The sequence below is a fragment of the Falco biarmicus genome, chromosome 6 (assembly GCF_023638135.1).
Source record: "Falco biarmicus isolate bFalBia1 chromosome 6, bFalBia1.pri, whole genome shotgun sequence".
Lineage (NCBI taxonomy): Eukaryota > Metazoa > Chordata > Aves > Falconiformes > Falconidae > Falco > Falco biarmicus.
Genome location: NC_079293.1, coordinates 51,746,702 through 52,323,417, shown reverse-complemented (window position 1 = coordinate 52,323,417; position 576,716 = coordinate 51,746,702). Strand labels below are relative to the sequence as shown.

General features: G+C 42.8%; 6 protein-coding genes across 6 annotated transcripts; 3 read left to right on the top strand and 3 right to left on the bottom strand.

Annotated features, from left to right (window-relative positions):
- Positions 1 to 125,257: 125,257 nt before the first annotated feature.
- On the top strand, positions 125,258 to 141,534 carry TNFAIP3 (TNF alpha induced protein 3). Its single transcript, XM_056344172.1, has 9 exons — positions 125,258 to 125,431; positions 128,628 to 128,940; positions 133,149 to 133,339; positions 133,566 to 133,713; positions 133,914 to 134,084; positions 134,806 to 134,986; positions 136,478 to 137,382; positions 138,903 to 139,135; positions 139,805 to 141,534. Exons 2-9 carry the CDS (start codon positions 128,628 to 128,630, stop codon positions 140,084 to 140,086), a joined length of 2,424 nt encoding a protein of 807 aa, XP_056200147.1. The 5' UTR covers positions 125,258 to 125,431; the 3' UTR covers positions 140,087 to 141,534.
- Positions 141,535 to 189,955: 48,421 nt separating this feature from the next.
- Positions 189,956 to 206,407, bottom strand: LOC130151489 (p53 apoptosis effector related to PMP-22-like). Its single transcript, XM_056343821.1, has 3 exons — positions 206,074 to 206,407; positions 192,101 to 192,244; positions 189,956 to 191,836 (listed from the first exon to the last, which is right to left on the bottom strand). Exons 1-3 carry the CDS (start codon positions 206,282 to 206,284, stop codon positions 191,622 to 191,624), a joined length of 570 nt encoding a protein of 189 aa, XP_056199796.1. The 5' UTR covers positions 206,285 to 206,407; the 3' UTR covers positions 189,956 to 191,621.
- An 8,051-nt stretch (positions 206,408 to 214,458) lies between these two features.
- Positions 214,459 to 225,404, bottom strand: PERP (p53 apoptosis effector related to PMP22). Its single transcript, XM_056344522.1, has 3 exons — positions 225,074 to 225,404; positions 217,523 to 217,666; positions 214,459 to 216,894 (listed from the first exon to the last, which is right to left on the bottom strand). The coding sequence occupies exons 1-3, from the start codon at positions 225,282 to 225,284 to the stop codon at positions 216,659 to 216,661; spliced, it is 591 nt and encodes a 196-aa protein (XP_056200497.1). The 5' UTR covers positions 225,285 to 225,404; the 3' UTR covers positions 214,459 to 216,658.
- Positions 225,405 to 248,785: 23,381 nt separating this feature from the next.
- ARFGEF3 (ARFGEF family member 3) lies at positions 248,786 to 345,422 on the top strand. The gene is made up of 34 exons (XM_056343657.1): positions 248,786 to 249,097; positions 250,283 to 250,334; positions 266,480 to 266,561; positions 269,765 to 269,896; positions 284,885 to 284,953; positions 290,051 to 290,173; positions 291,761 to 291,803; positions 292,806 to 292,884; positions 296,036 to 296,140; positions 297,587 to 297,911; positions 299,228 to 299,340; positions 300,091 to 301,001; positions 305,840 to 306,006; positions 308,933 to 309,098; positions 310,497 to 310,604; positions 310,855 to 311,070; positions 311,327 to 311,437; positions 312,813 to 312,963; positions 313,991 to 314,305; positions 315,840 to 315,973; positions 317,503 to 317,648; positions 319,214 to 319,393; positions 319,774 to 319,918; positions 321,030 to 321,152; positions 323,440 to 323,543; positions 325,102 to 325,246; positions 327,924 to 328,052; positions 328,607 to 328,783; positions 329,355 to 329,469; positions 330,110 to 330,212; positions 330,846 to 330,977; positions 332,591 to 332,721; positions 336,210 to 337,440; positions 338,194 to 345,422. The coding sequence occupies exons 1-34, from the start codon at positions 249,013 to 249,015 to the stop codon at positions 338,383 to 338,385; spliced, it is 6,540 nt and encodes a 2,179-aa protein (XP_056199632.1). The 5' UTR covers positions 248,786 to 249,012; the 3' UTR covers positions 338,386 to 345,422.
- Positions 345,423 to 357,758: 12,336 nt separating this feature from the next.
- Positions 357,759 to 371,156, top strand: SMIM28 (small integral membrane protein 28). The gene is made up of 2 exons (XM_056344729.1): positions 357,759 to 358,133; positions 364,735 to 371,156. Exons 1-2 carry the CDS (start codon positions 358,023 to 358,025, stop codon positions 365,128 to 365,130), a joined length of 507 nt encoding a protein of 168 aa, XP_056200704.1. The 5' UTR covers positions 357,759 to 358,022; the 3' UTR covers positions 365,131 to 371,156.
- A 12,484-nt stretch (positions 371,157 to 383,640) lies between these two features.
- On the bottom strand, positions 383,641 to 565,731 carry NHSL1 (NHS like 1). The gene is given in 10 exon segments (XM_056343820.1): positions 383,641 to 385,919; positions 389,183 to 389,312; positions 389,854 to 391,081; positions 391,084 to 393,284; positions 403,132 to 403,263; positions 408,150 to 408,342; positions 414,403 to 414,474; positions 417,530 to 417,657; positions 433,208 to 433,360; positions 565,136 to 565,731. Coding segments are annotated over 10 exon segments (5,319 nt in total). The 5' UTR covers positions 565,494 to 565,731; the 3' UTR covers positions 383,641 to 385,195.
- Positions 565,732 to 576,716: the final 10,985 nt, after the last annotated feature.

The following is a 576,716-nucleotide window of genomic DNA, read 5'->3' as shown; positions in this document are numbered from 1 at the left end:
GAGCCGCCGGTGCACCGCGGGACAGAGAGGGGCGGACGCTGGGATGGAAGGAAAGGTCGGGTCGTCACTCGGAGGGATATTACGAATATTTCTTCTCTCCCCCTTCCCGGTGTTGTCGCTGCTCCGCAACGGGCTCGGGCGGGCGGGCCAGCCCCGCCTGCGCGGCCGCAGCATCCCCCTCCCGGGACGGGGCAGCGGGGCTCGGCTCTGCTCGGAGTCGCCGTAGGGCAAAGGAAGGATTTAGAAAGTAACTCAAGGTTGAACCCCGGGCACAGGGAGCCTCGCCAGAGAAATCGTTTCGGAAAAGGGCAGCACTGCTCCAGTACGATTGCTGGCTGTAATATTTCCCGGCGAGCCCAGCCTCCCCCGCTGCTTTCCTTCGCCGCTGTTACTTTGCTGATGCTGGAGAGACAGAGAGGGAGGGAAAGCGCGAGAGAGAAGGAAAGGGAAAAGAAAGAAAAAAAGGGAAAATAGTAAAAGAAAGAGAGAGGGGGAGGGAAGGAAGGAAGGAAGGAAAAGAAAGAAAGAGAAAGAAGAACAGAGAAAAACAGAGAAAGACAGAAAGACAGAAAGAAAGAAAGAAAGAATGAAATGAAAGAAAGAGAAGAAACTGAGAAAGAAGGAGGAAAGGAAAGGTCTCAGCGCAGCAGAGCGGTGCGTGGGCAGTGCCGTCCGTGGGCGCAGCCGGTGGGAGGACAGCCGCCCGGACACTCGCCGGCTGACCCGCGGGAGCGGCGAGGCCGGGCCGGGCCGTCGCGGCGGCGGGTGCGCTCGGCGGGGTAAGGGCCGCGCTGCCCCGGGGCGGGCTGGCTGCGCTCGCCGCCGCCGCCTCTCCCCACCCGGGCAAGTGCCCGCCATCCCCCCGACTAAGGGCATTTCGGAGAGGACTGCAGAGAAGCTCCGGGCGTACCGCTGTCCCGGTTCAGTCAACAGCAAAACTCCCCCGCCGCCGGCGCAACGAAATTAATCCCCGGAAGTCAGAAAAGCGAATGTTTTCCTAATCGGGGCGTCGGACAAGGGCGAAAATGGTAGCTGAGAGGTAGCTACATCAAATTCACATGCAATCCCCCGCCTTTTAATTCCTGTTCTCGTAAAGGCAGAGAGATTTGTTGAGGGAGGGAAACGCACCCTCGCTGGAAAGCCACACTGCCGGGGAGCGCGCAGGGGATCAGGTGCGAGAGCATCCCGCACGGCCCCCGCATCGCGCGGGGCCACGGGAGCCGCGACCCCGCATACCCCAACGTGTCATAGCAGCGGCACGGTCGGCCTCTGCTGCCGGCCCGCGGGACAGGTGCGGTTTTTAGAGGCTTCTCGGAATGGAAATTGTGTGGTTTCAAAGATCGGATTTTAATTAATGGATGTACTTTAAGGCAGTGCCCGATTTTGAATTCTCATAGAGTTTGGTACGGAAATTGGATGCACTTCTCTCTTGCGTAGCGTTACTGTGAAAAAATATTATATCTTGTGCTCCCCTGGACTTTACTGACCTGGCGGGCAACACAGAATCTGATTCATGACAGGAATATTGGTTAAATCAAAATTATATGCTTTTCTTTCGGGTTTATTAGAAGGCTATTAGCTTTTATGGCTTGTAGCTATTAGTTTTTGCTATTTCTGCTTGCTTTTAATTTAATCTAGATATTTGACAACGTGTTTTCAGCATAGAAATAGTTACAACTGTTACCGTTATAATAAGGTTGATGGTATTGAAGAAACACAGAATGCTGCGTTCAGGAAAGCGCTCAGCCAGCTGTCTGTGAGACGGGTGCTGCTACGAACGGGCTGTGCTATGCCGGGCTGGGTGCTAAAGCTGAAACTGGTTGTTTCTAAACGGTGTTCATTTTGTTTTAGAGAGGACAGCCGAGATTCCCTAACCGTGTGCTGATTTTGCTCCAAATACACTACCGGCTTACATTTAGCTTGACAGTATAGTTCAGATTGATAGCATCTTGTCAGCTGACACTCGGACTTCCCCAAAATGAATAGGTTAAAAGACTATTTTAGTTCTTGTGTTTATCATAAATTTGGTTTCCAGAAGCAGGGCAATATGAGGCAGTAACGAGAAAGGGATGAGAAGGCTGACCTGGGCTGCTGCAGTCAAATTCTGCAATCAGGTAAGCCTGGAGATAATATTCCTCTGCTGGATACAGGAAATTCCTTCTCCATTCCTGTTTTCAAATTCGTTGGTAAGAAGGGATCAGAACAAATTTCCACTCCCCCCCCCACCCCCCCCACCCCCCCACCCCCGTTTATTAAGTATGAAACTAGAGCCCTCACTCAGACCTTTAAAGTATTCTGCGCACTACAACAGGATCGGGCTCGTACCAGGCACTGCTTTTGAGGAGAATATATCCTTAAAGGAAACAACTGATGAGCATTCCAGTGCAGCTAATTAAGGATGGCATTTTATTTTCTGTATTTAAATACTGATTTGCAAAACTTCTGGAAAAAATATGTCATAAACCCTTGGTAATAAAATTTAAAATGTCGAAGACTAATTAATTAGATGTGCAAATTGCTAATTCTCTGATATATGACATTTCCTACTAAAATCCTGAAATTAGCTTCTGTAAACAATAAAAACTACTTAATCAACAGTTTGCATTTAATTCCTTTATTTTTTTCTGCAGTGAATGCACCTGAAACTTGTGTTTTATTTAGATAAAAGACTAGAAAATCAGTTTGAATGTTTCTAAAGCTACCAGATGTGTCATGGTGTTAGTCAACTGTGAAATATTTTTCTGTCTTTGGGATGTAAGAGAAACCCTCCTGTCAGTATTGTTGAATATGCATCCATTAAATAGTTTATTTTTAGATGCTTGGTAACACTTGCACTACCTCCAAAATACAGCCACGGAGCTGAAACTGATGGACATTTCCCATATGCAGAGCTCAGATGCTGCTGCACACTTCACACATGCAGGATGGGCTAAACCTGGCATTCCTGGCAAACAAACTTGTCACATACTTTGGAATCATGGCTGGTTTGTCACTGTGTTGAAGGACAGTAACACTGCTCAAAGCCCTGTGTTTATTTTCTCTTTTGCTTTTATGTTCAGGGCCCATATTCGCAGGTAAAATGTTAACGTTCTCAAAAGGGCAACATTTCTTTGTCTGTCTTTCTGGCCCTTCACAGCATTTGCAGCTATTTGCACTGTCAGTTCTGTGAACTTTCTCAATATAAAACACCTGATACCGAACCTCACCCACTGACTTCTAAGAACCCTCCCTCTCACTGCTTTAGTAGGTAGTTGGCGATTATCACATTAGACCCTAAGTCCAGTAGGCTATTTAAATATCTGCTATAAACAAAGTGGGAGATGAATAGAGAGTACATGAGAGCTCCCCCCTGCTCCCTTCAAATCCCCCCCATCAGAAACCCCAGATGCACTGCTGTATAGTAAGCTTCTCAAGTGTTTAAAGTTATGTTAAGTCAGAATGAAAACATTGGTGTTATAATGACTAAAGATTGAAATGTTTTGCTGTTTCAGAAATGCAATTAATTTTTCATCGCTATAGTGAAAACAGATATAACCACAGAAATTATTAAGTCTTCCACTACACATTTGAAAGTGTGGAAGACTCACTAAAGAGAAAGAAAAAAAAAAATCCTTGTCTCATTTTGTATCTCAATTTTAAACAATAAGTGTCTCAAGTGAATATTTATGGGTTGTTAATAGGCTAGTACAAATTCTAGAAGACACAACAAAAATTATCTGCAGTCTATTCACAAATCTTTGCCATGTCTCAGTGTTTGGGGATGGGTGTATGGACTGCCTTCACCACCCTTGAATAGAACTCTATTGTGTGGGCTTGTTCCATTGGGATCAATGGGACGACATGTGCAATGAGATGCTAATGAACACCAGAAACGATGGTAAAATCTGGCCTGGCTAAGATGTAAGGCTGTTTTTATAAATCACTTCTGAGTCTTGCTGTACGGCTTTTAGCTGAGCTGTTGAAACTTCAAATGTTCAGGGAGGCTTTACTATTTAAAATAAGGTTTTTTGCATCATTTAAATCACATTTTCCCACCCTTACAATTTGAATCACTCTCCATTCTCATCTTGTTTCAAGTTGCAGCTGAAATAAGGCAGTCCGTTTTCAGTGGCAATTGCACCGTTAATGTAAATGCAGTTCCACAAATGGAAAATAAAATACACTGGAGGAAAATAACATCAAGCACAAATATAAAAGAGAAGAATGATGACCGGAAAGCAGGCACATGGGGAAGGATAGCGTTGGTACCCATGTAGCCCAATGGTCATTGCCCCACCATACCTGCAGAGCCCCTCCCTTGTCTTCAGAAATGTTCACATCTCACACAAGGGGGACAACAGTCCTAGGCCCAGCTCAGAGAAGTCCTTCAACAGCTGTATAACTGCAGGTGGAATTGTGCTAGGTGAGTGCTTAAGACCAGGCACAGCGCTGCTGTGCTGTGGGAGACTGGTGGCTGCAAGGCTCATCAGTGCCCTTCCTTGTCCTGCAGCTCTTCAGCCTGGGTCAGGATGCAGGATTAGAATGTGTCATTTGACCAGAAAACCTACAAACCTATGGATGTAACACTGGGGGCCTGTGATTCTCAGCAGCTTGGGGCAGGCTTAGAAATGCTCAGACACAATAATAATGAGGATCATAAAAGTCCCACCTCTGTCTCTTAAAGAGGGGAGAAGACTAGGTCCACTGACATCATCTTTTCTCATCAACTTATGGCAAAGGTTAATTATTAACTATTGAAACACTGATGAACTGTGGTGTTTGTTTGCTTATTATGAGGCCTGTCAGGGCCAGAACCAAACCTTACTGAAGCTGACTGATGCCTCTCGGTTTCAATAGACTCAGAGGTCAGGCCCCTAAAATTCAAATCATCGGTGCAGCTCCTTGCAATAAAGAACCAGTGAGTACTGTAAGGTAGGGCTTAATTACTCCAATGAGATAATTCAGTTTTTAAACAAAAATGCTTTAATTGGGGGCAGGCCCTTTCGATTTTTTTTTCCTAAGAAGGAAATTGATTAGCGAAATGTTAGTAAGATCTTAAGAGAGCCCATGCCAGCCATAGACACCAAGCTTAGCTAAGGGAGCTCGCAGTTTCTTTACAGCCACTGATGCTGAGCAAAACTCTTCCCAGCGAAGGACCTGTGAGTAAAAATCAAGTCATTTCCTCTAGTTTGCCTGTACTACTTCTGCAACCATTTTGCCTGTTATTCTTTTGCACCTGAACCAAAGGTGAGAGTCCAGTAGCAGCAGTTTAGTATGTCCAGATCTAGCCTGAAGCCATTAACTCTTTGTCAGGAAGACACGTCCTTACAGGGGTGCTTAGCTGGATCCCTAGTAAACCTCTGCTTTCACATGGAACTTGGTGGCTTGAGATACTGCCAGCAAATTTAATTTGGAGAGGGAGTACATGGGACATGAATGATTCCTTGGTGGAGGTTAGTGCCCTGAGTCCTCTGCCTGGCCTCTGCCTGGCTATCAGAAATGCTGATGGCTGGGAGCATGGGATGGATTAGGATCTTGGGAACTACAGCCCCTTCTTCACCAGTTTGTGTAGAGAAAAACAAACAGTTGGCACTGCCCCTATGCCACCTCCTTTTTTTCTTTCAGATATTTTGTATACCCAGGAGAGGAGAGAGCTCTAAGGTTCTTGCAGGCACAAAGAATATCATTCTGGAGTGGGATGACACATGCACAAAACAAGGGAAATCCTTTGCCTCTTAATTGCCAGGACACCATTTTGAACAAAGATCACGAAATATTTCCTCATCCACTCATCATTAACTCTTGCTAACAATTATTACCTGTAGTTCAGTGAGACCAACAGACCAAAAAGATGGATACGTTGAGATACACAAAACCTTCATTGAGAGGAGTGCTGTGTAAATAAGTAAGACAGATGGGAAAGACTGGGCAACAGTAAGCAGAACAATAAAAAGTAAAGGGGAAGAAGTAAGAAATTATATGTGTTTTTAATTTTATAGCTCCGTATGATTGATGTTCACAGCTGCAGTGGGAAGTAATTATTTTTACCACTTCTGAAAATGAAATTAAATTTAAAATGAAGTTCATAGGTACATATGTTCTGGGTTGTCTTCTCTTCTTCATATTGTCTTTGTTACTAAGTGAACCTCTTCTCCACAGCTGGTAGGCACCTGAAATCAGTGTGTTGCAGTTCCAAATTTTACAGGTATTGCTACCTTTTTCCCAAATTGCAGAGGCCTAGCCTTGCATCATTAGTGAACTGTTCAGAACTCCCTGAAGATTTGGGGAGTGTGTACAGACTTGACAGCCTCCTGCATTTCAGTGCTTTGAGGGTTTCCACCTATCTGAAATTCTATAGTCACCTGTACACTGCAAAGTGTTGTGACTTCTCAAAATCACCAGAATTCATACACTTAGTTCCTTTAATCTGGATATTCACGGCACCTTTTCCCATGTATTTTTATTGAAGTAAGACTTGGAGTTGCAAAAATAGCAAGTTAACAAAATATTAGCTCAAACTTGGCCCATTTTATTAATGAGAATAAAGACCCACTGGGATTTATACTGGCTTACTCTGGTATGAGTAATATTAAACATACTGAATTCAGCTAATATTCATCCATGACTCCATGCCTTTTAAAGATAAAACCAAATTAAATTAGTTAAAAGAGTAACTTTTAGCAACATTTCAGTTCCCATCCGCCTGTTTCATATAGTTTGAAATTTCATTTCTGGTCTGAAAATTGTAAAACAAATACACACTCATTGTAAAAAAAAAATTGCTTAAAAGATACTCTGCAGGGTATGAAAAGTATTCCTTTTTTTTTTTTTTTTTTTTTTAAATCTGGTTGTATATGTTCCTGTCCCTTATAAGTCATAGCAAACAATATAGTATTCCACAAGAGCTTTTAGCCTAGTGAGCAGAAAGTGAGCAGAAAGACTGAACAAAAGAATGAATTAATTAAGTAATGGATGAATGTATTAAAAAAAGGCTCCACCTGCTCTACTCCAAAAATCTCTCACTACGCTATAGGGAGATTTGTTACACTGACTGATATTAAAGCCTTCCTCTCCATTTTTGAACAATATAATTTGTTTACATTTGGAGCAACTGCCAAAATGCATAGGCTGTGCCTTTACTGATGTGTTTAATGTTAGGAAATCACCACAGTCATTGCCCTAAAGGCAACGAGGAAGACAGTCTATCAAAAATGAAAGGAGAAAAAGCAGATTTTTCTGTTGCTTTATCAGAAATGCCTAGCACACTTGTTTAATACTAAAGTTTTGCCTTGCCTGCATGAACAGTTCACTTACTTGTGAAAGATTTAACTTAATATCAGCAAAGGCACTCTTTTAAGAATTTTATGCCTTTATGCTCTAAACCCAGTGGTTCTTTCTTGCCTTCTAATAACAGACAAGATATATCATAACAAACCGCACGGGAGAGGATGTTGATTTGCCTACTAAACCCCAGCAGAGATTGCCAGAAGTTCTCAGAAGGGCTGCTCTAAGAAGAAAAACAGGAAAGCCATGACACTTCTGTCTTCTTGCTAGGGCTACAGCAGAGGCCCACCGGTGGTACTGAAGGGAAAGAGCTGGTGGCTAAGGGGTGCTGGATTAAGGGGGTGGGTGGGATTTGTGTACACCCCCCCCCACCCCCCCCCCCAGACAAAGGCCCCTGTCCCCTGCAGGAAGGTGCTGAAATGCAAAGCAAGCTCCCAGCTCCTTTTCTCTCTCTTGGTGGCATTTGGAAGTGTAAAGCTTTGAATACCAATTGCTTGAACTGGACATATGTGAATCTCTTCTAATCCTACTAATCCTGTCCCCAAGTGCTTCTTTGTATGTGGAGGCAACACACATAGATCTAAGTGAAAGTGGCCGTAATCCTGGAAATGTGGAAAAATGTCCCAGTGTGGGAGTTGGGAGATGGAAAAGCTCCCTAGCGGAGGGGAGCCACTGGAAGAGCATTGTGTTTGTGGGGTGAGTGAGGGGCAGCAGTGGGGGCAGGGAAGACATGAAGGAGAGCTCTCACCTTCCCTGAGCTGTGAGGAGGAAAGCAAACCCACCCAGCGGGAAAGCTCCCTTGCAAACAGCCATCGCACACTTGAGCAAACCTGCAGAACTGAGACAAAGTTTCCAATCGCTGGGAAATTCACCCACTGGCAGCTTTCAGCACTGTGAGCTCAGCAGGCCAGGCACTAATGTACTGACTTCATTATTTCCCAACCTCGCCCCGCTGAATGGCAGATTTGTGTAGGGAATGGTGGGCTACCGTACCATCCTTTCCTGGCTACAAAAATAGGGAGGGCAGATGAAACTCTGGCCCCAGTCAAGGGCTCTGTCTCTCTGTCTTACAGGGAACTCCCTTACTCTGTGCAGAAGTAAGAATCAGGCCATGTAAGCAGATGTCTTTGCTGAACACTTAACAGGGCAGCAGAGAAGAAGTCAGCTTGCAAGTGTTTTATCAGTTAGATTATTCATTCAGCCTCTCTGAAAACTGATTTCAGGCATCAAATACTCTAAACGTACATAGGTAAAAAAAGGATAGAGATGGGAGAAGTTTCTATGTTTTTGATTCAACACTGAAACCTCGGCATTTGACCAAGCTGTTACTTAAAATTAACATCCACCTGGATACTAACAAACCCTATGGGTTTTCCAAATATACAAGTCATATAATTCAGCCACACGAATTTCCCAAATGTCAGATAGCTAATTTACATTTTCTTGGCTAGTCACTGAATAAAGAGTGTTTATACCCCACAGAAGATAGTGTACAAGGAAATTAATCTGGTTTTTGTATGTGCTTTCAAAAGATTTTAAAATATGGAGCAATTGATAACATTATTTGCCAGCCAAATCTTTATTTTACTCAATAAATCTCTAGATAAAACCATGTTAGGTAAGAAAATCTAAGGCTATATATTCTGTGGGAGTTGACTTTTTTATTACCTCACCAGACTTTGTGCTTTCATAAATAAGTGTCAGCTGAAATTAACCTGCTGTTTAGAGATAGTATAAAGCATCCCAAAATCAGCCTGGGTACTGGGAGTCCATTTTTTTTTGGCGTATGAACCTTCTGAATGTCACAGGGACAGAAAATGAGGAGACAACCTTAAACTTGCATGGATAAAGCAGTAAGATTGTCTCCTGGAAACATGCTAAAGCCAAACCTCACACTGCACTAAAATCACTTCATTAAAAGGAAATGGCTCAGGGAAGAGTTTTGCCATGTGCCTCAGAGAACATGTAGGATAAAATGGAATGAGAATAAAATGCTGGCTAAGCCTCGTACTGGTAGAGCTGTGTGGACTTGACCCCACTGCTGGCCCCAGAAACACTGCTCATGTGAAGAACTGTTAGTAGTCTCAGCTTTCAAGGGACACTGCTGATATCGCAGTGACAATTTCCTCCAATTCCAGCAGTGCCGCCCTGCCTGCAGCTTGGCCAGAGTGCCATCCTCCTGGGCAGGGGCCTGGCAGAGGCCAGCCCTGTGAGGCAGAGAAAATTCCTGGGGGTAAGGGGATCCCCAGGAACAGGGTACACTGGCACACGAGTCCCCTTACTTTAGACTTCCAAACCAGGGAAAAGAAGGGAAACGATTTGTCTATAGGGAAGCTGGCTTCATTTGTATTAAATGGCCCTGTGGCCCACGGGTACTTATGGTGCTCACTCCCTCAGGACACTGCATTTTACAGGTGAAGCAAGGGGATTTTGGTTTCTGAAGGCCTCATGGCAGGCTGCCCTCCTGCCAGCAGGCCTCATCCACACCCCGCTGCAGCGGGATCAGCACCTATGTCCCACCACCAACCCCGCCACAGCACTAGCAAAGCACTGCCCAGCTCAGCCCTCCAGCTGGCAGGGAGAGCTCCTGGGTGGCCTGGCACCTCCCTGGGTCAGTCTGCACTCGAAAGCTGGGGCTGCTGAGCCCTCATGGCCCATATTGCTCCATACTGTGAGTGGCTCACACTGCCATCCCTGAGGGCTGCCTTCGGAGAGCAAAGGATTAAAGGAGTGCCCGCTTTCCCCATGGCGGTCATCTCCCTTGGCCCAGCCCCAGGAAGGTACTCCCTGCCCTGTGGGCACCACAGGCCTCCCCCAGCACCAGGTCCAAGGTTGCCTGGTGACTCAGGCCTGCCTAGCACCCAGCTGCTTCACACCTGGCTGGCACAGCCGGCCAGAATGTCCTGACAACCCACCCCAGGCAGCTGGTGCCATTTTGTCTCTCAGTGCTGGGAGGTAGCATGGATCACAGACTGTCTCTGGGCCCTGAGGCCAGCAGACAGTGAGTCGCCTGTATCCATATTGCTGGGGTCCCCTCCACATGCACACTGCTTGCTGGGTGGAAGCCACAGCCATGCGGTGGCACAGGCCAAAGCCAGTCGGCCATTTCATGGCATGACCGATCAAGCCATCAGCCTGATCAGCCTTGCTTGTGCCCCAGCACCAGCCAGTCTGCCAGTACGTGTGGTGCCGTGCTGTCCCTCAGCTGCTGCTGCACACACCGTGGCTGCTGACCCCATTGCCTCCCCCTTGGACCCCTTTTGTTCTAAGGCCATTTTGAACAGGCCCAGAGCTCTCCACAGTCTCGGCCTGCACAGAGGGGTAGCAGCAGGGCCTGTAAGAAACAGGCAGCAATGCCATGTGAGGACAGGCTCCATTTTGGCTCACGGGGACCCAGCAAGGTCCCTGATGGCATTCAGGTTCCAAAGGCCAAAGTGTTAAATTTTGGTTTAGTCACTCTGCCCAAATACCTAAGACAGGCTCTGAAGGAGTGGTGCAGCTCCAACCAAAGACCCATCTGTTAGGAGGTGATAGTCAGTAATGGTGCAAGCAAACTATGTCACACCGAGCCAAGGCAAACCTGCATTGTACTGGGAAGCAGGAATACAGGACATGAGGCACAACTGACTTGACATCAGAACAAGATTTAAAAGGTCTTCCTAGATGCACCTCAAATAGTAATTGGCAAAGGGCCATGCCTGGGGGAGACCCAAAGGGTAGGACAGTGCAGATGTGACTGGGCCAGCCTCAGCCTGTTGTGTAGCTGTGAAAGGGAGTGGGCTGCTGCCAGTGGAGTAGTCCTCATTTGCGATCAGAATCTGTAGCATATGCACTGAATTGTGTCACAATTAAGAAGATCAAGCCTAAATGTTGCTATGTCTGCTTGTCTACAGTCAACTTGGCACATCAATGTTCAAGTGTGGGCAATTTCCGCCCCCCCCGATACTGCCGTAAATCAAGGGTATTATATCCAGGGTATATAAGCTAGGATTCTCATTGTCATTTTGTTCTCTTTGATGGATTCACACCAGCTAGGGATCTGACCCTATTTCTATAATCTGCCCCAAATGCCAACAATTAGAGTCTGTTTCAGTTTAAATCAATGAAGCATTAATATCTTTAAAACAATTTCGTTTCAAATGGCTGCAAACAAAATGAAGAGGTGTGGCACCCTGTAGGCTGAAGAAAAACTACTGAAATCAATTGGGTGAATTTGGAACTTAATATTTACTGTTGGGATCTACACAAATTCAAGAGCCAAAGGCAAGATTAGTTGGATTAGTGCTTCAGTGGTCCTTCATTATCCATTTCTCCCTCAGTGACATGATTTGTGTCTTCAGTTAACTGTGCTTATTAAATGAAGGTGATGAAGGATTGAGGCAAAAGTACATACATAGAAGGAGGATGTTGAATCTTGCTAATCTTGTTTAGAATGTTATTGCATTTCATTACATAGGAAATTTCATTGAGGTTTCTGACATGTTCTTCCAGTGTTAAGTCTCAGAGCCTCACTCTCATTGGAAAACAGAGACACAGAAATGTATTGCAGTTCAGTTGCTTGCCATTCAGAAGACAGGCAGAAAGCAGAATCAGGTCCACCTGAACATGGAGTTTCTGAGCACAGGCCACTCTTTTCTTCCTCTAGTTTACATTGCTTTCTAGACTGTGAGAACAACTGGAGAACCACTTGTGTGTAAAAGGATCCCAGTTTGCCACCTGTGTGGAAGGAAAAGGGGGAAGGAGCCCTGTAATGGTTGAGATCAGGCTTCTCTCTGCTGCAGACAGTCTCAACACTATGCCAGTTTTACAGCTGTCTTGCACAAGGAGGTCCTGATGCACTGGAGAATCAGGCTGCTGCTTGGAGGATGAACGTGTATGAGTTTGGCTTGTGTTGTGGAAAAGCCAGAGCCATGTAAATAACTTGAACTCAACAAGATTTTCTTTTGGTATTGGAACAGCAGCTGATGTGAACTACGAGGTTGGATCCAGTCACAGAGTAAAAAGAGGGAAGGGGATTTGCATGTGGCACAGACAATACAGGGGATGTGAGCATAACATCTACTCAAGTCTTCAGTTAAGTCTGCAGCTGAATCTGAAATCATCCCAACTATTTACTCATTGTGCAGGTAGAAATTATTTCCCAGGTCACATTTCAAACAGCCTTTTAAGTAGCCTGTTAAACCAAAATAAATATGACCGCATTACTTTTTGATTTCTCACTGTTTCAAATCAGGTTTAATTAGGCACACTGCAACCTTGGGAAAATCTAAGAAACAGGGAACTGATATTGATTCTTTATTATCACTTTAATTGTCTATTCTGATGTGTTAAAACTGAAACAATCTTCCAGCTGCAATGTCTAATGAACTCCAAGATCAAACATGATCTTGCTAATTATGGAGTTAATGAGGACAAGTTCACAGGCAGAGTTACGTTAGTAATTACATGTTTCAAAGCACCTTGAAGCTCAATAAGATCTTCATTTGGGGCTATAATGGTATACACTTTGCATTTCTTCTTTCTGAACATGTTACAGAAGGGCACCCTATGTATGGTATATGCTGTTAATCATGCAAATGGCATAAAGATGACTTCAATAAATTAAGAGACTGGCTGTTTATAAATCAACTCAACATCGAAATCTCATTTACATTTCTGCTGTCCCATGTAATGTGTTTACACACAAATAATGTCAACATTAGCATGGGATGGGGACGAATTCAAATTCCACAGCATGTTTCTCAAGCCAAACCATGAAGGAAAGGCAATCAGCATTTTAAAGGAGCATACAGACAAGCAGCTATTTAAAAAAAAAAAAAAAAAAAAAGCACTACTAAATCAGGCTTTTGAACCCACAGTAGCAAAACCAACCTTACAGCTGTATCCAGTTCAAGGGAATGCTTATACTGGGCACAGCTGGGACAGGACAACCAAAGCAGTGTTGTGTTTAAAGCAAGTTATTAATCTCAGTCCATCCAGGAAAGCTTGCATCTAAAAATTATTGCTCCTAGGACTTTTTGTGATCAGAGTTTATTCTCTGTTTATCCTCTGCTTCCCCAAGTCTCTCTTTTAAAATTGATGGTAACCTTGGACTTGTAGCTGTACCTTCTGTCCTTGCACAATAGACACCTAAAGGGTCTGCAAGATTTGTAATTCCAAAAACTGTGGACAACTAAATTCCTGCACCTGCAAACAGTAGCAGTTTGTCACAGTGGCAAGAGTCTGACTGCATCCAATAAACAACTGTGCTGGATTAAGTAATCCATTTCATGTGCCTCGCATTAAGCAAACCATGTCATATGGAAATAAAGGTCATGTGACAACATGCTGCAATTACTTTAGAGCTGACAGTCCTGGACTGAGAACAGTAGAGCAGGAGATACCAGAAAAGGGCTCAGGGATACCAGCAGTGACCACGAATTCCTGTGAGGTCCAGGCAAGTAATGGAGCCTGCAGTAGTGCTGAGTAACACAGCTACCTCTTGATTTAGAGCTGTATATGCATATATTATTTCAGATTTGTCTTACAAGTATGTGGGAGATGCATGTCCATTCAAAGAAGTGGAGAAGGCCATGTGCACATCACTGAAATGCAATTTTATTTTTTCATCAGGTATGTCTTTATACAATGTAGTGTTTGAGTTATGTGAGCCATTTTGTTGCATCAGTCCTGATTTTTTTCTTTCTCCTGTATCACATCCTCGGCTATGCTGCTACAGCTGTTCTCACGACCCCTATGGCAAATCATTGTTAAGGAACTGATCTGGTGAGAAATAAAATGTCATATATTTTCTTGATTATTTTTTTACCAGATTATTTAATGTCCTCATTTACCACAGCGCTACACAGCCTGTTGTGCTGACACAGGAGAGGACAGACTGGAGTGGAAGCAGAGATGTAAAGAAAATGTGGAGAGAGGACAATTAGAGGTAGTTTAAACAGCACTGCCACAATATGTATCAGTCTCAGTTTAGTTACTCAAAACGTGCTTTCCTACCCCAAACTGAAGACAAAATTCTGTTTCTTAGCAACCCTCAATGCATGAATGAATTTTCCAACCTCTGCCTTTCTCCAAAGTGGTATCACCTAAGCCCCCAGCGTGAGATCTGGGGAGATACCTGTTACTCAGTCTTCAAGCTAAGCTTGAATTAGATCCGTATTTAAACAAAAGTGTTTCAAAAACAGTTTTTCAGAAACTCATAGGTGGGATGGCAATGTTAAGATGTTTCCACTTGTGGTCAGCTGGCACGGCAGTTTCTACCCTTATGGCTGTTTCATTTGGAGGTTGGTATTCATGTCAATCAGGAGCTCAGAATAAAGAAGTAGTACAATCTGTGTCACTAAACTTTGCCTGACTGTAGGCACATTGGCTTAAATCAGTCCTCAGAGCAATTTCCTCTCTTACAGCTGGTCTATGGCCTCCTGTCTGAGTGCAGTGCGTTGCATTCTTCCTCTGCCAGTACTGGCAAAGGGAGGCAGGGCAGTTCTCACACTTCTCTCTCCCTTATTGCTGCTCCCATTTGCCGCCCAGCGCTCAGCTCCCTGCCATTTCTGCTAATGGGTCTGGTAGTGTTTCTCTTGGCCATCCTTGCTTCCTCAGGCAAATTGGTTTCCATTTCATTGGTCCATGTGGGAGACTTGGCATCTGAAATGTGTATCCCTGCAGTCCTCTCTGACAGTGCAAGAGGCTACGAGGTGCCTGGTTCAGCCTCTCAGCATTGCCACAAGCTACCTTACACACATTTTTGTTCAGCATGCTGGCTATTGTTCCTCCTGTTATGTGGTGCAAAATTCTTCCCCAGGCCTGGTCTAAAGCATTTAGACTTCTCACCTGGGGCTATGAGTAGCATGGCGAGGGAAATCACTGAGCCCGCAGTGTAGCAGTGCCAAGGGTGAGCTCCTTGTTCCTTGTGTAGATATAGCTGTGTCTCTGGCAGAATTCCCGAGAGGTTAAAATTTGTCTTAGAGTTGGAAATACAAAAGGAACCTAGAGAAGCTCCTGGATCAGGGAGAGGACATAAAAGACAAGCTAGACATGAGGGAAAAACCTTGAGATCATACTGGGTAGAGTGACTCTTTGATTTTCTGTTATGCTTGAATAGTGTGCATGAGCAAAATCTGGTGCAGAATGACACAAGTCCTTTCTAAGCTGAGGAGAGCGCTGGCCATTGAATAGGTGAGAATCTTTTTCCTATTACATCTTCATGGAACTGAAAAATCCTTCAACATAATTTTAATGAGATTTATCTTTTTCCTTACTGCACAAATTCTAACTCATCATTTTGTTAGCTTTGTACGTAGTTGTGCAAAAAGTCCTTTTAAGCAGTCCCTCAATAGTACCAGAGGTTTTCTTTTTCTACTTAAAATGGAGAATGTTTTCCCATCCTACATGGTCTTTGGTTTCCATTCTTTTCAATGTGATTTCTGCTTTGTTCCTTTTCTGTGCTAGGAGATGATAATGAGGTTCACACACCTTCTGCTCTGGTGCTTGGAAATCTACCCTGGGTTTAGCTCAGCTGCAGCAAGCTGAGAGGTTTCCCCCTGCATGCCGCCAATTTTCAGTGCGCTCATATGTGGCTGACACGGTAGGGGGCTAATCCCAACAGCAAACATTATACTCTTTCCGTACTCACTTACACTTTGGAATCAAGAGTGAAAAGTTCTCTTTGAAGCCCCTTTTCTCTGAATGGTCTGGCAAGCTAACAGGGACTTGCCAGACTCTGGCCAGAATTCAAATGTATCACAGTACAGCTTAGTGACTGTAGCAATTGTCCCAGGCCCTCCCAGCACACCAGTCTTCCTGTAGCATGGGATCAGGACACACTTCTTTTTCAAGAAATAGGAAGCCGTTTATTTAGGCACAGCTGCAGCCAACATTCTTGAGCAAAGTTTACCCACAGATAATTTGCTTATTTCTATCAGTGCACTATCTCCAATGCCTTACGTTGCAACATGCACTGTTGTGGAAACAGAAAATAAGTGATTTAGTGAAATTATTTCTGATCCCTGGACATAAGTTGAGCTGGCAAGTCTGACCAGTGGAATAATGTTCAAAAGCTCATGCCCTTTTCCATTTCAATAACAATAGCGACACATTCTGTGCTCAATCTGGAAACAAATGTTGCCCGTATTTGGATCTCAGTGGGAGCTGTGCACGTGGAATTTGGCCCAAATAGTCATGTTGTAAGATGCTGTTTCCCCTTGCCCTGCTCCATCTCTTGATTCTTGCTGTATGTAGACAAATGTTGAAGTGTGTTAAAGCAAGTATCTGCCTGAAAACTTTTTTGCTGCAGATGGGCATGTGGATGGAACAGAAGAATTCTACTGATCTCTTGGGGGTTACTCAGAACTGGACTCGCACAAGAACTGCATCTGTTGTATCACCTGGATGGATGGTTTTATACCAACTGCTTTATACCAGTTCCTTGAATTCGTAGGCAGGTCTACCTTCTAACCAATTCCAAAGAAGAGAGACAATGTTTGCAGCATTACATATTTGGAACTGTTTCCTATATCAGTCTGATTTTGTTGGAACACTAGTAGATTTTCAGATTAAGTGTACTGTAGAAAACTGGATGATTTATGCACTCAGTTTCAACTCTTTGAAACCAGGAAAGTAAAAAAGATCACATGCAGGCATTATGGGAGGAATCTCCTTTCTTCCTCACACAGAGGAAGGGGGAAACTTCCAGCGGGACTAATTCAGAAGTGAGCCTAAACTTCTTCAGTGTGTACATGTTTTTAGTTGTGAATGTTACTCTAGGGTTTTTTTTAATACTCACAGATAAATGCATAGTGGAGACTAGGACATGGTCCTAAAAACTGGGAGGCAAAGGGATGATTCCTCTCAATAGAAAGATAGACTTACACATGTGGCTTCTTCCTCTGGGTGGGCAGCATCCCTGGATGGGAGGCAGCCCTGCTTTGCGAGAGGATGAAGGGGAGAGGGGTTGTTGTGATTTACCTCTGAACTTTTTCTTTCAGGTAAATCTACTTTCTCAATTTGACAAATTGGGATGAACCAGACTTCATTCAGAACTGAATTTCTTAGTAAGCAGATAATTTTTTTGGATACTTCTCTCTCCATATTACACCTGCATCTGAACCTGTGGCTCAAAATTAAATACTCAAGAGCAGTGTTCTCCCCTTCCTCTGTTAGAACCACAAAAGGCCACAGGACATTAAGGATAACAGCTCCACAGTCAAGTAGACTTAAAAGTGGTGGCTTTGCTTTACCACGTGGCTTACATCTCCTGGACTTCACAGATACTCTACATTATTGCAGGTAGGAGTAGCATTGTCGCACATATTTCTTTTTGATTTGTTACTTGTCTTCACCTTGTCATGTTTTTCCATATAGCAAGCTCTTTATGGCAACTCACTCACAGTGCAATACTCTCTAGATCTGCTGCATAAATGTGCCTCTGAAAATTTACCTGAGAGTTGCTGGTAGACCAAGATCCCTCTGAGTCCATTTCTATCACTTAGAGCCACTCCAGTGCTACTGAGGAGTTATTAGAGGTGAACAAATGCCTAAGTACATTTCTTCGTTATTCTATATAGTCACTCATAGTAGACTTATCAAAGCTTATGTAAATAAATATGATTGTGAAACATTCAGCAGTCACTGTGCAGTATATAGCCTTAGCCTTGAAAGTATTTGGGCTTTCAAGCACACTTACAGCCTCCCAAACTCTGCAAATGGGAGGGCACATGAAGAGGCTACTCCTGTGTAGGAGGATGTAGTACTTTTCTGAGCTGTTATGTGTTAGATTTCACAGGCATTGCACTAATGAGAGCAAGAACTTCCCTCCTCTTGAAGCCTATTGGGCTTAGAAATCCTTCCTGTGTAACTGCCTTTTCAGCTTGCTTGACTACTTACCAAGGTCTTTATTTTTTTCTTCCAGGGAAAGAAGGGAGGAGGGGACTTTTTCCCTAGACCCCTTGTTCTTTCTGTTTTGCTTTGAATGTTGCGGTGTGTTTGGTTCCCCCCTCCAATGTGCTCGGATAACCCAAAAGAAAGAGAAGTCCCTTTTTTTTTTTTTTCATCCCTTTTCCCTGAGGAGACCAAGGAGGGGGGGCAAAGAAAGATTAAGATGTAAGCTGGCTAGATAAGCCTGGAACTGGGTTTATTACTACTGCTGAATGAGAGTACAAGGATATAAAAGCAAACCTGCTTTACTGGAGCTGGAGCGAGGTTGGTGGGAGACCTACACTGATTGTGTGCCACTCTGAGAAGGGATGTTTCATTAATTACACATTAACTATGTGCACTGAGGAGGAGGCAGAGGATAAAAAATGCAGATGTTTCTGCTGCCCGACAGAATGAAAACCACTCTTGATCCTGTCAAAAGAACATTTTGAATCAAAGGGCTCCACAGAAGTGGAAGAATGAGTTTTGTGGCTGAGTGCAATGGTGCGGCCTTTTAATCATTAAACCCTTTTATAGCGGTAAAATGAACATCCATTGTCATGGCCACTCCAATGGAGCCATCGGAGCTGGTGAAAAGGGAATGCTTTACGAAGGGCACTAAAACAGGACACAACCAGCCCCGCTGTTGGATTTCTAAAGGTAACAACAGCAGTGCATGACAAAGAATGAAAAGACAGCCCAGGTTGGTTTGCTTAAATTACTTTCCTCCCCAAGTCCTCCTTACAAGTTAAACATGCACCAGATATAATGAGCATTAGGACTTCACAGGCTGGCAGTTCCCCTCCTTTGTTTCCTCAGAGTTTTACTGTCTTGGTTTAATTTTTTCTGTTCTTTAAGTGAAGGCTTCTTAGGAAAACGGATTGAAATGTTGTTTTATTCTTAATCACTCTCCACAGTTGTAGTAAAGCCATTAGCATTGTAAGAGAAGTGATCCTCTCTTCTTATATCCACACTGCTCCCACCTCCCCAAGTATGCAGGGACAGCAACATGTTAAGACTCTTTTTTTAAGTAAAACATCTCCAGACCATTTTTAGAAAGCAGACTTAATTTTAATTTGTCAGGCCATGACCCTGGAGTTTTAGTTATATCCCTTCCTTGCTTCTTTCTTCTCTTTCCCTTTAATTTCTCAGTAGAAATGATTCAATAAACTATTTCTCACATCAGTCTAGGAAGAATTGAAAGATTTATTTCCCAAAGTTCATATAAGCCTTGGAAAACCATATTGTCAGGTTTTTTGGAGCAGAACTTGTCAGAGAAAAGTAACCTCATTTCATGGGGAGTTTCATATCTAGGTTTTGTTCCAACAGGAAACAAAAGGGAATCAAATCCCAGCTCCTAGGTAATCCATCTGATGGACACCCTGGTACCACGAGTCTTGACATTCTGGACTATGAAAGAAGCCAGAAGAAGATGAAAGCTAAAGATAGCAAGACTTTCTGGCTCCTAGCCAGTCATCCAAATGAGATGCTGAGGATCTGAGCACTTTGGGAACTCTGGCTTTGGAAGAAGCAGGAGATCAACTTAGTCAGAGACTTTCATAGGATCAGCAGTTTTATGAATTTGAACGCTGAACTCTGACAAACTCTGAAAAAATGTCAATGCAGCTGAATCAGCAGAATGGGATGGAAAATATTTTGATGCACTATTTTAGACCAATCCTTTACAAACAATTTCTAGGATAGAACTCCTGTTGAGAGTTTTATAGTTTCTGTGTTATTTGGAATGCAAAGGTATTTCAAACATTGTGTATACTAATCCTTATATAAATAAAAAAAGAATTTAATAACAAGATTTCTCAGGAGCCCTGGAGGCTATTTGTTTACTCACTACCATTTATCTATGAATGCTATTTTATTTTTTAGTTAAAGAGGAAAAAAAAAGGCACTATTCTTATGGTGCTTGATTACTATGGGTAATACATTCTGAGCCCTGTGCTGCGCATGTAAAGGGCAGAAGCCTGGAGAAAATCATCAAGAATGTCCATATGAAGATAACAGTTTCATGACTTATCATCTGTGAGGAGGTTTGATGGGATCATTCCCTGGGAATATTGCTGCAGGACTTGTCAGCATACTTCAGCTGGATCCAGCTCTTCAAAGCTCTGGAGAGGTCTAAGGTATGCAGGGAAGTGTTTCTTTACAGATTTATCTCACCCTTTCTATCAACTAAAAAAAATTCTCAGAGCCACATTTTCACTCAAATGATGGTCTGTAATTGTTTAGTTAGCTCTGGAACAGGCTGTGTGACTGGCTTAGTGCTTTGCTAGAGAAAAAATACAAACCCTTGCATAAGGAAGTAGCAAAGTAGTAAAGAAAATATTTTGTACAGAAGTAGCAAAGAAAACAAGTGCTATAAAAATGCTTCTTCCCTGGCAGCAATCCAAAGGGACTGACAGACAATTCTGGGTGCAGCTCTGAGCGCCAATGAGAATCCAGTTGAACACAGGCCATTACAGCAGGCTGGCCAGGATGGCAGGGTGATAACTGAACTGCTGGGAGGAGTGACCTGCAGGAAGCATTAAAAAGAGCTATTCAGAGACTTTCTTTAGAATTATAGGTAACTCAAATGCATAGAAGAGTGTTCTCTGTGTCCTAATATGTTTGGCTAATTATACAGTTCAGGGAAGGACCTGGACAGCTAAGGTCACTGATAAAAATTGAATCAGGATCAAACGTGGCCGTGAGATGATAATGAGACAGAAGATGATGCCCAGCCCACTTCCTATTCAAAATACTAAAGGTTTCTCTGGGCAACTTCCACTCTCGCACTACCTACAAAAGTGAGTACACTATAGTGGACTGAGCATAATAAACTCCAGCCTCTGACATGGGCTTCGTAAGGACACAGTGTTAAGCAGCAACAGCTCAAGCTATGTACCCTGAAATTCTGCACTGATGCTGTCCTAGAATCATATTTATGAAAGTTGTATATTTAAAGTATTTCTAGCTTTTCTTGGTTCCCCATGGTAAAATCAGTGTTCCAATTGTTAGCTTTCTGATTTGCCTTCTCTGTGCTATCTGTAAGGTTTTAGCTTCATCTTCAGAAAAATGTATAAAATTAAAATGACAGCTTCCTATTATTTTAGCATTAGTAGTTCCTTGCTTCAAAAGTTTCTGGGGCGTATCAAGATGGAAACAGAGCTAACACAAGCATTGCCCAAATTAGCCATTATTCTGTGACATGCAAGGAGGAAGGATGCTTTCTTTAGTCTGCCTGAGCTAATATTCCTGCCTTTGCTGAATCACACCAAACTAGCTTTATACAGCTACTAACAAGCAGCAATGCACCTTCCTTTGTTTTGTCTGTGGTCCATCTACCGGGCAGACTAGGGCTTTCAGTCTGCTTCATCCTCATCCTGACGTCGCCTTGGTCAGATTGGCTCAGACAGGTGGATTTCCTTGGCTAGAGATGAAAAGAAATAATGCATCTCTGTAAAACTGCTATTGGCACCAAAATAAGAGGTTTCTTACAGCAAGTCGTGGCAGCCTGCAATCCTCCCTTTCCTTTCTCCCACAAATAAAATTGTTGACAATGTTGACAAGTCATGATCTGTAAGCATCTGAGTTGGGTGCAGCCCATCAGACATTCCCTGCTGCTCTGAATTCGGCAGGAGCTCAGCTCCCACAGAGACAGGAGGTCCCAGACGGTGAGCGGGAGTCTGAGGAGCCAGACCAGACTCTGCAGTGATGCTCTGTGTACTCATTCAGCCCATGCTCTGCAGGGGACCAAACATGATTTCTTTTAACTCAGAAGGGAGGAGATAAGAGTTGACCAAAAGAGTAAAACAGATTACATAGAAATTACAGCATAATACTTTTTCATTCCTTCCCTAAATTTATATTCAGCTGTATTCTCAGTTCCCTGTTCAAGCTAGCTCTGAATTTAACTAGTGAATATTCAGCAATGTTATTCATTTCTGACTAGGAATACATCTAAATATTTCATAGAGTTTGCTTTGGTTCTTGTTAAAATAACAAACACATAAAGACATTTATGTTTTAAATTTCTTTTTGAGTTTCCATTTGGTCTGTATTAAAATGTACTACCCTGAAAATTGCTGAAGATGCATTGCTGTCTGAATTTGCGAGGAATGAAACAACTGTAATTCCTCTGGTTTGTACCAAAACTGGGGCCACTTGCTCCCTCTTGACTCTAGACCCTACAGGATGAGACCACGCATTCCAACATGCCCATAAAAGTGAGATTATACTACAGTTTTAAACTAAATAATTACAAGTAAAGTAAAACAGAAGTAAAGAAAACAAGGCAAAGAACTATGTAAGACATTATTTATATTCTGCATTCAGAATACTAAAAGCACTTCCAACAAGACGTTTTTGGTGCTCAGTGTAGATTGGCTCAGGGTACCTTGATTTTCAGAAATGTTATGCTTTGAAATTTGGGTGTCTTGGTTTGGTCACCTACCCAACAGAAGGCACTCCCAGCTCCTGCTGACTTTGAAAAACACCCTTCCAAGGCTTTGTCAGAAATGCAACAAGTGAGGGTGTTGAGAAAGTCACTTGTTTGTAAACAAAGCATTTTACAATGCCTTGTGAGACATTTTAAGTGAGCCTATGTTGCATAAAGCTCCTCAGGGATCTGTCGCAGCAGCAGCAGCACACAAAACAAAGTCACTTCTGCTGCTGCACTTTATTCTGTTGTCATGTTAAAAGCAATGAATTTATTTCTCCCTCTCAGCCCTCCCTCAGCTACTGCAGCCCTGCAGTAAATCAAAAAAGTAAACTCTCATTCCCATTGTGCAGGGCTTACTTCCAGGCCTCTACAGTTTCCACAGTAACTAATTAGAAATTTGCATCTCTAAGAGAGAATTATTTAATACTGATGTAAGCCCTTTTATTCTTTGGAGCTTGGCCTTTTGCTACTCAACTTCTGGTAGATGTTGGGCCTTAAGGTCATACTGTACAAACTCTGAATGTAGGTGGCCCTAGTCTTGCTTTTTTTATTTCGGATGATTCATATCCTGTGAAGAAAATGTCTTGCCAGGTTTTTGTTGAATAGCATAGATTTGAAAGGCAGCACCCAATTCATTTAGTAGCCATTTGTTTTAAACTGTAACATCTTCTCCATTCCTCATTAGCTAACTCTTGTGTAATTGAGTCATGCATTTTTAGCCTTGTTAAACCAGTGGAGTTAGGTCACACTGATGCACCTTTCCCATTAGTTCCATTTGCTGCCCCTGGCTTTCTGCGTTTAAGCAGGCCTTTTATTTCTCATGGCAGGAAAGAAAGCCTTGGATACTCCAAGTACAGACATGTTTTATAGCTCAGCCATAGGTACTGTAAATCCAAGATACTGTCCCACAGTCTCAGAGAAGATGCAAATACTGAAAGAGGAGGAAGTGGAGGCTGCAAAGTGAACAAAAGCCTTCCTTCATGTTCACACTAGAAAATGGCTTGGAACAGTTTCTGTCCCAAGCCAGGAAGTGCCCCTTACACAGCTGCACTACCTCAAGCTTCAGCTGACTCCAACAGGCTTTGCATCAGGCTTGCAGTCAGTTTGCCAGCTCACGCTCAGCAATTTTTCAGCTATTGCACTTTTCTGCAAATGATTTGTCAAGAAAGAAGCACAGCCATCACCATCCCTTTCTACCATCACATGGATCTTGCCCATCCCCTCCCTGTCCAAGCTTCATACTGTTGTATGTAAAAGGACTTCAGCAGGGCTCGTTTTATAACCTTATAATCTTATAATTTTATAAGCTTATAATTTAATATTATGTATGTTTAAAACATCACATATATAACCTAGTCATATGTGTATATCTACATATACATATACATACATACATGTATAGGTGTAAAAGATTATATAAACTTATAACAAAAGAGGAACGGGTATTCTGGTTTCTTCCACCTTGTAACTGTTTTGAAAGAAGACATCGTAATTGAAAAGGAATGACTGCATTAACCAATAACTTTCTGACTGTGGAGTTGCAAATAATCCATTATTGCAACTTAATGTAATTTAAATTAATTGAGATTGAAATAAATAGAACTTCAAGAACACCTCCATTCACAAAGCTGTCTGTAACAGAGGAGGTGTTTGAGAGACATAAGGGTTCTGCACTTGAGCAAATGAATTACAGACACCATTTTTTTCTTCTTTCTTCAAAGGAGTCTTGAATTTAGAAACAAACCTCAAACATTGCATGCACAGTATGATCCAAGCATTGCGGAAGGTGGCCCCAAAACATAATTACAGGCATAGCTGGTGAAACCCTAAATCCATCTAGGTCAGTATACACCTCCAGGAGTCACCAAGAGCTGATGCACAAAGAAGGGCCAAAGAGCAGAAATGCAATACTGTCTCAGCGCACAGTTCTATGCTGCTGTAGGAGATATTTAACCAAAGTGACTTTCTTGTGTTTCCTGGTATAATAGTATAATAGCCTTTGATAATTTCTTCTTCCATGAGTTGCCCAGCTGCTTTCTGTACTCAAGTAAAATGCTGGCACCCGCACCGTACTGTAGGAAGGAGTTCCACAGCTTAAATATATATTAAAGAAGTCTCCTTTCAGGATGTTTTTCTATGGCAAGTATTATGAGATGATATTTACCTGGTGTTTATTCCAATCCATTTCTCCTTACACTGGAAAAAATGCCTAAAGCTTTTATCTTAAAGATGTTCTTCACTGTGGCTGTGATTCAGCCCTATTGTTTTACTGTCTTTTGTCAAAGATCGGGTCTATATTTAATGCCGATAGGTTAAGATCAGGATTTGTAGCCCAAATCTCATGACTCTTGCTGTGACTAAAGGATGCAATGCAGTTGCCTACACACAAGCATCTAATCGATTTAAGAGGCTTTAGGGCATCCTGTCTGGTTGCCAACTACTTCTCCAGAAGGGCCACTGCCTCCTTTAGGCCTATGTCAATCTGCCACTGCCTTGTCAGTCCACAGAAGCGCACCTTCAGGGCAGCACCTGTCTGATGATACTTTGAAGAGATTACTAAGATATGCTATTTCTCAGTGGGACTTGAAAAGCCTATGCCTGTTGCAGTCTAGGATTCTGCTCCCTCTTACTACTGAAGGGGAAAACCACCACACACAACACTAAGCAAATGTCAAAGGAGGAGGATTGAACCAGCAGAAATCTGCCAGCCACCTCCTAATAACTCTCTCCTCAGAGTCAATTTGTGACAAAAACAAACAAACCAAGATGTAGAGAGTTTATCAACGTTCCCGTGCCTCATCCTGTCATTCTAGCAAGCCACATCTGAAGAGAAGTCCCGAAAATGTGGGGTTTTTTATTGTAGTTTAGATGCTAATCCAGTAAAAACTCTGCACTATGCAGGCAGGCAGTTCAGTAGGTTAGATAAGAGCTGTAAGAAACAAAGAAGCTTTTAATAAAACTTGTGATGTTTTAAACTGCCTGTGAAAAAATTAGTCTTTTGGAGAACCAGCTGATTTCCTAGTAAAAAACAGAGAGACAGGTTTAGTAATAACACTTCAGTTCATGCTAAGAACTAAGAACTCCTGTTACTTACTACGTAATTGTATGAACAGTCAGAATGTGTCAGTGCTTTTTAGTTTTGATGCCCAAAAAATCTGACTTAATATTTTTAAATAGGAAAATAACAGTTCTGGATACATAAATAAGTACAGAAGAAGACAGGTATATACACATACAAACCCACCCATGTCCACAGATCTCCTGCTGACTTGGCTTGATAACTGTTCAATAAATTCTTCTGACTTTTTCAAAATCAAACAGAAGGGCACCTTTAGGATGAAGCAAGGCAGGTAAAAAGCTGTTTAGGAAAAGTTATGATTCCAGCTGGATAAATATGGGAACAATTATTTCTACCTGTGTGTATGTGGAATAGCTCTTTGATTCTGCCCTCATGACTTCTCTTCTTTGCTTTCCTAAGAACATTTACTGAAATAGTGTTTCTGCATGTGCATGTGAACGAGCGGCTATTTGCTTGCATGGGCAAATGATCACAATTTGGCAAAATAATTTTGTTCTAGGGTATTTTCCAAAAATTATTCTTTCCTTTTAAAAGGCTTGTTCATAGCCTGTGCAGAAATAAATTATACCTGTAAAACTGGCAAAACCCATTAGATGAAACTATCGCCCACAAGCCTTTCATACAGTGCTCACCAGCAAGTGAGAACGGGAAGAACTGGGAAATTTCAGTTGTGACTGCATCCAAATCTCAGCCACTCGCTCATGGCACAGGCGAAGTAGAAGAGGCCCCCTGACCTGAGCCAACAGGCTGTCCGTCTGTCAGTCACCCGGCTGCAACTCCTCAGTCACAGAAAGGCAGTAAAATGGGAAATTCCCATTAAAAACAACCCACCTTCACACCATTCCCCATCCCTCTCCCTGGAGACACCTCCATTCAAGCCACTTCATTAACACCTACTTGTTGAGAGCAATTAGGCAGTCAGGTAGATGAGTGGTTATGGGGCAGCTTTATGTGGCTGGGATCACTGAGCAAGGTCCTTAGAGTGAGACTTGACAGTGCAAGTGCCTGCACACCAGAGCTGGAAGCGGGCTTTACAGCGAAGGGAGAAGGAGATGCATAACTAAGGGCATCTAATTAGATTAGTAGGTTTTTGTGCTTTGGATATCCCATAATTCAATCAATTAAACTACGCTTTAATAGTGGGGTTTTTCATGGCATGTATCCCAAGGCACCACACAAAATAATAAAATTAACAGCTCATGTAATTATTATGGAGAGAGAGTTACTACTTTGTAGGTAAGATCTCATGCTTTCCACCATAAGCCTGGTGCTGGCCTTGCTGTCCCCAGCCCTGTCACAAGCAATTCTCCTGTCTCCAGATCTGCATCTGTAAAATGTAGCCAGAAAACAGCTTTATAACCCAATTTTCAGATGTCTCCAAATGACCTCCCTGAAAATTCCGGTTGTTTTAATTGAAAACCTCTGGCTCAGGACCAGGCAAGCTACCGCAAATCACACTACCAGCAGGATTATTTTTTTTAAAAAAATAACCCTGTCCATAATGGCGAATACACACTCCCACTTGTTTTAATGTTCCCTGAAATACAGCATTTTTTAATTGCAGAATTCAGAAACAGTACAGATGCTTGGGGAGGAATTCTCTATGCTCTTGAAAATACTGCAAGCCACCCAGACAGTCAGAAAACAGTTAATCACCAGAGAAGTTGGCCAGCTTGATGCAGCTTGTCTCAGCACTTGCAGACAGTATAGCATTGATCTCCACAGTCAGGATGGTAGTTTCTTGTCTCATCCTAAAAGTGGCACATCCAACACAAAACCTTCAAGGAAATTGTACTGAACTTGCATCCCCCGTGTGATATTAATAGTGTATTAATACCAACATCAATATAAATATTACTTCCTTTTAATAAAATAAAGCACTTGAGAAATATTCTTCTATTTTTGTCATCTGAGCATAAAAGGTCCTGAAATTCATATCTGCTGTGTATGTATGCCATGGGTTCTTGGGAACCTGAACTCAATATAAAAAAGTTTTTGCACACAGGTGTGGTATAGAAAACTAGACAGAGGAAATAACGCTAAATTTCTGTTAAGTTAAAGAAGACAGCAGTGAATACCATGGCAAATATGGATGTTGTGCTGTTTTGGTTTTTTTTCTCCCAGAACTGAATTTAACTTTAATTTAATTCATGACTGTGCTGACACCTGGAAACTCACATTCAAAACACAAAGCAGACATGGCCATGAAGGTTTCAGCACGTTGTTCCCTAATTTGTGACCTGAAGGGACAGGTAAAGGTGTGTGGAACATACCCTGTTCCCGTGCCTGTAGCACGGCTGCCATGGCTGCTGCAGCAGCCTGCAGGGATGTGATGCCGACTCCCACCCACCACTTCACAGGCCAGTGAAAGACATCCAGTTGGTTTTAATGATGGCAGTACAAGGCTGGTTTACAGACTGGGTGCTTTATCTCCTCAAACGTCCTCCTAATTGGAGCTATATGACACAAATTAGTATGCTGCCATGCCAGGGCAACCCAGCAGCTGACGCTCTGTTTCAGGACATTGCATACTGAGATAGTCCAGGATGGGATCTTTAGTGGCTTTAACCTGGGAAAACTCTGGTGAAGATGAGCAGAGCCAAAGGCCGATGAGAGTTCAGATGTGCCAAGGATGCTGCTCAGTGAATCTCTAAATATTTCACGAGGTACCAGCTGACATAAGGAGGCCGTTATGTAAATTTTCATTATTACATTACAGTTCCGCATTTCAGACAGTTCAAGTTGTTGCTCTCATTTAATTCCCCAGTATGGGTCACACACATTGTCAGGAGTAGCCGCCTGACTAAAAAAAAAAACCACAACCCAGGAAATCTAGAAACAAAACAAACTACCCCCTCTTTCCATTTACTTCTTATAAACAATCAATATTTAAATTGATTTTCTTTGAAGCCAACACGACGTGTTTCTCTGCTGCAATCTAATATGCAAAGCATTCCTCCCCAACCCCATGTTTTCAGCTGAGTCATGAGCTCTTTAACTCACGTTAGGGATATGACCAGCTGCTCCACCTTAACTGTCCTTACCAGTGTTGTCAGAGGCAACTAAATTGTGCTGTACTAGAGGGCTGGGAAGCAATCCTCTCTAGTTCAGAGCCTGGCGTTCCTGCATCTGGTCAGATGACTTTTGCAAGTTGAATTATTTCCTATCAAAAGGATCTGTGTGCTTCCTACGCCACAGCTGTGACAAAGCTTCCCGAGTCTGCTGTGCATCACTGAGGGCTCTTTAAGGTCCACAGCAACGTCTCTATAAAGTTCAAGATTAAAATAATAATCATAAGAAAGCAAACAAACGTAATAATCAGGGGAGAAAAATCCCAACCGCCTCCTATTTGCCACTGCATCCCAAAGAAATTATGCTGTTCCTCCTTATAAATAATAGGGGTGTGCAACGTGTCATTCCTATTCAGTGTTTGTGGGTTTTTTGGTGCTTATTGATGCTGCATCTGTTTTGTCAATGCGTCAGCTAATGGAGAAAGTTAATTGTGTTGGTTGTAAGGCCACCTGTCACACACATGCCTCATTTCCATACTAATAGCCCAACAGTGGCAGGCAGTGTACTCCTCTGCAGTAACACACACAGCCTCTTTGGCAACCTGGGCCAAATGTGCCTATGCAGCAACTGCAGCCCTTGTCTCTGAATGCCTCCAGTGTTGTGGCAACCCAGCCTTGCATTAACCCCCCGCAGACCTCCCCAGCCCGAAGGGGTTTTTTAAACCTTGGCAGACAGGCTGGGTGTCACGCTTTAGCGTGGGAGGGCGGTGGGTGCCGCTTTGCTTCTCTGGCAGGTTGGGTACCTTGCGCCCTCCCCAATCAGTCGAACGATTTGCTCCCTTTGCGTTGCTGGATCGGGCACCCATCCCAGCAAAACCTGGCCAGCACTGTCAGTAGGGATGTTCACATCGGTGGTGAGGGCCGGTTGAAACTCCATCTCTTTTGTCCCTTCTGTTAACATTTTGAACAAGGGAGGGGATGCAGATCAGAGCCGGGAAGAGGAAACATGCCCACAGCTGAGGCAGAGACAACCACCATGGGCTGCAGCGGGTCTCAGAGATACAAAAAAGAATTCACTTTGGTGATACAGCCAATGCCAGAAAAGCTATGATTAATGAATATTTCATTTTAACATATGGGAAACTATTCTCCTCAGCCAAAATGGTCAGAGGCTTTCCTTCTTTCTTGCTTTCCCCCCCTCTTTTCATATAGAAGGTTATCTGAGTAAAGGGATTTATGTTGAACTACCAAGCCTGCTCTTGATCAGAGTCCATGACTGTTGTTCATGCTTTCCTCCAGTCTGCAAAACCCCCTCATAAACCACTGATGGAGTTTACACTAAAAATATGCCTCATGAACTAATGTCTGGTATCTTGATGGCTTAAGGAGAAACTGGTCTTCATGGTTTTTAAATCACTCTAGCTGAAATTAGAAATGTCATATGCAACTATTGGGCTTGCAAAGGAATGTTCCATAGGATAAAAGATGAGCAATGAGTGAGCTGCTACTCCTTTGCACCCTTTGCTATCTGCACTCATTTTAAATAAAGAAAATATTCCAAATATCAAGTATCACCTAATGGTATAGGCCAGTGGCACAGTCACACTGTGCGTGGTCGGGAAAGGAAACATCTGTACCTACCATGCATGCAGCAACTAGCCAGAATATCCACTGCTTAGTCCATCTTAGATGTGCGGATAAGTAACAGCCCAGGGAAGGGGAAGGGGCAGAGGTACAGCAGCACCAGCCATCAGGCTCTCCCCAGGCTCAAAGCAACTGGGTGTCATCTGCAAAACTACATGGTTGTAGGCTCTGTATTGAGCCTCTCCAGAGGTGCCTGCAAGCAGCCAAGCAGGTCCCCAGCTCACCGTTGGGACTGAGGAGGGTGTGGGTATCTCTAGCCAGCCTCTGCTCAGAGGGCTCTGCAGGAAGGTCTGGGCAAGCACTCAGCCGGTGTGTAAAGACTCGGCACTGGCACTGCAGGGGAACCACGGAGCTGATCCCCAGTCAGGCCAGAGTAACCCCACATAATCGGTATTGCCTACATAATAAGGGGATGAAAGATGGTCCATTGCATATCACATCAGGTATTGACACATCGTGAGCCAAACACAGACAAACACATAATTTGTTTAAATCGTAGTTATTCTTTTCATTTTCTTTTGGGTTTTGAGCCCAGTCATTCATATTTTCTGATTTCTCGCAGTGACCATGTAGGCCAGAAGCCTTCTTTTACTGAAGCAGAGAGTTTCACAAGCCCAGAAGTTTTCAGATGGAGCATATGCAAAAAAGCAGCTAAGTGGAGAGCTGCCTGCAGTACTTCACACAAAAAGGACCTCTTAGAAGAGGTGGAATAAAACCCATGACTACTTTTAGAACTTCTGTAGAAGAATCAAACTGTTGTACAAAATAAAAATAAAATCAATATATCTATATATATAAACCCATGAATATGTATGTCTGCTCATTTCTCTTCCTGGCTTCTCTTACACGCTATGTCATCAGATCACCCTGCTTGCTAAACAAACCTGCATCCTTTGAGACAGGTGCTGGTTAGTTTGAGAGAGGATGCGCTGGGCCATAAAATGGGCAGTCTTTCAGGCTGATGTGTCCCATTCTTGCTATGGCTGGTTTTGAGGAAAACTACTTCAAAGTATTTTGGTGTTGAGGTTTGTTTATTTGTTTTATGTGGATTGGATGGGTTAAAACATCAACCAAACATTTACAAATGCTAGAACTTTATAACCTGTTCATTTATGGGACAAAGGCTGCCTCTTCAGACTATGTACAGACTAATAGTTCACATTTGGCTGAAGCAAAAGATTTATGCTGTAAAAAAGATACTGCCAGTGCTGCACAGACTGCGATTGTGAGAAATGTGTGTCTGCCCAGCTTGCTTTGGTGTGTACATGGACTCTCGGAGTCATGCAGCTGAGGAGATGAGCTTCCCGTTTCCCCTGCTCCAGCACAGCAGAGCTACTCTACCTCCTGAGTAGGTCTGAGGAATTTATCTTCTAAGTCCTCTAACTTTTCCCTATGTAATTTTCTTCCCCATAGAAAGGGCGTAATATCATTTGCAAAAAGGCAGCACAGGCTATTTGGGACAAAAGAGTGTTTCTCAACTCCTGTATCTGGGTGTAGGTATCTACCACCTTTTTGCAAAAAGGAGTGGTCCAAACAAAACCAACAGACATTTTCTTCTCTCTTTCAACTCTTTCCTTTTCATGCTCTTCTGTTTTCTTTGAGAGTAAATCCAAAGTTGAAAATCTGAGTTTGGACTTAGTAACTAAGTTATTCCTAAATTCTCCCCCCTCCCACCAAATAGTAACATTTTCCTTTTGGCGTTATTTTTTCCACATAAATATTTACATGTTTCTGAACCAACACAATAGGTGATACTGCGCTTACGTACCAGTCCACCATACTGCATGCTGTGTTTTCTTCACAGACCTCCTGAGATTGCATGATTGCATATATAACCTGACTCCACACAGTGTCAGTATTGTTCTGGCCCTTTTTTTTTCCCCGCATGAGTTTTTATGCTCAGCATATCTTGGCATTGTGAACTCAAGGCTTTCTAAAGAAGGGCTCAATTTACCCCTGATTTACCCCTATAAATCAGCTAATAAACCATTGTCAGCACCGGTGTTGTTACATTTCATGGAGACAATGGGGACAGAATATACTGGTACAGACAGAGGAATTCCAGCATTGAGGATTGAAATGAGCAGGACCCTCTGTATTTTGAGGATAGCCTAAAGAACAAAAAAACCTACATGATAATCTCTACACGTGCGATTTCCACTGCTGCTTTGCTTTAATGCCTGCTACCAGTTACTAGCCAGGCAATCCAAGGAAATAACTCGCTTGTAATACAGGCCTCTACCTCCACTTACTTTCTTCAAACTGTCTTCCTTTCCCCGTGTGTTCACTCCTTCATGTCACTATTTCCACAAGCGTACTCAGTCAGAAGTCACTTGAAGGCACCATCCTGGCTCAGGTGAAAACAAAACCTTTATTTTCTTGCATGAAATATCTGCAACAGAGATTATATTGGAGGTGGTCCAATGATGTTGCTATTTTCCCTCTGCATCACAGCAGTGAGTGGAGCCTCAAACCTGCCCCCTGCCACCAAACCACCCCTCTCCCATCCAGCCTCCCCTGGGTGACATTTGCATGGAAAGAGAAGCCATCTTTGCCAGGAGGAGTCCAAGCCTTCAGGAAGATCAGGGATGCAGTTAGAATTTTCTCCTTATTCTGACACTGTTGCACTAATGGGACATCCCAGTAGGCTTGATAGATTCTCAACCAGGGCTCATAGCCATGATACTATGGTGTCCGTAATGATGATGAAGGGCTCCTTTCAGCTGCTTTTAATGACAAAAGGGAGCCCAAACTATTCAGCCAGCATCTGAGGCCTTCGTTATGTCCTTTCTCTTGTTATTTTTTCTGGAAGAAAAATTTCCTAGCGGCACAGAAGTCAAGGAAACCCAGAGTCTGTGATTAGCAGTTGAGGTAGTTCATTTTTCTCCTCAAGAATCCCTATCTAGAAATGTTACAGTTGCTTGAGATAAATCCAGTAATAAAGCAATCATCTAATTGCTCAGCCAGCCATACCAGGAAGGACCTGCTAGGTGGTCCGTGGAGCTGTGTCATTAGCAGTCAAACAAGAGGAACCAGCCTGGTACTTCCTCTTCTTTAAGCTGAGCGGGGAAGGCTCAGTTGGGAAAGATGTCTCAGCCAAAGGAAGTGTCAGCCCCTTTTAACACTACATAATGCAGCTCGGGTGCCTGCCAAATTGTAATACGCTGGAACAGACGGAGACAGAGTACTGTGGGAAGTGCTGTGCAAACTGCCTGAGAGTGCAGCACCCAGGTAAGAAACCTTCCCGCACAATCAGGAAATCCTTTTCCATGGCTAGAAAAAGGTTTTGCTTATCTTTTCTGTGGTTTGGTGGTTTGGTTTTTTTTTTCTTTTTCCCTCCTCTTTTCAAGTCCTGGGCTCTTGGCAGTCAGCCTAGCCCAATGAAGCATCACAGGGTCCTGATGTTACAATCCTGTGTTTGTTCAGTGAGTAGCAGAAGGAAGATAAGTGTGTTCCTGTTTACATAAGTATAATATTGGTTATGTTAAAATAAATAAAATCATTGGTGGTAATAATACTATAAAGAATTTCTGCAGTTAATAAATGCCAACAGCAGCATGGTTGAGCTATTCACCCTCCAGACCTTAAGGCCAGCCTCTGATTTCTCAGTGTCAGCCCTACTCTGAAGGCAGCACATCCTCTGCTGCTTATCCCTGCTTACCACAGGGTTTCTTTCCTGAAGCAACCAGGACCAGTCGCTGTCATGGAAAAGAGAGCAGATGCGATGGGTCTCAGGTCTGCTTGAGTAGGTAATTACTGTGCCCTGACACAGGTGCTCTAATGCCCGCAGTACTGTTGTTGTTTGGTGTTCACATCGACTTTTCAGGTATTCATATAGTCTAAGACAATATCCTAGCAAAATATTACATTACACCTTAAGCACAAAAATCAGCCTTTGGACTTCATTGCTGGAGATGTTTATAGACTTCCACACTACAGCCTAGTGCCCAGTGCAGGTACCATGCTCAGGAGCAGTTTGTATAGTACTTTGCACCATGCCCAGCCACTTTAATTGCTAAGAAGATTTGGGATTTCATAATAAATACCATTTGTCACAAGGCTGTACTTTTATCCCTGTTACACTTGTGTCATAACTGTACAGGACCTAGCACAATTAAGCAAGCAGGGTTCATTACATTTTTGAGTATGGAATACATGTTGACTGTGTCCTGTTTCAGACTGGCAATTTCTTCCCGATGGATGTACAGCCAGTGCTACCATTAATGACTTTATGCAATGTTATAATTACACAACTGACTGAGACAGGGACTTTTTTTCTGAGATGAAGCTTTTCTGACAGTCATAGCAACCAGTTAGAAGTAAAAGCCTGATTCCTAGCAAACGCTACAACATTATGGTGGGTAACACAAGAGGCAAACCAACTTTTCTTATATAGCTGAATGGCTAGATAGCCCCTTATGTAAGGTGAGACAGCATTGCACTGGTGATGGACAACAGTTGCAAGAAAGGTCCTCCTTTCCCTGAGAACATCAGCCTTTACTAAAAGTGGATTGGAACTCATAAAGTGACTTAGAAGGTCTGACATATCACGGAAGCAATCTGTATGCATGCAGCCTTCCTCTCACAGATAGATATTTTAAAAAGTTTAAAAAAAGTTTTTAAAGTTTAGAAAGTTTTTTAAAAGCTCAACACACTGCTGCTCTCTGCACACTGCTGGGACTAGGGCTTCCCTTTGACTGGAGACAGGCCATCGTGCTTGAGCTTCGTCCATCTTCCTCTCCAACAATTTGTCCTCTCAAGGGACTGCGGTTCAGATTTATCTGTCCATGGTGGAGATCCACCTGTCTTTCAAATACCTTCTATTTACTCAAAACACCAGGGGTCAAATTCTCATCTGCTTCATGACCATGCAGCTGAAAGAGCGTGGCTCTGAACCAACAGAACTGCCTCGCCACCAGACATGACCCCAGCACACAAACCTTTTCCCCCATGCATGGTCACCACTGATCAGACTGGCGAGGCTGGACATGCGGGGCTAAACCCCACTGCCTTGTCTCACCCAAACCCAGAGGCAACACCTTAGCAGCACTACCTTTTCCTTTTCCTTTCCCCGTTCCCACAGCAGTTTTCCCAGCCTTGGAACTGCATCTGGTTCCCAAAGCGTGAAAGAAGGGGTTGATCTGCTGCTGATCCCGCAGGCTCCAGTATGTGTGCATTTTGGGGTGCCCCTGAAGGCAAAATGACATCTGCATGCTCAATGCTATAGAACGAGAGCACAATGCTTTAAAGCCTCTCAGAAAATCTACAGGACAGTTAATATGATTTAAGCCTATATTTAAATTTTATGAGACTCATTTTCAAGGCTAATAACCCAGTTTACTGTGCACAATATCAAATGCAAATTTTATTACTGACTTGGTAAAAACCAAGACGATATTCATTAGCATATCTCAGCGCATCACCCTTTTTAGCCAAAAGGTGCACCAGGAGTAACAGTGGGAGTTTTTATATGTGCTGTAAATTACAGTTACTATCTCATTAGATAAACACATTTAAAATCAGGTTATCATTCACTTATATATCAGAAAGTTGTTTGTTCAATTGCAGCTAGTCTCGTATTACAACATATGGTGCATGAAATTCTTAGACTAATAAAATTTCAAGGTACAGGGAGCTGGTGTCTTGGAAAAAACTGTTTCTGCTCAACGAATGGCTCGATATAATCTGTAATTGCTTTGAAACAATTATGCAGCAGGCTGTTTTGTACTTAATAGTATTTACATCCTTGGGTTTATTAGCAACAAAATCTAAGTGGAACTTGTGAAAGAGAAATTAATTTTTCCACTAAAAGATGTAAACTTTTAAGTTAAAGATCCAGCAGATTGTGGAAATCTCAAATATATGCAATAGTCTCTAATTTAACTTATTCCTCATTGAAATGTTTCATTATTCTTTTAGATACCCATGGTAGATTATCTTGTCCTCTCCCAAGTAATTCTTCAGCTGAGTTCCCCTGGACTTCCACCACTCTGGGCAAGTTTAGTTTTTTGCTCAGTGCATGCACTCTGGCTTTGCCATTTCCTGGAAATACTACACAACTAATATCCACATATATTATTTGAAGTCAAATTGAAAATTCCTGCACTCTTGAAGTTTTGCCTAGTAAGTTTAAGTGTAGTGACTGGAATGTGTGAGTGAGTTCAGTCAGCATTTTGTAGGACTTTATGTGCTGGCAGTTAAATAAGCAGCTAGGTACACAGTGACACGAAGAGAGGCATGCTGTACACAGAGCAACTGTTCCGCAGATACGTAACAGCTTTGGATCAGACTTTCTGTGGAATGAACTGCTGGAGCTCCAGCAGCTTGAGGAAAACTCAGCCAGTTCGCACCACCATTGGGTTATACATGACTGAAGTACTTCATTTCACCTGCCATTCTGAGCATATCCACGTATGCTCCTTCTGGTTTCATGGCATACACTGATAATATACAAATCATCATTTACGAACCTAATGGCAAATGTATTATGCCAGCATTCTGCTAGAAGCAAGGCAATGCATGCTACTGCCTCATTGCACAGCTCCTGCTGGGGTCAGATATGTGAGACAGCTTGAAGACAGTTACACATTTGGGGGTTAAGGCGGTTTTCTCACCTCTTAACTACAAAGAAAATAAAACGCTGGGTTTCCCTGTTTTGTTTGTGAGGTCTCAGGTTTGCCTACGTCGTGAGCTGTCTCCAGTGTTAAAGGGAAGGGGTGAGTCGAGTATTTTATACAGACATTCTTTCTCCCGCCAGCTAACCCTACTCACCAGCTGCAGCAACACTGGAGCCCAAGTTGTAAGGAAGGCCCTGGTATAACAGTTGTTCTCATCCTGCTTGGTACTCCAACCACACAGCATTACCACCTTGCAGTTTTCCTCGTTCTAATGCATTCTTAAATATTGTAACTAAAATCCCTGTTTTGAGTTCAGCTTTACCTATCTGTCTCTTACGCTGTAACTTCATTAATTTTCCCATTGCTCTAATCTGCAACGAGCTGCAGTGAATTCATTGCCAAAGCCCTTACCATCTCACACTCATGGTGCCAGCTGTACCCTGGGACAATTAGAGCATATGAAACGCTAGCTGTTACCATCATCTAGCAGGCTTTGTCAGAGTAACAACACGATAAAACTTTAAGAGAAATCCTCACCCTCTCTGCAAAGGAATATCTCATTGCTGCTTTCAAAGGATCTGCAACAAGGGGTTATTGTAAGAAAAAGCTCTTGCAAAGCCTCACAGCTTTCCTAGCTAGTCCTGATAAGAACCGTCTAAGTTGTTAATAAGTACATCCTCCTGACTGCAAAAAACACCCTTAAATTTTGCAACAAGAAGCAGGCGTAACCTGATTTCTTCCCTGCCACTCCAAGGTACACGGAATAAACCTACAAATTACATTGTGAGGGAACGCTAAAAAACCCCACCAGACTGTGTGTGGAAACTAAACACATGACACATCTAACACATCCCAGAACATGACAAATGCAATCTGTTCCCACTCAACTCACTAACAATTCTCCTGCAAAGGTGGCTTTCCCCAGCCAGGGCTGGGACCCCCTCCTATCTCCCCCCTGCCTACCACTGTGATTTGGAGTGGGGTCTGGGGCTGCTACAGCATTTTCTGATGAAGGAGAGGCAAAACCTAGCTGCTATATGTGCCTTTGGGATTTCAAACACATCTGAGCTTCACTGAGGCTGCCTTCAAGCTACTTCCAACCTGCAAGTTTTCTTACATTCCTGTAGAGCAGTGACACCTTTTTTTCTTTGCATTCATATGGCACCAGCAAATGAGTGCCATCTCTGACAAGGTCTCCCAGGTCCTGCTGCAAAGTAAATAATATTAATAGCATTGGATGTATTTAGTCCCTGGCACAAGGGATTTCTTGAATGGAATGAATATATTTGCCATTTAATAGCATCTACAAATGAGTGTACATAGAGTGGAAGCAGGTCCCTGCCATACAGGGTATATGAATATGGTTCCAGCAATCAGCCACCATCTAAACAGGCTGCTCTTTCCAAATGAATTTTGCTCAAATTTTATTCAGAAAATATTAACTCATCAAGCTATGCCTGCCTATACTAATGATGACAGAAGTGAGATTTAGGGAATGCATCCACTACAAAAGGCTACCTTTGGCCATGGGCAATATGGCCAAGCAAACAACACTGAGGGTGGATGCAGCCATGGTGAGGCGGGGAAAATGTTCACAGCCCTGTGAACTGGGCGTAGCACACTGGGCTGTGCTAATGGAGGCTAAAAATTCCCGACTGTTTGTGCTAATAATGGAAGTAGCCTGATTTTTTAACACCTTTCACAGATAGTTTCTCTGGCAATTCCAAATGTCTGTTCCACTCTTCCAGACTTTTTGACTTGGTATTTTGCAAAGCCCTCACAAAATAAATAAAAATAGAAGCAGACACTTTCCAGATGCTGTACCTGTTTTTGGTATCCTTGGTCAGTTTGGGCCAGGAGCCTTCTTGGGCAGGCTGAGGATGTCGAATTGACTCAGGCAGACTGTTGACATCTCACAAGCCCATGCACCCCACCAGATGCCTGCAGGTCTCCCCACCAGTTCAGCAGACGCCTTGCCCTGCCTCTGTGCCCAGCAGCCCAAGGGCACTCAGAACCCCTGGACCAGCGCTCAGGACCTGCCGGATGCTCTGCTCTTCCCAGCACAGCAGCTCACAGAAGGCAAGGGACCATTTTCAAATCAGGAGCCGCGGTTTTACCTACGCAGGGAAGAGAAGGGGGTCATCACCCACTGCGCTTCGATGCTGCCGTGCTCCCTGCAGGCTGGCCCGCTTCCACTGCTGGGGGGAGGAAACAAGCCCCTTTTTCTTGGGGTGTCGTTTGTGTTAATAGCAGCTGCTTAAAGGCGCAGCAGGTAGAGCTGGGCCTGGCTAAGGTGCTAACTTCTGCATCTTCCCAAGCCGGTAGCTTCAGCATCCTCCCGCCTTTCCCCGAACCCGCAAAACGTAACGCCAACCGAGCAGCGCCACCTACTGACTGCGCGGGCTCACGGTCTCGCTGACAGGCCGCACACCCGTGTGCCCGCGGCGCTCGCGGGGGCCCCGGGCCCCGTTGCGGTCCTGGTCCCCCCAGGTGGGAGCGGGGGATGCAGGAGCCGCGCTCCTCCGCCTTCCCAGCCGGCCCTCCCCGGAACTCGTCCCCTCACATTTCTTCCCTGCCATCCATCACCGCCCTGCCTCTCTGTCACTCTGCCACCGCGGCTGTCACCCGGTTGTGACTAAGGTGGAGAAAAATGAGCCGTTTAAGCGCGGCAGACCCTGGGACGCTCAGAAACATGAGACAAATTAACGAAGTGCAAGAAATTAGAGCGCATAAATCTAAGGGCATTAAATCATCATCCAGCTGCTCGTATTCAGAAGTAAAGAAATCCGAGTGCCACAGTTAAGCCTTTCTCCGCTGGCCCCGTTTTCCTGCAGGATGCTGGCATCCACTTCAGCATCCACATCTTTATCCCACCTCAGGGTTAACTCACCTCACTGTGCCTTAGCGTCTTCTTTTAAAGAAACCCTCTACCTTACCCTTGTCCTTTCTGTCCCAGCTTACACATGATGTTAGCGGGAGCTAAAATTCTGTCTTCACATGATTTTTGTCACTTTCCCCCAGCTAGCTACCTCATCCATAATCCTAATGATAAATTGTTTTCCCTTCTCTGTGGAGGAGCAAGTCAACAACACTGACTCCAGGTAGATGAAGCAATCCAGAAACATCAAAAGACGGATTAAAAATGTAATGAAGTTTGTTGGCTTTCCATGAAGTTATCCTTCTTGTCTGTAATTAAAATTCTACAGTAACTTTGTGGACATAATTATATTATACCCCAAACATAACACCAAGGAAAACCTGATGCAGGTAAAAGGAAATAGGAAAGCATTCCTGATGCAATGTTGTAGCTAGAAGTTCCACTTTTGCAGTAATAGAAACGACCACCAACCTGTTTCCTTTTTCTCCAACACATACAGATTGGGTAGTATTTGAGTCTTTGAGTGATACTACCAGAATCAGATACTTGTAATAATCTGCCCCCCATCACCAGAATATTAAAGTCATTGATTTGTTTTTCTGAACAACATGCAAATATGAAAGATGAACAGGACCAAATTTGATCAAGACATGCACATAAATTATCAAACTGGGTAAGATTACTTGATACTATGACTTACTACCCTCTCTTATGTAACAACAACAAAAAAGTAAGTCTGGAGAAACATTTAGAGGAATTATCTACTCGCTATTTTGCAATTGCAGCAGCTTAGAGGTTACTTTATGTTTTGAATGAGAAACTCATGATTATTGCGATTTTTGTCACTGTAACCCAAGATACTGTTCTTATTTGTATCATTATTCTGGCAGGGTCTTGGGAAGGGTCCCAAGATAATGAAACCCACGTGAAGTTGTGTGTCTCCCCCACCATTCTGGGAGAACTTAATTGTTTGGTTGGTGCTAAATTTGCCACCCTTCTTTCCATTACAGAAAGAGGTGTTACCAATCTAGCCTCATTACAGCTTTCCTTATATTTGCTATTTGCTTATTCCTAAACCAAAATGTATTATTTATAATCTCTGGGATTTGGAAAGCCCCAGACTTTTTGATCTTCCTTCCTACGTTTTCTTTTAGGCTTTTGTTATTCTCAGGGTGGCAGTGTGGGTAGTGGTGTAATACTCTAGTAACCCTCAAAAAAAATTAACTGGCCTGAGAAAACACACTGGTTTATGTTCACCCTCTTTTTGAATGAGGCGCCTTCCTTGCTGTCTTAGAAATAGAAGGAGCTGCTGCTAATCACAGTCTAGTCCACATCTGTGGTCTGCATAAAAGCACAACACACTTTTGGTATGACCATGTGTCAGCATAGCAGTTCAGGCACTCGAATAACAGATGTTTTTAGTCAGCACTGACATTGTTTTGTCATAACGCCTAAAATTATATTGCTCATAATTCAAATAGGAAAGACTTCATTTGGCCTGAGGCACTGGCATTGTCTCAGGTCTGATCTATCTAACCCATTTCACCTATATACCTTTCTGTTATTCCAGACTGTGGAAACAATTTCTCATCAACCACCATCATGTCCCAAGTTTTACCAAGCATGGGAAGAAGAGTGGCTTCATACACACTTGCGAAAAGCAAGCGAAACTGCAATGTTATGACATCTACCAGTTGCTCAAAATGCAACAAAGTAATGCTAAGCAAAGATGCAAGTGTATCATATCTTGGTGGAAACGGGTTTTGTATGTAAAAAGTTTCATTACATGAAGATTATAAAAATGAGCAATGTCCCCTTTTTCTAGTGCTGCACATCATCCTGTGACCTGTCACTTGCAATTGGCAGTGATTTCCAAAGTACTGTTTGACAATTATTAAACTTAATTTCTAGTTGTCTTGCCAGGTAATTTAAACCAAAGAAAAGAGGCAATCTCATGTGACAGCTTCAGGTAATTTCCATCACTGAATCACTGCAACTTTGAAAACAAAAGCCACTTTGAGAGCTTTTAACCTTAGCAGAGTATCCAGGAAACCTGGTGCATCGTGGTCTTGGGTTTGGGGCTTAAGGTCTTTTTTTTTAAAACTAAGGGTACCTGTTGCACCTTGTATGTAACATTTTTTTATTCCACGGTCTTGAAACTTGGTGAAAAACCTTCAATTAAATTAATCAAGGTACCTGTCTGACTCCAAATGATCCATTCGTTTGCTCACCCCACTGTCCTCCACTTCTGTTTAGACTCAGATGAAAGATGTTTTTTTCCTTGAAGATTCAGGCATGGTAGCTCACCATTCCTTTGCTCTAGGTATTTAAGTCCTAATGCAAAAGTTCCATAGAAGTTACTAAGCAGCCAAGGGAGCCCAGGAGCTGGACAGCATTCCTGTCTTCTTAAGGGGTTCAGGGTTTCTATTACTGTTTTGCAACAGGACATATTCATGTCACAGCTTCATTTTTGTTGCCATCCTTCAAGACATCTCTAAGGTAGTGCTGTCTGGGATTTGCTGGTTAGTAGTTAGGTACTTCCATTTCTGTAAACAAGTACCAACCATTCTGTCAGGTCCCTTACTGCTGTAACCAATGAAGGTGTACCATGCTGCCAACGCAAGCATTTGCTTGTACCAACACACGGATGGCAATGAGGGGAAGGCTTCCCATCAGTGCCGTGACCTGGGTGCCACTGAGTATTGGTACTCCACACTGAGTATCACCAGGTTCTTCCATCTCTATTCAGGATCAGAAGTCAGGTAGGTGACATTGCTCCTGCTCCCAAGCTTCACTACTTTACACTTGCTATCCTGGGAGTGCTGAGCTGGTAACTAGTAGTGAGTGATGCCCCATGTCAGATGGTTAGCTATTTCTCTGACGCGGAGCTAAACACTGGGTTGTAGCAACCAAGAAAGGTACGGAGGCATCATCTTAACTCTCATGAAGACTAGGTTAGGGATTTGCCAAGTAAAAAGTTGCCTGGGTGAGTGTCTGGAAGGAAGCAGCATGGTCAAGGTCTCCCAAGGACAACGTGACTAACCTGCCTGGGGCCCTTTCCCCTGTTGGCAGGAACCGCAGTGCCTCGCGAAGGGGCTTTTCCTCCCAGGAATGAAAGGGACGAGGTGGAAATTACTACTCAGATGGCTTACTCACCCTTCTCTTAGCGCAACCTCTTGCCTGTCCTGTGAGGGGCTGCATTTCTGTATGGCCTGCCATATTTTAAACATGAATGTCACAAGGGCTCTCTCACTTCTTTTGTGTCACTCCTTCAAAGCCAGACAGACTCACTGCTAGAAAGTGCTCCCTCTCCTTCCATCAGCTCCATCGTGCTGTAGAAAGAAATGGAGCTCTTTAGAAAGTACATTTGTCACCTTGTGGAAAAAATAATTATAAAAAATCTGAAAAAGCACACAGTTTCAAGGGTTCCCATTCATACCTGCCAAGCTGTTATTCTCAAACCACCAGCTATGCAGGATTTTTATTTTGGCACATCCTGTAATCAACTCACTGCATGACATGACATTTTGTTTCTTAAGAGTGGAATTAGCCTCCCTCGCTGGGTTCAGAAGAAGTGTTTTAGTTTCATTTGGAGTCTGAGGTTTGAAGCAGGACAGCTCTTGTTAACTGTTCCCAGCTTAGCAAAGGACTTGCGTGATGGTTAAAATCCATGTTCATACAGAGTTCCCAACAATGTCTGTCTGTCTGTCTATCTCTGCCTCTATTTCTCTGCCTGTGGATCCCTCCATCCAGCTACCTACTTATCTATCCACCTGTCTATCCAGCTGTTTATTTCAGCTGTTGTCATCAATTATTTTTTCACTGAAATAGTCAGGGAGAGGGTAGGGAAATCTTAGTGATTAAGCAACAAGACAGATCTCTGAGAGCCTAAAGAAGGGGGGCACGAGTGCTCAGGGCTCCTGTTAGCCTGATGGCAGGGGTGAGGGGAGTCTTACCTGTGTGAGGGCTGGATACTGTTAGGGAAAGGCCCCTAAGAAGAATTATGGGAAATCAGAGCCAGCGCTGAAAAAATTTCTTCCACACAAACTTTCTGCTTTTTGTGGTTCCTAGGGGTCGATCACACTTGGTGGAAGGCACCTGTGCTGTTGGAGGGATTGTATCTGCCACAGCAAACCTAATTCTCTTCCCCCCACCCCGCCGGTCTGCCAGTTTAAGGATGCCTGCCAGGGAATCCCCATGCTGGTTTTGCTTCCCAGAACCCCCCTGCCAAGGGGTTTTCCACAGGAAGGGCAACCAGGTCAGAATTTTTTCTTTTGTAATATTGATCTTTAACAACGCTGGCCACAACATATACTGATGGAATTTCTGATCACCTAAAAACGCCTTTAAACAAGCAACAGAATCCATTTTTCCCAGTCTTCTGTTCCTTTCTCCCAAAAAACATACCACAGTAGCAGCTCTAACCAAGAGTATAAAAGATCAAGCGAAAAGGAAGTAAAACCCAAGCTTTATTTGACTCTCTAAGACAGTGAACAAACAGCAAGAAAGTGACTTCAAGCTTTAAATTACTTTACTCTGGCACTCCAAACAGCAGTCAGAGATAGTTTTTCCTTTCGATTTTGTAAGCTGCTTTTAAAAACAGAGTTAAAATTCCCAGCACTTAACCCGCTGTCACATTTCTGAGGCAGCTGTCCTTCCGCTTCGGGATCAGCCCCTCTCACAGCTCTCTCGCCGCACTTGAAACCGTGCAAATTCTGCACATGAAGCACACGCTTAGCTACAAACGCCCCCGCCAGCTCCGCAGCAGACTTCAGATGATAATTGCAAGCAATGAGGAGAACGATGGCCAGCTAGGGGCACACGGAGTAAAAGCGATGTGCCCTTTGTGGCGGGTAGAGGATGGGGACAGCAAGGACCACAGCTGCACCCAGTGCCCGGCTGCAGGGGGGAGGGCAGGGGATGGACCCATGGGTGGACGGACACTTGCAGAAAAATACAATCCACCAAAACTACAGAAGGTGTCTAATTAAGACCCCTCTCCCCGAAAAGCTGTCGCTAGGTAAGCAAAACTGTTTAAAACATGTTCATCATTAAAGTGTCCCCCGACAGCAGGATGCAGCAGCAGACTCGGTGACAGAAGGGAGAAGAAGAGAGGCATATGGCCCCCAGCCCCGTCCCCTGCTGACAAGCTGCCTCGCTGCAAGCCCCCTTTTCACTGTCGTCCGTGTGTGCAGCAGATTGCAATGGCCCAACTTTCCCATCTGTATTCCAGGCCTGTGCCCCCAACAATGTGGCAGCCATGCAGTTTTCATCGGGGCCAGGAGCAGGGGAGGGGGAGGCTGCCGGGAGGGGAGGGGTGGGAGGAGGAGGAGGAGGGGGAGATATTAACAACCAATAATCACAATGCTATCCATAATGCATTGTCTCCATGAGATTACATGGTATATTTCCAGTGGGGATTAGCCCATCCATCACAGCCCTTTATTGGCCCTTTTTTTGTTGTATAAAGACCAAACACTGTCGTAAAATTCTAAACCGCTTAATTGCTGTGCTGTAAAAATTTGCATATCAGAGATATGTCATTCCTTCGTTAAATGGTGCTAGGCATTTGTTACAAGGTCCTAACAATCGCATGAGAGCACCTCAGAAAAAGGTCACCTCTTGGCATTATGCAAAGTTCTCTGCTGAATTCTAATCTGCAGCAATTACGGGTTTGAATGTATTGCTACTTAATGGATTTTGATTTTGTGTGATTCAAACTCCCCGGGCACACAGGCTCCTTCTTCTGTCTGATCAGACAAGGTAAGTGATGTGATGGTGGTAGCACACTCTGTTTCTGTAAGGCCTGCAAGCTCAGCTCCTAAAAGATTTCTTTGTAAACCAAACTCTGAACGTTGGTGCAAATTTTCCATGATGGGCATGCATTTAAGGTGATGTCTTAATTTCTTAGACCAATGGCAAGTTCTGTAGACACTACTACAGCCACTGCATTGCCACCTCAAGCATTCATCATTAAAAGCAACCTGAAGTTCGATGTTTATGCAAGTGTACTAACAAGAAGGATCATTATAATAATGAGCAGCTTTTATATTGTACTTTCAACCCACAGATCTGAAAGATGTGCTTTACAAAAGCAAGAACATATCATCATCCTGATTTTACACCTGGCTTTGGAGCACTGGTTTGAAGCTGAAGGCAGCTGGAGGCACCCTGGCATCCCTGATGGCGATCACTGCTCTCAGCAGACATAGCAGTTCCCTCTGCTCCCTCCCACCTGCTTGCCAAGGACTGAAAGTACTGGCAGGTCTTTAACATGTGACGAGGTCTTCACTCCATTACCTTCTCCAGTGACTGCAGTGGACGTTCCCCAGATATTGTTTCAATCCATATGGTAATTTTTCAGTTTTGTCCATATTTTAAGATTATGCTTAATCCAGACCATTTCACCACCATGTAGCACAATATCACAAAAGGTTGCACAACGAAGGAGGCACAAATCAGATCGTTTTCTCGCAAAACAGAGCCTAGAAGCTTGATCTTTTTCCTGTGCAATAGCAGGGATCATGGTTTCACATCTTGCCAGGAACCTGCAAATCAAGGAGGTGACTGGAGCAGTCTAAAGGGATTTTAAAAGTCCCATATAGATTTGGGCATCAAAGCCTCTGTTGCAGGACCTGTGGAGAGCCCTGGTATAATAACAGCTAAGCCCTTTGCAAACCCTGGTGTAAAAAATAGGAAAGAACAAGGAGAAATTCTGGGCTGTGTGTACATGGCACCGTGGCTTGAGCTGGCATGTGCTGAGACAATGCAAGTTACTTCAAAGACCTCAAGTTACAGGCAGTGCCCCCCATATTGAGGACTGAAAGCAATCTAAGTGCCCTTTAATTATCCAGTCTGTTCCTCTTTCGCCCAACTCTCTCACGGCCCACAACCATCCAAAACTCTACAAGCAACACAAACTTCTGTGCCTCTAGGCTCCTGAGGCATTGTCATTGCCCATCCTACAATGTTCAGATTCAGCCTGTGAATATGCTTTTGGACATGGGCAAGTAAGATACATCCTCCTCCAAGGGACTGCCATTTTCACTTTCTGTAGTGACTGAAAATTTCCTCCAAGAAGGAAGGAAGCACCACAGTGGTGGTAGCATTGATGTGTCTAACACCTGAGGGCGACCATGGCAGGCGGGCTCCAGCAGGTGTGTGTTCCAAACACACTGGTAAGGCAGAATGTACTTTTAAGCTTTGAATGGTTACCAGTCCCTTCTACGAGTTCAGACATGGTTTCTTTTTGCCAGTGAGACAGAGAGAGGTGGGAGAGGAGGAGATGGCCAACAAGGACTTGCAGCTCCTGCCCGTTCACAGGAGCTGCAAGAATCTGCTTAAGAGTCCGTGTAAGAATCCGCTTAAGCCATGCCAGCCTTTCAAACTTTCCTCAATGCGTGCAGCTATCCCTGTCCTCTGACCAAAATGAATGTTTTATGAATATTTTTCTCCCAGGAGCAAGTGGATGAGCAAGGATGTGTCACATAACCTGAACCTACTGCAGGAACTCCCATGCCTTCCTTGACAGAAAGCAAGAGGCAGAGCTAATATACTGCTGTTACTGGGATCAAAGTGATTGCTTTCCTTTAAGGTATCTTGCTTGTCTTTGTAACACAGCCTGGTGATTTCAGGAGTCTGGTAACACACTGCATCACCCCAGGAAAATTTCTTCTAACGTTCCTATTTCAGCAAGCCATTTATGTTTTACGGTATCTATTTCTTCCTACTGATAAGTACTTTTTTCTTCTTACTGATAAGTACATTTTTCAGGTGTGTACCTCTTACTGGTGCTGTAAGCAGTCATGTTTAAAATCAACATTACATTGTATTTAATCATCACACTATGGTAGTTTTATTATTATTACATTATAATCTGGCAGGTGGTCTATCAACCTGAAGGAATTCTGACAAGCAACCCAAATGTTCTAACATAATAAAACCAATGTGTCTTTATTTTCCTTTTCAAGTAACGACTAACATCGATGCGAACTTCTTGTCCTACACGTGAACTCAGCCACAGTCGATTCCCATTTTTCTGAGCTCTGATTAAGTAAGCCTCCTACAAAGTAACCCCATGTACCTTTCCTGAAAAAGGTTTCAGCCCCTGCCCTTGTGCTGATGAAACCCTCTCCCTCTGTGGCACCAACGCAAAAGCTGGTATGGCTGCAGATCTACAAAACCATCCACACGGGAAGAAAACCCTCCAAAAAAAAAGGTAACCCAGATTATTTCAGATGTACAATTCACAGCCGTGGCCTGGAATCTCTCAAGCCAGTTTATTTTGCATCCACAGGCCTGTACCTCTTTCCCACCACTATTTCTGCTTTACAAGAGGAGAAGCAAAGTCTGATCCATCCAAGGTTTTCCAGCATTGCAGCGAGAGAGCTGGAAACGGGTCTGGGGTGCCACACTACAGCAGCACGCATGACCCCAAAGGCCATTTCCTTTCTTCTTCCTCCTCCACCCTCCAAAAGCTTCCATCCCTCCAGACCAAGGTCCCAAAATCATAGGGACAGTCTGCAGAGCTCCACAGGTACTTTCAAAGGACAGAACTGGAGGTCGGTTTGCCAGCTGCCCTCCCTGACGAGCTCATCACTCGCTGACATCTCTATCTGCCTCGGATATACATTTGTTACCACAGCCCATCTGCCAGCCTGTCTTCTGCTTCTTTCTCTCTTTCATATTTTGCCCGTACCAGACCTGGGAAAGCATTCCCGCTACCTTCAGTGAGGCTTGAGATAGGGCTAAGTAATCTCTAAGTGCAATTTATTTTACCATTATTGAGCATTATTAATGTTTCTATTAGGACTGAACAAATTATGTAATAATGTGTCCTTTTCTCCTGCTTGATTCATTATTCAAAATTATCGAGATAATAATTTATGTGAATTATTCTGCAATTAATCTGCCATGAGTTTCTTGCAGATACTGAACAATATCTGAACTCTCTTGACTGGTTCCAAAGGCCTGCTGTACGACTGGGGTTGGGGTCAGACCCCAAACTGGTAAATTTTAGGGAATGTCTGCATAAAGGCTATTTCCATTAACTTAGTACACAATCCCATGTGAGATCTTTTACTTTGTTTTCCATTCCCCCCCACGCCCTTGTGGTTTAGCACAAATGTATTTCTAACTGAATTAAGTTAAATCAACACAATGTGGGTCACATCAAAATAATTGCCATGTGCTTTTTGCACTGTTTTAACCAGATCAGTGGAAAGCCACAGCTTTAGTTAAGTTTAGTCAACACTACAAGTAAATAAAGAAAGCCATCTGAAACAGGTTTCTGATGTGATAGTTCGATTTTGCATCATCAGCGTGTTTCCCATGACTTTTGTCTGGTTTTTGAACACGTGATGTTTTGCATCTGTCCCAAAGTCTTTCAAACTCAGTGAAAAAGTTCCCTCAACTTTCATGACATCTGCATCTATTCAACTTGTAGTTAAGTGTCTGATTTGATTTGGAAGGCTACAAGAACAGCTGATAGACTTTGCATCCACACTACTGACTGCAGGTACAGTCCGATTTGCAGCATCTGAGGCATGAGGTCCCAGGCAGAGCAGCATGGCTGCCAGGAATGGCTGGAGAACCACTTAGTAATACAGGATGTTCCTTCAGAGGCCTCCTATTAATTTCTGATCGGATCCGTATTCATTACATTTTCATTAGTTCCTAGTAAATGTGCCTTAATAAGCGCTTTTGAAAGAAATAAAGTAACTGTCATATTAAATGTATCTTGAATAAATATGTGGCATTGGGAACTGGTCCTTTCTTAACTTCCTGGGACTATAAACACTAACATGCTCATAAATACATTTGCATTTAGACACAAGACCCACTAAAAGCCTTTGAGGATACTGTTCATCCCTTTTGCACAAACATATTCCTGTTACTATTAGCCTTGTAACTAAAAATATTTTAACAACACTAATCGAAGGCTTTGCCATCATAACTTTGTCATCTTTAAAACTCCTTGCTCCATGCACAACTGCTGGAGGTGCTGGAGAGTGGGTGGACCAAACAACCCCGGCAAGGCTTCTCATCGCACAAGTGAGTAAAAGGGAGTTAAGAGGTGGGGAAAATACAAAACCCTGATATATGAATAGATTACAGAAAAATAACCAGGTTATGGGCACTGGAAGACCAGCCCCATGCTGCTACCCCAGCACCAGCACTCCCCAACAAGGCCCATTAAGACTTTACGCTGCAAAGCCCATCTTACCTGCTCCCTCACCCTGGCCATTCAATGAAAAGGTCTTACCACAGCAACCTACGGGACTTTCACCAATAATTAACTGGAACTGAGTTCATTAGGTAAAACAAGGGGTAAACAGGCATGGGAATGTCATGCCAGGCTCGGATATGGAAAGTGAAGCCATAATCCATCGAAGCACAGGATGGGGTAAAGGCTCACGTATTACAGCAGTCACCAAGGTGTAGAAATATAATAATAAAGTTCCACAACTGTCCTATTAACATACCAGATTTGATTTGGCTCCATTATATTTCATCAAATAGTTTACAAAGCACCCAGCATAAAACATCATCATAATTGTAATCATATATTTGGCGATTTAACGTGTACACCATAACGTACCATTAGTTACACAAATAACTAATAATTTGCTAATGACAATATTATGTTAAGTCAGTTTAGGAGCAATTAAAGTGAGTGATATTTACATATGCCTAATGAATCACAGTCGATGGCAGATTAAGAGATTCTAATGAATATTCATCCAGACATTCGCAACCAGCTTCACAGTTTATAAACTGAATTATGGTTGATTTGCCCTTTTAAAAATGAATATGTGAGTATCTTCTGCATGGGAAGAATGAACAATTGGGGCTGATTGTAAAATTTTTTTTGAAGCAATGTACTGGTCAGGACACAAAACATTTTTATGCACTCTCATACCCTTGGCTTTTCAGCTCTTTTTATATCACATATCAGCATTGATGAACTATCTCCATTTTCATTCCTACTCACGACATGAAATATAGAAATTGTTTTGTGTCAAATTAAATGCAATAGAAGTTTTATGCAGCCTCACTAAGGAAATAATTACACAGGTAGCCTGCTTTCCCTAAGCAGAGTAGACAAACTCTCTCTGCCATATGCTGACAACACTCTGCTTTTAAAGGTACCCTTTATGCATGCTCACTGGAGTGACTGAACAAAATATCATTCATTTAAAAAGAAGCTCTATAAGCTTTTCATAGGATGAAATTGAAGTTACTTTGCCACATCCCGTGTAAGAAGTTTCTACTGCTATTCACACCAATAATACCAGCAGCAGTGATAATAACACCTAAGACCGTGAGACAGTTTGGCTATCAGGTTTCAAAGTGCTCTCAGAGAAATGTGAGCATTTAAAGTCCATACACAGGGTTTTTCTTGGAAATCCCGGTGAAGTGTGGGTGTGATTCTGAAGCAGCCCTTCATGAGGCTGGTGCCTGTGTCCTTGCTTCAACACCATTGCCAAGCAACATCACCCCTAAATTCTGGGATGGTTTTGCATGATTTAAAATGTGAGGAGTTAAATAGTGATCTTGATTGCTCTCTTCCAGAAGTTTAGAATTGAAACCACTAAGAAACAGTCCTGCAGAGGGGGAGCTTGTTTGGTTTCACTGAGATCAAACACAGGAACTCCCCAAGCCTCCTCTAGCAAGAAACAGTCGCTGGCAGGCAAAGAAACATCATTAAAGGTACTTGGGTTTACTTTGCTCCGTTTGGGGATTTTTGATTTCTTAGTCCCAGCTTCCAAAGTGATTTGGGAGTTCAGAGAGTAAAGACATTTCTATCGATGCCTTATGCAGATACCTGGGAGCTAGAGCTCAACATACTCGGAGATCTACACAATGTGGTGCAATACTTCATGGAGACCTAGCTTGAATCCTGAAAGCAGGGGAGACATACTTAGTTTTATCCAAGTTGTCCTATGTTCCGGAAAAGTCCAGTTACAGCTGGGAGAAATGCTGCTGTGATTTGATCAGAGGACACTGTAATTGCAACACAGAATTAAAGAACATGTGGCTGTAATAAATGACTTCACCTTTCTGCTTGCTGTGACCTGATCAGGTTAATAGAGTTGGCCAGAAGTCCTGTTTTCCATAACATTACAAAAAGGTTGCTGGCTCTTTTGCTGATTTTCAGCCACATGGAAAAAAACGGCTTTCATTTTTCAATGAAAACTAAAAATGCAGCAACAAATAAAACATAAAGTCTTCTAAAAATTTTAAAAGTCCAGCAAAAAGTATTGTAAAATTTAATATTTTTTATTTAAAACATTCATATTTTAATTTCATTTTTCATTAAAATTACTTTTCAACAACAGGAATGAAATTCAGTTTAGTTCTTTAGTGCTTTTGAATAAGAGGTGCTACAGTTTCTTCAGTTGCCTGTTTCCTTCTCATTTTGCATTTCCTTAATGCAATGTTTTATAAGGATGACCAGCCAATACAGTGTAAAAGGAGTACTGTAATCCCTGCACTGACTGTCAGAAGTACTTGAATTTACCATTATTATGTTGCCTTTTTCCAAGGCTTTTCTTCTTCCCTAAAACAGGTCTGTTTTTGAGGTGGTGAAATGACAGCTTCAGCTATGCTACTTTCAGAATCTCTGTAACTTCACCCTAAGCAGTCATTTACTAATTTTGTTTAAAGTTTATTGACCTTCTATATGCTAAACCTTCACAGTCTACAACCAACAAGAACATAGGTTATTTTACCCTTCCCCGCTGTTTCTCTCTTTTGAAAGGAATTAAACTCATAACCACTTCCAAACTCCCAATGCCCAAACTTCACTGCCACCCCATTGCATTGAGATCATTGTCCTCACGTTATTGTTTCAGCTTCAGTACATTTGTTTGCTTTACCTCTGCAAGTTTGCTTCCTCATCGTGATACAGACACAATCTGTACCACTCATACTGCTGGCAACTGCATCATTTCAGAAACTTCCCTCCCTTACGTCTGGCAACACCCACCACCTTTACCTATTGCAACAATTCATAGAAGTGTCATGAAGAATTTGATCTGCCAATCAAACATTGATCCCCTGTGATCTTAAGTAGGCTCTACACTTGTTTTCAAAAGCATAAGGGTTTTACCTTCTTTGCTAAGTTACCCATCTTTCTCTTTCACCCCAAAACCACAGCTCTTTTCTTCAACCATTACTTTCAGAAGCGTACTCAAGGAACCACAGGCAAGATCAGTTCCCACTTGAGGAATAATTTACATTACTATATATTTCTGGATTGAGAATAGTCCTAAAATACATGGATCCTGACTTTCCAATTTAAATACATCTGTAATCTTTCTGCTGCTACACACAGCGCAGACATGTCTCTTCTTGCCAGTCAAAACCTATGTTAGTATTTGTGAGAATATTCTCTCGCTCTCTGTACCCAGGGTGAAATCTTACAGTTTATGACAGGGATAGCCTGCAACAAGGGCTAACAGCACTTCTTAATTGAAACAGGATTAGGATATCACCCAAGTACACCATTGCTATTGCCTGTATTAGTAGAGTGTTAAAAAGGCACAGCCATTTCACATGGTTACGTTGTTCATGGACACTGGACACAGAAAAAGATGTTTTCTTCCTCAGCAGATTCACTGCTTAATTTTTTTATTTGTTTACTTGTTTAATTTCTTATACTTTCAGTGGTCCAGAAACGCCAGGGTTTCTTCTTAAAATGCAAATTGTAATAATTATGGACCAGATTTAAAAGAAGCAGAGTAGCCTGGTGAACGAGCCCTGTTGCACAGCTAAGAGACCAAAAAGCAAGGGCTGCTTGTTTTACACAAGAACTGCTTAGAAAAGAATCAGAATGACTTGACTAGAGTGACGGGAGAAACACGAAGGCAGGCATCTGGGGGCTTCCCTGTCTGATCTTATCCAACACTCTTCTTTCAACCTTTAATTTGCAAAGGAGCTGTGGAGAAGCACTTAGGTATGACAGTAATGATTGCAATTTACAGTAGCCCATGATAAAATGGGGTCAGAGCAAAGGTTAAACACCAAACAAGCAGTGGATAAAATCATCTGCCTGGTGAGTAATTTTTACCCAGGTTGAAAGTGAGTGAAGTCTCCTTAATTAGACTGCTTACCCTGAACTTACAGAGAACTCTGCGGCTCCAGACTGTGCCCTTTTCTTCATCCCACACTCTAGAGCTCACTGCAAGTCTGGTACCTGATTAGTTTCACATACAAAGAACAGGAACCTGCAAATGCACTGATAATATTGCTTCTGCAAACTCCTGATGCAGGGAGACAAGACAAGGAAAAGAAACTAGAAGCTGAAGGGAAGAGCTTATTTGGCTTAACACTGGCATTGAAGACGAGCACTGCTTCAACAGGTGCAATCCTAGAGCCCTCCTTGTCTCCTACAGCAAATGAGGGAACTGCTAGGCATTTAATGAACCTCATTCTAACCTGTGTGGAATAATCTTCCTGCTAATCTTCTAACTGGTTTCCATCCATCTAGCAACAGCGATGCTTAAATCTCTTTTTTGCACTTTACTAGCTGCAGATTGTAAATGTTTCATGAGCCGCTGAGCTTGCAGCATTACTATTTTATTAGAACGTTGAATATCTCGTGTTCATCGCTGTCTTACCGGCAAATTTTATCTAAACAAAAATTGCCTCCATACTTCTTGTGAATGACAATTTGGTAGTCTGATGGATGCTTTTGTTTCAGCTTGTTTTGCATCAACAGTTTGAAAATAGCCCCTCTGCCTTGCTGAGATGCAATGGTGTACCTGTGCTAATACCAAGAAAAATACAGTCACATCACAAGTATAGCCAACTTGGCTCCCGAAGGAGAAGCAGAGGTCCTGTCAGCCTCTGGTCTTGGTGTTAAGCACATGTGAAAGATTCTCCTGCCCCTGAAATACAGAGAAGGTTTTCCTAAGTTGAGTATTCCCCATGGTGTTCTCTCTTCCTTAAAATGGCACCACAGCATTACTGACTAGATAAACTGGACTGGTTCAGGGTTTAGCCACAAGCAGACTGGTTGATATCAAGCACTGACCACCAAGGCACACAATCATCCTCTTGGTGCTTTGCTCAGTTCTCACAAATCATGTGCACCCTTGGTAAGATCTTGTGATGCAGGCAAGCTGGCTGCGCAGTGAAAATGGCTGGGATTTGTTCACGGTCTCTGGAAACATCTCCCTTGCAGACCAGGGAGCTGGAACACTCAAGAGGGAAAAGATAAAACCATAGAGATGTTCTGGGTGCACAGCTTCTGTGCAGCCCCACTGAGAGGTCCCACCAGCCCTGCGTCTGGGTGCAGGCAAGCAAAGACTAGGAAGGCCAAGCAGTTTAGAAAGAGAAGGAAACAGAAAGAGCCCTCCCTCCCGATGGAATAAATCACAAGTTAGCTCTCTTGGTTATCCTCTCCCTGTGGATTTTGCTGTGGTGATGGATGAACAAGGACCAATTCTCTTATCTGGATCTGAACTTCACCAAGTTGCATCTTCATCCTCATCTAGGCTCTTCCCCAAATAGCTGCTGAAAGCCCAGCCCAGCAGAGGTCCCCTTCTGCAGTATGATGAAGGGAGCAGTTTACATCATTTGCTCTTTCATTTTCTTTCATGTCTTAGACACGAGCACTGGGAACAGCTGGCTTGCAGAGCTAAGTTTTCGTGATCGATGGATGTATCAGCACAATCAGCAAGCTGTAATGTGGTCTGGAAAAGCAAAGGGTGCCAGAGCATTTTGCTGAATGTCCTGCTCACACAGCCACTCCCACACTGTTAGAGCTCCCATTTCTGTCCAGTGTCAACAACTCACCCACCAACACAAAGAAAAACCCTGCTATGTTCCTGGTGCTGAGATAACTATTAAGGGGTATAATTTACTCCTTCAGTTCTGGAAAAACCCGCTGGGATAAAAAAGCTGTACAAACCTCAAAAGGAAGCTGTACAAGGATGGCACAGTCAAATGAGTGGCATAGGCAGTAACATATTCAGCTTGTCAGCATGGCCAACACCCTATCCTCTTTCTACAGCAGCCACAGTCACCCTGTCTACCACAGTTTCCCCAATCAGCCACAAACTAAGCACTCCCATACCCCCAGTTCCTCGTCCCACTATGTCCACCAGCTCCATAATAGTCTTAGTCCTCCCTGTATAAAACATATCCTTCTCTCCCACTGCTTCCTTCTGTGGGACCTGTACACTCACCCCGTATCTCCTGTTACCCCTTCTGATACTCTGGTCCATCACAGAAGCAGCTTCCTCCTCAAAGTGGATAAGACTGTTACAAACCTACTCAATGGTGCTACAGGCACCCATCAAAGGCATTCTGGCAGGAGCAGGGCCTGCTTTCAGGCAAAGAGTTATATGAGTCTCCTAACTCATATAATCAGCATGAAAGCATCTTTTGAGCACCAACCAGCCACCCAAAAGTCACAGGTGAGGTGGGTGTCTACCCCCAGAGCTCAGCGCCAGGCCAGGCATTACCAAGAAAAGTGGATTATTGGTCTGAAAAGCAAAGGAAATCCAGTTTTCAGGATGGTTCTGGTTCCCTTCCTTTTATGAAGGTCTTTGTTCAGCATTAGAAGAAAACAAACCTGAGATTTGTTGCCTATTTAATTCAGCGGTTTCCAGTCTGGTTTTCAAGCAGAAGTTAAAATATGCATGTAAGCAATCAGGAGCTTTCTGAATGGAGCACATCTGTGATTCACCCAGACCCACAGTAAGCACCAGGCACACGGACAGTACGTTATCTCCGGTGACTGATTTTGGAAATCCCTGGTGCATGGAGGTCTACTGCAGAGTCAGGACTGGCCCTGAGGTCTTGATGTCAGGTGCCATTCACTGAAGGCAGTTGCTGCTTCCTAGGCTGTGTTGGGAGGGAAAGCTGCTGCTGCCAGCCAGGGCTGAGCACCAGCACAACCTGTGAGAGACTGGGTTTTACTAATTTTCTTGCTACTCCTTTGACTCTTCTAATTATTCCCAAAAGCTCTGTCACGTCAATCAACTGGCTTGATTTGCTCCCATGCACCACTCTCAGTGTCCTTGATGTCATTCTTGGGGGGGGACGACGACTGGGGTTGGCCTTTTCATACTTACTGTTTCACGGTTTGGAGCAAATGGAGGCACGATGTTTTCCTCTATAGAAAGTAGAGCCCAAGTTCATCACAGAATCCAAAATTTCCTGAGGGCTCGGCAGCTCCTGGAACAGCTGCTGCGAGTGGCATTTAGCCAGGCAACCTGTGAAAGCCATCGGGAATTTATCAGAGAGGGAGGGAGAAGGCAAAGCCCCCCGATGTAAGGCCACAGCAAGGAGCGGACTGCTGGGCACCGCGGGACACCCACCCGCGGCTGGGGTCTCCGCACCCCGCGCCCCTCGCCCTTCATCCTGCACCCCTCGCCCTTCATCCCGCACCCCTGAGCCTGCACCTCGCACCCCACGCCCCGCACCCCTCGCTCCTCACCCCGCACCCCCGCCCCGCCGCCGCGCTCGGCGCTCCTACAGCGCCCCCTGGCGGCCGCCGCCCGAGCCGGGTTTTATTACGTTGTCAAAGCCGCTTGCGGCGCGATCTGCCCGGTTGTGCGGGGCCGCTGCCCGGGCCGCGCTCCGCAGCCGGCCAGCCAGCTGGGGGGGTGCCCTGGTTCTCACCCCTGGGCCACACCTGTATGTAATGAAAAGCCTGTGTTTACAACGAAAGGCAATCTGCTTCCTTTACTGAAGGCAGAGGGAGTCAGACTGTTAGGAGTTGCAATAACCGTCCTCCACCGAAATATTTACGTTCTGCTAAACACAGAAGTTATATAAAACCAGAACATCCCATTAAATCTGCTCAGAAATACCATTCTATAAATCCTTTGTTCTCCTGTGGTGGGGGAAAACCCTTTCCACCCACTCTCCAGACAAAACCCCAGCAAAAGAAAAACTGCTGAGGGCTATCTTCTAGGAAATGCTTCCAGCTGCTGTTGTCTTTATTAAAAGAAGTAAAGAAAGAAACAAAAAAAAAAAGGCCCTTCTAACTCCTGGGAGAATCTTTAGCTATTAAAACCACATACCCATTTAGCTCCCAAAAGAAGTCTTTCATAATTGCAAGCAGAGCCCACAGCTGAACCAACCTCTTATTGCTTCTCCCCAGCTAGACTGCATGTGATCGCTGTAAAACTGACTCCTAAGTGTTACTTTATGGCTGAGGTTACAAAGGAGTTCGGTGAGTGCAATAACTAACTGCATCCCACCAGCTGCTGGGATCCCCAGCGCTCTCTTTTCTGCACGCTGAACCGGGAAGTTAAGGACACAAGAATTAAGTCCTTAGAAACTGTACGGTAAATGAAAGACATCTAGCTGGCCAAGAGGCAACTTCTAGGTATGCAAAGAGATATGGGGAAGCTCTGTTTACAATAGTGTGCCTCAACAGCGATATCTGACTAGTCACGATTTCCTAGAAAGACCTGCTTCTGCTTGCTGGATGCTGGACAAGGTCATGCAGACCTATCTGGTTTGAGGGATGCTCTCTGCTGCAGTGTCTTACAGTTGGATCCAGCCAGCACAGCTATTCTGGTTCTCAGTACACACAAGCAAGAACAGTACAACTATTAATTCCCCTAGAGGGAAGAAGGCAAGGTGGCAAGAAATAGAGCTCCACAGATGCTGGATCCATCTTCCATGAGATGAATGTCCTTTTGCCATCAGACCATGCTCTCAGTTGCTTGGATTACAGTGGCAAAATACAAGATAATCTGATTAACAGCATGAAATTTTCTGAGTGAAACCTTGTAGTTCTTGCCCCAGTGAGAATGGTGAAATCCTCATTTTCAGTGGTTGCTTGTCCTCTTCTACAAGTCCCATGTCACTAGCACCAAGGCAGCAAGGTCTCAGCAGACATGGTGCCTTAATAACTGCCTAGCTCCAATCATTAGAGAAGCCTGGATACAAGTGCAGTTGCTCTCTTTTTTCTCACCTTCCCTGAGTGACATGGGCCAGGACTCATTTTAAGACTTCCATTTACTCAGAAACAGTTAACTACAGATGTCAGGACTAAATTTATGAGGTTTATGTGGTATGTCCATGATGTGGAGTGGGATTCCAAATGTATCTTTCTCCTCCCCCACTTGCACTCATGCACCTTTCCCCTTGGGTCTCATTCAGGCCCCTGACTGAACATATGTTCATGCATCGCTGCCCCTTGCAGGCCAGTCTCTCTGAGGCCATTTCACTGTCACAAACCCAGGCCCCTGGGGGCTCAGTGGGATCCCCACACGCTGCTGCTTCATGGCAGACTCCCTTCCTCACAGCCAGGGCTGCTGGTCAGAGGGACATCAAGACTGGAGAAATGAGCTGAGAGGAACCCCATGAAGGTCAACTCAGGCCGCAAAGTCTTCCACCTAGGGAGGAACAACCCCCCACAACGGTGAGACCCGTTCAGGACCAGGGAGGGCGAACTCCAGACAGGCACCTGCTTGTGGTTAGAGAAACTCTGTGAGTAGCAGATCTGTTGGATCCAGCTGGGGAGCAGCATGCTGTAGAGCAACTAGGTAAAAGACAGGAATGTCAACTTACTCCTGCCTTTCAGGGATTTCCAGGCTTCAGGAAAGCACCTAAACAGGCAATATGCTGTCGGTGTGCTCAACACACAGAGCAGGTGAGAATGAAACCAGAAGGATGCTATCCAGTACACAGGTTGGTTTCTCCCTCGTCATTGCTAGCCACTTCACCTTCTGTAGCTTAGCTACTACAGAGGTGCACAGCTCACTGGAGATGGTGCTGGAGACTGACCACCCTTCCCAGGCTTAAGAGGTTTTTCCTGCACTCAGCATGCACCAGCTGCTTGCCCTTGCTTGGAAACTCTTCCTGCTTGCTGTAGGAGGATGGGTAGATGTTGTGTGCTGTGGTCCCCAAGGCTGCCCGAAGCAGTGTGCCTGTCACCTCTGCCTTCAGAGATGCATCAGACAGTACATGCATGCACAGTGCCACTTTCTCCAAGCCCCCAAGATATTCTCCACCACAAGTGCTGGAGACTGAGTTGAGACACAAGCAGGAGCAGCTCCTGGTTGCTCTGGAGGCATAGGGCCACGGCCTGAGAAAGGATGGGCTGAGAGGGTCATGTTTCCTGGGGAGGCCCAGAGTGATAATCTCTGTGTGCAGGTGTGTGTGTGGATGTGTGTGTGCTCCATCTCCTCCTTTTCCCAACACCTCCTTCCCCAGGAGCTGCTGCACTGGTTTTACGCTGCCTCTCTCTCCTGGTGCTGAGACATCCAAGAGCAGAACCTCCCCTGTAGCCTTGGCTCCCTTGGACAAGTTGGTGGATCTGCCACCCCAGCAACTGGGGCTCACTGGGCTCCACCAGGTCCCTGTTTCATACAGGAGTGGTTGGCCTGAAAACAGCAAGAAGGGTGTCAGCATCGGACCTCAGCTGTGGCCCTGCACTGTCTGAAATGCTTTGTCCACCTCTGGCGTTGCACATATGCAGGACTCAAGTAACTCAAACCAGTGGCACCAGTCTCCTCATCCCAGGACCCTTCTGTAAGGAGGAGAACCTGCATGACAGTGTGGGTTAGCACTGAAGTTTGCAGGTAAAGCATCTTCATGCAGGTGTCCTTGCCTGGCAGGACTTCAGAGCTGCTGGGATGTTGCTGGACTTTGCACCTTTGCATGAGGGAGCAAGAGCGCTAGGAGGAATCGTGAGCCAGGTTATTTTCAACAGCCATGGCTGCTAACCCACAGGGATGTGCTGCTTTCTGGGTCTCTGTGCCAAGGAGGAAGGGCCTCTTTGGGAGAGGTCTGGAAAGGGAGAACAGTGCTGGGGGAGATCACTTGTGAGGAAGCTGTGCCCATAAGAGCACGCACAGGCACCTAATTCATGGCAGACTGGAGCAGAGCTCAGGGAGTAGAGCAGGTGAAGTCCTCAACAGGCTTGAGTGGAGGGGGCAAAGGCCTTCAGTGAAGTACCCAGCTGAGGGAATGGACACAGCAGCTTCTTTCCCATCTGGCAGCCCTCAGCAAGCCCACACTCCCCCATACTCACCTACTCACAGTGGAGCTCTACCACATGGCTTTGAGGAGATTATAGACCAGACCACAGAGCAGCTTTGGCTGGCTTGCTGTGCTTGAGTGCTCCAGACTCCTCTCCCAGAGCTTCCTGGAGTCTGTGCTACTGAGTTATGGCTCATGGGGGCTATGTGAGGAGATGGCCATGGTGTGGCAGCCTACTGCACGCAACAGCAGCTCTTCTCCCAACAGCCCTCACACCAGTGACGTCTCCCCATCCTCACAGCCTGTCTACATTGCAGAGCGGTACCTTCCCGGTGCTGCAATAAGACAGTCAGAGAGAGCTACTGAGAACAGCCAGCACCAAGAGTGCGCAAAATCAGAGCAGGTTGCTGTAGAGGAATGAAGGCAGTGGGCTGATTAACATTGGTAACATGCAGCTGTGGCCTTGCCTCCAAGGCAGTGGGTTGATAGGCATGGACGATGTGCAGCTGTAGCTCGTTCCTGCTAAGTAGTGAAGTAGCCCTGAGGATGGTGGGAGGGAGGTTTGGATGGAGGAGGGGTGGTGTGGTCTGGAGGAAGGAGAAACAGCATGGACAGAAGACTCTGACCAATGGTAAAAGCATTGTTGCACCCTACTGGTTTGTGCTGCAACAACTGGTGCCCTGTGTGAAGCAAACTGAGTTGGACTCAGGCTACAACTGGCACCCAACGTAGCTGAGACAAGCGGGAGAACCTGTGACCCATAACAGATATGGTGAGAGGTGTGCTGTTGACAACTAATTGGTACGAGTGTATTGCAATATTTATTGTCCATCTTAACTCAAATTACAATTGGTCTCCCATGTAGGGCTAACTGAGTTGGACTCTGACTACAACAGGTTGCCGGCAGCCTGGTACCTGTGCACTTTACCACTTTACTGCAGACACAGAACAGCCTCAGCAGTGCGGATATCAGAAGTGACCACTCTGCAGATCCCCAGACTGCTGCCGTGTTACTGTTAGTTGGGCTCTAGCACCTGCTCCTCAAGGGTTCATTGTCATCAAGGCAGCCTGGAGCAGGCATAGGGTACTTGGTGGGGTCAAGGGACCCTACTTTGTCTCACTGAACTCCATGCCATAGCAGATCCCAGAGTAATCTGTGCATGGGATAGGGTTAATTGCAGGGCCACCTGGGTTCTTAGGTGTTCTGAAAGAGCCCAGGAAAATGGCAGCATTTCTGCCAGGATAGGAGCTCAGGGGCCTGTGGGCAATTTGTGGAAGCAAGGGACAGCAGCACACGGTACAACAGCTCCTTTTCTGTGATCCTTGCTGCAGATGGGCCTGGGTTTCTAGAGGTGCCTACTGCATTTCTGTCAAAGGTCTTAACATTCACCTGTTCCTGGAATTAGGTATATCTCAGCTTGCTGTGCAGCAGGTCATCTCAGTCTTCCATAGGTTTCTCTGGCAGCTCTGGTGATCATTATTATGACTGTAGCAGAAAACACAGGTTCAAGGAACTAGCCTAGTTTTTTTTCCAGAGATGAAGATTTCATGATCTTGCAAGGGCTCAGGTTCAAGCTAGTTGCCCAGGCAGACTGGGAGATACCAGGAAACATCACACATATGCCATAGCAAAAGCTTCTGCAGTGATCCAGTTTATTGATTGCTCTTTGCTCCAACGACAGTTTGGTGCCTCCAGAGTCATGGTGTAGGATATTATTTGGTCACAAATGTTACTCATACAAAAGACCCTATTTTCTAGCCTTTCAGTTTCTGGCAGCTTCCCTCATCTTTTTTTTCCTTGTATATTCTAATGTCTATGAATCACTCAAGTGATTTGCCAGTTTCTCTGAAGATAAACAGACTGGGGGCCCTTTAGTGTTTGCAGTGTGGTAATGCGACAGTTCACACTTCCTCTTGCCAACGTGAAAGCTTTGTCTTGTATACACACCCATTCGGTGTGTTACAGGTAAATACAATTTATTGATCGCTCACAGGATGTGACAGAAGAGTTTTTACAATATACAGCATGAACTCAAGTAGGAATACACATTGTACTGGCAAAGCATTGTACAAGTCTGGCTCAATACTGTGTAAACTTTGCAGAGTTATGTGTCCCACGTCTTGCCGGTGACTGGAGGGGGCTTCGTTTTTCCCACCAAGCAGACAATGTTAGCATCTCCTGGCTGTGCGATGTCCATGCAGGTGTTTCAAACGTCAGTCCTTACCAGAGATTGCAGATGGGTGAGACTCAGGCTTGCTGCCAAAGTGCCCCCAGAGGAGGCTGGAGAGGGGCCAGGCGGCCTCACAGGCTGCTGGGAGAACCAGAAGGGAAAAGTTGCTTGCTGTAAGACAGGCTTAAATACGCCTAAGATTTGGGGTGTTACTTTCACAGTAGTGATGACAGGGTCACTTTCTTCACCCGAGTACATGTTGAACATGGAATGATCTTTGAGAGAAGTGTTTTTTTCCCAGGATGGGATACATCCCACTTGCCATAGCCTGGTCTACAGCAGGGACAGCGACACCTACTTCTGCCTGCGCGGACTGCGGAGGAGTTTTGGCAGCTGCCTCAGGAGAGGCACCTCCCGGCGCCAGCGGCAGCCGCAGGGGGCCTCGCCCGAAGCTCATCACCGGCTCACGGCAACAAGACAGCGGGCGGGTCAGCGCCACGCTATCTGCTGTCTGAGCACAAGTCACGCACCGCTTGCGTGCGTTAGGCACTAACCTCCCCGCTGGCGGCCGCGGCGCTGCCGTCACGCTGCTGCGTCACGCCCCTCCGCGGCAGCAGCCGCAGTGCCGAGCGCGGCGGGCCGGGGGGGGGGGGCGGGGGGGCGCTGGCCGGCGCGGAGCAGCGCGGGGGCCGCGTGTGACACCAGCCGCAGCCGCGCAGGCGGCTCGGGTCGGCTCGGCTCTGCGCGGGCGCGGTGCTCGCAACGCGGCCCGGCCCGGCCCGCGGCCCCGCAGCGCTTCTGAAAAAGTCTGGTGAAGCTGAATTTTCTGCCTTCCCCCTCCCCCCAAAAAAAACCCAAAATACCTCCGTCCTGACGAGGTTCAGTATTTCCTAGAGGCCCACTGAGCCAGCAGAACTTTACTGCCTCAGAAACCACATTTCTCTCTCAGTTCTCCACTAAGCTAATTAATGCCACATTACTAGACTCCTGGATTTAATTACAGCTATTTACAAGTATATTTAGAGCTAGGATGAGGAGGCCACAGCTCGTTTCGATTGGATTTCTGTTAGGCAAACATAGGGACGAGTTGTCTGTCTCAGGAACAGAATTGAGCAAGGACGAAGGGGAGATTGAAGGGTTAGGGAAACGTTGCTTTTTTAGGGTGCAATTTAACTGAGCACTGAAGTACATGCTTTAGTCCTTCCCTATTCAGGCCTACATTCAGAAAAGCAATTAGGCACTTAATTAACTTCAAGCACACGGGCTGTTAAGCATGTGTCTAAGTGGTTTGTTGAAAAGGGATAGCATTAAAAGCATGCTTAAAATTAAGCACATACGCTCAGCTAATTTCCTTGCTAGCTAAGCACACTTTTAAATCATAATGGACCAAATTCAGCAATGACAGAATGACATCATTCAGAATTACAGCAAGGTCAGACTTGGTCTGTGGATTTACTGTCCCTCGAGATAAGGAGGAATTAAGCTTGTGAGCAAATAAGAAATCAGACAGGTACTGTGAAGTGTCAGTACTGCACACTGAAATGGTGTTGTGGGTAGGGTATGTACAGGTATTTATGAAAGCAGAATACATCTTTCTCTTCTCATTAACATTCTCAAGAAATTTAAATTTTTTCTTCTTTAGGACAGAGGAGAGAAGTCCAAATGGAAATGTTTCTGCTCATGGGGCAGGGGCGGGGGGGGGGGGCACTGCAGGGAAGACACCTGGAATTTTATATTGTTAGTGTTTAGAAGAGCTTACTTTTCAAAGCACATTTTCTCAAGATGAGAAAGAAGGGCTTTTCTAAGAAAAATATCAAAAGGCAATAAAAAAATTTATATCAAAGCTTATTTCCCTCAATTGTTCTGGGAGAATATTTTTTCTAATAAAATGGGGATTCCATTAAAAAAATAACTAATTTTCCTTAAGTCCTATTTTTCACTTCTGCTAATTAATAACCAGAAAGAAAAAAAAGAGCACTGGAACGCACTGTCCCTTTTGCCGTCTCATCCTAATTTGGGCATTGCAACCCCCGGAAGACTTTTGAGAAGAAAAAAAAATCCCAATTCACAAATCAAAATCAGGTCAGTTGAGGCGGAGGATCCTATGTATTTTCTAAAATTACGTGAATACCTCCAGGCAGTGATGAAAAATAATCCCAGTTCCTGAAAATGTAACGAGCGTTAGCATGGGTATACAGATTCACACTGGATCTGGGGTGCGACTGCTTCAGTCCCTCGCTGCTTGTTCCTGTAAGAGCTCAGCCCGTGGCTGCCCTGGGCTGGGGGATGCGCAGGGAAGGGACTGTGGAGCCCTTGGCAGCAAGGGCCAGGCAATCCTGCTGCGGTGCTGGGGCTCGGGGCTGCCAGAAGCTCACTGCCATGCCAGGACGTGCTGCAGCACCAGGGCAGCGTGTGGACAGGAGAGGGCAAGGAGGGTGGGCACCTTCTTGCTCTCTGTTGGTGACAGGGTCTGACCCACTGGGCCTCACCCCACAAGGGTGACTATAGGGTCAAGGGGGCTCTGGGTTTATTTCTGCCCCCTCACCTGTGGTTCCCAGACAAGGAGGAGGTGGCCCTGTGGCCAGGGGGTACCCAGCGTAGGGTGCCATCAGAGCGAGTAGGGCTACAGGGGAAACAGTGAGGGCCAGGAGGGAGAGACTAAATGAAAACCCCACCTGGCTCAGGGAGCCACTGAGATGAAAATAGCTCAGTAATGTTTGCCATTTTGTTGGCTTTCCCTCCACCTCCACAGCACATACAGTATTGCATCAGGCCACTATGAGACATCAGGTCTATGGTGAACTTCACTTCAAACACACTGGCCCACCTTGATTAGGGCACATCACCTGACATTTAGACCTGACAAACAGCTTTGAATAAAATAGTGATGACGACTGGCAATTTGCGGTCACGTCAGAAGGCACTGCTGATATCAGGGCTGAGTATGTCCCCTCCCTGGAGCAGATACTGCTTCAGCTCCTCAGCTTGGAGCTTTAACCTCTGCTTAGCTTGATCTTCATGTATGTCTTTAGCAAAGAGAAGAAACTGATACATTTTTTTAGAATATCAGAAACCACGTGCTGATATACCCATTCTCCTACCTTGACAGATCTTCACATTTTACCCCCACAGACAGGCCCAGGTATTTGTTTTAGTAAACCCCGCCCTGGTTGTAAGAACACATGTATTGCAACTCATAACTTTTGAAGAGCTAGGAAAATTATTTCCCAAAGCTACCAAGATTTTGGTCATAGACCTTTGTAGCCTTTTATTAACATATTCTGTGACTTTGCTATCAAATGTAACTGGTGATATTAATAAATACAACCACAGTTCCCAAGACAGACCATGACTTTGGAGTAAGGCTATTTTGCTCATACCTGTTAACTGACAACATGGTAGAGCAACAAACTCATTCCCTGAGTCTAGCTGCCTCACCACTGCCTGAAGACTCACAAATCCAAACAGGCAGGTCAAGAACTGAGTCCTACCACTGTGTTTCCTGACCTTGCTCCCAGGAGCAAGATCAGGCTGATACTGGGTTATCCAGAGTTGCAAATCTCTCTCTGCTGCCACTGCACGTGAACACTATCCATGAGCGCACAGAAAAGGTCAAAACTGTACCCATAACAGGTGGAAGCACTTGACTGTAGCATTGCCATTTGTTGTGAGCATGATTATTTAGGGCACAAAACCCAAACATTAATAAGAAGAGATCATATATTGTCCCTGTTGGTCTTCAAAGAGAGGAGGCTGCTTTTGAAACACGTGGTTCAATGTCAGTGTTGTCCCAGTTGGGATCCCCAGCAGTCTCTCAACAACACTGCTGCACCATCTACAAAGTCGGGTAATTCCAGGATTCCTGAAACATGTAGTAGTAATATCTTGGCTTCTTCTAAGAAGAGTTCCAGGCCTGCTGAACTTTTCCAAAAATCTTTATGGAAAGCACAAGGTTCAAAATCAAGTGAACAAACATCATTCTAGTCCAAAAATGACTCAAATATATTTTATTTTGGTAATGAGTAACATGGGAAGCTTTTTCCTCTCTGATCATAAGCAAAGAAGCCAGAAACCAAATGAGATATAATCATAGCTCTGAACAGTCCAAGGATAAGGTCAGAAATCTGGTGGTTCTCATTATAATATCTTCCATTTCCACTCAGTATTCCCTGGGAAATTCTTAGGATCATCCCCTTGCCTGAAAAGTACCATGTTTCTGGTGGCATCAAAAATGGAAGTTGCATTTTGGTGGGAAAAATGGTTTGTGGTTTATTTAATGCAATAGCTGTCTCATCTGTGGCTGGTGTACGAGGCAACTTTGAGTCAAAAAGAATTTTACATATTTTTTCATGTGGATCTCAGACATACACACACACACAAAAAAGACATGTATATTCCTTCTTGAAATTACTTTTTTTGCAAAGCAGGAGCTGTTGGGAGTTCTTGACTTAATGGAAATATAATGATTTAGTGCTATCAAAACGTATTTGTGCTTAGACTAACAAGATGGTTTATAACCAGAATGTTTATTAAATATTCTTCACAGGGGAAAGCAGTTCCCGACAGGTCCTTAAAACATTTTGCATACTGTTCCTCTGACAATGGTAATGGGGAAATTCAGTAGACAAGCAATTGCCTTTTCCCCTTTAAGTGGTGAAATTTATTACAAAATTTCAAAAATGTGAAAAAAACCTGACTTTCTAAAGGAAGGGCTGAAACAGAGGCTATGGCTTCATCTTGTTGTAAAGCTGGCTAAAAGCACTCAGTATTGAAATACTACTAGATGTCTGCAGCTCAAGCTAAAATGAGTGGCACAAAGATACAGGACAAATGCTCTTTCCTTCCTTTTAGAAAGGGTTATGGTGTGAAGAAAAGAAGGATGTTCTCTCTTCTAAGTTGATTTAAAATGTGTTGGTTTTTTCCTATAGAGAGAACAATGGAAAATATTCAGTCTCTTAGTCTGTTTCTTATAAGAAAAGAGAATATGCAAGCTATGTTAATGGCCAAACCTGAAGGTCATGGAATTTGTGATTGCATGGATCTGCTATACTGGGTCTTAACAGAAAATGCTTGATTCTTCTTACAGGACTACTATACCGAATTGCAACAAAATTGCAATGTATCCAGTTTTTCACCAACAAAATACATTCATTCTCCTTTCAAATTTTACCTCTTTTAGCAGTTATGGAGAAGTCTGGGAACCTTTCCAGATGTAAGACTTTAAAGCAGCATACCATATAACTACTCCTTAGTTTGAGGGATGTTCAGAGGGCTGTGTGTTAAAGCAGAAGGCCCCTACCAGTTCACAAGAGGTTATTTCATCCCCCGATCCTTTCCGTCAGTGTGAGAGACCCACACAGAGAATGTCCCTGGTGGCTCACTGTGAGTCTAGTGGAGGTTCCATGGGTGGGAGTTCAGCTCTTTTTTTGTCCTGGAGTACCTCCAGGAGAAATCACCCTCAAATTTTTGCTGCTATTTTTGTGTGAATTGTTTGCAATGGAAAGAGGAGTTTACCATGTACTTTTGTGCTCTATTGTAGACATAAAAGGAAGTATCAAACTTCCACTGCTTATTGGCAAACTGAATAGAAATATCAAAGGGGAAGTCCAAGATGCTTTTTTTCCCTCCCTTCAAAGTCATCACTTCATAGCCCAAACAAACAAATGGCCTTTAGAGAGACAACCAGTGGTTTACTCAACACTGAAAACACATCTCTCCCCAGTGGGGTCACAGCAAACTCACAAAACTGATGTGGATTTTGTAGGGGTGCCCTGCACTGCCAGGAGAATTGCCTTTGAACTCTCCAGGCTTCTGCTTTCTAGAGGCTCACCCTTTAAGAAACACGTGGTCCTTCCTACACCTTTTCCAGATTTGATGCTACCAAGAAAAATATTCATAATCTTTGCTTCCCTGTACAATGGAGTGTTTAAAATGCAAACATTATGCCTAGGCCTTTTAATGTAACTGACTTGGAGCTACATAATATAAACAAATAGCTACTGCTGTATCCTGAAATCTGTAGAGCTCTAAGCAGGTTCAGTCCTGCCATCCCACATTGAGACCAGTGATCTTCACTTTTCTTGGCACACACAGAGATGCATGGGAGCAGTGTTACTCATGGCACCACACCTGTGCCAGGCTGAAATGGGTGACAAAACTTTTGGGGATTGCAGCAAGGCAGTGTGAAACTCCAACCTCCCTGCAGTGATATTATATTATCTGTGCCCACAGGGCAACTACGACAGTGGGAGATGGGAACCATTCCTAAGTAGCCATTCACCCTGATGGTTAAAAAGGAAAAGGAAGAAAACTATTATACATTTGGGGAAAAGCAGAATGCATCTGGGTAGCCAAAGTCCAGGCACAGAAAACCCTTTGGACTCTGACAAGCAAATGCTGGGGAACCGGTCCCTGCTAGGCATGCAGGGTTAAGTGTGTATTTACTGCCCTCTTGCCCCAGTTCACAGCTGGTTTATTAGCTTTTATTGCCTGGCATGCTGGCTTAAGCTAGCAGAGTAGAAGTACAGACATCTGGGCATGGGGAGAGAAAGAGGGAGGATGGTGGTAATGCCATAAACCACCACAGCTGGGAGTGTGAGTCAGAGACCTATGGCCCTTGACAGCCATCCACCTTTGCATCATGGAAAATGGACTCTGCGTTTAATGCCTCCTCTTCTAATCTGCATAGCCAAAATGCAGCCTAAAGGGCAGCGCTGGGGATAGAAGGCAGTCACATGCAGGCATTAGTCTTCTTGTGGATCTGCAAACAGAGAAGTTGACTGCTTCAAAATAATCCACTGGTAGTAGGCTGGGGATAAGAAATCCCCAAGTTCCCTCATCCCTTTTTCCCCACAGCCTTTGGGGTTACATTCTGCCCTGGTGTGCTACTACAGAAAGCCACCTCTTCTCCAGGGGGGCACACATACGCCCTTATGCTGTAGTCAGTGGTTGCTCTGATGCTTGTGCAGAAAAGACCTTGCTTAGACATTTGATAACACAGTGCTCTTCTGTGTTTAATGCTGTACCTGTGCTGTATGTAGTAGTTCTGGGCTTTCTAGGAAAAAGCAACTGGCAATAGTAAAAGCCCCAGCATGCTGGGAGGCACTCTGGCTCTTCTCCCATACAGTGAGGTAAGAGTTCAGCACGGAGAAGGGCTGCGTTGGGTAACTCCTGCAACAAGTTTGGGAGGGGTTACTTGCAGGCTTCTGAGGAGTTTCTGAGCTGTACTTTTTTGATGGTGGGAAACAAGCTGAAAGACTTCCAGTTTACCAAAGCTCTCACAATGCTGGGAAGGCTCAGCTGGCACAAAAGGCTGCAGAAAGCTCCTGAAGGGGAAGGGGCTCTGGGCTTTTCCTGCTTTTGTCTGGGAGCTTGCCATCTAACTGGACCCCTTGATGCTTAGTAAGAGTGCAGCCATCTTAACCATTCCTGAGTCTGAATTCAGTATGTGACTTAAGGATTTGACTGCGAACCAGTATGGAGCCTGGAAGCCCTGAGCGTCGATCCTGGGAGCCCTTGCGGGCAATCGCTCATCATATTGTCTGGTGTCTCCCCACTGCTCATGTTGACCTTGTTTGGAGGAATTACAGTAACTCAGGGTGGTTGGGAACAATCCTTAGCTCATCCTGACCAAACTGTTGTCCAGGCCAAACTGATGATGTTTCCTAGCAAGGAACTACTATCCGCAAACAAACTATTGGCAAACTAGAAAAAAAAGTGCCTTTCCTATTTCTGTAACCAATGCAAGGTTATATTTCTGTGTCACAACCCATCTTCCCTAGCAAGCAGGTGTAGTTTGATGCTGTTTTGGGCTGTTGCTTAGGCACTCGTATTAAAATGTTTGTTTGGAGGCTTGTGTTTGCCAACTTAGCATTTTCCTTATTTCGGTTTCCTTCTATAGGCCATCCAGACAGCGAAAAAAAAGAGCAAAGTGCAGTTTCTAATAGGCAGTCACAGGGTGTTTCTCACAGCTGAAATCTGGTTGACAAGTTGACGCTGTGTTCAGTAAGAGGTTCCCCAAACTTTCCCAGGCAGTGCTGGCAGCTGGCAGAAGTGGGCTGAGGCAATCAGAGCTGTAAGTGACCATTCAGACAGAGGGACGAGAGCAGCAAGTGCTGGCCAGGTGCTTGGGAAAGCCATGTAAGAACCACTCAGGCAGCCAGGACCACTTTGGTGCTACTTCCCTGGATGTCTGCAGGACCCCATGGCTAAGGTCTGAGTGCCACATTCAAGCCCATCTCTGTGCCAGATGATGTGTGCAAGGCCATACACATAGAGGCAGGAGCTGAAGCTTCCCACCATGTAGATAAGCAGGAGTTGACAGCTGTCAGTAACAACAGGGTACGGGGCAGTGTGAGAGCTCTTCAAAACTGGCCCCATACCCCCGCATGGCTTTGGTCCTAGATGGGGGCTGAGGTAGCTGCTGCTCATTGGGCAGCATCGTAGCAGCAAAAGTCTCACACCTTCATTTCAACAGCCTGGCAAAACAGTGGGAATTAAGTAATTTCTCCCTCTCTCCCTGAACCTCTTGAAAATGCACTTAGTTCACCCCCTGTCATTCTTCAGCTGTTGTCCACCTGGTTACATTCAGCAGGGACACTTTCAGGCTCATTTGGAGACCTGTTGAGTGAAACTGTTTTAAAAATCCTTACAGCTCTTTTTCCTAGCCCAGCCTGGGGTGTCTGAGGGTGACACAAACCTGCCTAGAGTGGCCACTGTGGCAATGTGCTGTGACAATGACCCTGGCTCCATGTCAGGGCTGTTGGTGTCCCAGCTGGCTGCTGCTGGCACACATGTGGCACCAAAACACAACTGGTAAAAAATTGGTTAAAAAAAAAAGCCAGCTTTGAAGGCAACTGACTGGTAGCCATTTCACCTGGATGATAGGCCTTTCCTGTCCTTCCTCCTTTTACAAAGAAAGTTATTTTCTCTAGGTCAAACACAGCCAAAAGGTCGGCTGTGGTGCTAGCACAAGCAAGAGAGTTGATGAAGCTACCCTTGCATCCCCAAGGTCTGAAATGACCTGTGGTCAAAGATGGTCACCTTTGAGTCTATCCTGCTTCATTATGGGGGCCATATCTGTAAGAAAATAGTTTTGCTTTGGTAACATTCTGTTAACAGAAAACATAAAGCATTTTCTTTCCCTTTGATATTTGTGACTATGAAGCATCTCAGCTATAGGCAGTAAATTAATAAGAGTAATGTTGAGTATGTTGCAAACAAATGGCAAAATTGAGGTTTCTTGCCACAGGCTATGCAGCCTTGCAAACTCAGCCAGACATGCTTGGCCAGCACCTGCATGCTTGCTTTGTTGCTGTTGTTGGCATAGACTGAGTCAGTCAAACTTGCAGAGGGCTGGTTTACAACTGGACAAGGCCTTCAGACACTTCAGCAAACAGCCCCATCTCCGATTACAGCAATCAGGCATCTCTCCTCAGATGTTCAATGTTCAAAGCCCTGAGAGTCCTGGACTTTCCCAGCAGATTCCTTTGGAATGTAAACAGTCTTCAGATCCCCCACCAGGTGCCAGCAGGCTTCTTGGGGTTGCTGAAGGGGAAGTCCTCCTGACATACTGAAACTAAATAATAATAATAAATAATAATGATAGTAATAATAGTAATAATAATAATGATAATGATGATTAAAGTGTGTGGGGTTTTTTTGCCTCAAGGGAGGATGCTAGTTTGGGAAGAAGCAGTGGCTGTCACTAGAGAATGTTATTCAGAACAGGTCAACTTAAAATATGATTTGCTGGATATTGGTAAGGTATCTACTCAGAAGTCTGGCCAGCAATGCACTGACAAAGCAGAGGAATGTTTCCTTTGGCTTGAAGTGGAAATGTTGAAACAGATGTTTTAAATAAAGATCCTGGCACTGCAGATAATGAGCATCTCAAACTACGTTTGTAAGCACTCTGGGGATACTAAAGAAGTTACGCAAAGCCACTTTGACTCTTTTTTGACCCCATAGACAGACAAGGGGACTCTCAACCTCTGGGCTCTCTTCTGGCACTGCCTTCTCAGATAACCTTGAGCAAGTTGTTTCATCTCTCGTGCTTCAGTTTTCCCAGACACAAAAGCAGGGTGCCTACCACAGGCCTCCTTCGTGAAGCAGGCTGCAGAAAGAGGCGTGCATGATAATCTTTACTGATGCTGTAAGGCACAGTCATGAAAATGTAAATACTGGCACTGTTCCTGCAGTTTGGGATGGCACAAGAGGGTAACAGGTATCAGGGACAGGGCTTATGGAAGGAGTCCTTGCCAGCTTGGGGGCCTGTATCTATGTGAGAGTAACAGGAGCACCATCTGAATGGTACATTATCTGATGTTAAAATATTCATTAGGAAATTATTTGAATTCCTTTATTCTAAATCTCACCAAGTCTCTGTGTCTTTAAATCATTTCTGTGTTGTTTGTCTCTTCCTTTTTTCATTTTCTTTCCCTCTCCGAGGGTTTCCTGTGGGCCTCCTAGTTACTTCTGCCCCCATCTCTCCCCTGTGCACCGACTTCTCTTTTTTCCAGTCTCTTCCAGTTTGCTCCTCCCTCCACCAGCAGCCTTTCTGAGCCATCACTGGGGGTCCCCACCACTGGACTATCCCTTGGAGGGGAGCACCCAGGTGGTGTGGGGGTGATGAACAAATGACAGTCCCACAGATGGAGCCCTTTGGCCAAACGTGGCCACTCATCAGTAGAGAGAGCATCCTTGGTGAGAACCAGGAATGACCTGAGCCCCACTAAAGTGCCATGACTCACCTGGGACCACCTGGCAGTAAGAGTCCTGCTACTTCTCCTGCCCTGGCAGGGAGTTGTAGGGATGTCCACAGCAGCAGGGTGGTAGCTGAGGGCCTGTTCTGGGGGGCAGGTGGGAGTGCAGCCTGCTGAGAAGGCTGCCCTGCCTGGGTACCCACCCTAACCTAGGCAGGGCAGGCACTGGGAAATGGCCCAGCCTGTGCCAAAGGCATTGCTACTCCCTCGGGGTGGCTGGCTATGGGAGGAGCCATGCTACTGAGACAGGGATTGAGCTGGCAGGGCAGGCAAGGTTTGAAGAGGTCCAGAAGAATGCTGGACCCACTCGTTTGCCTCATCAGCACAGAGCTGTCAGTGTGGCTCCTTGGCTGCTGGTGCTGGTGCCCACTTGCATGGGGCAGCACCAAGTGGCTGCAGTGCATGAGGCTCTGAAAATGCTGACAGGGACATGTTTTCTTGTCATGTTGTCCTCACCACCACCCCCCACCCCTCCTTTTTTTTTTTTTTTTTAAATGTAAACAAAAGAGTTCGTTTCTGGCAAAGGAAAATACTAATGAGAGAGAAGCAGGCATGAAGGGACACAACAGGAAGCACATGGCAAGCCACGATGGGCCTTGACATGAACTTTCTATTTTTAAAGTGGCTTAATATAGTCCTGAAAAAAATGTCTTCATTGTTCTGAAATATCTCCTTGCTCTCCTTAAAAACATCCTGATTTTATAGGCAGCAGAACAGGTTGGTCCTTTGCCACCTAACAACTATATTTCATTACCAGATCCCAGATATATCCTGGCCCTGACAATACAGAGTCAGTGCAGAGATCGGAGCCTGTCCCTAAGCAAAGCTCCTTCTGCCCCCGCTACAGAAAGCATTTCTTTTCCTAAAACATAGGCAACTGAAGCAAAGGTTTCTAATCAACAGGAGAATGACATTTTTAAATACTTAGAATCAGGAGCTGAAGGAAGGAAAATTATATCAGCATGAGGTCCATCCAAGAGATATATCAGTTATTTAACTGGTAAGTATATGCAGAAAGATCAAAGTCTCCTTCTGTGATGAATAACTGTGATTCACACAGCTGGGAGGTGCAAAGAAATTACTCTAGCTAGCTAGTTGTCACTTGTTAGCCAGAAGGAAAGTATTTATTTACACTTACTTTAAGGTATCCCTTTTGTTCCACAAATGTTTAAAGTACTACCCTGTAGCAAATGGCAGGTGAAGTAGGAAGAACAGTGTGTTCTTGACAGAAGAAATAAGTCACAGTTCCCTCCCACCACCAGAAAGGGAAGTCAGCACAGCTGGAATGGCAAACAGCACCAGGGGAAACCACCTCTTCGTTTTCACCTCCCCCTTCTCTAGGTCCTACAGCAGCGGGCCCACAGGCACTGAGGTTGCAAGCAAGGGGGCAAAAAAGACCCACGCAGGCTTTCCAGCTTGTTTTGACACGTCAAGTGTTTGGAAAGCAAAGCGAGGTGAACTCTGGCCCTGCTGTGTCCAGGAGCAAAATCCTCTGGTGTTTCCAAGCTTCCCCAACAGCTGGGAACTTGTGTTTCCCTGCAGACCTGTGTGACCAAGGTATTTCCCAAAAGATGCAGAAGCCTGCAGCAGCAGCCACCAGGGCATGACGACTGCTGGTGGCCCTGGAGCACCCAGCTCCTTGCATGAAAGAAAGTTGTCTAGGCAAACAAACATGACCCCAGCAAAACAGACCACTCTGCCTTCTAGCAACCCAGGATGAGACAAGGAAATAAATATTCTAGAGGTGGCCACATCATGGCCACTTCCGCCAGCAAGTCCATTGCCCACTCAGGGAAGGAGCTGGGGCTCCCTCCCTTCTCCCCACAGCCTGCTTCACAGATATGCCATGTCCTTCAGAGGCTCCCTGGACTGTCGGTCCTTGTCACTACCCCATGGCTGCTTTGCTTGCCCCATTGCCTTTTCCAGTGACCCCTCTCCCTGACCCTTTGCATCCCTTCTCTATCTCCTGGGTGCCCTCTTCCCCCCTCTCTGCCTACCCCTGCTTCCTACCAGACCCCTGCCACCCCAGCCAGGCTCTACGTGCTCCTCCCTCCCGTCCCTGCCCTCCCCACCCCAGGGCCTTGCTGAAGACAAGCAGGGAAGATGAGCAGGGCTATGTTTTGGATGTTGCCATGCTGGGAAACAGCCATGAATGGCCTTTGCGCTTCTGAGCAGTGGAGGGAAATCTGAGGCCTTGACAAACAAGCGCTGGGGCTTTCAGATGTCCTTCAGACCCCATCCTTGCTGTAAATCTAATCCCCATCCACAAGCAAAGGCACCCATTCAGCACAGAAGGTACTGCCCCGAGCCGGGCACCCCAGGGCTTTGCACTGCAGAGGGTGGCACTGGCTGCCGGCTCCTGGCAGAAGGGCTGGGGCTGGCTCAGGCCTCCAGCTGGGGAAAGGCTCCCGTTTTCCTGGGCCTCTGCACTGTGGAATGAAGTAACCCACAGCCTGCCATGCCCCCGTTGCTGCACAGGGCTTCTGGAGGCCTGAGCCACCTGGGAAGAGGCATCTGTTGCTCTCCTAGCTAAAAAACGTAGAAACTTAACTATTGTGTAGTAAAGGCAGCAAAAGCTGTATTTTCGCAGCATGGTCTTGGCACAGATTGCTTGGGTCCACTAGCTCAGTTTAGTATCAGATTAGTATCAACCTGAGGTGTTTCTGAGGACTTTTTAAGATGTGGAATGAAGGCCCATCAGAAGGTGCAAACTGCTTCTCTGCCCCACAGCCCTTCCCAGGGCCGGCCCCACACCTCCCTATGCCTGTGGGCACAAAGGGGAACGCTGAGGAGGCAAAGTTTCACACAGCTTCTTCCTATAGCCATCCCAGCTACTGTCTGAAGAGGTACATACAGGAGCACAGGTTAAAGCTGAAGAGGAAAAGGATGCACAATACAAAGTGAAGGTCAAGTGATGATGGGAGGCGAGAAGACAAGGCAGGAAGGGCAGCGCTATGCTGTGATGGCTACATTTTTGTGTGTTGCCTGGGCTGTGTCTAGCACAGCAGAACCCTGGGCCTGAGGCATGTTGGCTTGGCAGCTGGTAAATAAAGGTGTTTATTTTATGTTTTATTTCATTCTCAGCCACACGTGCTGTGCGCTGCTCCCCTGCTCCCCCCTGTGCTGTAAACAAGATGGAGAATTGCTGATATCATCAACTTCCAGGCACCCGAGTGACGCAGCAGCCCTAAAGTGGGAGCCGAGCCCTGCCACGCACCCCCCCACAACCCCCCACCCCATAGACACAGGTGAAGCTACATTAAGCCATAAATGCTGTTTTCTTCAACTAAGTAGGCAGCCAGTCTCCCAGTTCAGGCTGCCACCTCAAGCTGGGTAACATCAATACACCTCCATGTGTCATGCACTGCTGGGGTGCCCACACGTGGCATTTGCCACTAGTGGAGAAGGGGAGGAGAAAACTTCTCCCTTGCTTTCCTTCAGTTTTCATCTGTGTTTCTTTACTATAGACCACAGGCCTGCAGGCTGGCTTTCCCCTTGTTGTACATCTTCTGCTTATACCCCATTAGTGGTATACAAGTATGGCCAGATGCTTCCATGCTGTTGCTGCCAGCCTCGAGTGAGTTGGTCCCTGACGTTGTGTGGGTACAGGGTGAGAGGTGGGAGCAAAAGCCATTACTACCACACCGACTCACAGACCTAACCTAAGAGACCTGATGCTAGAATGTGCATGGGCTCTGTGTTTCCTCAGAAGGAGTCTTGCAGACCTCTGCCAACATGCCTGCTGAGCTGCACAGTGCTGCTGCTACCCTGGGGGAAACAGGGTCTGCTCCTGGATGTAGAAACCAGAAAAGTGCACACACTCTGTGGTGCAGATTTTGGAAGTAAAGAGACTCGGTATGCGAGAGCCTTGCTAGGAGGATGGAGAGTCTTCCTGCACGCAGAAGCAGAGTGAAGCCGTGAGGCAATGTGGGAAGACATCCACAGAAAACTGATGATACCTGGCACTGCTCTTAATAAGACTTTCAGCTTTCAGGCCCAATTTTTTCAGGCCTGGGTAGCTGCTTTGGGATGAGGTTTTCTTGGGAGCATGGAGGAAATGGCAGCCAAAACCCTTTGCAAGAATGAGATTGGGGAACAAACACTGTTTAACCCAGTGTTTTGGCAGACATCTAATTTTGGCAAAGCTGCCGTGCCCCGACGTGCTGGAGCAGGGCTTTGCATTTAGCAGGGAGATGGCTTTTAGTCAGAGAAGGGAGTTTTGCTGTTGTTGGAACAGTCTGCCCAAATCTGGTCAAACTATAGAAGCTTTTTGAGAAATTTCAGTTTGCATGCCCTCAAGAAAAAGCTCACTGGATCTTCCTCAAGAACAGTTTGCACTGAACATGTTTAGTACCAGGATTTCAGAAAGATCCCTGCTCAAGGCTGGTGCAGAGTGCTACCAGACTTAGGCACCAGGGTGAGTAGTGGTGCTAACACTCCTTGGGAGCCCTGGCTCCTCCTAGGCCTAGGCAATATGGAGAGGGCAGATGCCTACCTGAATGCATATGGACCAGGCACCAAAAGTGGGAAGAGAGATGAGTGGAACAGGTAGGGTAAAAGCCTGCAAGTCAGGGCCAGAGGATCAGATTAGGACTCCATACAATACATGTCACTTATCATATGCTGAAGGCTAAAACATATTAATTATGGTGCTGCAGCCTCTTTACATAACTGCCAAGAAAATCTACATCTGCCTTTCCTTCCCATTTTATCTTCTATGCCGCATTACCCCTTTGTCCTGTCATCTCCTCTCCTTCCTCTCCAATGCCCTTCCCTCTGACTTTGACTGCTGTCCTTTCTCTGCTCTTCTGATAACATCAAGATTTTGCTGCTGGCCCCTGTAATTGCTTAAGTGTTTATTGCTTTGCCCTTACACTGTCACACTACCTTCCAGTGCAGTCCAGCCTTCCTATAGACCACGTCTGACATTGAGGGCATCTGTGTTTCTTGAAGCACTGTGCTCCCTCCAGCATTGTTGAGTCCTCTCAGCTGATCCATGTTAGCTGGCAGGTAGCATTTGCCAAACTTTCAGTCCATCAGTACGGATGGTGACTTAGATGTTCTTACATGCTCTCATCTCTCTCTCCCCCATTCTTGAAATTACCAGTTCTCCCTAACCCACCTGGGACCCACCCCCCTGCCCACCTTCTCCTGTGGCAAAGTATCTCCTGACTCACCCCAGCCCCTGGTTTGCTTTACACTTCTTCCCTTCCTGAAAGTGGTCTTCTGGGGCTGAGGACCACTGCCAGTGTGTCTATGACCAGGCTGACTTCCTGCGTTACAAATTAATTTTCTTGTTCTTCCTTGTTCTTATTGAAGCATTTCTGCATCTCTAACTTCATTTATTCTGGCTCCTGCCTCTCCACCAGAACAGAGACAGGTTTTTTTTCTCATAGAAAAGTTATTTTCTGCCTTCCTTTCCCCTCTTGCCTAGTTCCCCCAGGGACCCTAGCCTTTATCTTCAACTCCCTTTGTTACCTCTTCTGCAGCTTCTCACGTTGGCTTTACACAGAGAAACTGAGCTAATCTTGCCTCTCACAGTGGTGGGAGGGAGACCCTTGTGTCACCCCATCCTTTCCAACTCCTGCTGTTCCCTCATTGAACCCCAGGAGTGACAGCTCACTGGATATTCCTTTGGACCAATTCAGCTCACTAACCCTGCGGAAAATGTCCTTCTGAGGCTTTTAGATGTGTTTTTTGCTGCAGGATTTTATTGGGCTGGATTTACAATAGTGAATTGAAAGTCAATGGGGCAGGGGAAGGGGCAGCATCTGGCCAAGGAGAGAAAGGAGGCAGTGGGTGGAGGAGTGGGACCTTCCTCTTTCAGTGGCCACAAGCTGTGAGATTGGCTCAAACCACTGACTGTAGCTTCACCCTCACTTTCCTCTGGATCTTTCCTTTGTGTTACAAATGTGTCTCCTTAAAGAACACCACCTTTGATTTCTCTTGCTTTCCAGTGATGACCTCCAGGTTCCTTTCCCTTTAAGCTCACTGGCAAATGAGTTTTACATTCTCTCTGGTCTAGAGTCTTCAAACAGGACTCCTGAGTTTCTGGCCGCCTCTTTCCTAGCTAAACCTCACAGCCAAATACTCATTAACAGGTGTTTTGATCTGCCCACTCCTCTCCCCACAAACCACGGTGGTCATGAAACCCTCGCCTTCCCTGGCACCAGGACTCCAGCCTTCTCTGGCACCTGTCTCCCAGTCCTCCCTCCTCTCCTCAGTCTTTGTCACCATGGGTAGCGTGGAAGCCATCTTCATCAGAAAGCTCCCTCTGTGTTTTCCCATTCAAGCTGTATACAGATTCAAGTCTATGAATACTTGAACAGATTCTTTTGACGACAGTTTTATTGTGAAGATGACAGTTTACCCAGACGGCAAACTCTCATAGTAACTTAGGCAAAGAGAGCCTTGGCTTCCTACCTAGAAAATAGGCAGATTTTGCTACCATCTCTTCTAATAGCCTAATATGCTCAAAGGCTCTACAGGAGGAATTTTATCTTGTAGTATTGCAGTATTGAGGAGGATCAACAGCTTATTTCATTATAGGAAGCAAATCTGAGTAAAAAGCAACTTATACTGATGTAACTGAATTTATGCTAGTGCTTTTAGTGGCATAACTATGTTAGCAAAAAACACCCATACTTCGAACTGACATAGCTGGAAAGATTTTACACATACGTGGGTCTACAGATTTATTTGCCTCAGTTGTTTCTGTCTGTGGTTCTGGTTATTTATTTTGGTTTGTTGTACCAAGTCAGGTGCACAGCATGCCAAAATGCTCGGTCACTGGCTAGTGTGAACATCTGAGTCCTTGGGCAGGCCTGGGGCACCTTTCAGCACCTGTGTGAGCCCAGGTTTGGAAACCTGAAGTCCTCTCTGCTGCTTCCTGGGGCAATGGCTTGTAGAGCATTTTTTGCAGGGAAGTGTAGCAGCAGAATTTTGTAAGAGTTCAAGTGTGTGCCTGACACTTCCGCTTCCTCCATCCTACATTTACTTCCCATACTTTTTGCACTATTTAAAAGAAATAATTTTATTTCCATATATTTTTCCTCTATCCAGCATTAATGCAGATCATACTTGGATCAGCAGAATTTGCATATCACTTTTAGACCAGCTGAGATATCCTTCTGCAGCAGGTGAAAAATATCCCTGTGGTAATAGTGATTGGTGATCTGAAGAACAGCAGCCTTGTTGGTGAGGGAAAACCACATTCCTGGAATTGCATACCTGCATTTTCTCCATTGCCCCAGCAGCATGGTGGTGCAAGGAAAGCTATTTTGCCACCAAGAAGGCAGTCAGGGGTGACAGCTCAGACAGGAGGTCAGCAGGGAATCAGGGGTATCAGCTCAGGGCTGGAACAAGGCACTAGCGAGATCTGGGAAGGAGCAGGGGAGAGGATGGGTGAGAGGCAGGTGTGCAGAGCCAGGAGGAGTATCTTCTGCACATTATAATGAGCCCATGCAACAACTTTGTTACAGAAAATGGAATGGCCTCCGTGAACCGAGTTGGGGAAAGAGAGGCGCTGCACCTCCTCACTCTGCCTCTTCCTTGCTCCTTGCAGACAATGCTGGGTCTCTGGGAATGTGGCACTGCCATTGGCTTCAGCAAACATGCATTTTCCAGGACATGAGACCTCTTGTGAGATGCAAGCAGGCACAGTCCTCTTCAGACATGCTGATGGGATCAGAATAGCAGCTGAGTGAAAAGTGAAGAATGAAAAGTGACACAGCATGACTCGGAAAAAGGCTCACTGGTGATGTGAGTAGCAGCAGAGAGTCACTTCCACATGAGCAGGTGTAGGATTACTGCTATATGTGCTTCTGAAAGGCCAGAAGTAATTCCTCAAGGCTGAGCTGAACCTCAGAGGAGACCAAACCCCATCTTGTTGCCACAAGCTGAGGCACAAGGGGAGTCCAAAGATGGCAGCCAGTGCTGGACACACTGCCTGCTGAGTTTCAGCACGAAGCACAAGGGCAGTTATTAAAACCACTTGCAGAGCTGTTCGCTAAGGGAACTGTCAAGGTCAATGCCATGTCCTACATTCTCTTATTTGGTGTATAAATGGGAAGAGACAATAAAAATACTGTATAAGTTCCTGTTTCAGACTTATTTGGTGATGGGATATTTTGTTTGGTTCATTAATATATATTCCACAATGCATGGATTTGTTTTTCATCTTGAAAGAGATTCTTTTTCTTGCAATTAAGACAAGGAATCAAACCAGGCTCAGAAGGCATGAGCTGGCTCCACTGCTGTCTGCTCACACACAGCAAGGTGCTTCTTAGCCAGTGGAGAGCCTTTGCTCTATGCCGGCCTGTAACATTTGGTTACTGGGTTACTGCAGTAGAACCGATGTCACAGATACACCAGGTTTCTTTACTTTTCCTAAAGATCTGTCTGGAGGCTTGCTGTACCCCTGTGCAGTCCTGGTTTGGAACCCTTGCTAGATTTTTTTCTCACAGTCAGAAGCACACGGAGACATGATTTTCCAAGGGTATATCACCCCTTTCTTCTCAACGTTGATCTGGGTCACTATTGCTGGACTATGAAGACTGAGGTTCTCCTAAACACTGGTATCACTGGGAAGAAACGCTGAGAATTGTTTATATTTCAGCAAGAGGAACTGTATACAGTGAATGACAACTGTAAGAATTCCCTAGAAAAAAAAAAATTTACAGACACAGGCCATTCAGTGTGGTGGTAGTTGACACCTTTCTGTGGACATCTTGCTCTGGGACAGCTGCATAGCTACATGCATGGCTAGTACAGTGTTCTCTGCAAGCCCATCAGTTTAATCGAAGGGAGCTTATAGGAGTGGTCTCAACAAGGCAATACAGTAGTAATTTCAAGTGCCCTTGCATCACTCTTGAAGGTGGTAAGTCCTGCAGAAGGCAGGCACTGTCTGTGGCTCCAGAGCCTGTTGATACACAGCAGGTTACAGAAATGGTCCCTGCAGAGCTTAACATAAAAAGCCACACTATGATGGAAGTAGAGTGATTTTTCCTCAGAATCTCAGGTAAAGAACCAAAGAGCATCTTCCAGAAAACAATGCAGAGATGACACAGACAAAAGGGGTACTTTTGCATATTTTGACAGGACACTTTGCAAGAACACCAGGAGAAAAGCCCACACATTTAAAAAGAAATCAGACAGGATTGCTTTGCAGCTGTCTCCCTCCTTGCTTACACTTGCCTTAGGGCCAGCCCTGCTGCGTTTCAAAGACATCCTGCGTCTCCACAAGCTTTGTGTGTTTGTTTCATCTCAGCATCTCTGCCCTCCAACTCTTCACTGGGGCCTTCAGAGATTGCTCCCTTGTTTCATGCTGGGTTTTTGCAATGACAAGGGTGGGGACCAGTTCCCCATGCCTGTTTCCACCCCCACTTAATATGCACTCCCTCGATCCTTTGCATTGCATATCAGCTCTCTGCTGCTCCAGGCTCATCTGCCCAACCTCAGTGCCGGAGTCCTGTGACCGCCCTGTAGCTAGACTGCCTTAGCTGTTTCTTTCTGCAGGCTGAGGAGACTGAGGACATCCTTCCTGGTCTGGGCAGGGAGAGATGGTTTGGGTAGTGAAGTGCATTTATTTGCCTTCTTGGGAAGTTGGGCAGCAGAGATTTCCAAAATTGTTGGTGGGCTATAAAGAGGGATTAAAGAGGATAGGGAAGTACCTTGGTCAGGGCAGGCGAAAGCTGTGACCAAAGCAATCACCACTGTATGAAAAAAGTGGATGACAAGATTGTGGCTGGATGACCGTTGGGACAGGTGTCAATCACACCATCTGTACCCTGGTACTGTGCTGACAGCCAAAGAAGAAGGTGCAATTGGTGCTTTCCTCGGGTGTTTTCCATCAGTTGGTAGAAAGGTATTCTTTTTCTATCAGGAATAAAATGTAAAAGTATGCACAAAGTAGAAATCTTTGTGTAAGTATGTTTTGCCCTGGTTTATGATGCAGTGGGTTCGGTTTAGGTAAGCTCCTCTTGTGACATTAGATTTGAAGTCCTAAAGAGCAGCTGCGGTCAGTACCCAGACACAGCTGGAGCCAGAGGTGTTGGTCCGTGGCCTGAGGTCCAATTCTGAAATCTAATTCTTTAAATCACTTTTTTTTTTTGCCTTTTTTCTGTTACAGGCCAGGTAACAGGTTCTTAGTGACAAGCTTATTGTGTGGTGAATCCTGATGGACACTATTATTCCTGACTCACCCCAGGAATAATGAAACACAAGTGTCTGTCAGTCCTTACCAAGGCTGGGAGCCTTAAGCTGTGTTTCTTAAACTTATTTCTGAGTATCTACTAGCATCTGAAAGTGCCTGTGCAGGCAAGTGACTGCCATTTGGTGCTTTCTCACTTGAATTTGGCAGTCCCTGTTGGTTTGTTCAGATTTCTTTGTCAAAGAGCATGTTACCAAAATTCCCCTCTCAGCCAGTAGCCCAAGGCATGGCTTGTTAAGTAAAGATTGTGACCCATGCAGATGAAGGGCCATTGGCCTTATTTACACTAACACTAACTAAGCTTCTTGCCTTCCATCTGGAAATCACTGAAGATTCATCTAATCAGAGCTAGCCTGACTCTTAAGAAAGTTAAAACAACTCTGCTAAAGGTGTGAACTCCATTTCTACAAGTAAAAGCATGCTTTGTGTCTTCTGAAGGGGTGGAGTGCAGCTAAGTTGCTTGCATTTCTGTGGACTGAGTTTGCAGTTTTAGTTGAGTCATCCCAGTTTTCCCACTTGTCCCTGGGAGGTGGGCCAGCAATGGCCAAACTCCCCAGTCCTCCCCGTTGCATCCTGACGCTTCCCTGTGCCTGACGGCTACAAGACACCTACCACATACTACACTGCCATGAGCTGAGAGGAGGGGAAATTCCAGGAGCAATGTGGGAGAGAGCAGGATGAGGCATGCAGCTGGGTCCCAGGACAACCCTGCTGGCTTATTTCCTCCTGTGACTGAAGACTGGGGGTTGCTCTTCAAAGGGGTAGCTTGGCTCTTGCCGACCTGGCAGTCTGTAGTTATTGTGTTCTCTTTCTGGCAGATCTGAAGGTGGCTTCAGCTCTGTGTCTCGTCACCTGGTCACTAGGTGACCCTGGGAAAGCAGCAGGAAGGTCAGCCAGGGATGAGGAAGAATGAGACCTCCCCTTTCAACAACATCCCGTGCAGTTAGGATGCACTTGGAGTAACGTACAATCATTTCTGGGCCTCAGCAAAATGACAGTGTCTCTTGCATCCCCAAGTCGATGAGAATTGGGGTCACGGTGCCATTTCCAGGAAATCTTCTAGATCTTGCCCTTTGACATTGAGATAAGATCACTGGCATATATGACAAAATGGGTGAGAGAGGATGCTGTTCTGGCTATGCTGTCATCTAGCCTGCAAGCTAACTCAGTCCCCCCATGACACCCAGCCCCCTGCTCATACACCCTGGAGAAGCACCAGTTCATTTTGAAGTCCTTTTAGGATAGGGGAGCTAGTTCACTCTGAAACAAACGCAGGTGCAGCAGGGAGAACAGTTCACCCCAGGATGGCCTGAGGAGGTGGTATGGGCAATCTGCACCATGTTTGCCTTCCTTTATTCCATATCATCCTTCAGCACTGTCCCACACAGGTACCCCCCAGGCACCAGCTTCCCCATGACCTCACCTCACATGGTGTGGCATGCAGCAGCTTGGAGGCGTCTTCAGTTTCATGCTATAAAAGTACCTCTAAAGTGGCCTGCAACACAATCTCATTCCTTCAGACACTTTGAACTGAGGAAATACAGAAGAAACATCCACTGTGTCCTAAAGCCCCAGCTGTACTGCATGGAGCCAGAAGAGGGCTGGGGCAAGGCCCACTGTGACCTGGATGCGGTCACTGTGCTCTAGCCCTGAGCAGTACGAGCACAGACACTGGCAGGGGCTGGCTGGGGCAGAAATAGTTCATGTGTTGGGGAAAATATGTTTGGCAGAGCACCACAGCTCATGAGGTCTCCAGTGCATGTCACTTCTTTTTAAGAGACAGAGAGAGCAAGAGTTGTCAATATTTCATGACATCACCAGCTACCGCGCTTTTGCCTTCCAAATGTAATTGCTTGTTATATGTTTATTACCTGTAGGAACATTAACTTGCAATTACTGGCATAACTTAGCTACTGATGAAAGGTCCTTTTTATTTGGTTTGCTTTCACAAGCATTTGCTTGCTGTAATTAAGTAACCACAGTTCTACCTTCATTAACAGGGAGAACTTTCTCTTTCAAGATGACTGCCTGGAAGGTAAAACAGCACTCGTGCCAAGGAAAATTGTCAGGGGGCACACCTTCCCCTTTCAGTGCTTACCACATGGAAAAGGGCAGAGCTAGCAATGGAAATATGGTTTAGATGCTTTCTTTTTAAGAAGATGTTCTGCCTTGCGAATAATATTTAATGGTCCTTATTTTAAAGTGCAGCACAGAACTCCTCTTTGCGTGGATAGAACTTCTTCATGAAGAACAAGAGGTATCTGCATATACACATGCAAGTCAAGAGAAGGTATTGCGAAAAAAAAGAAAAAAAAGAGGATAATAAATGCCAGCCTTATCCTGCTGATCCCTTTGCTTCTTCCTATACCCATCTCTTTTTCCATAACCTCTTCATGACTAGGAATGTTCCCATAAAGTGCCATGGCCAATGACACACCAGTGATTATAATTAGAGAGGAGCCCTTGCCGCTGGCCAAGTGAAATGCTGTTACCAGCTGGGATTTGTTTGACTGCTACAGTGCAGCAGAACCAGTGGGTGTAGGTCACTCGCAGGGCAGGGGGGATGATCTGGTCCAGCTTTTTGTTTGCAGAAGCACCCAGGGGTTTAGGAGGCACCTGTGCTGCAGCCCAGCTTGTCCGATACAGAGCTGTCAACTTCTGTTGAGGCACTGGCCAGACCCTGGCAGTGAATCACCCAGAGGACAAACCAACAGCTGCCTTACATCGGGGAGTCCTAAAGCACTGCTTCTATGTGCCCTTTTCTATACATGCACCCCATTTATCTGAGGTGAAGGCGCTATAGCTCTTATCCCGAGTATACATTTGTGTGGGGGAGAGTATGTAAATGCATGGAGCAACTAACCCAGAGGGAGGTATAAACTATAGGTAAAGCCCAGGACTCCTGAAGGCCATTGCAGATAGCTCAGAGTGAGTGGTAAAAGAAATGCTATGGATCATACAGTCAAAATATCATGACTACCAAACTAAACCACAGCCCTGACAGCTGTGTACCTGGGAGGGACATATGGATTTCCTTTCTACAAAACCACAGCAAGCTCTGCTGTAGCACAGGGAAAATTCCCACCAGAAAGAAGGAAAGATTCCTGCTGTAGGGCCAGAAAAGCATCTGAGGAATTATCTAGGATGACTCACAGAAATGCTGCTTTTAACAGACAGAAAGATCAGCTCAGCATCACCTCAGGAAGTTCTGGTCTGTTGTAATATGGCACTGCAAACGCAACTCTTGCTCTGTCATACAATCAAATTCTTCTGCCTGATTTAGGCAGCACTTCATTTCAGTTAACGGAAGACTTTTGTAATTTTTGTCAGTAAGATTACAAGATTCTTCTCCTTGATGTTCCTGATGTTAAGGCCTTTAGTCTCCAAATTAACCCATTGTCTCCCTGGAGTTAAACTGAAAAGCTGGAACATAAGCTGCACTCCATGTCACACCACAAGAATTGTGCTTGTTTAGAGTTTTTATAGGCCCTTAAAAATAAAACTTTTATTTTCCTGGGGGGTCGGGGGTGGGGGGAAGCCTCTGTTTATCCAGAATATCAATCAGAAGAGTACAGTCTAATTCTCCAAGCTCATTTGAATGTTTTCAGAGGAGATATGCTTACTCACGTTCTTAGTACTTTGTACATCCTACTGCTTCGTCACTGCTATAATTGGTAAAAAAGTGTACAGTCTGGGGAGAAAGTCTGTGTGAGCATGTGTGTGTGCCTCTGTCTTAATAAATACCTCTCACAGAAACTGAAGCAAAACTGGAAAATGCATTTGTTCACAGCAGTCTTTTTGCAGCCCTCAGTTAATTTGGAGATTTGCTGCTTACATGCAACATCAAATTCAGAGCAGTCGTGCAGAAGCAGGAGGCTTGCTGCCCTTCTGCAAATGCAGTACAACACGGCAGAGTCCCACTAGACCAGATGGATGCTGGGCAGAGGGAAGGGTGTTGTGCTATTTTTAGCCAGGAAAGAGTTAATTTTCTTCATAGTATCTGGTATGGGACTCTGTTTGGGATTTGTGCTGGAAACAGTGTTGATAGCACAGGGATATTTTCATTACTGCTCTCAGCACTGCTCCTCACCCCACCCACCAGCGAGCAGGCTGGAGGGATGCAAGAAGCTGGGAGGAGACACATCCAGGACATCTGACCCCAATTGACCAAAGGGATATCCCATACCGTATGACGTCATGCTCAGCATATAAAGCTGGGAGAAGAAAAAGGAGGGGGGGAGGGGGGATATGTTTGGAATGACAGCATTTGACTTCCCAAGTAACCGTTACACTGATGGAGCCCTGTTTCCTGGAGATGGCCGAACACCTGCCTGCTGGTGGGAAGTGGTGAGTGAATTCCTTGTTTTGCTTTGCTTGTGTGTATGGCTTTTGCTTTACCTCTTAAACTGTCTTTATCTCAACCCATGAGTTTTCTCACTTCTACTCTTCTGATTCTCTCCCCCATCCCAGCAGGGGAGAGTGAGTGAGCGGCTGGGGTTAAACCACAACAATGAAGGTGTCATACCTGTGACAGAAAGATTAGTGAGATGAAAAGGCAATCACAAGAAAGAAGTGGGAAAGGACAGAAAGGAGTTGGAAGGAGAGAAAGGGCAGGAGTGTGCAAAGTGAGCCCAAAGGGAAGGGTGAGAAGGAAACTAAGGGACTGAGGCTTTGGGCTGTTCATCCCAAAAAAGCCCAGTCAGAACTGCCGGGTCCTTTCTGCATCCCCTGCGGTGGCCTCTGATGCTGCCTCCTCTCTGCAGGCTTCCTCCAGGGCTTCACTCAGAGGCTGTGGATCAGTGCCAATGATGGAGGCAAAGTGACTCTGGCCAGACCCATCTCATCAGACTTCCACAGCCAGTCCCCACATTCCACAAACACATCATGCACTTGCATAATATGGCATCAATGTACCCTCCTCTTAGAGACAACATGATGTAGATGCCTCCTTATGATACCTGGATCTAGTCTGCAACTTGGAGCTCCATGTGACAGTGGGTGCTCTCACAGGACCGTTTTTAAGTGACAGAGGCTCGGTGGTTTGCTGGTGCCTGGCACCCCTCTGCTGTGATCTCCCACAGCAGAGGGGTGCCCTGGTATGCGACCCAGAGCTCCCCTGGGCACAGTGACCCAGGAGGAAGCACAAGATGGGTGTCCTGCTCCTGCTCTGGCCACTCCTTTGCAGGGAGCAGGATAAATGTGACAGCACCTCTTCCCCAGCAAGAGGTATCTGACAACACGTCCCAGTACTGCTGTTATCAGGAAATATGGTGGTGACTGCAACACCCTCTGTTTCATAATCAGAGGAAGAAACATCTCTGACCCCATCTCTGACTAAAGGACAGCATATTTCCCACTCGTGAGTGTAGGGTTAAACTGACAGTGACGTTTTTAAGCCCTTTTTCTTCTGATTTGCTAAGGTGTCCACATGAGAGCGGGCAGCCTGCTGTCTGTCCCCCATGTGCTCACCTCTGACCAAGCTCCCCTGAGAATGCCACCTGAAAAACAGGAAGGAAACACAATCAAAGAGAAAGCCTGTCATGCACTCCCGACCTGAATTTTTGGCACTGGCAATGCGTGGTGCTGCAGAAGTGCAGAGGCTTATTCTCGAGCAGAGTTGAAGCAAACAGAAGTTGTTTCAGGTTACATGTGCTGCTCAGGGGATGCTAGCCTTCCTACAGCCAGTCCTGCTGGCAGCCACTCTTACCAGAGACCTGGCAAGCCACGATCTTCAAAAGTGGACACTGATCCAAGGGAGAGCTCTGGCAATGCTGACACTGCAGCAGTCACCAGGTCTTGTCTTAAAAGGACAATATGAAATGGTAAAAAGCCATGCTGTCACCAGAGAGCAAAGGGACTGGGTGGTGAAGATGCTGGCATGCCTGCTATGTGACACAAGGCATATTAGGCAACTGGTTCACTAATTTCCTACTAACTTCTGTCTCTTTTCTACATTTACGCCACAATCTTGCAAGCTGGGAACTTCCAGGCAAACAAGAAAGGACAGGAGAGGCAGCCCCATAGGTTAGAGTGAGACTGGTCTGACAGTAACATCTCCAATAACGACTCCAAGTTTTAGCTACTGTACAAGAATGAAAAAGATGGGTAAAATCCTAAATATCATCAACCCACTGGGGTTGGGCTTTACCTGGAAGGTCTAAAAATAAAGTTTCCCAGTGTAAGTGATTTCAGTTTCACTATTCTTTCTCTTTTTATTTTCTATTTTAAGAATCAATTCCAGTTACACAGTGTCTGGTTACAGGAGTTTAGAATGGAGAATTTCTTACTCAGAAAGGGGAATTAATTTTTAAATGTACCCAGTTCTCATCATGGAGAAGTAGGTACCCTCCCAAAGAGAACTCAGGTTAGCATCCAGTCACTCCGATTTTCCTGCAAAAGCAGGAAAAAAGGAAATTTAAAGGAAGGAAACAGAAAGCGGAAGAAGTTGAAGGCAAGACAAAAGACTAAAAACTGCTTTTGCTGTGATAGTCTGCCAAGAAACGTTGAGGTAGCAGAGAATGAAAATGTCAGTTTGCTGCTTTTCACAATGAGGCTGTTTCCTCCATTGCAAATGTTGTCCTTGAAAACATTTATGAATCCCTAGTCCTGACTCTGCTGGTTTAAGCAACCAGTCCCCTGAGGTTTTCATGCTGCCCTAACTAGGACATTTTAATATAAATCCTCTCACCTATAATCCTCAGTCAGATATTCTAATATTCACAAAGCTTGGGTGTTTCTCATGCTGATGTGGACCCATTTCTACTTTCTGTAAAGTCTCTAAGAAATGCTGTAAATAAACAGAAAAATTAATAACATTTTTTCCTATGAAAATATGTGCTACTACTACACCTCAGCAGGTAAGCTGCCTTAAAATCAATTATAAATTTGAAACCTACCTGAGAGGGCAGGTCAGTACGTGGTCTAGCAGATAGCAAGGGACTGTGTTTTTTCGTGTAGTAACAACATGTGTGAGCCTATATATATTCTTCAAGCATTTAAAACTCCATTTTCAGTTGGTAATGGTAGCATCCATTTTTCCTCTTCTTTCTGCCAGTGAGAATGTGAAAAGGATTCACACGCAGGATTCCTTCAACAAGCCTTTTTTTTTTTTTTTCTTTTTCCATCTTCTGACTTTTCATATTGTCTCCAGTTGGGGAAAATGTGTGGTGGTGAACTATTTAATCCTGCTAAATTTCAGCTTTTCACTTTTCCCTAAGGCTAGTGTTAAACTGATTTTTTTTGGTCTGGTCTGTTTTTTTACCTGCTCTGTAGCTTTGCTGAAGTTAAGAGGGATTTGAAAGCTGCAATAGGAAAAGGATAATGAAACATGACCTGATGGTGACCCCACAGAATGCAGTCAGAAAAGTCTGGGCAAACCGTTGAAGATCAATGAGCACAAATAAATGTGTGTGGAAGTTTTGCTTGGATCACTGTCGCAGCATATTGTTCTTCACAACCCCTTAAACTACCCTCATCTAGAATATGAGCATCTCTGTTTCCATTTCTAAGTCCTGAGTACACATTCTTCCTTGATTCATCATAGCTTTGAAGAAATATTTTCAAAAACAGAAAGAAAAAGAAATTCACATGACAGTTCAAGTTTTACTTTGACATTTCCCATGTAAAAATAGACTTTTTCCTGGAAATGACAAATCCCCAAATGCAAGGCTGATTTTGGTAAAACATCATTTCTCAGCAAGGAAATATTTAAGTGGTAATATTTTGACCTTTTTCATGGTGATCTTGGAATTTTTCCATTCTGAGGAGCACAGTTAATTGAGTGTAATAAAACTTCCCTGAATACTTTCTGAGAGATGCACAGAAGGCGAGATGATCAGAGCTAGTGTTGTAACTGTAGTCCAAATAAAAGATGGATTACCCCATCACAAGTTCCTCTGAACCATAAGGTTAACCAGTTCAATTGGCTTCAAATAGATATAAATTGTTTTCTTTATTGTCAGCGCTTGTCCAAGCTCCATAACCAAGACTGATGGTTGTAGTGACTATCGCCAGCACCTGTAGGTACAGCTTTGTTGCCTAAGCAGCCAAAACAAATGCTCATCTTCCTCTTCTGCTGCTGCGCCTTTGCCATGCACTCCCCTCCAAATCCTCTGTGCAGCTCTTGTTCCATGTACAGTGCAAATCTCTCTGCTCGCTCTGTCTCTGTTTGCATTTCTGTTTCCCCTTCCCTGCGCTCTTCTCCTCCCAGATCCTTTCTGAGGTCTCAGACCTCACTGCTGCTGCTCTGGTCATGAACCACGTGCCATCCGTCAGACTCCCTTTCCTCTCACCCAGCCATCACCACCCCAGTCTCCCTGTCCCCCACCACACATCGGCAGGGATGCTCTGTTCATGCTCCAACAATTCCCAGTTTGAATTACCTTCCCTACTCCTGGAAGCGGGCTGTTAGCCTTTCACCTACCGTGTGTGTCTTTGGCAGCTTGGCTGGGAATGCACAGTAACACTGGTCAGCATCCCTTTCCACATGACTAGAAGTGAGAAGTAGCACTCTGCTATGAATCAAATAATTACTTAAACACTTGGAATAGGGTCTCTGCATTACTGTGTCATGGCACTCTTTTTGGCATCTTGGGATCATCTTGAAAATCTCAACACAGACCAGATTTATTACCAGGATCTGATGTGGTCTGATGGTGAGAATGCTGAAATAAAATCTAGATTTTTCACCCATCCTTTCTGCCTTGTGAAAGAAGGGATTGAACTCTCAGAAAGTGTGACTGTATGAAATCAGGGATGGGAAAATCCACACACAGGTTGTCCTTTTTAGAAGAAAACAGACATATTTTCCAGCTCTTCTTCAGGAAAAAGAGAATAGAGAGGCCAGGGTTTTGTGGGGACTGGGGGATCTCTAGACTTTTTTCCTGCTTCCTTTTTAGGTTAGTACTGTAATAAACTCTAGCCACATCTATGGAGGGAAGTTGTTCTGATTTAACTAAAGTCCATTTTGCATTTCCTTTTAAGCCTGACAAGCTCTGGAAAATCCAGTCAGGACAGATGAATATGCTACTGACCCTTCTGATCTATGAAGAACCAAAGCCAGAGGTTTCCATTCCTGTGAGGGAGCGGGCAGAATGACATTTGCCCACGCACCAAAATCTTAGCACAAAACTACTGTCTTCTACACTTCGGGTACCTTAATATGACAGACAGTGGCTCTCTGGGTACCCCAGAATATCAAACTGTGAACCAGGATGCCTAAGACACAACCAGGATGCAGATCCACCAGCTCTGCTGAGTGAGAGCAGGGTCTGTTGGAAAAGCAGTGCGGATAGCTGCTGGTGCTGGCTGTTGCCATGCTGATTGCTAAGACAAGCATCATCAAGGCTCAGCTCTGAGACTTCCCCTTAAGTGGACTCAAACTCCTTTCTTGGTTTCCTCTTACTGGGTTTAAACGTGACTTGTACCAGTTTGGCTTGTAATTATTTTACTGCATATGAAGCCCATGCAATTAATAGTGACAGCAATGTCAAATATCATGTAGCTGGTTTTGTCAGTAGATCTCCAGGAGCTTTGCCATGCAAATATCATTATCTCCATTCTTAACAGTGGGTAGTAAATTGGTCACAGAAAATCAAGTGTCTGCAAACAGCCCTACTCGAGACTGTTTTTTAAGTTCTGTTCTGTTTTTAAGTTTTATGGTTCTTTGTATATGACAGACCTTTGCATGAACTACATTTTGAATGCTCTCATATACTGCTAATGAAACTAGCCAAAGCAATGCCACTTGTGGTACAGGTCTCCAGAATGAGACGGAAATAAATTAAAGGGATTAAAAGATTTTCTTTATTGAACATCAAGGCAACAACACAGCTTTCCTAAAGGAGCAGCAACCAGAAACCTTGCTAGGTTTCCCTTCAGCATGAAACATTGCCAGGCGTTATCACACTGACATGCAGCCGGGAATCACCATCTCAGTTACAGTCTTGCTGGTGGTCTCAAGGAAGACAAACAGATCTGAGAAGAGGCCTTCGCTGCCCTCCTGCCTCCAGCTGGCCTCTGCTCCAGCACTAAAGCACACTACTAGCCCAGGAGGAGAGTATTTTTCTACCTTTCATACTTTTATGTTTGTTTAGATCTTTCACAAACTCTGAATATATTAACTATAAGCAGGATAATACTGATTTAAGCAAAACACTGACCTTCCCCTAAGACTTCTCCATAGCTAATGCGCCCACAATATTTTTCATATCTCTTTTCTTCTTAAAGAGAAACTGTATTTAGGTCACAGTAGCTTATCTGCTAGCACTGTACATTTCCTTAAGAGCAGCTGGAATTGCTGACTGTCTTTGCAACAAAGTAAGAAATAATATTTTAAGCTGATGGTTTACACTTGCTTCACCAGACAACTGACACAGGAGGAAATGGATCAGCAGATATAAGTGCAGTAATACAAGAGATTATTTAAGATGCCCCCTACAGTTCAGGCATCACTTGAAGGGGAACTGTGGAATCAGTGCAAGGGAGTTTCCTCTGTTCCTACCTTTGGCTTCTGTTCACTGCCTGCTTAGGGGTTTGCTTTTGATTAACACACCATCAGGCCCTTACAATCCATACGACTCAACGAAGATGAGGAACTCCAGTCCACATCCTGTATCAGAAGTGTTCTGGTTCCCCTTTAATCAGCTGCATACTTATTAAGGAGGAGTCTGAATTTTAATATTTTTTTTTAAACTTCATCTTACCTATTGATTCACCTAACAAGTATAAGTTAGTATCCTACATTTGAATTATGGAGATCTTCAGAACTTTTTTTCTTTCTTATCCTTCAGGCATCTACATCCTTTTCATTCATTGTGTCATAGGAAAACACATTACAAGGAAACTAAAAAGCTACATTTTGTAGTCTGTGTCCCAAAACCTCTGACATGCAAACCAGGAGATGATATAGCCCCAGCATTCAAAGCTTCTGCTGGGATAAACTGGCTGCTCATGGCTTGGATGGGCATACTCTTCACTGGGTAAAAAACTGGCTGGATGGCCAGGCCCAAAGCGTGGTGGTGAATGGAGTTACATCCAGCTGGTGGCCGGTCACAAGTGGTGTTCCCCAGGGCTCAGCACTGGGGCCAGTCCTGTTTAATATCTTTATCAATGATCTGGACAAGGAGATTGAGTGCACCCTCAGTAAGTTTGCAGATGACACCAAGTTGGGCGGGAGTGTTGATCTGCTTGAGGCCAGGAAGGCTCTGCAGAGGGAGCTGGACAGGCTGGATTGATGGGTTGTAGCTGATTGTATGAGGTTCAACAAGAAGTGCCGGGTCCTGCACTTGGGTCACAACAACCCCACGCAATGCTACAGGCCTGGGGAAGAGCCACTGGAAAGCTGCCCAGTGGGAAAGGACCTGGGGCTGTTGGTCAACAGCTGGCTGAACATGAGCCAGCAGTGTGCCCAGGTGGCCAAGAAGGCCAACAGTGTCTGGGTTTGTATCAGAAACAGTGTGGCCAGCAGAACAAGGGAAGGGATTGTCCCCCTGCACTCGGCACTGGTGAGGTTACACCATGAAAGTTTTGGGCCCCTCACTACAAGACAGACACTGAGGTGCTGGAGTGTGTCCAGAGAAGGGCAATGAAGCTGGTGAAGGGTCTGCAGCACAAGTCCTCTGAGGAGCAACTAAGGAAACTAGAGTTGTTTCACCTGGAGAGGAGAAGGCTCAGGGGGCACTTTATTGCTCTCTACAACCACCTGAAAGGAGGTTGTAGCAAGGTGGATGTTGGTCTCTTCTCCCAAGTAACAAGTGATAGGACAAGAGGAAACATCCTCAAGTTGTGCCAGGGGACGTTTAGATTTGGTATTAGGAAAACTTCACCAGAAGAGTTGTCAAGCATTGGAACAGGCTGCCCAGGGAGGTGGTGGAGTGACCATCCCTGGAGGTATTTAAAAGACGTGTAGATGTGGCACTTAGGGACATGGATTAGTGCTGGATGTGGCAGTGCTAGGTTAACAGTTGGACTCGATGATCTCAAAGGTCTTTTCCAACCTAAATGATTCTGTTCTGTTCTATGACCCTCACCAGCCTTCTGTGGGTGCTGGTACAGTAGTACTGGTGCTCCTGGGATGGCTCTGTGCCCAAACTAATCCTCTGTGCCAAAATGCAGAGCCTATCATCCCTGGCACAGTGCCAGGCTAACAAAAGGATCCTGAGTTGTCCTGGAGATGCCCCGTGACATGGCACCATACCACACGTACCTCCATAGCCAAGCACTGCGGTGCTGTGGCTTTGTGCACTGCTGTCCCAGCGGTGCAGGTAGAGGTGCCCTAGAAGGTTTGTACCAGTCACTCTGGTAGGCTCAGGCTCTGTGTCTCCCCAGGACTTGTTTCTAGGGTCTCCTTCTGAACATTGCTGAGTTAACTGTTGCAGAACTGTCTGCTACTGAGTCCCCTCAGGCTTTGGTTTAGGCTAAAGGAATTACTGAATGTCACACCTTTTTCACGGATAAAGGGAAACTAAAAAATAAACAAAACAGAGAAAAAGAAAAAAGTTCCAGTTACTCCAAGGAAATGCAATCTAGTTGGTCCCTGCTCGATCCTTATGGGGTTCTGCTCCTACCACATACCTCACCTCCTCTCAGCCCTCACCTTTGGAAACCGGGAGCTTAGCAGAGGAGGCTGTACAGTGCCTACTGCACACTGACGTTATCTGCCTTTGGTTTTACAAAGTACTGAGCATTTGCAGAGGTCAGTTGTTTTTAGAGGGCTGCTTTTCAATTTTCTCTTGCATTCCTCACAGAAAAGACTTACTTGACAATTATGTAGCTTCAATGGTTGTCAGGTGGTACAAACCACAGAAAGAGTGCGCCTGCATTCTGAAAAATTCCCACTTTGCAGTTGGAGACCAGTCACTCTTACTGAAAAAAGGAAGGCTTCATTATTTTCATCCTTATACACTAGTGTCAGTTCCTTCTTTAACTCCAGAGTTTTAAGTCCTGCCCATATTAGGACAGCTACTTAAGTGGTGATTCAACCAGCATAGCCTGAACTGCTGGTATGTAAACCTCTCGTCATAGGCTTGTCCCTGGAGTAGTCCTTGTGGGGCTCTCAAGGTGTGTACCAACAAGGGCAGGTGTGGTGCTCCAGTGACCCTCTTTGCCTTCCCACCAGCAGTGGGAATACCTGCATGCCAGCCCCGAGAGAGCAGCCTGCACTGTTTCCCGTACAACCTGAGTCACGGTACACTAGCTGAACGGTACTTGTCCACTGGAGACAACAGAATAGGGTTTTGTGGGCTTTTGATGCAGTTCCCTTGCAAAGCCCTCCTGCTTTTGACTCTGCGGCAAAGGAGGAATACGTTCACATCTCCCCCAGGGTGTAATACTGGTGGAGAACTGCCCTTTCAAGGAAGAAAAGAGAGAAAGCCAGGCTGTCCATGCCCTTCACAAGGGGCTTTGAATCAAATCTGAATCACTGTTTGCTCCGTATTATATCATGCTGAGCCCATGCCTCAGCACTTCCGCAGAGGCTTGAAACCAGGAAGGCTTTTTTCCTGCCTTTGATGAATAACTTCGGTGTCAGTGGGAGCCAGGACTGTGGTATCGGTGCTCTCTGAACTACCATGGCTTGGCTGCAGATAGGGACAAGCCATGGCTCCTCAGCCTCAAGCACACCAGTGATCCTTCATCCCTGGTTAATGTGCCTTGGGCATCCAGGGCCTGGAAGGAACTGCCCAGGGTTCAGCACTGGGAAACTCCCCAGGGCTGGGGACGGGGTGTCAGCACACAGAAGAGGGTCAGGATCAGGCCTGGTGAGGGGAACCAATGTCAGACATGGCCCCAGGATGCCCAGGCAGGGCTGTGGTAAGGCCTGTTAGGGTAAGCCCCGGGCACATGCTGCTGGTCTGCTAACTCCAGCTCTATCTAGGCAGGGTCCTGGGGTCAGCAGCAAGCTCCTGCATGGGGTAACCCCCAGCAGCCAGTCATCTCAGCTTCTTTAAAATGTGCCAAGAGTCATAGTGTATGTGTGTCTGTCCCTCCGGCCCTTTGGGCCTGCCTCCTCACCCAGGAGCACCCCGCCAGCTAGCCCAGAGCCTGTTGGCCAACGCCAACCATGGCTCTCAGGGGCAGGAGTTCTGAAGAAAACTGAATTCTGCCAGATCTGTGAGAAGAGGCAGTTTGTGAGGGAAAGCAGCCCTGGGAGGTGGAGGGATGCTGTGGCAGGAGGCTAACCCTCCCTGGACACCGCAAGTCTGCAGAGAAGGGGCACCTTATAAACAAGCCCGTCATAGGAATATCTTAAGTCAGAGCTTGCCCATCGCAAGAGTTGAAGGCACAGCTCTGTAGGAAAAGAGACTTTATGAGCTCCAAGGCTAACACACAGAACTGGCTACCCTAACTTGCTCTTCAGAGTCCCCAGTGAAGGAGATGCCACCAAATTAGACCTGGGCTCTATTTACACCCCTACCCCTATATGACTGTATGCATTATCGCTTTGGGTCTCTATCACTTGCCTGCTGGAAAGCAGCAAGAGGAGCTTCACAGGGGAGTGAGTAGGTTTGATAGAGTAAACCTGACCCTAGTCCTCAGGGATCCTAAAATACACTGTACCTGTGAAAGGATTTAATATCATGTGTGTCTTAGAAAGTTTTGTTTGCCAAGCAGTCTGCAGAAAGCCTGCGATAGCTCCTCCCTTTGCTATGTAACATGCCCTCTTGCAAGAGCAAAGGTAGCTTCACTGTACCGAGCTCCTCACTGTCCTACAAGGAATACAGAGTGACCATTTTTTCTAGCTCTGGGACAGACAGACAAGACAAACAGACAGACACATCACTGCATGTCATCTTCTCCTTTTTCTGGTGCACACTGGGCTTGCTCTGTACTTTCCAGTTGTGCTGGGGCTGTTGGCCTCCTGCCTGCCTTCAGTCAGCTGCCAGTGAGTCACCCTGGCCGCCCGGCAGGACTTTCTGAGAACACGCACAAAAGCCAGCAGTGACAGCGGGTCAGAGCTCATCCCCAGAAGACATGCACCTCTCCTCCCCACCACTTGCAAACTTTCACTGAGCATGAACTCGCTGGTTCTCGGCGAAAGCCACTACCAGCCCCCACCACAGCACAGGCCAAAAAAACCCCAACACAACTGGGTTAACAATTTCCAAGAATAACAGAGGAGCACTTTTCTTTTTCATGCACCATTTTCATGAATGAATTATTCATTCAGTTGTGGTAATTCCTGCATTCATTAAAAATAACCAAAAACCAACGAACACAAACACAGCGACTTCTCTTGGCTGCCGGTGGCTGCTCAGCACTGGGATCTTGCAGAGAGAGGACAGACCCACACCAACCTTCTCAGCCACAAGGAAGGAAGGAAGAAGTATCATACAGTGGCACCGCTGAGCACAGCAACTGCCCCGCAGGCAACATGGGTGCCCTAGTCTCGGAGCTGAATTTGCACACAACTAATTTTAGGTTGGGAAGTGAAATACTCCAAATAACTGCAATTGGTTTAATGCTGTGGTATAATATTGATTTTGTATTCTGGGGAGATTAAAGCTGTCAGAATTAGTCAGTCTTGTATGTGTATCGGCAGCTCGCTTACCAGGGGTATACCACTGGGTACCTCTTGCTGGGCAGAGCTGGGTTTCTGTTCCTACCTCTGAGCCTACAAGGCATCCCATGAGGCTCAGGCACTCCTGCTTGACTGAGCCCCGCGTTAGCACTAGAGGGTCCTCGGGCAGTGGGTGCACCATTTCCTCTGACTAGCACCTGCCTCCTCTGAGCTCACCTTAAAATATCAGCTGTCAAGAAAACTCTTAAACAAGCCCACTGCCTGATCACAGTTAGAGAAATCAGAAAGAAATGCCATTGCTGCTGGACTGGAGGTAAACCAGTTGGTCAAAGGTGGAGAGAGGGGTCAAAATATATTCCTTTTACCTTTTCAACCCTTCACTCAGTTCTGAAACCTTTCACGACACTCAGAGTGTGGAATACCTAGACACAGGATCACAGGGCATCAGGCTGGAAGGAATGTCAAGAGGTGTCTACTGCAATGCCATGCTCAAAGCAGGCACAGCTGTATGCTCAGACCAGGATGCTCAGGGCTCTGTCCAGCCAGTCTTGAAAACGTCCAAGAGCAGAGACTACACAGCCTCACTGGGTGACCTGATCCAGTGCTTGATTCTCATCATGAGGAAGTGTCTCCTTGTATTCATCCTGAGCCTCTTGTTTTGACTTCAGCCCCTTGTCTTTTGTCCTGTCTTTTTGCTGACTTCTCCATACATGCTGAGAAGCTGATGTTAGGTCCTTCCAAAGATGCCTCTGCCCCAGGCTAAACCAACCCAGTCCCTCAGCCTTCATCCAATCACTCAGGACCTTCAAATGCACCCAGAAACTTCAGCATGGGCAGGACCTTTCCTTCATGTGGCTGTCCAAGACATCCAATACAGCACCACCACCAGGAACCCAAAGGGGAGGCAAAGCCTTGCAGCCTGGCAGTAGGAACAGTTGATTTTACTCTCAGTGTTTACCAGAAAAAGGAATGATCTGATTTAGCCATACTACTACCCCCCTCACCAACAACCTATCCACCTCAGAGGTCTGTGTTTATTTTTATAACATGCCTACGGCCTGACAGGATTCAACCCACTTGTAACCTGAAGGTTTAATGGTGTTGAGGGGGAAACACCACCCACTACGTATCTTGCATGCTACCAGCAACTGCCTAAAACTTGCTCCCTCTCCTTCCCACACACACCTACCTCCCCCACGCTGCTGCCACCGAAAGGGCTGCAGCAGAGGAGACCTTCCCTCCCCGCAGCCACCCTGCGCTGCGATCATGACCAAATATTATTCACAGGCAGGGAAGGGCTGGTGAAACAAAGTAAGAGCCAAAGGGTGAGGTCTAAGAGGGTGCAGGTTGTGCCTAAAGCCGAGGACACTGAGCGCAGCCTCACCGAACAGGAAGCCAAAGGACGTCAGCAGAGTTGCACGCCTGTAAAAACAATATGCATGAGATCAGCCTCTGACCTCAGCCTCAGCAAGCTGAATGAGCCTGCTGGCACAGCTGGTAACCATCTAAATCACACCTATGTTTGCCAGGTCAAAAATGGGGTAATCAAGAAAAAAACCACTTTCCTCTTTAGAACTGACGTATGTCAGCAGGACTACATGCCCTTAAAGGTAAAACATTTTAAAGTGACTGTTAGAAGCAGAGCTGTGCTGAAAACAGTTGCATTTTGGAAATTGCAGAGCTTTTGTCAAAATGGTAGAAAAGCTAGAAAGTCAGTGTAGAGAAAAAATAAGCAGACCAAAACACTTGCAAAAACTGTTCATTAAAAATTAGTCATCACATGTCCAGCTGGAAACAGTAGACACTTACCACAGGGCTGATGACCTTTCTTAGTGGAAACAATCCATTTCCATCTGTCTGGTGTTGCTGGTCTTACACTAAAAAGTCACCAGGATGGTGTGGTAGAAAACTTTTTCATTTCAGCTATTACAAAGTATCAGCTTTGAACTAAGTTGGTTGTTGTTGTGAAATGAAAAATAACAGTGGCTTTCCCTGGTCATATAGCTAAAAATCACTTTCAGTAAAGTGGCAGTCAGTTCTTATGAAATTACCACATACTTGATACGAATGATTCAAGTGGTTTTCCTTTGTTTTTTTCCTCCATTATGTAATTACAAGGGTTTGGCTAATGCAAAAGTCTTGATAAATTAAGTTTGGACAGGAATTAATATATAAGTGAATATATGATATATGCATATATTTGAAGTTGATAATTGAGGACAGAATTTTGTTGGGTAAGGAGAAGGTAAGACTGCCACCTTTGAAAGAGAAAATTAATAAGGGAATTGCTATGCAAGCAGTGGCTGCTCATTATGACCCACAGCACCAAAAACTGTGGACACGTCTACACTGAACAATGCCAAACCAGCCTGGTGGCATCTTTAGCAGGATGGGACAGTATAGAAAAGTGAGGACCTATAACATGAATTTATATCCAGGCAGATAATAAATTAATTTTCAGTTTGGGATCTGTACCATACACTGGTACTAAAATAACATAGCTGTGCTATTGACTTCAATTGAGCCATTCTGATTGAGGATCCAGCTCTTTGCTTAACTATCTGGTCAATAAAAGTGAAATAAAAGATAACCCTATAGGACAGAAAGGGGTATAGAACCTGATTTGAAGTTCTCTGAAGGCTTCTAAAAGAGACGTTAACCTAATTTGTCTTTGTTTCTGTGGAAAGCCAAACCCTAAAAAGTTTTGCTGGCATCACCATGGCAGAAATGTGACTTTCCAGGTTGCCCACCACTCCCCATCTCGCTGTGCTGCCTCGGCTGTGCCCCAAACCCTGTCTGGCATCAGCACCCCACCATGATCACCCAGCTGACGTGGTGGGGCACGCCGAATGCTGCGTCCAGCCCGGGTGAAACCCCTGATGTTCATTAAGAATTACTCATTTGGTGCATAATCAAAATAAGAAATATGCTAGATTTCTGCAGTGCTTATCAACCAGGGCGTGGCAACAAGATGCTTGGGAACAGGAGGGTAAGGACAAGGTCTCCAAATGGGACTGTTGCCCTCCTGCCACCTGCAGAGTGATTGTCGCCTGTGTATGCTTTAAGCCACTCCATCACGATGGCCTCCAGCTTCACTGCAAATGTATGAGATGCTAAAGTGAAGCTGTGCCGGGGCCCGCAGCCCTGCTGATGGAACCGGCCCCTGCCAGGGCTGGGACCAGCAGCAGCAACATTGCATCGCAGTGATGTGAGGCTTGGTGCTGCCACCGCTTCTAACTGTGGACCAGGGGCACAGGGGCACCTGAGACATCCAGCCTGCAGTGGTGCATTGTCTAGGCTGGCTTTTCACTATAAAGACAGAAAGCAAAGTCTGGAACTAGGCATTGCACTACAAATATCCAATTTCCCCACATTTCTTTAATGGAAAAAAGAATCCTTCACTTCCTTCCTACAAAGCAGAAGTGTTTGGTGCCAGATAATGTTTATACTCATACTGTTTGGCTCCAACTGCAGCATGCACAAGTTAGGGAGCTGAAAGGTAAATGTGAGGAGACACCTGCAGTCAGTAAAGCTAAGGAGACAGTGGGCCAGACTGCCAAGAGCAAGTGTGAAACCCTTATTACTGCAGGTGTTTAAGAACAGGTAATAGGGGCATCTGATCAGCTGAGGTGTGTGGGGTCCTGCCCCACGGCAGGGTTAGGACAGATCGCCTCTGAGTGCCAGGCTTCTTACATTATCTCTCATGACCCAACAAAAACTCATCTCAATGTGCTACTGCAAGAAGTGCTGTAGCCTCTGCTGATGCTAAAAAGTGTCAAAACCTCAGTTTAAAATATCATGAGAAAGATAGTAATTATGCAGCAACACAGTTTCTCTAACATCAGGCAGAGGTGAAGGATCAGCAATGATTCAGAGAAAATAATGCTGCCTCCTGAATCATTGCTTCCACTGCTGCTACGTTATCATCTACAGCACCCAGGAATTTCCTTCACCATCTCCCACCCTCCAGCAGGGCCAAGAGCACTTTATCTGCTGATGTGTTGGCTATATGATGACTTAAGACTGTGGACAGCTAGAGACAGTCAATTTTGGCCAAGGTTATTTCTCAGTTACAAGTGCTGTCCTTATCTGTTAGGGAATAAATTTCTTGGGCGTGCCAAAAAGCACTTTCAGTTCTCTTGAGAATGGTCACTTCTCTCAGACATCAGCCACATGGATAAAAGTGGTTACTGCCTCAAGATGAGCAAAGTAGGGGTATCTAGGCAACTCAGACCATCTCTCTCCTTATCTGACAAGGATTACAGCTGCCACTACATACCCATAGCACAGTAGCACACCACAGCCTGTGGCAGGCCAGCGTTGTGTTCTGCCTTCTCACAATTCCTCTCCCTTGTGCACTGCTTCCATCCACATTGCTCAACAGACTTCACAAAGGAGAGCAGCATCCTTTTACATTCAATGGATGAGGGGATTGAGTCAGAGAGATACCTTAGCAGAAGCAAGAGTACAACCAAGTCATGTACACCAGGAACGGGCTAGTAAGCAGACAGTCACCATGATAAAACACGGTTCCTTCAGTTGGTGAAGGGGTTGAGCCAAGGAAACCGGGCCCAGAGGTCAAGGGACAGACTGCACTTCTTGCCCTGAAGCATTAGTTTATGCAGCAACACCCTCCTGGGGCTTTGTGTCTGCTTTGAGCAGGCAGATACCTCAGCTGCAGGGAACTCAAATGCAAAAGGCATCCTCTGGTGGTACAAGCTGCTGCCTGCTTTTGTGAGAGTAGGGGGGTGGGAGGTGAAGGGAGGGGACATGCCTCTGCTGTCCTAATACTCAGTTGTGGTATCCCCTCCTTAGGACCATTAGATGCTGGCCTGCATAAAAGCAGAGCCATGGGCTGGTCTCTCTGACACCCATTGTGGCAGGCACACAGTGATCTTCAGCTCTGGGATGTGTGTGCCAGGCAGTGCAGTTTTAAGGCAACCTCACACATACATCAACTAAGACACTTGTCCCTCTGCAGACTGTTCCACAAACTCCAATGGAAACCAACACAACCATTGTCTGTGCCTCTCAGCAAGGAACAGGCAAAGGTCCAGGGAAGAGACCTTGGTACTGATGCTTGTGTTTCTAGGAAGACCATTATGGCAGCTGCAGTGTCTTTTAATTCACCTGAACTGCTTCACATCTATAAGGCTCTTTTTTACCATGAGGCTGGAGAAGACAAGCTGTACACAGTGGCCCATCTCTCACTTATCACTCTTTCTGCTTTACCCTCTGATGGTGACTTGCCCCTGACTAAGGCCTCAGTCCCTGCACATGGATTTTATCTTTATGTGATGTGATTAACACCACTGAGGTCACAAAGAAAGTATGCATACAGGTCCCAAGTCCAGGGCAGAACAGTCTGGAGATAAAAATGATCTCCTTGATGTACGTGGGAAGACCAGCCAGAAAACATCCTTGATCTCTGACAGGACTCTGGGATATTTTCTAATAATGGCAAGTGTATATGCAGATGTTTCAAACAGCCACTCAAACACTAGTTTTCTGGCTACAACTGCAGTAAATGCCTTCATCTGAGAAACAGTCATGTTCCTCTAGGGGGACTGAATTACTCTGCCTTTCAATGCTCGGTTTTTGTTTCAAAGATCTTCTAATGCTCTTCTTAGAAAAGATGTTATCCTCAGCCAAAACCAGATCAGATGGAAACTGGAACAACACCCTGGGAGACCTGAAAGCCCCCTCACCTTTAGATTTCTGTCTGGTGCTGCATGCAGTTTTGTGTACTGTGCATTTATGATCACTGAGAGACCACAATTGCCTTTTGGAAGGGACTCAGGGACTCAATTTTCAATTGAATAGGTTTTCCCTGGGACATTCTCCCAAAAGTTTAACTTGTGTGCAACTGAAATTTACATAAGAAAGTTTGAACAGTTTTAAAGGCTTTCCCTCCCCACTTGCTGAGCAGAGAGCTAGTGGCTTCCTGTCAAGGAAACATTTAGTCTGTTCTTGTCTTTGTTAGTCAAGTGTGGCATTCCCCTCTGAAAAAAAAAAAAAAAAAAGAAGAAAGATATTTCTTAAAAGAAATCAGTCAAGCGATGCTAAATTAGCCTATACCTATATAAATCTCAACAGGCGTGGGTGCATCCTCCCACGCACGGTGCAGAGTGGGCTGAAATGACTGACCATACACTTACCACTTCCAGAGGCCATCCATTTCTAAGAATATAGTGGGTTTTTTTCATTCCTACAGGGTTTTTTCATTCCCACATGTGTGTATCTTTAGCACACAGTTTTACTCCAGCCCAGCGCAGCAAGGATGGGCCTTCCCACTGAACACGTAGCAGAAGGCAGAAACACAACATGTTGATGACTTCAATCTGCCACACGTTAAAGCAACTATGCCAGCAAGTGAACCAGATAAATCCCTTTTGGATTGATACTGATCATGTAACTAAGGCGAGGAAAGTGGCTTGGATGTCAACAGCCATCCCAAAGCAACAACTGATCTGTGGTGGTCCCTGACAGGTATGAAAAGAGCTGATAAGGTTAAGAGAGATTTAAGGTCTGCCCAGCAGCAGATCTGTTATATGCAGAGAAAGTTATAAATGGTTTTTCATGCCAATATGCTGTGGAAACAGAGATAATGGGAAAGGATGAAAGTGGTTTGACCTTCTTTCTTAGATCAGCATCTCATACTTAACTCTTTTAACACTGTAAACATGCATCTGCTAGGAGAAAAGCACTGTTGCTTAGAGCCGTGATGACAGCAACTTTGCAACCTAGCATGTATTGCCATGATGCAGCATCACCGACCTGAGTTACTGTGCAACTTTTGAAGCCACTTCAGCAGCATGTCATAGCAGCAGACTCTCCCCCACTGATAAAATAATGGCAGGAGGATCGTGCATGGCCTTCCTCCAGCCATTGTACTGCTGGTCAGAGGCAACCCTCACAAGGTGAGACTACCCTCTGTCATGGCTGCAAGGAAGGGAAATGCCAAAGGCTTGCAGGAGCATTAAACCCTTGTGTTTGAAAACCACAGGGCTCAGTGCTTCAACGAGGCAGGAGTAATGCTTGCCAATGCACACCCAGAAGCACACTCCTGTTTTCGTCGGGAAAACCATTCAAAAGTGACTGGTCACCTCACTTGCCTTTGGTGGTGTCTTTCTGTGAGGTACTTAAACATACCAGATTTTCCTACAGTGCTGCATGGGTGCACTTCCTTGAGTTTCTTTTGGGTGCCCAGTAGACTGAAAACAAGACCCCTCAAAGTAAACAGTAGTCCTTGAATATCTGAGCAGCAATGGATGCTATTTAAAAAATAATTACTAGTTACATTATATTAAAAAAGATGCTTCTAACTAACTTTCTAAGGAGAATATTGCTATTCTTGTGTATTCAGTTAAAACATAGCTGCACAAAGACATTTATTACCCGATTTGGCCATTTTTGGTTTTTTTGAATGTGAGCACAGCTTTATGACCAATAACTGCTTTGTGGATACAGTCCCTACATGGAAGAGCTACATGTCCTCCTTTTTTGAATGGATTAATAGGAAGATGTTTCACTTTACATGCGTTCATAAGACTGTGTATGTTGATAAAGAGACTTTCTATCCAACATCTACACACAGGTCTATTCCATCTTAGCTAATCCAATTTCAGGATGTGTTTGAAATATCCACACTTCCACAGCCCACTCACTTGACAGAGTCAGCATCCAAACTTAAAAAAAAAAAAAAACACAAAACAAAACAGAGGAGGCATAAAGAGTCACTTTGCTCCTCAGACAAGCTCAGATTTTTTGGTAAGTAACTTTGTAAATGAAGGGTGCAACTTTTTTTACCAGAATTGTACAATTCTTTCTTCAGACACAGTCTATAAAGAAAGAGCTAACTTCCATCAATACGACTTTTGTCTTTTCCTGCAGTACAGAAGCATAGAACACCTTCACAGTGGTGGAAGCAGATGGCTGCTTGCTCTTAGCTGTACTCTACCTGCATATGAAGATGGAATGGTTCAAAAATACCTATATGATTTTGGACCTTATGCCAGATTTTCACATAATTATTTTGGACTTCAGTATACATGTTTCATTTTTTTAAAAAACAGCATAAACATGCTGATAAGAGAGATTTCTGCCAGTGTAGTTGTGCTGATAACAGTTCTGATACATAACTGTAGCAAATACTATTTTTTAATTGCCAGATGTTGAATTGGAGTAAGTTACACTGGTATGAAACAATATTTTATATATATTTATTTATAAATATTTTTGTCTATTTGTGTGTTAATACAAACATGCTGCCCAACGAATACCAATAGTATTCTACTATGAGACTATGTACTTATTTGACAGTGCCTGCATCCAGCAAGACCAGTATGGAGAGTGATTTTTGTGTGTGATTATTATAAACCAAGGCTCATCCAGACAAAGAAACCTGTCAGACCGTAATCTATTGGCTGAATTTGCCCCTTTACCATGTTCACAGAGTCCCAGTCACTGAGGTGGGAAGGCGACTCTGGAGATCATCTAGTGGAGGTCACCCAGTTCAGAGGAAGGTCAACTTGAGCAAGGTACTCAGCACTGTGTCCAGTTGGGTTTTGAGTATCTCCAAGGGTGGAGACTCCACAGCCTTTCTGAGCAACATATTTCAATGTCTGACCACTCTCACAGTAAAAAGTTTTTTTTTATGTTCATGTGGAATTTCCTGTGCTTCAGTTTGTACCCATTGCTGCTCATCCTGTCACTGGGCACCACTGAGCAGAGCCTGGCTCCCTCTCCCTTACTTGTCCCCATCCAGGTATTTGTACACATTGATGAGATCCCTCTGAGCCTTCTCTTCTCCAGGCTGAGCAGTCCCAACTCTCCCAGCCTCTCCTCATATGACAGATGCTCCAGTCCCTGCTCATCTTTGTGGCTTTTCACTGGTCTCGCCCTAGCAAGTCCATGTCTTACTTGTACTGAGGAGCCCAGAGCCGGACCCACCACTCCAGGTGTCTCTCCAGTACTGAGCAGAGGGGAAGGATCACTTCCCTCTGCCTACTGGTGACAGTCCTCCTGATGCCGCCCAGGATGCTGCTGGCTGGCTTTGCCGTGAAGACGTTGCCAACCCATATTACCAATAACCCAGACTTGCAGTGCAGGTGAGACAAAGGACACTTCTGAAGTTGGAACCTGGACTTCCAAATCATTTAACAATTTCTGAGAACATCTTCCAGCCTTTTTTCCCCAAAGAAAATGGTATGTGGTTGGGTTTGTGACCCGTTTATCTAAGCAGTGGGAGGTTTATGTGTTCTTCAACAAAGTGGTCGCCTACAGCCTCAGAAAGTCATAGACTGAGAGGGGCAACCAGATTGTTTGCCGATCCCAGTGTTACACATCTCCTAGTCACCCCTGCACTGAGCAGTTAGTTGTATTCAGTGGTGTTTGGCTGATGCTTATCATCCAGAGAGCTGTTTTGATATGACATTCAAGAGATCTTGGTTCCATCTTGTATTTGTTCCAGTAATGATTAACCATAATTTAGCTGTAAGCATCTAACTTCTCATTTGAACCTGTCTGGCTTTGACTTCCAGCCACAGGGGTTTGTTTGCCTTTTTCTGCCATTAGCACCTAGTCATCTCCTTTAGGAAAACCAAGCCAATCTTTCAGCCCAAAGTTTTGTGCCCTTTAAATCTCCCAGTGAAAGATGCTTTGTCCAACCTACAAATATGCCTCTTCATTTTTGAAGACTGAAACTTCCAATTCAAACTGGAAGAAGGGCTTGTGCACCCAATTTTTTGTCTGCTTTTCCTAACTATATCAGCTGCTCAGATAAGAGATGAACTCCACCTACACTGAACCACCTCTCCATTTCTTCACTGTTCTTTAAAAAATACAGTAGAAACTTTGGGGCATAAGTTTGTGTGTTTGCATGCATCAGACCACTATGAAAAACAGATATGCTCTTCCAGATAATAATCCAGATTTTCAAATAGACTGGATTAGAGACAACACCATAAAGAATTAAAATCAGCAGTCTTGCTGCTGAATCCTTCTCCAAAAAAAATTATTGCAGGAAAAGAGGTATGCCAGAAAGATTATCTTCCAGAAGTCTAACCAGCTAAGCTAGAAGCTCCCTAACAGCATGCCTGCCATAAAACCTCATTAATAAAGTCCTTAATAGCTTAAAATGAATCTTAGAACTTAAGTCCTCCTTGAACTCTGTTATTGTTTTTGTGTTCTCTTCCAGATCTCAACATCCCTCTCAGGGGCTGCTCGTACCCATTGCCTCCACCATGCCACGAGTCCCAGTCCTGATTGACAGTGCTTGTTGTGAGCAAACCCTAGTACACCACAAATACAGCAGACAATCAGTTGTTTAAATGAGATACATGCTGTAATTGTGGTGAAGGAAAATGACAGGTCAAGACCTGAAGCATTTTGTGCTCACAGTTAATACTAAATGTTTTCCAGTCATTGATGTCAGTCCTGCAATTTCAGGTGTAGTTATTGCTGCAGCAGAGAAGGTAAGAATCAGCACAATCCCTTTGTTTAACAACTGCTTTATTGGATTTGACCTTGGAAAGCCTGGAGAAAGCCTATATTATCCTCTTACTTGTTACTTCCACAGTGTAATTAAAGAAAGCTCCATTCCTAGTCTGAAGCCACATTGTTGAATATTATAAAAAGTTTTTTAAGAAGGGACACAAGACTTTGCCCTTCCTCCTTTGAATACAGAGTATCATGTCTGAGACCGAGACAAGCCACTAGTAAAGACAGCCACCAGGAAAATTGTGTGTACTGAGTTTTAAAATGTTACTGAGAAATGTCCTACGTGGTGCCACATTCATTGCTCTGGATCTATAGACTGTAATGACATTTGGAATAAATTTCACTTTGATCATATTTTCATGGTGAGGAAGAAAACAAAGTTGTGGGTTCTTTTTGCTCAGAAAAAAATATTTCTTTACCCAAAATAGTGACTAGAGTAAGGACCTATACTTGGTTCGGGGCTTTTATTTTTTCTCCACTGACTTTTTGATAATTAGCAACCTATATTGTAGAGGGTTTCTTTTTCTCCCCCAGCTCCCAACTGGCCTCACAGATTCCTATGACTCACAGAAATTTTTAAAAAACAAACCACCAAACGCATGATCTTAGAAGTATCAGTTTCAGTTTCATTATCAGTTAGTTATTAGAGGGGATTCCACATACTCTCAGTGCAATGGAAAGGAGTACCCTTTTGCTTATTAAGGTACAGGTGAACATCAGTTCTAGGAAATTGCCTTTAATTCCAAAGCCAGACCCTTCATCCGTGTCCCTGGCTTTGAGCTGTTGATACCAGAAGTTGTTTTGATTCCCTCAAACGAGACCCATCCAGACCCCAGAAATTTTTGTAAAATCATGATTCATTGCTTCCCTTCACTGTCGGTCCTGGATTTCTCCTCTGATGTACTCAGTGTTCCCAAACCTAGACCAAAACTAGACCAGCAACTGTGGCAAGGGGGCTGAAACTAGATGATCTTTAAGGTCCTTTCCAACCCAAACCATTCCAGGATTCTATGATTCTATGAAATAATTATTCATCCCAGACCTGCCCCTAGTTATGTTAAATGGCAAGACAACCCTTGGATTCCAAGACAAACTGAAGACCTGTGTTTATTCATGCAGTGTTTCTAACCCAATGTGACCAGAACAAAAAGGCATGCCTTGTCTGATTTTCGGGGGCAAGAGCAAGATGCAGGGATCTGGGGTTTGATCTGAATTCCTCAATGCTCATTTCAAATTTTGATACGATAAGTCTGTGAAATGGCTGTGATACTTGCCCACTTTTCTAAAATCTTGCTACTATGAATGCCAACATATTAATTAAGATTACAGGAGTAACAACACTATTATTCATCAGCGCAGTATACTACACTATGACAAGACAGCCTCACTCATCTTGCATTAGAGACAGAGGAATGTCCATTTCACCAAACAGCTTGCTAACACATTTACATTGTGCGCAGAAATGTTCATCAGACATTTATAAACCAAGCACGTATAGTAGAAAATCCCAGATTTTGTTACCTTTGCAGGTCTATTTTACGTGCTCTGTGCCTTAGGAGAGAGTCCTTCCATGATCTCACAATAACTTTTTCCACATCACTGCCATCTCTTTGCATGCACAGGCTGCAAAGCTAGTCATTTCGTGAGCAGCTCTTTGGGCTTTTCTGTCCTCCCCTTTGATCAGCACCTAGCCTCACACTTTACCTACTACTCAAAACCAGCTCTGAAAATAAAATTACTCAGAGGCTTTTGCTCTTGCCTCATCACTAAAGCATCTGAGTATCTTTGAACTAGCTAATCTTTGCAAGCCCTGCAACATGAGGGGGTGGTACAATCCACATTTTACACATAGGGAACTGAAGCACAAAGTGATTAAGGTCAAAAGTTTCCATTACTTCTGTGTACTCCCTAGGACCTGATTTCTCAGTTTATTTAATACTCTCCTTTCTGTCTCCAAAGCACAGTATGCATTACCTCAGCTACAGCTGTGAGAACTCAGCACTCCTTCATGTCAGACCCGAAATCTCCACCCACACATGTGTAATACGAGGAGCACCCAGTCAGTCACCACCTCTGACAAGGTACGTTTCAAAAATTTGCCCAGCACCACACAGAAATTTTGCGGCAAAGCAGAAGATAAAGCACAGTTTCCCAGGCCAGCGTGCAATCACCTTCATCATGTGGCTGTGCTTGCTCTCCGTGCACCCCTTTCCTTCAGCCTGCAGCTTCAGAACAAGGCAGCAAGCAAGGCAGATGTCCTGGACACATGGGGGATGACCTCTTCACTCTACCTCGCATCCCTAACTCCCCCAGGACAAACGTCTTATGGACTGTGAAGGAGACAGGTGTTCTCATGTATCACACTTGGTGACTTCAATGTTCTTTAATGGCAGGGGGAATGATAGGAAGTCTGGGACGAAGGTAATGGATAACACGTTGTGTAGAAACGGCAAAACTCAAGGAGTTTGAACAGCAATCCGTGCTCAAGCACAGATTGTGCAGTGGGGGACACATGTCTCTGCCCACTGCCTCACATTTTCTTCTTTTCATTCCTCTCCTCCCTGTACAAGTTCCACCTGTTTCTTTCTTATCCCTCTAATTTTGTTCTCTTCATCTTTCAGCCTCCATTGCTCAAGCTTTGCCACCAAGTTCCCGTCTCCTTGCTTTACTAAGTTCCAGACCTCTTTTCTAGCCCTTCTGGCTAAGTCTTCACTCTTCCAAATTCATAATATTGGATATTTTGCTGATAGCCTTCACCTACCCTGTTCTCTGTTTTCTGACTTTTCATCATAACTCTTTCCCTGGGCTCCTCCTATCCCTGTCCAAATCAGTTCCTTCCTTTACTTACCTTTTTTTCTCAAGTTGTTTCCTTTTCTTATTGCATATTTTAGCTCCTAGTAAGAGTTGTCACTTTTTCCATCACTGATTTCTCCAGTCCCAGTTGGTTTCTATTCTAGTACCTTTGATGAGTGAATTGATTGACTGAATCACTTCCCTTACACAGCTTTTCAGCTCCCAGTTTCCCATCTCTCACAGAAACTGTTCTGTGTCCCCAGTCTATCCATTTCTGAAATTCAGTCATCTTCAACTTTAGTTACCAGCAATCACCACCAAGTCTTAGCTGCTACTCAAGTAACACCAGGCTCTTCCCAAGTCACAGATACTCTGACTTCTCTACTCTGCCCTGGTAAGGCCACATCTGGAGTGCTGTGTCCAGTTCCAGAGAGACAAGGAACTACTGGAGGGCTGCACAGATGATGAAGGGACTGGAGCATCTCCCTTTTGAGGAAAGGCTGAGAGAGCTGGGCCTGTTGAGCCTGGAGAAGACTGAGAGGGGACCTTATCAATGCACAGAAGTATCTTAAGGGCGAGTGTCAAGGGGATGGGGCCAGGCTCTGTTCAGTGGTGCCCAGTGACAGGACAAGGGGCAGCAGGCACAAACTGAAACACAAGAAGTTCCACCTGAATATGAGGAAGAACTTTCCCTTGAGGGTGACAGAGCACTGGAACAGGCTGCACAGAGAGGCTGTGGAGTCTCCTTCTCTGGAGACATTCAAAGCCACCTGGATGCGACTCTGTGCAACCTGATCTAGGTGAACCTGCTTTGGCAAAGGGTTGGACTAGATGATCTCCAAAGGTCCCTTCCAACACTGACCATTCTGTGAGTCCTCTCTTCTCACTGCCAGGAAGACAAAGGTCACTAAAAGCATGAAGTAAGGAGAAGCTCCCTTGTTTCATTTAAATTGCCTCCAACCTTGATTTGGACTAGTGGGGGGCAAGAACTGTAGGAGACCCTACAGGTCTGAGCTGCAGCAAACTTTCTCTGGATCACCCTGCACAGTTGCACCCTGTGGGCAGCCCTGGACCTGTGAGGGTGTGGCATATGCTCCATCATGCAGAATGGCAACTTACTGCATAAAGCTGGGTTAGTTTAGCAAAGAAACTAAAAAATCAATAAAAGAAGTGGTTTGATCTGGAGGAAAATGCAGATTTTTCTGTTCCTTTTATTAACGTGAAAAATTATATTCACCTGTTTTTTTACTCATTAGAAAACCTTTCATTTCCATTTACAGCAGCTGAAACTTAAAAAACAGGGCACAAAGTGAAGAACAAGGAAGCAGTGCTATAGGTTCCTGCCTTTTAACAAGGAGCCTTTAGTTAACTTTTTGGTATTTAAGGAGACCCAGGCTCTTTTTCCACAGCTAGTGTCACCAAGATGGTACAGTCCAGGGCAAGGTGCTCCCAACTTTGCATGTTGAGACTCCCCTACACTATTCAGAAATATTTAACTATTAATTGGAATAACCTCAGTAAGATTCCTCATTGTTAGTCTGTGATGAAACCTAACTCCTCGGTGCTTTCTCTCCTACTCAGAAAATAATTATTTAAGTGCCACAGTTTGAGCAAGAGAGATTGAAAGACGACTCCTGTATACTCTGTGCTTCAACATAGCTTGGAGATTTCCTTACTTCACCAAGGAGGGTAAGGGAAATCTAGGTTTACCTCTGTCTTCACCTAACATTCTGTGGCAGAGGCAGAAGTTAAACAGTACCAAGCATTTTCTATACATGTGACCTGCTCTGGGACACTGGGAAACAGAGGGAATTGGCACTTCACTTGCGTTCACCCTGAAATATTTCCCAGGTGCAAGTGTTTCATCTGACTCCTGATGGTTTCAGGTCAACCAGAGCACATTTCTTGGATGGCAGGCAAATACGCTCTCACTGAAAGCAGCATGGGCAAGCCAAGGCATGGGGTGAGCTCCACAGGATGTGGTCCAGAGACACAGCTCCAGCCAGGACAGAGGGAGGCACAGTGGCATGGCCACTGTGAGAAGCTCAGAGGAATTTGCATGTGGTCACTCGTTACAGAACTATCTGTAGTTTGACTTTTAGAAACCTCTACCCACAAGTGCGAATAGCAGTTGACTAGCAGTAGGTTTGGCCTGATATTTCTTTGAGTTGCAGTTAGCACATCCCTGATGCATGAGTCTTTCTGTTGCCATAAGTCAGGTTTCTGCCCCAAAGAACGGGTCATCAGAGCAAGTCAAAGGAAAAGTTGGTGGGATATTTTACATGGACAAAATGATGTATTTTTTTCCCTAGCCTTGTCCCTAGAAATGAATGAGCTATTTTAAGTTAGGTTTTCTCTCTTTCTCACCCCTGCCATCAAATTCTCTGTGGAGACCAATATCAGATGATTCATCTAAAAAATACATGGTTTGACAAACATGCAAAAAGCAGGAAACAGGGTTTTATCATCAGCAATGCTGAGCACTTTACAAAACTAGTTTTGCCTGATTCTGCTTATAATTAAGACATAAGGCTGAAACACATGTTCTAATTTCATTCTTGAGAGACTTTGTTATCAACTTTCTCTTCATAATAACAGTGATGTCTTAACATCAAGCAGATACACTGAGTATTGAACTAAGGCAAAAAATGGGTAAGTGTGTGTAGGTGCTTCTAATCTGCAAATATGCTCAAGTAATGGTGGGTGTAAACTTAGGGGATTTACCTTCGATGAGCAATTCAGATGTTAAATTAGCTACGGACTACAACAGCATTGTTGGGTTTTTATGCATAGTTCAGTGGAAGTGGGTGAACTACTCCAGAGCTTTGTTAGAATCGTGCAGGACTTCATTAGGAGTCACCTTCTCTGCCCGGAATAGCTGCACTACCTGGAAGTTTCCCCAGAGTTTGCAGACTCCCACTTTGAAGTAACAGCACTGTTCTACTTTGGCCTGTTGTAAACTCTTCCCATTCCAGTGCCATCTGTCCTGTCTATAAAGGAACTAATCTCTCTACAGAACGTGAGGTCAGAGATAATCCTGGTTTCGTTAATGCCCAGTTACAGTATACATGCCAAGCAGCCAAGGGGGCAGAACAGATCTTCCTTTTACAATCTCCACAAGAATCTACCACAAGTACAAAGGGTGCAGAGATTACTTCCTCCCTGCATCTCTAGGGATTCAGCGTACCATAGAAAGAGAACAGAGACAGATCATCTGAATACCTGCTCCCACAGCCTGTAATGTACCTGTAGCCAGAAGAGTAAATAGTCACAGCAGCACAGGGACTGCTTGAATTACGTGTGCTTAGAGCAAGGTCCTGGTCTGTGCCCAGGAATAACTAATCACTGCTGTTTCAGATATAGGTTCAAGCTGAGTGTACTTGCAGGGGCTAGACGAGAGTGACCATGTCAAGAGTGTTCCTAGTGAGCCACAGACACTGAGATACTACCCCTAGGACTGATGATCTCTAAGCATCACAAGGAAAGCCTGAAACTTATCACTCCATTTCATTTTCCATCACACTGAAGTGAATCAAAGTCTCTCTCAGATTGTGAATTCTGAATCACAGTTACAACCAATCATAATGCTGTTAGATCCACTGGATATGCCAAAAAAGATACTTTCCCGCTCAGGTAGCAGGATGACCTGTAAGGGTGCTGCAAGAGCAGAGTTTTGCTCACGCTGCCCCAGTTACCCCCAGAGCCAGGAGCTCAGGGGAGTGCAATGCAGGCAGATCTGAGCAGCAGGGACAGGCACTACAGAAACATGCTGCACTGTTGTAGCCTGGCACTGTACCCATAAGAAGAGAAAGGCACAAAGATTCAGAGGACTCATGAAGAACAGAAAAGTTGCTCCTGAGAGTGTCAAAGAGAAGAAATTAATGGGGAATCTGTGAAAACCACCCAGCCTTTACTCTGTAGATACTATGCCACAGTCTTTATCCCTGTTGTTTGCATCTTGTTGCCTCTCTCAAGATTTAATCTTCTTTGTTCCACTCTCTACCATCTGTACATACATGTGTACATAAGTGTATATCCTTACTGGAGCATACAGCCCATGTATTCCTTTCATGAAAGAATAATAATTATTTTCCACATACACATCCAGCATGTACTGTTTTGTGTTTCTCGGCAGATGATGTGACACAGGGCACTCTGGTACTCATTCTCTCCCACTTTTTCTTGCAAACTGGAACCACCCCTGAAATGCAGCCATTTCTTTGGGAGAATATCATAGCTGCTCCTCAGTGCACACCTAAATGACTTTATTTAGGCCTTTAGAAATGACAGGATGCCATACGCCTACTGAAATTGCAAGACAAAACATATGTAGGCAGATATAACTGGCCTCATCCAAAACATCTCAGACCACTGCAGGCCTTTACTGTGGTAAAAAATCCCATGAAATATTTACTGTGAGCTCCTTGTGCTTCTGCCTCATGTTGTCATGAAATTTCATGACAAGTTAACTGAGAATTAGCCATAAAGTCAGTATTTCCCTTTCATCTATTTTTAAAATGAATGAGTTTGGGCAATGTACATAACCATAAAAGGGGGGAAATGGCAAAACAGCAGAACAAGGAGGCTAAGGAGATCAATATCAGCTGTGCACCGGACTTCTTAGGTTGTTTGACTACTGCTGCATAAGCCAGATGTGACACAGCTAGGATAAAGCTGTACACACTGTGCTTAAATTTGGTGTTGGACTTTCAGTCCCTACCTTGTCCACAGTAGGATATTTCCTTCAGTCCATCCTAAACTATCATGCAAAAGCATCTGGTTAGTTTTCTTTTTCAATGTCTATTCTTCTGAGCAGAGAGGACTTGTAAGGTAAACATATTTTGATGACAATGATGAGGAGCTTCACCAATTATCCCATTAAAAAAAATATTAAATGGTTTTGCAATGGAAAAAGCAGCTTTCTGTAAAACTGATCTACCAATTGAAGAAATGCCTTCTCTAAAACGTATGGAAAATTCATCAGTCCAATTAAAAAGCATGCAAAATGCTTTTGGACAACGAACTATTACAGGAGCATACCAAAAACCATAAACCTACAGCCCCTCAGAAGCTGCCTGTCCCGCTCAGTCTGGACTATGTTACTGCACCATGCAAAGGTGCTCTCACTCCACATGAAGAAGGTCAACCACAGAGAGGTGCATTTGCTTGGTGCAGGTGATCCAGGTCAGACAGTCCTCAATTTTAATGCTCTAGGACCATGAGGACGGAAAGACAGTTATTTAGGGTGCTCCATGCAGACCAGAGACCAATAGATTTCTATAGCATCTCCTAGACATGATACACTACTCCTTTCTCTACTATTCCCAAATTTATCTGGGACTACTTCTACTTCTCTCCACCTGAATAAGTGAATGATAATTTATAATAAGCAGCTTTTGGGCTGTGTTCCACAGCTGTAAAAATTACAGAAGTGGAGGCATGTGACATGAAAACACATTCCCTGCATGTACATGGCAGAAATCTTACAAAACTCTCTCAGTGAAGACAGGAATAAATGATTATGTTAGTGTTACCAATAAGTGCTGTCACTGCAAAAATGCGGAGTCCCTTCTCCCTGAAATCATTATGACTCACAAGAAAACAATATACTTTTTGAGCTAAAACACATGATCAGATTCACTCCGTGGACATTGACTAAGCCCACGTTTACAAAGCAAAATCACCATTTCCCTGATGGGAGATGATTAGTTTTTAGGAAGCAGTCTATGGACTCTTTTATTTAATTCAGCAAATGATGGTAAGTTCTCATGCGTAAACAGACATCCTTCTTTGGAGGAATTTTTCTTGGGGAAATTTTGCCACTGATGATACAGGGCAAAAAAATTTTCTCTCCACTTGGAAAGCTGGAATTTTTGGCCACTATAAAAGCTTTTCATGTTATTCCCCATGCGCAGAATTTGCCCTACACAGAGGAAATGCCTTTCCTCTGCTTTTGAAAGTCCAGGAATTAATTTACTTCCTCATTGTTATTGAAAATGGCCATGATCTTTGAACAGACATAAAATGTAATTAACCTCTTAACATACAAGATAATGAAACCTATTCAATACTTAACACTTTTGAGGTAAAATCCCAGTGAAATTGTTTGGCTGAGGATGTGCCAAATGAGATTAAATCCCACACCTATACCAGTTATTCTAAAACAGGATTTACAGTAAGCACTGGGGGTACCAGACCCCTTACACAATTCTGTTCTCTTTGATGAAATCAAAGCAGTCCCTTCCTGAAAGAGGTGTCGTGCATCTAGCAGCAGTTATGGGGCTGACACAGAAACCACAGATGAATCTCAACAGCCTGTGTTATTGAGGATGTCAGATTAGACAATTACAAACATAAAAAGCTGGTCAGAAGCATTCACCATATACTGTAGAAATTGATACTTCTTGGCTATTTCTCCACATTTTGATGAATTGGGGGAAATCACAAAAAATTAACAGGGAAAAGATTGACATGCTTCATGCTGTATGATTCATGACTAAAGATTACCTTCACATGGTCACTTTTTATTCACTTAGAACTTCCCACATAATTCCATTGCTAAGAGCTGCTGAGAAGAGGTGTTTCCATCTTGAGAGAAAATGTTACCAGAAGTTCTCCCATATTAGCAAGGAATGATAGAGTCACTCATTCACGTATTCACCAAGCACATGGAAATTAACCGCAATTTAAAAGAGCTTTACTGATTTTAAAGTGTGTATGGTTGGCTTAATAAATAGAAACATACATAAGATAATGTTACTGGAAATATCTAAAATAAATGAGAATGGGTTGCAGTGAATTTTTTACCATTCATGTTATCCAAACTGCATATTTTTGGGGAGAAAATAAAAACTTCTAGTGAGACTAGAGCTCACTGGGAAAAGAGCACAGGATGCTAAAGACCTGGAAGACTGGCAATTCTGCTGAAGTGCAGGCTGTTCTATCTAAGAAAATTTGACTGACTGTGCTGTATGTTGAAATTGTTCGAGCAATAGAGGAGAGAGGAGTAAGGGCTTTAATTACGCGAGCAGGCATTCATTAGCTGCATTCCCTGACTCTTCCCACCCACTCCCAGAGGGTATAGCTCTGTGCTAAATGCTTACTTCATACCTAAAGTTAAAACTGCTTATGTAATCTCATCAGATGGGAATATAGAAAGGAAAACAATAGTAGTTCCTGCTGGACTTCAGATGAGGCATTGTCTTTAGCTGTTTGTTAACCATTTGCTGACTCACAGATGCTGAAGAGCAGGCTGAAGCAAACAGCTCCAAAATCTAGACTCCGCTTTAGGGTCCCCTGCTGTGGTGTGCGCTGTACATTTAGGCAGCACAGCCTAAATGTCCTAGCCTAAACATCAAGGTAAAGGCTCAAATGAGTGGGCTTGCCCTACCTAAACCCAGCCATTCTCTCTGCGCATTAAGGCAGGCAGTTTTGGAAAGAGAAGACCATTCCTGTGCATAACCCATCCCTCTGCAGTGTTATCTGTGCAGTGCTTTATGCTTACAACCCTCAACCTGAATCAAAGACCATTAAGAGAGTCACAGGTCACAGTTAAGTGAAGTCTGCTACGCTTGGATGGTAACCTTGAAGCACGGACCACACTGTAAATGTCCATGGTAAATAACTATGTGTCTAGGTACAGCAAACACAAAGCAAGAAAAAACTCCATCCTAAAGAGTTTGTAGTGAAAATTAAACAAACAAGATACAAAAAAGAGTGAGGCAAGAAACATCTTTACACTTACTGTCCAACTGAGAAACTGAGGTACTAGAATGCTAAGCCACAGCCCCAGATCCCACATGAAAACTGTGGCAAAGTACGGGCTGGAAAAATATCAGGAACAACAGACCCTGTTTCTACACTCCTTCTTAGGCATCTCTCAACCACTGCGAGAAACATGGCGCTGAGCTCCATGGGCCTTTGTTTTGGCTTACTGCTGCAGTTCTTATTTTCTTCAATTTAGCCACAAGCCCTGTCTGAGCCTGCTCCAAAATCCACTGAAAGCACTTTGCTCTCCTAGGCAAAAATAATGTTGGTCTTCTGGTTATTACTTGCTGGGGACTTACTGAAATTCTCTGTATAGTACATTGCAGAAGGACAGCAATGCTGGTCTGGGCTGCTATCTCAAACGTAGCTATACATAGCTATATGTCTCTGACCGTGAGGCTTAACCCAGTATGTACAGATATCAGAGGAATGTATGACAGATAAAAATCAATTCAGAAAGATACTATCATTACCACTGCAACCTTTTCACACATTTCATAGACTCTCCCAAAACAGCGCTAAAAGTCATTCCGAGATTTCAGCTTGCCTGTTACCTCCGCACCAGGAGGTAAGCATGGTTAAGGCCAATCTGGAGTATGGTTAATGCCATACTTAACCCTCTTCTAGCTAATACAACCTGTTCTTAAAAATGTTTGCCTCCATAGGTCATTTATCACAATGTTTCACCAGCCTTAGAGAATATTATTCTTAACATTTAAGTGTTCAACTCAAGAAAAGGGGCTAAGGCAAGATCTAAAGTTTCAACTTCTTTGGAACCCACTGCAATTCCAGCTCTGTACTTCTAACATGTCTACCACAGATACTAAAAAGAAGAAGAAAATGAGAAGGAAAAAAAAAAAAAAAGAAAAAGCAGAAAAAGCAGAGGGAGCCGTGGCCCAGTGGCATAAATAAGAACCCCTACTCCCACAATACCCTGGTAAAAATCTCCCAGGGAATCCAGTGTCTCTCTTACTGTATTCAGATGAGTGTAATGGAAAATTTACAAAAACAGTTCAGTTCTTGATGTCTAAGTGGCAGAGATGAGTTTGGGTATTTTTTTTCTTACCATCACTACTTGATTCAGTAGTAAGCACCAGTTTTCCGTCTGATAGATGTTTAAGGGATTTTCCTCCCTCTTTCTCCTCTGCACCGACAAGCTCTTCTCATCACTTCTCCATCAGGAAAAGAAGCAACAAAAGGACTCCTGGAAGACAGAAGTGCTGAACTCAAGCATGACCTCAAGCACTGCTATTGCAATAGAAGGGATTTCCCTTCTATGATTCTTTTCCTCCCTTCTAGATGAATCACACCTCTTACAGAATTACCTGATATTAAAAGTCCTGCCAAATGATTGAGCTATGAAAGTCTGAATGTTACTATCCATAAATACTATCATAGCCATCATCCTATGATGGAATATTGTATGAGTACTGTCTTGACAATGGGTCTTTCCAAATGCAATCTCTGAAACACTTGGTGATGGTGTTATGAACACTCTGAGGTCTTGGTTTAATTCAGTAAGCATGAGTTCCTCCTTCCTGAACAGTAAAAAGAAGTGAAATAATTAAAATAATTTAGAGATGCAGAGCTGAATGGGACCCTGACAGATTTATTCTTCTTCCCAAGTAGAATAAAGAATTGTTATTGATTGATGTGAATGAAACTGATTACTTAAATATCCTCCAAAGATGGATATTATGTAGCTTCCCTAGACAGCCTGCTCCAGGGTTACACAAACTTTACCACTTACAAGGGTGGGTTTTTTTACCCTGGTGCCTAACCAGAATCTAGATAGCTGCAACTTAAAGTATTTCTTATCCTGTCCTCAATGGCAAGGAGAACTTCCCCCTTCCCTCAAGAGATATGGATATGTATATATACATAAAAATGTGTGTGTGTGTGTGTGTATACAGGCATGTGTGTCTACACACACACTTCAAAGAATAAAATTTTCCTTGCCCTTATATATATGTATATATGTTTATATTCTGTCAAATATAAACATTATATCATAAATGGTGGGATAAAATATGGGCTATAATTACAAGACATAGAGGTAAATCAGAAAAGACAAATGTATGTATATTCATACATTCTATAATTATTGATGTTGATGTTTTTAATGTATTCCTGTATTGCCTAGGAGATCCACTTGACAAGACAGAACTTCATTCTGTGCTGTGCAAACTCAGATCAAATGCATTCCTGCCATCTTGCTCAGACCTGTATGATAAACATCAGCCTTAGCCACGTGCAATCAACTTTCAGTTTATCAAGGTGTAAATAGTAATTATGAATATTCAAATGTGCTTACCATTTAGAAAAAAAGTAAGAATAAGCTGTTGCCTTTTTAGGTTTTCCAGGGGCTCAGCACCTCCCTCATAAGCTCACAGCTAATACCTGCAGAACTATTAGTCCCCTTACTCACACTTATTTTCCTTTCCTTCTTCTTGTAAGTGAAAACCAGAACAGGCTAGGACCACTTGTTAATCTATTTGCTGCAGTTCTGTGAGCAAAGCAGGGTGTAAGTCAGCTCATTTTTCCCTACCTCCTATCTTCGCTTCTCAATCCCACTCCACCGTGAAACTGTCCATCACTTCAGACACTCTGCATAAAACTCTCTGAGGGACACTTCACATCACAGGAGAGAAGTGCTTTGGATAAAAATAAATATAGATAGATAGATAAATAGATAGATAGATAGAATCAGATCACTTCAGTAATCCAGTACCTCAGCTCACATGAGGGGATGAGGGGACAGGGAAAAATGTCCAGGAGCAGGGAATGACGAGATGCTGAAGGAAACATGCATTGGGCAAATCACACTGCAGACACTGCCCTAGTTATGCAAGTAATCTCTTGGGCCCAGGTCCCTCAGGCATCCAGCCTGGATCTCGGCCATCCCTCAGGCCATCAGTCCTTAAGTGCAGAGCCTTCCTACCCAGCTACTACTTCCCAAGGCAGCAGAGAGGCACCCCCAAAAAATCACCCACAGAAATCTTCAAAACAATTCTCTGGAAGGAGAGGAGCAACAAAATAACAGAGGGGATTATTCTTTTTCCAGCCACATCCCTGACTTCTTTTGAACAAAGGCAGAGGAAGGCTGTGCAGAGCCAGACACAGGCATGTAGACCTGGGGCAGAGCAAGCTGTCATGTAACCACAGCATGACACCAGCACACCAGATGAGCCAAGTGCTGCTACTGGATGCAAGGTGAGGGAGATTAAGGCTGAACTCTTAACAAAATCCACCTGTTTTCTGAAGGAGTCAAGACTTAAGACCTGATTTCAAGGTGTGGAGCAACCCTAGTTTCTCGTCAAGCCAGTGGGAGCAGTGGATCCTCTGGAACTGGCTGAAGTCCATCATCTGTGAGGATAAAGTCTTTTAAGACTGCAAGAAAATTTGTTGCATTGTACTTAATTTCTGGGTGTTTCACTTACATATTCAAAAATGTATTTCATTTCATGTTGCAAGGCTGGTGAGCAAGGAACTGCTCTTTTTCCAGTGTAAACTCCATCCATAAGTAATATTTACAGGCCTTAAGCACTGGGTTTTTTTCAATGAGTGTTTCCATTGCAGATTTTAGGATACTGTTTAAAGGTGTAAATTAATTAATTACAACCATTAAGTTTAATGATTCCTGTGAACTGCTAGCCATGGCCAAGAGTTTACAAACACACACTGACACTAAGATCTCCTTGACTCAGTAACTTTCAGCCAAAGCTCTGCCTCCTGGCTGCAACCACCTTACCTTGAGCGGGGCTGGATTAAAGCGCAGCAACACCTGCCCAGAATGCCGGCACACGGACGGAGTTACGGGATTACATGTATCAGCCTAACCTCTAATTAAATGAATGAAGTCACTTGTGGTTACTTCAAATACAAAGCCAAAACTGTGAGGCAGATGCATGCTAAATAAAAATATTTGCTTGGGTTAAAAAACAGCCTGGAAGAGCAATAGCTTCCAACAGGACAGGCTCCCTTGCCATCCCGTTGGGATGTTAGCTGCAGGGGCGTGGGCACCTACACCCCAAGACCTTTCTGCATGGGCGAGGAGCCCCGTAGGCCCCTTGTCCTTGTCACGCGTGGAAGAGGACGAGGTAACGGCTGCGGGGCAGCCAGCGCCTCTCGCCGCCGCCGCTGCTGCTGCTGCTGGCGGTGCCCCGGCAGCGCGGGGTGCAGCCAGGGCGCTGCCCCGAGCTCCGGGCACGGCACCACCGGCCGCGGTTGCAGCACGACTCCACGGTGCCCCAGGCACCCTCCGCACCGCCGCGGTGGTGCCAGGGCGATGCCGTGCACCGGAACACCGAGCCGTTCCGGTCCCAGCCACCCGAGCCGCGGCTGGCCGCCGATAACGGGGCTGGACCAGCAGCCGAGCGAGGCCTGCGGGACGGGATGCGCACCCCCTCCGGGGGATGCGGTGGGGGGCTCGGAATAAGGAGGGAAAACCTGCGCGCCCGGGCCCCGCAGGGCCCGCCGGCGAGTCACTGCGGAGGGGGCGGCGGGGCTGCCAGCCGGGGCCAGGGCCAGGACCGGGCCCGGCGGCGCCCCCTGGCGGCGCCCGGGGCGCGCGGCGGTGGTTGTCACATGTCGGAAAGTCCCCGGCGCTGCCGGTGGAAATCCCCGGTGGGTTTTTTTTTGTTGTGTATTTTCTTTTTTTTTTTTTTTTTTTTTTTCCTCCCGGGCGCTGAAACAGAAAGGGGAAAAAAAAACAAGAGGTTTGGCTCAGCCCTTCATTCCGCGGCGGCGGCGGCGGCGGCAGCAGCTCCGGCGGGCAGAGGGCGGCGGAGGGAAGGGAGTCCCGGCCCGGTGGGGGTTGATGGCTCCCGCGCTCGGCTGCGTCCCACCGCCCCGGCCCCGCTGCTGAGCAGGAGTCACCGGCAGCACCGACCGGAGAAGGAGCCCGCCGGCGGGGAGGTGAGCGCCGGGCGGCGGGGAGGGCACGGCGGGGCGGCCGACCCCCGGAGCGGCTTCATCCCCGCCCTGCCGTTTGCAGGAGGGCGCCGGGGACAGCGGGCGGGCCCGGCGGCGGGGCTCGGTCGCGTTCCGCCTGGCACCGGAGCGGTCAGCGCTGCGGGGGGGCGTGCGCCGGCTGCGGCCGGGCGGTGGCGGCGTGCCCCCTGCTCGGTGGCGGCGTGCCCCCTGCTCGGTGGCGCGGCCCGGGCTCGGCGGCTCCGGTCCCCGCGGGCTGCTGCGCTGGCGCAGGGCGCCGCCGCGGCGGGGCAGTCGCTGCCGGCTCCCCCCGCAGAGCTGGCAGGGGCAGGAGCGGCCGCCGTCCCGCTGTGCGTGCGCTTGCTTCCAGCAGAGCAGTGAGTCGGGGGGCTGAGCCGTGTAGTCCGGTCCTGTGGTGTGTAAAACACCCTCGGTCCCCATCTTCTTCCTTGGTGAACGGTGATAATACGCTTAGTTCCGTACCGACCGCTCAACGACTCAAATACAGAAATCTGTAGGTGCTGACGGTGTGTTAAGCGTGTTTGGTTTAGCAGTCTTAGCACTTTGGAAGAGGGTTCGTTATTGCTGGTTTTCAGACAGAGGACAGAAAATTAAAACCACTGTCAGACCTCAGAACAGCGCTCAGCTTTCCAGAGCCCGGCATCCTCAGCATTCCGTGTGCAGAAAGCTCGATGCCTCGGAGAGCTATTTACTCATGGTTTACAACTGTTCTTTTCTGGGCATTTGTAGTAATTACGTGTAAAAAGGTTCTAGTAGTGTGGCGTACAGTAAAGCAAGGTACAGTGTAAAGTCATAAATTGTAGCTGAGTTTTCTGACCTTTAACTCGGGCTTAGGTGGCTATGAAGTTGTCTGTTTCATCACATTGTTTGTGAAAATAAGGGTTGCTCAGCTTTTGCCTTGATCGACATTTAATGACCGTAAATAGCATAGGCAGTGATTTCCATGTGTGAAGGGGAAAATATGCCTGTAGAATATAATATTGAATAACATAGTTTCAGTGAATGCTTCTGTAAACTCAGCAGGTTTTGTTACTTCAAGCTGGAAATAACCATCTCAAGGGTCTGTGCCGGTAGTGCTTAATCATGTCATCAGTCTTTATTCATGTAAAAAAAAATCCCATTGACTCAACAGCTCTGCTTACATAAGTAAGGAATTCAATATTTTGGTCATCTTAGAGCAAAGTATAGCAGTGGTCATTAAACAGATTAATAAGGGGTTGTTTATATTTCATTTCTTAAATCATCTATACATTTAAATTTAGGATTACACAAATATCACATGTAAAACTATATTTATGGAGGGAGTGGATGAGAATATGTGTTATTTCCATTTTAAGGCTCTATGTTGGTGTGGGAATGGTAAGAATATGCCACCTCAGTTAACTACAGGAAGGCTTTTCCACGTGTTGCGAGGTGTGACAGCTCTGAGCCCTGTCCCCAAGATGCTTACAGGAGCAGGAGAAACAGTGTCAATGATATTGCCCTGACTGAGCAGAGAGGACTTTGCAGCATCTTGTGTTTCACCTGCCTCTGTTTAGGCCTTGACAAGACATCCACTGAATCTCTCCATCAGCTGCTTCTCAGAGAGGTTATAGAGGGCAGCTTTTGGCAGCAGGAGCTGAGGTCCCCTCTTGCCACGGCAGGGTCCTTTTCCAGTGCTCCGGCTGGGCGGCTGGAGGTGGATGTCGCCAATGGAGGTGTCTGGCTGAGGAGGAGAGAGCAGCTGGCTCCCCATAGGAAAGGGCATGCTGAAGTCCTTATGTGCAAGAGGGGTCTTCTGCCTCCACAGATCTGGAACTATCTTCCTGGGCAGTCTGTCAGCTTGTAGTCATCCTTCCTCTCTCAGGCCTTCCACACTTCCATCTCCATGAGAAAATTTCATAACAGTTGCATAAACCAGTTTTCAGTTGCCTCTGTACCTGGCAAGGTATATATCGAGGCTTTGATATATACTTATGGCTTGATATTTGTCCCTAGATTCATAATCACAATGGTGGGCTCTCCTAATGTGACCAGCGGTATTCTAAACTTGTTAGGCGTGCATGCCTTTCTTTGTCTAAACAGAATTTTTGCTTTGTTTTTAAACACAGCAATAGTGTACGTGGACAGCATGTAGAGTCTCTTCACATAGAAATAGGTTGTTGGTGGTGTTACTGTTGTGCACGAGAGTTTTGAGGGATGTGAGCCCTATGTTTAGCTCTAGTGAGCCACAAAGTTAGTGTGCTCTGAATGAGTATTGCAGAGTGTAGACAGTTTGAGGTTATGGGGGTTTTTGTTCTTCCTGCTGTAGCCCATGGGGCCAGAGATACTGAAGAAAGGGATGCAGGGCAGCAAACATTACATGTCCCACTGTGGAAAAACATTGTGGTTTTTGAGCCAAGTGGAAATGCTTTTTCAGCTATGTTGACTTACCGCTGAGTAATAGCAGCACTGCAGTCTGCACCCCCACATGTGGCACAAGGACCTGTGTGCAGTAGCTCTAGTGCTCACAAAATATAAGGAGTCTCAGGAAGAGTAGCATAAGTCTTTCCTTGAGTGCTTGCTCTACAACAAATCCGTCATTTGCCATCTTCGGCCACCGTAAGTATGGGACACATACTAGCATGGCATGTAATTCCTGGGGCTCTTTTTGCACTGTACCAAGCATCACTTCTCAGAATGTATGGGCTGCAGAAATCTGAAATGGTCATTACCTGCTTTTTTTGGGCATATCATCAAAACGAGCTTGAAACGCGCCGAAAGTTCAGCAAGCTCATATGGGATTACACTGTGCAATTATCAATTAGCCAAGTTTCCAGGATAATTTTCCCTTCCCTTGATCTTGACTGCTTTTATCCTTACCTTGATTTAAATGTTGGTTTTGTTCTGAACAAGGATGCAGTTTCCTTAGTAATGAATAAATTCTCTTTAATATCTCAGTAAATTATTGGAAGAAGCTAGTCAGTGTCTATATCTGAGTAATGCAGAGAGGCTAATGGATATGAGCTTTAAAAAACATCATTATAAAGGCTCAGTGGATAGCATCCACTCTGCTCATTTTAGGCAAAACTGCAGCCAGAATCCTGCCCCTGAAGGTGCCTTCTCAGTCTCTGCAGAAGTGTTAATAATGGTGTGATGCACAGACTCTAACATGCCAGTAAAAGGATCCTTTTCATTTCAGATGTTTTCTAGAAACATGTCTGGCCAACACATCCTTCCTCAAGCTTTGTATCAGAGCAATATGCTGAAAGCCATGAAGATTAGAGAGAGGACACCTGAAGATCTGGTCAACCCCCCAAGTGGAATAATTCACCACTTCAGGACTATGCACAGATACACAATAGAAATGTTCAGAATGTGCCAGTTTTGTCCTCAGTTTCGGGAAACACTTCAGAAGGCTCTGACTGACCAGGCCACCCAGACTTCGCTGGAGCGCCAGAGGAAGCTCAACTGGTGCATGGAAGTTCGGAGGCTTGTCCCTTTGAAGACTAATGGTAAGTTACGAGCAAGTCTTTGCACTTGGCGTTAAAATTGGGAATATGAATGTATCACCTTTATTATAGTATCTGAGTTCACATTACTGAAACAACTGCATGGCTTTTAAAATGTGATGCCTTTCAGTCTTAGTTTTGTAAGCTAAAATTCTTTCCATGTGATGTACTGACCTGAGGCTGTAGCAGATGCCTGCCCATATCATGGTATTATGAACAGCCTGAAAATTTCACAGATATCTTCATAATATCAGTAACATGTGGCACATCAGAGTAAAACACCAGGAGAGAAACTTGACTTGCCACCCATCGCCTTTCTGTGAACCTGACTCTGCTATGCATCGGCTGTCTTGTCGGAAGTGCTGAACGGCCCTTAATGCCAGGCTAGATGAGACTTCAGATGCTTTGAGTGACAGGGATGCATTCCCATGTACATATAGCAGAAGCTAATATCCTGGCATAAGCCCTGCTGTTGTGGCTGGCAGGCAAGGTCCTCTTCCTGATCCATCTTTAAAAGTGGTGCCAGCAGGAGTGTCCTGGGCATGGAGCCTCAGGGAACTTGACTGCACTGGCCCTGGACTCAGCACCTCGCACCCCGCCGTCTCCCTCATCCTCAGCTACCTGCTGGGGTTTGCCAGCTCTTGCCTTCCCTCTGGTCAGGGCTCACCAGTAACTCCCGTGTGCATGCCTGACAGCCGTCTTTGTGCAGCACACAATTTGCAGTGTCCTTTTTCTTTCATGAATCAGTGCTGGTTTTAGAACTTGGCTTTTGGGTTACTTTGTGTGTATTGCATCAAGTGCTGTAAATGAAAAGGTGCAGCAGTAGTGCAAAGATTTCCCGAATAGGTTACACGTGTCCACAGTCTTAAGCAGGAAACTTTTGCACATGACTGTAAGAGTTGCTGGGCGTTTCACGTTCAGTGGGGGAAAGATTTGGTAATGGCTATATGACTTATGGTCATGCAGCTGCAGACTTGAGCTCGGGATTCCCTAGAGCACAGATTACCCAAAAAAAGCGAGGTAGACTGGGACGGTGAGGACTCCAAGAACATGGAAAATACATAGCCTTTGCTCAAGGGGCAGATCATGGTGGTTATAAAGCAGTGGGTGTGGTGGACCTGCAACCTCGTTGAAGTCCTTGTATGATGTTCTGTGGATGCTTCTTTTCATTATCTGCTTATACACACATACAAACGTCGTCCTTATCTCCCTCATCCACACACTTCCCATCCCAAATTCTACCATTTTTGTCAGTCTGATTGTACACCGCTGTGTTGTGCAAAAGCCATAAAAATAGCACCGCTGTGTAGTTGTCACTGCCTTGACCTAGAAAAGTCTGATCCTAATGTCCATCTCTAAGTGTCATAGAGGCACTGACCTTCTGGTGGGCTTTTGTGGGCTGCCTCTGTACTGGCATAAAATTCACATGACTAATTAGGCTGTGCATGGAGATCTGGTAACCTTGAACTTCCAGAAGGACTGAAGTTGCAGCTAGGGCAGGCAGCACTTCACAGGTACTAGGAAGGTAACATCAATCCAAGTGTTGCGTCTTCAGAACTTCACCCCAAGAGATACATTCTTAATAGGTTTACTAGATGAATGGACAACATGCATGATTTTTGCCCAGGGCAAAGAGCAATGGTTTTGGAATCTCACCTCCTGTCCGTGAGAGTCCTGCAGGGATTAACACTGCCTGGACAGGCTCTTGTTGCTGACAACGCTATATCCAATAACTGTGACCTCTTGTGTTGTCTCATGACTGTCAGCCAGCGTTACAAGCGGGAGCAATGTGGGCTTGGATCCCATCCACGTGCAGGCGTACCAATATACAAGATGCTGAAATACTAAGGCAGGTTGGGGTCAGGCAAAACAGGTGCTTGGTTTGCTATTCCCCTGTACCTTGCACAGCCAGTGAACTCAGCTGCAGTTCAGTGCTTTAGGGTCATGAAGTGCATGAGTAGGAGCAGCTTTGGGAACCTGTGGTTTATGCAAATAGTCACAGTGAGGGACCTTTGCAGGAGAAAGAGGGTAGATGGACTGAAGAAGGGGATACCTGAAAGAAGGGACAGAAGCCTGGAGAAGCCCTGTATTACCCCAGAAAAAAACACATCTGGGTTTTTTTCTCACATGTGGCACGAAGAATATTTTTAAAAGCACTTAGCCCGTAGATGTGGGGTGAATATATTAGTTCTTTCAGTCAGTGGTGGGCTTTCTTCAGAAAATTCTGGGGTTTTTTCTCATGAAGGTTGTAATTATTGAAAACAGAGAAAGTATCTCCTATAGGATCTTGTGATGTATATTTTACCTAATATGTATGTGAGTTTGTGGAGTGGTGGTGTTTTTTTAATTTAAAAAAGCCCTTTTGAATCACCACACATTTCTTTGCAGACATGCGAATGGGAGGGTAGAAGGAAAGCAGTAGGAGGTATAAAAATTGAAACTGTTGTAAAAAAAAAAAAAATAAAATTCCAGCATCTATTGGCTGTAGAGATTTCACTTGTGTAATGAATGGGCATTCATTCCAGCTCGCCCAGCCACACCCCCCCGGGAAAGTCCGAGGGAGGCTTCGCTGCTCAGCTCTGCACGCTGCAGAACAAAAAGTACAACTGTTGCTCAATTGCTAGTCAAACGGTGCGGGGGAATTCCAAGTGCTGTGTAAGGAATTTTGGCCAGCGCCTCTCAATAAAGAACTGAAAGTGAGCTCTCAGAGAGAGGAGGGGGGGGGAAAATATCTTATCTTTGCTCTAGATTTTGCAAAGGGAAAATTTTAATGGGATTTGTATGTCATCTTTGTTGGTCAGAAGGAAACCCAGTCAGTTTTTGTGTCTTATATGTTGTTCCCTGATTTTTGAGCTCAAGCAAGCAGCCTGCAGACTTGAAGTAAGCTTTGCAAGACAGCATTCAGAAATGAGAAGGCAGTTGGAGGAACCTGATGTGCACCGAGTCCATAACAATTTATGAAGTGTTCAGATTTCAAACGATATCTTTTTCAGGACCTGGGGTCTGTTGTAGATTTTTCTCTGCAGTTTCTTAGGAAAAGTAGCAAAAGTGTTCACAAACGTTGTGTAATTGAGCTCATAATGCATGTGGCAGACTGGGTTTAAGCTTTTTGTGGGGGTTCTTTGTGTGGGGTTTTTTTCCACACGAGGAAAATCTAGTAGCTTTACCATGGCTGATGTCCTCGATTCCAAGGAAAATGCTGTGGTTTCTTAGTATTGGGTTAATCTCTTTACCACTGTAGTAAACACGACCAGTTTTGAATCTGAGGCTATGACAGTAATGGTTCTTGATGACTCCCTTTCAGGGGAGACATCCCCTTTTGAAAAAGATGGCTCAAGATAGAATTTGAAACCCAGCTGCAGGCATATTTTGTCACAACTTTTAATTAAGTTAGTTAACTCCTCTGATTCTCAGTTTCTTCCTCTGGAAATTGCAGAACATTGCTTTCCTTCCTACCTGTAAAGAGGGCTTTTTCAATGCAAGGAGAGCGTCTAAATGAAAATCAAATCATTATGGTTTTCATTTATTTAGTTTTAATGTTGTGTTTTATGAAACAGCCTTCTAAGTAAAATATTTAACAGCCCAGCGTACTATCAGTTTCGAGAGGAAGGCAAGAGGTGTTCCTATGATTGCTTTACATAAATCACGTACTCTTCCCTTTCTGTCTCTCTTTTATTACAATTCCTCTATCCAGCACAGCCAAGTGCCAAGCCTTTCAATGCAGTGCTCAGCAGGGGATGTGAGGCTTGGTGCTACCATAGGATTTTCTTGGCGGTTTTCATTATCTCTACCCTGTGCCATCAGGTGTATATTTGTATAAACACTGATAAGGGAGATTTACATGTTCTTTTGTAATTTTAAGATGACTTTGTTGTGTTTAAAAGCTATTTCAACTGTTTGACATTTGCAGTTGACCCCAAAATTTAGTTCATGAGATCAGGTAAAGCTAAGTAAGATAAATAAGGGGCATTGATGAATGACAGCTTTACACTAATGGGTAAAGAGACAAAACCAGTAGAGAGAGGACTTTCTTCCTTTCTGTCTCTGAGCAGACAGCTCATAGCTGTGATCTCCTTGTTAAAACCCTTCTCTCTGAGGCTTAGAGAAGAACCTGTCATATGCATACCACAGCGTAATTCTACATCCTGCACGGTTGTGGGGTTTTATTTAAGTAGCCATTTACAAATAATGTACTCTCTCTTTTTCTGTAGGTGATGGAAATTGCCTCATGCATGCTGCATCACAGTACATGTGGGGTATTGAGGATATTGATCTCGTCTTAAGAAAAACATTGTTTAGCGCACTCAGGGAGATTGACACACGGAACTTCAAGCTCCGCTGGCAGCGGGAGGCTATTAAATCCCAGGAGTTTGTACAAACGGGACTTCATTATGACACCCGGGTAAGATGGCCTGAGGGAATGGTGCTGTTTTCTCAGTGCTTGTCAGTGTTGCCTTGCTGATTTTGTTTGCTTTTTGGCTTCATGGATTCCACTGTTAGTGGAGAGAAGAAATAGTCTTCCTTTGGAGGAAATGGGAAAATGTGATTATTCTGAGTCCTGCTGTGCAGCAGTTGGTTCCTGACCTCCATGGCTTTGAACCATTGCTGATGGATGTTTCTTTCCTCAGAACTGGGAGGAGGAGTGGGAATACCTCATTGAAATGACCTCCCCAGAAACATCTGGGGCTCGAAACAGGCTTCCATATAATGCACTGGAAGAAATCCACATCTTCATCCTTGCTAACATCCTCAGAAGGCCAGTCATTGTCCTTGCAGGTGAGTTGCCTAGCCAGTTATCTCACCATGTTTCTCTGTGCTGTGTTAGTGATGTTACTTCAATAATTGTTTTCAGGTAGATGCGTTTCAGATTGGGGTATTTTCAGCAATTGTTCTAAAACACACAGAGTATGTTTTCTCTTGCCTGTAGCACATGCTTATTGGTGTTTATCTGTGGGTTTTTTCCCTTCCTTATGCAGATAAAGTGGTGAGAAGTTTAGAGTCAGGCTCCAGTTTTTCTCCTCTGAATGTTGGTGGTATTTACTTGCCTCTCCTTTGGCCAGCTGAAGAATGCTACAGATACCCAATTGTGCTGGGCTACGACAACATGCATTTTACACCACTAGTGACTCTGAAGGACAGCGGGCCAGGTACTTTTCAAGCACCTTGTTTGATATTTATGTAGCTTCTTCAATATCATCATGCTTATAAAGCATTTAAAATATAATCTGGTTTAGATTTGCATCTTTAAAGTTAAAATAAATGTAAAAAATTCCTTTGAAATATGTTCTTAAAATTTGAGTCTGTAAATCTGAATAGAAACTAAAGGTTACCTTCAAAATGCTGGTTGAAAGTAGAGTGCAACTCGCTTGCAGGCTGGAATCAGTCAGCAGGTGGCCTCTGCTTCATTGTGTTCTGGCCTCCTTTCCACACCTCATGATAAGAGAAAAAGCTTTGAAGGACATGGTCTCACAGCAGTGTGCTGCTGCCTGGCAGGGATAATGAAATATATACATTGCCAGTTTTAAAGCATCTCTTCTGAATGGATAGCAGTTTTGTAGATTCAGCTTAGGGCATCATCCCATAGAAAGGTATAGCGAAGTAAGATCTACAGTGCTGCCTAAACTGAGAAGAAAATTGATATGGGGACATTAAAACTCCTGTGGGACTGTGGGATGGAGCTGGGCTTGTGATCGGATGAGTCTGCATCCTCCCCCGATGGCAGTGTTTAGAAACCAGTTGCTCTGGTCAGCCATTCCTGTCTCTTTCCAAAATTCAGCAGCAGCGGTGACATCTCAGTATGTTGCGTCTTGCGGTTACTCCTGCCTGGTAAAAAAAATATATATGCTAATCTGTCTTGTTTCCCCACAGAAATCCGGGCTGTCCCTCTGGTCACCAGTGAACGAGGCAGATTTGAGGATTTGAGTGTGCACTTTCTGACAGACACAGAAGAGAGGGAGAAAGAGCAGCTGCTAAAAGACTACTTGATAGTGATAGAAATTCCAGTGCAAGGCTGGGATCATGGTACAACTCATCTAATTAATGCTGCAAAGTGAGTTTCATTCCTGTTTCTTCAAAGTTGCCTTGTGTATGGAGGTGGGAGAAGCCAGGCAGCTCAGTGTCTTTCTTTGTTCTTTCCTTTCTTCTACAGTAGCACATGCATTTGCCCCCTGAAATATGGAATATTGGCATTACTGTTGACATGCTTTGATACGGTTATGAGCTCAGACCAGAGTCAAATTTAAAGGCAAAAATGTCTTCAGACTTAGCAGACTGAAACTAGTATTTTAGAAGAGTAAACCCAATGGATTAGCTTCACTGACTTTTAGATTACACATGAGGGTTGTGGAAAAACAGTTAAGCCCAGGAACTAGTTACACCAAACTCTTGCGCTTTATGTAAGGTCACGTTGCATAAAGGGCAGTTGGTGTAATTTTGGCTGCCCTAGGGAAAAGTACTTGGTGGTATGTTCTTAGCGCTGATGCCTTGACACCCTGGGCTGTTGCAGTGCAGCAGTAGGCAGGAAGCTGTGGCTAGTGGAGAAAACAGCATCTGTGCTCGTCCCTTTGATGGTGATGGTTGAGCATCAGCAATGTGCAGGGGGCAGCTGACAGCACCCATCGGATTCTTGCATTTAGGGGATGCTGACAGCTGTGTCCACTCAGCCCATTCATGAGTGGGGAGGGAAGCAACTCCCTGTATCCTCTGTCTTTGCTTCCATTGCCCCACAGGGAGGTATTTTTATGCTGTTGGGCGGTTCTGCTTTAGGAGCCTTGAAAATAGAAGTCCCCTGACACAAAGGAGATATGCATACATAAAGAGTAGCAATCAAGCTTCCCTAGTCCCACCACACAGATGTGTTCTGGAGTGTTACCAGTAACGCTAGCTCTTCATCCTACCAGCTGTGGTGTGGTAGAGCTCCAGTGTGGGGTTTTCCCTGCGGTCAGGGGCAGAGTAGGGATGGTGTGATGGATGCTAGTGTTACACACACCACACCGAAGCCCTGTGGTTTGTCTGAAGAATTCTGCTGGTAGATACAGACCCAACAGGGCAAAACCAGGAACAGATTTCATGATAAACTGTATCATGAAATGCTACACCCACTGTAGAAAAAGCTTATTCTTAGCACGGGCTGGTGAGGTATGGGGTCTTCCACTCTTACCTCTGCTCAGCTGGGCACTGGTCTTCAGAGGAATTCAGGATTTGGGGGACTTTTCACTTCTGAGAGATTATCCACGTTCTTCACGCAAACAGCCCTCAGACAGAAAACCCTCATCTAGAAAATCCTTTTAAGAATATCTCTGTTTAGCATTGTGTCAGACCATTTCTTTAGATGTGAAAGTCTCCATTTGACATCACTGAACACCTGCTTTTAAAATTATTTCCATTTACAACAACAGTTTAACATCCTGGATCTTCTAGCTGAGTAATATGGATGTGCATTAAATCTGCATTTCCTCCCCACATTGTATTTGTATTTGCCTCCACCCCCACCATCTGCCCTTCTCAACCACTGATGCCATCTTCCCTTTTTGGCTGTCAGGTTAGATGAAGGCAACCTGCCCAAAGAAATAAACCTCGTGGAAGATTACTTTCAGCTGGTACAGCATGAGTACAAGAAATGGCAGGAAAACACTGAACCTGCTAGAAGAGAGACCTGCTCCAGGAACAGACAGGAACTGTCTTTTTCCCAGCTCTCCCTCCTACAGGTGAAATGTGAAACACCGAACTGCCCTTTCTACATGTCTGTGAACACCCAGCCCTACTGCCACGAGTGCTTTGAGCGAAGGTCCCAAGGAAGCAAAGGAAGAAAGCAGACCTCCAAAGCAGCACCTGAGAAACTGAAGGCAGCTGGGTCAGGCTCCTCCCGTGGGGAGGTCTGCGAACCTGGGGGATGGACGTCCGAAGGGCCTGTAACAGGGCCTCGCTCCGCACCTCCAACTGCTCCAAGCCTTTTCCTATACAGCGAGACTACGGCTATGAAATGCAGGACACCAGACTGCCCCTTTACACTGAACGTGCAACACAATGGGCTTTGCGAACGCTGCTACAACTCCAGACAGCTTGGTCCTTCCAACAATTTGGGTGACCAGAGATGTTTAGACTATGCCACGTGCAAGGTATGCTGTCAGCAGGCCAACAGGACCTTCAACGGCATATGCAGCACTTGCTTCAAAAGGTCTACAGAGCTCCCCTCAAATGCCAGCCGTGCTTTCCCACCCGTGTGCCACCAGAGATCAACATCTGATCCATCTCAGATCTCACAGAGCCTCCTCCAGCACTCCTGCCATCCCAACAGCTGCGGCGAGGAGCCCCTGCCACCGGCACTGCCTCCTGAGGAGAAGAGGGGAGGTAACCTCTGCAGGAAACCAGGCTGCAAGTTTTTTGGGACATCGCAAAATGAGGGCTTTTGCACGCTGTGTTTCTTTGAGTACAGGGAAAACCACGGTAAGTGGAGACGGGGTGAGCTTTGGCACGCTTTGGCTGCAGGTTGGCTTCCTCGAGCTACGAAACTCTGTGTGCGCTGGGTGTGTGTGCTGGGTGTGTGCGCTGGGTGCTAAGAGGGCAGGGGGTGATGGAAACGGTGTGGAGCAGAAGCAGCAGCATGAGCAAAAGGTGCTCTTTTTGGCCATTATCCCATAAAGGGGCACGCAGTAATCATGTGGGAAGTCTGTGAAATCTCTTATAAAACTTCCCATCAGCTTTCATGGAAGCAGAACTAGCTCAAGAGGGGCTGGGTTCTGATCCCTTCCCACCACCCATTGCAGTAATGCTTTGGTATGAATTTCCTTCACAGCTAGAAAGTTGTAAGGGTCAGTGAGGGAAATGCTGTTGTATTGTTGACACTGAGGAAAATGCTATGGTATTGATGGTACTGAAAACCATTTATGTTAGCAAGGCTTTTAAAAAGCTTGGGATGAATTTGAGGATCTGTATCTGTTCTGGGTGTAACAGGTATAACACTTGAGTAACTTGAGTATCAAGTCACCTTGATAAGCAGAGCAAGTAGAAGTTGACTGTCAATCATGTGCTTGTACTTTGGAGTAACTTAGGAGTGTATTGTTATAATCTACCTTGAAATCTTTCTCAGTAATGTCATTTGTGGGTGTGCAATGTGTATTTTTAAAGGCGGGCCTTCAAAAAGGTAACAGTCTGTGAATAAATCACAGCATGAAATCTTCATCTTTCATGCTACTGCCCTGTTCCACAGGCAGAGAGCCCTTGGGTATTGAGGGTGAAGGGCACGTGTAAGAGAATTATTGTTTATCTTTCAAGACTTCTTCATTGCTGACAGATGTGCCAATAGAAACATACAAAAGTAGAACGGTTTGAGTAAGGAAGGACCTTTGGAGATCATCTGATCTAAGCCCCCTGATGTGGGCAGGGACATCCAGTGCTGCACATTCCACATACTTGAAAATTAAGGAACCTCTATGCCAGCTTGCAATAGCTGATTTTCCAGCGTTGTTCACAATGAAATTTTTTTCCTTCTGATTGTGGAATATATAAAATAGCTTCATGAGACTAAAAAGCGTAAGGCACTTTTTCCCATTAAGCTCTGTGCCACTGTACTTCCACTACTTCATGCGTCTGAAATCGGGGAGGACAAAAGGGAAATGTCAGGGTAGTTGAGATGACATGCTGAAGGCAAAGGTGGAATTCCTCTTGACTTCAGCAGGGTCCAGTTTTCCCACTGAGGTCAAGTTTTTTTCCAGAAATCATCAGTTCCTACAACTTCTGGTATGAAAATCAAACTGTATTAGCTATGTATTATATATGTAACATGGAGGAAAGTGCATAAACTGAGGGAGTCTCAGGACTGGCAAAGCTCCATGTTTGAGGCTAGTATAATTTTTTTTGTTGTTGTTATTCTTTCTGTTTAAACTGGGGACCTCTTTATAGTTGTTTTGCGTCATCAGATCTATTGGGCACATTCAGACTCCCCCTGTCCTTACTCTGCATTACAGACAGCGTTTTGCTACGTCACCAGAGGAGGTCTCAGAGGAAGTCCTCAGCGGCGGGTCAGCCGGGGACCTCCGCGGCTGCCTTCCGTAACACTGTGTCCTGCCAGCGGCAGGACTGTGGCACCCTGGGCAGCACAATGCTCGAGGGGTACTGCCAGAACTGCTTCATTAAAGCCCAGAACCAGCGATTTCAGGAAGCCAGGAGGACAGAAGAACAGCTGGTGAGACAGCCAGAAGTAAGTGTGAACTTCTCAAAATCTTCCACTTGTTTAGCACTGCATTTTTTTCTCTTGTGTGAACAACTCAGGATGCGTACTAGAAAATCCTCAAATGACTGCATCCTAAGTATCATGGAAAGACAAGCGTAGAGCATCTTATGGGGTTTTTTTCCTGCTGCAACTGGGCAGTATTCCTGAAATCAGTTTAGGGTTGTCATGACCATGCCCAGTTTTACCTCAGCTGGGATTTCACCAGCAATTTCAGTGGAAGCATTTGGACCTACAGTTGGTTTCTTTGCTGGCTGGGGAGAGATTTCCAGTCTCACCCTTAGAGCTATGTATCAAATAGGTTTAGTCCACTTCATGTTGCCTTTTTCATTGAGCCCATTACAGGTTTTCTTTGTTTCAGATTTTTTTTTTATTTTGTTTGTTCTGACCCTTTTAGAATTGAGAGTTACCAAAGATAAAATTATTTTTTTTTTCTAAGAAATGACAGAATTTGTGATTTTTTTATTTTTTTTTTTTTGGTCAAGCCCAACTTGGCTCTTGGTATTGCACTTTTCAGAAGAAGCATGTGTCTGCAAGAACCCCCAGTGGTTACCTATACAAACCAGAGTTGAAAGTAAATGAAAAGCCACTTGTGCTGCCAGCATGGCAACTGACAATGTGTGTTAACATTTTTTCAAGAGAACGGGACAGCGCAGAGATTTGCAGCGAGCAGCATTGAGTAGCCAGAAGAGACAGTGTGCTGTGACTTCATGTAGAAACAACCTGGCCTGCAGAAGTGGTGACCTGTGCCAGGAGTGCCAGCGCCTCGGACAGCTTCTGCCATCGGGGAGTGCCAGGGACCCAGCGGCAGAGGACCCCCCGAAGCAACGCTGCCGAGCCCCTGCTTGTGATCACTATGGCAATGCCAAGTGCAACGGCTACTGCAATGAATGCTACCAGTTCAAACAGATCTATGGCTAGAAGAGGGGAGGAGGAGCTGGTAACGAACAAGAAAGCGATACCAGTTACTTCCTTCACTGAAATGGTGCTATGTCAAAAACACTTAACAGTCCTGGGAGTGGGAGGGCAGGGGGAAATATAAGCTGTCTGCTCATGTTCGTGTTTATTCCCAAGAATGGGAATAAATGTCTACTTCCTCTAAACACTGCATACAAAGACTGCTGAGAAGGGCAGGTTGCCTTCTGCACAGAGCTGTCGTTCATGACTAAGCTCCTACAATGCCATATTTAATTCTTGGACTTCCCAGGAGGAAGTGTGAAGCATTTGAATCCAAAGAACTTCCCAGTTCTGCCTCTTTCTCCATACCTCCTCTGCTCCCGGGTGAGGAGCTGCAGCTACTGTCGGAGGTGCAGGAGCTCTTTGTGTTTGCGTACATCAGCCAGAGGCAAATCTTTCCTGAGAGTGATTCCCCAGGACAAGCTGGTGCAACTTGCAGTTGATATCTGAAGAAATTTGCTTTGGGTTGCCCACATCCTTGCTGGTGTTGTTACGGAGCTCACCAAGGTGGGAGCTCCTGCCGGCATTCAGGGTGTTAACAGCGAGCAGTTCTGTGTTTGCAGAGCCCTCACCAAACCACAGCCAGACACAAGACCAGCAGTGGTCTGCTCCTTTAACATGCTTAGCCTGCATGTAGATCCCTGCCCAAATCCTAAGACAGCTGGAAAGACAGGTGATTACAGAAGCAACTTTTAAGAGCACACACATATGATGGGAAAATTGAATCTTGCCATTCCCGCTCATATGGAAGGAATTGCCTCCAACAGACAGAAAAATGCAAAGCCCTTTGCCTTTGGCTTCAGTTCTGAAACAAGCACAACTCTCTTCTCTTGCATTGTAACAGTCAGGAATATGCGTGCTGCTGTTCATACCCTCCCTCCCCATTTCTGTCACGCTTTTTTCTGTTATCCTTAATGTGATTCTGTTACTGTGCAAACAGCTTGGAGCTCAGTAACGGTGCTTTAGGGTTGAGATTTTACTCCTGGAGTTCATGCATCCACTTCTTAATCACTTTCTTCAGCAACCTTGCCTTTACCATGGTGCCTGGTACCTGCTTCTCTCTTCTCCTTTCACACCTTTTAAATTTTTAGCATCTGTTTTGCTGCTATGATATTGGAGGTGATACCTCTTCTAAGTTGCTTCTCAAGTTTAGAATCTTTTTCTAGTTATTAAAAAGCAAAAAAATTAAATAACTCATGACTCATTTCTGTTAAATTTTATATATTTTGTGAACCTTAATGTGAACATATGTTTTATTAAAATATTTATATTATTTGAAACAATGCAACTTGAAATTTGCACAGCTAGGGGTTTTTTTACATATATTTACTCATGTGTTGAAAGTTACAAACTTAAATGTAAAATTGAAAAACATTCTCTGATATAAAGAAATAAATTATTGAAGGATTGAATTTGCTATTTTATATTGATGAGAGAGAGCACAGTTGAGCATGGGACACCCCCAAAAAAAGCATTTCTGTTCAGGACCACCGTTCAGCATGTTACCAAGTGGCACCCTGGTTCAGATGATGTAGCCAAGTGCTTTGAAGAGGCCATAACTTGATATAAGTCTCTGCATACTCTCGCCTTACATCAGCCTTCTCTCAGGAAGAGCTCTTGGTACTGTTGAGGGACCTGTGCAGTCTGTGTGCATAAGGAGTTGGCTCCTGTGGGTGCAGAGTATCTTCAGCCCCCAGAAGTACGGGCATGGGAGAGTAAGGATGGTGCAGGACCAGGCTGCAAGGGAAGCTAAGCTAGACTGATTTGACTTTGCTTTCTTCGTTTATCCATCAATTACGCCAGGGATTCCCAACCGATGTTGCTTGTATGCCACCTTGGGAGGTGGTGATGGCAGCACATGATCCTCACCTCTGCCCAGCCATGTGTGCAGCCCTGAAGGCACAGGTCAGCCCTCACCAGGGGCAGCAGGTAAGCCCCTCGCCTTTTGGTCTTGGTGTCAGTGTTGCTCGATAGCTCCTGAAGAGCAAGTTGCCAACTGCTGCTTGAAAAAAGTACTTGAGAGCAGTGTTTTCTTCTCAGCCTAAGCTCAGCCTAACCCAGCCCTATTGCCCGGGGATTTCTGCACTGTGACTCTCCCTTAGTATGGCATGAGAGTGCCTGTACCAGCACTCGGTGACACACAGGGCAACAATACTGTACACTACCATGACCTGTAGGTGTTGCCGGTGACCTGAAGGAAAAAACAGGAATTGCAGCTGCAGACATCCCTGTGCAGTCAGGAAAGAGGACTCTTTCCTAACAGGCTGACCTCTCCAGATCAGCTGCTCCCCATCCTGTTGAACTCCTTAATCCCTTACAACCGTTCAGGAGCACACCTCAGCACATGCTTCAGCACTGTCCCAGTTGAAACCATGTAGATGTTCAGTTCCTGAGGACTTTTGCCAGTGGTTAGCTGGTCCTTGTAATTCACTTTGCTCTCTAGCCCATGTTCCTGGATGCTTGTCCACCTTCCTGATCTGCACTGCTCTCCTTGCAATTTAGCCCAGCTCCTTCTGGACTCACATACCGCTCCTTCTAGGGCATGCAACTCAGAAGACATCCTGCTCCCTCTAGAGCAGAGCCTGTCAAATCTACCAGCCCCATCTCTACAGCATATTCCTCCCTCAAAACCTGACTCTCCATTTATCTGTACCCTCCTCCCCCTTTCTTTACAACTCATGCAACATGCATGCCCACCCAACTCATCGAACTTCTGCACCAGGCAGACACCTTGGTGCTGAAAGAGCGGGCAAAGGCTGAGAGGGATGCCTGCAGCCAGGGACCAGGAGATGGAGGCAGCTCATGGCATCCAGCCTCAGCAGCCATCAGCCCCCGCTTGCTGAAAAGGCAGAGCTTCCATCAGAGCTTCAGTGTCAGGAGGCTGATTAACTCTGGTTGCTGCTAACCGCAACTTCTGCAGAGAAGAAGGTTTTCAGATGGGATGTCCCAGATCCCAATGATTTTTTCTCTGCCACCTTCTGGGCCCATTACTCATGCTGCTGAAGTCACATGAGGCTTGTCTCATTCTGAAGCTCCCATGTAAATGAGTGCCCAGCCTGTCTCTTGTGATACATTTGTGTGGGAACATTAAAGCTAGTAGGACCTTTTTTTTTTTAAATACTCCGGTATTTCCCTAATGTCCTTAGGGGATTTTGACCCTCTGATGCTTTCTGCTCTTTGTCCAGACACTTCTTCAAGTTCATATTTTTTATTCCTTCCTGTTCTGCAAGAGAGAACTTTTTATTTGGAGTCTCCCTTTTGTGACCATTTCTGGAAGCCTCTTCACTAAGGCACAAATCTTTCATAGCCAGTGATTCTTCTGTTAGCAGAAAGGCAAAACTAATACAAAACGATTGGCTTAACAGCAACTTGCATTGCACTGGAATTCCTTGTAATATAGTGCAGGAAGGGAATGCTGTGCAGGCTGTGCTTCCATATTCATTTTGTTTGGGGAAGGGATACTTTTAGATGATTACATGATGATCTGAATATTATTTATGTTTCTGATTTCTCAGGGATCTAACCAGTGTTAATAGGTAACACGATACAGAAAAGGAAACACTACATTTTCAGTATAGAGAGAATACAGATTTATCTTTTCATATTTCAGTGCTCTGCTTAGCAAGTCTTAGGTGTGATCTGAAGTACTAGGCCACTTAACAGGCCTGGGAACACCAGGCAGCATGTGCTGTGTTAGATCAAGGCACTTACATCAGGCTGTTGACCTAAGTGTGTGTCCCAGGAGCCCCAAGCAGGAGTCAGTGTGGCCAGCAGTTTGCAGGGAAAGCAAGAACAGAGTCCCTGCTGTTACAATCTCAGGTGCAAGCTGCGATGTTCAACATTTGCACAGAAGGGAAAGGCATCAAACTTACAGCCTGTGAGCCATCTGCCCATCCTTTCTTCCTGCACTTGTTCAGCCCTGTCCCACACAGTACCCCCTCTCACCCAGCAGGGCAGAAGAGAACGTTTACCTGCAAATAGAGGGGACCTGCAGTCTGCAGTGCTACTGCTTCACTGCAGGCAGACTTCACAGGTGAACCTCTCTGAGGTAGTTATCAAGAAGTGGGTTATTTCATAGAATCATGGAATGGTTTGGGTTGGAAAGGACCTTAAAGATCATCTAGTTCCAACCCCTGTGCCTGTGGGTGGGACACCTTCCACTAGACCAGGTTGCTCAAACCCCATGCAGCCTTCCCTTTAACACTTCCAGGGATGGGGCATCCACTTTCAAGAAAGGATGTCTTCTTTGATGAGCCATTCATGAGTTGCTTGCCATGCAACTTGGTGTACAGATTCCAGCTGACCCTTGAACAGCCTGGAGCAAGTAGGAATGCAATAAATGGAAATGAAATACATTTGTCTGAAAGTAAATATAGAAAGTGGCTCCATATCTACTTTTTATGTTCTTGATTGAATCACGTGATAGCTATTTTACCTGCTGTCCTTCATCCTGAGGTCACCGCATATGCTACAGACTTCCTAAACTATACCATCCCATTCCTCAGGAGTGTCTAAAGTCAGTTCAATCATCCATATCTAGCAGCTATGGCCTTTACACTGGCAGTGATGGGCGTAGGAGAAAAGGTGGTTCAGTGATTAGGATACACACACACGAGGATACCCGCATCATAAGACCAAAGCTCTTGGGATATGCTAAGGTGTCTTTGCCACCTGGGAATGGGGTGCTTGACTCCAAACTCCTCTTCTGAGCAGGCACAGCAGGGACTTTTAAGCTGCTGTGTCAAGGAGGTAGTCTACCTACTGAAAAAAACACCTAATCTTAACCTGCTCATCCCTAGCTGTGTTTAGGAGGCAATGAGTGGGCAGGGATATCTGGTAGGGTCGGACCTGGTAGTCCCGATGCCCAGGATGATGCTTTGTTTGAGAGTCCTGCTGAGACTTTGACACCAGAAAGGCCCCTGAGCACCTCTGCAGCGTGGGAATGGGGGGGGACACACACTCACCAGAGACATCCTCAGTATGTGGGGATTTTACTGATGGAGGGGTTGAAGGACTTCAGACAGTATTTGGCAGGGGGTGGGAGTGTGGGGTAGGGCTGTGAAGATTTCAGTAGTGTCTAGATGTTAGATAATAAATCTCCAAAAATTCATGAGCAGAATTTTATACACTTGGGGCCATGAGGCCACAGTGTGTGACATTAGCCTGTGCATTCAATCTGTGCAAAATAAGTGGTTCAGCATGGTGACGTGATGGCGGTTTTGTTCAGATGAGAGCGACGGGGGAGCAGCGGCTACATAATTTTATCCTGCATACTTGAGCAGGACACACTAATGTAATTTGTACAGCACTGAAATAGAAAACCGCAACACTGAGCAGTTACAATTTCAGTTTATATTAAACTGCCAAGGGCCCTTAAAATCCAGAGTTAGAAGCACAGATGCCTTTCCATCCAAGCTCTCTGTTTCTCCGGTGCCCACGTTTAACATGCAGTGCAGCAAACTTGTCACTGATGGCAGCAGATTCAGTGGGCTAGCATAAACTTGTTCAGTCATTTCTGTGCTGATGCTTTCTCTTACATCAGTGATAAATACCGACAACATCTACCCTTGCCTGGTTCAGAAGGGTTGTCCTAGCTGCACAGAACGAAAGACAAAATATTTGGAAAAGTGGTTTAATTGAGCTGCTGCTTTTTTAACTCTCCTTTTCTTGACCATCTGTGGCTATTTTGGGGAAGACTGCCACTAGCTTATACATGGGCTATTCCTCTAGCTGTTCAACATAGGAGGACATATTTGGATGTACCTCACAGCTCAGCGCTGCTCCTGTAAGAGCATCAGCACTTCCCAGCCTGCGGCCAAGCCGCCTCAGTCAGTCCCCCCAAGCTCCCTGGCCGGAGTCACAGCTGTCCTCCCGCTGCCTCCTGGCCAGCCCAGCACACGGCAAAGGGGTCCTGCAGCCCTCTTACATCAAACAGCTGCTGTAGGAAACCTCGTCAGCCCAGTGTGGTCGTGTCTCCATTTGTCGAGATAAGTCTATTGGAAAAAAGCCTGTATGTGTATATATACATGCAGGCTTTTTCCCAACAGACTTTTATCTTGATATATATATACACACACACACATATATACACTAAAAAAACCCACTTATTTAATGTCTGTCAAACAGAAACCTAAAACAAGAGCAGGTAATTTTGCTTGGGAGTTTTATAATGACTTCTTTTTGTACTAATGTTAATTTTCAAAAAACTCCCTGTGTCTAATACTGAAAGACAGCCTGCGGCATGCTATCCAGACTGCCCCCTCCTCCAGGCTCACTAAAGTGAATAATATTACGTATGTAACCTCTCCCCACTCCCACCACCCCTGATCTCTGACAGCAATGATTCTTTTTGTTATTGATTTGGTGCCTGCCCCCCCTTTTTTTGGCTAAGCTCTAGTACACATCCGTGGTGGTGGGCAGGAAGTCAGATTTCCCCTGGTGAATTACTGGGAGGGTAACTCAGGTTTTGTTCTCTGGTTATGGCTCCATGTCAAGGGATTCATACAAATGCACATTCTGAGTTAGTCTGTTTCCCAGCCAGCGCTGTTTTTTTAAAAAGCCACTGTTCAGTGGCTCATCACAAGAAAGGGTCAAAACCTCCTTCTTACTTACAGTGTAAAGCAAAGCCAGTGGGCTGGGGATCTGCGACAAGGAATGCAACTCTGTGCAGTGCTCTGCACTTTGAAACCAGTGCTTTTCTTACTAACCGCTCTCAGATATGCCTCTGAGTACTGTGGGGCAGAATTTGGTCACGGCATGAAGTAGGGTGTAGTGTGAGATCACCCGGTCAGAATTCCCACTTACTAACATCACTTGTTGCAGGACTCGCTGTGTTTCCCGTTGCCTGACACTGGTGACAGAAGAGTACGCGCTGCAGTGATGCCTGGTAAACATCTTACTGCAAACTCCAGTAACATTTATACTTGTGTAAACCTTTAATAATTCGATTGGCTTCTCAAACTTTACTCCAGGTATTCTGTAGGATAACTAGGATGGGGATTTGGCCACCTATCATATAAAAAGAGCCTCTTACTTCCTTTTGTATGTTCTGGAGGGAGAAGATGCACCTTAAATAGCTGCTGTTGCAATCCTCATGCCACAAAGGCATGCCTATCTAAGCATTTAAATAGATGCATGTCTTTGTTGCTGGTTACAGTTTAACGGGAATTAGCTGTCTTAGCCTTTGCTGTGGTCCTTAATGCACAACCACTTCAAAGGCAAGAACAGTAGCCAAACTGATATTTCAGCATGATAGGTTACACCTTATTTATCCTGTAACTTATTACCTGCAAAGATGATTAAATTTATTTTTACTGGAGGGAAAAGATTTCATGTATGTGTTATTAATGCACAGTCCAACAAAAAAGGATGATGTTGCATGGCTTTTTCACAGTCATGTGCATGTCTAGACCAGGCAACATTTGCCTAAAAGAAAAAAGTCATAATTTCCAGAGACTTCTTTTAAAAAAGGGAAGTTCGGGTGGTGGTGATAGAACAATGAATAATGACCCCTGGCAGAGCCTCCTTGAAGGCTGGCACCAGGTCAGGTGCTTGGAGGCAGGAGAGCCTCCAGTGCTTGCCAGCGCTCCTGTGCATTTGAGTCATATCAGTAGCACGCACCATTAAAGTTCAAAATGCATTCATTACTCAGACCAGACATGTAGCTCAGGTCCTATCAGGCCCAGCCAAACCTGAGTCTACATGAATGTCAAATTTAACATATTCATCACAAGAATTTTCTTCCTCTTGCTTTTCTCTTGGGCACTCAGCAGAGAAGGCCTATTAAGGCAGAATTTCGTATCGCTGGGGTTTCATTCTTTAATTAACCAACTTTCCGTTCAGACAGTTTGCTGTTACATCAGACCTTTAAGCTTTGCTTATTTCCCCTGCACAGGGCTACATCAGATTTCCACTCTGGGCTCTGTCCTCCTCCTCAGTACTCAGTCCTCCTCCTCAGGTAAGACGTTTTCTAAGGATTTGGGTTTTTCATGTGTCTGCACATTGTTAGCTGGCTGCAGCCACGTCACCTACAGTGTTGAGTTCCCTCACTGTCACACATCCATTCTCTGATCCAGACTCACTCTCCTCTCCCAGAAGAGAAACCTGCCAACACCAGGGACCAGGAACAATCTGATCTTTAACGTGCAGACCTTCAATATACTTTCCACATCTGCATGCGCTGTAGATGGCACAGCATTCCCAGCTTTAACCAATTCCCCAAAGCACCTGTGGTTTCATTTTGCACCACAAGGAGACTTCTGCCTCACTGTTTCCCCACCGTCATGCCGGGTCTGCTCTGGTTTGCTCCCACCGGTGAGCCAGCTCCCAGGCAGGCATGTTCCTCTGCTCCGCAAGGCTTTGGAGAACACGATGGTCACAAGCACAGCTTGCTGAAAATTTCCATCCCCTAACGTTCCTCCTTAGGCTTGCCTCCTTCATCTTGCAGATGCTTCATCTGTAGAAATGCAGTCCAGCCACGCAGTGCAAAGGGCTGACCTTCAAAATTTCACATTATTTACTCTCTTTAGTTAGTAACACTTCCTATTTGGAAATAACTTTGAATTAAGCACTCCTCAAAGTCCTGTAGCAAACACAGCAGTTACAGGTAGGTTTTATATCTCTTTTTTTTCTCTCTAGTGGAGATTCAGCCTTTAATAATAACATCTGTAGTATAGCTGCCAGAGCTGGGTTTGTGCCTGGCCTCTTTCTAGTAACATGTTCTCTGTTGTGTTTCAGGGTGTAACTAAGTATTTTAGGGAAAGTCTACCTAGATTGTATTGTTTGTGGCTTATTTTCACCCAGCCAAAAAGCAATAAGCTATTTAAAAATACTTGCTAATGTATAAAATATTGATTAAATCCCTATTTTAATACTGCAATGCTTGAAAATACCATCAGTAGACAAAATTAATCCAGCAAATGGAAAATAACCTGGGGACATCACCAAGGTCAGCAAACCCAGGAGATAACTTCATAGGCAAGTGGAGCCAGTAAGCGTTTAATCTATAAACTGTCTTGTTTTGAGCTGGGTGAAGCAGAGACAAGTAGACACAAGAAAAAGTACAAACAAGTTCTTTATTCTGAACCTGCATTAGAGCACTCTAAAGATAGCATCAAGGACTGTGTGGAAATCCCCTGGATATGTTTTGTAATGTTTTCCAGTGAATCTCAGGATAGCGAATACGAGAGATGAGGGCAAGTGGATGACCACAGCTGGTGCAGGCTGCATTTTTGGTATCCCACTGCCGCGGCACAGACAACCAAGCTGGAATTCATCTCCATTGGCTTTCCCTCCCTTGATTACAAGGAGCATCCAGATGTAGATGTTTACACTGTAAAGGTGACATGTTTGATGAAATGAATCTTACAACCCCTTTCTAAGGTGATGTTTCATCTTGGAGAAAGTTACAGTATCAGGGCAATACGCAGATTGCCTTTTACTTCATAGCTTCCTGACTAATCCCTTTGATGCTGGCAAACCACAGAGACACTTTAAACTCATGGAGACTAATGCCCCCTGAAATCAAGGGGTGTTAAGCCTTTAAATGCCTTGCTCATCTGGGCTAATCAACCTCTCACTTCTTCCATTTATATATTCATCCTGCATGAAATTGGAGAAATAAGACTCACTTAACTCTCCTCAGTAGCTGAGATTAAATTCATTGATGATTACCATATGCACTGGCCTCCTGAAGTGAAAGGTCCAAAATGTAAATAAGAATACTAGATACTTCTATCTGCATTGAGGATGTACTCACTCCCCTAATGTTAACATTATGTAACTCCCCTATGGCTAACACCATAACTTTGGAATCAACTGAGTCTCACCTTTTGAGCCTCTTCTTTCATTTCTCTGACATCTCTTTGTCTTGTTTTCTTTCAGATACTCCATGGGATATAAAGGAGTCAAAATGAAACTTGCCCAAAGGGTGCATGTGGAACCAGATGCATGTCTCTGCACTAAACAACAGCTAAATGCTAAGCCCACCTCATTACCATTTCCTTGGTTATTTTACCAGTGTTCTAGAAATGTATTTGAATTTTCAAATAATTCCCAGTTCAAGTCCAATGTGTTCCCAGTGCAGAAAATCAGAAAAAAATGCCATTATATCAGGGCAGGGCTGTTTCGAATCAGTGTCAATGGCAAGATACTTGGCATGGTTGCTAAAGTCAATATATCCTCCACTTGCATTAATAATGCGTTCAAGAAAACAGGGTTTTACGTTGTAGTCAATGGAATTGTATCAAAGAACTATGTGGCTCCATCATCAGTTTCTAACAAAGCGAAAGATCTGATGGTGTCAAACAACAAGGAAAAGTACTGTATCACAATTCTCTGTACACCACTTGCAGCTGGCTGCAGATCAGTATGTTTAGCTTCTTTGAATTATAACACAGTTGAGATGCACCAGGGAATTTGTATCCAGTTTATACAATGATTAATTTTATAAATTAGGGGAAATAGGTGACCCACTTGTTTACTCTGAGGTTTTCAAGGTTATCAAGGGAGAGGAGAATAAACCACTGTGGCATGAACAAGGAAGTTAAAGAAGCTGTTAATCTAACTGGCTTTTATCTCTCTCTGCAGTGACTTATTGCCATAATCAAGGGATAAACACCCTCTTTGCAGTGGAAGAATATTCATAATAAAGATAAAATTGTGATCTCAGTGAGACCTGGGAAGTACTAGTAAAAAGACTTAGGATTACTAGCATGCAAAAAAATCTCAGCAATAGGAAATACAGGGGCAAGAATCATCCCTTCTCCCAGCTTGCTTATACATCCATGAACTGCATCATTCTTTTTTACCCCTGTAATGAACTGAGAACTCATATTAAGCTATTTGCCCCCTGTGCTCCCTACCCTCTTTGTTGTTCTCAGGATATAATACCCCACCTTGTATTTGCCTGCATTAGAGTGCATTTGTTTCAATGGGTCTAGTTTGCTAATCCATCTGTTTTACACTGTCTGCCTGCTCTGCCTCCTCTGGTTTTACTGTTTTCCCAGCCTTCCTGTCACCTTTGGTTTTTATCAGTAGTGACTTAATATTTTCTTCCTGGCCACAGATGAAAATGTAGAATGAGATCAAATCTGGCACTGATCTCTGCAGAAAATAACTAGAGAAGTCATGCACTGAATATTTCTTATTGCCAACCTATTAGTAATTCTGCCGGGGCATCAGTTCTCAGTTTAATGGGCATGGGGTTTTTGCCAGAACAAGTTGCTAGGTTTTTCTGTCCAAACATTGTACGATACCATAACAAATACCTCACAAAATTCTACATAATTGCTTTTATCAACTAGGCAAGTAATTGACATCAGCAAAGCATGGAATCAGGTTTGTTTTGTGGTAATTAACACAGAATGACACTAGTTGTTTTCCGTCTTATTCAAGCAACTGTTGTAAGATTTGTGGGTGTAAGTTGTATTTGGGGAGAAGTGATGTTATTTACTTGTATCACGTAAGAACAATACTTTCCATTACATTATTATTTAAAGCAAATGTTAGATACAGAACCAGGATGGTTACTGAACACTTTTCCCCTCTATGTTTAGAATTTTATTATCTCCAGAGGAGATATTTACTACTGCTGAGATTGATTTGGTGATAAAAAATATTTTATTGCCTTTAGATCTGCCAAGCTCTGATTTTCCCTCAATGTGAGTGCAGCTCAGACTTGGGAAGATGTCCAAAATGTTCCTAAATTCATCCTTCTGCAAATGTTCAGGTTCTGTTTTGATAAAGTGGAATTCCTTTGAAAAGATCTAATCATTTTACACATCCTGTCGACTGTCAGTTCTGAACTGCAAGAAAATTTTTAGTTGAGACAAAAATTGACCTAGGAAGATAACCTATAGTATAAAGGTTCTCCAGTGTCATTAACCTTTAGTAGCCCCTGTGTACCCATCTAATCTACATGAAAAATAAGCAAAGTCAAACCCTTGAAAAGGTTTCATACCAGGTAAATTTTTTTACCTACCCTCTGCTCAAAATGTGTAAAGCGCCCTATCTTCTGGCATCTGGTGCTAGGCTTTGGGGAGTTTCGATCCTTGTATGTGGGAGAGAAGTGTTCATGCTGTAAACAAGTCAGATGTCAAAAGAACAAATGGATGACACACAGGGTGCTGGGTTAGAGTTCAACCGTCAAGTTTTGGCATTATGTGGCAATGCAAAAAGTTCCCTACTCCTACGTGTCTGCTCCATCCACCCAGCTCCACTGCCATACCCTGCCTACTGAGCTGCTCCAGCACAGCTGAGGAAAGGACCCTTTAGTCCCTCAGCCTGGAAAACGTGATGTCCTTGGGTTTTAATTCTAATCAATTGCAGTGTTGTACAAGGGCTAAAAAAACTGCAAACAACATTTTTTTTTTTTCCTATACTAAATAAGAGAAAACAATGTGCTATTGATTTCCTCTATCAGGTCACCTAAAATTTTCAAGAAGAAAGTGCTAATTTAAGAAACTGTAATTCACATATATGTACCAAGATTTACATAGTAAAGTGACACAAGTAAAAGAACTTACAGATATATTTCCAATCGGAATAAGAAGTGCCATGTAAGCAAGAATTAAATAGCTCCCAATTTATATTCAGGGGAGGAAAAAAAATACTTAAGAAGAATTGAAAAATTTTTATTTTTCTAGCTAAAAGAAATGAAAAATGACAAATTTATAGTAGACCAACTATCATCCGCCTCTATGGTACGGGTGCTTTGTGGTGACTAGGGGTCAGCATAAGCACACCTAATTGCCTACATGCACTGACTCCTGGGTCCCCGTGTCCAGCTCTGAGCCTCTTTGCAAGCCAGTTCAGCCCAGATTCAGGCTGTGTTCAAATGTCATGTGTCCCACCAGCAGCCCTTCCCAGAGGGACCCCAGGCATGGTGTTGCCACAGGGCAGGCAAGATACATGGCACCTCGCTCAGAGAGAGCACAAACCAGCCCATCCTCAAAGAAGAAATTACAAGTCCTTGTAGTACCAGGAATATTTCTTTCTCTGGGGGTCCTGGCCCCACTCAGTGATGGGCTGGTGTTGGAGCTGCCTTTGGAGGTAACCCAAAGGAAGCCTGGTAAGGCCTTTTCTCAAGAGAAATATCCTTTATCTCAGATTTCCCTGTCCCCCTCAGCTCCAAGGACTCCAGCTTGCAACCTGCAGGACCGAGGACACCTCAGGACCATTTTTCTCCAACAGATTCAGGCCTGATAGGTCTGAAGAGGAATTTTTCTCTCTGGAGGCTCCATCTGGGGAGAGTTTAAACGGATCTTTTACAAGATCATTTGCAAAGAGGGCGTTTCCCATTTGTGACTACAGGGGATTATCATGTTGCCTCTTTAAAAAGAGTTAATTACCATGAAGAATGGCACCTGCTGACTCTCAGGTGCAGGCTGGTAGGTGCAGGCTGGGTGAACCAGCCAGGGGTTCACACCAGTGTTCTGGTGCTTCAGCAGTTTGGTTGTGCTGGGAGACCGCTGTGAAGTGGGCACATGGCCACCTCACCTTTGGCAGAATTTCCATACCTTTTCTCCTCTCCATGTATTTTGTACGCCAGCAAACACCAGTGCTGCTGCTTTACCCTGAGGTCTGCATGTTTGTAAACTAAGGCAGTTCCCAGCAGGGCACTTATGGAGGTCAGGGCATCCATCCCTGACCAGCAATACCCCAGGTGGTTCCTGGGTGCAGAAGCCAGAGAAGCACGCCCCTTGGGCTCTCCAGCACAACCAAGGCAATGTGGAAAGCTTGGGAAATTGGCTCATTAGAGCTTGTTTTCACCCCAAGCTGAATGCAGTGTCCATCAGTTCCCACCCACGCCACACAAAATGCAGCCCAGGGTCCTTCAGATGTGTGGCAAAACTCCTTCAAATCTGTCCGCTGCTTCCAATAAACAGACTAGCAGAATCTTGGGGTTTTTTCAGGTTTTGCCACATTTTCTGTGAATTCTGAAAGCAAACGTCTCAAAAAGTCCCCAGACAAGTGTTTCCAGCATGGGAGGAAGGAACCCCCCCATGGTGTGTCTCCTGCCCAGCCTGGCCACTCGCCCCTACCCAAACTGTGCAGTGAAGCAAGAGCTGGGTGTGAGTTTCTAACCACTCACACCACCCCAGTCACCCACAAGGCGGGTAGGGTTTTTGCCATTAAATTCTTGTTCATCCATCTCAGCTTTTCTCAGAACAATTCTCTAGAGAGCTGGAGGTGCAAGTCTGGATGGACAAGTTTACACCGCACCAGTCTCTAGGAGCAGGCTGGTGTGCAGAACTGTGCTTAGCCTTGCTCACAGCAAATGAACCAGGGTATCTGTGCTCTAAATATTTCCAGACTTTGGAGTTTCAAGGGAACTGTAACTACAAATTTAAGAGGAAAAATTTTGTGTAACAAATTTTTCCTGAAAAAATGTGATCAGGGTGAAGAAAGAGAAAGCAGTTTTGTTACTTTTTTCTTTTTCCCACACTGCAGCTTATCATTGTAAAATTATCTCTGTCAAAACAACATAAACTTTTTGTAATATCATTGTACCTAATGTCAAAACCTAAAAGTTAAGTCCTTACCTGGCACATTACAATGTTACTGAAAGGCTGAATAAAAAGGACAGCTTATATTTACAGTGTATCTTGCTTTGCTCTATAACTAATGTAGGCTACTTAACCAAAGAAACAGGTGAAAGGAAAATGAGGTCTTGCTTACAACATTATTTATCTGTTCACCAGAACTCAGTTTACCACATAAAGATAATAACTGCAATTAAAAAGCCACCATATTGCTGAATAACAGTGAGAAACAGGAAAAGGTAAGTGACACCACACCCAGAAACTTCTCTTGCACAGTCACAGAATAACCTGAATTTCCTGAACAAATGACAGGTGATTTTTTCCAACCTTCAAATACTCGTTTTTGTCCTACTTCTAGCTTAATCAAAGATCATGTGAAAACCTTAGCAAAAAAATTCACCCTTAAATACTCACCCAGACTGGAGAAGTCTGTCCTCTATGCCCAATGGGCAGTGCGGTGCATGGGCTCACCACAGCAGAGGGTCTACCCCTGTCCTACCTCTTCTGTCCCTCTACACGTGCCGTGGTAGGTGGGATGCTGTACCACCAGGCCACCTAGCAGCTCCTCTACTATTTTTGCTTGGACCATCTCCAGATCCTGCTATTCAGAGGAACATGAGTACAAAAGCATATTTTATTTCATTTGATCAATACCCACTTGAGAGTAACAAGGGATTACTTCAACAGTTGTCCCCTACTTTTCCCCTGGGTATTAAATTATGCACACTCCTCCCCACCCCTTGTCAATGAGACACAGAGACACAGAGGAACCTAGGCACTGATGATGGCTCATCTGCACAGATTTCATGTGGCTTGTCATCACAAGGCAGGGTTTGGCAGATCGTGCAGCTATTTTTGCTAAACAAAGTGGTTTATTCTGACTTCTGTCCTTTTTTTTATTTTTATTTTTTTTTTTTTGGTTCAAAGTACAGGATTTCCACAGATGACATGTTTTAAAAAAAAATTCTCCCAAATTTTAGATGGTATCTCTCCTCCCTAAAACCTCACTAATGTAAAATCTAAGTTGTAAGTATATCATGATTCATGTAACCTCTTCCTTTCCCATGTGAAAATAGTTCTTGTTTCTCAGACAACATCTAGGGGGTTTTCACACATGCCTGTGTACCTTAGGTGCAAAAGTTTGTACACAAGTCTCAGTTTTTCTTTATTTCAGTTCAGGATGAGTTGTTCTAGAATCTCTTGTTTTAGACAGCTCTTATCTCCAGCTGCATCTCTCCAAGCAACATGAAAATATTGTCATATTTTTCCAAAATGTCACAGGTACTTCCATCCATTTCATAAGTGATTGCTGTCAGAAGATGTCAGATGGGAAGCAGGCCTTTGGCTGGAGCAGCACATCACACATGCGTCTGATGTCCTCAAATGATGCCTTCAGTTCCCACTACTCCATCATCTTCCAGGGGCTGGCAGATCTCCACAGTTTTGCTTCATCCATGGTCTCTCATCCGCTCTGGTGTGCCAGTGTCTCCACCTTCGTGCTTTCCAATCACAGAGGCTTGTTGCTGCCCGTCCACGCCAGGACGGCACTGGGTGTGCTGAGGACCCCGAGCCAGCCAGGGCACCAGGGCAGTGCCCACAGTCGGCACAGCTGCCATCGTGCAGTGAGAGTGCTGTCACACTGCTGGCTGAGAAAAGTTTCCTTGTGGGTAGATTCTCCTTCCCAGTTCCTCTTTTGCCATTTTTTGCCTCCCCCTTTCTTGTCACAGCCTTCTCCTGCCTGCTTGGCCAGCGGCCTGCCTGCCAGCCTGCTGCATTTCACCCTCCCCTCTGCAAACAAGCACGTTACTCCATGACCAGTGCCCACCTCGGTCTGCCCCAAATGCCCAGCTTTCCAGCATACGATCCTTATTGGCCTGCCCCTCGCCCCACAGCCACTGCTGCCTCTGCTGCCTCTCAGTGCTCCTCTGCCTCTTTAAGAAGGTATACATCAAGAGGGAAGAAGTGTTTGGTTTTTTTCTAGGAGGTTATTTAAGGCTGCCTGTTGCATAATTAAGAAATGTTTCCACTAAGTGATTAGCAGCCTACCCAGCTATGAGTATCTTTTATTCACCCTGTGCTTAGGAGCACACCCAGGCTTTGGGCTTTATGCTGAGCTATTTGCACGTATTTGCTGCAGTTGTTTTCAGTGGAAAAGGCTGAAGACATATTCATCTTCAGAGGAGAGCTGTGGGAAGGTCTCAGGAATGGCTGGCCCCAGAGAAGCTGCGTCCATCCCCTCGCCCCACATGTGACAGACCAAAGGGGCTCCACCTCGCCTGGGTAAGGCAGGGCTGGCTCTCGCGCTGTCCGACTGCACCATCCATGTTTTGGAGAACGTGATGTGGGTGTACAACCTCGCCCTGCCTCTTGCTAACCAGAACAACCAGCCCTGCAGCCACTCTGGTGTGAGATAAGGTTTTATTTCTAACCATAACACAAGCATGGGACAATGCTACCTAATGGTCAATAAAAGAGAAAATATTCTCTAGACGTCAGAGAAACAATCTAGTCATCTGTAATCCTCTACAGATGTCTTCTATACCCGCCTTTTCTGAGGCTTCACCTCCCCACCTCTCTCACTCAGACTGACCAGCAGTGCGCCCACACGTCCCATAGAACCAGCAGCTCACACAGGTCCAGGTCCTTTGAGAGCTGCTGTGCTCTACTTAGGTGATCAAGGCTAAAACTGGCACAAGAGCTTGGAACACTTGCTCCCTGAAGAACCACCTCCTGCCATTAAACTTTGCTCTTCCCAACCCCACCCCCCCCAGCTTGAGAAGTCACATAGCTGCTATTTGTAAATATTTCCTCCCTCTTCAATAATTTTCTCCATGTCCCCTCCTTTTCATAAAAAGGAATCCAGGTGCCTCCTGGTTCTTCCAGCATCTGTTGAAGGTAGAGAAAAACACTACAGGCTTCAGCAGCTGACAGTCATGCATTACAGAGTCCAATAAAATTTTAAAATACCACAGCAATAAGCAAGATATAGCTATGTGGGCTACAGCTCACTCTTCAGAACATCATGAGAAAAGGAACATATATTTCTTTCTAAAAGCAAAATAGAGGGATAATGTGCTTTAGATGAATCAGGTAACCAACCCCTACTTGCCTGAGCACTTTATTTATATAAGGACTCCATTGTTGTCAGCTCGAAGGAGGCAGACAGTCAGCTCGAAGGAGGCAGACAGTCAGTGACAGTTTTCCCAGTGACTGGTGTCACTTGGAGTCTCTCAGGTTCAAACCCATCACTCTCAGGGCTAGGTTACCAGCACAGCAGAGGAAAGCCTGACCATCTAAGCATACTCATTCATTGATTAAAACTGCAAAAGGAGAAGATCAGAGAAGAATCTCTTTTCCTCTTAAACTTCATGCAAATTTCAATGTTGAGACTGAAAGTGACCTGAATAGCCATTAATATTATTACTGTCCTAAGGGGCACCACCAGCCAGGCAAGGTGCTGTTCATCAATACACTTCAGTTCTTGCTGAAAGTTGTAGAAATCCCACTGCTACAGGCTCCTCTCTACCTGTATTTTTACTGCTTGACATCCTTTTCCTCAGGAAAGTTTCACCACCACTTGCTTACAGAAAACTGTACAGAGCTGACACGGCTTTGCCTCTGGCTGGAAAGCTTCCATTGCCATCCCTTCAAATCTGAATGTAAGAAGTGCACCAGCATCTGGGTTAACACCGCAAGCTTTCTGACAAAGTGGCAGCTTTTCACTTCAAAACTTTTCTTATACCTTGATTGTTGGTGGAACAATCTGATACTAAAGATAGAAAAGGCTTGAAACTAAAAACACAGAACAGCCAGGCGTGTAGTGTGTGGTTGAACAAGGGGAAGTACTTGACCTCGTGGTACCCTGGGTTCCAGATGAGCAGCCCTGAGCCTTTTGGATCAGTATCTGACAGCTTGCTTTTTCGTCAGTGCTCATCCTTGACGTTATGTGTCATATCTTGAACTAAATAATATTAACAGTTTCATATAAGTGTTTGCTGATTGGCACCTATGACAGATGCTGAAGAAATGCAGAACAAACAGGATGTACCCGCAAGGAGCAAGGTACAGCTGCTTCAGCCCATTTAACATGCACTACTTTCAGCCATGTAGAGAAAGAAGGAAAAGGTGAACAAAGTTTTCTTTAAGTGGAGAGAGGAAACAAGAGCATTAGAGTTCAGTTTCCACTATCTAGCATTTAGATTAATCCTTTCTAGAGGTCTGTCTGTGAATAAGACAATTTTGTGGGTTTAGGGGGATTCAAGGCAGTTCTTGAGTCTCCCACAATTTTCCTACATAACCTAGACAAATCATTTGACCTGTTGTGGTGGTCTGACCTTGGCTGGATGCTAGGTGCCCACCAAGCCACTCTATCACTCCCCTCCTCAGCAGGATGGGAAGGGGGAGAAAGTAACATGGGAGAAAAACCTTATGGCTCAAGATAGTTTTATAAAGTTTTATAAAGCAAAAGCAAAGGTTGTATGCAGAAGCAAAGGAAAACAAAAGATTTTATTCTCTCCTTCCCATCAGCAGATGATGTCTGGCCACTTCACAGGAAGCCGGGCTATGGTACACGAAGCAATTGCTCTGGAAGACACAAGTTGTAAATAATGAATGCTCCCCTTTCCTCTGCCTTTCCCTTAGCTTTTATATCTGAGCAGAAGTCATATGCTATGGGAGACCCCTTTGGTCAGTTTGGGTCAGCTGCCCTGGCTATGTCCCCTCCCAAGATCTTGCCCACCCCAGCCTGCTGGGGGGAAGAAGGTTGGAGAGACAGCCTCAATACTGTGCCAGGCTGCTCAGCAGCAGCCAAAACACTGCTGTGCTTTCACCACCTTTCTAGCTGCCAATACAAGAACAGCACTATGGGGGCTGCTGGGGGGGAAATTAGCCCCATCTCGGCCAGACCCAAGACATCTATGAATGTTCCAGTTTTAGAGTTTTTTTAATAGCAATCCTAGTAACATTGCCCTGCATAACATTCTCGTATACTAGATCAGGTGTTTGAGATATTCTATAAAAATGTATCTTATATATACATACTTAATCCTGCCTCCTAGAGCTGATGCAGCAACCAAAAGACACCATCATCTCTTGAAGGTACAATGTTTCTGTAAAAGAAGATGATGGCTGGAGCTAGGCTTATAGCTTCTCTAAGGAGAGGTTTGTAATCACAACTCATTTTCTGTTTGGCATCACAACAGGCAGTTTAATCAAGGACTGACTAGAGATGCAAGATTAGCTTGACAGTCTGTTAAGAAATCCTTAATTTCCACATTTTAAAAAGCTGCAAACATGTATTTTCTCTGAATTTGCATGAGTCCTGGTCCTGTTATTGGAAACAACAGGCAGAACTTCAAAGACTTACTGGCAATCGACATAAATGGACAAAAAGTTAATAAATAAATCACCACTCAGCTTAAGAAAAAGTCTCTAGAGTAAGCTGTGTAACTCCTGATTTGCATCATCTGAAATTTATACTGATTTCTATTGCCATGACATTAACAAAAAATTTTTAAGAACTTTTTGCATAATTTTTATGAAGTGTTGTAAATTTGCAGTCACCAGTTTCACATGATAGACTCTGGAGAAAGAGCCTTTCTTTTACTGAAAGATTAAATGAAGGTAAAAGTTTGATTAAGCTACTTCAGTCTCAGCTAAATTTCATCTGAGACACTCAGCTAACACCAGTAGTTTCTTCTTGAATATAGTAGCTAGTAATCTAAATTGAAATCTCACTGCTGGATGGAGCAGTGAGAAGGTGTAGAAAAAACACCAATACTCTTCAACCTGGGAATTTGCTACAAGATTTTTAAGACAATTGTCATGGTCAACAAGATACACCAGTCCCTCCCTGTGGGCCAGTTATTTTGGTAGCTATTGACTGACCTGCCTGCCATTCCTCGTCACTGTTTCTTTTTAACCCCTAGCAGTGCATATCAAAGTCCCCACAAGCGACAGTAACCAGGAACTCAGCCTTGTTGGGCAGGGAAGTATTTTTGGTGCCACAGTACTCTTCCAGGATACCCCAGCAGTTAACTCAGTGCTTTATCAAGTGCTTACATTTTACAGTTTTATGTCAAGAAACTGTAATCTGTTTAAAAGATTATTAGATATGGACACAGAAGAAAAGATTTCCTATCACCAGGTGCTCATCATAATGCTTGGTAACTGGGATAAAGCATTGCTTCGGATTGGGCAGAATTGCCTGGAACTTCTGCTCGTCTCTTAAGATGAATCCATAATTTTCTCATTTTAAATGTACAAGAAACTGTTCAAACCTTTCTATTTTTTAAAATTACTGTTCTCTTTCTAATCTATGTAAAAACAAAAAAGCTGCCCTACAGGGCAAAAAATCTTCTTAAAACAAGTAATTTCATTGCCTGGCCAAGAATGAGATAGCTTCAGGAACAGTAGGTGGAAAAAAATTGCCATACTGAAGTCAGCGAGCAATTTTCCTCTTGCCTGTCTGTGAGGCCAGGTTTCCACATTCTGCCTATGAAATCAGCCTGGATATCATGATTAAAAATGCAGGAAGAAAATGCGTTATAAAAGTTAGCCACATCCAAAGTAGTTGAAAAAAAACCTGACAGAACACCTTTGAATTAAAAAATGCAGTGCTATCAAAGCGTTATTTCACGATATCACACCAGTTCTACCAAAATTCTATTTCAGAGGAAATTACAAATTCCTGACATAACCATATGATCAGCTTAAATTTCTCATTTAAAAAAAAAAGAACACTGAAACTACAGGTTTTTGTTAAAGTGAAATTCCTGTGTGAGTCCAAGTTAGACTAATTGCAGATCTAGATTTCTTTTGCTGAACTGTTATCACTTGTCTAGCATTCTTCGGTGACAAGTTCAACATTCAGGTTTCAAAAATTTCAAAATCCTTTGAGAAAGAAAATCTTCAGCCCCTTTTAATGATTTTAAATTTGCTTTCTTAAAGGTTTTTAATATAACAATTTGATTTCTATATGGTAAAAGAAACAAAACAATGTCTAATATACAATTCTTCTTACTCCATGAGTGTTTTATTTCCTTTATAGATTGGATCAACATTTTCAGATATGGCAGACTAAAGTTAACTACCTATATCTGTGTACACACCACCTCTGAAAATGCAAGATTAGTATTAATTTTCCTCAAGGAAGATGTCTGTGTTTATGTCAAAGGGTAAAAGTGGATGTTACAGGGCATGGAAGTCCACATTGGCTAAGACATTGGCACTTCTGCTTTCACACACCCCCAGTAGGTATCAGGAGCTGGAAAAGCACTTAAAAGAGAGGAGTATATTTCCTATTAATTCCTGACAAACAAAACGGTAGAGGAAAAAACTTTCAGAGGATGCTAAATGGCAGCACCTTGCTGCAGTCATATTGCATGATGGGGTTCTTGTCCCCACCCTGTTGCCCAGGGCCATCGCATTACCATTCTGCATGGACTGCATTGCAGCTGAACAGGACTGCTGTAATTTATGACCCGGCCTGGGAGACACAACAATCCCTACCCTGCAGTCACCTCCTCTGCCCTAGCGTGCTGGCCCCTTGCTGTGTCTGTGGTCGGCTCAAAGCAGTGTGGATGTGCTGCCAAGCCATTGGGAACCATTGAAATAACTCACCTGTAAGTAACTTGCTTATGTATTAGGCACATGATTTAATTTTCATTGGCCTTAACTTTCTATCTGCCTGATCCACTGCAATCATTGCATCATTTCAAGTTTCACTGTAGATGTTTTCACTTTATTAAGGTCCTATTTTAGATGCCATCTAGAACCCAGGGCCTGACAGGATTGTCACAGTATAATTAACATTTGAAAGCGTTTCAAAGGCTTGCTAAGTATAGACAACATAACTGGATTGAAGTTTTACTTTCTAGGTTGCAGTGACCAGAGGTCTTTTGTTTCTGACTTTCACTGTAAGCCTAACTGACCACAGCAATACCTTTGCTGTTAACAGAACTAATTTTTCATTTTCTCCAGGAACAAAAAGTTCACTGTGATTCCTCAGGCATGAATCACTGGGTATTCCGTGGAGAAAAGACAATACACCGCTGAAGGTTTTGGAAGCACCCCCAAGCTATCTTTACCTTGATTTGGCAATAGTGAGACAAGCCACGGTCAGTTTTGAGAAGGAAGTGTTCCAACAGCAATGCAGATATAGCCAGTGAAAAAATACTACATTCCCAGATTTCATAGGAGCTAGTATGGATGCACCAGCTACACCCACATTACAAACCCTTCCCTTCTTTGCCTAGGTGTTCACCTGAGGTCCTGTCTGAAATGACAGCCAGTGCACAAACCTTTCTGGCACCTTTGACAAGATGCCTCCATCACACAAACTAAACCCATAATGTCCTCACCAGGTGTATCCTCTGGCTCTTGAAGTCCTTCTCAGACAAATGACCCTACCCACAGCTGCCTTTGCTGTCATGGTGGTGTACGAAACTGAGGAACAGGGAGAAAAGAAACTGCCAGATCTACAGAGCTGTCTGCACAGGCAGAGAGACCTTCACAAGGCTGGCCTGCCATTTTATCACTAGGGCTGTGAATCTGTGACTAGTGAGAGTAAAAGATCCCAGTCAGCCACCCTTGATACATGGCAGATCGGTAAAGCTGACAGTGGTCAACAGGGGGTTACTGAGATAAAACACAAACAAGATACCTTTTTGGTTTACTCGTGTCCACAGAAGTGTAATAGACAAAGGACAACTAGCCTTCTTTGACCTAGGTTTGAGGACACGTGGGTGTTGGGAAGGGTGTTGTTTTAATGTTCTCCTCTTTGTCTCTCACTAACCAAATCTATTCCAAGAGGCAATAAATTACATTGGTTTTCCCACACTGAGTCTGTTTTGCTCACAACAGTAATAGGCAAGCAATGTCCTTGCCTTTATCTTGGCCCATGACCTTTCTCATGCTATTTTCTCTCTCTGCCCTACTGGAGGAAAGAGGGGAGGGAGGAGAGGGTGAGCAGCTGGGTGGCAATTTGGCTGTCAGCCAAGATTAACCCACTGCCATCCTCTTTTGGCATATGTGGACCTCTCCTTTGTAAGAAGGGGCAAAGATGTGGTACTTTTGCCTTACCCTTCCTCTGCCACCCAAAAGCACGGCTGGCACAGCCATAGCACGACCAATACTCCATATCTGGGACTTCTAGCAACATTTCAAGCTGAGGCAGGAGCACCTCCCCATAGTCCCAACGGGAAATGTCATCCTTAGCCTCTGTTAGAATTAGGCTGGGTCTAGCACTAGAGGACAGCTCAGGACCTACATGCTCAGGCTCAGTGCTTACACGCTTAGGCTCAGTGCTGACCAAGGGGCCTTGTTCAGGCTGGTTTTGTGAAGAGCTACTGCACAAACCTGCACTGCGCTGCACCCCACAACCCTCCTCACCTGGGGTAGCCCGACCACCAAGGCACAGAATAACCAAGATTGCTTATATAGCCATAATCTTGTCATGGTGGGTTGTCCTGCCTCTTTGGCCTGTCCACATGAATTTGTCCATGAAAAAACTGATTGAGTTTATAAAAAAGTTTATAAAAATAACAACGCATCTTGAGTATGGATTATAGAGCAGTAAGAACGTATGTGTGGTCTTTTGTTACTGAATACAGCCATCTAGTGGTTAATACTTATTCATTCCCTACATTTTTCAAAGACAAATACAGACCAAGAGGATGAGGGTGCACAAGCCGGAAAATTGCCTTCCTCCTTGTAAAGCACATGAGTTACCCCTGAGGTCTGACTTGAAGAGGTCACCTAGCCACTTGTGACTATGGGTAGTCTTTCAAAACAAAAGCCGCAGTAGGTTCTGGGCACTGAATGTCCACCAATACCAGATGGGTAATTCCTGACAGAAATGGCAACAGTTCTATCACTCCTTGTATTCATTCAGTGTTTATGTGATTACATATCTATAAAAATCCCATACCCAAACACTTAACTTCCTGGTCTACTTTTGGTTCTTTGCCTTTACATATAAGAGGTTCATTTCCTACATAAAGTATTTTGTTACTTATTTTCTGAAAAAATCCTAAGCTATTTTAGCATTTCTACTTTGGGTCAGAGAAATGTTCATTCAAGAGTCTTAAAGAAATGCGTGAAAACTGAAATAGAAAAGAAGAGCACAAGTATGCAACATGTTTATTTTGTGTAGCTTGATTCACACATCCTAAACAGGTTGTGGGAGATTACTTAGTATTTAGCTAATAGTCAAATAATAAAATAATAAAAAGGAACTGCAGAAGAAACTGCAGAAATATTTGACAATTGATGTAATTCATATTACCACCTGAATGCTAGGAAAGCTTGCTGGTAGGCCCAAATTTCAGCTTCTATTTCCTGTTAAATTACTGTCACAGGGTAAGAGAATTCAACCAGTTTCCTATTTCTGTTGTATCTTCTCCCTTTGACTTCCAAGAAGATGCCAGCTGATCCCTGGTCTGGGACAGGTACCACCACACACACCACCCTCTCTGCCCTGTGCTCAGGAAGCAGTTGCCCATGGACCATGCAGAGGCTGGCAGTATGAAGAAGGCGTTTATTGCAGCAGAAGGAAAGAAAAAGCAGGTTTAGTCATTTAGACCCAGCCATAGGTCCCGCAGTGCTATGCTGCCTTATGTGCCGTGTAAGCTATTAGGGGCCCTGCGCAGCTATACCATCCCAGAGCAATGCATGAAAGGAGACAGGATCCCCCCGTCCATCTCTTAATGGTGCTTGCTTTAACCAGAGCCACGCTTCACAGTCTAGCCCTTAAACTGTCAAAAATAAAATGAAATAGCATAACCCTCAGTGCCTATGTTTGTATTCTCATATCAATACAGCTTGCTCCACCTTGCATGGCAACCTGTCTACAGAAACAAACCAGCATTTTAATATGAAATGCATACAAATGAGCCAAGGCCTATTTTAGCAGGTTATGCCTCATCAGGAAGACAGTCCCTTTCAGGCACATGTTATTAACATAGGAAAACACACGAATTTACACAGGTTTATGAGAAAAATGTAGAAATCTAGGGCCAGAGGAAGCATTCCAGTTCCCTGGTTCAACCTTCTGTATCACATCAGCAATACTATTTCACTGGTAGCCTTTGCTTTGATTGCATTTGAGTATAAATATTATTCTGCCTTGCAGGAAGGCAACAGGCTGGTCCTGCTGAGCTCTCCATTCAAGCTCACACACTTGCAGGTCAGTCATGTTTCTGCCACTCATAACCTCACACCCCAGGGATTTGAGTGCCTGTAAGCCAAGACCCAGCTTTACAAGTCATGGTTGCATGACCCTGGTGCAGCTTTAGTGAGGACACAGCGATCAGCTGTTGGGAAGTACCTAAGCTAAAGTACTTAGTATGGCCAGCAGGTCGAGGAAGGTTGTCCTCCCCCTCTACTCTGCCCTGGTGAGGCCACATCTGGAGTGCTGTGTCCAGTTCTGGGCTCCCCAGGTCGAGAGAGATTGGGAACTACTTGGAGAGGGTCCAGCGGAGAGCTGCACAGATGATGAAGGGACTGAAGCATCTCCCTTTTGAGGAAAGGCTGAGAGAGCTGGGCCTGTTGAGCCTGGAGAAGACTGAGAGGGGATCTTATCAATGCACAGAAGTATCTTAAGGCCGAGCATCATGAGGATGGGACCAGACTCTTTTCAGTGCTGTCCAGTGACAGGACAAGGGGCAGCAGGCACAAACTGAAACACAAGAAGTTCCACCTGAGTATGAAGAAGAACTTTCCCTTGAGGGTGACAGAGCACTGGAACAGGCTGCGCAGAGAGGCTGTGGAGTCTCCTTCTCAAAAGGAGAAAATTCAAAACCCACCCGGATGCAACTCTGTGCAACCTGCATAACCCCCTAAGAAATACAACAGGGTGAAAACAGCTCAAGAGAACCAAGCATCGGCCTGTTCTGAGGACTGATGGAGGCTGCCGTTTCCCCTCTGCACTGAGAGCTGCCAGGCTAGCGGGGACACATCGTGTGTCTGCATGCCAAAATGCAGTCCAGTAGTGCATTAGCCCAGCTATCTTCCGTGCATTTCAGTCAACAGATTATCACTGTATACACATACAGTTGCACATATCCTGCTTGCACAGCCTTCACATACAGCAAGAGATACCTGAGCAAAAGCAAACCAATGAAGGGATGTTTTCAAATCATGCTGTGCTGAGAACATCCTACCGTCCGTAAGAACATAATACTGATACAGTGTGATGTTAGCATCAGGATCTCCATAGAGAACAAAGGGCTTAGGGTCCTCTTGTTGCAAGCTCTTTTATTTACTGCTGTTTAGTGTCACTGAGCTTTGGAGCATTACAGGGCTGGCTGGGAGCTCTGTGGGTGCATGTGCTCAGCATCCCAAAAAAGCTGCACCCTGAAGCAGCCGGTGGGGTCACAGCCCACAGCTCCTCTGGGGATGAGGTTTAGCTGGGGTGGGCTGGCTGGGCTTCCACTGAGCAGGCGAAGCTCTTGCCATGCAGCCAGCCTGTAGTATCTTCCTCCCCTTGGACAGAGGTCACGGGTCCATCTGTCTGTCCCCATATGGGGAAGGCCTAGCTTTACATCCAAGGTACTCCTGGGAGCCTGTCCCAGGTTTCATATGAGTTTCTTTAGCTGCGTGGCACGTTGCAATTGGAGAAGGCATTTTCCAAGCTGTGTGAGGCAAGAAGGTGGCCTAAGCAGTTGCCTGGCTGCTGCTAATTCCTTCTCTCAGGAAGACGAGATGCAGCCAGGCTGGCCAGAGCGCTGTGGGTGCCCCGGCGAGGCCTGCTGCCCCTACCCGGAGCGTGGGAGCTCCAGGCACAGGGGGCTGGCCGCTGCCGGGCCCCGGGCTGCCACCAGGTGCCACAGGGCTCTGCGATAGGTTCCTGGCCTGTCCCCTCTTGCTGTTTAACACTTCAAAGAAAAATTAAAAGCTGTGCTCTGCAGCGCTCTCACAGCCACGAGAAATCCCGGCCTGGGACAAGGTCCTAAACGACTGATCGCCCAAAGCAGAAAAGCTCCCCTCAGCGCTGGCTCTGTGTTTGCGTTGGTTCCGGGGCGGGCCCGGCTGGCGAGGCCCGGCCCTGCCCTGCTCTGCCCGGCCCGGCCCTGCCCGCCGCGGGGAGCGCCTGGCCCGGCGCCGGTGCCGGCTCCCCTCTGCTCCCGCCTCCCGCCGCCCGGCAGCGCCGCCGGACGCCGCCAGGGGGCGAGCGTGGGCAGCTCCGCCGCAGCGGGGGCAGGCCCGGGCGGGGGCAGCCGCGCCGGGGGGGCGGCAGCAGCCCGGGAAGCAGTTTCACTCCGCACCGACTGCCTGTAGGGAAGCTCTGCTCCGTCCCCACTGCAGAATCCCTAGGCCGGAGTACGCGGCGGTTTAGGCAGGGAGGTGGCAGCTGGTGGTTTCTAGGGAGTGGCAGCCATTCACCTCAGAGGGAGTCCCACTGCGAAAGTAAACGTTCAGCTGTTTTATTATTCACCGAGAACGTGGCGGATCGCCCCGTTCCGGGGGACGCAAGGGGCAGGGATGGGCGCGGGGCCTGCCGGCGTCCCTGCCGATCCATAAACGCCGTTACCGGAGAGCCACCGGCACCGATGGCCTCAGGCCCGGACCTCCCGCCTTCCCCTGGGCCACGGAAACGTGTTCCCCCGGGCCCTGCCCTGCCCGGCCTTCCTCGCTGTGTGGCAGCTTTCTTGTGCCTTGAAATGAAGCTTTGCTGGCCATCACAGCTCCGGCCGCAGTAAGCAGTCACATCCTAGGTCTTGAGACAGGACAAAAATTGCTGTCTCTCACCTTTGGCACCATTTGGTATCAAAGAGATCTGGCCAGCTCAGGCATTTTCCTGGGTTTTGTGTGCAGTCATTCCCAACTTTTTTAGTCCCTAGGGTCTCACTCTTTCAGCAGAAGCACCTTCTCTTTATCACCTGAGAAGAAACAGGCACAAACGCAGAGTCATTACCTCACATCAAAGAAAAGCGTGTCATTTTGCATGGCAAACCTCCCCACGGTATGGCTGGGAATTCAGTAACTGCCCCAGCAAAGGCTGGAAGTGGCGCTGGCTGCAGCCACCTCTGAGAGCAGCTCTGCCCCCGGCCTGGCTGCAGGGCTTGGGGTCACCCGTGCGCGTGCTGGCGCACACAGAAGTTCACAACCTTTCAGTATATTTATGCCTCCGGTTTGCTCGTAATTATTCTCTGTGCTTTTGTATGAGAACTAATGTTGAAGACTCTGAGCTGGGATCCCAAAGTAATTATTTCCCTAGTAGACATAATCCTCAGAATTAAGGCTGGCAAGGACACTCCTCTAAAGCAGACAAGGCCTTGCCTGGGGAAATTAATTTAAATTACTTTGATGAATGACTGATTTTTCCATATTAGGGAGACCATGGTTTTAATGCATTGTAAATCCTTAGGGTGTCCATCCTGTTTTTTAAGGTAAAGGAAATAATCCAGATTTTTTGCCAAATTCCAATCTGTGTGTCTTCATCCACCCTGCTGGAAGTTCCCCTGCACGTTCAACCACTGTTGTTGTTTCTGCTAATGCAACATATAGGTACTTTCCCAATGGTTGCCCACTTCTGTGGTATGCTGCAAATCAGCTCCTTTATTAGGACCTGGGCAGCTTGGAGAGGTGAAAAACAGACGAGCATACAAAATGGTGATATTAGACTCTTTTCAAAAGAAAGCTGCTACAGTGGACACATTTCTGCAAGTCTTTCCAAAAGATGTACAGGCACAAAATTAACCCCCAGCACCAAATGCATGACACCTTGTTCTTTCTTGGAGTATGGTCTAACTCCAGAGTTAGGGCAGTGGAGTGTGACTGACAGAAAAGTGAGATAAGGAAACAGTATTTCAGTGCAGAGCTGCAACTTTGTGTAATAAGCCCTTTGATCATGTTCTCCCTCCTGTGCTGTGAATATGGCTCCAACAAAAGGAGGCAGAAACTAATCTCAAATTGTTCAGCCACTTTTTGCTTCAGTGCCTGAACGTGCCTAACCAATTTGACAAGACAGCAGCTTCCATCAAGGATATAATGCCATGATTATTCATGGGCAATTCCCTCAGTGCAGTGGAATTTAGGAGCTGGAGATGAGGAGTTGGAGAGTTGTACATGCTTTCTGCTTTTCTGTGCGTGCAGGGAGGTGGGACAGGCAAATTGGCAGGCACTTTCTGACTGAAACCACCCCGACTTGGGTGGAGCAGCCATTACACAGCTCTAGTTGATGGTTTCACCCTGTCACTAGGCCAAGGGAAGCAAATTAAACTGCCTGGAGTTGCTACAATTAGACATTAATCTCTTCCTCACTGCTGATTAACTCCTTCATGCCACACTGCCTACGGAATAATTTGTTACTTGGCTGTAAACATGGATCTCTAACAGCTTACTGCCCCTCCTGCAAGCATGGGAGCAGTGACTCTTCTTCACAAATCGACAGCTTTTGGGAGGGACTTGACAGAAATGGTACCATCTCCTTTGCCCCAGGACCACCACAGAGCTGGCTGGGGCAGTTGCAGCAGCTTGAGAAGACACTGGCTCCAGGAGAAAGGATGCATCCAAGAGAGATGGAGATCTCTGCCATGGTTCTTAAAGTGCTTTTAGAGGAAAGATGGTGCCTGCCAGGATACTGACGGCATTTGTTCGTGTTTCCTTTGTGCCTTTGGGAGGCCTGAAGCTGATTCCCTAAGCAACAGATAATCAGAATGTGGTTATAATGTGGTTAAGATTTTCAGTAGCTGGATGGGAGCCAGAATGTATCTGTACAAGCTAAAATTATATTGTTAGACATGATTAATGTTGGCCTTGCATTGGTTGGAAAGGAATCACGTAGGTAACTACTTTATCCCTAACTCAGAGGGCATGACATGTCAAGTATTTTTCTCATTGTTCTAATGTCTATAACTTCACAACCTTTCAGTACATTTATGACTGACATTTGCTCATAAATATTCTCCTCTCACTCTTCGATATTGGGTAGAAAGGTGGAGATATTAAAAAGATGCAGGTAATGAAATTGCGCATTGTCAGAATGAAGTGCACAGATTCAGATCAGCAAACCCCTATTTGGCTGCTCTCTGCTCCTGAAGGTTTCTAAATACCACAAGTGCCTTGCTTTTGACAGGCACCAGCATGCAGAGTAGTCACAAGGCCATGGGACCACTAGATTCAGCTGCTTCCCATAAAAACTGACTATAACTCCTTCTCTCATGTTGAGTCTCGTGGCTTCACATCCCACTGGTCTATAGAGGTAGCACAGTTCTGCAGCACAGTGATGAAGATGATCATGTGGCAGAGAAGGGAGAAGACATGGGAAACTGGATTATAGCCACCTCTGTCCATGAGCATGAACATACATACATATTCATAACTATGTAACAGTTCTCAGCTCATGGGACCTACAGCATGGACATGGACAGCGACAACCATCTGCTACCACAGGATGCAGAGAAGTTAACACCGTTGCTACATTTTCTCTATCCCTTCCTACAAAAGGGAAGAAATTATTTTGTTTACATACAAGGAATAAATTCTGCCTTACAGAGCTATGAAATCTGAACTATTTACCAAATTTACTCCTTAAGTATAACCAGTACTTTCAGAAAAGGCAGAATCCTAGGGCTTCCCTCGGGTAAGGCATGCTAATGTCTGAGCTCAGGGCAGTGATCTCTTCCATCTCTTGCTTTGCTCTTTTACTTACCTTTTCCTCTGCAGTGTCTCCACCTCTGATGTGAGCATAAGTGCCACCTGACAGAGGGGAGCAGACAAGCAGGGGGAGCTCCAGGGTTTGAGCTCTCCCAGGCAGGCAGCAGGGGTAATTCCATGCGGCTTCCCACCCTGGGAGCCAGCAGCATGTCTCCTTGCTGAATGTATAAATGTAAGGGGTTACCAGCTCCCTCAGTGTCAGAATTACCACTGCTGAGATTATGAAGCTGTTGGTATCTGTGTTAACAGAGATGTAAAATTACAGGTCCCACATGGAGAAAAATATATTTCTCAGCCCTGAAGAGTATATAACATTACAACAAATGCAATTTTGAAGGCATGCTCTTGCCTTCAAATGTTTCCTATCTCACATCCTTAAAATCATAGCTGTTCTTTACTGGTTTATCAAAAGTGACTTCCCAAGTTAACAGAGGGTATGAATGGAAGGCAAACCAACAAACTTTTCTTTGGCTAGGTCTCCTGAGGCCTAGGCTGGCTGGCTGACTGTACTTCTCATAATTTTCTGAGATCAGAAGGGTATGCATTTCAAGACTGTGAGGCCTCTTGCTGAGGCTCTTGCTGCTGGTTTGCAATGGTGTTGCACTGCTGTTAAGAAGCACCAGGCACTGAGAAGCAAGCACAGGAAACATCCCATCATTCACATGCCCAGCAAGGAGCTTGGCTGCACTGGGGAGCTCACTCTCTTTGGATTGTGCTCTCTTCTATACAAATATTTTGATTTTTACTTTTGTTATTTTACCTTAGTGACAATGAATTACATAAACCACTTTTCTTCCTCTGGTAATTAGTGCAGCCAGCACTCCTACAAAGCACAACACTTTGATAGCACCTAATGCCACCCTGCTCATTAGCAGCACCAGTCTGGCCACATCACTATTTGTGTTTGTACCAGTACAGGTCACTCTCCCTCAAGCACTCACATACAGCCATGTTCTGCATCAGCAAGTCTGGAAAATTGCTTCCCTTTTCTAATCTGCCTCTATCCCCAAGAGCTTAATAAGACTAAATGTGCAGACAGTGTCATTTTAACGTGATACCAAAGAGGGAAACAATGCTCTCACCTGTTGCAAATATGTGTGGACCTTGTAAACAATGCAGACGCATGCCCACCAAGTGGCATATGACGACAGGACTTGGCCAGTCCATTAAATGATTCAGTGTCAACAACTTGAAACCAGAATTGAGAAATTGAGCTTTAGTTTCAACCTGATGGTCTAGCACTTTTAAGCAGGATCACACACTGGAAAATGTATCAGAGAATGTACAGATGAGATTTCTATATATTTCTCTGTTTAAACAGTTGGTTGATTTCTCACGCTCTGTATGTGTGGTCTGCTTCTGGGCTGAATCAGCTGAGGTTTTGCTGTGGGCTCCAGCTGTGGGCTGGACAACATGAGACCCAGTTTAGACATGTTACTCACAATAGCTCTGTTGGCAGTTTTGAGCCCCCTGGGAACTTTCAGCCTTCTCGCTCACCATGTTCACATTCAAAAAACCCTCAGCTTATGGGACCTACAGCATGGACGTGGACAGCGACAACCCTCTGCTACCACAGGATGCAGAGAAGTTAACACCATTGCTACATTTTCTCTATCCCTTCCTACAAAAGGGAAGAAGTTATTTTGTTTACATACAAGGAATAAATTCTGCCTTACAGAGCTATGAAATCTGAACTATTTACCAAATTTACTACTTAAGTTCAAACGCATCATAGCACTGAGTCTTCTAGGCCCCTTATTAAAATCCCAGTGTAAGCTGGTTTGGACATACATATCCATGGGAAAAGGGTAAAACTTTCTGTTAGAGCAGATGAATATAACATTTACAGCTTCCAAGACAGATAAAGTTCAGGTGACTCTTTTTTTTTATAGACATCATCTACATAAAATGCATCAATGGAGGTGGGTTTCTCAAAGGATTTGAAGGGAACTGGGAGCTCAATTGTCATTAATTAGATAATTAATAATAATGGGAATAATTTACAAATCTCTGTTTAAAAATGCACCTTTTCTCTCTTATCTTCAAAGAAGTCTTTTATTCTGTTATGTCAAGGGGTAAATCAGATCAGTTCCAAAACAAACAAATGAACAAAAGACAGACAAATGTCTGTGAGACTGAATTTCAGTCTTATTCATGTGAAATGCGGTGCCCTCGCTTCAAATTCGTGACTCAACATTGCTGTGATATAGTGCCAAAAGGAACATGAGACAGTTGAATAATAATGGGCTACTGGAAATTTCTAAGAAATTGTCTAGATTTGCAACTAAATTCAGTAATTGCTGGGGGTGTTAAAAGGCTCTCTAAGACCATCAAGCCATCTGTACTGATGCTGACAGCTTCTGGAAAGCAGCACACCTTTATAGCCACAAGGTTTAACTATCTCTGCCTCTGAGGAAACTAACCAAGGGCACATGCGTATACTTTGCCAGGTAATCCCTAACAGGGATTACAATCTCCTTATGACAAAAACTAAGCCTCTAGAAATGAAATAAAGAGAGATCAATGTAGCTACTAATAACACAGAAGGCTAAGGTTGCTTTTTAAGTCAAACAACCAAGTATAACTTTGAAAATCAACCAGCCATCACATCAAAAACTAAGCTGTGGTCAGGAACTGAGTTTTACGTGGGAAGACTCATTGATCATTTTTAAAAGTTGTTATAGATTTACATACCAAATTATTATTTGTCCTACATAATAAATTACTTATTTGCAAAATGCAAATAAAAGGATGAAATCGTCCCTCCTTGTCACAGAAAGGCTCCAGGTGCTCTCACAGCTTGAGCAAACAAATCAAGACGTAAAAAACCTTGAGTGAAATGGCTAAAGCAGACCATTGATACCTTAAGGTTTACTTTAGAAGCTACTATTCTGGCTGTTGTATTCGATCTGAGAAAGTGGACTGCTTTCTCTAGAGTAGTTTGAAAATAGTAAAATTCTTGAGATTCTTGTGAGATGTTTTTAAGAGAGCCGTTGAAGGTACTAACACTTTTCTACCTGCAAGATACACTTGCCTGGTACAAGAGGATTAATAAATTATGAGTCCTTTGTGCCTTCTGATGAAGACCCACACCCATCCACAGCTGATTATTGTTTACTTTGCCTTGTTTAGGATAAAATTCAAAGAATGCCAGGGCATGAAAAGCTACAGCTGAAACTTATGATAGTCCTCCTGGTGGAAAGGCATTACTCCTAAACACTATATTTTGACTTTTTTATGCCATAAAAGAAAAATCTACACAAAGAGCTGCAGAAGGTTTGCTGATGACCCTGTTTAATAACAAATTTGAACATGAAGGCAGTATTGGGCAGTAACAATAACAATAATATTGGGCAGTAACAGTGCCGATAAGTACTTTCTAAATGCTGTAGTTAACTTTTCCTTTCTTGTGCACTGCCCCCTACTTACTGCAATGTGCATGGCAGGATGGACTGAGCGGGGTTGGGGCCTTGGGGGAGGGGCTGAATAGAAAACTCCAGCTATGTTACTAGAATGAAACTTTTCTTTAAGAAACCCGCAAGGTAAAGGTTAAGCTCAATGGAGCGTAAAGCAAAGAACTGAGGTAAAGAGCTCCTGTGCTGCAGCCTGAACTGAGTGTGGCTGTGGGTTTAACTTCAATTAAATTATGGAGCTTTGACTGCAGAAGGCAAGATCACATAATCTCTGGGGAGGGAGATGTTAGTGAACCACTTTATGGGATCATTGGGCTAGAAAAGTAGATAGAAACCCAACACTCGAATTGCCTTCCATAAAATGTAGTCAGATCAGATTTTGCTATTCACTTTCCCTGAGACTAAATAGGCTTACAAGAAGCTGCAGGGGCCACAAATACAGAAAAATTTGCATGCTAACACACAGGAGTTAGCACTACTGTGTTTCCTGACAGCCTGGTTGAAGTAGGTTTCCTCAGCCCAGATGATGGGGAGCACCATAGAGATGGCTCTGCTGGCTTCCAGCTACGCTACCAGCTCTCAGGGATTCAAGCGTAGGGATACAAGCAGGGAGACTAATCCCACCCAGCTATAATGGGCAGGCTGCAATATGCAAGAGGCATAGGCAACTATGGTATAACTACAGTCAGTAGCTTCTCAATATAATTTGATTAATTCATTTTCATGTAACCTCTTCTTTATTTAAAAAAAATGTATTCATTAAGTCTCTTTTTCAATAATTCCAGAAAGCATTATCTTGGGAGACTGGGAAAGGAAGGGACCAAAAGGGATTATCAATATCTAGAACCTGATTTGCCCCCACTTCATGCCTGGCATCTTCAATTGCCCAAGAGCAGAATGAATATTAAATGTACACTCATATCATAATACAAAATGTCAATACTACCAGTGTCAGCATCAGTAAAACCTTACATTTCGTCTCATGAAACACTTCTGACTCATGACTTTGGGCTAACAGGACAAATCCATGACTTGTTAATTTTTCCCAACCAAGCCACTAAACCCAAAGTTTTTCAGTTCTTGCTTTATTTTACAGACCTTCTGTGCTCGAAGTCTGCAGGAGCCTAACGACAGAGCCCTTATCCACAGAATGAGTGGAGAGTCATCCTTCCTTCCTGGCAGTCTGTGGACCCCACAGGGTCACTGCCCCAGCTTGTTCCAGGAGAGTAGATCCTTGGCCTACACAGACTTCCCTGGGTCACAAAACATTGGGTCATCCAGGCCAAGATCTGATAAGAGCTCAGTCTCAAGCTGACCACAACTAAGCAGTATGGAAAATAAGCACAAAAACTGTGAAGTCTGGGCAGCATTTTTTTCCCACCTAAAGATGATCCAGGGATTAGAACAGGCAAAGGGAGGTTACTTTAATTTTTTTTTTCTATTAATCCTTAAAAAGAGTAAGTATTTTAAAAGTTGGAAAAGTGATCTCACTCTTCTGACATAAACTATAAAGACTGAGTTTGGCAGTATTGACATTTTATTCATTAAAAAATAACATTTATGGTTGTGTCTTGCAAGAGGCAAGACTGTACTGGCAAGTCCCTTACAGCCTTAAAATCTGAGATTATTGAAATCGATACATAAATGAAGACAAAGTGAGACAGATGTATAGATCAGTTAACCTCTCTTAGATGTCTATGCCACAGTTGCTCAGGGTAGGCTCACCTTCTTCTCAGGAGAGGAGTGCACGAGGAGATATTTTCCTCAGACTCTGCTGGCTATAAAAGTATTGACTGTCAAAGGAGGCTGTGCTGCAGTGGTCTAAATTTTTGTCTCATCCATTTCAAAGGTCTGTTCTTGACTTTCCCTGTTTTCACATCTCCTCGCACTTATTTCATGTGAAATGCATCCAGCTGTCAGTTATGGTGGCAGATGCGATCTTGCCTTCATTTACCAACAGGTACAGCATAAGAAGAAACAATGTGAGCTTCCCCAACACTGCTTACTAGTGTGTTTCAACTCTTGAATTAAGAAAGGAGAACAGGTAGTTCATTTCCACCAATCCTTCCTGCTAATGGTGCCAATCAACTAAGTCCATTTGCTTTTTGGGACTAGTAGAAAATAATTTTAATTTTGGCTCTCTGTTTCAAAGAAGAATTTTTCTGTCATATTCAATGTATGATTGAAAAATTAATATAGACAAATGCTCTTGGTTTACTTGGTTAGTTTGGGTTATCTGTCGCGTGTACTATGAAAGCCAGAAGATCCTGGCCTCCTGTAGATATCTTACATGTCCACTTGAAAATATCTTGACCTTTTATGTGCTGTTGTATCTTTATTTTTCCCGAGTGGAATGGATTTTTCCTTCAAAACCAGAGAAAGCAGTAATGGAAAATTAGCTGTACATTTAGGCTACACAGAAATGCTTTATATTGTCATTCTATCTGGGTGTTTCTAAAGGAGGTCTGTGGGACTTCAGAGGAAGCAGGCTGAGAATTAAGTGTGGTTTGAAAAAATAAATCACATCCATGTACTCCTAAAGAAAGGCTTGCCAAAGACCTTGATGAAAAGAAGGCTGGGACCAGCTAAAGAAGCTTTCAGAGATGCACTTTGTATTGCAAGGACAGGGGCCCTCTTCTGGGTCCACTGACAGCAGAAAAAGTGATTCCCAGCTACTTTTTTCTTCCACAGCTCTTCTGTTAGCACAGTTGCAGAAGCATTTTCTAATTCAAGTCACTTTTCATCAACAAAGCTAAATAATGTAAATCAGAGGAAAGTAGAGACATGGTGGGAAAAAAGTCTGAAATAATCCAACTGACTGTGCCTGCAACAAGTTAGGGAGCATGAACACAAATCACTTTGCAGGCCGATCACTGAAATATAACCTATGGCAGGAGGCAATGACAACTATTGGAGGGAGTAGTAACAAATTAAATTGGAAGAAGATCCCTCTCTGCACTTTTGAAAGCCTCTCACAGCCATTGCCAGGTTCTGGGAAAGCAAGAGCTTTAGTCACATCTCATTTTTATGACACAAAATTGATCTTTCTAATATTAACAAATGTGAAGACTTTAGAATCAGACAGCTTCTGATACAAACAAAAATCCTTATAGCTTAAGCAAGCTCACTTTAGAACAGGGGTTTGTAAATCTCTGGGCTGAAACTCAACTGAGGTTGATTTATTTTTTAAAAAAAAGCAACAGAAAATGAGTGGTTCCAGATATAGCTCCATGATACCTGGGGTAAAGGACAAACTTTCAGTCAGTTACTTTTACATTCCCACCTGGAGGCTCCCTGAGAAAGAAATTTGCCTTCCAAGGTAAAGACTAATCTGTGCAACAGCTCACATACAACCTAAACCAAATGTATCACCATTTGCACAGCCTCTTGTTAGTGAAATTATAGATTTACACACATAGTCACTCAAAACTGCATGTCATGGGTTGGTTTGCTTGTTTATTTATGAGTCTTATCAAATTATTGATACAAATAATAATTGATAGTCCCACCATTATTATTTCCTGTTTTATTAGCAGAAACTAGGAAAATTTGCCTAATGTTCACTATGTAATATTAAAATCTTGTAAATCTGTTCAGAATTAAAAGAAAAATTTATTAAGAGAATCCATTCCTTAAGTCTGCATATGTTTCTAAAAATTCAAAGCTTCTAATTCTGTCAGAAGCTCTAAAATCCATTAAAGCCACTACTCTTCCAAAAGTTGTTGCCTGGTGGCTGTTAGCCTCCGTGTTCACCTTCACACACACAAAAACATTAGAGCCCTGCTTTTATTTAATAAGGACACAGTAATCCCTGGGGGGAAAAGAAATTGAGTAAATATAAATAATTTTCTGATCACTTGACGAGGCTGTCTCTGTTACCCGGCAGCTCTGGCTGAGAACCCAGGTATTTTCCCTGTACATACACTGCTGCCTGTTGCTTGGGCCAGACCCTGACCTGGACAATGACAACGTTAGAGTTTTCCTGGCTTCTTTGTCTAGTGCTTTCTCCAAGCCAAACCCTGCTAAGCCTGAACAAACACCCTCATGATTCATCATCCCCCATGTAACAGCAACATGTTGCTCAGTTACCAGAACAAAGCAACTTCTGCCACAGGGCAACTTCCAAGACACCTGAGGTAATCAGTGCTGTGCCATAAACCGGGAGAATGACTAGGCTAGCACTGCTAATACAATAATGATAGTTATCCTGGTATCCCTGGGGCACTGCAGTGAACGCAGTACCAGCACCACTGCTGCTGATCACAGAGGGGTAGGCTTCAACCTCTCTACCATACAAAGCTTGAACTTTCAACCAGGCCTGCAAAATAAAGTGATGCTGAATTTCCCTAGAATTTACACAACTACCAAACAGTTTGCAGTCTGCTCAGTATCAGCAACAAAAGTTATTGAAAATATTCTGCGTTTTTTGAATGTGCTTCTGATGAAGTTGTTTTGTGCTGTCACAGTTGCTTTTTCTCTAAAACATGGGAAAGGACTCAAAGGGCAGTATTGCTTCATCTGCTTCCATCACCGCAGTGTCTGACGTGAGCGTATTGGGATTTGGGGACACAGAGGAGTAAGGTGAAGAAAAGAAGCTTCTTCATTTCTTTTCAGACCAGGGTGGTGCTGGTGTTGCCTAGGGTGTTGCCTTTGAGGAGTGGCTGCTTTGGCATCCTGAGGAACAACAGGCTCAGATTGTCTGCCAGCTTTAGCAATCAATTACAGCTAAATGCAAAAACATCCACCGTTTCAGTGGATTTTCAAATTATCATTTCAAATTTTCAAATATTCATCTTCCCAACAATGCTATGAGATGCTACCCCTATTTTACATAGAAACAGATGCTCAGAGGTGGTAAGTGGCACTGGAGGATTAAAGCACTCTGCTCCTGCACTCAATGGATTGGATTATTTGCCATGCTTTTGTGTTCATCCCTCATATCAAAACATTAGCAAAACATAGGCAAAATTGAGGTTCCCACTCATTAAAATCACAGCTAATCTCAACCCCCACAGGTTCCCTTTCCTCCCAAACCTTCACACACAACAAACTGCTGAAAGATGACAAATTTCCTGAAGCAAATTATAACATTGAAAGCTCAGTTTGTACATGCAGCTCACTAAAATCTTTCCCCGTAGTGCTCCCACATGGATAACTAGTTGCAGCAATAACAAGATGTTATTGAAAAATAACAATGATAGCAATCCATTGCAGTACTTGAAATACGGACATTTCACATCAGGACTTGCAGCCATTTCAAACTCTTCTTGAGCTGCTTCCTCAGTGGCACATTTTCCTTAAAAAAGGCTCTAAGCATGGCATTCGCCTCTTCCTCCTTCTTCTCCACACCACTTGCTCCTTCTGCACTTACTGACCTGACCAGTCATGGTCAATCTGCATTTTCTGGTAAAAAAACAAAAAAGTTAACTCCTGGTCCTTTTTATCATTTCTGTGTGGCTTCAGGGTTTTCTTTCCTAGGATGCTTAGGGAAAGCCTTCTTTGGGCTACAGAGGACAAGTTGTCCTGAATTTCTGCTATCAGAAGACTTCAAGCATAGACACAAGTGGATAAAAATGTAGGTTAATATTAACTTGTTGAACTGGAATGCAGACTATTGTCTTGAATGTGTGCATTTGTCCTTTGCTTCCGCCTTCTCCTTGACTGACAGCTGAAAGATTTTCAGTTGTGCAATTGCTGATCACTCAGTCAACCTTTTAGTCCAGGGTAGCCTGAAAAAGCTTTAACACTAATAACTCCTAAAAAGCTATGAGCAAAAAGCTTTGTGTCTCATGTGAGAGGTAGCTGCTTGCTTGTGGTGCAATAAAAGCTCTTACTAAATCAGTAACATTTCAGCTTAATTCATTCTCTAATTATACAATTAATATCTTCCCTTTGCTTGTAATCCATCTTGTACTACACAGGGAGCAAAAGAAATGCCATGGATGCCACCCTGGATTGAAGCAGAAGCCAATACTTTACAACACATTACCCTCAGCAATAGCAACCACGTTGGTCAAAACTGGTCATGTTGCAACTTCTGTCATCATGAAGAAAGACGCAGGTTCTGATTCAGCTTTGTCTCCGGGTCCAGCTGTGCATCCCCTGCAGCATTGTCCCAAGATTTTTCCTCAGGTAGATTTAAGGAGACCAGCGTGCCAGGTGCTCAATAGCTCAAGGCGAGCAGCACAGCCAGTGCTGGGGTGTCAGCCTGAATGTGGCTTCACTTAAAGGCAGTGTCTGACCTCGCCAGGTAGACTGAAGCCCCAGATGCAGAGCTTGAGGTTTGGTACTCTTCAGATAGACAGGACATTCAAAGTGCCCACCAGACTGGGAATTTCTTCTACCTTTTCATTTCATTACATCTAACTACAGGAATATTGATCTTTTCCACATTTATTCACATTTCTTTTTTGCTGTAAAGAAGTTCCTTAATGAAAAATAACTCCTGGTTATTCACCAGAACCCAAACTTTCATAAAATTAATCCCCTAAAATTATTTTTATTGACAGTGGTCAAGGAACTTCTTTTCTGCAATTTATGTTTTAATATTTTGATATTTCCATCTTTTTTGAGAGAGATTTAAAAAACCTAAAGGAAAAGTTATTTTAAAACATAAACTAAAAATTTACTAAGGTTATTTTCATAGTGTCAAAGACATTTTGTTTTGATAAGATTAAAAATTCATCCAATAAACACTGTTTTTATTGTTTCACATGAATAAAAAGAATATAAAAATAAAATGTCTAAGTCAGCAAATGAAGTGTTACAGTCTGTTCTTAGAGTTTTGGAGTGAAAGTCTTTATTAAACCAAATAGCTTCATAAAAGTTGCTTTGATTTTTTTTTTTTTTTTTGTCCAAATCTGCTTTTCCTGGTGGGAAAGGTTTCTATATGAAAAATTTTCACAATTTTTTTTTAATGGCCACCCAGGCTCTTACCAACTGCAAAAACAAACAAGAAAACTGCAGTGTGTAGAAACAGAAGCAGGCTGGCAAAGGGTTTAATATAAGCCCATAAATCTCTATTTATAGAAATTATATTTGTTGGTAATAATACGTTCTACTAGTCACAGATGATGGAACAAGGACTATTAAAAGTTAAAAGAAAACTCTTCATTACACAAGGACTATTAAAGTTAAAAGAAAACTCTTCATTACACAGATGAAGGGAGAAAATTCCTTTTAATATCCTATTGGGGATAGTCAATTATTATCATTACAATGGACAAAGCTGTTGCTTTAAATTACCCTCACGAGGTTATGGTCTTTCCTTAATTTATACCCACATGAAATGAATGGATGGCTGCAGAGTTGTGAAACGCTCCTCCTTCCACCAGTGAAGGAGGAGAAGGAAAGGGCATCAGAGGAGGATCTGTATGATGGGCAAGTTTCCTTCAGTGTTGCAATGTACCAAGTAACATAACCCATCAGGGAAGGACTACCTATTCAGGTGTGGTAAACCAGAGCTTTTTTAGCAGTTAGCTACACTTTCTTCCCCATTGAAGTAGGTACTGCCTGCCTCCATCACAAATCAAAAATCCTGGTTTCATCTGTGCCACTTGTCATTCAGAGCCATTTACCTGTCATTTAAAGCCATCTGGAAATTTCTATTGACAAAATTTTGGAGATGAAAATATGGGTCTTACACATTTTAAATTTTAGACAAGAGTTGCAAACATCTTAAAAATCTGTATATGAACTTGCAGCAGCTTATGAAACCTATGAAACAGTTCACAAAACTTAAGCACGAAAATACTTCAAAATACTATTATTTGTACAGTTTTGATGTTGCATCTTTTGAAAGATCGTGAGATTACTGAGCAGCATTGGTTTCTCAGTGCAGTTTCTGGGTCATCTAGGATGATGTAGGGGTAAACAGAGGAGCCCTACTGGAGAAGACACCATCTTAACATCTAGATACGTTTAGGGTTACAAACTAGAGAAAAGGACATCCCTTGCTGACACGTTTAGCCTAGCATTTCACACTAGACAAGTCACAGCTGGCTGACAATAGAAATAACATCCAGACTGAAGCACTGCGGAGTTTGCATCCAGCTGCCTTGCTGCCTCATCTGTTTCCCCTCTCCTTCCATTCCCACCACATCTCCATTCCACTCACTGTCCTTCCCCTGTGGCTTTATATATACTGTCAGTGAGCCTACAAGAGGAAATTACATAGGCGACAGGGCTGAAAAGCTGCTGGTGGTGACAGAAAATAATTTCTCCAGCCTGCCATCTGCTACTGACCTACGCAGAATGGTCCTTCCTGGCCTCCTCACCCTGTTAGCAGGATGTTTGCAATCTGTATTGGGAAGGGTACAACTGTTAATTGAAAATTAGGGCAAGAGGGTGGAGGCTTCTAAAACGTAATTATAAAGCACCATGCTATGTCCCAGCACTGCCATGGGAAAGCAGCTTGTAACTTTAATTTCAGTGCTGTGACGGCTTCTCTGCCAACTGTCTCACTGCCCTGGAGCGATTGCAGAGGAGCTGCTCCCCAGCACCAAGTGTTGGCTGACTGCTCCGCCTGTGCCGAGGAGGCTTGGAACAACCCAGCCCTAGCCCAAGGGCCATTTTCTGCCCAAGAACTGATACTGAATGTCTCATCGCAGGTGTCTCAGCCCAGGCTTTTCTGCAGATTCAGCTCCTTGGGGCTGCACAGTGTATTTCTTAATCTGTTGTGACAATAGAAATACACTGGCTGCTCTAAAGCTGGGAGAGAGGCTTTCTGTTGCCCAGATCACCTGTTTCATGCTGAGCTTTATTTTCATGTGAGTAGATATTCTAGATGCTTACTATTTGCATCTATACAGTATTTTGGCAGTCCCAAAGCCTGATGGGAATTGGTATCTGAGGGGTATCAATTCATATATTTTGCTTAGATGTGGTGGATTTTTTGCTCTACAGAAGGTGGCTTGTAGCACTACTTATCACAGCCATGAGGGAGGAAGGAAGCATAATGATAAAGCTCTGTAAGACGAACACAAGCACTCCCTTTTTGAACAGCTCCTGCAAGTTAGTTTGTTCATTTTTTTTATCCCTAGGCCAGCCTGCATCTTCATTTTATTAACACAGACTAAATGACGCTTCCTAATGCAAGGAAACTAAAACATCTGTAGAGCTGTAGTGAGGCACAGATCCCATTCTTAGTGGCAGGAGCATAAGGTAATTACTTGGCATTTGTCTGCGGTGCCTCCCTGCCTTCAAAATGCTTTTCACAGGCTGTCAACAAGTCTTTATGTTTGTGTTTGATTTGGCAGGGACTTTCAAAACCCAGTGAGTAAGTGAGCAGGAGCCCATGTACAAGCCCAGTCATCTGTAACTTGGCTTAGTCTTCTGCAATCTCTGATCTGATAACCTTCAAAGCCATGCCATTCCCTGCATTTCACTCACTGTTTGTACATTATTGCTAGCAACTTGAAAGAAAGAATCTCTTCAGATTACATTAGCTTTACATTAGCTATACTGCTGGTTTTAGCAGCAAAACAGCTACTGTACTTACAACAGCAGAAGCAGGCCAGTTCTGGGACAAATAGATTACTCACTAAAAAGCAAATCCATGACAACCGACTATGATGCCTGAAGCCATCATTCCTCCTTGGAGCTATTTTGGTTTGATTGTTTTGTGTTATTTACACTGCCATTGCAGGTTTCAGAGCAAAGCTGTGTCGCTAGGAGGAGGTGGAAATATATATGGAGAAGAAACCTTCCTGCTTTCTTTGAAGCTTTAGAGAACTCATTCCTGCAAGCACCATGGTTCCTCAGTGCCCTCAGGAGCTTGGGAGGTGAAGGCAGAACATGTCATTTCAAGTCCAATACTGCAAAAAAGGTTTCAGCAAACAGTTCTTGTGTCCTTAATTGTCTTAACTGTGCAGATGGAGAACTTTTATCTTGGTTGTGGGGTTTTTTTGGGTTTGGGTTTTGTTCGTTTGTTTGTTTGTTTCAATGCTCCCTCATGCTGGCCTAGATGCTGTTTAGGCATGTGCTGCTGCAGAGATGGGCAAGGGTCCCCTCCAGCCTGCTCACATGGACACACTCCTCATTTGGCTGCTGCATGACCAACTCAGAATAATTGTGCTCTAGGCTGGGCAAGAGAAAGGAGGGATATGAAGGATGCCCAGGACCCACTGGGGTTGACAGTAATTATCCAGAGTGGCAGTCGTGGCAAGTGGGGCAGCAGTCAGGACAGGAGCACAGATTTGGAAGACAGTGTGCTTCCTGGGGAAGGATGTGTTCAAGGGGATGAAGCAGACAAAATGCAAGTTCTTGCAGTTGAAACAAGGAGTTGTGCTCAGAGGCAACAACACTGCCCCAGGGTAGGGTCTGGGTATTGTCATAGTCAGTGCCAGAGGGAGCGGTACTGCGGTCATCTGGCCAGTGATACAAGTTGGATGGAAATCAGAGGCAGATTCTCAGATGTTATTTCAGATCAGCCTCCTGTGGAAGATGGATGGCAAAGCAGAGCTGGGATCAGATAACAAACAAGATGATAAGAAGTTTTCTCTGATAGGCAGGGACAGCACTCGGTGACTCAGGAGGTCCTCACCTGTGCTGTGACTCAGGGCAAAATGTGAAGTTTCAGCTCTTTGTACTAGTCCTCCTGTTACTAATACAATGAGTATTTCTTGGTGTAGAAGCACCAGGCCTAACAATTATGAAGATAAATAGGCATGTTCCCTCCCTTTTTCTGTGTATTATACATGGGACTATCTTAAGGAAGATTGTAAATCTTGACACAGTGAATTTTTGATTTTACAAGAATATTTTTCTATCTTGGGCTAACCACCGTGAGTCGCCAAGTCCTCCCTAACCCTCACCTGCACCACCACCCCTCCACACCCAAGCCTCTCAACTGAATAAAATGGCAGTTTCAACTTGCTAGTAACTTGTTTGGGACTGGAGGCTAAAACTGAGGGAAAGTTTTCGCTCGGGTCGGTAACCACCCTGTCCTGCCATGAAGGCACCGGCCATATCACACAAGGACCAAATGACACAAGGGCCAAATGAGTCCTCTGGCCTTCCCCCAGACTCTATTCTGTGGGTGCTGCAGGAGGCAGAGGCGATGGGCAGCTCCTCTTTCTGTGTACTGGAGAGCTCGTAAACCAGTGCCCAGAAGATTTGTTGTTGTTAGTGAAAAACTGCAAGGCAGCAGAGAGGACATGCTCGTATGAAAGGCAGGCCACAAAGGTAATTTGGCTGCTAATCACTCCAAACCATTTTATCATCATATTTTGGGATACCATTTTTACCCTAGACTGGGCTTTCCTCTTGAACCTCAGTCCTTTCTTGTTTCTTCTTTTGAGGGTTAATTCTAAAGCAGCCTGAGAAAATCTTCCATTCTTCTAATTTGCCTAATGTCAGCAAGTTTTTATTACTTCAACCCCTTTTATTTAAGAAGCAAAGAGGAAGGGTTAAAGGGTAGAAACCTGGTTGTATTAATACCTCATATAAACTTCAGAGAGGGGCATGGTGAGCCTAGCAAGCATGGGTATGTTTGTAAGGGCAAAGAGTGGTAAACTGGGACAGCTTACCAAAAAGTAGCAATGCTTTACAGAACTGAGGTAAGAAAATTTCCATAGGGAAGAAAAAAAGAATAAAAAAAATAGGAAATAACAATGTAAACCCAAATATGTTTTAAATAACTTTGGTCCATCCTCACTCACATTGAGGTCAACTGTAGACTAATTGGTGATGCAAAGTGTGCGTATATGTATATGCCTTTATGTAATATTTTTCCTTCACTGTTTTTCTGGTTTGCATTTTACCTACTTGATTGTTGTCTTGCAAAGGACAGGGCTCTAGGGGACTAGTTACTTTGTAAGAAACGGGGAGCTGGGCATGTAACCCAGGTCTACAGTCAGTAGTTGAGTGAATCTGCTTTTGGGTTTACACAGTTCTGTGGAAAAATCCTACAGGCAACCTCTCTCCCTCTCTCCGTTTGAGCTGCATTAGAACAATCAAGGGCTATTTGAAGTCTTTTATGATGGGTTGTCCATGGATGCCTAATATAATTTCAGTATGATATGATCATTAGAGTATGTTTTCAGAAAACTGTTTTTACTGAAAAACAGATGGCTTAGGCAAACAGTGGCACAAGTAAAAGGATGTATCATAAAAGTCATCCAAGAGAGGGCAGTTTGATCTACTCTCACCACATTTATCATAAACAGTAAAACTATTTTGAAAGTTGTTCCTGTAAATTCTCCTCATACCCAGCAGTCACATGCAAAATTCTATGATTTTTGCCACATTTTCACATTTAAGCCACATTTTCACTCTATTCATAAAAAATGAAAAGCAAAATTGAAAAAATTTGCAGCATGGCTTCATATACAGGAAATCTGTGGAACTAATCAGTGTGTGTAGATGGGCATATGAGCCCTAATGTATTTGTCACTTAAGGAACCATCTATGTAAACAGCTCTGAAGACCCCATCAGCACCATCTGCAACCTGAAGGTTACCCAGGTGCTTTTCTAGATTTTGGCACTTAGCACTGAAGAACTTTGCAGACGAAATGTAGGCCTAGACATTATTCCTAGCAAAAGCACTATTTTGACAGTGAGGAAAAACATAAAAGAAGATCCATGTGACTTCATCTCTCTTTCCCTATTATTAACTATATAGCAGTCTTTCAGTTCTCATTCTGAATTTTCGATATGCTCAGAAGTAACTCCTTGGTTATTCAGTTCACTGTCCTTCTAGCAAGACGGTTTGATTCCTGCTTTCTGACAGAGTATACAGATGAGCTAATTCTGTTCTCCTTTTTCACAACTCTGATTGTTTCATTCTTTTCTTAAATATATAAACTCACCTTCAGGGCACACAGGAATCCACTGAATATAGAAATGTGCAAGGAAGTGTTCCAAGAAATTTAATTATAAGAAGTAGTAACTGTTGCACAACTGAGGTGTGTCAAAAGGAAAGAAGAATCTTTTTAGTGTGACCACATTGTGTATCTAACAAAATGTGATTTAATTATGACCCAGATTCTGCTAATCATGCTAATGTTCCTGTGTGCTGTAACTCTTGTTCAGCATTGTACAGACCAGTATCCTACTCTAGAAGTAAACAGAGCTGCTGAAATGAATGGAGCATCCCATAAAGATACTACTGATTCTGAGCACATGTAAAAAAAGGGTTTGCGCTTCAAGGATGAAATGTCAGCCTCAAGAAAATCAATAAATGTTTTGCAGGTGATGTCAGTGGGGTTAAAACTTCACTCATAGCATTAGTTCACACAACCAAATATGCACAACTTTAACACAGTTGCAGACTGGATTGCCTTCGAACTATCGATTAAGCAGGCTGTATTTTAAGACCAAATGGCAGGTGCCTGAGAAATGTATAGTGAAATATGGACACAGCTGCAGAGAAAATTGAAAAAAATGTTATACAAGCTCTGGCAGAAACAGCAGAAATTAAACTGAACTTAATAACTTACCAGCAGAAAGTTTTCATTGTTTCTTTTGCTTGAGTTTGTACCTGTAGTGCTGCTTGACATTTCACTTGTTTTCAGCACAATTTTTCCCTTGCTTTTCAATAGTAGAGTTGAATTAGATAAAATGTGTTTATTGAAGGATGCTTCCCTAATTCTTAATTTGATGGTAACAGCAGCAATGCCTTTGGCAGTCAAGTCTTTCCTTCTGTTGTTGTAGCAGATCTAATATTCTGTAAAGCCAAATCTTGCAGACATCTGTTCCTTTCTGATCTCTCTTTAGCATAGCCATTGGGCACAGTGAAACTTTAAGTCTTTTGTTGTGCTGCTTTAGTGGTTAAGTGCCCTTTTCTATTACAGGCAAGACCTGGAACAAGAACCCTGCTAAACGGAGATGCAGAACTAAAGGAATGTCTTCTCTTACTCTCATTTCTCCTTTCCTTGAAAATACCAACTTTCTGATGCTGACTTAGCTGAAATTAATCTAACAATTTGGTTAGTTAATAACCTACTTGACCTGGCTGTAGACTAATTTAACAGTTTAGTTGATAACCTAGCTAGTTGATTACCTAATAATAATAGTTAATAATCTAGTTGAGGCACATCCTTGGCTTCTTGATTCAGCTTCCTTTTCTGTCAGAACTGATTGCATTTTGCAGGCTGCTTTTGCTGTGCTCTGCTGTCTCAGCACTTACAGGAAACAGCACTGGGATCTGTACAAGTTTTATACTTTTTCTCACTGTTTTTCTGCCTCAAGATTTAGGATGTGTTTTTCTAGGGATCTGTGTTGAACTGGCCTGGCATGACTGGAAGCAAAGCACCCTAAAGGCAGGCACTTGAGCTCTAGCCCCTGTGATGCGTCTGCTTGTTGGGTACCCACCTGACCTCCTCCTGTTTTTTAGAGAGAGCCTTTCCCTGTAGGATTCTGGGGCAAGGAGCCAGGCTAGGGTTCCTGCTGCTGTGCTGAGGTCAGCAAAGGTGCTTTACTCCTCCCCTCTCCCAGGAAGGAGAAAGTGGCAGGGGGGAATGGGGACTGGGGCTGTGTCCCACAGAACTGCAGCTACCAGCCCTGAAACTGCTCTGTTGCCCTTAGGAAGGAGGAGAAGAAAGAGGAAGTAAGTGGCAAAGCTGCTGAGAGCAAGGGAGAGGAGGGAGGAAGGAGGACGATCTCTGGAATTTTTCTTTGCTTTTTAATTGTGCTCTGCTCTCTCATCAAGGCTGGAGTCACACTCCTAAACCTTGTTTTGTGCACTTTTCCCCACCTCCAGATGTTGGGTCAGTGTCCAGCTAATGTTAAAGAAACTGTAAATATGATCAGTGGTTGCTCAAGCTCCCTTTTGCTTCCTCAGGGGATTGCCACATGCCTTGGAGCAAAAACACTGAGCAGGACCACACCGGCTTCCTATGCGGTGAACCCTCAATGCCAAAACAAGCTATAGCACATTATAGCACAGAATCGTGAGTGTAGTTACATGATGCCACATTGCCCATAAGTCCACTGTTCTCATGTGCTTGTGAATGAGGCCTCAGGAGACAGCCAAAATCAGACTGGAAAATAATACAAGCTGTTGTAATGCTAGATTTGTAAGTTACTCTCCCCTCTCAAAATCCAGCCAGCATACCCAGGGGCTCCAAGGTGATGCCTGAGAAGAGAAAGCTTTGGGGGCTTCCATACTTCCCCACTCATAGTAAAGAACAAAAACTAAGACTCATTTTTGAAACAATATATAGATACCATCATTTATTAGGTATAATAAGCATAATGAAAAGATTTATGATAATTTTTTTCCTAAACAGATAGCATTACAAAAAGAATTTCAAGACATTTTATACAAACTGCTTTCTCAACTCTATTTCATTTTAATTTCCTTCCAACTAGGAAACACCTTCTTAATGTATTTGCAAGTTCTTGACTAACTATTCCCTGTTGCATATACCCTCCCCATTGGTCTGATACATCTCTTATATTTATTGATCGAGGTTGGAAGACACTCTATAAAAGTAAATGAAGTTAGCTGCTTCAAAAAAACAGGTTAAGTCCTGGGACTTTATTAATTTTAGCTATGCAGAACCTTTACTAATTTTTTTTCTACCTCTCACTCTTTGCAGTAAAGAACATTTGGCAGGGCACTTTCCATGAAGTGCACATAGTTAAAAACCTGCAGATGTGTTACAAGCTAATAATCCCCTGCAGCTAAGGATTTTGACTAGACTTCTTTTTCCACACAGCAAAAGTATCCATTTTTTCACTTAAGAGAAAAAAATGGAACATTATAAAGTTAGGATTAACAAGGCAGAAACCAGCAGAGTCTTGAGTATACACTTAATTGCTTGCAATATATCAAGGCTTGTGCCACTGTGGAGTACAAGATACTGAAAGGGGTTTTATGATGTGATTTTCTCTATGAGAGCCTTAGTATGCATTGGTAAGGGGTATTTATGCATTTTCCAGTTACATAAAACAGTATACACTTTCCACTTTTAAAATACTTATGAACAGCAAATCAGTGAAAAATGGTCCTTCTAAAAAATATTTGATATGCTCAACTCCTGACATGTAGGGGAAACATACCTCTGTTTAAGCCCTTCCTGACTCTTCTACTCTGGATAAAAGAGCTGGACCATTATAACAGAGCTTTTTAAGCCATAGATTTTGATACAGTGGAGAAAAGAGGCAGACACCCATGAAGAAAGCCACACCAGGACCCTCTTCAAACCAGGTCTGTAGGTTGCAGAGGTGGCTTGAAATCCCCTCTGCTTCTGCCTGCTCTGCACTGGCCCCAAAAATAGCATGCCAAGATTTTTAAGGGTTTACTGACAGTCCTTGCTTACCCTTGCAAATATTTAGAAATAAATACTTAAATTCCACATGGATGGGCAAAAGTCAAGATGCTGGCTTGGGTAGGGAGCTTTTTCTCATACTTTCCTTACCCTGTGCCTACAGCTTAAGTGAATGAATGAAAAATGGAAGCAAAGATGTGAAGTGCTGGCTGACTAATTTACTAATTTGGCAGCCAGTGATAAAGGTATTTTATTGAAAAATGTGCAATATCTTCAAGTTAAAGATGATACATACAAAATGGGATATTTGTGAGCTGCTTTCCTTCAGGAAGAAGCTTGTTTTGTTTATTGGCAGTTTAAAAAGCTTTTCTGAATGTAATTAGTAATATGAATGCATTTAAGATGCAATGGAATACACATACACCCCACTCATGGGAATGAATGAGTAAACACAAGTTTTTTTCATGTTTAGGCTTTATCTAATCAACCCACATCAGATATGAAGGTCCAAAACAGAGTAGATAACTTTATTGTAGAGTGCCAGTACCATTTCTCTACATGTATTTGAAAAGTTTCCAGCCTTTTCAACTAACAGCTGATGACAATATTCTGGAAAACGTAGTTGGTCTGTCAGATATCTCTGGAATACTAACGCATTTTTCCTGGTGCTTATGGGGAAGAGTAAAAATATGTGGGCTTCACATTACCCAAGATCTGATCTTCATAGTTAGGAAGGCAGCAGAAGAAGAATCCCAAGCATATTTCCATAATGGCGGTGGTCCAGCCGAAGCCGTAGGCCCAGCTGAACATATTGATCCCCGTCATATCAATTTCAGTCGAGAACTTTACTGGATAAATGACCAGGCCCATGATGGAGAACACAGCTGAAGAAACAGGAGAAAACAAAAAATGTTTAAGCTAACACCCGTCACGTTGCCTGCCTCCATAATACCTGTAGCTAAACTCACCCGTGTTTTGGAATATTTGAAAATTGATCCACTGCTGTAACAGTCTTTATTATATGATTTTTCATAGAGAGCTCAAGTGCACACAGGCAAAGATTTGGGTATAGAATCAGCTGAGGCACATACCAGTTCTAGTACGGATATACCTGTACAAGCTAAATTTGACTTCACATACTGCCTTACCAGCGACAAAAAGCAAGCCTCCAATCCCACGTATGAAGTTGAACCGAAGTGTGTCAATGGCAAATGCTATGATGGCCAGAGCAAAACAGATGACTAGAAGTATAAAGCCGACCAGGTATGTGGCAGCAGCAGCTCTTCCCCAAGCTGAAATCAGAAGGAAGATACATTAGAAAGGAACAAGAAAATCCTTTTGCAGTGTTCTTCTCTGGTTTGTAATGAAAGGCTGTTTATAAACAAATGTGAAAAGAAGGTCAGCTCCCAAGAAAGCAAGCATGGGATCTTTCTCTCCTCTCATAGGTGAACATTTTAGTTCCACAACAAACCATTCACTGAGTGCAGAATACATGAAAATGCCAGCTTTGACCTCTCTTATATAAATGCAGTGGGGCTTGTGTGTAAGCTTCCTCTTTAGATTTAACAATTAAGACAAAAATGACAGTAAAGATGTAAGAACAGACACTATCCTTCAATAACAAATGTCACTACCTCAGCAGGTGTCATAAAACCAGCAGTGTTTTGCATGGACAAGGAAAATTAGACAGTCTCTGAAACTAATTAAATTCTTCCTTTAAAAATATGTGCTTATACAAGCACTACCAGTCTGGCATGCAAATTTAAAGGTATGGCAATAGCCCATAAATGTCAAAATTCAGTAGTTTCTGCTTTCCAGCCTTTGTCTAACTGTGTGTCCTAAATGGATCCAAAGATCTGGAATCTATTTTGTAGGGAAATTTGACCTTTGCTTTTGATCCAAAGTCAGAACCATTTCATTTTGAAAAGCTTGTTCAGGGTATTAACACTTTCATTTTCAATTTATATAACTTTATGTTATAACATGTCAGAGCAAAGCATATTGTCTTGGCATAACAACTGGGAAAAAATATTATTTATTCAATATTTTAAGTCTTGAGGGGCAACTGCTGCTCAAAGAGATCAAAGTGTCTCCTCTTCTGAATGTAAAAATCCCACTTTGATACTTTTTAAATTGTGTATGTAGGTGGAGTAGGCAGTTAAAATCTGCTGGACATCTACAGACTTCACCTCCTCACCTACACTATCCGTTTCTAAGGTGTCAGCTTCTAAACAAATATACATACAGTAGCAGCATGAGAAATTATCACAACCAAAAAACCCTGATGATAATTACAACTCAACTTAAATGCTGTGCAGGCTGTTCAGTGAAAGCTCCCTCTGGAACTGAGTTAGTTAAGATTTTTGGTAGCCATTAACCTGCCAATTTGTCTGCTTTGAACGTGCAAGTAATACAATGCAAAGTGTCCTATCTTCCCCCTGCCTGGTGTTGGGTAGGCATGAAAGCCACCGTTGTGTCCCTGGTGGGTGATACCTTGGTGCTCAGCCTCTCTTCCTCCAGGCCCCCCACCACCTCTGCTATTAGACTAGAAAAATAGATCAGGATTTTCCAGCTCTACTTTTCTTCCCATTAGCCCATCAAAACCAATTTCCCTTTTTGTTCGCTTTTCACCATTCCCCCCTGCTTTACAATCCCACTCCATTTTGGCTGTCACACTACATTTTCAGTTTTATGTTGTGTCTTTTTTTCTTCCTTATACCAAAAAGTTTCTGTCTCCTTATAGGTCTTTTCAACTGTATTATTTTTCCTGTAAACAGGCAGCTGCCTGAGAAGACTGAAAGGGACAGCAAAGTTGTGCCCACATCTCATTTTCTATCTCAGTATTTTAGTCCAAACTCTTCTCTTGGGGAGCTTACAGGAGGCTTGGAGGTAGAGCATGGAATGTGGAGGCACAGGTGGGAGAGCAGCACCTCAGGCAGAATGTCAAATGAAACAGCCAGGAAGAGGAATTTCTTGGACTGCCACAGCTCAGTTTTCCCTGCTGAGGTTGCTTCTGCTCCCAGCCTCTCTCCCACCCCTCTGTAACATCAAAAAAAGGGGCACCTAGCTGTAAGAGAAGTTGCTCAGCAGAGGTGACCTCACTGTTCTCGGATACAAGAGTTATAATCATAGAATCATAGATTTGGGTTGGGAGGGACCTTAAAGGTCATCTAGTTCCAACCCCCAGAAGGGTTGGCAAAAAGGGTGATATGACAAGGACATTTAGAGGTGATTTTTTTTTGCTAGGTGCACAACTGGTTGTGGTTAGGTGCAAAACTCCTGGGCAAAGGGGTGTCCTTTCCCAGAGAAGAGTCAGAGGACACAGGAGGTGCTGAAGCGCCATGAAACCTGGTGGTTTCATCTCAGTTACTGCCACCACCACTGCTGTGGGCAGCAGACAGTTTGCCAAAGCTCAGCCTTGCTTCCCAGGAGCAGCTGATGGCTGAACACCATCCCCTAGGGTGGGAGCATCGCCTGGACTGGGGGCTCAGGAGCTGGTGCCTGCTGGCACCTTGCCCATGCCACCATCTCCCTCCTCTGTTGGGCTCGCCCAGGTGTTTTTACTGAAGTAGTGTTTCAAATGCTGTGACTGTATGAAAGCAGATTGGGTGCACACCCAGCCCACTGGGCATTGACTATGTGGCAAGAAGAGACATGCTGTTGCAGGATGCTTAGGTCTTTAAGAGGCATTGCTTAATCACCTAGCAGCCAGTTTTGTGACTCTCACTTCCACAAAAGAGGAAAAAAAGTTTAAATCAGTGTTGGAAGAAAACCAATATGCAGCTCCAAGTAAGGCAATAGGATTACATGGAAGAGGCACTATGGGTTTTTTTTGAGGAACAGTACCCTGACTTCATCTGTCCTTTTCAAAAAGTCACCGTTATCAGTAGTCTAAGACTGCAGCGTGCAAACACCTTACTTTTCTAGGGTAAAAGGTAGCAAAAGCTTTATGTAGGAATAATTGCAACTGTTTCTGTATCTGAGATGTTTATTTTGCCTTGTGCCAGCCAGGAGCACTAGAGTAGCTTAGTGCCTTTACCAATAGGACTATGACTTACAATTCCTTTAAAAATGCCAGAATTAGAAGAATTAAATGAGTCAGAAAACAGTGACAAACAAGTGGCTAATCTGATTTCAAATCTTCTCTTATCTTCCACTGTTGTGGGGTTTCTTGCTTTTACACAAAGCAAAAACATAAATAAACTGTCCTAACTGCAAAGGTTTGTCTTAAAAATATGAACTCCACAGCAAAGGATCACAGGTGCAACCAACTCAAAGTACACTTTACACAGAAGAGAGTTGGAAGCTGTAAGGATCTAGTCCACCTCTCATCAAACCAAAAATTGAAACAGAGGGAGCAGCAGGTTACAGGACATCAAGCTGAGTCTGAAAATATTCAGCAGTTCATGAGATCTGTTTTCTCAGCCCCCAAAAATGGCAGTGATGTTTCAGCTGTTCAAGAGTTAAAATGTGCTTGTGAGAAAAGAAATGTGTGTTTATGCAAGAGTGTCCTTGAATACCAGCAGGATCCTGTAACACTTCCCTGCAAGTCCTATTTCTCCTTTTTTCACCTCCTCAGCTGAAAGAACACCAGTGAAAGCTATGCAAGGGTCTGTAGGAAGCTACATGTCATTCGCTCTTAAAAACTCCTTCTAGCTGGCAATTTTCTGAGCAATTTTGCCTTAACACAAGACCTTGCTACCCCAAATAAGCAAAAGGAACCCATGTTTTCATGTTTCAAGCAGAGCAAGGACAGTGCTTCTGTTTACAGTGTTTTGTATGTCAATCAGCATGATTTGTGAGGGTCTGGACTACCCACAGTGAATGAATGTAGCAATATGTGACTACTGGAAAATGAAAATACGTGCCTGCCTTCTAAAACTCCATGCTGTGTGAGAAGACCCTTGAGCTAATTTAGAGACAAGAGCGAGCCCACTCATGCCAGTACAGAGCTCACTGTAGCTTATGAGCAAGGTAATTAGCTGAGACAGTATACAATAATAATAATGCAGCTTTATTACTCTGCTATTAAAGCTAACTCGGTTTAGAGGTAGCATGATTACTTCTTGTATTGCACCATCTAAACATGTTCTGAATATCCTACTGCTGACTGCAGCCATTGGGATGCTGATGGACTTCATTAGAGATCCAGGATTAAAAGAGCCTCTGGTTTCCTGCCTTCCTGATTTTACTCCCTCCTGTATTTTCCAGTTTGTAAAAGTGTAAACACTGTCTGTGCTTCACACATAAGGAAATAAACTTCCTTGGCCAGCAGGAAGTTGAACCAAAACTTTGAACCACTACCTCTAGTCTTTCCTTAGCCTGCCATGTTTCATGCTCTGAATGGTGCCTTCAAAAAAGAGCTGTCGTGCCTTGAAAATAGCATGTGAAGTCTACTTCCCCCATGACAAATACAAATTTTTGTGTTCTGGTATATGTGGTTCAAAACATGGGAAAACATTCACAATGACATTCTCATGTTTTTCTTGATCTGGTAGCCCCAAACCACATGAACTACTGAGTCTCTCTCTTTGAGTGACATTTTCTGAAAGCAACCCCAGAGCAATCAGAAGTACCTCTCCTGGTGTAATCAATAAGAACATATTTCTCCAAATTCTCCTTCTGGTGTGAAGCTAAATACACAACTAGCACTGGAAGTAAAACAAATATTTATTATCAGCTCACAGACACCAACAATTACCTTACAGGTTCTTGCTGACTGTTCTAACACATCTGCCACTGCAGTGAATTGTGTAGCAATTTTGTGAAGGATAGTCTTAATTCAAAAGAAACAGAGAGGTGGGGGAAAGAAAATGTAACAGACTAATATTTTGCTCTGTTATCCTTCATACCACCAAGGGAAAGAAACACAAACCCTGCAGTTCTAGCTCCAATCTGGCAAAGCAATTCTTACAAGAACTAAAATCTGCCCTGATGGTGATTCACCGCTCTGTTGTATGTCATGAGAATGTTTCTTGGCTGAGTTTGCAGAGTTCAACCTGCTTTACATCCCTCTGATTAAAGGGAAAGAGCATTATTTTGGAAACAAAGCTGAACTCAGGTTTCTCAACCTGACGTTCTTTATCAGGGTGTGGTGAACCCTGCAGAGCGCATGCTTCACTTTGAAAAGGAACTGCTTTGGCCAGGTTTTATCCATTTCATTTTGGTTTGTTCTCCTCAAGAAAGCTTCCATGTGAAAGTGAGCATGTCTGCAGCAGAACCTGCATTCTCCTTAGCGTGAATCTAAAGATCGTCCATCAAACTCATTAACTCACATCTCAACTTATCAGCCAAAGAGTTATGAGCTGTTGGTGTATGTGCAAGCCACTGTCATCCAGCACTCTGGATTCCTCATGTTATCTGTGCAACACTAGACAGTGCAAAAGCCTGTCTTTTGGAAATCACAACTCTAACGTGCCAACTGTGGGAAAGTCCTGTGCTCTTTTTGAAAACAAGTGAACACTGAAATCTCTGCGTTTGATGCTCACATGAGCTGGCATTGAAACACTAATGCACGTGTTTGTATGCAGCCAAGATAAATCAGGAACTTTTAAAAGCAACTTCTTGTGAATAAACTGTATGTGCAGACTGAAAGCTATTGACTGAAAATAATTTCAAAGGAAGGCTATACAATTGAAGAAAATCACATGTTAGTCATGGAAGATTTATGAACAGAATAAACTGAGGAAAATATATCAAAGGCATGATTGGATGTGTATTACTCTTTGAGCTTGTATCTCCGTTGCATCTGAATCATTCTTAAAACAACTGCATTCTCTGAATATCTTTCCCATGAGGAGTCAATACTGGATGTTTCCCTTTGGGGGTTTTTTGTGTGAGTTTATATCATTTGGAGTGCAATACAAAATTTTTGGTCCTTTTGTTTGGCATCCTTTCTGGTAATTCTGTTCTTTCCCCTAGCATTGCTTCCTTAGAATTCATTGGCAGTTAATAGGGATTTCTCATTTAATAACAGAAAATTATCTCATAACATGCAAGCCAGTTTTATGTGAGCAGGAACCAGCTTTTAACTTGCCACCTCTTAAGAGACAGCTATGGAAGTAAAGAATGACTTATGTAAGTTCACACTAAGATAATCTTGCAAAAGTTTCTCAGTGATAGTAGCAGGCCCCATATACATAAGAAAGGATTAGGACTTTAGGACTATTACCCTATGATAATGATTTTAAATGACAACAGTAAGGAAAAGAACATTTATGAATAGGCCATTTATCAATAAAACACAGCATGTATTAGCACAAAGCAGTGTCTTGACCATAGCTTGGTGCTAAAGGAAGAGCTCAGTTTAGCTTGGTGGACTTTAACTCCTTTAAAGCAAAACCCTATTATTTCCCTTCCACTGACTTCACTCACGAACATATATAGGCAAAACCTTCATCCAAGACCTTGCATACTTCTGGAAACCTCTTCTCTTACTGAGGCAAGTAATTCAACTTAGAAGTTATTCCAAATTGAATTTGAGGGGAGGAGCAACTCCATCTTAGGGAGTGGTTCAAACTCATCTCATCATAAGCCCAGGCATGTACAAGCTTGACTTAGAAGCTGGTTTCTGCAAATCTTGTATTAATGAGGGTTCCTCCCTGATGCTTACTTAGTGCTAGGGAGGCAGAAGTGGCAGAGGGCGTAGAGCCATCATCAAAGGGAGCACCATGGGAGTAAGTTAGCTATTAAAAATAATGTGCACACAGTGCCTCAGAATTAAAGGTTTGCTCATGAGAGAGTCAGGGAATACCCCTATCTCACATTATCTTCAGAAGCAGTTGCATACATAGAGAACATCTCGGGATTAAAGCTCAGTCTTCTGTGTTTTAATGCCATAACATTTTTTCCTCCTATTTTTTACTATTTGTTTTAAATTAAAGCAGGATTGGATGTGTATATGGGGGTTGGGAGGGTCAAGTAAATAAAATAGGTAAGGTGTTCATTAATCAGTACATATACATAAGCTCAGTTAATCAGAGTAGCAAGAGGTACCTGCTTCCTAACTACTCCTGAGTTAAAAATGGGTTAAAATATGTAATGTGAATTAAAGAGAATCAATTCCATGGTAACGCAGGCTATGAACTAGGACTTTTAATCAAAACAGCAGAGTGGAACCTTTCCAAAAGCTCTTTTAAAGTTTTATATTCCCAGGGCAATTTGAGGCTGCTGAACACTGAATTTACATCTCATTTCTATATGCGCCAAGTATTGTTCTCACTCTTGAGCTGCAGTTTTCATGCTGTAAGCAAACTTTGTTCTGAAACCTTGCTGAAAGTCGCCTTTTGCACTAGGGGGTTTCTCTCCGATAGAGAGCAGCTGTGAATCTGGATCTAATTTTCTGTTAGAAGCAAAATTTTACCATTTGCAAAAGAAAAACCCCAACATATAAGCAGAAATGGTACTTTGTGCTCATAAAATACATCATAAGCTCTATTTACTTTTCTTGTGAATGAAATAGCTTTTACAACACATCCTGAAAGTCTTCATCACTTGCTGCTTACTGCTGATGGGGTTGTTAATGAAGCGCACAGAGACTTCCTACGTTTGGGGCCTGATTTGGGCACAGTGTGCATATCCAATGTAACAGGTGACATTACATGTATTCATTTGCAGATTAGTACTTCAGCAGGACTGTGTGTGATCTGAAGTGTTACTTAGTACCAGCAGAAGGAAGCCAGAAACCTCTAGGACATAAACTACCACTATCATTCCACAAAGTACGTTGGGAATTTTTCAGTGATGATAGATTTTGTAATGGTACTTGACAAAGAAGCAGCATGGTGTTACAATACTCACTGACTCAATGTGTTCAAGGTTGCTCAGAGCAATGCAAGTTGCCAGTGAGGAAAGATATGGAAATGTGAAAAAAACCCAGTGTTTTGAGAGTTGTTTCTTCTGCTGCATAACTACTTTCCTGCTTAAGATAGTTTAACCTGACTGTTATCCTGACTGTTTAACCCTACAGTGGAATTTGAAATCTATCTTGCAGTCCTTATCACCATTCAGAATATGGAGAGGTTATTATAGCCCTGCTGTATCAGATCACCTCAATAAGCTAGAGGAAGAGATGAGGTGAAGAGAAATGAGAGTTTAGCCACAAGTTTCCATGCATCTGCAGCAGCGATGCCTCCTCTGTGTGTATGAGTGAATGGTATCCTCTCAAGGACTTAAGGTCCTGACAACGCAAAGCGTTGAGGATCTTTGCAAAGTCCTCAACACCAACAGTTCATATCTCCTGTTGGGGAGATGAGAACTCTCTATGCAATTGCTATTTTCCCACCCAATTTAACTGTAATTCTTAAAGGAAGATTGGATAATAAACAGTGGGATGACATGTGGAATTGCTCTCTGTAGAGTTAATTGCTGAAGAGTATAACTATTACTTAGAAAAGAATCTAATTAAACCAATCTGCCACTAAACATACAAAAGGACAAACCCTAAAATTATAAGGGAAAGCGTGTTAGCAGATGAGGAATGAAAACTGCAATGGTAACTAAATTCTCTGGGTTTGATTCCCTTCTGTTATACCTCCATAGTAACATCAGAGTGTCTCCTACAAGCTGGAGGAAAATCAAATTTCTTCTTTATTTCTTGCATCAGAGTTCCTTAAATATATTGTTGTGATATTTTCATTACTGCATACTTTTAATTGAACCTGTATTTTCTAGCATTCTAAGTTTTGAATAATGATTGAATATTCTATGTTATTAAGTAACTAATCTTGTAATCTCATTTCTCACTGGTTAGTCCCAGGTAACATTACACTTCTAGGAGACTGATGACTTAAGAAATTGTGTGCTTCTGTATACACTGTCATTAAAACTACAGGCAATCACTGTATGTAAATATAACTGTTTGATGCTAAGTTGCAGCAGGAACAGCGACAAGCTTTCATTTTCAGTTCACACTGTGTCAAAGGAGTCAGGTTTGCCCTGGAATCCAGGCAATGCACAAAACATAGAGCTGGGCTCTCCCACAGGCCTCCTTGGACTAGTCAGAAACCTCCCCAGCCTTTGTTTTCTAGCTGCAAGGACACTTTTCCAAATCTACTTGAATTTCACCAGATTCTGAAAGCCTTCAGGTGCAGAACCTTGATTTCAGGGGAAGTCTGCAATAAAGGCCCTATGACTTGAGCTAGTCCCTGCTTCAAAAGCAGTTACTTGCTTGCTTAATTTCTATTCCCACATGCAGCCACCCTCAGATGCCGAAGAGCTGCTGGGACAGCTTGCTTCTCCTCCCAGGCACTGCTGAAAGGGGCTGTCTCTCAGCCCATCCATCTGGAAACACCCCTATGCCACTCTGGTCAGGGAGCTTGCTTCAGCTCGAGGCAAGTGAGGGCTTCCCCATGCCTGGGGTCAGGTGCTGGCTGTCAGATGTGATGGGAACACGGGGGAAGGCAAAACAGTTTTATGCAGGCAGCTAGCAACAGGGAAACTTGGTGTCTGTTCTGTTCTGCGCCCTGGGTGTTTATGAGTCACTGGTCTGCTGGAGGTTTCCCAGAGGGAGAGCTGTGGGGCCAGCACTGCAAGGCCAGTGATAAGTGCAGTACGAAGATAAGTCCTTTGCTACTCGGAGACTGATCCTGCCCACACTGCGTACATTGCTGTTGTAGCTTTAGCTGGGGATTTTTAGCAAGTGATTTCCATTTTGTTATTCCTCCAGAATAATAAATTGTGCTTCATGGTAGCAAAAGATCCCACAGACCCAGGAGCCTGATATAGGGATATAGGCAAAACAGGGAAGAAAATCGAAAATCTACTCAGCAGTGGTGTTCCTATGAGACTAAAGCAGAACGTCTTTCCTCAAGAGGGTATTACCTTTTGCACATTCCCTTCTTTCATTTATCCTATAGACACACTCATCTGCCACCATATTTGAAGTAATTCTTGTTCATTATAATCATACTACATTTACTAGTCATCCTGTCTTGTAGTATTGCATTAATATTTATGGACCAAAATAAAAATGGAATGAGCTAGGACAGTTACCCATTATTTGCCTGGAAGACAAGATGCAGGAAGGTGTCCTTTCCAGATGGCAAAATCATTTATCTCTCCACTAATCCTCACAGTCACTAAACTTGCCACACTTCCTAGGAAAAGTCTGTAATTGAATACTATGATGTGAAAATAAGTGAAGATCTGGATTCCACTTGTCATGTGGAAATACCTCTTCCTGATTTTTTCCCCCCAAGATCTCTATTTGCACCATGCAAATGAGCAGACCACTTCAACCTAAATTTAGAGATTTAAGCTGCAGTTATTTTGATGGCAGCATCTGCATGTGAAGGAGCTGCAGGCGTGAGTGGAACATAAGAAGGAACAAGGGTAGTTTTTCATCCTATTGTGCAACACATTGAGACTAATAAAATAAAATCAGTTCTTTTCCCCCAACTAAATCCACACATGTTTAAACACCTTCAAAGCCTGCAGTGGAATAAATTGTACACTGAAAAGATGTCTCAAGTCTGTGAGACACACCTTGTTCAAGAGAGGTTATATAGCCAAAAATCAAGAAAAACAAAGGAGTGCTGTGCCAGCTTCATGAAGGGATTTAACCTCCGTGTTTTCTTTGCAAGCTCAATCATGTCCCAGACAGATACATCCTATATTGTGCTCATTATCTATCCAAAAAGTCTCTGTCTCTGTCTTTGTAAGGGTTCAAACATGTTATAAGCTTTAGACCTTTATTTGTTCCAAGTGCCAGAACGTTGCAGAGCTACAGTTTGCATCCCTCAGCCCCTCATCCTAAACTCCATGCATTTCAAGTAAGTGTCCTAATGCACTAAATATTTTTTCCTAGAAAGTTCTATTTATTTCAGCTAAATATGTTTGAAAAGCCAAAGACTTCTGATAAAGTCTAGATGGGTGTTATATGGTTAAATCAAAAGATCTGAACTCTTGGAGAAGAAAACAAAATCTATAAACTCTTCATATTCTCACTTCCACAGAATTCATGAACTTTGCAAAAAAACAAGTGTGCAGGTGCTTTCACAGAAAACAGCTACACCAGTGGAGTTATTCTACTGGATTTCAAAAAGGAAAGAAAAAAAAAGTGTACAAACTTCTTGTCTTCTCTGTGAGGTGTTAATTCCACCAGTTTAAGCAGCTCTTCAGAGACTCCAAACTCCACTGGTGCAACCAATGAAACATTCAACCTTCTTCCCTTCCAGTCTGACCCACCTCAATGATGCTGGGATTTTGCCTTCTGTCTGTGTATGTATATGTTAAGCCAAACAGCAGAGATTTAAGGGGAATTGCAAACATCACACATGGAGAATTTGGTTTGAATTTGCACATTATATTGAACAACTTGCAGGAAAGTTACGATTATATCTAATCATGATAGGGTAAAGATGTCTGTAGTGGATTAAGATAGCTACACTGTCCAAGTCATGTTGAGAATATTTGCTGGCAGCTGCTGGGGTACACGTGTATCACCTATGTCAGTGAAACCATCCCCACAGGAAGACTGAATCTCAGAACCTACGCAGCCTGTGGCAGATCAGGCAGGAAGGCTGAGAGTAAAGCCCAGAGAAAATGAGATGGGAACTGTGGAACATGTGGAATAGAGGGGGGGGCAGGGAAGAGACAGTTCATCTCAGGAAAGATGTAAAACACTTCTGTCCTTTCTGTTTACATCACATCTTTTGTCTCTGTGCTCAGGAAGGCATATAACTACACTTTGTTTATCCAGCACTGTGTTTAGCTTGGCATAAAACGAAGTTAAACACCCCACAGAACATGATGCTGAATGCTTGTTTTCTATGACCTTTCTGAAGCACTGTGGATAAATGTAAACCAGAATTATTAAAACCCTCTGTTTCCACACTGAGGCAGATAGAACCAGGCTCAACACAAGAACTGGATGCTCACAAGTGAGATGCTGGCCTGTGGCCTGGTCTTTTGAGTGGAATACAAGACTGGCATCAGGTACCTTCACCCTGTGTGAGGAAAGGCAGGAGCCCTAGAAGAAAGATGCCAACCCCACATCACCTGAGCAAGAACAGAACAATAGGAAAAATGGAGGACAGGATTGGATCTGAACACATCCCACCTCTGGAGAGATGGTGTCTGAAGGAAGGGACTGGAAAGGATCAGGGCAGTGACATGAGTTTGCATCCTTAATGGTCAGGTCTACAGCCCTCTTGTGGGTCAGGGGTAACCCACCCCTGCTATGGCCAAGATCCACGTTGTAATGGCATCATCTAGCAGAGGCAGAAGCCTGACAGTGCAATCCACTGTCACTTGGCTTATACACACATTTTTACATGCAGCCTTTATGTCCGTTGTCCCAGACATATCACCCTTTTCCACCTGGAAATGTTGTCCAGCAGGATTTTGAGGATTTGCTTAGGTTTTCTGGATATTTAGTAAGCCTAAAGAGGTGAAATAATAGATGCAAGCCCATTGAGAGCTTAATGCAGTCACACAGCACATGAACAGCATTTCTGATGTTTTCAGAAGCATCAGCTGACTCTCCAATATACATGTTGGAGAATGATCTGCACGTGTGTACTAAGCCCAACATTTCTGCATTAGAAGTGCTGGACTTATTTTGGATGTGATTCATGGAAACCCCAGACATTGCAGGGTAGTCCACATAGAGGATACCCTCCCTGGTTTGTGTGAAGATGCTGTCCAGTGCAAAAATGTGCATACAACTGCAGAATGTAAGCATGTCAGATTGAGGCAGGATAAGGAAGGAAGTGAAATGCCAAACAACCGTGTAGGACCTGGAAGCAAGGTGAAATTTCTCTTATATTATCAAGACAATCAAGGTGAAACTTCTTAGCATTTTCTGTCCGGTTAAAGCTGGCATTCATGACACAGGGCCCAACATGGCGATCAGGAGGAGGGATCACTTTTCATGGAAACTCAGGACTGAGAAGCCCTTTGCTAAGCATCAGGGTGTCTCTCTCCTGCTCTTCAGTGCCATGTACCAGAGGCCAATTTGCTGGCCTGAGCTATGCCTAGCCACACAGCTGATGCAGGAGCTCTGGGAGCAGGACTGGGCATGGCACTTAATGGAGCCAGTCTTGCCCTGGAGCCCTGTGCTCACAGGGGCCTGCTGCAATTAACTTGCTACAGCTCAAATTTGTGCATAGCTGGTAGAGCTTCACCATATACGATAAACATTGAGTCAGAATTTTGAAAAGCTGTAATAAATGATCCCTGAGATTGCTTCTGCAAGTGTTTTTACACTCATTTTCAAAAAGAGCAGCTGAGATTCTGAGCCTTAGAGAAAATTATATTCCTTTTAATTTGAATTAGCATAAATTGTAAGAATGCTTGAACTTTCCTCCTGGCTCAGGCTAACAGCCCATCACTCAAAATAACTTGTTTCAGACCATGGCCAATAACAGATATATAGGGGGAAAAAGAAAAAAGAAGGAATAGGGCACATCTAGAGTGATCCTTCCCTTGGCCTATTCTCCCAGTCTCAGTGGTTTACGTCTTTTCAAGCTGAAGATTGCACTTGGGTCAACATGTTTAATAGTGTACTTAACCAAAATTCAGTACAAACAAGAAATCCTTTCATCTTTTAAAGCTTTCTTTCATAATCACAAGGAGAGTCTTTCACGTGACCCACCTACCGGAGCAGTTTCAGGGCAGCACGTCAGGGCAGCCTGACACTCCCCAGATATCTTCCTATCATCTTACATTTCTACCTCCCCATTTCTTGCTAGCACTCAGGACTGGCTTATCACACTAATACCAGGCCTACCAACACAATTAGTTCAGCAGTAGCTGTTATGTTTCGGAAAGCAGTGATATCAAGAAGAGGTTACTAGCTTCTTCTGAGAGAGGAAGAAAATCTTATATGCTGTAATATTTTCTGTTATTACTGTACATTGCCACATGTAGTTTTTTGTACTATGCAACCCACCAGCTAAAGCAACCAGATTTCCTTCTGCACAGGGGTGAGGGCATTTTTCTTCTTCACCCTGTTAGTCAAAAGCCTTGGTGTATTTCAGTGACAGTGCCTGTTGCCCATGACTTCATATATAAATGCCAAATATTATGCAATATGGTTAGGAGAGCTGAGGGAAGATGAGCTCAGAGATGTGACCCACTGCTTCAGAAACTGCTCCCCACCACCCTTGCAGGTGCTTACCGTAACCCATGAGGGACTCGCAGGTCCATTCCCCACCCGGCCCAGGCCTCCTGCAGCTCTCCCATAACGACGCTTGCTGCACGTAGGGCAAGGTCTGCGACTCCAGCCAGCCCCTGCCTGCCAGCGCAATGATACCAAAGATGACACCTATGCCCAGGAGCAGGGGTAGGATCCATCTGCACCGCGTGTAGTCGAGGCCGTACTTCACCATCTTTCAGGGCGGGGGGAGGCTGGTGGGACGAGGATGGATGTCTCTGCCACCGTCTCAGTGAAGCAAAGCAATGGGTGCTTCTGCAAAGCTCCTGGAAAGTGAGTGATGGTACCTACGAGAACGTGTGTGCAGATGTTTGAGAAAAGCTTTTTGATCGGGAGAGACAATGCAGGGAGGGAGGGAGGGAGGGAGGGAGGGAGGGAGCTCCACCTAGATTCAGATGAGTAAGAGCCGCTGAGCAATAACCAGTTGAGCTGGGGAGAAGCTTCGAGGCTGGGTTTATCTGTGGGATCCTCTCTGCCCTGCTGACTCTAACAAACCGGGTTTGTTTACCCTCGGCATTTAACGCTTTCCTTCCTGCCACTCCCCATCAGCAGGAGCATCTCACAGCTGTGTTTACACCTTTCTGTCTCCTAAGGGATTTGCATTATGGCAGGTGAAAACAGGAGACAAGCCAGGGAACTATTTGTATTGAAGGGTGGTTGCTTCTGAAACTTGCCACCTGGAGGCTGAGAACTACTTTTCTTGGACTCCATTTAAAAATAAAATGATACTTTAATTTTTACAGTTAGAAAAATTCCCCTAGCTGCTATAAAGCTAAGACAATAAAGAACATGTGACTGTCCTCCCTGCCCCTTTTGGGACATAACTGCAGGGGGGAAAATACCAACAACATTTATCATTAAAAATATAGTATAGTTTGGATATAGCCTTAGTGGGAGAACAAAAAATGAGCTTTGATTTGACCGTGCCTTACGAACACTCCCTGTGCATGGCCCTGGCTGTACGTGCACTGCCTGGGGCCCGTCAGAGCCTGTCTGCAATGTGCTGTGAGAGCAATGCAGCGATGAGCCATCACCTTGCCATGCCCCGGGAGGCCATCCAGATGAGTGCAGGGCAGAGTTTTCTGTCTGTCAGCTCAGAAGTGATATAACCATGTTCGTAGCACTCTCCTTTTGAACTAACACATGCTACAACCTGGTATTTTGGTAAGGAACAGATGCTTTTACATCCAGAAGTGGCTGCACCCTTTGCAGATCAAAGCTGGTTTCTGTGAAATGTGGTTAAGCATAGAGGATGCAAAGTTCCCTTGCTCCCCTGATGGAATTTGTTAGGCTGGGATGTATCCAAAAACTGAACCCATTTACTCACAGTGATTTGCTACTCTATTGCAGTTTTCACGGTGAAATGTGACATCTGTACCGAGCTGCAAACTCCACAGCATTTTGCTGAATTAATATTTATAAATTAAAAAATGGCCTAAATAAAATAAATTAATAATTTACACTGATTTGATACACTGTACAGGGGAGTGGTTGAAGATGTGTTGAGCTTGCGCAGACCCAAACTGGAATATCCACAGCAATGAGCTGCAGCACTGTGAAGATGTAGTAGCTCTGTCACGAAAGCAATTCGAACGGGTTAATGTGATACCGTGCCTTATCTCTAACCTGAGACAGCTTATTAGCATGGTGGTAAATTAGCAGTGGTGGGGCTGCTTTGCCTCTCATTCTCTAGCCAGGGCAATTCTGGCTAGCTGAAGTATCCTGCCAGCAGCTGCTCTGTAGTACGGACACAGCCCAATACCCCTGTGGTGTGAGAGGTCCATCAGGGGCGTGCAACAAGTCTCCGTGAGAACAGGAGACATTTTTACAGATTTGGCCATTGAATCTGAATGTTGCTGAAAGCAAAAGCCAACTATGAAGACACCTCAGCTGCTGTTTTGGCTTGGAAATAAGGGGCTTTCTCAAGTATTTTTTGTAAAGTACACTTTAGGGAACCACCATTTTCTTAGAATATTATGTATCTTCCACATTTGTGCTACCCACAAATTCAGTTTAAATTAACATAAATATAATGTTTAAAATGTCATTTACCAGTTCTATAACACAGCAATATATATTTTTAATGCATGATTTAAAAAAAATATTTACATTAAAACAAGTATGGTTTGAAGCTCACTCTTAGTGCAATGTACTGCACTAAGTGCTGGTACCTGCAAGCTGTCCAAGTCTGTTTACACATGTTATTTCTGTTGCCACAGCTGAAGTAGAAATCTGCACAACAAACTCCAAAAGACTGACAGAACACAGATTTGGATATTAAATGTTTTTTGAAAGATGGCTTCAGAAACACTCATGCATGTGGCTGTAGACTGTAGCTGAGCCCTCACTCAGCTGTCTGTACTCAGTCTCTTGCCAAGTTTAAATCCTTTACAAAGTTACAGTTTTTAAAAAATTCAGCCTTTTTGTCTTTTCTCAGAGAAAAATCAAGTTAGAGCAGTTTTGTAGCTGAAATCCAGTATGAAGTCAGGCACTGTCAGGTATTTCAGAGCCAATGCCTGTTGAGGACTAAAATCCTCTTCCCTGCTTTTTGAACGCTGAGCCATGTTTCTGGTAGGCATTTATGACTGAAGGATTTGTCATCAGTTTTTGTTATAACTCACCTGTGGACCAATGCATGTTGTCACAAATGTTACACTTGTGAGACGATACCACAGAACATGTTATCATGCTGTGAAAGAAAGATGAGTAGTGTTCAGTCACCGTGGGTGTTTCTGTGTCTTGCCCATCTTGGTCATCCTCAAGTGACTTAGAACTACAAGCAATCTTCACGTTCAGTACAAGGGTAATTTGTGACATCTGGACCAGTAGAGTGGAAGATGCATTCAAAAGCAACAAAATGCAATTCTAATGCTCCTGTTGGAAACAGGGGGAAATGATCAGAAACTTTAGTTAAGGAGTCTGTGATTTGAAGTCATGGCTTAACCTCCGTGTGCTTTGGTTTTTGCAGTGTACAAGCTGGGTGTTGATGTGAAAGCAAATGCATATTGTCCTTTTCCATTATCTGTGCATAGTCCCTTCTGGTTAATGCCAGCATCAACTGCTGAAGATAAATTAATAATGTCAAAATTGTTAGACTGTAGTACATTTTCTGCATCTGAAATACTCCTAACAAATCTTCATTGCTACTTGAAGCAATCAAATAATCAATGGGATATTGATAAAGCGAACAATTCTACGGCATTAGAGCTAAAATTAAAAATATGGCCTTTTCAGCCAAGACACAAATGGTTTTCTTAGTGGAAGTAGAAGCTAACAAATGATTGGCAGCACATTTTCATCCACCTTTGGTCAGCTGATGTGGTCAGCTGAGCTACATAAATGACTGGATTGACATGGGCTGATCAGCTGTGGTGCATGTTTATGACTTTTGCAGCAAGCACACTTTCATTCTCTGATGTTCATACCGCTTATAAACAAGAAGTCCCCAGAGTCTGGTGTTTAAAAGCTCTGCTAAGATTATTTTATGGTCAGTCCTCTTGTTTGCTATCTTACATCTAACAACTCAAGCTAAGCAACTGAGAAACTTTTTCTGCACGAGTATAAAACTTATTACTATTACTATTATCATTATTAATCCATTTACAACCATAGATCCTTTTTTTCTGGTAATGCCAATTTGCCATTTCCCTTTGGAGAGGGCTGCACCTTGCCTTACAAGTGGAATATTGCACTGCAATTATTGTTATAACCACAGCCTATACAGTGATGCAACTCAGTCAGCCAAATCCTACTCAGGCTAAATTGTACCTTGTGGTCACTCCTGGTACCCTGCATCATCTGGGCACTAAGGCAATAGTGTTCTCAGTGTGACTAATATTTCATCCATAGTAAGCACGTGTAGAAAAATACCTTTAGACACCAAAAGTGTTCACAGGGTAGTCCAAGCTGCGATTCCCTTATATTAATTAGAAGGATACTGGATGCATTTTGAGCAATACCTGACTTCACTTCATTGTAAAATAAGGACACCCTCCTAAAAAAATGAACCCAGTTGCGATCTTGTAGTTTCCCACACACTGGGCCTTTCTGAGGGACCTTGCCATGGTGGCTGGACACTGAGGCTTGTCCATGATGCTTGTGGTGACCTGGAAGTGGCCAGTGCTTGGTCCTGCTGCCATGTGCCTGGGAAAGCCCTCCTCTAGCTGTCTGATGCAGTGCAGAGAAGCTCTGCAGAGGTCTGAGACCTCCTCTGTTCAGTGGCTGCTGAGCTTGGAGGAAAATTTCCTTAACAAAGGGTTTTGTTAAGACCTTTAGCAAGTACTGTCCAGGACTGGCTTGTTGTCGGACCTCCAAAGCCCGCCCCATGTGCAGCACTCCCTGACTCTTGCCAGTAAAGCAGCCCTGCCTCTGTGAGGCAAGCGCTCAGGCTTCAAAGGCACTTTCTTCCTTTAGTGAGGCTACATGTGAAAAACCAGAAGATTATCACAAGGGCAAGTTTTAACAGCTGAGTCGAAAACATGAAGCTGAATCCAGGACTGTTATTTATGTGAGCAATTCAAGCCTGCATTAGGAAAACACAAATTAGGAAAACACAAAATTTTCCATGTGCCTGAGTGTGGGCTTCATTTTCAGCTAGTTTTTGCTAATGCTTTTTTTCAGGGCAGACTCTATACTGGAACAAGGTTTAATCCTCAGTTATTTCTTGCAGATGCTCAGTAGAAGTTTCATAAGTTCAGCTGACCCCACAGGCTAACAGCTGATATCAAGGGTGACCTGTAAACCCACTGCACAGTTACCACCTGAGATGGCTTCTGGACATTTGTAACCATGGGGTGGGTGGGTGGGTTTGTATCTTCCTCAGGTGGCTGTCAGGAGCACAAGCTCTCTGGTTGGCACACATGAAGCATAGAATCATAGCAAGTTGCCTACAGGGGTTTTATGAAATTGTGTGTAAGCAGCTGGAGTGGTACGGCACAGCCCTGTTCTGCATATGGGATAATTTTACTTAATCTATTTGCTTTGAGCCCCACAGCTTCTCTGTGGCACAGCTAGCTAGGTTAACTAAATAGATGTTCTATCGTAGTGGATCAATAACAGTAACTCCTTGTAAAATATACAGCTCAGCTGCCTTGGGAGAGGAATAAAATCAGCCTTAACGTTGGTAATTTCCAGATGCCACACCTTTGCTACTCACATTTCTCTGTCAAAGAAACGGTTTTCATTTACTGTGCCTTATGGGTCAGTTGGGAACAGCACCAGCTACTTCTTTAAGCACTTTGAGATTTACAGATAAGACATGCATACCAAGTATATCTTCAAGAGCTTTGGCCATGAATTTTCACTATGAGATTCTCCAGCCAAAAGCAGGGTTTCACTGAAACCAAAATGTTATCTGCAAATGACCTCTTCAGTTTCAGATGTTTGATATGAAGCCGGTTTGGTAAGTGGGCTGAAATGGAAATGGTGGTCTCCTACCTACATTTTCAACTTTTTCTGTTGTCTTGATACAAAACACCACTTATGATTTTCTATAGCTTTTGCAAGTTTTTTTTTGTCTTTCTGTTGCGAATCAGAACAGAAATCAATTTTCAAGTATCACAATTCATCTAAATGCTGCTGATTTTTTGTTCCATGAGGTTGCTAACACAAAGATAACTTTAAAATAGGCTGCTTACTGAAAAGGGATTGTAAAGTCAGCTCCTGCCCCAATTACATGCCTCAATGCGTATTCAAGATCATGACAGTCAACTAAAGTACTTTAGTCCATGATCACTTCCCTGGGCAGCACACTGGAGGACAAGAGTCAGATGGCTTTTAGCCTCAGTCTCATGTGAGTGCTCACTCCAAACCTCTCTGGGCCCTTTCAGACTAACACTGAATTCCGATGTGCCCCCTTGACACTTAGCAATTTTTAATACTTATAAAATATTCCGTATTCACAAATATCTCTGTGCAAAATAGTATGTGTTGTCCACATTCCCATAGATAAGTAAAAAGCAGCAGTCATACCAATCCTTCTAGTAAATATTACCCAATCCTGCAAAGATGAACCCATGAAGAATATAATTCATGGAAATGTTTATATTTATTAATTATATTATACAATGCATGTTGCTTATCATACATTATTATTTATTCACATTGTTTGTACTTAGAATATTTATATGATAAAGGTCTCAGTATGCCTGCATGTTTTCCATTACAGTTTTATTATAAATTCACTCTTATTAAATCTAGGTATTCAAAAATCATAATAAAAAAAACCCTTTGGATTATTCTGACAATTCCCAAGTAATTTAAATATAATTTTGTAGAGGCAAAATTTGAGAGCATTGGCTTTTTACCTAGAATTTCAGGTATCGAGCTCCATAGCTGGAGCATGTTGGCCCACACCTTTGGACACCAGGAAATTCCAGACTAAAGGCTGCTCACTGTGCCAGCGCAGACCTGTGCCAGGGACACATCGAACCTGTCTTCTAAATAAGCTGAACATGCACACCAAAATTAACACATTCTTGGTCAATGGGATCTACACACATAAAGCTGCACCCCTGTAGTAACACTGACATATCCCAGGTGCTGTGAATTCATTGCACACGGATTTCACTGCTCCTGTACAGACATCCGTTAGAGGAATCATATTCAGAAACTCAGCATCCCTATTTTTGCAAACATACCCTCCAGATTCGATTATACTTTATTCTGATTGTAAGAATCATCTCCCAAGTTCATTTTAAATTCCGTGTAGCTTCACCTACTGGCACTGAAGCCCATTTTTTTCACGGTGCTCTTCCCTATCGCTAGTAACCTCCACTGCCTCCACTGCTCTGCACTGAGGGACCAGTACCTCAGCTCTCTTGGGCTGTTGTACATCTCCTAAAGCATTTTCGTTTCCATTGATATATGTTCTTGGTTCATCATTAATTCACAAGCGCTCAGTGATTTCAGCAACTCCTTTTGTTGTGTGTGCAACCCTCCCTTTTAGCATGTAGGTGTTTTTGTTTCTATAGTATTTATCACCATAACAACCCTCTCCTCCCAAAAATTACCTCAAATGATTTGTTACTACACACACCATCTTGTTTTATGTATGTATTCTACATCCAAAAGTCCTTAGATGCAGGATGTAAAGGTCAGGTGAATACTTCTGAAGAATTCTACCTTGCCAAGCAATTGTCTAAAAAATCAGTCACTTGTTCCATCCAATGAAAAATATGAATTTCCAGTGGGGTGTGGCAGCTGTTCCCCGTATCTATGAGATTTACACATTAATCATCCTATCCAGGTCCATTAACCTTCCCTAGCACCCAGTCACACATGTTTTAGGTTGCTCAGAACTCCCCCTGAGACGAGAAGGAAGTGTGCTTGGGTTCTCCTGAACTGTTCTTTCTTCTCCAGGGTTGGGTTCGAAGAAGCTACCCTGCAGCCTGAAGGTTGCTGGAGCTGTTCAGGGGATTTCAGTGAGCACAGATTTAGACTGCAGCTGAATACACGCTGGTAGGTAAACAAGAGTACAAGTGTTCTTCATGTCAAAAAACTGGGCATTATACAAACCCTCCAATTATCTTCAAAGCATTTAGGAAAATTTTAAAGGAACAAAACTATTTTCCCTAATTGTATATCTAAAATTAAGAGTAATTAAAGTGGGGGAGGAACCCAAATGCAAAACAAACCCATGCAAGCTGCCAGAATCCAGGGTGGTGAGTATGTTTGAAAACTAAGACATATAAAGAAGAGACAGCTGAAAAAATGAGCAGAATGGTGAACCGGTCTTTCCAGAAATCAGAAGCTGCAGGCTGGTTTAAGACAGTGGTGGCTGACAGGAGATCTGCTCTCTGTCAAAACACAGAGGGAGAGAGTTGTTCAGCATACAGAATGCCACTAGCACCAGGCTATATGGAAGCCATGCGTAATCTGAGGTTAGAAATTGCAAGGTTTCTAATTGTAGGAGAAGTACAGTCTCCCACTGAAAATATCAGGCAAGTACTCCAACTTTTCCTCGCTATTTAAAGTTCTTGATCAGTATAGGAAAGGTACTTGGCATAGTTTTGATCAAAAAAAGAACAGGCTTCCCATGTCTGAGACCTCCTGTATTCTGTTACATACTTAAAATGTTTTGAGTTCCCCCTCAAGCTGTGAAGCATTTAAGAGGTTTTGGCTTAGCATAGATCTTTCTATGCCTGGCACTTCTGACGAAAGTGCACAGACGTGTCTTGCAGTGTATACTCAAGCTAATTTGACTGGAAAATGAAGTTGTTGCCTCCTGGACATAAGGTCTTCAACTTCAATTTATTAACCCAACACCATGTTAAGAGAAGGAAAGAATGGCTGTTTGCTTGAGTTTATGAAACAAATCCATGAACCACAAACACCAAGTTTCTACAACCATCAGTTAAAACAGTTTTAATTAAACCACCACATTTGAAAGGAGTGCCACATACATTAGTATCACTTGAGAGTAATTAATGACTATTTGCAATAGCTTTCTCCCAAACATCTTAATTGTGTAACATTCTGGTTATGCTTCTACCCCTCCCAGTACATTCAGAGCCAAGTTTATTTTTCATTTGTGCTTTTTTGACAAGTTATGACAATGTTTATTAAAAAACACATACAAAAGACTTAAGTTCTGCTAAACCCTATTGCCATACCATCCTCCCTCTCATTAGGAAGGGTGTCCATTTTCTTACATCTTTTCTCCTTCTCAGCTTTAGCTGTGCAAGGATTTTCTGGGCTTGGGATTCTCTGCTGCGTTTTGAAATCACTAGAAAATAGGTACTATTATTGCTCATGATACAAGTAAGTCTACACAGTAGTCCCCACCAGCCCATACTGTACAGAAAAGGAAAAAAAAAAAAAAGAAAAAAAGACACATTTGCCACAGGATTCTCTTCTTCAGCATGAATCATAAATACAGTTGATTGTATATGCTGTGACTGAGCTTGTAACACAGTTCTGAAGTCTGCAGATTTTGTGAAGTTGAAAATGGCCTGGAAAAGACCTTCAGTGGTCACCTGGCCTTTTCAAAACCGGATCACATGCAATATATATAATTACTAAATTATAAAGGTGTTACAAAACAGATAGCTATACAATATATAATACAAGAAATATTGGGCATTGAAAAAGCTTAGTTCTAAATTACTTCAGTTTTACAGTATGCTGGTTAATGCTTTTTAAGTTCTATCTTGTACATGTGCATGAATACATACACTCATACACTTCCCGTAAGTACTGCGTTCATGATAGTAAGAAGTAAGTCCCTAGCTGCTCATTACGCAGAGTGACATGCAGCATTTGCTTTCCACCCTACCTGTACCCCCCTCAGAAATTTGTCTCAGCTACAAGCTATAGCTGGAAGGCAAGCTCCACAAATGAGCCTCTTCCTTCTTTCCCAGCTGAGGAAAGCTTTGACAAAGAATATAGACCATAATTAAACCTGCTGTAAGCTGCTGCAGGTCCATGACCAACACCGACATGGCTCTGCCTCGCTGGAATACTTGATTGGAATTACTGGCTCCAGAAACACAAGCCAGGATCCAGCCAGATTACTCTGAGATGGGTGTCTCTATGAAGTTTGCATATGTAGATTGCTCACAGAACTGCTTTTCTATTTTGACCTGTTATCCCTAGTGACTCACAAAGCATCCCTGAGTTTACTAAACTCTGGAGTACCTAGAATGTGCTTTAGAAACTTTTGGAGGTTTTCAACACCTGCTAAGATTTTCCTCCAAAGCACAGCTGATAAAACAGTGAAGTTAAGACAGACAAAGAACAGTGTATGCTTCTACGCAAAGACATTTTCTAAATCAGCATCCCTCAAATACCATATAAAAATATATGTAGTTTAACATCTGAAAGCTTATTGATTCTCTCTGTGACAATGTATATTAAATTATATGTGGCTCCATCACAAGTCCTGTAGTGGCCACAAAAACACCAGTAAGCGTTACATTAGCCACTGTTACACACACCAGCTCCATGTTTCAGAGGAGATCTTCATCCAACATCACCAACTGATGGAAAATAAATTTTATTTTTACTTCTCACTTAATTCAAATAGCTAATAGTCAACAATAGTCCAGTAACAGGAATCAGAAGAGACTCAGGCAGCAGGTGACTACAATAGTCTCAGGGAGGTTCCTTCCTTTGGACTAACTCTGGTGGAAGAAAAGGCACTCTTTGGAAGGTTGGGTTTTTTTCTAGTTCCATTTAAAACAATTTTGTCAGAGGTGAAAACAAAATAACTTACAGGTTCCTCTAATGGGTTGTTTAAAATCTCTTCCTTTCTGCCCTTGAAACACTATATTCATATGCAAATGTTTGAATAAAATAAGGATGACTCAAATTGGGAGGGGAAGTAGAAGTAAACCACCCAAATAGATATCGACATGAGCATATGTAAATAATACTTTAGGTAAAAGCTAGTTGCTTAAAGATACCAGTATTTTTGCTAATTTATTGCCAGGGCTAATAAGGAATGATCTGGAGAAAAAGGTGGTTTTTCAGTGTCTTACAATTGCACCAAATTTACATCAGAGGTGCTCCTCTGTTCCTTTGACAGTGGATTGTACTTGGATTTAATCTTTCAATTTAAGTATGGTGCTCTCTCTGGGGAAGAGTAGTAATAGGTAGGCTTGATGTTTCCCAGGACTTCATCTTCCCAGTTGGGGAGACAGCAGAAGAAGAAAGCACAACCTATTGCAACAACAGTGCTGGCCCAACCAAAGCCATAGGCCCAGCTGAACATATTATCTCCTGTCAGTGGAATTTCTTCTGTGAATTTCACTGGGTAGATGACCAAGCCTATGATCTGGAACGCAGCTAGAGAGAAAGAAAGAAAAGCAGGAGTAAATGGCAATGAATGTATTGCATTTCCCACTACAAAAAAGGTACCCAGAGATAACTGCATATCCTTTTAAGATGTGTAAGGATTAGTTTCAGTCCTACAATCAAATGTGCATTCTCACGGAGGTATACGATTTCTGGCCAAGGCAGATCCCCACGTCTATCCAACTGCAGCAGCTACGGCTGACATTGCCAGGTTGCTAAGGCACATACCTGCGTGCGGTGGCTGTCCTACAGCCAGGCACTGTGATCCCTGCAGAGCCAGTGACCTCCCACCCGTACCACAGCCCCACCACTCCTCCCCTCGGCAAGGTGGGAAGCACCCGGGGCTCTTGGTCCCCCAGTCATAGCATGTGACATGCAGGGTCAAAGGTGTTGGCTGCCCCTGTACACCACTTTCAGGGAAGTGCTAACGGACAGCGGCTACTGGAGCTCCCACAACCATCATCCTCTCAGAGCATAAATCAGTCTTCTCTTGTTCCCCATGAAAATGAGTCACAAACCAGACAAAGACAGTTATTCGGTAGGGAGGCTCCATCTAGCATGTTTTTCTGCTGATGCTTGTTTTACATCTAAAATACCTTGTCTTTATGCCCAGCCTTACCAACAACAAAGAGCAAGCCTCCGATTCCTCGCACAAAGTTGAAACGGAGTATCTCAATTGAGAATGCGATGACTGCGAGGGCGAAACAGATGACAAGGATCACAAAGCCAACAAGATAGGTGGCAGCTGCTGCTCTCCCCCATCCTTTATGAGAAAACAAGAAAGATGTTACACACAGCGGTGCGTTGAACCGTAGGTCATTGCAGGTCTTTGGTTTCCTTTAATCTTTTTTTTGTTGAAACCCTTTACTGTAAGAAGTGTGCTCTATGTCAAAGCAATACTGGATGCCTCCAAAGTGCACAGCTGCAGAGCAAAGAGGCAGCATCACTAGTGGAGCAGCACAGAACTCCCTGCCTGCTAACCTGTTCTGCTGGAAAGGAGGGATATAGCGCAGCATGGTAGTAGAAGTAATACCTCCAAACTCCCTATCTGTCAGGACCCGCAGACAGCTGAGCAGATAGGGCACACAACTGCTGAGAATGTACTTTTTTGTCACCTTTCCTGTTTGACGTGAAAGTTTACAAAGCTACTTCCATGCACAGGGGAGTATGAAAGCCAACAAGAGGGTACCTCACAGGAGATAACTGCTGGGAAATAACAGTGCTGTCAGCATACAGCTTCTTGCCTGTTTGTTTATGACAAGAATAATGCATGTGGAGCAAAGTTAGCATTACTAAAAAGAAATAGATTGGAATAGCTGAAGTGAGAGATGACAAAGAGAAAGCTCTTGACGATAATTATCTACTCACAGCTGAAAAAAAAATAGAACCAGCTAAAATGCAGCAGGTGGAAGAGAAATAGCAGAATCTGAGGTAAAGTGGAAATTCCTCTTTGAATCATTACTTTGACATTTGCTGGAAAAGGGTAGTGCAGATTCTTAGGATCAAGCAACTGCAGGCTGAAGAAGCTCAGGCACAAAGCAAGTTGCCTTATCCCAGCAGAGCAGCACCAGTGCCCAGAACTCATCCACCACAGGCCAGGGCAGCAAAGGTAAGAAAACATCCCAGAAAAATTCCAGCAATTCCCCTTTTGCAGTAACACAGGTTTGTGAGAAGGCCCTCATTATGGCCAGACCCTGTCCTCTTTAGAAACCAAGCAGGAGTTCAGTTGAGCCCAATGCAAACAGCAACAAGCAAAGTTGTTCCTGCCCTGGAGGCAGGATAACTGCCCACAGGGCTAAACCATAGGGCTGGTGCTTTGTTTTCCAGTCAGCTGTCATCACAGCTCAATTCCCACATCTGCATAACATTGATTTCTACTTCCATACATTTAGACAGAGGTAGGGCCAGATCCTGAGCTCCCTCTAATGTAGGAATAAAGACAGCAGCGATATCTAGGTCAAAATATTAAAAAACCAAGTATCTTTCATCAGAGCTGCCTGTTTCAACGCAGCTAAAGTGACTCTGGAGACACCCTGCTTTCAACATAGCCTCCGCTCTTTCCTGTGCGAAAGCGCAGAGGAAAGATGTTGAGACAGAGAACATTTTTCTAAAGAGTTAAAGTCCTCCACCTTAACTCATGTACTCTACTAGCTGCATAAATGAGGGATAGCTAGTAGTTTTACTGCATTCTCTGACTCAAGTTATCTCAGACATCTCTACTACATACATCAATTTACTCTCGGAAAGCAAAGCATTGTTTTACAGTTATTTTCATCAAGTCTGAATTGGTTTCTTTCCCCTCTGTTCCAACAGGAAGAGTAAAACACAGCAGCCATCCGTCAGCCAGATCTTGGCCCCAACTACCACCTGAAGACAGTCATGTTGGCATAGAAAGGGTAAGGGAAAGGGTTTTCTTTACCCCCTCCCTTCTTGGAGCTACTCAAGACAGCAAAAACTCTTCAAATTACTTCTCCTTCAGTCAGTCCTGCATGTTTCATACCCCTTCGCTATGAAAGGGCTGCAGGTTTAAGGAGGGAGGGAGGACACAAGCTGTATCAGTGGTCTGATAAAAACTTTTTCAGACAAAATATTCTCTAACATACCTAACACAAGTACTGGATATTATCTCCACAATAGAATTTATTTAGGGATAACCAATATAAAGGGATTTATTTTCTCATCTCTGGCAGTACAGAAACAACACCACACACAGTTGTAGGAGATGTCTTGTCAGGACAATCGATACCAAGCTGTCCTGGTTTCAGCTGGGATAGTTAATTTTCCTTAGTAGCTGGTGTAGCACTGTATTTTGGATTTGGTGTGAGAAGTATGTTGATAGCACACTGATGGTTTTAGTTGTCACTAGGTACTGTTTATACTAAGTCAAAGAGTTTTCAGCTTCTCAGGCCCTGCCAGTGAGAGGGCTGGAGGGGCACAAGGAATTGTGAGGGGACACAGCCAGGACAGCTGGCCAAAGGGATATTCCATACCATGGGACATCATGCTCTGTATGCAAACTGGGGGGTGGGTGGGGGGGGGTGGGGTTGGCCAGGGCCTGCCAATCCTTGCTCAGACACTGGCTGGGCATCAGTAAGCAGGTGGCGAGGCAGTCACGTTGTGCATCACTTGTTTTTTCCCCCCTTCCCTTTAGACTTCCTTCCTCCCCCTCCCCCCTACTTTTTAATTATAACTGCTATTATTATTATTGTTGTTCTTTCAATATTAAATTGTCCTTAACCCTCAAGTGTTACATTCCTTTCTGATTCCCCTCCCTATCCCTCTGGGTGAGGGCAGGGGGAATGAGTGACTGGCTGCATGGCACTAGATTACCAGCTGGGGTTAAGCCACAACACAAGCCCAGCTTTGTTTCAGGTCTTCAGAAATAGGCAGTAGTAGGCATCACCATTATGAAATTCAGTGGGTTTTGTTCTCATGCATGACAGAGCTGAGTGCTGGTGATGCCATACCTTTCTCTCCTTCTCCAACTGGATTATCTTCTCCAGCAGCAGTTACCAGCAGGTTGACACTGACAAGATCTGGTAAGACTGAGTTTCTGGTGCTGGCCATGGAGCTGGATGGGTCTACAATGGCTGGAGTCTAGTTCAGCCCATCAAACAGCCAGCCTGCCACATGAGCACCAGCGCAAGTCATAGAAGAACAGCAAAAAGCTCTGGACTTTGCTCTGTGTGTGTGTGTATATATACATATATACGCACACACAACGCAAGAGAAATGTCATCAAAAGACTTCCACTTAATTGTTTAAGTGACTGACTGCAGAGGTCGGGGTGGGAAGCTGCACCCTTACCAAGCACAGGGTGCAGCCCTGGCACGCTCCTTTCCCACACAAACCATTGCTTTGCAGCAAAAGGGTGCTGCAGGGCTCTGACTGAAACTGCTGTTTCTCCATGCAGGATCCCCCTCATTCCCACGCCTATCAAGTCAGGATTTCCCAGCTCCTTTTCCACCCAGAGGCTCCTGAGAGCTGACTGAGCCACTCACAGGCACCCAGATCTCCTGTCTCAATCTGCAAGACCCTTCACCTGCAGCTCCCAGCTGCCAGGAGGGGAGAGGTCCGTAAGAGCTGGAGAGACCTGCTCACACTCAAGAGAGACAAATCTGCCCCATTTAGAATTTAAACTTTCCATAAACCCAGAAAATTTGCTGATCCCTTCATCTGGCAGAGGGAGTGTCTCTTACTCTAAAATAGGCATAGATATGCTGTCCGTTTATGAAATCAAGCAATAATGCTATGATAATTTGGGGCTGCATAAGTAGGAGAGCAGAACAACGGGGGAGCAGAAAAGCAGAACAGTTGGAGGTATCAGCATTCCCCAGGTCAGCTTTGCTTCAGAGTCAAGTTCTTTGCATCTAATCAACAGAAAAGTATTTATCAATTAGGTGGTGTTGAAAGAACATTTTAAAACCCCAACTGTTCAGAGGCTGAAGGTCTGTAATTATTAGGAAGGATTAAGAGTTTTATTACATAGCTTGATTAATGATGACTAGGGAAAGAAACTAAGCTGCAAATGTTATCATGCAAATAACTAGGAGGAGTTGGGATTATTTAATGATGAGCATCAGTAACATGACGAAATTTAAGAAAAGAAAGAAACAGAGCCTTAGTGTTAGGAGTATTTCCTGATTTTATTTGGCCGTGCCTCAGTCTCACCTGGGAGGATATGGAGGCTCTACAGGGTAAGGATATTTAAATCTAAATTTTCCTTTAGAAATAAGACAACTGAGGAAACAGTCTAGCAGGAAGGTGAGCTGCTACAGGATTTAAGTAACAAGCCTTTCTCATCTTGGTTCACTCACAAAAGCAGAAGCCAGTTTGTTGGCTTGTGAATAACTAATCTTAGGGTGGACATTTTTACTGTGATATGCATACATGAGGCATGATTTTACACAGTAGTACAATATTTTTCTTTATATAAATGGCAGTAGCAATTCTTTTTCAGCCTTGAGAGCCCACTACACAGAACGGCCCAAAATATCTGGTTTTGTTGACAAAAAAGAATTTCATTGCAAGCGAGAGCAGTATCAGTAATATTTTCTTGCTCACATAATGTGCAAACTTCCATGTAGCATGACTGGTGAAGGGAAGGTACATGCATACCCACCATGAGCCCAGGACAGCCCAGAATCAAAGGTTTTCTGGGAAGGCTGGTTGGGAATTAATACCGGGGATCACAGCTCTGCTTTGGGTTTAGAAGTGCAGGAAAAGCAACTGCTATACTACCAAACTGTTAAATACAAGCCCACTAGTATGAACTTTGCTTCAGCCACTTGTCTCTGCCAGGAGCTCAGGAGAAGCACAATCCTACAAGTTTCCAACATTTAACATCTTTGGGTTACTAGCAGTGGAAGTGCACCTGCCCAGGGGCCAGCAAAGCCCACCGGCAGGGATGCCAGCCTCACCTGCCTACTGGGATCTTTTACTGGGGAGTTGCAGTCAATGTTTTCTGGGTGTAGACAGGGACACTACTAGACAGAAGTACCACACCTCTTCCATTAGCATTTTTCATCGAGTGCCTGCGCTCAGCGGACACTATAAGCCAAGTTAGTATTTTCTCAAATACATCCTGCACTGTAAACCAGACAGCAGCATGCCTGAAAAGAGGCATACTGAAAAGCATACATGTAACATTCCTGGCCCCTCAGTGAAGTCAACACATGCACTCAGCTTCACCAATAAATAGCCTGTGGTATCAAAGTCCGTGCCTCTAGGGACACAGGTACAGTGGCACAGTCACAATGAAACATGAGCTGGGCTCCTGCTTCCAGGTTCCACCTTTTTCTTCATTGGCTTTTTTTTTTTTTTTGGCACATACTAAAGATCCAGATGAATGCTTCTCTTTTTCTAGGTTGGCTGTTGTGTACTTAATGAGTACCAACTGGCTGTGAGAAATACAAGAAAGAGTTAACCTCCATGGGATCACCTTTACTGCACACATACACGCCCATCTTTTACAGTGGTAATTCAAAGCAAAGTCGCTGGGAGCAGCCGTTCAGAACCTGGAGGACACAGCCACCCACAAATACTGCTCCTGAACTTAGAGCCTCATCACTATAAAGACGGCCACCCTCTCCAGTTAACCACATTGCAAACAATCCTTGTCATATCTGATGACTTACTGATATATTTTAAACACACAGTCAACAGTTTCATACTGCAATGATCTAGACTCAAGTCATGGAGTCATTTCACAGTGCAGTGCGGCAGCTGTGTGTTGCAACATTTTGATAATAGACAGACGCTGCCAGCCAGGTACTTCCCAGACACAAACCAGCACAGAGCTCTAAAAATCCCTTCACCGCCTCCCCACCAAATGATACCCTGCTCTTCTTTTTCCCTTTCCACTTCTTCCCTCTCATGTGGCATTTGCAAATGTGCATTAAGAAGCAATGCAGTTTAGGAGACACTCCTATTTGCAAATTTGTTTGTCTGTTCCTGGCCCTTTTTCCCCATTTAAAGTAAGTGACTCAGATGCTTTTTCTCTTCCTTCTCTTAGTACACATGCCACAGCTCAATTAAGAAACTGTTTAATGGAGCTTTCTGTTAATGGGGATCCACTCTGGAGTTTTTGTTTCACCAGGAGGGGTGCCGGATGGTTAGTGCATAGTAGTTATTGTATGCAAAACACAAGTTATGCATCTCAATTAATTAACTTTTCTTTTCCTGCAGCACTGTTGTAAATGCCTACTAGGCATTTTTTCCTTTGTAAATGCCCTCACCTATTTTGAGCCTAATTGCATTAGCATAGAAAAAAGGAAACAAATCAAACCTGAACTCATACATTATATCCTGTCTCTAGATGTAAATAATATTTCAGTAGACAGTGGCATTGATGTCATGAAAATTAGAAAAGAGGAAAAGTCAGGTTGGTACAAATAAGCCAAGGATTTAAATAAGTTTTGATGAAATAAGCAAAGTTGAAGACAATACGTCTTCTCTGAGAGCTTGTTAACTAGAAAAAACTGCAAAGTTGCTTTTGCCCCACAAGGCTCCAGACTGATGCGAAGTACACACCCATCAGTACTTGGGGACATGAGCCATGGTGTCACTACAGAGGAAGGCAAGTTTCAGCAGCTCTACTGTATTAGCATTTCTTCCCTGCACAATGCAAATTTCAGCAGTTCTGCACTAGCTTTTCTTCTCTGTCTAATCAGGGGTGGGCGTATCTTTGTCACACTAGCCATATTTCTTCCACCTACAGTAAAAGCTGCAGTCATCACCTGGCTGAGAAATGAAGCCACTGCTCTTGCAAAACATTCAGGATTTAGCCTATGCATGTGTTGCAATGAAAAGCTTCTGGACGTTAGTCCGCCATGCTCAGGCAGCAATGGATCCGCAAGGGGAAGCAGTGCCAGCTCTCCCAGCTGAAACACACCCTTCCAGCTTCCCAGTCCCCAAAGCACCCTCATCCAGGATCTTAAGGCGGGTCTACTTATTTGTCCAGAAATATTTTGTGAGGGAAAAGCAGATATAATCAGACCCATGTGTTCTAGCAAAAAACAAAAAGTCTCCCCCCAAAAAAACCAGAAACTGGGAGCGTGCAGTAAGACTACTACACTGGTGATGCCAGATACAGAAGCAGCTCAGCAAGTTAAAACAGAGGCACAATTATCCCCGATTTAGGCCCCAGTGCAATAGAGGGATACAGAGGAAACAGCATTTTTTTTTTCTGCCTGCAAACCCACACCGGGCCATTTCAAGCTGCGGGTCAGGAGGCATCTGAACAGCAGCACTCCCTTAGCCAGGCAGGGTTAAATCCAGGTGCCCTCTCCCCCCGGAGGGCCGGGGGAACGACCCTTCGCTGCTGCCCAGGTGCGGCTCTGCCCAGCCACCCTGCACGGCCCCGTCCGGTCGGCGGTGGCGGAGCGCCGGCGGTGCCAGGCGGGGCTGCTGGGGGTGCCAGGCGGCAAACCCAAAGCGGGACTTGGGGCCAGTTGGCTCTCCTACCCCGGCTAACACCCGGCTCCTCAGCGTTGTGCCAATGGAAAACACTGCCCTGGAGCATCCAGACCTGTACGTCTCTGCCGGTTTAAGCCCTGAAGCGGCATCAGTACCGGTTCCGCACGGGAGGCTCTATCCCAGCTGCGCACAGCAGCGGCGGGGAGAACCCCCCCCGGCGCCGGCTCATCCGCGTGGGTGCCCCCCCACTCACCGTAGTCCATGAGGGACTCGCAGCTCCAGTTGAGGTCCTCCTCGCCCCGCGTGCAGCTCTCCCACAGCGACGCTTGCTGCACGTAGGGCGCCGACTCGGACTCCAGCCAGCCCCGGCCGGCCAGGGCGATGATGCCCATGATGATGGCCAGGCCCAGCAGCAGGGGCAGGAGCCACCTGCACCTCCAGCAGGCGAGGCCGCACACCACCATCCTGCCCGGCCGGCGGGGGCTCCCAGCGAGCCCGGGCTTCGCGGGTGGGGTACGGCAGCGACGCTCCGCCGGGACGGGAGGCTGTGCCGGCCCGAGCGGGCTTTTAAGGCGCCGGGCGGAGGCAGTCCCACCCACATTCCTCTGACTAAGCCTGGCGGCGGCCCCGACCGGTGGGGCCGCCGCAGGGAGCGCGGGGCTGGGCCCGGCTCCTGGGCTGCCCCGCTCCCCTGCCAGCCCCGCGGACCCCCGGCCCTTCGCTCGTCCTACCCGGCCCCAGCCTTGCTCTTAACCCCTTGCTGGCCGCCGCCCCCCGGCCCGCTCCTCAGTCGTGGCCCCGCCACCGCAGACCATAACCACGGCAAACACTGCCGGTGCCCCAGGTTTCGCAAGCCCTGCCCTTCCCCCGGCTGTTGGAGCGCATCTTTCTCCTCACTGCTCGTCGGACAGCCAGACCAGCATCACCCAACACTGCCATGCTACTGATGTTAGCCACTTCAGGTACCGACAGCTCCCCATCGCTTCTTTCGCAGTTGAAATGGGCGACTCCTTGCCCAGTTTTTGGGCAGTCAGAATGCAAACGAGAACAATAAAGGTGTTACGGGAGGATGGGAATGTCACATTATTAACAAGAAAGCCATCACTTGTCGGGCATCAAGCCCAGCATTAAACAAATGCGTGTTTCCTAATAGCCATCTAACGAGGGTTTGACTGTAGTTTGGCCCCGGCTTCCAACCAGGCTGTGCCAGGCACAGTCCAGCAGTGGTACTCAGGTCCCATACGCCCTGATCTTCTCCCATCCCATGTCTGGAAATGCATCCCCAAAATGACCAAAATAAAGGCTTCCCCATCATACGGCATGAGTGAACACCCAAAATTTTGGTCGTGGGAGAAGCACTTCTCCACAGTAAGACCTACACAGAACCCAACACATCCCACTGCCCGGTACCAATGCAAACTCTCCTCAAATGAGCAGACACATGCCTATCACAGGACTAGGGGTGCGTGTGTTTGGGGCACGTAACTCACACACATCTGGTAGAGTCTTGCAGCAGCTTCAAGGCCTTAGCAAACAGGTCAGTAGGAGGACAAATCCTGGAGGTCTGAAAGATGGAAAAAGAATAGTGGGTAGGGGGGATCACATGTGTTTCACGGAAGATGGGGGCATATCAGTTCTTATTGGACCATCAGATGGGATTTTGTCACAGCTGTGTCAAACGTGATCAAACTGTATCCGATGTCAACTCCTCAAAAGATACTCGGGGGGGGGGGCATCTTGTAAGGAGGGATGGTCAATCTCATTTGAGTACCAATTGCTGGCAAATGCTAGCGAATGGATTGTGATGCTAAAATCAGAACAATAAGATTATATCACCATAGGCAAGTTGCAAAAATCTCAGGCAGGTTACCTCAAACCACTAGAGTTTCACCAGTCCTCTCAACATCCTCCTTAAAGTTCCCACCAGAAAATTCTAGAAAGGTGCTATATGTATCTAGAAAGTATGTACTTGTATGTACGTGTTAATACAATATGAGCAAAAAATGGGACTGTGAGAAGTACTAATTCTGTCAATAATAGCTAAAGTATAAATTCCTATGGAAAAAGTAGCTTTAAATTTCATTTGCGTATTTATTGCTTCGGTTAGATTAGTTACATAGCATGTGGTTTTTCAAAGAGTGAAAACGAAAAGCTGTAGCTCGGAATTACTGTAACATTTCCTAGAAACTGAGAGAAGGGTATTAAGTTGACGCTTTTAAGAATTTCCATTTTTGAATACTGTTAAGGGACTATTTGTCATTTAACTGTCTCAAGGGCTTTCACTGGCAAGCACATGTGGACTGGCAAAATAATGAAGGGCTGGTTTTAAGATCTAATCTAGCTTTAAATCATCTATCTGGAAAAATTAATGGCCTGCATATTCCTGCATAGTAAGTTGTATTGTGACAAGGTATCACTTTATTGTTTAATTATACACACACACATATACATAGTTTTACACACACTTTTTATTCATAACTCGTCTTCCACTCTTCAGTTCTTGCCCCTGTTTCCTTACAATATCAATTTAAATCATATCTACATTTGTATTAATCCTGAAGCCTGGATTACTACCACTTTGTTCTTTTCAAATCCGATCAAATCGGTACCAAAATATTCTTTCTCCTTTACTCCTGGTGCTCATTCCCACTGTTCAGATTTTATTCATAATGAAATAGAGCTGTAAATACATTTTACCTGAACTACTTGCAAACGTAATTCATCAGCACACAGGTTTTGCATAGAGAAGAAGTCAGGGCAGAACTGGGTGGGCACCATGACCATCTCTTCTTGTCACTACAGCAAAACTTCATTTGTGCAGTGCCAAGAGCTGATTTTCCATCAGTTTGACTGCCAGCACTCAAGTTACCCCAGAAAGAGATGCGGAAGGTATTTTCTTCAGCACAAAAAGTGAGAGCTGTTGGAAGAGAAGAGAGGTTAAGTTTCATCCTTTTAGCGAGAAATGGAGTTGGAATGCACTGCTCAGGAAAGCGCTCACTTCATTACGAGGTCAGAAGTTAGAGAGCTCCCCCAGTTCAGATGGGTGCCTAGGGCTGGCTGCCATTTTTTGCAGTTGCCATTAATTGTTTTCCCAAGGCTGTGCCTGCACCTGGAGAGCCTCCATGCCCAGATGCTGCAGTAGCTGGGTGGGCATGACGAGAAGCACCAAGGGCAAAGGGCAGCCTTCAAGCCCACCTCTGGCATTCATGGCTCTCACGGCCGACCCTGCTGCTCCCAGCGACCCCATGAAGAGGAAAATGCCATCTTCTCCTTTCTTATTAAACATCTGGATTTTAAACAACTGGGAAATCTAAATGAAGTTAGAAGATAATATACCGAACATTTCATTCAGTGTGACTGAGGGCCTGCATCACAGTCAGTGAAGTATTTGCCTTCAGTGCCAGCACTGCTGGGATTTAGTAGTGAGGAAATCTAGCAAGCCAATAAACCAGTGCCTCCTGTAGCAACATAGGCATCTCCAGCAGCATATGTAGTTTTTCTCACCTCCAGGCTGTGTAGCCTGCATCTTCACAGAGACCAGATGGTAGGAGTCAGCTCTGTGGGGCTGCAACGATATGAACATGAAAAACATGTAGTGTGATGATCATGAGGGAAAGATGCCCTAATACGTAACAAAATAAACCAGAGGTTTGCTTTACTAAACACCAAAACCACCTGAATCTACCTGGGTGTTCTGAATCAAGCTGCTCTATCAAAAATATGTTATCTTCAGCTATGAACACAGCTATGTGTTCTGTAATTATTATGAAAATCTAGACCCTTTCCCCAAACTTTTTTTTTCCCCATCGAAAAAAGGAATCATAAGCTTCTTTCACTGCCACTATCCTTACCTTTAATTATATATTATGTAAATAATCAGATAATTTCATAATCTTTGGGGCTCTATAGCAATATTTTTGCTCTACAGTGTAATGAGGGATATGCCCTTATAGTAGATGGTGCTTTACGTGGAGTAAATAATTTACCACTGCTGGCAATCATTCACACAGCTATCAGAGAAAACCAAGCAGCGCTGTGTGAAGGTCGGGGATCAGCTTAGATGGGATCTAAGCTCCAGCTTAGATGGGCATGGCTGGGCTCTCACAGGGATGGCTTTGAAATGTGCCAGTGGGGATCTGCAGGCTGGTTCCCAAGAGTGCATTTTCATGGGGGACAATGTGGGTAGCACAGTGCCAAGGTCACCCCTCTGCCCTGCAGTGGGCAGCCGGGGGCAGGGGTGGGGTGGGGTGGGTTGCCCCATCAGGGCTGGGGTACCTTTCCTTTTTCCATTTTACCTGAATATGCTTTCCTAGCCTGTTTACCCCTCAGCTAAAATCATTAGGAAAAAAGCAATGTCTGCAGACGGAATACCTGTTGTAAATCCAATTATTTTATAATTCATGGGTGTTGTCCTTCAGCAGCGTCTTATGCTCACTTTCCTCCATGTGCGAGTGCCCTAATTCTACTTAATCTCTCTTCAGGCATCACAGCCATAATGCCTAATTATCATCACCAAAACAAGGTAGTCATTCAACCCATAAAACAGGATAGGGATGGGAGGAATTTGGTATAACCCACAACAACTGCTCCAGCAGTATTTCCAAGTCAAATTTAAATTTCCTCATGTGTGTTGAAAAGCTGCCATCAACTGAATTTAAAAGAAAGGCGTTTTTCCGACCAGCTCTTTTCAGTAGCCCTCGGTTAAACTCATCTTACATTAGAGACTCATCTGGGGCTGGCACAGCTGAAACAAGCTGCTCTGTGGAATTGATGTGCTGTTGAGCCTGCTTCAAAAGCCTTGTGAAAATACTAGGACAACAGCATGGCCTGCAGAGGTGTGACTAACCCCTTCTCATTCCAGCAAGAGACACCTTATGTGACTCCATCTGCCTGAGATGACCTAAAATGTTGGAAATAAAAAGAAGGTAAGGAGCCCTCCTCCTTCTGTGCACACTGTGCCTACGGTTGCCATACAGACAGTCATAAAGGTGCAGGTAAACTCATGAACTCCAGTTTTCTACACTTAGGTTGTGTAGAGGCCTCTCTATTGTCCTGGAGTTGCGCTGGATGAAATTTAATCTCTATTAAAGGAAATGGCAGAACCCCTGGTGGCTGGGATTTTACCCCAGAGCTCTCTGGAGGCCTCAGGCTCACTTAGCTCATGCCCACACAATATACAGGGTCTTCAGCCAATTAAGGTCTACGGAGTTGTTGCTGCAACCTCTCCTTTACCTCATCATCTCATTTATTTTCATTTTGAAAATGTAAAAACCAAAAGCATCAGATAAAGAACTGTGTCATCCTTGATGTCCATATTAATCTTGGGTTTGCCCATAAGTCCTTTTCCAAGGCTGCAAACTGACCATCTTCAGGCATGACGTTTAAGAGTGGTAACAAAGCGCTAGCGATTGCCTCACTATCACTAAAACTCTTCCAGCAGGAGTGAGAGTTGGTGCAGTACATGAACATTATTTCCTAGAGTTGCTAATATTTCTTTTTGAATCACCCCTCCAACAAAACCCAAGGTACAGCGTATACTTATGCATGAGGGTCTGGAGGTTTTCACTGGGGTTTGGGTTTTTTTTCTTTTGACATAAACTTGTATTTACTCGGGAGTACGGGGAAGACTTACTAAATTCTTGCAGAGCAGCATGCTTGCATTTATTCTGAATTATGCATTCACATCAAGTAAGTTGGGTGAAGATGTGTTTTGCAAAATGTCTTTGTGCAACACCAGATGCAAAGCTGGAAGTGCAATTATTGTAACCCCAGTCCGCAGGGGTGCCGTTAGTTTTTTCACGCCGTTCTGAGCACGGCCGTCAGATTTGCAGCTCTGCTTGAGACCTGAGAATTCTCCTATGGCGACGCTGCTTTGAGAAGAGCATGCGGTGCAGCTACCGGCGGGCAGCCGGTGCGGCCGGTGCGGCGGGGGCCGGCGCCAGCAGGGGGCAGGGCACACCGCGGCACGGCAGCGCGCGCCTCCCGCCAAAACCCCTCCCGCCAAAACCTCTCCGCCAAGGCGAGGGGAGGGGCCGTGCGCGGGGCCCCCGCCGGGCACCCCGGCGCCTGCCGGGCGCCTTGGCCGGGCTCGGCGGGACCCTCTCACGGGCGCCGAGGCAGCTGGCCTTGTTGCCGCTGCTGTATCCACGAGGTATTTAGGCGCTTGTCTCCCCGGAAACCGCCGGCCAGGAGACCGAGGTGGAATTCCTCTCACTCGGCTGTTTTAGGCTGAAGTGAGGAGGAACGTCTGGCTGTCGCCCCGCCAGCAGTGGGGAGTCACCATGGGGTTAGCTGCGGAGCAGACACCCGCACCACAGCGGCGGGCAAGGCAGAGCCCCTTCCAGTGGGCGTTTGGAGTTCATTTAGGAAGCTGGAGGCTGCTGTCCATTCTTAGCACTGAGCTTACATATGTGTGTGTGTGTATTTTACTCAATACTTTTGAGGAAAGACCCAAATCTAGAAGGAGTTTTTCATTCAAATATTTTGAGGAGAAGCTGGCTTGATAGACACACAGAAGCTTTCCTTCCCACCAATATTTATATTTGTTTGCATCAATCCGTATTTCCTGCTTCAGTTCCTCATTCCCCTCTGGAAGGCCACACGCATCTCAAACAGGCCCACACAGCGCTGTAGAAGGCTGTCACCTTTTCTGTTCTTCCCAGCCTCAGCACAGGCAGCTCTTCCAAAGTGATGGCTGGGTTCCCAGCAGTGACATCAGGAGCTTTTGAGATAAATTTAACCTCCACCTGCATGTCCAGAAGCAGAGGGTACATTCCATTGCACAGCTCCACATTAAAGACCCTGTTTAACTTTTGTTAAACAAAACAAAAAGTGACTCACCCAATAGCTCAGTCCACCAAGGCCCAATTTCTAAGAAACAGTCTGGTCTTTACGCACATGCTTGAATGAGGGATCACAACACCAAATTAGTAGCGCGTGTGGACATGACACCAGATTCACGCAGTATGCATGAACGTCAATACTCTAAGTCATTATTTTCAGGGGCAAATTGGGGGTGCTGCTTCTTATGCAATCTCTCCCAAGCCTTGTTACAGCAAGAGCTGCCTCCGTGTTCCTCCCTGGCAATGACCCACTTTGCTCTATTATTATGAAAAGCCATAGTTATAAATAGTTATAAAATGCTGAGTCTTCTCTCTTATAGTGCTGGACAGATAGAAGAAATTTCCATCTATTAGTCCTGCTGCGAAAGACTCACCTTCTTCAAATCAGCTTGATCACACTTACAGGGTTAGCCTCCCTTTGCAGAAATGGTACTGTACCTCTAATTTTAAAAGCATGTCTTTTTTTGAGCCCTTGCTATGATAGAGCGAGCTGAGTGCAGGAAGATGAAAGAGGACTTTGCAGAAGAGAGTGTCTGTAAATGCCTAAAAAAGTGTGAGAAAAAGTGCTTTTAAAACTACTCACAGAGGCAGAGTTAACACAACCATGCATGACCAAGAGTAAGTGTTGACAGCAGTAGGAAAGGGCTAGGAGGTGGAGGTGGGAGAACAGAAAAACACTGTGCTTGGGAGGAGAAGTTTCCATTTTGGCAAGGGTGCTGCAGCAAAGTGTGGCTTCAGTTTATGAAGTCTGACAGTATTTACCTGTTTCCCTCAAGTGTTGGTGAGCTTATTCTGTATATACCTTTTTGCTTCAAGGTAGCGAACACTGAGATGGGAGCACTGGATTCATGTAGAAAAGAGCGGAGATGAGGGATTTAATTTAAATGCTCTCACTGATAACAAGTAAGCACTAAAGATATGTGCTTACACAGAAAGAGAGGAATGGTAGGCAGGGGAAAAATATCCTCATCCTTTTGCTCCTTTCTCTCTAGTTTACACATCATACAGTAGATAACATTACATTGAAAAATAGCCTGTGGTACAGTGTGATCAGTTGGAAAAGTGAGACCACAAGAGACTTCAATTGATCACACAATAACAGATGGGGTAATAAAACCTGGGACAATAAGGAATATTTGCGGAACAAATGAAAGATCAACTTCCCTTCTGTTGCAGAAGCAAGAAAACAGGCAAATGTTAAAGAACAATCTAAAAGGCAAATTGATGAGGGAAAGAACATATGGCAAAGATGGAAACTGTTAAATACACACAGAAGAAGATGTACGTTTTTAAACCATCTTTACAGCATGCCTGCTTTTAGCCTTTGCATGTTTGGGGTTTTTTTGGCTACAATTTGTGAAGAAATAATTCCGTGGATCTCTATAGTACAAAGCATGAAGGAACTGGATACAAAATATAGGTTCATCAAAAGTTTAAAGAAAAGCATAATAGGCAGAGGAAAGAGAAAATGAGGCTTTATCACAGGTCATCAGAACAAAAATGCTACTGAGATGTTTTTTCCCACGCATATTATTGCAAAAGAGATTATGCCATGCTTAGAAAGTGAATGCAATTAGCAATGGGATAGGAATCAGCTCTGTCTAGGCACTGGCACTATACTTTTCAGTGCAGTATCTAAACAGCAACATCCATTGTATTCCATACTCTATCCTGCTGGGAAAAGAAGAAACACAACAAACATGGGAAGCATTGATAAACCACTCAAATGCTGGAATCCTTTGCAACTAGACAGACTGTCTGCTGCAGGGCTGCAGGAGCCCAGTGGGTCATATGCAGTGCCCGTGCAGAGATTCAGCCTACAAGGGCAGCTCCAGGCACAGCCAGAGCTTGCTTGCTACCTGTGGGGCACGTGGGACCTCGTATCTCCGGCACCTCAGTGGCCACAAATGGTCTTCGGCTTCTGGGTGACACAGATGTGAGGAGAGGTACCCAGATCAGTGCTTGCTGCCATCCCCAGCTCGGTGTGTTCAGAGCAGTCTGGATGCAGCCAGTGGTCATCATCCAGCAGGGCCCGTCTGTGAGAAGTTCATGGCAGACAACGCACTGAGCCGCCTGGCTCTAACACGTGCAGGAAGGCTGCCTTTAAACATGTGCTGGAACTGCAGATTCCAGTGAGAACACCGGGCCCTGTTGTTCCCTCATTGTGTGCCCAGCTCTTACCTAGGAAGGTCCCACAGAATTCACTGTGACTGTCCCACATTTAAAAGAAAGACCTGCCAGCTATCTGCCATTTCCAGGGGTGACAGAGGGTGACAGGGCTGTGGCTCATGCATGGGCACTGTCCATTTGTGTAGTGAGATAAGCAGCAGAGATGTATAAACCCTCCCTACGCCCCATAGCTGGATCTAGTCTTGTGCAATTCTTTGCAAGATCAAATATACAGTTGAATGGAATTGAAGTTGAAACCTGGATTCAGAAGTAACATCTTTTTTTTCTATATTTCTATGTTTGTTCTAAACAAGTAGTTATTTTTCTTTATGCTGCATTTCCTCTTTCTTATGGTAGTATGAAAAAGACAAATGTCAGAAAACAAAATGAAAAAGCCCCTACCTATCCCTGCCTACAGCCCCATTTGAATACCTCATGGTGAATCTTGCCATTCATGGTAATATGAGACCAAAAACATGGGAACAACAGAAACACTGATGCTTATCACCTGGGCTCTGCAGAGCAGTGTGAGCTGTATTCTCAGCTGAGCTTTTTCTGGGTTATGACTCATGCAAAGCCCTGGTTTTTTGTTCCTCTCCCACCTACTCTGACAAACAAGAGAGTTACAGGTACATAAATAAAAAACCATCTGTTATTATCAACCAGAATTCAATAAAGAAATTTTATATACCGTGCCTCCTGCATGCAGGTACATCTGGATCATGAATCCAATATCATACTTGTGCAATGACCTGTGCCTTTCCCTCTCCTGCTCTGAAGTCTCATTTGAAGCTCTCCTGTTTCAGGCCTCCTTCTCATTTATGGTCATGTACCTATAGCAGTAGGCCAGTGAAGAAGGGAGGTTTCTGAGGACTCTACAGCCAGAGAAGAGTAGGTGGAGAGGTTGGGAAGAAGAGATGAAAAGGCAAGAGGATGCAAGCAGGAGGGAAATGCAGAAGCAAGTCTGGGCAGTGGGTGAGAGCTTGCTGACAGCGCTCTGTCACCCTGTTTAAGATCTTTCCAACAACACAGATAGGGTTTGGGGTTTGTAAGGGTTTTGCTTTTCTCTTTTTTAAGGATGGGTATGTCTGTGTGTCTCAGCACAGTTAAAGCTAAGCAGATGGAAGTTACAAGAGTGCGCCAGTGTTTTTCTGAGGTTAGTGGTGAGTCCTCTTCACCCTACTCACAATAAGCAAAGCTGAGCCTCTAGGGATTTCAGAAGGTGAACTTGTGGGCCCAGCAATCTCGCACCATCCAGTTAACTTTGACAAAGTGAATTAACATAGGAAGCATCTGCACATCTGCATAGGAGAGGATATATGCTCTGTCTACACTGCATTTCTTCTTTTTGCCAGCTTAATGAAGTGGCAAAATCTGACATAATTGTAAACTTCTGACTACCTGAAAGTAGGGACTGCCTTTATAAGGCTCACCAAGAAAAAAAGAACCTCCGTGTCTGTCTCAGATAGCTAGGCACAACCAGAATTTAAACAGTAATAATAACATAAGTGTTCATCTATGACATACTAGGATACAATCAGGATGCACAGCAAAGTGACTTAGTCTTCTGTGAAGATACTTTTGTTAGGATCCCATTAAAAAGCTGCTATACATCATTTTTGGCTGAACTGGCATAAGTACCTCAAAATACAGCAACAGCTTTCCAGTTTCTTGAGTGTTAGGCTTTTGGGCTCATCTTCCTAAACATTTAGCAGTTTCCTTTCCTACAGTCATTTAATGTTTGGGATTTTTTGGTTTGGGTTTTGTTTTGTTTTTTTCAGTGGGGAGAGGGGGAAAGGTTTTTTGGCATGCTAATACTGCAACAGTGAAGCTCTTACCCTGGGCTGGTTTTATTTTGTGGACATCCAAAACATTTGCGTGTAGATTACATTTGGGTGCCAGATTACATACTGGCAAGTAGGACAATGGCATTGCTGTAATGAGCTGGAGGCTAATTTATAGGCTTTGCAGATGTGAATGCATTAGCATGCAAATTGTGAGCAGCCCCTGCCTATAAATAAAAGAACTTACCTTGCCACGAGATGGCTGTCCCAAAAATAAAATGAGTATTATAAATTATAGGTAGGTGTCAGATTTCAGCTTCCTTTGTATTCTTGTCTGTTCTTCTCTAAGGGAGCATTTCAAGACCTAAAAAATGTGCAACACAATGCATGGCACAGGCAGTTATAATCTTTGCTGCTACTTTATTACTACCTTTTGCCAACTGCCACTCCTTCATTTGTGAGAAAAAGATCTATTCAGACTTATCAGCAACTTTGAAAAATGTGTTACTCTATGGTAGTACTCTGAAAAGGAAGGGTGGACTGTGGTGAATGCACTGAACTGTGGCTCAGGAGAAGTCTTCTGTTCACAGCTCTGCCTCAGACACAGCTTTCCCAGACCTTCTGTGTAGCCTTGGGCAAATTGTTGTCATGGTTTAACCCCTGCCAGTGTCTTAGCCTCACTTAGCCGATTGCTCACTCGCTCCCCTCACAGTAGGATGGGGGAGAGAATTGTAAGAGTAAAAGTGAGAAAACTCATGGGGTGAGATAAAGACAGTTTAACAGGTAAAGCAAAAGTCATGCATGCAAGCAAAGTAAAATAAGGAATTCATTCACTGCTTCCCCTGGGCAGGCAGGTGTTCAGTCATCCCCAGTACAGCAGGGCTCCATCACGAGTAACAGTTATTTAGGAAGACAAACACCATAACTACGAACATCCCACACTTCCTTCTTCTTCCCCCAGCTCACATACTGAGCATGACATCCAACAGTAAGGAATATCCGTTTGGCTAGCTGGGGTCAGCTGTCCTGGCTGTGTCCCCTCCCAGTTTCCCGTGCCCCTCCAGCCCTCTCGCTGGCAGGGCCTGAGAAACTGAAACTGGTATAAACAGTACTTACCAACAACCAAAAACATCAGTGCCTTATTAACATTGTTCTCGCACCAAATCCGAATCACAGCGCTGCACCAGCTACTAAGAAGAAAATTAACTCTATCCCAGCTGAAACCAGGACAATTGTTGAAGCAGTCTATGCCATCATTTCTTTAGCTAAGAAATAAGCAAAATTGAAGTTTGTTTTACCTGTTTTTTCTGCTTAGATATTATTTTGGGGTAAAGCCTGTCTTTACTGTCTATCTGTAAATAGCACACGTTGGGCACTCTTGGCAGCAGAAGTAACAGCAGAAATAGCTTCTGAAGTTACAGCTTTAGAAGATATTTAGGAATTAACTCAAATCCTATGGCAGAAAAAATCTAAGTTGTTTTTTTTTTCTTTTGGAACTTTAAGAGAAAAACTTAATGAGACTGCACTGACTGATGTGATTGGCTTTATCAAGCCATGAACGCATGCAGTGCTGATGACTTTGCCAGCTTCCTGCCACTCCCTACTTCCCCAAAACACCTTTTAATGACAGAAGAGCAGCAACAGCAAAACTGAGGAATTCTGACAAGTTTCATCAAAACACATTACCTTGTGGAGGAAAGAATCTCAAAGTATCACCTCCTTCCCCTAAAGGAGAAGCTCTACAGTGAGCTCAGAGGGAACCTCACAACTTTTAACTTTTGCTGCTCATAGAGCTACTTGCTTCTTTTTAAAGACATACTTTTGTGAGGTTCATTCCAGTGGAAGAAAAATCCTCCTGAAAGTGAAATAAGCCTGCTGGAGAGAAGGCTCACTGACAGCTTTGCTTATTTTATGGACATCTTACATCAAGCTAAGCCTTTGCCATCTGCGCTGCCCCCGATTGTAAATGGAAAAAAAAAAACCCAACCAAACACAAAGAACAAATCACAAGAGCATCAAGGAGATAAAAGTGATTTAACTGCCTGTATATGCTCCGCCAACAATGCAGCTTGCACTGAAGATGTTCTTTCTCATGATTCAGACACAAATCACAAGGAAAACAGTTCACACACAACGGGTAAATTTCCTGCTGAGCTGGAGTTTTCTTGAAGCAAACCTGACTCCAAGAGGGTTCCACTGTATTTATATGAAATTATGTGAGCTTTATGTAAAGACTGTCCTTAAATATTTTTTATATTGTTTGCAACTTAGGCAGTAAGGCACAATGGAGTGTGAATTATGTAAGCGATATGGCCCATGGTGGAGGAATGCATGAGGCGGTAAATGGCTTTTGTAGGTAACTGAACACCACGGCAAGACTGTGAGATATCTGAGAAGCACAGAAGGCATTCACTGAAAGTATTTCCCAGTGACATGTTCAACAAGGAAATTGTTAAACAAACACAAATGGGAAGATTGTGGTTTTCTGGCCATGTGAGAATTTGAGAAATCTATGCAGCTAGTTTGCTGGAGAATAACCATCAGAAAGCATTGAGGTGAATAGATAAATGGGGCAAATAATTAGGAGGGGGGAAGAAAATGATGAGATTCAGCACATGCAAGCATCAATAAAGATGCATCATCCGTGGGAAGCTTACATTTCGCACTTAGTGATGAAACCTCGTATCAACATGCAGCTTGTTATATGGTATTCTTGCTGCGCTGTTAAGCATGAAGACAAAAGACATGAGCCATCCATACATCACATCCATCCATACATCCATGCCATAAATCACTGTAATACCCATTTAAGGGTTTTCCCTTAAGAAATGAAATTATAATCTAATGTGTTGTATTCATCTGTGGAATGCAAATTCCTGTAGAACTGGATTCATTGTGAGCATAATGGGAAAAGATCATTAATGAAAAGATTAATAAGCAGTATATCTATTCCTTTAATTTCTCTTTAAGTTAATTAAGTTAATAAAATTTAATTAGCATCCAGACATTGTATTTTCTCTTTGGGTTATGAAACCAGAGACTCTAAATTGTGGTGTGTGTATATATATATATATATATATATATATGCTTCAACATGAAAAAATATAGGCCTACCTCTTCTGCTGGTGTAACTCTACTGGAACATCTCCAGTGACATTGAAGGACCTGTGTCAGCTCACAGTCTTGCACATACCTACCATGGCCATCTTCTATTTACAGCAACAGCCTTTAAGAATGAAGTCAGAGAATACAGGAATTGCTGCTGCCCTCCTCAGAGGGTAGAGTGCATGCATACATACTGAAGCATCCAGCAACTGCATGAAATACATGAGGTATGTTAACCTGTGTTATTGGGAAGGACTGTGGTAGCTACAGGACTAGCTTCCACTTCGGAAGGGATATCCGGTAACAATGATCGACCTTTGCTGCAGGAAGGTGTGTCTTCATTCAGTGGCCAATACAGCATTTTGCACAAGGCTGAGCAGAAACAAATGGAACTTTAAAGCTTAATTAAAAAAAAATTATATTTCATGCACTTTTTATTTAGAGATCCTTAGGCAATATGACTAAATCCTCTTATTCTGATACCTGTATTGCTATTCATTAATGAGTCAGTGATGCTCTGTTCTTCTGCACCATAAAGATCAGCTTACTTCTGACATGAGCAACTATTGGACTAATTTGTTCCCAAATGACAAAATTATTCAAGTTAGACTTTTGGTATTGAATAAGATAATTGTCTTGGTTTCATCTGGGATAGACTTAATTTTCTTTCAAGTAGCTGGTACAGTGGTGTGGTTTTGGATTTAGTATGAGAGTAAGGTTGATAACACACTGATATTTTAGTTGCTGCTAAGTAGTGCTTACTCTAAACCAAGGACTTTCCAGATTCCCACACTCTGCCAGTGAGGAGGTGCACAAGAAGCCGGGAAGGAGCATATCTGGTACAGCTGACCCAAACTAGCCAAAGGAATATTCCATACCATAGAACGTCATGTTCCATATATAAACTGGAGGGAGTTTGTCAGGGACCACCAATCACTGCTTGCGGACGGACTGGCTGGGCATCAGTCAGCAGGTGATGAGCAATTGTATTGTGCATCACTTGTCTTTCTTGGGTTTTATTCCTCTCTCTCTTTTTGTTGTCTCCCTTTTCATTACTATTATTGTATTTTATTTTATTTCAGTTATTGAACTGTTCTTATATCAACCCATGGATTTGACCTTCTTTTGGTTCTCCTCCCCATCACACTCAGTGGGGTGAGGGGGGTGTGAGTGAGTGGCTGCGTGGTACTTAGTAGCCGGTTGGGGTTAAACCACGACAACAATGTTTTCCACTCAGATCAGAAAAGGCACAATAAATTAAATGAACAATGTTCTCATTACTAATGACATGTGACTGCATGAAATAAATATTGTATCTGTAATATATATGTAATTTATAAAGTTAGCTGGCATTATATATCGGACTACCTTAAGGTTACCTGGCAACTGCCACAGTACAATCTCATTTTCACTCACTTCACCAAATACTAACTGGGGCTGAAATCTTCCATCTGGATGGAAGCAGGGCTGATTGCTTCGCATTTTGATCAGATTTGTTTCACTATTTCTAGACAAAAGAGAGAAGTTAATGCTTTTCCAATGTTAATGGAATCTGATAACCTTTCTTTGAGAAGATGTACCGTCCCTGTTTGTTGTCATGAAGAATTAATCAAAATGTATGAGTGGCTTATGTATCAGGGTTATGTTTTCTGCTGCCTTGTTGAAAACTTGTCCAAATCTGTCCCAATTTCAGAAAAGCACTCTACGTGTGTCCAGTAAGATCACTAGCCTTTATCAGCTAATATCTCTGAAAAGTGTTTTTACAGTTATATGCTAATACTCTGTACTGTAAGGGACTAACCACAAGTTTTCCTTTATTTGTAAACACGCATGTCATTAGTGTGTGATGCAGGAGCTGAGAGCAAGCAGACTCATTTGTATCGTAATGGTGTTTGTGTAACTTAGCAGTGCCCAACCTAGACATAGATTGGTTACTCATGTCTTAAACAGAGAGTACTGCAGTAACACATGGCTCAATCCAAGTTACTCTAACAATTCAGTCTAGAACTGTCTCACGTACAAGAATAATTCATCCTACTTTAAAGATCTACAAAACAGATTTAATTTTTTAAAGAAAAAAGCCATAGACAGAAGGACTGACTGAGGTTAGACATTGGCAAGGGGCAAGGCAGGCTGATGCTCGTACGAGATGAACTGGCCTGGCAAGAAGCATGGGACAGGAAGGGAGTGGGAACAGCTGAAAGCACCTGCAGAAAGAGAGATGTGATGAAGAGCAGAGGAGCTAGGGCAGAACTGGGCAGAGTGAACAAGGAGGCTGGAACTGTGAGGAGGCATGAAGCTGGATGAGCGTCTAGACTTTACCACAATGCACAGGCTGCACCTCTGTGTTCTTTCAATAGCTGTGCTTTTGTGTGTACATTCTAACTAAACACGAGAATGTATGAGACAGAATAGCAAAGACAGATGAAAAGAAAAGAGGACAGAGTCACCACCTCTTGTAAAACAGCTGTCAGGAAATCATAGCAATATTAATTCAGAGCATCTTTAATTCAAGCTAAACATCAAATGTTATTGTACACATCTGAATATTCATTGATGTTTAAATTTTACACAGAAGAACTTCTGTGTTAATATCAAACGTCTTTTTGTAAAATATGTCATATACCAAAATTATTTTGAGAAATTAATTACCTGAAAAGGCAAAGAGATACCTTATCCTCCAATAACATATTAATAAATATATAAATATATAAAAATAAAGAACAATACTCTTCAGACCAGTGGTCTAGCTTCTTATTTCTATCTCCCTGTTCCTTACAGGTCCAGGAAAAAAATAAAATAGGCAAACCAGTGCAGCTACTGTACAGCAACCTAAGCTCTTTACAGATCAAAGGAGATAGAGCGCACACTGTAAAAGTAAAGGGCTGTAGTAGAAAAACTCCTCTCTTTTAATATCAGTGAGACCTGAAATCAGACAGTTCTGGTGGTTGTGATTGTGGCAATAAAACATGAGGGAAAAGAGTTGCATAGGTCCAGTCATGCACCTCTGAAATCAGTGAGGATTATAGCAGTACAGAAAGCAAGACTGCTGCTAGGTATGTTTAAGATCAAGCTAATGAAATACTTTCACACTGTATCACTATAAATCATCATTGTTCTTTACAGGACCATAATTTTAATAATGTCCTAAACACTTTCATCTTGTTTTTTCTTTCTGCTTATCCTATAGTATACTGTATATAGCAAGTCTGGCTGGACTATTAAAACCCAGATGAATCTGTAGCCTTGGCTATTAGATCCCTTTCCCCCTAAGCTTTTTTATTTATAGACTGAGTATATTTGATCTGGAAGCTAATGAAATCCAAACACAGAACTCTGCCATGCCATTCTTTGAAATCCTTTTTCAAAATCCATGTTGGGAAACACTGTGGCTTTCTGCTAGGTTTTCCATGTAATGTAAGAGCAATTTCCAAAAGCCTTAAAAAAGATACATTTGAATAACGATGCTCTCCCTCAAGCCTACAATGCTGTGTGCTTGTTTGACTATTGCTGTAATGAGAGCTTTTGTGTGGTTCAATACCCACTTAGCATTGGATTTTCAGATCATGACTTAGAGACAATTACTGTCTGCTTTCAGCAAGCTGGAAGCTGAATCCTATATTCCCTCTGATTGTATCTCCAGAAGGTATATGCCAATAACAAGCTGAGTATTGATGTCACATTGATTAATACTAGTAGTGAAATATAAAAGGGTATCACTCAATGTGCAAGTTCATTGGTCAGTTTATAGCACTGCTCTCTTGGAGAGCATTCCAAGAAAGCCTCCAATCATGTGACTATACCCACAGGTCTACTTATATGTCAGCTTTACTGTTAATTGGTCGTGTGCCCAGTCAGATGGTGGAGAGAGATGTATAAGTAATTAATAATCTCCTAATTCACATTGGAAGTACTGAACATGCTCTGCCTTTGAGAAGTAGTGTCTTCAGGGAAAAGAGCATGTAAGGAGTAACAGATCCTTACACCCTTTGGAAGAGCTTTTGGAGTCCAGAGCTTACCTTCCTTGAAATAAAGGCCCACTTATTATTGTAAAGAAAAAAGCATACTAACCAGGAACCAAACTATGTCCTGAAGCTAACCTGCTCTCTTATTTCAGAACACTTTAACTTTTAAATCTTCTAAATTGGTCTTTAAAGTTGGCAAAATAAGCACCATTGAGTCAAACCACACCTGGTTTGGGGGCAGCATGGAGACACATTTGTGTTTAAGTTTGGGGGCAGCATGGATAAGAAAAGGAAGAATTTTTCTCATGTTTAGTTTTTATATGTGAATATTATATGAATGCATGAAGGCTCTGACTTGAATTTTGCCACTATTGCATTGTAAAACTGATGACATTCCCTCGAAACCAGGAAATCCATTTCAGACTGTCCTATCTATGGCAGAACAGAATCTGCAAATCAACATTATTAAATAAACTTTTACTTAACCTGTCCCTTTGTGTTTCCCTTTACTTTGCACTATACTTAATAAATGTAGGGATCTGTCACAGAGGAGCCATACATTAAAATTCTAAATAGTGCCATGAAAATCTATCCATTTTAAAAAGAGCATATCAGTTTAAAAACTTAAGCAATTTCAGCTTTTCTAGGAGTATTTCTAGTACTTCAACCCATTTATTTACATGCTTAACACCAAATAGGGTATGCAAATCACAATCTATTTCCTGGCCAGCAGAGATGTATTTAGTTAGGTCTTGATGACCTTTCTTGACTTTGCATCACAAGCATCTGACAGCTGTAGATGCCATGATGTCCTTGTTTCCTTATAATGAGAGACATCTTTTTCTCAGTCAAAGGCCACAACAGATTTCAAAGCAGTTTATGGACCCAAATACGTATAATGCATTTGTAACTTTGAGTGACCTACATTTCATACAGCAATATGGCAACTTATCAGTTCACTCTCTTTCTAAACACAGCTTCAGAGTTTGGTTTTACCCATTTTGCATATTCCAAATATACGATGGCCAGATGGTACAATTCTGACTTCTGTATTCAGCCCTTGAATGTTAGACTTTCAAGCTCTCTTTCCATAGATTAAGACTACGGGAATCCTCTGGATTACAGGGAGAAAAGTGAGACACAAGGAGTCCTCTGATATTTAGCTTTCTGGCCAGCTTGGAACTCTTGTGACATTAAGCTTAACTCCACTGTTGTAATTTCCTTTCCCCTTGAAGCCTTTTCAGTAGAGTCTGGTAGAAGAAAGAGACCTTTTAGAGTTCAAATCTTCATGCTGCCTTTTCCCATATATTCACTCTTCTTCCCAAACTCTTGTATTTCAGGATAGAGCAGAAATGGAATATATACAGAGAAGGGCAATCAGTATGACTAAAGATCATATAGGGAGAAATTTTAAATAGAATAGTCCACTGTAGACTGGAATAAAAACAGCTGAGGGAGGACATGCTCAATGCATAAGGAATTATGAATGGTGGGGAGAAAACAGGGAATGCTTATACAGTGTTTCTCACAGTACAAAAGGTAGGTATTCTATTTTATTTGTGTGCAACTCGGGTGTGGAACTTGCTGTCACAAGATGGTTGTGAAGGTCAAAAGCATAGAAAGGTTCAAAAAGAACTAGATACATTCACAGAAGAAAAACCTGTCAGGTGTTACTGAACACTTAAAGACAAAACCACTGTCTCAGGAAGTACCTAGTCTGCAAATTAAGAGAAAGCAGGAGAGTTTACCAGAGGAAGGGGCACTATATACTTTCTTCCCTTCCTTTAAGAATCCCCAACTAACTTCTCTTAGAAATAAGCTACTGGGTAAAAAGGACCTTGATCTGACCCTGAATAGCTGTTCTGTGGTCCTGATACCCTCTTCAATTGCCTTTGCAATTCTGCAGGGAGATGACAAGATAATGGTAGACTGAAAGCAGTTTAGGGGATTTTTGCTTTTCATCTGTCTTTGCAGAAAGTATGTCTCGGCAAGGCCAACCAAAGTCTTGTCTCTTATTTCTATCCTGGCATGGATCTCAAGACTTTACTTTTGCTTTAACTGTTCTTTACAGAATAAATGATGCAAGGTTATGTTGAGCAGACAGTGCAGGATATATGCTAGCTTTATGCACAGCTCCCACTCCAGAGGGTTTTTTCTCTCTAACTCTGTAATGTCAGCAGCACCCATCGTCATTGTGCTTTGCAGTGCTTTGCCTTGTTCAGCAAGGTCATGCTGTGGAGGATGCAGAAAGCAGCACCTGCACAGGAACAACTTCACTGAGCATTCAGCTCAGCTAGCCTCTGGTAACTCAGTGTGTAATCAGGCAAAGAATGACAGATGCCACCCTATCATGTATGATGTGGTTACAGTCTAGACAACCAAAACTGAAAATAAACCCTGATAAGGGTCTTGTTTGTCTGAGTCTTGCTGCCCTCTGGGAGAGGGAAGGAAGGGTACCTTCCTTTGGTATCAGGTGTCATGAAGGTGCTGGTGAACCCATGCTCCAGTTACAGCCCCCTTCATTTCACGTTCTGTGACCAATTTGTCCTACATAAGAGGAGTCACACATATAGAGCTTCCTGAGCAAAACTGAGCCCAAGATTCTTCTGCAAGTCTGGTCAGTTCAGTCATGAGGGTGTTCCTGGGAAATTTTGAAAAATCTGGCTAAGCACCATTTTAAATCATGGAATCAGGTGTTTTTCCTGTCATTAGAAGGTAACTCTTAATATTTTGTAATAAATTTTGACATTGTCAGGGACACAGCGCATCTCTTCGGTTCGCACTGTCTAGTGTCTGCAGCGTACAATGAGATCATGACCAAGCATATTGTTAAAATGGCCAAAGCACAGGTAACACGAGTGATAATGACTAATCGCAAATATATGTGGTTATGTCACAGTCTAACATGCCTTTTTCTCATACTTTTCCACTCTACCTTTGGTTCTTTTTTCGGATCTCAAAAAAGAGTGACAGGGCAGGTGTGTGTATGGGCAATATGGCTATTTGCTATGGGAAGAGATTTAAACTAGCGCCACGCTGCCTTCCTTGGCAACTGGAAGGAGCAGAGCCATAGTAGCATGGAGATGTCTGAAGGCAAGCATATGCTGTTCCTTAACTCTGCTTACCAGCCTAGACAAGACACTCGTACACAACTCCATTACTCTGGGTATCTTGAGTAGCTTGGCTTTGCTTACACGCTTCTTGGCTGTGTTCAGAGCTATGGATATATCTTGGGACATAATCTGCATTCACGTAATGCAGAAGATCAGTGGCACTGCCAGGTGAGAGTCACAAAAGCACACTGCATATCTGCCACTGCATCTTAGCGATATATAACCACTGCATCCTGTAGATACCACATCTGCAAAGGGTCCTTCTGACTTCCAGTTGGACAAGGCTTGAGCTGTACAGGGGATCGTCAGAGCCGAGTCCTAAGTAGCCACTACCACTGTAGAAGGCTGCTGGCTTTCAACAGCCAGGACGTGGCAAGGAGGACTTATGACCTGTAAGCTTGACCATAGAAAGCTTAGTTGTCTCTTTATCGCAGAAGATAGGACATTTCCTTGCCATCATGCCTACACCGTAGCAGGACTTCCAGAACTTGTGACATTCAAGTCACAAGTCTTGAAGGGAAGCCCAAAGCACATGATTAAATACAATCCTCTCCCTACGCAAATCACAATCAGTGACTGACTTCAGGAAGGACATGGTTGCTGTGTATGTATGTGCTTACTATAGATAACAGAGACAAGGATTGATGGACTTCTGTTCATTTGGAGATGGAGGGCCTCACATGAAAAGGGTCAGCAAGCTGACTCATGGTGCTCTGACATACTGTTGCTCAGGAAGATTCATCATGGCTGTTTTTCCATCTGTGTAATCTTATAGGCAGATCTTAAGATGCTCTACAAAGCCTGAACACGACCTTTGTTTCTCTTACTCTGCTAACATAACTACTGGGAAAAAGTGTTTAGCAGCACAGAAACCATTTTGCTCAAAGACATTGGACAACGAGTGAAAGACAAATAAATGCAAATCTTGATGCAGTGACATCAGCATCTATGAAAACACTGTAGCTCTGGTGAAGATTTACGCTGCAAAGGGCTCCCTGTAGAGACTATGGAGAAATTAACTAGTGAGTTGATGATGCATATAGCTAGAAAATAATATAAAATTAAAAAATAATTCTGTTTCATCAGCGGCTTCCTGAAAATAAGCAATTAAATTAAATAATTAAAAATTATTATTTACTATGAATAGATGCAGTTTTATTTTTTAGTGTTCCACAGGTCCACATTATCTCTGGTACGTTGCTTCTACATTAAAAATACCTCAAACATCATCACAGTCCTTTTTGTTGTTTTCTGCTCAGGAAAAAAAAATTGAAGACTTGAAAAGACAGAAACTGATCCCAATGCTCATTTCCACTAAGCACATCGCAGAATAAAGAGGAAACACATAGCTGGGGAGCAATTCATAATGACTTCAACTTAAGTCTTGACTTATAGCATCATGGTTCACTGACTACCCTGGCCACTAGCTATTACCAGTTTTTATTCCAAGGAAGGTGGCAGACACATGGTCAGAGATAAGAAACTTCGGGAACCTACTTCCAGTTTCTGAGGGGTTGGTTTACACCCTGGAATCCGATGCTTAATGGTCCTTCTGTTAGAGGTTTTGGTTTTTTTTCTAATCCTTAGTATTTTAGCTCTAGGAATTCTCTATCCATTTCCAGACCTTTCTGGCATCATTCTAAATCCTTTTCTTCAGATACGAGTTTTACACTCTGGCCTTAAAATGCAGCTATGGATTATGCGTTCATTATACATCTGAACACAAGCAGGATCGTAACACTTACAATACCCTTGTAAGTATTTGGATAAAGGACAGCCTTTGAAAGCCCAATATCCTATGGGAAATGCTACGACTGATTCACCAGGTGCCAATATTCTGTCTGGTAATTCACAATTGGTACTCTTCCAATTAGCAGCGGGAGACATAACCACTAATACTGCCAGCTGCTACCTGGACTGCCTTTCTTATCTGTCCTCTTTTTCTTTTCCTAGCCTGTTTGACCTCTTGGATCTTTTGAGAGAGATTCTGCTAAAAGACAACAGCATTAAAACAATGATGCAGTCACAGAAAGGACAAGTAGCATATCCCAGATATAAGGCAGGGAAACGATGAACTGCGAAGGCAGGAGTTTTGCTGGGCAGAAAGCATTTGGGGCGTGAGGAGGAAGGCCTGAGCTAGCAGAGTGGCTGTTCTCTGTCCTGGGGGCTGCCTTGTTGGGGGGGCTCAGGGCTGTGCACACTCAAGTAGGCCGAGTCGTGACCTTCTGCACCTGCCAGCTGCGGAGGGAGGCACAGATCCTGCAGGGCTCATAGCCATGTTTTTGACCCCGCTGATTTCAGAGGATGGCCAGCAGCTGCACCCATGCTGGTGTGTGGGCCTGGCTCCCTGCGTCCCTCCCTGAGCGGCTCCGCAGGACTGCGGGAGAGAGGGGCTGCCCTGCGGCGGGGCTGCAGGGTGAGGGGGACCGGGCTGGCACGGCTGGGGACGGGAGTCAGCTGCGGGGCGGCGGGGAGGCCGGCCGGGCCCGGGAGCAGGATCCCACCGCAGCCCCGCAAAGCCCAGAGAGCGTCTCCCAGCCCCGGACGCGGGCCCGCCGCCCGACCCTGCGCGTCCACCGGCTGGAACGGCGGAGCCTAAACCGCAGGCGGAGACCGAGCGCACCGCTCCCGCTGCCCGGGGCAGGCAGGCGGGCTCTGCCGGCAACCCCCGGCCGCCGGTCGCCATGGCAACCGGCCAGGCCGCAGCCCGCCCGCCGCCTGCCCGCGCCGTGTTCCTCCCGCGGGGGCGGCCGCCGCCGCAGGGTCCGCGTCCGGCGGCGCCGTCCCTCGCTTCGCTCCCCGGCCGCCGGCAGCCGCCGCCGCCTCTCCTCCCGGCGCCGGCAAGGGACTGCCCGCGCTCCCCTGGCGGGGGAAGGCTGCAGCCGCCGGGCTCTGCCCGCGGCGGCCAGGGCCAGGCCCGGCCCCAGCCCAGCTGCGCCACCGGGGCCTGCCCGGGGTGGGAGAGGAGGAGGAGGAGGAGGAGGAGGAGGAGGAGGAGGGACTCCGCAGCGGCAACAACTGACGTGTCCCCGCCATGGAGCTCGGCGTGATTCATCAGGGGCGGCGGGGCGGCAGCGGGGTGCCGCACACTGTCCCCGCGTAGGCACGGCTGCGGCGGGGGCAGCCCCACACCGCTCAGCCGCCCTCCTCCTCCTCCTCCTCGCCGCCCGCTCCGCTGCCCCCGCGGATACGCGAGGATCCCGGGGGAGGCAAGATGGAAGAAATCCTGCGAAAGCTGCAGAAGGAGGCGTCGGGGAGCAAGCACAGGGCCATCAAGGAGAGCTGCACCTGGGCCATAGGTAAGGTGCAGGGGGCGCGGGCAGCGGCGCCGGGCTGCCCCCGCCGCGGCCGGGCTGCCCGCGGGGGAGCGGAGCGGGGCACGGCCCGGCCCGGCCCTGCCCGTAGCGGTGCGGTGCGGGAGCCGCCGAGGGACAGGTTTTGTAACGGCGGGGGCAGGGACACCTCAACAAACTTGCTCCGCGCTGCCCGCCGGGCCTTCTGCGGCTGGGCCGGCACCGGGGCGCTTCAGGCGGTTCAACGCGCCCGGGAGCCCCGCGCTGCTGGAAGGGGCTGAGGCGCCCCTCGCCGCCCCGGCGCCCCTCGCCGCCCCGGCGCCCCTCGCCGCCCCAGCCTGCCGGGCCTGCTGCGCGGTCTTGCGAGGCAGGTGCGGCTCTCAGTAGCTGTCATGATAGTTTCTGTGTATGTTGGGGAAGGGGGGGTGTCTTTTCTATAAAAGCCCCCTCCCCTCTTCCTAAATCATCGTCAAAAACCTCTCCAGTACAGTTTTCACTGCTGGTTTATGTTTGGGCAGCTGTTTTAAAATCTGGATTTTTTTGACTGGATTCCATGAGCCCTTTTATCCTTGCCATATAATGGAAATAATGATCAATAAAAGGAGTTGTTCTTTTAAAGGAATAGGCGCTTAGGTACCTTTCAGCATCCACCCATTTTCAGAGATTGGCTGTGACTTGAAGTGCTTTTGATGCTAACTACCTGGAGCACTAGTCAGCAAGACCCTTGACTTACATCAGCATAACTGCAATACTTAAAATTGCTTTACATTTTTATTTTTCATCCATACATAGTTAGAGCAATCTGCGGTAGTTCGTACCTGTTGCTGTCTTAATACTGGCCTTTCAGCGTGATGTTCCATGAGTTGCTTCGTTAATTGGGTGTTATCCTTGCACAGCAGCCATGCTAATATCCTCTATACTGTGCCAGTTTTAGTATGTGTGCTGCTGAAGTTGTTGATAGGTGAAAGGGAGTTCACTGAGGAAAAGATGGTACTTGGTGCCTTCTCGCAGGGCACTCATTGTCCTGACAGATTCATGCAAAGCTTTGGCAACTTGGAGCAGCAGTGATTGTTATTCTCATGTAGGTATAAACTTTAGGATTGTTGGTTCAGAGACTATAGGCAGGTGCATTACTATGGTTGAACTCAAAAGTTTCTTTTAAAAGCCCTATCATTTCCTTTGGTTATACAGAAACCTTGGATTCTCCTGATGCTGCTGTCAAGATACCTCCATATCAGCTAAGGTAAGAACATTTAATGTTGACTCCTGTGGAACTATATTTGTGAAATTGAAGTAAAAATTTGAATTCAAAGTGAGGTAGACAGAGGAGGGGGCTGAAGCTATGCAGTTTCTTTAGTTTGTAGATGTACATGTCTAGGCTGGTAGTAGTGGATAATTTGCTGATGAGCTCTTGGCCTCTAGCAATGAAATGTAAGGAAATGTGTTAAAAAGGGCATGAGTGTGTATAATGGTGACACTTGGTTACAGAGAAGGGCAGTGTTACGGTCTAAAGAGTTTGCCTTCTGAATGGCAGCCTTCAGTATAAGTGCTGATGCTTCTCAGTCTTCTTAGTATGCTCTTTTTTTTTTTTTTTAAATCTAGATCAGTTTTTGTTTGCTGAAAATAGATATTCTAGAAACGGAAAGGTTATATCATCATATAGCTAGGACACTGGGTAGGAACTAAAACAATACAGTTTCTATGCCTGCTTCTTCCTTTAGCCTGCTACATTATCTTGAGTAAGCCTTCTCCCTTCTTCCTGCCTCCCTTTGTACACCTATCAATGGGAGAGGTGGCACTGCACTCATTCGTAGAGCTATAGAAGATCTCATTTTTGAAATTCTGATTGCTATGGAGAAAGTAAACAGGCAAAATTATTCTCTGTCACTTCTGACAGAACCATTAGGAAGCAGCAAAAGAAACTAGCAAGTGCACTTTTCAAATCAGGAAGACACTATTTCATACAGCTTATGGTTAAAATGAGAAATAATTTAGGCTTGCCTTATTAGGGAATGTAATAGATGCTAAAAGTTTGCATGGATTCAGAAAGCACCTCAACAAATCCATGGAAGAAATTGATTGCAGTCGTATGAGATGCAGAAGTACTTTAGTCAGAGATGATTGAATTTATAAGAGAGTATGTAGGAGTGTTGCTAGAAATTTGGCCTGTCCTGTAGTCCTCCTAGATATCTGCTATTATCTGTGGACAGAGGTGACACTTTTTTACCACAATATTTTTACCACAATATTACTCTCTTGGGAGAATTTTTATCACCTTGTTAGTCCCCACTGCTGCTTTCAGATATGCTTGGTGCAGCTTTGTGCAAGGGAAATTAAGGATTGAAGATCTAGATATTCCAGAGCAGTTACCAAACAGGGAAGAAATAAGAGCAGTTCTTTTGCTGCTCTAAAATCCTGTCAGCTGCAGTTCACAAAGGGCCTCAAGTCAGCAGGGAATGGATGTTGCACAAGTCTGACCTGACCAGTGCCAGACACATGCATCCAACACAGGCTGGGCAGCAGAGAACAGCTGAATGAGTAATTCCCAGTAGCTCCATTAGAATAGATTATGTTTATTTGGCACTATGGTTGGACAAAACGTTGCTCTTTATCTTCCCATTTATCATGCTTCATCTTTAATACAGTGTATGGTCTCTCTGTTTTTAAGTACTATTCTCGTTCCCTATGAATCAGTTAGGTGTTATCACATTTCTTCCTTTTTCATTTGCTTACTGCCTCTTTACAGATACGCATACCTTTTCCTCTTCTTTTTCCAATGTTCTTAATGTTGTGTTTGTTTAGTTGTTTGGGTTTTTTTCACTGTAAATCCTAATCTTTTTAAATAAAGCTAATACCTCCACAGGTGTAACTATGATAAAGGAAGCTCTTAACGTTAGACTTGTTAGTGACAATGCGCTCAATATTACTGGATGTTTTACAAAATGAAGGATGCACTAAAGAATTCAAATAAAAGCTTTGGTTGTGGGGTGCTTGGTATTGTTCTGCTACAGAACCTCAGACAGTGTGGGAGATGTTGCTGTCACCATTACCCTGAGCTTACTCTTCTTTCTCTGTTTAACAAGCTACTGTCAGATTCCACATCAGTGCACTGGGCCACGTCTTGGGCTGGAATTTACCAGCATGATGTGAAAATTAGATAAAGGTTCATCTTTGCATGGTGCTTGTTAAAGAACAGCTCTGTCACTGCTTGGTTCTTAACACTGTAAAAGACTAGCCTTGAAAACGGAGCGATGGCAATGACCAGAAATGCAGCCAAGGTGGGTGCAGGATGGCGGCATCCTGACGGTGCAGCTTTCCTGCTTTCATATTTATCGGGTGCAGATAGTATCATCTACACTAACGCAGATCTGTGCCTGACTGCTTATCTGCTTTGAATCTGCCATTCACCCTTTCTGCTATAATATTTTTGATTGTAGTAGCAGAGCCTGGGGATGTGTTCTGGAACACTCCATGATACTAGAGTTAGAGTGAACATACCTATAATCTTTCCACCAAGTAACCCTAGTCTACAACTCAGATCTGAGATCCATAGCAGCAACATACTGAAAGTGTGTTAAAGGCATGCTGTGCGGCAGATAGTTCAGGAGAAAAATAGGTATTTGTGAGGTCTCTTCCAGGAGCAGCAGCTGAATGAGTATTTTGACTACTGTCAATGCAGTGAGGACGTTCCAGCTTGTTTAGTAGGGAAGTTTGCTGCATCCTGAGAATATACTGGATACAAGGAAAGGGCGTCAGCACTTCTCTACAGTGTGTTTGGGGAAATTAATAATCTCGGGCACATCTGTACTGCATAAGAATGGGGGACAGATTCATGAGCTGTCATGTCCAGTTGAGACAGATACTAACTCAGTTTCAGAAATAGCAAATCTAGTTAAGTATCCCAATCAGTATTGTTTCTGTTTCTCCACAGAGCAGTGTCTGGTTTCTAGTAGCGAGTTATGCTTGGTATTATTGCCATTTAACAGGTTGGCCATGTCCTTATTTGAGGAGTTCTCCCTCTGGAACTGAAGAATGAAGTCTGCTGATGAGAATGAGAATGTGTAAACTGCATACTCCCCCCCCCCCCTTTTTTTTTTTACTTAAAAAAAGCCCATTTACTGGTTTTAATACCATAGTTCTAGATTGAATAGAGGTTCTTCATAGTGTTATCTTTTAAGACCATGATCCTAGTGTGAGAGTTGGGAGACAAGATATCCCTTTGCATTTCTTCAGACTATGACTAGTTGAGTTCAAGTTTTTTTTTACGTGTATTACATCAGCTACATACTTACCTCCATGATACTGTTGGGGTAGGTTACTTCTATATTCTGGCTTGCTCCTGCCCTGTCCGTAGCTTCTCTTTTGTGTTGGGCCTCTATTACTTAACAGCAGGCAGGCCACCTTATAGTTCCCTGAAGTCTGTGCAATTAATTAGGGGGTTCACCTCTAGCATTTGTATGGGAGCTGTTTCCAGCACTTGTCTGGTAGCAGTTTAGATAGCATGTGCCTGCTATGTTTGGGAGCACCTGGGGTACTTTTGCTGCAAGGGAGTGCAATGACTGGACATTCAGCCTGGAATGCCATTCTTTAATTAGTTTGATAGAGATCTGTTGGGTATATCTCTAGGGAGCTAAATGAGACTATTTTGCTGTTCAGCTTCCTTTGATGTTAATTTGACTTAAGAATCCAAATCCCAGTTAATGACTTTTAAATAATGCCCCTCACTAGAATTAATATGCAATGTCTCACTTCCTAAAGAAATACAAATCTCCAACAAATAGTGGAGTTTCCCACAGAAACGGTCAGCTCTGCCCTGAGGCAGGAATATGTGTGTGCTTTTTGAGTACTTTAATCTTCTTTACTCTTTCATACCCTTGCTTAATACTCTGATCACAGGTTAAAGTGGACCAGGATGGAAATGACCTTAAGTCAGTTCAAGGCTTTGCCATAGCTGTCCTGAGAATTCTTGAGAAGGGAGAGTCACATAACCCATTGGTAACTGGTCTGTTGTTGCCTGCCTACTACAGTGGCGTTTGTCTCTGAGCAGGTGTTGTGAAGGTTTGATGCATACGAAGTGCTTGAGGAGGCTGGGTGGATGACTTATAAATAATGATTTGGATAAAAGGAATTGATGTGCTGGTGTTTTAATTGGTGGATTGGTCACATGGAAAATGGCTTAAGAGACCTTAATGTTGTCTGCTAGCAAACCATTGTTTGCTCTAAGTTGGAGTTTATTCACTTCAGTATTTTCAAGACAACAAATTCTGCCCTAAAGCAAACAGTCTACACTGAATAAATCTGTCTTGGCTAATTCCTGACTAGTTTCTCCTTTGTGATTTTAGAGTCTGAAATATGATCCATGAAAGGTAACTGAACAGACACAAGAAAATGAGCCTTGAAAAAGAATGTTTGATCAGAGCAGTTTAATACTCATGAGGATTATCTGCATATCAGTGAATGAAATAAAAGTCTATACAGTGCTTGCCAGTCACATGCTGCTTTGAAAAAACTTGTGTTTACCAGAATTTCTTAAGAGTGGCTTATGTAATTAAATCATGCCTTATAGGCTACGTAAAGCTTCGTGGCTTGCTGTCAGCATAGACTTGGTGCTGCAAAGAGGAGGTTGTCTGGGCCTTCTGAGGGAGGCTGTGACTTGGTGGGTAGTTTGGTTGTTGTGTTTTGGTATTGCTGTCCTCACCTTCACTGGAATCTGGAATCTTATATATAGAATTTCTTACCATGTCCCTGCCATGCTTCGTTAGGAATTTATTATCATTATTTATTATTATTATTATGCTAAAGAGATTTTCTCATAGTTCTAAGACATTTCCAAAAATTTCCAGGTGTTACTACTATCCTGTAATTACTTTTCTTTTGTTCTGATCAGAACAATGGGAAGTTACACTGTTTTGCCCTTTTGTCAGTGTAGCAGAAGCATCATTGCCGACTTGAGTTCGAGCTGTTTTGTGGAGCTAGTGTGGCTGTTGTCTCTTTATTCCCACAATAGTGTGGCTGAGTGCAGAAGATGATGCATAGGCAAGACTCTCAATAGTATAAACTGCGGTTCATGCTAGTTTAAAGTTTGCCTTTTGGACTTTAAAGTAATGGCCATGAGACATGTTGATGACTGAGCCATTCTGGCATAGTAACTGATATAATTTGCATTCCTTCAAACAAGAACCAGAAGGGCTTTCCAAATGCTTACTTATCTCTTCAGCATAACTGCATACTGCACCTCTGTGTACCTAAAAGTTGCAGAAAGTAATTGAAATTGAATGGAGGTACAGGCTCAAGCCTTCAGAACACTGACTCTGGGTGCCTAGTTGGAAAAAGATGGGTCTTGGCTTTCAGAGGTGCTGAGCATTTCCAAGTCCTGTTTGTGCTGGTAGGAGTTCCTGTGTTCATTACTGCAAAAGCTTGAATCCCTCTGGTATTTCACATTGGCCTTTCAAAAATAGCCAATATTTCTGGAGTTACAGCTGGAAAGTCAGAAGTCAGTGGTGAGCAGGGTCCTCTGTAATAACTAGTTTATGTCTAGTTCTGTCTGTCCTGTTTGTCTCCCAGTCCTGTTCATCTTGGTGCTAGTTTCTGAGGGCAGTTTGTGAACTTCGGGAAGCCGGTGCAATGAAGAGCAGTCAGAAACAAGTAAGCCTTAAACTTAGCTGAACTCTGAAATACTATCCTCCTTGCATTTTTATGTTTTCCTATAGTCATGGGAATTTGGGGATGAAAATGGTAGTTCTACTCTACCATTTATTTTTTATGTCTCTAGCTTTGCATTTGACGTACTTCTTGAGAAGCAGCTGCAGCTTACAAACTCTTAAATAAAACATACTCATTTAATTTACATGTGCTCAACAAATAATAAAAGCAGTAACCATGGTGTGATCGTCACCAAACATCCAATACCACAGAGACTTTCAATCTACTTAGCTTTGCAGATAATTCATCCACTTAATCTTGAGGCTTGGGATGCATTTTGGCTTCTCCATTGTGAAGAAATATTTGTGATTTTACTATTTCATTCTTCTCCCATCTACTTTATTTTGTTCATGATTTCTGTTAGTTTCTTTCTATTTGAAGTGTGTAGATAGGGAAGCTGATACATATAACAGATCCCCTGACCAGAAGAAAGGAGCAGGGAGGTAGGAATAACTGTCTGTGATGGGTTTTGTTGGAGTTGTTTTTAGCATATCTCTATTTTATTCTTTTTCATTTTTAAAATACTTCCTGTACTTGCTGCCACAACCCAGCATTAAGTGCTCCTGTGCTTTCCTCCTGAACATGATTGCTGGGTGTGTGACTCATGCTGCTCAACCATTACACGGTCTCTGTCTGGCATTCAGCAAGTGGACGATGAGTTCCCTGGCAGGCATGTGGCCAAGAAGAGATTCTAGTGGCGGTGTAGATTGCTGAGCTGCATCTCCTGTGTTGGCAGTTTATAGGCTGGATCCAGACTTTTGGGGCATTTATGTAGCTCTTCTGGTATTTGGAATGGTGTATATACTCTGGTCTTGGTTTGAAATGTTGCATTCCTAGGTCTAATTTTGGAGGCTGAGTGAGGGGAGGAGATTAGTGTTTAGGAAGTCAGTGTGGCACTGTCTGATGCAGTATTTGGATCAATCTGTATGTTTAATCTGGGGTATGTAATTGGTCCTGTTTCTTTTCTGATGGGCAGGTATTTTTATCTCAGTAGAACCTTGCATCTGTTCTGGGACCCCAAAAGACAGCAGTGTTGCAGAGGAAAAGTGTGTATATAGTCAGTTTTCATCATGCGTTTTTGAACTCTTGCTGTCAAGACAAGATTCCAGAAGTGTTGGAAGGCCTCTAGATCTAAGAATCCATAAAAACCTGTCAGCCAGGGTTATGGCTCTTGAAGGTATCAAAGAAGGTGTGGTATTGTCTTGGGAAAACAAGCATAGTTTTTGAAACATTATTTCTGTTGCTCTAATTTGTGGGTGTTTTTTTTTTTTTTATTTTATTGTTAAAGTGAAGTGCTTGCTGTTTCTGAAACTAAATTTCTGCCCTTCTTGACATTCTTTGTAGCGGTGAGCCTTAATTAATATTCACCACTGCTTTGGGTCTTTGTTCCTTTTATGGATTCTTCTGAAAGTTCATTCTAGATTGGTGACAGAAGCCCACAGTCTACTGGGTTTGGCTGTGCTAAAGTTGGTTTTCTTCATGGGAGCTGGTAGGGTGGAGGTGCAGAGCAGCTGAGCGGGGCTGAGTTGCCTTTGGGGTTAACCCCCAACATTCAGTTATTGTGGGATGTTTATAATTCCTTCAGTACAAGAATAGCACCAGTAAAAGAAGAAAGCAGCCATAATTTTGAGTGTTTGTCTGACTTCTAATGACAAATGCAACTAAAATATTGCCCTAAGGGTCAAAGGATGATAATAGGACAGCAGTGTGTGTTTGTTTTAAACATTTGATCACTTTCTAGTGCTTGCAAAGAAGAAGAAAGTGAGAACATTGGAAGGCTGTTGATAATTGCCTTAGAGAATGAAATATGGTTGAGGGAGGGTAGGAACCAGGGAATGGAAGAAGAGAAGTGGCACTGAAATGGAGAGGACTGGTTTTTTACTTAATGAGGCTTGACTCTGCTGTGGTCTTTGTGTGATGCTATGCAAGTGGTGACTTTTCTTTGTTTTGAAAATGAAGGGGTGAGTGGGAATAAGGAAAGTTTTCTCACAGTTTTTTTTATTTACATTGAAAAGTATTTTTACTCAGAGCTGCAGGAAATACACTGCCTTTGGTTTCCTTGAATGTTTGTTTGCTTAAGAAATAGAATATGCTAAGGTGCAGTGAGTGTAAAATTACATAATGCATTGCAAATGTGCGGATAGTTTTTAACAACCATCCCTTAGGTCTGTCAAAATTCAGCATTGCACTCTTGTGAAAGTTGAGTGGTTGTTGCAGATTGCAATATTAACCTTCAAAATGTAGCTAGTAATGACCAGCAATACACCTCGTCCTCCCATTTCCTCGTCAAACCTTTGTAACTAACTCTATGCCATCCAGCTGTAATGGAGAAAATAAGGTCATTTGTAAGATGTGCTATAGTACCTTTGTGTCTCTTTCCTGTCCCCTCAGTCCTACCCAGTCTGTAGGATCTACCCAGCATTGTAAAACTTCTTCTGATGGAAATATAATTCTTGTAAGGTGCTTTATTTGTTGTTTTCAGTGTACTGAAATTTTGAAAGAAAAATCTTTTCACTGGAAAAATCCTTAGCTTCCCTTTCAGGCTTACCAAATACAGGGAGGAGAGGTTTTGTGAGATAGCTTGATAAGCTTTCAAAACTGTAGACTGAGCAGGTCCAGTGTGTGCTCTACCTAAGGCCAGGAGGTGTACACTAAGGATGGGTGCTCTGCCTCTCAACTCATCTTCATGCTGTATTTCAAATGATAATCAATAAAATCACCTAAAGGATACAGATTGCTTTATAATGAAGACCTTGTGAAGTTTACGTGTGTCATTAAATTCCTGGAGTAGAGTTAGTAAGTGACTGTCAGACCTTGTGCACAAAGGACAAAAATCTACTGGGGTGGATGTTCTAGTGAGAGTGATGATAACGTATCGCAGAGAGATTACACTACAGCTTTGGAGACTGGAAGCATCCTGATTATTATGTTGGCCTTGTCCACTTTAATATTGTGTAGAATCTTTTGGTTTTTCTCTCCTCTCAAGCAAAGGTACATAGTGTACTTACAGTTTTTGTTTTGTTTTGATTTCATCTTGACAACAGTGTCAGGCTCCTATCTAGGAACTTTGTGTAGAAATCAAGATGTTACTAGTGAGTATAGCAAGGAAGAAAATGACCTTAGAAGCGCTCTCCAGCTGAGTGACTGTGCTGAGCTCTTTAATTACGATTGTATGAATTCTTGGTCTTGGCTGCATTAGGCTGGATGAAAGATTAAATAGTTCATGTTTGCCTTTCCTATGACTAAAGCTATACTTCTGCTGTTATTGGCAAATCCATTTCTCTTGGAAAGTATGTAAATAACAAACACTGGAAGTGCCACTGTGTCACTCTTTTAATACCAAACACTATGAAATTACAATCTTATGCAACAATCCAGGCTGAAAAATGGTTAAAGTTCTAACTAACAAACTGTATGAAGTTACATTAAGGCATTATTCCTCATTTCCTTTTCCCTATGTCATTAAGTATCCTCTGATAAGCAACTTGTATGCTTCCCTTCCAGAGGCAGGTTCATTTAAGTGTTGGGAGAAGTGTTTACTTTGTATCTTGATTTGAAAAGCAGAAGGATTGAAGGGAAGAGGGAATACATGAAGCAAAGAGAAAGGAAAAATGAAATACCGAGCTGGTGGAGGGACCCAGAGGGAACTCCAAGAGAGAGCTATGTCAGCAGCAGAGATGAGGGGGAATTGGATGTGGAAAGAACAGGAGAGTTAAACCTCAAGTGAGATTAAAAGAAGCCTTTCCATTGTAACTGGATAAAAGTGAAGAGCTTTGTACTATGTGTGGAGAAAAAGAGTGAGACCTTTTTAAAAAAGTAAGCTGGAAGTAGTGAGGAAGGAAAGTGAAAATGCTTTCAGCCAGAAGTTATAAAGTTATAAAGGTGGAACCTCACCTGGTTATGTGAGAGGCAAATCTCTTGACATCAGAAACATGCACACAAGTGCCTTTATGCTTGTAAATGGAGTAAAATCCTGGCCCTGCTGAAACAAGTCAGAACTTATATCAAGATAGCATGACAGCAGTCTCTCAACAGTTCTTTTTTTCAGGACCTGTAAACTGCAACACTGACTGCTTGTTCATCATTATGCAGCACTGTAACACTGAAGTTGTCTAACAGTGCATGATCATCTTGTGGTGCAGCATCATAAAGATAATTTATTGTTGTTTTCTTTTTTCTGGAAAAGGAGGGTTCTAAACGGAAGGCTTCAGATTTTGTCTTTCATCCTATTGCTTTATGGAGTCTCTAAGTACTATCAACAAACTTGTATTTGCATGGAGATACAAATAGATGCCTTAATGCTGGAGGGGTCTGTTGTAGTCATCTGGTCTGACTTCCTGCATTGTAGAGGCATGAGAACTTGCCCTATATTTATATGCTGCAAACTCTAAACTTCTGTCTGAGCTCTACTGTAATACTTTTAATAAGTGGGATGGTAATTTTTCTGCTGTGGATAGTATTAATTGTTTCTCTAGAATGTGAGCAAGACCTTAAAATCTCCTTTCTTCTTGAAGATCTGTTGCTTGAAAAAGGATGTATTTATTCCCTGTTACTCCTCCAGGTTTTAAGTACTTCCATTATGAACCGTGAAGTTGTTGATGGAGTCCTTTATCAATGTTCTCTAAGCTAGCACAGGAAAGGAAGAGTTATGAATATTTCTACTTTTATATGTTCACGTGTTCATGTATACACTGCTGGAATTTGTTTTACACCATTTAAATCATCCCCTTTTCTGTAGGGACAGTATTTGCTCCTGTTTGGTTTATTTAAGGGTAGCAGCTGGAATTATCTCCAGAATTTTGAAAATTCATCTTTACCATTTATTTTCTCATGGTGGGCCAAATTTCTGCTTAAGTGAGTGAGTCTAATGGAGTTACATGCTGTGATGCTTTGTTCATTTTAAGCAGCCAAGACTGAGAAGATCTTCTCAGCTGTCACTGTTACTTGACTGCAAAATGTCAAACTGGCTAGAACTGTTACCCTGCCTAACAAACAGCCTATCAGAAAATGGCAACAGACGTGAATCACATTCTTACCTGTTCTTGACTGGGCTGTGAATTATGTTATGGAATGCAAATTACATTTTGATAAGGTCCTGAGGTTCTGGATTTTGCTTCTCCTATGTAATTTTCAAGGGGCAGATAATGCAGAGAGACATCTTAATTTTAAGCTTTGTTTTTAATCCCATTTCTGAAATTAATACGGTTATCACCATTTGCATGAAGGGAAATAACTCTCACAGTGATGACAAATACTTTGTTTATAGTGTCCCCTTCCCTAAGCCAGTATAGTGGAGGTGAAGGTTTGCCATGAGACTCTGTTCTAGGCACTAACAAGGAGGAGTTAAGATTGGGCCATTTCCTATCTTTATTACAGTTTTCATAATGAGAGTGAATTAATGAGACATTACTCTCTTCTCTCTAAAGGCTTTTTCTACTACAATGTGGATAGAAAGATTTTTATGATCTCTCTACCTACAATAGTAATTTGTCTTGCTCTGACCTTTTTGGCAGTCTGTTTTGACTGACCTGTCATAGCATCCCTTGTGACAGACCTGCAGGGAAGGAGTTAGGTTGATAAGCCATGGCAAACTCGGATGACTAGAAAGGTCATTGTAACCCAGCGTGCTGAATATAAAGGCTATTTATGTTCTCGTGACTCATTCTGCAGTTTACGAAGCTGACAAGTGTAGAGTGGGGTAGCTCAGGAAGGACAACCTGTGCTCCTGGAGATACTGGTCCTGGCTTACACACTTGATTCAGTCTCTAACTTTTCTGCTTGACCCTAGCCAGCACTTGGGATTCATTCCAGGTACCATGGAGGTCTAGTGGCAAAACTCGAGGTAGCCTGAATAGGAACAGGACTGAGTCCTTGTCTTTGGTGCTTTCTGGTTATTCTGTTTTGCACATAAGAAGACCCACACTTACCAAATGCTGTTTTCTCTAATGGCATGTGCATTAGTGAAAATGCCTACTGGTTTGTAGTGACTGTAGAATATATATTTTTGTATAGCTGTTTTGGTTTTTTTTTGGATTTTTATTTGGTCTTTTGAGTCAGGACAGGGAGGTGGTTGGCATTCTTTGTTTTGAAGGGAGTGGGTTGCTATCATGTTACACTCATTTGTTCAGTATCTACCAGATTTGAATAGAAGCATCATGATTAGGAAAACTGTTTCATGTCTCTGCAATTACATTCTGTGCTGTAAATTCATTCTTCTAGACCCTTGTTCTGCAGTGACTTTCACCATATTCTTTGCACAGGTGACTTTAGACAACAGCAGCAGGTAAAGAGTGATCCCTATCTTCTCTTCTGCTTTCAGGGAAAGAGCACTACAGCCAGGATCTGTTATTGCTGCCTCTCTCTCTCTTGTTTTTTTTTCCTCCTCTCCCCCTTTTTTTGGGGGTGTTGGTGTTTGTTTTGTTTTTTTTAAACTGAACTGTCATTTGAAAGCACTTCTACATGGACATATGCAAACAATGCAATTAGTGTGGATTTCAGCATAGTATACCACTTACATCTGAGCACATCCTTTTTTCTTTATGGTCATTCCTTCTTTATACCATCTAAACTTCTTTCTTCCCTCTAGCTTCTATTTTCATGGCTTTGTTTCATCTGTCATTGCCCAGGATACCTTATCCTGAAGCTTTCAGTAGCTTCCCCTCCTCCAAATCAAAGGTGCTCCCTTTGTTTCATGCTTCCTCTGTGTTGTACTTGACTCATCTAATTCAGGGTTAAGTTGGTATTTGTGCCTGAAACTGTATGTGTTTGTATGTCCACAACTGCATGCATCAATATGGAAACTTAGGAGTTCTAGTGTGAAGCAAGTTTCTGTACAGTAATATAAATAGAAAACATTCTTAAATGTGTTTTGAAGTATATTGACATGCATCAGCTTATTCTGAGAACTTCACATATGTAAAATATGGTACATGTGTAGGACTAAAAAACCTGAATGAATTATCACTTGAAAGTATAGAGCTGCAGACAGTGGAGTAAGCAATGAGATCCCGTGGTGTGGCACCACTCAAAACACGGTGGAAATTATAAAAGGGCTGTAACATATAAGAGAAATCCTCGATCCCTTTCTTCATGGCACTCTGAGACCAAATTCTGGTCTGCATTATCTCTTGTGCAGCCTTACTGAACCCAGTTCTCAAGTGGTAGACCTTAGCAGGAACTGACTGTGTTAATTTACATCATCCTCTTCCATTCTGCCATGTCTTTCTGCATTCTCATACTAGCAGATGATGCATTTAAATGGCAGGTTGAACTGAAGTGTGGAAGATGCTCAAGCTAATCAAACATTGTGAGGTGTCTCTGCAGGTGTTTTATAGCTGTAGCATGGAAATGCTAAAGATTTAATTGACTGAGTGTGTAACAAGAACAGGAAATGACACAATGGCAATTCATTTTCTCCAAGAATACAGTGGAACACAGACTGCAGCAACCTTAATTAGATTTTCAGTTAAAACATTTTTAGCAAGCTTGGGAAGTTGAGCTAATTGAATCTGTTCTAATTTCCATCCTCCTGTTTGCCGTTTTTTCCTCTTCATTTTGGGAGGTTTCTCAAGAACCAGCTCTTGTTGTTCTCTGCTGATTGCAGTATGTGATGACAGATGGTAGGCAACATGCCGATGTGCAGGGTAGGTACACACAAGCCATAGGAGCTCCCACCTGTCTTCATTATAATGAAACTGAACTGGATCCACTCCAGTGACTTATGACTGCCTTCTCTTTCCCCTCTTCTCCCAGTCTTCGTCCACTTTAATGTGAGAATAAATTTGTTGTGTAATGCCCCAGACATTTATATGCTGTTGCAGTGAACAGTAGAAAGCCTAAAAGAGATGTGGCATTCTGCCCTGAAGAGGTGCAGGTCTAAATAATCATCAGTTTTTAGCATTCCTGCAGTTAGTACTATACACTGTTGTGATTTTTTTTTTTTTTTTTTTAATTATTCCTTCTTTTTTTCCTGTGTATGTCTGGCTGATCTGAGTACCAGTTAATGCACTGGTACCTTGTTTTGGCATCTCTTGATCTACTAATTTCAAATGTGAATTAGTCTTCCCCCAGAGGGTGATAGTGACAACTTCTTTTAAAAGACAAGCGTATCTCAAAGTCACAATGTAAAAATTAGCACTTACAGGTGCTCTGTGGGTTAGAAGTGTATTGCTTTGGCACCTTTCTAAACTAGAAAGTCCTATCACAATTTACCTGCACGCTACATGTGTTCCCAGGTCCAGGCAAAGCTGGCAGTAGATACATAGGCGGTAGCCAGCTCTCTACTGGGTAGAGGATTACTGCTGTCTGAACACTGGAGTAGATGTTTTGGCAGTTTCTGTAGATCTGGATGATATGATGCTCTATGAGGAAAGATTTCCTAGATGTTCTGTAGTACAAGCTGTTTTGGATGCTAAACTCACAGGTTTTAAGAGTCCTTCCAGTTAAATTGATTCAAAAAACATTCAAGAAAGGAGCTTCTGAGAAAATTGGGCTTTGTGCCTGCCTGTTTCTCGGAATATCCTAAATGAAGCAAATGGTTAGCTTTTAGTTAGAAACCTATTTTAAGATACACATGTAGTCAGCTTCAAGTTTTTTAGAAATTTGTGTAATTCATGTTTCTTTTATAAAGCTTCTTGTGTTGTTAGGCCAAATGGCCTTTTACAAATTCCCATAACCTGGAAAGAAGGTACAAATATGAAAAGACCTGCAGATACTCAAGAGCTTTGCCAAGTACAGAAGCTTGCTGGATTGCGTAACTGAGCTATGCTTGTGACTCTCAAATCTTTAATTTATCATTAAAGGAAGGGGTTGCATTTCAAAGAGCAAATAGCAGATTCGTGCCCCTTGGGGTAGCTAGTGATCTGTGATTTTTTGAGGAGGGTGGAGAGACAGGAATACCAATGAACACACCCAAAACAGAGTTGACTTTTCAGAGTGGACATTCGGTCCCCTCTGCAAACAGGATCCACTGAAGACGTTACAAGCTATGTCCCTAAAGTTGAGACAGCCAATGTTTGGCAATCTCCATTTAAGTTCTTTAAAAAGCAAGTTCAGGTTGTAGACTGCCAGTTTTGGAGGGAAATTTGTAGGTTATGGGCAGACCGTGGCAAAGCATGACTTTAGGTAGCTTTGATAATATGTCTGAAACTCCAGTAATCACTATTCTCTAACCAAACTAAGGGCTTCTCCTTAGCTAGTTATGAAGGGAGGGTTTGTGAGAGGAGCAGAATATACAAGCTAGTATACTGCATGTGTTTCATTTGTGTCAGAGCTTGAACCTTTGGAGGTTTAGGAGAGTTAGTCAATACTTTTATTTCTATATACTGTTGGGCAAGTAAACTGTCATTGGGTCAACTGAAGCTAAGTGAATTTAGGTCAAAGGCAGCTCACAGGAGCAAGAGAGAAGACTTAATTTCGGTTTTTTTTAGAGATTAAACAGCTTTGGCTCTGCTTTGAAAAGACAGGGGGTTTGGGTGTGTGTTTGAATGCATTGAGACTGACAAACTAGAGTGCTCCAAATGGAACAAGTCAGGACTTTTTGGTTTCCAGTTGGGTAAGAAAAGACTCAGCTAGTTGTTTTCTGTTCCTTCTTACTTTGTACACGTTTGTCCCCATGGAGAGAGGAGATTAATGCAGTTCCAGGAAGGCTCTTTGGGGTGCAGTGCGGACAGTTGGAGAACTAAAACTCGAGAGGCTGGCACAGAATGGTTTGCCATAAGCAAGTATGCCTATACAAATGCAAAAATAGACTCTGTAGATACAGATAAGTGCCTCTTAGGATATGTGACCTAATGAACTGTTGCAAATCATCTGGGAGCCTGCAGTTGGACATGAGCTGAGTACCTCTGATCAGGAATAAGTTTCCTGCCAACTAGTAGGATTTAGTTAAAAGGCTCATAGTTATTAGGTGTTCCTCAGATGCTACAGTCCTTCTTTCATAAGGAGCAAGGAGTAGTGAAGTCACAGCTCCAGGCACTGTTTGATTTGGTCACAAAATAAAAAAGAAAAGTCAGCATCTGAGCACTGAGTCAAAAACATCTAAAATACTATCCTAATTAGAGATTTATTTTAATATTTTAGAAATGTTGTTACTCTGTAATCAAAGTACAGCTTAGTCATAGTTCTAGCACATGCTAATTCAGATGTAAGCCAAACCTGTTAGTGTACATTTGCTTTTTTCTACACCATTTATAGTTGGAGGAAGCTAACATGGCAGGGCACGCTGTTCTGTAGAGGAGGCCATAGACCAAAACTTGACTAATAGAAAGTAGATTATGAAACCACTTTTCTGGCAACTTGAACATTCAACAGAAGGTAAGTAACTGAAGTGTAATGCTTAACGTGCTGGAGTTGAAGGACCACTAGTGATCTGTGAATCTCTTCTTTATGCTTTGCACATTCATGCATGCACACAGAGGGCTAACAGTTGGGAACTATTTTGTGAAATTTCAATTAAAAGGCCATTCTTAACAGTATGTGAAGAAATATGCCAGCTTTCTTTAGAGGGTAAATGTGCTTCGCAGAGTTGTGAAATTCTTCTCGATTACTGTATGCAAGTGTTATTTTACTGAAAGTGATATACAGACCTTCTGGAATGTTACTTCTTTGAATATCAATTTTAGTTCCATTGTTCCCACTCATTCTTTTTTTTCTTCTCCCCCCCCCCCCCCCCCCAATTTTCCTCAGGGAGAAGTGTCTCCTTCCTCTCCAACTGGCTCTGGAATCGAAGAGCATGAAGCTGGCCCAACAGGCTCTAGCAGGGATGCAGGTATGGCTTTAGAGTAGGGGTGTGTTAGCAGGCAGTGGATATCAAGGAAACCTAGGCTTTTCTTTTGAAAAATACTACAGAAAAAATGTCTGTCCATGGGTGGACGTAACAATAATGTTCATGATTCTGTAACTGTTCAGAAGCTAGGATGCAAGTAAAGGCTAGTGATTCTGTGGAAGCTAAAAATGTTCTGCAGGTAGGTGGGAGTTCCTGGCTTTCAGTGTTGAAATGGAGATGTACCCTTCCTTGTGTGGCCTTGTGCTACTCTCAGTAAGCCTTGCTGCTGGTAAACATCTTAGAAACTAAACTGAGTCAAGTCTTGCTGTTTTCTTTGATTGGAAGAGAGGAGTGCAGTGCTTGAAAGATTGAGAGTTTAATAAAGGATCTGGGAGCTGCATTCTCTAGGTGTGGGCACTTTTCAGGGCATTTTGTACAGAAAACAGTAGGAGTAGCATCTGATTTGGGAGTTTATGAAATTGCAAAAGAAAACAGCAGTGCAGCACAAGCAACAAAAAGACTCTCTTGGGCTTGACAGTATAAAAACTAAAGCAGTTTACCTTTCTTCTAATTGGACAAATGAGTACATATTAGTAAATACTTATCACTAGGGGGATGATAGTTGTGGAAGAGGCTGGTACACTGCTGAAGAACAAAATGCATGTCACCATTTTCCAAAAAGAAATTCCTCCTTCAAAGGGCAAGCATGAAGTTGTTTTGGGAGTATAAGGATGTAGCTGGATCATTCACATTTATTTAATTCAGCATATGAGGTGTCAGATGTTTGGTTAGAATGCCCCATATTGGGGCACAACATGGTTGTAGGAGGCTCTGGTTAAGGAAAAAAGGTACTTTCTGAAGGATTCCTATAAATACTGTGCTCTGCCAGAAGACGCATAGCACCTTCTTGCAGCTTAGTACTCTGGTACCGTGCTGAGATCCTGTGCCCTGTGGTTCAGATATGAGAGGTGGGGGGCAGGAGTTGCTATCAAAGTGAGAGCAACAGTAGGCGAGTGGGACTTGGAACATGTCTGCTCTTGTGCCAGTATCGCCAAGTGAAGGAATTATGAATAACCCACTGCAGTATAACTTTCTTGGGAACACTCAGTGAAGATAAAATTTATCTTTTTACTCTTCTAACTTGCTGCACATATACTTGAGTTCTGTAAGAACCGGAACTGCAGAGTTACAGATTTGCAGCATGGTACCTTAAATAAGAGTGTCACCTCCTATCTAGAAGCCTAAAAAATTAATCCAGGCAACAGTACGGTCTTTCATTGGCATTTGTGATATGTGAAGTTTTATGAAGGAAAAAAAGCAAACCTCACAACTGCTGCTATGGATATAAGTTAAAAAATAGGATAAAAATGAGATGAAGTAACACTTGAATTTACCAAAAGTAGGCCACGGGATCACAGGACAGTGGAGGTTAGCCAGGGACCTCTGGAAGTTGTCTGGTCCAACCCCCATGCTCAAGTAGGGTCACCTAGAGCAAGTTGTCCCAGACCATGTCCAAATGGCTTTTGAGTATCTCCAAGATGGAGACTCCACAACCTCACTCTCTCTCAGTGGAACTGGAGAATCAGAAGGGTAAATATGAGAAAACTCATGGACTGAGGCAAGTTTAATAGGAAAAGCAAAGCAGCATGTGCAAGCAAATGAATGTAAGGATTTCATTCACTGTTTTCCATTGGCAGGCAGGTGTTTAGCCATCTCCAGGAAAGTAGGACTCCATCATGTTTAACTGTTACTTTGGAAGACAAATGCCTGAACTCCCCTGTCTCCCCTCCCTTTCCTCCTCCTTTCCCTGGCTTTTGTTGCTGAGCAAGGTGTCATATGGTATGCGGTATCGCTTTGGTCAGTTGGAGTCAGCTGTCCCGGCTGTGTTCCAGGCCAAGTTCTTGTGCACCCCCAGCCTACTTGCCTGGGGACCAGTCTGAGAAACAGAAAGCCTTGACGCTGTGTGAGCTCTGCTCAGCAATAGCCAAATCATGGGTATATTGTTAACACTGCTTTGGTTGCAAATCCAAAACACAACACCCTGTAAGCTCCTGTGGAGAAAATTAGCTCTACTCCAGCCAAAACCAGTACAGGCACAGAAAATAAGAAGTAAGAATGAACCAGTGAGATGTGCTACAGAGCTGAAGCTGGGATGGAGCATCAGTACAAAAGTGATGCAGGATTTACAGGGTGAAGTGGGCTGCTCGAAATCTGCACTGGGGCAGAGCAAGATTGTGTTCCTGGGAACTGAGACAGGGTAGTTTTGCTTTGTCACAGGAGCTTCTGAGAAGATTGGAGCTGGGAAAAAAACTTGAGTGGGTACATCTATTGCAGGAGGCCTGCTACTAATAAGAGGCACCCATGAAGGTAGTTACTAAATGGAAAAGGCATCTGTAGTAGAACTCTGAGGAAATAGTGCCACTGGCTATGTTGGGAGATACTGGCTCAGATACTGACCTTTTCTAGGCAAATGAAATCTGATCTGTCTGAAATATTCAGTCTGAAGTTCAGTGAATCTGTACTGAACACATTTCTATGTATGTTTGTGGTCCTCATGCCTTTCACTTGCTAACAGTACTCTTCCTCCTGAGGACTTGATTACGTCTATTATTAGTCGAACTTCTGAACGACACAGAATGCATCTTGTCAGTGATCAGAAGTTTCACCTCCACAGTGCTTGTGCTCTGTGCCCTGTCAGAGTGAGTGGGATGATAGCTGACCGTCTTCTGCTAGGCAGGGTATCTGCCCAGCACTATAGCGCTGGTTTGAGGGCAGAATACTGGCCAGGGCGAGTGCGTGTGTGGTGTTGGTTTTGGGGGCTGGGGAGGGTGCGAGGGTTCCACCCTCTTCCTGCTTCTAAAACGTTGAGACTTTTTGTTGAGAGCATTACTTGGAATGGTTTATGATCTCTCACATCAATTACTGGTGTCTGTTTTCTTCTGGATGCTGGAGAAGTAGGATGGGGAAAGATGATACCAAAATGGCAGCTGATTAGAAGGATGTTAACCATCCCCTCATTGTGGCACAGATCTCCCAGTTTTGCTGTACTTTTGTATTTTATACTATTGGATCAATTTGAAATTTGTACTTAGAAAACTTAGCCACCATAGTACTAAACACCAAGAGGCTTGAATGTAGTATTTTACAGCAGAATTGGGCAGAGGCAGTTTTGTCTCAACCTGTACATTGCCATTTTCTCTCTGCAGAAGCTGCTGTCTGATGAGAGGTTTGTATCCGTGGAAACAGACTCAGATGAGAAACAGTTGCTTAATCAGATGCTGAATGCCGTCAAAGTGACTCCTTCACTCAACGAAGACCTGCAGGTTGAAGTGATGAAGGTTAGTGTTTCATGCACGTCAGTACTTGCAACAGAGGCTGGGTGACTGAAAGCTGGGATTAGCAAATAAATTAGCTGTTGCCTTGGAAATCTTCACCTTGGGACAGCATTTGATTCCCTCCTTACTGCTGGCAGATGTCAGTTGTTTTCATTTCTACTTGGTTTGTGTTCCCCTGGGTTAAATAGAAGACAGCTGATATTGAGAAGTCGGCGCACTGGTGGTCCCAGTTTTAGCAAACTGAAACAGGACAATCGGTTCACTCCATGGGAGTTCACAGATAAATGACTTGTAGATCGGGAAGTTTGTGTTTGGTATTGAGCTTTAGTGCTCATGAGGGTGGGCTGTGCAGGTTTGTAATTTTTTGTGCGTGCGTAGTTGCTTTTTAGTTTGTTAGGTCTGTGTTCTCTTTGTAAAATGCTTATGATAGAGCATGATTTTCAAGCACCAAAATGTCCCTGGACTAGTGCATAAGGGAAATTATTCTTTTGTATACTCAGTGAAAACTTCAATTTCTGCAAATGCTTTAGCATTCTTCTGTGTGCCATAGGAAGCTCAGCTGCCAGGAGGTACTGTTTTGGAGGAGAGATGCTGTTAAATTTCCATGCCCTGTCATTGGGTTGGTTGTATGACTTGCCAGTACTGCCATAAAAATGTGACTTCCAATACTGTATTATTTGTGTGAAGCAATATGGTGTTGGCTAGTTCTCAGATGTTTGGGTGTAAACTTGGTACTACAGGCTTTGTTGTGCTATAATTGGTCAAAACCATTCTGGAACAAACCTGGAGGTCCTTTTTGCATGTTCACTATACCTAGTACCCACTGATATATTTGGATCTAATACTTTACTGTCCCTTACTTCTGAGTGCACAGATTAGGTATTTTATTTCTTCCTTATATGTGACATCCTTGTTCTTATGAATATATGTTGCCTACCCTGAAACTGCTCTGTATTAGCTGTACTCTTTGCCACTGAAGATGAGTAGCTGAGTGCTATGTGCTCAGTGTCAGAGCATGCAGAAGGGTGAGCCTAGCAGTAGAAAAAAGGGAGGAGGATTTGTGTGGACTGTTACCTGTTTTATAGGAGCAGGCTTCTGCCCACGTACAGGCTTAACTGGTGGCACCCACATCTGCATTCCTAACCCAGCTCACCTCTTTCCTGCCCCTTTTGTCTCTACAGTGGGAAAGGGGAAGAGTTAAGAAGTAGCACTACTGAACCGGCAAGTCTTCCTTGGTATACAGTAATTTTTTGCAAGTCGCTTTTTTAGCTCCTTGAGTGTGGCAGAGTCAGAATCTGCATGCGCACTCTTTCTTTGAAAGCAGTGATGTGCATCTGTGACACATTGCCCCCACACTGAGCAGACTGTGAGCACTGTATTTTACTACGGTTACAAAGATATTTCAAGAGACCAGAGGGCCAAAACATATTGCAATCAGGGCAGTTAAAACTCAGAGGCATTAAATCTGAGCCTTGCCTAAAGTCAAATCAAGTAGAGATCTTTTCCCATTGTTAACATGAAGGTTACAGATGACATTGCAATACTTGAAAATGTTGTAGCTAACCCCAGCTTTACTGAATGGCTAAAGCCTCTGGGGTGTTTTCAAGCAGCTGGTTGTAGCAATGCATTTATATCCCTGGATCTGCTAAAATGTGTCCTCGAGGCAGCATATGATTGTACATTAGACTGTGTTATTCCATCTGGAGGAGATTGAATATATCTTTATCCATTGCAGATGTTAGACACTCCTGAGTGTGAGCGGTTTGTGTGAAACTGGGTCAGCAGTGATACTGGCCTGGTTCTTTGTGGCTTGCTGCATGGTTGCACCAGTCTCACAGGTATTAAGAAACAGAGGTGCAGGAGTACAGACTTCGCTGTAAGTTGCTGGCATGTAAGCTCCTAAAATCACTTAAATATTTAAAACATTTGTTTTCAATAATACGTGAAGTGTGAATTTCTGACGTACATTTACTGGGAACAACAGGAGATATTTTGCATAGGACTTTTTTTTTAAAAAAAAAACATGTTTGTTTTGATGGTTTATTGTCATCCACCTGTATTGCAGATGCAAGCATGAAGAGATTTGATTAGCTGAGGAGAAGAGTCTGTAAACTTTTTACATTCAGATGACTGCAAGTTGGAATTGGCAGTGAAAGGAAGAACACAGGAGAGAGGCATAAGTGCAGCTGGTTGCCTTGCTTGATCTGCTTTTGGAACCTGTCAAATATTATTGTAAAGGGCCAGCATTAAACAGAAATGGAATAGAGTAACGATAATGGTTGCTGTAAATAAATGGAGGGGAGTACTAGCTGGACCAGTTTTGGCACTAAAAACCCAAAGCATTTGGGGCCAGTTGTAAAAGTGGAACAGCACTCGCTAATTTATGGCTAGGTACCAAATCCTCCTTATTTTCAAGGGTGAGTGTCATGGCGTGCTCTACAGAGTCCCAGGTTGGAGGATCACAAAAAGCGTGCTGACAGTGTTTAAGCTTAAGAGCCAGGGCTGGGAATGGTGCTCCTGGGCAGCCAGGGAAGATTCATACTGCCAAATGCAGCTGTCAAGATGAACTGAAAGCTTTCCTCTCTCACAATACATCTCTCCTCTGTGCTAGGTGAGGCGTCTCTTATCCTTTTTATAAACTTTGATTTGAAGTGGAATTTTACTTTTTGTAATAAGTAAATATTAAACTGAACTCCAGGTTGGGGACTGCTGCGGCTATCTCTAGTTCTTCTGAATACCAGTTGTGGGTTGCACCTTTCTCTTAGATGTTTCATACAGAGTGATTATGCGGGGAAATTCCCCCCCTTGAATTTCCAGACCACAAGTGATAAAGTCCTTGTTTATCTTTCTGCAGGACACCCTTATTATTACTAAGCAATGGGTAATTCTTATATCAACAGCAGTTTTGTGCCCAAAAGAAGGCAGTGGTCTTTTCAGTGAGGAAGGGGGAAACACTATGCTTTCTCTGTGATGTGAATGAGCACCTGTAACAAACACAGGTGTACTGACTGCATTTGATTTCCCAGATAGTGAAAGCAAGCTGTCTGGGATTTATAGATTTTTCTTTCAGGTATTGACCTGTTGAGCCTAATATTTCTTTAGAATATCTCAAAGACTGCTGTCAGTGTGTTCTCTGTACCTCTGATACATTTTATGACAGAGATTTATTAGCATTTTCACACTGTGGACTAAACTGAGCTTATTTAGGTGCTTTAAATCATATTAAAAGATACTGACAAACCAGGTAATCCAGAAGGCTCCAGAGGGAGCAAGCAGTGTATGTGACGCAGGGCCACTTGAGCGTTCACCTTTGACATTACCATGATACTTTGCTATTACACTGAAATGCCCTCTAATATATGTATTACCAGTTTGTGGGTTTGCTATGCTCAACTGGCAGTATCAAGGGAATGAAAAATCACACAATCATACAGTGCCCATTTGTTGATCTCCTTGTAATACATCAACAGTATTACAGAATGGTCAGGGCTGGAAGGCACCCCTGGAGATCATCTAGTCCAACCCCCTGCCAAAGCAGGTTCACCTAGAGAGGTTGCACAGAGTCGCATCCAGGTGGGTTTTGAATGTCTCCAGAGAAGGAGACTCCACAGCCTCTCTGCGCAGCCTGTTCCAGTGCTCTGTCACCCTCAAGGAAAAGTTCTTCCTCATATTCAGGTGGAACTTCTTGTGTTTCAGTTTGTGCCTGCTGCCCCTTGTCCTGTCACCGGACAGCACTGAAAAGAGTCTGGTCCCATCCTCATGATGCTCGGCCTTAAGATACTTCTGTGCATTGATAAGGTCCCCTCTCAGTCTTCTCCAGGCTCAACAGGCCCAGCTCCCTCAGCCTTTCCTCAAAAGGGAGATGCTCCAGTCCCCTCATCATCTGTGCAGCTCTCCGCTGGACCCTCTCCAGTAGTTCCCTGTTTCTTTTGGACTGGGGAGCCCAGAACTGGACACAGCACTCCAGATGGGGCCTCACCAGGGCAGAGTAGAGGGGGAGGCCAACCTCCCTCGACTTGCTGGCCATGCTTCTCCTAATGCACCCCAGGATCCCAGTGGCTTTCTTGGCCACCAGGACACTGTTGACTTATGGTCAACCTGCTGTATCCACCAGGAAGGACTCCCAGGTCCTTCTCCGCAGAGCTGCCTTCCAGCAGGCCAGCATGTATGAGGATGTTATGGGAGACCATGTCAAAAGCCTTGCTGAGGTCAAGGTAGACAACGTCCACTACTGTCAATCCATCACAGAAGGCTATCAGGTCGGTCAGGCATGACTTCCCCTTGGCGAACCCATGCTTACTGCTCCTGATAACCGCCTTTTCCTCCACATGCTTTGAGATGACCTCCAGGATGAGCTGTTCCATCGAGGTGAGGCTGACCAGCCTGGAGTTTCCTGGGTCCTCCTTCTTGCCCTTCTTGAAGACTGGAGTGATGTTGGCTTTCCTCCAGTCCTCAGGCACCTCTCCTGTCCTCCATGACCTTTCAGAGATGACGGAGAGTGGCTTGGCAATAGCATCTGCCAGCTCCCTCAGCACTCGGGGGTACGTGCTGTCGGGGCCCGTGGATTTGTGGGTGTGAAGTTTAAGTGATTTCTAACATGATCCTCCTCAACCAAGGGAAAGTCTTCCTTTCTCCAGTCTTCGTCTCTTGCTTCCAGGGTCTGGGACGCTTTGAGGACTGGCCTTGGCAATAAAGACTGAAGCAAAGGCGGCATCCAGTAACTCCCCCTTCTCTGTATCCTTTGTCACCAGGACACCCACCAGATTCAGCACTTTTTCCCTAGTCTCCGTTTTCCTAACATTCTGCTTGGAGTAGCCCTTCTTGTTGTCCTTGATGTCCCTCACCAGATTTAATTCCAAATAGACCTTAGCTTTCTTCATTGTATCCCTGCATGTTCTGGCAACCTATTATCCATGGTGAACAGCAATTTCATTTAGGAAAGGTTAAGTTTATTCCCAGCGACTCCAGCTCGTGTTTTAGTGGATTAGATGTACTGCTTGCTGATGGGCAAAATTTTTATGGTTTTCTTTTGTAGGCATTCAGTGAGGAGTCAGCCAGAAGTCTTTAATCTGTGAACGAGGTTTAATGAACCCTTGCTAAATCTGCTGTGTGAAGGCAATCTTTTCTCTTTGTCTCTTCACTGATCCATTAATACAGCATTTGGCAACTGTCCAGTAATAATACTAGCCAGCTCTTCTTGTGATTTCAGTTCTCATTTTGGATATATTCAGAACTGAAATCTGAACTAGAGTTCTGTGGAAAAACTTAACTTGTGTAAGGATAGGCAGAATGGAGCAAATGGTTCTGCCTCTGAAGTGCTAGTTTTAGGTAGGGTATTTTTAATTGTTCTTTCCAAGATCACTACCAGAATGCTTTAAAGATGCAAAGTAATTCTTCGAGTACTAAGCCATCTTCTAGTCTTTATTTATTTTTTTTCTGTAATAAATAATTTTATGGACTGGACCCCAGTTACGGTGTCATATTAGTAATTTAAGAAGGTCACTGTTGAAGAGATACAAGGTGTAGTAGAAAGTTTGGGGTCAAATTTTTGTTGGCGGTTAGTTTTTAACAGTCATAGTTGACCTGTGTTAGGTTCTGCACAACCATGTTGCTCATGGAGATGATTCTGATTTAATGCAAATATTGGATTAAGTTGGATTGTGCTTGAGCAACTGAGCAAAACTTCCTGTTAAATTTTTCAGAAAACTTGGCAGGAACTTTGCCGTTGAACAGGAAGCCTAACTTTTTTCTTTTTCCAAGACGTGGAGGGTTTGATGGGGAGCTAGTTATTAGTTAAACTTTTTTCTTTGGCCCTCCATGACAGAGAACATACCGTATTATGTATTTGAAGAGAGTTCTAAATTGTTAGATCGAAAATGTTGACAGAACACAACTGTAAAATCCTAGTCTCTGTGGATGATTGTTCTGCACTTTTTCATGAATACTGGTAAATGAGCTGATTACTGTAATAAATATCTGTATATTTAAATATAGTGATTTAAATAAATCATTGTAAAAATAAAAGATATTGCACAAATATCGATATCTTTGAATTGTTTTAAGGTTAATGTTTATGGAGTGTATCTTTCCACATACAACTTGGTTATGCTTAACAGAGTGTCATTTTCAACTGTTCTTTGTCTTGAACTGTAATATTAAATGGAGGAGGAAGCTGGACTGAAACAACTTGGATTTAAAGGTGTATGTAAACTATGTTATTGCCTGTGCTGCCTCTTTGTGGCAAGACATGTTTAATAGTTTTATATAGGAATAAAAAGAGTGATTTCGCTGCCTGTTAAAAATAATAGTTCATTGGTGCAACAGTAAAAATTTAACTGGTAGATGGAGAAGAGAGACTCATTATCAGGGTGAGAATCAGAAACCCAATTGCTGATACATGCTGTTAATCTACATACTTTAATTAATATATCATTTTGGAATAAGAGATCATTTTTTCCCCTCAGTATGTGTTTTGCACTGCATTATTGCAAACATTTATCAACATCACTTGCAATATAAATTGCAGTTCAGTCTCTTTCTGAGCAGAGAAGGACTATGTTTCAAATAAAGTAAAAAATAAAGACCATTATTCAACTTACTTGCATGCTTTAATTCAGAACAGGTTTAAAATTTATATTAATAAGAAAAAATGTATAAAATGCTGAAAATCTGTGGAAGAAAGTTTCACCTGAGTGTTAGTTCTTGTAACAGTGGTGACTGATATGAGTTGTCATAAGCAGTAACTGAGTTTTGTCCAGTCCATAATCTAGAGATGTGTTAGCAGTCTGCACTGCAAAAGACTGTACTCTTTAAAGACTTGCACGGTCTCATGCAAATAAGATTCTTTTCTAAGATCAGCCCTGCCTGGGAATGCTAGCTAGAGTTCTTAGTGCTTTCTGTGCTTAGCCTTTTCGTAAGTTAAATTATTGTAATGTAGGCCAACTACAAATCCAGACACTCTTGGGTTTACTTTTCTGGTTTTGGTTTGGGTTCTTTTGGTGGGTTTTTTTTCCCTTTTGGTTAGTTTTTAAAATCATTGTATTCACGTGCTTAGTTATGAGTAACCAGGTTAATTCTAATGGATTGAGTAATCTACCTTGCATGTTTCAAGATAAGCTCATCCTTTCCCAAGTTAATTAGAACTACAGTAAATGCCTAGTACTTACAATTAAGATTGTGGTTAAAAAACTCCCCTGGTTCTTAGGCGTCTGGCCACTGTAGCAGAAATTGCAGTTTTGAATTAAATACCTGAGCTTTCTCCTTAATGGCTACAAAAGAATGAGGATGATAATGGCCTGAATATGGCCAAATGGATACTGGGTAGGTGCAGCCTAAACCAGTCAGTAGTAAATGCAGCATCTCAAAAATCCAGCCTCTTTCCAGGATCTGTGGCTCTTTCTCGGTACCTTTCTGTGCTTGAATTCATAGGCCTGAGCAACCTCTGGGGGTCTGGGCAGCTGTGTGACTAAAAATCTAAGCATAGGGTCGTCCTGTCTCTTAAAATGTTTGCAGCATAGACAAATTGGTGCAATTTCTTGCCTGGAGTAATTCTGACACAAAAATTTTAACCTTCTGAGTGTTCCCTCAGCTTTGAGGTTATATAGGTGGTTTTGGACAGAGAATGCACTCATTCTGTCATGTTGGAACTGTCCTGCTTGATCTGACGTAATCAAAATCATTGGGGTTGGGCACAAAAAGCAGTAATTGGAGCAATACTCTACCATGGGGCTGAAACAATCACAGGAAGGGTAAGGGGGTGGGATTCCTGTCTTCTGTCCTCTGTGGTCATTCCTTCTGCAATCGTGGATGCATGGATGGATGGCAGAAGGGTTTCTTACTCCAGGTTAACTCAGCAGTAGGTTTCTTTCTGGGTTTTCTGATAAATGACTAGTCTTGTGAAGAGAAAAAAAACCCCAAACCTGTGATATGGTGTGATCAAATACTGTATTGCAGTATATATGCACAAGAGTAGAGTTAATAGTGCACAGATTTTGTTGTTTATGTAGAGTTTTTTGTGTGTGTTTTTGGAGTGATTGTGACAGGTGTCTTTTTTGTAGCAGTGCAGATTTTGCAGAAATAAAGTCCAACGGTGCCTGTGTTTCTTCATCAGAGCTATTCTGTGCTGTGCAGCATATGCAAGCAGTGAGTCATTGGGTCATACCTGCAGGTTTTCCAGTGCCAGTATGGAAAGTAGCAAGTACCTAGCTCTGGAAAGTGTCATTTAAGACCTGTCCAGTGTGGAAGTACAAATTCTTACAGACTTTCTTTTGTCTTAGACACATACCAAGAACCTGGAGCTTGTTTTACCATTAAGAAAGTGAATAGGAAAGACATTGTGTGATCACAAAACCAGTTACAGAAACCCTTCAGCTTTCATCTATTGCCATTTAATCTTTTCCTTGCTGCCAGACATTAATGCTTACGGAAGGTGACAGTGCCAAGTTCTGCCAGCCAAGTTGGCCACGTAACAGTGGCAGGGAAGGGCCATTTGCCATAGCATTTACGTGCAATTATACATGTACTCCAGATGTGCCACGGGTAACATGCACCCAGCTTAGACTTTCTCTGCTTCTGAGATTCCCCTGGTAAGGCCTGCTGCCACCATAGCTGTTAACACCATTTGGTCCTGGGGGCAGCTGAGGAGAGAACTTGCGTCCCAATAAGCTGTTCTGATACTGTCAGCCAGCTCCTGGGGATCCTCTTCCCTAATGCTCCTCACCTGTATCTCTTGGGAAGGGGGAAAAAGATAATTGAAACTTCACGTGGCATAGTGGTTGATGTTGCATCTGCAAAACCAGCTTATCTGTTTTTTTAGTATCTCTTTCCTAGATGCAGGTCAGGAGATGATCAGGGATAGGGTGAAATCCTCTGGCAGGACAGACAGCCTGTGGGATGTCACTTCTTAGGTTGTCTTCAGGCTAACTTCTTGTCAATTAATCTAGTGACTTGGAACAGTAATTTTAAATTAGCTGTTGTAAAGTGCATTGCCACACAGGAAATTCCCCTGATGTAGTTTTGGTGGAACCTTGCATGTATATAAGAGTAAGGCAATTTTCTTCCCTCTCCCCTGCCCAAAAAATTCCCTTGTTACCAAGAATGAATGTCAGAATTTTCCATCCAGGGGATATACATTTTTTTTCCTTGACAGCTCTGTGTTTACTTATACCTGTGTTGACATCCTTTCTGATTGTTTTGGTAGTGGATGCATGTAATTTCATTTTTATTTGGGAACTCTTGAAACTTTTTGTTGGTATTTTTCAGTTTGGTATTTGTTCTTTTTCAGTTTTGTTTTACTCGGATTATCTTATCTTCTGCTTCATAAAGTCATGCAGTAAACCTAAATAGGCTGTAACCTATGAAGGGGAAATGCCATCCTAGCAGAGCTAGTCAGCCTTTTTTTTAATCTTCCCTGTCTTTAAGTGTTGTAATTCTAAAGATAAAAGCCCCTGTCAGAGCCTCTAAGAAAACCTGTTAAATGTCTGTTAAGCAATTGCTTTAAATAATTTCTTTCCCTTCTACAACTGTACTATACAAGCAGAAGTTTCACTTGGTTTCATGCTACCATAAATAATGTTCGGCAGTAGTTCTGTTTTACTCTAGTGAACTAATGGGGATTGTCTTCTGGGAGCGTTGAGCATGTCACCACTGATAATGTGTGAGGTTCTATACCAGGTACAGTCCTTTCATTTGAAGCCCTGGTGCATTCATAATGCTGAGCACCCGTTGCTGCTGTGATAGCAAGGTGTTTTACGGGTTTACTGGTTCATGGAAGGCACTGTCTCCTTTCCCTCCATAATTAAAATCTGTTGTTTTGTACAGTGTTACATGGTGACACAATGTACATGGGTTCATTAATACACTTTGTTTCTCTTGCCCTTGTTTACCTTCAAGGCCAAAGAATGCAACATGAACAGGTAACTAGTTATACTGCCAAATAGGAGGACACCTCCTGTCCAGACTATTTTGCAGAGATACTAGATGACTGCTTTAAATGTCAGATTACTGAACAAGAGAAAGCATTGTCCTGCCTTGGCTGGGTTTTTCCTGGCTGGGTTTTTCCTTCGGGGGGGGGGGGGGGGAGGATTTGAGAATCATCTGAGCATATATTACAGCTAAGTTTACAAGCCTGCATGTCAAGTCAGCCAGGAAAGATTTCCTTTATGAAACCCACAAAGGGATTAGAGACGGCTGCAAAATTCAGCACTCGTAAGGACTAAAATGTCTACGTGCATCCCAACTAGGAAAAACATGAATGTGCAGAGGATTTTGTCAATGGGACTTTGTGTGCTGGAATAGAAAAAGAATAGCAGTAGTATATGGATGTTGGATTTCACACTTAAATACATTGAAGTGTGAATCTTAGGTGATGACAGATTATAATTGCTTTCAAGTTGTGTACCTTTTCCCTCTTTCTCCATCTTGGAGATACTACTTGCTTTCTTACACACCTTGTTTATTTGATGTGACTCCACCATAATCTATTTGATGTGAGAATCGTCTTTTACTACAAATGCGTCCTAAACACTTGGGGAACTTGGCTAGCAACACTTAGCAGTCTTAAAACCTAAAAATGTTCCCTCTTTTTACCTCTTCAAGAGACCCCTCTTAAAATAGGGGATAGACATTGTAATGTCAGTTTAATTATACTGCAGTTCGAATCCTGTACGTTTTGTGTCAATTGACCTTTGTTATATCATCAGAAGCACCTCTTTTTTACTTTGTTTGTTTCTGCTTAATGTGAAAACTGTCCACGTGTGCACTCTTATACTACAGTTGGTACCCTGGGGCTCTGGGGAGTAGGAATTGTATTCCTTGTTCCATGACAGTCAGAGCTTCAGCAGTAATTAAAATAAATACTTTCATTATGGATAAGCCATTTATGGAAATGTGATTTCATCCAGGCATTTACAAGGTAATGCAAGCCAATTAGAAAATCTTGGAGGTTGTGTGACTTTGAAATTATGCAGACAGTCATGTAAGTTCCTTCTTTAAAAAAGCATAGATGGGGAAAAAAGCATGTTTTGGAGTCCATACCGATTAAGATCTCATCAAAAGCTGATTTTTCAATTATGTTTTGTACTGAAGGTGTTATGAGGAATTGCTTTCTAGGTTTGTTTCTGCTTCCACTACCAGTGGTTGCAAAACCAAAATGTCATTGCCCAAGAAAACGTATCTTTTTTTTCTTTCATTTTTTAAAACAGAGACTGCTCGAGTTAGTGTCATGAGTAGTTAAACAGCCCATAGGATATACTATCTGGAGACTTAAGTGTTTTTAGTGGATCTGGATGATTAAATTTGGTTTTGTTTGTTTTTAATCCCATTTTTCACCTAGTAATCTAAGAGAAGCCTGCTGTCTTCCTGTTTGTTCCACATAAATGAGGAGACACACAAGTTGAGTGTCTGGAGCATTGCCAAGACTGTAAATGAGCCCTGCAGCAATGTTGATGGAAGTCATAGCTGAGAGCAGTCTCGTGCATTGATCAGAGACCATCTTTCAGATCTCACAAATGGCTTGTGAAGGAAGATGGTAGCAAGTGGAGTAAGCCAAGAATATGCTGTCTGATAACTTGTTATGCTTCTGTCATTTGATCACATCAGATCATATGCCCTTTCTCTAACTAGTAGGTTCCCAGATCTCATTTTATATAAAGAGTAGCAGTCAAGACTTAGCAGTCTTTGCTGAAATTCCCTATTGCTTCATAGCAAGGTTTTGATCATTACTTCTTTACTGTGCTTGATATACCTGACTTTTCTATCATTCATCTGTTATAAGCAGGTAATTGACACTTGTGACAGAAAAGATTAGGCATATATGTGCTAACTTTTCACAGTTCAGCTCCATAAAGGTAGGAAACTTAAAAATAATAAAAAAAGAGGGAGGGGGAGAAGAGATTGTGAAGAGCAAGGGCTTATAAGACTGCCTAAACTGGTGTGCATTTCTCTGTATTCTAGCGTGTGGGTTCCAGGTTTTGATCTATGCATTAGATATTAACAAACTGTACAAAGTCAAGGTGGTACAAAAGAGCAGAAAATCACATCAAGCAAACAAGGTTTTACAAGCAGGGAAAATCAGGACATGTGAACTGCTGAATAAGATTAGTCATAGGTCTGGCTGTCTGTCTTGGCTCTTAGCACGGTAAGAGATTTCTCAGTGGGAGGTGACAGTTGTTTCTCTCTGGGTTTATGAACTAGGCACTACACCTGGGTTTTACACAGCAGTGTATGGGGAGTACAAATCCCATTTTTTCCTTAAATACTGAATATATTTTTAAGCCAGCTGCCAAACTCTCACAGCTATTAGAAATGTCAATAAAATTTCAGGGTAGCTAACAGCTGAAAAAATGAGACCCCACCGCTGTCTGTGAGGCTGGCCAGTAGTTTAGAATTCACTTAGTGCCAAACAAAATTTTGGTTTTGAAGTTCTAAATTTTGCAGGTATGGGCTGAGCAGCAGATGGAAATAACAGCCCTTGTAACTTCTGTACTTATTAACCAAATGAGATTATTGAGGGGTTTTATAACTGACAGTTTCCTTTTCAGCTATTCTGTAGGATTTGCTCTGTGGACAGGGAAAAAGTTATCACTGTTCCTTGTCACTGGCACTTGTCTGTGTACCAGCAAGTGCAGCGAATTGCAGAGAACTTTGCAGAGTTCATGTCAACAAATACAAAGCACGGCATTCTTAATCGTTTGTAATTAGGATTAGATTTCCTTCTCCAGCAAGTTCAAGTGCTCTATAGTTTGTTTCTTAATACTGAGGTAGGCTGCGTCGTGCTTTTAAGATGAGAAAATCCATTTTGCCCATTTCACAAAAAAGGGAAACTATGAAGAAGAAACTTGGCTCAGAAACTTTGCTCTAAGTGTAAATGTTAAATATTTTATAAAGATTATATAGTCCAGGACTGTTGTACTTCGGAAGAGTAGCATGTCTTTTTCTGTTCTCATTGCCTCTAGTGTTTATCCACATTACTCAGCTTCTATTTATGAAGGACTGAGTGAGAGTCAAGGCAAGATAACAGGTATAAACAAATGTAAAATCATCATTACATAGTGGTTTTCTTGGAACGCTTTTTATAGTTAAACCATCTTCTGCAAAAATAGGATCGAGCTCCTGCCTGCTATTTTATTTACAAAACAAAGAAGCAATCAAAAAAACCCCACAACCTTTGGAGTGAGGTGTGACATCCTGCCATGAAATACAGTTTTTCTGCTGAGAAAAATACTTGTAAAGGTGCAGTGCAGAGAAACTTGTCAGGCTCCCAGAATGCAAAGAAGGTTATTTATGTCCTTCTCCAGAAAAATGGCACACTCATTCATGGACAGGATCTTCTGTCTGTATCTGTAAGAGGAAATAGCTGGTGCTCAAAGCTGCTCTTGTACAGAGAATTCGAATTCTCCTACAGTTATTAAATGCCTGCTTTCCAGTAATGGTTTTTTTTCCCCTCCCTTGTGCAAAATAAGTGCAGAGAGGAATAATCTCCCAAGCAGAGATTCGGTAGTAATGATGGGTGTTCAGTGGCTCCAGCATTGCTAAGCGATGCTATATTAGAATTGTCTGCTTCTCTTTAACCCGCAGATCAGCATTTTCTTTTTGTTCTTTACGAAGGCTCTGAAATGATTCTAGAGATTATCACTACCTAGAGAGAAGGTACAGCTTGCACCTGAGAGGTGATCTGGTTTTCTGCTTCAAGTGTTACATTATGATTTTTTGCTGTTCCACCGTAATGTGGAAACTGTGCAACACAAGGAACCAAAGGGCAATAATCTTTTTAAACATGCATCCCTTTGCCTCCTTTTTTTAACTTGCAAGTTCTGATCAGACACACTGTGGCAATTGTTTTGTATTCTAAGACGAGGAGATTACCCCAGGGTGTTGTGCATTAGTAGCTGTCACAGAACCTACTCATAAAATAAAAACCTAGTACCAATGAAATGTATGTGGTAATAAGAGAAATGGTTAACAGCCAGTAATGCTAACTTATCTGATGCTTTGAATTTCCTTGTGCAGCAGAAAACAGCAGTTCTTAGGAGCTGAGAAGTTGTAGGGACCAATACATTAGTGTTAAAGTCATTGATATTTGCTGGTACGCTTATCCCAAGAAATTCATGTTATTTCAGACCAAGCAAAGCATAAATTCTGGCACTGGGGGAATTTTATGCTTTGAAGGAGAGAGGACAGTAGTTCAGACTCTCAGTCTTCTGTGGGCAGGAGGGATTGGAAAGGAAGACAAGGAGGGAGGACACCTCTAGACACCAAAGGCATCACACCACGGCACCTCTCACCACGTTGCCCCACTCACCCACCACACTGCCCCCAGTAGATCACACCACATTCCCGCTCCACTTCTCGTCAAAGTAAGGTTTTGGATGAGGCTTTTAGTTCTTAGTCTTCCTGCTGAGTTTGAGACAGGACAAGCCTTCCCTGATGAACAGGGGCTTGTGAATTGTTTTTTAGCTGCTCATTATCAAATGACTGTAATCACTTACTGGAAATATGCTAGGCTGGGAAATCCTCATGTCAAGCAGCAATTAATGGCTTGTTTCACATAATACATATTTATCTGTGTCGCCTAAGTAATAACTTGTATTACATGCATTTTTTCATTCCTCCTTTGTTATCCTGATAGAAATGAATGGAAGGACTGATTATAAATCATGCAAAGCTTGCAGTCAAAGTATGAATGGATTCTGGCTATTGAGTTCGAGGCCAAAGTTGATCACAGGGCTGTCTTTCCATCCATGGTCAGACATAGGAGACTGCAATAAATCATGCATTGGGCTGTACCTTTGGGGCCAGCAGTTGCAGCTTCTCAGGAGGAAGCAACTTGATCGTGCCATCTCCTTTATCCTGGTAACATGTGGTCCTAAGAAACTTCTGATGTCTGCTCTAAAAATGGAAGGAGCTGTGGCTGAAAGCACATGGGTGGGGAAGGGAGGCAATAATGGATGAAACTCACACTTTTTTTTCTTCCCCCTTCTCTCTTGATTCAAGGTCTTGCTCTGTATAACATATACTTCCACATTTGAGCTGAATGGGAGTTCAGTGTTGAAGATTGCGGAGGTAAGTGCCTCTGTCATACCATGATTGTGTCACTTAACATTCCTCCGCTACCTAGACTGTGTCTTCCATACATACCCTGAAACTAAACTAGTCCAAATCATAATTACCATCCTAAAGGCTGGTATTACTTCTTGTCTAGTGTGAAAAAATAGTTCCAAGTTAGGTGGGGTTGATGGGCTTGCATGGGAAGGCACTAGGGAACTGACTGACAGTTGTGCATTACAGTGTTGCACGTTTACTAATCCTCATATTCACTTTACTTTGCCTTTTGCAATAGAAAAAAATTCCTTGAGTTCTTTATAAAACAACACTGTGCTGATTCCTTACCTGCTGCAAGTCTAAAACTAGTGAAGTTTTCTCAGAGAGGCATGTAGGCTGTAACGTACTGTATTGGCCCATATAAGTGCCACCAACGTGCCTTGTTAGCTTTGTGTGTATCTTTTTCCTAATACATCCAAGTAAAAGGTTTATTACACCTCTAGATATGTGGTGTTGTCCTGGTGCTATTAGCCACTCTTCTCCCTTTATTCCATTAGATTTTAGTCTGAATTACATTGTAAAGGAGCTTTGGCTGTAGAAAAAATATACCTGTGTGTTTGTTAAGTGAGCCTTTGTAGATGGGTATTTTTAGCATAGTGTGTAGCAAGCCATGAGGCTGTTTGTTCAGGTTAGAGAAGATGCACAGGAACACTTAAGCCTCCCATGAAGCACTTGCTATTGTGTGCAGAACATATAAAATTATATTGTTAACACAGTATGGGGAAAGCTAATGTTTGTGGAACAACGGAATGGTTATAGACATGTCATACACTCCAAGTATATGTAGACATTTGTAGTGTTCCTTCTCAGGTTTTAGTATTTTGGGTGTGGTTTTCCATAAAAAAGAAAAATCCCATGTGAAAATAGCTCACTTTACCTGGAAGTTACAGTATACAGTATTTTCTAAGTTTAGGAATAAAATTGACCTTGCATTGTCGTATTGGAAGCTGAAAATGGGGATGTAGGGATAACAGGGAGCCAAAGAAAACATCTGCCAGTTTGTAACAAATGGACTTTAAAAGGCAGAGATACAACATAAACAGTTTGTGTATATAACATACATAGGATAAAAAAAAAAGTAGTAATTATTCCAGATGTCCTGCACCGCTTAAACTTTGGTTTTTCTTGTGCTATGTGAGACCATAAGGTTTGGCTATATTTAGAGGTCTTTGTAAGTCCCACCTGCAGCAAGGATGAACTGAATTGTTATTTAGAGCAAGCCACAACTTTTTAAGTTTTACTAAACGCTCTTTACATCAATGTTCCAAACTGAAGAAAATACAGATAGTTTCCCCTGCTGTAGTTTTTCTCAGCAGACTTTCTAACATGCAAAGCAAAAGCTTAGTGTATCTCTTTGCTGTAGGTAAAGAGCTCTAGCTTAGACAAAATACTTGGTGGGAAAAGTATTTAATGGCTCTAAACCCTTCAGATTTCAATCTTTAAGAGCACTGCCTAAGACTAGGGGGGAAATGGCCCATCAGTCATGCTCTGTGTGCTATAAGCTGTATCAGAAATCATATTTTCTGTTCTCTCTGTAAATTTGGATAACAGATGTTATTCATTTAAAGCATCCTGAAAAATGGCAGTTTTCTTGCATAGACTGGAGTTAAACCCTGCTGTTCTTGGTAGTTGCACTTCACTTTCATTCCCAAAAGGCTAGCCTGGCTCTTAAAAACCTTTACTAGTAGAGTGGCACAAATTAGCACAATGATAGCTTCTCCTTTTTCTGTTGAAGCGAAGAGGAGGAGCTCTGATGCAGGCTGATGAGATGTGCCCGCAAAGCAAACAAAACTTCAGTTTCCTTTAGGGAATTGGAACAAGCTGTAATACAGAGCATGCGTGTTTCTATTTGAAGTGTTTGGAGGTACAGCTATTGTCCCCACACCCTGAGAAAATACTGCCTCATTCAATGCCTGTGTCTTTCTAATTAGCAAGTCCCACCAGGCACATACGTACTTCCTCGGGCTCCTCCTGGCCAGGTTTTAGGTAAGGCAAAGACTTTAGCAGCTGGAATCAATACGCCTTGGTATCTGAATTCTGCAATTTATAAGCAGTAGGAAACAGAAAATTATTTCTGAGTTCAGCATTTGCTTAGCGTTTATTTTTCTGACCTGCTGTAAGGGAAAGGTGGCAGAGAGGAGCTTTCTGCTCCAGTGCCCCTGCTATTTGACATTTCTTTCCAAGTCAGTCCCTTAGCTTTCCTAGCCTGCCCTCTGCAGCAAAGTGGAGCCACTGCAGAATCAGAAAGGTGCTGCCTGCATTACCGGTAGAAATCTCTGGGGACTGCCTGACAAACAAGGCTGGAGTCTGGCCATTTTGCCCTGCCAGATCATTCTCAATTCATGTGTACAAAATAGTGGCACCTCAAATCTTTCTGAACATTATCAGCTTCAAATTAAGGAAGCATCCAACATGAAGAGTACTATATTTTGTGGTGTAAGTATTAGCAGTATTGAAAACAGACTGAATCTTGCTCTGTGCGCCTTCCCATGCTTGCCTAGACCCCTGCAAGAAAATGTAGTTTATGCTGTTGCTTGTTTTCATGTGTGTATTTGTTACTCTCGTCTACTTTATGGAGGTTTGATTTGTTTAACATTGTTGGTTTTCATTGGCTAACCCTTCTGTGTTTTGCTCTTAGTTGTGTTTTGCATGCCATAGAGCTGGAAGTCCCCGAATGCATGAAATGATCAAAATGTCCATTGCACACCTCCTTGGGGCCCTGAGCTCTCGCATTTTTACTGGTGGTTCTTCATCAATGGCTTTTCAAAAGGTACCTTGCCCAGCCATTTTAGAACACAGGCCTTCCATAAGATCGGAGCTCAAGTGGAAAGGACTGTTGCTCATTAGCTGGCATGGGGAGGGGAGAGAAGGAGATACCAGTCATGCTCTTTCCAGAAAGTCAGCCTACATCCTAAGAATGGTATTTCATCAATTGATTCAGGTACTCTAGAAAAAGGCTTACAGCTCAAGAGGAGAATGATCTCGGCAGCACTGGAATGGTTTGGCCTCTACAAAGGGCTGTATATGATTAACAGAATTTAGGGGTTTTTGTCCACTGGAGTTCAGGTCATAGCTGAATGAGATGATGGGCAGAGTTGGTCCAAGCCCTCTTTTAACTTACAAGACCGTCTTCATCACTGACATTGATCTCTAGCTAAATAAAATCCCTTCTTTGTTTGGCAGCTCTTGGAATCTTGAAAAAGGGCAACAAGAATGAGAGGCTGTCGGTTCAGTCCCTTATATCCTGCAAATACATGTAACTGTAACCTGTTCTAGTATATGGTCAAAGGAGATAGTCGGTCTGAGTTTGTCATTTGCATAGTGTTTCTAGCATGAGGTAGAGTGATACACATACACTTGAAAAACTCTGAAGTCCTGTCTGTCAGTGTAGTTGGGAAATAAGGGAAGATAAGGCAAGAGCCATAATTAAGTAGCTTCTGTGTGTGATGTCTTAGATCACTCACTAAAGATACTGTTTGTATCCAAGAAACTCAGTAATGTCTTGTGCTTGTGGCTTTACCGAAATGCTGAGATGTGAGGTTGCCCAAAGTGAGGAAGTCAGAAGGGTTTTAGGAACATACCTATGTTTTTTTTTTCCACTCTAACAAATGCAGAAGTGGGCCAGCAACATCTTAAACTGCATAGCCTTGAGTCCACAGCCTGCTTTTTTTAGCTGCTGAAATAGCTTCATTTCATTTCTATAGGAGTTAGAAACAATCAAGAATCTTGTCCGTGTGCTTATGTCAATACTGGTTAGCCTATGTAATCAGATCACTTTGATTTTTCCCTCATAAAAACTCATCCTCATTAGGGAACTATAAAAATGGCTTTCCATCATATAATATCCTTCTCATTCAAAAATGTGCACCAGATGCATTTCTGTGTACTGCTTATGCATATAATTTATACTATATTTTTCTAAAATACTTTTTCACAGATAGTTTAATCTATATTCATGGTTCTTCTCACTAGTTATATATTTAAATGATGGCAGAATCAAAACACAGGGACTGAAAAAGCATGTGAACAGTCATTTACTTTTTGAAAAAAATTTTTTAATGGTCATTGTTCATGACAAAGCTCAGTGTAGGCCAAAGGACCAAAACTGCTTCTTTGGATCACAGTCTGAGGAGAGTGTATTGTACAGTTCTGCTGCAGTCCCACTTAGCTCCATCAAGACTGTTATCCACTTGGTAGCTGCTGTACAGTAGTTACAGTGGTTATTACAGTTACAGCAGCTATTACGGAGACTAGTGTCTCCTGCAGAAAATCTGATGAAGGACAGAAATTGCATTTTGCAGTGTGCTGTCCCCAGGATCCTAGCTGCAGTATGCTTTGGCAACTATTTGTATAACATCATCTGGGGCAAAAGTCAAGGACAGCTCTGGTCACAGCAGTGTCAAAAAACTGCCAGCAACTGGGTATGGATCTGGGAACTGAATGGTCTGTCAGTGATCTTCCATTGCTGCCTTAGCTCCCATGGGATCTCTGAGCTGAGGAGCCCTTGGCTTGATTGCCGATTATTAAAAGGCAATAATTTCTGTTATTTGTGGTGAAGTGCTGTTGTGTTTTCCGTATTAGGAAAGGCCTTTAAAGGCTTTCAGATATGCTGCAGTATGTAATAATTAATTATAGAAAAAGTGGCAAATACCTATAGAACAGAAGCAACAATCTTAAAGAATTGGAGGGTATTTACATTGCAGATACAGACTTGCAGAGTGATAGTTACAAATAAGTATCTAGAAATGAACAATTCAAGTAGCATTTAGTGAATTATCTATGGAGCAAGGCAAGTGCCAAAAGCACTTGGGTTTGACAGGAGATTTCACCATTTTTGCCCTACCGTTCCTGCAGCTGTGAGACTGATGAATTGCTTCTAGATGCTATTTACTCAGTTTTCCATATTGCTGAAAACTTCTAATGTGCTCATAAAGCAATCTGAAATAGTAAGGAAGGCTGGCTATCTGCGTGCAAGAGATGTTGGTATCCTCCTCCTAAAATGTGTTACTGGTAAGTTACAGTTCATATCTGTGTACTGCTATCTTGTTTCCTCATCAGGTTTGCATTGAGACATATGTATCTAGCTGTCACCAGCGGAGCATTAACACCGCTGTGCGGGCAACCCTCAGCCAAATGTTGAGTGACTTGACTTTACAGTTACGACAAAAGCAAGAAAACATGGTGAGCCTTCTGGCATCAACAAGTGGTTCCACGTCCATGGCTGCGTACCTTTTTGTTTCTCTGAATGCAGTGTATTGTACTGGCTTGTTGTGCCTTACGGCTTTTATTTGACACTTCCACAGTTAATCCTGTTTAAAAGCGTTTTGGGGCTCTGACTGTGTGCTTGCCTTACAGCAGTCCGTCAGAAACGCAGCTCTCATATTGTCAGATCTACTTGGCTAATTTATTTATTTATTTTTTCTCTCCTTCCATTAAACAAAAGAGTCTTTGCTCTGCTGTCAGGCTGCCTTGGCTTTTTCCTTTTCCATTCTTTTTATTTTGTTTGCTTGTTTTCTTAAGGTTCATTGAAATAATTTTGCCAAAAGTTTTTGCATGACAGATATTTACCTATATAATTCTCAACTAAGGAAAGTGTAATTGAGGTTTTTCTTCTACTTTTTTATAGAAGATAATTTAGGGTCATGACATTCTTTGCTTGGCTAGCAAAAAAATTAATTCTATTTATTGCATTACTAAAATCCATGAGAGTTGTTTAAATGAAATCCCAGCATATTGTCAGCAAAACTGTAGATGTTCTGGGTACATGCAAAAGTACATTGGCTTCTTATAGTCATTCGTGCTGCTGTGTATATTATCAAAAAAATTACTGTTTATAAAAGTCAGTTTCTATTTATTAGGAAATTTTAAGTACTGTAATTGCACAGTTTATTTTCCTTATATGTGTTTTGGGTTAAGATGATCACTTCGATTTTGGATTAGTAGACTAGATTGCTTTTATCCTAATGAACAACTGCAGAACAGAATTAATCAGTTTAAGTAGACTTAGCTTCTGTCTGTGCTAGGTAGGTTCATTCTAACAGCCAAAACATTTACCAAAAAAAACCCCAAAACCAAACCAAAAACCAAACCAAACCAAAAAAGAAACAAAAAAACCCCAGTAGTTTTGAGATTTAGTTTGGGTCTGAAAGCTGAATTTCGTTAGATCTGTTCTTAGCTGAGGAGTGGGTGAAAGCATGTGAGAGCTGCATTTATTTCCTGGCAGTTTGTTGTTAATGCTTGAGAGAGGAATTTGGCTTGACCCCTTTCTGCACTGATAGGAAAAAATCCTATACTGCTGCTGAACCAAATGATGTAAGAGATTGTTTCCATTTCCTGACTGCCATTAATGCTGTTGGCACTGTAACATTAACAGTGACAATGTGATAAACTCTTTTATACTCAATTGATTTTGGTACTTTGTGAAATCTAGACTATGCTTTCCTCTCAGTTAATGCAACTTACGTGCCTAGTTATTATTAAGTTGTTTTAGGTGTAGGAAATAAATCCCTAAAGAACTTATAAATCCTAGTTCTACTCAATGAGATGTGAGTTCCTTAAATGTAAATGACTGTTAAAACAGATCTTAAGGAATTTTTGAAAATGTTTTGCAAAAGCTTGCTTAAAAACAAAACTAACAAAAAAAACCACACCACCCCAGAACACATAGGTGACATGGGTTTGTTAAGAAAGCTCTGCTGTTAAATGTTGCTTCTGCAGTGTTTTTCTGCCCCTTGTACCAGTTACACCACCTTTGTCTTTCCTTAACAGACAATTGAAAACCATGATGCCTTGCAGAAATTCAAGAGTCAAGGTATTTGTAACACTTTTTTAGTGACTTCTTCCAATCCAGCTTTTTTATTTTTCACTTTCCTTTCATCAGCACAGTGCTGTTTAATGTCACAGGAATTGCATCTTCAGGGTTTCTTCCCTTCTCCATAGCTTGATGCTGTGTTACCTGTGGTAATAACTGAGACAGCCCTGTTAGCTCCTGATATTTTCAGTCGTGTGTTCATTTGGACCATGGTAACATCATTGCACTCAACATAGTAATAAAAGGATTGTTTCAAGGTGAGTTTCAGTGCTCTGGAAAATGTTTTAGTAAGTGGCTTTACTTCCTAAATTGAAACAGATTCATGGGGTAGGACATGGAATCTGGAAATGATTGTGTTGTCTTTCAGGCTAGAGACGCAGTCTATAATGGCAGCTTTTGAAAGTGCACCACTAGCAAAGGTCTGTTCAGGCTTGCCAAATGATTAATTTACAAGAGGATTTTTTTCTGTTCCCATTCTGGCTTAGCTTCCAACATCTTCCCTGATAGGTAAAAGTAATCCCTGCTTTTGACGTTCTCACTGGATTTCTGCAGGAGAACTTGTATGGATGGAGGCTAAAATCTTTGGAGTGCACAAGCATCCTCTTTTAAGATCAGGACCTGATCAGACATCAGAAGCTGTGTAGCAGAGACTAACTGCGGGGAGAGATACAGACATTCTAGCTGCCATGTAGAAGTACTGGAGCCAGTCCTTTTTTATTATTTATTAGTATACTTATTTTATTATCTGGATTAGACTTCAGCTAACCTTCTGTGATTGCACGTAAGCAATCAATGCTCTCTCCGGATCTAATACTACTGCTTTTTCATTGTATGGAGATCACTTTCCGATCTTGGACTTTTCCTACTGCATCTTCTCTGTAAATTTTGGCAGCACTGCTTGTTGTTTAGAAGCTTGGACCAGCTCTGAAAGTACATGCAATGAATTGAGGTTGTAATCCAGCTGCACGTATGTAATGCCTCTGATCTTTGTTCTTTTTGGAGGTACTTCAACTGAGTCTCTTTGTGATGATGTTGTATCTGTCCTCACTGTGCTCTGTGAGAAGCTCCAGGCTGTCATAAAGTGAGTTATTTCAGTTTATAATTTGAATTTACTACCTAGAGATTGAGAGTTTCACTGATACATGTGATTTTACTATTGTAGTCCTGGAATTATGGAACAAAATTGTGCCTAAATGAAGTGTTTATTAGAGTTGTTCATGATGCATTAATTTAATCCTCACTTGAAATAAGAAGCTAATTTGCCTTCTTTGTGCAGTGTTCAGCTTTAAAGAGCTTCCAGTAAATCTAATCTGTAAGTAACTTCCATACAGCAGCAAAATACTTGTCAAAGGAGTTGTCTTTTCTGGCTTGAAAGTAATCATTGTAGAGAGAACAATTACAAGAGACATGGAAAAATGTAACAGAGACAATATGCAGAAGGAATTAATATGTCCTTAGAAAGGTGGCATTTATCCAACTAAAATAATTTACAGTACCAAAGCATTCCTTAAATTTAGGAATATTGTACACTTGGAAATGCACTAGCCTGACTTTTAAAATGCAGTTATTATGGGCAGTAATAGCATGTTACACTGCATTAAGAGTCTCTTGTTGGCCAGTATGGTAAGAGTAATAATTACTCATGAGTTAAAAATTACTTCCTGTGCCATTCTAGCATAGCTGGACTAATGGGCTATTGAGAAATGAGCCAAAAAAAGCCTGAAGTCTTAAAGAGATGACAAAGCAACCAAAAGCAATGCAAACATTATACAGCAGTTATTTGAAAAACAGAAGTATAGCAAGCTGGAAATAGTTCAAAATTTTTAAGGGGAAAAACAAGTTTTCACTTGGTAACACTGTTTCTGTATTAGTAAGGTAAGATTTAACTTGCTACTACTCCGAGTTGCAAGTCCTCTGAGTGGTAGCAAAAAAAGCCAATCTTGAACGTATTGAAAATGTAGCATAACATGGTCTCTTTGGTTGGCCTGTATGTCCGTGAAAGTAGCCTGTGATGAACTTGGGGGAAATGGGAGATACACAAAACAAGCATGCATCGGTCCTTCCTTTCATGTGCTGTACCATTTTCAGGAAACCTATGGCTTAGGAACTGCCAGAGCCGAAGACAGCGCAGACATCTTTGTGTGCAATTCTATAGACTTTTCTCTGATGACTGTTTCTAATTACAGCAAGATTTGGAAGGGAAGATTACCTTACTTAGCATTATATAATCAGTGTCACAATTTGGGAAAATAAAAGCCTGTTTCTGAATCTTCTAAAGGAACCTTTTTTCCCAGTTGTGTGTCTAGTTACAGGATAAGGAGAGATCTTCAAAAGTGTGTATCTAACAATATCAAGTGGCAAAACCAGCTGAAAGGTTAATTCTTTGTATCAATTTTTGCCCATATATGAAGCTATAAACAGCTATCACCTTTTAGGTATTGTCCTCCAAGTAATCACTTTTTATTACTGGTTATGAAACATCAAAATTAAACCACCTGACCGGATCGCTCAGAATCACTGAAAGTCTTTAAAAAAATTACCTGCAATCCCAGCTTTCCATAAAACTGTCCTGAATCAGAACAGATTGAGGCATGCTTTAGATAAAGTACAATAAGAAATTTAAAGGGCTTAATTCATGCTTGTAATTATGTACCTAGACTGTTAGGATCTCTATTTATGAGATCTGTTTATTTTCTGAGGAAAAATAATACAGTTAGAATGGCTTATTAAAGAGCTCCATGAATGAAAAGCCTTTATTTCTTCTTTCAAGGCAAATTTTAGTATCTCCTTCAAATCACTTAATTGGCAGCAACTTAACTTTCTAACCTCCTGGTCAGTGAAGTGAGATTTTAGTATGATATACTGCCTGTTCTAATTTCATAGTCCAAAGGAATTCCTCCTTCTAAATTTCAAGTTTATTAGAATTTGGTTTTGAGGGAGGCACACCTATGAGCAACGAGGAAGAGTTCAGGGAGGTGAATTTTTTTCTTGGGACCATTGGTGACTTTGGTGGTAATGGAATTTGTGGCAGCAGTGAAATGAACACACTGCCTATGCTGAGGCATGCAGGAGTGCAATATTAATTTCTTAAACAGCAGGAAAAGAATATGGTAGTAAGAAGCATTAGAGCAATCGCAAGTGCAGGGATGCCCTGTGCCTGCCCATGCAAGTGTCAGCTGTAAGTTGTTGATGATCTACTTTAAGGTACGTTGTAAGATAAGCTGTCAGGAAGGCAGGCAATTGTACCTGGATTGTGTGCATCTCTCCAGATAGGTGTCGACTGTTGTGAGGAAAATGCTATCGCCTCTAAAATGTATAACCAGCCAGCAGTTTTAAACCCTCTGTAGCACAGGGTTAGAAATCTAGCTTCAAGCCTCAGGATTCACTATTTTCTGCATGGCATGTGAAACAGGTACTGTTCTACTCAAATGAAAATTCATCTATGGGAACAAAAGGAATTCAGGCAGTGACAGAAGAGCAGGCATTTCTCATTCTTTAATTTCAGTTAAGTCCATTCTTTACAGCTTTCTTTACCCACCATCATATATCAGAAAATACATTCCTCCAGCTCTCATTCACCTGCTATCAGCTATTCAGCTGCTCCTGAATCCCAGAGCTAATTCTGAGAGTAGGTACAAGCACATTGTACGTTACAAGTGTATCAATCCCAGATGTCCACAGGATCTTTCACGTTCTTTCTCATGAAGCTCACTTGGTGTTTATGGTTTTGACAGAGTAACTGGTAAGGCCCTGGAAGGTAGCCGTGTTGTCATGTGACTTACTGCTTGTAGACATTGACTTTTGACCACTGTGGCTGTCACCAAGAAAAGAGAAAAAGTAACCAGAAGAGAGCAGCCTCAATGCCCTTCAGAATGCCTGAAGAAACCATCCAATCTGGGATATCTGGGTGTCTCCTTTTCCTCTGTTTTGAGAGTTCCCTCCTCCTCAGGTTTTTAGATTGAATTGTAATAATTATTTCTGGTTTTTTCTTCCTTTTTTTTCACATAGCTGTTTGTGGTTCTTTTTTCAGTAGCAGGTCACTGCATGTAGTCAGCGTAAAATAAATAGGATGGTAAAGGTGATCACACCATTGTAAATCCATAGGAAGAAGCAAAAAGAAGTCACTGCTGTAAATTGCGGTATAATTTTCAAGTGAACTAATGTAATTCTTTTAGAAAATTAAATAATCTTTGTTTAAATGTAACATGAATGGTATCTTTTCTCTTTGCCAGTGACAATCGGCATCTTCAGCTTCTTTACTTGGAGTGCATCCTCTCCATGTTAAACAGCTCCTCTCCCTGCATGCACCAGCACAAAGGATTCACTGATTTAATATGGTGAGTACATCTGATGCAAATATTCAGTTTATAAGTATAAAAGGACCTTCTCCCCCCCAGCCATGCAAACAAACCTGCAATAAATCTCCAGATGTGAGCAGAGCTTGCTGTTAACCTGCTGTCAGTTCATTCTGTGCTTCATATAAGGTTGGTTAGGATTTCATGCTCAGCTAACACATTAAATCCCTGTAGTGGATTATCACTGTAATGAAGTCTAACATATTTAGCTAGAACAGAAAAACTCTTACACTTTCTGTAATAGCTCAGCAGAATCATGTGTGGCATTGAGCACACAAAATATTCTGCTTACTGTTAGAGGGTGCTGAATAGCTTCTTACTGATCTGATGCAGTAGCTGTTGCTGTTGAAACCTGTGATTACATCTGCTTTGAGGCAGGTGTGTTTCTTAAGGAGTGAATTGATACATTTTTTAAGTGTACCTGATTGGAGAAAGAAGTGGAATAAGCAGACTCAAAGTCATTATCTGATGCCTGGTTAAAAGCTTTTTTTTTCTTTCTGTGACTTCAGTAAGCAGAACTGTTTTAGCAAGCATATTAAGAGAAGCAATGACATTTCTGGACTGCATAAAAATCTTGAGAAAATAAGAGATTTATGAGGATGTGTTACATTTTATGCTGAAACATTACTTGTCATTGGGTGCTTGCTCCAGGCGGCAGCTTGAACCTGTGAGGCATGTGGGTGAAAATCAGGTTTGGGACTGCATTCACTTGTTTTTTTAAATCAGGGTCATGCAGACTGCAGTGAAATGTTAAGTGCGTGAGTGCAAAGCTGAAATATCAGCTAACTGAGCAAAGTGCTGAGTTAGTTTTGGCTCTGGCTGCACAGAAGAGTGATCTGCTGCTGTGGAATCACTTGAAGGAAGGATGTTGTTTTTAGTGTATAGTGGCATATGAGATGTTACAATGCACACTTTGAGTTACTGTAGAGGGCTTTAATTATATTGTCAAAAGCCAGCAAAACAGAGACTCACAACTGAGGGTGCATGTGCAGTTCAGTGGTAGAACATCAGGCCTTCTAGTTAACATAGATTAGTTTTTGTTTGGTCAGGTTTTTTTAAAGCTCCCAGGTTGGACTGAAGAAGAAACAGAGCAGTAGAAACCTAGAATTTCTACCTTGCAATAGGTTACAGCTGACGATAGAGGCAGGCGTGCTGTCTTGTAAAGGACAGCTCTGGGCAGCAACATGAACTTGCAGAATCAGTACCATTTATAAAGCACCCAAAAGTATTTCCATATGTCCTAGCATGCTGATACTTGGGAGGTGAAAAAAGCCTGTTGTAATTTTTTATTCTGTCTAACCATTCTATCTGCTGTTGACTGATCGTTAAAACTAGCGTGTGTATCTCATTAAACCGTGGGCTATTTTCAATCTGTTCCTGTGAGATTATTTTTTTCCAGTTACCATCTGCTGCTTTTCTCTTTCTCAGGAAGCAACTGTGTCCAGCCCTGGTAGTAATCCTGGGAAATCCAATCCATGACAAAACTATCACCTCTGCCCACAGCAGCATCTGCCTTGAAGCTGATTCACCTTCCTCAGGAATCTCTGATCATGGCCGGGGTTCAGGTTGTTCATCCACAGCACCTGCCCTCAGTGGGCCCGTTGCACGGACCATTTATTATATTGCAGCAGAACTGGTTCGGTTGGTGGGGTCAGTGGAATCCATGAAGCCTGTGCTGCAGTCTCTCTATCACCGGATATTGCTTTACCCACCACCTCAGCACCGAGTAGAAGCCATCAAAATTATGAAAGAGGTGAGATAATCACATGTGCACATCCAGGCATGTAAAGCAAAATGTTTATTTAACAGTAAAAATCGGTGATACGTGCATGACAGTCCATTCCATATGTTAGCAGTAGGGATGCTGAAATTGCCCTTTCTGAGCATAGCTGTTACATCAAAGTAAATCTGACAAATATTTTTAGTTTTAGAAAGTTGTAATGGCTTTATTTGTCTCCATAACACAAGCTGCTGTGGCACTTTCATCAGCGTTCATGCTGTGGTACTGCATGGAGATCTTAAGCTGAGTCATGACTGCTCTTTTGAGTGAGATGCAGTGTAGTGATCCGGTTTTCAACTTCTTTGGCATCTTGCCCCACTCTCTGCTCTTGCTTGAAGGAGACATTCATCCTCACAGCATAGTATTCCAGGCACTGAGGTGAATATGTTTTGATTACATGCCAGGTTTTTTAAATCTGGTTTCCTGGAACTATATTAGAATAGCCACAAGTAAGCTGCCAATACCTTAAGTGGCCCTGTCAAGATGGGCTCTTCCATTTCACATGTGCAGCTCTCTTATGTTGTGGAACACAAGGCAACTTACGTAATTTGTAGGAACAGTGGTCTTGTCTTAGAGGATTTTTGATCTAGCTTGTTGTATACCTAGGCTGTTCTGTGTCTTGAAGATCTCTTCTAACACCACACAGACACCTGCTGGGTTGTTGTCTGAACTGGCAGTCACCGTGACACTTGTCTTCCTCTAATTTTAAAGAATAGCAAGATGACAACTGAACCTTTAGGAAAAGCTCAGTCTAATGTTTCCTGCAGGACATGTCTGTTGCCTCTTTCTGCTTATTAGTATCGGCTTGTTTGTAAAGCTGCCTTCTTGTATTTCTTGGTGGGTATTAACAGGACGCCACCCAGCAGGTTGAGCCAGAAGGAATCACTTTGTCTGTCTTTGCATGACTATCATTTTGTAACTGGATGACTGAAGAGAAAGGCTCCCTTTGGTATATAATACAATGTAAGATACTTATTCTACCTATAAGCATAGAGATTGTCTTGCGTGCAGTATCTATTAAAACATATTCAGTCAAAAATGTAAAGCACTGGACAACATTCTATATGTCATTCTTGTTGAATATTCTGCTCTTCTCTATCTGTTTTTCTGCCTTTAAAAAGAGGAAAGTAGCTTTAATAAGTAGAACATCAGGGTGCTGTTTTCTTTTGCTGTGAGAAATTACAGTACTGCTACTTCAAGTTCCAGGCTTGGTAGAACTATGACTCATTTATTGTATTTAAATAATGCTTAGATAACCCTCTAGTAACTTCTGTTTCCTTTCCTTTCAGATACTTGGCAGTCCTCAGCAGCTTTGTGATTTGGCAGGGCCCTGCTCTTCTGAGTCAGAATCCAGGAAGAGGTCTATTTCTAAAAGGAAGTCCCATCTGGATCTTCTCAAGCTGTATGCTCTGTTTCCTCCTTTAGCCTCTTGTCTCTTAAACCTGCGTACACAGGACACTTAAATAGCTGTACCTTCAGAAACATACCCAAATATGAGCCAGGGTATCTCCCTGGTTAAATAAGCTGTGAAAATGGAAGACGGGTAAAAGCTCTTACTGGTTTGTCATCAGTCTGGGCCTGTTTGTAAGAGCATAGATAACTACCTTGTGGAATTTGCCAAAATACTCAGATGTGTTGGTTTACAGCTGGAAATTCTTGGGTTTGGGTCCCTAACCTTGCAATGAAATAACTGTGCTTATTTAGATGTACATTTCCAAGATGAAATCAAAGGAGGTAATCGGAAAATTTAAACATTGTCGGATTGAGCAAGAAGGATTCTCAGTTCCTATAAAGATCACATCTTGTAGATAAGATAATTTTCAGGACGCAAATGGCTTTAAATTTAGCTTCAGTTGAGTGTTGAGGGTTTTTTCTAGTGTAAATGTTTGTCTGTAAGGAAAAACATGCTGTGCATGCTGGTACAAATGCATGGTAACTGTTTCCCTGCTTGGCATTTCCTTTATGGCATGGCTGTGTCCATGTGGGAGACTTAATAATTTGTTCTCACAATACTAGTTGTCTTTCTCAGCAGTAGTCTTACAGGATAATTTAACTTCTTTTTTTTGCTGGTTATGGGGGGATGGTGTTGGATGATAGTGACATGCTCCCTATATGTGCTGCATCACTTAAATAAACTCTGTTTTAATTGTAGTATCATGGACGGGATGACGGAAGCATGCATCAAAGGTGGTATTGAAGCATGTTATGCTTCAGTGTCCTGCGTCTTTGCCCTGCTTGGAGCATTAGATGAGCTGAGCCAAGGGAGGGGTCTTAGTGAAGAGCAGGTCCAGCTACTGCTGCGACGCTTAGAAGAATTGAAGGATGGAACTGAGACGAGCAGGGACTCCATGGAGATCAATGATGCTGACTTTAGGTGGCAGAGGCGCATCCTGTCCTCAGAAAATCCTGCCTGGGAATCAGGAAATGAGAAGAGTCCTGATATTAGCATTAGCGTTACCACAGACACTGGTCAGACCACTTTGGAAGGGGACATGGGACAGACAACTCCAGAGGATAACCCAGAAAGTCAAAAAAACTCACTGCCATCTCCAGCTGGTCACGAAAGCAAAGGAATTCATTATAGAGAACCAGAATCAGAAACCATTGACCAGCCAGATGTTGTTCAGAGAAGCCACACCATAGTCTATCCAGATATAACTAACTTCTTATCAGTTGATTGCAAGACCCGGTCCTATGGATCCAGATATAGTGAAAGTAACTTCAGCGTAGATGACCAGGACCTTTCTAGGACTGAGTTTGATTCTTGCGATCAGTATTCCATGGCAGCAGAGAAGGACTCGGGCAGGTCAGATGTCTCAGACATAGGGTCTGACAACTGCTCCTTGGCTGATGAGGAGCAGACACCACGGGATTGTCCAGGTCACAGGTCCTTACGTACTGCTGCGCTCTCTCTAAAATTGCTGAAAAACCAAGAAGCAGACCAGCACAGTGCACGGCTGTTTATCCAGTCACTTGAAGCTCTTCTTCCTCGGCTTATAGCTCTTTCCAGCGTAGAGGAGGTGGATGGAGCACTGCAGAGCTTCTCTTCAACATTCTGCTCAGGTTTGCAAGCAAATATTTACTGTCGAACCAGCATGCATACTGTGACAGCACTGCACGTGAATTGTCTTGTAGGATTTCATCTTCAGAGAACATACCCAGAATAAGGAGGTTTGTGCTTTACAAAGCACATTCCTCCACAGCAGCACACTTCATCCAGTGCAAAGCAAATTGAGTATGCAGGCACTGATTCAAAGGAAGGTCAATCCATTGACTCTTAACAGGCTCTGGATTACATCCTCAGTCAATAGAGAAAACTAAATTTTCTGTAGTACGATACCTCTTCACAGGTTTGTGAAGATCCGTTGAAAAGATTTGCACATGCTGTCCTTAAAGGGAGGCTGGGTTGCCCCTTAGCATGAAAGGGGTGTGGGGCGGACCATCACCTGTTTTGAAAGAGATTTAAGTAGTAGCTTAGTACAATACTGCATTACTATTAGTAATGCCAGCCTCACAAGGAAAATGGTAAAAATTCCATGGCAGAAAGCTCTTGGAAGGATTAAGAAAAGAGGAGCATCTCCCTTCTTCACTCTTCTGTTTCTCTTAATACTGCCATCTATCATGACAGGAAATGCCAAGCTCAAAGCCCAGGCCAAGTGAAAAATAAAGATCTTACCTTTTAAGAGATTAAATACCTGCAGTTCTTTCAGGCTTAGAACCTTTGGGATCCTGACTTGGTCAATCAAACAAGAAAACACTGTGCAAAGGCTAGTTTGTCCTGTTGACAGTATATTTTAAATGTTTATATATATATATATATATTAGAAGCGTGTCTTTTTTTCTGACAGTGGCCGAAGTGGAAATGTTTGTTAAAATATATTTCTTTGTGTCTTTAACTTAATTCACCATAATTGCCTTTCCTGTTGCTCCTCTCCTAATCATTGCTTCATTCATTTGTGCTGTCACACACACATTAAACTCATACAGAGTCAGAAGGGATGCCTCCCATCATCACAGAGCATAATTTAGATATAAAGCTGGGTAACTTAGCTGATCTTTGTGATACCCTCGTTTAAATGCTGTCCAAATAAGCCCTAATTCATGGTAGATGACATTCTTAAGATACGTTGTTCATGTTATATCACAGGAAGGGTGTACTTAAAGGGGACATTAACATTAATTTCATTCCTAATTGAGGTGCTCAAAAGCATCCTTTCTGTCACAAGGATTTATTTTTCCTGAAACAGAGTGATCTTGAGGTTATGCTAAAAGACCAAGACTGGAACTCTAGCTCAAACTTCTGTGCACCTGTTCCGTTGTGCATGAATGGGTATACCACTTGTTTTCTCTTTTTTCTGTCAAATCCCTTTAAAACATTTTAAAGCATTGGAAAGGGTAGACTTAGCAGGCCTCTAGATTTTAAGGATAAAAGCAGCTTTTGTTGTCTTTCAGTATGACTAATGCAGTGAGAAAGATGGAATAATACACTCCATTTCTGCATTAAGTCCATAATTTATGGTTTGTACTTCCCTCTTAAACAGATACCTAGTCTTGGACTTAGGCTGTTGAGACAGACCCTTCATTTTGCTAAGGAAGCCACCTCCATGGTTAAACCTGTGCATGAAAATGTGCACCATGTTTCCAGTCTGATTTGGTGAAGTATTCTTAGAAGATGCCACTCAGGAATCATGGGAAAATATAGTAGCAGGTTACTGTATTAAATTTGCTCAGAAGAGGTATCCTGGTGTTTTCATAGAGCTGTGGCTGTTACAGAGTTGTAATTTTACGCTCTCACAAGATCTGTGCAGTTCACGTTTCATTTGGGCACCTGGAATGAGACTCAGTCCAGCTGAAACAGTCCCTTAACTTGTACCTTGGATCTTAAGCAAAAGTCCATCAGTCCTGAGGTGAGGGCTTGTGTTACTGTGAGAGATGTGTGAGTCTGAAGACCTGTAGAGGGAGATTTACTAAAGTTGAACCACATGTCTGTGAGTAGGCACTCCCCCTGAGGAGCTGCTGACACTCCAGTCTGGTCTGCCTCTATCGTCAGTGTTTGAGTTCTTACTTCAGGACTCCTTCGCTAACAGCAGCAATTCAGGGCTCAAATTAGGTGATGAAGTTAGAGGAACCGGTCCTATTCGTTGTATGTACAACAGCTAGTCATTTATAATTCCTGAAGAATACATTAGGAAATTTGAGTATTAGTTAAGATGTTGAGGAAAGAGACAGGTGCAGTTCTGAGACCAGCCAGTACAAAACAGTATTTTTGTGTTTGAGAGACCCTATTTAACTGATTTGTTTCATTTTTCAATTTTTCTTACATTTTGGGGGAAAAATACATTTGCTACAGTTTAGTAGTCTTTCCTACAGGCTAAATAATACTGTACTATTATTATGTTCTCATAGGATTGAAAAGCAATGAAAGGAGGTAGGAATCTGAGGCACCGGTAGGGGAGTATAAGCATAGAAAAAATGAAGTCGTGAAATTAAGATTTGGAAGTCAATTGGTTAAAAGCCTTCATAATCTACAGTTTTCATCTTTCCACAGAAGGTTCCTCCTTGTTGCTAAATAAAAGCAATGCCAAAAAATTCCTTAGGGACACTGAAGTGTGGTGTCTATCTTAAAAAATACTGGATTATCTAAAAATTCTCCACATTATCTTGGCTTGCAGAAAACATTGTCTGCATTTTTTCAGAACCAACTTTTACCTGGGCGATTTGAATGTACTGCAGTCTCTGTTAAGAGTCTTCTGACCTCATTGTTTATTATAGCTGGCAGGTCTTTGTAATTAAAATTGATGATCAGTATTCTCTTAATTCAGACATAACTTATTCTGGTCAACTTCAGTGTCAAGGCATTAGTTCTAAAAATTGTGTGCCATTGTGTGAATAATTGTAGGAAACATTTTTAGCAGCTCTTTTCAGTTTTGATTCCGTAGCTTTTATTGGCAAGGTTTTTATGTTGGGAAGCATCATTGCAAGTTTACTCATAAGCTAATCGGCTGCTTTTGAGAACTCTGCATCTCTTAAATGCACTTGTTTATTTTCCTGTATTTTAGAGGAAATTAGGGACCATTTTTCCCAAACACTTTCTGGTGCTCAGATACATACCCACTATGTAGTAGCCACTTTATGTGCAGTTAGACACCTTCCTTTTTAATTGCAGTCTTGTGTAGGAGGTTGCACAATTTTTAAAATATTCTAATGCAAAATAAAGTGGGCTTTTTTTTTATTTTACTACCTCTCTTCCCTGAGGTTTTTGTTACTCCAGAAGATTCTAGTCCCTGAGGTACATATTTAAGAGAGATAAGACATCGAATCAATATATTCTAGCTACATCAATATCATGATCCTCCATCCAGCAAAGTGTTAAGATGCATCTTTGCCTTCAGTGATGACGGAGTCACTGGAGCTACTCACAGGCTACTTCCAAGCACAGGGTTGCAGTTTTGGTACTAGGTAGAGATTCTCTACCCCAAGCACATGCCAACCCATGTGGGTATGGTTTGTGGCCAGCCCTATCACCCCTCTTCCACAAAGGTTGCTCCCTTGAACAGCTATTCATTTTTTAGACCCACCCTGGAACAGTTACTGTCTTTCTAAATCCGCCCTCAAACAGTTACTCACCTTATCCACGCCCCCAAAGTGACGACAGTGGAAAGTCCGAGAAGGCAGCAGCACAGAGCTTTCAAACTCTCACGAGGCAAGAAAAACATTTGCTTCTTTTCTGTGTGTGGATTATTTTTTTTTTTTTTAATGTTAATGGTTTGTTGTATTTTGTCTAAGAAGAGGTATGAGCTTTATGGTGGGAGGAATGTATTCACAGTAAACCACTGCAGCAGTTAACGAATTACACAGCTTTGCTTCATCATGTAACTAACCTTGGAAGCTGTTTTTTGTTTCATTTCAAATGTTCCTCTAGGATAAAGCTTACTCCTTAATCTTCTCTAATTGACGTTACATGAATGGATTTCACAGTTGATGTGAAAACCATGAAATATTGTGGGTCATGTGGGGGGGTATCTAATATTTCCGTTTTTTTCATGGCTCAAACTACAGGTCATGGGGATTCAATTAGGTATTGCTCATGCTTGATTTATGTTTTTCTACCAGTAGGTCAGCTAACTCAAAGGAAAATGTATGTGCCATCCATCCTACCTGGGAAGAAGGGATTGTGCCACTGGGCATGGTTGCAGGCTGTCATTTCATACAAATAGTGTTTTCAGGAGTACTGAGCACTTACAGGTGGCTTGTGGGGCTGATAGAGCTGCAGGTGCTCAGCTATTCAGAAAGCAGGTCTTGTATGAATTAAGTGGGGCTTGGAGTTGTAACGAATTCCAGCCAGCTTGGCCCCAAATATTTGTCCACATACCTCTAGGCCATGGAGAGAATGATGATTACAGCCTGATCCAACAAGGTGCTGAGCACTCCAGTCCCCATCCAACAACTCAGACAGGACAGATTTACTGGGGGTTAAAAGAGCTGTCACCCTCATTAGCACCATTTGGTGCAATATATGCTCAGTTAAGTACACAGGCTTTGCCTCCGCTGCTTCCCACCTCACCTTTCCAGTTAGCATTGCACGTGTATCCTGCCCTGTGCTTTGTACTGGCAGTCGTCCCAACGAGTGCTGGTGCTCCTTGTGTATTTCACATTGAGCATGTTGCTTTGCTGGACTGTGACTGGAGTGTTCAGTTTGCCTTGCAGCACTGCATTCTAGATGGACTACTTATTTTTCTGTTTCCTATTCTAGCGCATTTAGTAGAGTAATTTTTACTGATGACTCATTAACTATTCTAGCAATCTGTTCCTGCTGAAATGCTAGGGTTAGTTTCTGATATGTTTTTTTTTCCAGGCAAAATCTGTGTAAAATGTGAGAGCTCACATGGTGTTTTTGTTAGGTATGATGTACTCACCAGGATTTGAGGGAAACCTAAATTTCAGCTTCCAGACTCTGATGAATGCAGACAGTCTCTACATGGTCTCACATTATACTCTGCTGCTCAACCTAAAATTGGCCAACTCGGATTACTACAGGAAGAAGCCTGCCCAAGCTCCTGTGTTGCTGGTGAGTTGGGGAATATGGGAAAACTATTTAGAAAAGAAATTTTACTTCCTTTCACATAAACCAGTCCACACATAAAGCCTTCAGGCTGCTTGCTAAGTAGTGAAATAATAATTGCAAATGAAGCGTTCTCCAAGCTGCTTCTGAATCTTGCATGCTGAATGTCATGCATCTGAATTACACAGCTTCTCTGTAATTTTGGAGGGGGATGAATGCTGCTTGCTGATTATCACTGAAGTAGCGGTCTTTAGATGGATACTCTATCTTCAGAACAGATCTTCATTAGCATGATGTGATATAGCAAGTATTGTTTGTGCATGTTATCAAGGGACATACCTTCATCTTGCAACTACTTTTGAGCATAGTGACAAATTTCTTGCTTAATACTTGATTTGTATTTACGCAGATGAAGACATGAGATGTTAGAGTGAAAAATAATTAGGTTTTAGTAATATGAACTGATGATTTCTGTAGCACCTGGGATTTCTCAGCTTCTTGGGCTTTTAAAAAATTGTTTTGAAGGCTGTAGGAGTTACGAAACATAGATCTATGTTTTTCAACTAAGTTGTCCAAGAGAAGTTGCTTCAGAGTTTTCCTAAAAATAAAATCCCTCAATGATATACAGAACAAAAAAATGAAAAACAAGTTTGTCAAGATGTACCATTATTGCTGAGTTTCCCATGTAAGAGAACATATATTCTAGAAGACCTCAAAACAAGTGGGTTTTAACATCATCGGCAGTTCTGGTATGTTCTTCAGCAGCTGCAAGAGCAAATCTGTGACTCAGAAACTTCTCTAGGGGCAGCACTGTGTGCAGCAGTGCTGAGCATGACCTAAGTATTGTTGAAAATAGTTCAGATATCTAACTGCACGCCAGTTCATCTGTGGTGACTGCTCGTTGCAGAAAGGCACAATTGCTGGACAGCCAGCATTAGGTGCCACAACTTCTTTTTATTGCGCACAAATGAAGGATACAGAGAAGGGGGAGTTACTGGATGCCGCCTTTGCTTCAGTCTTTATTGCCAAGGCCAGTCCTCAAAGCGTCCCAGACCCTGGAAGCAAGAGACGAAGACTGGAGAAAGGAAGACTTTCCCTTGGTTGAGGAGGATCATGTTAGAAATCACTTAAACTTCACACCCACAAATCCGCGGGCCCCGACAGCACGTACCCCCGAGTGCTGAGGGAGCTGGCAGATGCTATTGCCAAGCCACTCTCCGTCATCTCTGAAAGGTCATGGAGGACAGGAGAGGTGCCCGAGGACTGGAGGAAAGCCAACATCACTCCAGTCTTCAAGAAGGGCAAGAAGGAGGACCCAGGAAACTCCAGGCTGGTCAGCCTCACCTCGATGGAACAGCTCATCCTGGAGGTCATCTCAAAGCATGTGGAGGAAAAGGCAGTTATCAGGAGCAGTAAGCATGGGTTCGCCAAGGGGAAGTCATGCCTGACCGACCTGATAGCCTTCTGTGATGGATTGACAGTAGTGGACGTTCTCTACCTTGACCTCAGCAAGGCTTTTGACACTGTCTCCCAGTGTCCTCATAGTTAAGCTCAGGCAGTGTGGGTTAGATGGGTGGACAGTGATGTGGACTGAGAACTGGCTGAATGGCAGAGCTCAGAGGGTTGTGATCCATGGCACAGAGTCAGGCTGGAGGCCTGTAGCCAGTGGTGTTCCCCAGGGGTCAGTGCTGGGTCCAGTCATGTCCAACTTACTCATCAGAGCCCTGGATGAAGGGACACAGGGTACCCTCAGCAGGTTTGCTGGTGATACAGAACTGGCAGGAGTGGCTGATACACCAGCAGGCTGTGCTGCCATCCAGCGAGACCTGGGCAGGCTGGAGAGTTGGGTGGAGAGGAACCCAATGAAGTTCAGTGAAGGCAAGTGGAGGGTCCTGCATCTGGGGAGGAACAACCCCCTACACCAGTACTGGCTGGGGGCTGACCTGCTGGGAGGCAGCTCTGTGGAGAAGGACCTGGGAGTCCTGGTGGACACAGCAAGTTGCCCATGAGCCATCAGTGTGTCCTGGTGGCCAAGAAAGCCACTGGGATCCTGGGGTGCATTAGGAGAAGCATGGCCAGCAAGTCGAGGGAGGTTGGCCTCCCCCTCTACTCTGCCCTGGTGAGGCCACATCTGGAGTGCTGTGTCCAGTTCTGGGCTCCCCAGTCCAAAAGAAACAGGGAACTACTGGAGAGGGTCCAGCGGAGAGCTGCACAGATGATGAGGGGACTGGAGCATCTCCCTTTTGAGGAAAGGCTGAGGGAGCTGGGCCTGTTGAGCCTGGAGAAGACTGAGAGGGGACCTTATCAATGCACAGAAGTATCTTAAGGCCGAGCATCATGAGGATGGGACCAGACTCTTTTCAGTGCTGTCCGGTGACAGGACAAGGGGCAGCAGGCACAAACTGAAACACAAGAAGTTCCACCTGAATATGAGGAAGAACTTTTCCTTGAGGGTGACAGAGCACTGGAACAGGCTGCGCAGAGAGGCTGTGGAGTCTCCTTCTCTGGAGACATTCAAAACCCACCTGGATGCGACTCTGTGCAACCTGCTGTAGGTGAACCTGCCTTGGCAGGGGGTTGGACTAGATGATCTCCAGGGGTGCCTTCCAGGCCTGACCATTCTGTGATACTGTGAATTGAGAATCCCACCCCTACCTTGAGGAAATAGTGAGAGATCAGCATGTACCTTTGTCACTGTACAAGAACTGTCATGATTTGCATCTTGCATGAACTGCAGTAAGAGAAGGGAAAGCTCCTTATTCGTGTCATTCTCTACTATAGATACACATTGTGATCCTTGGTTAATTCTTATTTTTGCATAACTTCATTTCTACTCCTGCAGCCCCGTACGCTCAGGAGTAGATCTAGGGGCTGAAACTCATGCTATGGGGCTTACTTTTGTCTTACATCTGGCTTTGATGGTTCTCTGCAGAAGGAGTTCATGAAGCAGGTGCAGTCCAGTGGAGTGTTGATGGTATTTTCCCAGGCCTGGGTTGAAGAACTGTACCACCAGGTACTAGAAAGGAACATGCTGGGGGAATCTGGATACTGGGGGAGCCCTGAAGAGCACAGCCTTCCACTTATCACCATGCTGACAGGTCAGTACAGGCTAGGCTAACTTCCAAAGGTGTCTAAACCAAGCTACAATAATACACTGCTTCAGTGCATTATGCAGCACACGGTGTTTCACGAAATTACCAGTAGAGGAGGACTTAATGAAATGTAGTTGGCAGGTACTTAAGTGTTTGTTTTGGGTCAGGCAGAAAGCTTTAGAAGCGTGGGTTTAACAACAGACTGTCCCTGGAATACAGGGAGAATAAGTTTGTTCACTGTTAGCTTCAGTTCTGGTAGACTTGGTACCTGTTTATGATAAGCAGTAAGGCTGCTGTTTCCTTGATGTCACAGCAAAGCTATTTCAGTGTGCCTGTGGTGCTATACAAATATAAGTAGTGGTGTCTGATCCTGGAAGCATTCCACAGATGGGGCTCCCCTTAGCTCAGATTTGTGCTGTGCCAGGTATATGCCAAATGGCACCAGAGAGAAGCTGAACACTGAGGCACCTCTAACAAATGCTTAAAAACAATCCTTGGCTTCATTTGAGGGGAAAAAAATCAAATTGTATCAGCTGAAAGGCAGCAGGAGGTCTTGATATTGTATTGATATAAAACGCACTATCTGCTTGAACGTGTATACTGTATGACTACAAAGAGATAATTAAAAAAGTGCATGTGGGGAGAACACTGGCTTCAGCTGAGCTATTAACTGGTAATCAAAAGGCACTGCTCTGAAAGTTTTTTGCTAATTGTATTGAGCTCGGTGTTGCTTTTAGCTATTGAGCTGGGAAGCTGAAAGAAACACTTTGGGAAAATAGTAGCCATAAAGTAGGCGGAGAAGAGGCAGGCAGACAGGGGATGCTAGAAGGGAAATCAACCTGATGTCCCTAACATTAAACTCTATGAGAAGCTGGTCATTTGTTGTGTTGGAGAAAGGCTTGTATTTCTTTTCTTGAGATTGAACCTATATAGGTCTACTAAATACCACCTCTAGGACATAGGATCCCAGTGCATCTTGAGGACTAAGACTGAGGTCTGGAAACATCTAGATACAGGATTTAGCAAGATTTGAAAGGTTATACTAAGAAATATGGAAGTTTAAGGGTGTGGGAAGTTCTGAACTCTTAAGAAATACCATGAAATCTTTGCTGAGAGTTCTGTTGACCATACAGCTTTGGGGCAGGGAGGGGTGGGGGACTTTTGAGAGTGGGATATTCCCCCTCTTCAAGAAAACATTGGTTATACTGGGCAAAGCATAAGATGCCACAGCTCATGTTTATGCCAAGGTTTCAGAAGGCTGCCAGAAAAGAGCAGCTGAAAAGCATACCTGAGAAGTCAGGAGTGCTACTACTTACTTGAACAACAAGCCTGTGGAAGATGCTTTCCTTGTATCATCCGTGTGTCAAATAGTAAGTAATCTGTTGGGTTTTAATGTTCTGGCAGATATCGATGGCTTGGGAAGCAGCGCAATTGGTGGCCAATTGATGGCATCTGCTTCAGCTCAATCTCCTCTTTCCCAAAACCGGAAGACAGATGATTCTGTTGTTGCAGGTACTACGACTGTACTACAAGCGTAACTGTATCTACCAGTAGTGGGTTGCTATATACTGTAAGCATATTCAGATAAGTTGTGGTTTAGAACAACAGTTTAAGCATTGAGGGAAGTATATCAGTACATCCTACATGTGAGTTGGTAGTTCGCCGTGCAGAGGACAAAATATGACTTGGTTTTTTACCACTGATGATAGAACTGTTGTTGTGTCGTTTTTCAGTAGTAGTAGTAATACATTTCTCACTCCAGGAGTTGCTTTTGCCCGATACCTTTTAATCGGCTGTTGGAAGAACTTGATTGATACCTTGTCCACGCCACTGACTGGCCGCATGGCAGGCAGCTCCAAGGGACTGGCCTTCATCTTGGGAGCAGAAGGAGCCAAGGAGCAGAACCAAAAGGAGAAGGATTCCATCTGCGTGAGCCTGGATGGACTGAGGAGGGCAGCCAGACTGAGCTGTGCTCTAGGTACTGCTATGTAGGATGTCATGGCAGACTTATCAAATAGGATGGTAACTTTCCTTGAAGGAACTGGGGAGAGAGAAAAGCAGTATCCTGTTCCAGTCTTGAACAGGAACCTGGACTGCAGGACTCCCCATAGAATGCACCTCCCCTACAGCACAGACATATCCAGCCAACTTTCCTTGACACAACCTGTTGCTGAGATTGCATGGGATTGGGGAGGGAATGCTGGTTGAACAGTAATTGTAGTGGTGTTTTACAGGAGTTGCTGCTAACTGTGCATCAGCTCTTGCCCAAATGGCTGCTGCCTCCTGTGTCCAAGAAGAGAAAGAGGAAAAAGAAATCCAAGAGCCTAGTGATACTATAGCTCAAGGTAACTATGTGATTATATTACCTACCTTATTTCACGTTGCCTGCAAAGATGCAACTGGAAAGTACCTTGCTACACATAGAAGGACGGAGAGGAATGCCACTACTGTGCCCCGGTCACTTCTAGGCATATGGGATGTATGTCTAGAGACTTCAGTACGTGTCCTGCTGTCCTAGGTTCTTAACGTTATGTCATACTAATTTCAGTTCCATATCAAATATAATCAGTGGAATAACAAATAAGCTAACAGCATTTTTTGAAATACGCTTTTTTTAAGTCTTGTGATACTAGAACTAGATGGCATGAGGGAATCATTTTTTTGGGTGGTGTTGGTTGGTAATATAAACTGAGTTTGTGTCCCTCTCCCTGTCTTTTGTGTACATCTTTGGTTGTCTTTTTTCATCATCAGATATTTAAAACTATTTCTAAATCACATTAGATGAAGTTGGAATAAAAAAAAATGATACAACATAAAAAGTTTGCATCTCTATACCACTACTTCAAACCCAGTGGAAATCAGTGAAGTCAGCTGCTGTCTCCAATGACTGTTTGGAGAAGCACATAAAATTCCTCTGATGACATCTGATTTCTAATGGCAAGAAGCCCATAATAAAACACCGTGTTGCAGAAATGACCCTGCTTGGCACTTAAATTTGGTGTCTCAGTAGACAAAACAAAACGGAACAGGCCTGAGCACAAACTAGCTTTTGACCGCTCTGCTAGATGAGACTGAAGCTAGTTGGCCAGGCCACACTGAAGCAAAGAGGAGGTGGTAGCGGTGGCTAAAGGCCAACAGATCTGTTCTGTGAAAGCTTGCAAAGCTTCAACATTTGTTTCCACTTAAAACCTAAGCTTTTCAGAGATTCTCAGGAAAAAGAATGAGGTCCAAATGCTTGAAGTTCAGATCAGGATTAGTTTTGCTTTGACAAGAGTATCCATTAACAAAAGCTCTTTGGTGAAACTCTTGTATGGACATAGATGTGAAATCCACAAACTCTTTTTTTTTTTTCTGTAGTGAAAGAGATTTTGCTAAAAATAAATAAATATCCAGCAGCCAGCTCCAAAGAGAGATATGTACTATCACTGGCAATCTGCATCTGTTCTGTGGGCAACAAGATTTGAATTTGGGGGTGGAGGCTGTCAATCTGGCATTGATTTTTTTTCATGCATATCAGATCAATCAAAAGGGATTTTAGTTTTAAAACTGCCTTATGTTTATTAGGAATAAATGGGTTTGTGTGATTAGTTTTTTGTCTAAAATCCACATGCTTATAACTTTTAGACTGTATACGTTTGTCATTGCCCTATATACAAGCCAACGTTTGTTTAAAAAGCTGGAGAAGCTAATGCTGTTTTTTATTTATTTTTCATGCTGCAGTGAAACAGAAAGTGGAGCAGAAACTGGAGCAGATGGGGAAGGTGCAGGGAGTCTGCCTGCACACTGCTCATGTTCTGTGTATGGATGCAGTTCTTAATGTCGGCCTGGAGATGGGAAGCCACAATCAGGACTGTTGGCCTCATGTGTTCAGGTACTCACCAGCTTTCCCAAAAGAAACAGAATTTACGCCATGTTGTCTGGAAGTCGGGGACTGAGAAAAAGAACCTTACTTATTCTGGGAGTGTTCTGTATAAACAGTGTCAGGGTGAGTTCACTGCCAGTATCTGTAGGAGAAGAGACAGTGCTGTTTTCGACTGCTATTCAGAGGCAAAATTAATGCTTAGAAACTTCAAAGTTACCAGAAGACTGTGTCAGACCCAGGAACCTAAAATGGGTTTTTCAGGCACCACCACTAAACTATTTGCTATCTAGGCACATGGGAGACCAAAGGGTGTAAGAAGACAGGTTATCTATGGGTAGTCTGAGAGCTTAGAGATTGTCTGTTTACAGTTTGAGGAAAATGTTCTGTGCATTCAAAGAGGGTCCCCTGTGGAGAGTCGGCCAAGTCACGACAATCACACCAATATGGCTACGTGCCGTGCTCACTTTATTAAACAAACAGGTCATATTTATAACTTAAACCGACCGCTTACCTGACTTTACACACGGGTGATTGGATAAAAGTCTCTGGGCCACGTGGGGGTCCGTGTCGCTGACTGGTGGGCATGCTGCAGGTGCCTGATCAGAGTGTGCTGATTTTGCGGTTCCCAGGGCTTGCGCTGCACCTGGCTTCTTGTTTGTGCATAGCTTGTTTTCCTTCTCCCACTGCTTGTTCCCAGGACTATTTAAAACTGCTCTGCAACTTCAACTAACAGGCCTGGGTTGTCCAACCCAGACAATGGTAACATATGACCTCGGGCCTTTAAAAATCCCTCTACATGCATTGTATCTGGTTCAGACGTAGAAATCGATGCCCGTGAATTGGCAGTGGGTTTCCGTGCAAGCTGGCTTCTCACAGTGATGGGGCTGTGAGGCGGCTGAGAGCTGTACTTGCACTATCCTTCTGACTCGCTTCCGAAGTGCAGACCCAAGCATTTTTTCAGTGACTCTGGTGATTAGTGGGGGGAGGAGTTGTTGTTTTGGGGGTTTTATTAATCTTTTGCTTCTCCTGTTCTCAGGGTGTGCGAGTACATCAGCACGCTGGAGCACACCCACTTCAGTGATGGTGCTCCCCAGCCCTCCCTTACCATCACCAAGTCACAGCAGGCATCTGGAGGGCTGCACCCAGACTCTGAGCCTGGGGAATCCCCCCAGGCGCTGACCTCTGAGCAGGAGACCAGCCTCAGCAGCAATCCTGTCATTCAGCCGGTTTCTATCCAGGAACTCATCAAGGAGAGCAGTAAGGGCAGAGCTTTTGACTTCCGTGGGGGCAGCCTGCTGTGTGGGACCAGTGCTGCCAAGGCTGTTCTCACGCTCTCCACGCAAGCTGACAGGTAAAAGCATTGTAGTCAGGAACCGGAATCCTTGTTCCCAAAACATGACCAAAATGGACCTTTTGTGGTACAGTGTCACCTGATCTTTGTCCATTGCAGCTGCTTGTTTCAGTTGAGTTTCACAAGAGCTGTGTGTGCATCACAACCAGCAGTTCCTAAAAGACCTGAGTTTCTGCATCTCTGCAGTACTTGTCCTGCTGGTACTGGCTGAGTATGTCTGTGCACAACAGTGAATATGCCAAGTAAATCAAATGTATCCTGAGAGGGGTGGATTTGTTGCTTGCATATAAATTAATCTGTTGACAAAATAAGTGGGTGTCTTCTCGTGAGGTACTGAGTGACAAGAACAGTGTCAATTAGAAAGCAGCTGCTTCTGTCAGGACTGTGTGGACAGCTTGTCAGCCTGCCCCAGCATGTCCGGAGGAGGAAGGGCTACCAAGCATGATCACAGAATGGCTAGGTTAAATGTCCCTATAACAGTCCAGTCTGCAGACTATGTTGCAGACTTTCTCACTATTTCTGTTACTCTTTTGGCAGCCCAGGCTAGAATTGAAAATTTCCTGCGTTTGCATGCTTCTAATAACCTTTTTTCTCCAGCTGACATTTTACGTTCTTAATCTCTGCTCATAAGAGGGTGGTAAGTTCAGAGGAAAAAGTAACGCATACTGACACTGCCTGTAGGAATTTGACTGTGCGTGGAAAGTACCTTTTATTCAGAAACATCACAATACAACTTGGTTCTGAGGATTGGAGAATAGCAGTACTGTAATTTTAATGATGCGGGTCTGATTTCTGCACTTTCAGTTCAGTGCAGGCATTAGTAGGACTTGATCCCCAGTCTTCTAGGACTATAGGAAGTTTTTCATGGAAAACAGTGTCAGAAAATCGTCTTTGTGTCAACTTATGGCTGCACCATGTGAAATTTCACTAATCTCTGCGGAAGCCACCTCCTGTGTAAGCATGTTTACTGGTTTAAGGGTGCAGATTTTAACTATTAAGAGCTTATTGCAGCTGAAAATAACAACTCTTGTTTATATTCCAAAATAGCAATTCAGGTACAGTAACTCTAGGTCTAAGACTTGAAGTAATTTGTTTTTTATGCAAGGGGCTGTAACTTCAGATGGCGCAAACTGGTGTAACTCTGAAGTCAATGAAGCTATCATGATCAGTGTTGCGGACTGGGCATATTCTCACTGTTTTTTGATTACTGTTTCACGAACTGCTTATAGCAATTAAGATACAGTAAATGAGGAAGTTTCCTTGAAAAAGTGAATTTTTGGTTGTAATACTGCAGTTGAACCTTGGAAGGGTTCTGGCTGGTCCTACAGCACCCTGCTTTCTACCCTCCAATTAATAAAGCTTCTGGATCAAAGTCTTTCTGTAGCATGTATAAATGAAGAAGTCCTCATTAGCTCAATGTGTCACCAAAGGCAACACATAGTAGCCATGTACAGATAAGGGGGTTTCTCCTACATAAGCTTTTAAGTCTGCATCTCATGAATTTTTCAATTAGATCCTGTTCTTTCACTCACAGGCTCTTTGAAGATGCTGCTGACAAGTTAAACCTGATGGCATTGGCAGGCTTCCTTTACCAGCTCAAGAAGGCTTCTCAGGCCCAGCTTTTCCATTCAGTCACAGATACAGTTGATTACTCCCTAGCAATGCCAGGTAAATTGCCTGAAGATCCCTTACAGAATTCTGTGTTTCATATACAACTGTATTGCTTACAGAAATTGCTTTGTATTCCTACAATTTTAATTTTTCCAATTGAAATTTCAAGGGGTAAATAAAACACAGCACGTAGTCTAGTAAGATCTTTTTCTGTAGGAGTGATTCAAAGTCTTTAGAAAATGTTGAGTGCTTTTTTTGGACAGGGACTGCATCCACACCTGCTATGAAACACTTCAGAGGACATTAATTTGGTTCTTGACTTTGGGGTGTGTTAGTTATCCACAGGTATTTACTCACAGCTCCATTTTAGAGCCTGATCCAGTTAGGGAACTCGGGTGAATGTAGACGTAAGACGGTGGATTTAGGTTAGGCATTTGACAGTGGGATAACCTCAGAAGTGTTCAGGAAATGGGTGATAGCAAACAAAGCACACAAGTGAAGAACATTAAATGAAGCAGTGGGGTTTGTCTTGCTCTTCCCCAGCCAAGTGGAGCATATACCTTACAGTGCAGAGCCTCCAAATTGTCGTTTCCATCACTGTCTCAAATAGAGCAGGATTGGACCCAGAGGAATATATTCGACTGTGGCTGTAGAAGTTACATTAATCATACGGGTTTTGTTCTGTCCTGTAGCAGACATGGATTTTATCTGGTGTATGTCTCCAGTTCAATCAGTTTCGCCTCTGCTTGAAGCACTACTTGTCATTTTCTCCATGTAACACTCCAAGTTGTTCAGTTTTTGCTCTTGCTTGTCTCCAGGCCTCAACATTCATACTTTATTTTTAATATATAGTGAACTTCTTATCAGGTGCATAGTGTTCAATCAACAGTAGTTAGTTATAACGAAATTAAAATTAGGGTACAGCAATTAATTGAATTTTTGTAATATATATTAAAAGTGGTATACCCCCTGATTGCGTCTTTCATTAGAGATAAAGGCACCAGCATATTTTAAATGAGAGAATGAAGTGTCTTTCCAGATGTTGTAAGAGCAATGGAAGATGAATCCCTTTCAATAGGAGATAACAAGTATTACTGGCTGGGGAACAATAAAGTATTTTCTGACATTCTCTGCTTCATATCCTTTGCTTGATAAGAAATACAAAAGGACAAACCAAAACTAAATAATTTGCAGTTTATATTCTTTCCTGTAGATGTCACCAAAGGGTTTTGCAGCTGCTATTGTGGGTCTTAATTATTTAACTCCTTGCTTAATTTTTTTGCTTTACTTCTCCAAGCCCATCCCTTTAAAAAGTTTGCCAAAATAAGATCGCTTAAGAAAAATAAAATGTGTTTAACACATCGTTCTTAAAATTTGGGTCCATCTCCTGGTCTTCTACCTGTAGAGGCATAGGCTGTATTTTAGTTTGATTTATTTTTTTTCTTTTTTTTTTCTCCATCACCCTCCTTGCCTTCGCCCAGACAATACTAATAATTTCTAACCTGATTTATATTCCAATTTAGACATCTAGAGATGGAGGAGCAGCTGTTGTTAGCTTGCATTTATTTTCTTATACTTTCTTGTAGGTGAAGTAAAATCTACCCAGGACAGGAGAAGCGCACTTCACTTGTTCCGACTTGGTGATGCCATGCTCAGAATTGTAAGGAGTAAATCTCGCCCGTTGCTCCATCTCATGCGCTGCTGGAGCCTGGTGGCACCGCACCTTGTAGAGGTAGGAGTTGGGGAGAAAATGGGAATATGTGCAGGAGATAGCAAGGCTGCAAAAGCTGGAGAAGAGAGCTCCTAAAATGCGTATCAACCCTCAACATTGTCAAATCTGGTTACACTCCTGTTGGGTTATTGTATACACTGTCTCAATTATTGTGATACTGCCACTGAGGAGTGCACTTTTAAATAACTGAAATGGGCAGGTCCAGTGACAGCGTGTTGAATTTTTGCAATGTATTTCCTCTGTGGATGTGATGGATGTGATGGAAACCATCCTAAGAGGGTACAAGTAACTTCTCCATCTACCTATTTTCCCAGTCAAGGTCTGTGTCCTTGCAAGTTTTCCTATAAAAGGATACAGGCTCTCTTTTCCCACATAAAGCCAGCTCAACTGAGAGGATGGTGACATTTTTTCCTTTCCTTCTCCTTCCTTGTTACCCCTGGGCAGTGGCATGTCAGTAGCAGCACGTAATGAATTTCAGTCCTAACAAATGACCTTTCCTCAGCCAAACATTCAGTCTTACCTGCTGAAATGCTGGTGTCTTAACTTTTCGGAGTGTTTTGATTTGTATCGTTTGTATGAATAAACGTGCAGTACTTGCTTTCTTTCTGTTGGTGAGGTCATCTGCCCAAGTCTACTGGCAGCATGCTGCTTTGGAGTTTTGAGATGAGCTGTTCAGTAAATTGCCATAGCACTTAATTTCACTGACTCAAGAAATGGGTGGACTATATTACAACAGAGTTTAGACATTGGAGTCTCAGTGGAATCCCTCTAAGTGAAGTAGAAATAGCAGAGAATTATTTTATTGTATGCTTTAACAGCCCTTTATCTTGAAAACTAGTGTCTCGCTTGCCTTTAGATGCCTGAGACCGCTTCAAATGCTTTTCACATACTGAAAATTTCCAACTCTCTTAAGATCCCAAGCCAGTTTAAACTCAAGTACCTTCCATTTTTTTAGAATGCGGGGCTGGTCAGTCTATTTGGTTGACTTCAGTGCAGATGAAGGCATTACTGGGAAGAAGCAGCATCAGGGAAAGGACAGAATTTAGCAAAACCTGCATGGTTGTTCAAAACAGTAAATTTATATCCAGATTCACCGATGGTTTAATTTTTTTAATAGCTCTTCCAAAAGTGATGAGATCCTTCTCACTTTTAAGTTCCATAAATAGCCAAATAAAAACTGACATTTGGTCATGCATAGATAGGTATGGTGAATATATGCAGAAACTACCTTTTTAAAGGGAAAAACGGTCACATGGTAGAAACAAAAGACAACATTTCACACAATTTCTGCTCTGGGGGGTTTATTATTTATTTGTTTTTAGCTCTGCAGTTTTTGAATTGTCAGCAAACCTTCATGCATCTTTGGACTCCAAGCAACTCAGAGTCTCAGTCATCCGTTTCCATGGCAGTACTCTCCCATTTTCATTAGTGGGGTCCCTAGTCACATTAGTCATGAAGCCGTTTTTAGGCTTCAGCAACATAAAGTGCTTATCTCCTTTAAAAGTGTCTCACTAAAAGCAAACTTTTTGCTTGGACAAACTTTAATACTCCTCCTTTCTCTGCAGGCTGCCTGTCATAAGGAGAGGCACGTGTCTCGGAAGGCTGTCTCCTTCATCCATGACATCCTTACTGAAATGCTGACAGACTGGAATGAGCCTTCTCATTTTCACTTTAATGAAGCGCTTTTCCGCCCCTTTGAGCGTATCATGCAGCTAGAGCTGTGTGATGAGGATGTCCAAGACCAGGCAAGTTGGCCCTGATCACGGTGTCTGTATCTGGCCTCCCATGCCCAAAAGGTGGATGCTTTCCAGAGTGCACTTGGTCCACTCAAGAGTGTCTCCCAAGTTCCCTTCAAATGGTGCCTCTTAATCATCTTCAAGGAGTCGGGAAGGTTCTGCCTACCTAAGCCAGCATTGTGGCAAAGCACAAAGACAGTACAACTGGCTTTAGAACAATTAAATAGAACCTCTCTATTATCTAAAAGATAAAATCCTGAATTAGTCTAGACTGACGTATTGACATATGAGAATGTGTTTAAAGCCATCTTCATTCCTTCTGAAGGTCCATCTATATACCAGTTCTGGGGTTTGGTTTTATTTTTTAACCTCTCCTACACTGTCTGCAGGTTGTCACCTCTATAGGAGAGTTGGTGGAAATGTGTTCTACCCAGATCCAGTCAGGATGGAGACCCCTGTTCAGTGCTCTGGAAACAGTGCACAGCAGCAGCAAGTCAGAGGTTAAAGAGTACCTTGTAGGAGAATACTCTGTGGGTAAGGACTTATGTACTGACTGTCTCATGTGTGCTTTTGTTTCCCTGTCTTATTCCTTGGGGACATAATAACTAACTATAACTCCATTTAAACGCCCTACCTGAACAGTGGCACTTAGCAGCGGCACTGCGATACTTCAGGACTGTACTGAAGTATCTGGTTTATTAGTTGGGGTGGGAGGGAAAGCAGAGGTATTGTTCTGACTTTTTATCCTCTAGATTCTGGCAGATGAGTAGAATGAGAAAGAAATGCCTCAAACCTACTGAAATACTTTTGAGCAAAACAGGAGTGCAGGAGTGCTGAGCTTGGCTGGGCACTTGTTACTGTCCTGCTAGAGAAAGAAAAGCATACTGTGTACAACCACCGCGTCTCATGTGGACTGTCTTTCTTAACTATGTGAAACCTATCACTCTTATAGATCAGGGTAACTTAGTGTGATACTCTAGGCAAGTGCTTGTCCAGGCACTTAATCAGAAGGCAGTAAATTTCTAGCACTTTTACAAGGCATGTTTGCTGTAAGAATAATTCTGCATCCCTCCTAGAGGTGTTTGCTTGTATGGAAACTGAGTAGTATGAGAAAATCACTTAAAGCTGTGCTTTTGCCACACTAGAAGGTATTTTGAAATGTTACAGGTCACATGTAAGGGATATGGTTTCCTCCTAAATTTTGTCTTTCAGATCTGTTATGGTCAATGGCTAAATCCAAGTGTATACAGCTTTTGAAGACTGATAATCTGCTTAGGAAAAGCAAGGCTATTCTGTTACTGTACAGTCTGAATAGTTTTCCCACGTGACTGCTGTCATCTTGGCAGTTATCAAAAACTAAACCAGAAACCACCTGAGCTGAAAAGCTCAAACCTGCTCTTACCATTTGGGCAGGCATCAGCTGACACTCTTCATAGATGTAAGGCAGAGGAGGGAGTCTGTATTTCTTCCTGTGAAGGGCTACCAGAGTTGCCTCTGGAGCAAGAGGAGGTTTTACTTCTAAGCTAATTTCTGTCTCTGCCCAGAACAGACGAGATTCTACAGATTCAGTTAAATTGCTGAAAAACTGTTGGAAAATTACCTTTATGGCGGATGGGGAAGAGTTCTCATCTTGTTATTTCCACAGGGAAACGCCAGGCTCCGGTGTTTGATGTCTTTGAAGCATTTCTAAACACAGACAGCATCCAGGTCTTTGCCAACGCTGCCACCAGTTATATTATGTGCCTTATGAAGTTTGTCAAAGGACTGGGTAAATATTTTCATTTTCTTATTATGCTATTAAGTCACGGTGTGTCAAACTTGATCCTGCAGAATAGGAGAATTCAGTCATGTAATACATAGTATGGTAAGGAAGAGAAAGGCAGTCAAGAAATTGAGTCCAGAATACTTTAACAAAATAAAATCAAGACCAAGGGATTATTTCAGGAACATTTTTAATGGTATCAATTCTTCAAGTTATTGTAGCAGCAGAGATGCATCTCACTATTAAATGTCTGCTTCGTTTGATCTTAATTTTCATCAGGACTTGCTTATATTAATTTAAATAATGAAATAAATAATAATAAAAAACCCAACACCAAAACCCAGAATATTGCAGAAATGGGCTGGCACTGTGCAGTGACAGCATGGATTGTCTGCAACAGAACACGGTACGTTTTGCATTCGGTGGTCAAAGCCATATGGCTCCTTTCTAGCCTTGCCCACCGCAGCAGCAGTAGTTTGGCATATGCAGTGCTGAAAACCTGCTGAACCTTCAGTGAGATCATGAGCTTTGCAACTAACAACACTCTGTTCCCATGGTTAGGTGTTCTTTGTTGTGTTACTGAGGGCAGCGGAGACTAGGCATATCAAGTCAAGGTAACCCTGCAGAGTAGTTGTGGTGCTTCACCAGACTTCAGAACAAAAGTAAATGATGTTGGGTCATTCTGCCCCCATGTGTTCCCTGGCTTGCCTTGATCATTAGAATTTGACCCTTTTCACTGAACTGTAGCAATGACTTCTTTTTTTTTTCCCCTTACGTAAATTGCAAAACTTCTAATGAGTGGTAAAATGGGGCTTTTGTGTTTTATATGTGTATTAATGCACAGAGGTATCTAGGTCTGTAAGTGACGGGTTTAATTGAAGCACCTAACTGCAGCAGACCTAGTCTTTAACGTTAGCTCATCTTATTAAGCTGTTTCACCATTGATTTCAATGGGTGCAGAATTCAGCTTGTGGTGACAGACCAGAATTATAGTTATTACTACAAAAGAGAAAAAAAACTTGCATGGCCAGTACCAGTAGAGGGAACTCGTGTTCCTTCTGGAGAACTTAAAAGCCTGTCATATTTCTTTAGGTTTCGTGCTTTCATGAGATAAACTTATCTGCTTTATGGTCACATGTCAAAAAGCAAGATCTTTTTTTTTTGTATTAAAGGCAGTAGGACTTCTGTATAGTCTACTATACATATAGATACTTCAGTACTAGGCAATAACAAATATTTATGTGCATTTATGTGCATTTTAACATAAAACTAAAGGATTCAGACTTCACTGTCTGACTTAGCTGATCTCAATAGTAGACAAGACTTTAAAGTGCATTATGGAGGGAACAGTTAAGGGCATAGAAAAAGCAAATAAATGCAGTCAAAGGAGATAAAGTAGGATTTAATAAAAGGTATTAATATAATCTTGTGGGGTTTATGAGAGGAATAGCTTTTAAGACAATAAAATGTTAATGTATATAGGTATTGAGTAAAGCTTCAGATTTGGCTAAAAAGGAAAAATGGTTTTGAGCCAGATATTCTAGAATGGGCAGAACATTGTCTGAGAGGGGAGGAGAACAGGCTGTGCAGACAGGGAAGATAGTGGAGTGAGTGGAGTTATCCAGGGAGGAGCTCTGCAACAGGACGCCTTGGAACTGACCTGCTTATTTAATACTCTTAGTGAAGCTGACCTAAAAGTAGGAGACTGCTCATGCCACAGAGTTAGTAATACCTGTCACACTGAGACACTAGAGCCTGAGGACATCTTACAGCTGAAACTATGAGACCTTGACATCTGAATTAGTAGAAGGAAATATTGTGGCACAAAACATAAAATGTTGTATTTAAGAAGTAAATAAACTAGAAGGAAAAACTTGTGGTAGAAGCATTTGCCAGGGCACTGGGGTGCAAATGAATAGAAAAAAATGAGTACATTAATTGAGTGAAGGGTGAATTTGAGCAAGTAATTCATACACTTGTGGAAAAAAGTGGGAGTCAATATGACAGATGACTATAAGGTATGATTATAAGAACTCCCAAAGGCTCTACTAAAGAGTTACTAAATAGGCATGTATCTATTAAAGCATTTATTCATATAAAAGTCCATGTATAAACTGTGACCAATATTACTCTTGTTTGTATGAGGGTCATCTGGTTGTCATCTAATAAGATCAAACAAAAGATGTTTTCTGGGTTCTGTTCAGACATTAGGGCACAACTGAATGAAAAAGGAAAACTAATGCTATGTTTGTTTGTCTTCTGTCCTTCCCAATGCTGCCTTTCCTGTCCGCAGGGGAAGTAGATTGTAAGGAGATGGGTGACTGTGTGCCAGGATTAGGATCTGCATCTACAGACTTGTGCCTTCCCGCGCTTGATTACCTCAGGAGATGTTCTCAGGTATAGTGGACAATCTTACACAGGTACTAAGCTGGCCTAGGAAACTGTTCTAAACTCTGGGCTATGCATCAATGGTTAGCTGGTTTGCATGAATACCACAGGATTTGTGGTAAGCCTGATGGTAATAACCTGCACTGCCAGAAGGAAAGTGTGATCTGAAGGAATCTTACACCTTCTAGGGCAGGTAATGTTGGAAAACTTGAGGAGGTAAAAACACTCAGACCCAAGGAGCATGTGGAAAGTGTGAATGTTCAAAACCTAGTAGTGACATATTCAAAGCTACATTCATTCTTATTTAAATAGTTACCATAAACAGTGTTGGGAATGGAGAACAAAAACCCCCGAGAATTCTCAGATCTGAAGAACAGCAACAGGTTACACCCTCTAAAACGCAGCAGCAGCTTATCTGTACCATGAAAACTTATCTGAAGCTCAGGGCAAATCTCTAACAATTAGAATGCTGGAATGCTGGCATGTTTCCTGTAATCTCCTTGCACACATTACGGATTATTATCCAGGGTTATTAGGATAGTTTTTGTCTGATTTTATAATGTTTGTATTTCTGTAGTACCTGGAGGTCTTTTTTTTGGACCCAGGCCATGTTTTTTCTGGGTACAATACAAACGTATAACAAAAGATATCACTGTAGCTGAAAGGACTTAATATCTAAATTCAGAGTAATGGGTGGATTCAGTACACAGGCTGAGAGGAGAAGGAAAGAATAAGGCAGCTCAGAATAATAAGCAGCAGACATATCAAACTGTACTTGTGATCTTGTTCACCTAAAAAAATATAGTTGGATATCTGTGTGTATATCTAATGTATGTTCTATGTATGTGCTATGTGTATCACATCACTCTTCCTCATTCTTACAAACCCCAGTCCACAGTGAGGAAGAAATATTTTCTCCTCTTTTAAAGAAGCAGCCATTTTTATCTGGTTACACCTTTTAACTAGCCAGTAGAAGAAGAAGGATGTTAAAAATAAATCCTGTCTGTATATTGCAAATACATGGTTTAGAAAGGTCTGGTAAAATACTGGTAGCGTCCCAGCTATAGCACAATTCTGCAAAACTTGCATTTGTTATGTAATGGACAACCCAGGCAATGAAGCTCTGAAGTAAACCTGTACAGGTCCTTTTGTCAGTGTTTACTTACTCCTTCAGAGCTCCAAAATTTTCTGTGTACAGCCAGCGGAGCTTTTTAGGTCATAGGTGCAATCAGTAAGTAGTAACATTTGTCTTCAGAAATGAGGAGGGACCACACTCACTTCCCAAGACTGTGTTATTTAAATTGCTTTTCTCCCTCTCTTTCTCCCCCTGACACCCCTTACTTGTAAATGAACAGAAGACTTATGCCTCTAGTTGTTCTTCACTTACACTGTTGCGGAATGAACAGAACAGTTGCTGAGATTATGCTGCTTTTGTAGCTTTTATTTTATTTTACTTACCTATGTTGTATGTGATAGCTTTTACAAACTTTCCCATATATATTTATCTTTTCTTCTCTTTCTTCCCTCCCTGCCCTCCTCCCCACCCCCCTCCCCCTGCCTTCTCAAGTTGTTAGCCAAAATCTATAAAATGCCCTTGAAACCCATCTTCCTCAGTGGCCGGCTGGTTAACTTGCCCCGAAGAGTGCAGGAGCAGTCAGCCAGCAGTGAGGATGGCATTGAGTGCATCCTTTCTGATTTTGATGACGACACTGGTAAGTGCATTAAAAACAGTAAATGTGGAATCAATCAATTGCTTCTTCCACTTGTCACTGTAAATTTTGCCAACTGCTGAAAGCAAAAAGGAAGGTAAAAACTTCATAGTTTATCATATCCCTGCTGTCTACCCACACTCGCATGCACACAGAACTTGAAAGTTCAGGTCATGTCACTTTCTTTACGTTAAAAGATACAGTTCGATAGAAGAAAAATACTGCCCCTCTCTTGAGACAAAATTATATTATTTTAATAGATAATATGTTCATTATCCTGATATGCATAATACAACGAGTTTGTATCTCTGAAAGCTAACACAAAAATACTTTCTGGACTACAGCTGAAGTAAAGTAGTGAAAACCTTTTAAGGTTTATATTGGCAGGTTTTCCTTTAACAGAAAAAATACCACTGTTGAGTAGGAGTTTAGAAAGATAAAGAATAATTGTTTAAATACGGTTCCAAACTTATGTTCTGTGGTCTGTTGAACTAAATGGTGTATTTCTATAGTCCATAGAAAGCACTATGACCTCCAGAAAAACCAGCAGCATTTGTCTCTTGATTATTTGTGTGGCTATGTGGGTTGTGGATTAATCAGGTGCTTGATGAACTAGATCTGTGCAGAGCCAAGCGGTACAGGAATGCAGCCTTACTGCTTCTGGACTAGTGATGGCCCTTCAAAGCAGTATAGATGCTTTTGAATATCTGAACTACTGAGCTGTTCTGACCTGGCCGCCTCTGTGAAGAGCCAGCTCCAACCAGGCAGAAAGCAGGCTGACTCCAATGCCTTTCATTCACATGCCTCAACAGAATGACTTGTGGTACCTGATTTTATATAGGCTGTTCCATCACATGGGTTGTCCTGTTCCACTGCTACCCTGGATAAAGGAGAGAAAAGCTGCTTTCTGAAAAAAGCAAACCGCAAGTCCTAGTGTTGGGCTTTTTTAAAAAAAACAACCAACTCTTACTTTCTTCTTTCTGTTTTCGGTTTTCTTCTGTCTGGAAATTTTAGGATGGTCACCTGGGATGTGGGAGACCCAAGTCACTGAAGTCTCTGCTTTGAGTCAGGCTTGGGACTTGACCAAGGGTCTCCCCATCTGAGGTGAGCACCGCTGCCTGCTGTTCTGAAGTGGCTCTGCCTATTAATGTCTTGCTTGCTCTAAATAAAAATGCCACCCTGCAGCAAAGAAACCTTCTGATTTGGCTCTTGTCAGAGCTAAGCACTGAAACTTTCACCTTATCTTTATTTAGCTGGTAATGGTGTTAGAACATTGCTAGGCAAACTGACTTTATCAAGACAGAAGACAGTGCTTCACCTGGCATTCTAGCGCTGAAAGTCAGTACCAAGATGGGGCAAAATGTTTTAGCCCGCTTTGCCATATGGTGGTGCAGTGTATTTTCATAGTTTGTTTGATTCCATGCCATACTCTTAAAGAGGGTATTTCTAAAAGATACTCAGTTCTTCCAGATTTGAAGATACCCAGATTTCATGCTGAGTGATTGGTGCTGTTCCCTTATCTAGAAATATCATTAAAGTCTGTATGACTTCAAACAATGCCACCATACATACTGGCCTGTGGAAATGGTGTGAATAAATAAATGATGACCCAGTTACTAAGTAATGATTTCGCTGTTTTTTCCTTGATTCTCAGGAAGACTCTTGCAGTCAGTGAATTTAGCACGTCTTAAACAAAGTTCCCTTACAGCCTTTTTTATTGCTTTTGGAACATAATTAGCCAACAAGCATCATGCAGACACAGACTACAGCAGCATGGCTACCAGTGGCAGAGAAAACGGACCAAAATAAAATCCATTTTAGCCTGATAAACCCACAGCCTTTTAAGGAGACTTAGCTCAAGAATAACACTATATATTGCAGGAGCATTATGAGTGTAATACACAAGATGCTTCTAGTCTTTCAGAATATCATGGGGAACTAGCAAGTACTTAAGTGATCTGTGCAAAATTAAAGGGCAGCAGTTCCTAACCATCTTCTATTAAGATGGTATTTAATTCTATTAAAAACTATTTATATCCCATAATATTTTAGGAGATACATGTTTGGTAATGTAGATATGAACTCACAGTACTACCTGTATCCGAACTGCTGTTCTGTAGTTGTCCAGTTCTGCCCTATCCACATTTAATATTCTTCTATCTGTGACCTCTTAACATCTAACGATGACTTGTGAGGCAGCCTGAGGTATTATTGCTGTTCAGTTCTGGGTACCAAATAGAGCCAGTTAAATCCTAGCTAATCACCTTAGGTTCCTTACCTAAAAGCATAATCTAAATGAGTACAATCCATTCTGGGCAGCATGTGCAATGGTAGTGAGATACGTAAAATGTCCCATGCAAAAAAAAACAACAAACAAAACTGAAGATAAAAAGACTGAACTAGTGGAAGTAGTGAACTAAGAAAGAAGACCAGAACAAGGTGTATGTGGAGGAGGAAGGATGGGAAAAAATACAAACTTAATACAAAGAGAAGGAAAAGGAGGCAATTTAAAAAATTGCTGTTGCCCACAACCATTACGCAGCAACAGTGAACACGCAAGAAACCATGATCTTTAAGTTAGTTAATTTCTTAGCCTCTGTCACTTTCTGAGGACAAGTTCCACCTGTGGTCAGTGCAGTATCTCACTCATGATTTTTAATCATTGTTTCCCTACTTGTAGGCCTTATCAATGTCTGGATTATTCTGCTGGAAGAATTAACAACTGCCATATCCAACTGTCCCCGTCAGCACCAGCCTCCTACTTTGGATCTGCTCTTTGAATTGCTGAGGGATGTTGCCAAGACACCTGGTAATGAAAGGGCTTGATAAAACATGAGCTAGCAGAGCCCTAACCCGAACCTCTTAGAATCCAAAACCACTTCTGTAAAGTGTGTTACTGACACTAGAGCTACACAGAGACATTCTCAAATAGAAAGGGATTTTCTTAGAGTATGATTTGTTGTTCCAGTTAGTGAATTGTTCTATGTTGACAAAAGGCGTCTTGTAAAAGTATTGTTGAACATACTCTTAGATTTACTGCACAAATAAAGAGGTGCGGTACTCTATTGATGTCCTAGCCACAGAAAACATTTGCCTGGTGTCCAGGAAATGGAAAAAGAAAATCATGTAATCCTGTAGACCTGCTGGGAAAGACAGCAGGTAAACAGTTGGCTAAATGTTCGTATAATATTACCTCACAACTAAATCCCAAACTGCTTACCTCTCTCATCCCACAAAAAATGTTTCAGAACCTGCTTTCTTTAGCATCATCCCTGGTCTCAAGCTTGGAACAGCTTAGCGAATTTGCTGTGCATGTAGGCTTTGTAAGCAAAAATATACAACCATAATTGTGTTTATTTTAAGGACCAGGATTTGGCATTTATGCAGTTGTACATCTTCTTCTTCCCACGATGTCTCTTTGGCTCCATCGCAGCCATGGTGACCATTCTTACTGGGATGTGGCATCTGCTAATTTCAAGCATGCCATTGGCCTTTCCTGTGAACTTGTAGTGGAGCACATTCAAAATTTCATACACTCAGGTATGTCATTGTACTGTATGTACATACATGTCTACTGACAGTCGTCAGGGGCATGTTACTGAACAGTTACTTGGGGAGATGGTTTCATTGCTTTTGGTTGCTCAAATATAATAGGAGGGCTGAAAATTTCTGTCCATTTGAGGGTTTTTTTTCTTTCTTTATAGGGTTTAGAATTATGGAAAAAGAAAATAAATTGTAAGGTACCTATGGAAGCTACTGAGTCCAGCCTCCTGCTCAGAGCAGGGCTGTCTTCAAAATTAAGTCATCACAGTCTACATTATACTTTCTAAAAGAAGATACTGAGACTTTGATCATAAAGAACTAGACTAGCAGAAACAGGATCTAACAGGATTTCTACAGTACCACTTTAGTCCAGACATTTTATATTGTTAACATCAAAAAGATTGTTCTTATTCCAGTTTGATATGACACGTTTCAAAATTGAACTCCAGTGATAACTGCATAAAAGGAATTTGGTTTTCAAAAGTCTGAATAACAGTAAGTTTAATAAGACTGTTTAATTATAATGAAAAGGCAATTATGTTAAAACCAGTCTGTCTTTTCCTTATAGATATTGGTTATGAAAATATGATCAATACTATGCTGAAAGATCTTTTCAAGTTGCTGGTAGCCTGTGTAGCAGAACCAACAGAAATTATTTCCAGAGTTGGCTGCTCTTGTATCAGGTAACACAGTTTGTTCACTCTGTTAGGATATTAAAAAAAAAAAAAAAAGTCTGTATCTTTGAAGAACTTGTGGACTGCTTACGTCGGTCAATATCTCAAAAGAAGTCTACAATATATCTATCTCTTGTTATTGAAATAATGAATTTTAGACTTTACCAACCTTTTCCTGCTGTTTTCAGTCTGCTTCAGAACCAGTAATTTTAGGCATTACTATGTGTATGATTCCCATAAAAAGCACTCATACATTACTTATATGCAGTCAGTCAATAGTTAATCCTTAGGAAAATAATCAAGGGTCCTTCTGTTGGAATTCACAGGTCTTTAGAGGTAATTAGTACCTTTCCCAGTCTTCAGGTTATTACAATCATAATCAAAATAAGCACTGCATTACATAGTTACACAATATATGGTTCTTGTCATGGCAAGATGACTACTTGAAAGAGGAAAAGCAAAGGAGACAAAAAACCCGTCAATGCTACAGCGTAATTACAAAAATAGGTCAGGGTAACAGCTGAGGAGATTGGATATCATTAGCTAGCTACGGAGTAGGCCTTTTGTTCCATTTTCAACCTTCTCCTGTTACAAGTAAGAATTGTCTAGTTCCTTCTGAACATGGTAACGCTCTCCTGTGTCCTTGCAGGTACGTGTTAGTGACAGCAGGGCCTGTATTTACTGAAGAGATGTGGAGGCTTGCATGTTGTGCCTTGCAGGATGCCTTCTCTGCCACTCTGGAGCCAGTAAAGGTAAACTGCCTTTTTGCTGACAGTCAAAACGTAATCACACTAGTTATAGACTCACTTTTGACAGGTTGGTTTTCATTTTTCAGAAAACTTTTGGGGTAAAGGGCCCAGAAGAGAAGCATAAAGGTTATGTGGCAGCTTTTGTTATTTTGTCAATTCACCATGAAAGGTGTTGAACAACAATGGAGGTTGAAATCAGTTTTTCTAAACATGTATGAACAACACTAGTTGCTTACCATCCAGGCTTTAAATTGCCTTGCCAGTATGAAATCAGAAGAGTTAAGTAGGTGAAAACTTACCTTTTGATCAATTTCTTCCTCTGGATTGGCTAAAACTAGACAGAAGACAAAGCTGCTTACTTGATGCTGTAGCTCTATGCTCCATATAGATTATTTCTCAACTCACTGTCTTTCTTGTAACAAAAAATCCTGTTAAGTCATTCACAGGCCAGAGTACATAAAAATTTGTAATGCCTTTGCATTACAATACACAATTACTGCTAAACAGCAAGTACCCAGCTGATGGTAACGGGACAGATCCCTCTGAATCTTGTATCACACACAAACAGGCTGTGCAGCACTAGTCACTGGCTTCATGTAACGCACAGTGAAAGTCTGATGTTGTGTCTCTCTATAGAACCTGTTGGGCTATTTCCACAGTGGTTCTGAAAGCTTTAGTGGAGATGCCTGTGAAGTAAAGGTGGCAGCCCCCTCCCTCTCACCAAGCGCTGAAGCTGAATACTGGAGAATCAGAGCCATGGCACAACAGGTACTGACTGACATTTCTGGGGAAGCCAGAGAACTTTTTAAACTTGGGGCTTTTCTTTACAAAAGTATATCTTTACCACCACCTTCCTCACAAATTATATGGGCAAAGACTTCCTCGTCACCAGACTAACATTTATGTGTCTAACAGTAGTATTGAGACAAAGTAATAAAAAATAGGAAACCCCCCACACACACCTTAAAACTGTCCCCCCCGTAAGCAGGACTTGGGAATGCATAAGGTGGGGGGAAGATGCATAGGTACCTGAGGAGGACTGACGATGAGCCTATTGTGTAATGTAGCTTTGAAAATGGCAACCCTAGTTGCCATTACATCAGTGGAAATGTTTCTGATGGAGAAAGGGAACTAGTAGTGTCACTATGAATCCTCATCTAGAATATCATACATATTTCTGATGACTCTGTTAAAGGACAATACATTCAAAGGACAAAAAATACACTGCAACAGAGACTGTGATATGAAACTGGAAAACAAGATTTATTCAACCTATCAAAACAGAGTTTGAAGAGGAATGCAAATTTTTTTTCTAGAAATACTTGGGTATAGATTGCAGAGAAGAAAAACAGTTCTTGAGAACTAGAGGATAATGCTGACATTTAACAAATAATTTAAAACTCACCACTAAATCCTAATCAGCAGGGCAAGCTTGGAGACAACCTTCTCAGGGTCTTTTTGACTACAATGGACATTGTTCACTTTATGGAAGTGGTTGTATGAAATGGGTTCCTTGAAATACAGCAGACTGAATTTAATGACCTGCAGGGTACCATGAAACTGTAAATACTGTATGACAGTTTCAGCATCGGAAAGCAGCTGGATTAAAAGAGCCAATAGATGTTTGGTGTCAATTTCTGACTTGATTAATCATACCCTGATGCCGTGTGAAAATTGAAAATCTGAGACACGCAGACCAGGATTTGTGATCACTAATAACGTGGCAGTGGCAGAGGCTGACTGAATAGAAAAAAATGTTTTAAATTAAGTTTTAAAGATTAAGAACTCAAGCATTAATGCCCCATTCCCTGCTTTCTTTTCTTGTAGACACCGTCAGTAGCATGCCCTACGTCCTCCTCAGTCGGGATTTGACACAACTACTAAGCTACAAAACAAAGCTACAGCAACTGAGAGTTGTTTCCCCATTTCCCACCCAAAGAATTGCAAGTTAGGTGTCTGTTGTATCTTCATGGCTGGAAATAATCTTTCCAACAGCCAACCCTTCTAGGTACAACAGGCAACTATGCAACTCCTTGTCCCCAGGTCTTTGTCTCCACTATACCTGATATTTTCTGATAGTAGTATACAGACAGCAGAAAGCTTGTTTTGGCACTTGGTATTATGCCTTACACAAGTTCAAAGAAAAAGATGTCTGTCCTTTGCCCCTGCGCTCTTCTGGGTGTGTAGAGGTAGCCCATGGCTCTGAGGCTGTTTTAGCAAAGCACCATGCTCCTGAGGGAATACCTTGCATTCTCTCTATCACTGTAAAGGCAGTCATCATAAGAGATCTTTTGCAATACAGGAGGTCCCATTTCCAGACCCCCCCAAGGACCCAGTGCAAGTGTGAAACTGATTGTTTTATGTAACTTGTTGTTTTCTAGGTCTTCATGCTGGAGACACAGTGCTCCCCAAAGACCCCTAGCAACAAGGAAGGGTTTGAACATGCCCAGTCATGCGTGCTCATCATTGACCTGCCACCAGATAAGAAACCAAATGGACATACCCAGAGAAGGTAAAGTACCTTCTCAGGAAAACCCTGTCATTAAAAGCAAGATAAAAATATTGTCAGGCTGGCAGAGATGAGAACCAAGCCTGGCAAACTGTGCCAGGTCTCATAAAAAAACGATATACACCAATCAAATAAAAATCAGGTTTTGTGACACAGGAGACTATAGGCTAGTACTGTCTGCTCTCCAGATGATCCCATGATCATACACTGGTGAGCAGGCATGTGCAACAGCTGTTACAGTTATAGACAAGCCTGTGTCAGGGTCTGTAATATGGCCCTTAGCAACCTAAATAAGGAAAACTCTTCTAATAGTAAAAATTGGTAGGTTACAAAAACCTGAAGGATACAAAAGGTCACACAAAGCCTTCAAGTAGAGGAAACTCAGATTAAATTAAGAAAAGAATCTCATAGGAAATAGTAGGAAAACCTTTCCAATATTGAGATTCTTTTCTTTAAAAAGTAGAGTTAAAAATAGCAGTTTGAAGAAAGCTTTGGAAGTACTGTTATGTTTGTAATGATACCTAACAAATGAAATGTCTGCTTTGCTAATGGTCTTTTAAATCAGTATTACTGGATTAAGAAGGTAGAAAAAGCTAATAGATAAACTGGAGCAGTTTAAAGTGAAGAGACCACACCTAAAGCTGCAAAACTGCCAACATACTGATCTAGGGAATAATGTTTCTGCTTGGCACTTTATTTTCGTGGAAGTCCTTCTATATGTTACCAACTTAGAAACTCATGCCTTTGCATGACAATCTGATCCTGTCAAAAAATATTTCTTTTTGCTTGCATTTGGTTGTTTAAACAACTGCCATAACATCAATAGGGCCAAGAATTAGAATTCTGCATTCAGGGTTTGTGTTTGTATTGCAAGATATTTAATAGATGGCATGAAATTGTCTTTTACTAGATACCAAACCTGCTTCTGTATCACTTCAGGCATTCCTATACAAAACTAAACTATTGCTTGCAACAAGGAGCCAGAATGTGATGGTCCTTCTTTGGATGGACAGGAAGACCATGCCAGATGTCTCTATTCTTACACAGCTGTACAGAAGTTTCCCCCAAGAGCAGGTGCTCTGTTGCCTCGCCTTCAGAGAATAGGGCCCTGTGCAGAGATGAAGAAAAGTTGAGATCACAGTCTAAACCCTTCCTTTGTGGTGGGAAAATACCTGCTTTATTCAAAGGTTTGCAGATCATTCTTCTTGTTATAATGAATGCAAAGCAAAAGACTGGAGTACTCACTCCCCTCTTGTGGCTCCTAAGGCCGTGCAATCTAACAGGCTGCGTTCATAAAGGTAGCATGGATTTTGCTTGTCTTTAAACAAATAATTAAAGCTTGCAATTAATACAAACTCTGAATGCTTTCACACTGCGCTTTGTCTAAACAACTGCAAAAAGCGTATATGCTGATAGGCAAATGTTACCCCAGCAATGCTCATTTTTCACCAAAACAGGGCTCAAAAGTTGACTGTGCCACTGTTTTTCATATTATTTGCTACAGCAATGCAGTAATATGCCAATTTTGCATGTTAGTAACTGTGGCCTTTCAAAAATTTTACTTTAACCTTAGTGGGGTTTCTCTTCTCCCTTTTTGCTTTTGTTTCCTTAATGCTGCATCGTTTCGCAGGAAGCTGGGGTAAGGGAGCTTTTCTTCTTCCTAAAAAGTAGTAATATATTTCAGTTTGAGCAGAATAAGAAAAAACTATCCTTAACCAGCTTTGGCACCGTGTGTTTCCACCTGTAGTTCTGTACTAGTTTCTTTTGGAATGGAGCAGTACTTTAAGCTCTCCTTGTAAATTGCCTTTTTGGCTATTACAAGGAAAGCAGATCTCCCTCAGTCTGATCCTGCTTTTGGAACAGGATTAGTCTCTTGAAATCAATGCAAGCACTCATTTAACTTTATACACGCTCTTAAGAGCTTTCCTGAGTCAGAGCCTCTAATTATTTTTACAGCAGTAAACTGCTTCCCAATAAAGAGCTCCAATGTATTATTCATCAAGATTTTAGCACTGTCAGATAATAAGGCTACTAAATTTTACTGGTGTATCAGCACTGACAGCTGTGTCATGGTAAGCGAACTGACATAGATAAATTAAATTAATCCAAGAAGCAGTTTTGTCTGACCTTTTTTTTTTTTTTTTTCAATGTTGCATTCAAAAAACTGTGTTTTGATGTGATTTCTCAAAAAAAAAGTTTTTGTTTGGTATTTTGAAAACACTTTCAAAAATTGTTTGATGAAAGTAGGATATTATTTGCAACAAAAATATTAAAGGTCTGCAACTAAACATCTCATGTCACATGAAGATTGACTTAGACCTAAGACTTCAGTATTGTAAGCAAACTGAAAAATCTCTTCCTCACTTGATAGCAATGCTAATTAGAATGTGACCCATCATAGCTCCCTAAATCAAAGTATTTAATACACAAGTATTAGTACGTATAACAGAGCGTCAACTCCATTTAAAACATAACCAGTGTAATCTTACGCAAAAATATTTTTTTAAATGCCTTAAGATAGGTTTCATAGTCTGTAATTTTAAATCCTTGAGGTACCGAACAACAATCCTGTCCCCCCTTTCTTCCTAGCCTCCCTTGTCTGTAAGCTTCTCAGTGTTACTGGTGAATGACCTGAAAACTTTGGTGGGACGAATTTGCCATTCCTGTCCCTGTGCAAATCAAGTATCAGTAAGATCTAGAACAACTTGCAGCATTTCTCTAACAGGAGCACAGCTAAGAATCGCCCAGTAGTGTACATGAGAAACAGGGTCAGGAATAGGTATTTTCATGCTAGGCTCTCAGTGTTCAAGTTGAAGTCTTAAGAGCAAACAATGATGTGCCTTCAGCAAGACTTAAGCTTCTTTGCATGCTCCATTGCACTGCTGACGTTTCTATAGATGTTTTTTTATTGATTGGCTGGTTGGCTCTTTGTGTTTATTTTTAAGAAGTATTCCTGGCATTAGTGAAAACGGAAGCCAAGTAGTAAACTAGCTTTGGCCTCAATTTGTCATGGTAAAGTTAAGGTTGGCTGAAATGCTGTTAGAGGAATAACTTGTGTGTTAACTAATTCCTTAATTATAGCAGGTTGAAATATTGAGAGTACTGGCAGCTGTCGTGAAATTGAAAAACAGGATATTTAATCCTTCAGTGTTAGACACCTCAGGAGAAAAGAACAAAAAATATAAGAGCTTTGTTTTAATACCACCTCCGCACAAGTCTCATTAGGGTGCTTGCTGTGGACAGTTATTTTTCTTAACCAATGTAAGTGTCTTCATTTCTAGGCAAGTATTTGAAAGAGTTGCTGAAAGACCATTCTAGACAACTTTATCTTCCTCCACTGTTTTATAATAAGGCTGTGAAAATTTGGCCTTTCATTTGCATCTTTCATGTTAGATTCTAAAATGCAAAGTTTTCTTGTACTTCTAGTAAAAGCACAATGCACCATTTTGATTTTATCTTATTTTTTTCCTTACCATGCTTGGTTTACCAAGTATTCCTTTCAGGACGATAGTGGTGAGCTTGCTGTCCCACCAAGTACTGTTACAGAATTTATATGACATCTTACTGGAAGAATTTGTGAAAGGCCCTTCTAACTTGGAGGAGAAAATGACAATACAAGTACCAGAAAACAAGTTGGCTGGTTTTCTCAGGTACATCTCCATGCAAAACCTGGCTGTCATTTTTGACTTACTGCTGGACTCCTATAGAACAGCCAGAGAGTTTGACACCAGACCTGGGTTGAAATGTTTGCTGAAAAAAGTGTCTGGCATTAGTGGAGCTGCCAACTTGTATCGCCAATCCGCAATGAGCTTCAACATCTACTTCCATGCTTTGGTTTGTGCAATCCTGACAAACCAGGAGAACGTCACAGCAGAGCAAGTGAAAAAGATCCTCTTTGAAGATGATGAGAGAAGCACAGACTCATCACAGCAGTGTTCTTCAGAAGATGAAGACATTTTTGAAGAAACTGCTCAGGTCAGTCCTCCCCGAGGGAAGGAGAAGAGACAGTGGAGGGCTCGAATACCATCTCTGAGTGTACAGCCTGTCAGCAACGCGGACTGGGGGTGGCTAATCAAGCGGCTTCATAAGCTCTGTATGGAGCTGTGCAACAACTATATCCAGATGCATCTGGACCTGGAGAATAATGTAGAGGAGCCTCCAGTGTTCAAAGGTGACCCCTTCTTCATTTTACCATCCTTTCACTCAGAAACCTCCACCCCATCGACCGGAGGGCAATCTGGGAAGGAAACGCCATCGGAAGATGACCGGAGTCAAATCAGGGACCAACTGGGAGACAGCCTGACACCCCGAGGAGGAAGTGGAGAAATGGTGCTGCTACCCCCACCCCTAAGTCCTAAACCAGAGAAAAAAGAGCAAACCAGGAAAAAAGAATGGTGGGAGAGTGCTGGCAACAAGATCTACACCATAGCCACTGACAAAACTATCTCCAAGCTCATGACAGAATACAAGAAAAGAAAGCAGCAACAGGCCATGACATCCTTCACCAAAGAGGTCAAAGCAGAAAAGAAAGGGGAGCTCCTGGGTTCAAGAGGGCCAGACTCGCCCGTACTCCAGCGGCCACAACATCTTATAGATCAAGGTCAAATGAGGCATTCATTCAGTGCTGGTCCAGAGATCCTGAGACAAGAGAAAAGACCACGCTCAGGATCCACAGTCAGTTCCCTGAATATATCTGTTAGGGATGCTGAGGCCCAGATACAGGTAGGACATACTTTCAGAGTGCTAATAATAATAGTAATAATTAAAAAGATAAATATTTTTTTACTGCTTTTATTACAGGGATTATAATATCTTCATTAAATGTCTTTGTTTCATAAAGAAGTCATCATGATGAGGACTGACTATTTCTGCAGCTGGCACTGATAAAAGCCTGACTCTGCCCTATCACAAGAAAATCAGTCTTCAGGGAAGTGTTATCAGGCATCTGAGTACAGCTTTCAAGAGTGCTTCTGTGACCGGGGCCAAAGCTGCGCTTAGTCTTAACAGCTAACAGCCTACAGTGAGCTCATTGCTTACGGCTAAGGGCTCGAGCTCACTTAAGGCCTTTGAAAACGCCATGCTGCTTGTCACAATGCTTCCGTGCTTAGGAAGGTTTTTTTAATTCCACAGCAGAAATAGCGGGCTCTGTTGCTAAACAGAAACCTGCTACTTGCATGTCGAAGTGAATGAATCAGTGAAAGCATCAAACTTGAAAGTCCTTGTTCACTGTGGGATGAAATAAAAGGTGATGAAGGGTGAGCATGATACCGGCAATACAAAGTCCAACAATGATTTACAGTGCTAAATGTGAATTAGAAAGACACAGTGAATGTTAAATGAATACGCTGGCGTTACTCAGTCCTCTCTGTGAGGCTGCAACCACCAGATAGGTATCTTCTTTTCTGCCTCAGCCTATGGGCTCATCTATTTAGAAAAGTCTTCTAAAGAGGTTTTTTGTATCCAATTTGTTTGTAGGCATGGACCAACATGGTGCTGACAGTTCTCAGCCAGATTCAGGCCCTGCCAGACCAAACTTTCACAGCCCTGCAGCCAGCAGTGTTCCCCTGTATCAGCCAGCTGACCTGCCATGTGACAGATATCCGTGTCCGCCAGGCAGTGCGGGAATGGCTGGGAAGAGTGGGCCGAGTTTACGATATCATCATTTAGACCTAGCTGTGCTCTGCTGCAAAGGGCAGAAGACATCCAAGGTATACAGCAAAGAAGTATTTGGGGTTCATTAATTGCCTGTTTGTTGGTGATAAATTAAGAAACAATGAGCTTGTTGATGTATATCCTCTATCCACTTGAGACTGTGTGTCCCTCACTCACACTACCAAAGGAGGCAAAGCATGAGTGTGTCCAGGGAGTCTGGGGTGGCCCCAGAACCCAGAAACTGCCAGTAAATCGGGGGTACCTAAAGGGGTGAACATTTCAGTAGCCTTCATTTTAATTCACATTTGCAGCAGTGGGAGCCACAATGAACTGCAGCAGAACTTCCACACTCGCAATTAGCTGTGAACACAGTTGTCATCTGGACGTCAAACCAGGCCAGTAAGCCTATGTAACTTTAAAAAAAAAAAAGTCAGGAAAAAGATGGGCTATAGGACAAGTTACAAGGTGACACTTGTTTAGGGTAGCTTTTTTCCCTTCTGAAATGAGCATGAGAGAGGAGAGCTGCATAAAGATTACTGTAGTAACCATATGCCTGCCTCACTAGAGAAAGTGGGAATGTATTTTGCTCTGGCAAGAGCCTTTGAAGTTTGGTCACATTTGAGGTAGCTAATAAGTGACTATTAAAGTGTCCCAGATGTAGAACTGGTGAGCCAAGCACAGACTATTCATCCTTTCATTGCTCTTGTGGAGCATTGCTTGAAGAGAAATGGCACTGTTGAGCTGCCCTCTCTAAAACGCTACCCTGACTGCCTCCTCACCTATGCCTACAGCTGATCATTTTTCTGTGTGTCTTAATTCCCTCAAAGGGCAACAGGGAAGTTTGTTTTGCTCTTTCCTGTGAAGCTGGGAAGAAGACACACCACAGAGCAAATACCAGCATGTGCCAATATCCAGCATTAACTAAACAGAGTAGAGATAAACTGGAACACTTTAAGCAACACTGCAGCTAAGTTAGCTTATGCTTCTACTGGAAATTTATGTTTGCTTATATAGAGCTGCTACAGCCAGGAACTCCCTTGTCACCTTAAACTTAGCCTATCGCTCCCCATTGAGCTGAATCAAGATGGAAAATAGTCTGAAAGGAAGGTATCTTTCCTCTTTCTCTCCCATTTCTTGTCTGCTGCTGGTAAATAGAAGGGGACAGATCCCCGTGGAGGTACATCCCCCTCTGTGCAGCACTCCTATAGGCACTACTCCAATTTGCTGATATTAAGGGGGCAGAGAAGGGGAAGGATTGACTATTGTATTGTCAAACACATGTGATGCTTTTCACACTAGACACAGCAAAGGGTTACCTTGCTGCACAAGTCATGTCACAGCCCCTGGGACATTCCATCTCAGTACTCCCATACTACATAATTTGTTGATTAGAAGTTGAAATACTTTGTTGAAAATAGGATTATTTTAATCTTGGGTGACCCCTTAATGATGTTCTCCCAAGGCTTTTTACATATGCACACCAACTAAATATACAGCTTCAGTCCCAGCTCCAAAGCATCCTTAAAATGTCCTCTCTTCATATCAGGCCTGGATTTTGTACAAATAACTGCTTTTAGCATCTTAAACCCAGAAAAACAGAGGGAGCCAAGAGGCTCTACTGAACAGCCGTCACCCGAGCCGATGTGTTTACAGACAGTCTGCCACTATGCTCCTGCCTTTTTCCTCTATTGCCCACTTCCCATTTGTCACCTGCTAGATTTGTGCAGGGAATATTTGTCCCTTAACTTTCTATAGTGTCAGTGACACCATTTCCCTTTCTTTCAAAGCTTCCCTCTGCTAAACTGTTTCAAGGGCATACAAATTCTGTAAAAACAACTCTTTTTTTCTTACCACCTACATTGACTTTATAAACGAGTAATTTAACAATTTTATCAACTAACAATTTTCAGTTTTCCCCCAGCAGTTTTCATATTTCTTTGAGGACAGGTGAGATTATCCTTTGCTATTTCTGAGGGTAGTGACACGGTTTAATTGCTGTTGCCATGTCTTTCTTACACCTCTTTAGATAGAGTAAAAGGGTGGTTATATTTTTTGTTGAAGTTTTTATCGGGCATCTGTACAGAACTGCTTTTAAAGAGTACATTAATTAGGCAACAACAGAAATCAGAATAATAAACTGTATGCAAAACACCCAACCCTGCTGTTTTTCATTATACATGCACTGAATGGATGCAGATCCTTGCTGCACTAAGCTAAAACTAAAGCAAATCTCTAAATTGCACTGGAGGACTAAAATTGATAGCAGTACCAATGGAACCACTTGGGACTCAAGAAGAGGACCTAGTATCTAGGGAACACCATGGTTATATGTTGTGGTTGCAATAAAAAACCCTTCTGTAAAACAGAAAGAAAAGCTCTAGGAGTGACAATACTACCGCTAATACCCCTCAAGCCCATGAACACGCATTGCGTAGTGTTATTTGATTAGCCACCATCATGACCCAAAATGTAATTTCATTTAAACTTTTTACAGTACAAATGCCATACTAGAAATGAGAGAAGTAAACTTGCTGTATTGCAGTTGCCCTGTTTTAACGTTTGCCCTCCAAATTAAGTGCCCATTGTCAATCTCGGTGCCTCTGCTCATTAACACGCCTCCATAAGAGGGCACAAGTTAAGTTTGAATAATACCAGAAATGTAATTGAAAAGGATAGGGGGTGAGGGTTAAGGAACCTTTGAAGCAGCAGGCTTTATATAAGCAAAGTTTAGCATTGGCTGCTATTCCTTTTCTTTATATGTGAAACGGTAAGCAGCTGAGGAGAGCAACCCATGGCCACTTCATGAACCGTTAATCTAAGATGCAGAAGCTTTCTGATGCCCCTCCAAAACGTAAAGAAATAAATTAAAAAAAAGGAGTTGTTCGTCAGATTCTCAACTATTTTGTTGCTAGTTTAGCCACAGACAGCAGCAAACCCCAAAGAAATACAACACGAAACATACAAAGTCACCATTTCGTAGACCTGTGCAGCCTGCTTCATGCATACTTTGGGCTTAAGGCTGCCAGCGTGCTGCCTCCAGGCCTCACAAAGCAAGGTTCTAGCCTAAAGGAAGTGTCTGCCAGAACAGTCCCAGGAAAAGGTACTGGCACCAGCCTGTCCTAAGCTTCAGGAGAGGACTCCCCAACACTGAACACCCCAGTCATGTCCAGCTGTACCATCCTACAGCAGCTTTTCTGCTTTCCACTTGTGAGTGAGGAAGCACCTCAGCAGTAGCACAAAGTAGCTGTTGTATCCACACGTGTAAGGCTTTCTCACATAATCCATTCAAATCCTCACTTACAGCCCAATAACGTAATGCATGAGCTAACAGCAGCACGTTACCAGCTTTACTGTTGCATCAGAACATTTGAGCCTTGAAAAAACAGAGTCTGTGTATTATAGCTTGAGCTTGCTCTTTCTCTTGGTTCTAGCTAATGCCCACATTATTCTTTTTTCTTGCACTTACTTTTTTGTTACCTATATTTCTGTAGGAGTTGGGTTTGATTTTTATTGAACTGGCCAGTTATTTATAAAAATGACTGGTAAGTATTTTATTTATTTATTTAAGTGAACTACTTTAAAAGAAAAGAAATAAATACAAAAAGTGGGGTGATTTGACATTCTTCTCAGGTACCAGAGCTGCACCTCTGCTGCCTTTGCCTAGTTCATACCACCCTCCTCAGGGCCACCATAGCAATCATAGGCAATGACATCACATTCTAAAATCTTGTAGGCAGCCACTAACGGAGAAAGTTGCTGTCAGCCAGCATCAGCTACCTATATCACATGGAATAGCTCATCACCATGCAAATATTTAAAGCTGGAAAAAGCAGTGTACTCACCCAGGAGAGCGCCATTTTTCTCGTATAGCTGGAGCAGGGCTTGACCCCCAGCTGATATGGTCTCAGGCCATTGCATGTTTGCACTTCATTCTGTAGTGTGAGTATATGCAGATATATGGGCTGATGGATGTGTTTATGTATAGGTACCTGTAGCTCCAGTCACTGTCATACTCTGAGCTTCTGTATATTTACAGAGCGCTGTCCACATTAGTAGTATGTTTGTCATGCTCTCTGAATATTTGTGTCACATCAGTGCTCAACACACTTGCTCTGCTAACTTCCCCACAGCAGTCTTTTCTGACCGTTCAGCAGCCATAGAATTACCACCGCTAACTCATTTAACATGCTTTCATGTCCTTAAGATGTTAATATACAGATAATACTCTCCTAGGGATAAACACTCATGTGAGAATAACTGACTTAATTTAGCATTTAGAAAGAATCATTAGGGAAAGATTTAGATAGAGCTGGGCAAAACATTCCTTCTAAAACTCCAAGCAGAGGCAGTACAGCTTGTGCCTCATCACCAATAAAAAATTCATGTCCTCTGGACTACCGCTGGCTCATGCCAAGGCCAAGCAGTTTACACCCATACTTGTAAGGTACTTTACCTTTCAATTTGAACTTCAAGTTTTGTTTAAAACCTACACCGTACTGTAAAATTCACTGACAAATCCTCACCTGCCAAAGATACAAACACCATCTCAGTGTTGTTATCTCCGCTGCAGAGCTCAGCGCAGCACCCGTATGAAATGGAGTGGCAAACAAGTTAGCAAGTAGAGAGGTCCAGCTCCGCGTGCTGCCTGCACTTTGTACCTCTCTTCACAGCTTAGGCCCACCCTCTGAGTGCCTAAGCTGTTGAAATCAATGCAAGTATTGTACTTGGAATCTTTAACACTCAGGACTCGGTCCTTGAATCCTTCAGTCTCTATATACAGGTTCACAAGTTCTCAGGAAAGGGAAAGTCCTGGACAGTTCCTGATGCCACCCTCTGCTGCTGTCTTGTATAGACCTCCTGCTTGAAAAATCCACAAGAACCAGCACAGATTCCCATGCATCCCAGTACCCCAAAACTCGTTGCACAGATCTAGTTTTAACATGTAGGAGTCTGACCATAGCAAGCCAAAGTAATCTATTTCTACCTAGCTCATTCGTATAGAAGCTTATTCAGAAATTGAGTATGTGGCTTGGCTATTTTCACCTTGAGCAATCCATTCTAGAAATGCCATTTCTCAGTGATAAATTGCTTTTAATTCACAAAAAAACCCCAAACAAACAGTGAAGTGCTTTCTTTCCTTGCCCTTGCTTTGGTGGGGCTGTGCTAAGATTATGCTTAAGCAAGTTATTTAGTCATTACTCCAGTTACAGTAATTTCTGGGAAGATCTAGGTACACTGCTAATTGTGGCATATGACACAAAATACAGTTAGGTTTTTTCAATTTCAGATCATTCCACAATCGTTTGAAGAAACAATACAATACCATCAATTAAAGAAAAAAAGTTTATCTTCTTTTTTAGTATAAAAGGACCAAGTTAGCATAGCACAGAAGCACAAATGTTGGATTTTATGCAATGTAGATAACAGCATCTGGCAGCTAGAGATCCCGCTTCACAGAACCTCCCTATTTTGAGTAGAGCTTCTATAGGGACACGACCTAAGGGTCTCTTGGCAGCCCTCACCAGCAATGTGCCTGGGACTCCAGGAAGTTGTGTGGCTGCACGGAAGAAGTCATAGCTCCTCTTTCTGTTGTTTCCACTGATCCCCCTCGGAACATAAACTTTATGTGACACTTAACTGTATGATACCATACTAAACAAACAGCTTTGGCCAAACATGGAGTGCTGGCTATTTAAGAAGAAAAAATTAAAAAAGCACGTCACAAGTATGCATCAGTCTTTTCAGTTAGTGCTCAGAGGTCTCCAAGCTAAAAACTAAAAGCAGAGGGAAGAAGAAATGCCCTAATTCTGTGGATATCAGTGGAGCTACACTGTATGATCACAGATTAATGCAATACCGAGCTTGCCTGTGGGACCAGATCCCTCAAATTGTTTTTGGCGAATTCACAAGTTCAGATCTGCGTAGTCTCCACTACCACATTGAATCAGGGAACTGAGTTTATGGAAGGCGGTTTTTGCTAAGAAACATGGCAACAAGTTCTATTTCAATCCTTTTACCCCAACATCCCACTTTTGAAAAGGTAGTTATGTACTTCCATAAAGTTCATCTAAACTCTGTGGAGCACCAGGGCCCTATTTCCTATTGCATTCAGTTCATCTGGGCTGCAGTGAAGTGCTATGCTTCCACAAGAAGCAAGCTGAAATGAGAGAGCTGAGCTAGCGGAGAGGCACAGGCACACAGGTTCAAGCAAGGGACAAATATCACCTCCACAAGCAGGCTATGGCTCTTGAGCCCGGGCTCTGCAGAGGAAAGCAGGATTCAATACCCAAGGGAGAACAGCCAGGAAGGGCAGAGCGTGATGCTGACGGAGCCATGTACAGTGTGCTGTTCGCTGGAGCAGATGGGAGCAAGAGATTGAAAAACATACAATGACAGCAGTGAGCACCTTCTTTCAGTTCCCCCCTCTTTCTCTTCTTCCCCACCGCCCCTCTTTTTATCATGATTTGTGAGACTGAAAACATATTTCCATGGGCCCTTCAACCAGAACTTAAAACTGAAAGCAAGCCAAAGGGAGTGGACACTCCATTTTGCCAAAGATCTAAGACTTTCCTGTTCAACAATTTTAAAAAATCAAATTTTATTTCCGTTATGATGGCCGCCATAGGAAGCATTTTACCACAAAACATTATTCCTAGGACTTCATCTCTCTAGCTGTATATTCAGGAGGAGCCACTAACACTTTTTAAAAGAGACTGTAAATTGCCTTGTCAAGCAAGTGCTTACATTGGGTTTAGCTTCTACTGAGTTCATACCTAGCTGCAATTCCCCGGTCTCATACACGTTTCCTCCCCCTACTATTCTGCTCTTCTTTAGAAAAACACCTCCCTGTGTCCGCCGCGTCCTGTTGTGCTGCTAGCTTTGTTTGGTCCTTGGGTGTCCAGTGGTCAGGCAGTCACTGTCAGCTGGCTTGCAAATTGTATTTTGTGTATATTTTATTCTGACTGAATTCTGAAATGGAAATATTTTAAAACAAAATTATAAACTATTTATGTTGCTTGTGTTGTAGAATAAAGAAGCAGATGCAAAATAAACGATGCTTTGGTTTTGTCTAAAGAAAGTTATTTTACAGTTACGGATGAAGCAAAGGATCAGAACTGAGAATGGGCCTGAAATACTTGGATCAGCTAGGTCCTAGTCTAATATTGAAGGAAAAAAAGAAAAAAACCCACCACAAAACCCACACCCAACACATTAGTCAGGCTGCATGTGCCATTTTCTGACTCCTGATAGAAATCCATGGTAGTAAATCTGGTTTCTTTTTTTGTTTTTACAAGAGAACTGTACTTCTATCTACATTTTATTTACTGGGAGATCTGTATCCATAAAGTAGAGACATCTGATTTGCCAGGTCTGAGGAAATATGCCCAAGCTGAATTATCTTTGTTTGCTGTGGCTACTGCAACCACTTCTGAGGAGGTCTCTCATCATCCTCCTTCTCTACCACAGTCAAACAAAATTACTTAAGATTAAAATAATTTAGAATATTTTCCTGCATAGTATTTATCAAATATTTACTATGGTTTTGAATGTTACATTACATCCCTGGCAGACTGTTTTGTACTTCACATCAGGTTCTCCTTCATGCCAGAGGTTATGGGGAGAGAAACAGACCAAAATAAAGCTGGGCAAGATGCTATACTGAAATCTGTCCTATAAGTAAGTGTGCCCAGGAGGTCAGAAACAGACAAATCTTCAAGCTTGGGAAACAAGGATGTCAAACATAATGAGAAAGTGAAAAATGGTTTGCAGTAACTCATGTAAGGAGAGGAAGGTGACATGGCTCTTGGTTGGTTCAAAAAGCTTCCCTGCAAAAGCAATTCATCTTCCCTTGAGGAAACACGGGAATTGGTTTCTGGGTAGAATTGCAGTGGCAGCACCACAAGAGCAAGTGCCCTGATAAAAATGTTCTTGTAAAAGTCCCAGCTGCAGGGATGGCCATCAGAGCAGATCTTACATCTCTCTTGCATACATTACCTTTTCTTTTAAAAGGACGCTAAATAATTGAATATCTCAATGCAGGCTCTTGTACTAGCACCAAGCCCAAGAGAATAAAGATTATTAGTTTGCAAAGCCAACCATGGAGAAAAAAAAAAAGAAGAAAAAAGTGAAGGTTTAAATCTAGCTCACTAATAATTTTTTCATACAAGTTTTCAATCAAATTTCCTGTAGCATTTCAGGGGAACAAGAGCAGTAAGAGGGATGCAAAAGAAACACAGCGTATCAGCCTGCCATGGCATTTTTTAGGCAGAGCTGTACTGAGAGTGGGATAAGATGGATGACCACCATTAAGTGTCTGTTGGGGTGGTGGTGGAGTACAGGGTAAGCTATCCTATACAACAGCACGGATCTGCAAGGATTGCTGAACAAAAATAGGATGAGAAAGAAGAGCTTGGGGCAGGGCACAAGTGCCAAATGACATCACTTTTGGTGTCTCTAAGAGCCTGAGCCATCAAACCAAGCCAGGCTGGCTGGACGAGCATCCCTTTCAAGGAGTCATCCTACACGTGGCAAAAAGCAATGTCTGGAGCTAAAAAAACAAAACCCAAATCCCAAAACCAAACCTTGAAGAGCAACATGAGAACCCAAATGCCTCTAACCAATCAGGTGTAGTGCTTGCCCCTGCAACCTGGGCCCATTGTAACTGCTCACCCTTGTAGACTCCATTGCTCCACAGCAGCCACCCGGTTCCTCCTTGCCATAATACACCAAGTCACTTCACATTGAGAGTGTGAGGCTTTGCCTGGAAGTGGAATGAGAGGATTCCCGCCTGTTAGCGGAAATCAAGCCAGATAACTGCCTCAGCTGTTCTGTCCACAGGTGACTGTTTGCACACCGCTGCCCCAGGCAAAATCTATTTGTTCTTTAAAAAGAAGACCCACATACAATCAGCCTGGACCCAACCTTTCCCCACTGTAAACTCTGTTCCCATTGAGCAGCGCTGGAGCTTCACACAGGAGCAACTTTTGCACAGCAGCATCAATGGAGCCCATGCAGGCTGAACTGGAGCGCACCACGGGGCACCCTCTCCCTACACATTCAGAAGGGGGTCACCGCAGTAGGTATTTTCTCAGTACTCTCTGAAATGGCAATAAGGTCTCCTAGATTTAGGAGATGACAGACTGCACACATGAAATGACTGTTCAGATCATCCATTCAACCTCCCCAAGCCCCAGAACAATCTTTTTTGTATTTTGCTACTGGTTTAGCCCTTCCACTTGCATAAGCCCCCACCTCAATGTCAGTTGCCCACAAGAGACGCTGTTGGGGACCTCCATACACCTTGATACCAGTGCATCATTCTTGGGCTGCAGCTGAAAACCGAGCCTGTTGCAAAGCTGTCCACATTGAGTAATGGTTCTCAGCAGCTCTGCTGTCCTGGTGTTTCTAATGTGTAAGTGTTCCCCTCCAATCATTCACACATCCCTTAGACAACACACTTCATCCATGATCTCCTGTTTTCAGTGCTACACCCTGCTGCCGGGATAAGCCCCTCGTTTTAAGAAGCCACACTTACAGCTTTTGCTTTTGTACCTGTGGTTTTCTATTGAGGGCCTTGCATGGTGCCTTACCTTTTATAATACCAAGGACCTTTCACTTCCAATCCCATAGCATGCTTTCCACTTGCATCTCTGTAAGCTCTCATCGCCCCTGCCCAAGGACACTGTAGCAGTGCCTCTACCCTGCTGTCCCAAGCTCTCTTATCCTTATAGCCTTGCACTGGTTGATTCTGAAACATTTTTTTATCCCTTACATTGCAAAACCTCCACCTTTTGTGTTTAACTCGTCTCTTTTTCCCCTCTGTCCCCTAACATTTTAGTTTCCATTTACAGCTCCATAGTAAGAGCTCTTCAGTCTTCCCCTCACTGTTTTTAGTAGGTAACTTAAGCGCCTACTGGGGTAACAGCTCTTTATGTACCCACCAGACACTGCCCAACAACACACATGCACAAAGCTTAGGCAGCACATGCACCACATCAAGCGCGATGCAGCTGATGCTAACAGCATCATAATAAGCAAAAGCAACCGATAGGGATTCCGAGCAGCTCCCAGTGAAAACACCGCAGGCATGCTGCAAAGTGTTGTGGGGCACCTGCAGCACCAAGAGGACACCCCAAGGAGGAGAACACCTGCCTGGGACTCCCCCACGTCTCTTCCTATCCAACTGGTGGGGAGAAGTCTTCCCTTTTCTCTGCCCCTTCAGGTGACTTTGTGGTCAATATATGCCACCAGCTCTGCTCATAAAGGATTGTGTATTTAAGGCTAGCTGACCTGTCTGTGTGCAGCAAGGGTCATACCCTTGAATCTAGGCTTGAGCGCAATTTTGCTGACAAGTTGAACCATTAGCAAGTGCACTTGAAAAAATAAAGCTCCTGTCATGTCTGCAGATTTGGGGCCTTTTTTATATACAAGATTTTCTTCAGGTATTTCATCTCTACAGTGAACTTTATTTTACAGGTTGCAGAAGGCTGTGCATCTTCTCTGTAAGTTGGAAGTAGAAATCTTTAGATTCTCAGCAGGAGATTCAGCTTCAGGACATGAACTCTGAATTGCAACAGTACACAAAACACGTGTTACTTCAAGCAAAGGGATGTTCCAGTTCACCTAAATTAAAACAGCACAGAATTGCCCAAAGCCTCTCAGCTGATGCTTTGTTAAATAGTGCATACTTCAGTTCAGGGAGTTTCATATGGATTCAGAAGTACACAGACAGGAATAATTTTCCCCCTTGTCCTGAAGGGATGAAGGCCAAGGGAGACCTTTGGCCTTTCCTTGGCAACTGAGCACAGCACTGAACAAGTATCTCCCAATTTACAGCCCCTGTTCTCAAATGGATGCAGTCTGCAGCTTCAGGGAAGCCACCTAACAAGTGATGCGCTGGGGTTAAGGAGAAGCAAATAACCGGCCTGATCCATGCCTGAGCCCAGTCAGTGAGAGCTGGGTCACCTCCGCTGCTCCAGCTTATCCTCCAGTGTGCTGCAGCTCTCTCCTTCATGGTTTCTCCCTTGGCTCTCAGAAAGGCCACTCAAGGAATTGGCAGTACCTAACCTTTTAACCCTCCTTTTGCAGAACCTGACAGTCCCCCCACTACTGTCTTTGGTCCAGTCTGTCACATCACTGGTCCTTACATGTATATGGGCAACTGCAACCCGCTACAACCCTACGTACTGCATCTGTTGGCTTAGTTCACACAGGTGATTTTCAACTCACTCACTGCTAAATACATTTCAGGGCAGGAATAGATTTCAAAAGCTGTATTTCCTCAGGCTTTCAAATGTTTCAAGCATTTTAACAATGACACGTGAAGACTTACAGAATCATCGTTAGTGACAAGAAAGATATTAGGGCTTCTCTAAACCTGTAGTTAAGAGACATTATCCTGTAAGAGAGTATGTTAATACCTACAGTTCTTCTGCTCTGGAGTAATTTGCATTTTTTCCAGTCTGATGAAGAGCTGGGCTAGTCTTAGAAGCTAGAAGAGCTATTCCTTCTCCAACAATGCTCTCTTGGCCACACCGGATCTAAGCAACAGTATCAGAAAGACTAACTCCTTTGGCATCCAGAGTCAACAGATTTTTGCCAGTAAATGACATATCTTCATAACCTGATTTGGATAATGATCATGCTTTTGTATAAGATTTACTGTGTTAGCAACAAGTACTGACACAGAGACTGCTGTATTTAGATTCAATCTCAAGGGGTTTGATACAGAGATTCACAAAAATCCAACAGAAAATTGTATCATTTTGAACAAAGAATTGCTAAACAGATTGAAACTCAGTCATTATAGGCAAAGCAGAAATTGCATCACCATTAACTACACTTAGTTGGGCCAAGTTGTTTTAGTAGGATCACACAGTAGCCAGAATTAGATATTTTTTTATCAAACGCTGTCATTACCAATCTTGCCAAAGAAGTATAAAGCACTAACTAAAGCCCCACGAATACTGAAGAAAAATGCAACCACCCGAAAACACACACGGAAAAAAAAAATATCCATGTGTGCTAAAAGATTATTGTAACAGCAGTGGATTTAAAAAACAAAAAACAAAAAACAAACAAAACTGAGACTCAACTTGTGTGAATTATGTATTAAAAAAAAACAAACAAACAACAACCACCAAAAAAACCCAAACCTGAACAAAAAAACCCCCACCACACAACCCAAAAAAACCACAGAAAACCCACAACAAAAAAGCACAAAAGGTAGCTGCTGGGTAAAGAATAAGAACTTAGTATTTATGAAAGACATTTGGAGCTCCTGGACTGTGGAAAAATAAATAAATAAACAAACCAATGAAAACAGGATGATTATCTTTTAATCCACACCCCAAACAAGTATGTTTGGGAAAGAAGAGAATCCATTAGCGAAGTCTCCCTTTTCTAATTTTTATGCAGTGATGATATAATAGAGATTTATGCATTGCCGTGGGGAGAGGGTTTTGTCTGGTTTTATGTTGTTGTTCGTTTGGGAATTGTTTAACCTTTCAAACGTGCTGCAAGAAAGGTTAAAATCTGGGCAATCTAAGTTTTCTATGTTTTTCCACTATTATACATTATTTCACCAATTCCCAACTTACTGAATAAATACAACACAAGTCGCTGCAGGTTGCTTGCGAGGTCCGTATCTGAGGTCTGCCCAACACTACGCAAGGTCAACAATGAGGGTAAGCGATACCAAATACAATGAACACCACCATACTATAAAAATAAATATCGTTTGGTCAGATGCAGATAAATCTTAAAAGTTTACTTTTAAAAGCTCAGCTGAAGGTTAATCAGACATTCACATTTTCTCCTTAAAAGTTTACTTCCATATATTGGCACACATTACTGGAAGAAAACAACAGAAGAAAGAAAACGTGGATAAAGGATTAAAAAAAAATAATAATCTATGTGCCATTCTTTAATGTCAGTGGTAACAGACCCATCTGCTCTACTTCCAGAAGCCTTGTAAAGGAGAGATACAGCCGTTGTTGCAGATGCTACAAATATTACAATTTATAATGGTGCCCACAGTTGGCGGTTAAACACAGGCATATTTTACAGCTGTGTTAGATAATCTATTGAGTAGAGATCTCCCAGACATAGATTTTTATTACTATTATCATTTAAAACAAGAAAGCAATAGCTCAGCCTTATTTTTAATGGCTTAACTTAAATTAGGTTGCATTGCTGGTATTAGAATGGTATAAAGTTTTACTAAAAAAAATGGAAGAGACATTTTACATTGCTACCAAATTAGATTTTTCAACAGGAAACCTCAATGAGAGTTTTTTTCAGGTATATTTAAGGACTGACTATTTTTTACTTAAGGGGACTTCATTTATTTTGATATACTGCACGAAGCAGCTTTTCCACAACATGGAATGAGCTCTCCTCTTTCTAGCAACATCTGCCTCTTCTTGTTCAGTGTCATACACACACAGCTTCCCTTCACAGCTGCCCCCCTCCCCATCTTCAGGCTATCTCCTGCCATGGAGCTTTTGTGTTGGGTATTTATCCCTAGTTAGTGTCTTGCCAGTTCCTTGCTCCCTTTGCCTGAAGCATTTCTAATCCTTTTTTTTTTTTTTTGGAATATTGTCCATATAAAGTAGCAAAACACCTAATCTCTCACTAAGCTTATGGCAACGCTTCTAAAAGCATATGCGGTCAGCTGGGCTTTGCTTTACCCAGCAACGCTTAAATGCCTGTGCAATTCCAGTCTTTAGTAGCATTGGCAGCATTAGATTTACAGTCGGACTTGATCTTAAAGGTCTTTTCCAACCTAAACAAATCTGTGATTCTACGATTATCTCAGAAAAGATGCCTGCAAACTGCTTATAACTGCATTTTGGGAAAAAGGAGGGAGAGAGGGCCACTTACACTCCTATGAAATCCAGGTTAAATTAAATAGCTGCAGAAGCCAAGAACTTACAACTCTGAGAAAGACGAATAGAGGCCATCAACCTTCCCCTGATGTCCAATTAACTTTTGCTTCCTCTTGCTTATTATTGGTACAGGACAACCTGTAGATCATGGCCAGTTTCTAGTTCAAGTTCAGGATTCCCAGGCAGAACAGTGGTAATCCCAATTCATTCAAAAGTCAGTTGAGCTCAGCAATGCATTTGGGGAAGTTATGTTAAAATGGAAGAATTATTACATAAATTGAATGGCTCTTTTCTATTCCTATACTTTGTGCATATATAACTCTTCTTTTAAAATGCTGATAATTTTTTTTTTTTGGCTAGGCGATATGCTACAAATTTCAGTTTTCATTATTGATGAAAATATTGGCCTTGAGTCAGCATAAAGTTACAAAAACAATCTTTTCTGTACCCCGGAAAAGCAGAAGATGCTTATTTGCAGGTGACAGCCCGAAAGGAAGAATCCCTTGCAGAGAAGCAGAATCAGTCAAGAATGTTTTTTCTTCAAGACCAAAGGCCAAGCACCCGATAAGCCATGCCATGGGCTCCAGGCAGGGGCAGGAGGCCACACAGTCACCAGGAGGCCACAGTGCTGGGATGAATCAGCCTGCATAAATGTTCAAGCTACTGCAGTTCAGGTACCAGTGTAACTGAACTGCCACGGCCAGCTTTACAGTATATTCCTTATGCCAGATAAACGCATCTTGAGTTAAGCTTTGCTAAGGCAAAAAAGTTCCCCTGGTTTGATTTCATGACATTGAATAGGCGTAATATAACGCAGTGGGAAACGGGCCCACAGCCCACTTAGCTATGACAGGTAAGACGATACACAGAGCTTAACGTCTGCCCCTTTGCCATGGAGTCAGTGGCAAAATTTTGACTGGCTGTGATAGCAGAGAGTGAGAGCCCAGGATGGCAACACAATTTTCACTGACATTAGTACAAAAAGAGAGGGTCTTACAACGTCAGGAAGACTGAATAAATAAAATGGGCATGTCTTGGCCTGAAAATAGAAAGCACACCCGAACATTTAATTCCTACTTCCCCTATAAAACACAACTCAGCCTTGCTTTTCGCAAAACATGAGCCACCACTCAAATCAATTCCCTAACACTTTTATCGCACACACACACAGACAGAGTTTAGGACAGTAAGGAAAGATGTGTCATGCTTTTCAAGGTTAGCCCCCTTCCCCCTAAAAAAGTTTTGTTTTCCAGCCTTTGCCCTCACTGTGGTTTCCTGGAAATGTTCTTCAGGGCACACTGATGGGGTCACTGTTACACCCAGGCCCAAAGGGACATGGGGGACATCACCTGCCAGGCGCTTCTGGGACGGCCTGTCAGTCCGGCAGCGGCTGCAGGGCAGGCTGGGCTCCCCAACACTGCCAGCACCCAGCTGTGCCAGGGGACGTCACAGTATGGTGTCAGGCACCCCAGCCCGTGTGGCATGGCCTGGGGAAAGCTGCCCATCCCACCGAGCATCTGACACACTCTACCAGGCACTGGCTGCTGCCCAAGTCGAAAGGTAGCAGCTCACTTTTGGACAGGCTCTTACACAGCAGGTTGGTTGGTGTCCCAGCACCCTGAAAGGCTTACAAAATATTGACAGAATGGCTATACGGTTGCACAAGGCAACGTGGGCTGAAGCAAAGTAAGAAAAAACCTAAACCCACCAAAAAACCAGCCACAAAACCCCCCACAAACAAACAAAAAAAAGAATTTCTGTAGTTTGGCTAAATAGGACCAATCCACCATACGGTGCATACTGGCAGACTTAAAAAAAAGAGGAAACACTAATTCAGGGCAAGGATGACCAACCGTAAATGAAGGGGATTAAACCTAGATTGACAGAAATTACAAAAAAATAAATAATAAAGCACCCAAAGCTCTAGACAGTATTGTCAGATGGATGCTGGTCAGTCATCAGCACTCTGCTGTGGCCACAGTGCTTTTCAAGTGTTGTTACACCCAAAAACTTTAAGGGATATTCTGCAGGAGGCAATCCTGGGGTCTGTCCCTGGCACCCTCTCTAAAGGTTTTGCTCTCAGCTACCTGTCTCCAGCACTGGATCAATACCTCAGCGGTACCTGCTGCTGCTCCTATGCCAAGGTATGCAGGCTCAGCCCGCACATGTGCTGGAACCAGGTCTCCCCGTCTCTGTTTCTACAGGCTGTGACCCTGTGCAGCTTGTCCACAAATGCTGCTCTGCAGAATCCTGGTTGTCAGCGGGACCATGCCAACTCGTACCTACCCTTTGAAGTCACAGTGGTTTTAGTTTGATGGGAGGAGGACACTGCTCTTCAGAAGGTGCTTTAGTTTTGAATGTATTGATGTTTAACAAAAAAGCAAATCCAAAATCTCAATATTGTGAAAAATTTACCAAAAAAAAAAAAGAGCAAGTCACTATGATTTGCTTAATTACCCAAGAGAAAGGGAATGGACAGCAGCCAGCACCACTCCTGCCTGAAGGACACAGCAGCATCTACCAGCTGGTTGTAGGCGAAAAGTCAGTGTCTCCCTCCATTTCATCCCATGAATCTCCACCTGACAACACAGTGCTGTTTACAGCGGTAAGACCTCACCCACTACAATTCCAAATTTTGCGTTATTCAGGTCAGCCCTCACATCCCCCCTCACAGCAGCACAGTTGTTGTTCAAGCAGGGATGGTTCACCACCACCTGTGGAAAGTGGCAAAAGAAAGGGGGAAGAAAGTAGCAAGAGATTTGAAAGGCACCGAGGGCACCGTGGATATTCTGTTCCCTACCAGTATTAGTGGCAAAACAGCCTAGGCTTACACTGCTAGTCACAAACATCTCAGCAAATCAGAAAGATGAATTATTTATGACAGCCACTTTCTGCTTCATACTGAGGAGGTGCCTATTTTCTGCAGTGGCTTCCTCAAAGTCTCTCCCTGCTCCCCTGCTAGAGCACTGGAAGCTGTATTAGCAACACTGCCTCAATTACAAACATCACGTTGCCATTATTTGACAAACCTTTACCAAATGTTAATCAATTTAGCGGTAGCATTCCGTGCCAACTATTTTCTCCAGATTATTTGATAGGGCAATTGTTAAATTCGACTATTACAAAGGGAGGTGGGGGTGGGTGGGTGGCGTTTTGTCCATAGCAAGATCTGAAGACCTCCAAAGGTCAACCTCTCATGCACTTCAAAGCAGAAAGCCTGACACCCGGCTGTAGGGCTTGGATTCAAGGATCTTCCTCCTTCCCCCTGCTTTCACACTACAGCATGCCCAAGCTATGGTGGTACTTTTGAACTCTTTGCGAGAAGGAAAAATAAACGTCATGTATGCCCTGCAGGGCTGGTAGAAATCTGCAACAGATTTGCCATCACAAATCCAGTCTCGAGGGGTACTGCTCCAGTTCTGCACAAGAGCAGATCTCTACAAAGGCAGTATATTAAATGGGCGTCTGACCACTGGCAGTAGAAAGACAGTATCCCCATTACTCTCACTAATCTTCCTGCTGGGTCCACTGATTATATAAAAAGCCAGAGAGACAATCATTATTTTATAATCTAATTACCTGCATGGCAAAGGCCACCACATTTCCCCAAATTCCCATTTGGCTTCAGCTCTACAAAATTAAATCATTCTTAAACATTTTCCAGAGGTCCAGAATTCAAAGCAGCACTTCCTAACTCAGGTCAGCAAGTCTTTAAAGTACGCACCTTATTTTTTGGCTAAAAATCACCTAACTAGAACCCAAGTATGCCAAACTGTTTATACTAGAGGTACACACCATTTTTTACTTCTCCTCATTATTCATGATACAGTCCCAAAGCAAATTTACAGCAAGCTTTTAAAAATAGCATTAATCACCTTAGGGGCTGTATTAAGACCCTAATTAAGATAGTATATGAACGTTTCCTGCTTGCACATGAGATGACAGATTTAAGCTACACAGTCACAAGGCTCCTTAAGGAATTTAATTTCTTAACACTAGTTTGGGAAAGATGGTTGTCATTCTTGCTTCCATACAAGGTGTCAAGACATCAAGTCAGAAGTATTTTGCTGCCTTGGTGTGACCTGTTAAGCCACATTTAGGACCTGGTTTCTCAGGGGATGTTGTAATTCACAGCATAACTGCCCTGGACTCTGGTTGCTGCTGCAAACACTCACCAGCCCTGAAAGTGCTTGCCAAAATGACATGCAAGGCACCAAGGAAAGGAGAATCCTTCCCACAAGCAGGCAAAGGCTTTGCTGAGGTGACTGTTCTACCTTCACACAGGACCTCCTCAGCAGATGCAAGAGCAGGGTCTGGTTTCCAATGAACAATGCAGCTGCTTCAGCACCAAGACCAACCCTTCATTTGATATTATTTCTCCCTGTCCACTGCTCACCCGGCAACTTCAGTAACAAAACAGGACGGATTTATCAACCAACCTCCTCTCTTCCCCACAGGCCAGGTTCACCTGCAGGGTAACTCCTCCTGCACGCTGCAGTCACAGGGACCACAGCCAGCCTTGCAACAGGCTCCTCCAGAATTTCATTAGCAGTTGGAAGTGCCAGCACTTGGACGTTTCTGACGGAGCTACAAGAGTTCAGCTTGCTGCCAATTAGGCTTGCAATTCTCTGGGAGCCATAAGTTCAGAAAAGGAGTCGATGAGAGGATGTCCAAGCAAGAAATCAGAGGTTACAATTCTGACCCCAATTTTGCATCATCAGTCCCAAACACAACTTCTGCTTCAACAGGTTAGCCTTGAGAAACCATGCAAAATACACCACAGTTGAACGGGATATTTTCAACAGCCTCTCCCTCTGCTCATAGCGAGGCAGAAAAAGACACCTCCAACTTTTCAGTAAGAGTTAAACCTTGATACAACTTTCAACTTAGATTAAATATTCCTCCCTTCAGAGGTTACCATACATCAGCGAATTATTTTTTTTTCCTGGATAAACAGCACAAAGGCTGGAAACAACTGCCATTTAACAACATATATCCTAGAAAGCTGTAAATGAGTCCTGATTTAACTGCACTGACAACTTGCTATTACTGAAAGCAATCGTATACTCTCAGTGACCAAAGCTTTCCTGGCAGAGTGCTCTCTCTGGATTTATCATTAACATCTACATCCTAACACTGCTAAATAATTCAGCACAGCATTTAGCCTTGTGTCCTTGCCTCTCTACCCAGAAACCACTCTCACTATTTACTGTATGTTCCAGCAACAGGGAGGAAAAACCTGCCTGGATTGTGGTTCCTCCTCGCGCTGTATAACTGAGGGGGAACCTTTGCTCTCAACACAGAGTGGGTTTTCTCTATTTTATTTTGTTGGAAAAGTGTTTATTAGATACCTAAATATAGAGCGTTATTTATCCACACGGAGTCATGACCATGTGGGCTCAGATTCACATGCAAATTCCCCTTTTAATAATCCTAATGCAGGGAGCGCTCCAATCAGAGCGCTATCAGCCCCAGCTCCCAGATACCTGATGCCAGCTTTGCTGGTAATGTAGGCCACCGAAGCAAATCCAGAGAGATTGAGTTGGAAGTGGAGAGAGGCTCTGAGATCTGTTTGCTTGGCTTCCTGACGACGGCAGGGATGTCTAACTTCTTTTTTTCTTTTCCACTATAAACGGGATATCATTTAAGAGGGATCATTAGCTGAGAGCAGCCCAGCTGGGTCAAGGCTGGGAGGCGGGGACGCAGTTGCAAGCAGCGAAGCAAGGTGGAGGCTCGAAGACAGAAGACCAGGTTAATGAAAGCATGAGGTGGCTCTTGGGCAGCAGCTGGAGAAAATTTGGACACGCTGACAGGGGAAACTATGACTGGCTAAACAGCGAACCAGGTGGGCCGCTTCTGGAAACAGAGCTTCAGGTCTGTACCCCCTCCTGCTCATCTCTGTGGCATGTCCTTTGACTTTGCATGTGTGTGTACGTCTGTTTAATGCCTCGGTGTATAGCACAGAGTAGATACCTGGGTATTGAGACGTATCGAAGCAGTACTACTCAGTCACATAGTGTCAGAGCATTTATTGCTGTGAAGTAGTTTGAAACATATTAGTGGGGAGAGAAAAACATCAGATGGAAAAATGTTACTGGGGTGGCAGGTAAAGAAGTTTTAATTATTTCTTTTAAGCATAATGCATTCTGCTATTCCTCGATTTCCTGTCTTTTAAATGCATGTTTACACTTTGGATCTGGTCCCATGAAGCCTTGCTGCAGATGTTACAAGTCAGTAGCAGTCAGCAATGAACTCTTGTTCCCTAAGCTGTGCGCTGATTACTTCTGTGAGAGAGGATCACATGCAGGCAAGTGGGGGGAAGGGAAGTAGCCCTGAGACGAAAGCACACCCTGCCTTTCTGGCTTTGTCTAGGATACAGCGGAAGGGTTTCTCTGATCAGAAATAATAATTTAAGGTGCACATATATCCCCAGTAAATGTCTGAGTCAAGTAGCATTAGCAAATGAACTAACTGGCCATGCTACTTAGCCGAGATATCAAATGTACTGTTGTAAAATAAAAGGGGGTAGGAGTTGGGGGGGTCAAAACATGAGAAGTAATTTTTAAATGCCTCTACAATTTTAACAAATTCTACCTCATCAGTAACATTGCCAGAGTTAGAATGTCAATGTCTTCAGACTCTGTCTGACAGTTTTGTCTGACAGTAGGACACAAACAGCATCGCCAGAGTCACATTCTAACAAGTATTTAAAAACCCAGCGTAAATCTAGGCTTACTTTAAAATTATGTGTCATTATTAATGTATAAAAGGCACATAAAAATGTTTTTCTGTTTGCCAGTTAAATGATTTTGCCTTTTACAAGCAATAATTAATCAGCTTTAAGCAGCAGGACGGAGCTTGGAAAAGCACCTATGTGTGGACCACAGCCCAATGGCTTCAAAACAGACTTTGTTCCAAATCCACTTAAAACATCTCAGAGGTATCGATTTCCCGATTCAGCTTCAGAAGATACCAGTATAAATATGAGCTATATTAATAAAAGTAAGTTTAATAAAGTTCTAAGTACCCTAGCAAATCATTAACAATGTAATAAATCCTAGCACCAATCAAACAGCCACTTCAATGGGAATTTCAGTAAGCAAAACAAACTTTTGTTTTTCTGTCCTTACACAGAAGCTTTCTTTAAACTCACATTTGGCCTTACTAGGTCATTCTCTTCCAAGCCAGGTGGTAGGCTTCTTTTGTGTAGACAAAGAGTTCGATTCTAAATCAATACTCATCATGGAAATGCCACATAGCTCAGCTGCACTCTGTGTTTCATTCCTTTACCAACAGGCACGAGTAAAAGCTCATCTAAACTGATATGGGTCATGTAATCTGTAAACTGACAACTGTACATGCTCAGCATGTTAAAAAAAATGCAGGCAGATAGATTAGTAATGAAAGGCTTTACTACTTCTAGCGTGTGCTCTGTGCTTGGGAAAACTGACCCTCTGCCTCGGTCCCTACAAAGGTATAAATGAAAGGAAGAGAGTAAACACGAGCCTACATGACCAAACCATCCTACTGAAAATCAGTTCTGGGAAAACAGGGGGCTTTTTAGAAACATAATCCCTTTTGCCCCCATGCCTTTTTCTGCCTTTCTATTTATAAAGGGTATTTTCCCTGTATTTACGTGTCTGTAACTTCCTTCGTGCTGGAGGTCAGAGCCTTATTTTTGTCAATTACAAAGCCAACAATAGCTGCTTGTGATGACACAGGCTGAGCACACTGACCTCCAGGGAAGCAGCAGCATCAAAACCAAACCAGTCAAGGAAACACTACCAAGTAATTCCCTCAGTCACTTCATATGCTTGGTTTGGAAACTTCCCTCAGTCGCTTCATATGCTTGGTTTGGAAACTTCCAGATGTCAAACAGTAGAGAATTTTACTTTATATATGTTCTGCAGTTGGGTTATTTACTTTTACAAAGCAAATTTTTTACACTTTCAATTACTGAAGATTCAGTTTCATTTCTAGATCATTTCACTTTCCAGTTCTGGCAGCTATTTCTGATACCAATACATACCGGTTCCATTTCTAGTTTTAGAGCTTCAGTTTTAGAAGTTAGTTTTAGTTCAGTTTAGAACTTAAGTTTTAGTTTAGAACTTCACAGCAAATATTAATGTTCTCTAAGTGACCTTTGTTTCATTTCATTAAAATTATTTCTATTGTTAGTATAATCTTCTTTTAATGGCTATGAGATTTTCCAAGTCTTTATGTCAAGATCATTGTAGTATTCTTCAGTAACCCCTTACCTATTTATGCCAGAAATGGGCACAAAACCACAACAGAAAAACAGAGACTAATACTGCTCAATTGTCTCCCAATAAATTTGATATATATCTGGACATACCTACACAAAGTTAATCAGCTTTTTGAACTACAACTCAATGTAAAATCAGTCCATGTAAAATGCTTGACAGGAGGCAGTATCAAAATGGACACGTAACTCCTTGTTCAGGTTCTGGGCACCTGTGGGGCAGCATTAACTTACTAAAAACAATTTCAACTCAAATAATGCACTAAGTAGCCTACGGATTGTTTCACCCAAACAGGAAAGCTACACAGACTGAGGAAAACTGGACTTTACTGTCACTTGCATACAGAAAATCATATTCCCTGATCCTTAATCCTACCTGCCTCACATGCCGCTATTTTGTAGATCATAGTAAGGCAGACTGTTCTTTTACATCTACACAGGACACGGTACTCACTTCATTACTAGCCATTCAATGTGCTGCTACTCTCCCCACCTTTCTCAGCATACAGCCCGGGGTCTTATTTACTGCATCTTCTTCAAATAACAAATCTCTTATGCCCTGTTTTGTATACCTTACTGAACAGATAGTCACTAAGGCACTTGTTTAGTTATTTTCAACAGAGCAGGACAGAATAGGTGTAGTTCCGTTGGAAGGGGCCTACAACAACCATCTAGTCCAACTGCCTGACCACTCTGGGGAGTACAAGAGGATATGAACTGGTTCATGACTACCTACGTCATTTTTGCCCAGATCCCTTAGTGTAATAAAGTACTCACAGGCTCAGGGCACTGCTTTTCTGCCTTCAGAGACAGCAACACAGATGTAGAATTTCTGCAGACCAGACCCAGGGATCTCAACCCAGGCGCTCAAAGTGAGGTGTAACTAATGAATAACCCACAGCAACCACCTCAGCTGAACTGTCTTGCCCGCTCTAGAACATTCAGTAACAGAGACAGGAATACAGCTCCCCAGGAGAACACTCACGACTCCAAACCAGCAGGCAGTCCTCTCTCTTCCCCTGCCTCCTGACTCAGTCCCTACATACTCTACATAGCCAGCAACTCATTTCTTTGAGGTGCTGCGGTCTTCTTCCCTAGGCAATCTACCACAACCCTAGAGTGAGCACTTTGTACACAATAACTTAATTATAAGTAATGTGTGTTGTGAATCAAATTAAGGATTCACAGATTTCTAAAATGCTGGCATTTATTCAGCCTTGAGGGCTTGAATTTGCAGCTTTATATTCAATGGTATGGGTTACTCTTGGAGGGCTTTTAAACAAAAGGTTTCAGCCCAGTAGCCACCCTGACACCCAAATGAATCTAGGTTGTCCTTTTATACCTACTTCACAGACTGGCCATCTGAGCTAGCTCATAGCACAAATAGTTTCTCTTTCCCCATTTTCTTACCATTAGATGCAAACTGGCCCCTCCAACAACAATAAATTTTACATATTTCTGTTGATGCATGTTTCTTTGCAAGGTCCAAGACTGCTGGGTTGCAGTTAAGAATTTGGAGCAAAGTATTCCCCTGAGACCCAAGACCATTAGTTAATTCTTTCCATCAAGCTTAATCTTTCCTTCTCCTGCCTCCCAGTTCTTCACTAGCCCCTTTTCTTCTTCCGCAAAGACAAAGGGACTGGTGCAGTAAGAAAGGAGCCCCACCATTTGTTCCTCAGACTTCTCAGTCGTATCCAATACTATCCAAGTTTTCATTCTCTGTTCCCTTATAGCTTTCCTCCCCACAGCTTTGCATCCTCGTCACAAGCCAAGGCTCTCCATCCACACTGCTGCATAATTCTCATTCACACCCGTCTCCACTCTGCCCTCCCCCGTTGAGCCCACAGCTCCTCACTTCAGGAACACCAGTTCTCATCCTGCACTTCAAATCCACATCCAGCCCACCAGTTCCTCCTCTGCCTCCTCACCATCCTGTGGGCTCTCTGGAATCCAGTCTTTGTATGAGGCCGTGTCTTATAACAGGATGTGTCAGGCAACCATAACATCAGCCTGGGCTTCTACCAGCACACGAAGGATATGCCATCCTTGGCCATTATTTAAAACAGCAATATCCTTCCAGTGAATTTTTTAGGGAAGTTGCACTGAGTGTAAAAGTAAGAGAATCAGGGCTAGTCTCATGTATGAAATGCTGGCAATCTCACCCTCTATCCTCACCACCAGTCACAGATCCTAAGAACAACTCTTAACCTGACTGAAAGCCCACTCCCTACAAGTTAAAACCCAAAATTTACATTAGATCTCAAAAACGTGCTCTTCACTGATCATGAATAATGCTGTCCAGTATAAGCTCAGCTATTAAGGAGTATCGGTAACGTAACAGTATCAGTGAGTTTCAATATACGTAATGCACAAACACTGAATGCTTTTTCTCATTTTCCTGTGAAGTTTTATGCACCTCGTAAGACACACTAATAAAGTGTTAAAAAACTTTTTTTAAAAATCCCCTCATTTTTTTAGAAAGTATTTAACACCTGCATTAGAATAACAGCTGAACAATTTCTTCCAACTCTGCTGTTTCCTGCAGCTTATTTAATGGTCAGGTAAGACAACAGCTTGTACTGCCAGAAAGTCTTTAATAAGAAATGATCAGTAAATATGAAATAGTTCTTTAGTATGCATTTCTGTGGTAAAAGACTGGGGGGGGGGGGGGGGGGGGGGGGGGGGGCGGGGAGCAGCTTAATACCTAAACCACAGAAGTTTCAATGTATTTTACAATTACTTTAATGGGTTTGGATTCAGACCCACATTACCTCAGAAAAAAAAGCAGAAATCTCCTCCACACTATTTGTTAGAAGTCAAACCCTATTTACTTTCTTTTTCTTAGGCATGACCACATACTAAGAATTTCATAATATGACAACAAAGCAGAGAGGTAAAAAATACCTGGTAGATAATCAGTTGTAACGCAGGTTACAATCTGATTTTGTAGCTAAAAAATGACTATGATTCTTGGAAGAATAAGCAGAGAAGGTTTTCATAGACTAAGACAGGGCACTGGAGTTATAGGCCCTTTTTCACAAAACAATTACTGCAAACAGCCCGTTTGCAACCCTGCTTCCAAATGCTTTGAGGAAAGAACCACTCAATTTCTCCTAGCTTGAAAAGCTGCCTTCATTCAAAACAAAGGAAATCTGATCCATTGACCTGTTTAGTCTCACCATTAAAACATGAAAAAGCCATTTGATTACAGTCTTCAAATACTTACAAAGGGAATGAGTTGATAATCAACAGCATTTTAGGGTTTGGGTTTTCCACCCATTGTAGACTAGACTCTGAATGAGATCCAGTTATTAGAAGCCAGAGCTAGATAGAGTCAGACTGGAAATAAGATACATTAAATTTTAAAAGTGAAACTAATACACCTGAAGAGCACAAAAGGTGGTTTTTTTTAAATAGCTTATAACTCCTGTTAACGGTACAGCACAATTCAAAAGCTGTGGGATAGAGGTCTTTTGTGCTACATTTTGCAGGAGATAAAGCTGACACAGCAGTCACAGCTGCTATTACTCTTATACCAGAGGCTCTTTTCCCCCAGTTTTAAACAGTGAAAATGATTTTTGGATAGTCGGCAGGACAAGCTCAAGAAAGAGCACCGGTCCATGCTGTTCTGACACACAGGGTTTTATTTGGGGCTGGCCAGTAAGGTTGGAACAGCCCAAAGAACAGGTATTGTAGGCAATGTGTCCTGGTGAAAGGGATAGTTGTCATTCTATTTGTTCTTAGAAGTAAACAGCAGAGTTTTCCAAACAGAAAGAAACAACACTGGATGGTGGATCACCAGCCCTATTCATCTGCAATTCGGTGTTCTCCCAGGTTTCAAAAGTTTGGCCAGTCTCCCACAAAGAGGACTGGTTCTAGTATAATCCAAGAGTAATAAAATCTCATACCAAAATACATACAGTTCCAGGTTGTTGGGGGGTTTCCCCATTGGAGACAGGGTTTCCACCCCTCTTTGCAACTTCTCCATCTCTTTTGTATCTACTTGTCATTTGTTTTAATGGACCAGCAAACACAATTTGGCTATTCATGAGCCTACAAAACATATTGCTTGAATGTCACTAATACAGGCAGAAAGTAACTTGGAAAAACAAATGCTATGTTGGGAGTGAGGGGATGTGGGGGGGTGGAGAATGTATTTATTCTCTCCAATTAAGAGAAATCCAACACACTACCTATTTGTTTTGATTGCAGAGCAAACAGACAAGTTCAACCAAAGACGACATAGAACCATTTCTGTGCATCATATTGCCTGCCACCATGATGCTCTTCCTGGCATTCTTGCTGCTCTTCCTGTACCGCCGTTGCCAGCGCCCCACTCCGCAGGGGCAGATCTTCAGCATCGACCTCCCCGAGGCCCTGCCCGAGCACGATGTGTCCAATTTCCTTTCTGTGCTGCCCTGGAACAGCGAACAGAGTTTCCACTACTCCACTCTGCTTCCTGATGCCACATTACTCACTGTGTGTTTGCCTCCATCCTACGAGGAGGCCACCATGAAGACTCCCACAGATGAGGCTCACATTGAGCTCTCTCCAGATCCAGTGCCTCCTTATGAAGAGAGCTCACTGCAGTCCAGCAGTGCCAAATAAAACTTCCTAGGGAAGCACCTTAGCTGAAGCATGCAGCCCCTCAAGGCACAAACGCGGAACTGCTACGGCCTTTAAAATTAGCAAAAAGATTCCAAGTGAGGCACCAAACCAATGAATTAATGAAAGAAGAGCCTTGGAGTAACAGGGAATGAGTCCCTTCACCTCATCCTAGGGTTGTCTATCTTTCAATTTTTGGCAAGCGTACATACACAGCATAGCACCAAATTGGTCCCAAACTGGTAACACGGGTATTCCAGTTAACAAAGCATGTCATGCAAAGATTAAACTTAAGGACAGGTGGGAATCCATCCCTCTACAATCCCTGAGCTGCAAGGAAATATGAATTATGCTTTAGATTCACCACACAAAAAGGGCTTTTAGGCAAATACCTATTCCGGTTTGGCTTTTTCTTTTTTACATGTTTATTTTTAATTCCGTTTCTGACAAGATGATTCACTCCATCTGTGTGTTTTAACATCACATCATTCTGCAGTGCTCCTGAATGATTGCAACAGCTGTCAGGAAAGCAAATAGACATATAACCTCTACAAAATTTCCAGCAACTGTCCCCAAAGGTTCAAATGTGCACTGTGGATAAAGGCTCTCTTATTACAGTTGAATAATGAGGACAACCAAAGAAGATGTGATCATTCTAGGTGAGGAAGACTCCAGCAGCACCACATAAGAGCACACTCACATTGTTGCTGCAAGCTACTTGCGAAGGTCTGCAACATCCCAATGTTCCAGGTTACTGGCTTGACTTATTTTCCAATTTACAAGTCTACAACAATAAACCCTGTGACCTATTTGGTGCAGTGTGGAAAGGAGTTAGGGGAAAATTAATAAAATAAAATGCACACAAACAGACACCCCAGGTCTGTATTTCAAAACAGCCTTATAGTCCCTTCCCCTTCATCACTAGGGCAAAGTAAATCTCAATGAAGTGCATTGGTGGCTGCGGTTCAGTTTCAGGAGGGCTTGCACATGCATACTTTTAGACAGTGATGTATGTTATCTTTAATTGTTTCATACAGGATAGCATTTTCACTATGTCCACAGATGCTCTTGCTATAGATTGTGGCTACTACCAATCCTAACAGCCTCAAAAGTTATGACAGCTTCTTCTTTGTAGGTGTCAGCTATTCCATGACATTACATTTGTCTGTGGCCTGCCAACATAACAACTACTACATATTATTGTGCGCAGCTTTAGTGTAACTCCTAAACCCTAAGGCTGTCCTGACTTGCACATTGTGATTCCAGCAAATGTCATGAGGTGCCAGTATCAGCCAGTCCTATTTTGTGAACATACCACATTCCCTTAAAAAAAAAAACAAACCACAAACCAACCAGAAACAAACAAAAAAACCCACCCAAAAAAACAAAACCAGAAAACAACAATGGAAGAAGAAACCATCACTGTACAGCAGAAGAAAGACAGGCTACTTTTCAGCTGCAGGTAGTTAAATTTCACATTACGCCAACAGTGGCACAAATCATATCACCACAGTAACCAAGCAGTCCTGGTCAAAACTGATGATCCCACTCATACAGTTCCCTTAAAAAAAACAAAAAAATAATAATCTGGCTTTTGTAATTCAGAAATAAGATTATTTCCTTGAACTACACTTTTGAGATTGTTACCTTTCCTAATGTTCCCTTTTGGTCACCAAACTGTAAGAAAACAACAGCTGATGTTTTGGAAAAATCCAAGTTGAATCAACCATTTATCTTTTCAGACCATGTCTGGGACGAGTTCCTGGTATGTGCTGATGCATTTGAAAGTACTGTATTTTACTGCCTCCTTGCATTTTGTTCAACTCCTTAATATTTGGTACGTGCAGTTGTTGCCAGCTACAAGGAAAGCTGGAGAAATACAAGAGCCCCAAACAACACGTGCTACCTAATCAGCAAGGTACAAAGGTTTGAGGTTCAAAAAGAAATCACTTCTGCCTCTGATGTCTGCATATTCCACTAATTTCAGCAGAATTGTACAGGTATGCTTGAAAATTCAGCCATTGTTGTATGGAATTGAGTATATTTTGCCTTAAAAGATCTGCTGTGTTTTGAAAAGAGGTGCAATGTTCTTCAACACAATTTCCTGTTTACCAGTAACCAGGGTAGTGTCTGAAACCCAAGCCGCAGGCTGATCATTCTAAACTGCTCTCTTACCTGAGTTACAATTAAGATAACTTCTTGACTGCTATTTCTTATGACCAAGACTGATACACTTCTACATCCAGTCAAGAATTGCTATTCTCTCCAAGTATATAGACAGTGATTGTCTCTCACACAGTATTTATCCAATAACTCTCAAATCCTGCCTTGGACAAGTAGTTTCTGTTCATTTGCATTACTAGAGACAATTAAAAGCAGATACTTGCTAAAATCCAAAGGAACAGAAACATCCCCATAACTTAAATTCTTCTTTCTAACAGACTGCTTTTTATTCCATTGGGAATTGGTATCCCTTACCTCATTCCAACATAGATTTGTCTAGTCTTGCATGTTAATTGTCCCGAGTGGCTTTCAACCTAACCAGCATTTCACTTCCCACTCCCAGGTCTCCACCCCAAAGAGAAGGTCCAGCAGAACAAAAAAGATAATGTTTCTCATGCAAACATACAGAAATTAATCTCCACTGCCTAGAAGCTACCTCTGACTGTATCAGCCTGTGGTGGCACACATCAGTAACCACAGTGTTACTGGTATTAGTGCTTCTGGCTGTGGAGCAGCTATCGGGTCCCTGGGGTAAACACGTTCTGCATTCAAGCGGAGAGCTCATGATCTGAAAGGAACCTGTGTCTGGCAATACAGCAACCATAACTGTAAGATAAAAATCTTTAGTTTTCTCAGCTCCACTAATCTGAAAGATGAAGGTTTAGGGCACACAACCTGAAAGAAAGATATTGGAGTCGAGGCTGTAGACAAGAAGACTGAGGAGAGACATTAAGTTTTCAAATACATAAAAGGTAACTGCAAACAAAGTAAAATAAACACCCTTCATGCCTGCAGCAATCTGAACTGGTACTAGTGAGCTTGAAGTGCAGCAAGATAAAGTCAGAAAAGAAATTTCTGAAAGTGAAGTTCAGTCTGAAAGTACAGTGAAGTACTGGCAGCACCATGTCTAGACACAGAGAAGTTAAACATCTGTCAGGAGTGATGAAGGATCCTAGCTAGAGCAAGGAACCGATTAGATGTCTTCTCTGGGTCCTTTCCTGTTCCTATGCCCTAAAGCTGTATCAAAGCAGATTCTGTTCATCATTTCCAAGTTTTGTATGAAATCAGATGTCTGTTTCTTTGAAAATCTGATACTATGAAGTTTCCTGTGCATCCAGAGATCACTGTAACCCTGTCATTGTACGTTATAACCACAAGGTCCTTATACACATTTTTCTTTTTGTTTAAATCCAATTAAGATTAGGACTTATTAAACATGTGTATTAGCAGACATTAATATTAAGTCTTACAAATTGTGGCCTCACCATGACATGAAGGGTAATTCTATTTCAGTTTTCCATTAAGAAAATACTAACAACCATGATGAGATTGATTATGTATATACAACCCCTTGTTTATACTTATTAAGAAACTATGGAACAATACAGGCCTCCTGTTATTCAAGAGGCTTTTGAAAGTTTAGAGGGTAGTATCTGTGCTCATCCTCTCTGCAAGAGGTGCCAGAGTCCCTTACTGACACGGGTCCATTATCTGTAGTTTACGATGCATACACATCTCACATATGTGCAAGTTTCTTGCTCAAAATACATTTAAAGGAAAACAACACAGGTAGTTTATACAAAATTTCTAAACTAAATATTCACTGAAAGTATGCAATAATAATATAGTGGTTCAGTATCAATAGAATATCCTGTCTCTCTTATTTTACCTGCAGGAAGAAAAGATGACATAGCTCTTTGCAACCACAGAAGGAGCTGAGAAATTAACATATTAACATCTTGGATAAAACTGATACATGCTTGTACTCATATTGAGCATCTGGCAGCTAACCTTTGCTGAGCTGAAAACTAACTCATGACACTCACTGGTTTGTACTTGCCAATGAGAAAATGTTGGGTTTTTTTTCAAAACAGGACAGTAGCTGCTTGGTCTTATAAAGTAACCAGGTTCCACCCTTGGTCTAGGAAAGGAAGAACAAGCATTTCAGTGTACACATGTCACTGAGGAGACGCTCATCTGTAACAAATATCTTGACTAGAAATTTAGATCCTGGCTTCACTGAAGTGGAATAACTTTTTAAAAAAGAAACAAACCTTGACATCAAGTCAGAACATCCTTATGATGGTTCAATAATACCACAGCGGCCAAGAAAATACTGCCCCAAAATAAAACATTTGGTTTAATCTACGTCGACAAGGATTTTACTTGGCTCTCTGTGCCAGCAAAGCCTCCAAATACAGACGCACAACTACTTTTGCCAGTACAAACTCCATTAGCATCAACTATATATGCTTTAGTAGTAAAAAAACTCTTCCAAATGTAAATTTTACCTGTATGGGAAGTTGAGTCAGCATTCATATTCTGGGTAGGAGTGGGTTTGTTTTTGGGGTTTTTTTTCAAGAGGAAAATTGCATAAAAACATCAAACAAGAATGAGCTGAATGCTTACAGCAAATAAATTATTCAAAGACTCCTCTCTCAAAAAACATCCTTAAGTGAAACATTTAGAAAATTCTAATCATGGAATTTATTACTTGCAGTCTAATTGTTAGTAAATAATCATGTTATGTTATTACTTTTGTTACACAGTAGTTCATCATTGGCATAACCAGGTCTTCTGAAGAAGCATGAAGAACAGCATAACATTCTCAATGGTATAGGTAGCAAGGCTGGATACAGCTAATAAATCAATGCTGTAGAAGCATCGACATCAATGAAGATGGCAAAACCTCATTGAAAACTCTTGTTAAAAACTCTTGGATACTTGACTAGGCTGACAGCAGTGTAAATGTACATTTGCACTTTCACAAACTTTCTTTTAGAAAGTTAAGTAAAAAAATCCCAATGTCTTTCACGTTTGTTGAGGGTGTGAGAGAATCAAACTTGTCTATGACTGGCTCCATCAGTAGTTTTACTTCTCACTATTCACAAAACTGTAAAGTTTAGGAGACTTTAGTGTTAGAACATAAGCATAGGGAAGAAGCAGCAATCAAGTACTTAGAATTTCAAACTAGCCATGCCATTAACCTCATGTTGTCTTCTCCAGCCCCTGCTATATTCATTTGTTCCTACAAAGTCAGGATGCGATTTTTTTCCTGAATGCTTATCTTACAACTTTTCAGTCATTTCCATCTGTCACAAAACAAATACTTTGAAGCAGTAGAACATGTATGCAATCCTTTCCAGTCATGTCAAGGCCATTCATAGGATTCAAAGCCTATACTTTTATTTTGCAGGGTGTTTTGGTTTGTTGGGTGTGGTTTTTTCCAGGTTCAAACTAAGAGAACTGAATGTGTGTTTTTGAGTTCTTGGAGTGCAAATGAACTTAATTCCTTTAGTGGACTTCCATACACAGAGCTCAGGAAGCAGAGCCATGCTCTTCCTGCCCTACGCCATAAAGCACCCTAAAGGGAAAGGAATACGCAAAAGAATGCAAATCACTGTGAAAAAATAATAAGAGGATGTGTCCATCCAGAAATAACCTCTTACAAACTTGCTTTGCCTTCCCTTACTTCCCATTCTTCACTCCTCTCTGCTTTAGTTTATTTCTACTTTTATGCCAGCTATATAAAAGGTAACACAGTAAGGGAAAACAAACTCTGCAGACTGACCCACAGCTGTAAAGAGCACAACTAAGCATCACATGTTATGTTCTACTCATAATCTGGAATATCTGTTTTTCATTATGAAGTGCTTTGCATGAAAACAGTTTCCACTACAGGTTAAACAGACAAATTTAAGCATATTTCTACGAACGTGTTTCACTGCCTGTATAGCCAACAACATGTGAAATTACTTAAGCAGAGCCATTAAAAACCCAGTATGCATTTCAGTTCTGTGGGCATTTGTCTTTTCTCTTTTTCATCCAGTTTGGAAAACATGCAGTTGAGACCACTCTCAGATATTGGTATGGCCTCAAGTTTCTTCAGAAAGACTGTACCTCCATGTTTTAGACACAAAAATCAGGCTGAAGGAAATTAGCTTGTATCTAAACCCAACCTTCAATAAATACTCACGCCCTTTACTGGCAAGTAGGGTTTTTCTATAAATGACTAGTTTCTAGTGTAATCCAAATAGCATTCCCATTCATGTGTAATCCACATATCCACAGGAAAAAAAATACGCTGCTGTTGTACGCAATGGAAAGAAAAAGAAAAAGAATGCAGATCCATTACCACAACCCTTACAGTGTTTGGCTCCAGCAGAAAGATCAGTGCAGAGGACAGTAGTATGGAGACCAATGAAGCAAAGCAAGTACACTCCTGACTAGCACAATTCTGAGACCTTTACAGCAGCCCTCTTCCAAACCATTACCAGGAACTGGGGAAGGAGTGCACCACTACATAAGCAAACATCATGGTGTCCCTGTCCTTAGGCACTGACATCAGCAGGCCTGAGCGGTGCCACACTCCACCAGTCTGGCACATCTCCCACGCTTTTGTGCTCCCCTCCCGCAGCCCCAGCCCTGCCACTCACACCCCTAAGAAGGACAGGCCAAGTGGTTTCAGCCTGTCGTATTGTAAGATCTCTACTGGAAACAAAATTAAAATCAAGTTCTGGACTCAGAGCGTATTTTTATTACAAAACTAGCAAGTTAACACACTGGTGCTGTGTGTCACTGGTTAAGTAGACACTCCCTGTAAACCAGGCATTGAGTAAATTCTACTTTCTTCTCCCACAAACGTGACATGATAAAAACTAGAGCAGAAAGAAAGAATGCTGTTTGATACTGCATTTTATGCTTTGTAGGGCATCCTGTAAGTCAGAAGGCTTATTTTCTAATCTATTATTCTTTATCTAGATTATGCATACCTTAAATATAACATCTAACAGAGATTTTGGAGATAACAGGTCAAGGTACACTCTAAGCATGAAGTATGCCTGGATACCACATCCCAGAGCTCCACATGAACACCTCGCTCTCTTTAGCTAACATCACCTCAAAAAATTATTACCTCCTTTAAGGCCTATGAAGCCATACAAGTATTTTGGCAGCTGTCTGACCCATTCCATGTGCCACCTCCAGCCCTCCCGCCAGCTAACCGCACAGCTGTCAGAGACACTGAAGATTTTGGTTTATGATTTTCTGTTGAACGGGGCACTGAGAGTCAGGAAGTGTTTACACCAAGTGTATTAATTTGCAACAAATATATTTGCTATCTTCTAGAGTGGCTTGTATTTGCAGTGATCATACTGATTTTGGAAAAGCTAAACACAATTTTTCATTGTCACGACAATCTGCTCCCCTAGCACAAGCTGCCCCACGGTGCGCGTCCCAGTTCCCAGAAGAGAAGAGCACGGAAAGCCCTCCTGAGAGCACGGAAAGCCCTTCTCCCCGTTAGGTAGCTCGCCGTCACATCTAACAGCGCAGAAGCCGAGATTAAAATTCCCACTTTCCCAAAGATTTGGCTTTGTTTGGGGAAATCGGGCATTGCCACACCGAACGGCCAGGTGCCGCTGCTGGGCCGCAGGGAATTTTCAGTAACTCCTGTTTGCCCACTCTGGTGCCCCCAGTGGCTATGCCAGCCCTTTTTAAAGTTTTATGCCTTTATTTAGTAATTCTCACTAATTACTGTAATAATACCCAAGCTCATGGGCTACTCCAAATGGTATTTTTTCCAATTAACAGCGTTTTGAACCATAAACTGACAAGAACGCTACAGCACCCCGACAGGCCAGAGCCTGGTGAGGAATTAGCTACGCGCCAGCCAGCGGGGCGGCGCCGCCCCCTCCCCCCGGCAACCGCCCCCCTCCCCCCGGCCGGGCACCGCCCCCCTCCCCCGGGCACCGCCCCCTCCCCCCCGGGCACCGCCCCCTCCCCCCCGTGGCACCGCCCTCCCCCTCGGCTACCCCCGGCACCGCCCCCTCCCCCCCGGGCAACCCGCCCCCTCCCCCCCGGCACCGCCCCCCTCCCCCCTCGGCACCGCCCCCCTCCCCCCCGGCACCGCCCCCTCCCCCCGGCACCGCCCCCTCCCCCCGGCACCGCCCCCTCCCCCCGGCACCGCCCCCTCCCCCCGGCACCGCATGACGAGGCAGCCCGGCAGCGCCCGCCCGAGGGGCGGTGGCGTGTGGAAGATGGCGGGTGTCGTCTTCACGCTTCCGTCGCCGCAGTGAAGCGGCTTAATCCGCTCCCTCAGCCCCCAGCAGCCGCGCCCCCGGTTTGTGGCAGTTGTTGTGATGGTCCCTTTTCTCACGTGCGTGCCTCGCGCAGCAAAACCACTGCCGCAGCTAAATAACGACTGGCACCTTGGGCAAATATGTGATCAGCCACCTCAGTTGTACAGAGGCTTCTTCCTCCCCTTGGATGTGGGTGCGGACTGAGGTGGCCAGAGCACGTTTTTCTACGTGCTTCAAGTTCCTGGAAGTGAGAAAAAACTGCCAAAACCACCCAGGAGCTCCAGGGGTGCCACACAGGAGCATTGGACCAAGCAGCAGCTTTGTCCAGAAACTCAAGTGACAGTTCAATAGTGCTGTAGTGAACTATGAAGTGTCTGGTAAATTGGTATACTTTCAAATATGTAATACCAGGTATTTTGCTCTGAGTAGACGAGCACTTACTAATTTTTTGCCTCAGTTTCCCTTACTAAGCGCTCCGCACAGAGGGACAGCTTCCAAGCCCCATTTTTTGCCCCAGAGTTTGCTCCTGTGCCTCCTCTACTTGCAGTTCTTCCTCGAGGGTGTTGGTGACCAGCATGTACCCTAACGAGGTAACGTTGGCTGGAGGTACAAGGCCTTAAAAGCAGCAAAAGGCAAGTAACGTATACATAGGAGGGCTGGGAGTGCTTTTCCCAACATCAAGGAGAGAGCATGGACACCTCAGCAGTTTCTGAGAAAGGGTCACCAAATACCTGCTGAATCATGGTTTACTGCACAGCCACGACAATCGATCAGAACTGATTTTCATTACCTTAATTCACTAAACACAACGCTGCAGCAGTCCAGAAGGAGATTCACAGGTCTGCCTTTAGAAAGGGCAGGGAGATTTCCTTGCTGAGAACCTGGTAATTAGCAAAGATCACACTTGCTTCTGTCCAATTTTAATCCACAGCCTCTGTACACCCAACAGTCAGAGCACACTTATGCTACCTTTTGGTTGAAGGGCACAAAAACTAATGGGTAGTAGTCGTCCTTTCAGCAGTCAGCGTAAGGACAAGAACAGAAAAAACAGGCTTTAAAGCCAAACCCTATTCACCAGAAGCAGCATTTAACACAGCTCCTTCTAATTCTACTTTCCAATTTCTTCCTCTTGAAGGCCTTTAAGTATTGCATCCTCTGGTTCTACCACTCACACCACTCAGAAAGTTACAACTTTAGATTAAATGGAGTCTGTGAACAAACATCGATAGTGCAATTCCTATTTAAAAGTAACTTGAAGATTTGACATCATTGAAACTACTTGATTACAACAATTTTGAGAGGATTTCCATGGCTGTTTTCCATACAAGGCCTTTCTTCAGCTTTGACATAGCTCTCTGAACAACAGATTTTTTACCCCTGATACAGTATTACAAAGGCAAGGATCCTTTCAACAGAAGGAATGACTTTCATTCTGGGTCACAGCCAATAAAACAACAACAAATATTGCAATGCAACTCAACACTCCACACTTAAAATTACCTGTAACATAGCACCTGATATGCCGTGGGAAAGCAAGGTTCAGCATTAAGATGTCTTCAGAGCAACTACCACCTTCATTGAGCCTTTCAAAGCTTACTCCTAGGCTAACTTTAACTTGTAGTACGACTTCACCTGTGGCCTAATTGTTGCAGAGCAATCAAGGAGTTCCCAGGATTTAAAGGAACCTTTAAGCAATCATTAGGCAGCCACAAATTAATTTTTTGGGGTAGCCTGGCTAGTTTCAATTAGATGCTAGTGCTGTTCTCAGCTACCTTGGGAATTACTTAATCGCCACCCGCCTGGCCTAGCCTTTCCTATCCCACAGGCAGCTGTAGTCTTTTCTTGTGCCCGTCTGTGAGTAAATTTAATTCTTTCCAGACCTCAGAGAGGAGAAAACAACTGAGACGAATAAACACCTTGTGGGGACAGGAACACTCTTTTTGTCAGGTCTGTAAAGTGCTTGGTCCATGGAGACCTGCCCCCATTCTTAACAGTCCTGCTATAAAACAAACAACATTCAGGACCAGTAGTGATCCTTCAGACATACTCCCTTAGGTCACAGTGCTAGGAGTCTACTATGTAGCTGAGGCGTAAAGGGTGTGCTGGGTAGCAAGGTTTCCTCAAGAAATGAATGTAATATGGTTATGTTGTATAGGATCTCAGAGTCTTTTCTTCTCCTCCTACTGGCTTTTCCACCCTGTTATGGCTTCGCTGTGAAATCTGTATGAAATTAGATAATTTCAAAAATACAAAGTTTCTTTCCGTTTCATGGAAGCTCAAGTTTCAAGGAAAGCGACCATAACAGTGACCTCACTAAGGGAAAGACTGTAGTATCTCTTGTAACACACCAAGAAAATTCACATAGAAGAAAGAACTCCTAAGTACGGTAAGCGTATTATTGCAGCGTGCGCTGTGCAATGCAGCAGAGAATCCAACAAGATGTGAAAGCACAGAAAAACAAATGTTTGTTGCCCACAGATACGTGGCAGAACAATGAAGTTTTATTAGATTTATGTGTGGTCTTACTGCCCTCTGTACAGAATTAAAGGAGCAAATGCAGCCTTTGAGCAAGCCACCAAGATAGATGCTTTCTTGACCTCCGTGCTCTTTAGCTGATCTGCTCGAGTTTCTGTGTGCCATTGAGCTGCTTTTACTTACCTGCTCTTCTGATGAAAATACAGATGGTGCCCCTGTGATCCCGGTGCACATCCACTCTGTGTTCACTTTTGCAGTCTCCCATTACTGCTACTCAAACACCAGGGTAATGGAATTCATATGTTGGAATTGGATATCTTTGCTGAAGAAAGAGCAGAAATGAGTGTGTCTGCCAGGTGCGGATCAATTTGTGCAGTGCTGTGAAATGGCTTGTGTGCCGGTAATCCAAAGGGAATCTCCAGAATAATAAAGTTAGTAAACTAGTACCTACTTTCCTGCATTAGGGAACTGAGTTTTCATTTTCACCAACTAAACCAAGCACTGCCTAGAGCCAAACCCTCGTCTGAATTAGCCTGTAACACAGCTAAAGTCATTACCCTTTTACCATAGGCATTCACTGAAGTGATTCTTATGCAAAACCCCCACATTTTTCTTTTTTTTTCTTACAAAGGCCACGATTTATGTAGATTATATCACATCAGATTACATATTACTTTCTATAATCACACGTTTCCCTACTTGGTTGTGTGAGTCAGCACAGACGGGATGCAGGAATGACACAAAACTACAGGTGAATTGCAAAGACTAAATTTATTTTCATTACCTTGCCAGTTGGGGGATCCCTGGAGCCGCACACGGGTAGAAGCACACAAGCGGGGACTATCATGCTAGAGGATCACTGAACCGGATTTGCACAGGCATAGTTTACCACCGTGCTTTGATCTTTCCCACATCAGGGCAGGAATCTCAAGCGTGTCTGATACGGTACCTGTAAGTCTATCACAGGCCTATGTTATCTAAACACAGATGTTCTACTTGTCAAACACACCAGGCTAAACAAGAATTAGTATGATATATGTGTTTTTCTACACCCCAGCTATTGATAATCCTCCTCACCAATCTTCTGTTTTTATCCCACATTGATTGTTCGTATATCACAATAAAACCATCGTGCCAATAGGAGCTATGGAGGAGAGGAAAAAACTTGAGTACTTTGCAAACATGAAGGAAACAAACTGAATTCCAGATTCCAGTATCTTCTCAGACTTCTAGACTGCTGGAAAGTGCAATTGAAGACTACCAGGTAAAATGTACATCTTTTCTGTTGTTTTCAGTGTTCCCGATTAGGCCCTATTTGATGGAATTCTACTTTTCCAGGTGGCATCTCTCAGGGCATCAGGTTCCTGAGAAATGCAAATCAAGACATGCAGCCATTTATATTATAAATTTTTTCATTGAAAAGATGTTTAATACACACTTTTGTCCCATGGCCATCTCTCTTCACAGATGTTTAGGAAACCCGAACATTTGCAGGTGGAGAGCACAGTAAAATAGACTGTAACCAACAGTCTTGCAAGGTGTAGGCTAACAGCCTATATGGAGAGGCAAAACCCACAACTTGATACTGGGTGCTGGCAACAGAGACACCTCCCACCACGCATTTAAGTGCATACTGTGAGTGCCTGTCCATACTGTTATTGCTGAAGTGGCATCACTGCTATCCATAGCTGTTGGCAGTCCTTTCATGGGTGTGAGCACAGGGTAGAGTGGCTAAGGACACAGAGCCGAGCTGCTAGTTTGCAGAAGCTGGGTGTGGAATGGGATGGTGAGCAAGAGCTTAGAGGTCAGGGTCAGCCTCTGCAGTTCTGCTGGAGGAGAAAGAAAAGGCAGCACCTGGGATTGTGATTAAGGAAAGCAGACATACTAAGAGAGGGGAAAGGTAGTGCAGTCAAAGGTCATGTTAGAAGAGGTGAGAGAAATGTAGCTGCAGGAAACTCTCCTCTGAATCCACAGTTTAGCAAACGAAAAGGTTTTGGCTGTCTGTAGTAACTGAAGAGCTGACAGGGCTGGAGGTCCCTGTGCTGTCTTGTGTGCACGTGGACTGGCACAGAAGCAGGAGTTGCTGCCGCTGATGGGATCTTCCCGGACAGATGCACATTGAGAGTCCGTAGTCCACAGAGTGGGCATAAAGGACAATGAAACTTAGACTCCCTTCGTATTTATTACTCTTGGCAGGCCTTTTGAAAGATACACTAATATCACAAAGAAGTGTTGATGCTAGCAAGATGCTTGAAGCAGGATGAGGAAATACCTGTTGAAAGAATACTGCTACGGCAGTCTACATAAATTAATAGATGACATGAGGTGTGGCTTATGCAAAGAAGGAAAAGTCCAACAAACAAGAGTAACAACCAGAATGACTTTTGAGAGAGACAGTTTCAGTTTATTGTCCAGATACTTCCCTCTTTTCTCAGCAAGTATTTTAGATAGCTTCTAACACGGACTAACAGTTTCTCTTCTGAGAGGTCACTACAATTTCCCAGACACTGGTAATCATTTGAGACAGAGCATGTCTGTGGCACAGAAAGAAATTTTTGAGATTCTTTGTTCCCAAAATCCAACCTGGGTCTACAGAGGTTGTCATATCATGCAAGAAACTCAACCCATAAATTAGACGACCAATTTGTTGCATAGTCAGTCCCGGGCTTCAGAGCTGCACTTCAGAAAAAGGTTTTATTTTATACAAGCTCACTTGCCTAGGGTTGTGCTTAACAGTCTAGAAAGAAAAGTAGTGCTGGTGATTTTCTAAACTCAGAGAAATAACCTATCAAATACTTTTCATGTTCCTACATGCCACAGTTTTCACTTCTGACAGATTTTGCCAACAACTGATCAGTAAATGGAGAAAACCAGTCTTATCAGTGTTCCATGTTGGAATAAATAAAGGGCTACCCTCTTGAATAGTGTACACTGAGGTACACTTTTTTCCCTGCACTTTTCTGTAGAGTTTTAAGTTTGGTTGATCCTGCATAACAGACTATTGCCCTAAAAGATCAAGTGTGCTCTGTATGGGAATATGCCATCTCATCTGGGATCGCCAGTGGTTTGATACTGCCTGTCACGTCCACAACCTGTAAGTGGACATAAGCTACCCCAGAGCCACACCTGACTTCTGTGCAGCTGCATGACCTCTGCTCCCAGCCACACGCTCCTTGGTGCGCACATTTTTGTTGTCTTACGATCTCCTTTCTGAAATGTACTTTTGCTTTGTATTAGGACTCTATAAAAAGGTAAATATATTAAAATCATTATCGCTCCCTGGTTTATGACTGCTGTACTGACTAAATGAATCCGGGCTTTGCTTTTTTTTTTTAATCCTTTTGACTATACTGCAGTTCTCAGTTGGCACAGTAATTTACAACAATCACCATTTTTCAGATACACATTACAATATCCTGATTAAGGAGAGAAGGATGGGACCATCTCTCAGACTCCACTAGGGCAGCTTCTCAGCTGGTGCTGCTGCACTGGGCACTGAATGCTCTTGTCGCTGTAATGCTCTTTCGTCGGTTTTAAAAAGGCCTAGAAATCAGTCTACTTTTCCAAATGAAATTACTAGCTATGTTTCTAACAATTTCACACTGGGTTGCAGAAAAATGGACACAGATATTCCTGCCTTCAGGAGCTAACAATGCTAACAAGGCCACCACACACTCCCAGTACAAAAAGGCCTTTTTGACGGACTTTTAAAGAAAACATTAATTTACTACCAAGATGTACAAGAACATGGGAGGTAAGCAGTTCTTAAATACTGCGGTTTTGCAAGCATTCTTCTTCAGATGGCAGATAGGATATTTTGTTTCCTGTATTTCTTGTTTGTTGTCAGATGTTACATAATGGTTTTTTGTAATTTATATGTATCTTTCCCCCTCACACACAAATTTTTTACTATCTAAACGCAGAACTTAATTTTTACTATGTTTTTCAAGATGTAGTGAATATGCAGATACTTCTGCCACCTACGTGTTCTGACAGATTTTAACTTTTTTTGTTCCTTCAGTAGCTAGAATTTTTGATTTTATCCCAAAGGCTGGTGCACAAATAGAGCAGTACGCTACAGACAGAAGCAACTCATGTACATTAGGATTGGCCTTTCTCTCTTCTGTGCATATATACCCCTCCACATGCATATACACACAAACATTTGGATTCACTATTAGCTTACAACTGCCTAGTAAAAATCAGTGACATTTTGTATTAGCATCGTTGGGAGACAAATTACTTGGCCCTTAGTGAAAGAACCTAACTGCAAAGAGCTGTATTTGCACCATAAAATGTACTTACTCTGCTGGGGAAGCACTATCAAGGCTTTTACCCAGTCTTTCAGAACAATATATGACATAGCAGTTCTTTATCAAACATCTCTGTATTTTACTCTGTTGAGTCTTTATTCACGCCAGTATAGTCACAGTCATGATCCAGTACTGAATACCTGCAATATTTTAATGCTGCACTCTGATTTAAAGTTGATACCTCTTTAGAACCAATAAAATTATTAGTTTTATGTCAGAAGACTTTTCTAGTCTTAACCATGAAATAACTTCTGAAAGTTACTCAGGAAGAGAGGAATTCAGAAAACTAAGATAATGTACTTTGTACATTATAAAGTTAATGTATTTTGTAGCTTTGTGGGTTTTGTGAGTATTGAAGTTATTTTAAATAAAACAGATAAAACAATTCCTCATTGCCACTGTGATTTTTTTTAAACACTTTTATTTTTTAAGTCCCTCCCTTTAATCTTCTCTTATAGAAGCAAACAACGCATCATTTTGAACCACTTAAGTACTACGGAAACAGCTTTGTTGGAGCAGTGACTGCTCCTATAAAAGGCTTTTCCAGAACTTCATGGGATCCAAACAATACCTGACAAGATGTATTTGCTTGCAGTATTATGAAGACATTTATTCCTGTGCTGCATGCGCAAGTAAGTGGCCTCTCTTCATTCCAGGAAATGAAGAGAGGCTTTGTGAGTTACCAGAACACGGGTGTCTGAAGAACTGTAGCCAGTCCATAGGAATCATGGGCACAGGGTTCTTGGTAGAAGTTAGACAGGATCAATCTGAGCTTTCATCTTCCCGATCCCATATTCTTTCCAGATTTCAGGCGCAGCTCTTCTGTACAGAACCCTTCCCAGAGCTGTGTTCGAGCCTGTAGCCACCTGCCAGCGTTGCCTGAGGTCTCCTAGAGCATTCTTCACTTCAGCTTATTACTGCTTCTCTAAACTCACACAGTGTTTTGCTCTTTTTCCTATTCCAAAATGGTTTTTCCCGTGTTTGACTGACTTTGGCCTTCTATGTCCTTTGAATTGTGAAGAAACACATAGGCTATTTTCTTTCTTATATTCTTTCTATTATATTTCTTATTATATTTTTCTTTCCCCTTACTGTGACTATCCCCACTGTTCCTTTGCCTTTTCCTCTCTTCTGTACTTGCTGAAGCTTCTTTTTATTTTCAAGAATCTGCTTAGCCTACCCACCTCACACCTGTTGTTCTGTGCGTTCACTGTACTTCTCTTTTCTCAATCTTCTCCCTGCTTCACCTGCTTTCTTTCAGGCTGAGCCTTACGCATGCACAAGCATCCAGTCCTGGTTCCTCAAAACCCTGTCTTCATCAAATCCACTTCTCTCCCAATTCTTTTAATTGATTTCCAGTAACCTTCCAAACCTCCTCTCACCAAGCTATTGCTCTTTGCATAACCATCCTTCGCTTAAATTAATAAATTCTCCTCTCTCCAGTATATAAACAGTGAAGGCTTGTAAATGCCACAGCACCTTATGAATGGATTAACATAGAAAGTGAAGGCTCTAAGGGGGATCGGGGCTGCCTACATCTGACAGCAGCAAGAATGAACTTTGAACATAAAGGAAGCAAGCATAGAAGGAGTTAATATAGAGGAAAACGTAGGAAAAGATTGAAGTTGAAAACTATTCCAAATAAAAGGAAAACCAGAGATTAATCTCACATCTAGTTTCAATAACGATTCTTGTTTTAGAGATGATCTGTAAACCAATTGTAAACTCTGAACAAGCCCTGTAACGGTACAATTCATTAAGCATCTGGATGACAAGAGTCTCCTTTTCTTTCTTAGCATGGCCAAAGTTTGTGTATTTCCCCCCCTCTCCTACCATTCTGGATATCTTTAGCAGAGATTTACTTAACTTAATCTATACTTATTGACCAATAAAGCCACAGTTGCAAAACCTCCCTATGGAGGAAGCTTGTAATAGAAGAAAGTAACTTTGCAGCTGGATGTGTGACAGAAAACTAAGCGTGTTCCCCTTAGCATAATTACACACACACCAAAGTTGTTGCCGGAAGAGAAAACGCAGCCTAAAGCCGTCATGCTCCTCGGGTTTTGTAGCAGAAACTTGGGCCAAGGACTGTATTGCTGAGAAAGCTGAGCTACTAACCAATTCTGCATGCTGCTGCAGAGGGTGACGGCAGCAGGGAGACAACATGGTGATACCTCTGTAAGAAAGTTGTATCAGTTGCCTAAATAAGTATCATTGTAAGCACTGTGAAAGACATTTCAGCACATTTAATGTATTTCATTACATCTTCTACTGTGTTAAATGTAGTCATGTAGCAACATCAGCAGAGCTACATAAACACTGCCTTCTGCACACTAGCCAAAACCTGAGCCTCAGCCCAAACTCGCCTTACACCAGTGGCTTTTAGATGAGCATCAAAGCTACCTGTGGCCAGAGAAGAAATTCAGCCCAGGCTAAATTTAAGTTTAATCCCACCTACCTGCATTGACAAGACTGTGTGTATATAAGCCAGGGTTTTCCAAAGAGTTCCCCATATAGCCTATAAAAATGACTGGCGCATCAGCTGGCCAGCATCAGGGAAACAAGCTGGCTGGGCTCCCTCTCACAGGCCCTTTATACAAAATGCTTCCAAGTACTGCAGAAGCTGCAGACACCAGAACTGTAATTTTATCCAATGCTGCAATTTTTCACTTGGATGATTTCCCCATTTGTAAACAATAAAACCGTGCCCGAGTGTTCTCCTGTCAGCATGGTCGTGTGAGGACTAGTTCGGCATTTACACATAGCTTTGAAAGGGACAGTACCTGCTGTGAGAAGGACACAGTGCTCTATGTTTCATGTGATAAGCTCTGGGAGAAACACCAAAGCAACAAGCGTGACACATTTAGCAGCTGCAGGATGTTTTGCACTATCTCTTTGCAACAGTACATAGTTCAGATTGATATTAGTAATATCTGAAATTATCTACTTTATCCAATTAGGTTTTCATCTAATTAAAAAAAATCCAATGGTTCTTTAAATATATTTAGCATGCAAAAATGGTAGAAAGTTTGCTGCACACCACTTATCCCCACCCTTGTTCCAGTGAGTGCAGCTGGATTCACCTTCTCCACTTCACTTCTCACTCACTCTGCTTATAATCTGGTTCTCCATGAATTTTAGTTTTCTGGGACAGGTTGCAAGTAAGAGAGAAGTAGTAGAAACACTCAGAAATGGTACTGGAAAGAGCTTAGGATTATTTCATTTTTTTTAGTCTCAGCATTGAGATGCCAAAATGGGATGGATATGTAAGTACGCTTTAGTTGCCTCTAAAGTGAATTAGTAAATTTTGTGATGAAAACTGGAGATTAGTAGGTGGATGCATGGTTTATGGCATTCAGTGGGTTGCCATATGCTGTGGGACATACCTTTTGAAGGATATTTGCACCAACTCAAAAGACAATATGGCAACTGGCAGCCTTTTTCTTTATTGAAGCAAAGTCACAGCATTTTCATCACTATTCCCCTCTTGTGAAGGGAAGAGTTAAATGAAGGCCCCTGAAATTTACATTACTAACAAGTAAAGGATTGAAGAAAGAGATTACAAGCATATTTCTCTAAAATAAATAATCTACAAAGAGTGCTTTTTCTTCTTAAAAGCAATCTAAAAATGTATAAATTCTACGGTAGGGAGATCAAAAGATATTTTAACAACTTTCAATATTTACAAACAATACAAAAACTGCGCACGCCATCAAATGATGCAAAATTCTTTTTAAAAATTAAAAGCTTCATTCCTACTAAGAACCAAAAACTTCAGCCAATATTTGTTTTAATTAATGGTTGTCTTTACAATTGGAAAACCGTTAAATGTTTTTATTATCTGTAAAATATACAATAAAAATGAACCTCACTAAATTATTAAGGTTAAAAAAGAAGAGAAATACTGCAGGCAAATCAAAAAGGAAACTGTAACTTATTCTTTGGTAACCAAAAGTTAGCAAGTATCTGTATTTCAAGTGATGAAAAGTAATCATCTTCCCATTCTGACAAATGGAAGACACTTCTGGCAAAACACAACTCCCCAAGTTTCAATTTTGAAAGACAAGCTCCACCTACAGCTCTGTAGTGCAAGTTCTCAAAGTCAAATTTTGCTTTCTAATTCAGAAACGTAACCCTTCCAAAGTCTGGCAGTGCACTGCTTAACTCCTCTCCCACTTTTCTGTTTTCTGCTCGCATCTTCTGCATACATCTGACTGTTCCAGTTCTCTAAGGGAATAACTCTAGTTCAAGGAAGCAATTCACTTGGAAATGCGTGTTTCACCAAGTGTACGTGTGTGGCTGCATAGCAGCTAGTAGTGTGTTGTGAAACTCGGCTCCCTTTTCCACGTTAACTACGTATTTCATTTTCCCTCAGGAAAAAAAGTAGTACCCTGGACCAGTTCATAACCTGGTGACCTAACTGCTTTAGCAGGACACGCTTCATTGAACGCTGGGCCATACCCCAGTAATAAGCCATGTAACCCCAGAACCAACCCTGCTACCTCCTCATAGGTGAATGTGCCTCATCCTGCCTCTCCCTGCTTAACGAATGCACTATGCTGCACCACTACAATGCTTTTGAAGCAAATGTCCAGCTTGTACCACAGGAGCCTTCCCATTCCTCTTTTTCAGGCTTATTCCTAAATTTTGCTTGCACAATTGCAGTCTCAAGAAAAAGAAAAACTTCACACCCCTACAGGCTCTGAGAAAACTCCCCACCCCCCCCAAGAGGACTTCTAAGGCTTTACACAAAAAGTCCAACTGTTGACTTTCTTCAAGCCACAGACCACTCATTCCAAGCAAGTCCTCCCCACCCCAACCCAACCATGCAGAACTATCACTGCTTTAGCATTTAAACACACACATGCAGTTCATGGAATAAATGCTCAGCAAAGTACTTGTCCTGGTCTGGGCTTTCTTCTGGAATCTAGTCCTCTGACATTTTCTAGACTAATAGCCAATCCCTTTTGTCACTGCCTTTTAGCTTTCTTCAGCTGAAGGGCTTAGATACTTCCTTGAAGTACCTGGCTGAGTAATTAAGTCTAGATGGGTTGGATCCAAGGTCTCCTTGCAGCCTGCCTCCTCAGCATATGGAAAGTCATTCATATCCATTTCGTCACTGTTAAACATATCGAGCTGCCTCTCTTGCTGCTCTTCCAAAGCCCTTCGGACCCTGCCCTCTGACTGTTCCACCACTTCCCCGTCTCCTTCACTAATGACAGTCATGGGGCTGCTCTGGATGCGGTTGCGGACATTGTACTTGCTGCTGGCAGCCGAGGGGGGTGTTCGTGACCGGCCGTACCTAGTGCCAGAGAAGGACATGCTCCTTGGCATCAGGCCCTCGCTCTTGGCCCACTCTTCCTGGGCCCGTTTGCTCTTGCTGGGTGAGCAGCTGGCAGGGCTGTCGGAAAGGTCGGGGGAGGCATCCGTCTTTGCCCGGTGGAACCGGGGGTCCGTGTTCTTCAACATCTCTGCTGCGGACATGCGGGAACTGGTGTCACAGCGACTCCCTTTCTTCAGCAGCAGGGCTTTGAAGTTGTCATTGCTGGTGCTGCTCTTGCGAACGCTTCTCTGAATAGATCCGGCTTGTCTGAGGGCAGCTAAGGTTGGGGAAGCACCAGTGGGAGTTACGGGGGGCGACGGAGAATGGTTGCGGGTACGGTCGTCTTCAGAGTCTTTACGGCCAAGGACTTTCCTTTTGGATCTGAGTTTGAAAAACAATAAAAAAAAGAGGACCAAACGAAAAATGAAACTTTTTACCTCCCCTAATTAAGCTCAGCTTAGACGGATGACAATGAATTAAGCTAAAGCAGAGAGAAGGATAAGGGAGAAGTAATCTAAATCTAAAGAGTCAATAAGAACACCACCAAAACTGTACAGGCATTAATGCAGGTATTGGAGATGCCAGCTAGTTTATTGTTCTTTTTCTGCAAATCTGGAACAACAGAACTACTAAAACCAGCAATACTGATGTCCAAAACACTTCAGCGAATTTAGTGAGTCAGGTTTTCTGTAGTCAGTATTCAGCTGCAAAGACTAGTGCATTATAAAGATCATACCCAATGCCATTTGTCTGTTAGTTTGGGGACTTGATTGAAAATATGTTCTGGAGTATGTTACGGGTTTCTGTTTTGTTTTACTATTTCATTTGATGCCTTCTGGAAAATTAGAAGTGTAGTTTAGTGTACTTCCCTTTAGAAAACGATATTGCAAGTGCACTGCTGCTGAAGTTTAGATAAAGGGAGCCACATGTAACCATTCTGGATTAAATTATTTAAAAAATAATAATCCATCCCCTACCCAAGTATTAAATGAATAGTGAAAACTGAGTTTTCCAGCCTCTATTAAGATTCACAGACAAAATTCACAGTTCTGTTGGTGCTCTGTCATTGCAACTCTTCTGCTAAATGAAGGAGCGACCCAACTTCCTGACATGAAAGTTAATTTTTTCCAAATGAAAGGGTGGAGTGCTTTTTAATTTAAATGTGAAGTGCAGGGATAACAAAAACCAAATTAAGAAACAATCATGGAACTGGAAAGAAGTGGAAACTAGAATTACATTGGCAAAAGTCAAAAACAAGTCAGTAACTTGTTACAAATACAAGATTATCATGCTGCAATTCGGTATTAATTTTTCTCAAGCATTTGTTCAGTACAGACTGTTTCCCTTGTAGAATGGGTTTCTACTTAATGTGATCTTTAGCTGTACTTTCTTAAAGGCCTTGAGATTTTGCCAGGGCAAGCTCAAGTATCTTTATGCATCGCAGCCCAATGATAATAAAAAACCCCAGAAAACAAAGTAGCAGGATCTATCAGCTGAGTTGGTGGTAGCAACAGACATTGCCATAAACTCTGGCAAGACTTTGGAGCGATCCTGTCTCTCGTAGGTGGTGAAGTTTTATGCATAGATCACTTATCATAACCCCCAGGCAGCAGCAACAGCTGTCATTTCCAGCTGCTGCTGCCTCCACCTGCCTTTCTGGAAGAACCGACATCCATTCAGCCTGAGGATGAATGGACACCAGAAGAGAGCACAGGGATAGAACGATGACTTCAGTAGTGGCAAACCTAAGAACCTTGTCTAGATTTAACTGTGTGTCAGTACCACAGGCAGAAAGTGGATTTGGTGTTTGGATGCTCTGCAGGTCTTGATGTGAGCATGTGTGCGCGTTGGTTACAGGGAAAAAGATTTCCCGTCATTAGGGTTTTTGGCTGTCTATGGGTACCTTTAAACACAGCAGTGCTGGGGCTGTACTGCTGCCAAAACCCAAATGAGCAGTCAGTTTGCTGTCAGCATCTAACCAGCTTTTCTCAGCATGATGAATTATGGCAGAAACTTAAAATTAAGAACCAAACTTGGTTTTGGTGGCTTTTCAGACAGAGAGAGGGTATATATTCAAACTTGTTCTTCCTGACCTTAACGCACGTGCCACTAAATTTCTTGTCTTACTCCAAAGCACGTATTCAAGAGTGCCAATTGCTGAAACAATGCCTTTTAGAAGTAGTGAGGAGAAAACCAAAACATTTTTTATTCATTAACAGCCAAAGAAGATAGTGGTTCAAGTCTAAAGCCAGCAAAAGCAAGGTCTTAATAACAAATGTGTCAAGCAGTTTTAACTACGTCACATCCAGTTCCATTGTCCATTTCCCCATAAACTCATGAATTACACGTATGGGCCTACACACAGAGATCCACTCTCTATCTGCATACATAATGGAGAAAGGCTACTGGCCGGAACATTTCATTCTAAAACCAGATTTGTCGCAGTCCTAGTGAGCACCACGCAACATAAATGCAACAACCATTTTTAGAACAGCTCCTACAGGTCCAGTCCTAACTGGTAACCGTAAGTTATAAGAAGTTAGTATCACACGTATGTAATTTTTGTAATATCTGAAGCAAGGTAAGTTTCCAAAATAAGAAAACAGCATTTTTCTCCCAAGTGCTGCAGTCTCCCAGCCACTTTCTCCCAACAGGCTCTTCCCCATCCCTCAGTACTCCTGACGCAGAACTCACGCACAGATGCGCAAACTGACTAAACACCTGGATAAACCCACACGGATACTGCCAGGCACCTTCTGTGACCAGGTGAGAGATGGCCCCTCCACATTCTGAAGTAAAAGACAAAGCCTCAAGATGGCACTACCGCTACATCGAGCCTAGTCTGAAAGCAGGCTCAGTAGTTCAGAGAGTGGTGGTAACGGTCTTGTGTGTACTGTTTAAATGGTGCACACGTTCCATTTTGTGGTTTTAAGCTTTTTTTTCCACTTCCTTTTTTTGTGTGAACCTAACGTGAACAGCACAAAAATCTAGTTGCCTATTCAGGATGATTTCGTTTTTAAGGGAAATGAATAATGTCATTAATAATAGAGCCAGTGTTGCACATTTCATTCATGAACCCGTTTGACACAAAACACCCGACCTCAGGCTGGATTATGGCAAACTATAATCCAGCGTTTGCCATATGTTTTGCCATATGACTGACATGTTGTGTTACTTGCCAGTTTCAGCCACGCTTGCCATGAAGCATTAGCGTTGAGCCTCTGTCCCAAACTGCACCATATAAGCAGCGAAGAGAGTAAAAAGAGATGGAGAAGAACGAGAATGAAAACAAAAAGATACACAGAAAAAGCAACAGTAGAGTTAATATGGCAGATCGAGAACAGTACAATAAATATTAGACGTAACGGTATTTTAAGGAGCAGGTTATTTATAATATAATCTATATTGATTTAATCTGGTAGCTTTTAGTTCAGAATGGATTAAATATATTTGTAAAACAATAAAATACACGTTTGTTTCTTCATCTTTTTTATATATAGCCTTAATAGAATGGTCATAAATGTGTGCTTTCTGTTAAAGCAATGACTGTTGTAATTGGGTGTCTTAGTACAGAAAATGTTACATTGTTTTTTAGAGAAGTACGGGACCTGACAGGAGTATAGGAAGGGCAATTTCTGCAGTACCTGTGAATGGCTGCAAAAAGATCCTCAGTAGTCCTTGGTCTTGCTGGTGTTGCCACTCCGTCCGTCTCTTCCCCATAACTATTGCTCAGCAGGAAGGAACTGTTTGCTGTATCTGATTCAAACACCTCCACTACGCAGAGAGAATGAACAATACTGTCAGTCCATCGTGGGAACCCAACAGGCATATAATCCCGACACTGGCCCTCACTGCCTCTAAGGCAAAGCAGCCGAGAAACTGAGAGCACCGTTGTCATCATTGTGATTTCAAACAACGCTTGCTTAGGAAACTGCAGTGCACAAAATGCTTATGCTTGCTCACACAGACAGGCGGAGAACAATACTGAAAGAAAACTTGTATGGTTTCCACTAAAATACAAAATCCAAATTAACAAAGCTACCTGTGTTTTAATCCTAGCACACACAGTTAAATAAAGCATAATTTTCTTTCCGTGTCTGCAATAATGAGAAGTCAGGCAGGAATTATAAGAAATCTCATAAAGTATTAATCAGATCCCTGCAACTTTCTTTAGGCTTTTAGTTACAACTATCGTAAGAGGTTTCTTTTCCCTACAGAACCCCACCTGAATGCTAGGATTGCTGTTCTCCCTCCCCGGCTTCTTCAAAACAGCTACCGCTGCATCTGAAGAAGAGTCAGAGAAAAAGAGACTCACCACTTTCGCTCTCTTGAGATAGATGCCCTTCAGTGTTACTGCCACTGTCTTGGCTGCTGCCTGAACTGCTTCCTTCATCAAAAGCAGACTGCTCCTCCTGCCTGGGTTCTTCTTGAACTGGTGATGCAGCAGGCTGTACCACAAAGGCATTAGCTCCCACTGTCTCAGAGAAGGTGAATCCAGCAGCTCCTCCCTCAGGAACCAGGCTGCCAGAGTCCATCTCGCTAGAACTGAGTCCATCTGTAAGACAATTTCTCGCCTCCTCGCAGTGTGCAAGCACAGCGTCTCTCTTAGTTGGGCTTGATGTGCTTCTGACAGTATCACTCGCTTCAGCTGTTTTCTCCACTGTAAGATCTAACTGTGGAGGTGGTACAACAAGGAACAGTTTGGGTTTCTTTGAAATAGGAGGTGGTTTCTTGCTGGGCAATATGACCTGAGTCTTGTCGGGAGATGCTGGTGACCCCTGAAGCGACATGCCAGAATGGAGGTCTTCACTCTGCACTGAAGACTCAGGTGTGTCTTCAGTAGCTGTCCCCTGTGCGTTGGCTTCGAAAGGCTCGTTTAGACCGACTGCACTCGCAGGCTGTTGATCGCTGTCAAGCACAGGTACATAACCAGAGAGAATGAGAGGAGAACCCCGAGCCAGTGTCTGAACTGAGCTTTTAAATGAAGTGCCTTGAGTTTTCATTTCCTCTTCGCCTAAGCTGCTACTGAGTCTGAGTGAGAGAGATGGCTTTAGGGAAGACTGCGATGACGAATTTACAGTACCCTTTTCCTGAGAGGTGGTTTCAGAAGCAGATTCAGGTGATGGTTCACCTTCTGTTGCTTTTTTCACAGACCTCAGCTGCACCATTTGCAACGCTTTGGTAGTTACTAAGGGCATCACAGGTCTGGATGCGTCTTGCTTGTTGAGTGGCTGTTTCACTGGACTGTAGCAAGAATCCTCCTGGCTGCCTTTCTTAAAAGAATACTGTGGGTACATTGTTGCACCTTTTGTTAGTTTGGGATCAAGAGGTGGAGCTGGTGGTGGGACAGCTAAGGGGAAAGTAGAAGGAGGAGGAACAGGGTAAGAGAACAAACTGATGGAGGCTTCTTGCGGAAGCCATGGGACAGTCTGGGCAAAGGAAGAACTTACATCAGCTTCTGGTGGAGGAGGGGGGAATGTGGGAGAGGCTGGCAATGGTGACAGATCCATGACTTCTGCTGCAGGAGGAGGGGGGGGGGAGGGGGAGGAGAAAGTTCGGGGCAATGTGGGGGAGGTGTTGGAAGAGGAGGTGGTGGAGGAGGTGCACTAGAATCTGGAGGAGAGCTCAGGGCGGGGTCCAATTTCTTCACGCTCACGGTCCCTTCAGTAGATGTATTTGAAGAAAGGGAAGTGGAGGACGAAGACATGGAGACTGAAGACAGAAGAGAGGACTTCCTTTCAGGCACTTTAGGCTTCAGCTTGGATTTCCCATTTCCTGATGATGCAGACTTTAAAAGCACAGGCACTGGAGTAAGCGCAGTGGGTGTATTGGACTGGCTGGAGTACCCACTCGATGGCGATGTGACTCGGTGGGATTTCTCCGGAGAGGTGCTCTTTGGTTTGGCCAGTCCACTGGGCACTTGCGGCACAGAAGCCCTTGAGCCATCGCTGGAGTGGCTGATGCTGTAATCGCTGAGAGCAGATGACGTACTGGCAGAATGGGCCACTGAGGACTTCACCTGGTCATCTGCCACTGCAGCATAGTCACTGTAGTAACCCCACTGGTCAGCGTACTCCGACTTGATGCTACTTGTTTCACTCTGAGAGGGAGTGACTGTGCAGATGGAGTACAGGTTTGCAGCAGTGGTGGACATCATGCTGCTGCTTGCGCTGACCGAGCTTTGGCTGCGGGAACGCAACACCCAGGGATCCTCATAATCACTGCAGGGGCTCTGGGAAGGGGAGCTGCCATTTTTGCACTTGAGATTCAACTGCAGAGAATGCTGGAGGGTGGCAATGAGGGTTTCATCAAGTATCTGTCCATTGGACTGGGCTTTTTTCTTAGGCATCCTTCTGAGTGAGTCTGTTCTGGATGGTGGCAAAGGCGGCTTTTTTGCCTTTTTCAGAGAGATGTTTCTCACAAGGGATTTGTCACCTTGGCCTGACTGATCATCCTGACGTTTCTTCTCCTTTCCTTCAAAAACATTTACCACGCCGTCTCTGGGGTTGCCAAAACCATTAGCACTATTGCATGGCATGTCTGACTTCAGTCCAGAGTCCATATGCATGGAACTGTAATAACCATCGTGGTCCACAGAATACAGAGAGGTAGAATCGTCCCTGACCGAAGTCCTCTCCAGGCTGCTGCTGCTCAGGTTGCTACCCGGAGTTGCACAGCCTGGTGTGGTACAAACCACCTTGCGTGAAGAAGTCTCACCGTCTTCTGTGGACTTGAACAGCCAATGCTCTGTGCTGTTCACTGCTGCTTGTGCTCGCTCCCCTGAACAGCTAGATTCACTCCTACCATCGCTGTCCTGGGAAGGGTTCGGTAAAGCAAGATTGTTCCTACAGCTGTAGCTCACGCTCTGAGACCCAGCCTCTGCATTTCCAGGAGTGCTAAGGCAGACAGCAGAATCACCGAGAGAAAGCATCATGACAGTGTTAGATGGGATGGTATCTGAAGTCTGCGAGTGACGTGTGGAGCTACTCTCACTCCAGTTACCACTGGAAGAATGGTGATCTTCCTTCCCACTTACTGCACTGCTGGCAACAGGATTGTCTCTCGGCTTTGGGTAGGCAGCAGAGCTGGTAATTTTACTATCCAAGGATCCAACACTCTGGGCAGCATGAATAACGATAACTTCTGAGGAGGATGACAGTGTTGCATTGGGTATGATGCTCGTGGAGTAGGTGGCATGAGGAGAGACCACACATGCTGGGCTTGCAGACTTTTCGCTATCATAGCTTCTCACCTCCTGAGACTTCGGCCTTGACAGGGTCCCTGTTGTAGGATTGTTCCTCAAATGCACAACACTATCATCCACCTGCAATTTACTTATCTGGTGGGGTAAACTTCCAGCGACGTCTTCTGTCTGCCTAGATATGCTCTGTGTCTGCTCTAGGGACTGAAGAGACACTCTCGCACCAGCCCGAGGCAAGCTGTGAAAACCTATATCGCTGTTTTGGCGAGAAGCAAATATGACTGCAGCAGAATCACTCATCACTGACATATTTCCAGATGAGCTGGAGAACTGAGACATCTGGGCTGCAATTCCTTGTCCTTTCTGCGCTCGTATTCTTCTCATTGAAGGGGGCACAACTTTAACTTCCTCTGTTTGGCAGCTGGTGTCCTTGGTTTCAGAGCGCTGCATAGCTGAGCGATAGCTGTCTAGTCTGCCTAGCGTGGAACACTGATCTGGGACATACATCGAATGCCCTCGGAAATCACTTTGGCCAGTGCCAACTGCTGAAGTCAAAATAAAATAATTATTTCTTGAAGCACAGATTCACATTTATCTTCTTACTCATTTAAAAACAAAAAAACCCAGCAAACTGCTTGATCCCCATACTCGTGCAGGTTATGCTTTCTGAAAAAGAATCTGCGACAATGGATTTTGCACAGGCATCATGTGTTTTCTGTATTTCTCTTCCCTTTTTCCTTATTACTGGAACCTTCTGCTTAAGAATCGTCTGCATTCCTGCCGCACATTCGACACATGAAATCCTCTGTTTATGACATAGTAATAATTTCCATAGTAATCAGTTATGTCAGAAACGAACTAGCACTGTTTGACTTCCAGTAGACAAAGCAGCGGGAACAGACAAAAGCCTGAGAAACGTGAAGTGTGTCTCCATGCTAATGCCTCATGCAATAAAGAAAAGGGGAAGGAAATCTGGAGCCTAATGTGAATAATCAGATCTACTTTTTAGAAGCATTACACTTCAGAAAAAAACTGTCAGCAGACACTGATAGCTGTCCAAGTCTTGCAGTTCGTCTGAAAGTAGGCTAACATACTGAAACATGCATTGTTTTACCACAAATAATACATATGCTATAAGAGCATTTATACAAAGATATTTTCCAACACTGCAAAGAAAACCATTAAGTAACATTTCTCCATACAACTACTCTCTATTTATCATAAAGGAAAAACCCTTAAAAAGCGGGGAAAAGAAAAAGATGGTCATCTCATCCTTAGCACCATCAGGAAATAAAAAAATAACTGTACTTTTTTTTTAAAAAAAAAGATGTAATAATCATATATTTGCATTAAAAAAACCCTTTGAGGACAATGGAAAAAACAGTTTTAGTTCAAAATATAGTTACCACCGTGTCAGTAGAAAGGTCTGTAGGGCTCTTTTAAATTTACATTTTTATGGGTAGCTGTCTTTTAAAATCACAAACCAGAGCACTGCTTTAAAATTAGTCTGTGTAAGGCTGTTGCTTTTCAATTCAGTTGCATTACTGTATAAATAGCAGACACGAGAGGCAGGCGTGCTGCTGGAGATGCTTGTAAGGATGCTGCACATGTCACTGTGGGGGAAAATGGGTTATTTCAAGTCTCCGCCTAAGCTAGTCTCAGGAGCGATGATGAAGTAGCACGCCCAACAGGACTGTTCTCCTTTCAGATTTACTATATGGAACTGGACCAGGAGGATAGGTATTCTTATCATGCTGCTTTAAACACCACTTAAAGGACATTTAATTATCCTTACTCTTGGCAGGCAAAAGAGGCGTTTTAGGATAAGGAAAAGAGGGCTCTGAAAAGGCTACATTGAAAGCAGCACACACAAAAAGATTGTTTACTTCTTTTCCCCAGGCACATAAGTAGTCTTTTAGCAGCTTGAAGCCTGTTTAGTTTGCTTTGTGTAGATTCTCTTGCTCTCATGAAAATGTAGCCTCTTTCTGCTTCTGGTAGGTTTGCAGCAAAGCTAGATAGTTGAATGCTGGCAAACGTCTTTGATAATGTAATATGAGTTACTGTCAGAACAGATGGACTACTGCAGCCAACCAAGACAGGTATTTGCATATTCTGGATACAGTTATTAGGAACTGTACAGTAAGAAAAATAATTTAATTTTGCTTTCCATGAGTATTTTTTCTATAGAATCAGTGTTCCCCTTTGGTTAAGCGAGAGAAAGCCATCAAAGTAGACATTATGAATATTTCTCCAACCATGACACCACTGATGACAACTGTTAGCTAATTTAAAATATCCAGTAATAAAAATTTGTGTACTACATTAGAAATAACCAAAGAGAGAGGATATTTTTCTTCTTCTGCCACTGTGAAACAGATACATGCATGCAAACACACACACGCACGCACGAGACAGAAGGATGGGGCTGGTGGAGAACGAAGCTGTAAACACTACAGCAAGTGTGTAATACTGTCACATACTGACCTGTGGCTGAGAGCACCTCATTTCAGTATGCAGTATGTTTGTGTTCACAAATGAAGCTAAACGCACTCTATTTCACAAGCAGTGTAATGCAGGTGGATGGTCTATGCTTGTTTAAAACATTACTGCTAGGGAAGAAGGTAAACGGCAAAGTGGAACAACACTGGATTCGCTAACCTCCCCTCTCCTCCTTCTCAAACCAGGAGTGTTAGAATGCATTACTGGGACATGCTGTTTATAGCCAATGCACAGCAATGTCTGAAATACAGAATTAAACTTTGGTAATATATCAACACCACTAAATAGAAGAGGCCAAGGGCAGTTGTACCAAAACGCCCGGGGGAGCAGCTCCTGCCCCATCCCCTGGCACCCACGTCCAGACAGAGCCTGGGGGACTGCTGGCTTGGCCCAGGCCGAGCAGGGCTGGAGGAGTAATGCCAGCAAGAGGGGCAGCATGAACAACCGCAGGACGCTGCGGAGTGTCAGTGCTAACCCTGTTTGTCAGTAGTACAGATGGAACTCAGGGTCCAGTCCAATATGCTCAGGGAAACTTCGTAAATTGTCTCAGCAGCAGTAAACCGTTACAACCTCGATACTGCAAGGAAGCCTGTCAGGGCAGGTCTTCGCACCAGTGTGAGGTCTCTCATTAGAATTGTTCAGAGCCCAAACAAATACAGGGTTCAGAGGGGGCAAGACAGCCCAGTCTCAAAACTATGAACTGCAGGGCTACATCCTTCAGTTATTGTATGTGATATGGTCAGGGAAGGGACTTTTCATGGCTGTTGCTATCACAAGAACATAACTTCGAGGTTTTCGATTTTTTTGTAGAAATGTAGCATATTCTGAAATTAATTCAGCTTTGTTTATGGCTTTACATGTACGCACAATCTCATGCAAAGCTGTGAGGATTTACTTGCCCTTTACAACACAGCAATTTCTCTTTTTATAGTTCCATTTCCCAAAGAGGGACAACAGAAATCTGTAGGGAAAACGGTTCAAAAAAAAAACCCAAAGGAAAATTTAAGGCTCAGGCATTCTGTTAAAATGTTGAGGGTTTTCAGATTTTGGTGGAATTCAGAGGAGGGTAGCGAGGAGTATTTTGTTTGCAATTTACAAATGCACTGAAAAACCCACACTCATTTCCAGAGTAACACTGAAAAGCAAGGGTTTTCAAAAATCCTTACAATCAAACTACCTTTGTTGCTACTGCAGCTAGAAAATGACTGATCCAATTCTAAGGGACAGCTCAAACATTTAATTGACTATTATGTTGAAAATGCTAAATCTTTCAGAAGACCTCTACTTATAAACAGTAGTTACACAAGTTACAAGATTTCTGCAACACCAAAATTCTGGAACTGAACCAGAACTTTTAAAGACAACCATCCGCAAGTCCATCTAGTTGCAGGGGTGATGTCTGAGCAGACAGCAGCAAAAAATATTGCAGAATTGCACATCAGGTTACAGATGCTGAATGCTATGAAGTCAGAAGTGGCTGCAATTTGGTGGTATGATAAATGTGGCTGAAAGTAATTAATAATCATCTTGTCTGCATTTTATATTATCATGTGTCCAGCAGCCCTACAGCCAGTGCTACGTCCAACACAGGAGACCTCTACCTACACCCCTTCCTTCCTTATTACCCTACTTCTTGCTGAAAAGACCTCTTAGGGCAAAAGCTCTTCCCTAATGCACATGTTCAGGGTAGACTCCAGCACCAAGTGAAGAACACCCAGTATCTGGAACAAGTGAAACATGGAACATATGTAACAAGTCTTGCATGGAAGCACAGAGAAGAGGTTCAAATGCATACCTTAGCTCCAAGTGCTTGATCCGAGATATGCATACACAGGTTACACCAGTTTTCCCTGTCTCTGGTAGTTACTGGTGTTGCTCATTAGACATGACAGGGATTGAGACTGACTGCAAATTTGATGGAAAAAAGGAAGTGTCTGCATGTAAGCCCTAGGGCCAAGTACTACCTACTAGAAGACCTCCTATCTCCCCAGTGACTCTCAGGCTGATCTGGTGCCACCAGCAGCTTGCTGCAGAGAATCAGCAGAAAGGTCCTCTGTATTGAAATAAGCATAGAAACTGAGGGTTTGAGAAGATAAAAAGTATGTGTGTTGGTATCACAAAGAACATTCTTGTTTCAACTAGTATACAGAAGTAATCTCTCTTCCCAGATTTCTTCTGACTAACCATTTCTACTACAAGCACTTGTCTCTTGTGCCACAGGCACATTCCTAAGATTTACCGCACTCATGTTCTCATGCCCCACCTAGCAATCCTATTCCAAACCTGATGACCTGGCCAAGTCACTGTGCAGGCACCACAACTTCCAGTGTTACAAAAAAACCCAGAGACTGTTCATCTGTTTTACCCTAGTACTTACACACCAAATTATTTTCAATAGACATTCAAGAAGAAACAGACAAGTACATTGGGCTTATGGTAATGTTAAGGGATTTTCACTGTGCTCCATGAAGCACCTGTAATCTCTCAGAAGGGAGAAAAATATTGCAAGGAATCCTGTGATACCTTTCAGTACTGCCAGCTAAAAAATATCCTCAATCCTTGTATCACTGCCACCCTGAAAGGAAGATCTTTGATGAAAATACAGGGAATTTCATTCTTGATTCTGTTCATTTCACTAACTGAACAGCCTCTGGTGAAGGATTATATACCTGACATCTCTGTCTTTCATCCCCTATTATCAAAAAGCAGATGATATATACTTTGTAACACTCTGATCTCTAGATGAATAGTGCTGGAAATGTACAATGTTGAGAAACTACAGCTATAAAACAAGTATTGGTTAAAAGGCACAATAACTCTGGAAGAGAACTATTCTCTCCGAAGACTGTTAAAGTTGCAATTTGAAGCAGGTGCAGAATTACTTGACTTGAACAGCTGGGTATTTGCGTGGTACTTCTGTAGGGCCACTGGATATCTGGGACTCTTACCTGTAGGACCTATAACCTGAATGACTGCTAGTGCTGAAGGGACTAATTGGAAAAGAATATCAGTTACGAGGAGTCTTCAACAGAACAGCTGAGTTCCAAAGATCAGAACTTACGTGCCCCCATGTTGCTAAGATGGAATTGTTTCCTCTAAGGCACGTTAAAAGAGAAGCTTCAGCAGTCCCAAATGATACCTGGGACACCAGCTGGTACCAACAGGGGGTCTGTGCTGTGCCACAAGAAAGCAAATGAGCAACTGACAGTTCAGGAGTCAGTCATATCCATCCTAATGACTGACAAGAGGCCCTATAGGTGACAACTCGTTGTGAGCTACTGAAAATGGGAGGCAGGGAAATAAGCTGAAGAAAAGCATATGAGGTCATTCTGAACTCTCTGAACCCTCTGGTTAGGAATTTTAAAAAGAAGTAGATGGGGAGGGGGCAGGGGGGGGTAGGATGACAGAGCCATAAAGACCATGAATTGTGCCTTAAGGTGGAAAAAAAGTACTGAAATAATTCAAGGAAGGTACATGCAAAGCATAAAATTAGAAGACTGTTTTGAAGACCCACATTGGACAGAGATTTTCTGTTTGATTAAAGAAAAGCAAAATGCCTGGCAGAAGGAGGAGAAATCAAAAGGTGGAAAACTTGAAGATGATTTCCTCTCCCCTGCTTTTGTGAGGTATGTTTATTTGGAAGATGAACTGTGGTGGAACTGATACTCGGTCTGGGACTTGCTCCTCCTGCAAGACAGGGAAGGAGTCTGGGACACCAGAAGCTGTCCATCAGTGCCTGGGACTGCAGAGCTCTGGAGAAATACTCAAAACCAAGTAACTTGGCACCTTCACTAAAAGAAAGTTCCTCTCAGCCAGATCCTAGAGCACTGACACAGAGAAGGAACCATGGAGGCATGATGGCATTTCTCTCTCTTTATTTCATCTGAAGAGCTGGAATGTGTGAAGGAAGCTGAAGAGAACCTACAGCCAAGAAATGAGCAAGTCCTGTGACAGGTTCTCCCAGAAAAGCTGCTCACCTCTACCAAATTTGTTTGGGAATCATCTTCTTGCCTGAGGGGACCATACCGATTTACATATAGGGTACCATCTGAAGAAAACAGCTAGAGGCCATGGATAATGGCAACACAAAGCAGAGAAACTGAGAGCACAGAAACTGGAAAAAAACCATCATCTCAAAGTTTCCTGCCCTTTCTGCAGTTTTGATCCAACACTGACTCCATTAAATGTATATATATTTATGTTCTGAAAGACAATTAAGGCAAGTCAGAAGTATGCAAAACTAATTTTTTCACTGCTGTGTTTGGCAGAGAGAAGAATGCTTTGCCTTCTCCTCTTACTTTGGCGTCACTCTGCTAAATAGTACTGAGAGGGTCCTGCTGTTAAAAAATAACTATCCAGAAAATAACTGCATCTCTAAACTGGTAGGCATCTCATACTCTTACTCTGTCTCAGAATCCCATCTATCAGATCACATTTTATTTACAGAGCATTTTTTATGCAGAAGTCTATGCAGAGAGACTGGTTGCTGGAAGACATCTGTGAAAACACAGCAGTATTACAACGCTCAAAAGTAGGAATGTTTAAAGATACTTTAAGCACATGCCTCATGGGTGCAGTTCATGATTCCTTTCAATACATTTGACTAAATTCTACAAGGGCACCACTGCTGCTGAGCTCGGGCCAGCAATCAGCACAGGCTTCCTCTTCTGTTTGGTCTTTTTTGTTCTAAAGGAGCCAAAGCAGCTGGGGGAGAATCCCAGCAGCTTGGCCTGGCAGAAGCTCTTCCAGGCTCTCTCGCAAGAAATGAAAATAGTTCAAGCCTGGTTGAAGCTTTGAGGTTCTCTCAAGTTTCTGCTTCCTTCTGAAGGATAAACAAGAGGTAACAAGAATCTGCTCTGTGTGTTGGTTATTTAGCCTGCGCATAGCAACTTTGGTGTACCAAGGGATTTTAATTTTTGTGTAAATATTATAGCCATTTGCAGCAATGCTGTAGGGGAGAAACAAAGAGATTTATTCAGCTGAAACCACAGGGAGAATGTCAATAGGCACAGTGCAATTGCTTGACTTGGAGTTTAGTCCGGATCCTTGTTCTGATCAAATGAACTGTGGAATGTTTTAAAACAACGTTGTTTGTTTTGGGACAGTGTAAGAGAAACAGGGAACGGATGGCTATAGAAGTATTTGGGGAGTGACATGGGAGAAAAGGCAGAAAGAGCACTGAACAAGGATGGGGGAGTCTTAATTTTTCCCAGCCTTGCCAGCAACCTGGTGGGTAACTCTGGCTAAGTCACTTCACTGCAGCATGCCTGGTTTCCCCATCTATGAGATGAAGACACTGATAACTGTTCTCTTTTCAAGCATACTTAGTTTCTAGTGATGGAAAGCAATATTCTAACAGGACGGATACTGCCATCAGAGAGTTTTCCTGGCATACATTTTGCCGTCTGGATGACATACAACCACCACATGCATGAAGCTTCTTTAGATAACTTCCGTCATAGGGCAGATGGCTGAAGCCCTATGTGCCTGCCGGTTATGGGCCAGGGAACTGTCCAGAGAGAGCCCCTACAGTGAGATACCATCAGCCCTGAAATTTCTGCAACTTAAAACAGGAGCCGAGGAAAACCATCAAGCAGTGTAACATGAAATGTGCTCAGCACAGAGACGAAAGACCAAAATCAAGACCATAAAACCTGTCACCCTTAGCAAACAAAGTGGCGAAAGTGAGAAACTTCTTTTAAGATATTAATTGAAGAATTCTTTTTAAGAGAGATGCCAAATGCATTCTCAGTTTATTCCACCAGGTAAACTACAGCCGATCTTTTAAATCATTAAACATCTGTCTGAAGTAGTCACAAACATAACCTCAAAGTTTTGGAAACACTGCTGGCAGGAAGCATTCTTTGCACATCCACCCAAGTACTGTTGGCACCCATTTCAAAATCCATGTGCCCGAAGAAGCGCCGAGAACTCCAGCAAGTGACACAGTAGTGTGGGACAACATTTTCTGCTTTGCTCTGTTTTTCTCCACTATCTGGCGTTGAGGTAGGTCCTACATGTGCCAAAGATAACCTCTGTTGAAAACTAGGACCTTGGTACGTATGTCATTTTCAGAATAACATGCTAGGTTCAAGACCACTGTAACAACCCTAAAAATGAACAGTTTAAGTGATTTTCTGTATCAGTTTTTCATTTAAGTTAATTTAAATTCGTTAACAAGCGTTTTTAAGGAGCACAAGTAATTTCATCTCAGCTCTAGACAGAGAGAAAAGTGATTTAGTTTAAAATGGAAGAAGGGAATGCACAAAGTATCCCCCTTGAACAGATGAGAGAGGATGAAGGTTATCTCTGCTATTTCTCTAACCAGCTGCAAACATGGAATCTGAGGGATTAGCCTTAGAGAGACCTAAAAAAGGAGAAGGGAATAATTCAATATTAAGTTCTATGTAGCTTTGTTTCCAGCTTTGATCTTTGTTTGCTTAGAACAAATGTACTTTCAAGGCTGATAAATGTGTTGTTCTCTCTCAGGAAATAATAAATTAAAATTCTGATCTCCAGGAGGACTCCAGGTCTGGAAAGTGTCTCCTGCCAGGTGGCAAGGCCCACTGTGGACAGCGAAGAGGGAGAAAGGGAACCCACACTATGAGGGGTTCCCTACGGCAGGCATCCATCCCACAAGAAGAAACAGACAAAGAGAGCTTTGGAGAAATCTCAGAGCCACAGTCTGAAATAAAATTGTTAGGTGAGATTCAGAAGTAACGAAATGTAAAACTGCCTAACTTTAGCTGTCCTAACAGGGTTAGGGAAATTGAATGTTCTTTCTTGTGGCAGAGGATTCCCATGGCAGGGCACTGTTTCATTACAGATGCTGAAGGAGCACAGTTCCACTCACAATCTGTTCTTCCTATACTTGCTTGTTTCTTGGCTTTCTATATGCCTGACCCTCTAGCTCATTTCAAACCCATCCAGAGAAGTTACCTATTTTTGCTTCTGTTTCTGAAAAATCTAGACAAAGAACCAAGAATTGAAAATATAATTTAAAAGAAGACGCAAAAACCAAGGTAGTAAAACTTTCTGAAATTATCAATATATGAGATGATTCCACATGTAAAGCACCTAAAATTGTGTTCTGCAAGACTATTTTAAAAGACTTTCTCCCTCTACTGCAGAAAAAGGGGGAGGGGGAGCATAACTTTATCTATGAAGCTATCATTTGGGAAAAACTGAAACATCTTTTTAAAAAGTAAGAATGATCAGATTTAAATCAGAGAGTTCTGCAAAAAGTGTCTGAAATGTCTGCCAAAATTCAGACTGCTTCATCAGCTTTGAGTATCACATGTGCTACTAACTGTGAACGAGGACAGCCTAAGGTAGTGTAAACGTGACCAAGCAGGCATTTTTCCTTTGGAATAAATGCAATAGCTAATAAGCCCATGTAAATTATGTCCAATCAAATAACACTGATACTTCAAGGGCCACCAATTACGATCTAAACTGAACCGAAAAATGTACAGGTTTTTCACTGTTGATGCAACTCTTGGCAAATTCAGGAAGGCATCCATGAACCAATTTACTCCACTGAGTAATTACTTGCAAGCCAAAATGCCTGCTCACTTCAGTTTTGCTTCAGTGAACATTCTGGGGGAGTAGACCAAATCTCCAGGAAAGCAATAGAGAGCAGAAACCTTATATCCCTGCAGATTTCCAGTACACCATTTTCCAAATACCCGGTTCCCTTCAACAGAGGGAAGTCAACAGATAAAAGGTCCTAATTTCCTGATGCACAAGGTGGCAAGGAGGCACACATGTATTTGGAACTGTAACAGGCTATCAGACTGTATTGGTTTCATGAGCACTGGTAATGTTATTAGTTGAGTAATGATAAGTGGTGACAATGAACAGTGGGTGGAATACAGTTCTGATGAGCCATACCTAGCTCCTTTTGTATGTTGTCAGGGATTCCTGTAATAGTCTTTCTCCTTTTGACTTTCTTCGGCCGTCTTACCACCGTGTCTGTGTAAATTAGAGACCGCCGAATGCTGGCTTGGCGGTCGAAATTCTCCCCTAATACATGGTAGAACAAGCAAAGCAACATTACTTTCAAGCACGCTGACATCATGCATTTTCTTCCACTAGTTTTATTGTAGAAATGGAAAAAAAGGCATTAATAAATGATGTTAGCTTGGTCCTACAATGAATGTTTACACTGAAGGAAGATACAGCATGGTGTCACAGTAAGGCTTTAGACACACATATCGATTACACAGCACTGCAGGTTTTAAAAGGAATTTTGACTTCCTGAGCCCATTTCAGATCTGGTGAGGGCAGCTCTAATTCCACAAGTGAACAGAATCCTTGCTTTAATTTGGTCTTTGTGGGTTTTTTGTGTGGTTTTGTTGTTTTATTTTAAAGTACTGAGCTTCAGAAAAAGCAAATCTGCTCATGAAAATGAAAGATCACAACGGTTTATGCAGGAACAGACATTGCTATTGGCAACAGCTATTATGTCTTTACACAGCTCCATCATTAAATCACATGAGACACCTCTTTTTCATTCCAAGTTGCTCTGAACCTGTCAAGTGTACCACATTTCTGGTGGTGATCTTTTAACATGAATACAAATAAGTACCACAGAGCATGCAGAGATCAAACTGATCTTGCGGTCTCATAAATATTTCAGAGTGGAAGCTGCTTAAAATTGAAACTTTATAAATGATTATAAAAATATACAATGACAAAAGCTGAAAAAAATGTGTAAGTGCACGTTGCCAGACAAAGCCTTATGATGACCATGTGCTGTATCATAATGGGACCCAGAAGCACCACTATCATTAGGTAGCTTTTCTTTAGGAATTCACTTTTGTTTAGAGGCTTAGAACTTGGCCATTTTACTAGTAGCAAGATGAAACTTGCCTTGTAGATTATGAGTTGTGCTAATTCTCTGTTACTTCTAAAAATCTAACAACTACCCCCATATCTCACATGTAAGTTCCCTTTTTAGAAGTCAAAGCATTTTAAAGCACTGCTAAATGTCATTTAGATGACCCATTTAAAACCTAAAAAAACGGCTATACACGTTTTTTTGTCTTTTACGCTTTTTTGAAAATTCATGACCAAATTATTTGCCTCTAAAAAGTGATTAATGCACATTAACTAATACGTCATAAATATTATCCATGGCTGACTGCACATCAGTGTGATGTGTGTCGTGTAAATAGCATAGAAAACCTCATTACCTCTATAACAGTTAAAGATACAGTCATATATCGAAGTATAGCATGTAGACTTGTGAAAATGCAAGGAAAAAACACAGCAGATTCATTCACCATATTGTAAATATAAAGACTCTGACTCTGTTTGACTGGAGCCTTGTGCTCCCATGAGCTGCACTTAGTGCTAAGCGGAATCCTTGCAGCTACAAAGAAGCGCCAGTTTTATCCAAGTTTTGGACTGACTGAAGTCAGGGCAGATCAAGGGAGGAGAAAGCCCATGGGATCTATAAAATTTAGAACTATCGATCCCACTGGCTTAGTAGAAGCCCTGAAATACTGAGACAGACTATCCACTGGCTGGGACATTACCACTACTAGGACATTAGGACCCTTATGGGGTCAGAGGGTCAGGACCACTAGGTAATCCTGCCATGCAGCATAATAATTCCAGCCACATCATAACAAATCTAAAGAATTTGAAGGAGAAAGTTTTCATCTCTGAACATATCTTTATCCATTCAAAGGCCAACAATTATGCCTGAGACAGTGAGTTGCAAGGAAATTAAAATACAGCTTTGAATGCCCTGGAATAAAATATAAATGGTAAGCAGAGAGTGCAAACAAGGAGAGAGTCTTTTACATGAAGCCTCAGACAGCACAAACAGGATGACCATGGGGAAATGTTACTGTGTCAGCTGATCCACAGTAACTTCTTCCCCTGAACTACCCAAGAGCTAACTCCACTGTAATCCATATTCAATAGCTTTTTCAAAGCCACTGTGCAAATTTGTAGAATTTCGAAGTAGCAGCTTCAATAAATTCCAAGCAAAATCAGAATGTCTCAGTCTTTTTTCCATTCTTCATTGTCTTTTTTTTTTCTTTTGAAAATACAGATGTTAATGTTAAATACATTTTGCAGACTTAAGGATACTTCTGCCTTCTGTAACAGGTTTGTAACAAATTATCTAGGCATTCCTTATATAGTTTAGTCAAGCTTTCCCTCATGCAGTTTACTCAGTTTCCTTGGATTCACCGAAAATATTTAAGTATGTGCTTAAATCTCACTGAAGTCAGTCAAGCCAGACTCAAGCAAATGCTTAAATGTTTTGCAGGGTCCTGCCAGGTGCTGATCACCTCCACCATCACCAGATTCCTCCATCTGGAAAGAAAGTTAGTTCCAGAAAACCCATGAGAGCAGACACCATTATACATCTTTTAATGCCCAGGGTATGTAAAAGCAAAGACTGGCCACCACTGGAAATTCAGCCCAACCCCTTCCAGGCCAGAAAAAGCTCAGCCCAGGCACTCCCAAAGACTGTAACTGCTTCCAAATCTGGATGTCTAGTCAGCAGCCTGTCAGCCTAATGCTATGCCCCTGTACCTTCAGGCTATCCAACAGATTTTCACTACTACTGTATTAGTTGCAATCTGTTTACCAAAGAGCCCTGAAAGCTGAACTTGTGGAGCATTTATTGCACAGCCACACGAGAGGCCATTGTGGCAGAATCATTTACTAATGCACTGATGAAAACGCTGTCAATTGCCAGCAGCCTCTTCAGAGGTTAAACTTTTATTTCATGCCAGGAGCAATAAAGTGGAAGTTTTTTGACCTCTCTTCTGGGAGAGTGAGAAAAAGAGCAAGTGAAGGAAAAAGCCAAATAAAAACAAAACAGGCAATGGTTTGTTCCATGGCACGTTGAACAAACAGCGCAGAATTTTTGGTTGTTTTTTTCCTGTCTCATGAAGTAACATAAGGAACTTCACAAAATAAAATTACTTGGCGTGTGGGAGGGCAGAGGAAGGGAGCAGATTGTGACTTTTTAAAGAAGAACAAGGACAGCAGCTTTTTTTGTGTGTTGTGTGTGGCTCATAGTCTGTTACTCTCACTTGCCTTGTTTCATGGTAGAACTATAATTATTCCAAGGGAACGGAAACAGTGGATCCCAGACCAGTCCACACACTGCAACAGCAGTCTTCCTCTACTGCCCTCCCTTTTATGTCTTCCAATTACCACGTTTAAAGGGAATTGACATGCTCAACAGCACACTCCAGAAAGGTGAGGTGTAATATGCACATGCACTATTTTATCAGAAAAGTTGAGAACTGCTGAGTTTGCTGAGTGCAAACCAAACAATTCTGGGGACACAAGGTTTGCTACACCAGTTGAATTAAGCTGGTTTAAGTCACAAATGTAATTTATCCAAACACAGTAACGTTCCCTATGACACAGAATTAAATCTACGAGGTTTATTTTATCTCTTTTACCTCATTTTTCTTTCCATCTGTTTACTTCTCCCATAAATTTTAAGTATGCAGGGTCATTAAATCGAACAGCAGATTACTCCTTCTGTAAATATACCCTGTTCTGCTGTCACAGTATCTAAGCGCTGCTCAAGCATATTGATTATGTCAGATCATCTGCTGTTCCCATAACTGCACCTGTATCCTGCATTCCCTACATAATGCCAACTGGCTTAGTAACATTTTACCATTGCATTTATTCTCCTTCTACTAATTTTCCAGAGGTGGAGTGTTCATAACTTTCCGTTGTCTTCATGCTATTTATTTCAAGTATTTGCTGCTGTTTATTCAAGGAAAGGTTTCTTGTTGATTTCTCAGAGCTCTCTGGTGTTTGTCACAGAAGTACTGCTCCTATACTACTTAAATATTTAAATACTGTTAAATAATACTATTTAAAAGACTAGTTTATAAAAAATATAGGTGAAAAAATTAGTAGTCACACAGGGAAAGATAACACCCAATTTACTTTCAAAACAAAACCAAACATTGCAAGCTACTGATTCTAAGAGGAAGCATGGAGTCAGAGTGTGCCATATGGCATTTGAAATAAATCAAGTATTAAATATCGTCCTGCTTTTGGCAGGCAAACGATCAGTTGTTTGAATTAACTAATAATAGACAATCTTGACACTGTGCAGAAAAAGAGGGATTATTAAATTGACATAACTCAGTCTTTCACAGAAATTCTATTTACACACAACAAAGTATCTATTCAGCATTAGGCTTTAACATAATTTAACTTCCATGGAGCAAGAGTTCTACAACTGTAAAACCAAAGAGGATTTTCAAAAATGAAGAGTTAATACACAGTTCATAACAAGAAAATGTGGACTATGTTCACATCAGCGGAGTATCTTACCAAGAGCCTTGATCAAAGACGGAGGTAGCCCCATTAACTTCTGCTGTTCTTACCTTACTCCCCTTGCTGCTGATAAACCTAAGCTAAACCTCTTGTTGCTGATAAAAATAAGAGCCTAAAGGTTTTTTCCTTGAATTTTGTAACATTTAGTCTTTGGAATACATAAGTCCCTGATAACTTTCTTTACATAAAATTCCTAGGGAAAAAAAAAATCCTGAAATATAGTTAGCATTGCATAAATCATTATTTTCCATTACATTACCCTCAGTGCAGTCTACAGCAAAACCACTGCTATTTATCAATCCTCTTGTATTTCATGAATATCTAGTGCCATGTCAAGCCCATGTTGTATAGACCATCTTCATTAATGATAACTTTAAGGGATTTTGAGGTTTTCTCATAAGGTTCAGAGATAAAAGCTATTAAACACAAAACGCTTTTCACAAAGATTTGCAAGAAGGAATTTAAAATTCATGCAGAAAATATACAAGTGTCAAAATACTATCCAGCTTTATGGATCTTCTTTATCCCTTCCCACCCTCCTCAGTGTAATGCAATTACTGAAATTAAAAGCCTACCAGTCACATTAATAGGAACCACATCCGTTTGGACTGCTTGTGCTTGTTGTCGCATTTTCTCTTCAGGCGTGGGCAGTGGGAGTGATTTAGTCCAGTTGGTTTGGGTGTTGATATCTGATAACTCATTTGAAACTGGAGTTTTAGGCCTTTTGATGGTAATAAGCTTTTCTTCTTCTGGGGAAGAGACGGGACACTATAAACAGAAATACACAAACAACGTAAGTTTACTACCAGGAAAAAAAAGGTAGGACTATGGTATTACTAAGGTATTGCTGCTGTAGTCAGCATGACAGCTTGTGGAGCAAAATACACCCTCACAAATATGACACTCTGACCTATGAAAAGAGTGATTAGAAAAAACCACACAAGCAAACAACCCACAAGAAAACACCTGGGTTGTATTCATCCAAGAATCAGATCAGTCTAAGGAATATATATACAACAGTGAGTGAGAAAAGAGTGGTCACGAGCACAGCAAAGCACAGTGACTAAGTATCTTACACTGACATCGCCCCTGCCATGATTAACCCCTCTCACTGCACCTGTTTGCCTTTCCCTCTGCTCTCCCCACCTAGTGCCCTATTGGGAAGATGAGATTTGAGCACTGCTTTGCTCCAGCTGTACAGGTTGTAAGGATGCATAAGGTCTCAGTGAAAAGCCTGTTATGAAGAGACAGATTTGGGGAGAGCTCAGTAGAAGAACCAGCCAATGCACTCTACCAAATCCTCAGCTACAGGTCAGTGAGGTAGCAAAAATAACTGCTTTGGCCTTGGAAGAACTCATGCCACAGTCAAGGGGTTCGTTTTGCCAATTTTTCAGGGGTGAAACAGTTAACAATATTAGTAACTGCAGAATGGTCATTTTAAGTCATTCTTTATCAAGGTGGGAGATTTCACCTCCATCATGGGTGTTTCACTTAAACAAAAAAAAAACAAAACAAAAAACAACCAACCAATGGAAAAACTTTCTGCACCAGAAAAAGAAGTTGCAATAGCTTGTGCAAATCCTTCTACCACAGAAAGTTATGTCAAAAAAGCCACTTCCGTTTAGGGAGCAAATCTGTTTTCATTACAAGGTCCATGCTGGCATGCCAGTAATGGCAAAGCAAGCCATAACGTAGCTTTTTACTGATAGTCCGTGGCAAATGCTCAGGACAGGAAAGTTCAGGGCATGTGCAAGACATCACTGGGGCTTCCAGCAGGTGGTCACAAGCTCCAAGCAAACCCAAAAGTAGCCTTCTCTCCTCCCCACTCTACCCAGCATGGCACCCCAGGGAATCCCAGAAGCAGGAGAGGAAGACCAGGGACAAACCCCAAACTTCTGCCTCCTTCTGGCCCCAGGCAAACAAAAAAGACAAGAAAACCATGGAAGAGGAGCTGTGTAGCAGCTGCAGCACTAGCTGAGATCTCTCTGCAACCTCCCAACTCCTCTGCTTCAGGGGTGTTTGCTTTGGGACCTCCCTCTCTAGCACCAGACCAAAGTCACAGCCCTCTACCCCTTTTCTTTATTCCCTTTGGAGAGCAAAATACTACCCTACATAGGGCTGTCAGTACTGGATCACTGCCTCCCCCAGCAGTTACTCCCTCACCGCCATACACAGGCATGGGAAGAAACATCACAGCTATTTGTAACAGATGGGGTTTTTTATTATCATGGGGTTTCAGTCTATGCGATCTGTTTTCTCTTGAAGCTGAGTGCTATACAAAAGACATGCCCAGACACTGTGCCACAACCACTGTTTATCATTTCAGATTTTAATTTTATTCCTGTTACCATGAGGAGTTCCCGCTGTTTATAAATAAATAACCATTTATTTATTCTATTATGCTTTGACTCTACACCCTGTAGGACAAGGCCCAACGTTTTATTAAATAAAAAAATCAAAATAAAAGCAACTTCCAGGCAAAAAGTAGAAGAATAGAAAAGTAAAATCTCTTCAGATAATAACAAAAAAACATTTCAGACAATGAAATTACTACTAATGTCATCCTGCAGTTTGGAACCACATTTTGAAATGTGGGAGCTTTTCTTTCAGGAAATAATCCATTTCCTTAAGTCTTGCACTTCTTCACTAGAGGCTGTGGGAGGGATAGCTGCTGCTCTGTAGGACACGGCACAGCCCTCTGAAAGCCCCACCAATTCGCTCAATACAAGCTGCTTGGATGATGCCAGTATTTTTGCAGGCCTGCACCGTTTATAAAAGGCTCTGAAACCATTTCTATAAAAATATAATGTAAATACTTATCTTTTTATGAGTGTGTGTACATACACTGTTTATACATATATACAGCATGGGCACACATATTTCTATGTACTTAGACACAAACACAAGGACTTTCCCACCTCAGATCACTCAAATTCATAAAAACCTTCGTTAACTTAAGCAATTTGGGACAGAAATGCTGCTGCAGAAAGTAAAGATGCCTCCAGGCCATGCTTCCCCCCCAGCTAGGTTTAAAAACAGCTGCAGGACAGAAAGGGTTTGTAAGGAAGGTGGCACGGGTGGGTGGCAGTGTCACGGCAGGCATATGTGCATTCACTTAAAGGAGTAACCAGGGGCTGAGTCAAAGAAGTATCTACAAAAAGCTTTTCTCTGCTTGAATCGGGGCACCGCGGGAGACACCTCAAGCCTGGTTTTACAGTTTGTGTGGGGTGAGGGTGAGCTCCGGTGACTCTCAGATACTCTGCTTGGTTGATACAGTCAGCATCAATATCTGTCACATTCAGACTATACTGCAGTGCCAGGTCTCAGCTGTCATACAGCAGTCACCAGGGGCTACTCCAATATGTCAGGTGGCAGAGATACTGATTACAAAGCCACCCTTCCTTTTCAAGGAAATTACTCAAACCAAGCAGAACACTTTTTCCGTTCCAGTATATGAGTAGATAGAAGAACTGAAGCATCTACTACAAGCGAATCCTAATTTCCCCAAAAAATGCAGAGCAACAATCACAAGTTTTGCAGAATTAAAAAGTTGAGAAAATTGGGGTAGATGGAAGAAAACAGACAGAAATGAATCAGCCCTGTCAGCATATAATGAATGAAAAGCAACCGAAACCCCAATCGTGCAGTTGAGTTCAAAGCACTGTGTCAGTAAGAATGATTTTCTGCCATAGGACAGTGGTGTGTACTTCTACAAAATAATTCAGCAGAAGGGTTCCAGGCTGTTTTGGGGTATAGGAATATTTCACCTGTAGGTACACTTTCAGTGGTTCCTGAAGAAACATGACTGTCTCTACTTACATTCTTTCTTCCAAAGTACTCACAATGGTAGTGGTTCTAGGGTTTTTTTGATGTGAAGATACTTTTAGTGAGCGTGACAAAGCTGTACACAGCTTTATTGCACACAAAGGAAAACAGCAGCTCATCTTTCAGTTTTCTTCACACAAATTGTTTACCTTTATCATCAGGATGAAAACAGGGTTTTACATATTTTTAGCAAACATTACCACATTTACAACACAGAAGCTTGCTGGAAGATGCAGTGATTTGCTGCTGCATTACAGGACTGTCTTCTCAAGCAAGGTCTGTTACATCAGAAATAGAACTGGACTAGGCAGCATTCTGAGATTAGGTATCTGCTTAGTGAAGCTGATCATAAACACTATGTTCATAGTAGAATAGAAAGCACTTGCCCTGTTTTTAAAGCATCTCTGATTCGTAACAACTTTATTGCTAGACTTTAACGGCCACATTTCTGTGCAATGGGATGCTACACTCATGTCCTCAGGAAAATTTGTTGGAATTTGTTCTTTTTAATGGACATGGGAAGAGGGAAAGGTGAGATGTGAAAGCAGCAGCCTTGGACCCTTGCAGTGTTTCCATGAACATGCATTAGAGGGGAAAAAGCATTACCTTTCAAATGGGCGTTGAAATGAGAATCCAGGAGAAAAATGGCCCATAAATACCCTATAGACAAACTATATGGCTCAGTAAGCCAGAGCCTCTCTGATGGCTTGTTGACATATTGTCCCCCCAGCCTATTCAGATGCTGAGATACAATGAAAGGGTTTCTCTACCTCAGTGCATGCAATCTGAGAGGTCTCAGATGACAAGTGAGTATATGCTGTATATCTTGCAGTATGCTCTGCCTAAATATCCCATTTATTTTTCATCTTTTTATATTCCAGGAGTTTATACTACACTGTTTGAAAGAAGATGGGACATCAATGAGGAAAATTTAATCCATACAAATTTACATTTCAGCAAAGGAACATCAAACCTAGTCATGTCATTTACCTCACTGTCTACTGCAATCACTTCTAAAATTATAGTTTCTCAGAAAAATAAAAATTTGGAGGGGGGAAGATAAAAATCAGTGTTGCAGACCACAGCCATACCAATTCAGCTGTCTATACCAACTGCCAACATCTTATTACCATTTACCAATATCTTATTTCTTCCCCAGCCTTTTATTAGATTTGATGGCTTTAAGTGCCCTTTTTGCCAGTGCAAAGGGTTCTAGACAAATAATAACGGGGGGGGGGGGGGGGGGGGGGGGAACCCAAGCCCAAACCTTTAAATTCCTCTTTTCTGGTTAATCGAGAATGTCACTTTATGTGCCTGCTTCAACCCCTGGGGTTTCACACTGTCTTATGGAACACTGCCACATTATAAATTTACATGAATTTACACTTAAGTTGAATCAGTCGTGTCTTGCTCTATTTTGTGCCCTCCGGATCAATGTCCTCAGTCTAGTTCTCCCAGTTTTCATAGAATACCGCCTTTTATTACTTCTACACACAGATCTTGAGCTGCACTAGCCAACTTTGCTATCCTACTAAATCCTTCACTTCGTAACCTTCACTGTCTCATTAAGGAAGGTGGAGGTTTTTGTCAGCAAAAATTACTGACCATCAAGCAAGTTACCACCTCAACCAGCACTGCAGAAACGTTCTTTCCTTCTTCCTCTACTCTGTTGTAATGGGATTAAAAACATGAGAAAAGCTGTGCTGCATCAGTTCAGAGCTCTAAAAGCCTACCTAATATCTGCCTTATGATAATGACCAATCAATGAGATACAGGTAAAATTAAATCAGGAGATGCATACAGTGGATACCCTTCCCAGAATCTTCTCTCAGCATTGGACGGACTCCTCCCTTGCATAAGAATTTACCCAGTCGCTTTCTGAACCCATTTAAACTTTCAGGATCCACAATTCCTGCAGCAGTTGCACAGTGTGAGTGTGCGTGAATTACCCTCTTTTACTTCTTCAAAGAGTTTCTGTACTCATTTCCTTATGCTTCGGTATTTTATGCTTTGAACTGCTGTTTCTACTCAGTAAATTAGCAGTATTTTCAAAAAAAGGTGAAATAGTATAAAATACATGTGCTGCTTACACGAACATCCCCATGCAATTGCAGCAGAGAGGCAGGGAGGCCAGTTGAGGACACCACCACCTAGATGTATCTCCAGTTCTGCTAGAGCCCATGCCTCAGGGCTCTCGGATGTTTCCACCTCCAAACTGGAGTGCCCAACTGCTTTACCCCTCTTAACACCAAGTAGTTTTGGATTAGACCTCCTGAAGTCCCTCTAGCCAGTTCATGCATTTGTTTTTACTTAGAATACTAAACAGCCTCTTGCAGATATTGAAGAGACAACTAACAGTCTGGCTGAATACAGTGGCAAAAACACACTTTTTTTTTCCCCATGAATGAGTAAAATAAATGTTTTTTCACCTGAAGCTTAACAGACTGTATCAAAGCAAAGTTCACAAGCCAAATGACAGGACCTGGGGAAAAATACCATGAGTGTTTGGCATACAAACATTTTCACAGATGGAATAAAGACATGATATACTGCATGCCTGGGAGCAAGCACTCTCTATAGCTCACATTCATCATTTAAGGAAAACACACTACATTACTCCAAATGAGTGAAGTTTTTCCTTGGCTACTTACAAACCAATGAAACATCCAATTAAATAAAGCACAGCGTTCACTAGGGGAGGGGTTTCAAAGGAGACAAATGTTAATAGACGAAAAGGAATTAAAAATTTCAGCAAACCAACTGAACAGAGAATACTGGACCACAGACAAAAAGGAGTGATGAGGAAAAATAAAGGAAACAAACCTGGCATGGCATTCTTCTGTTGAGCAGCTGATTTTTTATATTATTTTTTTAAAACAGAAAACAGAAGTAGGTAATGACTGAGAGCTAAGAGCTGTGTAAGACTGCATATATGCTAAATGCTACAGATAACATCAAGCTGCAGATATGGCAGCTGGATGGTCCCACTCACGGGCAAGGTACCTTGTTGCTCCAGGGAACCAAGTTACAGCAGGCGTTAATGCAAGACTGAGAGATGCAGTCTAACAGACTAGACTGTTGAGTGAGACAAAAAGAAACAAAGAGAATAAGTGATAAAAAGGGTAAGAAAAAAGAATGAGGAAAAAAACACATAAAAGACAAATACATTTAATACACACAATGTACACATTTCAGAACATAAGGGGAACCAGAGTTTGAAAGTGACATCTCCATGTATCTTTGACACTGGGAAAACAGAGCATTACTGAAGGACAGGAATAGCTCCCAAGTTGTGTCATCAACAGCGGTATGTAAGAGATGAGAACAGAGGACGCTGGTCTCACAGTACTGAGATGTAAAATCCAGATAAACCAATTTAATCTCTAACAAAATCAATTAGGATGCAGTGGAGCTTGGCCTGTGCTCCATTAATGCAACTTGTAAGAACTAATGTTACGACTAAAAGGGTAGTTCCAAGAACTTCATTTTATATCAACTACCACTCAGAGACCAGTTTTCTGTGTTTTCTAATTTTGTTTGCTCATTTTTGAGTTGGGCTAACTTGCCTGCTTCTCCCTAATGTTTTTTCTTTGGAGCAGCAAATGTTCTGCTTATCTCAGACATTTTCCAAGACTCACGCTGAATCATGTGCTTTGTGGTATGAATATTACCCTCTCTGGAAAGACACCTACCTCCACAAAATCTGAGAATATTTGTGGATCAAGGTCTCCTCTTGCATCACCTAGCCATAGTTTCATATTGCCTCTGGCACAGACAGACAAGCAGAATATCTGGCTACAATTTTGTAAAAGCAGATTAAAAAGAGCAGGGAAAAGATGGTTTCCTTTGTGAAATCTCCATGCAACAAAACACTGTTTTTTCTACAAGTTGGTAATTATATCAACTTAGAAGTGAACTTCCAAACAGTGAACTGCTATTCATCAACCCATCATTATTCTGCTGTTCTTGATTTTTGACTATTAAGTATTGCATGTACAGAATTTAGATGTTTGGGTTGTTTTGCTTTGAATAGACAAAAAAGCTATAAAGCTTTCATCTAGTAGTGAGGAGTTCACATTTTGAACCATGGGATTTTGGTGACCCCCAGTTCCACACCGTTACTGAAGAACTCTTCTGACAGCTGAAATATGACTTGCTCAAGGCATAAAACTTACTGGAATTACTTGGCATTTTACCAGTGAGATTATAATTCAAGTTCAGAGATCTGTTGTGGAAAGCGTTCATTTTTAAAGAAGAATAAAATTTTAGGCCATTACAAAAAAAAGCCAATTAAACAAAGATATGGTCAGAGGACCCCATGAAACACTAAGTTGTACAATACGAAGAGAGAATCATGCTACAGTTTACACGGAATTAACATCTTTCTGAGCTGTAAGACTGGCAAGGTTAAGGTTAAGGTTCTGAGATAATCGGTAACATCCAAGACTGTCAGTTTGGCAGCTATCTTTCTCCACAGCTCTGAATCATCCTTTCAGCTAAAAATATTAAAAGGAAACTATTCCAATTTGAAATGGAAGTGCTATCCTATCGTTGACGCATACTTTGTTGTGTTAATCTTTTTTCAGAATGCACAGAAATTTTAACACATTACATTAACACTCAAAAAAACCCTTAACCAAGATAAGGATGAGAGCTCTTGGTCTCTAAGAAGCCTTGCCCGTGCTTACATGCTCTCATTCAAACTGTTAAAGAAAAGTGTACTTAAATTTTTTTCAATGTTACATTAGTACATGTGCAGATGGTTATATGCTGCACAGCATTGGCTAAGACCAGTTGATAACATATATGTATGGATATATATGCAGTATATTAATAGCAACAATGTGTTAATATCTTCCCCAGTGGAAAACATAATTCCACTGATTTCAGCAAGGTTTTGCCAATTATAATGCATTCCACAGTATGAGTGTGCTTTACATTCTCTGCTTACTGCCAGCACATACCACACACAGCTAAACAAGATGCTCTAACATTCCCTGCCAATAGACAGATACAATGCAATCGCCACCTGGCTGAGAGATGGTACATATTCCACATCACCTTTTTTTATGCAATTAAAAACCATGGAGGACAGAATTGAATACACTGTACCCTTTGAAGTAAGTTCTCAGGATCTGCACACTTTGTATACAGAGTTATTTGGTCCAAGCTACAGAGGCACATATGGTTTAGTAATGATTCAAAAAAATTAAACTGCATTACAGTCAAGGATATCCTCCCACCCCCTAAGCAACAGTAGTTAGTGGCAAAGTATTGTAGAGTATCTGTCTTGAAAATCCCAGGAGCTCCAGCACTTCAGCTTTGGATAGCCAGGCTCTAGTGCATCCTGCTGTCCAGCCCAGCAGTAATGTTCTAGCCCACACCACCAAAGTTAGCTTCTCTTTCAGAGCCCACTGGCACACCAGGGTAAGGTAAAAACAGAGGAGCAAAACTTGGTTTCTTCTTTAGAACATTAATGCAATTCACTAATTCTGTAATTGAAACATATATAAATTGACATATATAACAATAGGTCTTCACAACTTTCTCAGGACTCGTGCTCAGCTGTCCCCTCTCTTCATTGGTTTAATTAATTGCTAGAGTTTAAGCTAAGCATACTTGGTTGAGATGTGGGCATATCAACAGGAAAACCATGAAGTAAACTGAAAGAAAGCTGATAAACCCAACTCTGTGGGCAATCTTTCATTCTTCTGGATGCCTTCACACAAACAGCTGTGCTGCATTAGGCCAAAGCCTCTACGTAGTGAAACTGCGTAACTGCCTGTATTAGCAATTCATAGTGTGCATATGCTGCTGTTACAACACCAGTACAGTGATGGCTGGCTAAGAGCTCTTCCTGCTACTTGAATGTAAATACTTACCAGATTCAAAACAGTTACCCTTGCTGGGGTCTTCCTCTCGGAACATTACCAAACCCCTGACTTTCACATCCTGAACATGCCAGTAGGAACTGTATATAAATGCATGGGATTTTCAAGAGACTATGGAAGTCAGATGACCTAGTATCACTGTAATTCAAAGGAATAAGCATCTTCATGATCTTCCAAAAATCCTGCCTTAAACTGCACCAGGCATGTATTCTTTCCAGCACTCTGGCCCCCACCATTACCTTCTGTTCAATTTCTTCATAATCATCCTGGTAACTTCCACAGATTGCGCTGGAAGATGAGGAGAAGGTTGGGCCCTGAGAGTAATACTGCGAGCTCCGGTAGCCATCCCGCCGCAGCTTGTCACACTCTGCCGAAAGACAGAGAAAGAGATGATTAATTAATGACAAGAGCCATTACTGTTTACACTTGGTGTACAATGGCACTTACAAAAGTACAGAGTATTTTTCTGAAAATGTTTACCAGGCATTAGCATTGTCTGTCCCAAGTAACACAACCCAAAGGTGCACTTCTCATATTTGTATCCGTATTCCCCCTCCCTCACATACAATATATACATAAGCACACACGTAGCATACATATATACACGGCTTTTATTTAACCCAGGAGATGGCAAGAGCTTTGGAAAGAAGGGGGAAATGGATTTATTTACTTATTTAAGCAAGGCCTGGCTTGGTGTGTTGACAGATGGCAGCATCTTGCAGGATGGGAGACGGAAGCATGTGAGTAACACCAGGGGTCTCATTTGCCAGGCCGGTAGACATCCATTATGTGCCTTACCCTTGAAATGATGATGTTGCTCACTACTCAAGCACCATCTGCTAAATAACTTTGGCACTGACCACTTGTCCTATCTTCCTGCCCACGGAAGAGACCATTTATTGTAATTTTGGAGAGAGGAACGCAAATCATGGGGATCTCAAAAATCTCATGTTGCTGCAGACCCTGTGTATGTTAATACTGGAGAGTTTTCAAAGTCCAGAAAGAATTCAGCACAAACATGCATCCTCACTCAAAACGGCCAAAATTCCAGTCAGCATCTCATCCCCCTCACCCAAGTTTTCCACAATCATCTTCCCACTTCCTAATTGATATTCAGTGTGATTGTGCTAAAGAATAACAGACGCCAGAGCATAAGGAAAAATTAAACGTTCAGGAGGCAGCAACCAAACTCATCAGGCCAGTCAAAATGGAAGTTTACATTTCCAGACACAGATATCTGAATCTATTGAAAGATAAGGAAAGCACAAAGAAAATTAAGTATTTGGTACATTTCTGTCTAAGGAACTGAAATTTCTGCACAATACACAGGCATTATCATGAGACAAAGCACTTCTATCATCACTTGCTGAAGAAAAGCCTTCTGCGACTGTATCATCTGTCTCCTTATCTTGATCATTTGAATACCCCATAAAATGGAAAACATACAGCCTTTATACTGAGGGCAAGGTTTTAGAGAGGCTTTTGCCTGGCAAACGATTAAGTGGAGTTACAGTTTGCAACTCCAGCAGACTTTTCCTCTGTTATACTCAGATGCTTCTGAGACCGAGGTCTGGAGGACTCTGTGCTGATGGGTTAACTGACCTAAAGCAACCACAGCTCTGTAAGGATTTAATCAGTGCGAACTCCCTTGTATCTGCACATGCACACTGAGAATGCAAGCTTACAGTTTGATAACTAGCTATTTCCATCAGAGCCAGATGTATATCCTGGCCTATCACATGTTTCTGTACAGGGTCAAAAACAGCAGTATGGCATGAACCTGTCACATCTCTCTTAATTCAAGGACCAAGGGCGGTGGTGGCAGGTTTTGAAATCTCAGGTTGATAGCCCTCTTTACCTGTTTCACACGTGTGAGCATGCTGACACTGCACGCATCTGGCAAACAGCTGCTGTACTTCAGGAGGGGGGTGAAAAATGACTGCCAGCAACCGCAGTAAAACAAATTCCTCCACTGCTGTTCCAAATCTGGCACTGGATCCAGCCAGATCCAGGACATAAAACTCACAAATGTGAGCACCCTGATGGGCTCTTTGTCAGCCTCAGCTACAAATCAACAGGGATAAGCTGGCTGTGCCAGAACAAGACAGGCCAAAGACTTGCATCAACTTGTAGCATGGGTTAACATGCTAAGTTGTTAACTTAAGACACTGCAAGTTTTACCTTCAGATCAGGCACTAATCACCACAAAAACACACGAACATAACCTAAGGGGTACGTATGAATGCAGTTATTTTTCCTCCCATTCTTGGGATAAGGTTCTGGGTCCTGGCTGGCCACTCCTGCAACTCTGACATCAGGCACCATGGCATGCCCCAAGGGCAACAGGCCCTTCTGGACCACAGCAGATGCACGCTCTGATATTAATTGCTTGACCTTATTTATTCTCCTAACCAAGGAGATTAAGATGATGAATAGTGCACTTCATGAAGCCCAGAAGAGCTCCCAAAACTTAAGGAAGTCAACACTGCAGATCTCAAGTCCAGCTCAAGTCCATTGACAATAAAAAACTGGCAGTTTATCAAGCTCACAACCTCCATTTGTCCACAACACAAGATCCGTGTAACATCAGAAGCTATTGCAGTAACACTGCTGAAGAAGCCAAGAGAATTGCTACAAACCGCCAGCTGACTCACACCAACAAAAAGGTGATTTGTCCCCCAAACCAGCTTTCCTATTTATGTACTGTCACTGTACATTTTGCAGCACAGCAGGAAACACACACTGTGGGTGGCACTCAAGGCCAACAAACCTCAGCACTTTCACACTGCAACAGCCCACAAGCACAACATGAGGCCGATCACTGCATCTAACTGAAGCTACTGCCGCTGCCAGACCAAGGGTGGCAGCTTCTGTTTAAAAACTATTCCAGTTGGAGGCACGCCCCATCTCATCACTATTATTAAAGGTACACATGGTCTTCTATAAGCAATCAGGCTTGTGTTTTTCAGATGAAAGGTTTTTATTTATGTAAAAAATACCAATGAAGAAGCTAGAAATACTTAATCTAGGAAAGACTCCAGGCATTCTCTTTTTCCCAGAGAAGCAATACTTTGTCCTATTCCCGCAATCTCAAACAGAGAGGATACTATACTATACACTGAGTTAAGTGAAAAAGTTCTTAGTTACACATGTTATTTTAGAGATGTCTGTACTGATGCTGACTAGGTAACAGAAGGATACAGCCAGTCCCAGTTACTGAAAATCTTCAGTTTTAAGAATGTGACAACACGCTGGTGCTAGCTGAACTAGGGACATACACGCTCTTGGTTGGACCCACTGGCAGGGCTGCCATGACCCACATTATCCAACATACAGAGCTGCGCACAGCTTTTCCATACTTCTGGCCAAAGAACTGCCAGGGCAAACCCCAGGAGACTGCATCAGGCATGATGCAAACACCCGTTCCTGAGGATGCACCTGCCAGTTCAAAGTTGCAGTCGAGCTCGAAGTCATAATCTTGCATGGATCTGATCTGAAATGTGCAATGATATTACTGTGCCCCAAAATAACCAATTTTGTTTACAAAAACACTGGGCAAAGCCAGTAAGAGCCAATGCCTAGGCAATTGTGATCGGTGGCTGCACTGGGTAATGCCATGGCAGGAAGGCTGGAACTACCTCCCCTTCATCCTCTGACTGCTTCTGGGGCTGAATGCACAGGGGTGCTGCCTGCTGCTTTCTGCTCCCCTGCTTCTACCTAGCTTTCCTGGCTCGGTAAAGCCATAGGTTAGTTCTTCTCCTCTTTCTTCAATACTAGTGATACATTGAATTTCAAATCCTCCTCTGTATTATAAAAGTTGCTTACAAATCACTGTAGTCAGATTGTATTGTAATATAATTTATCCCGACTTATGTGGTACAAGTTAAACCCTTCCTAGAGAAGGAAATTTTGCCTGACGTTGAGTTTTGCTGTTCACAGGGTGGTTTTAGTTAAGCATGAAAAAAGCGTATGGGAAATGTGGTTAAAAATCTTTTAAAGCTTTCCTCATAATTTCCACAATTACTGGAACAGGGTAGATATGATGCTCAGGAGATGCATGATGGAAGAAAATGCATTAAAGCTGTCAGTGCCCAATACCATTATGTCTGGGTCGCTGCCACAGACCCAACCACTCATACGTCTCCTCGGGATTGCACTAGCGCAGGGTTTGCTAAATCCTGGCATCAGACAGAAGTGTGCTGGGGATGTGCTTCTCACTGACAGCAGGTGAGCACATCAGTAGGGAAACAGGCAGGTACCAGCAGCACCACACTGACAGCGAGGGCTCGACGGAGCCAAGTGCGATTCCTGCACCAGAATTTTGAGCCACAGGCACTGAATTCAGTGCTGTAGTGAATAACTCAACTTCTCCATGTAAAATCTTACGGCCTCTGTGACAGGCAGTTAGACAAGTGTATAAAAATACCTTCAAAACCACTCAGCCCAGATCTCCTCTTCATTTTATGTGAGGAACTTGCATCTGACCCAGACACTGGTAACGCACAGTAGCAACCCTCACACACGGAGGCGATTTACTGCTTTTCCAGCAACTTGAAACCATATTCTCACATGATAATTTGAGCCACAAATCACCAGAGTGAACAGAAGGCACAGCACTGACACCTCAGTAATTCGTCTGACATGGTATTACTGTGGAAAACCAGGATTAACATTTACCTTGTCTGCTTAGTCAGACTTACACACTGCACTGCTCGCGCCAGAAGGAAGGATGGGTTTGCTGAGACGGGACCGGATGCATCGGCTCTGCCTCTCCTTTAACCAACTTTGGTTACATTTTGACCTTTCTACCACTAAAACTAGCTGCAGTATCTTGAAGTTTATATGAAAGAAAATGCATCACCCTTCCAGCAGCAGAACTGGTCAGAGGGAGACGGATTCACAGTCGTTTTCAGAAATTTTCCATAAATTTATTACTATTTTTTTAATTGTAAATGAAGACTAGGTGTCATTTTTCACCTGCCAGGCTCAAAGCGCCCCATATTGACTTGGCTGCAGGGAGAAAGGCTGCAGGTGCTGGTTTTCAGGGCTGGACCCCATCTGAGCATGCGACATCTCCCCAAGATGCAGCCACAGGGCAGTGCAGAGCCACAGCTTGCTGCCGCCACCCTGGAACCAGTCCTCCGCACCTCAGGCCTGAACATGCAGCCATCACTCACTAAATTAGCCCTAATGAGATTTATTCATACAAGTAAACACTGCCCATGTGACTGTTTCAGAATCAGGCCTTGAGCACTGTAGCTGTCCACATCCACACGTATGCACTCAGACACACTCTTGCAAACGTATTAAAGAGTTTAATATTTTAAAAAATCACTTTTCTGTGTTTCTAAGTATTTATTAGTAACCAGTAAAGACACCGGTTAAAGAATTAAGCTACCACAATATTCACAAGTATAAACTTCAAAATCTGGCATCAAGGTTAGTCAAACATCTGAATAGCTCTGACTTGTTTGGCATAACTAGCCATCCCACTGGATGGGTCAAGCAATGAAAGACAGAAAGATAACATCCCAGAAACATCTGAGTTTGCCTTGTATCCAAGAACAGCACTTGGAATTTGAGATCGATCACTGCAACCCAGGCAGAAAATGCCAGTTGGACCCCCCTGGTGCATAGGAAGAAAGAGGAAAGCCAGCACACGCTTCACTTGCCTTTGCACCATCCGCTGTTGTCTACTTGTGAGCAAGAAGGGACAAGTGACAAGCTGACAGCTGCATCTGCATGCTTGAAAAATTATCTCAGCTAAAGTCAGGGTGACTTCTTGGCAGAGCCTTTCACGTTGTAACTTGTATTTTGTAGAGTGGGATTTTTTCTTTCCCCTTTTTTTCTTGGTACTAGAGAGAGACTATTAACTGCAAGAGTCAGCTAAACTGTCAACTACAGAAATAAATCTGCTGACTAGTATATTAAAACACATTTATCCATTCACTGTACCTATCACTGGAAAACTGCTCTGCTCCCTGAGGTCAGATACGGTTGGGATTTTTTTAGTCTTCAAACGTTGTAGGCAATTCCTACTTCTGTAAATACCTACAAACCATGTTCCTAAGTCAGGACTACAAACACTGTCCCACAAGTAGCTTTTCAAAATTTCACCTAAAACCAGACTGTAGTACAATATACATTTGTCTTGTAGAAGCAATTTTTTTTAAATAACCCATTACTTTATAGGTCACACTGCACTTTAATAATCAAAGTATGTACTCTATCACTGCTTTCTGTTTTAAAAAACCCTTCTATTTCATAGCTGATAAATTACTGCATATAATTTTTATTTACTTCATGCATATTTTGAATTTGTTTTTTTCAGTTGAGCCGAGACAGCTAAGACCAACAGGTGTGGGTGTCAGAAGACCTGAATACCTGACCCGGCATTACTGCATCCGAGCAAATCACTTCAGGTTAGATCCAGTCAAGAACTTATATCTAGAGACATGACACAACCTAAATTTCATGTATGCGCCTCCTAAATTCAGAGTCCAAGTGGGTATCTATGCTCTGCCTACAGCACACGAGCACATAGTGAGGCACCTCAGGATAAAGCCAACTGAGGAAGAACTTACACCCTCGTCTTTGCCACACCAGTAATGACCAAAGCTGGGTCCAATGCTGCAGGCATCTCTTCTCAAGAGGGGCAGGAGAACGTAACAGGGATTTTAACATCTTTACTTTCTGAGGACGATGTGCTTTTCATCCAATAGCTGCTTAAAATAAAGTGCTGCAAGTTAAAGTATTTTTCATAGATACAAATTTAAGTTCTTTAAGGATGAGATGAGCACAGGCTAAATCTCCACCTTCGTAACAATGTGCTCTGAAGGCTAGGCAAAAAGGTTCCATCTGAAACATAACAGTCACGAGTTACACTTTGTTTGGGACCGGTGGTATTGCTACGTACCGAGACATGCTCTGAGCACATGTACCAGACTGGGACCTCTTCAAAGGGTGCAGCTGCCTCTCTGCCTGCTTGCAGCACTGTAGTAAGACACGGATAAGACCAGGGTAATTCTGGACTATGAAGTTAACCAGGGAATTTCAGGGAGGTAACTTCTCAAGATAAAGAGCTTAGTGAGGATGATTATGCCCGGGACCATAATTAAAACAAATGCCCTAGTTCAAAGGTCTCTTTGGTTAGTAAAACTAACTAAAATTACTGCCTTTTGCTCTGTGCTTTATGAGTCAGTTGCTCATATGTAAACGGGATAAGAATGCACAGTTCACTGTGTGTGGATGAAACAGGCTGTATAAAAGCTGAGCTGTATAAAGGCAATCTTGTTTTTGACAAATATCTCATGCTAAATATGACTTCAAAAAAACCAGCTCAAATTTAATCCCAACGCAGCATCTATTTTTGTCCCTGGATCTAAATATGAGGCAGACAGCTTGCCTCTACCACTTTATATTCTTCCCAAAAATTCATTCAGCTTGGATCAAATCCCATTTCCCTTAAATGTATAAATCCCCATATCATCTGCAGACCTTGACTATCACAGAAAGTGCCTCTGTATCAAAGCTTTAAAATATGTTGTAAAGCCACAGCAATGATGCACTTGTGTAACAACTGAACTGTAACCAATGCTGACTGCAAAGCAAGTTCATGAACTTCAGCTGTGATATATCCAGTGCACTGTTTTGTTCTGACTCCTAGTTTAAAGGGTCAGGAATTTCAACAGATGCAGTACCATGCCAGCCCAGCTGAAAAAACTTCTGCTCAACAGATTGATCTAGATGCCTTGGCTAATACCAGCCTTGCCAATCTAGCTACCTTCCCTATTATTCTCCTCTCTTCCCCCAAAATGTAATTTTACATCACTATTTCTAGATCTTTATTTTTAACAGTATATATAGAAAAGCATGAAGCAAGCCTGGAGACAGTGAACACTGGTACCCAACACTTCTTCCACAAGCAAGTGCCATATGGAAGTGGCAAGTTTTTAACCCACCAGGAAAACTGAATTATTTACTGCAAGGCCTTCTTATTTGGTGAGTAACAAGAAAGGTCTGCGAGACTTTTGCAAGAGACTTATGCGTGCTTCCTCTTCTGAAAAAGCAGCCAAGCACAGCTACACAGGTAGCTTTTAATGACAGATGCTGTGTGAATTTTCCCAGAAACAAAGGTGTCTTGGGCTCCATGGGATGAAGGTAATGCTAACTGTGGGCTGTTGGACTCTGTGATGGGAAAAGTCTGTTGAATGAATACTTCAAAGAAGTCCTACTGAAAGCCACCAAATGTATTTGTTAGGTCTATGCCCTCCAACACGTAAGTGTTTGCTCTCTTGTTGGGAAGGGTGTCCTCATGTGGTTTACTGGATGCCCAGCCAGGCTGGGAAGCTCACGCTTCCAGACCAGCTTCTCCAAGCTGCTTCAGGGCTCAGCTATGCAGGTACTTGATGCAGCGCAAGTATGGAGCGTGAAATGCAACACTAACGTAAAGCAAGTATGCAGTTACACTTTTCCAAGGGTCCAAATCAGATGCAAGTCTTTAAGAAGGATCCAAACTAAAAGGAACTCTACAATGTGAAAATACCTTTAACAGGGTTAAGTCAATATAAACATGCTGATAGTTCCTTTCTTTCTCTTCTTGAAGCTTTTAACAACATGTAATCCCACCCTCAATTTCCCAGGTAATCTGCATGATTTAGCCATACAAAAAACCTTTCTAATGGCACCAAAATGCAACAGCCATGACAAATTATATTTGTTAACAAGCTGTCACTAGGGAGTGCTCAAAGTAATTAACACCGTTTGTCTTGAGTTAATTTACATTTCTGCAAGTGTGTTACACGACTACATTTAGTGGTGACAAGATGTCTTAGGTTTAACGGTTTATTTGCTTCCTTTTGCATGTTTGATGCTGGCATTAAAATCATTCTCCCTGCTTCCCCACTTTTTCTATAGCATTTTTATGATATTTAGACAACTGAACACAGCTAATATAAAAATATGAAGGGAGTTTTTATTGCTTTTTTTCTCCTAGGACACCTCATGTTAAAGCTATCTAAAATGCTGCAAACAAGCATGTGTAACACCCTAATCTAAGAGAGGAAGGAGGAAGAAAAGCAAAAAGGGAAATAACTGAACGTCTGACATTCCTTGTGATGGAAGTTGCTGTACCTAGCATTGAAACAACTACACCACAGATGGTAACAGTTTAAATTTCTTTTCTCCACTAAAGGCACAGATCTGAAATAGGGTGAGGTTTGATAATCTGTCAGCTAGATCTTCCTACTGATTCTGACTTGTATCATAAAACACTAAGAAAACACACTAATCTGGTTTAAGAAAAAAAATATCATTAGTATTATTTTGAACCAAATTTTTGCCTTCCTTTAACCCTTTCACTTACCACAGATATCAGTGTAATCAATCTACATATAACCACCCTGTATGTTTTTACACTAAGCACTGCTCTACGTAACTAAACCTAAAAATAGGGAATCTAAATGCTTCCAAGTAACACAATTTTTCAGCACAAGAGCAGCTTTCAAACATGTGCAGTGCAGACTCCCGGTCAAATTCTGTTTAGTTTCATTTGAATATTTGCTTTTTAAAATTCCTTATTAGAAAAGGCAGTTGGAGTACAGGAACTTGGCCAAAACCACCAACAGATGTACTGTGAATTAAATCACAAGCAGTAAAAAGGGCAGGATACATGGGCAGAGTCTCTAGTACTAACTTGACTACTAAAACTAAAATAATGAGAAATGAGTTGATTTCTATTTTTTGATTTTACAGCTCCAAGACCTTTCCAGAACATATGGTCTGCCCCTAGACTTTAATAGTCTTCTACTTCATTAAAGTTTCCAGTTGGTAGGAAGCTCACATCTTGACATCTCTCTGAACCTGAACCAGACCTGTTGTTAACATGAAGTGGTTCTCCCCCTATTTTGCAACTCTTTAATGAAACATAAGATTATTTTAAGTCCATAATCTTCTCAGCAGGATTATTGACTAGTAGGGCTGACCCTAATATTGCTCATCCGAACAGTGATCTGGCAGATGCACTGCGAAAACAAAGGCTAAACACATACCTGTCTGGAGGGTCTTACAGCAAGACATAATAGAGGCTTTATGAGTAACTACTTAAATCCGGTTTTATTTGACAATGCTAACCAGATGTCTTCTGGAAAACAAATCAAGTGTTTCAATCACTGCTGCTTAAATACATTCCTTGAATTTGGCCAACAAAGCTAAACAGAAGCTACAGTCAGCCAAATCCAGCTCTTCTGAAGATGAGATAATAAATGAATCATCGCAGACACTGGAACAACGAGCCCCATATTATGCACATAGCTTGAATCAACAGCCCTGGGGGGGCGGGGAAGGCACAAAGTACAGCAGTTGTGCAGGAAGTCTCTGCAGCTTTAGTCTGAAAAGGAGTATGAGAGTCAGCATATGGACTGTCCCCACTATTTACAGCTACACCTCCCTCAGTACTTACCTGACACCTTGTTAACCACTGGAAAGGACAGCCAGCCCAGGCAGTACTCAGTAGTGTGTGACAAGACATTGCCTCTCACCTTCAACTTTGTGCAGAGTGTCCACAGACCCTTCAGGAGCTGGCTATCTCCTGACAGCCTAATATAATTTCAGTCTTGCTGTATTTGCCCTTTAACATTAACACGGTTATTTCATCCCTTCCCATCTTGCCTGCTGTTTCCCAACTCTTGGACAAGTGACAACTCGCAACAGTGAAGCCTGTCCTCCCCCATTTTCTTTTTTCTTTTTTTACATCAAAAGTGCTCTGCAGTGCTAATTGCAGGAACTGGAAGGTAACTGCCCCTTGGAAATCTGGCTATACATGCCCTGCTCTGGTCCCCATCACTGTAACTGACTTACACCCACATTTGAGGGAGAACATATAAAAATAAAACATTTTTTCCTCTTCCTTCACTTCTTCATAGCTCGCAAGACTATCCAAGGCCAGTGCATTCCAGATTACTTTAGGCTTTCCTTTTAGGACACTGGACCTACTACACCTGTGAACACTCCGCTAATGCTGCAAACCCATCCAGAAGGTAGACAGGCACACTTGGGACACACTCCAACCAGCTAAGCAAAGCAACACCTACAACAGTGCTGTGTCTCCTCCCCACCTTCACGCTTCATGCCTTATTGCTTGTCATTTTTAGATTATAGTACAGCTAGCAAAATGAGTCTCAAGTTACTTTTCTTACTAAATATTTGCATCATTGCTATATACTACTGCTGTGGTATCTGTGCTCCCAGCTGAAGACCACTGTAGTCGGGGGATTTCTTCAGACAATGGTCCTTTAAACACAACCGTGCTGCAGAGCAACAAGCTAGATCTGTCAGTGCACCAGGTCAGGGACAGGGCTGTGTTACGGTGCTACCCTCTTCACTCTGGGTGAACACTCACTCAACCTCTTGGCATCATGGAGCAAAAAGCAGTACGGAACACTGCAGTATGCGGCACTTGCTCCTTTAGCACAAATAATGGTCTGCCTTAAAAAGAAAAAGAACCAGCGCCATGCTGAACTACATTAAACTCGTAGCTTTGCTACTGTCCAGACCAGACTCTCAGAGCTGGTCCAGCCACTCAGTAGACCCTGGCAACATGAGACTAAACAAGTCAAACAGTCCTTCAGCCTTAGAGCAGAGCACACAGTGCAAGGGAGTAGGACTGATCTGAGGATCCTGATTCCATGCACAGCCTCAACTCTTCCTTCTCATCTGTCTTCTTCATCACCTATTTTCACAACTCCATAGAAGGCAACAGTCACACAAGACTCCTCAAGGATGTTTCGTTTCTATCTGAATGTCTGTATGCCTGGAAACACCTTCCATAAAGTGACCATGAAAATATGAGGAGGAGGCCACTTGAGACAGGCTCTCAGCAAAGGCCAGTTTGAGCAGCTTGCCCTCAGGGTAAGGAAACAGGTGCCTTGGATGGCACATGTTACCCCATCTGCCCCACCAGGCACTCCAAGGTGCTCCACCTGGCTCCTTCCCCAAGGAAAAAGAGAGCCTGTTTTACCCAATGCAATCAAAACCTTAAAAAAAAAAGGGGGGGGGGATATCTTTTATAATTAAGTTACATAAAGCCAATTCAGCGGATGTGGCCAATATTTGGGTATCAGGATTAAGGTACTTGGCTTCTCATAGTACACAACCCCTGGATTTGATGGAAAGCAGCCGTAACACCCACGGTTTGCCTGGCTAAAAGCTGTATTTGAAGCAGCAGATGTTGATGGTAATGGCATAATGTTAGAAGATACGTCTGTGGAGCTAATAAAAAAAGCTTAATCCCACCTTAAAGGAATCAAAGATTAGATTAAAATGTAAGTGCATCACAAACTCCAGCTTCTAGATGCTTCATTTTCTAATTCAGATTGCTGGACAATACTGCTTTTTAGAACTTCATGTGGCAGCTGAGCACTTGAACACCTAAAGAAGGATAAATAGCTTTACCTCTGTTATGAACAAATTTGAATGCAAGATCTTACCATTTATACCTGAAAGTAGCTTCATAATGGAAAAGCACAGTACTTCCCCTTGATTTCAAATGGGTAAAAGGCTAGTTCATAGGTAAAAAAACCTTCAAAAAATCTTCCCATGCAACACTTACCATCACATGCTGCATCTACTTCCACAATGTGATAAGCAGAGGACATTTTAATATATAATATACAAAGTTAAAAAAAGTAATGAAAAAATCTCTTATTCCTCCAAACACAACACTGCTTCTAGTCAAGGTATGCAGAGATCACAATACTTGATTTCTCTCAAGACAGGTTAGATATTTTCACTAGATTTTTTTAGCTAGAACCATGCGTCAAAAATTTGCTGCTAAAATTGTACCAGAATAAATAGGTTTGGCCTTGCATTGTCTTAAAAGCTAGCCAGCATTTCATCTGTTTAGTATTAGATGGGTGAAAACTCCTTGATAGAAAGGAGTATCTTACTTGAATATATAAAATCTTTCAAAATAATTCAATATCTTTACAGGTGGTCTCTATGACTGTTGTGCTCTACACGTGAATTACTATTTGTCACCTAAGTTTTATACTTACTTTTCCATTCACTGAGGGCGCAACGAATGCAGTAACAAATTAATAGTCTGCAATCAAGTTGCTATGTACCAGCAATTTCATATCTCATAAGCTGAACAAGAACAGGACTGGAAAACTTACAGATGTATTTTAATGCTCTGAACTATAGCTACTAGTTTAGCCCTGACCACATTATGAGGTTTGAGGGGACCACGAGAGGTTCTCTTTCCCTTCCCAACTTCCTCTAAAGGTAGAATTAAACATACAAAAACAATTTATAGGTGCTGTTTCTCTCACCTATTCTTAAAATGATTTCATAGCCCCAAAAATGTATTTCAGTGCTTCAGTATCTTTACTGCAAGGAAGTTTCCCCTATTACCAAACATAAGTATTTCTCCACTGCTATACATGTCCACTACTTCATCTCCAACTTACCACAAAGAAAAAAATAATTTTGCTTTTGTTCTACTCCTTTCCAGTTTGTGCAAACACTTTCTGGAGAACAGGGGGATTCACACCACTGTTTCCTGCACAGAGTACAGCACACCTTGTCATCCAACACTATTCATTCCCCACCATCCATGCAGCAGGTTGCGTCCCATACAGACGTTCTCCTGCCCCATGCTTCACCTCAACCAATGAATGTGAAATACCAAAAAGATGTCAAAATGCAAGCTTCATCATGAGGCCAAGAAATGCAGAATTAAAGAATGATAGCCCAATGGTGCTTCTTATGAGACTACTTTTCTTCAAGGTCTTCTGTGCTGTAATCACATAGCACTGTTTTTACTTCCTACCTGTTAAGAAGCTTTGGGAAACGTGTCTTTTCCAAAGCAATGGGTGGAAAAGCCATTCAGCAGCTGTCACAAATATGTCACAATTACAACAGCACTTGTCCACTAAATGAAACTCAGTGTTAGCTACAGAACTGTTAACCCAATCCTCCAAATGTCCACTGGCATCTTCCTGATTTCACAGCGCTTGTGAAGCCGCAGCAGAGTAAAACAGATAAATCTTCAGTCAGTGCCTCTCTAACTACTCAAAGCCCCTACAGGCAAGAATGAAATTACTGAAAATGGTGTTACATTCATGCTGTAGCTATTCAGGACAGCTACAGGCCAGAGCAAGGAGTTACTTTAAAACTACTCTTAAAGAGAATAAACATGGCCCAGGGAAAGAGGCTGTGGTAAAATAAGTAAATAAATAAACAGCAGAGTTTTGTTAACTATGTCAGCAGCTTGAGGTCTGGTGAAGGCATTACAGTTCCTTCTCTCTCTCAGTTACCACCCTGAAAGCATGAAACTGAAATTCACTTCACTACCAAGCAGTCCTACGTCATGTGCACAAGCCAGTTTATTTAATACAAATGGTTAACTGGTAATTTGTATTAGTACTGAATAGCTTTTGTTTTATAAAGAGCAGCAGCTCTAGAGAAAAATCCCAGCAGACCAAAATGACTTCAGATGTGTAATCTGGAGGAAGTTTCACACAAATGTATCAGATATAAATTCACTAATACAGAAGATGAAACTGCAGTAGATACATTTATGATAGAACACAAGAAAATCAGAGCAGCATTTTAGCCTATGCAGTTTTTTATAATAGTCTCAGAGAACAGAAAAATAGAATGAGTAAAAGTTTATGAAAAGCTAACCAAAAGCAGTATTCTTTTTAATCTAAAGCACGCAAATATTTTTCTTTTGTAATGAACTGGGAAGTGTAGCTGCAAAGGAACAGTAAACATTTCAAGGCTAAAGGGCTGCACAAATGTATTATCCAGTAGAAAGTATAGGGGACACACAGGCTATCTGCTGAGCCATGCATGTGCTTTAATAACACTGGCTGTCAAGACTCCCCTATTAAATCATAACAAAAAGCACCTAGTAAGAGACAGTGAAAATCAATTATCTGCAGAAATGTCAAGAGAAATAAAACACGGCAGCCAAACACTTATCTATTCAGGCATACAAAATGAAGTTTTCTGCACATTTAAAAAGAAGAAATGTCATGTTAAACAAACAAAAATTTCAGTGTTCTTTTAAATCAGGTTAACTCTGCCAGGTATCAAGTACCTGTGGTTCCTGCTGAAACAAAGAGACTTGAAACGAGTTGGTTCTTTGCAGGGTAACCCTCTTTGTTAAATAGCTGATGTAAAGAAAAATCTAAGTTAACCATTTCCTGAACACAGAAGTTAAGCTGTAATTTTAAACTTCTGGCTCAGGGAGAGATGTTCTGCAGTCCTCCCCTCTGGCTGCCTGTCTCTGACCTCATGGCTGCACTAACAGAACACACTGCCTCCCATGCCAGACCATACGGGTACAGCCAATGAAGGTACTAAGGGTAAAAAAGGTCCTTAAAAATATGCTACACCCTTCTGAAGAAAGCACTTCCATTACTGAAAGGGCCCCTGTGACTGCCCTGTTCCCTGTTTCCCATCTCTGCTCTCAGTGCCTTTTCTGATCTCTCACAATTAGCCACATCCCTGCAAATGACCCTGTACAGCAACAACAGACATCACCAAATAAAACACCTCTGATGTGGTACTTGCACTAAAGTGTACATGGAGTAACTCAGGACTTACTGAAATTGAAGGTACCATTATGGAAACATTCCAAAGACTAAATGGAAATGGCCAAAACACACAAGGTTTTCCCCTTTCCCATTCTAGAGTGCTCTGCCAGGTAACACATTTCCTTGTCTCCTGATAGCAAAAGCATTTCTGCCCTATCCCTACGTTTGAGGGGGTAAATACCACTGATGTTCCTGATGTGCTGCAGGCAGAAAAACAAATAAACTTCCTCCAAAGCCTGCAATTTGAATATGTTTGCAAAGACTGTGGCAAAAACTACTGTCCCAGACACATTTGTGTCAGCAGCAGGATCTTACCTCTCAGTACTGACTTGAGGTTCAGCTTGGCTTGTCGGTGCAGGTCCTCCACACAAGGTGGTCTAGAAGACGGCAGGAAGACATTTTCCTGCTGGTGCCATGGAGCAGTGTAGTGCACAGTCCATCTACTCTCTTCATCGAGGTTGGAAACAGCTGCAGCAAAACAACAGTAAGAAAATTAAATGTTACTCTAGATAGCTGTGTCATGAAACTCCACACACAAGTTTGATGTGCACCATCTTAAAAAAGATTGCTTGCCACTGTAGTTCCATCAAAACACTCCCTAGAACCTCACTTCCATGACAGTTAAAAACCCTTCTCTTATTTATAATCTAAATTTGTTATGTAGGAAACACCTTTCCCTCTTCCCATGTTTATACTTGCTGTTGTATTTACTCTGAACTTGCAACTCTTGTTTTCCCTCCTCTAGCTCCCAAGTCTTCACGAACAAGATAAATGTCCTGTCCCCTGATCCTGCCAGGTGCTGTGCATTGCAGGATAGTTCCCTTTTGCTCAGAGGTGACCCTGGGAATATGACAGTCGCCATGAGAGATTACAACAGGTTCATTTGTGTCAGGAAATAACCTTCTCTGACCTCACGCTCACTCAAACCAGGAACAAAGATTCCAGTGAAGCTGACAAATTAACTACTTTCCATTACTCTGAGTGGAAAGACTATTTGGACAACAGCAATTCCGTGGGCAAGCAGTGCTCAGTGCACAACAGTACTGAAGAGGGACTGCTCTGGCCACCTCTTCTCAGCCAATACACACGTGAAAATAAAATACAGACCTTGCTCAAGTTCAAAGTTCCTACAGACAATCTACTAATGAATCAGCCAAAGCACATATTGCTAAGATTCATTTATCCTTTATGCTTCCCAGGAGACAGCCATTACCTTTTGTTTAAAGTTCATCATCAATAAAAACTTCTGCAGTTGAATGGCATTATCCCTCCACCCTGTAAACAGGAAAAGGGCAGTTGGGGGTCATATGTTGTGATCCCCCAGGAACCCTTTGGCCTCTAGCCAGCGTGCTGCACATCCTCGGTTTTAGCTCTCCAAAGCAGAAAAAGGCACTGCAGCTGTGCTGCCTCCCAAGCACCTGCCCGCCAGCTCTGCACCTTCCCTGTGCTTTCCTTGCTGCCTGGGCACTGCTTGCTGCTGCGCTGCCTGTAGCATCACTTCGTGAAGCTTGTCTGATGCCTCTGTGATAGCAGAAGAGGTGTGTAAACTGAGAAGCAAAATGAAGGCAACAGCCTCCTGTCATCTGAAAAATGACTTTCCCTAACACCACTGTGCATCTGCCAGAATCACTTCAGATGGAAGTAATCGGTACTCGTTAAAGAAAATAAGCTATGCCCTTTCATTTCAAAACCTGTCTACAGCCTAATGCTCAATGCCTGTTTTGCCCCTAAAAAACTTGGGGCGGGGGGTTCTTAACTCCCTTTCTTCAATTTTTTTAGGTTAGTATCAGACCTCGAAAAAGGGTTTTGAAGACTTTTGACTGGTTTCTTCATCTCTGAGGTGCCTTGGTCCTGCATCCTCTCCTCTCTTTTAGGCATACTGGCTGACAGAGTCTGTGCCTGCGCTTCTCATCCTTGCTAACCAGAGGTCAAACCTAAATCATGACAAACTGACAAGTCACCACCTACCTGGTCACAACATCAATCACTCCAGTATTACATAAAAAGTGACAGGTATGGTCAATGACCTGCCTGAAAAGCACCCCTCGCCATTCCCTAGCTGAGTAGGGGGTGGGGGAGGAAGAGGGCAACACCAGCTGCCAAGCCCCTGTCCACTGTAGTCCCAAAATACCAAAATTAAAGTTTCCTGCTCAGAGCAATGATCATCAAAACTAGTCGACACACATTTCCCAAGTACTCTCTCTAGTGCAACTTGTCTATCTTAATGAATTAAATGAAGAGTCGGGATTTTAAAAGCCATTCTGAAACTACGGCATCTTTAAAAAACAACACTTGGCTCAGAACAAGCTTTATATAGATATATCTGAGATACAAGCCCACAGCTACCCATGCACTTGCTGAGCAGCTGCAGCAGCAGGGACAGAAACCGGACCGGGCTGGGAGGGTGCCCCAGCACCCAGCGGGACAACTGTGCTGGGCAGCAGGTGACACCAGCACCCTCTGCCTTGTCACCGGACTGCTCGCTTCACACAGGGAAGTCTGGCTCCTTCAAAACCACTGCGAGGAAGGACTTCAAAAGCAACCCAGTATCCCAAAGCAGAGGTCCAAAAGCACCTCACAAGGCTGCCTCTGCACACTACAACATATTGAGTGGCTAAGAGAGTGAGATAAACTTCGGACGAGGCTTCAGGAAAGCAGGAGCAAAGCCGAAGGGAATCACACTTTCCTGCAGGACTGGGTTGCCTCCCGGAAGATCAGCGAGCACGCACAACTACTTACTCTTTCTCTTGAAAAGTTTCATGAGAGATTTAAGCTTTGTGTTGATGAAAACCACCATTTTCAAGGTGCTGAACTGCGATCCTGGAGTTCAGATCCCATAGAAAGGAGGAGCTGCGGGAAGGTGACTGTTTTCCAGACTTATCCTGTTCCAACTCCGCACACCAAACCTCTCTTCTTCAGGCTTCTTTCTCCCCTCCTCCTTTCTTTCCTGAAACCACTTTATATCTGTCTAATCTTCCTGATGCACGAGATCATTTACAGTTCTTTAGCCTGAATTTCCCCTCCTCACAGGCAACCTTGTGGGCTGAAAACAGCCAGCTTCAACATGCAAAACAGGAGGAGATGGGGGGGGGGGAAAAAGTTAATTGTTATGCACGTTTGCACGGGAACAAAAATCGAGCTTTCTTGCTAGCCATGCATATTTCCTCCGTTGTGCTCCGCATCCTTTCCACCGCCCTCCAAGGCTGGCTCCTCCGGGAAGCCCGGCTCCTGCGGGCGGCGCGGGGTGCAGGTGCCGCCCGCCCCCCGCCGCGCCGCCGCCGAGCAGGGGGCGATGCCCGCACCTTCCCCCGCCCTCCGGCCACAGCCGCTGCCCTCCAGCCTCCTTCCAGTTGCAAATGAGAGTTGCATTTTCGTGCAAATCAGGATGCCCTGCTTTCCCAGCGCTCCCATCCTTCCCCCTCTTCTCTCCTCCCGCCCCCCGCCCCCCTTTTTTTTTATTTTTACCCTCTCGCTCCCACTTTATTAAGGGCCAAAAGAGCCGCGCTGTGAACGCGCAGCCGCGGCCCTGCAGCGCCTCGCCTCCCAGCCCCACTGCTCCCCACTGCCTGTGACATCGGACCACTAATTTTACATATTGAATTTAATTCAGTAATACTCCTAATTTATTCTTGTTAGCGTCATCTCAGACCAGATACATGGAAAACAAAATCGAGTTATTTCTGGCTAATAGAGAACCTGTTACTCATCAAATGAAACGTGCACTGAGATGAAATAGCCCAGCTTTCTGAGATGCACATTATATCCTCACGTCTTAAAAAAAAAAAAAAAATACTGTACAGAGGTCCACAGTCATCCTTCCTAGGAATGCACGGCAGTTTTGCAGGAGTTAAAGAGAAAACGCTAAGCACCAAATGAATGTGCTCCCTAGGGCATGCCCTTTGCACGATGTTCAGGCTCAAGAAGCAAGCCCTCCCTCACAAAGCAGGCTTAGGAAGCCCCCTCGGGTTAACAATGAGAAGGATTTTTTTTCCTCAGGAAAAAGAAAAATGCCAGCAGCAGGGGGCTTAGACTGACCCCAAAGCTGCAGCAGGATCCGGCCCCTGTTGTGCAGCACGTAAAGAAGCACATGCTCCACGGAACTTCACTCCCAGTTTCACCGGCTGAGACTCAGCACTGTGTAGAACAGACAGTAAACAATGCTTCCCCATCATTGTCTGAACACATACTATTATCAGTATTTTATCAGTAATCCAGAGATTTTACAATTGCAAAGTGGGGTTGACATAAAAAATGCCATTAGCATCAGGTCTCTCCAGCAGCTGCTGGTCCAAGAGACATTTTGCCTGGCTCACTTCTGTCAAAGGGACCAAAGATCACGGGTGCCATGGCAGCAACGGTGGGGAAGGCACCTCTGCTTTTGCATTGATTCCCATCAAGCACAGTATCAGAGTTTGATGCCAGGGGGTAATTTTTTGTGTAACAAGATAATTATTTAGTGTTGTTTTTTTTTAAAAAAAAAATCACATACACGGTAATACACCTGTTAGGAATTTGCCATTACCCATACATTATTAAAACCCCTTTAAACGCACACTTGCTGGACACACTCTGAAGGCAAATGCAAAATGACTACATTTCTACCTCCAGGAGCATTGCCATTCGAGAGCCAACCCACAAAGTTTTTAGTATGGTGTTGATCTTTTTTAGGATGTAGAAAGTGGCTTTGTAAGTGGAAAGAGGAGCTACCATGTATTTGCACAGGGGAAGGTGCAGTTTCAGGCTAGTATATGAGGAGGACTGGGCTACTGGAAGTGAGACAGACTCTCACCCAGGTCTTCACAGCACCTCAGAAAGGCTTGCAAGCCCTGGGATGCAAGACTTTGTTCCCTTTTCATGGACAACCTCCTTGTATCAACGTGATCCCGGGTACTCTGGACGGCTCAGACAGCCAGCCCTTCCCCCTTTCACCAAGGTCTGCAATGTGTGCCAAGGGCAGTGCTGCTCTTTGTTACTGGATCCTCAATCCACCCTGCAGCATTTCTCCTGCCTGAGAACAAGCACTTGATTGCTGTCCTCTAGCCCTGATCTCCAGTATGGAGGCAGCTATTCAAACCCAGTAACAAACAATGCAGAAGATGGTATCTGCCTTTCATCCTCCCTGCTCTTTGCTTCCACCTTCCCTCAGGTCATGCTCATAAAGAGATCAAACATCAGAAGTGGCTCTCAGGGGATACCCCAAAGGAAACACTACTTCGGTATTTGTATCTGTGGATCTAGTGCGATGCAATGACCAAAGCCTCTTCCTCACTTGAACCAAACCCATTGGCTTCCATGAAATTCAGCACATTGCCTCAATCCATTTAAAAATGCTCTTCCTGTCACTGCAGTTGGCTTCTAATGGCAGTTCTCTCAGAGTTGGAAACACGCTTTTCTTCACCCTGCCTCTCTACCATTGAGAAAAGGAAAAGACAGGGCAGTTTGAGAAAATTTATACTGTAGTCACTATGCAAACAGATAAAGGACTTCAGCCTCCGACATTGCCAATGCAGCAGACAAAACCACAAAACCCCCCCTCCACCAAACAACAAAAAAACCCCTCACCTAACATTACCTTGATAGAAAAAAAATTAAAAGTTTGTTAAAGCTGGATAAACCCTGCATGAACAGTAGGTTTGCACACACCATGGTATCAGTTCTGTAAAAGCAAATGACTCAAGAGACAGGTAGCAGACTGAGAAGACCTTGCTCTGTGGCACACTTCCTACTTCACCTTGGGCAAGTTAATATTAACCCACCGCCTCAGTTTCCGCATCCTTACAAGCAGAGATCACACTCACTTCCCACCACACAAGGATACTATCACAAGAAATGCAGGAAATATAGCAAAGATTTTCAGCAAACACTGATTCTCACTTCTTACCGAAAAGGTTACCTTAGATTACAAAGTTCAGCCCAGAAGAAACTCCTCCATTACTAACAAGTCAGAGATTGAAGCAAAGAAAATGAGAGGTCCAAGACACAGTGCCAAACAGCATGTTCAAAATCACAGATGTATAACACTCATTCACAAAACTGTGTCTTTTTTTAGTTCACATTATAACGATTTTTAATCCCTGAGTGGTTAAACTGATTTTAATTTCTAGAAGAGGCCATGTACATCCAGAAGAGAAGCAAATGTGAGCGGCTGCTTGTGCACGGTGTGCCTGAAGCGCTGCAGCCGCTCCTTCACTCCTCTCTGCCTTCTCCCCTATTTGGAGGGGCTTTCCAGCTGACCTGCTCTGCGACCGCCATCTGGGACAACCACCCCTCCACATTCACAGCAACATAAAACATCAGTGCCTGTGAAACAATCTGGAAATATCTGGCTTCCACGAAAGTATTTCAAGCCAGCCCCTGGGGGAGGGGAGCTCTCCTGTCCAGCCCCCATTCACAACCAGTGCCCTGAACCTTGCACCAGCGCACAAGATCTGTCGAAGAAGTTGAAGCTTTATGAAAACACAAATGCTGAGAAGGGATGTTCTTGGGTTGTTTGTAACCACAGCTGGAGCAGCAGCCCCAGTGGCAGCTGTCTGTCAGGGCACTAACAAATCTGTGAGAATCAACTGTTCTCCTTCCTACTGCCACTCATTAACCTATACACACATGTGCAGCACAAAATTTAGAAAGTACTTAGTTAAGAAAAAAAAAATATCACGGAAAAGAATAAAGGAACCAATTCCTGCTCCCTCACACAAATCAAGACAAATTTTACCACTTATTTTCATGGAGAGGCAAACCCAGCGCACATACCAAGTTCATGAAAGAACAATGCATTGAACTACTAACATGTAATATCATCTCAAAACCCAAAGTTTAAGTTGTAAGCCTTAGCAACTTTATTCACACAATGGAAAAATCCTTCATTAAACAACTGTACAGCACTGAAGGTGTTTTAAGAGGAAAGGAAAAGTAAAACCATACAACTGAGCTGTGAACTGCTCTGTAAGAGCTCTTCCAATGAAAGTGTGTTCAATAAGCAAAAGGGAAAGCAGAAACATTGGCCAGCAGATGTAGCCAAAACAATTAAATCAATGCCTTTGCTTTTTATGGGCACGTCAATCACTCGCTCGAAGTAAGTTTCCACTGTGCCACCCTCCAACAGCTTGCATGGGGATGCGTGGGAAAGAAGCTGTTGGAGGGCAGTGGTTTCCAGCATGCCTGCAGGGATGGGTCTGTGTAGGATGTGCATGGGATAGCTCCCTGACACCCCCATTTGCCCCCTCCAAGAAGCTGCAGTGTCCAGAGGGGAGCAGCTATGGAACTTACCCCTGAGCACCCCTTCCCTGAGCTGCACAGAGGCACCCAGGCATCTGCAGGGTCAGCATGAAGCCAAGGAGGGTTACAAACGCCTTCCTGCAGGTCACAAGGCTCCTGCCTGGCTCAGACCAACACCACCCGGCCTTGAAAGCTGCACCTTTACATCTAGGCAAAACTTCCATCATTAAGAAACATCAAGTACCTGAGGCCAAATGCCTCAAGTGTTTTCAAAACTCGTGCCCAAGCTTTATGCCTGTTCTGGCCACCTTCACCCATGCTGTCAACCACTTGCTGGTGCTTAAATGGAGCCAAAGCCATCCCCGCAGCCCACGGGAGTCAGTAATTTATGGTCAGAAGGGGTTTCTCCCTCCCTCTGAGCCAGTCCCGGCATCTTTCAGGAGAACAGAAGTGCTCGGTCCACAAAGGCAGTCCCAGGCGGCGGGGCACTCGGCTGCCCTCCTGTCTCCAGCTCGGCTCGCTGACAATGGCCTCTTTCAAGGCAACCTCAGCCTCGGTGAAGCGCGATACTTCCCCGGCTACTGAGAAATTGCAATTCATTAAACCTGGGATCAGGAGGAAGAGGAGGAGAATGCCTGGAGGAGAGGGAACAAAGGAGAAAAAGTATTTTATCCCAAAGGCACTGCAACAAAAAGCCAAGAAGGGCCCGCGCCCCAGCGGACTGGCAGGGGAGCCGGGGGCTCAGCCTGTCCCTGCGCAGGCAATTAGGGAGCAGGTATTGCTTTAACGAGGGTTCCCCGGCAGTGCCCTCCTTTATTCGTCTCGTAAGGGATTATGGCTGCAGGCTTTGGGAAAGGGGCTGCCCGGCGGGGGCAGGGGCAAGAGGGAGGAAGATGAGAAGGAGAAGCAGCACAACCTAAGCCAGAGAGGACAGAAAAGCAGCAGACTGATTGATCTGATGATCCTATTTAGGTCACAGCACAATAAAGCTAATTCATTCCTTTGACAATTCAAAACATCTTTCCACAGGATCCTCTATCATGCAAACACATCACACACATCACCAGAGAGAAAAGGGAGCATTTGGGCAGGGCTGCCTGCAGACAAAGCAGCAGTTTCTTTAGTTAGAGCATCTCCCCACACACTCTAACTGCAGGCAGGAGAACAGAAAACATTTAGTGAATGTGCAATTTTGTTCCACGGGTTTGTTTTACATTGCAGGGCACAATCCTTTTTCTCTTGGCTACTCCTGAACCCAGGCTGGGGCAACATCAGCTCCCAGAAGAGTACTTTTCTCTCTCCCTAAGAAGAGCCTTTTAAAATGCCACCAGGAAATATTCCCAATTTAATTTCCAAATCCACCTCAATGCTCCTATGCTATGGTTTATCCTGAGGAACCAATCAAAAAATGGCTGCAGCAATAAAGTTAGTCTGCAAAATCTTGACTCTTGTTTGCCCTAATAATGCTCCCTAGAGAAGATACTTCTCTTCTGAATTAGCGACGGAAAAAATACCAGGCAGACAAGTTTAGGTAAGTCTTCTCATTGATTCATCCTGTAGGACTCAGAGTGAAACCAACAAAACAAGACTGCAAAAATGCCATTTCTAAACTTCTGTCCCAAACAATCTCCCTGTTCAGCCTGTAATTCCATCTTTGGCAGCTGTGCACTTGTGGATCCACACTAATATCCAACAGATACCTTCAACTAATCTCAGTTTGCATTCTCCTTATGGGTGTCCTGAAGGAGACATGCTCCACACACTCATTTCACTTATTTAAAGATCACAGAAAGAATTCTTGTAGCCTATCTCCATCTCCCCACCCAACACTGGTCTTTGGCATGCTTTTATTTATATATGGATTACCCTGGTATAAGGACTTGGCGGATTCTTTTTTTTTTTCTTTCTGCTGACTCTTAATAAACTCAGAGTGAGTCACATTTAAGCTTGGAGACACCCTCTCTTAAGATTAGGCTAGTATATCCTCTAGTTTCCTAAGAACTTTGTGATCTATAAATAAAAAAATTAAGCTCCTTGGAAAATATTAGTCATCATACGATCATATAACTGCACATACCAAAATCAAACACCAAGTGCTTGCTCATTGTCTCACACAGCAACCTGAAAACAAAGTTCTGTTTCTTAGTTAGAAACTTTCAAAAACTTCACCTGAAAATGTTATCTGCACAACACAATAGTAAAATGATAAGTAAAAGCAAAGGTTCACAAATAATAAATGGATTTATCAGTTGTGACATTTGGTATTGTCCCTGAAGCCCTAAGATTTTTGACAAAATGTGAAAACCTTGGCATGTTGCAATTAAATAATGGCACAATCTGCCCTGAAAAACAATGTTCTCCAAACTAAAGTAAGGCATCGAGCCAATGTAACAGTCACCTAATAATTATGTTGCTGCAGGGTTCAGCAACCTGTTTTAAGCTCCTCAAGAAATAACTGAACCAACATCTATCCCACAGCATCTGCAGAGAACGTCTTTGGCTGGTGATAAGCACGTGGATCCGAAACGTGATCAAACACCAACCGATTTTGAAATAAAATTTTAAGATTATATTTGTGTGGTCAGCATCTTCTTATTAGAAGTTCTCAATAAAGCCAAATGAAAGGATAGCCTCCTAATCTTGCTAATCAGTCGAACTTTCAAAATTTATAATGTGGATACCAACTCAAAATTTTGTTACCACCTGTTTGATTAAAAGTGTCAAAGATGCAAACATCCCTGCTATTAATCATACACAATCGAGCAGACCAAACCTCAAAACATGCTGTGGTCAGTCAACTTTAACAGCTGAATAGTTGAGTTTCTTTGGATTGGTAGCAAAATGCATCTAGCAGTTTAAATGATGCTACTGTGAAAAAAAGTGCCTTGCCACCGAACATCTTCAGAAAGCACTAGTGAGCACAAGTAACACAATTCATAATATCGTGGAGACGGTTTCAGTAAGAGGGGGCATTAAGCAGACAGGCATCAACAACTACTTCATCAAAAGGTAATCCACAAAAAGTGGATTCTCTCTCGTCCTGCATTGTCTGCCATTTCTGCATCCATTTGCTGCCAGAAAGGGAATGAAGTAGATCCCTACTTTTTCTACAGGATCCTTACTGTAGATACCTACCCTTTCTTGTATTTGAAAAAAAAAAAAAAAGTTATTCCCTGCTGTGGCTGGGGAACTTCAGAGCACCAAACAAACAGTAAAGGTGTAACCTGACAAGGAGATTAACATACAACCTTTAAAATAAAAGAGACAATTTTTAATTGCAAAAATGTCTCTTTTGGTATCCTGCCATTTCCCTGCTTAGCACAAAATATAAACTGCAGAGAAGTTTGTATTTTGTTGAAGGAGTTGAAGTTTGAAAAGCTGTAGAAGTTTAAGTGTAAAACTTAAGACAGCTGATGCTAGTTTTAAATATTTCTTCAAGCTTTTTTACTATTTTTATCTGAAAACCTTGGAAAGTGTGCAGCTATGGCACCACCACCTGCACTTCAGCTCCAAACAGATCACATGCTCTGTAACCTGACATCATGTCTTCGGAGTAACTTGCTTCCAGTGGTGAACTCTCACTTGAACTCTTGAGACTGAAAGTCTGAACTGAAACGCAAGCATGCATCCACAATTTAGATCAACACTGCTTGCACTAAAACCACCGCTATATTTCTGAAAGAGCTTCTAAACATATCATCCTGCCAACAGCAAATACACTGCAGCTTGGAGATTTCCAACACTTGATCAGAGAGACGAGACACCATACAAACAAATACGGAGACAACTAAGCAGAGTCTAAAAATAAATTTCTGTGCAAAAATACCATGGGTTTTCCAGCCCAGACAACAAGCTTGCAACAATCAACTGTCCTGCTCAGCTCAGCCACTCCTGAAACTTCCCAGTAGCTGTTATTATGAAGACAGTAAGAACAAGCCAAAGTAGTTTCTACTACTAAGCAAACAATCCTGCCATCTCAAGACAGTTGATAAAACTAACATACATCCCAGTGGCTGCATTTTTAAACTATGCACAACAATCCAAATTCAGCTTTGGGTTACAGACTTGTCCAGAGGACCGCTAATTACTCACAGCTTGTGCTATTGCAGAATTGGAAGGGGGCAGCGTTTTACATTGCAAGTTATTGAGAAAACAGGAGGAGCTCCATCTAAAAACAGTCTGGAAGAGTCAGGTGGGAAACCTCCCGCCAGCTCCAGGGCAGGGCTGACCCCTGGAGCAGAAGGTCAACGTAAAGAAGGACATGGGAAATCAATAACACTGTCAGTGTGAATAAAGTTTATACCCTCAGGAAAACCAATCAATAAAACCACAGCTATATTTCCCCAAAATTTTTCTGCAGTATGTAGTATGCATGAAACAGCACCTCCTTTTTCCCATCTTTATGGGTAATGATACAAGCAGTTGTAGACTTCGGCACCCTTCAAGGACGCTGCAATGCAACACTGAGCAAACTTCAATCCCAGTCCACTTGAGTTAGACAGAAGCATCATTGAATAGGATCCCTGCTTTGCTACCATGCCAGGGAATTACCTAAGCTGATGCCCACCAGAACTCAATTTAAATCTCTGTTTTTAAACCATGGCTGGTCTGAAGAACATAGTTGAAACCATAGCTATTAAAAGTATCTGACACATTCCACAACATCTAATATTCTGTACAGAGCATACACCCTGCTCCAGAAATGAAAAAAAATTAAACTGTGTTCATACAGGCTTTGAAAATATTTCTTTTTATGTCAGGGCAATTAGCATCCTGCTCCTCTTTAGATCAATTAAACCTAAGAGGACAAGGTTAGAATCACACACAGGAAAAAAACCTTGCGCTCACCTTTAGCTACTGGGCATAAAAGACTGTCTTTTTCTCTGATGCTATTAATTATTTAACCTAACATTGCTACCACCGTCTGCTTGGGGACCTGCTCACACCCACCAAACAACAGCCCACTGTCCCTGGTCTAGTCATGCCACCGTGTTTGTGACAAACATCTAACAAAAAAAGAGGAGGGCCAGGCTAATTAAAAGTTGATGCCGAGAACAACTGTGAGGGATCATTCAGTTAGCAGAGGTGCCAAACCTGCTTTGGACACACTACCCAGCTACAAGTTTAATTAGCCTCCCCTGAAACAGATCACGAAATTGCAGAGAAATGGTTTTATAAACCTCTGTTGATGCTTTTGGGCAATGACAAAAGTGCTCCACAGCTCTTGTGTGTAAAACTTCACTGTTCTTTAACTCCTTGTCAAAGCACCCAAAGGACAGTGGACAAACAAATGACAGCACTGAACCAGAGGAGGAAAAGTTGTCCCATAGTCATCGTGGCTCAGATCTGAAATCAGACGGATAGGGGATGAGACCTTCGGGATGAGCAGCACATGGCCACTAACCCCTCGCAGAGTGGGTAGCTGAGCACCCCCACGGAAAAGGCACCACCGTTAGGTAATTTGCCTTTCAACAACAGTATTTACAAGTTTTTCTCTCTTCTCCAGAAGCCTAGTCTCCAGCAATAACAGTTTGTGCTCAGCTGACAGGGACAAGCCCTTGCTGGTAGCCTAGATGGTCCCTGGCATATTGAAAATCAGTTTCCAAACAAAAGCCACGAGCTGCAGCCTAAACAAGCTGAACAGCCACGAGCAGTGCTTTGGGGAATTCAGCCTTTAAATTAGTAATAGTTAGGCCACAGCCTGCCTGCCTGCACACAGAAGACATGGGGAAGCTGATTAAGTACCCTTCTACTGTGACTGGAGAAGTGGCATCGTGGGGTTTTGCATTTATTCTCTCCCAATGACTCCAAGTCAAAACTGGTCAGTTCACAAGTCAAGCACTGTTTCTGTAACTGCTGTAATGGCAGGCACCGCCTGCAATCCAAAATTCAAGCTGTGTCTTTCCAATCATGCATCATCCCCATAATCCAGATCCCACTGCAGTGTATTACAGTACCAATTGAGATGTAATTGCAATGAGCCACAAGAAAACAACCCCTCTGCCTGAATTTCTGCTTAGGCATAAGAATGTCACCATTATTGTTTTGTTTTGCAATGCATATTCTCAGAATAGATCAGATCCAATCTACCTTTCAACTGCTTATTAGTAATTCCTTAATTGTGCAATCCTTGTGTCTCCTTTTGTGCTTTTTAATACAGTTTGAAAAATGATTTTAGGGTGGGTTTTTTTTAACAATTGTTAATTAAAACAAAGACTGTGCCCCCCCTTTTTTTTTTTAAAAAAAAAAGCTAATCTCTCCGAATCCCAGCTCTTCTGAGACATTCAGGAAATGCAAGCAAAATGCCATCTGTTGGCAATGAGATGGGACTAAGCCTTTAATGTTGAAATACTCACTCTAGAAAACCCTCGCAGGCAGATCTAATAAACCGATGAGACTGAGTTCCCTAAATCATTGCATATTCCAGGTCCAGTCCTGCGCTTCCTTTCACATAATTAGACATATTTCTATTCAATCTGCAATTTGCTCACTGCTTCCTCTCTAAGAAAGCAATGAGCCACTCTTGGGTTTTCCTCCTGCAGAACCTGCTGCCCCTTCGTTTGCTTAAAAATTCCAGCATGGGGCTTTGCTCACCTTCCTAAAGAGGTGTGAAGGGGAGAAGAGAGCAAATCAGCTCAAGGCAGACCTTGGGTGCGGTTTTTTTGGTCTTGTTTCAGCAAGCTTCCTTTGCATGTATCATATAATTTGTCCCCACTATGGGTGCCCACCTGCGGGCCAGCAGCTGTCCAGAGGCAGGAGACAGCCATCCCACTGTGCCGCTGAAGGAGCTGCTCTGTAGACCATGATAATGTCAGTCTGGGGGTGACAGGAGAGAAGTCACTGCATGTGTACTCCCAACCTACATCTGCTGCCTGACAGACCTGTCACGTATCCACTGAGAGTGGCTGCTGCCTTCACACAGCACAAAAATAAAAAGAAAAAAAGAAGTTGAGGGCAGCTTTCTAAAGTTTCACTTTCAGGAAGAGCATCATTCACTGTCCTACAAGGTAATCTAATGCCAATGCCAGACACACACTGCAGCCAGTCCACTACCATCTGCTTTTTGCTCTAGGTATACTACACCAGCTAACCCACCTGTGTCAAGGTTTTTAGTTTTCACTCTAAGGAGCCCAGTGCTGCGCAAGACTTACCACTGTTATCTAAAAAAGACTACATACCTGCAGAAAAATGGTGTAAGTATAAAAATCAGCCAGGTTTGTAGTCCTTTTGGGTCTTGCAGCCTTGCTTCCACAAGAAGCGACTCCAGGCAGCGTGGGTGCATCCATCAGCACAGCAGGCAGACAAAGGCAGATGGCCACGTGCCAGCAAGGCTACCTTCTGCAAATTACCAAACAAATGCAGTACCAACCTGCACAGCAGTACTTTCACAAATATACAGTTACCATGCAAGGCACTACTCAAATCCCTCTCACTTTTAAATAAAAAAATCTAGCATGGGGGGGAAAAATAGATTCCTTCTAAAAATCAAATCACATCAGCAAGCTCTAAGCACCCTATCATTCTGAGATTAGTCCTCTGAAGAGGCCACTCTGCCAGTTCATTTTCTTTTTTCCACTGCTAAGTAGCCTTCACTCCACTCCACTGTCTCCCATATGGTTAACATGAATGCAGCAATTAATATGCAATTAATAAAATGGTGCGATCAACTGCTTTTGTTCACAGCAGCAGCTGGTCTGCATGTTAAGAGTGTAATTAGACAAATTAAGATGTACCACTTTTGTTTGTGGATAAACTGACAGCATCACTCATGCTTAAATGTCACTAAGCCTATTGGCATTTGGGATTATTTTAAACATGTCTCTTTTTATTAACACTACCAGGTATCAATAAGCCAGATCTATATGCTGCCACAGCTGCAATGCCAGCAACGTGCAAGTCTGCTTTACCTCCAAGATGTTTGCACAAGACAACTGAGAGTTAAGAAGTGATGTGTTTCACAGAATGAGTGCGCTTTTACTTAAGTACCACAGCTTGTAGTATGGTGCAAGTGGCTCCGGATGAGAGACAAAAGCAGAGTTGATCCATAACTGCAGAGGTTTGAAAATCTTGAGGATCAAGCAGCACACACATTTTTCAATGATTTGTCATCGGATTAGGGCAGGGAAACAACAGAGAGCTAAAAATCTGTTGTAATCTATCAGACTTTTAATACCACTTCCTTTCAAAGGCGTTAGGGCCATATGGAGGCAAAGTGATTTCAGGGACAGTCCTGAGCTCTTTGGGAGCTGACTGCAGGAGCAAAACCCCTGCATCCTGGCAGGACAGGGACCACAGCACCAGCTCTAAGTACTGGCAAACCTACACAACCCGGATCCCCCAGCAGGCAGAGGAGCTGAGGCAGGTGGCAGTGAAGCTCTGCCAGCCTGATCCCCCCAGATCTCACCACAGGAGCTGCCATCCAGAAGCCAGATGCCTTTGCCAGTGCAGGCTCCCCAGAGGAAGCCTGTGCCCCCTGCGGAGGCTGTATGCCCTTTTCTGATTGTCCCTCACCAGTGGGACGCTGCTCAGCCCATATTGCTCCCTCTGAGCACAACACAGAGGTCATCATACTCACCAGGTAAATGGCAATATACTGGTTTTAATCATCACATTACCAACTAGCATGGGCTCAACAAAAGCAGTGCTGCAGGTTACCTACATTCAAACTGGGGCAGCACATGCCATACACAAAGAATCAAACATGATACGTGATAAATCAAAGTATTTGCAAGGCAACAATCACACCTTTCCAAGGGGTCCTTATTGAAGCTTCTGGCTTCCCAATAGTGTGAGAAAAAACAAGGGAAAGGACACTGCATGAGGAGCAGTTGGCACAGGAAAAATAAGGGAGTGGCACAGAAGCCTTTGAAGATTTTCACATTTAGTAGCAGTTAACAAGAAAAGACGAGTAACCAGGAGGGTTTCTGCTGCAGGAGCACTGCAAATGTGCTAAATGCCACAGAAGCCCTCTACCACCATAACCCACCATGCACAGGCACAACCTGATTCAGGAGAAGGGTAGAAGTCACCAATCTTCATAGTCCTGGAAAATGGGCTTCTGAAGGGATGATTTGAGTATCTGCCTTGTTAATCAGAGAATTTGCTTCCCTACAACTCCAGCAGAGAAAATACACTGCAGCTATAAAACCTGGTTACCTTTTATTACTTCATCTCAAAGTGTTGGCCTGGGGGAGGGTGGGACACAGTAAGAAACATGGCATAGTAAAATGGATTTTGATAACTCTGCCATAATCCGTTTCTGATTGCTAGTGTGACTCCATTACTCAGGCTGATAAAGGCATCCCTTAAAATGCTTGTACCTTTTCTGTGGCGTTTCACATTTTTCTCACTGTGTTTCAGCTTTAATCTGGTTTGAGTCTGATTTTCTCAGCACTCAAAACCATTTATTGACTTCACTGCACTAGATAAAGCATCTCCTAATAAGATCTGCAACTGCACTGTACCACCATCCATAAACCCCACGAGTTTTAATCAAATTAAGCACTGAAGAGCCTGTTCAGTTTACCATTAACCACCATCCTCAACCACAAGTTTTCCAATCTCACCTGTTTCACTTGGGGATTTGCACTTACATTGCTCCACCTCCATAGTTACAGCAGATGCTCCCTGCTCCAATTACCAAAAACACTACACAAAGGGTGTCTCTGAACTCTCTATTTTTTGACACTCCTCCAGATGCATCTGAGTGACATTAATGAGCTCCATACCAAAACCTCCCCACTTCTCCCTTGCGCTCCTGAGTGCCACACATGGCTTCTCATCTGCTCACATGCAGAGAGGAACGCATGAAACATCCACCACAAGCACCTCCTTGCAACAGCAAGCGCAAGTTCACACCTAGCAGTCAGCAGCCAGCCTAGCAAAGCGTTTCCTTTTGGCAAGGCAACACAGCAAGGCCTTCGTACTCATGTTACTGATTCACTTAATAAAGTGCTTTACAACATCCCAACATTAAGCTCTTTTCACCCAGCATATTCCTACTTCTTCTTTATCCCTCTCCTTCATCCACAGTGCTCTTGCATCTGACTCTCAAAAGGGGCTTATGAGCCATATGGCAACAGCACAGGAGACCAAGAACTGGACCTCCATGACCTGGCCAGAAAAGGACAGGCGGGGAGGTTTGCTCTCTACAGCACATGCAGAGAATGTGCAGCAAAATGAGCCAAAAATGTGAGACGCATACAGAAATGCACATCAGAAGTGTTATTTACCCAAGACTTGAAGTAATTTTGTACAAATGGGCAAGTTCCTCTGCTTTGCAAGATTTCAGTTGCTTGTTCTGGCCAAATGAACAAAAATTCCAAGAAAACCCAGCCATAAGACAAACCTTTGTTAAGAACACCAAGAGAAAAGGTGGGGGAAGAGGGGGGGGGGAATCCCCCCTTTTTTGAGGCACGCAATAAAAATTATATTCAAGTTACCTCTGCTTTTCAAAACAAACCAGCTCCCAGCTTTATCTGATGAAATCCAATACATCTGCTGTTACAGTATGAGCTGAATGCAGCAGATAAAGCTGGGAACGAGGATGGCCAGTCACTTGCATGAGGCTCTGTAAGTAGCTGTCCTGGCCATTCACCACGATGGACTGAGTCCTTCTGTCACTTAGGGTACGAAAGACGAAAGGCCACAAAGGCTTGCTCAGTGCTCCACACAGCCTGGGATTTGCGGAGATAGAAAGTGATTCAGTCTTTGTTTCACACTGCTAAATGAGAAAGCAAAAGATGAATCCTCCCATGTTGCAAGGACTCTGGCTTTTCTTTTTTTTTTTTTTTTTTTTTTTTTTTAATTGGGAAATTTACATCTCATCACTATCGTAAGAGTAACCTGCAACAAAAAGCCATAGCAAATAGTGAACAATAAAACACTCAACTTGGTTCAGAACATCCTATTCATTTATAAATAGATTTAGTTATTTTTCTTTCAATTTATATGTTTTTCACAAAACATATAATACACAGAAAAGTCGTGGCTTTACAGATAAGACAGAGCTGTTGTCCTTAGAACAGTAATGAATGAAAAAGAAGAAAGCATTCTTTCATGAGCTAGCAGGCAACAAAACACTGAGAAAAAATCCCAATAACTGAAGCTACTGTTTAACAAACATTAAAAGTAATCTGACACTGCCATTGGCTCACTCCCGTATCTATAAAAGAAAGAAAAAACCTCTAAAATCCTTACCAAAACCTTACTGTCACAAAAAGCCAGCAGATGCCACAGTTTAGCTAGGTAAGAAACAGCATACCACGCCTTTAAACTTTGTGCATTTGATTAAATATGAAGCGGCAATGGGAACCACAAGAGGCAGGCGATGCTCTAACCAGGAGGAGGTGACAGCTTCCCACAGCAGCAGTCACTGCAAACAGCCTCAGACTCTTAATTCAGCCGGCATGCAAAACAAACCAAACTAAGCCCTTTGCGTTTCTGCCAAACCTGGTCATGGATGATCTTATCTTAACTTTGCTGCGGGAAAACCAACTACCAAACACTCTGCACTGCTGGAGTTTGCCTGTAGTTGTGAATAAACATGTGACAGTGATAGTCCCTGCACCACTGTAATACTGTATTTCTGGCAGGCAGGCAGGCTGCTACAGGATGTATTGCTGCACTCCAGAAGATTTCAGTCCTGTGTTGTCTATTTACAGTCAATCTGGCAGCAAAGAATGGTAAAGGAACAGCATCATCAATGTTGAAAATGTGGCTGAGCTGTTAATGCAGAACTTCCACTTCACAGTATCACTAATTTAACAGTTTTACTAGAACAACTGCTACAGCTTAAAAAAACCTCAAACCCTAACATGGTCACTTGATTGTCCCAGCTGCTACATCACACCACAAGTATTTTTACTATTGAGTATTTTGTAGCTGAGATGCTGCAGGTTGAGCAGGAGCGCTGGGCACTACTGCTGCAGACCATCCAGACCCCCTCGGGGGAGATGCTCCCCCAGTCTGCAAGAAAGTTCAATAATTCGACTGTATTTGTTTTCAAACAGCCCTAACACTACCCGGGGCATTTTCTACAGGGTACATCAGTACTGTGAAACCTCTCAAAGAGCAGTTCTCATGACCATAGATAAGCACCCCAAAGGGAGGCCCTTATCAACAGAGATAAAGCTCAGCCAATAATCCCCTGCTGTGCTCTGCAGTTATCACTTGACCTGGTCCCAGAAAGCACTTCCACTCTTAAACACTTTTGTTCCTTAAAATAAACAGTAACAGAGTTAAAAAGCAACACAGCCTCCCTCTCTCAAAGAGGAATAGTACCTGTCCCGCAAATAACGTCTTTAATTGATGGCTTAATTACATTGCCATTCTTTTGTTTCTATGGTCTGGGAATGAGTAAGAAGGAAAGGGAGCCAGCTGGGCAGGGGTGGCATCCCACATGTACATACTTGTATGGCTGTGGGACACCACTGAAGCACAAGTGGTTCTCCTGGAAAAAGTCAAAGCAGAAAGCCAGTTAACTTATTCACCATTTCAAGGATCCAACATTAAATACTGAAACTTCAATGGTCTGTAATTCAAAAAGAACAAGTAAAATGCATGGGGTCATACCAGACATCAGTGAAGCTCAACATAAAGGAACCAACAATAAACTTGGTCTGAAACATAGAGGTTTATTGTTAGGGACAAGAAATTGCTTTTAAAAGCTTTAGTGGATCCCAAGTCAAACAATTCGATTGCTTATGTAAGTGCTATATTACAAATCAACAAAATTAAATACATGCACACAACTTTTAAAATATGAACTAGAATTAAATACAATTCTTCTCCCTTCATTAGGAATATGTTGAAGCAATAATAAAAAATGAATGCACCTGGACACTCCCCTGCATATACAGGAACTATATCACACCATTCAGATAGGCAAAAGTTTCCCAGGTTCTTCTTTGCACACCGATTTACATAATTCCAATGCAGAGGTTACCAAATTCTCATCCAACAAGAAACTGGACAGCACCTTGAAGTGACTTGCCTATTTCAACACAAAAATAACTAACAAAAAAATCTCTGTGTTTCAGTTTCTATCTTTAAATGCAAAGAACATTTAGGATCATCAGCACGTATTTACTGTGTCTTCCTAATATTGTAGTAATGTGAATATTCTTTGAAGTTCAACTCTGTTCCCCATTCCTCTGTCTCTACTCATCTTCCGAAAAGTTTTATAATTTCAGTTCAAGTGCATTTAGAAAGGAGGGGATTGACACCTTTCCTTAAAGACAGTACAAGAGAAAAAGAAGGCAGGTTGCAGGGGGGAGGATGGATTTCTGTGTGCCCTACTTATGCTCCTCAATCCCATTTCCACACTCTGGAGAAGCAAGTTCAAACAGAGGGGCTGCACCCAATGCCCTGAGCTTGGCTGCCAGAGCAACACCTCTGAGGGCACTACAAGAACCAGCTCTGAAAGTCACTGTCACAATTTCATAGGAACAAACTAACCTGTCACTGAGCAAAAAAGAAAGAAATCATCCCCACCCAAGGCTGGCTGGGGCACAGAGGGGCTATGTCTTCCTTCCTGAGAGCATCCCTGGAGCTGCTCCCTAGCACCTAGCCTCTTCAGAGTTTTCCCAGGTCCTACAGTACAGAGACTATATAATTTTACATAAGGAAGCATTTTCATTTTCCCCTCTGAATGAATCAGAATTGACCCTGTGCTCTAAAATACAAAAATTCAGCAGATGAGCTGGATTTTTTCTTTCCCTGCATCTTAAAAAATTGCTTCCTCTTGAGGATGGCCTGAAACACCCATGTGGTAAATCTCACTCCTACAGAAGGGGACATCAAACAAAGCTTGCTTGGCACTAGATGGAGAATACTGTAATACAGAAAACAGAAATACAGGTGGTTTTACTAATCAGTGCTAGTACTGTGTGGCTAGACAGTGATTTTTCAGTTGCTAGCAATAACTAGCTGTTGTTAGATGATCAGCGTGAGACTAATGAGGAAAAGAAAAATCAATACAGTTGCAAGTATGTTCATGTACCTTATTTATTTATTTTTTTATAAAGACCTAGTACAAGATAGCCAGCCAGCTGGCTTTTGCGGGAAAAGCTTTCTTTGTCTCTGAAATGTCTCCCCCATCACCCTTAAATACACTTTTCTGAGCAACCATTCCACAAACAGCTGGGTGCCTTTGCTTAGGTGGTCAGAAAAAAAAGGAAGGCAAGCAGTAAGGCTAAAAACAAAACAGCTGAACATTACTATTGTCTGTCCTGTTCTCTCCCTATTTCCCATCTGTATTTGCCAGTGAAACTTGAAACTATACATATTAAAAAAGGAGAGAGTCATCAGAATTCATGAATTCTTTCTTCTTATGTTCAGAAGGAAAATAACCTTAGACCTAAGGTTATTCAGAAGCAAATATTTTTAAATATAAGTACCCATCAACTGCATTAAGCATCTTTGAGTCTGTTAGACCTTTTTCTTACTTTTCCTGGCCTTTTCATCCACTGATTGTTTCTATGGCTTTCAATTAGAGTGCTACGTCAACAGCTCCACTCATCTAAAACAGTCTTTTTGCTGAAAAGGAGCATTATTGAACCAAAAGCCAGTGCTCAAGACCTCTCAAACATAGACATATCACATGCACAAAGACAGTGTCATCCTGTATCAACTTAGCTGTCCCATCAGATACAATATTTACATGTACTCTCCTGAAGTGGAAATACATTATTCTCATAAGGAAATTTTCCCAATGCCTTCATCCTCCAGAAAAGTAAGAAAAATATAACTATTTTCCTTGTTTATGTCTGTTTTACTTACTTACTTCCTCAATAATGACAACACAACACTAAATGCCAAAACAGCTAATGAAAAGGAACTGATCTTTCTTACTTGGCCAGAAGGAGTTGTCGTCTTTGCTCAGTAACTTTTTCTTGAGGTGCCCAGGCAGCTTGGTGTGAGTGTTTCCCATTTTGCTGGAATACAGCGGGATAAGTTCCTCATCATCATCATTGCAGCTGGGCTGCCACTTGCTCCTGCCGAGGCACCCGACCATCGGGTCCGCAGGCAGGCAGTGCACATAGGCGATCATTGTGAGATGCTGCTCTCAAGGATGTCCCTGCTGTCCCCAATGGCTACTGTTGAGCAGAAGGGAGTGGCCTGCTCATAACCCTTGAACGGATGCATTCAAAAGGCTGCGAAGGAAAAAAATTTCTCCTCCTCTGCACTTAGGCAAGCTAAGCTATTCAGTTATGCTGGGAACTGTTTTGAGTAAGATTCTGTCAGCCCTTAGAAAAGAAGGAAAACAAAAATATCAACAACCTGGTTAAGCAGCTCGCTCCAGCTGCTGGATGCCCTGTCCCTGCCTGACCGCCGGCCCCCAGCTCACAGCCAGGAGCAGGAAAATGTGGGCTGCAGAGAGCTGGGAAACCCAGTCACCTGCCACAGATTTCAGACTTCTCCCTTACTGCTTCTACTCCAGTCTGCTGCTTCTCTTAAGCCTTATCCCCGATTATTCACCACCCTCTGAACAACAGGTACTATGGCCATACACAGATGGCCACATCCAGGAAGCTTATTTAAAGCTAACTTACGGTAATCGCTGTGACACTGATGGCTAGAGAACCATAACTTGGCAGGAATCTGCCAAGCACAAGAACATTTACCTTCTTCTAGCGTGCAAAAGGAAGAAAAATATACAGACTAAAGAAAAAAGAGCAAAGTGTTGTGATTTCAGTACTTGGATTTTAGTAAGGAAACTCCCTCGGGAAGTCAGAAACGTAACGACTGTCACCAAAGAAGGTGGTACTCCAGGTTAGACTACCATTGGACTGATGCTGAATACAAAACACAAGCAGTTAGCAGGTTGCGCTCAGTTAGTACTGCATAAATACATAAATCCTCACAATGCCTCTAGAGGGTAGGTATTATTCCTATTTAAAGATGAAGACATAGTCTTGAAGGGATTTAGTAACCTGCCCACAGAGTGGAAAAGCCAGGATTAGAGTTGAGGTATTCTCAGTTCTTTAGCCTCATCTGCAAGCCATTAGTCCACGGCAACTCTCCTGAATACTGCACCACTAAGCAGGTTTCCATGCTGGTAACCACGTCAGCCCTAATCTCGCATCCCCTACACAGTTTTTCTCCCAGATCCAGGAAGCATTTGAATGGGTTGCAACAGCACAGTCAGATTGGGACAGCAAGAAAAACAGCACATAAAGAGATATGCACCCTGCATAAACTGCTGTCTTCCGCAGCTTTTTCAAGTTTGCTTTTTATTTTACATTGTTTCAAAGATTACATAGAATAATATTTGTTTTTTATAATGGGAAGATATCAAAACCCTAAGTAAAGTATAACAAAGACAAGTCTGCTTCCTTAACTCTTCTTTAGAAATGCTGTGGCTACAGCCCACACCATTCATGAAGTGGCTGCTCTATATGTAGGAGGCACAACAGTGTCAGGTGAAAAGGTTTTATCTGCTGTTTGGTTCTACAATAAACTCCTGGACAGAGGAAAAAAATAAAATCAGTCTTCAACAACAAAGTATCAGGTCAGATGCACATCTCCTCTTTTTCCCTGATGCATCCATGCATCTCCTGCTGCCTGCATTGGCAGCCACAGCCTGGGAGCAGGTTGTATACACCAGCTGCCTGGAGGCACTGCACCAGCGGGGCATCGGCATTCAAACACCCAAAACACCGAGCACCAACACAAACTGTCTGCAGTGCTGACTCAACAGTGCTGGCAAAGTGTAGAAAGTTAGCAAGAAACTGGATTGTTTGGGGTTTTTTGTTTAACATCCTGTTACTTTGCACAGCAACCCAAGCAAGTAATTTTCACTATATAGCTTCATACACACCTCACACGGTCAAATCTCAGCAAACTTGCAAACAGATGAAAACAGGTCTTATAATGAAATGTGTTAGATAACTTCAATAAAGAGACATGACACAAGCCCTGCCCACAGTTTTACAATATTTTTAACAACAATTTCAAGTATCTGCAAAAATATGGATGGAATGGGGAAAATATGTCAACACCACGGGGGACAGCTGTCAATATAGCAGAAAGTCACCGGCATAAACTGAACACTGGCAACCAGGCGTTTGAGGCAAATACAAATTTACAAAGCCAAGTGCATTTACTCATCAGACTATGAGAAAGACAAACCGTGATTACACTAGCCAAGTTCAATTCACTCATCAACTATGCTGATATTCTTGTGTCCGCCAGAATAAATGAATGTCTAGACAGTCCTCCTGGGTGGGATGAAGCTCCGAGAGTGCTGTTAGCACTGTTACTGAACCAGTTCATAAGGAGGCTCAATTAATGCCTCCCTAATGGGACAGTATCTCTGTAACCCACTTGTCTAGCCACTGTGCCTGCTGTCTCACCCTTTTCATTCCCTGCAATTATCAGGGCTGATAGTCAAGAAAAGTCACTCTGATATATGTGATGCACAAAACTTCTGAGCATCAACGGGCTATTGAGAAAAGACTGCACTGAGGATTGTATTTATTTCTCCTGCAGACAGGAACGGTTTCTTGTATTAGACAAGAATACAGTTGGATTTCTGTTATGCTTTTTATTTTAATGACTCAAAATAATATCAAATTATATTTCAAAAAGAGTATCAGCTGATGTTTGCATGCAGTCTTTGTATCTCTATGCAATCATGTTAATTGAAATAAAAGTTAAGCGCAGATCTACACATCAAACCAGTATTATTAGGTAACATGCAGTGCAAACAGAGGAGCAAGAAGACAGGGGGGACAGACAAAATATAGTGTTCAGCAGACTCAGATGTTTCCAAACACTTAAGATGACACAGGATAACATATTGGCCTGGAGCCCTCGTGACATTTACCACGCACTTCTCTAGACTACAGACATACTCAATTAGCCAGGTTTCCAATGCATGCTCACGAAGCAAGGCTGATGCACAATAATGGGATCAAGACTGAAATCCAGTTTAACAAGTATATTTACCATATGGTAGGCATTAATGTCCCCACAATTTTTTTACTTGAAGAATAAATCTGTTCTTCACTGAAGCCTGGAAGACCTCAGCAACATATACAATAAAAGATCTGGTGATAGTTATGGTCTCAGCTATTAGCAAATGCAAAGCCACAGAGTTAGGAAGAGGATCTAACCATCTCGTGTGAGAAAGACATGGTGTACGTTGCCTCTTCCTCTTCTAGTCTGCCCCACAAAATCCTATAAAAATAAAACTTATTTTATACTGTGTCTATATGGTGCAATAATCTCTCAAAGTTTGAGAAAGTCAAAATTTCAACCAAAATTTTACCATAAAACTTCTGATTAAACGTCACTTACTGTACTGCAGCTATAACACTTTTATTTTTTGAAATACACAAAAGTGAGGCTGTTCATTTTTCTCAGCCTTGGGCTATCATTTATATAAATATATCCCCAAAATAACATTTTATTTCCTTTATTGTTCTTTTTCACACCTTTTAGAAACCAAACTATTAGTAATGCAAGTAACAAATGTTCTGAGCAGACGGTTAAACATGCATGTTTATCAGCGTATTTCATTTTTGCTAAACCAACTCTCTACAGTCAGGCTCTATTTGGAAGAGCTTGAATATTTAGGGAGAAAAGCGATTGTTACACTGGAAGCAACATTCATCTCAAGAAAAAAGATTGTTTAAGTATGACGGACTCCCAAAACTGTGACTAACCCAGTGATTACAAGAAACAAAATTAAAAAAAAAAAACAAACACCAACAACCAAAGAAAACATTCACCCTTTTATTAGACAAATATATTTGCTCCTGAGCTCTGAGAAAAGCAATGATACTGATGACTTATTACACACAGGAGTTTAAAAAGCATATACGATATACCTAATGGGAGCTCATGGGATTTGGAATCACAAAGTATGATCACGTCAGTCCTACTCTGGTATTAAGATAATCTTTATAAATATGCTACATAAGAAACTTTATCATCAGTCTTTACGTACAATTTGTAGATCCTCTGGATAGAAGGAAAATGGTAATATGCACAATGTAGTGAAATAACAGCACTTTTATGAACCCCAATGCACAACAAAACCATCAAATGAAGTGATTTCTGATGCAAGTCCAACAGCCACACTGGAAATCAAAGAGAGCTTGTAGAAATCCACAGGGGTAAACTTTGCCCTAATTAGACAGTGATTCTGTTTTTAGCAGTGATAGGCTGATGTATTCTGGCCTTTTTGGCTGATCAGCTGGAGTTTTTAAATTGTATTTAAACAGTTATTTTTAAAACAAAGAAGGTATAGAGAGAAAGTATCCTCTCTTTACAGATGGACAACTTGCGACACAGCAAGAATAAGGACATGCCCATTGCAGCAGAGCACCCCAGCATTCTCAGGAGCTGGCAATGGCCAGATTGGACATGGGATATCCTGCTCTCCTGGCCCACGTGTATACCGTTCCTCTTTCCTGTGCATTAATCTACTATGTCTGAAGTCTAATTCATGCTCCTTAAACACATATACAGCAGACAAAAGCTAAAGAATTTCAAAACAAAGGGAAAGAAAAAAACCTTCAAGGTATTGTAATTTCTTTTTCACTGAGTATGAACCTCTCAAATAGGAAGCAAGCAGGAGGTATCAGCTTTACAGTGTTTAAAGCAAGCACAACATTTGACAAGCTGGTATAATACTGATACACATCAGGGAAGATGAAAGGGACTGGGGGTGGGGGGGGCATACCATTGCTAGGATGCTCACAAAGCTTCATGATGCTCCAAAAAGCTCTCCCCACGTGGCCACCTTCACATTCTCCAGCATTAGCTCTATCCCCTGCTACTTTCATGGATGTATTTTTACCATATGCTTGCAATCACATAGCATCTACCAAGCTTTTTTTTTTTTAAAGGACATAAGTAATAGGGCATGTGCAGCTTAAAGAGCTTGGCTGGCATGACAGCTAAAAGCAGTCCTAGCAATCAAATACAGTTTGCAAAAAGCTACAGCAAGTGTTGCTGGCAATTGTGTGCCTAACAAACTGGATGCAAACCCTGAAATGCTTGGGCATTTGGCTAATTTAATTCCTGGTACCCAAACAGCCTGTCCTAGATTCAAAGTGTCATCCTTAGACAAATCTCAGCCCTCTGCAGGGACACCAAATTTGCAAACCATTTGATACAGCAGACACCCATAAAACACAACAAAAAACAACAAGAAGCACAACAATACAAATAAAAACAAAGTAAAAGGATTGTGAGGAATCAATGCCTCAGTGGAAAGCAAAAAAATCATTACAAACCCTCCCGACAAGTTTCTTGCTTTCTGGCACTCCCCAGCAATTACAGCTCTACTTGCAAAACAGCTCTTCTGTTTTCATATTCATGGTAAGCTCAGAATTAACAGCCTTCCCATTAAAACCATACAGAGATTGCTGCACATACTTTTAGTATCTTTGTTTCCATCAACAGCCTTTCTCTGTCTCTTCATATACAAATCTCATGCTTAAAGTGGGGGAGTCTTTTCTTACTATCTGGAACAGCCTCCTTGTATCTCCCCACTGCATCAACTCTGTACAAACCCATTACCCTCTCTTTTATATCTTAATTAAATTTTTCCTTTTTTGTTATGTGATAGCCCTCTGTAATTATTTTTAATCCAATAAGTATTTTGATATACAGTACATATGTAAGACACCAGAGGAGAAAAACACACTTTACATTGCATTATTGGCAGTCCCCAGGCACTTAACAATACACTTCTGTGTTCTAATTATTCATCTTTACTTTCAATTAGGAAGCCTTCTTAAGAGTAACAAGCAATATTGTATGTTTGATATTAACTCTTGATCACTGCTTTGCAGTAGAAAGCAAATAAAGCCAGCTGTATAAGCAGTGGGTAACTCAGAAAAACCTTTCTATGCCTTTCCATTTTAGCTCTGTTGCCAGACAATTGGAAAGATAACGTATTTTGGTTGGTGTATTCTGTGAACCAGACCACCTTCGGGAAAGAGGTGAAGCACACTTGGGACAGAAGACAGAGCTATTAGCGAGATGGAAGCAATTAAATATTACCACTGGTGGTTGAAACAGAAGCTATTCTTGCTGCCTTACTCCAGGGGCTGAGTCCCACACATCTGCTAATCCTTCTGAGAACACAGAGCAAAAAACGGTGCTGCCAAAAACTGGGAGAGAAGGTGGCTTCTAGTCTGGAGCCACAATGGATAGAAGCACTGGTAACACTGGTACACCCGCATACACTATGAGCAAAAGAATCACATCTCTATCAGCTTATTTTACAACTTGTATTAAATGGCAATTCAGGAAAGAGTTGGGTAGGATTACCCAGTTCAGGTCTGCTCATTAAACTCATCACCATGGTAACAGGAAGAGAAAGAAGTCATCTCCCCACTCCTATTTTCTTTTATAATTCCTTTAATGGCTTTAAAAGCCCGAAGAAGGAAGCACCTTTTTGATACAGAACAGCAGTGACCTTCCTGCCACCCAAGCAGCTCCCTGGAAGAGTCCACATGCAGTGGGATTCTCAGTATATAAAAAGCAAAGCAACTTAACACTACTTGATAAAACCCACTGTCAAAAATCAGCCTTCAGACAGAAGGCTACAGCATCCTAGCCCTCCTCCTCCTGGACAAGACGCTCTGCTGAGGCTGCCTTCTGTTCACAGACACCATCACCACTGTCAAAAATGCAGTGCCACCTCCTGGACATGCACATTCCCGGGAAGGCCTGCTTCGGCCCAGGTGCATAATGGAGAACCAGGAGAGCTTTTCAAGATTGAAAAAACAAAAATTACTCATTACAAATTCAAATCCTTACTGGAAGAGTTCATTATTTTTAGTGGGTACTTCTAAAAATGTTTTGTTTTCACACAGAGTGCTTCAATGAGTGCCCTATAAAGAACTGCTTTTAAACTCCACGTAAGATGAGGGGAAGGCTGTGGATGGTGTCTACCTAGACTTTAGTAAAGCCTTTGACACTGTCTCCCACAGCATTCTCCTGGAGAAACTGGCTGCTCATGGCTTAGACAGGTGTACTCTTCACTGGGTAAAAAAATCACAGGATGGCCAGGGCCAAAGTGTGGTGGTGAATGGAGTTACATCCAGCTGGTGGCCACTCACAAATGGTGTTCCCCAGGGCTCAGTACCGGGGCCAGTCCTGTTTAATATCTTTATCAGTGATCTGGACAAGGGGATTGAGTGCACCCTCAGTAAGTTTGCAGATGACACCAAGTTGGGTGGGAGTGTTGATCTGCTTGAGGCCAGGAAGGCTCTGCAGAGGGAGCTGGACAGGCTGGATTGATGGGTTGTAGCTGATTGTATGAGGTTCAACAAGAAGTGCCGGGTCCTGCACTTGGGTCACAACAACCCCACGCAATGCTACAGGCTTTGGAAAAGCAGCTGGAAAGGAGCTGGGGGTGGTGCTTGACAGCTGGCTGAATATGAGCCAGCAGTGTGCCCAGGTGGCCAGGAAGGCCAATAGCCTCTGGGCTTGTATCAGGAATAGTGTGGTCAGCAGGACTAGGGAAAGGACTGTCCTCCTGTACTCCGCATGTCAAACACTGTGTTCAGTTTTGGGCCCCTCACTACAAGACAGACACTGAGATGCTGGAGTGTGTCCAGAGAAGAGCGACAAAGCTGGTGAAGGGTCTGGAGCACAAGGCTTATAAGGAGCAGCTGAGGGAACTGGGGGTATTTAGGCTGGTAAGTAGGCGGCTCAGAGGAGACCTTATCGCTCCCTACTACAACTACCTGAAAGGAGGCTGTAGCGAGGCGGGTGTCAGTTTCTTCTCCCAGGTAACAAGCAACAGGACAAAAGGAAATGGTCTCAAGTTGTGCCAGGGAGCTTTAGATTGGGTATTAGGAAACATTTCTTCACCGAAAGGGTTGTCAAGCATTCGAACAGGCTGCCCAGGGAAGTGGTGGAATGACCATCCCTGGATGTATTTAAAATATGTGTAGATGTGGCACTTATGAACATGATTTAGCTGTGGACTTGGCAGCCCTGGGTTAACTGTTGGGCTTGACGATCTTAAAGGTCTTTTCACAACCTAAACGATTCTATGATTCTAGGAAAGGAAAAAAGTGAAACTCAGTTTTACTAACAGAGTGCTGCTTCATGTCAAGAGATGAGCTGATCTGTTGCTCACCCATTTTAGACAGAACCCGCTAGGAAATTCCCAACCCCGCAAGGTCAAGACTTTCCAGTCTGTAGGGCACAACATCCAACACTGTAGAGCATTAGTCAGCTGCTGCCAGGCAGATGCATTTGCTCACTTTTTAGACCACAGAGCAGGAGCTAATAAATCTAATAAATACATTAGATACAAACACATTACAATATAATCCAACCATATCAAAACATCGATGAAGGAACCAGAGCAGTAAACCTAGCTGTCATAAAAATAAGAAATTAAATGGTCACGCTTTTCATTTTGCAGCCTGAAAGGGACTTCCTGCATATGGGCACACGTTTAAGCCACACATTAGTTCAACTCCAGGACGCGCCTTTTGGCACAACCCTGGCCACCTCCACATCCCATGCCACTGGTTTGCATCGCAGGTGCAAGGACCTCAGAACTACTTCATGCTGCAGACTTCTCTCTTCTGTCATGCTACTTGCCAGTGTATATGGTTTCTCACAATCATTGCTCTGTGTGTAAGATAAGATAGTTTTATTATTTTTAAATGCACAACCAACAAAAAAAGTAACCTTGTCACTTCTGTCAGTGGCCTAAAGAAAGGTTATACCTCAGCAAAGAGAAGTACATTGAAAGAACTAAACCAATATTTTATATCAAATACCACACTAACCTTTTTAGTTTAAACTTTGGTATAAAGTTTTTAATCTGAAGTGTCACATTTACTTGAAAATTGTATTCATGCAACATAAGCCAGTTAGCACTGGCTTCTTAGGCATTATGGCTGAAATACAGCCCACCTATTTTCTAACAGGTCACATAGTGCTTTTTAAAGATTAAGTAAACTTCTGGATTTACAGATCCCAGCAGAGGAATGCTTCAAATTCCATTAGAAAGAGTAATGACAAAAATATGCACCCATTGCCATAGAAAAGATTAAGCTAATGAGGAACAGTACAAAGTGGCAGTATTTCAACCCAAAACAAAGTCACACGCTAGGAAGAATGGTCTTCTTGAGTCCTGGGTCAATAATATATCCATATGATATCCACACGAGGTGTTAACTTTTCAGTATCAATTATATAGTCCTGATTTTTACAGAAAATTCATATTAACTTGTCACTTTTGTATCTCTAACAACAAATTTTCTGGACTGCTTTTTCATGCAGAATACAAAGTTACTGAAGTCAACTGTTCTTACAGTATGTGATTTTCCAACAAAATGATTAAATGCACATGCTATAGCTGCTATGCAGCCTACCAGTGCCCTTCTTCCTTGTTATCTGGAGTTACTGGAGTCAAACGGGTGAGCTTCACAAAATCAACTGGAAAGAACAGCCATCTGTATACATGCCAAGGTACGCACACAAATTAATAGATCCAGTTGCCTATGGGTTTCATTTTCAGTCTGTTCACTAACAAAAAGGCAATCAAATTAATCCTGAGTTTCCAAGCAGTATTCTTGAAAATAAATCTCCTTTCTGATTACCCTCCCTACATGCTGACATGGTGTCTAAGAAGGATCTGCTCTGCAAACTCCTCCCTGACTGAGCAATGCAAAATGCCTTGGTTATGACAAGGTCCATATCAAAGCCATAAACTAAGATATGGAAAATTTATATAATTATTCAAATATATGTTTCTGTTAATTTCAGCATTACATATTCTGAAATTCCATAATTTGGAATACCTCCTCCTCAGACTACTGGATCAAGACAAATCTGAAGCTGAACTCATCATTATAAACTTTTTTTGTTCTTGGGAAGAGTCACTCAGCCTTTACATGTATTTTGCACTATATTACTTTCTTTTTAAGAAAAGCCACAGCAAAACCACACAATTAGTAAGATAATTCAAGAACAGGTTTCAAAATTTCAGCAGAAAAGTAAAATTATTTTTAACTGACTTGAAAACAAACCTTTAAAAAGAGAAGCAATATGTAACCAGAGCAAACTCTGCACAGGAGAACAAAAGAAGCCCTTAAAGATCTTCAGGGTGGAGCTACAAGCTGTTGGACCCAACAGAGTGGGACATCTCTCACCACAGCAATCCCCTGGACAGCCCCTAGGCACGGGTCTGCTGCAGAGCACGCACCAACTCATAATGATACACATGGACACACTGTAGATGGAGAAAAATAAGGCTTTGTAAAAAATCAAAAACTGTCTTCCAAATACCCGTTAGGCAGGAAAAATAGCTTTTAAATTTTTCTATTCTTATTCTTGGCCTTAATCCTACCAAGGAGTACTGTTGGTATCTCAAGTCTCGCCACAGCTGCAGAGGGAAAGAGGGCTGAGTAAGACATACATCTGTGTCATGGGAGAGTGTTCTTCTGAGACCTCCAGAAGGTAACGAAACAGAGACAACTTGATAGCTTTCATTTACCTTTCTTAATTCACTTTTCCAAAAAGGAAAGGTGAACAAAAGAGACCTTGCTCCTCACAAATGTCTCAAAACATAGCTTTGTAACAGGCAGGAGAAAGAATGTATTTCATTTTTAAAAATTCTAATTAAGGTACTAAGCACATATTCCTTCTCCTAATTTGACAGCCACCTTTACTCCAGCACTCTGTCTGTAAGGAGAGAAGTTAAACACCAAACCTTACATACTTCTTCCTCAAGACTCTTCCTCCTATCTGTTTTCCAGCATGGCTTGCGTGGGGAAGGACACCTACCCACAGGGTGCTGCACAAACGATAGCTTCTCATTGCCAGAAAACTACAAAAACCTTATTGTGATATTGAATTCATCTGAGGTATGAAACTGGAACAACAAAAAGTAAACCTGACCCACTAAAGAAAGGTGAAGTTGTCCGTTCAGATGGTGGAAAGCTTTTCTCCTATTTAACACAAACCTCCCTCCAAACTAAGCCTTCAGGAAAGACCATCCAATGGTTGACTTTAATAATGAAGGGAGGAAAAATCTAGGTCTTCCTCATTACTTAAGCATCGTGCTTCTTTATCTCACATAAACATGTTAAAGATGCCATAATTCTCTTAAGGCTAAAAGATGCGCGACTGAGGTCCAGACAGAAAGCACATTCCCCTCCTAGGAAGTAGGATCTGCCACTGCTGAAGATGCCTTTGCTTCAGCACTACAAGTATTCGTCCTTGTTTTCACTATGGGATGTGGCTAAAATTCCCGGTTTATCTTTCTGTTTCAGCAACTATTGATAGGTCTAAATTAAAATGGGATGGATTAAAGATGATCACAAACAGAAAGGGGCCAGGATGCTGTGCTGCAAAGAGCAGATTTCCAACGGGTCTCTGGATTAGGAGGATTTGCGGGCCCAGAAAGACTCTATAGCAAGCAGCCTACAGTGAGACACAGCGGTATCTCACTACGCAACTACAGTGCATCCCAGGCAGGAGAAGCCCAGCGGTCCCAGCCAGGCTGAGCTTGCAGGTAGACTTCTGTCTCGGCAGTACCTCTTGCTCAGTGTAACGGGAAGGATGGGGTGGCACAACTGCCAGCCAGTATGATGATGTGAGGACCTGCAGCACACCCTGCTCTTCATCCTGCCTTTACCTGTGGCCAGCCTCCAGTGAAGCAGGACAGACGAAAGACAAACTTCAGAAGCTGTAATTACATATTTGAAGAGGTAATTCCTTGTCTCCACAGGAAGATCAACAGCACTTAATAGATGGGTTTACTACAACACACGCCCAGTACAAATGCAATCCTGTCCCCAAGCCTCCATGTAGCCTGATGGCCTTCTGTCACAAACTTCCCTTACCAGCTCCAGAAATTCTGACTTAAATCCTCCCCAAACTTATCAAGAAGCATCTTAAAAACACTTCTTTGTCCACATTATCCTGTTTGGAAGTCTGTTCCACAACTTCCCTCCTCAAACGGTTTGGGACCTTTTAATGTCTGACTTCAATTAATTCAGAAACACACTCATAACCATTCATCCTGTGCCAATACCCTCCTTGGACTTCAGCAGGTTTCCTCCCTCCTTGTGGTATTTACCTCCCAAGCTACCAGCTAGACTAAATAAGCCATGCTTTTGTAATCCCTATGCATATGACCAGCAATTAAGCTTAAAATATTTTGAAGTCTGAAGGTCCAGATAAGTTACACAAGAGCTTCAAATGCCAAAAACATTTTCTGAATTTTTTTAATATAGTTAGAAAAAAGTGGGATGCTTTAAAGGACTGGAAGTCAGACAACACTGGAATAGTATTAAAAAAGATGCCTGGGGTAATTACAGACTGTTTTGCCAGCCATTAAGCACAGGCAAGATCACAGCTGTGACAGGACTGAATAAAAGAATAAAATTTCCATCTCTTAATATCCGGCAATGTGCTTTCACAGGGAATGGGTCTCCCATTTGACAAAGGTTTATGCCATTTCCCCAGAAGTGACAGCGGCCTTCTGCACAAGTGCTGGGGGTAAGGGCGGGGGAGCCAATGTAAAAGAGTGACAAGCATAGACAGTACAATCCCGGTAACACAATACTTAAACAATGTGAAATCATTACTATGCTTAAACCACTGAAAACCCTAAGAAGATATTTATAGGTTCCAAGTATGTGCGTGCTCTTGCAAAGACCACTTCAACATGAAATTCTTTCAGTGCTTATGAATCCAATCAGCTGTGCATGCTACTTTTACATCTGCTTTAGTATTCTCTAGACTGCATGCTTCTGCTGTTTAAAATTAAGTGTTGGCTTCTTGCTGCAATTTGACAGAAATTCACAGCCCTCTACTACTGCTTTACACAGCAATCACCATCTGTATTGTACTTGCAGCCCTCCAGATGATGGAGAGGGTTAATAGATATTGCTTAAAAGCAAACACTAGCAGGTCAAGGAAAACAACAGATGATCATTCTACCTATGATTCACTTACCAACAGGCCTTCTTCAGGATTGTAATGCTGTGCGAATTGTGCAAACAGCTCCTGTTGCAGCCTGCAGTAAAGAACTAGATGTGGAGCAGAAAGGCAGGGTGTGCATTAAATGCTCACCTGAAAGTAAAAATAGAATCTAAGGAAAAGCTGTGTGTTAATTACAGTTGGGACAATAGTCGAGTCCATTTCCACAGAGTCTTAAAAGACTGAACACCACCTGAGTAAACTAATGGACTACAAACATCAAGTGGTTTTGGCTGTATGTATTTATATGGCACTGTGTTTGAAAAGCGCAAGTACTGAAAGCCAGGCACATACAGAAGTCTACCCTGAGCTCCACATTTGCAATCATCAGCTAAAGATTTACTGAAAGAGAGGTTCAATACTAACTGATTTCACAGCTGAATCTATAGAACTTGCCTTGTCACTATACTACTTCAGGGCGAAAGCCCCATGTGCCCTGTGGAAGGCTGGCATACCTGCCAGAAGAGATTTTTATCTAATGCCTGATTTATGTTCACACTGCCACTGGCCTTCTTAAAAATTTAACGGAAAAAATAGGTGCCCACACCCTGTTCCATGACCAAAAAAAGCAAAGCAAAACCACAGCAAACAATAGGCATTCATTCTGCAGGTTCTGTGCCCGTGCCATTTGGTGGTCTCCTCAGAGGCGGTCAAATGAAACCGATCCAAGGAGTGGAACAACACGCTTACACAATGTGGTGAACAAATGTATTTACGGGCAATCTCTGAACCACAGAAACAAAAGCTGGGGTATGCCACTCTCCCCCAATGGGCCGGCACAGCAGAAGTACTCTCTGAGATTTCCATTTGCCCCCTTTGCTGCAAACAGAGCCAAGAAACAAGTGGGGTAGGCAATGCGGGCACAGCCGCAGCTCAGACACCCAGATGCTCTGCTGCCTTTGGAAATTCACTTTGCTTTTATATATGCTGCCCCCTTCCAGTGTATTTAGGTTGTAAATTCATCCAAGCAGAAACAGTGGTTTATTTGGTGCTCAAATACAACATTATACAACAGGACAGTAGTTGAATTATACTTAAGAGAAAAAAAGTAGAACTACATGGCGATCTTCAGTATTTCTGAGCACCTGGCTAACTTCAACAAAAATGTTATTATCCAGACTTTTAATCTTCCTTCCGTTATGTTCAATTCCATTCTGTACTTCCAGGCACGGCTAGAAGTGATTCCTGTTCACTGCTGCCTGACACAGACAGGCCAGTCCTGTGCCAGATGCTGTTAGCTGTGCTCAGCCACAGACATATCTTTCCCCACCTCTGTACCTCTCCTTCCTTCAGCATGCGATAATAAAGTTGTCATTTAACCAAAAACCTTCAAACTTTAACCAGTCCTAAAAACTAACATTTCTCTAGTAATTAAGTAAAATCTGATTTTTTCCATAGCATGTGAATGCACTGTGTTTGACAGAGCTCTCTGCAGCTCTCCTGGCACGTCAGGGATTCACAGTTTTAACTGTGAACAGTTTCATTCAGCTGATGCAGAGTGAGCGGCAGACCCCAGCTGCATCTGAGACTAAGCAGGGAGCCATTCACGTGAGTGGGGAGAAGAAAATCAGTGGCAAAAACCAAGAGACTGAAGAAGGCACCGTAGAAAGCAGAACTCCATAAAATACAGAAGAAATAAAGAAAAAGAACAGAGCTCTTCTTTCGGAAGTAGATTTTTTTAAATTCAGTCATATGCTTGATATTTAATTCTCATTTGTACTCATTCTGTTTGTTCAAAATGCATTTATATTTTGAAGAACTACAGATAAGAAATGTCCTCGAAGTTACTCACCCTATTAAAGTAATGCATATGAAAAAAAAAACTAGAAAAAGAATGAGTATGACTCATGAGTCCCATTGTGATTACACACAACTCTTGAGACAAATTAAAGAATTGAAATTAAGTCAGAGAAACAAATGCCACACAATCCATTTTAGGCATAAGCTGAACTCATTAAATTCTGTCAGGCATCTTCACTTTGACAAGATTCCATCATTTACATTACTACATGTCCCCTCCCTCATTTTGGCCTCCTTTTATGCACACAAAAAAGTAAAACTTTAAACAGAAAGAAAAAAAAAGCAACTTGCAGAAATTTCTACTTGCCTAGTTCGACTTGGAAAATGCATTTGTTTAAAGACATCAGAGAAAATCTGTTTCTGATTTCAAACATTGGATATTTTATGAGAACATTGCCAAGAAAGGAATCCAAGGAATGTCCTTATGCACACAAAACACATGAGACAACTGGTGAGCAGCTCTGTGATCTTTCACAAAAAAAAAAAAAAATCAAAAAAAAAATCTGCATTTCTAGCATGAAACCCTTCTCCAGGGAGCTAAGCAGCACATGCCTGGGATTCTTCACGGATAGCTTCTATCATAACTTCTTGCTATTATTAGTATAAAAGACTTCCCTCTCAAATCCACAGCTGTAAGACAAGGAAGGATGGAAAATACTTCCCAAGTGCAGGCAAGCAGTAAGCACACATGCTTACTTTACCGCATTTCTTGGTACTATTCTCCTTTTGTAAAAGCTATGAAAGAAAGAGAAACTCTAGATAGATATTAGAGAAGTATGAGCTCATTTTTCAGCACATTTTAAAAGAAAATTTATTTAAGTCTTCCAGAGGTTTAAGTACCTCTTCAGTCGAAAAGATCAGTAACAAGCACACAGCATCAAGCACGTAGCACTGCCTCTGCAACAGATGCCTGATTTTGATCAACCACCAATACAACTTGTGTTTCACACGATGGGAGTCACCTCAAGGGCCATGCTGAAGAATCAAGCACTGCCCATGGGCTGCTGCGGTGTGTGGGCCATCCAGCGCCAGAGAGCTCAGGTCAGCCTGCGAGCAGGAGATGCTGGGTCACCTGCTATGCATGGGCAGAGACACCCAGCTCTGACCACTTCTTTTCCCCCGAACGTCTTAAGGGGCAGCTGGGAAAGGCACAGTGACAAGAGGTTCCATGCTGATGGTACAGACTATCATAAAGCAACCAGAAACAGCAACGTGAAAAAAGAAAAAATTAGAAGCAGCAGGCCCCTAAAGCTCATAGGGACCAAGTTTTAGAGCAGAGACTTCATCACCAAACCCACACACACCCAGCACATCCACACCCACCGAATACACCAACTCAGTCCCTACGCAAACCTGGGACCAGTTCATCTGATCGAGATCAGGCTGAGAAAAACACTGCAGGCACTGGTAACCACCTGAACAACTACACTGCTTTACCCCAAGTCCTCAGAGCCCAAACAAACCAGCACCTGAAGGGCAATATGCCATGCCGTTTCAAAGACAAAATCCTCCTCCCTACACAGGGTACCATCAAGTCAGGAAAAGGACTGGTGCATAGCAACTTCTCTCCTTCACATGTTAAGGCTATCAATGATAATGCCCCAACTGACTATTTCAGGAGCATGAATTTCAATGCATAATAATGTAATACACAGCAACTGTTGCTCCTCAAGGTAGGGAGAAGTCTACTACAAACTAACAAAATACTGCAAAGTACAGTAACTTAGATAAAACTATGTAAGTGCATGCAAACAGGAAAAAAACCTACATCAAAATACATTGGTATGCAGCAAAACTATCCAGTACCTTCACTACTTTGAAGCAGAGCCCTAAAGTGGGCTTTTACATCTTGTAACTAGCAACTTTTCTTATTCAGATACAAAACCTGATAATTTTGAAAATACTTTTTCCACACATTCAACTTAAGAGTCATAAAAAAGCAAGTGTAAATCAATTTCATCATGCAAGACAAAAATATTTTGCTTCTCTACAAACTCATTTGCTGCACATACAACACTCTCTGAAAACTTTACTCCTTGCTTACTTTTCAGATAGGTAATCTAGATTACAGAAGCCTCAGTCTTCGAGCGGCCTGGTTACTCAACTCCATTGAAAAACTTTTACCTATCATACTCTGCATTTAGACAACAACTGCTACCCTGTATCGCTAAGTTAATGCTTAAACAAAAGTTTCATCTTTCATTGTTTCTAAATTCCAGTGATCTGTTGAAAATTATGTGAATTGAAGAGCTCTTGTGCAGTTAAAGGCAGGTTTTTTTACTTGTACACAGGAACAATTTTATTTAAGATAAACCACTACATAGCAAATTGTGTTGTACAATTCATTAAGGTTTTCTCTAGAAACACTGGTTCACTAGTCTGAAATTTGCAAGAAAGGAACTTTTTTTTAATGCCTTTTTTAATTTATGGTTGGCACCTGTATCAAGATCCTTAGTGGGAACTTTGCACAAATAGAAGTCATTAGAAGAATAAAAGCAGTCAACATTTTGAATCAAATTAGACAGAAAAGAAAAATACTCCGACCAAGCATTGATAAGCACTGGAGTATTTGACTTAATGAGTATTCTCTCCCAGGGGAAGTATGCTCTTTTACAACTCCTAAACCCTTCCTTACAACAGCTCTCCGGTGTCAGCTTTCAACAACTGTACTTCAGCAAGAAAACAGCTGTAGCAGTAAGCCCAGTCTTTGATAAAAACAGAAATACCGAGCTAAACAAAAATAGTAAGCTTTTCCTAGTCTTTTAGTTTCAGAACCACGTTCCTATGAAGCTCAATTATAAAGATAAAATAAAAATATCTCTTTGGGCATAAAAACTCTTATTGTCCGGGCAGCTCTGCACCATCTCTAAATGCGAGTAAGCATCACCCGGCTGAGCAGCAGGAGTTTCTTATCAAGCATCTGCAACACGGCAGCACGACCAACTCTCTGCTTTCGCCGGGTGCTCCACGACACTTCATCCATGCGGGGGCAAACCCGAACACAGGTAAATAAACCGCTGGTGCAGCACCCCCAGGACAGCCGCTCGGCACCCCCGGGCGCCGCACGGGCTCCCGCGATGCCGGCCCCCCGGGCGTATGGGACATGCGCACGCAGACCCGCACACACCGAGCCAGCCCGGCCTTTTGTCTGGCGAGCTGCCCTGCACCTTCCCATTGGATTCAGGCCGGGCAGCGATGTCCAGCTCCCTGCTCGCAGGGACAAAAGGAAGAACGAATTCAGGCGCGCTTTCATCGCCGCACTGAATACACTTTTTTTTTTTTTTTTTTTTTTAAAGGATTACGTTTCCATCCCCAACTCCCTTCTCCACCGGCCGCAACGGTGCAGCCGGCAAAGCCTCACCTTTCAGGCAGAACATCCCGCAGCCGCGCCGGGCGGGGCCGAGGCGGGGCCGAGCCTCCCGGTGCCTCCCGGTGCCTCCCGGCCGCGGCCCCCGCAGCGCCCGGCCCCACTGCTCGCCGGCCCGCGCCGGCCCATCCCGCGGCTCTCCCGGCCCCGGGCCGCGGCCGCCCAATCCGCTGGGGTCTGCGCCGCAGCGCTGACACCTCCCCACCGCCCACCGCCCCTCGGCCCCGAGGAAAACGCCGGTGCAAGTGACACGCCGCTCACAGACCGGGCAGCCGGGCACTCCCCCGCCCGTCCCGGCAGCCTCCGGCCCGAAGGCGATTGTTCTGCCTCATCTGTCACCGTTTTTCAGCGCTGGGCGTTCAGTTTACGGGCATCAGTCAGTCAGCGTTGGAGAAATACATTGCTTTAATCCCGCTTGACTGCTCGTTACGAATTACTAACTCTGCTCTTTGTGACTTTTTTTATTTGTTGTTGCTGTACTGGAATATATGGTCACCTCAGAAAGTGCTTTGTGCAATTTTCTATTTCATCTATACCAACAGGCTTCATTAATAAGAATCTTGCAAGTGTATCTGCACAGTCAAGCCAGAGAACGTGCTCATTTTCTGAATGCAGTATATTCCTTTCTGTGCACCTTAAGGCTTCCCCAGACCAACACCAGAGATGCTGTGGCTAAAAAGATTTCTTACATACACCGTTTCTGCAGAAGAGACCTTCAGGAACAGAAGAACACAACCTTGCAAGCACTTTATTTTATAAGGGTCACAAAGAGCTGCCACCAGCACTGTGCTGATCGGCAATATTTGGGTCAAAATGCAGCTGTGTTGTGTTGACTAACTTTTATAGGGCCTGGCCTTGCACAGTGAAGATATACAAGGACCAAGGCAGCAAGGTAGGGGTCAGGGTAACTCACCTCGCTGAACAACCGAGAATTGCATCTGCAAATGCATGAGTCCTAAAATCCTCCATGCAAAGCCAAATTAAAATAAAGAACATACAGAAATGCATGCTATCTTCAGGCAGAGCTCCAGAAAAAACCCTGCTCCAGACACCTTGAAAATCGCAGTTTAGACCCCAGATGAAGCAACACTAATGAGTGGCCAAGTACCATTAGCCAGTCAGATATTAAAGTATCACATTTCAAGAACCTGTCATCATGTAAGAAAAGTTGCTTCATTTTAGAGTGGGCTAAGAGCAGGCTGCAGTGGTAGAAAAGCAGAGACATTACAGTGGAGTAGCTCAAAATCCAGAAACAGCATTTATATAGCTTAGTCTGCCTTTTCTCTTTTAAATTCTGCTAGAAAGGATACAGACTAATGTCAAAGCTCTCCTTACACTCTGAGAAGCAAAAGGGCCCTTTCCTCTTAATTCCATTTTCTGGTGCTCCAGGCATGCACGCACTATTTCCTACCATAACTCTTCAGAGGGCTCCAGGAATAAACACTTCTTGGAGGCAAAATAAACAAAAACATACTGTAACTGGAGGAAGGTAACTTGGATACCAGAGGGATTTTAAGGTCCAATCTTGTTAAATCTACTCATTAATTATCTGGAAGGGGAAGTAAGCAGCACATCAGTGATAATCACTGGGGACTGAAAGCAGCTGCGAACACACCACTGGGGACTGAGTAGTGGCACAAGAAATTCTAGGGGACCCACAAACACAAGTAGAAAAACACAAAAAAGACAAAAACCCAGCAGTCAGTTCTGCACATAGGTAGTGGGAAAAATTGTCAATAAAACAAGAAAGAGGAAGCCAACTACAGAATAATAATATTGCCTATGAAATTAGACCCAGCTTAGAGGCAACATCATACTGAAGTGCTAAAAAGTCAGAAATTGCTCTGGGATGTAACATCAGTGGCACACACCCCTCTGGGAGGGGCCAGCATCCCTTCCTCAGGAGATAGCCTCTGTCCTGTTCATCCGCTTGCTCTCCCACCCTGACTGGGAGGAAAGTAAAGATCCCTGGAATGAGATTCCCCACCTTCCTGATGCCCACTGGGACAGAAGGAATGCTTAAAAAAATGTAATAATAAATAAATGAAATAAAAATTCACAGATTTGGGAAGGGAGCGGAGTTTCCAAACCCCAGACAAGCATAGAGCAGTCCAGCATCTATTTCTCTCCCTTTTTTTAGTGTGTCAGGATTCTTAAGAGTGCCCCGAAGACATGTGCACAGCTTTACAAGCACCATAACTAAGGAGGGCTGGTATCCCACTGAGTGCCTCAAAGGTGGTGGACCTTGTCCTCTAGGAAGGCAGGAGGTCCACGTGATGCTCTTCTGCCTGGGCATTTGCAGAAACCAGACAGGTGCCTGGACCCTCTCCGGCAGCTGTGACACTTGGAGGATGTCATACCTAGTCCCATCAGGGAACCAGTTCTCCAACACCCTACATCTCTGTGTACATTGCTGTCTGTGACACTAGGGAACCGGATTTCCCCATTGTAATGGGGTGAATTCTATGGAAATAACCCAGAAATCTCTTCTAACAGCCAAATTACAAAGTATACTGACTGTGTAAAGCATTACATGTTAAGCTGTGTACAACAAGACAGCAACAAGTGTGAAGCATTGCCTCCAGGAACATGTCCCACTACATCCATCCCATGAAGGGAGAAGCAGAGAAGATAATGCCAGCTGCCATTGCCACCATCTCTCACAGAGGCACTGCTCCTACTGGCTGGATGCTAGTCGACAGACTGGCTCCATAGAGGAAAACACAACTGACATGGAGAACTGTGCACGTATATCCCTGTTTAATAAGGACTGGTCATGGTCTTCTAAGTAGAAATGTTTTAACCACATGAAGTAAGGAATTTTGACACACCAAACCACATCCTTCATTGTCTCCCTTGCTCTGAAGTCACTGAAATTTCTATCAGCTCTCTGAGAGCAATGAGAAGAAATAAATCTGTGTGATTTTTCACTTGCTGAAAACATTGCATCAGTAGTGCCATTTCTCTCAGCTGCCCTAGCCTGAAAACGCAATAGGATGGAGGGAAATAAATTTAGGGAAAACACATATATACTTACACCATTTTCTGTTACTAAAGACTACCATTACAGTAAGCATGAAAGAAAATGCAGCTCAGACCTGCCCAACTCATGGAGAAAAGATGGAGGTTTAGGCTGTTTCTATCTTGCTTCACATGTTGTTGCACAGCAAAGCACATCCCATTTTGACCACCAGCTAGCAGAGCTGTTGGGATGTCTAATTAAAACCTTTTTCCTTTTAGAACCAAACTGATCTGTGGAGACATACGTTTCTGATACCCTGGATGGGTGCCAACTATTGAAAGAGATATTTTTTTCTAAAGCCTGAGTAATTCCGACACATTTCCCTTTCAAACTGTGTATAAAACACACAAACAAACAACAAAAAAAGCCCACCCTGAAAAACTATCCAAAGAAAACAGCTGGAGTAAAAACAAAATTTTCAACTTGAAGGTTGTCACAGCCCAAGACCATTTAGTCTGCAGTTGGCTCAAGCACTAAGGAAAGCCAGACGCAGAGCCTACCGGGCCCTGTGGTCCCACTGGTGATAAGAAGCGGGGAGACAAAGAGAGGTCAGGTCAGCCCCAGTGTATCTTTAAAGGGGCAGCATTGACTCAGAAGCTGAGCACTAGCTGAAAAGATACTAACCATTATTTTGATAACTAAACCCAAATAATTCCAAAACAAGAGAAAATATTTTGCTATTATCTCTTGCATTTGATAGTGTGATTTGTGTGATAATGTGTGATAGTGTGATAATTGATAGTATTACCTGTTCCACTTGAGGACTGATTAGGGCAGAGTTTCCTCATACAGTGAGGAAGGAAAGAAATATTTAAAAAATTATTACAGAAAATGAAATTTGTTTGGGGAAAGTCACAGCAAACAATGAAACAAGTAACTTACTCAAAATGATCAGGCTGGAAGTATGTCCTATGAAGTAGAATCCACTGTGAATAATTAGAATAAACCTGTGATTAATTCAAATAATGCAAATGGCTAAATATTCACCATAGGAGGAGCTAAAAGGACATGTCGTGTCCTGCAGAAAGTAATGCAGGCAGGTGACTTGTAGCGAATGGACCTCTCAAATTGTCAGTGATAGAGCTAGCATAGAGCTACTCATGCACTCCTACATTCACAGCTACAAGGCCTTGTCATACCCTTCAAGACTGGCATGAGAAACAGAATTTTCCAAATATTCAAATGTAGAACAAAAATTAATTTTAAGCCCTTTTAAGCAACAGGAATACAAGAGTTATAAATATAAAATTTTATATATTTATCTATAGTTTAATATATATATAAAAGAAGATGAATGTAAGATAATATAACTAAGAGCCAATATAAACATTTGGAAAAAAACCCAACATTTGCCTATAAATAAAACTGATTTCTAAAACAACCATCTTCCAATAAAACCTCTGAAACCATTTGAAACGGTTTTCCTAGAGAATTAAACCTGAAGCACTGACCTCTTACTTGAAGGAGGGACATAGTTCCACTTTAGTCATATGTAAATTCAGGAGCCAAAGTAAAATCCTTGGTCTATGTGTCTGGTTGTTTGAGGGTTGGTGTTTTTTTTCATTGAAAGACCGTTTTCAATGAAACAACTTTATTTCTATTCCTACCGTAGCAATAGCCATACTGGTGGAGTCTTCTATCAGATACTACACACAGCATTTGTGAAATTGTGTTACAGTTTCCAAGTATTACAAACAAAAAGTTCTTCTGTTATAAACACAGCACTGTCTGCAGGTGCAAAGTGCTTGGCATTAAAATTAATAAAATAAATGGGTTTAGGAATGGACTGTCTTCTGCCTTAAGCGAGGAAGAAAAATACAATGAAGTTGTTAATTAGTTTGCCTTATCTTTTGTTTGCCTTACTCTTCAGACAAAGGGCACAGAAAGGGCAAAATCTTTTTAAGAGTTGCTGTAGGTCAAGAAAGGAATCTGTAACCAACTTCAAATTCATTCAGGAATTTCTTTGCCACTGAAGTCGAACAAAGAGGGCATTCCCAGTTGTGCAGGGAGGAAAAGCATATAGAAGCTTACCACATGACAAGGCGAAAACTAATTATACCAAAACAGTGACTGACAGTCCTAAATTTAAAGAGAGGCTAGAGGAGAAATTCTGAAGTGAAAAAAAAGCCTGGGAAAACAACAAGCAATCCAGTAATTTCAATCTGCTGCTAAAAGACCTGCTCCTAAAAAAAAAAAAAAAAACACAAAACAAAAAACCAAAACCTCCAAAAAAACACCAAAAAAACCCCACAAAACCCCCTCATCATTGTTTTGACAAATTATCTTTGATTAATGTATGCAAAGGACTTTATTGATAATGTTTACTATTAAAAGAAAAAAGCCCCTTGTGGGCACTTTCATTTGCCCAGTCACCTGTGCACTGCCCCAGAAAATTGCCGCAGGTGTACCACAGGTTGACAAAGGCTTGCTCCTTCAGACTGATGCCATCAGTAATTCACTAGCCTTGGTAACAACAAGCCACTGAGGAATGCTCTGAGGCCGCCTTCTGGTAACCAGGGATGTCAAAATCATGGGCAACAGGAAGGACACCTGAATTACCCCATTACCATCCTGGTATCCAAAGACAATTGTACCATTACGCCCCATCCTACAAGGAGGAGGAGGAAAGAACAGGTTGTTTCCCAAAATATGCACAATTACGGCACATCGTTCCCAAATACAGAGCAATGTTCTTTTACTGAAAAACTCCCCAAGGCTGAAACACACACCAGCAAAACACAAAGCAGCAAACAGAAAAATCAGTTTCTCTCTTCTGACCTACGGGGTACAACCATGCAGGCAGGCTATCAGTACTAGCTGGGTAGCTGTCTTCATTCACATTGTCAAAAAGCTTACCTAACAGACCAGAAATAGTTCACTGAAATACTGAGCTAAAACCAGTAGTACTTTAGGTAGCTGTCTCTTGATTTAAAGCTGTGGGCCAAAAGACACCCAAGCCCTTGAAAACAAAGGACAAGAATTGGCACTTTGGCATTTGTTCTCCTTGGGTAACAAGCTGAACCAGCACTATCATCAGTAACCGTGCACCAAGCAGGGTGACACAGTGGTTTGTACGTTATTACAGCTTCACCTGTGTGTTGCAATGGGAAATATTCCTGAATCCCACCTGTTCTAGCTCTTTCCTCACTACAAACTCAAGCCAGCCCTGAGGCACTTTATGCCATCATCCCTGGGGTAGAAATGCAACTGCTTCTTCACTGAGGCTCTAGCACGTGCATGTGAAGTGTCAGCGTAGAGCAGCGAGAACAAAATGAGTTATTTCTCATTTGACCTGATTAATTTAATAAATCTGCTGCCTTCCCCACAGTCCCAGCTGAATCACAATTTACCAGAGACTGTGGAGGAGCTGAAGCCCTGTCAAGTGTTGGTCCAGCTCCATGACACAGCCAGCCGGTACCCCAGTGGAAGCAGTTGTGCTGCTGAGCACAGGGGTCTTCTCCCTTCGCAAAAGCAGGTCAAGTTGGCTAGAAGTCAAATGTATAATTTCGTACCTGATTCTGCCACCACATGTCACAAATGACCTAATTTTCATTTTGAAATGAAAATGCCATATTTGATGTACATAGCATTACATGCATTACTCAAGGTTAATAAAATCAAGTTAATAACTCCTGGATGAAAGTTTCCATGTAAGTGTGCAGTATACTGTAATCAGTTACCCTTACTCATCAGCTCTTCAACAGTCTTGACTACTACAAGGGAAAAAAGCAGATACAAAAGACTCCATGGAAATTACAAGCAAGTACAAACAAATCTCAGTTTCTGAAAGGCAACAGCCTCCACTGTTCATTAGTTTCTATACTTATTTCAGGCATTGAAATTAGACATGAATGACAGAACCAAAATTAAGAGCCTGTTTTTTCCATAGGTCCCTTTTTAATTAATACAGTCACTAGTGAGGTACCTACAAGAGTGTGATTCAGAGTAGTAAGCCAAATATGTAGACTGTGAACATCCATGCTCTGTTAGGGAGCAAACACCTGCACATGCAAAATAAAAACAAAGCCTCGGGGAAGTAAGAAAATTTGCACATGCAATCAAGCAAAAGCAAAGCGCGGCAGCAAGCGACAGAAGTGGATCTGATCAGATCCTACCAACAGGGATGTGCTACGTGTACCGAGGCACATGGTGCCCAGCAGGCAGGTGTCAGCCCGGGCGAAACAGCAAGGAGGCCAAGCCATGCAGCCATCTCTGTGAAACACGACTTGCCAGCTGGCAAGCACAGCTTCCTCCTGTACCAGGGTTAATGGACATGGCCCATAGTTCATGTAAGAAGTGGGAAAAGGGGTCATGTCTCTGCCTCCCCACCCCTTTCCAATATACATGCACACAAATCCATGTGCGCTTTTATTATGGACCTGCATTACCTTGGAGAAACTACAACCAGGGATAACTTCCATTTAACAACTCTGCGAGCTACTCTCAAGCAATATGCAGTATTCTCAGTTCCTCTGCTTTGGTGTTTGATTTGACAGCTTCTGAGCAACTTCACCAAAAGCGTTCTACACACTTCTCACACGTTTTTGTTTTGAGTGAATGGGCAAATGATACACCAGTTGCAATGCATTTAATTCACAGCTCACAACCGACTTCAGTACACTGCAAGTTCATAGAGACTCAATGTCCAGAGAATCCATCTGCGTCAGGGAGGTAAAGTGCCAAGCAGAAGCTGCCATGCTATATGTGATGGAAGTTCTAGGAGGAGCAGGGGGTGTACATATTAATTACCTTTTCATGGGATGGAAAATATGCCATACTGTTATGTGTCCAACATACCATACATCCTCATGTGCTGAAATTACATCTTGCATAGCTATCGTAAGCACCTATGCCTTTTATTTTAACAGACCACTTTACCACAGGCTTTGGAACAACAAGGTACATGTAAGGTTACAGCAGAGTTTCCATTTCAATTCCCCAGAAAAAAAAGACAACAAAGGGGTTTCTACCTACAAGTTGGAAAGGCAGTCTAGTAGATAAATTAATAGATAAAGTCAGCAAAAAACCAGGTAGATGGAAAACCTAGAGTTTGATTTCTTTATTTTTATTGAGATTCTGCAGCTAAAACACAAGAAAACTTATTTCACAGTTTAAATTAAAAACTGTCAAATCCACCCTTTTTAATTGTTCCAGATATTGTAATAGAAGCTAAATATACTCTTGCAAAATTCATTAACCTTAGTCATTAAACAACATTCTTAACCTTTAACTTCACTTTCTTTTCTTTTGTAATGGAGATTGAAGAAAAACAAGTAGCTGTAATATTTGCAATGTCCTGCCAGAATGGTGAGCTGTGACCACACCCGAGACAAAGTCCCCTCAGTTTTAGGGAACAATTCACGAAACAGTTGACTAATAAACTGCATGGAAACAAAAATTTTAATTTATTCTTTTACTTGATAAGCAGTTGTAGGAAAGCTCGTTTCAGCTCAAACAGTGCATACAATGTCTTACCGGAAACAAGCTTTGTAACATACAGCTAGCCAAGAGTAAAATGCGACGGTCAAGGAGACATCACTTTTGTCCCTCTACTGATGTGGAAACGTTTGCCCCAGGTTTTCAGCCTACGGATTAGCTGGACTTCGGAGGGAAGGAGAAGTATTCTGGGAATAAGTAGAAGTGTATGAAGTGTATGAAAGTATATATAAGTGTATACATCATGAAATACAACTTGAAACATTTCACTGAATTCAAAATGGTACACTCTCAGAAGGAAAATCAGTGCACCCTGTGCATTTCTTCATTAGTGCAAAGAAGCAAGCAAAGGACACTATTCTGTGAACAGCACTGCTCTAGCTACAGTGCTAATCCAAATGTCAAAGCTAAACTGCAAGACAAATTGGGTTGCAATGTCCTTGTAACTTTGGAAGCACACAGTTAAGTCAGGTGCTACTCAGTTTGTTTGCATTTCCCAAGCCTGTGGTCTTCCACAGTGACCAGTCAAGAAAACTCTTACTGGAGCCACTCTGAAAGTGAAATTAAAGCTGCACTGCAGAAGGTAAAAACTAGTCTCACTTGATAGAAGGACAGAGCTGCCCAGAAGGAACCAGCATCTGCCCTGGGAGCAGCAGCAACCCAGGGAGCCTCATGGTTCTCAAAAACCAGTGGTTAACTGCCCCTTCATCTAACAAAGGCAGACTTCTGAGACATCATCTTTAACATGTTGATTCCTCAGAGTAACACAGTACAAGTGTGTTCTTCCCTTCAATTCCTTCATCATAACAAAAAAATCCAAATCCCCTGAGAGATTAAGACCCTTCAACACAGTAAACTTACATTAGTAAAAGGTTATGGCCCTTAAAGTAGATAGCATATAAACAGTGAAACCAGCCACAGCTAGAAATTTTTTTTAAAATTAAAAAAAAATAATATATCTACTTGGAGGTGTCCTTTAGCACAGACTGCAGTTCTCCAGCCACTGCTTCCTGGAGAGGAATGGGCATACTGGAATAGCAGCTGGGAAAGAGGGAAGGACTGCTGCAAATGTTTAAATAACCAAGTTATTTTTTCTTTTTTCTGTTTTCACCTGGAACATCTTGATCAGATAATAAAGAACAATTTTTAATATTTTTTTTAAATAAAAGTTATTTGTACAATAAAAATAACAAAGGACTGATATTTGGCAAGGATATTAGAACAAATAACTGAGATGGCTGGATTCATGTTTTTTTGATAAAGCAAAAGTAGAGATGTGGGTTTGAACAAATGATACATATCAACATGTCTGTCTTAAACTTGATTTGTTTCTTTAGCTAACCATTTTTTTTTGCTCAGCAAAACCACTTTCAGATCCCCATCTTTGGCAATATTTACCAGAAGACATGGGAAACAAGGAAAAGTTATGATTAAATTTGCGTTTATGTACAAACATAAAAAAGTTGCTACTTCAAGTTGTAGTTAAATGCAGGCCTTTTGACTGTCTCCAGCTGTTTTACCAGCATGAAAAGTTTCAGTTGCCACTGGAGATCATGAAAGTTTTACAGAACCCTCTGCTGTGCCATGATACAAATATGCTAAGACAAACAGTACATCCCTCAGTAACTTAAATAGTACCTCTGCTTCCAGCTGAAGACTGCTTCCTTAAAAGTACAACATGCAACAGTTTCATCCACAAATGAATTGATGCAAACTTGACCATATAAGCAAATTGTTACAAATGCATATAACTATATCCAATTTTATTTTTGCACACAGAACCTACAACATATAAAAGGAAAATGTATGACGACAGAAAACTGGCCTTTGTATCAAATCTCTCATCATTTTTTCCACTTAAATACGTAATTTGTATGTGTGTTCATACCTACAAAATTGCATGTCTATAAAACACTCATTTCTTTAAAAAAAAAAAAAGAAGTAAAAAAGTCTTCCATAAAAAGGTATATAAAACATGTAATATTTGTTTTGGAGTTATTCCAGTCTCTTACACAAATGCTTTTTGCGGTTTCCATAAATGATTATTTATGAACTTGCCCAAAGCTTCAAGAACCATTTTCACAGACACACACACCCCAACAGGACAATCCATCACATTATTACCGCTTCTACAACTGCTAACAGCTCCCTTTGGGTTTATGGGCCCTTATCTATGTAGTAACTGACATGACTTCTTCCCCCCTCGAACACCAGATCTTGTGCAAAAACATACAGAAAAAAGCTCTACTAAATGATTTTTACATTAGAATAGCAACAGCAAGTCTGGGTTCAGTAAACTTGCTTATGGGGACTTAGTAGTTCTTGGTACTCATATCTCATTACTAAAAAAACTGTGATTACTGTTCTGCCCCTGAAATCCCCTCCTGAACTGTGTTCATGACTTAAAAAACCAACACTTAGAAATTCATTTGGACTTTAGAAAAAGACCAAGCTGATGCTATGACACTGCAGTTAGACAACGTCAAGAGCTGCAAATCTCTACAGTGAGTTTCTGATGCACTGACGCACAGGACGCACTGAAAATACAAATTCCTCAATATTACAAAAGCCAAAGGTCTTAAGTTCCAACCCTGCCTCTGGAACGTTTAAGAAAAAGTCATCTGATAGTATCAAGCCTATGCATACACAATATATGACTAAACTGACAACAGGTAGTATAGACATAGCTAAAGAACATAATTTTTACTGCTGTAATAAAGCAGCACCTATATTGCTATAGTGACAGAAGACATTAATTGTTCAGTTTGTGGAAATTTAATGCCTTGGCAAGCATGATGTTCTCAAACCGTGATACGCAGTGTGTGGTTAGGAACTTAACTGACAGCTTTGGTAAGATTGCCACCGGATGTCAGGATTACCTCCATCAGAAATGCCACAAGGACATGAAAGGCTGAGCCCACAAGTAGTTACTCACGAATTTAAAGGACTTTTAGCATTAAAGTGAAGTTTCACATTTAGACTTTTTGCAAGGAAAAAATGGGCATTCCACATGCTTTCATGTTAAGGACAGACTTGGCCAGCAGACACCAGAGAGCCAGTGGCTGCCAGCTTTTGAACTGGGTTTGATTAGTCTTTAAAAGACCACATTTACCTGAGAAACAAGGTTTCCCTGAACAATGACTCCAAGGAAGTTTTCCAGCCTGCAGTAAAAAGCAACCAAGGCTCTTGACTTCCTTGTGATGCACAAAGGTTGGAAAATGACCAAGTGAAATGTAGGCAGTGGGTAAAAAAATCAGAGCAATAAGCAGGGACAGGAGCTGGGGGGAGAGGGGGAAACTTCCCAGTGGGGTAGCAGCTTCTTTTGATGCATTGCCACCTGCAGCCAGACCTGACTGCTGATTGTGCTTCTCCAACACCTGGCAAGAAGATCACTGTTGGAAGGAAACAACAGGAGAAATAAGGTCACTAGCTTAGGCACATTTAACTGCACCAGAGAAAAATCTTCCCCTTCTCTGCATCCCTGCCAGCATGGTGGTGAGATCAGCAAGACCAGCCGTGAAGGCAGCACTGCTCAGAGCTGCTGTCACAAGCTCTCCTTTTCTAACTCCCAAAACTAATGGGGAAGGAAGAAAGAAGAAAAACAAACAAAACGACCCCAAACAAACAAACCCAAAGTCCACAAAACTCTGTAAGATGTTATGATGCTGAAATGTGACTCATGTCATTTTCTGCAAAGTCAAAGTAAATACAGTGAGATATCTGTACCATAAACTGATTTGTGTATTATCTCTACCCAAAGTTAACTGCTATGTCTTACTCACGGTAAACAGCACAGGTTCACATGAATGACTGTTATGTACTTCCACATGTCAGAAACCCTTGTCAGAACACACAAGCACCTTCACTTCCGTTTCAAAGAGTAACTGTCAGTCTTTTTTCAATAATGTGTTTTTTAAAGGAATAAACACTGAACTCCAGTCTGAAAACACCTGCTAGCCCAAAAAGTAAGTAGTCTGAGCTAAAAATTCAGATTAAAGAAGAGAAACTCGGGAGTTACAGTGTGCTCTCATTTCAAAGGTCCTTCAGCTGACTGGGGAGGAAGCAGGTTGAGCAAGAAATATTTCAAGCAGCAAACCTTTATTTTACTATCAACTTTTATCATCTGTTTTGGTAACTGCTTTATCAGATGTGAAGTCTAATTGGTGCTACCAGTTCCAAAACCCTCTGCACTACTGTGTGCCTTTTAAAAACAAAGAGCGAAGCAGCAGCCTGTGACTTGACTTCCACACAAACAGAGCTCTGCTGCGCCACACGTCAGGGTGTGCCCCAGGTTCGTAGTTAAGCGTTTACTTCTTGTTTTTCTTGCTCATTTTAAACTGACAAATCCAACCAATCTCACTGCTCTCTACTGCTTGCTAGTTCCCGTTTTCGGCCACTGCAGATTAGCCACTTTGCTGGTGAAATACCATGCAACACATGCTGCCTTGTGCCTGTCACCTAGCAGCCTCGTGGGAATGCAACATGAGCCGGGAAGAGCAATGGAGCGGCAAAAGAATAAGAGGTTTAAAAAGACAGGAAGAGAAACAGCTCAGAAAGAAAAAACAACAATTCCTTCATTTCCAACTTCTGTTAACACTCCTGCCTTTACATGTGCAGTCAGGCAAAGAAAATGGTAGAATTGAGAGCCTGTGTTTTGTCAGGCTTAACCCTTTTACTGATGTACCTGAGGAAGAATTGGAGGCAAAATTGCTCTGATAGCTGAAAAACTATTACTAACTTAAAATAAACAATCTGGTTTTCTATATAAAACTAGCCATCCTTCCAGACCAGTTCTTTCTAGTCTGCGTTAATTTTAAGTGATGTGGTTAATTCAAGCACCAAAGACAATACTGTTTTGAGCCCTCAGTTTTACAAAGGCTGGCAAGCAGTAACACAACAGTCCAATGGAGCAAGTTAATTTGAGAACACAAGTATTCATTTATCATATGTGTTTTGCCTTTGAACACCAACCCAAGATGACAACTCAGCCAGGTACCGATACACTGCTCCAACAACATGCAAGCCTGACTTGCAGCCCTGGGTGAAACACTTGCAGCCCTGGGTGAAACACTTGCAGCCATGACAAGTTTCTCCTGCCCGAGTATATAACCCAAACTCCCTTCAGCCCTGGCATCCCCTGCCAGTTTGTCAGCTCCCCACAAGCAGAGGAGCCTGGTCAGACAGAAGTACACAGTTAGATTTATGATCCAGGCAGATTTTACAAGTCGAGTCAAATCACACCCTGCAAAGGGGAAATAAGCCCTGCATAATCTATCCTTCCTCTACCTTGCTTTTAAAAATGACGTACTGTCATCTCTGCTATAGGCAGACAGGGAGACTTCCATAGCTTGCTGCTCAATTATGGGAGGAATTCTGCTCTCCCCCTCCAATGCATACAACAGGCTCTTTATGTAAATCACTCAGAAAAATTAATACACCATTAATCCATCAGTAAAGCTTCCTTTCCCATCTCTGCCTTGTGGCGTGAGTGCAGGCTAAGGAAGGCAGCATGAGAAACTTTATGGAAGTTACATAGTGACCAGCAGCAGGACCAGGTTGTACCTCTCATCCACAGCATGTGGATCATTAGAAGTGAATCTGACATTGCTGTACAATACCAACGTCCCAACAATCAAAAGTAAAAATTAGCCACTGATTGCAAATGCAAATGGTTCCTTTTTGGAAGTTCTTCAGCAGCAAAAGGGGTTAAAAAAAACACCCTCAAAGCACAGATTCAAATCGTCTCATAGCGTGCTGGGAGTAAAGCACAAGCATATACATCCTGTACTAGTGTTCCTGCATCCAAACTGTTTACTAGAGCCACAATTTATTCTGATTTGGAACTGAAATTCTGGTCAAATAGCTAACGACTGCTCCCAGAAATGAAAAGAAATAAAAATCCCTTTGAAGTTCAAATGCCCTTGGAGAGCCTGCCTGCTCTTACAACAGTGACCTTACAACAGAATTGAGTCAACCTTACGCTTCCCACCAACAAATTAGTGCTCTGGCAGCACTAGAGAAACTGTAACCAAATCACTTTATCAAGTATTTTTAAACACACACACACCACTGCCTACCAGTCAGTAAAGGCACTAGTAGCATTAGCTCACCATCTCAGAGGAGCAAACTTCTGAAATTTATTTTGATTTATGGTACGTGAGCGGTATGCTTAAATAAATGCCTGAAAAAATCCATTAAAAAACCCGAATGTAATAAGTTACTTATTAAAAGTCTCATATAAAATACACTCCAGGTTTAAGTATTTCACGAGTCCATTCAGAGCTGCCTCTCTTGCATTCTAGATCCCCCTCCTCCTCTCTGTGGAGCAATTCCCATCACCTTTTTTATTTTGCATCTGGAACCTCATCTCAATCTGCCTCCATAAAAAAGAAGACACTTAAAATTTTCCAGCAGGACCATGACACAGTCATCCAAAAAGCCACCCAGCCTGTTTCAAGTGGAGTCTTAAATGGCTTTTGGTACCACATAGAGAGGAGAGATTCCTGCAGCACCTGCCCAAAGGATCTGCCACCAGTGACTACTGGCTACAGGAAACATAAACAAAACTTACCTATACACCACATGGACAGTATCTCTGTGTTGCCCAGATGGGAAATTAAAGGTTTTCCCTGTTGATTACTATAAGCTTTCACAGTTTTAACCTGAGAAGAACTTGGCACAGCGCTGCTGTGCCTAGGCTTTTGTGCTGCCCTCCTCCTACCCCACCTGTGGCTCCCAGCGGACCCAAGCAGCTGGACAACAGCACGGACCAGGGGCTGACACTGACACAGCAGCAGCAATCACAAAGGTTAAAGAGAAAGCAAGTCACCTTTTCTCTGCTGGCTCCTGTAGGTCCAGTTCTCATCATCCTCGTCTACCTGCTGCACACACATGGAGGAGAGTTCACCATCGCTGCGAAACAATCTCTTTGTCTGCCTTGACAAGGAGGAGAAATTTATCCAGCTTACAGCACGCGAGAGGGAGCCTGGGTTTTGTTTGAGTTTGAAAGATCTCGAAACACACTCCTTTTTCATTTTCTTTCAAGCCAGCTACTGGCCTCTGTTCCAAACAGACCTTTCTGAAATTGTTCCTGTCTCCTTTCTCAGTGGTTTTCATGGGAGGCTAAACAATTTCAATCCGACTTCCATCCAGGTTTCTTCTCACTGCATTTAAAAGAGCACCAGCATGGAGGTAGGTCACTGTGCCAGCACAGCTCCCCTGAAGCTGTTCTGATACAGCACTTAGGGAGCTGCCAAAGAAAACAAAGGGGAGAAAAGCAGCAGAAACTGGCACCTTGCAGCAGCTCAGAGAAGCATGTAACAGCTGAGCAGAATATAGCACTAAAGCACGTGTTTACCCCATTCTCCACTCAACAGCAAAAACCGTAGCTCCACTCTTCTCCCTGGCATCGCTCCCCAGAAGCGTGCATGTGATTCAGTCCTCTCTTCTGGCTCATCAAAAACACCCCATGAGGGGGGAAGAGCAGGCAGAGATCACACCCCAGCATGGTACAGCTCAGGAGGGACAATGGTCTGACCACACTTCTGCCTTCTCATTCTGGCTGCCCTGCTCTCCCTTAGTGAAAAGCCTGGTGAAGGAGCTCCAGGAAGGCTCTCCTAACAATAAAACAGTCTGCGTGGCTATCGCTTAGGATTAGAGTGAAATACGATAGGCTCGCTCTCCTAAGAGCACGACCACAGAAGCAAAACTCCTCCTTTCCTCAGTCAGCTCGGTGGCAGCTCAAACTTCTGAACTCTGCGTGCAGAAATAGAAAAGCACTTGTGCACCTCTGCGGACTTGGAAAGAGGAAAAAAAGATTCTGGAGCTTGTCAATGCTGCAAGCATCCTGAATGGTGTGCTGAAAACATTAGTGCCCCTGTAATCTGGCGGTAAATTTAGAAAGAAATAAAATACAAGTGCACAGGCACAAACAAAATCTGTGCATGAACAGATATTTTTAGTGACCAGACTTCAACTGGTGTGGCCGCAGCTCACAAAACAGGTTTCGCTCCCAGCGGTGCTATGTTCTGCCACCTTCTCTTTAAACTAGCAGCTAGAAAAAGCACTCCACAGTGTGAAGGTTTTAAGAAGTCAGGCACTGCTGAAAGCTGCTGCAATGCCAATCGCTTGTCCTGCACACCAACACCAATGCTGCTTCCAGGAGGGAGTAAGCCTGGAAGGGGGAAAGGCAAAGGCAGCACCTTTAAAGCAGACAGAAGTTGGCAATACCATGCCATCCCAATACCCATGGGATTTGTCACCAAGATGCAAGTTGACAAAACCCACACATTTGTAGATAGACTTGAATGTATGAGATAGTAAATAAAATTAGCTCAGTGAAACCTCAAGGAGATGCTGGTAGCCAGGAACGCGGGGGGGGGGGGGGGGGGGGGGGAATAAACAAAACCAAAATAAAACCAAAACCATGCCACCTATCTGAAGAATAATAAGCATTAATGCCACAACACCCTAATGGCTGCAGATGATGTTAGCAACAGGACAAGCAGCTTAAGAAAAAAAGGGTACAGCATTTCAGCTCTCAAGCTGTCACTCAGATTTACACTATTACAGAACACGCCCCAACCCCCTGGCAGATGTTCTTGCAGCCCTCTGGATTCTGCTGCACAGTCTCTTCAAAACCATTAAAAACAAAGGCTCTGGCTTTTTCTGAAACTTATGGTTCTCTGACTCATAACAAGAGTATAAGGTTTAACCCACTGACTGGGAGGCAAAAAGCTAAGTACTGTATCAGATTACCCTATGAATCAACCAGGCACACTGAAGTGACCTTTGGCTCCTACTACACAGCACAATGGGTTGGCCAACTGTCTTCTGTAAATAATTTAATAGGCTGCATTTAAATTAAGCTCACCCAGCGAGGTAATGCATATGTAGATACACAGATCTTCCACCACTTCGCAAAGTCAGTGGTAGTGTAGTGAGGTTGGGGAGGGGGGTTAAGGGGGTGCGCAAATGGGAGCACACACTGCTAACATTTGCTTTTCTTGCTGTCATCAAGTCTTCCTGTTTTGGAGCGGTTTGTCTTAAGACGACACCATCCCCATCCCTGATGAGACAAGAGACTTGGGTAGGGTTTTGGGGGTTTCTTCTGGTTTTATTCTTCAGACCTTTACTTAAAAGAAGATTTGGAAAATCTTGTGGGGTGACGTACCCCTAGAGACCCAAACACCGGAAAACCAAAAAGCCACCCAGCCTGTTTCAAGTGGAGTCTCAAATGGCTTTTGGTACCACATAGAGAGGAGAGATTCCTGCAGCACCTGCTCAAAGGATCTGCCACCAGTGACTATTTGCTACAGGAAACATAAACAAAACTTGCCTATATGCCACACAGTCAGTATCTCTATGTTGCCCAGATAGGAAATGCAAGGTTTTCCCTTTTGATTACTATAAGCTTTTCACAGGCAGTCCATGTTCAAATTGGCAGGATTTGATGCAAAAATCAAAGAATCAAAGACCATACTTTAAGTCAACTTACTGTTTCTTTTGAGAAAGAGCAAACATTTAGAATTGCCAGTACTGCAAAGTACAGAGAACTGTAAACTACCACGGCTATTACCGGCTAAATTATACAGAACCAAATGCATAAAACCCCTGGCAGGAACTGCAGAATCTCAGACATCTCTCCACTGTACTACTTAGGTGATTAGAGAAACCAACAAGAAAGAAACCCTTTTAGGTTAACCCAAAATGCCAGGGTAAATCACAGAGACCTGCCCAGAGTCTTGGCAGCAATTTGATTCTAGGAGTTTGCCTGACCTGTCTGGAGCTCTGACTTTATATCATGGTGTTGAGTCACAACTTGATGATTCAAGGGCAAAAACGTTGTTATATAGGTGACTGACCATAACATTCCATGTTACCATAAATACAAAGTGATGCAATGCTTTGCTTAGTTTGGCATTATTATATTTCATTGTGATACTGTCATTACCACAGAACGCTTTTGATTTGTAGGTGACAAGAAGCTTAATATCAACATACATTGTTGCACATGTGGACCAAAAGTAAATTTCCCAAGATGAAAACAGCAATTACCATTTGAAAAACAATACATATTGAGGCATTAACACCAATGGAATTGCAGGTTAATCCATGCTTTAATCAGTAGGCAAATGCAAGGCCAAGGAGTTGGAAATTTTAGCATCTGACACACTTTAGAGGATTAAATCTGATTTCGTAAAACACTCTACAAAGCCATCTAAAAGAAACAAGGTACGCTTCTAATAAGCTTTGCCAATTTTCTAACCGGACTATTTTCTCCCTTATGAGGTCGTCATACAAGTAAATAGGCTTCATATTTTCCAGGTTATGCATGTAAAGATTAAGGCATCATTTTTGGTTCACTTAATACTTAAGTCCATCTCTATAATAAAAACATGAAGGAATCAGAGGAAACCCAAGGTTTGAAGCAGAAAACTAAACTGGTCCCTCCCTCTGCCCTTTTTTTTAAAATTATTTTTAGAGGTGAACAAGAGCAAGTATGCATAGCCAGGATTTTTACCATCTATCACAACATGATCATCAAAGAATTCTCTAAAAGTTGTTAAGCTAACAGACGTACATGGCTCACAGCCACTGCATTCCCCTAAGGCCAGCAAACAAAAAAACTGTTGCACGGAAAAGGTTTCGGTTCAGTGTAAAAAACCAACAAAACAAAGAAAAAAATCCCAACAATACAAAGAAAAAAAAACCAACCCCAAAACCCCGCAGACATGTTCTGGTTTTGGTTGGGCTGTGGTTTTTGGCACAATTCACATGTTAATTTAATTCTTACATTTCCTAGTCTATCATTTGTGATGACTCAACCAGACAGTAACAAGGGTAATTCACAAGTACAGCTTCTTGGAGCAGCCATTGCTCCAACAGCAGAGGACACCTCTTTTTCAGGCTTCCTGGGTGTTTTCCTTCAGGTGGTAACAACTCATCACTAACCAGTCATAAAGCCATTTGGATTAAGCACTGTCAAAAGCCCATTGAAAACACCCTGCCTGCAGACTCAACCCTTCCCTATGCAGCTCTCGCTGCAGCCAGCAAAGGGCACAGGGTGCCGCCAGCAGTCCTGAGAGACTCTCCATCCCAGAAACTTTCACAACACCACCTGATCCGTATGGTCACCTCCCCAGTGCTGCTCATCATCTGAAGGCAGAGATGTATGGGAATTTCAGCAGGTATCGAAACTTTGGGAACCTGACCTCCATCAGAGGTCTCTATCTACAATATGCTTGTTCTTGTACCCTATAAAATGCTCACATAGCAAACACACAAAGTGATCCATACTCCTGGGGGACTATTTACAGCAAAGCAGCCACAGAGAGCGTTTCGGTATTACAACAGGGGCTTAAACTTCCGGTTAAGATTATGTCTCTTTTTGTGCATAGCACATAGCGAGAAACTCCCTTCCAGACGTGGTTTAGTGGTGGACTTGGAGGGCTAGTAACAGTTGGCCTTGATGATATTAAAGGTCTTTTCCAACCTAAATCATTCTGTGATTTTATGTGAATGGACCTGACAGGGGAAAAAAACACAGAAGGAAAAAAGCCCCACAAAAAAAGGAAAAAGATCAAAAATGAAGTTACTTGCCCAAGATCACAGAAAGGATAAGCAGCAAAGCTAAGAAAGTAGGTCTCCTGGCTACCAGCCTTGCAACCTACTTAAGTAGGCTCTGTCTCACACAAAAAGCAATACCTATTAATTGCTTTATCACAACCATTACAGAGCCTTTGAATGCCCTAATTACAAATGAAAATTTCCTTTCTCTTTTGTTACCCATTTTATCCTTTTGGGTTTTTTTTTTCAACTTAAAATATAGCATATATCATAAATGAGCAACTAAAAGAGAAGGGAGCTCTGCACTATAGGACTGTTTCAAGTATCCCATCTACATTTCAAACTTTATTAGGTCCATGGAGGAAAAAAATAAAGAAGAGAAAAAAAAGAAAAAAGAAAACCAGACCGCAGACAATGCCAAAGGATAAAACAGTTACTGGACAGGTCTGTATGATGGACCTGCCACCAGCCTCCCTTCCTTCAACGACTGTACCCCTGAAGGAGTCATTGTATCAGGGCAGACAATATTTTCTCTGATTTAATAGCTGCACTTACCTTGGGATAAGGACATTTTGTAGGCCAGTGGGACAGTTTCTATGAAGGGCTAGGCTAACCTGGGCCTGGCGCTCCCCCAACACCAGCCACGCAGAGGGGTAACTGCCCAGCCAGCCAAACTGCTCTCACTGCGAGGGAGGAACTGGGCAAGGAACACGAACAAGGCGCTCGCACAGTTTGATGGTTAGTAAAAAAGTAAGGTACTTGTAAGAGGGGCAGAACAAACACCAGAATCACCAGAAACAAATGCTGGTTTTCTCTGAAAGAGTTAGATGCCAGAAGAGCAGGCTAGTTAACTGTGCATAAGACACCTACCTGCTTCAACTGGGTACAAACGCATCTACAAGCCTTTGGTTTTCTTAATCTGCATAATTCCAGAACTAATGTAACCCCCAAATTTGAGAGAAAATCTGCATCCAGATACACAAGGAGTTAGGCAATCGCTGGCTGCAGGAGAAGTTTCAAGGACTGAGCTTTGCTGGGTAGAAGCGTGATGGATACTCTGAGGGACACAGGAGGAAAGGTCTCGAACTGCATTAAGCTGCAGCCTTGTCTGTACACAGCCAAGTTTACCTCATGGCAGCCAGTAACTATTTTTCCCAAATAGAGCAGCTTGTATTTATTGGTAAAATAACTTCTGCTGTCCCAGCACCCGGGTGTCGATGTGAGGTTTTATACCATCATACAATCTAAGGGGACAAGTAACAGGACTTTGATGAATTCAGACAACGTGCACGTACCTGGGCACTCCACAGCCAGCCGCCCCGGCACTGCCGCGCAGGGCCCCGCAAGCACCGCGGGAACGGGCGCCGGGCGGGCCGGGCCGGCAGGTGGCAGCAGGGGCCCAGCGCCGGGGCGCCGAGGCCGCTCCCACACCGAGCGGCGCCGGGGTCAGCGCCGGCTGCGGCCCGGGCACACGCACTTGCCAGCTACCCTTTAGCAGTTTGGTTATAGGAAGATGCTGTTATCTCTGCTTAAAACGTAATTAACAATTTGAGTGGCTTTTGAGTCGGGCGTAACAACTCACTAATTAAGATAGCTTTGCTAAAAGCTCCCACTAACGGCAGCCACTGCCTCGATGGCTACACAAGGCCTCCTGAGGTGCGGGGCTCTGCTTTTACAACACAAAAATATTTTTTTTAAAAAAAAAAATCTCTTAACCATACGGCCATCTCTCCTCCAAAGCTGAAGGCCAGGGAAGTACTCCACTCACAGCCAACACATCCCAAGTGTTGATAGCCTGTGAAGATTAACTGTTGAAGTATTTAATTTTCGCAGAGGGAGTTTTCTGTGGGAAGTTATTTTCCCCTCCCCAGGCACTCATCTGTTCATCGAATCACCAGAAATTATCAGTGACGGTGCTGACACCACCAGCAATCACTTAAGGGGCCTGCGAGGGGAACTCGAGGTGCCATGGAGATCAGCCAGCACCCCGCAGACCCTCACCCCGCTGGGCACCCACCGCCCCGCACTGCTGTCCCAGTGACACCGAGGGTCTGCGTCTCGCCAGGCTGCTCCTACCTCCCCGGAAAGCTGTGTGCTTCTGTAATACCTCGTCTCTACTTCACGTACATTCCTCTTTGCTCTTGAACGCTCCGCAATGAACACGCGGTTTAAACGAATTCTGACTTCATAAATGCAATTTGCATTGCTTCAATCGACATTGTAAGATCAATTTACTCTCTCCTACTACTTTACTCAGCATATGCTGATGTTCGTACTAAGAAGGAGCTCAAATTACTTTTAATACCTGAATTACGCACATGAAACTTTGCAACATGCCAGTTACATTAGAAATAGGAGTTTTTGGTGAAGCACAGGAAACTTATACTGAATTATCCAAGCTTCCTGTGTAAATGCTGACAAATGTACCAAAACCAACTGAAAGCAGTTAAAAACAAACTGTATAAAAAACATTTATTAACGTGCAATTGAGGGCCATTCTGACAGCAGGAAAGTAGCCCAGACAACTAATTAAATGTCTTATTTCCCACTTCTTTGATTAGAGGATACCGGGGAACCTGCAGAGGGGATTATGACTGTTTGCTTTGAGGTGGAAGCCCTCTGCTGGTTAACATCAGCTAATTAACGCACTAATCTGAATGTTTGTGTAGATAACAGAACCACAAAGAACAAGAAAGGAGAGAGTGGCTAAAGAAGCAGCCGAGGAGAATCTAGTAATTGCAGAAATCCTCATTCTTCTTATTTACTAGTCCTGTAAACGAAAAAAGTATTTTATTTTTTCCTGTTTGTATTTACACACTTTTGACTTACAAAATATGCAATTTAATAAATCTTACCAGGTATTTGCAATAATCAAATGCTAAAAAGGAACTTTAGAACCCAGTGAGACACCTGGGCAGACCTGACCAGTCCCAACACCAAAAACCTAGTTCATGTGTGCCATAACCAGGTCTCACTGACATGCAAAACAAAGAAAACTCTTTCTTTCTATAAATACCAATGCTGTTTGAGTACATCTTTTTTGCCTTGAGTCCTGTATCTTTAAAACATATTTCAAATTTACTTCACAGCCAAAGCAGCAAAATTATTTGACCTTACTGACTTTATACGTATATCTCTTCTAAGAACCAAGCTAAAAATGTATGGTTTCTGTAAACCATGCATGAATACTGAACTTCAGGAGAAAGACAGAAAGCTCACTTTTGCATGTGTGTGTGCACAGGTATTGGATTGCTGTTGTGCGTTTTCAGTTAATTTTTAAGTTTGCATGCCTGCTTAGCCTCACACATACTAAGTACAGAGGAATGTGGTGCAACTCTGGACAAAATTTGTAAATGAAACCCAGCCCCACCACGCCTGGAAGAATGCTGCAATCTCTTCCTCACAACAGGCTCTAGGTTAAAAGAAACTCATTTCTAGGCGGAGGATGAGCACAAAGAATGTTGCTGACACACGGAGAGTGAGGAGGAAAACACAAGAGTTTGTGTCTTAGTTACTGTTCTACATAGTTATATTTAATCCCAATTAAAATAGCCATGTTAAAAGCTTGATAAAAATGCAAGAGAAAACAAAACTTCTAAAATAATGAACATATGGCCTATGTATGTGCATGTGCTCTCTCTGTATGGAGTGCTTGTGCATGTGCTCACTCCATATGTACACATCCACGTATTCAGCAGGAGCACCAACTGTGACCAACCAGAAAAATTTTCTCTCCCCCCCTGCAATTTCCCCTTCTGCCATATACAGGCTTGAAATCAACCTTGATTCATTTTTTGCAGCCCTGAGACATTTTAACATTTTCCCCTACCAACAGCAGTTTCTAGGTGGAAAAAGACCCTAGAATACAAGAAAGTAATATGCAGGGTCGTTCTCATAAGGCCTGTGGTCTCCCCCAGCAGACCCTATATAAAACATTTGACACACAGGAAGGGTTCCTATTCATCGGCTGCCAAAACAAGGTGAGGACAGGAGGGAAAATGAAAGCCCAAATTACCCTCAGTAGAAGACAGGATAAGTAAGGACATTCATACTAGCAGCAGGAATAATCTGACACTGCCTCTCAACTACTGGCATATGGAATAATCAGCCTCAACAGAACAGCTGTTTAGTCACAGTTAAAAAGAAAAATGAGAGTGTAATTTCTTAAATCACTCCTCTCTGCTCACAGCACAGAGAAAACCAAATCAAGGCTTTGCAATCTTCTGTAATTTGCATCACAGCTTCTTGTTTACATATCTAAAGAAAGCTCATCTTCTGGCATACCACTTAGTGAAATACAGGGTGGGAGGGGTAGAAAGTGAAAGAGAAACCACGTATTATTGAAATTACAGGTGCAAAAAATGTTTGCTCATCAGATACTAATCTGTTGAGAGCCCATTGGACATCTCCCACAACACTAACACCCTAAATCAATTTCTTCCAAGGAGTAAAGAGTTTAGAAACCAGACTTAACTGACTTCTCAGACAATGCCAACCACCAATCACTATTTCAGGTGGTTTCATAAAGGCAAAGAAGATTCACACCTTGATAATAATTTTTAAATGAAGTCAGCCTGACATTTCACTACTAACCAGTGGACCAAATTACAGGCTTAGTCTTCACCTAGAGCTTTTCCCTGCCCACAAGACAATCTGCTTGCAATACCCTGCTAGCCTGAAAGCATCTCTGAGCTCCTCATCACGCAGGTTCTTCCAAGTCTTCCTCTTCAGATGCCTGGAAACTGAGTATCAATCCTGATGCATCATTAACTGCCAAACACCTCCTTCAGCGTGACAACTCCTGTGGCCAATGCCACAATATTGCTCCTTTGTATACCGGTTGGGTTTTTTTCTTCGTTTTACTAAATTAATTAAAGCAATTGGCACAACTGGCAGCCCATGTGCCAAATCCAGTGTTTCATGAGGCCTTTCACTGTCTCCTTGGCAGAAGCAAAGAACATGGCTCGAGCTTGGTAACTGAGCTTACACACTTGCATAGGAAGAAGTGGAGCAGCAGGAGATCTCCCCAAGAACAGGCTCAGGTCCCAGGGCAGTGCACCACAACAGCAGTATGTCCTTACATCTTTCAGGAGATAAGGGGTGATGAAAAGAAGTAGGATCCCAAATGGAAGCTAAGCCCTTTCATACTGTATTCTCTGTATAAGCAAAAGTCCACTAGGCATAAAAGGAAATGTCAAACTAATTTAAATAATTAAAAAACCAAAAGAAAATATTCAACGTATGCTTTAAAAGATAAGATATTTATTGTAAAGAAATCAAAATGAAGATTTAATTGCTGTGTTTTTCACCTAGTTCTGCCTGTAAAGTCAAGACACCTTCATCAGCATGAAACCTATTGCACTGAACACAAATGGAAAACAAATGACATTGAGAAGTAAGAGATACTTATTATTTCACTTGCAATAAACATTCCTTATTTACAGGCATCTGGCAAACCGCCAGCAGCAGAAACAGATGCCACATAGATATTCCTAAAGAAATATGAATGCAGACACATGGGATTACATAGAAAATAAATTCATGAAGAAATACTTATTATCTAACCACGTGCTCTATCACATACCACATTCTTGTTATACAACCAAGTTTATTCACCCGGAGGAGTCCTCTGACAAATAAGGAGAATGTTTCATATGTATTTATTCATCAAATAAAAATAATAATGGTTTCTAGATGGGAACTACCACTGTCTTTTGATTCACATGCCTCGCATTCTACCTGTTCTAAACTCATCAAGTTGACAAGATTATCAAGATTGCTTGAAGAGTCAATAGTTCTCCGTGGTATTTTTTTTCCTGAAATAGCCAAGTGGAAAACATTCTGGCTTTCTCAGCCAGCTTTGGCATAGAGATAATGCCATGCTCTGTGGTTAATTGCTAGCTCTTCTTCCTCCAAGGCACTGTGAGTCATCTCTGCTTTCCACACTGGTGTCTTCCAAACAATTCTGGGTAAAACTGTGCTAGTTCATTCTCACCAAAGACATTGTATGAGAGCACAATTACGCAGAAGAGATCACATATTAAACAAGTTTTTTAAAGCAAAAAATGTGCAAGGCAAATATCGCAGTAGCTATTAATCAAGTCTAAAAATAAATTAAAACTAACTTTATTAAAGACTCCTTGGCATTTGTTGGCATTTAAAGCTTTTCCTTCAAGTATGAGCACAGCCACAGCAGGATTTGCTCCTCTCATCCAATGGCACCTTTTCCTAAGCTTAGACAAACAGATGTGAGGAGACTCTTTCAATCTTTACTCGCAGACAGCATTGTTTTTTCATTACGAAGTGTTGCTGAGCATGGTGGTAGAAACCACCCACTTTCAGGAACTCTCACTGTATTTAATATTCTTCTGCTTAAGAAAAGATGCCTTGGTCTAAGGCTGTTTCTGCAGGCTGTTGTTACAGCACTGCACCCAACTGACCTTCATTTATGAAGGGCTACTCTCGTTACAGGATCGTAAGTTATTCTGTTTTGTTTAGGGCCAGCAAAAGGCAAAAGACTGACAGCTCTAAAAATCACTTTAAAAACCCCACAAAAAACCCGATACCACCACCCCCCAAAAACCCCCACATCTTAGCTAAAATATACCTGCCAGCATCCTTCAGCAATGAATAGGCCATCTTAAAAGACTGTTTAGTTGTCAAGTTAATATCCTGCATGGTTTCTCTTTAAAAAAAAAAAAATACTGAGAAAAAAGTGCCACCTTTTAGACACTTGTAACTAAACAAATAGACAAAACAGATCTTTTATGGCTCCCAAATTCTGGGCTGCCCTAAGGGTCACTGTATCTGCAAAAAGAACACTTACGACAGCCCCCAGGAGAGTGCTTGCAGACCCCCTTCCTGGGCAGTCAATGGGACCTACCCTCAGGTGGGGTCATTACCAAGTACCTTTTTCTTTGCTCTCAAGTAAAGCCAGAAAATGAAGTTCCTGTCTTTCCCTGCCCTCTGCACGCTTGTTCCTGCGCTGCACGGCTACAGGGCTCCTCCAGGGCAAGCACAGCTGCTTCGGGGACTGCCCGGGATACTGCACCACTGCAACCGTGGCCCTTCAGAAATGCTGGAATTTAATCTAAATCACTGCAGTAAGCCAATTTACAGCCCCAAAACAGCTAGGTTTGCACAACCGAAGGGACAGCAAGCTGAAGGGTGGGCATGAGCACTGAAAGAACAAGAACTTCTTCAGAAGCAGAGTGTGTCAGGTTAACTAGCCATATCTCCAAAGCTACATCTGCCCAGGGAGTTCTACAAAATCCAATTCTCTTCTGCACAATTCAGGGTATTGATAAGGAGAAAAAACTCAGAGCAGAGTGCTCTCCTGGATCCCTATTCAACTTGTACTTCGGGGGTGGGGCGGGGGAAGGAAAAAAAAAAGCAACTTTGATTTTCAAACAGAACTCTTCTTTGGGGGAAAAAATCTGTTTGTGGGGGTGGGTTTTTGTTTTTTAAATAGTGCTTTATTTTCACCATGTGTGGGAAAATGATGCCTGAAGTCTTTGGTAGTTTTCAACATAGGAAAAAATACTAAAACTCCACAGCGAGGTGAGGTCAGGGTTGGGCAGAGAGCACTCACATTTCTGTGAATTATGTCACCCAAAAATGATTGAAAACACTTCATAAAAATGTGTCAAAAAGTCATTGCCACAGCACAAAAGGAATATGGCATCCAAGATCACAGGAAGGTCATTACTAGATGCAGACATTTCTTTTTTTCTAGGTTTGGCAATCAGTTTTGTTATGTTGGAAGTTCGCTCCTGTGCTATGAAGGTTTAATTATATCCAAAAGCATCTCAGCAACCAGCCAAGACAGGGATCAACAGAGGGAAACACTGTTATGTTCTCCCCAGCTCAGGAGATAATGAAGCCAAGGTAAATAATTTAAGAGAGCTGTCTTCCGAAGTAAACTTTTCTTTTAGTTCATGAGTTATTTCTACATTGTTAGCCAACTATAGACACTGCAATTTCTTCGGGCAGCCTGTTGAAAGTAAGTGGAAATGTATTTCAACCTTAATTCCAGGGAACCTTATTTCCTTTACAAATTTTTAACTCAAGGCCCCCTTGGCATAGTTGTTGTCTGCTTGGCTTTCAACACTATTTTTTTATTATTTTTTTCACAGAAACCTTCAGCTTCAGACCTTGCTGCAGAAAGCCACTACAAGACAGGGCAGATAATAACATTTCTGTGCTGGAGTGGCAAGCACAGAGAGGGGAAAAAAAACCAAACCAAAAGGCGGCAAGTGATTCATGTGAGAGGAGGGTAGGACAGGCATCCCTGGCCCTCCAGCTGTGATGGAAAAGAGATGTCACTGCCTTGCAGCTGAGATGAGAACACAAGCTCACTCCTCGACTAAAACATGTAACACGCACACACCCCTTCTCGGAAAAACAGCTCAAGATGCAGCCTGAAATACCCTCCTTGCCTTCAGCAGCAGGCCTGGTCGGCAGACACTCATCCTTTAGGCACTACCAGCTAGTTTTAAGTTTAGAGAGAGCTGTTGCCTTCATATGTCTTCAGCAGAGGCTCATCTACAGTTGCCCTACAGGTTCTGCCTGTAAAACTGGGCCTGGTGTCTCCTTGCAGGGAGGCTGGCCTCCTTCCTGCCTTCTCTCCTCATCCCACAGCCTGTCCATGACTGCTTCCTTCTCCGGTCATGGACACGGTTAGTCAGAGCCACACACTGACACACTAGAAAGTATCTTTAACTTCATAAAACATTTTCTCCACTATCACTCACTCTCTCCATACACAGCTGCCCAGGATAATGCAAGTGGGAAACTGAGCTGCGGAAGGCAAGGTAGCACAGAGCAGCCACAGTGCAAAGGATGTGTGGAGAAACACCACACATGTGTACCCATTCCCCCCCTCCCGCCTTTCACAGCACTGCCAATTTCTGCAGAATTCAGGGTGAATCACATCTGTGCCGCTTCTTCCTACATCCCAGTTCTCTGGAGTCATACATCTGGGCGAGTCTCATCTTTTATCTTCAAAGAAAAAATTCCTAACCTGAATTTGAGGGATCGGGGAAATTCTCTCAACCTAAACATCATAAAAGTTCAAACTTCCAGAGCTAATTTAAAAAAAACCCCAACCTTTTTATTTCCATATTTCATAATTTTAGGGGAATAAGCTCAAGATCCCAAGTGCTTTGCTTTTATACACCCTTCTACAGGTGGGAAGATCTTAGCCAAGTTTTCTCTAATGGAAGCAGTTACACTGGAGGAATGCAGTTAAAGCAAGATAAGGGATGCTTTCCTGGGGAGGGTGCTGCATGCTCGCATACAATAATCTTAATGTCACTCCTGTCAAGCTAATGCTCCATTAAGGTGGAAGCATGAAAACTACAGGCTTTTCATTATTGGATAATTGGGTGCACACCCTCAGTAGTGAAAGCAGTTTACTAAATTGCTCACCACCAAGTAGACAAAACAAGAATATTAACAAAAATACTGCAAGACTGCAAGTGTTAGAAGGGAAGCAAGAACTGAAGCAGCAACTGTATGAAAATAAGAAAGCTTTCTGTACAGTAAAGACTTCAGCCAGTGTGAACCAACAGCACGCACTCTCCTCCCAGAAAACACACAGCCAAACTAAGCACAAGTGACCAAAATTATTTTGCTCAGAAGGTAATTAATGAAACTTAAAATTCTTGTCCTACAATGCTTATTTTATTCAAAGAGTTTACTGAAAATCTGATCTTGATTCTTAAAAACTCTCACCACTGACTACATTTAGATTTCAATCAAACTTAAAAAAAAACTCAAACCAACCAACTTTATCTTTAAAAACTCTCAGTCTGAAAAGGGTAGCTTCATAGGGGTTTTAAGCATAAAGTAAGCAATATCTGAGATGATCGGAATGGGATCACCACTACTAGCATGTCCACCTCCCTCCCTTTCTTCACTAGCTCTGTGTAAAAGAAGAGTCTTCCTCAGTCATCCGAAGCTGGGTGTGTATGAAGGTGAGCAGGCAGCTTCAGATGGATGCCTCCACCTAGCTATCAATTACTGTCACAAGATTTATACTTCAACTATTTTCCACCCCACCTGTTTCATTTTTTCTGCATCAGTAATGAATCTAGGACAAAACCATAAGATTAAAAATGCAATCACTGCCACCTACTGAAATCAGTTCACCAATAAATGAGCTTACTTTATATTGCATGGTGTGAAAGAGCAAACCACAAGCTCCTACTGAAAATTTTCTTATTTACGTTTCCTTATTTTCCTCTAAGGACAGCTTACTACTAAGTTTCCAGACCTGCTTCCAAAAAAGCTGCTTTTATTCTTAGAAAAAGCAAGAAGGGACCAAATCAACATTCAATACCTTCTATCTAAAGATGAAATATGCCTACCAATTTAGCCAAGTGACCTGTATCTGCTGTACACTAACGTTTTCTTCTTTTGTCCTTTCTTAGCGAAAATTAAGCCAACACATTAAGAGGGGTGAGAAAGAACAAGCATTAATGACTAGATAAATCAGAGTATACTGAAGATAATTTGATTGAAATTGAATAAACTAAGCCATCAATTGACAGATTTGCCTTGAAAATAACAGTGGTCAACCCAGATTACTTTTCCTGTTTTTATGATCAAACCAACAAGACAGCTGGCAAGAGATATGTAATGCAGGAGTCGGTTACTCAAAATGAATCATAATACATTGGAACTAAGTAATGTTTTAGAACTAGAACTAATAGTAGTCTAGAACATTTACAACAAATGTCACATGCTTTTGCCACACAAAGGAAGACAACAAGGAGAGTGCTGGACAACAGAGGAGCTTACTAATGGGGATTTGAAAGGGAAAAAAAAAGATAATCAGCAGAATGAGAGGTGATAGTTTCATCACAAGGATGAAGATGACCCTCTGCCCACAGGAGAGATGCCACAATTTGGGGATGGAAGAGTGGAGTATTTCCCTCACCCACTTAATGTTATAAAATGAAAAATCTCTTCCATTTTATTGATCCTTTCACTGCTCTGAAACACAAATCTTGTATAAAGAAACAAAAGCTCTGCAATACTGTAAATCAGTCGGTCCACAGCTGACACCGGCTGCTACAGCTACCATCCCCACTATATTTATTTTACTGTTTAATTCCCTCTTCTTCTCAATTTATGGCATTTCTGAATCAACAAAGACAACCAAAATAGGGTTCTGGTCATTTGATTGGGAGGTTCTCAGAAAACTTGGGAATAATACTAAAGAACAGGAACTTTGGCAAAGGAGAGAAAAGACATACAAGGAAAAATAAACTCCATTTAGTAGGATTATATAGTCAAACTGAAAAATGGGGTTTTGATCTGATCTGTGGCTCGTTGGCCCTTTGTTAAAGCAGACACACATATGTTGAATGTCTATTTAAAAGCAGAATACATTCACTAACCCATACTGGAGCTAAAAAACTATTTGTAACTGAGACCATAAAAGGGAGAAACCTATGGAATGTGTTATGTTCATCTAGCAAAGCTGTTCTCTAGCAATCAGCAGATTCAGGCAGCATATATCAATCCTGCTGTTAGACACAATAGAGTCTAGTCTGGAATACAAGAGTAAACTAAGACAAACCATTAGGCCCTCCAGACATTTCATGGGTTCCACCCCCCGCCCGCCCCCGGATTTTTTTTATTTTTTTTTTTGGTGTGGTATCAGTCACCATTGGCAGGAAATCCTGATGGCAAAAGACATAATGTGTTCAAAGTTTACTGTTCTGACTTTCTAGCAAGAGGATGAAATCAAAACAATTCCCTACACACTGCACTTAGAAAAAAAGAGAAGAAAGAAAAAATTAAATAAAGGAAAATATCAACAGAGAAGTCATCATCATAGTGAAAAATATGTCTGGAAACAATTAACAACTGGAAAAAAAAGGAAGAGTAATAAAGAATATACTTCAAATACTAAGTACTAAAGCAGTGAAATTTTATGAATAGAACACTCTAAACATTGCAGAGATGTAACTTAAAAGTTGATACATGCTTCCACAGAATCTTACACAGTTCAAAATAAAAGCAACCTCTTTAATTATCGACATTCCAAGGCCATAAACCTCCACAGCAAGTTATCAAAGCAAAACATCTGTGCACTGTTCACACATGCAGCGCGTGCTTATGAAGCAGCAAAGAATGATGTAATATCAGCCTGGTTTTTATTATATTCCATTTTCTAAATTCTCAGAAGTATGGCCCTAACTCTGCCTCCAAGAAACAGCCCAACATTACTTCATCACCATTTGGGGCAAATTTACAGAGGAAGCCACTTGTAGTGCCCCATGGCGCAAATGCTGCCTGTCACAGGCTGAGGAAGATACTGCACGGTTTCATTTGCCCACCACAGCTGCAAACAAGCCCTTGCCTATAAATGAACCTGAAGAGATACAGATTTTGTCAGCTTCCCCCTCGTGCCACCAGCGCAGCCAGCAGTCTGCTCCCTGAACACAGCTGGCCTCCAGCAAAAGCACACATGTCCACGCAAAGGAGCATGACACTAACATAAAGTTTCTTCTGCTCTCCAACAGAAAGCCATAGCAACCCAAGCTGAAGTTCTCAAGACACCTACCGCCCCTGAGGCTTACATGTCCCGAGGCCACTTGATGCGGCAAGGAGGGAACTGCGCGCTTGAGAGAAAATCTGAGGCCACATATGTCAGCGCTTCTCTAGGCCAACTGCATTGTGTCCATCAACCTTTGTGCTTCAACCTCCCACCCCTCAGAAGCTTGATTTATGCCAACGTCCTTGACACTGGTTCAAAAATTCCCCCAAAACAAATCCCCATTTTACTACCTGTCAGTGGTTTCTTGAAACTAGCACCCCCTTACCATTTCCTCCATCCTCCCATCACTGTTCCACCTCACCCATCGCTTCTCCTGGAGATGATCGCTCATATTATCAACACTTTTTCTACAGGGAGAGTAAGCAGGAGAATTGCTGTTGTGACCTACACAAGCGCTATGAAGTGTGACTATGCTAACACAGCACTGCACTGTTTATTTCTTCCCTCTTGGGGGAAGTTAATGTAAATAAAATGAACAGATTTCTGGTACTAAGGCCTAGAATACTCCTAGAAACTGTCAACCAGACTGGTGCTTTTTTGTTTGTTTGTTTTAATTTACTGTGCTAAAGAAAAAAAAATGCTGTTGAACAGAGCATACAGTTTCATAAACTTGGTGATTCATTTATCCTTTTTAATTATTTGAGAAGGACTAGTACATTTTAATGAGGGCTTTGTAAATGTGGACTCTCAGTAGTTTTGTAGAGGAATACGGAGTACACGTGTTTCTCTTTCTCAGACCAGTTCCAGGAGATGGTGGAAAAAAACCATACCCCTTGATTTGAATGAAGTCACTCCTGCTTGTCTTCCAAAAATTACAACAGCACCATGTACGAAACTCATCAGTAACTGGAGAATCTTGGACTTCATTATTTAAACCTGGATTTGATGCAATATGAACTCTTTTTTAAAAACAACTTTTCACATAAAGATATTAATATGAACTTGGTCATATGTATTTTTTTAACGCATACCAATGCTTTCTTGTAATACTCTTGGACTGTGTAATATTGGCCTTACACACTGCATGTAAAAATAGTCTGTTCTCTTACCAAACGATGGGCTTGAGGAGCTCCAGGGTTTTTAAATTTGGACAGACCGCAGCAGAAACACGGGATCTGCTTATGGACCCTGAGTGGGAAGCAAGTACGTCTCCTAGCATTCCAGAGGCCAACCTCCCCATGTGACGGCCAGCTTGGCTGTCCCGCCAGACACAGCAAGGGAAAGTCACGTTCCCTGTCAGAGTCACTGCAGCCACGTTGCTTTCTTTCCATCTCTGTCATCTCTTCTCACCCTTACCGGGTCTGATAGGGATATTACCAAGGTAGTGAATGCGTACGGTATCTGGACAAATTGCACAGCAATATAACATTGTCTTCACCCATGCATGCAGTGTGTTAACCCTCACAGTCATCAAAACTTTCACGTCGTACTAGTCCTGGAAGGAATACAGATTTCAAAAATTCCCAAATGTAGTAATTTCCTGCTTTAAAACAGCCTTTGCATGTAAGGTGACCTAAGCCTGAGCAAAGAAGTATTTCATTTTGAGACCCTAAATTAAAGCCCCAAGCTCATGTTTACTGCAAACCAAAACATCAAGTCCAAGAGGTATTAGCAACAGATAAAGAACTTAAAGTTGGCCATTTTTATTAATATAAATGAAATTTAATTGCCACTAAGAAAGAAAAAAATATTGACAGCTCACTATTTTTATCATTGATAGTAAGTTCTTTAACACTTTAAATTTATATGAAAGCAATCAATAGCCAGATGACTTCATTAAAGGCTTTTGCTGTTCTATAAAACACACATACACGCACAATGGAAAAAATAAAAATCAATGTGCAAGAACGGCGGAGTGTATTCAGTCTGCATCTCTCCGAAAGAAATTACTCCCTTAGATATCTGCTTATATCTATTTATACATATACACTTTCCGCTCCTTTTCTATATTGCACACTATTGAAATCTACCCAGTAGGTAAAGTCCCATATACAAATCAGCTAACAAAAAGGTCATCCAAAAAGAGATGCTTCCCCTGAAATGCATAAAATACTCAATCACATTTTTAAAAATGTTCTTAAATATACTTCAATTAATAAATCTCCTCCCCATCTGGAGTGAGCAAGTTTAAGAACACTGACACTAATTTGACTGTATTGTAAATATGAATTTTGAAGACTGCCACATAAAGGTTCACTTCACTAATATTGCTTAAAAGGAAGGAGTTGAGTCTGCCTTGTTTTACTAGTCACTTTGTTAAAAGCCGTTCTTCCAAGCATTCAGTGAATTGAGTTTACTCAGCAGCATTCTCTGTTGTTATTTACGCTTGAATTAAAACATATTATAAAATCAAAAGGACACATACTTCGGTTAGAATCTGTGCACTTGGACTCTGACCTGACTTATACACACCAAAATAAAATGTAAAGCTTTCATCCATAAATCAAAGTGCAGCCTCTATATGCATAATCATAAATGCTACACAGTTGTAATAAAAAAAAAAACCCTCAGTGGCTCCTGATATACTTAATTATTCCCTTCTAAATATAGAATAATTCCAAGCCTAGAGACTAAGGTCACCAGGTAAAGCTTTGCAGAACATAAATCTGTCACCATCTTTGCTCAAAGCATCTCTTTAATCAAAATTCATCTACTGCGACAGTGAAAAGCGGCCAATTTAGCACAGCCAGATAGTTTTGAACCCGTTCGTCCTGTTTTCAAAGGAAGGAGATCACAGTGGAAACTCAGAGGAGTCAGCAGAAACTCTAGCAAGCTGTCAGCCTGCCAACCAACCTTTTTATCTTTTTGTTTGTTTACTTAATCTGCAAAAATGCATGTTCATTGTAATCATTACCGATTCCCAATGAAATTCTTATAGCATCAGAAAAAAAAGTGTTTCTATTTTCCTTCTTTGTAACAGTTATAATAACTAGATATATGGGTAACCAACCACTACCACAAATAAGATGATGTAGTTCCCATAATTATAAGGGAACACATTAAGACCAATATTGTTCAATTTTTCCAATTAATATAGTTACCACTGAACTCTAATTTGGTTCACATGTGTCAGAGTGAGCAGATAACAACAAATACATTTGTAAAGGGCAGGCCTTTAAATTACTGATGTCTAAGGCATATACGCTTTTATAGTGCGCTTTTCTAAAACCAGAGCAACTCTACATATTTATGTATTTCTTCCCTCTTTTCTGCTTCGTATATGTTCTTAAAAAAAAAAAAAAATCTGCTGTTGAGTTACAACTAAATGAAGGCATTTGCTTTACAAAAAATGGGAGATGTTCACTTTTTTAAAGCAACTTAGATTTTGTGAGACACGGTAGCACTGAGCTTTAATGAAATAATAAAGCTGTGTTCCAAAAAGATCTGTTCAAAGTACTTTGAAATATTTAAGTATTCCTATTAAAATACAAATGTGAAAATTTAACTGGAAATTAACATTTCTTTACAACTTTATTTCAGTAGCCTGCATTGAAGCATTTCACAGCACTAGCACAGCGTCACAGGTTACTGAAATCCAGCATTCCTAGGGAAAAATGGAATCACCCAGTTCCCTGTGGCACATCACATAGTTAATGAGCGAGGAATTAGTCAAGCAATGGTATCACATTTAAGTTTTCATAACAAATTACTTTCTCTAGGGAAGCCAAAACAAATTAAAACGAAGTATTAGAGCAGCGTGAGCTGTATTTAAGCTGCAAGTCCTTGTGGGGCAGCAGCCCTGCTTTAACAGCTACCAGCCACAGCTGCTCCTGCCCACACCCTGCACAGCACAGGACAAGGAATGGTGCTGCCCTGGTGGCCAACCGCCCAAGGAACTGATCTGGCTGAAAAATAACCCCACAAAGTCAAGTAAATCAAACCAAACCTTCATGGGCCACTTTTCATCCTCTCGACCCCAGCCTGGTTCTCCCTGCAGTCACACACACGTGTGCCAGCACAAGGAGGGCCCAACAACAGGCACCGGTGCCAAGGGTTTGTTCAGAATGTGCCCTGAATTTCCTTCACTTTCCAGCTAAGCTCGTCAAGAGCAGAGAAAGGCTGAGCAGCTGAAGAGCAGGTAGTAGCCGCTGCTGAGACATAGCGCCAGCAGCTGCATTCCCGGGAGCTGCGCTGGCCTTTCTGCCCCCCAGCCCGTCCATTGGCCTGGTGGCTCCTGCTGCAAGTCCTGCTCGAGCTGCAGCAGAGGCCAGCTAGTTCGAGCTGAGAAATAAAGCTGGGGGAAGCCCTGAGGCCCCAGTTTCACATAGCTTAAGCCAATCTAATTGCTATCTTGCCAGCATCCCAGCCCTCCGCTCCTAAGCCACTTACCCAACAGCAAATAATCTTTTTTTCTGTTGTGTTATCCCATGGGTTTTGTTTCTGTCTGCTTACTGAAATAGCTCAGCAGAGAGTGAAGGGTGGGACCACAGCAGTGGAGAAGCCACCGTCCAGTTAAGAGATAGGTTTTCTTAGGCTGCTGTCAACATACAGCCCACATTAAATAATCAATTTGCAGCAATTCCTGCTGTCTTCTTTTAGATATAAGTCAGCATTGCCACAAACCTTTGCAACACCCATATTTCCAAAGTGGTTTTGCCTTTGCTCGTAGACTGTACATTAAAGCTCAGTAAATGGATATTGAAAACGCTTCTTGTCTTTCAGCATTGCAGAATATACAGGCCACGCCGCAGTGCTGCGCTGCCACAGCAAGTCATCAAAGAGATGCGAGGGTTGGCTGACTGTTCCTATGGGTCTCGTAACTTGCATGCCAATTCCCAGACCGGTACAGGAAAAATCAGTCAGGACTTCTCTCAACCTTCCCTCTTCAAAGCCACAGAGAAAGGCTGTGGTTAGACATGGGAGTGCCAGCATCTCACCACAGGTTGAGGGAAGCCCTGACTGAAGCCCAGCCTCTGAAGGCTCACACAAACCCCCACAACCGACCTTCAGGCTGAGTGGAGCTCCTGTGCCAGGTGCTGAGCGAGGGGCAGGTTACAAAGCCACCTCCAAGCCTCAAATTCCCAGCAGTGTGCCACTGGTGGGATAACCACCGCCACGCCTGCCGCATCTCTGTTCATCTTCTCTGGCAGGAGAGGTCCCATGCAACACAGCCAGCATAACTTGTCATGACTGGCATGTGACACCATGGTATTTTCTACAAAGAGACACAGCACATACTACGTGTACATGCTATGAAGGCAGGGCCATGATTCTTTAATTTCCTTCAGTAGGTGGAAAAAAATACAAAGAAAACAACCATGAGGATCATCAAGGAGGAGATGCCCTTGTCTGAAACAGCCATCCGGCTACAGATACCTTAAAAGAATTAATTGGTACCTGCTTAAATATGCCTTCTCCTACTAAAGGAGATTTCTTTCTGCTTTGTTTCCACTAGTGAATTAGTATGTAGGGAAGAGACAACTTTATTACTTAAGAGAGACTCAGTAATATATCTACATATCCACATCATGCTTCATCCAAAACAATCTAACACTCCATTAGAGATTATTAATACTTGAAGCCCCATGACCACCTTGTGATTTATGGTATCATTTCCTCCACTTTACAAACAGAGAAAACTACAGAACAGCAGTTATCTCAGTTGAGTAGGTTATTAAAAAGCTCTGTGAGGAAACCCACAATAGAAGTCAGCTAATTTCCATGGGGCCAGGATTTCACGTCTGTTTTTCTGACTCTTTCCCTGTGCTTTAACTTTACAATTACTACCAAACTTCAGTGAAGTGAAGCTCAAGTAATTAAAGAGACGTAGCCTGCTTGCACCAAAGCCGGTGGCAAAACCCTCATTAATTTTAACAGAAGCAAGACTAGACTAAGTAGACTAAGTGTTTATAAAGCAGTTGTGATCACTGGAAGGCACTTCAAGTTCTCAATATTATTAGCTACAAGACTGCATATGTCTAAGAACAACTTCTGGTTTAAAGCATTCAAAACGTGGGCTCAAAACCTACCAGGTTTTTAAAAGTTCTTGTTTTCCACAAGATCACTGAAGGAGCACTGAATGGTTATTACTCATATTAAATTTTTTTATATGAATAATGTAAGTGTGTTGCTAAAGTGCATACCAAAGGCCACTCCAGCAATGGACAGTCCCTCTGAGAATTCTCACTTCTTTCATATCTGCTCTTGCCCCTGGTTATAACAGTTTTCATTAATTTTCAATTACAATAATAATGTAAGGAGATTTGGAAAATGCATCCAATCAACAAGTTTATTGTGTATTCACTGGAAAAATCATGAAATACCTCAAAACGGAGGAAGAAAAACTTTTCAAATTACATCAAGTGCTTACCGTGAAATTCTTCAGATCATAAAGCACAGCAGATGTGCAGAGTTTCTTGCACCTGGCTCACCTATTTCTTTTTTCTCTACATAGTGTCCCACACTGAAACAAATATACCCCAAAGATCATGAATGATGGGTTTCACCACATTTCCTCGCTCAGTGCTGAAACAGAAGTTCTATCCTGAGTATGAGGTACGCCTAACACAAAGGCATATGTAAGGACTCACCAAGCCTTTTGGGCAGCAAGTGAGCAAACAAGCACAGCTTCATGATACTTTCACTATGGCCAAATCAGTGCAGCCAAGGGCCCTCCAGTACAGAATTGCACCAACAGCATCAGAGGACCTACCTTTATTTAGCGTGAGCAAGAACTACACTAACGAACACGAGTACAGCAGCTTTCACAAGAAAGGTCACAGGCAAATCACTGCTGTGAGCCCCACCAGGCAGCAAGGAAGAAGCCAGCACAACATCTACAGCTCTCCCTGTAAGGGAAGTCATAAACAGGCAGCTCTGCTACACTCTGATCTTGAGGTACCTCTCATGGGATTTTAAAGAGGAGGCTTCATTAAATACTTGTGGAAGCCAAAAAAGCACAGCTAACAGCAACAAGTTTCACACAGCAGAAAAATGCCACCATTATTATATCAAACAGAGGACTCTCCAGGAAACAAGGGATGCAACAGCATCCTGAAACCACACACAAGTGTATGTCAAATCTCAAATAATGGAATTTTTTCATGAGCTTTCCTCTATTTTGCAGCATAATGTAAACAGCTGGATGACGACTGCCATGTTTGGAGGTCCCTTCCAACCTAAACCACTCTATGATTCCATGTCAGCATAGTTGTTTAGACATATTCACCCAGATTAAAGAGAATGGAAGTGAAAGTCCAGGCTGCTGCTGCTTACAAGAAGTTCCAATGTTTCAAGGGTTTGCGCTTTTCACTAAAAATGTGCAAGGCCACAAGAAGGCAAAGCATACAACTTCCACAAATGCTGCTTCTATCCTACCCATAATCACAGATCGGGAACACAGAGAACTTCAAATATAACAGAAGCTTAGATTGCCCTTAAGCAAGGATATCTGTGGATACGCAAAACTTTTAATTATTATTTTAAAATACATGAAAATACGTTGGAAATCAGCTTTAAGGAGGAAACTATCACTGTGCCTTGCCAGTCAGTCTGCAGCCCCCGTGAGCTTATCAGTGTAAGGAAGTTTAAGTTTTCCATAGCCTCACCTGAGCATCCAGGATTCATTCGCAGCTTCAGTGCATTATAATCCCTACTTTTTTACTGAAGATAAATCAGTGAATAAAGATATTCATTTAAAGCAAAGAATACTCATGTTTCTCTACAGCAGCAGACCTCGTGCATTGTGTATGCCTTGATAACTTTTTTAATTAACTTCATTTTCAGATTAAAAAGCTAGATTATTTTGAACAGCAATGACAACTTGTTCTTTTACAAGCATGAAAACGTGCTCACTCTTCTGTTTAGTCAGCTAAATGCCAAAAATATAACCCCCTATTTAAATTTACCTTCAATAAGCAGGGACTAGAAATGTGCCCATGTTATTCCCAAGCATGAAATCTGATTTGCACAGAAACAAAAATAGTTCCTTCCCCAACATATGACTACATCCAGAAATGGCTCTGCTCACACCTGTACTAAGACACAAAGAAACTGGCACCTTGTCCCCGTGTCCATCTCAACTCTAGCAAATGGGAATCCCAAAGCTGCTTGCAAGTGACTATTTCCCCCCTCGGCATTACACACCACATGTACTTGCCTCCACCCACCCACCCACTAACTCTGTTCCCAGATAAAACTCACAGATTTACTAACTCAAAACACACAGTAAGCACTACCTGCTGCTTCCTCGGATCAACATCTCCAAGTACATCAGCTTTCCATAAAGGAACTGAACCTTCTCTATCCTTCATAACACAGGGGCTTCCCATATCCCTGTAAGGATTTCCATGCTGGCAAGGACAGAGCAGAAAATTTCCTCTGTTTAAGCCACCTGCACCACTGGATCCCTTTATTCAAACTAATCCAATTCACTCTCATTCGTGTCTTTCCAGTCATCTGTAATTTTTTATCCTTGCAGACAACTGTACATCTGTGCCAGCTACTAACATCAGTCACTCGTTGACTTTCCATGCTCCCTCAGCCCCCTTCTAAATCTCAGGCACTAACCAGTTTCACATTACTCCGTGATGTGCCAGGTAAGCATCGGTCTTGTTTCACAGCTCAAGACACAGATCTAATAAAAGTTTACTGACCTGTTTAAACACAGGAGGGGGGGCACATGGGGAGGGGAGACTTGTGAATTAACCCTTCTGATCAACAAAAACATGATAAAGAACTATTTAAGACACTTATTACTATCCTACTGAGACTTGAAGTTAATATAAAATTATCTGTATGTTTAGCAAAGTTATGTTTTGAAAACACTCATTAAGCCCAACTTCATCACAAAAAGGCCATATGCTACTAAAGCAGATTTTTTAAGTCTAAATAGGTATGTATGAGACTGTCATTCGTAAATATTCAAAGGGAGCCCAAATGTAAAAAAAAATTAAAGGGAAAATAGCCTGCAATTCTTCACACAACCATTCATTCAATTTAATTTGTACTATTAAGCTGTACTACTTTAATGAAAAATAATTTAAAAAAAGAGTGGAATTCTAGTTACCAAAAGGGTAACCCCTTGCTTTACGTACCAGAAACAGACAGGGTGATTAAAGTACATATTATATTTGATACGAAAAAGAAGTAAAGAGGAGAAAAAAGAAACTGGTAACATCTAATTTCACACTTCGGGGATTACAATGTAGAGAATACACAAATGTATTCTTCACTGACAACAGCACTGTGAAATGCTCAGTAGATGGCTGGCACTCTTAGGATTTAAAAGATTTAATGTTCTGCTTCGTTACTTCACAGCATGCAAAAGTTTGGAGGATGCTGCAATACCGAGCAGCTTAGCAGGGAAGAAAAATGCAAGAAGAGAGCCTCATCAAACTTACAGGATCCTGATAGACCTTATCTGACAGCATTTCATTGTGCTTAAATTGTGGAAAATAAAAAACAGAGTGCTTCTGTTCCCTTAACTGTGAAATCAAGGCCGCATAGTGGGTGCCGTACTGATTGCCGCAAAAGTAGACTGTACATGCACCAATATCCTATTTTTACTTAACCTAGTAAAAAGAAACTTCAACCATTTCCTCCCTCCCTTCAAAAACCATTAAGCCTTGTGAGAGTGAAAAACAGAAACAAGTTGATAGAATTTACACCTGCAGCAGATGTATTAGAAATTTTGACCATACCTGAATGTGGGCTGTTTCTTGTCCTGGATCTCCAGAAGCCGACATTTTGCAAATGCACGCTCTCCAGTGGTCAGCACTGAGGTGGACCATTGCTCCTCAATGGAATAATAATTAGGGCAAAGCATCTCTGCAAACCGCAATAATTTCTCCCTTTTCTCCCTTGTGCAGCCAAGCAGGAGCAACCCTGCGGGGTAGGTGACAGCACCACAATAGCCAATCTCAACAAGCAAAATTCTAAGAGAGGAAATGTGCTCTGAAAATGCAGTATTTATTCCAAGAGGATGAGACTCCTGAGAAAACAGAAAGCCTTGGTAATGAGTCTTTGGGATGAGAAGGTGGCTCTTTCGCTTAAGAGCTCCTTTCAAATCTCGGGTATTTAGTTTAGCTCAAAGAAAATAAGCTTTTTTGTTAAGCAAATATCTAAGCACCTGGAAATCTTAGAGGCACACATACAACTTCAACGAAATAACTTCAAACAACTGAATTTTGTGTTTAAGTTGCCCCCTAATTTATCTGCATAACGCTAAAGGTTCTTTTATTGTTGGTTTTACACTTTTTATGAAAAAACATTTTGGGGGCAGGTTTTGTTCCTCTTGTTCTGTTCCAAAAGTTCTTGAGGGGCAAGTTGCAGTCTACCCAAGACACACCTCCCCATCCTTCCCTTTTCACAGTGCCTCTTGGCGCATGCTGCAAACCTCCCCCAGCACGTGGCAGAAGAGCAATGGATCCGATCCACCAGCATAGTTCAAATGCAGCAGGGGAAGCCACTACCCTCTGCATGCTTTACTCACCCTTCTTGGAAACCATTGGACAAAGACCTGTCCTCACACTCTTCTTCCCATTTGCATCCCTAAAGAAACCCACCTGGGCCAGGAAGAGCTCATCCCAGGAGGAGGTAGTACGGCGGCTCCTCGAGGAGCGCGCAAAGAAACGAAAGCGGTTTCTGTCTTGTGCCTCTTCAGAAGTTACAACCTGTTAGCAGAAAGCTGGTAACCGACCTCACGTTGTCCTGAGCAGTCCCAACTATATCATAAATATAGATTAAATTATCCATATTTACTTTGTTAAAAGCATACACAGAAATGTCCGGGCTGGTGGCAAGTCAATCTTTTATAACTGGCTGATACTCTCAGACCATCGTCTTACTGCTCAAAGCAAGAGCAGTACATCAGCTTCAACAAGTTCCATTCCTCATCACTTCATCCTTCCCCTCCCTTTCCCTGCTAGTCATACCCAGCAAGGATCTGACACTTTTGAAAAAAAAAAAACAAAACCAAAAACCTGGCCCTTTTCTTTTCTTCATTTTTCATGGCAGCTTGGTTCCTGATGCCGGCTTATACAGCAGAGCCACACAGCTCACAGCACTGGCACAACCGGCCGCGGGAGCAAGGGATGCGGCGGGTGAGGGGACAGGAGGAGGCAAGGGAAGGAAGGATGGCGAACACATTTGAAAGTCCTGTAAATACATGACTTTTTTGGCAATATGGGCAGGTCCACATGTGCTCTCCCAGCATGTCGCCATGACTCTACACTGCACACAGAGCTCGAGGGACATATTTCGATAACTAGAATTTCTATAGCTGACTTTCTGATTTAAAATACTTCAGGCTGCATTTCTACAGACGAGATCATGTTCTCTGGGAGCTCGTCCACTCCCAAGTTTTACAGATGACCATCACCTACCTCCTAAACCTGTCTACTTTTCCAAGCACTAGGAAAAGGCATAAGGTTAGCAAAGGGTATTCAGACACAGCAGCTTTCATAGATAAAACATGGGGAGCAAAAGGAAGACAGAACTGAAGAAGAAACAAAGCAAGATTCCCTAAGCAGGTTTAGCTGAAGCAAAGTTTGAAATATCTAGCTCTATTTTATTTTATATCACATATCAAAATGTGTGTACAGCAAGTACAGAGCACAGAATGTAAGCACTAATTGCTTTGGAAGGAGCAGTAATATGCAAGATGAGAATAAGTAATGGAGACCAAGAGCAAACAGGAAGAGCTAATTTGCATAAGACAGATATTTGAATTAAAAAAATTGAATTTAAAAGTGTATATTAGTAAGTAAAGGAAACATCAGGACAAAATGTACATCTATTCTCATCAAGCATAAGGCAGGTCTACATGCAGTGTGAAATAGCTGCTATTTACAGGAAATTATTAGAGCCATAATATACAGTGTTTCATTTTGAAAGCTTACTGGACTTAAACTAGACTGGATAGACAAAACAGAAGGTTACTTATTATTTAACCAGCACTCATCTCAGAAGGATATTAGGTTTATAGCCTGATGCTGCTTACTCATAACAAAGTCTAATTACAGCCTAACAAGCACACCCACTAACTTCAATGAGACTAGTCAAAGAATAAGACAGGCTCCACTGTGTGTCAGGTTTGGCAGCTTCCTGATGAAGTACTCCAGAGGAAACAAACTATTCAGCCAGTTAATAGAGGAAACTATTTAACGTGGAAGGCAGAGGAGAAGTGATGCAACTTGCTCACGACCGCAGCAGTCACCATCAACACCCAAAGCAGGGCTCGGGAGCTTCACAGCTTCCCTGTATGTGCGTAAGACCATCAGATCTCCTCACGGAAAATGATCACCTTTGGTAGGTCTTTAATTTCACTGTTTGGTTACAGCTTTGATAAAAAGCTTCTGAATCACTTGTTTTTATTATACTTGTAACTGTGTAGGGACTTGAGTTATAAATAGGTCACTGCCTTCTATTAAAGGAACGTACACTTTTGCAGCTGTAGTAAAATGCAGAAAGGCAATAAGGGAAAAGTAACTGGGGAAGAAACCCAGGACTAAATGGCTGTTGTTTTCAAGCTTCACCTCCCATCATGAGCCAAAAATCAAGTGGTAAATCATTTCTGCATATCTGCTTGGCATACTACAACAGACACAAAACATAGCCATCCAACTGATACACCTCCCCCAAAACGCTGAATATTCAATGCCAGCAGTATCAACCTAGATAGCAGTTTCACTCCAAGAGCCTTCTCTTGGTTTTAAGTAGGGCACTCTGCACCTCTCTTCAAACTACGCTCGGCATGGCCTGTAGAGCACTCCTGATCGTAGTCCCTGCTCAAAGCATCTTAACGCCGTCAGGGCAGACAACTCAGGGGGCTGAGAGGTGCCTCTGTCACAGGGTGTCACAGCTGTGACCACTGGGCGTTACAGACCCGTCCTATGGAGGAGAGCATACTGAAAAGCACCGCTACTACCGACACATCACGGGGAAACTGTGCCAAACTGACTAAATGTCGACTGCTCCTTAAATAGCTTTTGTGTTCTTTATTTATATGAAGTTGCATTTATGTTCTGACTGCACATGGATTTGGTTACACAGTGGTGTTAAAAAAAAAGATTTTAAATATTTATATTTAAATTTGTAATATTATGATTGAGTTGGTGTACTTGCATTTCAGACACCATTTACATTCCTCCTCCTTTCGTTTCCCCCCCACTTCCACCTGAATTACAACCACCTGAGCTCCCATCAGCATTGCCCACAGCTCCGAAACACAACCTGCACAACCTCTCTCCCTCCACTTTCAAACCACGCTCTTCCTGGACAGCAGTGCCTTCCCCTCCAACGGGAAGGATGGGATCCAGCCAGAGCCCCGCTTCCAACGTCACCCTGCTTTGTGGCAGGCTGACTCCATTCAGCAGAGAGCTAATGTAAGCACAATTAATACAATCTCAGTTACACAGGCGTAAGGGTTAGGTGTCTGGTTACTCTACGTGCAACGTCTCTGATGCCCGTCAGACAAAGCCAGGCTTTCTTAAGCTGTGCAGGCTCAGGCATGGAGTTGAACCCAACTGCACTTGAAGGTTGGCGATATATAGGAGAGCCTGTGCTGTGTTCATAACAAGCTATGTATAATTTGTTGCAACAGTTAAATGTTGGCCTGGATAAAGAGAGCATCCACAGCAGTTGTGTTCCTGATGTATTGCAGCACCAGCACAGTCTTAAAACACCCAGGGGGTCAAATATCTGTGATTTTGAAAAATAATTTAAAAAAAAAAATTGGGGAAGGGAGGGACAGGGAGAGTAGAGCACAGCACATGCCTCCACTAAAAGTTTACAGCTTATGTCTCTCTGGTCAAAACTTCGAACCAACTACATCAAACGATACCGATCTGATCTATCACAAAAACCCACTTGCTTTTGAAATGCCTTTAAAGTCATTTCATCTGAGTAGCCAGCAGGCTGCTCGCCCAAGTGGTCCTCCCACACTGAAGCTCGCCCCACAGCCCCCCACCCAGCTAGAACGGCGAGCAGGGGGATGACGAGCCAGCGCAGGCATCAGCCACGGCAAGGGGCAACAGCAACACCCCGCGCAGCGCGCATCCCATCCTTTTTGTCAGTTCTCCTGAAGTGGCGTTCTGTTCTGTGCATTAAGCAATGAGGAAACCGCAATCATGCACATACAAAATGAGCCGAACCCTAACAGGACAAGACAACTTTGGATATGTACTAACTGGTGAATCAGACATTTTTCCACCTCTCTTAACTGAGAAGTCAAACTAATCCCTCCCCTTTGAAACTGTAATATTTAGATCACAGCTGTAAAAGCAGACTCAGGCTGATCTTTAATTATAATTTCTACATGTATTTTGGTTACAGGCTTAATAAGGGCATGCTAAAGGCCCTTGGGTCGTTTCCTTTCCTCTTGTGATTTTATCTCACTTCATTCAAATTACTATGTATGACTTTACACAATTTAGCTGTTTCAAGCATCAAAACCCAAATGCACTAAGAATCAGAGCACCACAGCTAAATCCACCTCAACACACACAGATACCTGCAATTTCTTTCACTTGCCAATCCTAGAGACATCTCTACATGGTTTCAAGCATGGATTCATGTGCTGCTTCCCCATCAGCTGGGAGGAGCAGAAGAATGCAGGAAAAGGATAAACAAAAGAGGATGGCCATTATGTCACTGCATCCATTTTTCAGGATGCAGTCCTACGGAAAAGCTCTCTGGTTCCTGCATCAGCAGGGACAGCCAGTTGGGATTCCTGCCTCGCTCAAAAGGAAGGACTTCAAAAAGCACACGCGACTGGTTCTCAGGCTCTTCAAAGAGCTCTAGAAGCAGGAAAACAAGCAGACTACAACATATTCAAAACCCAGTAATAACAGCGGCAGCTTCTTCTGCCCCCTTCTCACATTAGAGATGTATCTGCAAACTACTCCAGGTTAAGATAAAGAATAAAGCAGTATAATCAGACCACAGAAAAATGGAATTCAAGAAGAGGGAGGATGGGGGCTTTTTCCAAAGTATTTAAACTTAACTATTTTGGTCAACTACCGTACTGGAAATTTTAAAGACTAACTTGGGGGGTAAAGGATAGAGGTTGCAAACAATTTGAAAAATGCTTATTTTTGATCAGTGTTGTCAGATGCGCTTTTCAGCTTGTTCCTCTGCTTCCCTAGCAAAGAAGAAAGGAAGCTATAAAGGGCTTGCTAAGCTTCTGAGCAGAAAAAAGGAAAATAAGCAAGCAGGTAAACATCTCAAAGACACAGCTTCAAAAGGAACTGACAATGCCAATACCATTAACCGGAGAGACTGCCTGCCTAAACCCATCCATATTAGAACGTGTTACTTTTCCCAAAGCTTACAAATGAAAGGGAAGCAGTCTGAATGAAGCAAGGAAAAAAGAAAAAAAACAAACCACAAACCAGCATGACCGTACCGGTGACAGGAGGGTGGGCTGACCCCCACACAGACATGCTATAAGCTCATGACATGATTTCATCCACCGGCGCCTCGCGCAGTAGTGCTGGCTTGAAATGCTGCTGCCCACCCTACAGCGATGCCAGCACGCCCGTTTACACAGCCATGCTGAGAGAATCAGAACTGGCTACACCGAGCAAAACAAAACCCACAAAACATGTTGGGTTGTTTCCCCCCAGCTTTGCATTTTTAAGTCAGACCCAGTTCCCGCTCTGGGTCACAGGAGAGCTGTACAGCTGCGCTGGAACAACTGAGAAGGGTGTGCATGTGAGCGCAGGGTGGAAACAAGGGATATGAATTCATCTTGTAAAAACACAGTTTAAGCCAGTTCTCCCTGCCAGAGACAGATTTATCTAGGCTTAGAGGAATTTATAAATGAGCAAGTAAAACCTATCTACATAAGCCTTTTTGGAGACAAAGCTACATCTCATGCAGTACCATATCATGTATCCAACAGGCATTTTTGAGGGATGAATAAATAACACCATGTTCCAAACGTGCTGTCTCCCTGTCACTGACAACATCTGCTGTCACTAGACTGCAGAAGAAAGTCCCCTACCTAGTGTAAGATGTGAGCTACCTGCTGAAGGAACTGCCTGAGGCTGCCATGCCCAGCTGCAATCCTGATTTTAGGTCACGAAAGGACAAACCGTGACATGGCATCCTAAGAGAGGCAACTGTCCAAAGCGCATCACCTGCACTCACCGCATAGCAATGTGCAAGAAAACGCACACAGAAAGGCTTCACCTGCAAAAGCCGTTGCTCTGGTGCTCCAGTGCATGTAACACCTATGTTCAAACAAAGCTTTTAATTCAAGGAAAAAATGCAGTTGCTATAACACTTGTGTTATAAGCAGAGTTCTGAGTGCAGCTAAATGCCTGTTTCTTTTATTCCATATCAGTTTCAAATTCCCTGAACTCAATTTACTTCAACTTTAAAAGAGATAAAATGTCTCATTTATTTGCGTTACTTTTGCAACCTCTACATTTTGTTTCATTCATACATTCACAACTGTTTAAATGATCATGGATTTGAGAAATTGAATTCTCATTTGCAAGGCAAACAGCATTCATGCCTGAAGAAAAAAAAAATATCACTTTCATTAGAATACAAAAATACCTTTCCATCTTTTGAAATGCTTGATTCCGGTTCCCCTGGGTTTTAACCCTTCTGCAGTTATTACAGCGCACTTGAATAGACCTTTTCCACCCCTAGAGCGTGAAAACATTCAGATGTGAACTCTTGCTTTGAAATAGAAGCATAAAAACTGGCAGGCTTCTGTGGAATGTAAAAGAAACCTCACGTGCAGTAAATCTAACGTGCGGAACAACTCAGTGGAGAAAAGTAGCAAAAATCATTGGTTTGAGTAATTCTTGCAAAGAGAAATTTTGGAGAATAAAGTTAATCATATATAAACCTCATGTGCATTAAAAAGTGAAGTTTGAAATAGGTAGCAGGGCTTGTTTTGTGCCTCCCCACCCCAGCAAATCTCACAATTACTTAAGAGAAGGAAAGGTAATTTATGCCTTTTATTAGCAGAGAAACAAAAGGTGTAATTCCCAGATGCACCTATGCATCTTTGTAATCCACAGTCCAGCTATTTTTTAAAGTAGTAATCTGAAAAATCAGTATATACACACCCAAAAAATTCACCAAATAGCAACTCCGAGAAGCGTCTTAACCAAACCTAGTACTAATGGGTAAAAGCTTTCAGTTCACTTAAAAGTTAAGTTGCAAATCTTGATCTTTAGCTTTTTGGGTCTCCCAAAGCCAGCTCCTGGCACTACACCATGGTACGCAAATCGGAAAAAATCATCAAGATTTGAAAACACATCCAAATGCTGTTTATTTATGTGGACACTGGTGCAAGTAGTCAAACTTGCACAAAATTTATCAACTCTCCCAGCTACCTTCCCCAGGTTTACAATTATTTCTATTTAACAGCTTTTTTTTCTTCTCATTTAAGTATTTCATAAAAAGCCCCAACATCAAATGATTATAAGTTTCTAATACTGCATTTCCTTCAAGAAAGCTCTGGCTTCTCAGAGTGCATGGCTCATACTGTGTTTGGTACAGTTACTGTACCTCTGTAGAAGGATGCATTTGATGTAAATTAACAAAAATAACCGACTGTAGCTGTTAGAAAACAAAAGGAATATAACAGCAAGATTTTTTTTGCCTGCTTCTTCGAAGGACATCACGGGATGACACAGTGCCATGCCGTTTGGTAAAAAGTGTTAGCATTAGGTAACTCCCTATTGCAAGGGTGAAAACTTCATAGGCTTGATCAAAAGTTGTATGATAGATACCTGCTGATAAAGCCACTCTTTCCAGCTTCAGAACTGTTGCTGTTTGGGTTTCTTTCCACACTAAGTTTTTGCCGAGTACGTGGCCTCGCTAAGTCCTTTTGGTACTGTATCTTGAAATGCAGCAAACTGACATTTCCATAGACATGGAATTACACAAGTAATGCCAGGGGACCCAGACAGTAGAAAAAACTATGATTCAAGCTCAAATATTTTGTACCTATTTGCTCTCTTTGGAAAAGAATTAAAATTTGTATTTTTCATGTGTGTTGCAGAGTCCAGACTCTTTGGGAAGAGGAACAGACTTTGAAACTTTCAGAAAGTTTCTCTTTTAGGATGAAAAATATTTTCATCTTTTATACCTCTTAGCTGTCAAACGTATTTCTAAGAGAGATGATCAGCTCAGAAGCATGTGACCGAGTCTTGCGTGGAGATTACTGGATAAATCTCCATGATCTGTGCAGGTCTAACCAAGTGTTCGCACAGACTTTGCTCTGTAAAATCTGAGTATGAAACCACAGACTTGAGCAAAACAGAAAAACAGGCTACCCCAATTTTGCATCCAGATCATAATTTGGAGCTTATGCTCATCCTAAAACTGGCCCCACCTCTTTTCTTTAATGTTGGTGCCAGAACTACTGTCTTTCACCTACCTCACTCCCATGGAAAACTCCCATTGCCTACAGTAAGCGGCTCCAACCTGAACCGTACAAACACACTATGTAGAAAGTTTTCTCCAAGTCATTCACAGCCTTAAGAGAAATTGAAACAAATGGGGATAGCAAACAAATGGTGGGGCTGATAGACAGAAGGAATGGAAATAGAAAAAAAAGCACATGCAACTTCACAGTACTACTAACAGCATGGTTAATTGTAATGAAGCTTGTGGATTTGTATTGTTTATTTTGACTTACAAGACATAAATAAAATACTGCAGCTTAAACAACTATTTCCTTACTCATTAGACTCAGGTATGTATTAAGTCTTTGTATATTAAAATGATGAATAATTCATAGAATCATAGATTAATTTATGTTGGAAAAGACTCAGCAAATGTTCATGCATGCTATATGACAGGAAAGAAAAATAAAACAAGCAAGTCAGGGAAAGACACCCAATGACTGAACATTAGAACTTGGCAAGGACAAAAGCAACGAAGCAATCACTTCCCTGACAGCTAAAGTTGATACACAATACTGACAACATGGGCAAACTATCATCAAGAGAGGGCAAGAAAGCTTAGAAAAACAAGGTAATAGCAAGTATTTGGAAAGACTGACATGCCTACTGCCTTCTGCTGAAGAGCACTGGTGAGAAGAGCACCGCTTTGCAAGGAGCTATGGCTGGCTGCTCCCCATTTCCCTGGTCTGCCCGCTCAACAGCAGGGGCTGCACAGAAACAGCCCGGACAAAAGAGGACATAAGGCAAAGCCACAGAAGACAAGAGAACCAGAAAACATGGCTATCCAGCCAAAGCTCGCTCTTCTTAAAACACCTGGCGCTCTCATATTACTAAAAACTTCCTGGACATTCATCTATAAATCCTAGTGTGCAAATACATTAAGCACCTCTGTGACGTAGTAAAGCAGTCAAAAATGCAGAAGTTCAGGCACATGCTAATTGCAAAATAGGAAAATAGCAAATATGGATAGATTCAGTGCTTTTGAGGAAGTTACCTTCTGGAGAGGGCAAATTTGCAAGAGTCACAATAATATCTGATTTGAATTTTTACTGTCTTTAAGTTTAGTATAATAAATCGTGGTTAAGAATTTGTGTAAAAATTAGAGCAGGTTACAGAGAAGTGAACTATTTCTGAATTTATAAAACAAGTATGAAAATATTCTGCCTTATTTACATCTCTATTATATTGAAATCTCAAAGTAGATTGAGGGTATTTTTTTTAAAAGAAGCTTCATGACACTTGATAGTGGAAAACCTTTCTGTCGGGGCACTAACCTGCAGCAGAAGGCTCAAGGCAGGAGCTCCTTAAACTCTGTGGTAGTTCCTTCCTCAGACACCAAAACTCACATCAGGTTTGTGACAGATTTGTAGCAGTCAGTAAAAGTCAGACAAGTGAAGTTGCTATCTCTACCCACACACCCTGTCCCAAGGCAAAGGTGCCCAATTTGCACATGAAGCAGCTTGGGAACAAATGCAGCTTTCCTCCCAGAAACCCAAGTCTATTTAACTTGGTGTATACCCAGTTAAAATGAGTAGATATCTCTGCACGTGAGCAAGTGGAAGAGCTTGCCAGTTGCAAACACCCCTTGAAACACTGTTTTCAACTTCCTTATCACTTCCCATCACAACAGGCAGCCAACAGCACTAGAATTTCGCTCCAATGGACCCAAGACTGAACTGTGCACAAACTTACTCGTCAAACCAGGTTCTGGCAGTGCAAGCTAAGGCCAGCTGCTCCTTATTGCTATATCCCACAACTCAGCATAAGGAAGTCTCCAACTAAAAGGACCATCTTTAGACTTGAAGAGCAACGTGCTAAAATTTTAATCTTAAATTCAAAAGGATATTCTATTATAGCACCAACTTTCTGTTGCACTGCTTTCAACATGACACGTCTACTAGAATTGCTTCTATTTCAGTAATACTCACTTTGAATCTGCTCAAATACCTGTTCGATATCTGTTTGTGTAACATTCAAATAATGCATTGACATTAATGTTTGATTTCAGCTCTAACCACACACAGTGAAATTTACCCGAGTAATAGAAATAAGGAAACCTCTAACTAGACAGGAACAGTAAACACCACAATTAAATGTAACAGCCAGTTATAAACACAACTCTGTAGCCAAAACCAACTTCCAAAATATTTGCTACCCCAAAAACAACTTCCAGTTGTCTTCTAAAGCCAACCTGTTTGTACAGACTATGAGCACAAAAGGATGTCCATCTCAACTGCAGTCTTGCAGAGCTGTTATCACAACTCCAGGCCACACCAAAATCTAGGATTTACAAAAAAAATCACAATTTCTGTATGTTCGTTGTTACTTATAATCAAGATTTGTTCTAAAGATTTATGCCAAACTTGCATAGATTCCACTGACATTTAGTTTAACCAATGATAGCAAGACAGATGATGACATACCTGACAAATACTAATTTTGGTATGGGAAATGTGAATACCAGCAAGCTCTCAATCTTCAATTTATTGTTTTCATCTACCCAACCCAGCTCTAATTTGGAAGCGTTTTATTTTGGTCGAAGAGCTCATCTAGTAGAACAAGTCAAACTTTGTTGGTTCTTGCCCAGGGGATAGGTGTGTTTTTCAAATTATACTCTCACAGACTAGGAATAAAGAGAGTAGGTTGGGAAAAGAAAATCATGACGGAGCTGGGCTTCAATTTACTTGGAGACAGTGGAAAAGAAAATACTGACAACACGTAAGCACACCTGGATTTTTTTCATACAGTGAAGGATCAGAAAAAACATTGCAGAAAATATAACTCTTAAAAATATTTTTAATGCACATTTTCTAATAAAATATCCTATTTCATTACTTTTCATGCTTCACCCCTCTAACCTTACGACCCTGTGCAAGCTCTTGAACAACCTTTGTATTTTGTACATGTATTTTCTATTTGGCTAATATCTACTCTACAAAAAGCAAATTTTATATTACCAAAATTTAATCCTCAGACATTACTGAAGGTACTATTTATTTTTTTTTAAATAACCCTGAAAATTTGTGGATACTGTAGTATTTCACAGTTCAAGGCAAACTGCTGCCAACTGAAGTGTCATTGGTAGTTTTAAGCAAATTAATCAGCGTTCATGAGAAGGCTCACTGTTAATAGTTCTGGAGAAACTTGTCTGCTTTTGTTCCATTTTGATCTGTAAAAATGTCTGAATTTTTGTATTAGAAATGCAGATCCTGTCTAGCCTGGAAGATCACGAGTTTGCAAAATGGTGACATTGCAAGAGTAACAAAATCAAGAGTGCAGATGCAACAGGTGCCAGAAAGTTCTTGTAAAAACATCTGAGTTTCACAAAAACGGAACTAATACAAGCGGGTAAGAAAACACTGTGCTACTTTCACCCTTAAAACCTTAAGGTCTTACCACATAGCCTTCTCAAAAAAGAAAAAGATCAGAACTGACATTTTTGGTACTGAGTGATGGTAAGATGGAGAATGATAGTGTTTTTCAAACCCTACTTTTTCATTCCGCAGCATAAGAATTTTAAAAACTAGGCTGTAAGTAAATTTAGGCAGTATCATTCTTTCACAGTTAACAGAGTGGACACATCAGCTGTATCTATACGTCACTGCGCTAGGTATAGGCAACACCACTGTCCATATGGTACTATATAATATAGCAAAGAGTCTAGAGTGGTTGCACCAATTGCTAAGTACAAGCTTCTCACCTCACTTCTGGGGAGGGAGGGATGGAGGGAAACCCATCCAGCTACTTATATCAAACTTGTTTAACATAAGTTACGCTTGTTTAAAAAACCCAAGCTTTATACCTATTTTTGAAAGTTTTTACTTATGTCTCTCCTGTATGACTGTGAAAGGTCTATAATTATGCTAACCACAGTGATGCCTTGGAAACATGAATGATGTGGCCATTTGGAATACATCTGAGATCAAAGATTTCATGTGCTACTAGAAACATCAAACTGCAATAACCTTCAGTTCCAAACAATTTACACTTGAAGAGAACTAGATCTTAACACAAAAAAACACCAACAAAACATCTCCCCCCCAAAAAAAGGCAATTTCATTTGGGCATCCCACAAGTTTTTAAATCATTTTTAAGAAATAAAGCAGCAGAAGTAATTTGCCAGTTGACAGAAAACAGAACTACATTCATTTTGGCCAACAGGTAAGCAAGGTTCTTTCACATAAATCGTGGATAGGGTCAGGAACATCTCACAGAACACAGAAGGCATGAGGAGCTCAGGGGATACTGCTTCTGTATTACCCACAGGCAAATTAGGAAGACCTGAAAGAGTCAGAAAAGTCTTAGATTTCAGCTCTGGCCTGTCCCATCCCAAACACGTTGAGATGGAAATAACAGAATTTATAAAAACTCCCATTATAGCTTTATGGTTCAGTTTAATGATACCTTCCCTTTGCCTGTACTTTTTGGAAATAAGAGACATTTTAATTAAAATGCTTATAGACAAATATATATACAACTTGACTGCAGTTTACTTGAGCTCTACAACCATACAAGCGGCATCTCTACATTGCATCTTGCAGTGACTTCAGTTCCTCTATCATCTATGCCTGGGAATTTAGCATCTCCAGGCAGTACACACATTCCTAGTCTTCAGTTAAAGAAAAAAAAAGGGAAAAAGAAAAGGCTTACTCTCAGATCTATTAACATCAAATAAGGGTATTCTCTCCCTCAAAAATTTTCAGACTTCACTTAAGCCTACACGCAATAAGCAGAGGCACATTTGTGCATTCATGCTTTTCCAAAAAAAATAACCACCTAGAATTTCTCCCAGTGGGTAACACCAATTTAAAAACAATCAGGAAAAGCTTTATAAACTAGCAGCGAACGAAAGATGTTTCTGGTGTCATGACGAAGCCAACACTGAAACAGCGGAGTTAGCAGGGCATTGTATTCCTCTTGAGCAGCTACTGCAAGCTTCAGCAAATGGGAAGACCAGCATCACAATTAGATCACAGTTTATTTCTGAGTTCAGGATCAAAGTGGCAAGCTGACAGACTTACTTCTACCACTAAAAAGCAAGTACAGTCACTGTGTCAGGAAAAAAAATAATAATGTAGGTACAGGACTAATGTGAAAATTAAGAATAAGTTTCATTTGCACACTGATTGCCTCCCAGGTGCTAAGCCTGCCAGCACGTCCCCACTCCAGAAACTGCGACACATGCCCAAGTCCATCTTCAATTGACCAGCTCGAACCCCCGTGCAGAGGATGCGTCAGAGCCAAGGGTGGGCACGGGGGCTGCTGCCCGGCACTGCAGCAGCCCCCGCGGTAGCCCAGGGTACCAAGCGCTGCAGCCCTGCTCCTCACCTCATTAGCTTAACATTCGAGACCATGCTGCAACCACAGCAGTGACTATTGCTTAAAATATGACAAAGAAAATCAGAGTGGATTTTACATAACCTATCACAGGGCATAAACGAAAACAACTTACGAGTTAAGCCTTCCCTCAGAATAAACTCTTCCCTATGGTTTTCCAAAGCCCCATTTATTCTGACAAGATTAAAAAAAAATGTGACATAAAACAATTTTAGCAAACATAGATGGGACATAGCACATATGACTCTTTACTAGATAATAATAAAATACCCGTCTTTATAAAAACCTAAGAAGAGGAGAAAAACTGACACGGGGCAACTGGCTTAAGCAGCGTGCTGCTGTGGCAGATGTGTGCAGCTGTGCAAGGCTCCTGACCACCCCGCAGCGGCAGGGGCTAAGGAACAAAAAATGGAGGGGGATACCCCCAAACTCACCCACAGACACCCCTCTGGTTTGCAGTTTCCTGGGAGGGTTAGGGAAACATGATGGGGTTTTGCTTGTTTCATTGTGATGAAGAGGCAAGGCCAACTTCACCTGCTTCAAAAGGTTTTAAATCCACCTGACAGTGGTAAGGGAATAAATGTAGAGCTACTGACTGCACAGTCGTGAAGAAACTCCCCTTTCAGGAAATGAAAGAGTTTTTTTTAATTCAATTAGGTCTTCTACATGTAAGCAAACACAAAGTTAAATGTGCTGTGGAAATGGTATTCTATTTGTGCTTCCCTCACCAATCCTTTACGTATCTCCAGCCATACTACAGAGCACTTCTGTGTACCTGGCATTCACGGTACTTCAAGCTGAATGAATGAAAGCAATGAATGCTGGAACTGCAGCAGTAACACACCTCCGTCCTGCAATCAGGGATATTCCAGCACTGAGAGGGAATAACCCGGATTAGGGACACTGCAGGGAAACCACACACCCCTCACTACAAAGGGGAAACAATTCATAAATCAGGTCCCAGTGCTGATGTGTCCCACCTCGGTCAGCAGGGACGGAGCTGACACAAACCATCGCCACCGGGCACCACCACACCGCTCCCAGCAGCACAGGCCCGCTGGGCACAGGGCTGGCACAGCCTTTAGACCCAGGCACCAGCGCACAGCACCCTGCAGCATCAGACACTGTAACACAGCATTTCCCCCTCAGCCACTTGTTTTTCTGGGACTTTGCACCTTTGCTCCCAGTTACATTCCCTTTGTTCTAGCCCACTATGCCATGTTATCAATCAGATGTTCCATTTCCCTGATCTGGGAGAGAAAGACTCTATATTTGTACTGCACCCTCCCCTAGCTATCCTTCCCCACACTGTTCAGAGCACTGCCTCCCTCCCTGCTGCCTCATCCCTCGCTCCCTGCCCCAGACACCCAGCTCAGGATCCAGCTCTCCAGTTTCTGCTCTTACCTCAAAGGCTTTCCCCACATTAAGGTGGCTAGAAACACCTAGGGCTGCTGGCTCTCCCTGCATTACCATGTCTGCCTTGCTGATATTTTATTTTTAAGAGAACCATATGAAAATCAGTGTGACAACGAATCAGGGCTAAGCCACTAATCAGAAACCATTCAAAATTTATTTCCTTTAAAACGTGAAATATAAACACTTGCGTAGTAGGAAGAGGAACAAAAGCTCTCCAACATAAAAATGAAAGAACTATCCTTTTTTTTATTTTTTTTTTAAAGTATTCTATCATTGGGGTTCCTCTAAATTTTTAGAGGAAAGAAATTTTTAAAAATATCTTTTGGGTTGTTGAGCTAAAAAATAAAGAGAAAAAGAGCATGCAGAACAGAAACAAAAAGAAAGAAACAAGTCAGTTTTCCACCTTTATTTTTTTAATGGAGACACACATATCAGATAAAATACCAGCTTAAAAAAATTTAAAAGTATAAAAATATTTTAAATACCTTAGTTTTTTCAGACCAGTTAAGATTTAATCCTGCAAAGGCTTGCACATTCGATTGACTGTGTGAGCAGCTCCCTTTAGGTGAGCAAGAAGAGATAAATTGTATGTATTTGTAGAACTGTGCCCTAATAATTGTATTAATTCCTAAAATACAAACAAGACTTCTAGAAACACATCAGAAAGATTTCTTTGGAGCACTCTTATCCATCCCAGTTTTCAGGATTTGAGATGACACTAACTAAGCAGAAAAACCTTTAGTAAAGTAAACGTACAAAGAATGCAAGATGCAGTGCATAGACTATTTTGTATCTATTTCATCCCTATCTGTAGATTTTTGTGCAATCTTCTCCCAAGACTTAGCACTCACTGCACACTCATAGTTTCAGGCTTTTCTATTTTTTTCCTATTTCACCAAGGCAGACATTCCAAATGCCTTTTTCTGGATAGTGTCTTCTCAGTTCTTGCTATTTAGCTTTGAAGGGCCTGTAAAGTCAGATTTCATAGCAGGCCCTTTACTCAGTACCAAATATTGTTATAATCCTACATATTTATGTAGGATTTTTATGATTTCAGAAATAACAGAAGACAAAAATTTCCCTTTGTTATCATAGCAATGTTCTGCAAACCAGATTTTTTTCTGCATGGTTTGTCTCTTTTCTACGTATTTATATCCATGTGATTTGTGCTATCATGCAGAGCTCCAGACAGTACTGTGACCTCATCCACATTCAATCACGGCCATAAAACATGTGCTGGACCTAAATAAAAATCATTATATTGAAAAACAGCGACATAAGTAGAAAACTCATATTTACCCATTGGTTCAGAATATTCTGCATCCATCATCAGGTGTCAGCCAGGACAAAATGAAGCGTCTCAGAACACCAGCAAATGGACTGCTCCAACTGATTAGTTTGGATACAGTTTGACAATGAAAATACTTTTTAAAACAGAAAACAAGCAGAGAAGAGCAAGCTGAATAGCGGGTGGAAAGCACTAGTAAGCGCATTCTGTGACACATGCTGCAGCAAATCATGCTGGTTTGTTACAAGTTAAAACAACTTGCAAACAGTAAACACTGTTCTGGCAACTCATTAAGAATCATTAACTTAGTCCATGGTTATCAGAAATTTTCTCTCGATTCATATGACACCACTCAGTGTATAAAAGACCCTGACCTTCAAAACAAATTACATCAGGCTCCTCATTAGCAACTATCTTCAGGAAAAAAAAAAAAAAAAAGTAAAAAAAAAAAAAAAGTCAAAATTTTCAGAGTTTTAAAAGCACAAATAAAAAAATAGTTTTAAATCAACTGTAAATAAAAGCTTAGTAGAATGAAACAGCTATATTCCCAGCATTTATAGCGGCAAAACACCCGTGCAGATGGTTAGCTCAATATCACTTTTTCTGTGACAGAAGAATCAATGTTGTCCATTTGCATTAGAACAGCCAGACAAAATCTCTGTGTGTGATAATTTGCTGTAGCTAGAGCGAATTTGCAATGGGAGCTTGAAAGTTTTCACAGCAACCCACAGTGTCCCTGTGTGCATGAGGGATTAAAAAGGAGACGCTTCTTTTGCTCGCTGCTCAAAAAACACTGTCACACAGGGCACAAGCCCAGTGCCACACACCTTGAGCTGTGTCCAAGCGGAGTCTCCAACTTCCTGATCTTTCCTTGGGTGTTTTACTTATTCATCTTCTTTCTCTTGCCTGAATACACTGCCTTCTCTTCCCCCCTCCTCCAGCTCCCTGTTTGAAGCCTCTAATTCAGGTCATTCAAATCCTTGCAATGGACCCCAAGGTACTTCTCGGGGTTGACCTGGATCAGTTTGCTTCTAATTCCTCTCTCTGCACTGTGTCACCTAAATGAAGGGCAGTTCTTGTACTCTAAAGATTTATGCAGATCAATGACTCCATACACATATTTTTAACATACAAACACTACGGCTGAGTGACAAAAAATTATTTTATACTTTGAAGCTTTTATGCAATACAAAAAGAAGTTAAATCGAAAAGCCTCAACATGATAAACTGTTTCTGATATTAATCAGGAACTGGAAGCTTATATCTCGACACATATTACGAAAACAAATGCCTGCCCAGTGAAGTCAATAGATTGCAATCCCAATGGATAGGTCCCTTGTGGGTCTGCAGTTTTTATTACTGCCTAAGATTCTGACGAGGCTATACAGATTAAAAATCTAAACACAAAAGACAGTACAGCTGTTTTCTAAAACTCTTCTGACTGATTCCTATATGATAACGCACAGGTAGGCACAGACCACAGCTTCCACAGCCCGCTCCCGCAATTCTCGCAAGTCCAAAGGAGGCAGATTTCATTAGGACATAAAAGTATTTGAGCTAACTGCAGTGCTTATTAGCATGAAAAGCTTTTCCAGAATAGACTGAAAAACTCCATTGTCTGCCCAACTCTCATTCAAACTAGCTTAACTCAAGAACTATAAATATGTAGAAACGATAAACACAGTGAACAGTTAATGCCTGGTGTGTTTAGCTAAGAAGGAAACCCTTTTGCCGCTGCATAAAAGAGACAAAATTAAAGGAAAACTTTCGAGAACTACCTATAAAGACAATAAAATGTGTAAGCCTGTACTGGAGATCAGAAATCTTACTTTACCAAACACAATGAAAGGGAAATTATTAAACATCAGACAACATGATATCCCTGGAAAAAGACTGGGGAAAACCCAACTTGTCTAACTTCAGAAACACAGAACTGGAAAGCAGCAAAAAAAAAATTAAAGCTCTGCATTTTAGCTAATTTATTTCACCATTAAATTTTATCCTTTAATACCAAAAACATGGCAACTGTTACTTACAAAGCAGAAAAATACAGCAAAAAGTGAGGCTCTTGCAGATTCAAGAGATACAAGTTGAATGGCTTATTATTGTTAAATATCACTAATACATTCCACACATGGAGTAGCTTTAGTAGGATACATAGTTAAGGCAAAAAGCCCTTTATCAGTCTCGGTGACCATAAAAGTTAGCACTATCATCTTTATTGTCTCAAAAAAGCACAAGTTGGAAAAAAACCATGATATTGTGGCCTTAGAGAACCGCTCACCATATATCCACCGTACACGTGTCGTGCGGTGGCTTTGGATTCCCCTGTGACTGAGAGAAAGGTAGGAATCAACTGCCCGTTCCCTACCTTGTCCCAAGCAGTAGGAAAAGGTGAGCCACTTGTCTTATTTATTGCACTGGACAAAAGATACTATGCACCTAAGAGCGTGCCTGTGGCACACCGCCTGGGACGCAGGCAGGCACGCTGCCTGGGACACTGGCTGTCCTGCTGCCCTACGCAGCAGAGCAAGGTCTTCCCAACTAGCAGGAGCACTTCCCAAAGCCCCCAAAACGAACAAAAACTTAAAACGCCTTTTGCACATTTCTGCAGCCTCCGCAGTTTTCTGGTCTCTCGACAGGACTGGTCTCTCTTTCCTTTCACTGTAGGTGACAGCACCCATTGGGAGCGACGTGAGAGAGAAGATGCAGCTGCCTGCGGCCAGCCACTGCTGCACCCCTCCAGGGACAGGGACGAAAGGGAAGACAAAGAAATACAAGAAGTGCGTAAAGCACTGAAGGCAAACAGACAGCAGGAGCATGATTTGCTGATTGCTGAGCTCATTAAAAGAAAAGAAAAATGAAAAGAAAAACAGAGAAAAGGAAGAAGTGTCTAGTCATCTTAACAGTGTTCGAAATTTTGTAACTGAACCTGACTAACACATGTTTTAGTTATCTAGATGAAGTAGACCTGTAGCAAGTAGATGTACATCACCACATCAGTAGGAAGTATTCCAATAACACGAAAAATAAGTGACCATCCAAATTTCAGCCAGAATAAAAATCATTTTATCTCATTTATAATCACTTAACATGTACAGCATCTTTCCTTTTTTGAATAACAGGCATCACTTATAAACCCTAATGCATTTCATTTGTAACATTGCTTCCTGTTCTTGATAGGGAAAGGAAAATTCATGAGGCAAATATTTAGCTCCAGGCAACAGGCCAGTATAGCAACAGAAAGTTTTACACTTGTGCCAAGATTTCTTGGTTTCCTTTTAAAATGAAAATCGTGACAGTTATCTTGATGCTCTCTGATGAATCAGATCTGTCTATATGAAAAAAGGACTTTTTTTGTTTCCAACACGCTATTTTACAAGCTTATTCACTTTCTTTAAAAAAAAGCAGCTTATGTACCAACTTAAAAGCTAATGTGCTTGCATGAAAACATTCGTAACCAGTCAAGCCACAGAGATTTTCAGTCGGTAAACCTGAAATGCCAATTGAAAGAGATACAGAATTTCACCAAGGGGATGAATTTAGAGACGCTTTTCAAAAAACACAGTTATTGTCCACTTTTTTCAACATTTTCCAATTGACATTATACATTTGACTGGCTTGTAGTGCCAATTCTTAATAATGTTGGCATTTTAAAAACCATCTTACCACAAATTAAAGCTTCAAATGAACTTGGAAAAAAACCCAAGTACTTAACATCGTGTGCCCATGCTGCTTACTGCCACAATTCTAAATTAGAGATTGTTTTGCTGATTCTTTGTGTCATACCTGGTTGATTTGTTCTAGGGTCTTCTCAACACTACTTTTCTACTTTTTTCCCACCAAGTGTGGAAAGGGTCAATTGTTAGCTGTTTTGCAGGTAGGAATCTAAACTCTGCTCATTTCTGATCTCCTGCTTTAACTCTGTTCTTACACTGAGCAGCAATTTAAGAAAGGCTAAGGTCATTCCAGTTTGTGAAAAATACTAGCTCATCTCCAGGCTTTTTGAAGCTGAAGTTATCCTGTGATTTTTCAATTTACTGACAATCAAGAATCTAATCTGTTTTAATGTCCATTTGTTTCCTTGCTTTTGTATCTCTTCCCCCCCCAGGATCTCCTCCTGGCTCTCATGAACACATGCTTCTTGACCAGCAGCTGATTGCTCCCCCTGGTAAAGCTGGGACCAAGAGTGCTGCAGGTACAAAAGTTCACAGCAGAAAACAGCATCCACATTCAGGCAAGAATTTACTATTTTCTGGGCTTCTGCCTCGCCCTCCTTCTCCCCTCCCTGGCAGAGCTGCAAGTGCACTTTCTGCCTCCCAACAGAATGAACACACAGGCACATTTGCAACAAGAAACTCTTGTTAAATGCAGTGTTCACATCCCATCAGGCACAAAACCCAGTTCCTTTGGCAGTCAAATTTCCCTGCTATGAATTACTAAAATTCATGACTGTCAGGCTGCGAGCAAAAAGTAAAGTAAATAAATACAGACAATTTGACAGTAACCAGGGAAGCCCTTGCTGTCACACAGCAGCTTCTCAGCTTTCAACCTGCCTCACTGCTCTAGACACAACAGACCTCCTCCACCACTCTCTGCTTACACAGTTACTATATACAGAAACATTATTTTCAGTATAGGAGGAAATCTGAAGTCAAAGATTCTGCAGCTCTTCAACCCCTGCTTGTAATCCTTTACAAGTCCATCCCCCAAGACAGAGCACAGTGCCCTTAAGATGTATTTCAAGTCCATTTCAGAAGGAATTTTACATTATGGAAAGCTCCTTTTCACAGTAGACACCAGGACTACAGATCCATGGTAGAAACTCAGTAGATCTATGCATAAAATATAAAAACAATACTCATGGCACTGGATTCTATGTTTTCATCAGCCATTCACTTTCTATGTTATCCAAACCTGAATCTCCTGCCCTTAATAACAGTGCAGTCAGACACACTCATCCGTACCATACACGCACTGTTCACATGATTGCATGCTTGAGATATTTGAAGACATTATGACAGTACCTAAATTTTAATTGTTAGATCTTTATCCATGAGGTTGCTTTATTTTTTTTAATGAATCTGGTATTAGTTCAATAATTGAAAAAATACCCAGTAACTAGCTTCCTTTTTACTGGAAAGTTTCCATTGATTGCAGTTAATGAAACTGAATTCTAGAAATTAAAACTGACTCTCTTTGGATTTCCTTGATGAGAACTGATCTCAAGCCATTTTTGCCCAACTACAGCTTTTGCTGAGGGAAAAGGAATCCTTGTGTTCTTCTAAGCATGCCCTGTCGAAATCTCATGGTAAAAAAAATACTGTTTTCTCTAAGAACATGCTTCATCTGGAGCTATACAGGGTTGATGCCCAAAACCAAACTACCAGGGACTGTACACAGAGAAGAACATGAAAGAAAAAACCCCAGAATACAGTGTATTATTACTCCTGCAGCATTATATTATTTGTGGCTGAATTCTATTTCTGTTAGCTTTTAAGCAGACTCATGTTATACTGTTAAGTATAATTTCTATATTTGACCTCCCTTGGGATCATCTATTATGTTTTTATGGAGTCAGTGCATTTCACATAGCAGCTGAAAGTGGAGAAAATACCCTCGAGCAAAGACAGCTGGATGATACTTCCACAGACACTGTACTGGAGAGGTCAGGGATTGTCTTTTTTTTTTTTTTTTTTTTGTCTTTTCTGTCCCCTAATCATGTTCATTATTTTGTGGAAGGGATCGAACCTATATTTCAGTATGAATATGCAAATCTTGGGGGGAAAAAAAAAGCGTGATTATTCCTCTCAAAACATATGGCAACCATTACTGAGAAAGGCCAATAAAAGCAAGGTTGGGCATGCTAAAATAATCATAATTATATTTCAATCGTTGGAAGTTAAACAATCCTTCAGAAGGGTCAGGAAGCAAACGTTTCATCATGAACAGACTGTACTTTGGTTTTACTTTCTTCTGCAAGACCTTACCCAACCTCAGGCATAAGGAACTGAAAGGGCAGCCGAGAAACTCTCTGGTAGTCAGGAGAGACATCCCAGCGCACAGCAGAACATTTGCTTTTCTTGAAATGCCATACTCGAAGCCTAAACCAGAAATCTCTGCAGTATTCTCTGGAAGTACCAGGTTTTGTACAGAGGAACACAGGCACTAGTTCCGTGCTTCCAGGCACAGTACCTGATGCACCACACAGTCTCAAGCAGGCTCCAGGCTTCGGTTTGTCTCTTCCCACAAAGGCCATCTCATGACAGGTTTTCTACTTGTTTGTTTAATAAATCTGATCCCTTATTTTATCACCTCCCCTCCAGTAACCGCCCAGCACTCCCACACGCTGCAGCACTGGCCTGGCCTCTCCTTCACTGACCGTCATCATCTCTTCTTGCTGCTTGATGTCTCCTTCCCTTCGGACCTCCCATCACCCCACGGGACCCCTGTGCCCACACCCCTGCCAAGACTCCTGGCACACATGGTTTAAGGTCACAGGGGAGTGCTGCCTACATGCGCTTAAAGAAGTGGGCTTCTGCTTTACCATGCTTAAAACTCTGATCTGGGGCACGATGAGGTATGGAGCAGCAAGAGAAGCAGCTGAAGCCCCAAGTTCAGCTGAATTCACCACTCCTGATCAAAAGGGTCCCCATTCTCCCCTGCTTGGCATGATCCAACTCTTGCTTTTGGGCAAAGGGAAGTGCAGGGAAGGGAACTGCCTCAGCAAAGGATGCATCAACCTCCACCTCCTCCTCTTCCCCTCTGCTTCATCTTCAGCCAGAGCAGAGAAATGCCACTCACAGCACTGACTTAGGAGGGATTATTAATGGCAACAAGACTAAAACAGGAACTGGAGAGAGGAGGCCTTGATTTCAACAGGAAGAACTGAAGAAACACACTCTTCACTGAATTGTTCAACGCTTCCTATTAGCTCACTTAAATTAGACCTCCTAGTAAATACAGGGACATGGGAAGAGTTTATGCCTGTTTTTGTGAGGGATTAATGGTAGAGCTGGAATTAGGAATTCAAGCCTTGCAAGTCTACTCCATTGCTCAACCAAGTGAACAACGTTGTATACACAAGTTTAAAATGGCGTTTGATGGCACGCTTCTCTGCTGCTCACAAAATGCCCATAATTTTTACTACTGTTGCATTCATAAAAAGCCTCAGAGAGGATTAAAAGCACAATAACAGAAGGCAAAGTTAAAAGAAAAGCCTGAGTGCCAGAACCAGAGCTCTTTGTATTTTTGGTTCTGCACTTGTATACATAAGACTACTTACGTATTAAAAGACAAAAAGTTACTATCACTGTGAAGCCTCTAACAGCCTTCCTTCTATGGGAGTGCTCACAGGCAACTGACAAATGCGTTTTGCAAAAGCCAAGGGGCATGAGCAACCTGGCCAACACGTACGTAGTACGGCACCGGCTCACATCCAGTACACATCACTGATGGTCAAACCCACTATAAAGCTAGCTAGCCAGTCACCTCAGCTTTTGTAGAGGCAGTATCTGATCAGTTCGCTCACTGGTATTGTGACTATAATTAGACTGGTTAGGCACAATAAATTCACACTTGCTCACAGATGCAAGAAGATTTACTGTCCTTTGATGAAGCTGGTACTAAAAGAGAAAAGTCCATGCCATGCTAAAATCCAAGATATCCTGAAATTAAACTACATTAGTGAGAAACTACAAACTGAGGATTCAGGATCAATCTTAGGAACGACCAAGCGCTGGGGACAAGGAAAAGAACCTCCATTAATTTTAAACATTTCCCTTGAATAAACAGGTTTCTATTAGGGACGCTGAAAACCAAGGAAAAACTTCATACAGTGTTTGGATTGTGGTTTGGGGCCGATTTTGAGAAAGGACATCTTCCTGTGGGGGGACAAAGTTGCAAAGTGTGATCGCAACCCAAAACACCATAGATACCATGCCTGTGGAGTGGCACTGGCTTCACAGTCTTAAGACAGTTTCCCAAGCTGTTTAAGACATGCATAGAGGTGGAACCAGTTTAAAAAAAAAACAAAAAACAAACAAACTCTTAATGAAGAGCAATTAAGCAATAATTGTACACTGGGCAGTAAATAGCTACCCACCAATATGCCTACTCCTACCAGCATGTCTACTAGTTAACATATACAGTGTTCCAAGCTAAACTGTATATACAGTCATGCTTACAAACACAGTAAAGGGAAAGTGTACTGAGTAATAACAACCTCCCCACCCCACGGGGAATTTCAAAATCAGGCCCCATATACACCTCACATAGAAGACAGCTAATATTAAGGGGTGTGCTTGTTATAACCCTAATGCACCCTCAACAGGAATGTTTTTTGGGAAGCATGAGTACTAAAGGCAAATGTACAGAACAAATGAAAACAGTGAAGAAACATGCAAGAGAGGAGGAGAAATCAAGTAGGAAGAAGAAACTTGATCTTAATGCAAAATAAGATGAGATACCAACAAATGTATGAAGAGCCAAGCAGCGCTGAATACAGAGAAGCAGCAGTCCCCCCACCCCAGCTCCCAGGGAAGCAGGATTACAGAGCAGACTAAAAGCCCTGAGTTTCCAGCAAAACAGAACAGACCAAAAAAATTACAAGCGCAGACCTGTCTGTCTGGACATTAGCACTAGTTTCTGGTTGAATTAAACCCATCATTTAGGAATAACAGTCTTAAAAAAAACCCACTTTTTCCAATTCCTATTAAAGCAGCTGCAAACAGGAAAGGGTAATATCCCATCTTCTACTACTTTAGGATCTGAGAGGCATCTGCTCTCAACTGCAAACCAGCTGCCTTCTGCCACTGCCATGTAAGTCACAGACTGTCGCACCAGGCTGAGAAGTTCAGTGACTCAGTTTTTTCAAGACATTACGCATTTTTAATTAGTGAGTTGTAATGAAGGCTAACGTTGAGCAAAACTGCTTTCATTTGCACTTAATTACAGAAGTAGATCAAGCCACACAGGTCTGGCATCAATTTCAATAGGGGAAACTAATGAATACTCAAGGTGTGCGAGAGAAACAGGAATTTCAGCTAAGCAAAAATTCCAGTCCCTACAGACAAAGACAAGAAGAGATGGTAAGAGAGCGGGGAGCTATACTCTAGAGAAATATAGGAAGCAAAGTTTTCCATTTTGACATGCCAAAAATACTTGATGATCTAGGCAAAGAAATTAGATTTATAAATTACGTGGAATCAAGAACCCAGAACTGGATACAAAGAACTTTTCATTAATAACAGTGGTATTATTATTAAGAGACATGAAAAAAAATAATCACTGGACTAAAGCAGAAAAAAAAATCCCAGCATGCAGACCAAAACCCACATTAATCTAAACCAGCCAGTGCCCTAACTCCCAGGCTACAAAGCCTGGGAGGCTTCTTTCCCAATTTCTTCCTTTCTGGTCCCATGACCTTCACGTCAGCAGGAGGGAAAGACAGTGCTTTAGTTCACACCAGCCCAGCAACTGAAGCTCGTGCACTCTTGACTGTCTTTGGTCTGAAAAGACCACTAAATGAAAAGTACTTATCATTGTCCTTAAAAGAATTAAAAACAAAGCAAACCAAAAAACCCACGCACCAAGGAGGGAGGTATCAACTGAGTTTAAGCATTCAGGTTAGCGCAGTCCTCGGACAGTGAGTCCAGGCTCCCGGACCCAGCAACCTCCCAAGAACATGGTTATTCATGTATGGTTTCATCATAAACAAATGCCAGATAAAGAGCTCCAACCTGTTTCTTTTACTTCTTCATAGTTATCTCAACTTGGCTTATTTCTGTGATCACTTTGGTGCTGATCTAGCACACCAGAGAGACGGCAGAAGCTGTTACGGTGGGCACTGCAGAACTGAATGTACCATTATACCTCAGGCACAGACATTACTCTTCATCTTAGTAAAACTGTGTTGCCCCTTCTGCCAGAAAGTTTCTCCTTGGATCAGCAGGCTGAACTAGCACTGCACCTTTGCTGGATCTGGCCCAATAAGCCTGCAGCAACAGCAGGAGGAGAGGACAACGGGTGGCAGCAAGCCACAGTTACGCAGATCAGGTGCCACCCAGTGTGGTGGGCTGAGCCCATCCACCAGCTTGTTGCAACCATCAAAGGAGGCATTCACGTTCTTCCACCTTCTCTTGGGGATCAAAATGCTTGTGGAAGAGGTCTGGAACATTTCACTGGTGCCTTATTCCTGCTACTTCCCACACACACAGCACACCAAGCTCTTTGGGTATATGAGGTATGGCTGGACAGGTTATGCCAGGGCATAGTGTAGATGCTCCAACAGATAAAACTTACTGAAAAGGCAGAGAAGCCACCCTGAACCAAAAATCAGCATAGGCTGACATGTGCTGTAGTTTTATGCACAGCACCATTCCAACAGCTAAGCACACACACTGTACGTAGCTCTGTCACATCATATCCCACAGAGAAGACCTGTCCCAAAATTAGGGTGTGAAATAATGACTCTTTTTGGGAACAAGCAGCAACCATACCACTTACATTTTAGGCCAAACCAGTAAAAGTTAAAATACAAACTCCTCTCACAATCACCGCACAAATTCTTAGTTACTGTCCTAAAAAGACCCAACTCAGTCTTACGAATTTGTTAGATCCTTGCAGGCAGCTCAAGAGGTGCTGCTGACACTGGGGTAGTGACAAGTCTCAAGCTTGTGTCTGAGAGCAGCTGGTGCTACCTCCCTACCTGGCCTTGCAGCGCAGGCTCCAACTGCTGCATTTCTGGAGCTTCTCTGGGCTCCCTCTGCCACTGTGCTTCAGAAAGTAAAGTGAAAGCCATCTAGAGAAATGCTTAATAACAACCATGGCTGGAAAAAGAACAACAAAAAAATGTGACATTACAGGCAGAGGGAAGAAAAAGCAAACCTAAGAATTTTCAAAGCTTTCTACTGATACATGCATAAACTAAAAATAATCAAAGCACCTGCACGCAGCAGGCACAGACTTCACTTAACAGGTGATGAAAGAAACTTACATTATTTGTATGAAGGCACAAGGCTTCCATGGCAGCAAAGAGACCAGAAATAGAACATTTGTTATCAATTCCGTGCTCTAAACTTCGCTGCTTTCCTCCCTCCTATATTTTTCCTACTAGCTTCTTTTTAAACAAGATATAATGAGTAACAGATGCTACAGCAGTGTAGTCCTCAATGAATGGGTAATTAGCAGATGAAAGTTCAGCAGTTGTTTCTAGTTACAGCCAGACGAGTGGTACACTCATCCTGTAAGTGAGGGAAGGGGATGAGCAAGCCAACCTCCGCCCCCATTCCCCGCTGTCAAATGGTACAAAGAGGTACACATTGAGCAGGACTTGGAGGTGTTCAGAGAAAACAAACCCAGACCACTCGGGGTTTTTAGGTGTCACCTCCAGGATTTAAGAATTGCAAATATTTACAATACTAACTTTGCCAAAACGTTAAGAATATTCACTATGTTTAGTAAAGCTAATGAAAAAATATCAGTACTAGATATCTGATATTGACCAGTAAGATATCTATATTGTACAGATTCATTACAGTTTGGTTCATAAAAAGCTTGTGATTTTACTATTGTTAATAAAGCTTGTGAGTAAATAATTTCTGAAGCTCTGCTGATCTTCAAAGTGTCATTTACTTCCTACAGTGTAAGCAAATGAACAGAACTAAGTGCAGAATATGGAGGAACTGCCACATACGAATGAACACAATGTATGGCTTCAAATAAATGTAACCCAGTTTAGTTGCTACTCCTGCTACTTGATAGCTGTCAGAGTTTTCATTGCTGCATAACTAACCTTAGAAATATGCCAACTGAGGCTTGTTTGCCATTTCAGCTTCAGTTTGGTTGTCAAAAACATAAACTGCAACCATAAAAACAAGCAAACAACACAAAGTAAGGACAAGCTTAGCTAGTCTTCACAATTATTCAGCTGAACTTTAATTATTGCAAGAGTAAGACCAAATGCCTCAAAAGATTACAAGATGAAGTGTGTTGCTCCATGTGTGTAATTAGAGTAACACTGTTATGGTTGAAAACATAACTATTGTCATAAACCCATGGTGCTGCAACATTCACTGTTTCAGAAATAAAAAAAGCATTACTTTGGGGAATTCTATTACCCAGAACATATTTCAGCTGGCAGTAATGTGAATGACTCCATATAGGAGATCAGGCCACACATGCTCATAGGGAGCAGCAGGCTGGCAAGGAGGTGAATAAAACTCAACCTGTAATTTCCGAATTATTTTTGAGCTAAAAGAAAGTATTTTACAATATTTTCTTTTGGGGGAGGCAGAGGTTGGGAGAGAGTACAGCATGCTTTATTTTAAGGACCCTGAGGAGAGCTTTTTTTAAAAAAGAAACCTTAACACCACCACCACTATAAATCTGATCTTAAGACAATAAATTACTATCTAATGCTATTTAATTAAAAAAAAATCTGGTTTAGATTAATGCATTTATAAACAGACAGTGATTTTTTCTTCCTCCAAACAGTAGACTATCAACACATGAAGTGAGCAAAAATCCTGAAAATATGCCAACGTAACTGCTCTATAGAATTAACAATAGTTCAGGACACTCAAAATCATTTGTTAAATATAAGACTTCGTATTTTCTTTAAACACTCCAGTATTTATTATATTATTTGGGAGAGGTTACTGAGAGTTGAACTGTATACCAACTTACACCAAAATAACTAAATCTGTTTTCATTTCACGCTTTCTGTTAATTCTCAGCAAAACTGCACGTGCACATTTATTTTTGAATCTGATACTTTTTCAAAATGTTGCCACTGGCATCAAAAAGGTGGAAAGAGGTACCGCCAACACCGAGTGGTCATAAAGCAATGGAGGGCTGGCCAAGAAAGTACCAGAGCTGGCTCCCATTTGATGATTTTTTCCTCAAGTGCCACTGAAACCTGGGGCAGCTCTAACTCCTGGTAGCAGCCCCAAATGGCAGCATCTGGCCATGCCTGCTCAAATCATTCACCCCATTTGCTCATCAGGAGCTGCAAGATATTCCATCGCATCCTGTGATGCCTCCATGCCAGCCAGTGATTTTGCTTATCTTACTGTGGAGCCACAGGAGCGCTTCCTTTGGGTCACTGCTGCTTGACATTTTTTTGTTGTTGTTTATTTTTTGTTTGGGTTTTTTTTGGCATACGCACACAAAGACAGAAGAGTGTAAAAGTCAATGACTTTTTCAATGAATGCAAGTGAGGACTATGTCTCTCTTCTCAGCATAAAAAAAAAAACAAACCCACATGTGATTTTCAGAGCTTTATAAACTCCAGTTCTGTCTAACATTTGCTTCCCTGAAATCCAAACCTGTTTTAACATCCTAACTTAGAGCCTGCAGCTGATGGAACCACTACTACTTCATCACTTCAGCAATGGGGCATTTTCCTGCTCGCTTCTCCATACTCTCCTGCATATCTATTCATCAGGTTCTGATACGGATCAACTATGGACCAAGTAAAACACTGCAGCAAGAAGCTACTGGTCACCAGCTGAAGCATTTCTAAAGATCCATCTTCCCCCCTATGACAGAAAGGACAGCACTGCCTTGCATGATGGACTGCAGATGTGGACATCCTTAAAAAAACAACACAGAAGGCACAAAAATGCTGCCCTACATTCTTATATTAGCAAGAAATTATCTTCTTTTTATTTTTAATGGTTATAATTTAAAAATAAATCCCTGTTGCTACATCATCCCAGTATTTCCATGTCTGTGTTATGGCCCTCTAAGGAAAACACAATACCAGCAAATCAATGAGCTGCGCTTAATACTGGTCACATCAGTCTGCTGAGCACAAAGAGATTAGGTCTGATTTTATTTGCACAATACCAAGATCTTTCCAGCATCCAAGAAGAAACCAGTCTGTAACTGCAGCAGGAGTGGTCCCACCACTGTAGGGTGCTGCCTACTGGGTGAGTCAGTCTGGACCGGCACTGCTGGGGGGAGAGCGAGGGGGCTGCTGTGAGCCGGCACGGAGCCGCCACCGACGGGCCAAACTTCTGCCACAGCTGGGTGCCTGCAATTAAGCCTGCAAACCACCACTGCCATGGAAATGGGGCTGGAAACGTGGCTAGTGTGATACCACTCCAGAAGTTGACTGACAGTGAAAGACAAAGCCCGACACAAGGGACCACAACTGCGGTAGCGCACGTCATACGGGGAAACGTGAGCGCGCCGGCAGCCTCATCATTAAAAGCTGACTTTAAGGTAGTAGTGAATGCGAGCAGCACAGGCAAGATAAGCACAGGCTGTCTGCCTATCTGGATCGGAGATCTCACACTTTCCTGTGTTCAGGTATGCTTTCCTTTACCACAACAGATGTTTTACTGCATTTCCTTTACACCAAAGTAGGGAAACTGTTCGTTTTACCGCTCCCCTGCAGGCAGCAGGCGCAGGGCTCCCAAGTCAGTGCTGATCTCAGCACCCCGGCATCAGAGGTAACCCCCTCCTGCCTCCACCCGCCTCAGAAAGGCTACACCCTTCTGAGCTCCATTTTCAAACAAACCCAAAGAAAACTCCTCCTACTGTCTTCTGTGATCTTCAGGTATTAGGTACAGGTATCACGAGCCTTGAAATTTAATTTGCTATACATACTGAAAGCTTCTACACGTTCAGCTCAGTGTTTGCCCATTTCCAATTTCTGGCTTGCCAGCAAAAGCACTCCAAAAAGTTTTAGGACTCCACGCAACCAAGAAAAATCTTTACTCATTCTGCTGCCAAAAAAAATATCCTTAGCAGGGTACTCAGGAACAGCCACACAACTGAAGTGTATTATAGCAGATTTTCACATGCAGCAGTTGGAATTAGGTATGCACCTTTCTGTTTGGTGTTTTTCATTTCTGAGCATTAGTCTGATTTCTTTGAATACGCTCAACTTTTGTTCTGCCAGAAGCATAAGGAACAATTTACAGCAAAGCCTCAAATTTTTAAATCAGCGGGAGTTAAACACAAAGCCTTAAAAAATTCTAGACCCTATCTTTATCTTAGGAGCTATGTAAAGTATTTCCCCCATTAGCACTTTTCACTTCTAAGATTTCAAAAGCCACTGTAGACATTTACATCTACCATTCACAAACTTTTTACTAGGAATGCTTCAGAGATTCATATTACATAACTCAGCTGGGATAAGTATTTGAGAGCAGTTAATCACTGGGGATATCACATACAGATCTTTTGTGAAATTTACGTAACCCAAGTCAAAAAGCATTTGACCCTTTCCACAGAAATCTTCAGACATACCTCATGAAATTATTTCAGAAGTTACACGTACATCCTAATCCTTTACCAATTTATGTGGCAAAACCATTCTTCGATTTGTTTCCAAGGGGTTGTTAGAATTAATCAAAGTGGGGATTTTTGCAGAAGGCTTTTTGGGAATACTGAAGCAGAAGGAAAGAGTTCAGCCCAGGCAATCAGCCGCCGACCAGCAAAAAGGCTGCCAGCACAAGCCAGATCTGAAGGAGCAAGCAAGAGCCGTGGTGTTGCAGAGTGTCCCTGGGCACACACATAGCCGAGCAGGCAGGCAGGAAACCCAAGAGACACCTTTGGAGACCATATTGATCATTGGAGAAGGAATTTTGTGATGAATGCCCTAGTGCACCAAAATGAGATGTTATTAATTTCATACAATGCTGGGGTGAAAAACTATGTCTTGTATTTAAACATCTATGGAATGTTACAGGGAATAATGTAATTATTTTCCTTTATCAAAGTCATCTTAATCGTCACAATCAGCCCAAGTCTGCAAAATACCAGGCACTCCTCCTCAGATCCGGTGGATAAGTTTGGCCACTGGTGCCCTATTCAAAACCAAACTGATCAAAGTGAAGTTCAACAGAAGGCAAACCAATTCCAGCCAGATCAAGCTTGTGCAGCCTACAAACTGGAGAGCAGGTAAATCCATTGGGATATCCTATTTCATCAGGATCGCAATGCAGGCTCTGATAGTAGCTTACATGGATGTGCCACTTGACCCTTCTGCATTTTCTTTGTCTTAACTGCAAAATGGGAATTCTGTCATACTCAAAGCCCTTTTCACATCTATGAGTGAGACTGTCTTTTAGCTATGGCTACAGCCACACCACAATGGCCACATCTATGCTGTGGCTCACTCTGAAACATCAGCCCTCAAAGGAGGGATGTTGCTCTTCCACTTAAGGATTTTAATATTATTTTTTTTATGGTGGTGGTAGTACTTCCATACAGAGGTTTCCCAGTTCTTTGTGCATCAGTTCATTCTTCTGCATCCACAAATTCACCATTTCCAGTTTCCAAAAACAAGATCTGTCTCTTCAAGACTTGCAAAGGAAGACCTCTAATTTTCAGGCAAGCCTTAAATCATATTAGACGAGATCTTGCAAGCTTACAGTACAAGAGTGCTGGTCATTATTAGAGGTCTCATAGGGATGCTGGCAACCATGAGCACTCTAAGCATCAGTAGTACTCACAGGATTTCACCCACAGCATTTTAACTTTTGTTGATTTTTCACACTGATTTGTTTTATTTCCCTAAAATCCCCTCCAGCTAAACAAGTGACACTTTTACCCCTCCTCTTCATCTGTTTATTTTTGTTTCACATACAAACAAAACCTCCACTGGCAACAGTAAGACAACACACGAGAATCTAACTTGACTGCAAGATGCCCTCAGAGGAGAGAACTTAATTAGTTCAATAGGACCAATGCCTGCCTCATGCTGATTTTGTTTCTCTTCAATCCATCCCTTTCCATTTGTGCCATCTGTTCTTGTAACCACTTTACCTTTTCTGTCCGTAGCAAAACATTAAACTCAAAGTAGACATCACCTGGATATGACAGCACTAGTAGTCACATTCCTCCACTTTCTGATCGCAGGACACCCCAGACCACTGGCAGAAGCCCAGCTGGGAGCCACAGCGCAGCCCAACACAGCACCGCTCAACCCACTACTGCTCTACAGCAGTCCTGCTCTTACACTGCACTCACTACTGAATATTAATAAAGCTTGATTAAAAACTCAACAGCAATCCTTAGTTAGAAGGAACTCTCTGTGTTCAAATTTCAATATTGCAAAATCCGGCTTCCAAGGTGTTCCTGAATGTAACACTGTTCAGGCTGCTACTTCCACTGCTGGTAATTCCCTCCCAAAACAACCCCCTCTCTGTTTTTATAGCATTTCAGTGAAGAAGAATGAGGTGTAATCTCAGCAATTTTGTCAAAACACAAACCTGCGATAACTAGAACTACTGAAATAAATGGGGGGAAAACTGGAGTGGGATAGGGTTCAAAAAGTTTTTTTAATAAAAACATAATTAAAAAAACTGTACCACAACCCACACACAAAGCAGGCTGAAAGCAAGATGAAAGGAATACAACAGCATTTCCTATACCATAGATAGGCAAAATGTTGATCTAAAACAGCTACCTAATTAGGAAACACTGGGGGATATCCTGCCCCCAAAAGAAAATAAAAGAAACCAAAACTTACCTACACACTTCTCCCTTTTCCTCTCTCTCCGACATCTTCACTATTATAAACACACTCCCAAGGTGCCAGACAGCATTTTTAACTCCTGAAGCTAGTGAGCTCTTCCCTATGAAGACAACGCTTCAGTCTAAAGACAGACTGAGCTCCGAGGATGTGAGCATGGGGGAGGGAAACTTCAATATTACAACCCATCCATCAACCACTTCTATAAAGCGCTTTTGTTCCAAGTTCATACTTAGCAACTCAAGGTCAACACTGATGTTGGAAAATGCAAATCGTAAGTCAACCCAGACTTTCACCCTTCCGTGTCTTCTTGACCTTAAAGGCAGACAAGAAACAGACAAAAAGAAATCTTAGCTACACGATTTACTTATATTAAAATGTGTATCAAGGAATAAAATAAATTTAAAAACAACTGTGGATTGGCTTCTCAATCTACACCATTAATGATACAGATTGGAAAAACAAAATCATGATATATGCATTTAGGATACATGCCTTTACTTTGGTTTTCTTACAGTTTGGACAAAGTCAATCAGTTATTTTCACCTGGTGGGGGCTTTCTTCTTTGGGGTTTTTTTTGGGGGGGGTTGGTTCTTGGATTGGGTGGGTTTTTTTTTTGTTTAGTTGTTTTTCAGGTTTTTTTTTACTTTAGTGGGGTGTTTTGGTTTTTTGGGTTGTTTGTTTTGGTGGTTGGGGGGGGTTGGCTTTTTGGTTTGGGTTTTTTTTTTTTTTGAGACAGACACACACACACACACAAGGTTTGATTGAAAACACCATGGGGAAAACTAACAGGTTTTTAAAAACCCAACTTCTTCCTCTCTGGTAAAAAACAAAGGAACACATCTCTATTAGCCTTTGGCTTTAAGAAGTCCTGGGTCAGATGTGAGCAGCCTTAACAAAGAAGAAAAATAGTAGGTATTACGAATAAGAAGCAAGCGTTTGATTGCACTGCAGAAAACAGGATGTATTCCACAAGCTATAACTATTCTCCTTAGAAACACAATAGGGGGAAAAAATTGAAATTATTCATTATACTTAAGGCCAGACTTTTCAGTGAACCCCATTTTTGCGAGGTTCCATAGCAGAAAGTAGAGGTGCCAAATACCTGAGATTACAAGCTTATCCAATGGATATTTCCCAGAGGCGCTGTAACAAAAATCAGTTTACATATACAATACAAAGATGGTGTAAGACAAGAGAACTCTGACACAAAACTGTGATCCAGTATTTAAATCTCTTAATTTTAGGATGATCTGGTAGTCTTTAGAATTGTTACCTCAAAACTTCTTAAGGTTTTATGCCAAAAGCTTACATGTAACATCTTTCATATGGGAAAAGTCCTGCCAAGAGCTTTAAATATAGATTTATCGAATGCCAATTTGGCTTCCTCCATGTGAATTTGGACACTTTAACAAGAATTTATGAACTTCCATCAGAAAAAAAAAAGTGACTGTGCAATAATAGTGTGCCATCCATATGTGTAATAGGTTATGTAAAATACCAGATAATCCTGCAGTCTAACAAAAGCATTTAAAATAAGTTATTTCTCTCCAATAGCTTTATTTAGCCCTTAAATCACAAGTTTCATTTAAAGCACCATCACACATACAAAGTCTTGGTGATTAAGTCAGCCTAAAAGGGAAAGATAAGAAAACGTGTTTAATTAGCAGCAACTCAGGATACCAAGGGACTACTTCATTTGATCAACTGCTGCTGTGGATGATGAAATGGGTGTTTCCCATAATTCTTGTTGGAGTTCACTTGCTTGCCCCAAGCAAGATGAAGAACAGAACTATATGGTATTTTTTCTAACGTGCTTAATAAAGCTCCCATCAACAAGAAGAAAAAAAAAAAAAGAAAAAAAAGAAAAAAAAAAAAAGAAAAAAAGAAAGGGTACTGTATTAACGTAACCTAGATCCTACACAGTTTCCGAAAACCTAGCCAAGAATCTTTGTCAGAATTTCAAAAAGAAGCCGCTGCTGAAATTCTTAAGCATGCGGAAGGGTTGTTCAGGACTCCTCCTGCAAACACTGAATGCTTTTCACTGTAAGAGACATTGCCGACAGTATCTGTTAAGGTGAGACACTGGAAACAGTTTCCACTATCTCCACCGGACAGAGTTTTGATCTTTCTGAGATCAAGTTTATTACCTTGCCTTACCACAGAAACAGCAAGTATTTTTATTGAGAGTATTAAAGCTCTTCCAAAGCAGCACTGCAAGTTTAGTAGTGCTCAAATAATTATAAGTAAAAATAAATAATACTAAAAAAAATTGTAAATTTTAAAATGTGATGTTTGGCTGCCAGCTTTGTTACTTGATTAACTAACACCTTCCCTTATCCATCCTTTTTCAGATAAATGTGCTAAGGCATTGACCTAAGGCCACAGAGAACCCCTGTTCTCTTGATCCAGTTGTCCATCTTAGATACAAATTAGCAGCCTTCTTGGATGACCTCACAGTAGGAAGAGTATATTGGTGTTCCCACTAATAATGCTTTGATAAGTCGCAATAAGCACAAACTGAATTACAAGAAACTCCACTTAAAAATAAGGAAAAGGGTTTTTTTTACTATGAGGTTAGTCAAACACTAACAGGTTGCCCAGGCAGGTTGTGGATGCTCTGTTCTCGGAGATATTCAAAACACCAACTTCGACGCAGCCCTCAACACCCTGCTCAAGCTGAGCCTACTGTGAGTTGAGGGCTGGATTAGGTGGTTGCATCCAAAGGGCACTGGTCAGCAGCTCAATGTCCAGACAGAGATCACTGACAAGTGGTGTCCCTCAGGGGTTCATACTGGGAGCAATATTGTTTAATATCTTTATCAGTGACATAGACAGCGGGATCAAGTGCACACTCAGCAAATTTGCAGGTAACACCAAGCTGCGTGGTACAGTTGACATGCCTAAGGGAGGCGATGTCACCCAGACAGACCTGGAAAAACCTGAGAAGTCGACCTATGTGAACTTCATGAGGTTCAACAAGGTCAAATGTGAGGTCCTGCACCGGGGTCAGGTCAACCCCTGATACCAATACAGATGATGGATAAAGGTACTGAGAGCAGCCCTGCAGAGAAGAACTTGGGCGTACAGAGGGATGAAAAGCTGGACACATCATCAATACAAATGATGGATAAAGATGTTGAGAGCAGCCCTGTGGAGAAGGACTTGGGCGTACTGAGGGATGCAAAGCTGGACACGAGTCAGCAGTGTGTGCTCGCAGCCCAGAAAGCCAACCGTGTCCTGTGCTGCATGAAAAGAAGCGTGGCCAGCAGATACAAAGAGGTGATTCTGCCCCTCAGCTCTCATGAGACCCCACCTGGAGTGCTACATTCAGCGCCGGAGTCCTCAGCACAGGAAAGACAGGAACTTGTTGGAGCAGATCCAGAGGAGTGCCACAAAAAATGATCAGTGGGATGGAGCACCTCTCATATGAAGAAAGGCTGTAAAGAGTTGAGGTTGTTCAGCCTGAAGAAGAGAAGGCTCCAAGGAGATCTTATTGCAACCTTTCAGTACGTAATGGGGACTTATAAGAAAGATGGGGGACAACTGATTTAGTGGGGCCTGTTGCAACAAGACAAGGGGTAATGTCTTTAAATGAAAAGACGGTAGATTTAGACTAGTTATAAAGAAGAAATTTTTTATAATGAGGGTGGTGAAACACTGGAACAGGTTGCCCAGAGATGTGGTAGATGCCCCATCCCTGGAAACATTCAGGGTCAGGCTGGACAGGGCTCTAAGCACCCTGATGTAGTTCATGTCCCTGCTCATTGCAGGGGGTTGGATTTGATGACCTTTAAAGGTTCCTTCCAACCCAAACTACACTGTGATTCTATGACCTCCAGAGGTGCCATCCCACATCTGGGATTCTGTGATTTCAATGACCATGAAGAGAGTGTTTACCTTCAGTTGCAAAGTTTTCAATCCATGATCTTTGGTGACTGCTCAAGCAGCCTCAAGAACTTTTTTTTAAAAGTTTCATTCTGCTCTAACTCACAGTCACAGCTTTAACAGTAGCCACCAAGGCAAGGGGGAGAAATCAAAACGGGTACTGCAGCAAACGGCACACACAGTTCAAGCATCTTTTATAACACCCTCTAAGTGTTAACTGGTATCACGCAGGACTTCCAGGCTGAGTGATGAGAAAGACTCTGGTCACATCAGTGTTTGCCTACAGAGTGCATACAAAGCCTGCTATTTGGTAGTACCTGCTTTTTGTCAGTCATTTTTCCATTTTTCCATTTCTGTTAAAAGGCGAGATATTCAGGGGTTCTCCCCAGGAAGTTCAAACTTCTACTAGAAAGAATACCCATGTTTTATTTTGTGTTCAGAATTAAGTTTATTCATATTTTATTTTTATAAGCCACTAACAGTAATCTAAATTAGGAATACCATATGTGCATAGACATAACTAGTGGCAAAACCAATGGAGCACAAACACCAAGCTGACAGGAGCTCAAATGAAGACAAGCTTTTGTCTACAGTGACCTAATTCACTTTTCTACCAGTTGTGCTACACAATGCATTTAAATCATTTAAATATTTGATGTGTTAACCTGCAGCACATAATCCCCACGTACAATGCTAAATTACGTACTCCTCACCCTACCATTTACAAGCTGTAGCTATTTCCATACCGCAGCAAGTTTCACAATTTGTCAGCAAGGCTACTAACTGTAACAGTGTTTTGTAAGGAAAAAGATACTGTATTTTGTGTGTTGGGAAATGGGGTGGGAGAGGAAAATATGCTCTGCTAGAGCAACAGGGTCAAAACAACATGCCTCAAAGAGCACTCCCTCCCATGTTACATACCACGCTCTTCCGAGGGGACATCACAAATTACAGAATTCAAGCCAAACTCAGCAACGAGTGGGAGCAAGCAAGATAGTAAGCACTGCAGATGGTTTTGGTCTTTGTTACCATCAAGCAGACACAATGTCTCTAACAGATATGGAACAAACAAAGGCTTACGAAAAAACACCAAGAGCTCTGTGTTTTTGTGGTATTCTGCACCTCAGGCAAACACTCTGTGGATTTCTAATTACCTGTTCTTCCTTTAGACCTCAGGAAGGCCCATAACTATTGTGAAACTTTGGGTTCTTCAAAACAGACCTTTTTAAACCACGCTTAACTAAATTGCCGTCTTCCAGCTTGACTTGTATGTGTCAAGACTAGACTCTCTTGGGGCAAACAGCCTCGTATTCAGAGTTAAATCTGTCTTGTGGCTGTGCTGAATAAGTGCTTTCTAATGTTTTAAGGAAATTTGTGATTGCAAGTTGGCCAACATGGCAGTTTCACCTTCCTTCAGGATAAGCAGGCACAGCCTCCCCGCTGTCTGCGCAGGGGACTTGCTGAAGGGCAGCCCTGTCCTACCGCCAACCACCAAGACAAGGCAGGGCAAGAGAACTGGCTCACACTCACCTCTCCTTCTCCAGCTTTCCTGAAGGTGAAGATCATGATTATAGATTACAATTCCATATAATTTATGATTATTATATAATTATAACTGCAACTATAATTTCATAATCAACTGCAATAATCCATTTACATTTCAACCACCCTTGTTAAGATCATGCTTGTCTACCCAGGACAAGGTAAACCCTACATGATGCTACCCGGGATTTCAGCAAGCACAGAGGCAGAGCCGCTTCAGCACTCGTTGCACAACCTGGGCCAAGCCCAGCTGCAGCCTGACAGGGTCAGGGCCCCCCCCCCCCCCATGGGGCTGTTCCCCGCAGGGCTGGGGCTGTCCCAGCCTGCCCAACAGGACTGTACATGCTCCCTACTGCGAGGGCAGCAGCCAGAGATATGGGGAAGGGTGTTGGCCCTGCAAAGATCAGTTGCTATACCAGTTTCCCAGTATCTTGGCTTCCATCATGCTCCTGAACACAATTGATACAAAACCTTTCTATTCCCCAATTATTGCCCTTCTATTTCCTACCCTACCTGCTCCCTACAGCATGCGTTCAGCCGCACAAACAGACTGTTAGCGTTGAATTTGCTTATACCTTATAATACTCTTGATCTTCTATCAGATACACGTGCTATGGAAAAAAGCTAGCAGAAGTAACCATGCAGCAACTACCTACCTTTATTTTAATAGAAGGAAACACTTTAATGCAAGTCTTAGGAAACTGCATCCAAACTAACACACCGAAGCATATTATGAACATCCATATTATCAATTTTAATTCTTTTTCTCTCCCATAACACATGTAGAACAAACTTAAAGTTTTTCTTCATGTTTAAAATGTTAAAGTTCACAAAATAGGGGCCTCTATCTTTCCAATACTACAAATCAAAATAGCATAAAGGAACTATATCCATATACTTCATTGCATTGCTGTTCATATACACATTATCATATACTTCAATCTTATGAGTGATTATTTCCAGAAATTCTTCGATTCTTAGACTTCTTCAAAGAAACATTTTCCATGTCTAGTACATATGTTGGGGGGGGGGCGGGGGGAGAATTGTTCAAAATGTGATATAAAAGGATTTCATTTGCATCATGTCCAGAATGGGGTTGGGGGTGTGGATCTTGCTGTGTAATCAGTTAAGCTTTGCTTGTGCTATCTTTCTTCTAAATCAAAAAATCAAGTACCACAGTTAACAAAAAAGGGAATGTTTTAAATAAGTTTTTAAGAGCTTGTTTCCATTTCCTGGTAGTTAGCTTCTTTTTTCCTAATTGAAAATGTTTTAAGTTCTTTTAAGGACAATGTGGCTAACAACACTTTGAGGTTTTCTTCTTAACATTTGAAGATACTGCATTAACCAAACATCATTTGGTTTTTCAAGCTACTTGAGCAGATTCAGTTACTCAGCATCAACTAGATATTGAACAGGAAGGGAAAGCCAACACCACTCACTTGGGAGTGCTTTCCTCCCCTACGACAGAAACAAAAGGTGCCACTAAAGATAACCCACAAAACAATCCTCTCAGGTCCTGCTGAGCTTCCTGTAAGCAAACTCCATCTGTTGCCAAAAGCCCAAACTTGCCAAAGTAGAAAAGAGAAGACAGATGTCTGGTTGCCAGGAGAAAGACTAAGCTTGCTTTCTTACTCAACCCCAAGCTATTGAGAAAGCTTACCAATGTAACAACCAGAAGAACACGTAAGCCAGTGAGGGGCAATATTTATCCCACCACTTAAAGGTTGATGAGAGCTCTTCTGTAGCCAGCATTTTGATACTAAAAAGGAAAAAAAATTGGGAGAAGAAAGAAGAGCATTCAAGTACAATACGTTACTATATAGAATATTCTGGAGAAGTCTCTTCATTTTCCACTTGGGACATTCAGCCAAGGGGGTGGGGGAGAAAAAAACCCACCACTATCACTGTAACTCAATATGCTTGTAATCTCTACTTTACCATTGTTCTATTACAATTTACATTAGTATTTATTGCTAGTAGAAAAATTAAGTGGCTCAATTCTTCAGATAGCATCCACAGTTTCAATTTACTTCAGGAGGCATCTGTTATTGTCTTAATCTCTGAAAAGTAGGAGCTAAATTGATTTTTTTAAATTACAATCTTAGATTAATCAAAACTTGCTTAGTTAGACTACAGTCTGATTACAGTAAAAGGAATATCCAATCAACCGACTTAACAGACCTACTGGTGGTCAAGATGTTCAATTTCAAATTAAAACAAACTTGCTGCTCACATGTAGATCAGGGCAATTAAACCTACCGAACTACTAAAATGTCCTTCAAAAAGTGTAAGAACTCAGCCACAGATACACATTAAAGCAAATTCCTTTGAGTGGTTTTTTAATTATTATTATTTCAAGTAATACCTGGATACTCTTACTTCCATCACTCTAATGGTGTAAATGGTTTTGTTCTTGGTTTATACTCCTGTAGCAAAGCAACAGGCATCTCTGCATCTGGAAGAGGAGCATTAAAAATGAACAAAGGGACACACTTGGACGGGATTAAGACTATTACTATGGCACTACTGATTGTGCCACAACTCCAGCTGGGAAGGCCTTACGCTGGGCCTAACACCAAGGGGTATGAAAGGAAAGGGAGAGGTGAAAAGGGATTGTCATGAGAAAGCCAGAAGCTCCATCAAATTCTACCCTTTCCTGTCTCTGCCTCCCATCCCCCTCACCCCCTTCCTCCAAAATCCTATCAGGCATGCACAGTGCCTTGTAACTGAGGAAGGAGAGATACCCAAAGTCACTTTTATCAGGCACCACATGGGTGGTGAGGTGCAGAGCAGACACTGAAACTGTCACACCTCAGAGCAGGCAGGACTGGAGATGGAGAGGCAGCTCTGGGCACACCTGGGGTGGGGAGCCTGAACAACTAAAGAAAAGGACGAAGATAAGAAGGAGAAAAAAAAAATAATAAAAAAAAAATCAGGCCTTATCCTAAAAAGCGTGTAGACCAGTATCTCCAACAGGAAAATTACCAAGAGGAGTTATGGCAAAGCAGTTCCTCGGCACTGCCTCTCTCTGCAGGTGTAACTACCCTGCCTCCAGGTTGCACAGTGACATAAGCCCAACCACATCCACCAGGACCTTAAACACTCATATTCTAACCACTCATAACTCTCAAAGGGCAGCAAAATCTTATATGCACAATGCTGATTAAAGGACAAGGGAGGCAATAAATAAATAAATAAAAACAACCTAACTTAAACCACCATAATTCACAAATGACAAAGAAAAATGAACATGACAGCCTGAAGCCAGAAGAAGCCCTGCCCAACTAAAACATGGTATGATATAAATACAAACAACTTGCAAAGTCCACCCACATTAATCTGTGCTTAACCCACAGGTAGAAAGATTTTTTTTCTAGTCTCTTAAGTGGCGTGTCATCCAGGCTCTCTGGAGACTGCCATCCAACCAGCAGGTTTCCTATCCAACCTACAGCCCAGAACAACATTTAATTACCATGTTTAATTGATCTTGTTAACTGTTAGGGTGGACAGCTTTGATCTTGCCTGCTGACAGCTAGTTTACGACTACAAAAGAAACTGGGACTTTGCATAATTGCCAAGCCTTCAATGTGCATTTTTTAATGCCTTCTATTTCTCAATCTCCCTCTCTGTTTGTGCTGCACTAGCGCTCCTGATAACAGGAACCAAAGCACATGCCCTCATTTATTGTATTATTTATTTGAACGTGCAGGGGAAAAAAGAAAGATGAGGAAAGGGAAATTGCCCTTCCTTCACCCAGAAATACAGAAAAAGGCCAAGAATTACCATAGGAAATCTGGCCTTGGCAGTGTTCAGCATGGTATCCCATGGCTGATGGCAGCCAGCACCAAACGCTTTGGAGGAAGGTACAGGAATCACTAAGTACGTGTGGGATAATCTGCTCCCCATCCTCCTTGAAAGCCTCATCTGACTCTCCACTGATTAGAGGCTGGTTTAAATTCCAGGACTGAGGTTTTGAGGAATTTCAGTGGCTTTCCACTGTGTTGTTTTATGTTTGTTAATAGGTTCACCCAAAAAATGCCTCTTCTGCAGCAACTTTGTATTAGCAGCTTAGGCGAGAAGCCCACAAGACCAAGATTACTAGCTCGCACTCAACCAAGCTGAGACTGTGCCAATACTAATAGGAAGAGAAACTTCTGAGGACATTTTATGTTACCCTAAAATATCTAGGAGCCTTCAAAATAGATCCTAATTAAAAACAACTAAATACAAGTATGTTTAATTCATTAACTACCTCTCCTAAACACCATTTTCCTGAATGATCAAGCCAATCGTAAGATCTACAGAAATAAATGTTCATAGGTGGTGTATAATAGGTTCTGAGCAATGTACAAAGCAGCTCCACATTTCAGCCAAGGAGTGTCAACTGTTTTCAAAACAGCGAGCCAAACCCTCATCAAACTGAATTCAGCTGGAGCTTTGCCACTCAGCAGGACAGCGACTTGGCCCACCGTCCCCATGGGAAATCTTTCTCTAACTCAGACTTTCTTCCTGCTTATTTCAGATGAAATCTCCTTTGAATCAGGTTGAATTTCCACAGATAATTAAGAGTTATAATGCTTCTGAGCAACAATCTGAATAATTACAATAAAGTAAATTTTTTTTTTCCTCCAAGGGGAACTTAGCAAATAACTGTTTAACATGGTTTGACCTTTCTGCTGAATGTTCATATTACACAGCAACAGAGAGAGTACCATTGTGCACGGTCACCTCAAGCATCTGCAGAGTATCATAGCCAAACTGTAGCTCACAGATAGCGTTAGAAGAGAATTTTTCACCTGAGAGTCAGTCCTTTCTCACCTAAGCTTCCTCAACAGCTCACCACGGTTTTGGTGGCTGGTTTGGGTTTTTTGGTTGTGGTGTGGGTTTTGTTTTTTCTCTTCTGGGAGGGTATGAGCTTTGTTTGGTTTGGGTTGTTTTTTTCCCTAAACCTTTTTCTAAGGAAGGTTTCTTCTTGTTATTACAAGATGACCAATGTCTTGTACGCTCTATTGTTACACCAGAAGCTACAGAAAGTCCAGAAGGTCAGCCAGCCCGTTCATCCTCCGCTTACTGCTGATACTGTCTCGAATACTGCTCACTTTTGGTGGCTGTGGATGGAGGAGGGGTTTCCCTAGGAATAAGCTGAATAAAGCTTCCTGTTCGGCTAAAGCAGGAAATGTGCTCCAGTACTGCCTTGCACACAAAGAGTGGAAAATACTTACTAAACAAAATAGCAGGAGATGAAGTGTAAACTGGATTGTCCTTCCATCATGCAGACAAATAGAAAGCCATACTCCCCATCCCCCCCCGCTCTCTTGCATTAATGTGCTTAAACTTGGGAAAAAATACATACATATGTATATACACCTTCTGCATGAACATCAAATGATTATGCTGTGCCTTTAAAACCAAACACTGAGGGATTTTAAACAACACTAATTAGGAGGTAGCATTTCCTCCCGCCCACAGGACCAGTTTCTTCTTCTTAGAATAGGAGGTACAACTGGCCAAACCCCATCCTACTAGTGGAGAAACTGAACCAGAAGTTGTCATTAGGTTAACCTCCCAGCATTTCTCTCAAAACATCTCTACATAAAGACTAAAAATAAATAGCATAGAAGATGGAAGGACCAGCCTTCCAGTCTGTCAGACCATTAGGAGTCACAGAAAAGAACAGCAATATTAATTTTGCATGAGTATCTGCAGATGGTAGAAGACAAATTTTAATGGAAAAAATGTCCACCTTCATGTCCTACAGAAAGTGACTGTTTAAGGCCTCACAGGGTTTCCCAAGAGCTGGCCTTGTAATTCATGCAAGATTTCTCTGCTGCTGCCATCGTATGCCTTTTGATGAGCTCTGATCACTTCAAAGAGGCACTTGTCCTCACCCACCCTGACATTTAAGAACCGAAAGTGATGAAAACAACATCACCTAATGCTAGGTCACAGCTACAGATGCACACTGCTAGAAGATGGAAAGCTGTTAGGCAAGTTCCATGGTGTAAAACACATTACAGCAGCTGGATGCTGGAAACACATAACAATACACCACGCAAAACAGCAATCACATAAGCTTAATGAAAGCCTGATGAAAGACTGTTAAAAAAAGTACTGAATTAATTAATTCTCTAGACGTGGCTAGTGCAGTTAAACTAAGGTCACAAGTACTGCATACTACTCTTGAATTCTATGAGCCACCTTGAGCCATTAGGGCCTCCCACCGCCATGTGTTATAAACCAGTCATCAGCCCCATAGGGACAAGTCTCATATTTTGATGTCCCTTATGGCACAACACCTTGCTCATCATGCAAAGCTCAAATACATGTCAGGAAAGTATTTTACTAAATGGCCTGAAAAATATCCTTGTACTTAAATAGTCAGGCACAAGTTTCTCAGTTGGAGGACATAAACAGAAGCTTCTCTGCCACCCTGAATGGGACATGTAAGAAAGCCAAACCAAACTGGAGAGAGCTGAACCATTCCAGTGAAGCTCAACATCAGTGGTGAACCCTCAAAAAAACAACCATCACTAAAAGTCACATACAAGTATAAGCTACCTTCAATACCCTGAAGCAGACATGAAATAAAAACTCTCTGAGTGCATGTGGCACACCAATACAAAATCTTTGGAAAGCCGGCCTCCCAGCTGAAGGCCATGGCAGGACTCCAGCCACTCTTGACAGCTGAGGAATTTTTCCCCCAGTACAGGCTGCAGAGAGGTAGCACCTACTGCAGTGCAGCACATCCTTAACCAGTCTGCCACACAAGAGAGTTCTTCCGCATGTGGTGCCACAAAGGATACACTTGAACTAATGGATTTGCTACAGGATACCAAAGAGTATAGAACAGAAGAGAAACAGCAGAGATCATTCATAACACATTTACCTATTGATACTCCAAAATGTATATCAAGAGCATATGGACCCTACACACACAAGGACACAGCATACAGTCAGACAAGCAAGCGCAGCCCATGACTGTAAAGAATGACTAAGTGAAGACAAAGAGCTTTGTTCTACCTGCTTTCCCTCCCTCAAGCCCCCACCCATGCTCAGCGAGGAGCAAAAACTAATGGACTGCTGCTATCCCAAAGATACTGCGTGGAAACTTTACTTTGAAACAAAATGACAATACCGTTTCAAAGTACACACTTTCCCAAGCACCAGGGACAAATGTACCATAGCTTGTATCAGCTGCCAGTTTGCAGCTACTTCCCCAAGAAGCGGTTGTGACCTAGATTTGAAGTTTGCTTGTACTCTTCTGGTCCTTCCTATATAAAGTCATGTTGGGATCACAAAGGTCACACTGGGACCTTGGGTTCCAAAAGCAAAATACTGTCTGGGCCCCACAAAGAGAACAAAATTTATTTGAGTAGAAATTGCCCATGATCTGAAACGCAGGTATACAATCTACCCCCTCGTCCTAAAAGCCAGAGCAAAACACCTAAGTCATCTGATACAGCGTCATGCTGCATCGGCCTGTGCACCGCAAGAGACAGCAGTAGTTTACAGTGTTTTCCTCACAAAAAAAAAAAAAAAAAAAAAGGTTTATGAGCAAATAAGAATCTAGTAAATGGGAGAGCAATTAGATTTGTTTACAATCCTTGCTGTTCTTACAGTCCCACACCAGCAAAAAGCTTCTTCCATGAAGCTTCTGTATCTGCAGAAACTGGAAGGAAAAGTCTCCAAACAAAGCCAGCATTATTAAACCGTTCTCTTTGTCTTGCAGAGATTTCCCTTTAATGCCAGAACAGGGTTAAACTTGCTGACAAGCCTTGACAGCTTGCATTATAGAGACATTCATGATGCTAACTACAACTGAACATCCCACCCAATCTCCTTGGCCAGATTACAGTATGTAGAAAGCATGTAGGAGAATTGACATGTCTTTATGTGCAACTTCATGTCAATATGCTTAGCCTACACATCAATTCCTTGCAACCGAAAGGCAAGTAAGACAACCTTCCTTTACGAAAAGGTTGTATTTAATGAAAAAAAAAATCTGAAAGAAATCACCATTAATTCTCATTGACTTTAATAAACAAGATCTTTAAAAAGTAGATATTAGCCACAACAATGCAGCTGTTAAGTAGCAAAATTAAATTTGACAGCAGAGATGCCACTTACCAAATAATTTAAGACCAAATGGAGAAAGCCAAACATAAGAACTGTGTCCAGTTTCAGGAAATGCAATGACAAGCACAAAGATCAACAAATTAAAAACAATAACAGGCTTAGCTCAAAGACCTGAGTTGTAATTTAAAAAAAATATTAATAAATATATAACTTGTGCAAGAGGATGACCAAGACAGAATACAGTAACTAAGTATCTGACACGTGTAAAATTCAGGGCTTGCACTCTGCAGCACTCGACTCACTTCACCCTTCCCTTCAGATGTGTTGCATCAGCATAGGGTATTAATTAGGTCCCTATTTAAAACAGATTAATAAATACTGCTTCCTATCAGTGCATCAATACCACCATACTGCAGGTATGCCCTATAACAAAACACTCTCATTTCAAGTCTGACTGCACCATGCCATGCCAAACTGACATAACTATATTGGCAGAAAAGGATATACCTGTCTTGGTGAGGAAGAAAAACTCCTGAAGTTTGTCAAGCAGTTACAAAGCACCCAAAAAAGTTATCCCACAACTTCAGCCTAACACTTACAGCTGTTCGGTAAGGTGACTGTTTCCTCCTTTGGAAGGACCATATACTGAAGTATACCATAAAGAATAATTCTGTAATGAAATAGGTGCTACCCACACAAGGTTCATACTCTGGATCGTATCTGTGAAAGGCCCTCCTGACCAATTTTGCTCATAAGTATGCCATACGCAAGGCAGGCTTTCCGCTTCCATTCAAAAGAAAACTGTTGGTGGTCCACGAGCAGCAACTCTGTTTAGGCCAGGCTTACACCTTCTACAGCTGCCACAGAAGTTGCAACAGTTGAAACCTAAGCTGATGTTGCAAACCATCTTTTTCACTTTGTCTGCGGAGAGCGAGACACACACAAACGAAACCGCATGTAGCAGATAGAATTTTTACGGGACCCCTTCTCCAAAGTTGGGCCAAGCTCAGAAAAAAACTTTTCCTGTAGCTCTGTGTGGCTGTACAATTAGTCGCTTCCGAGGGCCGCTTTACAGGCTCAGAAAGAAATTTAACAAGGACCTCCCCGTGCAGCCACTGCTTGGGAATCAGAGGCCGAACCTGGATGTCGCTGCTCCTGCCTCCGTATGAAGCCGAAACCACAAACTTGAGCTCAGCTCTGCGGACTGAGCAGCAGCTCAGGAGAACCGACAGACACAAAGCCAGCTGCAAAGCGTACCCAGGTTTCTGTTTACTGAGGTCTTCCCGTGCACATGCAAAAGAATTAACCAGGCATGTGGGCTGAACTGTCAGAATCACGGCTGACCCGACTTCTGGCGCAAAGCCGGCACAAACACCCCAACAACCCCCCCCAGCCCGCCCCCGCATTACCGCGCTATCCCCCCGCGAAAACCGGCCCGCCCGCCCCCCGCCGCTCCGCTGCAGGCGCCCCCTCCCCGGTGAACTGAGACTTCTGCCAGACCAGACAGCGGCACTGGGGAACACCAGCGGCTCCCGGCCCCCGACGTTGGCACCTCCCTGCCCGGGCGGCAGCCGACGCCGGAGCCGCGGGGACGGAGCCGGGGCGGGTCACCGGGAGGGGGGCGGGCGGCCCGCGCTGCAGCCGGCTGCACCGGCGGGACCCCGGCAGGAGCCGCGGCCGCCGGCCGGCACCTGGACGCGGGGAGGGGGAGGGCGAGAGCGCGGCGTCGGGCTTCCCTCCTTTTCTTTTTTAAAGGAATCAATAAAGCCAAGCCTGGCGCGCAGACGGCCCCGCCGCCGGGCGGGTGCCCCCCAGCCCGCCCCCCTCCCAGCCGCCCCGGGCCCGCCGCCGTGGGGAAGGGTCGCACTCACGGATCTTGACTTTGCGGTGGTCGAGGCGGGCGAGGAGCGCCTCCAGGGCGCCGAGGCGGCGCTGGAGCCGGGCGTTGCGGTGGCAGAGGGAGTCCGCCTCGCTGAGGATCCCGCCGAAGATGTCGCCGGCGCAGCGGGAGAGGTCGGAGAGCTGCATCAGCAGCGACACCAGCGCGTACGAGCTGACCTGCTCCAGCGCCCCGAAGAGCGGTACAGCGCCGCGGCGGCGCCCGCCGCCCCCCTCCGCCGCCCCGCCGTGGTCCCCCGGCGCCGGGCCGCCCCGCTCCGCGCCGTCCCCGCCGGCCTCCTCCAACCTGCACAGCTTCAGCGGCTCCAGGGTCCGCAGGGGGAACGGCATCGCGGCTGGGGGACGGAGGGCAGCGCAGGGCACGGCGGCGGGGCGCGGGGGGAGAAGCTAGGCGTCCCCGCCGCGGGAAGCCTGCATCCGCGCAGCGGCCGCGGTGACAAAAGTTCGGGAAGAGGAGAGAGAGGGAGGGAGGCAGAATTAACAACAACAAATGAATCGGAGCGGGAGGGCGGCCGGGCTACGCGCTCCGCGGCCCGGGGGGAGCCGCCGCCGCCGCCTGGGCGGAGGGGGAGCCCCGCGCGGCGCCCATGTGCGGAGCGGCCCCGGCGGCGGGGGGGGGGGGGGGGGGGGGGGGGGGAGGGAGCGGGGGGAGCCCGGGGAGCCCGCGGCGGCGCTGCCCCGCGGCCGGGAGACAGGAAAGAGCGCGGCTTTCTCTCCCCGAAGTGGAGACTGGGGGGGAGGAAGCGTGGGAGGGGGGCTGGAGCGCCCTGGGTAGCGCCAAAAGGAGGAAAGGGAGAGGGGGACAGGCGGAGGGGGGGAGAGGAGAGCCCGGAGCAGCCCCACCTGGGGAACCCCGCGCCGTTGCAGGCACTTTGCTGAACGCACCAAACTCCCAACCCGGAAAGCGAGGGCTGGAAAGAGAGGAGGAGAGAGGAGGAGAGAGGGGAGGGAGGGTGAGGGAAAAAAAAAAGCCTCCGCGAACCTGGGAAAAGAAAAAGAGGCCGCCGCCTACCTGTGGCTCCCCGAACTGGAGCCTCTGCCAGCGCCTCGCCCTTCCCGGCCAACTACCAGCCGAGGGAGCCGCTGCCCGCCCTGCCCCGCGGCGCTCCCCGGGGGGCACCAGCCCCTCCGGCCCCGCTGTCTCCTCCTGCCCGGCGAAAGGGGCTGAGCAAGGGGGATGGGGCAGGTCCCCCGGGCGCCCGGCCGCAGCCGGTGCCCCTGCCGTGCCGGGGGTGCTGCGGGAAGGAGCTGGGGGTCGCGGCGGGAGCGGAGCCCAGACGGCCGGTCCTGGTTCGTTTTTATTAAGGTCGGCACTAAGGCAGGAAAAGCCAAGTCTGGACAAGGCAGAATGACATCGAGTGTCGCAGCACCAAACGTCGTCCCAGCGCCTAACTGGCGCGGGCTGAAGGCAGGTTCAAGCCCTGGAAGCCCCCGCGCTTCGCCGGGGTAGGACACATCGGCTCCTCCTCGAGATGGCTGCTCTAATGAGCTATTCCCCACAGAACCAATTTAGTCTACTAAGCAACTGTCAACAGCTGCTATTTGATTTTAATTGGACAACACCCTGCTGGCTCTGGCTCCTGCTATATGATAAAGAGAGGAACCCAATCCCTCCTTTCTTGGGGAAAAGGGCCCTGGGTAAAAGCAATTGTATGGTCCCATCCTGCCCCATAGTCTGCTCCAGCTCCCACTGCAGCTGATGAATCTATGTGATGAAAGAAAATCAGCTGGAGAAGGTGGGATTCAGGGACAGATCCACAGTGCCCTTTCATTAGCCTTTTAAGGATGCGTGATGTGTAACAAAATATTCTGCATCATAATAATACTCATGTAGTTTTAGCCTTGGTTACTTAAGGGAAACCTAGAGAAAACTGTTCCACCAGCAGTGTTTCAGAAGCTCCTCAGTGCATGGAGGAGATTGGGGGCAAGGCCACAGGCAGTGGAATACAAACCAAAGGCTCAATGGCATGCACAAGCAGTAAGACCTACAGGAAACACACTTAGGGGTGATACTCATACACAAAAATTCTAAGTTGCTAATTTGTCTCATACATTACTCACAAAAAGTCTTTCATCTTCAAGTTTTCCTAGGCGGAGGGGTGGGGTTTGAAGCAATGCAGTCTAGAATCATGGAATGGCTTGGGTTGGAGGGGACCCTGTCATGGGTAGGGACACCTTCCACTAGACCAGGTTGCTCAAAGCCCCATCCAACCTGACCTTGGACACTTCCAGGGATGGGGAATCCACAGCTTCTTTGGGCAGTCTGTGAGCACCACCCTCACAGTAAAGAATTTCTTCCTTATATCTAACTTAAATCTACCCTATTTCAGTTGAAAGCCATTCCCCCTTGTCCTATCAGTACATGCCCGTGTAAAAAGTCCCTCCCCAGCTTTCCTGTAGCCCCCCTTTAGGCACTGGCAGGCTGCTATAAGGTCTCCCTGGAGCCTTCTATTCTCCAGGCTGAACAATCCCAACTCTCTCAGCCTGTCTTCATAGGAGAGGGGCTTCAGCCCTCCGAGCATCTTTGTGACCCTCCTCTGGACTCACTCTGATGGGTTCATGTCTTTCTAGTGTCCATCAAGTGTTAAAAAAATAAAGAACAAAACCACCTTTCTTCAGACATCAGGCCGGACAGGTTACCAATGGATAACTTTGCAACTTGGAATGCTGATTTTCTGTTACAGACAGTACCACTGGGTGCATATGTGCTGTATTTGTAGACACTGATGAAAAGAACATGGTGCAAACAGACTAAATGGTGTTTAATCAGGGGTTTAAGCACATGAGGAATCCTAAGCAATAGTCTTGTGACAGGGAAGCTGTCAGGATCGATCAACAGAGGATGGAAAGCAGTCATTCTCTCATATTGAATTCTTCTGGTTTTATTTTGAGACATAATGTCTTCATTAGTTCTTAGACGTGTTTGTTTGGGATAGTTGTTTGATAAAAACTATGGCCTGTTCACTGGCGTGTTTGAATTGAGAGGAGTATATCTTTGTAAGTTTTGTTTAAACTATAGGAGTATCATGGGGAAACCAAGTATGAGGGGACTTTAAATATAAAACACAGTAGGAAAAAAACAAGCAAAGAGCTCAGTTCAGTTGTCAGCTGAAAAGAACCCACAGCAACATATATGCCAGAGTAGATATCATGAGACCGTGAACATGTTTGTTTGATCAGAATTTACTAATTTTTATTCTGAAGGTTTAGTAATAGGTAGTTCAAAAAAGAAACATTTACCAGTCTAATATGCTTTCTAAAAATTCAGATCAAATCCTGGTATTGCAAGTATTTTTGCATGTTCTTATCTGTAAGCAGGAAAAAGTATTTAAAGCAGATTAGAGCACAGGGAGAACAATAAGAAGAGAGCAAAACTTTAGGCAACATGTAAATGTAGTAAAGAGCCTCAGCTACTGTGAGTGGAATTTCACTGCCCATGAAGTCTGCTTTACCTATTTTGCTGGTTCCTGTGTTTGCAAACTGTAAAATGAACTACTGTGGCAGCCTGAATATTTCTGGTGGGAATAATGTCTCATAAAAAATAAGGGCTTTTTAGGAATGACAGTTAAACCAAGAAATATATCTGACTTTGAAACACACTGACATTCTTGAAACATTCAAAGTCTGTATGTTTATTCCAGAACAATACTTTTTTTTTTTTTTCATTAATTTACTTGGGACTATTTGTCTGGGATGGGCTGTTACTATATGGATGGCTCAGAAAAAAACAGGTGGGAAAACAATGTAAATATTCAGTGTCTGGAATGTGAATATCAGTTAACTGAAACCAGTAAAGGATGGTCTCAGAGCCTGGTTCTTCCCATGCAAGAGGAAGGGACATAGGAAGGGAAACGGAGCTTGAATACTTACACGGTTGGAGGTTTTAAGTATTCATCATGCTGGAAAGGAAGCATTTAAAATGTCTAAGTTCAACGGAAAAACAGACTTTCATAGGGATGCCCCATCCCCCTCAGATACCCATGCATATTGTCTACTTCAAGTAGTTATGGCTAGAAAATGTTTCCTTTTCTGCCAGCACTGTGAGGATGCTTCTGCCCCTTTTTTATCCTCTGTAGGCTCAGAGGAGCACAGGGACGAGGAGGCACTGCCAGCCGGCTGTCTGGCAGGCTGCTGCCTTTGAGTGAGCCACCCCTGTGGCTCATGGCCCCACGCATTCACGTCAGTGCAGTTTGTGGCAATGGTGATGTGTAAGTGGTGTGAGGGGCTGCTCTCCATTTAGCTGTATCCACTGGAGAAGGAGCTCTGCAAGCTCACCAGGCATCAGTCGCTTTCACTGGGGCAGCTAAGCCTGGCAGAGCTGTGCCCCAGCGTTCTGGGCCTCACACCCGCAAATATCCTCGGTCAGGAGTGGGAGATCTTCTGAGAAGGGGAACCGAGCCTAGAAAAGCAAGATGCAAGGAGGAGGGCAGACAAAAGGACGGTAGAGACTTTACTAAATATTTCAAGTCAACATTGATTGCATTTTTAATGAAAGTTCGAAGTTCGCTGGAGAGTTCATTACATCTGAATTGTAGCTTGTTTCCTTCAGCGTTTTAAGCCTCAAGTTAAATCACCAAATTAAGGACCTAATAACTTTTGTGTTCTATTTCAAGAAACAGAAGACAAGTCTTGTGGGAGTTACTCATCACCTATTGCGGAATGAATACTGCTCTTCCCTCAGCTTGCTTCTGCAATCCGTTTGGGCTCTCAGAAGCAAATGCTGAGCAGCAGTACAAGAGCCACGTGGCCAACCATGAAGCATCAGACAGCTTTTCCTGAAATTGTAGTTACGTGCCAAGAGGGTAGTTTAGATGTGGTCATCTGTGATTACCGGGCTCATCCATTGTAGCTTAGCCCACAGATTTAAGCTATATGCCTGTGTAGGCTAGGAAAGCCCAAGCAAGTTGATACACAGAGATAAACAGCGGCACAACTTGGAGGGATGGAGGAGGGCATTTCTTGGCCACTCCCAGAACAGTGCTAATGAGCTCTGGTTTGTAATTTAGAAAGCAAGCTCAGTGTTCTGGGCACACAGTCAGCTTCTGTATTTTCATAGCTACTTTGGCTGTTAGGCTGTAAAAGTTTGGTGTAGGCTTAAAATAGAGGCAGCTTTGCAAGAGACAGGTGTTTTCTGATATTTTGTTCTTCCCTGGTTATTCAAAAGTATGTGGATGTTCCCAGTCTTGTTGGGCCACTGGGCTCTTCTAATCATCATCTGTTTCACTTCTGTCTTCAATAGAAAACCTTCTTCAAAGAAGCCTGTATAATCTAGGCAGAAAATGGGAGTAGATCTGACTCCTGATGGTAGCAGAATTTTGCCTATTTCTTTTGTGGTCTGTCCATCATGACTAAATACTTTTCATGATTTATACAACTATTATCAAATGATCAAACTAATTACCACAGAAAAAATAACAGCTGTTTGCTGGGTTTCTTCAAATTTACATGCCACTGTGTTAGACTGAGGATCACCTTTGCCTGACAGTGCAGCAGGAACTTCCGATCATCGCTTTTCTTCCCACTAACCAACGCCAGGAACTGGTATTTTTGTGTACTGGAATTTGTATCCAGCATGGCCCAAAAGACTCCCTCCTTGTCCAGAAATTTAATCTTGTGATTATTCTTTCAAAACTAATAGCAGAAATTCTCTGATGATGACAAGGGCTTCTCTGATACCGGTTGCTTACAAAGTCCTATTTCCCTGAACATTTATCATTTCAAACTTCTGTCAGGCCCAAGCTCTCCTTGTCTGGTTTATCCCTGGGTTGTGCACTTGCTTGAAGCCTGGAGCTGAGCTCCTTTTTCTGTTTAGTTCTGTAACATTTTTGCTGATTTTCTTCACCATGTTATCTTCACCATTAAACAAAGGCAGCAGTGTAACTCCACCGCTCCAATCCCTGTTATTCAAAGTACTTAGCAGATGTATCCACAGGTCCCTAGTAGACAAATCTAGTCTTTTCTTGAGCACTGTCTTAAAGGTTAGTGGTTCATTGCACTAGCCACAGTGATTTTTCTGTCCCCGCTCTCTTTCCTCAGAAAATAATATAATAAGCTAAATACAATAAGCTAAAACTTACTCTTCGACTCTGCCCAGCTTGTAGTTTAGACCTTGGGTTGTCCTGCTAGCTGGTCCCTGAGCTTCTCAGAGCTACAGAGCTCTGCTATCTACACAAGTGCATGAGTCAGCACACTATGATCTGCCAGCTTAAAATCTCTCTGACCCTTTCTCATTTTTCTATCTTTACACAGTTGTCTTTGGATAAAAGCCATGCTAGCAATGGTGCAATGAAACAATCAAAGCTAACTGCAGTAGGAATGACACCATGGAGGAAGCGGTAGTTGTGATGGCCTAAGGATATGATTCAACAACACACTAACCAGGCATAACAGCTCTTTGCCACTAAAAGAGGAGCTCTTCTACCCCTGCTTCCTTCCTTTCATTCCTGCCACAGATGTATGGTCTGTCGCTTGCTCTGCAGGCATCTGAGGCTTGCCGGTCGCTATGGCAGTGTGGGACTGAGTACTCATAATCCTGGAGAACAGAAACAACCCTGTACTTCCCCATAAAGAAACCAAGTTACTGAGACATTATCTCAATGGATCAATACTACTACTTCTGGAGTTGCTGTACCATTTTTCTTCATTTGGTTGAGGTTTTTCTGTGTCTTTTAACAAAATGAATTCCTCACGTCCACTTCATCTATGGTAGAAAAAAATTCTGATATATTCTTTTTCTGATCGATAAAGTATTTAGGTTTCTGCTTCACAAGGACTTCAGCCATTTAAATATCATGGAATCATGGAATCACAGCATCACAGAATGGTTTGGGTTGGAAGGGACCTTAAAGATCATCTAGTTCCAACCCCCTGCCATGGGCAGGGACACCTTCCACTAGACCAGGTCACCCAAAGCCCCATCCAGCCTGGCCTTGGACACTTCCAGGGATGAGGCATCCACAACTTCACTGGGCAACCTGTTCCAGTCCCTCACCACCCTTATAATGAGAAATTTCTTCCTTGTAACTAACATAAATCTAATCTAATTCATGTGTAATTATTCATTATTACTGAGTTACATAGCTACAGGTATGCATACAGCAAGTGACTGTAGGACAGGAATATGGGAGTCATTGTTTGTGAAAGAAAACCTTCATCGGGAAAAACAAAGGCTGGAGAAATTATCAGCTGAAAATCAGACTCAACATATGGAGATTCCATAAATGCTGAGCAAAGTCTTTTGTTGCTGTCTGTAGCTTTAATGAGAACAGTTTGTGTTGAAAGCTTTTGTAAATTCCATATGAAATTTTTATTTCTCTAAGACACGGACCACATTCATGTCCTCTCTAATTGTGTTATATGTGGTCTCCTTTGAAGTAATTACACAGTTTACATTTTGATTCATTAACTAAGTATCGTAACAAAAAACCTAAACCAGTTTGAAAAACAGTTCAGTCAAGGCTTGTTAATTGTATTCTTTTAACAAGGCTGATTATCTTCTCAAATGAATACCTTGGGTCTCAGGGCAAACAATAGATCCGATGGACAGGAGCCTCTTAAATCGCTCCCCAAACATGCAGACTGTGCTGGTCACTAAAGCAGAACTCAACTTCTTTTTAGGTATTAGTTTCCCACCACCACCCACTACAGAATCAGCAAAGTCCTTGTAGAAACTATTTTCAAAAAATGAGCCACCCTGTTTTGTTTCAGTTGATGAACACAGACGGATGGTACTCTACTCAGTCACAAATTATTTTTGATATGTTGCAGCAGCTCCTGCCTCATAAATAAAATACAGGCTTTGGTCACTGAAAAAATGCAAGGTGTGATAAAACATCAGTTAACCAGTGCAATTTCCCCATTCTTTTCCTTGTGGGTGAGCATGGTTTGTCACCATGATCTCCACCATGGAAGAACCAGTTGCTGGTGAAGTTATAGTGAGGCTGTGTGAAACAGATTCCAGCACTGTCTAAACTCACCTCTCCATTTTTATTTTTTTTTGATGTTTGGATACCTCTTGAAATTTTCAGATTAAAAAAAAAGGACAAACTATTTCCTAAATATATTTAGTATAATATCCATGTTTTGGACATTTACAGGATGCCAGAGAAAAATTCTTTTGGCTTTAAGCTGACTTTTAAAAATATTCATGTGGGAAGAATCTACCACTGTGGCAGATCATTAAAGGTCTTTGGCTGCTTTGTTTATGTGCCTCTGTGTAATTTCATCTACCTGATGGTTGGCTGGGATGAGATCCAATATGTTTATGCTGCAAAGCTCAGTGTTTCTGTTCATATGCCCAGTCAGCCTCAGACTGGCATATTGCTAATAAATGAAGTCTAATAAAATATTTTCAAATTCCACAATAATAATTTGGAAGACTGACAGTAAGGGAAAAGCTATTTTATGGCTATCTAATAATTACACTGAGTAGTAAAGTCTACAGTACATGGTGTAACAGTTGAGGATCCGTACACCTACAGATTAGGAAACTCAAAGCAATACCTTTGATGGCTGGCACATTTGTATTTTCTGTGACCTGTGTATACAACCAGCGTAAACCATCTGAATTACTGGTGTTACAGAAACATTACTATTAAAATTTCTAACTTATACAAACAAAATCTTACACTAATTTTTTAATACCGAGTGATATTAATGAAAGTAAAAGAAATTAGGATTTTTAGCACATACTGCTCTCTGAATATTCCCAAAAGTTTGTGGGTACTGCATACGTGATTATGAAATCACTGTAATAAATGCAGCTGTGTTTATTTCATTGCATAGATCAGACAAACTGTACAAGCTAATCATCAGTGTCTTGTTCATAAATCAGTAAAAAAAATGCAGCACAGTATGCAAGATTTACTCAGACCTTCTTTCTGTTCCAAGTGTTTTCAGACTTGGCAGAGTATACATTCCTTGGAGAACTATGAACATGCCGAGTTTAAAGCATTTCTAGCAAAAATAATTTTTTAGCTAGTTCAAGAAAAATATATATAAACACTTCGCTTAACAGCATAGGAATCAGCTTTTAAATGCAGTGGAATACAGCTATAAAAGTTCTGTTTAATTTTTCTTAAACGTGGGGTGAAAGAAAGGGTAAAGAATTTCAGCCTATTTCGTATTTCAGGAATAGCGTCTTTAGATAAAAAAAGTGCTGACTGTATTAGAGCCTCCTTCCAGGGGTCTCCCTTATGGTCTCTTTCTAAAAGTTTGCAAATGTAATCCCTGGTTGTACACACACAGAACAAAAACCCTCATAACCAACCAAAAAAAACCCCCAAACAAACCACCAAAGACAAACCACCCAAAAAACCCCCTAAACTGAAACAAAAACCCAAACCCAAAAATCCCCAAACAAAACCAAAAAAGAGTCTCACAGTGATGCCACTTTGGTTCTTTAATGTGCTGCTATTTCTGTGCTTTGTATTTAATGACAGTTATGACTGCAGGTTTGAATACTAGTGCAATTATTTTGATCCACAACCAAAACTTGTAAATGCAGTCAGTTATTTTCCACTGAAGTCTATAATTTTTTTACTATGCTTTCCCTATAGTTGTTTTTTAATGTACTTTGATAAGGAGGTCTCATTTAAACCTGTTAGTCCATTAAGATTAATTTAAAAAAACCTTAAAACGGAAGTCTTCTTACTAACAGAAGTCTTCTTTCTAAAATATCTATTGTACATGTAGTATGTTTAACTATTAGGCTACATACAACTGCCTTCAGTGAAGCAGTGCTACTCGCATGCCCACGGTGTTCTATTACGTATCTAAGCCTTACACGTTTTGCTGCAGAGGCCCTCGTTACTCCATAGAAATATGGTGCACACAGTCACAGGTGTCCTGTTTGCACCTGAGACCCCTTGTTGCTATTTCTTTTTGGTATTTCTGATGCAAAGGGAAATATTTAACTTTTCCTTTGCTAATTAGTTACTGGAGTAAAATCATATTAAAAAGAAAACTCTAGTATACTGTTTAGCATATGCATTGCTTAGAAACAGTTTTCTGTACAAATATTTCTGTTTATTCTCTTTAGGGAATGGATTTTTGTTTGGTTTTAGTTCTGCATTTGTATATGCTTAACAAAACAGTTTAAAATTACAAACATGCTTTCCAATGTCTGTTTGGGAGAACAGACATGTAGTCGGGGGAACTTCTCAGCAATATATGTTCTAGCCTGGAAAAAAATAGTCACTTGACGGTTTTAAAGCATCTTAGCCGTTGTATTTATACTGAGCCACTAAGCTATAGAGAGGGAAGGGAATTAAATTTCCCAAGCAACATGAAAGTGACTTGAGGCCAACTACAAATCTGATCAGGAAAAATGGCAGGCTGCAAATATCATAATGTCGTACTTTGATATTAAGATAGAATCTGAGTTTTATTTCTAGAATATAACTACGTATTTCTATAATATAACTTTATTTCTATAACCGTAACTGTGAGGGCTATATTTCATGCTCTTAGCACATTCAATAAAGGAAGACTGCCTGCTTGCCTTCACAGTTCTTTGCAGGCATAATCTTCACAAATCTTCTCATTTAGGAAAATTACTGGATTTTCTGGAGTTGAAGTGTCCAAATGAGGTCTATAATTTTGCATATGGAGTTTACCATTTGAAAAAATCAAGAATACTTAAATTAGTTTATATTGTGTGGTTCAAGAAGAAAATTATAAGTTTACCTGTTTTTCTTTTAAGCCAAAAGATCCATCAGCAAAATTTACCTACAAATTCTTTCCTGTAAGCTACAAATTCATCCTTGCCCATGAAGCCAACAGAACATTTGACAAAAATTAGGTTGCTGCTGTGCTTAAACCATGGTTGATCATGTAGATCCAGGCTGTCTAATTGTTTCCTTTTTTCTTTTTCCTCTCTTGTCTTGTATCCACCTGTTGTATGATCTTTGTGTAGGAATTGCCTTTATTTACTCCCTGGCTTTGTACAGAGTTTTGCACCATTGGGATTCTTGGCTACGACTGAAGATTTGGAGGTGTTTGCAAGTGGTTATGTCCACAAGCCCATGTTTGTGCACACTAGAGGTGATGCTGAAATGGCTTTGAAAAGCTGAATTTTATTTATGGGACCCTCCCTGACATGCCTGGGTTACTCTGTACTAGCAATACTGTTCATTGGCATTTCATAGAGAGAATGTGAATAGTAGTTTCTCCTACTGACATTAAGTGTAAACACTGGCAGAGAAAATAAAACAGTATTTGCAGGCACTTAGCCAAGCTATTAAAATAACCAAGCAAATATTTTATTTCAATTGCTACCTTCAGACTGTTTTTTTCTGCAAGGTCTTACTCCATTATAGTCCCCTTGTGATAAATTACTGAATGGTTCAGAAAGCAGGCTACAGAAAACAAAAGATGCACCATGGTTCTTTGTGATATGAGCTGCATGTTCTATCTTGTACTAAATTAATCATAAACATTATTCAATATTTAAATATTGAAAAGGAGAAAAGAGCAGGTGCCTGCCAAGAACAGGTGTTACAAATTTAAGGTTAAATAAAATGCAACAATCTTTTCCACTTATTATTTCCATAA

Bases quoted from the DNA above. Each gene is read 5' to 3' on its own strand.
- TNFAIP3 (XM_056344172.1), top strand. From the start codon at position 128,628: ATGTTTTCTAGAAACATGTCTGGCCAACACATCCTTCCTCAAGCTTTG. The intron at 133,340-133,565 runs GTAAGATGGCCT...TTCTTTCCTCAG, and splicing joins GACTTCATTATGACACCCGG to AACTGGGAGGAGGAGTGGGA. The intron at 139,136-139,804 runs GTAAGTGTGAAC...CATTTTTTCAAG, and splicing joins AGCTGGTGAGACAGCCAGAA to AGAACGGGACAGCGCAGAGA.
- LOC130151489 (XM_056343821.1), bottom strand. From the start codon at position 206,284: ATGGTGAAGTACGGCCTCGACTACACGCGGTGCAGATGGATCCTACCC. The intron at 192,245-206,073 runs GTAAGCACCTGC...TTCTGATTTCAG, and splicing joins CGAGTCCCTCATGGGTTACG to CTTGGGGAAGAGCTGCTGCT. The intron at 191,837-192,100 runs GTAAGGCAGTAT...CTGTTTCTTCAG, and splicing joins AGGCTTGCTTTTTGTCGCTG to CTGTGTTCTCCATCATGGGC.
- ARFGEF3 (XM_056343657.1), top strand. From the start codon at position 249,013: ATGGAAGAAATCCTGCGAAAGCTGCAGAAGGAGGCGTCGGGGAGCAAG. The intron at 292,885-296,035 runs GTGAGTTATTTC...TCTCTTTGCCAG, and splicing joins AAGCTCCAGGCTGTCATAAA to TGACAATCGGCATCTTCAGC. The intron at 321,153-323,439 runs GTAAATATTTTC...TCCTGTCCGCAG, and splicing joins GAAGTTTGTCAAAGGACTGG to GGGAAGTAGATTGTAAGGAG.
- PERP (XM_056344522.1), bottom strand. From the start codon at position 225,284: ATGGTGGTGTGCGGCCTCGCCTGCTGGAGGTGCAGGTGGCTCCTGCCC. The intron at 217,667-225,073 runs GTGAGTGGGGGG...TTTCTCATAAAG, and splicing joins CGAGTCCCTCATGGACTACG to GATGGGGGAGAGCAGCAGCT. The intron at 216,895-217,522 runs GTAAGGCTGGGC...CTTTCTCTCTAG, and splicing joins AGGCTTGCTCTTTGTTGTTG to CTGCGTTCCAGATCATAGGC.
- SMIM28 (XM_056344729.1), top strand. From the start codon at position 358,023: ATGAGGTGGCTCTTGGGCAGCAGCTGGAGAAAATTTGGACACGCTGAC. The intron at 358,134-364,734 runs GTCTGTACCCCC...TTTTGATTGCAG, and splicing joins TTCTGGAAACAGAGCTTCAG to AGCAAACAGACAAGTTCAAC.